Source organism: Ambystoma mexicanum, chromosome 7p, assembly GCF_040938575.1.
Source record: "Ambystoma mexicanum isolate Mex_15411 chromosome 7p, UKY_AmexF1_1, whole genome shotgun sequence".
In the NCBI taxonomy this organism is placed as follows: Eukaryota; Metazoa; Chordata; class Amphibia; order Caudata; family Ambystomatidae; genus Ambystoma; species Ambystoma mexicanum.
This window is the reverse complement of record NC_090939.1, coordinates 232394649-232971364: the sequence shown is the minus strand read 5'-3', so window position 1 is coordinate 232971364 and position 576716 is coordinate 232394649. Positions and strand designations below refer to the sequence as shown.

The 576716-nt window shown below is 46.1% G+C and overlaps 2 protein-coding genes across 4 annotated transcripts; one reads left to right on the top strand and one right to left on the bottom strand.

The window, feature by feature from the left end:
* Positions 1 to 97080: 97080 nt before the first annotated feature.
* Positions 97081 to 487875, bottom strand: SETD4 (SET domain containing 4). 2 transcript variants are annotated; one of them, XM_069636124.1, is made up of 11 exons: positions 487738 to 487875; positions 423095 to 423187; positions 349896 to 350006; positions 327357 to 327394; positions 306758 to 306846; positions 278134 to 278563; positions 265069 to 265243; positions 250177 to 250258; positions 199310 to 199390; positions 154997 to 155120; positions 97081 to 97383 (listed from the first exon to the last, which is right to left on the bottom strand). In XM_069636124.1, the coding sequence occupies exons 2-11, from the start codon at positions 423168 to 423170 to the stop codon at positions 97261 to 97263; spliced, it is 1329 nt and encodes a 442-aa protein (XP_069492225.1). In that variant the 5' UTR covers positions 423171 to 423187; positions 487738 to 487875; the 3' UTR covers positions 97081 to 97260. The 2 variants fall into 2 exon arrangements, with proteins under 2 accessions (XP_069492225.1, XP_069492226.1); XM_069636125.1 differs by having other exon boundaries at positions 349911 to 350006.
* Positions 487876 to 487942: 67 nt separating this feature from the next.
* LOC138525858 (carbonyl reductase [NADPH] 1-like) lies at positions 487943 to 572344 on the top strand. 2 transcript variants are annotated; one of them, XM_069636128.1, is made up of 4 exons: positions 487943 to 488079; positions 549804 to 550109; positions 569703 to 569810; positions 571327 to 572344. In XM_069636128.1, exons 2-4 carry the CDS (start codon positions 549821 to 549823, stop codon positions 571761 to 571763), a joined length of 834 nt encoding a protein of 277 aa, XP_069492229.1. In that variant the 5' UTR covers positions 487943 to 488079; positions 549804 to 549820; the 3' UTR covers positions 571764 to 572344. The 2 variants fall into 2 exon arrangements, with proteins under 2 accessions (XP_069492229.1, XP_069492228.1); XM_069636127.1 differs by lacking the exon at positions 487943 to 488079 and adding an exon at positions 488836 to 488992.
* Positions 572345 to 576716: the final 4372 nt, after the last annotated feature.

The window sequence follows — 576716 nt, the reverse complement described above, 5'->3', positions numbered from 1 at the left end:
AGTGCTCCAGCGCCTCCTCGTCCCGGACCCGGCGGCTACTTGAAGTGCTCGTCCCAGACCCAGACGTACGCCACCAGCCTCTCATCGGCGGCCCCCCCATCAGCGAGACTGCACCGCCCAGGGTTGAGCCGCGGCACGCCTGGGAAGATCTAGAGCCGCGCTCCCCTTCCGGAAGACAACACAAAGGCAATGGACCCGGCCTCGGCCAGGTAGGCGTGTGAGTGGGCCCAGGAGCCAACCCTGCTTCTTCCCCCTTGGCCCTACATGGCCCCTTATAAACCTGGTCCGGCAACAGGGCCAGTGCAGCCCTTGATCAGAACTCTTAAGGACCGTATCAGGCAATAACCTGCGCTCCCCCAGGGAACGTTATAGGGATACGATCCCGCACTCCCTCCAAGCAGTCTCCCTCTGATCAGGGTCTCAACACACCTGGACTGCGGTGGGGGCGTGGATGTGAGGGTCGATCCACGAAACAGCTTCTACAGGACACCGCTACTACGAGGCGAGCTCCCCCCCCACCCGCCTGGCCTACCAGTCTGTGCGAGAGACCCACACCCCGGAGACATACACTCCGCTGACCTCGACGCCGACCCCGTGTGAATACACCAGGGTCCCATTGTGTCACTCCTGGCCCAACTACGTAATATACACATGCCTGCTGCCATACTGGGTGTGCCATCTGCGACATGGGGAAAGAAAAATCTAAACGACAAACTCTTCAAAGTAAGATGGACTTTTACACAACAGGGCCCCCCCCTCCGCTAGGGAACGCACCCTCCGGAAGAGGAAGTTGCCGGCGAGGAGACTCATGATCCCCCAATTTCGCTCTCTGACCTCATGAAGGCGATTGGGGACTCGAGAACGTCGCTGGAACTCAAAATTGGCGGCCTGTCCTCAGAGGTCTCCCTTATCCGCCAGGATCTACGCAACCTCTCAGCTAGGGTGGGCGAGGCGGAACAAAGGGTGTCCGCCACAGAAGACACCGTCCACCGCCTGGAACAGCACCTTGCCGCAATCACCCAGAAAGTCTCCCAGCTGGAATACTGCACTGAGGACAATGAGGGGAGAGCGCGGCGTAATAACCTGAGGATCCTCGGAATACCGGAGAAAGAAGAGGGCCCCAGTGCTGAACTGTTCCTTGAAGACTGGCTGACCCACGTCTTTACTCCTAAAAAGCTATCCAAATTTTTCTCCAGAGAAAGAGCACACAGGGTGCCCACTGGCCGACCTACTCCGGGAGCCCCACCTAGAACAATGATCGCAAGGCTGCTGAACTACCGGGACCACGATACGATCCTGCAAATGGCCAGGGCCTCCGGCCCGATCATGTACAATGGCTACAAGGTCGGGTTCTACCCCGATTAGACAAAGGAAGTCCAAAAGGCCCGCCAGTCATTCGACTCCGTTAAGAAGAAACTCTAGTCGTTATCTGTCAAATACGCCCTGTTCTTCCCGGCACTACTCAAAGTCTACTACGAGGGCACCACTTACCTCTTCCACAACCCCAAGGAGGCATGGGACTGGCTTGAAACTCAAGTCCTCTCGTGCCCGCCCACACGGAAGCCCTGGTCCGAGCGGCCCTCGCCCGCTCGACCCCCGACGAATACAGACGACGGCACGGCTGGGAACCTTACAGAGAAAGGATAAACTACGCAATATGGGGACGATTCTGCAACACAATAACATGGGAACGCTCACTCAGCGGCTGCCACACCTAGTGCGTCGCAAGCGCTATCGCAGTCCGGGCTATCCCGAGGAAGTTCACCAAGTTATAAGTTTGAGGTTTGGGCGACAGGTGCTCCCAGTTGGGGGGGAAGTACAGGGTGGGGGGTGTTTTAGGTATATAAGGAATCAGAATCACGGATCGAGAAGGCATGACACCGACAAGCACTGGCGAGGGGGGCGCGCACGGCCTATGGGCGAGACAACTGATACCAATATTACCCAGGCGTCTGGCATGTCACCACGGGGCGATCCACAGGCGTTTCCTCTGCGGGAGCATCCCTGCACTCCCTTGCACACTATGCAACTGCCATTGATCCTTCCAGATGCCGAGTTACAGCACCCACGCAGATAGAATGAACTCCAACAAGGTATCCTTACTGTCCTGGAATGTTAACGGACTGGGCTCCAGCATAAAGCGAAGGCTGGTGCTCCAATATCTCAATCGCTACTCGCCAGACATAGCTCTTCTAAGCGAAACGCGTCTGATCGGTACGGACACCAATTTTTTCAAAAGGTCCAACTATCCACACACCTACCAGGCCGGATTCACGAAAGGCGCCAGGGGCACGATGATCCTCGTCCACAAACGCGTCCCCCTACAGGTTAGGAAGGTCAAAGCTGACCCCCCGGGCCGATATGTGATGATATTCGACGATATTTGGGGCGAGAAATGGGGCCTCGCAGCAATTTACGCCCCCCAACGCTCACAAAGGAACTACTGTCTGAACTGCGAAATGTCTTCCTGGAGGAAGAGGCCGATCTGTGGGTGATAGGCGGGGACTTTAACAAAGTCATGGACACTGCTCTCGATATATCTCATAGGAGATCCGGATGCCGCCCGGCCTCTACGCCACTCGCCATGTTCGCTGAAGCCCTGGGACTGACGGACACATGGCGGTCACTCCATGGCGACGAGGCCGGTTTTTCCTTCTTCTCCGGCGTGCACAAATCGTTCTCCAGGATTGATTATGCCTTCATCCCCAGTAGCATAAACCACAGACTCCTGGCCGCTAAATTCCTCGCAAGGGGTGTCTCGGACCACTCTCCACTTCTCCTAACCCTGAAGAATGCCTGCCCAGGTCCGGATCACAACTGGCGCCTGAACACATACCATCTGTGGCTCCCCGAGATAGCGGAGGAACTGGAACAAAAGACAACGGAGTATTTCGAAATCAACGAGGGCTCAGTGGACTGCCCGATCTCGAACTGGGAGGCATATAAGACAGTTCTTCGGGGAGAAGTTATCTCTGCGGTTTCCGCCCACCAAAAGAGACAAGTCCAAAAGATCAGAGAGGCAGAGGCACATGTCCTGGAGTGTGAGCGACAGACCCTAGAACACAGCGACCAGGAGACGAAGGATGCCCTGACCACGGCACAAGATGCCCTCAGTAACCTAGCTCTGGACACAGCACGAACAGCCCACCAGCTCGTCCGGAGTCAAATTCATGAGCATGGCGACAAAGCAAACAAGACACTGGCCTGGTTGGAGAGGCGGGAACAAAACAGGGGACATGTACGTGCCATTAAATCGCCGGATGGCACACTACTCACAGATGACTCTGACATTGTCGAAGCATTTGCCACCTACTACGAGAAGCTCTACACCCCACCCGCCGAGAGCTCGCCGGCTGTACCCTCCCACTACCTCGACCGGATCGAGTTCCCGAAACTCTCACGACACCAGTCGGAACTCCTGAACACGGAACTCACAGAGGCCGAGGTGCAAGAGGCACTAACACAGCTCCAGCCCGGGGAAAACCCCGGGTCCCAACGGTTTCCCCACAGAAACATGGAAATACCTCGGAGGTACGCTATCGACCCATATGCACCGCATGTTCCTACGCAGCAAAGAACTTGGGGCGCTCTCCTCGGACCTCAGGAAGGCATGCATAGTAGTCATACATAAACCAGGGAAACCTCTGTAGGAATGTGCCTCCTATCGCCCCATCTCACTAATTAATGGAGAAGCCAAGGTCCTCGCCAGAGCACTCGCCAACAGGCTTCTGAAGGTAATAGAGACCCTTATCCATCTGGACCAATGTGGATTTATGCCCAATAAATCCACTCGTATGAATCTACGTAGAATCCAACTGGCGCTGAGCAGAGCCAAAGAAATACCGGCCCCACTAGCCCTCCTGGCGGTGGACTTTGAAAAGGCATTTGACTCGGTGGGGTGGGACGCTCTGTGGGCAATCATGGACCGGATGAACCTGGGGCAAGCATTTATATCATGGGTCAGGCTGCTCTATGTATCCCCGGAGGTCACGGTAAGAGTGAATGGCAGATCCTCTAAATCATTCATCTTGGGTAGGGGTACGAGACAGGTGTGCCCGCTGTCTCCGCTTCTCTTCCTCCTGGCCATCGAACCACTTGCTATTGAGCTCAGAGCTAACACCAACTGGACTGGGTTCGCCTGGCCGGGGTGAGGTGAAGACCGCCTCTCGCTCTATGCAGACGACCTCCCTGTCTACCTTAGTAACCCGTGCACCTCATGCCCTATTGTCTCCCTCATCCTTAGGGAATATCAAAACTTTGCGGGCCTGAAAGTGAATGAAACCAAAACCATTTACTTCCCAATCAAGGGTGGTGAATCCGCGATTCCTGAGTCCTGCCCATACCATATCTCTATCAGGGAATTTACATATCTAGGCATACGACTCGATCCGACACTTGAAAGGTTCCCCCAGCTGAACCTACAACCAGTACTAGAGCGGTTCAACAGAGACACTTCCCACTGGCAATAACTCCCCCTGTCGCTAATGGGCAGAGCCGCACTATTCAAAATGATGACCCTCCCCAGACTCCTCTACGTTCTCCAAAATGCCCCATTCACCATCCTCAGAGAAACCTTCGCACTTATTGATAGGAATCTCCACACGCTATTATGGGGAGGGAAGCAATACAGAATCGCCCTTGATACACTCCAGAGATCGGTCTGGGAGGGGGGTATCGGTCTACCCTGCATACGTACGTATTACCTTGCGACACAGATCGGAGTGGTAAACGATTGGATGCATGCAGACCCCACACTACCACACATCCGTATCGAGCTAGAGACCATGACCCCGTTAACCCCATTGCAGACACTGTATGCCACCCACAACCATCTCCCGAAGGTACCCAAGACGACTCATCATGTCCGTCGAGCTTGGCGGAAAGCACACAAACTGATCGGCTGGAAAGGAATCCCAACACTGTCCCAACCTATATGGCACAACGCACTCCTCCCAGAAGTAGTGAAAATGGGCTCCTTCGCCCACTGCCACGCAAAAGGGATACACACACTGGCACATGTGATACAGGAGGGTTGCCTCCTAGACTTCGGGACCATGCAAGTGCAGTTTGATCTGGCGCCCATGGACCGGTTCCGGCATGCGCAGTTGGCCCCCGCCATCCACACCTAATTCCCAGACATGACAAACATACCCCCTTGCTCTCCCATTGAGACCAATATCCTCCCGCAAGGCATCCCCTCAAAGGTCACCTCCACTCTCTATCAGGCCCTCAATTCGTTTGGGGCTACACAGCTTGACGGGCTCAAAGCAAAGTGGGAAAGGGATGTGGGCCAACTGGAGCCGGAAGATTGGGTTGATGCATTAATGTCCCCCAGGGAAATTGGGATAGAGAATAAACTCAGACTAATACAACTGAGAATCCTTCACCGCTCTTATCACTCACGTACTGCAATGGCCAGATGGGGGGAGCTAGAAGATGGGACATGCATCAGATGCAAAACTGAGCCAGCCACCTTCTGCCATATGATATGGGATTGCCCAGTACTACAGGTCTTCTGGGGGGACTGTATTAATATGATCTCTGCCGCCATGGAAACACCAATCCTTAGGGACCCCAAAATGGTACTCTTAGGCATCTGGGGAGAAGTAGACCTGACAAAACATGAATAAATGTTCCTGTCAATAGCGTTAGGGGCTGGCAAGAGACTTACCGTGGCTAAATGGGGTTCTGCAGACCCACTGTGCTTGAACCGCTGGAGGAATGACCTGGACAGGTGCGCGGCTTCAGAACGTCGGATCTATAACGCACGGGGTTGCCCCAGCAAATTCGAAAAAATATGGGGCAAAGGGCTTGATGCGCATTGAACCTCACCGATGGATACAGTTCAGCATCTTGAATAACATTATTTGCCTGCCTTGCCCTGCAATTGTCCTGGGCCCTCGAACCTGCGGAGCCCCTCTTGCTTTTGATATTGCCTTTGATACTGCTATGACTCTCTCATTTGTTGTATGCCGATGATTCATGTTTCTTGTTATTATGTTATGCTTTTAAACTCAATAAACAGAGTTATAAAAAAAAAAAGACATCAATAAATGTTTTGATCTTTAAAAACTGTGATATGATTTGATATGGCATTTATAACGTGCCTATACTAAAGTGTTTCAAGGCGCGTCGAGGCAAGGGAGGGGGAACAGAGGGACGACAGACAACGATCCTACTAGGCCAGGTGTGATTCAGATCGCGCAAGTGCATGGGAAGGGGGAAGAGGAAAGTGCAGGCAGCGTAGGGGACAGTGCAATACATGGGATAATAGAATAAATAACAAGAATAAAGTACGGCCAGCAGGTGGCAAGTGCAAGGGAAAAGGGTAAGTGCAGGCATCAGGTGTCAAGTGCTTGTGGTAGGACTGTAGGGATACAGAGAACAGTCACCAAGTGCGGTGGTATCCAGGAGGGCAGTGCAGGTGTGCGACTGGCGGAGAGGGGGCCCTGGACCCGAGATCAGAGGGTGGCCGGGTAAACCAGTGCAGTTTCAGTATAAGCCAGGAAATCAGCAGGAGAAAGGAGGAGAAAAAGCAAAAGTAAAGAGAAAGGTTTTGAGGTGCTTCCGGAACCGGAGATGGTTCTCCTCAAGTTTCAGGGGAGCAGGGAGGCTGTTCCAGAGGCAGGCCCCAGCCGAAGAAAGTGATCTACCACCAACTCGTTGCTTGGAGAAGTGACTGACCCTGAGGGAGTTGGAGGTGGATGAGCGAAGAGCTTGAGAAGGAAGATATTTAGGGAGAGAGAGTTCAAGGTATTGAGGCCCCTGGCCCCAGAAGGCCTCGTGGACGATGCAGAGGGTTTTGAACTTAATCCTCGCAGCCACTGGGAGCCAATGCAGAGATTTCAGTCCTGGAGAGATACGATCCCTGGGCTTGAGGCGAAGAAAAAGTGTTGCAGTCCGGTTCTGGATGAGCTGGCTGTGGCAATATTTCAATAATTTTGTGCCACTTCATCACCACAGGACTAAGGCGTATGCCCAAAAACTCATCAAAGTGGGACATTTTGAGATATCATGGTGCAAATAGTTTTCAGCCTCTCTGAAATGCCCCATGCAGAAAAAAAGTCAGTTGATTGACAAGCCCAGGGAAAACACCAGTAACACCACCCTCACCCTCTTCATGCCAATGACACCTGTGCTAGAGAGTGGGCCCTCACCGAACAGTCATCGAGGTAGGGGTATATGTGAATGCCCTCCCCCAAAAGTGTGGCCGTGATGGATTTCACCACCACTGACAAGATATTGAGAGGTGTACTGAGGTCAAACGGAGCATCCTCTACTGAATGTGCAAAGAGCCAATAGAAAACCTAAGGAACTTGCGATGCAAAGACCAATGGGGGTATGAATGCAGGCATCATGTAAGTCCACCACACATATCCAGTCTCCTTTCTGCAGAGATGACAGCATCTGTGCAATGGTAACCATCTAGAATCTCTCGGGGGAGGGGGAATGGCAATGGTTAGACTGGCATAAACTGAGATCTTGTCTTTCTTCTCAACTCCAAAGACGCAAGAGTAGAAACCAAGGCCTTCCTCTGACCAGGGAACTCGCTCCACCTCTCTGGGATCTAGTAGCTTGACTATATCTGACTCCAAGGTTAGAGAGAGAGAGAGATTGGGGGTGGGGGGGAGTAAATGGGAGAGGGAGCCATTACATCCCAGAAAGCACAGAGATTGTCCAAGCGTCTTGGGTGATCCCACTCCATTGGGCCTAGTGCAGTCACCCAACCTCTCACAGGAGTGAGGTGAGACATCTGCAATTGATATTCATTGCTTTTCCTTGGTAGAATCAAAAAGCTGGGTGGCATAAAGGGGAAAGTTTAGTACCTAGTCATGGGCATCTTGAAAAAACTTTGCGCTCCTCAGTCATGCCAGTCGCCTGATATCAGCCTTGATGAACATGACCCTAGAGGTCATGCCGATGTGGTAAGCTGCTGTCCCTAGCATCTCACCTGCCACAGACTTAGCACAACGCGTACTACAAATTAGTCCTTGTATCCACCGGAACCCATTCTGCAAAATTGGTAAAATGACGCTACACGCTGCAAAGGTGATGTCCATGTTAGTCTGGTAAAGATGCAACGAGTTATTGGCATAGACGTTCTTGCAGAGAGTGCACTGGAGTGTCACTGCCTTTCCTACAGGGACCAATGAAGACACTGATGGGGCATGCTTAGCTGGACAGAGAGATGTGTTACCAGTGGACTAAATTTGAAAATACATTTATAAATTATTTATAAACCGATGTGATGCGAAATAATGTATACATTTATTTTCAAATGTAGTCCATTTGCAAGACATCTCTTGCAATACATCTCTGGCATGTATTTCCCAGTACCCATGTGAGTAGGGATCACCTGACGTGTTGTTTACAAAGTATGCTTTGTTTGAGCCAGAGCCGCCACCATCACCACCACCACTGAGGATTGGGCAAGTGGACGCAAAGCAAGGTACAGCTTCTCCTCCTCCAAGAGCCTATATCTGTCTTCCAGATGCTTGTCTGAAACCGCAGTTACATGAGGCTTGTTCCATGCTTCTTGGCCTCGCGGCTCACATATTTTATGGGCACACGGAAGACCTCAGAGGTTTGCATTGACAGACTGAAGCCAACACCCTCATCTTATGGAGGAGCTGGAGTTGGTACTGGCAGACCCAAAAACTGATCACATCCAGCACCATCAGAGGGAAAGCTTCGATTGATAGCAGGCAATTACTCCTGCACGGGGCTTTGATTGAAGAGGTGCAGCATCTTAACTTTGACAACGTCCAGGAAGCACAGTGGCAGGGGCAGAAAAAAAAGGTCCTCCCATCGCCTGAGTCCTAAGGCAAGCGCCCTAAGGGAAACGCGTCATAATGAGTGCAAAGCAGCCACTTGTGGTACGGGTTTAAGCAGACCAAGCACAAGCAGTGAGGGTGTGTGGTTCTTGGAACCAGGCATAGATGGGCTGCAGAGAAGAAACTCCTGAAAAATAGTGGGCTTCCTAGCAAACGAGAAAAAGCTTTCACGCGTCACTGGATGCCTGCTGAAGCAAGTGCTTGTTACCCCAATGAGCAGACAAACACAATGGAGATTGGGAGCCGAGGAATGTGCAAGAGAGGAGCCAGCATGGGAGCATTCTGGTGCATAAACTCTCAGCATGTTTTTCAGTTATCTTCTGTGCAGAGCGCTCTAGTCCTTTTCTTACTTTAAAAAATATATAAAAAATCTATACAGTGAGCTGTATTAAAAACTATATACATAGAACCTTATTTAGTGCCCAGGGCCAGCAGTGGTTTTTGGCTAGTCAGGGGATTGCAAGCATGAAGACCCGGGCCACGGAAGTGACGGGCACCGAGCGGAGTGCCTCCAACCCTCTTGAACGAATTAAACCGTTGTCTGGCGCTCGGCTCACGCCGGCAATGTTTTATTTTTTTCAAAGAGTAAAGGGACCCTCGCTTGCCAACGTTACTCGGCCTTTAAATGTATTTCCTGGTCCCCGGTGCGGCTCTTGAACTGGGGGCCCGATTTTCTTTTATTTGTTTTGGGATCCATGGCGTGGCTTCACGCACCTGGGATCCTTTCTTTAATCCCCCCGACACGAGGGCTACATGCTCACTCCACCTCACCCCTGAACCATCCTCAGCCCTGGGGATAGCCTTAAATGGTCTATAAATGTATCCAGCCATGATTTAGGATTGGCCATCGGTTGCCACCCAGCACCCTGGATTTCAGGCACCCCCCACAGTACCTGTGAACTCCCAGGAACCTGCTCTAGAGAAGGAAGGACAGAAGACTGAGAGGAATGCACTGGAACCTTACACTGGACCCCTGGTGTATCATATGTTAACTTCTTAACAGGTCTGGTCTCCATGGTGGTACAACAGAGAGCAGCCAGGGCCTCATGTAGGTTTTCACCAAGTCAGGGACCCTATCTTCCAGTGGACGAATGCGCAAAGGTTCCTCTACCACGTCAAGTGTTGCAGGGGCGATTGGAACGGGATCAGGAACACTCAGAATGGGGTTCAGGATCGCTAGGAGTGGGATCTGGCTCAGTGGGTGTAGGGGCTGTGAGGAGTTGGAGTTTGGATAGGAGACTGACATAGGTAGTAAACCTCTTGACAAATACTTTTATTTTAACACAGAAATGGGATTGGGAAAATGCCTCACTATGAGGGGGTTCCCTGCCTCAACAAAACTCACTAATGAGACAGTCATTGTCAGGATATTCAAAATAAAGTTCTCTGTCCTGTGTCCAAAACCTAATCTGATCCTCACACTTTTAATTGTACAAACACGTCCAACAATGGGAAAATAAAGTGTCTCTCGACTGCTCCTTTCCAGACTTGTGGTGTCCTCTAACACAAAGTTCCACTATATAAAGCAAAAACCCAGTGTTTTGAAAGAAAGTTTCACCAACTTAAAGATCTTCTTACTTCTTGGTCCGCTTACTGTTGGGGGAAGTGACTTCCTTCCCCTGAACAGAGTCAAGTAATGCCAAGGAGGGAAATCCTCTTCCCCTGGTCTTTCCACTTGTTCAATTATTGTGAGTGATTGCAAAACCAACTCTCTCACCATCTCTGATAGACTTGGTTTACTCGCCTGCCAAGTACTGTCAATTCTGTTTCCCAGAATCACCGGGACAAGGAAGAGTGGCTCTCTCTCTTTTTACAGGCATACGTGTGGCATCTACATTATGCCTGTTTACTTCTTGTTTTAGTTTTTGTCCACTGATAGAATGGGTTCACTCTCCTGTCCAGACTACCATTCGCTGACAGCACAATCTTTGCGATGGATATACTTCAGACCTCCACCATTTGCTTCATTATTGTCTTTTTTTTATTCCCAATGCCCTTTCCCCACTGGCCTATACTCGGGCAGCCGCCTGCAATTTACCTTTAGATTCGGGCCCTCTAGACACAGAGGATTCTATCGACCTACAGCATACGATTATTCTGTGTGCTGCTTGACGTCGTACCAGAGAGACTCCCTGGGTTCTTCCGTGCCTCTCTGTGTCAGCGATGGTGCAACTCCACGAAGCAGACACCTTCCGGGCTCTTTCCTCCCTCTTTTGCCCGACTCAGGGAATGTGTATCAAATAGCTGGTTGCCGGTCTGATTCTGGCGTTCTTGAGACCAGCTTCTTTTTCTCCCGGCCTCCTTTGACCTCCCGTTTGTCTCTGGGAATGCAGGCTGAATAGGTGGTCGCTGCGCTGGCGAGCACAGCCTATAAACAGATATTTGATGCCAGAGTTCTCTCCAACTCTCTATCTGTACTTTGCTATATTGGTGTGTCGAGGCATAGATATCTTTGCTTCTCTCCCGGGTTCTTCCGTTCTTTCACATTGCCTCTGACTCTGCACTTTCTTGCCACTGCTTCCACTACTCAGATTGCTTCTCCAACTCGTTCTTTTCTTACATCTGTCTCTACTTCTTCCTCACTCTGGACCTCTGCTACTACTGCTTCTACTACAACTCTGAATGCTGTGTTGTCCTTCTTTTCTTTTTATTCCTGGTCTGTTTCTGTGGATCGGACAACCACTAGAATGCTGGAATTGCTTCCCAAATCTCATTCTTCCAGCCCCACAGGGCCTCCTCATCCCAATACTACTAGTACATGCAACTTGTGCTATTTTACGAGAGTATGTGGCTTGGTCTGTATGTACTGAGTGAAGTGGTCGGTCACCACCAGGATGTTCGATTCGTCTCACCTGTCCAGCTTCAGCTTCAGGAAGTCGATGCAGACAAGGTCAATGAGCCCGGAACTCTGAATATGATGAAAATAGGCTGCAGGACGAGCCACGATGTTCCTGGTGACACACCTGGAGCAGTGCTGGCAATAATTCTCTACATATGCCGCTAGCCTAGGCCAGAAAAACCTTGAGCGGACCAACTCAAAGGTTCTGTCCAGCTGAGCATGACACCTCCGCTAGAGGGCATCGATGTTAGTACACACAGGTCTGTATTGTAGACTGAAATTGTATGTGGACATTGCGGTCAGCCATCAGTGTTCGGTAGCATCCAGCTTTGCTGACTTCAATACATATGTAAGGGGGTTGTCTGTCCTCACAGTGAAAGTGGCAACAAAGAGGTAATCCTGGAACTTCTTTGTAACGGCACACTTCATTGCTAAATGCTGGAGAAAGCAACTGGTCTCACCTCACCGTTGACCTCTGTAAAGGTTCAGTAATGTGAGGCAGACAACTGATTGTAGGTTTCTCAAAAAAAGACATTTTATTAAAGTAAATATTTTCAAACAAAGCCTTGCTTGCCCTACTCTACCGAGGAATTCCCTACCTAGTGTATAGAGTATGGGAACAATCTCTAGCATGGGTAAACTGGTCCTCACTCAACAAACATACAAATGATATGGCAACATAATGCATTAAACAATATTAAACAATATATGAATGACCTTCACCTGTCCTGGGTAAGATACCTTTCCCAGGCTATAAAGTCAACTTCAAAACGTTCAAAGGAAAAGAAAAGTTTTGAACGATTTCTTGCCAACTCCAAATCAAAGCAAAAGTTAATCAAACAACAATCCACTGATAACACTTCTTTGTTCCTGGATGAAAAGATCCTCTTCCAATTTCCAGCAAAGAAAAAAGACCAATGGTAATCCTGGTTCTGATGACAAACTGTCTCTTCTTAAAGATAATTTGTCATATTCTAGAACTGTCAGCCCAGGGAATGGCAGCTTGATTGCTGCGCTCCTGTCCTAGACCTTAACTGACAACCCTACTTGAAAATGTCTGTGCCAGGTACTCCTGAACCTGCCCAGCCAGCTAAAAGGCAGAAGGGAGCTTCACAAGAAAACAAGGAGAACAAAGGAGAAGGCAGAGAGGACAAGCTTTTGGATTTGCTTAATGACTTGAAGCAGGACATGGCTGAGATAAAAATAGCCTTTGTTAAATCAGAGGAGAGATTTGAATCAGTCACCAGGAGAGTGGATTCAGCTGAAGAACATCTTACAATTGTGGATGAGAGGACTTTGAAACTGATGGATCAAATCAGAGATCTGAAAATGGCTAATGAAAAAATAACCTCTAAACTGTCAGAGCAAGAAAACTTCTCCCGAAGAAACAATCTCCGTCTGGTTGGTTTTCCTGAAAATGCTGAAAGGGCTAACCTGATGGATTTTCTGCTCAATAACTTGCCAAAAATACTGAAACTGGATGCTGCTGTGAGCTTGGAAATTGAAAGGGCACACCGGGCACTTGTTCCCAGACCTTCATTGGGTGAAAGGCCAAGACATATCATTGTGAAGTTCTTGAGGTTTCCAGTTAAGGAACTTATATTGAAGAAAGCATGTGAACTCAAGGATCTTGCTTGGGGTGGAAACAAGATTATGATTTTTGTAAATTTCAGTAAAGATGTTCTGGAGAAGAAGAAGGCGTTTGATAAGGCTAAGGTTAAAGCTTGTGCAAAAGGATTGAAGTACTACATGGTCTTTCCTGCCATCTTGAAGGTGGTAATTGATGGCCAGGTACATGCCTTTAGTGATTTTAAGGCTGCAGAGGCTTTTTTAACTGATTTGGATCTTGATCCAATGGAAGGTACTTCTCATGATACTAAAACTGCTAATCTGATGAGAAACAAGAAGGGGAGACCTGTCTACACTGATTGAAGACTGGCTTGGTGTGTTTTTAAAAAAAAATAGTTAGCATTTTATTATTATTATTCATTAGAAATTGCTTAGTGTACTCTGCTATTTTAAGATGGCCGCCAGCTTTTTTTGCTATTTACAACGTTTTAGAACCTCTGACTCCCTTTGAAAGTATACGGTAAATTCTTGCCTAAACTCTCCGTAAGAATTCCTCCCTCTCATTGTGTTTCGGAGTTAAGCACCTTGTATGACGTGATGGCTACGTGGATTGTCAGGAAGTACGTTTCTTGATGGCAATTCGAGTGAGCGTGTGCTCTACGTACTGCAACGGGCTCTGTGAGGACACTGTATGCTCATCGATCTCCATACATCTGTCACCCGCGGCGCTTTTTGCACGCACGTTGAGGGTGGTTAGGCCCCACCCTTGGGGGGGGTGGAGCATCATTCAGCACGTTTCGTGCTGAGTGAATGGCCCCCACCTATGGGGACAGCGCAGCGACTCCCAGAACAGCGGCCTGCCACTCCTCATGCATAATTGGATCTAGTAGCCCCCACCCTCGGAGAGGCGTGGCTTACAGTGGAAACCCCAAAAAAAGAAAATAGCAACATGTTTTGCCTCATTACCCGCGGAGCACGGGAGGATTGAGTTGGTGTTATTGTCTTTCCTGATCCACAGGGTAACGTTCCGGAGCCCCTTGCGGCTTGTGAGGTAACTCTCAATGTGCACAGTACCGGTGATACTAACGGCTCATCCAGTCACGTTTCTCATTATGTGGAGGTGTATCAACTGTTGCTTGCAGCATGTCTGCTGTGGGGCGAGGAGACTGAATTGGGGATTAAAGAGCGGTGTGTGCTATGTGCGCAGATTGACAAGCTGTTGGAACATTTACACATGGAATGCTTGCATACCTCCTCTCTGCTTCTATAACTTTTACTGGCTTATTACTTAATCTACGTGTGGTGTCAGCATTCCTTGCTCTCCCCTCTTCATGCTGGCATGGCTTATCCACTTTATGGATGTAGCAAAGTATCCTGATGCCTGGACAGTTTGTAGGACTCTGCAGGGATTCTACCACGTCATACAGTTGGATGTAAATGGAAGAGTGGGAGGACTGTTCGGATCTCCTATTCGCCTCCTGTATGGACTGCCAGTGAGCCAACATTGGACACTCACTCTCTGACAACCAGCATGCACCCAGCATGGTTACCCGTTGCCCTTCTGGGGTATGCTATTACAGTGCATGATTCCAGATGACCTTGGGCAAGTTGGTTCATGATATGTATATACAGTTGATTGATCTGGAAGGTTTTGGGGGTCGGGCGACATTGTCAGCTTTCTGCATTGGTGGACAACTGACTATGTAGGCTGCAGTTGGTACTTGAATACATTTATGATTTATGTCATTGTGTACCCTTACTACTATGTGGCCTGCACTCTTCGTGGAAATACAATGGAACTGGATTGTAAGTGAAGGGTTCCAATGAATAGCTGTGATATGGCCCATCTTCGATAAAGCAGTGCCCGAGATTAATACGGAGTGCTCAACTTGCTGCCTGCGCTTTAGATGAAGGAATATTACATCATAGGAACCTACAAGTCTTAATATGCTCCATGTTGTTGGTTTGGAATTCTGAACTGGTTTACACGTCCAAGTATGCATGGAGTAATTGACAGTCAGGTGGTTTGATGGGTCATGCATATATATTGGCTCACGTACTAGGTGCACAGATCAACTGGGTGTCAGGCTTTATGAATAGTATAGGCAGCTTGACTACAGCACTGACAGTCCAATGGTGATTAATGTTCCTTCATTTCATTCAGGAACACCCTGTGATAAGATGTTTCGCTTCATTGGCTGGTTTATTGAATCAGGGGTCATTCATCCTGGCTTCTACTATTTCACTCACTGTTATGGATGTGACGTTCAATATCTGATATTTAAGTCTCATTAAATGGGGGTTGAGGATGTATGTAAGTAACATGCCACTCATTCTAATGTGTAGGAAGCTCCTGTTGACTTGAGATCTATTACATGACCTGAAATTCATTGGTCCTGCCCTATATACCTTATGTCCAGACTACCTGTGATAACACGGGTCACAATGTATGGGTCTTCATTTTATGTCAATTGAGACAGCAAGAGAACCAGGCAGATATTGCGCTTGTTTTTACTATTCTTGGAACTTTGGGTCTGGGGTTAATTATCAGGGACTGTACTGAATTAAGAATAGGGTCATACAGGCCTATTGTTTTCTCATGGGATTGCTTGATTGTTCTTGTGGACTGGTCTGGGGCTGACCCTTGTCAGATAGACTGCAAATGGCTTGGTTGGGGGAGTCATTGTATGGTACAGCATGCTTTTGATAGATATCCTAATTTAACCGTCCATTTGATCTTTGGGTTCATTATATGCATTCTCTGATCAGTGATTCATTGTTTAGTTTGGCCATCATTAATTATTAGCGGTTTTTTGCCTTCCCTTTTCGTTTGGTTTGACATGTGGGGGTCGGCTCTAGACTGGTCCACTTTTGTCATGATGTATTTATGTTTATTAGCAAAACAATGCACTGTATGTTTTCTCCAATTGCCTTCCTTGCATTGGTTGTTGAATTCTTGTTAAATCGTCAAATATATGATAGATGGTTGTGTGTGGGGGAGGGTTCACTTTGTTTCTGTGAGGGATTGCAACAAATGATTTGGATATGGGATATTACTTTGGTTGTCTACAATTTGTAGATGGTTTGTGGGCCTTTCACGATTGGTCTTGCACGGCTTATTAGTTGTAATTAGTTTTTATGTTTCATATCCTGTTGCAGATTACCTAGGTTTGGGATGGTTGAGTGGTTGGGGTTCATAAGGTATTTGTGCTTTTCAGCATTTTCTAACTGTTTCTCAGAAACATAATTTATAATGTTTGTGTTGGGCTTCATAATGGTATGATGGGTTGGCTGGAGTCATCATATGTGATATTCAAGGTGGCTTGTTGGGAGTTTTTGTGGAATGCTTGCTTTTTGTTACATGCCTTGACCTGGTTGTCTTGGTGTTGATTAATGCTATGTGTCATGGGGATATGATTTTGTGATTGTTCTAGGAATTATAAGGAACAACCGATGTCTAATTGACGTGTCTGGGGATGGGTGTGTTTTCGTGTGGTGGATGATTATAGAAGGTTCATTTCTTGGATTAGAATTGGTTGGTGGGAGGTGGTTGGGAAGGTATGGGTTGGATGTGATTTTGATTTTGTGTACTTGGGTGCAGTTGGATGCGTAGTCTGCAAGTGTGTTTTATGTAGGATAGGTGTGGTAGTGATGGATAATACATCACAATGCAGGGGTTTCTGATTTTAAGTTTATTGATATGATTTATGAGGTGGGGAAGGCAGGGTTTCCTGTTGTATTTTTGAGGTGGAGGTATTGTGGAATTTGTGGATCAATGGTCAAGAAGTTGTTAGTCGATTGGTTTTACACTTTATGGTGATTGGTTCTGCGGCTTTAATTTAATTATTTTGGAGTACACTTGGTTTGTTATGGCTTAAAGTAGGGTAGGATATTTATTCATAGGTTGTAGAATTTGGCCTAGGATGCCTGGTAGGTATAATTCTGAATAGGTATTGGTGTGTGTATATTTTTACTTATTATAAGCCTGATGGTGGTTGGGCTTCTGGTACTGGTAGATATGTGTGTTTTGTGTGTCTTTTGTTGTCTTTTATGTGTTTTGGAGTCGGGTTTTCTTTCTTTATCACACATTTTTCTTTTTTCTTTTTGACTTTTTATGATCTTAGGTTGGAGAATTTCATTTCTCTTCTGCTGATAGATTTAGTGAGACAAGTCTGTGTCAATAGATGGGATGGTAATTATGTGAAATGCAGATCCTTCTAGTGGTGAGTTAGTGATCCTTTAATCTTTGTTTCATGGAATGTCAGGGGTATTGGATGTGTGTTGAAAAGAAGGAAGGTTTTGGCATGGATATGGAGGAGTAAAGGTGATATTGTATTTCTTCAGGAGACTCATTTGAATGAGAAGATTGGGGATTATTTGACTACTCGCAATTACCCACAGGCGGAATCGAACTATTATGATACTAAGTCTAGGGGGGTTAGTATTTTATTTAGGAGGGGATCGTCTGTCAAGATTGAGAAAACAGTAAAGGATCAAGAAGGTCGTATTCTTCTGATTGATATTTTATATAATGGGAAGAAACTTACTGTGGGGACAGTATATGTTCCATGTGCCCCAGATATGGGTTTTTTTCAGGAAATTGGATGATCTTTTGGGGGAAATGGAGGGAGAGGCGATTATTTTAGGTGGGGATTTTAACTTAGTGATAGATAGTGATGTGGCCAGAAAGTCTGATTGTAGATATAATAATGGGAAATTAAGTGCGGAATTGAAACAGTTTGCTTTTAAGTATAATCTGGTTGATATTTGGAGGGTTCATCATCTAAGAGATAGGGAATATTTGTTTTATTCGCCGGTCCATAATTCATACTCTCGGATTGATTTTTTTTAAATTAGTGATAGAATGGTTGGTCAGACGTTTAGTTCAAGTATTGGGGAGAGGTGTATTTCTGATCATGCACTCATAGATCTGAAAATCAATTTACATGGTTTTCATAAAAAGAATATGAGATGGAGAATGCAAGCTAATTCACTTAATGACCCTCTAATTAATGTGGGATTGGATGGATTTATTCAAAAATACTTTGAGGAAAATAATGGATCTGCTGACATTAAGATTGTGTGGGATTGCTTTAAAGCGGTTTTACGGGGTGAATTGATTTGTAGAACTTCCCATGCTAAAAATAAAAATAAAGTAAGGATTGGAAAATTAGAGAAGGAGATTGTGGGTTTGCAAAGGAATTGTGCACAAGTAGGGAAGGTTTGCATGAAACATAAATTGAATAAATTGGAAGAGGAGTTAAAGATGCTTTTGCATTCACAAGCAGGGAAGAGTATATTTTATACGAAGCAGCGCTTTTGGGAATTTGGGGATAAAAATGGTAGACTTCTGGCAAATAAACTTAATGGTCTGATGGTGGACAAGTGTATTCCATCTATTGAAAATGATAGAGGTGAGGTATTTCATAGGAGTGAAGATATTTGTGAAGAGTTTAGATTGTTATAGTAAGAGTTGTATAAGGAACAATTACATCCTTCTGAAACGGACTTGCAGTCTTTTTTTGATAAAGTTCACCTTTTAAGACTTAGAGATGACAAAAAATTGATTCTAGAGTCTGCCATTGATGTGGCTGAGGTTACTGCTGCAATATTGCAATTGAAGGACGGAAAATCGGCATGGGATTATTTCTGAATTTTATTAAAAATGTGTTGAGCAAATATCGCCTATTTTATGTGTCCTCTTTATTGAATTTTTAAAGTCAGGAAGGGTATGCGATTTAATGACAGATGCGATGATTACTGTCATTCCTAAACCTGATTGAGATCACAGGAAGTGCAGTAATTATAGACCTGTTTCGCTGTTGAATGTGGATTTCAAGATATTTACAAAAATGTGGGCGAATAGGCTTATGGTTAATATGGGTGATCTAGTGAATGAGTCTCAAGTGGGTTTTATTCCGGGCAGATATGGATATGATAGTATCAGGACTGTTTTAGATGTAATCGGAATACATCATAATTAAAAATCGAAAGGGATTATTGGGTTTTTTGATGCAGAGAAAGCGTTTGATCGAGTTAATTGGAGGTTTTTGGAATGCACTTTATTAAAAATGGGATTTGGACCAACCTTTATGACAATGATTAAGTGTATTCATTATGAGGTTAAAGCAAGGGTGACTATAAATGGTTTAATATCGGAGTCTTTCTCTTTATCCAAGGGCACGAGGCAAGGGTGCCCTTTATCGCCTTTTTTGTTTGATTTAGCACTTGAGCCTTTGGCGGCTTATATTAGGCAATTTGGAGAAATTAAAGGTTTGTGTGTTGGAGGTGTGGAAGTTAAAGTATTGTCTTAATCAGATGATATGCTGGTCCTGTTGTCTAATCCTGAACAATGTGGATTGGTTCTGAAACGGATGTTTGAAGAAGTGGGTGAGATTTCGGGCCATAAAATAAACTGGGATAAGACTGAGATATTCCTGTTGTCTAATGAGTGTAGTAAGGATATTTTGAAGGTATGGAAATGCAAATGGTCCCCTGAGTATGTTAAATATTTTAGTGTGTATATCATTGGTGATTTGAGGAAAATTATGCAATATAATATTGATAAAATTATATATCCAATAAGACGATGGGATAGGTTTCATTTATCATTATGGGCGAAGATAAATGCGATAAAGATGATTTGTTACCAAAAGTGTTATATATAATCCAGTCAATTCTGTTATTGATTTCCAAAAAACAGATTATGCAAATTGAAAAGATTTTTCAATGTTTCTTGTGGGGGTTGGGTAAGAAGCCGCAGATCCCTAGATTTATGCTGATGCAAAGTGTGGATGAAGGAGGTTTTGGATATCCTGACTTATATAAGTACTGTAAGGTGTTCCTGCTCAAGAAGGGTACTTATTATTATACGAATTATTACATCGCAGGTGCTATATGGCTACACATGGAGAGAGGGGTTTGCAATCCGTATCGTTTAAATAGCCTTTATACCATGGGCAATATGTCGGTTAATAGATTAAAGTTGAAGTCTATAGTGGCAACCAGGCAAACCTTGCAGGGGTGGTTTGGAGAGAATAGCCAGTCGTATGGTTTTAGTGAAGATGCTTCTCTTTGGCACAATGAGGTTTTACAATTAAACGATAGATGTTTGATTTGTCAAAATTGGGTTGGGAAGGGGGTTTTGACAATAGGTGATATATTGGATGGTGATGATCTTTTGGCATTTGGGGACATACAGAGGAAATATGGGTTGCATGAAAGAGAAAGACAAAAATATGAAGACCTGAGCTCTCTGATCTATCTTAGGAAAAGGATGATTGGTAATTCATTGGGAATCAAACCCGCACTGTGTCAATTGCTTACAGGACAGGAATATTCTGTGCGTACATATATGACCTTTATGCAATTGGAAGATAAACATGTTGCGGCGTGGGATGAATTGAGAATGGTGTGGTTGGATGATCTAAATATGTATTTTACGGACAGGGAATGGAAGGATATTCTTGGGGTAAGTGCCAATGTGGGTACGGATTTGAACTTGCGTCTGATTAAACAGAAGGTGGTGGGTAAGGTGTACTGGACACCAGTTAAAATGTATAAACTGGGGTTACAAACTGATAATCTAAGTTGGGGATGTGGAAATGATGTTGGTACCCTTATTTTTTATTTTTTTTTAATTTATTTGTATTGGCATTTCAAATTTTGAACAATAACAAGTGTCCACCCTTAGCCTCATATAGGGCCATTGGGGCTGAGCCTTTGGTGTGGTGAATAACCTGTAGAGTTTGCTGATTACTTGCCTGTCCCCAGTGCTCGTTAATAGATACTTTTCTAGTGGGGTGAAGTCTCTAGTTTTATTTTATTTTTAAATTTGTTTATTGCCATTTTATAGTGGTATCAGTTACATGACATTCAGATGTGCCTTCCACATTGGGTAATAACAATGCATTTTAACATTACATTAACATTATAATAAACAACATTATCTGTCTCCTGTTTTGTTCGTGTGTTTCAGTATCCATGTCCCGGGATTGATCTAGAGTTCGGACTTTCTGGACTGATGTGATTGATAGAATTGATATAATTTTGGATGTAGCTTTACAGAGATCGAGTGGGAACATTATCTTATTTCTACATCGAGGTAGGTGTAGGCGTTCTTTGAAATATAGTGGTTGGATAAATAAGGCTTTATTGGTGGCCATAAGATTGATCCTTCGAGTTTGGAAAACTAGGAAGAAGCCTACAGTTGAAGGTTGGTTAGTTGATTTGCGCACCTTATCGAATTTTGAAATGTTCTCATTTAGAGTGAAAGACAAGGAAGAGGTGTACAATCTGTTTTGGGGTCCATTCAATGCCTTGTATGATTGACTATATAGGCTGCGGATTAGTATGAGGAGTTGGTAGAAATAGTATAGTGGGAAAAGGAAGAGGAAAGGAAAAGAGATAGGGAAGGGAAAAAGAAGAGGAGAAAGATATATTTTTTTTCTCACTATTATACTTTTTGGGGGATTTGGTTTGGTGTCTGTGTGTTGTTGGTGTTTGTGCGTATGTTCTATGTTAAATGTTTTTATTGACTTGTATTTTGCTCTTTTATTGTTTACAAAAATGAAAATGTTCTTAGTATGTCAGAGGGATCATTTGATTATGCTGTTTGTTTATTGATATGTTCTTTAATTGAATAATTTTGATTTGTGTTCTCTGGTTCACTATTCCTTTCTGTATTTGATTCTTCTGTGATTTAATGTAATGACATACTAATAAAGAGATTTAAAATAAAAAAAAGATAATTTGTCACAGTTGAAAACAAGGTGCAATATTTCCTCAGTGACAAAAATACAGTTGTTTCGGACCTCTTCAATTACAACTTTTCATTTGGTTAGGACCTCTTCAGTACATTTGGTATATTTGTCAGGATGCTTCTCTTTGGGCTGCTGTATCCCTTTCAACAACCACTCATCTACTGTTGTTACTATGAGAACAGTCACCTTTGTCCCACAGTACATTGCTACTTCAAACCACTTCAATGTGACATCTGCGGACAACTTAATCATTGAAAGATCACAGTGACAGCTCATTTTGTCTGCAGAGGCCTTGCTGGCCTACACGCTTGCTAATCAGCAGAGCCACCACGTTACCCTAGATGTGAAGGTCTTGTACTGCTCCATTGACTTCGCATTGGCTCTCAAAGACATTGACCATGCCTATGCCAAGGTGTCAGTGTCCTTTTACTCGCATTCAGTAACGACTGTTGAATTAATGGAATTTTCCCTTACCAACAATGTGTTCCTTTTCAATGGGCCACACTATAGACAAACCAAAGGCATCACTGTTGGAGCAACATACGCTCCGGCAATCGCCAACCTGGTCATGAATCATTACAAACAGGTCCATGCATTTGCAAACCATGACTTCAATAACCATATATACAAGTGGTACAGGTACATTGATGACGTGCTCAGGATCTGATCAGGCACATTGGTACAACTCACTGCTTTCAAGGAATACCTTAACAAAAACACAGTCGGTATCGAAATGACAGGTAACCAGAGCTATCACACCATTAACTTTCTTGATATCAAAATCACTGTTGACAACTTGGGCCTTCACACCACCACATACAGAAAACCAACAGAGGTCAACTCTGTTCTGTTCGCTACAAGCTGTCACAGGAAGTCCGTCATTAAAAACATCCCCAAAGGTGAATTCATTCGGGCAAAAAGGAATTGCAGCAACGATCCTGCATACCAAGCTGAATGCCGTCCCCTAAGAGAAAGATTTACTAACAGGGGATACCAACAAAAGACAGTTGATGCAGCAATAACATTGGCCACAACAACGCCCAGAGACACACTCCAAAAGTCAAGACTAAACCTAAGGAAGAGACACTATGATAAGTTACCCAGTTTCACCAGGACAGCTACAAGGTACAGAAAATCCTCAACAGACACTGGCATATACTAACCATTGATGCAGATATTCGGTAATGGATACCTGAAAGACCCCAATTCTCGTTCACCAAAGCGCCTACCCTCAAAAACATGCTCAGCCCATCTTACATGGCACCCCCAGAAATAACAAGCTGAAATTGTCTCTGCACAGAAAGTCTCTGGTTTCCACAAATGTGGAACTTGGTCCATGTGCTCTCACGCATTAAATGTGAAGTCTGTCAATTTCAATGACACCCTCTGTCACCCTATCAACCAGTTTATAAACTGCAAATCCAAATTTGTTGTCTATGTGATCATATGTTTCTGCAAAATGAAGAACATTGGAAGCATGATCCGGGAGCTCAGAACGAGGATACTGGAACACCTGAACCTCCTCAACTCCCAAAACGCAAGATAACCACTGGCATCCCACTGGCAGGAAAACCACCAACTTGGCAATAAAGAGGACATCCAGTTTGTCGGCCTGGAAACTGTTAAATGTGACACAAGAGGAGGGGACAGTGAGCTAAGACTCTGATAAAGAGAAGCCAAACTCATTTGCAAATGTAGATGTGTGCACCAGGGCCTCAACACAGAACACAAACTCAATGTTTCCTCTGATAACACTCTACACATGCCCACCTCTAACGTCCCAAACATTCATCCTACTCCATCTATATATCCCAATTACTTTTTTCCCTCTATGTCCCTCGCACCCTCTGGCTCCACCAGATCGAGGGCCACCAGTGCAGTCCCAACCTCTCAGCAATGATCCAGACCCCCCAATCACGTGCCTCACCAAGACCCCAATAGATTTTATAAACCTGTTCTAAAACAACACCAGTGCCCATTTTAAAACATCATAAACCCACCCACCCCCTCCCAGCAGCTACCAGCTCTCTATACAACACCTGGGACCACTCAGTAACCTGTCTCATCAAGACTCCATGAGCATCAATACTCTCTCTGTCAAACAACCGTAGACTCCATAATGAACTCTTATGAAACCTCACTGCTTGGCCCCACGCACCCTCTGTGCTCCGCATCCACATTTGCTTCACAGGATATGAACTGCCTTCACAGCAATTTCTGACGCAACCTAAACATATGACAAGGGGCTCACCCCATTCCCAACTAATCAGAGGGCAGCTATCAAGCGTCCTATCACGGGACACAAGACGTAGCAATTATACTGCAATTATACAGGGCTACCACTGCAGTGTCAACCGATCTCACCAATGACACAAATCCCCGGGCCACTTGCCTCACCAAGACCCCAGTAGATCTAACAATTCTGTTATAAAAAAACAGCAGTGCCCATACCCGTCCCCCAGCAGTTACCACCTCTCTATACAATCCCTGTGACTACTCAGTCACCTTTCTCACCATGACTCCATGAGATCCAATACACTCTGTGTCGAAGATACGTTACCCAGTTTCACCAGGACAGCTACAAGGTACAGATAATCCTCAACAGACACTGGCATATCTAACCATTGATGCAGATGTTCAGAAATGGATACCTGAAAGACCCCAATTCTCATTCACCAATGCAACTATCCTCAAAAACATGCCACCTTGAACTACATAATAAACTCATAAGAAACCTTGCTGCATGGCCCCACGCACCTCCTGTGATCCGCATCCACAATTGCCTCACAGGATATGAACGGCCTGGATACGACAATTTCTGATGGAACATAAACATATGACAAGGGCCTCGCCAATCAATCATAGGGCAGCTACCAAGCGTTCTATCACGGGACGACAGATGTACTACTTATATTGCAAGTCAAGATGGCAGACGGGATCGAAAGATCACTGTGACTGCTCATCTTGTCTGCAGAGGCCTTGCTGCCCTACCCGGTAAATGTGCGCCCGACCAAGTGCCTTCACGACTCTCTCCCACACTTCCAACTTGAGCCCTTTTGTTTCCCACACACCCGTAGTGCTGGGTGTCCATACCAGACCCCCTCACAACTTGGCCACTTCACTCATGCAACCATGCCTTCCATGCTGCATTATTGCGGCTGCCGTAATGGGCAGCTATACTTGCCCTTCCGGATCGAACCTCTCGTGTGCTCTAGACGGGCCGCGACCGGCACACTGATAAGCTCCTGCGTGCCTTACTTTTGCCAATTTTGGCACTGTCACAGAAATCTGCCGCCCCCCCCCTTCTTTCTTGCGAGGCGCACACCGCCCTAAAACACAAAACACCACCCCCTCAAACAATCAAGCCCAACACCCGGGGCCATAAAACTCCTTTAGGACTGATGAAACTCCCCACCCACACATTTTCTACGCTGTGCGCAGCCTATACACTGCCAGCACTTAAACACTAGGGCAATTCAGTGATAGGACCTCAACGCCCCTCCTATCACTCCCAGGAACTAGCGCAAACTGCTATCTTGACCAGTAGCACATACACTGGACCAACTTGGCTTTTTGACATATATATATTGCATCCCTTTTCCCACAGCTTGCTAATCAGCAGAGCCACCATTTTGGAGCTCCACACCCAGTCTAAATGCCTTGAACCGCTGACAACCCAGTAAGAGACAATACTTAACCCCTTCCTTAAGGGACTACAAAGCAGACTTACATCCCATCCGGGTACTAGATACCACTAACCTCCTTTTCTCTGTTTCTCTCTTCCCTTAGTGCACATCCTTCCTCGCCCTGTTTGACATAACGACTGTTTATGGTGCAACGACTATGGGTAACGAACAATGTAACTAATGTGATTGTAACAACCACGATATGATAAACATACTCACTTATGTAACCAACCACAACTGCCTACATGAACACAATGTATGATATGTAATTATGCTGATATAACTATACCAACCACATATCACTATCATGTCCTTTGGGACACCACTGTGCCGATGTCACGTAACATACACATTTTCATCACACATGACAATATGGGTGATTACTCTAACTCCTCACGATTGTCGCGCACAAAATGCAACACATTTACTATGTTTGAACCTCCACAGCCTTTATAAAGACCCCTGTTGGGTCGATGTGAGGGACCGGAGGGGGGTCTGTACTTTCGCTGTCTATTTGGTCTCCCAGTCAACCCAAGACACATTCTCTCTTTTCTTAAATTCCCTGAACCTTTTAAAGTATTGGGTAGGTGTCTTGCCAAACTTGGCAATGAAAGCAGATTTCATACACTCATACTGACCCCGGTCTTCCACACTCAGCTTCAGAATACAGTCATACCCAGTTTGAGGTACTCTGCTTAACAAACACTTAGTCCAATCTCTTTTGTCAACATCATGAATTGCACAAGCCATTTCAAACGCTTCAATCCATTGGAGGATATCCGAACCGTCCGCAAACACACCAACCAAATCTTTCATAAACTTGGTGGCTGGGGACCTGCCACTCTCAACTGGTTTAGCTGAAGTCTTCACTCTAGCTTTCTCTAGCTGGATTCTTTGGTGCTCAGTGTGCCTATCTTTGAGTATCACTTGCTGTGCCAACTCCTCTTTCTTCAACTCAGCTTCGGTTGCCAACTTTTTGTATTGAAAGGCTAACTGTTCCCGTTGTAGCTCCAATTTTAAAAGTTCAATCTTCAGGGCTTCCCCCTGAAGAGCAGTGCTGGGGTTCGGAAAAGAGGCAGCAGGAATGGTGGCATTCCCAGAAACAGATTCAGTAGAACCCCCAGGGGAGGAGTCCTCATTGGTTTCATTCCCCCCCTCATCAAGAGTTTCACCATCAGTCTGGTAGTCTACCAGGGCAGCTATCAGCTCAGCCCTAGACTTATCCACAAAGTCTAACTCCTCAGCTTGCATTCTGCTTCTGGCCTTGGTGTCCTGCACGGTCACGGCTCTGCAATCACAGTAACTCGGCTTACATGGGGAAAACTTCCAGCATGTCTTCCACTGCGCAGCCTCTGCAATTCGGGTTTTGGGAGAACAAGACGCTCTCAGAACTTGCAGGTGAAATCTGCTGTCTCCATGTTCCAGCATCCCTTCTGTGCTCCCACTTCCTCATGACTTGCCAGCCTCTTGCTTGTCCTCTGCTACTACTACTGCCAGCCGTCCGGCTCCTGTTTCAGCTCCTTCTACTGATGCTTTCCAGCTGGCGCCTTTTATGCCTCACAGGTTTTGCAAAAGGCTTGAGGTGCAGGCTGTTAGCCTTAATTACCTAACTGCTACAATGGCTACTGGGCTTAATTGCCCGCCTACTACATCAGCAAAACAAAAAGGTGATGGCTGGAAGGTTTTGAATTAATCATAACAAAAGGCATAGCTCTGGGAAACCTCCAGACCATCGTTTTTCAGCCTGCTAAGCCATTACAGAAGGCGAAAACCATACACAAATCAGGATTGGTCCTACCCCAAAAGTGGCATTCCACCCCGAACTGCTAGGTCACATCCCTTTTGCACGAGACCACAAGCATCCCCAGACATATTTCAGCCTTGTTGGGCATCATCAGTGAGGAGTAGCTTGGGTCTCTAGGCCGGGCAGACTCGGGACCCACGTCTGGGCATACCTGTCCCACTCGCGGTGACTTTAGCAAAACAAAAAGGTGATGGCTGGAAGGTTTTGAATTAATCATAACCACAGGCATAGCTCTGGGAAACCTCCAGACCATCGTTTTTCAGCCTGCCAAGCCATTACAGAAGGGGAAAAACCATACACAAATCAGGATTGGTCCTATCCCTACATGCCCCAGGATGACTACTACATCTACATGCCCCTCAGCCCTCTTCCTCATCTCAGTACCTCTAGAATTCTGGTTTCTTCCACGACAGCTAGGTTTTTCAGCTTCTATAATCTGGCAAAGAGCCAGAAGGGTGGTATTGTGGGTAAAGTTAAATAGGGGACTATACCAGTCTTCCTGGGCTATGCCTCCCTATGTAATCCTCCCGCAGTATACCAGCCCCAGGGTCAGGATCAAGAAGCATCTGCTTTTCCCTGACCACATGAGGAGGGTCTCAGACCAGGTTTCTGGGGAGAATCATCTCTGATTCTTCACACCTCCTGGTAGAAAACAGCTCTCAATCCCTCCAGACTTGCATCCACATGCAGAATGTAAGGTAACTATGGATCTGCCTAGGCCAGAACTGGGCTTTGGTGAGGGTCTGCTTGAGCTCCTCGAAGTCCTAGTGGCATTGGTCAGTCCACCGCTCACCAAAGGGCTCCCGCGGATAATATAGATCGTCTGCACAGGTGGCAGTGTTCTTCTTGCTCCTCTGGGAAGGTGTGTATCATTTGGTGAGGTCCACAAGTGGCCAGATGATGTTGGCGTAACCCACAACAAACCTCATGTAGTAGTTACAGAATCCCAGGAAATGAACTCCTTGAGGGCCTGAGGTCTTGGCCAGGCAAGGAGGGCATCCCTCTTTCCCGGATCCACAGCGATGTGTCCAATGTACTTGCCACTTGTCTGACAAAACTGCCACTTGTCCACACTGACTTTTAGCCCTTGCTCCCACATGCAAGCCAACACCTTCAGCCTCTTGTGTCCTCTCGAACAAAATGATGTCATCCAGGTACACCAGTACCTCCAGGAGATTCATGTCAGCAAGGTGTTGGAAAGTCATTGGTGCACCGGACTGATGAAAGCTGTCTTCTCATGATCCGCCGGATGCATCAGGATCTGGTAGTAGCCACTCTGCAAGTCCAGGACTGAAAACCACATACTCTTAGACAGTCAGTCCAATGCCTCATCCACTCCGGGCGTGGTATACTGGTGCAGAATAGTGCAGGTGTTAAGTCAACAGTAGACAATTGTACATTTGGACATCCCTGGTTTTCTTCCAGGCGACAACGATGGGAGAGCCGTAGGGGTTCCTGGACTCCTGGATAATCCCTGCCTGCAGAAGATCATCCAATCGCAGCATACATCCTCCAAGTCTCTTGGAGCCAGACGTTGCGACCGCTCCCTAAATGGAGTGTTATCAGACACCAGATCCTGTGTTCGACTTGTCGATGTCCATGGGGCTTGTGTGGAATGCCTCGGCATGCAGGACGAGCTGCTCCCTCAAGTGGTCTTTGTCCCTCTCTGACATTGGAGAGTCTCCAAAGTCCAAGGTCTTCGGATCCAATGCCATCTCGGATGAGCTGGTGGCAACACTTGCTGGGGCTACAGACATGGTCAGGTGGAACTATGCAATGAAAGTGCATCCTGGTACCTGGATGGTCCTATTGGTCACAACGTTATGTTACGCAAACTTATAGAATGCACATCCACCCAAGGGCATCTTGGCGCTAGGACAATCAGAACAGAACTGAAAACCGGGATCCTAACCATCTAAAATAACAATGTTTTCAAAGCATGCCTACATTCATTATGATTCTGAATACATCTAAGAGCAAGAGACAAGGCATTCCACAAGTTAACAGCAGCAATCGAGAATGCTCTGCCAATGATCCTTGATAGTAGATAGCACGGAATGGTAATCAGACAAGCATTGCCAGAACAAAGAGTGCGCCCTGGGATACAAGGAACAAACTTGTCGTGCAAAAATTCAGCCCCTTGACGATAGTAAGACCGATGTACAAAACAGAGGGACTTAAATTCGACCCTCTTGGCAACAGGCAGCCAGTGAAGAGATCGAAGCACTGGGGTAATGTGAGAGCCATAGGGAGTGTTAGTCGCATCCTGTTCCGCCAGATATTGGAGGAGCAGCAACCAGCGCATTAAGTATAGAAGCTGGGCTAGAAACAGGGCATTACAATAATCAATGCAGCTCAAGACTAGAGAAGCAACAACCAGAGGCCACAGATGTCTAGGCAACAGAGGTAACACCTTGCAAAGGATTTTTAAATGAAAATGGCCGGCCTTGAAAAAGGCACTAACCTTGGCCATAGAAAGCAACACGGACAGGTAGATGCCCAAGTTCTTAACCACCATCACTGGAGTAGGAGGTTCACCCAACACAGATGGCCAGAAAGATGAGGTCCATAGAGTAGAACTAGAAGGGGAACCCACCACAAAGACCTCAGTCTTGTCCCCGTTGAGCTTAAGCCAATTGCTGTTCATCCACCCATTCACGGCCACCAGGCATTCACACAAGAACAATGCTTCAGATTGGTTAACATCTAATGGAACAATAATTGTTTATATTTTCTTTTTTACTTTAATTAACTTTAGTTCTAAAAATCAATAAAACAAACATTAATAAAGCTATATCAAAATACTGCTTTCAATAATACAATTGATCAAACATGTTTTTTTAAAACATAGAATTAAAACATTTTAAAAACATCAACAACAAAAATCAGAAAATAAAACAATTTCTTTTTTTTAAGTGTAAGCCCCAATTCATCTAACATTCTGATAATTTCTACTGTCAGAAAAACCTAATTTCGAGAGCTCATTCTGTCCCAGACTTCCTGAGCACTACCTGCATTAGTTATTAAAAACCTAGCCGGAAATCACGTTCTCAGGTCTCTTAAGGCAGCACATTCTACCAATAAATAGCAAAGATTTTCAACAGAACACAAGTTTCTACAGTACCGGCATGCACTTGTGTCCTCCCCCCTGCATTTTTCCTGTTTTGAAAGAACTTCACCCGTTGGAAGAAGGTTTAATCTAAAATGCAAGAACTGAGCCCTAACTCTGGCACAAGGGAATTGTTTGAGATATGTTGGAAGTAGACCTTGTGGCTTATCAATCTTGGCAAAAGTAAAGGAGATCTTGGAACTCCTTACACTTGCAATTGTCTTAATCCAATCAGGTTCTTTAACACGTTTTTTAACAGCATCTTGATTTTCTTTGAGGTCATATCTTTGATTACCATTAAACACAGGATGTAGTCTGTGTGCATCTCTAGGTCTCTAAGAAAGTGCAAACTGTTTGCAGCTAATTCTCTGGCGAGATCTTTAAATAAGGTGTTTTTTTCTGGAAAAGCATTTTTAGTCATGAGGTTCAATACTTTCCATTGAAACCAATATTCTGATGAGAGTATACCTAGCTCAAAGCTAATCAAAGCCATCGGAGTTGACAGAGGTAAATTGAATGAATTTCCCAAAAAATTCCCTTGATTTTACTCCATGGCAGGTTTAAAGCAGTGGGATTTCCACTCCGTATAAAATCTTTGGGACAACCTTTCCTGCGTAGTAAGTGATCAAAGGCTGTATTGAGTACTTACAACATTTCACATAGATTTCCTTTAAATGAAACCTTAGCTGATCGCTTTTAGTCAGTATCCGTCTTATGACATCCTCCCTAGACGTTCTATCTGAGAAATAAAAGCCCAGATAACTTACCTCTCTTCAGGGTTCAATATCGTTATTTTCTATGTGCCATCTAAACCTGGCTCCAGTCCCATTTGGGTGTGAAAATTGAATCACCTGGCACTTGTTTTGATTGATTACAAGGCCATTGGTGTTGGCGTGTTCACTTGTTTTTATTAGTAGCCGCTGCAAGCCCACAGGAGTGGAATCTATGAGCGCTACATTACCACCGTATGCCAACCAAATTTAGTACTTCCCCTCCCAATTTTAAGGGACCTAGTCCCACTCCCTTCGGAGCATTCTTAAGATCAGACGTATATAGATTGAACAGGCAGGGGGCAAAAATGCAGTCCTGCCTCAGTCCCTTCAGAATTTTGATTGGGGATGACAGTGACCCCTGGGAGTCCAACCTTATTCTAATCCAGGTTTCTTTATGGATATGTTCCAAGATCACCAGGAGTACCGATGGTATGCCCAAGGCTTGTAATTTTCTCCATAACTGATCGCTGTTCACCAGGTCAAAAACCTTTGAAAAATCAATGAAGGCCACAAATACCTTATTCTGTGTGGACATACAATCTTTCCCTATCTTGTCCATCAGAACCGATAGAATCATCCCATTTAGCATAGTGCTCATTCTTTTTCTAAACCCTGTCTGGGCTTTAGGTAACAGGCCTCTCTCTTTAACCGACTCAATCAATTTCTCCAACATTATAGTTACGAATATCTTGTTGTCGGGATCTAACAACGCGATCGGTTGATAATTGATCGGTCGGCTCGATCTCCTTTTTTGTGAATGTGAATAGGAATTATTATAGATTCCCTCCATGATTTGGGAATTTGTTGTTTGAGTAATATATCCTTAAACAGCAGGTCCAATAAGCCAGCCCACAACTTGATTTTAGACTTAAAAATAGTGTTAGACAAACTGTTTGGGCCGCATACCGATGATGCAGATGCTTTCGAGATTATCCTTTCGATATCCCCCTTATTATAGTCTAGCACCCATGGCTCTTGCCTAGTTACCACCTGTATGGATCATTCATCTCCTTTTTCAGTCATTACATCCCAATGCACTCTCCAAGCAGCTTCCGTCACACCACTAGATTGATGTGCACATTGCAGATGTTCCATGTCATAGATTAATGCCCATTAATTGTCTTGTATCCTTCCTAATTAATACCCATAACATTTCCTCTCCACCTTTTGTTGCAATCAGATATCTGTGATCTGTGCCCCCAACCCAGTGTTTATACACCTGCTGAAGTTCATTTCTCCTCTTTTTATACATTTTTGGTCCATTACAATTTAATGTAAGTACTGAATTGAATTGATTGTTTATTTGTATAGCGCCTATACGCAATGTATCTCAAAGCGCTTCAAGAAGGGAGGGAACATGGGAGAATACAATTACATTCTTACAAGTCCTTGAAACAAATTAGAATGTGAAAAAAGCTATTATAATCAGCCTGGCTACATTTCAGATAGTGCAAGTGCAAGGAACAATTAAGGAGAAGAAGGGGAGGGAGGAATGAGCCAAAACCAGCAGTAACATTACCATGCCTGACGACAATTGATGTAGTGCATGAACAACAGGAGGAGGGGGAGGAGGGGGCGTGTGGAGAGAGGGAGGAGGAGAGGAACAAACACGCGACTATCATAATAGGTCAGATGACAATTCAGAATAGTGCTGGAGGGGAGTGGGAGGAGACGACATGGAGGGAAGGGGGGGACAGACAAGCTGCTATCAGAGGTCATGGGACAAATGATAGGAGTAAGTGCTAATGGACATAAAAGGGGGGAGGAGGAGAGGGGAGGGTGGCTGCAAGACAGGAGGAGAGGGGGGGAGAGGGGAAGGTGGATGTGAAGACAGGCAGCTACGATTACTATGCCTGACGGCAATTGGGGTAATGCATGAAATTAACAGGAGGGAAGGTCAGGGGAAGTAAGGGGAAACCCAGATGATCACAGGGGGTATGGGGGTGGGTGAGGGGCACAAAATACAGTCACAGGTGGCAGGGAGGTGGGTGAGGGGCACAAATACAGTTGCGGAGGCATGGGTGTGGATGGGGGGGCACAGTCACGGGGGAAGGGGGTGGGGGAACAATCATACTCATGGGGGGCACAAGCACAGTCACAGGGAGCAAGGTGGTGGGGGTACAATCACACTCACAGGGGGCAAGTGGGGGGGGGCACAATCACACTCATGGGGCAAGGGCGTTGGTGGGGCACACAATCACTCACAGGGGGAAAAGGGGGGTGGGACAATCACACTCATGGGGGCAAGGGGGTGGGTGGGGGTTCACAACCACACTCACAGGGGGAAAGGGGGTGGGTGGGGGCACAATCACATGGGGGAAGGGGATGGTGGGACAATCACACTCACGAGGGGCAAGGGGGTGGGTGGGGGTCACAATCACACTCACGGGGGCAAGGGGGTGAGTGGGGGCACAATTACACTCACGGGGGCAAGGGGGTGGGTGGGGGGCACAATCACACTCACGGGGGCAAGTGGGTGGGTGGGACAATCGCACTCACGAGGGGCAAGGGGGTGGGTGGGGGACACAATCACACTCACGGGGGGCAAAGGAATGGGGGGAAAGAAGGTGGGTGGGGGCCACAATCACACTCATGGGGTGCAAGGGGGTGGGTGGGGGCACAATCGCACTCACAGGGGGCAAGAAGGTGGGTGGGTGCCACAATCACACTCACAGGGGCAAGGGGGTGGGTGGGGGCACAATCACACTCACAGGGGCAAGAGGGTGGGTGGGACAATCACACTCACGAGGGGCAATGGGGTAGGTGGGGGTGTCATGGCCATTGGACAAGGGTCCAGGCCTTCCTCACCCCCAGGGTCCAACTGGACCCAGTCCTGGCACCTCTGGCGCCAGGCTCATGGAAAAGTGTGCTTTGCACACTCTGTGCCTAGGGCACGTGCATTAGGGCCGGGCGTGGCCATAGACTATCATTGGGAGGGACGTGCTAGAGTCCCTGGGAGGGGCAAGGTGGAGCCACAAGGGGAGGGGCCAGGGCCAGCCTATTTAAGGCCAACCCACCCACATGCCTCCGTTTCACGCTATTCTGCTTTCAGCAGCGTAACGCTTACCGCTGTCCTTACCTGTTCTTCATCTCATCGTGCATCCACTTGATTCCGATGCTCCATCGCTGAAGACCATCTTACCTGGATCCCGCTACTTCATCACGGAAGACGCATCTTACCAGATTCCAGCAACTCCATCACTGAAGAAACGCTTTACCTGATTCCAGCTACTCCATCGCTGAAGGCGTATCTTACCTGATTCCAGCTACTCCCTCGCTGAAGGCGCACCTTACCTGATTCCAGCCGCTCCATCGCTGGGAGCGCATCTTACCTGCAACCCATCGCTATCAGAGTCAGAGCCTTTCCTCACCTGATCCGGGCGTCCAGCAATGCAGAGCTCCACTTCTTTTCTTCATCTTCGCGGTACCTTCATCCTGCAGCCGCAGAGCTGCTCCCTAGCATCCAGACTCCGCTCTACACCGCCAGTCTTCTCCTGCAAGGGAAAAAGAACACAACAGGTTAGAAACCATATAAATAATGAACGCTTGGCTGCGCCATACCTGAGTCTTGAGTTCCACTATAAAGGGCAATTTACCAGATAATTCGGCAGCTCCATCATCCTCAAGGGAATCCCTGGACTCGCTCCATGACTCCAATGGCCATCTTCTCACCTATTGGGAAAGAGATAAGACATTGCAAGAATTACTATTAATAATCAAGGCAAAAGACATTATAATAAAACTAACATTAATCATAACCAAAACACTTATCTTCTAAGTGGATTGGTCACAGCCGGTCTGGATCACCACTTCCATAGACTAGTGAAGCAACTAGGTCCACTCTACGCGCCCCTGCTACAAGAAGCAGGACGGAGAACTCAGCGTTACAAAACCACAGGTGAGCTTGCATGGGAAAACGCTTGCGCACTTCATTTTGGCACGAGACGGTCGAGGGAATTCACGACACCGCCACGCCATTCTCATTGTCTCTCATTTTCTCTCGGGGGCAATACCAGCGTCCAGAACAGCAGGCTCAGCAGCAGCTGGGGGAGAGAGTCTATCCAGGGGAGCCAAGTCGAGAGAGGGCTCCAACCGTGCCCCAACGTCCCCGCAGAGACCAGGTGAGCGTAACAGAACGCAAAGCCGCTCCAAATCTCTGCCTGGGCGTTATGGGAGCCTCTGAAACAGACCAGTTAGCCCAATTACTGGGAGAGCTGTGGGCTGAAGTACATGCCTCAAGACAAGAGACTAATTCCTTGAGGAGAGACCTTATTGTAGCCTGAGAACGGACGGATGATTTGGCAAGGCAAATGCTCCAGGCACACGCAGGACAAGTTCCATTACCCGGGATTGCACCAACTCCTTTGCCTCAACCATCACCACCAGTGCAAGTGGTACTTCCAGGGGCAGGCCCACTGGCTCCACCAGAACCCTTCTCCGGCGACCCAAACAAATATGCTGTGTTCATGAACCAGTGCCGTCTCCACTTTTTGTGCCTACCAGGAGCCTTCCCCAACGACAGCGCAAGGGTGACCTTTGTACTTTCCTATTTGGGAGGCTGTGTAGCTGACTGGTCCATACCATTAGTAACCCAGGATGATCCAATAGTTCGGAACTTTGGGGAATTCCAACGGGAATTGGAAAAATTGTTTACCAGGCAGACCCAAGGACAAGCATTAGACAACAAACTACTATCTCTTTGACAAGGAAACCATGACTTATTGACTTACATTGCCACCTTCAACCGTCTCATTGCACAGACCAATTGGCCTGAGGAGAAACGGACCACACTTTTTTACTGGGGACTATGTGGTGAGTTAAAAGACGTACTAGCTCAAGTGGTCAATCCGCCCGAGTGTTGTGCGGAATATATCAACCTAACTGTGCAATTGGACCACCAGTTACAAGACCGAAAAATTGACCGCACGAGGGGGGAAGGGAGATCAGTTTACATGCGACCTCGGGACAATCAAACCAGGGCTCATGAAACCACCGAACCTATGCAAATTGGAGGATTACGAACTCCCATTTCCAAGGCTGAGAGGGAATAAAGGAGACACCAACAACGTTGTTTACATTGCAGAAAGGCTGGACATTTCTTGCGAGATTGCCCTATTAAACCTCCCAAGAAGATGGTAGGTGCCACGGACAATGGCAACGAAGAAAAGGAACAGAAGTTGGAAAACTCAAACGTCCGGCAAGTGTAGGGGTCCACTTGTCAGGCGGAATTAAGAAAGTTGTACAGACCTCACACCTGGTCATCCCGGTATTAATAACCCATCACCAACAACCGTCAAGAGTACATGCTCTAGAAGCCTACATCGATAGTGGTGCAGTGGAAAATTACATCGATCATGATTTGGCCGCAGAGTTAGGCCTTCCACTTCAGCAAAAATCACACTCGGAAAATGTTACTGCTGTGGATGGCTCCCAGCTGTCTTTGGGGCCAGTAACTTAACACACCGATAAGGTAATGCTGACATGTCAGGATGGTCACTGGGAAAGCATTTTGTTTGATCTTATAGGGGCCCCCCAGTTCCAAATGATCCTAGGAATGCCGTGGCTTGAAACCCATAACGCAAGGATTGACTAACGCACAAGAAAGCTGACCTTCCCTCAAGAATGTGCAAAGAGCTGCTACCATAGGGACGTGAGGAATCTACAACTCAAGGGGAAACCCATCCTAGGAATGTCTGATTCATTACCTTCCGAATATCAACATTTTCTGCATGTGTTCCAAAAGGAACAAGCTAACACCCAGCCTCTACACAGAATTTACGACTGCCAAAATCGATCTGGTCCCAGGGGCACAAATTCCCTGCAGCAGAATCTACGCTCTGACTGAGCAAGAAAATCAGCACCTAAGTACATATCTAGATCAGTACCTAGTTAATGGGTTCATCCGCCCATTCAAGTCCCCAGCCTCCTCAGCTCTCTTCTTCGTGCCAAAGAAGGAAGGGGACCTTAGAACTTGTATAGATTATAGGGCGTTAAACCAGATCACCGTGAAGAATAGATACCCTCTGCCACTCATTCCCAAACTACTTGACCAAGTAAAGAATGCTCAAATCTATACAAAATTGGACCTCCCAGGAGCTTACCATTTGCTAAGGGTAAAGAAAGGCGACGAATGGAAGACAGCATTCCGAACCAAATACAGACTTTTCGAGTACCAGGTCATGCCCTTTGGGTTATGCAACGCACCAGCAGCATTCCAGTTCTTTATGAACGATGGACTCCACAACCTGCTGGACGTCTGTTTCCTTGTCTACATCGACGACATCCTCATCTATTCAGCATCCAAGGAAGATCAAGTGGGCCATGTAAGGGCCGTTCTGGAAAAACTCCGTAAGCATCGGCTGTTTGCCAAATTGGATTTTTTTTTTGCCATGTCACAGAACTCGAGTTCTGGGGCTTCATGCTTACCCCACGAGGGGTGCACATGGACACTCGTAAGGCGGAAGCTATTCTTCAGTGGCCATCCCTGACATCGACCAAGGGAGTGCAGAGCGTACTCAGGTTTGCCAATTTCTACCGGCGATTCATCCCGGGATTTTCTCAAATCATTCATCCTATCACTTCTTTATTAAGAAAGAATAAAAAGTTTTCTTGGACTCCCGACGCCGAAAAGGCCTTCCAGGAATTGAAATTGGCTTTCACTTCAGCACCCGTTCTTCGGCATTCCTCAACCTGATCTGCCCTATGTAGTTGAGACCGATGCCTCCAGTGTGGCCATGGGGGTTATCACAAAGGGACCCGGACATGGGGCAGTTACATCCCATAGCATTTTGGTCCTGTAAGTTTACAGCACCAGAAATGAACTATGCCATAACCGACAAAGAATTATTGGCAATGAAAGGAGCCCTTAAAACCTGGAGACACTACCTCTTGGGGGCTAGACATATTGTCACCGTTATCACGGATCACCGTAATTTGCAATATTTAAAAACTGCCAAGGCCCAATCTTCTTGTCAGCTTCGCTGGGCTCTTTCCTTCGAAGAGTACGATTTTGTGATCACATACCGACCAGGAGTGCGTAACGGAAAAGTAGACGCTCTACCGAGAATGGGAGAAGACAAAGACACTTTTATACCATCAGAACCAGTACCCATCATTAAGGAAGAGCGAATTCAAAATTAGATCGCAGTAACATCCTGCTGGAAAGATTTGAAGGTCGACCCCCAGTCTCAAATGGACCCAACCACCCAACAAGAATGGTTAGACAAGGGAGACTAGTACTCCATCACGGACCATTTACCCCATTTCCAGGGGAGACTATATATTAAAGACAAAGAAACTCAAAATAGGATTATAGCAAATTACCACGAGTCATTAGTGGAGGGACATCCCGGGATTACTAAAACACGAGACAAAATCAGGAAGAATTATTGGTGGCCAACCTGGAGAAAGGACGTGGCCCAATTAATTGCAACCTGCTGAGTTTGTGCACAACAGAAATCCCAAAAGTCAAGTCCCGCAGGATTATTGCGTCCTTTGGCTATACCACCAGTTCCTTGGCATACGTTATCCATGGACTTCATAACAGATTTACCTCCCTGCGACGGCTTCAACTCATCTTTAGTGGTGGTAGATTTATTCCCCAAGATGGCACACTTTATTCCACTAAAAGGACTTCCTACTGCTGAAACTCTGGCTACAGTATTCCTAGAACAAGTAATCAAACTACATGGTTTCCCTTCGGTACTGATTTCTGACCGAGGAACGCAATTTGTCTCAGCCTTCTGGAGGAGTTGTTGCAAGATAGCGCAGATCGATCTTTGACTGTCCACCAGTCACCATCCCCAAACCGATGGTCAAACTGAGAGGACTAATCAGACGTTAGAGCAATACCTGAGATGCATGCTGCAGCAGACGGAAGGATCCTGGAAAGACGTTCTTTGGTTAACCGAATTCGCATACAATAACTCTATCCACACCATACTGGACTAACCCCATTCTATATCATGAATGGTCGGCATCCCCGGACGTCCTCCTTTGACCCGCTTGATGAGCTAGAAATGCTGGCAATCGCCTCTCTACATAAGACTATTACTCAAACTCTTAAGGAAGCAAACAAGAATTTAACCAAAGCCAAGGAACAACAAAAGAAGTTTGCTGACAGGCACAGAAGGGAAGCTCCACATTATCAAATTGGGGACAAAGTATGGTTGGCTGCCAGAAATATACCATTAAAAGGACCTTGGGACTTCCGTCCCAGATATCTCAATCCTTATCCCTTCAAGGCCATCATCAACCCGGCTGCAATAAAACTAGATCTAACTGCCAATATGTGAATTCATCCAGTGTTTCATGTTTCCCTCTTGAAGCCTGTGAAGCCTGAGACTAGGATCAAAAAACCACCGTAGCCTGAAGTTATCAAAGGGGAACCGGAGTACGAGGTTAAAGACATCCTGGATTCTAAAATAGCATGATCCAAACTGTACTACTTAATCGATTGGGAGGGTTATGGACCTCAAGATCGCACTTGGGAACCTGTGGAATTTGTTCATGCACCTCGACCAACCAGGTGGTTTCACCATAACAACCCCACCAAACTGAGACCGGGGAGAGGAACGCCCGTGAGAGGGGCCTTGCGGGGGAGTGCTGTCAAGGCCATTGGACAAGGGTCCAGGCCTTCCTCACCCCCAGGGTCCAAATGGACCCAGTCCTCGTGCCGCTGGCGCCAGGCTCATGGAAAAATGTGCTTTGCACACTCTGTGCTTAGGGCACATGCATCAAAGCCGGACGTGGCCATAGACTATCATTGGTAGGTATGTGAAAGAGTCCCTGAGAGGGGCAAGGTGGAGCCACAAGGCAGGCCCAAAGGGAGGGGCCAGGGCCAGCCTATTTAAGGCCAACCCACCCACATGCCTAGGCTTTGCGTTATTCTGCTTTCAGCAGCGTAACGCTTACCGCTGTCCTTACCTGTTCTTCTTCTCTTCTTCCATCCACTTGATTCCAGCTGCTCCATCGCTGAAGGCCATTTTACCTGGATCCCGCTACTTCATTGCGAAAGACGCATCTTACCAGATTCCAGCTACTCCATCGCTGAAGGCGATTCTTACCTGAATCAAGCTACTCCATCGCTGAAGGCGCACCTTACCTGATTCCAGACGCTCCATCACTGGGCGCGCATCTTACCTGCATCCCATCGCTATCGGAATCGGAGCCTTTCCTCACCTGATCCGGGCGTCCAGCAACGCAGAGCTCCACTTCTTTTCTTCATCTTCGCGGTACCTTCATCCTGCAGCCGCGGAGCTGCTCTGGAGCATCCAGACTCCGCTCTACGCCGCCAGTCTTCTCCTGCAAGGGAAAAAGAACACAACAGGTTAGAAACCATATAAATAACAAACACTTGGCCGTGCCATACCGGAGTCTAGAGTTCCTTTATAAAGGCCAACTTACCAGCTAATTCGGGAGCTCCATCATCCTCAAGGGAATCCCCAGACTCGCTCCACGACTCTGATTGGCCATCTTCACACCTATTGGGAAAGAGATAAGACATTGCAAGAATTACTATTAATAATCAAGGCAAAAGACATTATAATAAAACGAACATTAATCATAACCAAAAGACTTACCTTCTAAGTGGATTGGTCGCAGCCAGTCTGGATCACCACTTCCACGGACTAGTGAAGCAACTAGGCCACGCTACGCACCCCTGCTACAAGAAGCAGGACGGAGAGCTCAGTGTTACAAAACCACAGGTGAGCTTGCATGGGAAAACGCTTGCGCACTTCATTTTGGCACGAGAAGGTCGAGGGAATTCACGACACCACGCCATTCTCATTGCCCCTCATTTTCTCTCGGGGGCAATACCAGCGTCCAGAACAGCAGGCTCAGCAGCAGCTGGGGGAGAAAGTCTATCCAGGGGAGCCAAGTCGAGGGAGGGCTCCAACCGTGCCCCAACGTCCCCGCAGAGACCAGGTGAGCGTGACAGGGGGGCACAATCACACTCACGGGGGGCAAAGGAGTGGGGGGGCAAGGCGGTCGGTGGGGGGCACAATCACACTCATGGAGGTAAAGGGGTAGGTGGGGGCACAATCACACTCACGGGGAGCAAGGTGGTGGGTGGGACAATCACACTCACGAGGGGCAAGGGGGTGAGTGGGGGCACAACCACACTCACGGGGGCAAGAAGGTGGGTGGCGGCCACAATCCCACTCATGGGGGGGCAAGGAGGTAGGTGGGGGGCACAATCACACTCACAGGGGTAAGGGTGGGTTTGGGCAGCTGTGCAGCGTACAGGGGTAGACAGGGCCTTTGTTGTGGCCTAAGATGGATGGCAGGCTCCCGCCTCCCGGTTGCTCTCATTGGCTTAACAAGCCAAGTGCAACCAATGGGAGGGGGAGCAGGGCCAACCCGAAGGCTGCAGTTAAGAATGGAAAGATGTGCAGCCATGTTGGAAGGCTAAGGCACAATGAGGCAGGGGTGCAGGAAACAGGACAAAGTCACAGAAAGCACTAGAAACATAATGCGCTGCTCCAAACAGTCAATCCTCAACGTGCGCAGTGACTAACACGAATTTAGAAGCATTTTTTAAGCCAAATGTGCTGCACCATGTGCACTCAGCACAAATCATCAGGCTTACACCAGTTCTTATGAGGGTGTTGTAGAAAGCCCACAAAAGGCAGATGGAAGCTCCAGCATCGACGGAGATCAAGTGGCAAGGTAGGGTGAAGGGGCCTCGTGGTGAGCCTTAGGTGGATGGCCGGCTCCCGCCTCCTGGTTGCTTTCATTGGCTTAACAAGCAAAGTGCAACCAATGGGAGGGGAGCAGGGCAAACCCGAAGGCTGCATTTCAGTGTGGAAAAAAGTGCAGCCATGTTTTAAGGCTAAGGCACAATGAAGTAGGGGTACAGGAAACAGGACAAAGTCACAGAAAGCACTAGAAACATAATGCATTGCTCCAAACAAAGTCAATCCTCGACGTGCGCAGTGACAAAAACTAATTTAGAAGCATTGTTAGTAGCCTCAGATGGTAGCCCAACTTTTTCTTTTTCAACCCAATTTCTTTGTCAAATTGATGTTTGTGCCACTTTATAGGGATAGTTACTTTTTGCGGTCTTTCCCTTTGAAAGAGGAATTCATTGAACCCTTCCACCGTGGAAAGAGAAGACAAGGTGTCCCCCTCCGCCAGGCTCACAAATTGCTCAAGTTTCTGGTTCAATGAAATCCCTTTCGCTTACATTTCCGAATTCGGTTCCCTGCCAGGTTAACCATCAAATTTGAGAGTTGTTGGGACTGATGATATCCCACTCTCAAATCAAAAGTAGCAATTAACATGTTGTGGTCACTCAATTTGGTATCTTTGACCTCAAAGCATTCCATAATCTATCGTAGAGTGGGAGATTCCTTGTTTCCAAGTACTAGAAACGCTCTGTGTTGATTCTATCATTCTATTCAAGATATGCAAATCCAAAATTTGGCACAGATTATCCCATTTAGTCTATCTTGTACTTTCGAGCGAGTCTGAAAATGCATGCAATCTGTGTTTAAATCACCTGGCAAAATGATAAAGGGTTCTTCATTTGATAGCTATGAACCAAGCAAATCTGAAAGATGATCAATGAATATGCCCCAACGGTCCAATTGATGGTACCAATATATATTCACAATTAGCACCTTTCTCATTTTGTCCACACACACCATTTCAATTGATACCACCAAAATCCTCTCAATTTCATTAGTTAGGGTTACAGCTGATACTTTTGTAGGATTTCTAGTAGATATTAGTAGCCCTCCAGAAGGCCTGCCCTTATTAGCTTGCTTAGCACCTTGTGGGATTATAGTGAAGCCATCTCGGCAGAGACTCGTTGTTGACCAAGGTTCCTGAAATATAATGAGCTCAAAGATATCAAAGATGTGATTCATGTCTTCATACCTCAGGAAACTATTATACCCTCTCGTGTTTCAGTCTACACAGTGTATTTTCTCCTCTGTCAGAGCTACTGTGGTACACCCAGTTGTCCCATCAATTATTTTTTCAGCAAGTGCAAAACCCCCTCAATCAACCCAGCGTATTCAAAGTGTTGAATATGTGGCATCCCATTACTCGAAGGACCAGCTCTCACATCCTTTGATTTCCTTTCTAAATTCTTTCCCTTTGTGGCCACATGAGACTCTAATCTACCGGAGTTCCTGCACAGCAGGGTTTTTACTTCCTACCTTTCATAAAACACTGCACACCCAAATTTAATAATTTCATCTCTTTCCTCCAATACCATGCATTTTACAGATGCTGATCTCCAGCATACTTCAATTAAATCACATTGTTCTTCAAAGGGGAAACTCACAATATTGCGTGTTTACATTTTTGCCGGAGTAACTACTTGTCTTAGTAGAGTTAATATATTCACTTTATTGAGCACAATGTCTAGATCAATATCAGGGCACAATTCAAAATATAGCACATTTGGTTCTTGAGTTATTTCTCTACTGCTCAAATCCTTGCCACCCACAACCATTTAAAACCCTTGGGCCCCCACCAATCTCTGCTTCTGACTGGGCCCGGCTCTGTCCTGTGTTGATGCCCTGGGCAGGCCAAAAATACGGATTAATCGGGCCTGTGAACCCCTAATGTTCTCTTGCGCTTCTGATTCATTTCTCTACACCACTTTCTGTACATAGGATGGCATCTCCTTGACCTGGGATTAAGTAGGTCAATCAAAAGCCACCCAGTTTACCAAGGCTCCTGCTAAAGAATGTACAGCTTCCAGTCTTGTCGGTCGATTGCACCGAATACTGCCATGTGGTAGAGTGAATATGGATGCCCACCTCTCCTTTGCCAATGTTAGGGCTGATTTCTCCTTTTCCTGGTCGCCAACAAACTCTTGGGAGGTTTTAACGGTCAACCCTGGATCCACTGATGATGGTATGTCACCATTTTCAGCTGAGAGTCTTAGGTTTTTATTTGGCCTCACTTGATTGTTCAAATGTTGGGCGTTCGATGGATGGCCATTATCCACAATCAGTTCCCTACCTGGCTTCACATTCTTTGGATGCTCCATCTTCTGATCCTCCGTCAAATTAATGGCAGATATTCCATGCAGATTGGTATTTGAAGAAGTGCCATCTACAACCACCAAGGAGCATGAAGACACCCTTGGGGGAGTAAAGTCAGTGCATGATTTTATTTTTTATTTTTTTGCGGCAGACTTCAATAGCCAATTATTACCTTGTCCAGACTTCCCAGGAAATTTCCCAAGTGCCATGCCCACATGGACTTCAGACTGCATGACGAGGTCTCTAAGATATTTCTGCAAGTCTTTTCTCATTTGATTCCTACGACCATTGATTTTTTTTTTTTACTGCCTTCTTTGACATCTTTTGAGGCGTTGTCTGATTCATGTTTCTTCCCTTTTCTGTAGTCTGGCTCGCTCACTTTTAGATTATTTTTGGGGGGGCGTGGCTTCAGCCCATGGAGTTCGGTAGCTTTGGAACGGAGCTCCCGTCGTGATCCTGGCACAGATCCTGTATCGTAGCGGCTTTGGTGCGGACCGTGTACATCTAAGTACACCTGCAGGCATGGGAAGCGATCCTCCAGCTCCTGAGAGTGACGCCGGTGGAAATCAGAGTATCTGTGACGGAGAAAGGGCGGTCATAAGAGAGGGGCCCTGTAAAACAAAGATGGCCGATGATGCCGCTGCCCGGAACTGAAGTGGAGGAGGGGCCGGGATCAGCAATATTGCATCCAGAGCCTGCAGCTGAGAGTTGCGCTCTGTCTAAGCGCCCTGACAGAAGGTGACTCCCGGACAAAAGGGGACAACAGGGATGAGCAGAGGCAGACGGGCGCAGATGAGGCTGGGCACCGACATGCAGCCCCGATGGTGAGAAGTGTAGCAGAGAGCTGGTGGCGGACCTGAGTGTGTGACGGAGGGCAAGACCGTAGCAGAGGAAGAGCTGGCTGCACCCGTGACGTTATGGAAAGGACCCGACTGGGCACGAGAGAACTTACTGGGGGGCTGGCGAGAGGAGGAACAACTGCTATTGAGCCGCCAGATCTGGAGTTGGGACCGAACAGAACTGGCAACACGAGGAGATGTGCGGACCGCCCAGAACCACAGCAAACAACCGGTGAAGCTGTAGCGAGCAGCGGGGACGAACATTCCAAAAGGTACGTGCAAGTGGCCCCACAACAAAAGTCACACATGCACGAGGCACACAGACTTAGGAACTAGGACAATAGCTAAGCTGACTGGCGTGCTTGTGGGCGCACGGGTCCAGAGTGCCTGCTGCCACAACCAGTGCGCGGGGTGCAGTAACAGCCTGCCCTGGGAACAATATTCCAGGATATAGTCCATGCAGACCGGAGAAGCTGTGTGGGGACAAGGGAGGGAAAGCCCGCAGAAGCACCCCATCTGCTACCTACGTCGCTGGGAAGCTGTGCTGCATTCTGCCTACCAGACCAAGGTAAGGCTGTGGGCATTGGCCTGCACCACAACCTCGACGCAATCCCACTTCTAATGAGACCGCTGCTACGCTCTACGCGGCGCGGCTTTATTGCATATCTTCAACCTGCTAATACTGCACATCTGAGTAATTGAAGTGCAGCTCCGAATTTGCCCGTTCATACAAAAGATGGCCGCCGTTGCCATCACTATGACCCCAAGCCTCACCCCTGCCTTCTGCACCCCGATTGGCTTGTCTATTGTTCATTAGCCAATCCTAGTTCGCCGTAAGGCGAAGCTGGTGCACGTCAAGGTGCAACATAAGGTGCCTGACTGAGCCTGACCGAGACGCTGTGCGTCTGCCAGGACCCCTGCTTGTTTAACTTTTCACATTCCCAGCCCTGCAAACGCTTTTCCCGTTTAACCGCGGAAAGCTACCCTGCTGCCACATCAAGTACTAAACTCTGCTACCAGAAGCTGAACATACACGGTACGACTGCTGCATTATACGATCCTGCCCTGCTACTGTCAATCCTGCCTGCCTCTCTTCGCAAAATGTTCAGCACATACTAACTCAGATAGCCGGTTAGCCTGTTCTCCACCGCAATTGTTGCTTGCTACCATTACCTTAGCGATACCCTTGTCCCCAGCTCATGCCATATCGATCGTTCTCAGAATCATGATGTGTTGTTTACAATGCTCTCTGCTATACCTACTCCCGCAAATGCTCTTCCCTAGACTGTTACGCTCGAAGGCCCGTCACCCTATGCTTGCAGCCTCACTAGGTCTCTTTGTCACCTAACACGACAAAGCTCTGGATGACTGGCACTTCGACTTACCTATGATTTGAACCCACCTATACATACTGTGCCTCCCGCCGATCTGTATTTGTGATATTTTGTGCCTTGTTCCCATTTTTTGCATACATTGTATTATATGCTCTGCTCCCACTTTGAGTACCTATCCTTGTTGAGACCATACATGTTTTCAGGCCTTTTGCATTATGATAGAGTTACCACCCCGATAGCCAGCTGTATTCTAGGACTCCAAAAGCATGGTACTAGCCCACTGCTGCTCAAGGCCAGTATATGCCCTGGTGATATACGATTGTTGCCTATTGCGATTACAATGTCCTCGTGTTATTCACGCATTAAATCACTCAGCCAAACTGCCCCATCGCTGAACAGTACATCGCCTAATGTGTAACCATCCGATCCTACTAGACCTGCAGATTACTCCTTCTAGCACTTCTATGACACTGCCTCTCGTTAGCTCCTGTTTATGCCTTACATATCTAATTAATGCATGTGCTGCGTCAATTATCTATCAACTATGCTATGTGTTGCTACACTGAGAATCTGACTACACAGCCCAGTACTACACACTGAGTTATATCACTGCATCTAATTAAATCCCCTGAACCTAGGATATCTCTAGTATGCATTGACCCTCTACCACTTCTCCTAGCCACCGTGGTCATTAGTGCAGCGATCACTATCTTACTGCACACTGCTAGCACTATGTATGCCATTAGGTTGGTACTGTTGAAACATTTATATGCTTCACTAGTGTTGAGATCAGATGTGTACACGCCCACCCTAAATAATCGCGACTACCTAAGGACAACTAGTACAGGTAAAGATAGCCATATCCCCTCAGTAATGACTCCTACTAATCCGTACCCTCAGCTCATAGGTGGATGCCCACCCCCTACCTTCCAACACTCCTACACCCTATCTCCGCCGACCACTACTTTACAGACAGAAAACACCATCAGCATGGTCCTTAGCCATAGCCCTCCCCCTATCCCCACGACCTATCACCCAACTATTCTCACCAATCTCCCATGTGCAACCCCAGTCAGAAATCTTAGACTTCGGGCCAGATTATACAAGCTCCACGAACCACCATCTAAATCCACCTTCCAAACTAACTACACCGCTAATAGTGTCAATGTCATGACTAAAACTCCCATCAACAACAAAAAACAACAACAACAAAAAAACGTCCCATCTGCCAGTCCAGTCCCTCCACCCAAAATATACCACGCTACTTCGACTGCCACCAGTACTGCTACCATCCACCCGCTCACATTAAGACTACTGAAGAACCCTCAGGCAGCTACCAAGCGCTCAGACATTAAAGGCGCCCTAATTAACGCCAGATCCCTGGTAGCACACCCCACAGAAATTGCAGATCTGATGACTGGTGATGACTATGACTTCCTGGCCATAACAGAGTCCTGGCTTCACGCGGCCGATGACCCCTCCCTCCTCTTAGCCATACCGGATAACAACATTTTTAGAATTGTACCCACCCATGTTACCAGATAATCTGAACTACTCACAGCTAAACTCCCAATCTCTGATAATGACACCCTAACAATCCATCTTATATATGGACCTCCAGGACCTATTGGATCATTTGAAGAAGACCTTTCTTCCATCCTCTCCGAAAATACCAAACCGACCTCCCAAATCCTTTTGCTTGGAGACTTCAATCTAGGATTCAATTATCCTAATGATCACCAAGCCCTGGCCATTGCTAATGTACTAGCAGAACAGGGGCTTACCCAAAGAGTGACCCAACCCACTCACAACAAAGGGAGAACCCTTGACTGGGTAGCAGACTACAACTGCGTAACTTCCATCACATCGATATCATCTTTAGCCTGGACAGATCAACGTCTGATATAATTTACTGTACCTGCCATTACTTCTAAACCTAAGGTTATTCCTATTGCACCTTCCCTCCCGACAAGGAATAAAAATATCATCACTGCAGATAAGATAATTCCACTTATCCTACATTTTCTCAAGTCTTGATTTATGAGGTTGAAAAAGTCATTCTATCACTCAAACCATCTAACTGCCAAGGAGACAGATGTCCGGCACAAATCAATGATGCTGCCAGAGAACTTGCACCCTTTATAACCAAACTGATCAATTGCTCATTTACCTCGAGCACTGTCCCCTGCAACCTAAAAGAGTCATGGATCCTACCCCTCCTGAAAAAACAGACGCTGGATCCATCAATCCCGACTAATTACAGACCTATCACCACTGTACCGTTTTTACTCAAGAACCTTGACAAAGTGGTTTATATTCAAATTCAGGATTACTTAGAGTCTCATCACCTCCTCAGTGTCTGACAATCGGGCTTCAGACCCCGTCACGGGACTGAGATAGCTCTAACAGACTTAAAAACACAGATCGATGAACTGAAGGACAAGGGAAAAACAGCCTTGCTGCTTCTTCTCGACCTCTCCGCCGCCTTCGACCTGGTGGACCACCAACTTCTATGTAATCATTTGGCCTCAGCAGCGCATTTCTCACAAGATGCCATTACCTGGATCAAATCATTTCTCAATAACAGGACTATGCAAGTCTTTTCGCTACTGGCAGCTGCCGACCCTATACCTATAACCTGTGGGGGACCACAAGGTTCTTGTGTTTCCCCCACATTGTACAGCATATTCACAAAGCCATTGTTCTATTACCTGTACCATCTGGGTGTCACCTACACTAACTGTGCAGATGAAACCCAGATCTTTATACCCCTATCGGGCGAGTATGATAAGGACCTGGCTTTGGTGAATAAAATATACCTCATCATCCAGGCATGGATGGCCGCACACTGTCTATGCCTGAATGATGACAAGACCTAGCTGCTAATACTTGGTTCCACATCTAACCTCCACAAACTAGGCCAGAACTATAACCACCTTCAACATTGATGGTAATTCTATCAAAGTGGCAAAGAAGTAAAAACCATAGGTTTTTACTCAGACCCTGCCTTTACACTTAACAAACAAGTTAGCACCCTGGCTTCGGCCACAGCATATACATGTAAGCTGATCAGAGCATGCAGACCCTTCTTGACGAAGGAAAGTTATACTACCCTAGCGAGAGCACTTATCCAAGCTGGATTATTGTAATGCTCTTTATCTGGGGGCCAACAAATACCTCATCAAGAAAATCCAAACTCTGCAAAATAATGCCTTAAGAGCCGCTCTTGGTTTACCCAGGAGAGAACACATTTCACATCTGAGGAGACGGATCAAATGGCTCAATACCAAAGATAAAATCATGCTCAAAACCTTATCCATAACACACAAATGCCTCAAACATGTAGCCCCTACATACCTCGCCGAAGAGAGAATTACCAAACACTCCTCGACCCGCCCTACTAGGACCATCAACTCAGCACGCCTAGCAGTGCCCAGATTTAAGCTAAAAAAAGCAGGAGGAACTAGCTTCCCTGTCATGGCAACCAAGACATGGAATGCCCTACCCCCTCACTGAGAGCAGACCAACCCTTCTACATGTTCAGGCGCAACATTACCAACTGGCTCATCACCAATGACAACCTTAGTCAGCATTAGTCATTTACCTATTTGAACATAGACTATACATCTGCACGCTCTGATTCCAAACGGTTTCCTAAACTGATTATGAAGCTTTCTGCTTCATTCTGTATATATGTATATATACTCTTATATGTGTGTTGTTTATCGTATTCTGACTATATTCTTTGTACTACTGTTGCTACCTTATTCTATGTAACTGTTGTAACTAAGCTGAAAGTATTCCTGTAATTCACAGTGCAAAGGTGCCCAGATACCCTCGGGTCGGGTGCGCCATACAAATAAATAAACAAACAAACAAAATACAGCGGGCCATGCTGCATAAAGTCAAAGGGTGGTGAAAACCTGAATGGCAACCCGGCTGCTTGCCCAGGACAAAACTCACTGACTGAGGCTTAACCATACAACTTGGGGTGCAGCCAGGTGTTACCCATAATACTAGCAGGGGGGCCTCCCCCCCTGATCTCAATGGCAGCTGGAGTCTGGGAGGGCGCACAACGGACTGGTACGCACTGAAGCACTCTGGGATTATCTGCGCAAGCTGGAGTGAGAGGCGCTCGAAGGCACTGAAGGTACTGCATGGTGTCGCAGGGTTGGCGACAGCGCAAAATGAGAGGACGCCATTAAATATCTGAAACACTAACAGGGTTTTGAGACGTGTAGTGCAAGGAGGGCACAGTTGCACTGAATTCCCAGACAGAAGCTGGTAACTAGTAAATGTAGGAGGCACACAGACAGTAGCAGCACAGTCGGAGTGGGATTATGCAGCCCTGGGTACTTGCTTAGCGGAGGAGAGATCTGAAGAGGAGTTGCTGGGCACTACAGTGGTACCAGTCTGTCTGTCACAGGAGAAGCAGGTTGGGAGATTGCCCCTTAGTTGTGGGCCATTAAACAACATAAGGTACTGTGACAAACTAGCCCAGGGGTCAGGGTGCCGACTAACGCAGATCACGGACCAACTTGATAGGAATCCTGCATGGGCCCCCTGGTGCTGCACTACTAACGCTGCTTGGAAGCAACCTCCCATCCTAAGAAAATGTCCCCTACCAAAGGGAAAAACAAAACAACAATCATGGACTCGTTTAACGGCGCTAGTAGGCGCAGTGACTCATCACAGTGTTCCAATGCTGCGCTGAAGGAATTGGAGTCAGCGGATCCTGGCGAGAAGGAAGTCTTGGTACTAGCAGCAATAGCAGCGCTGAGGTCGTCCTTGGAAACTAAAATAGACAAAGTAAAAGTGGACGTGCAGCTGCTGCGCCAAGATGTCCGCAAGGATTTTGAGTTTTGGACAGAAATCAAAACTAAAATATGGAGAAGTGCACTATGGGGGCAGGAGGCGTTTGCCAGCATCACATTTGAGTCCTGGAAAGTGTTGGTTTGGTACATGTTCCACCCCTCGGATGACAATCCTGTTGAAAACAGGGAACCACTGTTAAATATAACGCTATTAACGTAACTGGTTGAAGTCGTATGTCCAAACAGATGCCCACTGATGGGCGATTGCTAAATATTGCTAGCCTGCCTGCCATGGAGGGTGGATGTTGTTGGGGGTGAGTCCTGGCCCCCATGCGTGCCCGTGAGCCCCCACACCAGACAGACCACACACTACACACGTCCGTCTAGTTCGGGCTCCCCGGTCGCTCTGTTGCGTCCGGGAACGCCCCGTTTATTTAACTTGCACGCGGCGACGTGCAACGTCACGCCGCCGCGTGCGCGTCCCACATGGGGCGGCGCCACACTCCTCCTTTTTCGGGAGGAAACACAATAGCTATTATTAAACACTGCAAACCACACATGCAAATAACATCAACATAATGAGCCCATGCCCCTTTAATGTCAGCCACCACGTATTCGCTGAGATAAGCAGGTTTCCCTCGCCCAGCCCTCTGGGGGTACCTCCCGCTTACCTCCGGCACGGGAAGTCCACCAGTCACAGCTCCCCGGACTGGAGAGCTCTGGGCACTCACAGGGATTCCAACGTCCTCAGGCACCTCTGCCATGTCAGGGTCCAGGGGTGGTTCAGTTCGGGAGTCCCCCAGCTTCTTGAAGAAGCTGACGTTTCGGGTGACAGCAGATCGTCCATCTGAGGCTGTCACCATAGACCCTTTCACAGCCACCACATCCAGTGGCTCCGGTTCGTAGAGGAGCGAGAGTTTGCCATGGGGGTGTCTGTTTCGAATAAGCACCTCGTCCCCTGGTTCCAACCGTTGGGGGCGAAGATCCCTTCGCAGGTTCTCCTGGTCAATCCTGGTCCTCCTATCGGCCTCAACCTGCTGAGTGTCGATCACCCCGGGCTCCCTCTCCCGGACCTCAGGCAGTAGACCCCGGGGGCATCGCTTAAAGAGGGCCTCCACAGGGGCGACCCCGGTGGAGGCGTGTGGAGTGGTGCGGTACACCCGTAGGAATTGATAAAGGGCGCGTTGGAGGGGCTGCCCTTGTCCCTGAGCAATCCTGAAGGTTTTATTCAGGGTCCGCATCAGCCTTTCAGCGTCTCCATTAGCACGAGGCCACAACGGGGATATCTTCCTGTGCTTGATTCTGCAGCTCTCCATGAACTCAGAGAACCGCTCACTTTGAAATGGCGACCCATTGTCCGAACACAGAGTCACAGGGAACCCATGGGCCGCAAATATCTTTTCCACCGCTACGACCACATGCTCAAAAGCCACAGACTCCACGAACTCCACCTCTGGGTACCGGGAGTACTCATCCACAATCGCGATGAAGTGGGTTCCCACGGCCGTGGACCCAAAGTCTGCATGGATGACCTCCCACGGGCGAGTTCCCTGGGGCATCGCCTCGATGGTCGGCTCTCGCTGCACGGGGGAGGCCGCCTGGCACCACACACACGCCGCCACAAACTCATCCACCCTTCTTTCCAAGTCCGGGAACCAGACTTTCCGCCGCAATCTCGCCTTGGTCTTGGCGGCACCCTGGTGTCCCTGGTGGGCCAGAGTGATCACCTCCTGTACCTTGCACTGGGGGACCACGATGCGATCACCCCAGAGCAGCAAACCCGACTCTGAGAAGGACAACTCGTCCTTCACCTTCCACAGCTGCTCGAGTCCAGTCCTGGCCTCCTGGGTCCGCCCCGCCAGAGCCTCCAAGATGGATTCCCAGGAGCCGTGTTGCATCGAGTTCTTTAGGATCTGAAAACACTCATCCACTGCCGCTGCAGCCTCCAGCTCCGACAGGGGCATCGCATTTGGCGTGGCCCCTTCCACCACCATTCGGACATGATCATCGGCCTCCTCTGCACAGGTGTCATACTCCTCTCCCCCGCTGTAACGCTCACCTGATTCCCACGGAGGCGCTGGTCTTGGCTGGAAGGTGTCTGTGACTCGAAAAGTGATGTGCAGGACTCGATTGGCTTCTGGGGCCGAACCTCTTTGCACTGTGTGTCGAACTCGAAGAGTGAGATTTCTGCAGATGAAAGAATACGGGGGTTAATGGTCTGGGTTGTTGAATGTCCCTCTCTTCTTAGCTTCTCCGTAGAGCCCCCAGGTCAACGTGCTCACCTTAGATAGGTGAATGCTGGACTCTCCATCTGCGTCTGGTGCAGGGTGCCGTTGCCAGTTCCTTCACTGGTGAAACATAGGCCTCTTGAACTCAGAGGATCATTACCGTCGTTAACTGCACGAGCGGTGAGTTTCCGGACACCTTTTTGGTCTTTATAGTCTTTAGGTGCGTGGCACGTTAATATTGAACAGGACTCTGTATAATGCTTTTCTCTTTTAGTCTTGCAGGGCTCTTGAGATAGAAGATGGTGTGAAGAGCGCTGAATTTGGAGCCAGAGCCTTGGAGTGAAGCGCCTGGAAATACGTAAGTAAATGCAAGCGCTCTAACTGTCCTTTTCCCTTGCAGCTTAGTTCGTGCTGAAGAGACGCCGGAGTATTTGCAGGCATTCTATTGTGGCGAGCGCGATGGGCGTAAGTAAATACCTGTCTAATGTCTCTTCTTTTGTCTTTCAGATGCTGGGTTGCAGCGCCGGAATTCGCGGAGTGCCGGTAAGTAATAACAATGTTTTTGTCTTCACAGGCGGAGGTGCAGCGTGAAGATATCCGGAATTCGCGGAGTGCCGGTAAGTAATAACAATGCTTTTGTTTTCACAGGCGGAGGTGCAGCGTGAAGAAATGGTCGCTGCCGATGGATCAGGTGAGTAAGCACTGCGTGTAAAGGTTGCCGTGCTAACCTGTTGTTTCTTGTCTTTGCAGGTGCTGCTGTAGACTGGATACAGGAATGGTAAGTATTGTTCTTACAGGTTCAGGATCGGAAGAAGAAAGGCTGGAACAGATTCGGTGAGCGTTCTGCTGCAGATGCAGAATAACGCGAAGCACGTTTCATCTATCGGGTGTGGTTTAAATAGCCTTGGAGTGATGAGGCATCTTCCTCCACGGCCCCGCCTAGGTAAGAAAAGAGTTCCAGTTCCAGAAGAGTTCCAGTGTTGTATCCAGGGAGTGGAGCTTGCCCCACCCAGGTAAGAAAGTAGTTCCTGTTCACAGAGGACTTCTATGTGGCTGGTAAGTAAGCAGCATGGTCTGCTGCAGGTAAGTCCACCCAAGCATCTTCATATATAATATGAGCCCGGCGCCTCCAGTGCCGGGACCGATGGCTTTGATGAGCCTGGTGCCACCGGTGCCAGGACAAGGTCCAAAAGGTCCCAGTGGGGACCGGCTGGTGCCTAAGATAACAGTTAGGGGCCTGCTTCCAAGGACGTTGGGCTGTTCCTGACTCCTTGGAAGCAGTGATCATGACAGCACCCCCCCTCAAGGCCCCTCCCAAGCGTGTCTTCTCTGGGGGTTTTGGCTTGTCGGGGTGATTCAAATGGAATTTCTTGACCAGACGAGGTGCGTGGACATGTTCTGAGGGTTCCCAAGACCTTTCCTGGGGGCCGTATCCTTTCCAATCAACCAGGTAATATAATTTAGATTTGGAGATTTTGGAGTCTAGGATGTTCTTTACTTCGAACTCAAGTTCTCCATCTACTAAAACAGGTTCTGGGAGTTCGGTCAATCGTGTTCCTGGTTGTACTGGTTTTAGTAAGGAGACATGGAATACTGGATGTATTTTCATATGCGAAGGCAATTCCAATTTAACAGCCACCGGATTAATTATGGCAGAGATAAGATTTGGTCCAAGGTATCTCGGGTTAAAAGTGCGGGGTCCTTTTAGAGGTAGGTGCTTAGTGGATAACCAGACCTGATCTCCCACTGTGTAGTGAGGGGCCTCTTTACGGTGCTGATCTGCTCCTTTTTTGAATTGAGCTTTAGCTCTTTGCAAATGGTCAGTGGCTTCCTTAAAAGCACGAGTGATCTCCGAGTGCAAGTGATCCACAGCAGGTGTTTCGAATTCTTGGGGAGGATCCAGGTTAGAGGTTCTAGGATGGTGTCCGTATAATAAGAAGAAGGGAGTCTTTCCGGTTCCAGAATGAGTTGAATTGTTATACGCGTATTCAGCGATCCAAAGAATGTCCTTCCAAGGGTTTTCAGTTTGTTGGAGCATGCAACGTAGATATTGCTCTAAAGTTTGATTTGTCCTCTCGGTTTGTCCGTCAGTTTGGGGATGGTGACTGGTAGAAAGTCTCACATCAATTTGGGCTAAACGACAGCAACTTCGCCAGAAGTGGGAGATGAATTGACTTCCCCTATCGGAGACCAAAACCGAGGGGAAACCGTGTAACCGAACAATGTTTTCTAATAATTCTCGGGCCAATACTGAAGCTGAAGGTAGGCCCTTCAGGGGAATGAAGTGAGCCATCTTGGAGAATAGATCCACGACTACTAAAATGGTATTATACCCTGAGCATGGAGGTAAGTCCGTGATGAAATCCATGGACAGGGTATGCCATGGACAGGGAGGGATGTCTAGTGGGTGTAAGAGGCCGGCTGGTTTCTCCTTCTGACCTTTATTCTGGGCGCACACACCGCAGGAGATTACAAAGTCTCTAATATCCTTTTTCCATGATAGCCACCAGAAATGTCTTTTGACCTTTTCCATGGTTTTGGTTATGCCAGGGTGACCCTCCATTAGGGAATCGTGATAACAGGAGATTACCTGTTTTTGTATTTTCTCACTGGGCAAGTACAATCGTCCTCGGAAAAATGGTAGGTCTCGATCCACTGAAAATTCTTTTCCCTTTAATTGCCAGTCCTGTAAGTCGGCCGGAGTTAGAAGTGCTTTGACTGAGGTCTTGATGTCTTCAAAGGATTGAGCTCTGACCAAACCCAAAATCCTTTGTTCTGGGATTATGGGTATTGGTTCTGGATTGGTCAAATGTTTATCTATTCCCATCCGGGAGAGGGCATCTGCTTTTCCATTTTTACTGCCAGGCCAATAAGTAATTATAAAATCAAATTCAGCCAAAAACAGAGCCCAACGAAGCTGTCTGGAAGACTGAGCTTTGGCCGTCTTTAGATACTGTAAGTTGCGGTGATCAGTCATTACGGTGACTGTGTGTCTGGCTCCTAAAAGATAATGCCACCAGGCTTTAAAGGCCGATCTGATAGCTAAAAGTTCCTTGTCTGTAATTGAATAGTTGATCTCGGGAGCCGAGAATTTGCGGGACCAAAAGGCTACAGGGTGTAATTGGTGTGTGACCAGATCTCTTTGTGATAAAACTGCCCCCATAGCAAGACTTGAAGCATCTGTTTCTACGATGTAGGGGAGTTCTCGGCGAGGATGTTTTAGAACAGGTGCAGAAATGAATTTAGTTTTTAAGTCCTGAAAAGCTTGTTCTGCCTCGGTAGACCACTCAAAACGTTTGTTTTTCTTTAACAGAGCAGTGATGGGCTGGACTATTCGAGAGAATTCAGGAATGAATCTGCGGTAAAAGTTAGCGAAGCCTAACATGCTTTGAACTCCTTTTACAGAGGTTGGTGAAGGCCACTTGATAATTGCATCGACTTTCTTTGAATCCATATGGACTCCGTTGGGTGACAATATGAATCCCAGGAACTCAACTTCAGTTACGTTGAAAACGCATTTTTCGAGTTTAGCAAAAAGGTTATGTTGACGTAGTCTCTTGAGGACCTCTCTAATGTGTTTCCGATGTTCTTCTTTAGATGATGAATAGACGAGGATGTCATCAATGTAGACAACAACACACACATCTATGAGTCCTCTAAGGACATCATTCATAAAATATTGGAAGGCGGCAGGAGCGTTGAAAAGTCCAAAGGGCATAACTTGATATTCAAACAGCCCATACTTGGTGCGGAAGGCCGTCTTCCATTCATCGCCCTCTTTTATTCGTACCAAGTGGTAGGTTCCTCTGAGATCCAACTTTGTATATATACATGCGTCTTTGACTTGGTCCAAGAGTTTAGGGATCAAAGGTAATGGGTATCTGTTTTTAACGGTGATTTGATTCAGGGCGCGGTAATCTATACAAGTCCTAAGGTCTCCTTCCTTTTTCGGAACGAAGAACAAAGCCGAGGAAGCTGGAGATTTTGAAGGACGGATAAACCCGTTAGCTAGGTATTGGTCCAGATATTGTCTGAGGTGAAGATTCTCTGGCTCGGTGAGGGCATAAATCCTACTGCAAGGAGGAGTTGTTCCGGGTATCAGATCTATTTGACAGTCGTAAGACCTATGAGGAGGCAGGGTGTTAGCTTGGTCCTTCCGAAAAACGTCTTGGAATTCCTGGTATTCGGGAGGTAATTTGGGAACCTCAGAAGAGATTGCCGCCAGTGAAACATCAGGCCGAGGATAACAAGTGGTAAAACATTCTGGAAACTGAACCGTCTTTGCTCGCCAATCGATCTGAGGATTGTGCTTCTCTAACCAAGGGATTCCCAGAATGATCTGGAACTGAGGAGCCTTGATCACATCGAACACGATTTTCTCCCGGTGTCCATCTTGGCTCACTAGCGTCACTTCTTGGGTGGCGTGCGTTACTGGTCCGGAGGCTATCTCCGTGCCATCCACTGTAGTAATGACGTCTTTTACTGCCTTAGGGACAAGGGGTAGATTCATCCTTGATACCATTTCACGGTCCACATAATTACCGATTGCTCCGCTGTCGATGTAAGCTTCAATTGCATGCAAACGATCCGGACGTTCAGGACTAATGAGGACCATAGGCACCACGAAATGCGAGGTCACGGGACAGATCTTAACGCTCTGCAAGAGGACCTCTACACTTGTCGGGCTAGGTCGTTTCCCTGCTCAGAATTTGTGGTACAGGTATCTGCGGCTCCTACAGCCTTCTTAGCTGGTTTCACTGGACAGTCTCGAAGAAAGTGCCCTGAGTTTCCGCAATAGAGGCATAATTGCAGCTGTCTTCTTCTTTCCCGCTCCTTTTGGGTTAAAGGTCCTTTCATGCCCCCTATTTGCATGGGTTCCACAGTGTCAGCTCCCCTAGTAGAGGTCTGTGGTTTAGAAAACACTCGGGTATCAAATTTGGAACGATCAGCCTTCCTGTTCTGTAATCTGTGGTCCAATTGGACAACTAAGTCAATATAGTCTGAGCATTCTTGTGGAGGATTCACAACTTGAGCTAACACATCCTTGAGCTCTCCACGCAGGCCTCTGTAGAAAAGCGTTATTCTCTTATCCTCGGGCCATTGAGTTTCCACTATGAGTCTGTTGAATGAGGCTATATAAGTCAAGAGGTCTTGATTACCCTGTCGAAACGAAAGAAGTTCATTGTCCAAGGCCTGCCCTTGTGCATGTCTTGCGAACCGTTTCTCCATGCTGGACTGGAAGGCCTGGAAATCATGCAGAACCGGATCATCCTGAGTGACTAAAGGGATCGACCAATCTGCGGCGCTGCCACTGAGATAAGAAAGCACGAAAGCTACCTTGGTCTGATCTGTTGGGAATGCAGCTGGTCGACATAAGAAGTGTAGGCGGCACTGGTTAATGAATACTGCAAATTTCTTTGGGTCACCAGAAAAGCGTTCGGGCGGAGCCAAGGGCACATTACAGGGTAGATTGATTTGCACTGTATTTAAAGATGATGCAGAAGGATAACTTTCTCCTGGAGCGGGCAGAGGTGTCTGTCCTGCCTGCGTTTGTAGCAATTGCCTAGCGAGGTCCTCTGTTCGCTCCTTGGAAATTATCAGCTCTCTTCTTAGAGAGTTATTTTCCTGACGAGCTGCATGTACTTCTGCTCTTAATTCCCCAAGCAACTGGGCTAATTGATCAGTGTCTGAGTTTTCCATTGCGCCTGGGTAGGAGTTTTGCGGTGGGCTTCGCGTTCTGTAACGCTCACCTGATTCCCACGGAGGCGCTGGTCTTGGCTGGAAGGTGTCTGTGACTCGAAAAGTGATGTGCATGACTCGATTGGCTTCTGGGGCCGAACCTCTTCGCACTGTGTGTCGAACTCGAAGAGTGAGATTTCTGCAGATGAAAGAATACGGGGGTTAATGGTCTGGGTTGTTGAATGTCCCTCTCTCTCTCCCTCTCTTCTTAGCTTTTCCGTAGAGCCCCCAAGTCAACGTGCTCACCTTAGATAGGTGAATGCTGGACTCTCCATCTGCGTCTGGTGCAGGGTGCCATTGCCAGTTCCTTCACTGGTGAAACATAGGCCTCTTGAACTCAGAGGATCATTACCGTCGTTGACTGCACGAGCGGTGAGTTTCCGGACACCTTTTTGGTCTTTATAGTCTTTAGGTGCGTGGCACGTTAATATTGAACAGGACTCTGTATAATGCTTTTCTCTTTTTGTCTTGCAGGGCTCTTGAGATAGAAGATGGTGTGAAGAGCGCTGAATTTGGAGCCAGAGCCTTGGAGTGAAGCGCCTGGAAATACGTAAGTAAATGCAAGCGCTCTAACTGTCCTTTTCCCTTGCAGCTTAGTTCGTGCTGAAGAGACGCCGGAGTATTTGCAGGCATTCTATTGTGGCGAGCGCGATGGGCGTAAGTAAATACCTGTCTAATGTCTCTTCTTTTGTCTTTCAGATGCTGGGTTGCAGCGCCGGAATTCGCGGAGTGCCGGTAAGTAATAACAATGTTTTTGTCTTCACAGGCGGAGGTGCAGCGTGAAGATATCCGGAATTCGCGGAGTGCCGGTAAGTAATAACAATGCTTTTGTTTTCACAGGCGGAGGTGCAGCGTGAAGAAATGATCGCTGCCGATGGATCAGGTGAGTAAGCACTGCGTGTAAAGGTTGCCGTGCTAACCTGTTGTTTCTTGTCTTTGCAGGTGCTGCTGTAGACTGGATACAGGAATGGTAAGTATTGTTCTTACAGGTTCAGGATCGGAAGAAGAAAGGCTGGAACAGACTCGGTGAGCGTTCTGCTGCAGATGCAGAATAACGCGAAGCACGTTTCATCTATCGGGTGTGGTTTAAATAGCCTTGGAGTGATGAGGCGTCTTCCTCCACGGCCCCGCCTAGGTAAGAAAAGAGTTCCAGTTCCAGAAGAGTTCCAGTGTTGTATCCAGGGAGTGGAGCTTGCCCCACCCAGGTAAGAAAGTAGTTCCTGTTCACAGAGGACTTCTATGTGGCTGGTAAGTAAGCAGCATGGTCTGCTGCAGGTAAGTCCACCCAAGCATCTTCATATATAATATGAGCCCGGCGCCTCCAGTGCCGGGACCGATGGCTTTGATGAGCCTGGTGCCACCGGCGCCAGGACAAGGTCCAAAAGGTCCCAGTGGGGACCGGCTGGTGCCTAAGATAACAGTTAGGGGCCTGCTTCCAAGGACTTTGGGCTGTTTCTGACTCCTTGGAAGCAGTGATCATGACATCCGCGCACTTCGGGATGTCCGGAGAGGTAGTCCGCTGCATTGTTGGCCCCCAGCCGGTACACCAGGGTGACACCATACTCGAGCAGGGCGAGCATCCATCTCTCAATCCTGGCCGGGGGCTTTGAGGACGACCCAGCCAGAATCGGGAGCAGGGGCTTGTGGTCAGTGACCATGGTCACCGGGCGCCCCAAGACATAGAGTCGAAAATGTCTGCATCCCCAGAGGACCGCCAGGGCCTCCCGCTCAATTTGGGAGTATCTTTGCTCTGTGTCCGAGAGCGCCTTGCTGGCATACGCCACTGGCCGAATGCTCCCATCTCGGTCCACCTGAGTTAGGACAGCCCCCAAGCCAAATGGACTCGCGTCCACAATGATCTCCGAAGGCAGCGCCGGGTCGAAGAACGCCATGGTGTCTTCCGCTGTTAGTGCACTCTTGATGTGCTCAAAGGCCGACTGCTCCAGTGGGCCCCAATGCCAGACTGTCTCCTTCTTCGTCAGCGCCCTGAGCGGCTCGGACCTCGAGGCCAGGTTTTGGATGAAGCGCCCGCAGTAGGTCACCATACCGAGGAAGCTTCTCACGTCTGACACCGACTCGGGGGGCTGCGCCTTCTTAATGTCCTGGACCTTCCTTGGATCTGGTGACACCCCCCCTCCTTGAACACAAACCCGAAGAACTCAATGGAGGGGCGCAGGAATTCACACTTGTCCCTGTGAAGGGTGAGGCCCAGCGACTGCAACCTCTCAAAGGTCTTTGCCAGCCTCCTCAGATGGTCCACCTCCGTCTTGGCAGATACCAGAATGTCATCGCTAATGTTGAGGACACCCTCCAGATCAGCGAGGGCGCCCCGTATGATGTTTTGAAATACTTCCGCACCCGATGACACCCCAAAGCTCAACCTCTTGTACCTGTACAGCCCCCGGTGGGTGGTGAACGTGGTTATGTACCGGGATTCAGGGTGGAGGACAACCTGATGGTATCCTGCTCGCAAATCTAGCTTGGAGAAGAATCGGGCTCCTTGCACCTCGGCGATAATGTCATCGATGGTCGGAGTGAGGTGCCGCTCTCTCTTAATGGCCTTGTTGGGCAGCCTCATGTCCACACAAATACGAACGGAGTCCGGTTGTTTCGGTTTCCTTGCCACAACAATAGGAGATACCCACGGCGTCGGGCCCTCGACCTTCTCAATAATATCCAGATTCACCAGGTTGTCTAGCTCTTTGTCAACCTGCTCCCTCAGATGAAACGGCACCCTCCGGTGCTTTAGGGCAATGGGTTGTACAGACTCGTCGATATGCAGCCTGACCGGGTCACCAGTCAACATCCCGATGCCGTTGAAGAGGGCGATGTACTTGTCGAGCAGGTCATTGATGTCCTCCAAGTACAAAGAGTACGTGAAAGTGACAATCCCCAGGGCCTCTGCAGCGGCACAACTCAGGAGCGTGTTGTTGCTCACCAGGGTGACATAGAACCGAGCCTTGATCGTCGAGCCCTCATGCTCCACCTTCGCCACAAATGCACCGTCCAGCGGTATGGGCTCCAGCCCTGCAAAGGCAAATATGCGGGCTCTCGGTGTGGCCAAGTCTGGTGGTGGGCACATGGTATCGTAGTGTCCCCTTGCCATGACATTGACTGAGGCCCCCGTGTCCACCAGCACCGGAACTGGCGAGTGGTTCACCAGCACCACACACCTTGGCTGCCTCCTGCTCTTCCCTTTCAGGATCCCCACGCTCAAAACAAAAAAAATGTTCTCTTCCTCGTCTTCCTCTGCCTCATCCAGCTGGGCCTCCTCCTCACTTGGTCTACCTGGGCCACACTTGGTGGTCGGCTCTGGCGCGGAGTCCACGTCCGGGCCGGCCCCCTCGGTACCAGCACCGGCAGAGCCGCTCTGCACACTCTTGAGAAGTCGTCCGGCAGGCCGCACCGGCCACAAACCTTCCCTGCTGCCGGGCATTCCGTCGGGTGGGGGAGGTCATAGCCACATTTCTGGCACGACTCCCCTGATCTTCCTGCCCTGTCCCGGGGTACTCCACCAGGTCTTCTTGTTCCTCTGCCACCCCGCCAGACCGCACACACCTCCTCCGACTTCATCGAGCGCGACCCCGCCTCCATCTTATTGGCACGAGCCTCGGCCACCTCATGACACCGGCCTAGTTCCAATATGCGGGGTAGGGTGAGGCCTGGCTCTCTCAGGACCTGCCCCCTGAGTTTGCCAGAGGAGCATGCCTGAATCAGCATTGTGCGCATCATGTCCTCCGCGTCCCCCCACGCGCATCCTTGGGAGAGGCGGCGCAGGCGGCCATAAAAGGTATCCAGAGTCTCATCGTCCTTTTGCTTGGCCGACAACATGACAAACCTTTCGTAGTCCACATTGGCAAGGGGCAGAAAATGTGCAAGCAGGACTGCCTTGGCCGCATCATAAGACTGGTCCACCGGGGTGAGCGATTCGAAGATCTCCTGGACCGCAGGCTCCGCCGAATACAACATTGTGGCCACCATGCTGTCATTGTCTGTCACCTGAGCAGCTCTGAAGTACATGTCCAGGCGAGCAACCCACCTCCTCCACCGAGGCCCCATGCTTGAAGGTGGGCCCGATGCATCGAACTCAGGGATGGGCTTCAGGGCAGCTTGGGCAGCCTGGGCTCTAGCCTGAGCCACGACGGGAGGTACTTGAGGAGCACCTAGCTGTGCCCCGGGGAGAACCTGTTGAGGTTGTGGTGCTGGCCGCTGTCCTGGAAGCACTGGAGGCTGTAGGGCCTGCTGAGGCTGTGCCACCTGGTCACCGCCCTCCTGATCATCAGAGTCACTCATGGGCCTAAGCGCACAGGCACCCCCACCTTGTGTCCTGGGGGCTGCAACTCAATTGCCCCTCAGCACCATACCAACAGACCTTCTCCCCCTCTCCAGGCACAATGGCAGTCTAAACCAGGGGATCTGTGACGAGAAGAAGAGCATCCACTGCAGCCAACCTCGTGATGATGAAGGAGACAAAGAAGAAGCCACAGCGTCCTGATGATGAAGGGAACAAAGAAGAGCCGTGCCTCCACCTTGCTGCAGGCCACAGCGGTGTGGATGTCCCAAAAATTAAGCTGATATGGTGGAGTGGACTAATTCGGCCCAGCCATATTAGTCCTTCCCCTAGCTTTCACTCGACGTAGGAATCCCAAAACTGGAGTAAATTACACAAATCAGGCATGGGCATGCAGGTTATGCTGCCTGCAATCAGAATATCCAAAAATTGGACCTGGATCGCTTTCACCCTCCAAACCGGAGCCTGGTGAAACTCTACAGCCTCATAAACAAAATGGCCGCCAGCCGCGTGTACGGTTCTCAGCCACGGCATGAAACGAAACATCCACGAACGTTCCGTGTCATGGAAAAAAAAATTCGGAATGCCTTTCACCGCCGGGCCCAGGCATCCGTCTGCACTCGTCGCCACTGTTGGGGGTGAGTCCTGGCCCCCATGCGTGCCCGTGAGCCCCCACACCAGACAGACCACACACTACACACATCCGTCTAGTTCGGGCTCCCCGGTCGCTCTGTTGCATCCGGGAACGCCCCGTTTGTTTAACTTGCACGCGGCGACGTGCAACGTCACGCCGCCGCGTGCACGTCCCACACGGGGCGGCGCCACAGATGTCAGGATACCTCCACTATCTATGTATCCGTCAACTCCCAGGGGTAAACCACAACATCGCCATGGTCCTGTAACCACTGCCGTCCTTTTGCGTCTCGCACGCATGGCTTATGGTAGGAGACACAGCAAAACCCCTACGCATAATTTGTACTTTAGTACGCACTGGGGTTGCCATGGCGACGCTGGTGTCCTCTCCATCGACTTCTGCGTGTGCTCTCACGTCAGAACCACTTGAGACAGATCAGGTGATACCTTCTCTTCATAAGCCCTGCCCTTGCACGGTATCCCTGCTTCTGAATTTACTTTGCAGCCCGTTATTGTTCTACGTGTGTTTTCTTGGTTCACCTGGTTTCTTGGATACTGCTATGCTTACTGGATCTGCTACTCGTCTCGTCCTTTGACTATTAAATCATACCTGGAATTCGACCTTCTAACGTCCCCGACCTGTGTTATTGTCTTCCGTATTTGTCCACGTTTCAGCCAGTGCATTTTCCGACCGAGCTTTTCTCTACAGACCGGTCTTGCTTACTGTTTTGTTTTGACTATTGCCAGGAAGTTTGCGACTGGGATTACTCTTGACTACTGAGGACCACTCTCCAAGGCATCCTACTCAACGAACGCTTCAAGGACCGTGCTTGGACTAGAGACTTCCATTGGAGCACTTTTAAGCACCCTCGTGCCGGCGGTTGTTAAGGGAAACATCAATCTCGATGTTATTCTACTAAAAGAACGCTTTAAGACTAGTGCTCGGATTAGAGACTTCCATTTGAGCACTTTTAGGCATCTTTGTGCCGGCGGTTGTTAGGGGGAGCATCTCCGTCAGCCAACCTTGGAACTTAAAGAACCTGCCATGTGTTCAGATTAGCAACTGTTGGTAAAACTTTCAAATTAGTTTGTGTTCATGTTAGTTGCTTAATCGGTGTCCAGTCAAAGTTTCGAAAACATAGTTTCGAAATACCATAGTTTCGAAACAAAAGGATCGGAAAAGAAATGTGAATGCATTTTTTTTAATGTAAATTTTTTAAAATTTTGGTTCCTATAGTAAAATTGGTGGTTTTTCCCCAAAAAAGAGGGGTTGGGAGGGGACCCCCCCAAAAAAAGAAAAAAAACGCATTCAAAAAACATTTTTTCGATCCTTTTGGGTCAAAGATTTTGTATTTCGACACTATGACTGTCGAAACTATCACTATGAATCGCTTAATCAGTTGCTATCGCTGGGAGGGTAGTATTAGTTTTGACACGTTGCTCATCCTCTGCCTACAGGATACACCCAATTACTATTCAGGAACAGGAATCCAGATTTTTCCGATATAAAGGGGATATCCTGTTGACACAAAAGTTAGTACTAGCTATCCTGTAGTCTTGCAATAATTGCTATTGTAAATCCTGGTGTTGATTGTGTGTTTTCTTTTACAGCCAGTTGTGCTTCTATGGCGTCCATCCTTCTTTTGGTCAATAGATCTCTCAGCCTGTCCTTTGGTACTTCTGAGAGTTACATTGGCAGAAAGAATTCTTCGACTACACGATGGGTTCAACTGCCAGGATAACACCCCTTGGTTCATACGGCTGTATCTGACAAGGGAGCAAAACCACATACGATGTTATCCCACAGCCCTGCTCTGAATATGTGTTCATGATATGCGAGTTTAAATCCAGTGTGCAAGGAATGTTCTTTTGTTGTTTTTGTTTTTTTGTTCTTGGTTTTGTTGCGTTAGTTATATTGGCATAGCCTTATTGAAATATCACAGCTACATGTGTAAATGAGCTAAAACGATGACAATGTTAACTGAAGCTATTGTAAGCATCTGAATAAATGGCAATAAAAAGACGTTCAAATAAATTAGATGATTTTCTGGGTTCGAAGAATCTGGATCTCAAGATGTCCAATTTTACGTTCAAAGTCTGAGAGTATTAATGTATGGGCTCGCACTTCGTCACTAATATTATCATATAGATCAACCTTTGCACTCAAAATCGAATTCAATGCTGAAATTGATAGGGATGATAATTTGATACAGTCAGCTTCTCTTAACCTATGATGCAATACATTGGTTCTACTATTTTCTGGTATTTGGGAAAAGTTGCTGAGAGATGACAGCTCTACCAACTCAGACGTTGAGCCAGTCATGATGTCATGTTCCGGGGACTACGGGCCAAAAGCCTGTGGTCATTCTCCAGTTCTACAATTATCACAGGATTATGCTTACTCATAGCCAACTCTAACTCCATTGCACAGCCCACAACACCCGCTCCTTAAAAAAAGCTAATATCGCTCATGTTTACTGGTTCCATGCATGGAGGTGGCTGTGAAATGGATTTCCTTGCAAGTGTACTTACACCCAATGGGGGATAGACATTCTTGATCTTTTGTGAGAGCACAGGGGTAACTGACTCAGTTGTTAGATCTTGATTTTTTTGTCCCTCTAACGACAAATTGCTTGCTGATTCATGATTAAGTGGTCTAGGGGCATTTTGTTGTGACTTTACCATTCCTAGGGCTGAACATATTATATTCAGTAATTTGTCCTCCAATTGAGCACTCATGTGTATTGATGTTGATTCACCCACTGGATCCGCCCGTATAATTAGTTCTTTTTGCATAGTCACATTTACTGCCTGCTGTGAGATTGCTGCGAAAAACAAACAAAGCTGTAAGCAATTAGTAAGGCAGTCAGGCAGTTAGTGTAGACTGTTTTTTCCTGCATTGAACTGGCATCTTGCTGCCTCCAATAGTCTTGCAGATCCTTCAGTGAACTTGCTGAAGGAACATTTTGCTTTGATAGTTAGTTCTTGCAGTTGATATTTATAGCTGTATCACCCATTTTATCGCCGGGAAGCTCAAAGGCAAAACCGCCCGCAGTCGATCCCCAGCACCCATACGAGTATAGAGTTATATACAGCACTCTCCCTCTCTTCCACCAACAGTCAGACGGTCACAATGATCTTACTGCCAACAGGTGATAGATGACCCTTAAAAAGTCAGCCCCTTGGCGATAGTAAGACCGATGTACCAAACAGAGGGACTGAAATTCGACTCTTGGCAACAGGCAGCCAGTGGAGAGATGAAAGCAGTGGGGTAATGTGAGAGCCAAAGGGAGTGTTAGTTGCAACCCTGGCCGCCAGATATTAGAGGAGCTGCAACCAGCGCATTAAGTAGAGAGGCTGGGCCAGAAACAGGGCATTGCAATAATCAACAACCAGAAGCAAGCCACAGATGTCTTGGCAAGAGAGGTAACAGGATTTTTAAATGAAAATGGCAGGCCTTGCCAAAGGCACTAACCTCGGACATAGAAATCTACATGGACAGGTAGACGCCCAAGTTCTTAATCACCATCACTGGAGTACGAGGATCACCCAACACAGATGGGCAGAAAGATGGGGTCCATAGAGTAGAACTAGAAAGGGAACCCACCACAAAGACCTCAGTCTTGACTCTGTTGAGCTTAAGCCAATTGCTGTTCATCCACCCATTCACAGCCACCAGGCATTCACACAAGAACAACACTTCAGGATGGTTAGGATCTAATCGAACGAAAAAAAAGATTTTTTTTTATTGTGCATATTTTACATTTTGATCTTTAACATAGTAACAAAATAATCAAATACAAATTTACTTTAGTTCTAAAAATCAATAAAAACTGCTTTCAATAATACAATTGATCAAACATGTTTTCTTAAAACATCGAATTACAACATTTTAAAAACATCAACAAAAGAAAATCTGAAAATAAAACAATTTAATTTTTCAAGTTTAAGCCCCAATTTATCTAACATTCTGATCATTTGTACTGTCAGAAAACCCTAATTTCCAGAGCTCATTCTGTCCCAGACTTTCTGAGCACTACCTTTATTAGTTATCATAAAAAACGTACTCGGAAAATGCGTTCTCATGTCTCTCAAGGCAGCAAATTCTACCAATAAATGGCAAAGTTTTCAACAGAACACAAGTCACTACAATATCGGCATGAACTTGTGTCCCCTGCATTTTTCCCATTTTGAAAGAACTTCAACCTTTGGAAAAAGGTTTAATCTAAAACGCAAGAATTGAGCCCTAACTCTGGCACAAGGGAATTGTTTGAGATATGCTGGAAGTAGACCTTCTGGTTTATCAATCTTGGCAAAAGTAGAGGAGATCTTATAACTCCTTACACTTTCAATTGTCTTAATCCAATCAGCATCTTTAACACGTTTTTTAACAGCATCTGGATTTTCATTGACGGCACATGTCTGATTACCACTTACACACAGGATGTTGTTTGTCTACATCTCTTGGTCCCTAAGAAAGGGCGAACTGTTTACAGCTAATTCTCTGGCGAGATCTTTAAATAAGGTGTTTTTTCGGGATACAAACTTTTTGTCATGAGGTTCAATACTTTCCATTAAAACCAATATTCCAATGAGAGTATACCTAGCTCAAAGCGAATCGAAGGCATCAGAGTTGACAGAGGTAAATTGAGTTGATTTTTCCACAATTATCCCTCAATTTTACTACGTGGCAGGTTTAAAGCCCTGAGATTAATTTCCACTCCATATAAAATCTTTGGGACAACCTGTCCTACGTAGTAAGTGATCAAAGGCTGTATTGAGTACTTACAACATTTCCCATAGATTGTTTTTAGATGAAACATTAGCTGATAGCTTTTAGCCAGTATCCGTCTTATGACATCCTCCCTAGATGTTCTATCTAAGAAATAAAAGCCCAGATAAATTATCTCCCTTCAGGGTTCAATACTGATATTTTTGTAACGCTCACCTGACTCCCACGGAGACGCTGACCAGGTCTGGACTGCTGCGGCCTCTTCTAAGGTGATGCGCAGAACTCGGAAGACCGACTGGACAGGACCCCCAAATCTCGCTTGTCTGACTCGCAGGAGAATCCTTCTGCAGATGGAGAAAGGGGATTAACTACATGCGGAGTAGCGCGTCGGCCTCCCACTTCCCTCTTTCACACTCCTCAGACCACCTTCGAAATTCCCCGTTAACTCTCACCTTAAGGTTTGTAAGGACGAGCTCTCCATCCTGCTTCTGGTGCAGGGGTGCGATTATATCCAGTTACTTCACTGGTGTTCGGATTGGTGAGGATCCAAGCTTACTTGACTTTCCTGGCAAGGTGCGGTAAGTATACTGTTGTAAAAGTTCAAGAGTTGGCCTCCTTTTCTATTTGCCTTTATTCAGTAGTCCGTCTCTTATCCCTTTTATCACAGGTGCTGAGTGAAGATTTCGCGTAGAGGAAAAAATTCGCCGAAGGTAAACTCAGGTGAGTATATGATGGGTGGTTCCTTTAATGTCCTTATATTCACCCACTAATGCGTGTGTCTTTTTTCCCCATAGGGGCCGGGGTACGGTACTGCTGAAGAAGCGGCGCTGACCCGAGATGAGGAAAGATTCTCCCAACAATAATCAGGTAAGTCTTATGGTGAAAATCTGGCTTTCCTCAATATGTTCCTTTTGCTCACCTTTTGTTCTTCTCTTCCCCCTTAGGCGCTGGTATGCGGCGGATCGTGCAGATGGTCGCTAAGGAGCACGGAGATGCCTCGTGAACAGGTGAGTGGAACGCGGCGCTGCAGCGAGCAACGCGATGCGTCTTTAAAATAAATGTCTTCCATTAGGATCGCCGGCGTGATGACTCCGGACTCTGGGTAGAGGCAGGTAATGTTCTTCTGTTCACCTTTTCCCTTCTCTTCTTTCCTTTCAGGTGTTCCAGGATGGAGGCGGGCGTGGCTGGAGTCAGGATGCAGGAACAGACACGGTGAGCGTCCAGCTGCTAGGTGCAGAACAACGCGAAGCATGAGCTGCTGTCTGGGCGTGGCTTAAATAGCCCCCAAAGTAGTTCCAGGTACGTATTGTTCCCCGGCCACGCCCGAGTGGCAAAATAGTCCCACAGGTAAAATAGTCCCTTTCAGGCCTCAAAGAGGTCTGGATCTGGCAGCACGGTCTGCATCAGGTAAGTTCACATAAACACTCCCTTTATGAGCCTGGCGCCTATGGCACCAGGACTGAGGTCCAAAATGAGCCTGGCGCCAAAGGCGCCAGGACAGTGTCCAAAGGGCCCCTACTAGGGGTTGCTGGCCTTTTCCCCGGGAACATGATGTCTGCTACCGGGGACGCTGGTCCTGGACTGGTTCTCCGGGAGTAGGCATCATGACAGCACTCCCCCCCAAGGCCCCTCCCAAGATTGTTCTCTCCGGGGGTTTCAGTTTGTTTGGGAAATTCAGGTGGAATTTTTTTATTAACCGAGGTGCATGTACATGGTCACTAGGTTCCCAAGACCTTTCCTGAGGCCCGTATCCTTTCCAATCTATTAGATAGAAAAGTTTTGACTTTGACACCTTGGAATCTAAAATGTTCTTCACCTCGAATTCAGGTTCTCCATTTATTTGGATAGGTTCTGGTGGCTTGATTAATCGGGTTCCAGGTTGTACTGGTTTCAAAAGTGATACATGAAAAACAGGGTGAATCCGCATATTAGCTGGTAGGTCGAGTTTGACGGCCACCGGGTTGATTATGGCTGTAATTGAGTAAGGCCCCAAATATTTTGGGTTAAAAGTTCGAGGTCCCTTGAGCGATAAGTGTCTGGTAGCCAGCCATACTTGGTCTCCTATTTGGTATAGAGGTGCCTCACTTCGATGGAGATCAGCATTCTTCTTGTATTTTCTCTTGGCTTGCTGTAAATGTGTAGTTGCTTCTTTGAAAGCTTGAGTTATTGTAGAATGCAGATGGTCTACTGCGGGCATTTCAAGGCTTTGAGGCGAGTCAAGATCTGAGGTTCGAGGGTGATGCCCATATAAGGTATAAAAAGGACTTTGCCCAGTTCCAGAATGTACCGAATTATTGTATGCATATTCGGCAATCCAAAGAATATCCTTCCAATTACTTTCAGATTGATGCAACATACACCGTAAATATTGTTCAAGGATCTGGTTAGTCCTCTCTGTTTGACCATCGGTCTGAGGGTGGTGGCTGGTTGATAATCTTACGTCGATTTGTGCCAGCTGACAACACTTTCTCCAAAAATGGGAAATGAATTGACTTCCCCGGTCAGAGACTAGTATGGACGGGAATCCATGTAAACGAACGATATTTTCAAGGAATTCCTTGGCTAGGACAGAAGCTGAAGGTAAACCTTTTAATGGAATGGAGTGGGCTATTTTGGAAAATAAATCCACAATAACAAGAATAGTGTTATATCCATAACAAGGAGGCAGGTCCGTAATAAAATCCAGTGACAAGGTGTGCCAAGGTGCCGGTGGAATGTCTAAGGGTTGAAGAAGGCCGGCTGGTCTTTTTTTTTTACCTTTATTTTGGGCACAAACACCACAGGACATCACAAAGGATTTAATGTCCTTTCGCCAAGAGGGCCACCAGAACTGTCGTTTAACCTTTTCTTCCGTCTTGGCAATACCTGGGTGCCCCTCTATTAGAGTATCATGATAACGAGAAATAACCAGTTCTTGTAATTCTTTGTGTGGTAGAAATAAGCGCCCTTGGAAGTAAGGTAGATCATCATTGACAGTAAAGTAAGACCCCTTTTGAATCCAATCCTGCAAGGCTGTACGGTCCAGGAGTTGTTTAACTCTAGCTTGAATTTCTTCCAGTGTTTGTAAAGAGGTCATGCCCAGAATTCTTTGTTCGGGAATTATCGGTACAGGTTCTGAGTTTGTATCTGTTTCTCCCATTCCTATTCGGGATAGAGCGTCCGCTTTGCCATTCTTGCTGCCAGGACGGTAGGTAATTACAAAATCGAATTCAGCAAAACACAAAGCCCATCGGAGCTGACGTGATGATTGAGCTTTGGCAGTTTTCAAATATTGTAAGTTCCGGTGGTCAGTGATCACTGTGATGCTATGTCTAGCGCCAAGAAGATAATGCCTCCTAGCCTTAAAAGCGGACTTAATGGCTAATAACTCTTTCTCGGTGATTGCATAATTGACCTCAGGTGCCGAGAATTTTCTGGACCAAAATGCTACGGGGTGCAGTTGGTTAGTTTCAGGATCTCTTTGAGACAGGACAGCTCCCATGGCTAAGCTGGATGCGTCGGTTTCGACTATGTATGGGAGATCTGGATGCGGGTGTTTCAATACAGGTGCGGAGGTAAATTTAGCTTTTAATTCCTGAAAGGCCTGTTCGGCTTCCTCAGACCATTCGAAGCGTTTATTTTTTCTCAAGAGTGCAGTGATGGGTTGTACAATACGTAAAAATTCCGGGATAAATCTGCGATAGAAATTGGCAAAGCCAAGCATGCTTTGAACGCCTTTCACAGAGCTAGGCGATGGCCATTTGAGGATGGCATACACTTTTCGCGAGTCCATTCGGACTCCTTAAGGTGTCAGGATGAAACCAAGAAACTCGACTTCTGTGGTATGGTAAACACACTTTTCAAGTTTTGCAAACAGTTTGTGTTGGCGCAATTTCTCAAGAACTGCCCTGACGTGCTTTTTGTGATCAGATTCCGAAGAGGAGTACACAAGAATGTCATTGATATATACGACAACACAAACATCGATGAGTTCCCGAAGGACATCGTTCATGAAGTTTTGGAAGGCAGCAGGTGCGTTGCACAATCCGAAAGGCATCACCTGATACTCAAATAGTCCATATTTGGTGCGGAAGGCAGTTTTCCATTCGTCGGCTTCCTTTACTCGCACCAGATGGTAAGCCCCCCGGAGATCTAACTTGGTGTATATGCAGGCATCCTTCACCTGGTCAAGAAGTTCAGGGATCAGAGGCAAAGGGTAACGGTTTTTAACAGTTATCTGGTTCAATGCGCGGTAGTCGATACAAGTTCTGAGGTCGCCTTCTTTTTTTGGCACGAAGAACAAAGCCGAGGATGCAGGAGACTTTGACGGGCGAATGAAACCATTGGCTAGGTACTGATCTAAATATTGTCGCAAATGAAGATTCTCGGGTTCAGTAAGAGCATAAATCCTGCTACAAGGGGGTTGTGCACCTGGCATCAGATCGATTTGGCAATCCTACGACCTGTGAGGGCGTAACATGTTGGCCTGTTCCTTTTGGAAGACGTCTTGAAATTCTTGGTATTCCGGCGGTATTTGCAAAGTGGCAGGGGTTACTGTAGCCAGGCCTATATTTGGATTTCCTGGATAACAGGTTTGTGCACAATCCGGAAAGGTTATCCTCTTCGCTCGCCAGTCAATTCGAGGATTATGTGTTTCTAACCAAGGGATTCCTAGAATTACCTGAAACTGTGGAGCCTTGATTACGTCAAATACAACAGCCTCCCGATGCCCGTCCTGACCCACTAGTGTCACCTCTGCAGTGGAATGTGTTACCGGCCCAGAGGCGATTTCGGTTCCATCCACTGTGGTGATGACCTCTTTACTGGTTTTAGGACGAAGAGGGAGGTTGACCCTGGAAGCCAATTCACGATCCACATAGTTTCCTATAGCCCCACTATCGATGTATGCCTTTATTGCATGCAACCGCCCAGGCTGTTCCGGATCTACGAGGACCATTGGCATGATGAAGTGCGAGGTCTGAGAGTTAGTTTTCAGGCTCGGCAAGCGGACCCCTACGCTTGTCGGGCGTGGTCGTTTCCCGAATCAGGTTCCATATGGTTCTTATCCGCGGCTCCTACCGCCTTCTTGGGCGGTTTTACTGGGCAATCTCGTAAAAAGTGTCCAGAAGCCCCACAATAAAGACATAATCGCATCTGCCGTCTTCTTTCACGTTCTTTTTGAGTTAAAGGTCCTTTAACCCCTCCAATTTGCATAGGTTCTGAAACATCGGCACCCTTGGGGTTAACATGAGTCTTGACCAACATCCGTGTCTCAAACTTGGACCGATCTGCCTTTCTATTTTGAAGCCTGTGATCTAATTGGACCACTAAGTCTATACATTCCATGCAGTCTTGGGGCGGATTTACAACTTGGGCCAGGACATCCTTAAGTTCTCCACGTAGACCTCGATGAAATAACGTGATTCTTTTATCCTCTGGCCACCCAGTCCACACAACCAACCTATTGAAGGTTGCGATATAGGCTAAGTTACCCTGTCGTAACCCTGGTTACCCTGTCGTAGGGACAGAAGTTCGTTGTCCAGGGCCTGTCCCTGAGAGTGCCGAGCAAATAATCTTTCCATGCGTGTCTGAAAGCCTTGAAAATCCCGGAGTATTGGGTCATCTTGAGTAACCAGTGGAACTGACCAATCGGCAGCACAGCCGCTGAGATATGATAATACAAAAGCTACCTTGGTTTGGTCGTTAGGAAAGGCCCCAGGTCTGCAGAGGAAGTGCAGTCGGCATTGATTCATGAATACGGCAAATCTTTTGGGGTCCCCGGCAAAACGTTCAGGTGGGGCCAACGGCATATTTCCAGGTAGATCAATTTGCACTGGGTTACTTGAAACCACTGGGGCGGGAATACTCCCTGAACCTGGTAGGGGAGTTTGTCCAGCCTGGCCTTGCAATAGCTGCCTTGCAAGGTCATCAGTTCGTTCCTTAGATACAATTAGTTCTCTCCTGAGAGCGTTAGTCTCCTGACGATAGGAATGCACTTTGGCCCGTAATTCCCCCAATAGGTGGGCCAACTGATCAGTCTCGGAAGTCTCCATAGCGCCTGGGTGGGAAATTGTAGGAAGGCTTCGCGTTCTGTAACGCTCACCTGACTCCCACGGAGACGCTGACCAGGTCTGGACTGCTGCGGCCTCTTCTAAGGTGATGCGCAGAACTCGGAAGACCGATTGGACAGGACCCCCAAATCTCGCTTGTCTGACTCGCAGGAGAATCCTTCTGCAGATGGAGAAAGGGGATTAACTACCTGCAGAGTAGCGCGTCGGCCTCCACTTCCCTCTTTCACTCTCCTCAGACCACCTCCGAAATTCCCCGTTCACTCTCACCTTAAGATTTGAAAGGACAAGCTCTCCATCCTGCTTCTGGTGCAGGGGTGCGATTATATCCAGTTACTTCACTGGTGTTCGGATTGGTGAGGATCCAAGCTTACTTGACTTTCCTGGCAAGGTGCCGTAAGTATACTGTTGTAAAAGTTCAAGAGTTGGCCTCCTTTTCTATTTGCCTTTATTCAGTAGTCCGTCTCTTATCCCTTTTATCACAGGTGCTGAGTGAAGATTTCGCGTAGAGGAAACAATTTGCCGAAGGTAAACTCAGGTGAGTTTATGATGGGTGGTTCCTTTAATGTCCTTATATTCACCCACTAATGCGTGTGTCTTTTTTCCCCATAGGGGCCGGGGTATGGTACTGCCGAAGAAGCGGCGCCGACCCGAGATGAGGAAAGATTCTCCCAACAATAATCAGGTAAGTCTTATGGCGAAAATCTGGCTTTCCTCAATATGTTCCTTTTGCTCACCTTTTGTTCTTCTCTTCCCCCTTAGGCGCTGGTATGCGGCGGATCGTGCAGATGGTCGCTAAGGAGCACGGAGATGCCTCCTGAACAGGTGAGTGGAACGCGGCGCTGCAGCGAGCAACGCGATGCGTCTTTAAAATAAATGTCTTCCCTTAGGATCGCCGGCGTGATGACTCCGGACTCCGGGTAGAGGCAGGTAATGTTCTTCTGTTCACCTTTTCCCTTCTCTTCTTTCCTTTCAGGTGTTCCAGGATGGAGGCGGGCGTGGCTGGAGTCAGGATGCAGGAACAGAGACGGTGAGCGTCCAGCTGCTAGGTGCAGAACAACGCGAAGCGTGAGCTGCTGTCTGGGTGTGGCTTAAATAGCCCCCAAAGTAGTTCCAGGTACGTATTCTTCCCCGGCCACGCCCGAGTGGCAAAATAGTCCCACAGGTAAAATAGTCCCTTTCAGGCCTCAAAGAGGTCTGGATCTGGCAGCACGGTCTGCATCAGGTAAGTTCACATAAATACTGCCTTTATGAGCCTGGCGCCTATGGCAGGACTGAGGTCCAAAATGAGCCTGGCGCCAAAGGCGCCAGGACAGTGTCCAAAGGGCCCCTACTAGGGGTTGCTGGCCTTTTCCCCGGGAACATGATGTCTGCTTCCGGGGACGCTGGTCCTGGACTGGTTCTCCGGGAGTAGGCATCATGACAATTTTCTATGTGCCATTTAAACTCGGCTTCAGTCCCATTTGGGTGTGAAAATTGAATCACCTGGCACTTGCTTTGATTGATTACAAGGCCATTGGTGTTGGCGTATTCACTCGTTTTTTATTAGTATCCACTGCAAGCCCACAGGAGTGGAATCTATGAGTGCTACAACATCAGCGTATGCCAGCCAATTTAGTACTTCCCCCTCCCAATTTCAAGGGACCTAGTCCCACTCCCTTCAGAGGATTCTTAAGATCAGAAATATATAGATTGAACAGGCAGGGGGCAAAAATGCACCTCTGCCTCAGTCCCTTCAGAATTTTGATTGGGGATGACAGTGAACCCTGGGAGTCCAACCTTATTCTAATTCAGGTTTCTTTATGGATATGTTCCAAGATCACCAGGAGTACAGATGGTATGCCCCAGGCTTGTAATTTTCTCCATAACTGATCCCTGTTCACCAGGTCAAAGGCTTTTGAAAAATCAATGAAGGCCACAAATACCTTATTCTGTGTGGACATACAATCTTTCCCTATCTTGTCCTTCAGACCGATAGAATCATCCCATTTAGAGTAGTTATCATTCTTTTTCTAAACCTTGTTTGGGTTTTAGGTAACAGGCCTCTCTCTTCAACCCACTCATTAAATTTCTCTAACACTATAGTTGCGAATATCTTGCTGCGGGATCTAACAACGCGATCGGCTGACAATTGTGAATAGGAATTATTATAGATTCCCTCCATGATTTTGGAATTTGGCATTTGAGTAAGATATCCTTAAACAGCAGGTTCAATAAACCAGCTGTGGGCTATATTGACCCACTCTGCTATACTATGTGGCCTCACTCTGCTATCTATGGTGCGAGTAACAGCAAAATGGCGGCAAAACCCTTGTGCGCGCCAAAACCTCCAAAACCACGTTTTCCACACACAAAAAGATGGCTGCACAACCTGCCACCCATGGTGCATCTGTGGTGGAACAGAGCACACGCTTCAGAAAAAGTGCCAGTGGGCTCCATGACAAGTAAACATGGAGTACAGAGGGAGAACCAGCGCTTTGCAAATGAAACTCCAAAATTTGCCTGTAAATGACATTTGTTTTGCTGCTGAAACTCGAAAAGGCCTGTACATAACACTTTCCAACATTCAAAATCTTGCTTGGCGCTAAAATTCATTAATCTAATGAAGCACTGTGAATTTATAAGGTCCTGAAATGTTAAGAGCAAGACATTTTCTCAGCAAAACCGGATTGCCTGTGAATGACAGTTCCTGTCAAAAATCTGTGTGCAGCCACACTGGGCTACCTGTGAGTGACAGCCCCTGTCAAATGGGCTCTCCTGATTAAACTTAAAGTTGTCTAAAACTAAAGATCTGCCGGATTAGCAAATATAAAAGGACTGTTGCTGAAAGGAACATGTATCTCAGTTGTTTTGATCCCACAGGTTTAAAGCTAAGAATGTAATTTATCTATGTCATCTGATGCAACAAGTTTGTTTTGTGCTGGATTTCAATGTCAAGAAATAAAGAATTAATTTAGGCTGACTGGGCCTGCAAGAAGTTGAAAAACATGTTTCCAGCCAAGGGGAGGGCATTCCTCTCAGCAGATGCTCACTGACATATGATAATTGTGGGGTAGGACAGACTTGTGTCTGCTCCCAAGGACTGAACAATGGCAGATTCTCCAGGCCAGGAAATGGACGTGTGAAAGGTCGTAAACTAGGCCTGCAGAAGGAAATCCCAAAGGTGGGGGGCTGCTCCTTGCCTCCAGAGACAGACAAAAGGCAGACCATTTGCTGCTAAGAATATGTAATGAACATTTTTGTAGAGACTTATAACTCGCTATCAGAAGTGGTGAAAAATCTAAAAAGGGCAAATTTGTTACTCTAAATTTTGGTCCTACATTTCAAAACGTGGTGGAACTATGTAGCATGTTCTGAACAGGAATGGCAATATATGTGGTTTTATGGGAACTGTATTTATGCTAGAATTGTTAAACTTTGCACACACATTCCTATGGTAGACACGCATATTTGCGTAAATTTGGAGAAAGTTCGGAAAAGTTTTTCATGGAGAAATGGACAAAATGCTGCAGAACGGTGAAACAAGCTGCAGGATTTTGATGAACAGATAGTACATAAAATATGTAATTCTTGTATGTGATTTTCGTAGAGGTTACAAATGTATAAATATGTATTTAGGACAAAATTACATTTTGATACTAGTGGCTAGGGCAGGTTTCTAAGGATTGTAAAAACCAAACCAATAAATTTGACATCATCTGTCCTTAATCCAATCACTCGGGTGCAAGGCGGAGATGAGGCTCTGATCCAATCCCAGTTCACAGGGACGAGTTTAGTTAAGCCGGCCCATACACCCATTTTTGTGATGTCATTGGAAAGGATAAATAGAGAGAGCTGACAACACACAGGACACTCTCTCTTCTGATTCCAGCGAAGCACTCTGATGCAGCATTCAACATCCAGCCTTTAACATCCTTCGAGATGCCAATCACCAGGCCAAGCAGTAGCTGAACCATTTTCAGCTAGGCCTCTATCATCAATTAATCCTTAACTAATTCTTAGAACCCAGTGGAGCGTTGTGGTGTGGGGAAGAATCCTGAAATTATCTGGCTTGCTTCCATAATGCTTGCCTGCTGAACTCGCAATCCCGCTGATCTGAAATATCCAGAAACAAGAAGGGCAGATCCCGTGCAGTTCCGGTGACCGGCCTAGCTGATGTGCTGTTCTTCCCTGATAGACCGATCCATTGAGCAGAATCTTGACGGGCCAAAAATCTTAAATCCCAGTGGATTGTATTAACAGGACGCTAGAGAACTATTTAATACCTTGCCTTATCTTGTTCCACCCCAAATCTCTGAATTACCCTTACTTCCATATCCTGTAACAGTGTCAAAATCTTAGTGCTGTCTTGCCTCCAGAGACAGACAAAAGGCAGACCATTTGCTGCTAAGAATATGTAATAAACATTTTTGTAGAGACTTATAACTCGCTATCAGAAGTGGTGAAAAATCTAAAAAGGGCAAATTTGTTACTCTAAATTTTGGTCCTACATTTCAAAACGTGGTGGAACTATGTAGCATGTTCTGAACAGGAATGGCAATATATGTGGTTTTATGGGAACTGTATTTATGCTAGAATTCTTAAACTTTGCATACACATTCCTATGGGAGACACGCATATTTGCGTAAATTTGGAGAAAGTTCGGAAAAGGTTTTCATGGAGAAATGGACAAAATGCTGCAGAACGGTGAAACAAGCTGCAGGATTTTGATGACCAGATAGTACATAAAATATGTAATTCTTGTATGTGATTTTCGTAGAGGTTACACATGTATAAATATGTATTTAGGACAAAATTCCATTTTGATACTAGTGGCTAGGGCAGGTTTCTAAGGATTGTAAAAACCAAACCATAAATTTGACATCTGTCCTTAATCCAATCACTCGGATGCAAGGCGGAGATGAGGCTCTGATCCAATCCCAGTTCACAGGGACGAGTTTAGTTAAGCCGGCCCATACACCCATTTTTGTGATGTCATTGGAAAGGATAAATAGAGAGAGCTGACAACACACAGGACAATCTCTCTTCTGATTCCAGCGAAGCACTCTGATGCAGCATTCAACATCCAGCCTTTAACATCCTTCGAGATGCCAATCACCAGGCCAAGCAGTAGCTGAACCATTTTCAGCTAGGCCTCTATCATCAATTAATCCTTAACTAATTCTTAGAACCCAGTGGAGCGTTGTGGTGTGGGGAAGAATCCTGAAATTATCTGGCTTGCTTCCATAATGCTTGCCTGCTGAACTCGCAATCCCGCTGATCTGAAATATCCAGAAACAAGAAGGGCAGATCCCGTGCAGTTCCGGTGACCGGCCTAGCTGATGTGCTGTTCTTCCCTGATAGACCGATCCATTGAGCAGAATCTTGACGGGCCAAAAATCTTAAATCCCAGTGGATTGTATTAACAGGACGCTAGAGAACTATTTAATACCTTGCCTTATCTTGTTCCACCCTAAATCTCTGAATTACCCTTACTTCCATATCCTGTAACAGTGTCAAAATCTTAGTGCTGTCTTATCCTGTCTATTTGCTAAAGCGTCATTTTCATAGTCATTTTTATTGTGTGACTCTTCTCCATAAATCCCACATCGAGTGTTTGGACTGGTTCCGCCGGGGAAGGCGATGGGGATCTGTTACTGAAGTCATGAATCAGTCTCAGAGCTTACTTCATCCCAACTTAGTTGTCTAGTCGGAATGCTCTAGTCTTGAGTAAAAGCATAACCCATATTTTCTGATTTTAAACTGAAGTGCTTGTCCAAATTCATGTCTTCATTTCCGAAAAACACCTCTCACTAAAACCTCCATAACTCCCTCAGTTTCTAAGATAGAAACGATATTTCAATTCCTACTGATACCTAACATCCTCAGCTATCCCCACAACTAATAGAAATCATTTATTTGACCCATTTTTACCAAAGGTCACATAGTAAAAGTTGCCCGTGAATTTACCTTTTGCAAATGTTTTACACGTGTGAATTGTCTTTAAATTATTTCCCACTTTGCCTTTGAGATTTCAAATGTTTTCTTTTGATTAAATCATTGCTTGTGATTGCTTGCATCTGTTCAAAGCGGCTCCCGTAGAAATGTATAATAATTTAAGCATTTTTGGACTCATTTAGTGTTTTTGCTTAGCCAGTTTCAAAGCCATTCTGACAGTTGAAAAGTCAAATCCGTTTTTCTCTTGTGTTAAAGGGGGGAAGGTGGGAGTGGTATTCTGTTTGTTCTGTATTATTCCTGAGTACCTGCTCTCTCCTCACATCTATTTAAATTGCCTATTGGTGGGTTGAGGGGTGTTGTGGGGGGAACCTCTAACCATAGTGCTATCTGTTCCAAACTGACCCCAAAGTATTATTTTCTGTGATGCATTCTTTTGTGTTCATTACCTGATTCCCAGTGCATTAAAGATATTATTCATTGTTCTTGTCACCTATTGGTGATTGTTGTTACATATTCAAAATATATTGTGATTTAAATTGTAAATACATAAATATTTACTGTTGCAAACCAGCCTGATTCCTGGTTCAGTGTGACGGAGGGTATTTTGAGAAGGGTGTGATATGAGTGGTATTTCATTCAGAATATTGAACTAATAAATAAGGGTTTCCTTTGCGCACTACATGCTAGGTGAGACCTGGGTGTGTGCCTGATTGAAATCCCTTACACAACCCGCAACTTGATATTAAGACTTAAAAATAGTGTTAGACAAACTGTTTGGGCCACATGCCGATGATGCAGATGCTTTTGAGATTATTTTTTGGATATCCCCCTCATCATAGTCCAGCACCCACGGCTCTTACCTAGTTACCATCCGTATGGATGATTCATCTCCTTTTTCATTCATTACATCCCAATGCACTCTCCAAGTGGCTTCCGTCACACCACTTTATTTCATGTGCACTTTGCAGATGTTCCAGGTCATTGATTAATGCCCAAAATTGTCTTGTTTCCTTCCTAATTAATACCCATAACATTTCCTCTCCACATTTTGTTCCAATCAGATATCTGTGCCTCCAACCCAGTGTTTATACACTTGCTAAAGTTCATTTCTCCTCGTTTTATACATTTCCGGTCCATTAGAATTAAATTTAAGTTTGGTAGCCCAACTTTTTCTTTTTCAACCAAATTTCCTTGTCAACTTGATGTTTGTGCCACTTTATAGGGACACTTACGTTTTGCCAGGTTAACCAGCAAATGTGTGTGTTGGTGGGACAGATGATATTCCACTCTCAAATTAACAGTAGCAATTAACATGTTGTGGTCACTCAATTTGGTAACTTTGACCTCAAAATGATTACATAAGGCCATCAGTGGTCCAGAAAGGATTACATAATTTATCGGAGAGTGGGAGATCCATCGTTTCCAACTACTAGCTATGCTCTGTGTTGATTCCATCATTCTATTCAAGATATGCAAATCCCAAATTTGGCACAGATTATCCAATTTTTTCCCATTCAGTCTATCTTGTACTTTCGAGCGACAATTCATGCAATCCGTGTTTAAATCACCTGCCAAAACGATAAAGATGTCTTCATTTGATGGACATGATCCAAGAAAATCTGAAATATGATCAATGAATACGTTCAAACTGTCCAATTGATGGTTCCAATATATATTCACTATTAGCATCTTTCTTATTTTGTTCACACACACCATTTCAATTGCTATCGCCAAAATCCCCTCAATTTCATTAGATAGGGTTACAGCTGACTTTATTTTAGAATTTCTAGTACCTATTAGTAGCCCTCCAAAAGGCGTACCCCCATTAGCTTTCTTAGCCCATTGTTGGATTATAGTCAAGCCATCTCGGCAGAGACTCGTTGTTAACGAAGTTTCCTGGAATATGATGAGGTCAAAGACATCAAAGATGTGATTCACGTCTTCATACCTCAGGAAACTATTATACCCTTGCGTGTTCCAGTCTAAACAGCACATTTTCTCCTCTGTCAGAGCTACTGTGGTACACCCAGTTGTCCCATCAATTCTTTTTTCAGCAAGTGCAAAACCCCCTCAATCAACCTAGGCTATTCAAAGGGTTGAATATATGGCATCCCATTACTCAAAGGACCATCTCTCACATCCTCCAATTCCCTTTCTAAATTATTTCCCTTGGTGGCCACATGAAATCCTAATCTGCTGGAGTTCCTGCACCACAGGGTTTTGACTTTCTGCCTTTCATAATACACCTCACACTCAAATTTCATAATTCCATCTCTTTCCTCCAATACCATGCGTTTTACAAATGCTGATCTCCAGCATACATAAACAAAATCACATCGTTCTTCAAATGGGAAACTCACAGACAATATCGTGTGTTGACATTTTTGTCAGAGTACCTGCTTGTCTTAGTAGCATTAATATATTTGATCTATTGAGTACAATGTCTACATCAATATCAGGACACATTTAAAAATATAGCACATTTGGTTCTTGAGTTATTTCTCTACTACTCAAATCCTTGACACCCACATCCATTGAAGACCCTTGGGCCTCCACCAATCTCTGCTTCTGACTGGGCCAGGCTCTGTCCTGTGCCGATGCACTCAGCAGGCCAAAAGCACCTATTAATCATGCCCGTGAACCCCCCCATGTTCTCTTGTGCTTCCGATTCATTTCTCTCCACCACTTTCTGTACAGCGGATAGCTTCTCCTTGACCTGGGATTCGGTAGGACAATCAAAAGCCACTAGGTTCACCTAGGCTCCTGCTAAAGAATTTACAGCTTCCAATCTTGTCGGTCGATTGCACTGAATACTGCCCTGTGGTAGAGTGAATATGCATGCCCATCTCTCCTTTGCCAAACTCACGGCTGATTTCTCCTTTTCCTGGTCGCCTCCGAACTCTTGGGAAGTTTTTCCAGTCAACCCTCGATCCACTGATGACTGTATGTCATCATTTTGAGTCGAGAGTCTTTGATCTTTATTTGGCCTCAGTTGATCATTAAAGTGTCGGGTGTTAGATGGATGGCCATCTTCTGATCCATCGTCAACTTAATGATAGATGTTCCATCGGTATTTGAAGAAGTGCCCTCTACAACCTCCAAGGAGCCTGAAGACACCCTTGGGGGAATAAAGTCAGTGCATGCCTCGTTTTGTGTTGGTTTTCTTTTGTGGCAGATTTTAATACCGAATGATTACCTTGTCCATACTTCCCAGGAACCTTCCCAAGGGCCATGCCCACATCATCTTCAGACTGCGTGACCAGGAATCTAAGATATTTCCTTGAGTGTTTTCTCAATTGATTCCCCGACCATTGATTGATTTTTTAAATGCCTTCTTTGACATCTTTTGAGGCATTGTCAGATTCATGTGTGTTCTCTGGTCTGTAGTTTGGCTCGCTCCTGTGATAATATCATCTGTTCCCACCAATTTCTCTTCCCACCAATTTCTCACATGTACTTATAGATTACTTTTTGGGTTCGAAGAATCTGGTGCTCAAGATGTCCAATTTTACATTCAACTCTGAGAGTATTAATATATGGGCTTGCACTTCGTCCCTATCATATATTATCATATAGATCGACCTGTGCACTCAAAATCGTATTCAATGCTGAAATTGACGGGGATGAAAATTTGATGCAGTCGTCAGCTTCTCTTAATGTATGATGCAATGCATTGGTTCAACTATTTTCTGGTCCTTGGGCAAAGTTGCTGAGAGATGTCAGCTCTACCAAGTGATACAGTGAGCCAGTCATCATGTCATGTTCTGGGGGAATATGTCCCAAAAACCTGTGGTCATTGTCTGGTAATGATTTCTATTCTACAATTATCACAGGAGTCTGCTTACTCATATGCAACTCTACCTCCATTGCAGCCGTGCAGCCACAACACCCGCTCCTTCCAAAAAGCTAATTATTATTATTCTTTTTATTCCTTGTTTGTTAATCAAAGTTAAAGATTTGTACAAGGAAGAAGTTTGTTGCTGATTATTTGCTGCGGACCTCTATTTGTTTTCATAGCGTGATGTACATGTTTTGCAGTGGCAATAGTCCATCTTGTTTCTTCTCCTGAAATCAGGTGTGCACGGGTTCAGGTAAGCAGACCTCAAAGGTATTGTGCCCGGACAGGTCGTTAGAAAATGTCTTACAGTCTCAGGTTGATTCTGGTCAATGCACAGTCTACACTTGCTAGATTTTGAAATATATCTTATTTCCAAAATTTAGTTGGTAGGAAGGAGGTTTAGTCGAGCTCTTAGAAAGGTGCTCCTCGAAGTCTTATTAGGACATTTCTTGATGTATTCTTGGACTTGGTTACATTTTTTTTCCGGCATCGGGAGGTGGTTTAGCAGTTTGTTTTCAGCCGCTGGCTCTTCATTATGGATCCAGTCCAGTTGCTCCATTTTTTTTCTTGGTTCTTATCGGGTTTGTGATGAATTCTTTCTCAGTGCATTGAATCGATTCCAGCTGGAGTTTTCTGTTAATGACCCACTTGTTCAGCATTTTGTTCGGCCTCCTTGGATCTCCTGGGCGATCAGGTGATATATCGGGGGCTTTCTTGCACCAGGATTTTCCTGTAGAGCCTCATACTGCTGGAGTCTTCCATTGCTGTTAGTGAGAGTAAACCCAGTTCTTGTCTTATAACTGCGATGGAAGTTTACTTGGGCAGGCTCAATACTGATCTCCAAAAATACCCTTCCAACTTCGGACATATTTCAACTATTTCAATTCTGGAACCTTCAAGGTTACAATTTAGTTTTTCGGTTCTTCTAGTCGAATTTGCCAAGATCATGATCTTTGTTTTTTCCTTGTTTATTTACAAGTTGTTTGAATTTATGTAATTCGCTAGGTTGTTAAGTTGTCTTTGAAGACCAATCGGAGTCTGATCCAGAAGGATCACGTCATCTGCGTATAGCATTCGAGGGACTGTTGAATGCCCGATTTTTGGCGGAAAGGACTTGATTGCAGGCTCTGTTTCTTTAAAGTCACTGATGTGAGCGATAAACAAGGCCTGCGCTAGGAGACAGCCCTGTTTTACCCCTCTTTTGGTGGAAATTTCTTCTGAGAGAAGGCCCTGTTGGCTAAGACGAACTCTCATTGTTGTATCTGAGTGTAGGGCTCTTATAGGACCCAAGATTGGAGTTGGACATTTCCAGGCTTCCGGTTTGTTCCCTAGTCTTTCTCGATCAACTTGGTTGAACGCTTGCATCAGATCAATAAACGCTAGGAAGACCCCTGGGCTACCTTCTCTGATCTTACTTTTGACTATGCTTAAAAGCATCATGTTTGCGTAATTGCCAGAATTCTTCAAGAAGCTCATGGGTCCGCACAGGGAGAAGCCCTTGCCCATTCTTGGAATCTTGTGAGTAGTAGTGAACCAAAGACCTTCTCAATGATGTCTAGTAGGGCAACCGGGCGGTCAATTTTCGGGTGTTCAATTTTCGGGTGTTCTCTCTTGCCTTTTTTGAAGATGGGTACCACCACCGCAGAAGTCTATGATGATGGAATGGACTTCAAGTCCTTACATCTTTTAAACATCTCACTGATGAAATTTGTCCACTCCTCCGGATGTTTTTTTAAGATCTAGGTTTGTCAGTCCATCAGGCCCCAGTGCTCTAGATTTTTTCATTTTGCATGTTGTCTTTGTTAGTTAGGTCTCCCCAAGTTTTATAAGTTTTCTTCTTTGCTGGCAAGTTTGAACATTGCAGTAGCTGGAAGAGTGTTGTGAAGTGGATCACCCACCTGGCTTCTCCTACGGAGTTTGTTAACACCTCGTCAATTTGGGGACCTGTTGTTTTGATTAAGGACCAAAATTCGTGAGGATTCTTGCCGCTCACAGTCTTTAGCATTACCTCTGCGTCCTGTTGGCATAGACTGATCTGATCATTTTTAAGCCATGCCTTATATTTCTTCGTCTTGTCAAAGCTAACTATTATTATTTTCTTTTTTTAAATTGTTTTAGTTGAATATTTCAACTTTTTCAATTGATTCTTATCAAACATTTCAACATTCATAATTGTTTTTAAAAGATGTTACAATTGAGAATAATAGCAAGATATTACAATTTGAGAATAGGAAAGTTCTATGAAATGTGCATTACAAACATTATTATGTAAAGGGAAAACATTACAATAATACAAGATGGTATTAAGAACAAAAAGTTGTTCTATGAGTAATAGGCAATCGGCTTTCTTCGTAGGCTGCAATTTTAGAGAAGTAAACCTTAGTAAAATGCATGATATGGAAATGAATAACAGCAAATATAAAAGAAGTGTTCATATAAAACAAAATCTTAAAATACTGTTAGATATAGATAGTAAACCAATGGTACATCATTCGTATTGCATTATCTTGATATACATAGCATGTAGACATTAGTTGAAGGACGATTATTTATAATGGGCTTCGCATCACTATCATCATCAGACTTCCCCCAGATATGTAGTTCTATTCCTTAATCTTTTTACATTTAAAATGTCTCTTCTTTAGATCTAGTGCTAAGTCTGATCCAAGAGATTAAATAAATAAAAAATGTCCAGCAAGTTTAGGGCTAGAAGAAATTCTATTGTCGCAATATTCAGTGAAACGTTAGTGGCATTAAATATATAAATCCACATTTCGTGTTTTGGCAAAAGTTTAAATTCTTTAAGATGTTTTTAAAAGGCTACTTTTCGTTGGTCAACCAGAGACGAGCATTCTGTTATAAGATGTTGTACAGTTTCCTGATGTTGAGTTATTTTATTTTCTATATATAATGTCATTAATGGTGGGTTATTTTGTGATTGTTGCAAGTCTTACTTTGGTTGGCCATAGATTTAGTCGAAAGCATAGAAGTCCACTGGCATATACTTGATCTGATATATCGCTCAGTTTTCCTGGGTCCATGCATGGAGGTGGCTGTGAAATAGATTTCCTTGCAAGTGTACTTACACTAACCTGGGGATACAAATTATTGATCTTTTGTCTGTACCTCACTTGTTAGATCTTGATTTTGTTTGTCCTTTTAGCAACAAATTGCTTGCTGATTCATGATTAAGTGATCTAGGCGCATTGTGTTGCGACTCTACCATTCCTAGGCCTGAACATATTGTAATCAGTAATTTATCCTACAATTGTGTACTCATGTGTATTGATGGTGATTCACGCACTTGATCCATCAGTACGATTAGATCTTTTTGCATTGTCGCATTTACTGCCTGCTGTGAGATTGCCTTACTAATTGCTTTCGATGTTATGGTTTGTTTTCGCAGCAGTGAGGCAGTTAGTGTAGACTGATTTTTCCTGCATTGAACTGGAGGCATCTTGCTGTCTCCAATAGCCTTATAGATCCTTCAATGAACTTGCTGAAGGAACCTTTTGCTTTGATAATTAGTTCTTGCAGTTGATATTTATATCTGTATCACCCTTTTTATCACCGGGAAGCTCAAAGTCAAAACCACCCGCAGTCACTCCCCAGCACTCTAACAACTATATAATGCACTCTCCCGCTCTTCCACCAACAGTCACAAGGTCACAATGATTTTACCGCCAACAGGTGATAATGACACTGTAAGATCCTTTTTTGTTTTGCAGCCGTAGTTTACCCGCGGGCAGCTCCTCACCTTCTCGCCTCCCGCGGAACACCAAACACACTTCACACTCCGCTACACCTCCGCTTCGGCTGATGGTTCTATGGGTGGGCTGCAAGTGTTTGAAATAAAGATAGGACTCTCCTCAGGAAAATATAGTAACGCTGTGCTCTGTTCACCACGGTCGCTCCAAACACTCTGCACACTCTGAACAATAATCGCAGTGTCACCGGCATAGCAATAGCACCGGAGGCCATAGGAGCGGATGAGACTGACAAGAGGCTGTATATAGATTTTAAACAGAATGGGGACAAGGCAGATCCTTGAAGGACACCACACAAAAGCACCCCGGAGCAGGAAAGGAAGAAAACGAAGGGAGGGAAAGAAATTGGCCCCTATCAGTAAAAAAGATTCGAACCAGGACAAAACTGGTCCAGAGAGATCTGCCAAGGCCAGGCGGGACAGCAGGATGGAGTGGTCAATGGTGTCAAAAGCAGCCAACATATCTAATAGGATCAAGGCTCCCACTCCACCCTGTTCCACTAGCCTGGCAAGGTCATCCACTACGTAGACCAGCACGCTCTCAGTGGTACGCCCTGATCATAACCCAGACTGAAAGGGGGCCAGGAAACAGGAAGATTCTAGAAAAGAACAGAGAAGGGTAGACACCAGAGACTCCAATCATTTCATAATAAAAGGAAGAAGAGAGATGGGGTGGAAATTAGCCGGAATAGAGAGATCCTGTGTTTCTTAAGAATAGGAATAACAGTGGCCTGTTTTAATTTAACTGTAATAGAACCAGATCTGCAGGACAAAAAACTGCCTGCGTAACCCAGGTAACAATGTTAAGAATAATATCTTTGAGTATGCCCAAAGAGATAGGATCTGAGGGGGCAGCTGATGGAAGTCGATTTATAGCATTTAATACTAACTTGCAGGAGAATATAGGAAAGTGGAACCAGGAACGAAGTACAGCTGCTTCTTGTTTGTCTAGAGGTGAGCTTACAACAAACTGATTTGCCAGACCGATATTGCTACGTGTGTTCACAATTTTAGAGACAAAAAAGACAGGCAAAGAATTGCAGAGTAGGAACAACTCTGGAAAAGGATTGAGCAGTGAATGAAAGTGACAACTTCAAATAATTTTTTGGAAAGATTTAAGGCAGTCTCCACTTTATTGGTGAAAAAAACATGCTTTGCGTCCCATATAGCTACATGGTATTGCTTAGCTAGCTGATAGAGTGCTGACTTCTTATTAGATCCATAGGATAAAAGTCACTTGCATTCTGCTTGTTCAGTTTGAGGTGCAGGGCTTTGAGATTATCAGTAAACCATGGCTCTGAAGGCTGTCCACAGGGCGTGATAAGTTTGAGAGGTGCAAAGCGATCAGCTACAAGGCTGAACGTCTGAGATAAGAATGACAAATCCACAGCTGGGACGCTGGTGCATTTATCATTGATCAAGGACACCAGGGGGTTGTGCTTCACTGAGCGCCAACTCTGCCTGATTACACCTTGGGTGCAATATTTAGTAGATGGCACCGGATTCAGCAACAAGAAAGGCACTATACAGTAATGAGGCCAAAGAACTTGCATAACTTGCATAACTGAAGAAACTGAAACACATAAATCAACCAAGAAAATAAGATCTAAAATATTGCCCAACGCATGGGTAAACTCCTGGACAAACTGATCTAGGCCTAAATCCAGCATAGACTCAAAAAACTGAGTTGCTACATGAAAATTGGGCAAATTATATCTAATATTAAAATCACCCAACACTACTAAATTAGAAAATGTAACTTGTAGCAATGCCACAAGGTCTAAAAGGGAATTTAAAAAAACATCTGTCCCTGGCAGGTAACAAACAATAGGAATACATGTGGAAAAAGAGGCAGTGTGAAGGCATCATGAGCAAGACACCGACAACAGATTCAAGGTTCAATCTAAAGCTACTTATTAACTCAAATGTCAGGATGGTGCAAGACCTAACTTGCCCTAAAATAAGGTAGGATTTCCCTACCTAAATAAACTAAGGATTGTCAGAGTAAGTAAATTCAACTTAAAGGTCGGTCTGTGTCCAAAACCTATACTTAACAACTAAAGCTAAACAATGTGTAGGGATGCCAATAACCAACGAAATAGTGTTCAAACTAAAATTCTGAGCTTCTTCCAGCTCCTAGGTTGCTCGTCGCCCCCTTCCCCAAGTTCAAGACAGTTCCAACAAAATAGCCTCAGGTTCCCTTCTCCAAGTTCAACAGTTTCACAAAAGGGTCTCAAGTTCAACACAGTTCCACAGAAATGTCTTGGGGTTCCCTTCCCCAAGTTCAAAACAATGGACCTCATTACGAGTCCGGCGATAACCGCGCCGGTATTACCGGCGGGTAGCCTCCGGACCCGTAATGATTTACCACCGCCTGACTTGCCGGAATCACCGGGGCATTACAGCCACAGCGGTCCTGTAAGTCAGGCGCTGTTCAAATGCTGATCCCAGAATGGGGAACACAGAAGCACCGGCATCGTTATTAACGGTGCCAGTGCTTACATGGCGGTCTGCCTACCGTGGCCGTTATGTCCCGCAGGGTCTGCCCTGCCGGGCACAGCGGCTCTGGCAGGCAGGCTCGTAGTTTACCAGTCTGGAAACAACCATTGTTTCCGGACCGGCAAACTCGTAATGAGGGCCAGTGTCCCTAGTTTCAAATTCAGAGTCCCATCTGTTCATTTAATAAATTTGCCTTCTCATTCTGTCACTTGAACAATCTTAGGCAAACCAGCCTCAGCCTCAAGACTTCACTTGGTTCACTCCAAGCAAAGGCTCCTCGGTCTGGGCGCAGTTGTCAGACCACACGGTAACCCATCACAGGTCACGCAATCGCTAACCCTTGGCACTTCACAACAGTTCATTCTTTCTCATAGGACTTCCTTGACAACACAGGTTTCCATTCTGCATCTATGTCATAAGTCCAAATATGTTTCTGGTTTACTTTAACAGTTTCTTCTTTTTATCAACATGTGACTCTCACACACCTTTTGTGGTATTTCTCCAAGTTACCACCTTGCTTCCACACTATTCAATAGTGATTTGCTTTTTACTCGTTTCACTTTGCTCACAAATGCCAGCTCTATAAATTCACATCACTGTTTCATTTGAGTGATATTCTCACATCTTTTCCTTTGTTCAATATTTAATATCTCATTACATTCTTGACAACTTGTTTGGTATTCAATATTTCATGTGGGGTCTCCAGAACACTTTTCCATACCATTCAAGACTCCATTATAGGCCTGATAACTTGTGCGGTATTCAATAGTTCAGATTGGGGTCTCTGACCCCTTTTCCATAGACTTTTGCTTGACCGACATCCACTGTTATCCACACCATGCCCCTGGAGCGCTCTGGTCTGAGTGATGCTTTCCTGTCACTCACTGGTGTGTGGCCGCTTCTCCGGGTGCTTTGGTTTCACTCTTGGGTTCTCACTGGTTCTGCTTGCTCTATGGTGGGGCTCTATAGAGCAGCGCTCGCTTCTTGAAGACCTTGCAGCAGTGTTCGTCGGCCTCTCTGTGTTCCCAACTCCCAATGGGGGACAAGCGGCAATGGGCTCTACTTCTTGCGGCCATCTCTGGCCTCTGCTTCTTTCTGGCTTCTCTACAGTGAGCGTCCTTTTCACCGGTCCATATTCTGTCTGCTCCACCTCGGAATGCCAAACTCTCCTGCCCAGCTGGTTATCCTCTCTGCTGCTTCCTTCCTCCTTTATACACCTGCAACCATATAACAGGTTGCTGGTGTAAGTACTTAATTATTCTTGCCTGACTATAGTTATTGTGACCTGCCTGACTCTCACAACAGTACTCAGGCCTCTGGTGAAATGACATGTTAGTGTGCACTACTCCTAGTCGCCTCTTCCTCGTCCCAGTATTATAATGGTCTGAATGATGGAAAATGACGGGAGATGGTTTGCAACAGCCTATAAAGGCAGGGTGAGGATAAGATTGGTTCACACTAGAAAAGGGGGGATACCATGTCTCGCCTGTGGATATGGTCTCCCCAGTCCCCAAGGACCCTCCACCCAGGTGATCCTCCCTCGCATCTCCACCCCCAGGGCCAAGATCCAAAAGCGATGGCCTTTCCCTGGCAGCCGGAGAAGAGTATCCAATGGGAGTAGGTGTGAGGATAAGCTCAGGTCTCTCACAGCAGACATAGCAAAACACGCTAAAAGAGCCTCAATTTTATCTTGGGGGGCAGTGGAATTACAGATAATGAAAGATGAGATTTTAGAATAAATGCAACCCCCTACCCCGGATGTTCGGAGACCTGATCTATGTATGATATTTGTCAGGAAGTGTCTGCACAAGTACAGAGCCAGAGGAATCTGGGCCATGTTTTGCTAAGGCACAGAACATCAGGATCGTATTCACTGATGAACTCATAAATTGACGCATGAGCGACCAATGAGCGGACGTTAATTAAATATGATCCGTAAGAATAAGTTACACTTTTCTCGTGGGTAAGATTGACTGGTCTAGTAGATAGAAAAGCTCAGGAAATATAGTACCTGAAGGTGCAAGATTTTAAATATCTGACTGTGTCAGGCTATGTGCCACAGACAAGAGTATGGTTGTTCTGCCCGTCCTTAGCCCAGACAGGCCTAGAAGGGCTTAACTTTGGCGCAACTTCTTGCCCGTTCCCGCTGCGCTCATCCACTGCACTGCCGGCAATTTGCCTCTCTAAAAACGCACATGATATTACCTTAGCCAATCCGGTATAGCTGCCAATGGGCAGTGAGGACAAACTGTCCTTAGTCAGTGGATGCAAGTAAGAAATAAAGTTTGAGCAGTGACCGAGCACGAGGCCAGCAACTACTGGTGACTACAATGAACCCAAAAGAATGTTAAAATAATTAAAATAATTACATAAAATAAAAAGAAAGTGTGCAAATTGAGCATGCATGCAAGTGCACGGCACCCAGTCTCTTGCCACGGCTCGGGTAACAACCTGGAGCCTAGAAGGAACGTAAAATCGTGGTGATAATAAAAGCAAAGCAACAGTAAAGCATTAGAACAAAAGAACCACAGGGGGCCAGCAGCCATCCTGTAATGATCGGTACCTTGATGGTCTTCAGGTCCGTTCTATTTGTTGTCTATTTGTTGTCACCATGGTCCGCTGCACCAGTACACCCACTGGGAGCTCCCCATGTTCTGGTGCTTCCATCACCAGAAGTCTTGGTAGTTGCTCCCTGCTGAGTCGCACTCTGTCAGGAACCATCGCTGTGGCGTGTGCTGGGATTTCAATCTGCCCAAACCGGGTGGTGCATACATCTACAAGGGGTCCATCAGGTGGAGCTCTGGACCAGATCTCTCTCTGTAAGTACACCTATTGGCACATGGGGTGCATGAACAACTTGCTGGCATATCATGGGCCAGCCATCTCCAGACATAATGCAGCTAGGGCGTCAAACATTGAGGAATTGGTTCCAATCACCACGAAATCTTTACTCCGACTGCTGCAGACCAGTGCTAGGGTGTCGATAGGTGTGCTGACTCCAGCTACATCGCATGAAAACTGCATTCTGATATAGATGTACGCCAGATATTTGCAAGGGTCGTCTCTCTCACGCAGAGAAGGTTCAGTCTAGCCAATGGCTCCAATGGGATATGTGGCAGGCGTTTTCAGTAGAATGGCTCATAAACGATGGTCACCTGTGAGCCGCTATCCAGAAGCACTTGTGCCTGTCGAACAGCAATGGCAATTGTCACAGTGGCTGGTGGTCCTACAAGCCCATCAGGTATTGCCCATGATGTTTGGGTGCTTTGCTTGCTGGTCGTTTGACTACAGGTGATGTTCCTCTCAGGTGGACAGGCCGGTCTGGGTGGAGGCTGGTTCCAAGATGACTTGCCCACCGGTGGTGTCACTGCAGTCCTGGGCCCATCTGGTGGTGCAGACTTGTTTGTTGTCTTTACTAGGTCAGAGCGTGTTAGCGTGTTAGTATTGAGGATTCAGGTGCTCCGCTTCCTGGTTCTCGTTGCCGTTTCCCACCATCGTGTGTGTTGGACTATTCAAGGCATGGAACTTTTCTGTGACTTGGATGTAATCTAGTGGGTTTGGCACACCTATGGCAGAACTGCCAAGGCTGGAGCAGTGTGGTACCCAGTTGGTTCACTTGGGGCTGCTGTGGCTCTAGAGGGTGCCAGAAGTGCTGGTGTTCTCTCTCTCTCGGGATGGAGGTGTAGAGCCTCTTCTGAACTTGGCGGCCTGGATGTCATTATAGGCGTTGCCTGGATGGTTTGGCAAAACTCCTCCATTTGATGTCTCAGATCATAGTCCGGGGCAGTGTATGGAGACACTAGTTGACTTGGTAAACTGTACACTGTGTCCTCCATCTCGCCTTCCAGAGTACGCACCTCTCAGACCAGTTCATGAAAATGTGGTGGTTTCTGGATCCATTCTCAGAGTCGTAGCTGCAGAAGTAACAGTGGCAGCAATTTGGCTCCATGCATGACCTGTTGCAGCCTGTCCAGGTTCAGTCCCCGTCCATTGCAAATCCAGCAAAAGAATCGGCTTGTTCTTCACCAGATACTCTGAAAGACGCTCACCCTGTTGGAGGTGGGTGGCGTAGTACTTCACCACCAGCTCCGCACTGGACTCAGTGGCTCCAAACACTCCATCCAGCGTTTACATGATGTCCTTCGCTGTGGGGTCTTGATGCGTGGAACACAGCACCTGGATGACTCAATGCGGGACCGCGCAGACTCTCAATCATGCAAAGCCTCTTCTCCCGGTCTGTAACTCTCCTCTCTTATCATCTGATTGGTCTGGTCCACCCAAAGTTGCTATTCTTCTTCACCCCTCAGGGTTGGTTTCTCCCCAGAGAAGTCTGAGGCAGACATAGGTGCCATGCTCCGCTGGTGTCGCGATGCCCTTGTGTAACACGTCCTTGAAAGCATCCGCCATGGAACAAACCATCAGTTCCGTGCCTTTAGCCTCTGCTAAAACAAGGGCTGCGCTCTAGGCCCTGGTAAAAAAGGGGTGCTTAGACTGGTGCACTAGAGGATAGGGTAGGATCCTTAAATACCCCCAAGGAAAAAAAACAAGTTTAGAGTAATTGTCACACTAAAGGAAAGGCAGACCAAATAATTCTGGTGTATGGTTGTTTTCAGTTGTTAAAAGCTCACTTATATACTTTTCCAGCACACCAGCAGGGTTTTGAGAGTTTTTGTATAAAAGGGGCAAACACGAGACACCATGTACAACTTAAATTATGCCTAGCAGCTGCGTATCTGAGAAGTATAATGCACAAATATAAAAAGAGCCCTTTTCAATATTAACAAAATATAATAAATACAAAGTCTATACAGTGCACTGTATTATAAACTATATATAGAACCTTTCTTCCAAGACAACCTGGCCAGGGTTGTCTCAAGGTCTATGGCTGCTGCTCTCGTGATGTTCCTCTCCCTCTCTCTCTCTCCCTGCGCTCTCTGGTGATGCTTCTTGTGACAGATCTCAGGAGGAAGCAGCAGCAGCAAGGATGGAGTCCCCAAAGTCTTTACATGGGTTGGGCTGCTTCACAAGATGCAACACAGCAATTAGATACAGCGTGAGGGGGCCCTCCAGACCTTTCCCACACCTGGGCCACGTCTGCTAGGTGTGGCCCACGGTCTTGGTGGGCCACCTGTCAAGGGGGGTGGCCCCTTTATTTATATTAAGCCCAGGAGGGCTAAGCAAGTTGGGTGCTCCCCAGCTGTGAGGAGCGCCGCTAATATATTTGGTGCCCGAGGCCAGCGGTTGTTTTTGGCCACCTCGAGGGTGGCTGTGCTCACAAGCACTCCCCTGCTAGTCAGGGGAGAGCCAGCATGAAGGCCCGAGCCACAGCATTGACAGGCGCTGAGCGGAGTGCCTCCCCCCTCTTGCAGGGCTGAAACCGTTGTCTAGCACTCCGCTCACGCCGGCAACAGTTTTTAAAATGTAAGAGTAAAGGGACACTTGCAAGCCCACATGTGAGGGTCCCTTACTCTAGTCCTTTATTTCCTGGTCCCCAGCGCAAATCAATTTTGTTTAATTTTGGAATCCCTGGTGCAGCTACACGCACCCGGGATCCTTTCTTTAATCCCCAGACCCTGGGGCTACAAGGGGATGAGATGTACGAGTATGAAATTGTGTCCCAGTATTTTTCTGATGGCGTAAAAGCATTAGCACAATTCGTTCTTTACTATTTTTCTCACAATAAGAGTGCACAATTTGTAGGTTAGAGTTTGATGTGGGTACACCAGGGTTACATGCAACAAATGCTTCACATGACCAGGCATTTACATCAGTTTATGAGCTTTCTGGAACAATGTTTTTGTATTACTAATCGTGCCAGTATTTCTAGTTACTAGGTTTATAAACACAATACGTAAAAGTAAAAAGGAAGAAAGAGCAATTAACAACATTTGGCAGGTGACAAACTCCCTTCTCTCCACATCTCTAATGGCCGAAAGGCAGTGAAACAATGATGCAAAGGCAAAGCGGGCTGTACCGTGATTAAACATTTCTAATTTCCATTGGTAAATTGGTTTGGGTGAACATTTTAATGAAAGATAAAAACTTTAATAATAGAAAAGTTTAAATATAGCATACATCTCGCAAAGAAATGTACATTGTAAAAAGGTATAGAAAAATACAATACTTTTAAATAGCACTTAAAATGCATTCCTTAAAAAAAATGTAAAATGATCGGCCTGGAGCCTATCCCAAGTTCTGCAGGATTTCTCTTGATGCTTGAAGAATACTTAGGTCTTCTAATCGCAATTGCTCAACCAAAGTCAACTGGTCCTTCAGGTCCACCTTCTCACCTTTCAAAGAGGAAATCTGAAAATACACAAACATGTTTTAAGAAAAAAAAGAGCACAAATGAAAAACAATAACTGAAAACATCCTTGGATTTTTTGGGGGCAGACTAGTTTGCCCTGAAATTGACGGTGCCTTGCAATTATGACACTTTTATGAATTGCGCTCCATTTTTCTATTGACCTATTTGGCTGACATCTTTCTCAGCTTTTCCTTAAAATCATCAAACCTGAACAGTGGATATTCCTGAGTGAAGCGATCATGTCAAAAATATCTCAAACACAAATAAATACCATCAAAATATCTACTTACAAATTATGAGTGCATAAACAAAGCCCTCTAACACACATCACAAAGCAATAATGTTCACCACCTATCCTTTAAATAGAAGATGCATGATAACATATCAAGTTATGATAATCGCCAAAATGTTACAAAAAGACTTTAACCGCACAGATGTCAATTTACATGGCACTGTGGCAAAGCATTTGCCTTAGTGCCTATGCAGTCAGACCTCTATTACAAAATCTAAAAGGGTACTTGTGCACTGCCTTTATTTTGACTTGTCGCCCTCAGGCAAAACGTTTTTTGGAAGTTTACACTGATAAGGGCTGTACACACTTGCGCTCTATGGCAGTGATTAGGGGCTAGGCCTCTTTATAATGCAAATTTCAATGTACAGTGTGGTTTTTCCTTTTTCTGTAAATGCCATCACATTGAAATTGCTAACTATTGTAAAATATGTTGTGAAAAATATAGATTTGTTATTTTTCATAAAAATCGGTTGAGTCCTCTTAGCATGTGAGAAGTGTTGTTAATGATCCATTCAATCTAACAAGAACAGAATGGCAGCACCCTTAACCTGGTTACTAGTAATACAGTTGTAGTAAAAAGTTGAAATGCTAAGAAATAAGGCAGTAGTTGGATGATGGAAATTCATTATAATCCAAAACTGTTTATGGGCTGTGCAATTTCCAGGTTACCCAAATTGTCAAACTATGTGATAGCACTTATAAGCAAGTGCACAGTGCAGTTACAATGCACACAAAGCAATATACTCAAACATGGGTGGAAGAAAGGGGTTGTCCCAAAGTAGAAAGACCCTGCAAAAATTATATTTTCTAAGAATTCTCAGGGTAAGGAAATACCCTTTTGTTTTTGGACCACCTGTGTAGAAATAACAGTGTGCTTCTCAGACTATATTGGAGGACAATTCAACTATAAAACAGGTAAGCTCCAAATACTAGAGTCAAGACCCAACCTCTAACTACCAGCACAAGTGCTTACTGTGAGAAACCTGAGGGTATTCTCACTCCTAAACCCCCAGGATCCTCTTCTCAGGTGGCCAGGGAAAGGCCATTGCTCTTGTATCCTGACGCCGGAGGCGGAGAAGCGAGGGAGGATCACCTGGGTGGAGAGTCCTCAGAGATTGCGAGTGGGGTGCCCACAGGCAAGATGGATCCCCTTTTCCCTATTGATGACCAACCTAACCTTCCCCCGACCTTTATAGGCTACTGCAAGACCTCTCCCCTCATTTCCACACATTTAATATTTGAAACTACTGGGATGAGGAAGAAACACAAAACCTCCATTTTACCACTCTGGTACTCGGACGAAGAAGATGCTTGCAGAGTGTAGTCAGAGTCAGGCATGCCCCCTTAATCAGTCAGGCAAACCTATGTAAGGATCCAACATGCAACCTGTTAACTGGTTGCAGGTGTATAAAATGAGGGTCAGAGAACAGTATGAGGAGAGTAATAGGGAGGCCTGCGTGAGAGAGAACAGCAGAGGATTATTTTTATGGGGAGGCAGCCATGGTGGGACCCGAGAAGGAGCCAGGACGCCGGCAGATACCCCAGGGAACTTGTGGGGCCCATGACAAGTGGGCCGTGCCATTGCCAGAGGTGTGGGAGCCTCCAGGACAAAGCGAGAGCAGCAGGAGCTACGGGTGCACCAGGGAGAGAGAGGATGCCGTTTGCGTCCAGAGAGAAACCTCTTCAATTGCCATTGTGCAGAGAAAAATGCCCGGCATGCAAGCAGCGCTAACAACAGATGGGCTGCCAGCATTGCAAGCAGAGGGGAAGCTGCGGGGACCATCGGAAGAAGAAGAAATCCTTCCACTCCAACTCGTGGTTCACAGAAGAGCTCCTTAACATGTGCAACTCCAAACGGCAGGCGCTAAAAACTTGGCAGGCTAACCCCTGTGACACCACTAAAGATATCTTCCGAACCATCGCTAAAAAATACAAAGAATCTATATTCAAAGCCAAATCAGAATCCTACAACAACAGAATCTCTTTGGCCAACTCACAACCCAAAGAGCTATTTACCATCTTTAAAGAATTAACCGTACCTCCCACTTGCACGGACGAAATCGTTAAAGATGCAGCCTGGTGCTCCAGCATACAAGCTGCCATGCTAAAAAAAATAGACCTCCTCCAGAACAAAATATCTGACCATTACATCTAATTACCAATGAGTGGGTTGAACCTTGCAAAAGGTATCTCCAAAAGGTTACTGAATTTAATGAATCAATGGAGCAAACAAACTTGGAGAAAAGATATTTTTGTATCGACTGAAGTGCCTCACACTCAATCAGTAAGTGCTTAATGGTTTCTACCTCTAGACCACAGTGTCTGCATATAGCATTTTCTTGGATTTTCCGTATTAGCTTGATTTCCCCCGTTAGGAGGATGTTAAAGCGAAACCTCAAGAAGGGGTCTCTATAACTAGTATCCGGAGACTGAGCTAAGTATTTTTGTAGTGTTCCTTTCTTTTTACATTCACAGGATATTTCCCTACTCAAGCTATAGTGGTCCCTTCTATCACATGTGTTAATCCAATCTATTTCCATCATTTTCTTTTTTGCTCGCTATGGATTATCACACAGTAAGTCTATCTGCACTTCATACTGTTCCAATATGTTTTGCAACATTTACTTGAATTCAGCTAATTACACTCTCTAATTTTGGCATTGCATTTCCCCTAATAAGGTCTTAAAGATCGAATTTGTTTCAACAACCAGTGTTTTGCGGCATTGAAAAATAAGCCTCAATTAAAACGGAATTCAATCCCAATTCAAAGCGAATTAGTGTAATGGGAACACAGTTGGGTAAATGCAAAGCTTTTCTCCATATCAAGCCTTCAAGTTTCTCAAGTTCAAGATTCTCCACCCTGGAGTAAATGTCTAAGCCATAAAACAGGACAGGGATAGCTTTAGTAGAGTATAATTGTATCAATGGCCTGATTGAAAAGAGGCAGTGTTTGCTAGCAATATATGTAATTTGTGCTGCTAATTGTCTGCCCTTTGATTCTCTCTATACAAATTGATTTCCTATGGTCTTGCTAGCAGAAAGCCCAGATATTTGACGTTTCTCACCGCTGGAATTTGTTGTTCATTCATTGTCCATCGAAATGTGTTCAGCTTGTATCTGTCTCCTTTAAAACTCAAGATGCAAGACTTCTTGGGATTCATTGTTAGATTATTTAGTTTAGCATATTATTAAAATTTCACTAGCAATCGCTGCAGCCCTATCTGGGTTCTATCTAAAATGAGTATATCATCCGCATAAATGACGCAGAAACATCGCTCACCAGTTTCGTTGATATAAATGCCACCCAAGAAGTCCCACAAATCAGCCAGATACAAATTGAAAAGACAAGCCGCCAATTCACATACCTGTTTTAGGCCACAGTATGTTTTTATTGGAATAGTTACATCACCCTGGTGGTTCAATCTTACTTTTATCGTTGTATTTTTGTGCAGATCAATAAGCATGTCAAGAATATGTATAGGGATGCGAGCTTTCTTCACAGCCTTCTTCCATCAATGGAGTCAAAAGCCAAACTAAGATCTGTACGGGCTACATAGAGCAGATCCCTTCCTACCCTGCATGCCTGATTGATTAGGGACTGGATAAGAAGACCGCTCGCATCCGTCCTCATTCCACGCCTCTATCCCGTCTAGAATTTAGATAGACTACCATGGTCTTTAGACCACTCTTCTATTTCTTTCAGAAGGCATCTAGAGAAGATCTTACTTCAATTTTCATCAGTGCTATCGGTCGGTAATTTATAGGATAGTCTCGATTCCCTTTTTTATATATCGTGACTATTATTGGGAGAGGCCAAGTAGTTGGCATGTTTTTAGTTTGAAAGATGTTAGAGAATAAGATATGCAGTACGTTTGCCCATGCCATTGGTTCTTGTTTTAATATAAGGTTGCACAGGCCATTGGGACCGAAGGCACGGGAATTGGAGTCTCTTTCAAGAGTCTCTACTGTGACATCCAAGGCCCATTCTAGAGTATGTTGTTTAATGTTTTGTATGGGCAGGCCACTATAGAACTTCTGAAATTGGGTTGTACATTATTTGATCATGTTTCACATTGTTTTGATTTATCAGTGTCCAGAAATGTTTCGATTTATTAGTCAGTAGTATCTTGAGCATTAATTCGCTGTCTTTCTGTGAAAGGAGGTATCTATTACTTTTCAACCAATTTTTGAATATCTGTTTAGCTTTTTTCATTTTGACATTTTTAATTGAGTCTGCGGTCATTAAATGTTTTATTTCTCTCATCTTTTTTTTCTTTTACTGGATCTCTTCTACGTACCCATGCAGGTGATACGAGTATACACCTCTTGTCTTGGTCTGGGCACATGATGCCATTTTCCCTGCTATGAAGATCGAAAAGTTATCTGCGTCATTTTTGTCTCGAGAGTAGTTATAGAGCAATAATCTATTATTAGATTATTCATTTGCTCTATTCATTTCACGCTCCAACCTAGTCTATTCTGTTTGATGTTCAGAGCCAGGTTTTTGCTATGTTAGTGCTGAGATTTAATTGGAGTGTTAATTTATCATGTTTGCTCTCTGGGAAGGCGAGTACTTCTAGCCTTGTTACTGCTCGGGCTACTCTCTCTGAGGCAATGGCATGGTTTGGAGGTCTCTTCCGTGCCATGTAGGTTTGGCCTGCCAATCGTCTGATATGTTCCCATTCAAAATCATCATTCCCCAACTTACCCAATACTCTCGCCATTTTGTACCTTGCATGGTCTGAGACAGTGTATAAGGAGTGTTGCCCCTCCACCCCCCTCCCAATTTACATGTATAGGGCAAACAGTGGGAATTAAGGTCACCAACCATTAGAATTTCCATGTTTGGACTTTCCATTTTATATGTTCCTATGATATCACCTAGGGCAGACATAATCGCTGCAATGTCACAATGTGTATTAAGCCAGTAAATGTTTATTAATAACAGTTGATTACACATCTGTTTGTGTTGTAGATTCCTATTCCCTGTTTAATGAATATACATAGACCACCCGATGGCCGACCCACAGAGGGTCCCATCGCCATTTGTTGAAAACATGTGTATCCATCCCACAGTAAGTCATCCATTGCGCACCTTTCCTCGAGGAATACAATGGAGAAATCTTTCAGCTGATCTGTTATCTGCATATTAGTAGTCAATTTGGCAAAGCCCCTGATATTCCATGACACAAGTGAGAAGGTCGGATGCAGGCTCTTGGGAACTTGACCTATTAGGCTACCGTGATTCACTCTCCCATCCAGCTCCCTGTCCAAGTGCCTCAATTACTCGTGTCCAGTCAGTCAATTTGTTCAGATTCCTTCATTATTGCTCTTCGTTTAACTGTTCCCTGTTTCCATTAAATACTCCATCCAATGTTTCCCATGTTTGAATCTTCTTAGTATTAATTTGTGCCATCACAAACTCTTGTTTCGACAGCCTTTCCCTTTCAGAAGTCACAAGCTCTATTACCAAGCTCGAGTTGAAGTATACCACTGAACAATTGAACTCTTTCTTGTCCAGGAACTCAATTCTCTCTATAGCTTTTGTGGAGATCATTCTTAGACTTGCTATCTGGGCTAATAAAAGTAGAATGTATCCTCCGTTTAGGCATATACTTTTGGCCCTCCCATTCATATAATTTTGCCTTGAATTCAATGCTTGTGGACAATTATGTTGTCCTGTTCCTTTTCTCTCCTGTCTGTGCAACCGCTGCTGTGATGCATGCACAGCTAATTCAGAACTTTTTGGCATAGTAGTCTCATATGGTTTATACATTTGGTTTAATAAGTCTCCTACATTTGTTGATCTACTTGTATTAGACATACTTTGCTTTTGTGGCTTCCTTTCTGTTTTTCTGCACAGTTTTTCCTATTTAGTGGGTCATTTCTCATATCATGCAGTGATTCACTTCTAGTTCGCCCAATCAATCTATCTGCATTTCTTTCTGGCGGGCTTTCCCAGGCCGTACGTCAACTTTTTCTTCTCTTATATTCCACTCTCTTTCATTGTCATGATGCCTACCTCCAAGGAGCCAGGTCCGACCCAGCAACCCCAGAGGCAGGCATCATTCCCCCCAGGGAAGTTCCAGCGGGCCCAAGCTGGGGCCCTTTGGACGCAGTCCTGGCGCCTTAGGCGCCAGGCTCAAAAAGCTGGACATGTGTTCAAGTGTTTTTATGTGCACTTACCTGATGCAGACCATGCTGCTACATCCAGGCCCTCTTGAGGCCTGAATGGGACTACTTTACCTGTGGGACTACTTTCCACCCGGATGTGGTCGGGGAAGGATACATACCTGATCGGTGGAAGGATACATACCTGGAACTTCTTCCAAAGCTATTTAAACCCCACCCGAACTGCCACACGTGCTTCGCGTTGTTCTGCACCTAGCAGCTGGATGCTCACCGTGTCAGCTCCTGCTTCTGGACTTCAGCCACGCCTGTCAGCATCCTGGGACACCTGCAAAGGGTGCTAAGAAGAGAATTGGAGAGGAAGAAGGCCTTACCTGCTAAACCTGCATCACAGAGACATCTCACCGACGATCCTGAAAAGGAAGACCTCATTTTTAAAAGCATTTCGCTCTGATCGCTGCAGCGCTGCATTTCATTCACCTTTCTTGGGCGCCTCCATCTTCAGCAGCGATCATCCGGATTCGCAGCCACTTCCCAGAGCCTAGAGAGAAAAAGACAAGAACACAAGGTAAGAGAAGGAAGGGAATAGGAAAAGCTCAGTTTCCTTCTAAGACTTACCTGTTGGTTCATTCCCATTTCATTTCGGGTCTTGCTGCTTCCAGGCATTTTCCGGACCCCGGCACCGATGGGGAAAAAAGACAAAGACATTAGATGAGCGAATGCAAAAACATTACCTGAGCGCTCATCTAGGACTTACCAGATCTTTACTGGAACTGCACTTTTCACTTCGGGTCGGCACCATATCTCCGGCATTCCGAACCCCGGCCCCTATGGGGAAAAGACATCAACATTAGCGCTTTGTTGCAAGAAGTCTCCAAAGGAATCTTCTTTCATCACCTGAAAAAGACAATGAACATTATTATTTAAAGCTTGAACTTTTGAACTTGCAACAGAACTTTTACAGCGCCTTACCAGTGTAATCAAGCTTACCTGAACTCCCATCCAACCTCAATCCAGTGAAGTAACTGGGTTCAACGCGCCCCTGCGTCAGAAGCAGGATGGAGAGCTCGTCCTTTCAGACCCTAAGGTGAGACTTCACGGGGGATCGTGGAAGGGTATCGAGGAGGGTTGGAAGGAAGTGGGAGGCTCGAGCATTATTCCGCCAGATTGTAATACTCCCTTTTCACGTACAGGAGGATATTCCTGCGAGCCAGATTAGCCAGAGTAGAGGGGCCCGTCCTATCCATCTTCAGAGCCCTGCGCTTCACCATTGAAGAGACATCAACACTCGAAACCAGGCCAGCGCCCCCGTGGGAATCGGGTGAGCGTGACATTCATCTCCCCCTCAGTGATTTTCTCTATTCACCTGTTCTTCTCTCATCCTCACACCGTAGGGCAGTTGCATTTGTTCATCCACTTCTTACCTTCTCACACTTTTATCTGCCATTCTCCCAACATGCCTTTCATGCCATCGCTCATCCAACAATTTACTGTTTGTATCTATATTTTTTGCAATGTCATAATTTTCATTCTCATTATCATAGTTTTTCCTCTGACTCGTTTCATTCCGTCCCTATGGGAATTCCACCTTGGATAATGTTTTATGAGCAATGGGGGAAACATTTCTTGGTCCATTCAGACCCAGAAGATCTAGACCAGTTTGAATCGAGACAGATGTAGTCATAGTTGATCTAAGTGTTGTCAGGCAGAGTTTGGCATCTGTCTCTTCTCTGTCTCCGGGTTGTCCTATCTCAGAACTTTGATTCTCCACAGAATTGGTCTGGGTAGCGTTCACTTTTTCCCGGGACAATGCCTTCGGGATAGGTTTCCTAGTAATATCATGCTCCGACAACGGAATATCTCTAGTAAGTTGCTTGTCAACCACTTGTAATCCTTCACTTATATTGGGACGATTTTCTTTCGTGGTCCCCTTGAAAGTCACTAAAGACAGTTTCCGAAAGAAGGTTTGAGTCAAAGTATTCATGGTTTTGCTGGTTTTTACGTTTATGGATTTCTTTGAGCATCCATCTCCATTTAGAAGTCCTTTGGTTTTTTTTGTATGGTATTTTAGGGGGGATTACCTTGCGTGGATTGAATTACGATCCTATTTGGTTCGTTATTTCCTTGATTGACAGTTGTCGGAATGGATCCTTCTGGCCTGGAGCTGGCTTTTAATTCCAAATCACTCAGGTGTAGTAAGGGAGTTTTTTTTTGTAGACACCCAAATACAGGAATCTTCTCTTGTTTCTACAGTGGATCCCTAAAGGAGGTACTGCAGCATAGTCAACTCATCCACTCTCGCACTGATATTTGCAAGCATAATGGAATGTACACGTACCTCATCCCAGATGTTATCATACAAGGTCAGAAAGAAGTTTAGTACCATATTCAGAGCTGAGAGGGTTGGTGATGTCAATTTGATTCTTTCATCCACTTCCCTAAGGGTATGGTGCATATTACTTAAAAAAAACATAATCCAGAAAGAGAAGATTTGTTTCTTTCCGGCTACCCCTCCTCTATTTCCTATGAAGTCAATGAGGTCTGATTGGCAGACTTGCATTGACGGATCAAATGGAGAGTCTTGGATTGAGGGGTCGCAGATTTGACTAACAATCGTTGCTGCACAACTTTTGGGAAATTTGGATGGTAATGATTCCATGTGTTCAATTGAACTTAAGTCATGCACTTCAGTCATGTGTGTTCTGTCGAGGCGGGCGGTGCTTTTATTTTTCAACTGGAACTATGTTGAAGAATTCCCGTATAGTCTTTCCAGCAATGGGGCTTGTAAGTGATTGAGGTAAAGAGCTATAAATCTGGCCCCTTCCTACGGACTTCAATAGACCCCTCTTAAATTTAGGACGTGCTCCAAGTTGTTCATTTTCCATTTGGAATACAGCGGTTATTCCTAATGAATTAGGTGGCGTCTTCTAGGGGTAATGCCTGTATATGGCCATTGCATGCAATGTTTGCAAGATCTGCTGGTAGATCAACAGGTAAGATCTTTTTCTCTGATTTTTTGATAAGCTCTCTAGTCCTTGTGAGGCTATGGCCACCTGATTTCCAGTATGGTATGGTGTTTGATCACACAGCCCACCTACTTGACTCCGCAATCCTGTACAAGCTGCCATTCTCGGTAGGACGTCCATCAGTGGATAGTTTGAGCAAAATGACGTGTGGATAATCAGCAAGGAAAGGTGCGACTATAACACTTAGGGTAAGATTACGTCAATATCTTTCAAAGGGCAAGTAGTAGTTGTGACAGCTGGTATAAGATGTTTAAGCATTTTATGCTTACCAGCTGTAAATGTGGCTGTGTGGTTGCGTGTTTGGATGGATACAGTTTTACCTCACATTTGCTTGTTCAAAGGGCACATCCCCGAAGTCAGCCTTGCAGTGTTACGTATTAGTGCTTCCTATTTTTCCTTCTCTGAATAATAATAATAGAGCATCTCCTACTTATTGAAAGTCTGTCGCTTGATTGCGGGTTTTACAAGGGAAAGGTTTCTCAATGTCCGAGGCTCAAAGGGCCTAGCCCCGCAGTCGCCTTTACTAATATTTGTAGTGTGTATAGAGTAGAAAGATTCTTGCTCGCCCAAGGGTTGAGGTCACTCTGTCCACTGCACATCTAACACACACAAGTCACAATACACAAATCACCCAGCTGTTGTAGCGTCAAGAATGATTGGTCTGTGATGATACTGGGTGATCCTCCTAGGTGTCTCTTCCTGGACACCACAAACACCAAAAACACTCTTGCTCACTCCAGCAACGAGGGATATATTTTAAAAGATGGCTTTGCCTCCCGTGCTTCAGGAAAGGAAAAAGAGACTGGCGCTGCTGCCTCAGTGTTACTGCCTCACAAAATACTCACGCTCACTCCCACGACGCTCCCGTGTCCGGGGAGGTGTTTTAAAGGTGGCTCCACCTCCCGCACTCCAGGAAAGCAAAAAGAGTGTGGAGCTGCTGCCTCTGTGTTGCTGCCTCACAAAACACTCTCACTCACTCTTTTACATATCTATGGTTTCACAGGTTGCAAATTACCAAGCAATTTTCTATTTAGGCTATGAAGCGTGGCCAACGATTCACACATTAAAGTGTTGGACTATACCTGTGAATACCGCAGGATTCAGTATTTTAGCTATCATTTTCAAAATGCTGCACCGTCAGAGGTGGAAAGCGCTCCCTGTTTCACACAGTGGACAGAAAAAGCATTTTTGTTCAATATGTTTAAATGTAATCTACCTCAGTTTGAGAACAATAAAAGTAGGATTAAACTCACGATAGTGAACTATAATACCCTATTTTTATTCCAATTATCAATTTATCAGCCCCTGTGCGCAGAAAAATGTTGTTTCTACAAGCAGTCAAAGCTCACTTGGTTTTAAATATAGTGAGAAAGTACTGTTGCATTTCACACAAAAATATAAAAATATTCTATCGGGAATGAGCGGGACCTGGTGGCATCATCACCCCAGTTCCTTCACACTCAGGGACTTAGCGGGCAACAATTCTAAGGAACCTCTCTAAAGGAATAGTGCGCTCAAAAATGTAAAAAATGTCAAAATGTCATTGTCCCGAGCGTTCAGACATGTGGTTTTAATCAAACTGTGATTGATCGTAAAAACTTTTCCTATGTACCATACCTTAGTTTTCCTCACTTTTACACATGCGAAATCAACGAGTCGGGCGCGGCCATCTTGCACTAATCTTATCCGTGGATCGGTCACCCTAAGTTCAAGTGCCCCTGCGGCACTAAATCATATCACGCGCCCTTGAGGCCGACATCACTAGGCGCGTATGGCCATTTCACAATGCGAATGCACGTCTCTCGTCATTGTTCTCTGTGCGCCAGCTAATAACGTATCTCCAGGGAAATGGCAGGACACCTCTTTCGTCAGTATGTATAAACAGACCGCTTCTCATCAGACAACATCAGAGTTGCTTTTTCAATCGTTTCACTTTGTAGCCTGTGACGCGTTTCTGCTCTGTTCAGCTATCGTCATTGCACAGAGCCTCTGTGAACAGATACTTATACTAGCATTACTATTGATATCAAGCGTTACTTGCGTTTGATTGATAACTTTTGTCGTATAATGGCAACAATATAGCCCTACCAGTACAAGCCGGAGTATTCCAAGGCGGAATAAGTCGATAGAGAAAGATGCGAAAACGATGGGAAATCGGACGACAGTTGGGAAGACGAATCACTGGATCCTGAGCCTAGTCGCATGGAAGACGTTTCCACCTGGTGTACCTGCAATTGGTGCAAGGTCATGCCAACCTAGGAGGAGAACTGCTGCCGCAAAGAAAACTCTGGATGCTTGGCCTACATATCGGAAGAAGACACACCACTGCTATGCGTTAAAGAGCTGCATGACTTCAAGGCAGCCTGCCTCACAAGTTCCGTGTTGAGGATTATGATGGTGTATATGCACAAACTTCGCGCAACAGTTCGCCCTTGCAATCCAAGTAACGAGTAAGTATACTCTAGATGTGATATCATTTTGACCACTGAGTCTGCTAACATTTCATGATTGTCTCGTATATTGCCTAATGAATATAGTCTGTCAATTCAATACATATCCCACGCTTTTGGCAAATCAGAGTGTTCATTTTATGTGTCTTTCACGTTCAACTAATAAACAATATTTCTCTGTGCCCAAAACATTATGGATTGCATGTATGTTCACTTTTGTAATGTGTGTACACTTCAAATCCCAAGTTCATTGATCCATGAAGTAACTTTTGTACAGTCAACTATGCCATAGGATACAGGGTGCATTTTAAAGTAAGGTTTGTACACTTATCAGGTTCATTTAAAAACAGCATGTATGTTTCCCTTCCACAGGTGGTACAGGCTGGTGGCCTACTGTTCATTTAAATGGTGGCATTATGGGAGGCCTGGATTCCACGTTCAACGAGTAATACCCGCCTGTGTCATTGGAGGCATTTCCACCAAATTCCCCAGTGACAGCGGACAATACAGGGGATTTTCACACACTGTGCTGCAATCCGAAGTATACAATTTGTAGTATGTTTGTGCCATCACCATCAGCAACAAAATAAAATACAAATGAGATTTAATGAATACTTGTTGCAATTTTTCAGTGAATCAAGGGCACGCTCACTTGTCTATGATATATATGATATGATATGATATGGCATTTATAACGTGCCTATAGACAAGAGTTTCAAGGCGCGATGAGGCAAGGGAGGGGGAACAGAGGGAAGACAGAGACAATGATGTTACTAGGCCCTGTGACACTGAGATCGTGCAAGTGCAGGGGATTGAGGGGTGGGGGGTGTGAAAAATGCGAGCGGAAAGGGGGAGGTGGCAGTGCAGTACAAAGGATAACAATAAAATAAATAAGAGAATACATACAATAAACAATCAATAAAATAAGAGACAATAAATAAAAGTGCGGCCAGCTGGTGGCAAGTCTATGAGGGACATGAAAGAATTGTTGGTGCCCTTTTACGTTCACCTACTCCGCAACAATCCATCCCCCCTCCATTATAACCCACTACAGTACTGGCACGGTGGGAATGGCCAAGGAGTAAACACCATGTACACTTCAAAGGTATCTTCCGCACGGGGGGCCATTGTTCGCATGGCCTCCCCAGACCCAGTGTCTAGAGGCTCCCCTCTCGCAGACCCCTGCCCTGCAATCCACATAAGTGCGTCTCCCATCAGCAGTGTTCCGGGCCTCGTCTACACACCTCTTGCCCATCCCCCCTCCACTATCAATGGCAGTTCGCACCTGCAGCCCTGCTCTCTGGCAGGGTGGGAACGGCCAAGGTGCCAAACACCATGTACACTTCAAAAGGTATCTTCCGCACAGGACCATTGTTCACATGGCCTCCCCAGACCCAGTGTCTCCCGGCTCCCCTCTCGTAGACCTCGCCAGAAACACATCACACATTCACATACACACCCTCTACTTTTGTAATCCTTTATAAACCCATTGATATTTTGTGTGATAACATATCTGAGCACTGGAAGGCAACTCTTTATCGTGCTACCTGTTCTCCTGCTACTCGCTCCTCTGGTTGTTGAATCCAATTGTTTGTTAGTCAAGGTAAGGGCAGGTCACCTATTAACTTCTCTATATTCATCTATTTCTGATCTCAAATTTTCCATCTATTTCGACTGAATGTACCCAGTACTGTAACGTTACTTCATCTCAATGACTTTACCATTGTCTGATGTTTAAAGTGTTTTGACCTCGATATATAGCACATTTAATAAATGCCCATTGAATAGAATGGCATCTTTCTTGCATTAATCTCATGCATACAGTACACATTTTTTGTAATTATTTATATTTTTTATACAGATCTTCTAGATTTTTCAAGAATGCATGCTTGTTTAGTTTCCGGTTATCCTTCTAGGAGCCATGTCAAAAGTCAAGGCACAGTCACGCATACATTCCCAAGGAATATTGATGTAATAAGAATATGGGTTTGATATTGTGGTTTTGCAGTGGGCGGAATTGCATGTAGAGCACAGGATGTCTTGAAGGACTTAAGAGCCAATCGATTCTGCATCTGCAGCCTGCACTTTACAGACAATACGACCCGCAGTACACAAAAAAGCGTTAACTCAGAATTTCTCGTAAATTGCTTCCAAATGCAATTCCAACTCTATTGATGCACACGCCGCCTCAGGCGAGTCCCGGGTGATGAATTAGCTGTAGGCGGTGGGGTACTGAAAAGGTAACTACATGAACGGATCAGTGCTTTTGGTGTAAATGTGCCTTACTAAAGTTTGCACACTCACCAGATTGTATTAAAATTTCAGTGTACCACATTTTATTATACATCTGTCCCTGGTTTATGGAGCCTTAAATGAAGTAATTATGACCATATAAAACAAGGGCATAGGGCCCTTCAAAAGAAGCATATTTTTTCGTAATCAGTTGCTTGACATGTCCATTTCTTTAGGAGAGCATACTGATGGAAGCACAGACCCTCGCAAGTGACAAAACCACCGACACATCCTGTATACCTATGGTAAGCCCTACAGACATGCAGAAGTTTATATTCTCGACAATTGGATCTTTCTGCATATCTAATGCAAATCCAATTTTCCCTTGTTCCACTTTATGACAATGCACTGAAAATGTAGGATCAAGATTCTGCATCAATTTTTTTCCTGCCTCATCAACAACTTCAAGCGCATATCAGGTAATTTTATTTCACTATTCAATTACGAGAATGTATTAGGCTTTGAATTTCAAATAATATGAAAACGTTCATGTGTCCTGTCAGTTGTTTGTGCTAGGTGGCATTTATGGGTTTCTCTTTATATGTACCATTGTCTGCATCCCATTGTCACAATTCTATTTCGCTGTTTTCATCCGTACTAAAACAAGTACTGTGTTACAGGGGGATGCTGGTACTTCGACTAAAATTGCATCGTCTGTTGCAGCTAGTCCAGTGTATGAGGTATGCATCTTTACATTTCTCTTGAATGAAAGAAAGTGAATCTGACATAGGATATTATTAGACAGTGACATGCATATAAACGTGCAGTGTTTCAAACTTGTATGATTTCAGTTCTAATGTCACACTTCCACTCTAATGAAGAATACATTGTAAAATGTTTGAGGGCAATATTGCAATCAGTATGCTTTGCACTGTGATCTCTGATCAAGTGTACTTGCCATCTTGCATGGCTTCCTGCATGGCTATCAGGTGAAATTTGAAATGTATATTTTAGATAAATGATGTACACTGTTTGCGAGGGTATGTGTGTAAGCACTGTGTGCGATGAAAGATTTTGATTTCCAACACAATTGACTTTTGCTTTTTTTTTAATGAATATACTATTCAAGGAATCTACACAAGGTGTGGAATTAGAAGTGGAGGCACATGGATGAGAGGTGAACATAAACTACTATTGGATATAGTTGGACATTAAATAGCATTTGTAATACTTTTTTATGTAGTAATTCTTTTAATTCAATCAAGTTGGTTCTGTTTATAGATATTTAAATATGTTTCCGTGTAAAAGAAATGTGCTTGATTTAAACCATATAAAAACATTTTCTTACAGCTTGCTGGTGCGGTTGTGAAGGAGAAAACCACTGTTTCACTGAAAATCAAGAAAACAAGGGTAACTAACAAACAATTTGGTTTTCTAGAAGTGTTAGGGCTGGTGTTTTCATCATAACATGTTTTTGGATTGAAAGTGCTATCTGCTGTATGTGTGCTACACATTGAACATGTTTTTACAACACATCTCCTAGAGGCCCAGAAGGAAAATAAGTATAAAGACACAGACAACAAAGGAAACCAAAGATGTTGCTCACCAAACAGATTTCACCATGGAGCAACTACTATTTGAGGCGCAGCGTGGTCAAGTCAATCGGCAGACTCCTGATGCTTATGCCCAATGGCCTGAAACTGAATTGATTGTGACCGGCGAAGCCAGCAGAGTGTTCTTGAACCATTGCTACATTGGAATTCCCCCGAGGACCACTTGACACAATCTACACCCGCAAAAAAAGGTCCACCTAATAAACATTTGTTGTTGACGGTTTCTCCATATTATGTGCAAACAACACAAGCTGAACTAACAGAGACTGAAGATTCAACGCAATTGACCGAGGAACTTGCCAAAGATCTAGACTACAGTTTGACTCGTTTGGGCGAATTGTTCACCAGAGGTGAGTCACAAAGCACATTCATGCAAGATGATTGGCTAATACAGGAGCCAAAATACACTGTATTCGACAGCAGCCTTGTAGAGATTATACTGATGCTGAAATGTGTCCATAGACTGAGGGGGGAAATATGCAGGGAGCAATTGATGAATGTGTCTCGTCTATTACAAGGCACTAACCTGAAAATCCAAGCCAGCTGTGTCTACCTGCATGATACATTTATATGGTCCGCTCAACCGATGCTGGGCAAAGCACCACCTGGAAATCGACTGTGTTCGGCAGCTTTACTTTCCAGTGGCTCGCCTTTCAGTAAAATGTCCAGTTTCTGTCAATTTGTGGGAGTTCAGTTGCTTGCTAAAACCCAGTACTACAAATATCGAAGGGAATTCTTATTCTCCGCTATTAGTCAAGCTTGGAAAATTGAACAGATGTCAATGCAAAGCACATTCCCTGCCAAACGTTTCTGGCTAGCTGGCGACGGACAGTGTGACAGCCCCGGACTTTTAGCAAAGTACTGCACATACCACATTCAAGACATGGAAAGTAAAAAAATTGTGAGTTTGGAGATCGTGCAGGTGTCCAAATGTACATCTTTTGTGGGCATGGAGAAACATGGTTTCATCAAATCCCTCCAACATTTCCAATCGAGGTGAATGCAAATAGACATCATAGCCAATGCTAATGACAGACATGTTTCAATAGCCAAGGCCATGCGAGAGCAGTATCCAAACATTTGTCATCAATTTGATGTATGGCACGTTGTCAAATCAGTCAATAAAAACATTACAGCTGCTAATAAAAAAAAAAGTGTTAGGAAAACATTTTACAGTGGTTTCAGTCTTAGCAACCATCTTTGGTGGAGCTCCAAAACTTGTGATGGGTCTGTGGAAATTCTACTTGGAAAAATGGCGCTCATTGGGGGGCGCTGTGGAGCAGCCCAAGATGGCTGCCTAGCTTCTCAGCTCTGTGCAGCTTAGGCATTAATCCGCCTACATCTGCGGTTTTCTCCTGAACGCCATCCTTCTGCAGAGCTGCTTCATAAAGCACTCGCCGTGCACTGTGCGAGTTTGGGCCTGATACGAACTCTGAGGACCCTGCTGTGACTGATTCGCCGTTGGCTGGCCGTGTGGGCACCCTGGCCTAACATCTGACTTCCCTTCTGCCTGGCTCGCCGGACCCCCCTCTGCTGCACCCATTGCTAGGACTGCGGAGGAGCCCGCCTTGAGTCCCCGTCCTGCTTGAGCGCCGCCGGAGCGGTGCTTGAGGGGCGTGGTCGCGCGGCTTGCGACCTGGTGCTGCCAGCTGCGGGGGCTGCCTGGTGTGTGCAGCGGTGGGCCCGGGCCGCGGCCCGCGCTGGAGTGGGGCCTGCCCCCTCTGGCACTGTAAGCCCGCGCCTGCCTGCCACGATCGTCGCCGCGCTCGCAGTTGCGGGCTGGCTGCCGCCCTGCTGTTGGGGTTGAAGGCTCTCGCCGCCCCCGGTGATCCAGGTGAGGAGTGGGGGGTGCACTCGGAGGTGCCGCTGGCTGTGCCCACACTTGATGTACCTAGGAGGGCGGTGAGCCTGATGACATTTACTCTTGGCCATCCTTTGGCTTACCCTCAGCCCTCCCTGGGCCTGATAAACTAACTCATCTGCTGGCCTGCCCACGCACCCAGGACCTGAACATAAGATGCGGGGCCCGGCTCCGCATTGTGCCCCCGCTCCGGGGCGGCCCTCCTTCTGGCCGGCCCCCACATACTAGGGGTGTGTGGCCCCTCCCCCCTTTCCAGGAACCTCTGGCGCTAATGAATGGGGACCCCACTCGACTTGGCTAACTATCAAGGTGGCACAAGCGCGGTTAGTGCCAATGGGACATGTCCATCATTGCTCTGTCGCACTAATAGCCGCACTCATCAACTCACAATTCTCTCTGGCTGCCCCAGAGTTACCCGTACTACATATTGTGCTGCAGCCTCACCGAAACCAGCCACCTCCGCTACTCCTTGTGCAGCCTACTGACACTGTGACACTGGCTGGAAACCCTTAACCTCACTGAGGCTGCCCCCTCCATACTGCCATCTTTCCCTCCAGTGTCCCCACATCGCACCAGGCTATTTCCCGCAATGTCGAGCCGTTCCAAGGGAACTGCCAAAAGGGGCACCATGGACAAATTCGCTAAGGTGGTCCCTAGGGCCAAGGCGGGCCACATGTCATCCCTAAAGGAGGAACCCAACACGGACCCCAATCCTGGTGTTGTGGTGCCAGACCTTATTACGCTGATGGAATCAATGGCCAAAAACGTTGCCTCCTTTCAGGAAAAGCTTGATGACATCAATGCAAATGTTGCTTCACTCAAAATTCGTGTTGACCAGGCGGGGTCTAGAATCACGGAGGCCGAAAACAGAATCTCCAACAACGAAGATGCAATACACACGCTCCAAGACACCGTGGCTTCTTTGTCGCGCGACATGAAGAGCGTAAAGGCGAAATGCGTTGACTTGGAGTCTCACTTCCGCAGAAACAACCTGCGCATCATTGGAGTTCCCGAGAACGCCCTCAAGGGGCGGATGGAGGATGCGGTAGAAAAGCTGCTCAAAGACCTGTTGGACGGTCCGGACCTCTCCCCATATTTCACAGTGGAGCGTGCTCATCGGGCCCTATCACCAAGACCTAAGCCGGGAGACAGCCCCAGGCCCATCATCGCCAAAATACTTAACTACTGCGACAGAGACCTCATCCTCCGCCTGTCGAGGGAGAAAGGGGAACTGCGACTAGAGGCCCATACTATTAGAATCTTCCCGGACTTCTCAGTGGCGGTGCAGCAGGAGAGACGTCAATTCCTTGGCGTCAAGAAATTGCTCAGGGAGCGCAACGTCCCCTATGCCATCCTGTTCCCTGCACGACCCAAAATAACCTATAATGGTAAACTGTACTTTTTCACCGTCCCAGATGAAGCAGTGAAATTTATTGAGATGCAAATACCGCTCTGCAGTGCGAGAGGTGACCGTGCCAATGACAGCTGATCAAGTATAGCGTGGCTCAAGAAGACTCACCATATTTGCTGATCCTTCATTTATGATGTGTCAATGGCAACATAGTTCTGTTTACTAAACGATGTTGGTCCCTTACTACACACATTTAGGTCATGGGCTGGGTCCTGGGCAGTTAACACTGGCCAATCTTCTCTCTCGATCCTAGGAGCTAGCCACCTGTGCCAGCCCCTCCTTGGGTCCTAGCTGCCCTGGGGGGTGCTCTTTGGTTCTAGGGGCCAATTACACAATCGGCCTACCGCAGTAACATGTCCCGGACAGCACAGGCTGCCCTACATTATGCCTCAAATGCCAGCCGCACAGCGACAGCGCGCCCTGTTGCAACTGCAATGTTTGTTTTCACTTGGTTGTTCCTACTATTCAGCCCCCGTTTGGGATGAGGGCATGTCCATGTTGGATTGGGCCCGCCGTCCTTCGCCTCCTGGCGGGGGGCGGTACACTTGGTGGCACCGATGTTTTGGGTGGAGAGGGTTGCACTGCAAGTTGGGGTTGGACAGTGAGGGGGGGGTGGCAACATTGCGGTTGAGTCAAAAGGAAATGGCATGGAGGGGAGACACACAACTGTCACGCAATCTGCCTGCACAACAGGTGGGTAAAAGGTACTGAATGGGAATGAATATTACTGCATGGATGTTCCGTAAGGCTGCACTATGACACTTAACATAATGACGTGGAATGTCCGGGCGCTGAGTAACTTCACCAAAGCTTGCAGAATAACCGCCTATGCCCAAAGACATGGCATTAAGTTACTCCCCCTCCAAGAAACACATGCCCTGGGGTGTCTGGCAACATACATAGCCCCGACCTGGGGCACCAACAATTACTACACAAAGTATTCGACCCAGTCCAGGGAGGTACTCACCCTAATTCACAAATCTGTACAATTCTCACTGCGCACCAGTCATATTGACCCAGAGGGCAGATATGTGGTCCTTCACTGCCTACTCGCCAACACAGAGTGTCTCCTTGTTAACACATATGGCCCCAATTTCGATGCTCCAGATTTCTTCGATGCAATCTCTACCATACTGCTGAAATACATTGGGGTTCCAATCATTTGGGGGGGGGGGGGGAGACATGAATTTAATTTTGAACAGTGACCTTGATAGGTCTGGTACGGCCCGTAGAGCTACATCACGTGCGGCCTATAAACTACATGCACACATGGACACACTGGGCCTCAAAGACTTGTGGAGGGTTCTTCACCCGGAGGCGAGAGAATATACCTTCTATTCGTCGGTACACGATAGCCTATCCAGGATAGACCTGTTCCTTGTGACAGGCGGCATGGTGGGCAAGACCACAGATACACAGATATTGCCGCGCACACTTTCAGATCACTCCCCAGTAACACTGCGCATTATACTGGGACACGACCAGCCTCCCCGCTCCGCCTGGCGATTCAAATCAGGGGCCCTTCAGGATATAGTCTTCAGAGCTGAAATCCTGGCTGATATTAACACCTTCTTTGAGTGCAATGGCAGACAGGATACAACTGATGGGGTACGTTGGGAGGCATTCAAGGTCTTCATTTGGGGGATGTGTATCTCTAGGGAGGCCGGGGTTGTTAAAGACATTAGAAATAGTCTGCAGCGGTCGGAAGTGAAGCTAAAAGAACTTGAGGGGCTGTACACTTCTGCCTCTTCCCCGACCATACTGGCACAGATCAGAGCCAAACTGGAAACATTTGAGACCCACGCCCGGAGGGAAGTACATTACTATACCCGCCCCGTGGCAGCCCGGAAATATGGCGAGGGGGACAGACCGGGGAGGACACTGTCTAGACTGGTCCGGGCTGAGGGTGGCAGAGCTCGTATTGACGGTGTCAAGGGTGCGGGTGGTACCCTATGCTGGTCTGACCAATGTATCCTCGAGACATTTGCCGCGTTCTACACAACCCTATATGGCCCCCAGCAGGAACACAGCCCGCAAGATACAGACCTTTTGCTAGACCAAATCCCCATGACCCTCCTCTCCCGCACGACAAGCGACCAGCTAGATACTCCATTCACCCTCGATAAAATAACCATAGCCATCTCAAATTGTCCAAAGGGCAAGGCACCAGGCCCAGGCGGCCTCACCTCAGCATTCTATCAGGAGCATGTCACCATTTTAGCACCCAGACTCCGCGAAGTTTGGAACAAATCACTTGCGCTTAACACTTTACCCCAGTCCATGCGCGAAGCTGTCATAACTGTGCTTCCCAAACCGGGCAAACCACTTGACGAATGCGGCTCCTATAGACCCCTGTCCCTAATCAACACCGACATGAAAATATTTGCCAAAATCATTGCAAGCAGGTTTCTCCCCATTATGACCCACCTAGTCCACCCTGACCAGAGCGGTTTTGTACCAGGCAGATCCACAGCCCTCAACATCCGCTGATTGTTCAATGTTATGTCCAGGATAGACCCCAGCGCAAACGCTGTAGCTGTCACTCTTGATGCCCAGAAGGCATTTGACATGGTGTCGTGGCAATACCTGTGGGCGGTACTTCATAAAATGGGAATCGGCCCACACATGATATCATATATCAAACTCCTCTACACAAACCCCGTAGCCAGAGTCCTTGTTAACTCTATTTGCACTCCACAGAGGCACCCGCCAGGGCTGTCCGTTTTCCCTGATACTCTTTGCGCTTGCTATCGAACCCATGGCTGACAGTGTCCGTGACAAGCATACACGGAAGGGCATACGCCTATGCGACGGCCCGGAGATAATATCGTTATATGCGGACGATGTACTACTCTACATCAGGGACTCTGCTGTCCACTTGGACCCGATCATGCGGGACATTATGAAAATTGGGACATTCTTGGGCTTCACCATAAATTATACAAAATCTGAAATTTTCCCGCTCATGGTAGCAACGTCCCAACCATCATGTGAATTTCCCCTCCATTGGTCACCAGAGGGCATCAGATACCTCGGGGTTCGGGTATCCCTCACCAAACCTTCACTATTGGCTGACAATTATATGGCTGTGGCGCAGCTTGTGGAGGATCGAATGTTGAAATGGCGCAACCTCCCGCTTTCCTTATCGGGGAGACTGTCCCTAATTAAAATGATAATTGTCCCTAAACTGCTTTACATATTTGTCAACGTGCCGATCTGGCCCGGGAAACGATAGTTCAAAAACCTACACACTGCATGCGCCCAAATTTTGTGGCACTCTGGCGCGGTTCGTAAAAAGTGGCAGCCTATGATTCTTCCATATGAGAAGGGGGGCTTCACTGCCCCCGACTTCGCTAGATACTGGACGGCCGCGCAAGCCCAACATGCATTCACCGACCCTCCCCAGCATGTGAAGCTGGAGAAGCTAGCAAGCGAAGACATCAACATCCTCTCCCTTATTCTCCACCATACCTATCGTACTGACGCCCCGGCTGACCCCGTAGCAGCAACTACCATGGCGTGGAAGCGAATGCTACAAACACAATCTGGCCATCACCCATACTACAAATGGCTGCCCATTTGGCAATTCCCAGGCATTAGTCCCACGCATGACAAATTCCTAATAAGCCACTGATATGACCTGGGCTATAGAGCCCTGTCCGATCTATACCCAGATGGGAAGTTCATTACCCCACAGACATGGTGCACTGGGCACTCTGGCTCAGTGCTGGAATTCTTACAGTATTTTAGACTGAGGGCAGCAATCCACGCTTGGTGGCCCTCCTACACTGACGAACCCCCAGACTCACCCGAAATCCACTATGTAACCAACTCGGCTGTGGTTAGAGGCATAGTATCCTCACTATTCAAAATACTGTCGGCTAACCCTGAAGATGCACCACAGCCGGTACGCGACATGTGGAGCGCTGAACTGGGCCTGCCCATCACCGATGCAATGTGGAGTAAGATGTTTATACATACTCGCAAGACCTCTCTAAACACCAGATACAGGTGTATGCAATATAAGCTCCTGAATCGTCTTTACTACACACCACACAGAGTGGGCAAATTCACACATAGCCAGACTCACACTTGCCCTAGATGTAAGTCCATAGATGCAGACCACATGCATATGTTCTGGGCCTGTGAAACACTGGTCCCATACTGGAAAGCCGTCATAGATGCCCCATCTGAGATAACAGCATCCCACATAGCTCCCGAACCGCTGGCTGTCCTGTTTGGACTGTGGGACGAGCCTGAAACAAGAAAGATGTCGACGTTTCTGAATGTCGCCACTATGGTAGCAAAGAAATGTATATTGATGTGTTGGAAACGCCACTCCCCCCGTCATTCGAGATGTGGCTGAGGGCCCTCACCTGGACTCAAACATGCGAGGAGGACTACATAAATACTCTCCCACTGACCTCCCGCCCCAAAAATGTATGGTCTGAGTTTTATAGCTACCTGAACAGTAAAGAGGACCTTGAACTTCTATCCCCCCACCCCTCTGGATGAAGTAAGCTTGGATACTGTCGAGGCTCACTGAATTGTAAACAAAGCGCTGATCGGGTGTTCGGCGTCCCTATACATGCTTAATGACGTTCATGTGCCTGCAAATGTATATTTTTGTGCACTACCATTGGTTGTCTGTTCTCTCTTCATGCCAATAAAGAAAAGTTTTTAAAAAAAGAAAAATGGCGCTCATTGATGCACCACTGTTCCAACGTTCACTCATGGACGGAAAACCAACATTTTCACGAATGCGCACATGGACCTTTATCGGAGGAAGTGGTTGGTGCCATGTTCACCTCTGCACAAAGCTTGTGAGAAGATCGTGTACGATAAAACTCTTTCAAGAGACCTAAAGGGACTCACAGAATTCTGTGACACGAGAGATTTAGAGGTGTTCCACAATATGTGCCTAAAGGACAGGCCCAAAACGTTGCATTTCGGCATAGACGGTATGCAGGCCCAAACATTACTAGCTGTATTAGAACTTAAGGAGAGAACAATTGAGAACTGATGGAAACTTTGGGATGCTTCGTTACAGGTTGGCCTTTGCAAAACGAAGCAATAAATGGGTGGCCAAGCCAATATACCAGGAAATGCAATTTTATTTTGTGAAAGATTTCACTTTGACTGTGTTGGCCATGCATACTCATGGATGCAATCCTGATTTTGTTCCTAGGACACATACAATGCCACAACACATTGCAAACGAGCCCTGAACAGTTGACTTCCCGGTATAAATGATTTGCAGCGCTGTTCTTAATATGCTCAATTTAACACTTGGGATATGTTCCCCAATGTTTGTACATTGTACATCAACAATCGAATGCTATTAAACTCGTATTTCAATGTTCTAAAAAGTATTGAGAAGCATTTAACAGGGCTGATTTAATCCGGTGTATGGTCCTCGATCGATAAAACACATGTCTGTGGTTGCTATTGGTGATACATTGGGTTTTGTTTTTCATGAGCCACTCCCTGTGTCCTTCCTATGTGTTCTCCCTGCCCCCACCAGCACCCTTCCTCTTCTCTCCTTCCACAACCTACCTACTGTATGGTGCTCTCTGTCTCTCGTATCATTTGTAAATGCTTCTCTGTCGAATATTTTGCCCTCCTCATTAAATCAGGTAGAAAGAAGTTTAAAAAGGACATCCTGTTCTCCAATCCTGGCCTCCCCATCACTGATACCTATTCCGGTGCTTCCTCCAGGAAAACCCCCACCTACACCCTTTTTGTCTTTCCCTCACAAGAACTATGGAATCTACATATGGTATCTGTGCTCTCTCCTTTCTCTTCTCCAATTATTGGTGGCACATGGTGGGAGGCCCTCTTACCCTAACTAAAGTCAGGGCAAGGGAGCAATGCATCTATCTAACTAAACTAAACAACAGAAACTGATAATGCATAAATAATGGCAGACATACAATCTTGCATGAACAGGGGTACGTCGGTGACATGAGCTAATATATTGGCATTCTAACCTCTACACTTTGGGCCTCATCACGAGTTTGGCGGTAACCCTTAAATCTGGCGGTCGCGCTATTACCGCCGGATTTAAGGGTCCACCAAATCAGGGCTTCGGCGGATTTCTCCCCAGCTCTGAGCTGGGGGAAATCTGACAAAAATGTGCGCTATACCGCCGGCGGAAAATCCGCCGGCAGTAAGAGCGCGAAAATTCACCATTGAGCCCAATGGGGAATGGGGCATTCCCGAATGGACTCAGTGGGGAATGGGGAATTCCATTACCGCCAAACCTGTGATCCGGCACTAATAGCGACGGGGGGTTGGCGGTAGGGCTAATACCGCTGGCGGTAATACCGCCAGCGTTACCGCCCAACTCGTGATGAGGCCCGTTGGAATTTATTTGATACCACAAACTCTGTACCCAGGTGCACACACTAAAGGTTTGATCTGCCATCTGCCCTGCTTGGGTCCTCAGGGTATAGGTAGACGTGTGTGTCTTTTTTTGAAGAATATATTACTACATAGGATAAGGGCTGTGAGGTGGGTCCTTGAGTGATCAGGGCACGGGAGGGTCAGATGAATATCAGCATGAAAGGAACTGCAGGGTCTGAGCTGGTGGGCTCTGACATATCGGGGTGGAGGCTTCGAGTGCAGAGGGAGTTTAGTGGAGATGAATGGGCACTTGGGCTGATCTCTTGTCCGTGTCTCAAGTTCTCCACAGAGCAAATTCCTCTGTGAGAACAGGGCTCGCACACAGGTGGCAATGGCTAGGTGATGTTGTGGCTGGCGGAGCAGGGTGCTGGGGATGTGAGAGCTGCATTTGTACAGAGAGATGGATTTTCGGGCCCAGTAGAAATATGTCAATCGTGCTATTTCAAAATGGTTTCCTAATGCTGGGCTAGTGTATGTGTTATTTGTGATGGGGTGTGGTGTAATGGAATGTCGCCAGGGTTGGCTACACCTCCCCCCTTGGTTATTGCATTTGTTATGTTTCTAGAGGGACGAAATAGTGGGGGGGGGGCAAGGATCGTCTACTTCACAACAGAAGTAAGATCGCAGTCTCTGTCTTCCCGCTGTTCACCCTGCATTGCTTTGTCGCGCCTTGAAGCACTTGTGCATCGGCGCGTTATAAATGCAATATCATTTCATCACATGATATCATTACCTTCAGTGTAACTGTTGTCCAGAAATAACTAAATCACTAGCAGTATTGATGGTTAAAAAAGTATTCATGATCGCGTGACATTTGTGGATGCCAGCAATCAATTTGTTTATTTTTCGTGCATATTTCAAATGCCACGTTGGTCGGTCTGGCTCATCGCTCCCACAGAGTGAAGGTCACTTTGTGTGATGTTGCTTGTGGGGAGTTCACACCAACGCCTCTTGTACAGTATGTTTTTGTGGCGTTTCTTTACAGAAATGAAAGCTACCAGGCATACACGCTCTAAACAAGGTTCAATTGTTATTCGACCTTAGACAAAAGGGAGGAATCACCATGGCTTGAAGGACAGATGGTGTCGAATACCGGCAGAAATGATAACATTCACTATTTTGAAATTGGACATTGTAACATTTACTTTCATTCTATGCAAACCGTTGTTCTGAGCAGACACTCTGTTTTACGCCACGAGAATGGAACTACCAAATATAATGTAAGTTGGAACTATTCATCCTGTTTTTGCGATTCGAAACAGCATTTAGGCTGCATGCATGTGGAACAATTCAACGACATGCGAATATGCCATTTGACGAACAAAAATATAAACAACAATTTATTCTGTATCAACGGCCCGCTAACACAATCGGTATGCAGGCTAATGATATCTAAACCACTTTGTCCCATGGCATATCAGAGTGTGCTCTGAACGTTGTATTATTGGATGTGCTGGGTGCAGAACATTTTCCAAGGGGACTTGGTTCGCTTGGCCAAATTTAATGTTGCCAGTTTCTTTACATTTTTAAACAAGGTAGCAGGCGCCCCTCTACAGAAAGAACATGGCATGTTAAACTGTTATGTGTTTTTTTCACACTGAGTATCTGCAGCCATTGCTTTTTGCTCAATGTACCTTTTACAGATGGGAAATATCCATTTTCATATCAGTCTTTGTCCCGCCCACATGGGCAGTCCAACACCGAAATGCTATGACAATTCTCTTCTGAACAGGAGTACCTACAGCAACCCCATACACATGTTTCAGCCTTGTTGGGCCTCATCAGTGAGGTGGAGCTGTGCCTGTCTGAGCACAGTGAGCATGGAGTCCACCTCTGGGTTCCCCCAGGGAAATTGGGGCCACCAACCTCCAGTTCCTTGCAAATATACCATTACAATGCTGTCTATGTGTTGTTCAATTTTTCTGTCAGCTTCCGCATCCCAATGGGAGCTGTTGTGATGAGATCTCCGGGTCTCCACCGCGTTCCAGCCTGAAGACCTAGGCATCTGCTGTCACTCGTGTCGTTGGATCATCCTTCCAATATGGCGGCTTTAGGCAGCAGTAGCGGTCTAGATTGCAACTCAGTCATTCCTCCAGACCAAGCCACGCCCACAACCCCGGAAATCGAATATCCAGGCTGTGCACCGGCATCGCTCTGCGTTGCTACTCTCTACAGAGGGACAATACCCTCTGTAAAATCGTAAAATCCTTTCTCTATTCTTAATACTATTTGAGGCACGATCACCTACTTGAGATCAGGCTTTCTGTCATCTAATAGATACTTTCTTTCAGCGTGCCTTCCATTTCACCTGCACCGGGCCCAGGACGCTCCCATCTTCAGAATCCTGTCCATGCTTCACAGGGTCCACACACCAAACCTTCGGTAGGTGTAGGGACGGGATCTTATAAACAATATTGTCAGGAATCTGTTCGGCCCATTTATCCTTTCTCGATTCCCCAGGCGCCGTGAAGGACTACCGTGCGTACCTTTAGGAACTCTATCTCCAAGGGGCCCCTTGTGCACCATTCTCGAACGCTGTGGTTCCTGTTTCTTCCGGTACATGCAGACGGCGGTTTGGCCACCTCCTATCTCTCGTATATGCTGGGTTCCTCTTTCTTATTAATTTCTATCCATCTATCTATTGTTACTTTTTAGCTTACCTGCAATGCTGCAATTTCACTCGCTTCCTACCGCAAAGTGGTCTTTTGAGAAGGATTCCCTCCAAATAGATCCAGGTGAGTTCTTTTAGCTCTTGAATAAATCTTCTTTAAGAAAGATTGTCAGATGTCAGATTAGTCTTTTTGCCTAACCATTTCCATGTGACTTCCGGATAGGAGGGTGTAGGTGCCATTTCACTCACCTGCGGGGGGTCCAGCATTTCAGCATCTGCTCTCGATAAACACTGGAGCCAGCGAACCCTAGCAGCACAACACAAGGTTTTCTCCCCCACAAGGGTTTTCCTGGGGACCTCTCTTTGTTCCAGTCTTCGAGAAGGACCTCTGAGGGGTCACCAGGGGAATTTCTATTATCTGCACCTGGGTCTACAGTGGCAGGTAGGTGGCCTTCCGAGTTACGACAGCAATTGTATCAGTTGTATGGGTTTTTTGTAATCACCACTCCGAGCCAAGCATAACAGTAACAGCTAGAAACGCCTAAAGGAACCTTGCTCTTGCTGTCGGACACATAGGGCTACAGCCATGGATCAGCAGATCCAGCAGCTGATTTCTGCCGTGCAGTCATTGACGGCCAAGGTTCAGCACTTAAAGCAAGAAAATGCCTCTTTGAGGCAGCAGATGGGTTGTTCGCCCCATTGTTCTGAGGTCCCTCCAGGCCCACTAACAGGTGGTAAATTTGATGGGAACCCACACAAAGTCAAGGAGTTCCTGGATTCATGTGCAGTACAGTTTACATTTAAAGGGGCATACCTTCACACAGATAGAGACCGAGTAGGTTACATGATTTCGCAGATGACAGGTCTGGCATTAGCATGGGCTACACCCTTGGTCACGTCCAATTATCGCATTCTCGATTCACATACCGCCTTCTGTAATAGCATCCGGAGTATGTTTGGTAGGCAGAGAGTTCCTTCACCTCGCAGGAACACCTATTGGACTTCAAGCAATGAAACCAGGATATCCTCGCTTATATCACCAAGTTTAAACAGATGGCCAGCGAGACCAACTGGTCTGACGATGCGCTAGCCGCCATCTTTAGAAGGGGGTTGTCAGAGGACCTGCAAGATGAGGTCTTGCGGATGCCATGACCGCATTCCCTGACTGAGTTAATTGCCCTAGTCATGCAAATTGATTACTGAGTGAAAGAGCGACAGAGTGAAAGAAGGAAGGGACGGACACCCCGACCTTCTCCAGACTCCTCTGTCGGAGGCCGGGCCGCCATGGCGGATGAGCCTATGCAGTTGGGAGATGCCGCCAGGGGTCCCTTGTCACCAGAGGGTCACCAGAGGAACGTACCCGAAGAAGGACCTTAGGTCTATGCATGTATTTCGGCCAACACATACCTTTGCGAAAATGCCCTATCGCCCCTCCTAGATGGCAGAGAAATGCCAGCGCCCGACAGTAAGGGGAACCACGGTTCGGGACCCACCACAGTCTATAGGTTCCTCACCAAAATCTCATTCCATTTAGTGAGCAGATCCAACGGATACCAACATGTTGGTTCTCAAGGTGTCCTTTACGTTTGGAAATCACATATTACAGGACATTCCGGCTCTAGTAGATAGTGGAGCGGCAGGAAATGTTATCGATGATCAATGGGCCACAACACATGGCATCCCCCGTTCTACCAAGACTATCTCTATCCCGGTGGAAAGCGTGGATGGAAGTCCCTTAGTATCCGGACCAATTAGAGACCAGAATGGCCCATTAGAGATGACCATCTCCACCCATAGTGAAAGTCTTACCCTAGACATAATCCGGGCCGCACATTATCCTGTGATCTTAGGGTTACCATGGTTGAGATGTCACAAACAGTTCATAAACTGGACGGCAGGGTCATTCTTCTTGGGATCAGAGTACTGCTTAAAGCACTGCATCGGAGACCACAAAGTGATACAGGTAGAAACATTGATTCCCCGTTCGGATCCTATGGTGGTTACCACACTAAATCAGATCTTGGGTCTTCCCAAACCTGATCGACAATTCCAAAATGTCTTTTCCACATCCGAGTAGAAGGGACTGTGTAATAGAATTGATCCTGGATCAACCCCTACCATTCGGAAGGATGTACATCCTGTCTGCTACTGAAAAAGAAGTTCTCTGAGAATATCTGCAGACTAACTTGAGGAACTGTCTCATCACAGAATCCACTTCCCCAGCTGCTGCGTGCCTCTTCTTTATACCCAAAAAGAACACCTCAGAATTACGTCTGTGTATTGACTTTCGAGGTGTGAATAAAATTACAATCCTCGATAAATATCCCATGCCGTTAATACCCGATATTCTTGAGGCCGTCAAAGGTGCTAGAGTATACACGAAAATGGACCTTCAGGGGGCCCATCACTTAATCCGTATTAGACAAGGCGATGAGTGGAAGACAGCCTATTGTACTCCTTTTGGGCACTATCAATATCGTGGCATGCCTTTTGGCCTCTCCAACACCTCAGCCGTCTTCCAACGGTTTATGGATCATCTTTTCGCAGACATTCTCCTCCATTATGTAATAATATACTTGGACAATATCTTGGTTTACTCCTTGTCCCTCCAAGAACATGAAAGACATGTGATGGAGGTCCTCCAGTGATTGCAGCAAAACCATCTGTTCTGCAAGATAGACAAGTGAATCTGAGGTGGTATATCTAGGATACGTTCTGTCTGCAGAAGGATTTACGATGGAACCTGAGAAAGTCTCTGCAGTTCTAAAATGGCCAACACCCCCCTCGGTTAAGGACATCCAGAATTTCATGGAGTTTGCAAATTTTTAGACGATTCATTCCTCACTTTTTGTCCTTAACACAGCCCTTGACTGCTTTATTAAAGAAAGGGGTTCCCTTTCTATGGTCCACAGCAATCCAACGGCCCTTTGAGATGCTCAAGACACTCTTTACCATGGCCCCCATCTTGATCACTCCAGATCAGAACCACAGGTTCATCGTAGAAAACGATGCTTCACAGTATGCCTTAGGGGCATTAATACTCCAATTAGATGCCAAAGGTCAGGAGCGACCAGTAGCTTACCTGTCCATACTCCACAGTGCAAACCTCTCAAGCACATCGTAGACTCAAACTTTCCCCGATGTTTTCTGTGTGTTTCCATTGTTTGCGGTTTGTGTTCGTTATTAGGTTTCACCTGGTGCAGAATTACAGGGTAAATGGATACATTTGAATAAAGAACGGTTAAAAAATATTTTTATTTACATTTTCTACCAGCTACATTCTGCCATTCTGCAAATGCCATGGTTTCCAGATACCAACAGATGGTTTCTTCAGCCAGCAGTGGCAGATACGCCTAAACGGATGGATTTCCATTACGCTGATGTGGGACGATCCCCCAAGACTGATATGCCCTTTGGTGGTACCAGCGACAAAGAGCAACCTGTCATCGTTTACGGTCTAGCAAGAAGCTGATGCCGAAGCCTGAAGGTGCGTCGAACGCGCATCTTCTCCCGAAAGGAACACTGTGTGCCTCATAATATGTTCTCGGAGCATTTTTTGTGAAATAAAAGCACATTATAAATTGCAGAGTATTCATGTTTCCTTCAAAAATAGTGTTGTCTATTACGATTTGGGACACGGTGTGTTGTGAAAGGATGTGTGTGTTGATATTCCAGGTTCTGCGTAAACTGACGTCAAGACGTAGGTGATGACTGTGCACGTTTGGCTACGCTGCCCACCAACGTCATGAAAATAGGTGGAGAATATTGCTAGGAATAGTGTTGTCGGCTTCAGAGGCGTGTGATATGAATTAGTGCCGGAGGGGCACTTGAAGTTAGGGCGATTAATCCACGGCTAAGATTAGCACAAGATGGCCGTACCCGACTTGTTGATTTTGCATGTGTAAAAGTGAGGAAAACTAAGGTAAGATACATAGGAAGGAACAAGTTACTTACCTGTAACTGTTGTTCTCCAGCATGGGTCTGGATTGGATTCACATGCTCATGAATATTCCCCGTCGTCAGGCTGGGAATCCTCGGTAAAGAAAAAAATCAGTATCAGTTTAGTTTCTGATCTGTCTTTCTTAGTAGTAACCAATCACTGGTCTCTGGGTCATACTGCCCCCAGCCAATGACTGCCCTCCTCCTAAGCCCCTACCCTGGCAGCCATCCTCAGTTTTGGTAGCACGTAAAGTGGCAGTATGACCAAGTGAAGAGCCGCAGAGGGGAAGGCGGGAGGGTTCGCATGTGAATCCATGCCAGACCCATGCTGGAGAACAACAGTTACAGGTAAGTAACTTGTTCCTTCTCCAGCATGGGGTCTGGCATGGATTCACATGCTCATGAATATAAGAATACATAGCAGTACACACATGCACAACCACTGGAGGTGGCAAGGCTCAACATTAAGCATTACATAAACTCAACATTAAGCATCTCTTACCTCCTCACCTTAAGCGAACAGGTTGCGCAGCACTGCCTGGCCGACTCTGGACTCCTCCCTGGAATCCCTGTTGACGCAGAAGAATCTCATGAAGGTGTGCATCAACCTCCACGTAGCAGCCCTGCAGATGTCCAGCAGGGGCACACCAGACAAGAACGCTGTGGTAGCAGCGATCGCTCTGGTCGAATGGGCTCTCGGATGGCCGGGCAACGGTCGGTTTGCCAACCGGTGACAGTGCATGATGCAGCCGGAGAGCTATCTGGAAATAGAAACCTTCGAGAGAGCCTTCCCTTGATTTACAGGTCCGAAATTCACAAACAGCTGTGAAGTCTTCCGAAAACTCTTTGTGCGGTCTACGTAGAACTTCAGCACTCTAGCTACATCCAGCGAGTGCAAAGCCCTCTCAGCCGGCGACGAGGGCGACAGGAAGAAAACTAGTAACATCAAGGCTCGTTGAGGTGAAAATCCGACAGCACCTTGGGCATAAAGGAGGGGTGCATCCTCAGCACCACCCTCGTTTTGTGAAAAGTCAAGTATGGAGGCTTGCAGGATAGGGCCTGGATCTCTCCTACTCGTCGTGCGGAGATGATGGCCACAAGAAATGCTGTTTTCCACGACAGGAACTTCAACGGTGCCGAATGCAGAGACTCGAATGGCGGCCCCATGAGCCTGGTCAGCACCACGTTGAGCTCCCACGCCGGGGCCGGAGCCTTCACCGGCAGGAATGAACGGAACAGTCCCTTCATGAACTCCTTCACCAGGCGATGAGACCACAGAGATGATCGTCCCATAGTTCTGGTGTAGCGGGAGATCGCCGCTAGATGTATTTTGATGGAGGCGTGAGCCAGCCCCGCCTTGGCCAGCGGCAGCAGGTAAGGCAGCACTTGAGGGGCTGTAATTCGCAGGGGGTTAATCTTCTGTGCACGGCACCAGACAGAGAACCTCTTCCGTTTGTGTCCATAGCACTTGAGAGTTGAGGACGCCCAGGCCTTTGCAAGCACCGCCTTGCAGTCCGCCGGGATATCATACCCTCCAAACTCTAGTGCTGCAGGAGCCAGGCCTGCAAGTTCAGCGACCCCGCGTCGTGATGGAGGATGCCACTTCCTTCTCTGGAGAGAAGATCCATGTCCGTCGACAGTTTGACTGGGGGGGACGCTGACAAGTCCAGAAGGTCTGGGAACCAGATCTGCCTCGGCCACGCCAGTGTGACGAGGATCATCCTGCACCGGGACCTCTTGAGTTGGCGGACGAGTCGCAGTAGCAAGGGCAACGGGGGGAATGCATACAGGAACAGGCCGTCCCAGGGGAAGGAGAAAGCATCCCCCATGCTCCTCGGCTGGGGAAACCTGCTGGCGAACCTCTTGCACTTCGAGTTCGTCGCCGTTGCGAACAGGTTGATCTGGGGTTTGCCCCATCGTCGGAAAACCTGATCCACTTGGTCTTGACGCAGTTCCCACTCGTGGCGTGAGCGTAACTCCCTGCTCAGCGAGTCAGCGATGTTGTTCTTAATCCCTGCTAGGTGGAAGGGCACCAAAAACATCCCCTGGGCAACTGCCCAATGCCACAGATCCTGGGCCTCCTTGGATAGGGCCAGGGACCTGGTTTCTCCCTGCTTCCGGATGTAGAACATCGTGGCGGTGTTGTCGGTGAAGATCCTCACCACCTTGCCCTTGAGGGACGGGAGAAACGACTTGAGAGCCCAGAACACAGCTCGGAGCTCCAGGATATTGATGTGGAGTGACCTCTCTTCCGGGAGCCAAAGGCCTCTCGCGTGCAGATCTCTGGTGTGCGCTCCCCATCCTTCCAGGGAGGCGTCCATCGTCACCGTCTCCTGGTGTGCTGGGGTCTGAAAGTCTGTGCCCGCCGCGAGAGGCGCGTGGGTGCCCCACCACCGAATAGCTTGGCGGAAGATCTCGTTGAGCGGGATCTTGTCTTCGAAGCCGCCCGCTGCTTGCATCCAACAGGCGCCGAGGAACTCCTGTAGGGGACGCATCCGCAGCCTGCATAGGCGCACCAGGTAGATGCAAGAGAACATCATGCCGAGAAGGGACTTGATGGACCTCACCCTGGCCACGTCCTGGCCAGCAGACGCTGCACCTTGCCCAAGATGGCCGTCGTCCTTTCCTCCGATGGAGAAGCCAGTCGCGCCACTGTATCGAGCTTGGCTCCCAGAAACAGTGTGAACTGCTATGGAACCAGGTGGGATTTTGTGAAGTTGATGGGGAATCCCAGATCCATGAGCAGTTGGACGGTCTTCGCTGTGTGCTCGACGGTGAGCTCCCTTGTCCTTGCACGGATGATCCAATCGTCCAGGTAAGGGTAAACATGGACCCCCTGCAGGCGCAGCCGCACCGCCACTGGTGCCAGGCACTTGGTAAATACAGTGGGTGCCGACTTCAATCCGAATGGCAGGGCCTTGAATTGGTAGTGCCGTCCTTGGACTATGAATCTGAGAAACCTGCGGTGTCTTTTTAGAATGGGGATGTGGAAGTAAGCATCCTCCAAGTCCAACGACGATAGGAAGTCGCCTGCCTCCAGCTGTCCCAGCACGTGCTGGAGGGTGACCATCCAGAACTTCTGGGCCTTGATATATTTGTCCACCGGCGCAGGTCCAGGATGGGGCGCCAACCGCCTGTCTTCTTTCTGATGAGGAAGTAGCTTGAGTATACTCCGGAGCCCCGGAGCCTCTTCGGGACGAGCTCGATGGCACCTTTCTTGAGCATCGCCCTTACTTCTAACAGCAGTTGAGGGATGTGATTTTCCTTCCTGGCCACGGGAGGAATGTGGGGGCACTTCTTTAGAAATTGGAGTGTGTGCCCGTGGGCCAGGTCATCCAGCACCCAACGGTCGGCGGAGATGAACTCCCGCACGCTGACTAAACTCGCCAGCCGGCCTCCCACCGGGGTGCTTAGGTGGGGGCCCGACGCTATGGCCGGTTCAGTCCTGCTTGGCGGCGGCCTTGCCACCTTGGCCTCCTTGGCGATGGGATTCTCTTGACTTGCTGCGTCCTCTGTAGGCCTCTTGTGACGAGGAACGAGCTGCCTGGCGGTACGTCGAGGCGCCACCGCCGAAACCTTTGGAGGCACCTTGCTTGCCTCCAGAGTTTCGAAAGGGCGGTCGTCGCTGCTGTAAAACTCCCAAGGCCGGAGGCGTCTCCGTTGTCGGCCTTGATAGCCTGAAGTGAGTCATCCACTGTTTTCCCAAACAGGTTGTTCCCGTTGAAGGGCATGTCCAAAACTCTGGTTTGCACGTCCTGGCGGAAATCAGTCGCCTTGAGCCACCCCTGCCGTCGAAGGCAAACACTGTTGCCCAACTGGTGGAAACCGGTGTCAGCGATATCCGTGGCCACCGTTATGGCGTGGTCCGACGCCACCTCGCCTTCCTGCAGGATCTCCAGGGCCTCCGCCCTCTTGTCTTCCGGGAGGAAGTCCAACAGGGGAGCGATCTTGAACCACAACTTCCTGTCGTAGCGGGCCACAATCGCTAGGGCGTTGGCCGCCTTAATTGTCATCGCTGCAGACGAGATGACTCGTCGTCCCATGGCGTCCAGTTTCTTACCCTCGCCGTCAGGCGGGGAGGTCGAAGTTGAAGCCGTCGCCCCCGCCGCTTTCTTCTTGGCCGCCGCCGAGACGACCGAATTTCGGAGTCGGCTGAGCCCTAAGGAACAAAGGGCCGGAATCGGGGACCCGGTACTTCTTCTCGTACCAGTCCCTCTTGACAGGCGTCGTGGACGGGTTCTTCAGGATAGCAAGTCCCTCGTCCCAGATGTCGTCAAGCAACGGCACTGCGAGGACCGTCTTCCTCTTGGCCTCGCGATGCTGATAGAGGAAGCCTTCCTTCTTTTGTTCTTCGGGGCAGAGCTGGAAAAACTTGGATGCCCTGGGAATCATGGCGTGGAAGGAGCCAATTTCGTCGGGTGGGGAAGACCGAGGGGGCGGTGATGGAAGGCCCATCCCGTTGTCACCACCGTTGTCATCCATCCCCGTCTTGGCCATATCTGTTCCTGTGTCCTCCCTAGGAACCGGGGAGGGAGATGAAATGGGCCGAGAGGGCTGGAAAGGCGGGGGGATGAACTCTCCTCCGCTTGCTTGGAGGGCTCCCCGACGGGCCCGGTTCTGCTGGGTCGTCCGTTGGGGGAAGAGGCAACTTCGTCCTTATCTCCATGCATAAGGTTTGGGTTACCATCAAAATGTCCGCCGAGCTGTCCTGAGGCTCGGGCACTGGTTGCGACGGCGTGATGGTTGCTCCTCCTCCACAGGAGTTTCGTCAACGCCACCGTCGCTCTCCACGTCCGCTTCCTCAGGGTTTTCCCCATGGGACCGGACCTCCTCAAACCTCTTGTTGAGGCCCTTCACGACTTCAACCAGTTCCTCCTCAGAGGCTGAGTCCGTAATGGCCACCGGCCCCCCCCCTCTTTTTCCGCCGAGGTCTTCACCGGGGTCTTATCGATGGGCTGAAAAGAGGATTCCCTCCGCGGTGGCAGGGAAACTCTAGGCCCCGAGGTCGCCTCCACTGGCGTAACCTCCACAGGCTTCACCAGGGCTGCCACGACTCCCTCGATAGAGGCCTTAGCCGGGTGAATCAAGGCCTTCACCACCTTGGGCGCACTTGAGGCCTTCACCTTGGGGGGAGGGTCACCGCCTCGCTCCCCCTCGGCTGACTCCTTTGAGATTGACCAGGACTTCTCCAGAAGATTACCCGGGGTCTCAGACTTTCTCTTCCCCGAGCCAGAGCGTTGGCTCGTGGTTGAACAGCCACGACTCCCCCGATAGAGGCCTTAGCCGGGTGAATTAAGGCCTTCACCACCTTGGGCGCACTTGAGGCCTTCACCTTGGGGGGAGGGTCACTGCCTCGCTCCCCCTCGGCTGACTCCGAGATCGACCGGGACTTCTCCAGAAGCTTACCCGGGTTCTCTGACTTTCTCTTCCCCGAGCCAGAGCATTGGCTCACGGTTGATGGCGTCGGTGAAAGTGCGCCCTGCCTGGCAGCCAAAAAGCCTGACCCTTCGGCGCTCCCGGTGCCCGTGGACTCGCGGTGCTTTGCCTTCTGTTGGGCCCCCGTCGCCGGAGCGCCCTCAAAGGACTTAGAATACCGCTCTGACCTCTTCTCCTCACCTGCTGGGCTCTTTCCTTCCAGCCACTTGGCGAGGCGGATACGCCGATCCTTCATGGTCCGATCCGATATGTTCTGGCAAAATGTGCAGCCCTTCTCCACGTGCGTTTTGTCTCCGAGAAGGCAGTAGAGACATCTCGAATGCTCATCCTCCTTGAAAACATTGTGTAATCCGCATCCAGGGCAGTTCCTGAACAGCTTGGATCCGGGCATCGAGCTTCCCTTGTCCTGGGCCATGTCCACGAGGTAGGCCTCAGATCTTCTGGAATCCTCCGAGAAGCGAAACTCGATGAAAGCTTCAAGGGGCGTAGGAAAATCCGAAACGGGTCCCCTTTGATGGGAAGTAGAAACGGTGGAGCTTGAGGCTCAATTGACCGAAAAAATGAGATTAAACTCTTTGAAAAAACGCAAAACGCAGTAAAAGCTCGAGAGCTAAGCACGAGGACTCCCAACACTTGAACGTCCAGTAAAAATCTGAGGATGTCTGCCAGGGGAGGGGTTTAGGTGGAGGGCAGTCATTGGCTGGGGGCAATATGACCCAGAGACAAGTGATTGGTTACTACTAAGAAAGACAGGTCTGAAACGAAACTGATACTGATTTTTTTCTTTACTGAGCATTCCCAGCCTGACGACGGGGAATATTCATGAGCATGTGAATCCATGCCAGACCCCATGCTGGAGAAAAGTTTTTACAATCTAGTGTCTTCAGCATCTGATGAGGTAAAATTATAATCTTTCAGAACCAATGTTGTGGGCTTTGAAGATCTTTTTGCTGTAAAAAGTTTGTAAAGTGCCTTATGTGTGGCAAAAACGTGTCATTTCTCAGATGCTAGCTTTCTTGGAAGCAAGTAAATATGTGCCTCCTGCATATGTACCCTTTTCGTGGTAATTTAAAGAAACATTATATGAATGAAGCAATGCATTTTTACAGCGCCTCTTCCTTTTAAATGAAAGCAGTCTCTATGTCTCTTAGCATTTTTTCTTACCCTGCTTTGATGATCATCTCTCTATTAAGTGTTGTCTGCCCTCTTTGAGCATTGTCCTGTATCCATTATTTTCCTCTTCTGGCATTGAAGCACTGGAATACTCTCTGCCCCTACTCCAGCTACCGTTTACATCTTAACCTCTACGTTTGCCACCCCTCCCTAAAAATGTTGCCACATGCTGATTGCTTCCGATAAGCCTCTGTATTTATTTTTCAAAGTGGTGCTAGTGAAATTGCTTTGCAAATTAAAATAAATAAATATTCCTCCTAGATAAACAACGTGACTTAGGCATCTGAGAACTGCTCAACATCCTAGTAGCTAGCTCTGTCTATCTTACTTATCTATAGCCCAAATTATCTTTTACTTCAGCAATCTCAAGTTTAACAAATACAAAATATATTACTATATGTATTAATTCAGATTACATATCAGAAAATCAGATAATTTATCATAGCTTGCTGTCTGTAAGTGAACAATTAATAAATGATTTAACAAAGGTAGCGGGCGCCCCTCTCTCGCAAGAACAGACATGATAACCTGTTCGGTGGTTATTAACCACTTGAGAGTTCACAGCCACTGCCTTTACTCACTGTGCCTTTCACAGATGGGAAATATCCATTTGCATATCAGTCTTTGTCCTGCCCAGGGGCAGTCCAGCACCGAAATACAATGGCAATTCCAATCTGAACGAGAGTACCACCAGCAACCCCATACACGTGTTTCACCCTTGTTGGGGATCATCAGTGAGGTGAAGCTGATGCCTCTCTAAGCACAGTGAGAGGGAGACCACGTCTGGTTGCCCCCAGGAGACCTAGGGTTACCAATCCCAGGTTCCTTAACAAATAGTTTAACAAAGGTAGCGGGCGCCCCTCTCTCGCAAGAACAGACATGATAACCTGTTCGGTGGTTATTAACCACTTGAGAGTTCGCAGCCACTGCCTTTACTCACTGTGCCTTTCACAGATGGGAAATATCCATTTGCATATCAGTCTTTGTCCTGCCCAGGGGCAGTCCAGCACCGAAATACAATGGCAATTCCAATCTGAACGAGAGTACCACCAGCAACCCCATACACGTGTTTCACCCTTGTTGGGGATCATCAGTGAGGTGAAGCTGATGCCTCTCTAAGCACAGTGAGAGGGAGACCACGTCTGGTTGCCCCCAGGAGACCTAGGGTTACCAATCCCAGGTTCCTTAACAAATAGTTTAACAAAGGTAGCGGGCGCCCCTCTCTCGCAAGAACAGACATGATAACCTGTTCGGTGGTTATTAACCACTTGAGAGTTCGCAGCCACTGCCTTTACTCACTGTGCCTTTCACAGATGGGAAATATCCATTTGCATATCAGTCTTTGTCCTGCCCAGGGGCAGTCCAGCACCGAAATACAATGGCAATTCCAATCTGAACGAGAGTACCACCAGCAACCCCATACACGTGTTTCACCCTTGTTGGGGATCATCAGTGAGGTGAAGCTGATGCCTCTCTAAGCACAGTGAGAGGGAGACCACGTCTGGTTGCCCCCAGGAGACCTAGGGTTACCAATCCCAGGTTCCTTAACAAATAGTTTAACAAAGGTAGCGGGCGCCCCTCTCTCGCAAGAACAGACATGATGACCTGTTCGGTGGTTATTAACCACTTGAGAGTTCGCAGCCACTGCCTTTACTCACTGTGCCTTTCACAGATGGGAAATATCCATTTGCATATCAGTCTTTGTCCTGCCCAGGGGCAGTCCAGCACCGAAATACAATGGCAATTCCAATCTGAACGAGAGTACCACCAGCAACCCCATACACGTGTTTCACCCTTGTTGGGGGTCATCAGTGAGGTGAAGCTGATGCCTCTCTAAGCACAGACTGATATGCAAATGGATATTTCCCATCTGTGAAAGGCACAGTGAGTAAAAGCAGTGGCTGCGAACTCTCAAGTGGTTAATAACCACCGAACAGGTTATCATGTCTGTTCTTGCGAGAGAGGGGCGCCCGCTACCTTTGTTAAACTATTTGTTAAGGAACCTGGGATTGGTAACCCTAGGTCTCCTGGGGGCAACCAGACGTGGTCTCCCTCTCACTGTGCTTAGAGAGGCATCAGCTTCACATCACTGATGATCCCCAACAAGGGTGAAACACGTGTATGGGGTTGCTGGTGGTACTCTCGTTCAGATTGGAATTGCCATTGTATTTCGGTGCTGGACTGCCCCTGGGCAGGACAAAGACTGATATGCAAATGGATATTTCCCATCTGTGAAAGGCACAGTGAGTAAAAGCAGTGGCTGCGAACTCTCAAGTGGTTAATAACCACTGAACAGGTTATCATGTCTGTTCTTGCGAGAGAGGGGCGCCCGCTACCTTTGTAAAACTGTTTTATAAGGAACCTGGGATTGGTAACCCTAGGTCTCCTGGGGGCAACCAGACGTGGTCTCCCTCTCACTGTGCTTAGAGAGGCATCAGCTTCACCTCACTGATGATCCCCAACAAGGGTGAAACACGTGTATGGGGTTGCTGGTGGTACTCTCGTTCAGATTGGAATTGCCATTGTATTTCGGTGCTGGACTGCCCCTGGGCAGGACAAAGACTGATATGCAAATGGATATTTCCCATCTGTGAAAGGCACAGTGAGTAAAAGCAGTGGCTGCGAACTCTCAAGTGGTTAATAACCACTGAACAGGTTATCATGTCTGTTCTTGCGAGAGAGGGGCGCCCGCTACCTTTGTAAAACTGTTTTATAAGGAACCTGGGATTGGTAACCCTAGGTCTCCTGGGGGCAACCAGACGTGGTCTCCCTCTCACTGTGCTTAGAGAGGCATCAGCTTCACCTCACTGATGATCCCCAACAAGGGTGAAACACGTGTATGGGGTTGCTGGTGGTACTCTCGTTCAGATTGGAATTGCCATTGTATTTCGGTGCTGGACTGCCCCTGGGCAGGACAAAGACTGATATGCAAATGGATATTTCCCATCTGTGAAAGGCACAGTGAGTAAAAGCAGTGGCTGCGAACTCTCAAGTGGTTAATAACCACTGAACAGGTTATCATGTCTGTTCTTGCGAGAGAGGGGCGCCCGCTACCTTTGTAAAACTGTTTTATAAGGAACCTGGGATTGGTAACCCTAGGTCTCCTGGGGGCAACCAGACGTGGTCTCCCTCTCACTGTGCTTAGAGAGGCATCAGCTTCACCTCACTGATGATCCCCAACAAGGGTGAAACACGTGTATGGGGTTGCTGGTGGTACTCTCGTTCAGATTGGAATTGCCATTGTATTTCGGTGCTGGACTGCCCCTGGGCAGGACAAAGACTGATATGCAAATGGATATTTCCCATCTGTGAAAGGCACAGTGAGTAAAAGCAGTGGCTGCGAACTCTCAAGTGGTTAATAACCACTGAACAGGTTATCATGTCTGTTCTTGCGAGAGAGGGGCGCCCGCTACCTTTGTAAAACAATTAATAAATGACTTTCACCTTGTGCATTTAAATTAAACTGTTAATAAGGTGTAGTGGTTAAACTCGGAGGTCTTCTGGGATATTCACAGAAGCATTTTATAATGGTGCAATCCCATTGGAAATCGTCCTGTGTATCAGGCCCTAAATTTGAGTCAGGAAACATTTCTCACCCTGGAGGTATTGAAATGTCAAAATAAAACAGCTCTACTAAATATTAAATGGTAATACAAATGAATAACCCATGGATATTGGTTTGGACTTATAATATACTATTTGGCCAGATTTTATGGGAAATATTTTAATTGTGTAAAGGTATAGGGATTGTTTCATTGGGGGATGCATTTTCGTGAATTCTGTGAATATGATTATGAACAATGTTTTCTTGTTATCTATGTCAAATTGTTTACAATCTGTTGTTTGGGTATGTGAAATGGTTACACATTATAATTTTTTTTACAATTCATCTTTGACATTGAATGTTTAAACAAATTCTGTTGCATACAATTCCATCCAGATTCCCTTTTGTTATTCATGTGGGGCATTTTCAAATTATGTTAGACAGACAAGGTAGGCCAGTGAGCTATATCAGCTTAGAACAGCATGATTCAATTATTTTGAAAGCAGCAAAGTAAATGTATCTGACGTCATTTACTTGGATTTATTTGCAAACCGTGCACAGCATACTAAAGGTATGTGATTTTTAATCCAGATAAGAAAAGCAATCCACAACAATCCTGTCATGGTACACAAACTTAGTGTTTTATGAACACGTTGTTGGGACAGACTCCCATCTCTTCCACTTCCCTTGTCTTTTTGTCCCGCTGCTCCCGTTCTGCTCTTTTCCTGTCTCTGTGATCCCGTTCGATCCTCTCGTCTCTTTCCCTCTGCATCTGTTCCTTCTCCTAACTCCTTCCTGCATTCCCTATCGTCTCTCTCCAACTTCTCTCGTCTTCTCCTTTGCCTGTCCCCTCATTCTAGTTTCTCTTCTCATTCCCTCCCCCTTCCATCTGTCTGCTCCATTATCTCAGCCCAGTGTGATGCTACACTGCTTCCCTTTAGACCTTCACCTCCTGCTGGCTCAGCACCCACTGAAGCCTTGCTGCATCCCCCTCGCCCTCCTGGAACACGCGCCACAATTCAAATATGGCATTGTGCTTTGCTAACTGCTTCCCTTTATAGGCACCCTGTATGTGTGTCAGTAGTGATTGCTGCACGTCTTTGGAGAAACGTATACAACTTATCAGTCATGCTCCACACACCGCCCGTTTACAAACTGGCCGTCATTGTCTCCTCAGGCACACCCACAATCTCGCGCCTGCGCCTTCCGCGCACAGCCACTGGTTCACCTTGTCTGCCAATCCCAAGTTTACAATACTAGCTCCACACCGTCTCGGGCTCTTCGTGTCCTATGTGCTAACCTATGGGTGACATCACCAATTACTAACCAAGGTAGTGCTGACAAATCGAATACCACACGCACACGTTATAGCCCATTACTCCCCAAATACACAAAAACCCCACAGCTGTTTTCCCACCTCCAGGCAGAGTATACCAATATTCTCTTGTGATCGAACTGTACACGCTGCATCGCCTAGCATGCAAAACGTCTCACTCCAGAAGACTTAACCAGACGACTCACCTTCTGCAATCTAGGCCAGCTTCCCTTGCTAACCCCTACGGGGATACAGTCATCTATGACCCGAGTTGCATAACATCTGCTATCCGTGTTCTCAAGTCAATAGTCTAGGTTATTCACCAGAACCGTTTTCCTCTAAAACTCAAATGTGCCCTAGACATAGAAAAGGGACATATACCTCGGCTCCTGTCCCTACTCACTTTGATACTACTAAACAATACTTTGACAATACTCAACGATACTACACAATACTCCACAATATTCAATACCCTCCCTCACACCCATGGTTGCTGTTCAACTGGGTCAATACACTCTGTGGTCTGCTGGCGCTGTCACAAGTCTCTCCCCTTCTCACCTGTTTTTCCTGTTTGCTTGCGACCTCCTTTTGTGACTTCTTTCGAACGTTCCGGGATTTGTATAAGCCCGTGCGCGGGTTTTCGGATTCCAGCGTGCTTCGTTCAGATTGTCCAGGACGGAACCAGGAAGGAACAATGTCCGCGCGCGGAGGCACGGGAGCTGTGACTCGAGCGTGGGTGAAATCCAGGAAAGTTCGGTAAAGATTGATGGGTGATTCCTTCTGCATCACTAACCATGAGTGTGCCTATAAACTACTCCTAAAATGGTACTACCTGCCGCTCAGACTGAGTCACTTCAACCCAGCCTTGGACCCGCACTGCTGGCGTCGATGTGGCCTCCAGGGTTCACTCATCCATATGTGGTGGACTTGCCCAGTGATAGTAAACTTTTGGACCCAATGCATTGCCACCATAGCAGACATAACTGGGATAAGGCTCCCCCTGGAGCCGGAACCGATCCTATTAGGAGCCCCGATCCCAGGTGTATACCCGAGATCGGGTAGAAAAGCTACCCTCCTTACTCACCTACTCTTGGCGCTAAAATAACGGTGGCATGAACCTGGAAATCACTGGAAGGACCCTTAATGATCCTATGGTGGCTGAAGCTCTGGCAAACAGAGGCCTTCTTCACCGCTTCACGAACATTTGGTCCCCAGTGATAGACTACGACCAGAGTTATCCGGCTCTAACTTTTAAGCCGCGGGTGGTAGCAAACGCTCTGAGGGCTGGGGGCTTGGAGATGACGCAACAAATAGAAGGGCAAGACTTGGAAGTTGACTGAAGGGATGTGGCTATGGGGTTGATGTGGGAGGCGAGGGTCCATGAGCTATATTAATTGTCAGGAAATAATATGTTGTGATGTATTTTGCTCTGGTGTGTCGATCAAAAATAAACATGTTTAAAAAAAAAAAAAAAGATTGAAGGGTGAAAGGAAAGGAGGAGGAATCAAAGAACCGGGATATAGAATTCAGGAGATTAGCACGGAGCGAACTCCGGGAGTACACGTCCAGCTACGGCGAGCAGTAGCGTTGAGATGCGCAGACCCGAGGGGTGTGTTTGTTTAGTAGTGTGCCGAGCGTGTAACGTAAAGGCTGGCAAGCTGCGATTCGTATTCGACGGCCATGTTGGGAGGGTTACTGCATTCAGTGACCATGATGTCCAAAAGGGACGCAGGCGACGGTTCATGACAGGCGCTGCTCGGCTGCTGTGTCCACCAGAAGGTGCTCACTTCCCTGTCCTGGTCTGCCAGGACTCCTCGCTGACTTCGGGCAAGATGATTTCCAAGCTGGTTCCTGACGGCCTTTCCACGGGTGCGCGTCCCTGTCTTCCCGAAATATGCGAGGGTCCTGCAGCATCTCGGGTTCTCCGGCGGGGGAGACGACCTTGTGCCGTGCTGACACAGCAAACCATCAACTTTGCTACCAACTTGTTGGGACCGACTCCCAGGTATGCGAGAGTGATACTGGAAGTCTTGGCGAGCCCAACTCCCTCCCCAGTATACACAGAGGACTCAGTCAACGGCAAGTTCAAACTGCGGTTTATTACAGCCAAAACCTATAGTGATCGATACAAGAACTCAGAAAAATTCCAGAATGTAACACAGTAAATGGCACGCAGGCCAGTTTTGTCCTAAGAACACGTCACCACTCCATCATCACTTGGGCCCTTTTGCCAAAAACGCACCTGTGTGAGGGCTTGGTCCCCGAGAACACTATAACCTATATGGGTACATATACATTTTATTCTATTGGCTCTTACATGTCAAGTGGCTGGCCTGTCCCTTCCCCAAAATCTAACTTGCTACATTGTTGCAGAGTAATGGGCTTACCATTGGTTCTCGCCCGTTGCTACCCACCCCTAGAGTGCTAAACTGTGATTGGCTACAGTAGACGTCCCCAGGCCTGGGACCAGAAATGGTTCTCAGCCCACTGTGCACCTTTTCAAGGTGATGCAAACGATTATGTGTCTGTATTGTAACTTGTGTGCACCACCTTTGCCTATGAGACCATGTCCAGCTCGTCGCAACACTTGTTGCACATTTGTTACAGCCTGGGATCGGCTCTTCCTTCCCACCACTGATCACTGTCCATTGTCTGCTTCAGCTGCATCACGTGTCTAGGCGCCACAAAATTGAGCTCTGCCGCTCCGAATTATGACGATGTATTAATTTTCTCTGCAGCTGGTCCTTTTGTTGTCTGGGGATTGGCATGTCTTCATATCTCTTGCCTTTGGCTGTGGGCCTCGTCTCACGCACCTGGCTCCCTGTGCAGCCTGAAACAGCTATGTTTGTCTCTTGTTCAGTGATTCGAGGACTGCTGTAATTTTCCTACACCTTATGATGCGGTTTCTACATTGTCCATGTTAGATTACATTCCCTATGGGTTAGCTATACGTGGTTTGATCAGGTTCCATATATACTCCTGTATGTCCAAGCGACTATTGGCTTTAAGCATCAGCAAGCTTGCTCAGGATCTCTTGTGTCTTGCAGTTTGAGTTACTGCATTTGGCTAATGAAAACATAATAAATCAATGAAAGTATGGTTATGTATTTGTGGTCTAACTATAGAACTGTATGCTCATGGTCCCAGGATCCTGACGCCCTCTTCAACATTAGTATATAAGGGAAGTTTGTTGCTTGCCTTGCTGACAAATGTTTTATCTGTCTGCACTTTTACAATGCATGCTAGTGGCATTGGTCAAAACCTTTTCTCTCCAGACCTTACTGCAGGTTGATCACCTAATCCTCCCAGTTACCATGCTGGTAGGTAAATCTACACTTAGACCAATACCAATAGCTATGGGACAGTGTGGACCATATGTGCATAATCAACTGTAACAAAGTCCCCTGCCTTGTTACCTAGTAGGGTGACCAAGGGGGCAGAATGCTTCCCCAAGCTAGTAGATGATTATGATCCAGGGGTGGATGGGGAAGACTCCCCGGTCACCTCTACTTAGTTCCCACCAGTGGGACAGGACCACCTCCTATCAACAAAATGTTATTGGCCCTTTAACAGTTAGGCATTTCTGTTGGAAGAGTCAGGGATTCCAAAGTACCTTACTAAAAACCAGCAAAGCGACATCCCGAGCTAAGAAAGAGACATGGCATTATCACATAACTTGTACTCTGCGTAAAGCAAAATCGTATCTACTTAGGGAACCGAGAACTCGCACACTTGAACAAGAAAATGGATTGTCCAATGCAAGATGGCAGAAACCACTTTTAAAGTTGCGGTCCACCTAGTGATCTTAAAATGCCATACAGCAACAGTAATTAAGTGTTTGCTAGGAAAAGACCAATCCGCTACAGAGAATCACAAAAATAAAAAGCAGATGGAAACATTTAAACGACATCCAATCCCAAAGTAGTGAATAGCAGGTGATAAAAACATACAAGTGGAAAGGCAGAGCATGGGTGTTTAGCGGACGTCACAAGTGTGGACAGAGTGGCCGATTTAGCTGAGCTGGTAAAAGGACTTTGGAAGGAATGAGGAAGGAGCAGAGGACACTGGAGGACTAATGGGGAGTAGGAGGAACACAAGGTGACAGGAGGAGAGCATACAGTGGAGATAGGAACGGAGCCTAAGGAGGTGGCAGGAGAAGAGAAGGTTATGACAGGAGAGCCTATAGTGATGACAGGAGAACAGTTGCAGGAAGGAACCAGAAGGCGGAGGCTGGGAAGTGAGAGGAAATAATCAGGACTAGTGAGTCCAGGAGAAGAGAGAAGAGGAAGGAAGAAGGCATGTATAGTCCAAGGCAGGCGGCCAGATTTGCAGACCCAATCTAAAAGGGTAAAGACCACAGTGGAAGGATTATATAACTCTTTCACCTCATGGGGAGCCCTTGCGAGCGAGGTCCTTCACATATGATAAATAACTCTTTCCCATCATGGGGATCACTTGCAAGCAAGATTATTCAAATTTGATTAATAAATAACCCCTGCACCTCATGGGGAGCACTTGCAAGTGAGATCATTCACATTTCATTAATAAATACCTCTTTCACCTCATGGGGAGCATTTGCGAGCAAGATTCTTCACATTTGATAAATTGTTTAGCACTTCCCAGGCAGCTGCCGGCTACCCCTTCGCCTCACGCACGGCGCAGATGCCAGTCACACAGTAACCCTAGGTCATGAGGGAAGACATCCCCCACAAGAGCCCATCTGGGATATGGTCAAGTTTTGGGCCGTTACCAAAATACCAAGGAGCTCAGCTGGTTTTGGTCTAAATACCAAGCTCCCACGGGGTGCCTTGAAACTCCGTTTTCTTTCTGACAAGAACCGCCATGCTAACTTTTCTCCCCACTTACCAAGGCACGTAGTGAGGCCTATGGAGGCACCCTTACAGATTAGGATTTCTATACTTTTTCCCCCCTTGCTGACTGTGCTTAATTGTAAACGCTGTTGATTGTCAAATCAGCAAATAACCCTGCTAATCCGTATTACACTAGACTTGCCATCGTTCTCTTCATCAGGCTGTGACAAGAGACTGACAGTGCCGCCACGGCTGTAAACGGCCAGACAATATACTTTAGGCTTCCACAGTGCCGCACTATGTGGCCCGCTCCATAAACTTTCCAACTCCTACCTCAAGGAGAGGGAAAGGTAGACTTGCGTCCACCACCGTCTGTCCCTCACAAAGGGTGCCAACACCCGGGCACTACCAGCCTGCGCTGGGCTGCCCCCCTCACACCGCTGCTCGCTTCCTCAACCCCAGGGAGGGGAGAGTGAGAGCCAGCCCAGTACTGCCCGCTGTGGACATCTTCACACGGAGGGCCTGGACGCCCTGCCTGGTCCTCAAGACGACGCTCTCTCTCTCTCTCTCTCTCTCCTTATAGCTGGCTTGACGCCGCTGTATCAAATACATGGTCCTGTCCACCTGTCCCCCAGACGCGGGGAGATGGCGACAGGATTTTTTATTTAATCACCTCATCCATGTTCAAATTGCCCCTGCGGGCGGGCCATAGCAAGTTGCCCCAGGATCTCAGGAAGTAAAAATACCCACAGACATAAAAACATGACTGATCACATGCTCGTAGTTGCACCATCAATACATAGCATTGAAACGCCCACGCTGGAATGTGGGGATTTACACTCAACCCCGGTCCTTCAAAACCCTTGTTTTTACCTTTTCCCTAGGCACATACAATAGCATTTGACATTTCCCATTCCATGACAATGGTACATTCCACCATTGTTGAGCATAACACATTGGTTTAAAGGATAACACTGTACAAGTAGTAGCTGGCACATGAAATCCCCTTCTGATGACTTCCAACTGACCTGCTGGAGCATGGTAGCTCAGCATTCTGACCGGCCTGACCTCTCTTTGAGATCTCCGAAGCTCGCCATATGCCTCTGAATGATCTTCAGAGGCAGCCTCGGGATGTTCTATTGACTCAGGCGGCTCGTCCTCAGTCACAGAGCCAGCCCTTGGCAATCGATCATCAGATGGTGTGTGGCAGATGTCCATGTCTCCACCAGTGGATATCTCTCTCAGGTTTTCAGTCTGTCTGGAGGGACCTGGAGTTGTAACCTCTTGTTCAATCCAATATGCCATCTCTGAGCCCTCAGAAATGTAATCTTCTTCCTCCTCTTTTAGCTTGGACTGATTATCGGAGGGCTATTGGGATACCTCTGGGATTTGAGGCCCTTTATCCTCCACATTCTTCCTTTCATTGGCGTTGGAGGCCACAGACGGTACAGTATCTAGTCTAGATGGGAGTAGGGCTGCCCCGTGGATTGTGTCCCGTGAATGAGTTTGAGTGACCCTCTTACTGGGGGAAAGATAAGCTTCACCGGCATTCGTATCCATCTCCACACTATCCCCTATGGATAGGAGGTGATTTTGGTGGAGGGTCTTCACATCCCTCAGGGCGACTTCCTTTCTCAGACGGAACACCGGAAACCCGGTCAACTGTCTCTCGATCAGGTATGTTTGCGATTCTCATCAGTCTCCCAACTTGTTGCACCCTCTCTTCCCTAAACTCCTGAGGAGTACTCTATCGCCGGGCTGCAGGTTGTGAAACCTGACCCTATCATCATACCTTCTCTTGTTTTGCTGTGTATTTGACTCGGCTGCAGCTTGCGCTAGGAAAGCTTTGGACAATTGATCCTGAAGGTCTCTTACAAACTTGCAGTGATTTTCAGCACTGGTCCCATCAGAGGAGGTCCCAAAACTCAAGTCTATGGGTAACCTAGCATCCCTTCCAAACATCAGCTGATACTGTGTGAACCCAGTACTATCATTTCTGGTGCAGTTTTAGGCATGAACTAGCATGGACACATGTTGGCTCCACTTCAGCTTTTCTTTGGCACTCAGTATACCCAGCATATCTAACAGAGTAGGATTGAATCATTCAGCTTGTACATTCCCTTGTAGATGTCCTCGTTTTCTATACCCCTATCAACTGCATGAGTTCTTTGATGAGTTTGGATTCAAAGTTTCGCCCCTGGTCAGAGTGTAGTCTAGCAGGCCAGCCATAATGCACAAAGAATTTGTCCAAGAGTATTTTTGCTATGGTTGTCGCTTTCTGATCCGTTGTGGGATAGGCTTGGGCATAACGGCTAAAGTGGTAAGTCACCAACAACATTTTCTGAATCCCACTCTTGTCAATTTCAAGGCTAAGGAAGTCCACACAAACTCCATGGGTCTGGAGCTCTGTAGATGTTGTAGTGCAGCAGCAGGATGGCTTAAGGTTTTTTAAGCAATACATTGTGCACTGGTGTGGCAATACTCCTCTACTTCAGGGCCTAAGTGTGGCCAGTAAAATCAACTGCGTACTAGTACTAGTGTGCGTTCACTTCTTAGATGTCCATGTTGGTCATGAAGGGCGTGCAGGGCCAGGGTACGTAGTGAACGGGGCAGCACAAGTCGGTGTATGAGTCGACTCTGTATTTTTGCTCTCCTTATACAGCACTACTCCCTTTAGTAGTAGCGCCTTCCATTCCTTGCAATATATTTGATGATTTGGCAGGTTTAGGCTGTCTGGGGGCCCCGTCTTGCCAGCCTCTTTGCTCTGCAGCACTTCACGTATTTCCAGATCTTGAAATGGTCTTTGTCTCAGCTCAGTCAAGTTCATGTGCGGCAGTTCGGGGGCTGACAAGCTGGTTGCGTAACAGTAACTCATAGGGACACCCTTTTCTGTCCTCGCTAGGCAATCCGGGCTGACTCGGTTGTCTGGCATATTCCCCGCAAATGGCCTTCATCGTGGCCACTGAGGCCATCTCAATAGGAATGGACTCGGAGCTGTCCTTGGCGGGGGTCTTCGGGACAGTGCATCTGCGCCTACGCTATTGACTCCAGGGCGATATTCCAACTGGAAGTTGTACGTGGACAGTGCGGCCAACCGGGGATGGCCAGTAGCATCAAGTTTGGCGGATTTGAGGATGTAGGTCAGAGGATTGTTGTCCGTGCTCATGGTGAAAGTTGCTCCATAAAGATAGTCATAACATTTTTCAGATACTGCCCACTTCAGGGCTAAAAACTCCAGCTTTTGGGCGGCATAGTTCATTTTGGATGAGCTCAGTCGACGACTGGCAAAAGCCACGGGCTGAGTAGTACCCTGAGTATGGCACCCAGCCCATCCAAGCTGGCATCCACATGTAGAATATAGGGCAGTTGGGGATCAGCATACGCCAGGACTGGCGCTTCCATAAGAGTTTATTTTAGCCAAGCAAAGGCTTGCTCACACTTCTCACTCCAGCGCAGGCCAACGATCTCCTTTGGATGGTGTTGAATCATGGACTGCTTCCCAAAGTTAGCCGTTGTCTTCTGTGGGGCCGGAAAACCCTTTGTCAATTCAGTGAGTGGTTGGGCTATGTTGCCGAATCCGGGCACGAACCTGCGGTAGTAATTGCAGAACCCCAAGAAACTTCTCATCTCTCGCAGATTCTGCGGACGGGGCCAAGTCTCGAGGGCTTTCATCTTAGCAGGATCCACACTCACTCCTTCGGCGGACACCACATGGCCAATATACTTCACAATGGTGCAGCAGAACTGGCATTTTTGTAATGATACTTTCAGCCCTTGCTGTGGTAGACGATCTAAAACTTTGAGTAGCCTTTGGTGATGTTCTTCTAGGGTTCTCTCAAACACAGTCACTACATCTAGTATAACCAGTACCTCAAGTAAGTTCATATCCCCAACTGTCTTTTCCATTAGGCGTTTAAACGTGTCTGGCGCTCCCGATATCCCCTGAGGCATACGAGTGAACTGGTAAAACCCCAAGGGACAGATGATGGCAGTCTTCTCCTTATCCTCGGGTAACATAGGAATCTGGTAATATCCGCTCTGTAGGTCCAAAACCGAGAAGTACTTGCTTCCCACCAAACAGCCAAGAGCCTCATCCACTCTGGGGGTAGTGTATTGGTGAGGCACCATCCTGCTGTTCAGGCGCCGGTAGTCTGTGCACAGACACACATCATTGTTCCTTTTTCTGGCCACCACAATGGGCGACGCATACAGGCTTCGACTCCTGGATAACCCCTGCCCATAGTAGTTCTTCCAGATGACGCTGCACGTCCTCCACATCAGCCGGGGATAGTCTTCATGACCTTTCTCGAAAGGGGGTGGTCTCGTTCATTCGGATTTGATGTTTCACTCCCTTGGTTTCCCCCAAATCCCAGTCACAGGCTGAAATTACATCGGCTTGCAGGGACAGCTGGTCTCATAGATGATTTTTTTTCCCGCTCAAACAACGGGGAGTCTCGAAAGTTTATCTTTCCCCCATCCAAAGGGGGCTATAGGCTCCTGGTTCCAGCTGCAGCTGCCTGTGCCACCGAGTCAGCACTGCGAAGCTGGGTGATTGTCATCCCACCTGGGAGGTGCACTGATTTTTTGGTGATATTAGTGATAGGGACTCTAATGTGAATCACGCCCTTCCCAGTATCACTAAACAAGGTGTGTTGGACCACCAGACCGCCCGGCAGTTCTTCTCCTTCCGACGCCTCCATCACCAATCTCCTGTAGCTGTAAGTTCCCTGGATTTGTACATTGCCCGGCACCATTACTGTCTGACCAGGCAGTATGTCCAGTTGACTGTGGTTGGTGGTGGTTACCTCTCCCACTGGCCCATCAGGTTGTTCCGCCTTCTCCTGGCTTTACTTGAGATAGGCTTGCTGGCAAGCTGGGAGTATGCTCAACGAATATGCAAACTGGGGATCTGCCATCTCCATACACATTCTGGCAAATGTACCAAACAGGGTGGAGTTGGTGCCCATAACCAGGGGGACCTCTGGATGCTGGTTCTTGGTGGTGGATACTAATGCCAGTGTGGACAAGGTTGTGTTCACCCCAGACACATCCTGATTCAGGTGGATCTTCACTCAGACGTACCCCCGTAAGGCCTCTATCACCAGCCTCCCCTTTTCTTGGTCTGACACTTTCCAGTCATGGAGCATAAACTGCGTGGGGTCGGCCCGTACTTCATAGCTTTGCTCCCCTTTAGGCACCGGTCGTTCGCCGGAAAAAGGGCCGTAGGCGGGTGTAGGCTCCCTGTTCACCAAGCACAGGTGGTGGGGATTGTCACTTCCTAGATACTTTAACAGCTTAAGCCACCGCCAGAGCAATGACTATAGCGTCTTTAGTGGGGTTTGTAGCTTCTGGTCGCGGAGGAATCCTTGGCCATGAATGTAACCTCCAGACAGGGCAGGTAATTGAACGTTTCCCGCCTTGAATCTCTGCGGACAAGGTTTTACCTGTAAGAGAACTTCCACCATAACATAGCATATAACATTTGGGAGCTTGACCAGGTATGCGGCCTACACTTTTCACTTTACCCGTAATGGGTTCCAATGCACCAGTCATGGCTAAGACTTCATTGGTTATAATTTGCAACGGGACCTTGCCCAATATAAAACAAGCCTCTAGGTTAAGCCCATCAACTTTCACCCAGTGTAACACGTATTCACACGTTATTTTCCTTATTTTGTTTGTCTTTTTATTTTTTAAGGTAATTAACCATAAATATATTACACAGCTCCCCTGTGTGGTAAACAAGGAGAGATACACCAGAATTCCTCTCTATAAGGTAAATGGCCCACCTGGGATCTCAGCAGTGCCTCCAAGAGTGTAAGGTGATTCTCCCTATGGGGTGAGGGGCGGGGGAGGAGAAAAAGAGCAGCAACCTGTAGGAGTCCTGAACCAGGGATACTACACCTTACCGCACACATGTGCCAATGGGGAGACAGGGGGGGAATGGTTTAGGCTTTTCCCTATGGGTAGCCGAGCCCTGGTGGCTGGCTGTCCTATGGGTGAACCGGGATAAATAAACAGTCACAGCCTCATGGGATTTGTTAGGAGTAAACTCCTTATTTATAGAATAGTGTTAAAAGAAAACAGTTCTGCCCCTCGGTATGCCCAAGTAGTAAGGAATTTACAATGTCGCCTAGTTCTGGTACTACATAAACATTTAGCTGTCCTTACATTTCCTCCAATAGTTACAGTACTCCTTAACTCCAGTGTGGTCATTGGGGGGGCGAACTAAACCATTCCAAGTGGATAAACCAGTAAATGAATACCTCAGTGGGAGCACTTATGAGCTTGAGCATTCACATTGTGTAACAAACAACTGTTTTCCCTTTAGTGGGAGCACCTTTGCACATCATCCTTCACATATGGTAAGTAACCAACTGTTTAACATGGATGGGCAACACTTCACGAGCTAGATTATTCACATTTGATAAATAAATAACTTTCACATCATGGGGAGCACTTGCAAGCAAGATTATTCACATTTGACAAATAAATAGCCCCTTCACCTCATGGAGAGCATTCGCAAGCGGGATAATACACATGTGGTAAAAAAGTAACTTTCACCTCATGGGGAGCGAGATTCTTCACATTTGATAAATAAATAACTCTTTCATTGTTTAGCACTTCCCAGGCAGCTGCCGGCTACCCTTTTTGCCCCATGCACCGTGCAGACGCCAGTCACACAGTACCCCTAGGTCATTAGGGAAGACATCCCCCACATGAGCCACTCAGTGATGTGGGCAAGTTTTGGGCGTTACTAAAATACCCACTTCAGGAACCGTGATGAGTGTAACCCCAGGCTGAGGAGCTCAGTGAGGTTTGGTCTAAATACCAAGGTCCAGCGGGGTGCCTTGATACTTGTTTTTTTCTGACAAAAACCGTCATGCTAACTTCTCTCCCCACCTACTGAGGCATGTATCGAGGCCTATGGAGGCACCCTTACACGTTAGGATTTCTCTACTTTCTCCCCCTTCCTGACTGTGCTTAATTGCGAACGCCGCTGATTGTCAAATCAGCAAATAACCCTGCTAATCCGTATTCCACTACACTTGCCGGCGTTCTCTTCAGCAGGCTGTGACAAGAGAATGACAGTGCCGCCACGGCTGTAAACAGCCAGACAATATACTTTAGGCCTCCACAGTAGCGCGCTATGCGGCCCGCTCCATAAACGTTCCCACTCCTACCGCCAGTCAAGGAGAGGGGAAATGCAGACTTGTGTCCGCCACAGTCTGTCCCTCACGAAGGGTGCGAACACCCGGGCACTACCAGCCTGCGTTGGGCTGCCTCCCTCACAACGCTGCTCGCTTCCTCAACCCCGGGGAGGGGAGAGAGCGAGCCGGCCCGTTACTGCCCACGATGGACCTCTTCACACGGAGGGCCTAAACGCCCTGCCTGGTCCTGAAGACGACTCTCTCGCTCTCCTCATACGCGTCTTGACGCTGCTATATGACATACATTGTCCTGTCCACCTGTCCCCTGGGAGACGGTGACAGGATTTTTGATTTAATCACCCCATCCACGCTCCCATTACCTCTGTGGGCGGGCCATACCAAGTTGCCCCGGGATCTCAGGAAGGAAAAATACCCACAGACATAAAAATAGGAGTGATCACATACTCGTAGTTGCACCATCAATACATAACATTGAAACGCCCACGCTAGAATGTGGGGGTTTACACTGAGAATGGGCTGTCTTCCACAGATAATACTGTTAAAGCGCTCCACGGAGGGCAATAACCCCTGGACACTTACTGTAGGATGATAAAGGACTAATGCAATTTAAAGCCATAACACATTCCAAATAGTCACACATGCCAAGTGTTAAGGTTCAGGAAGGCCTCTTTTTGCTACACTTTCCTTGACTGCAAACTGTAGACAAGAATGTCACTTCCTGTGGCGGTATCGCACATGATTAGGCTCGGGACAAATTGAAAAAATAAATCTATGGAAGAAGATGGCAAAAGTCATAGGAAATTCTCATTCTGCCATCTGCTTTTAGTTTTGTTTGGCCCAGAGCTGCTGCCTTTTTCATGGTTACAATGGATTTCTGGAAGATTATCTCCTAAAAATCCACAAAGTATTTGCATGGGCTCATGAACCTTACTTGAATATTTTGGGTTGGTTAGTAGTGGTTTTGTTGCACTGTATTCCATTTGTATTGCAAAAAAATGGGAAGAAAAACATGACGCGAATCCCACAGATTTTGCACTGCGAGCAGTAATTTCATGCATCCCTTGGATCTTTGCTGACTTCACATTCTGGCCACACAGCATCACTGGATGGATGATAGCTCAAATCATAGAAAGACAATAAGTAATTTGACATTGCTTTACAAACCTTAACAGGTCTGCAAAAATGAACAGCACAGTGACATTAAGAAGAAAGGGACGTTCCCAATTAAAAAAAAAAACAGATACGACTGCCACTTTAATTTACTAACACCAAAAATCCAATTCTACCTAAATTGGATATCAATATATCATCAAAATACAAAATATACAAAGGTTATTGAAGATTGCAATTTGGTATATTTAGGATGCTCAATTAAGTACATTTGAAAATTGTACACATCTTTACAGCTACTATTTCATTTTGCAGTTTCCAAGTATATCAGCACTTCATTCCATTTGGTAACTGGCATCATGTGGAATAGAATGCATTTCTTAGAAAGATCTTTTCATGTTGGGTTCTCAGTATAAATTATATTTCGCTGGATGAGCCCAAAAGTGTTTACCATCAATCCTGTGCTCACAACCCCGAGACAAATGTTCCTAAATAAATCTTCATTACAATGTATACCGTGATTTTGTTACTGTTTTCTTTCAGCAAATGTTCAAATACTAGTTACAATACATTTAATTTAGCACATGATCACAGTGAAGTGTCTTCTAAAACTGTGCAAGTGAACAATAGCAATGAATGCAATAAAAACGGCACATTGATGTGGTACAACGCCTTGGTCACAATAGTCGCACAGTGAAGTGAGTTTCCTTCCGGGCACCATCAAACCATACATTTCTCATGTGCTTCACGTAGCAGCAGGAGTCTGGTGTCTAAAACGATATCCCATTTTAAGTAGTTGCTGATTGTAGTTACTTCCGAGGTCGGCAACCATTGCTCCACACATGTTTTGCACTGCAACTTTCATCACCCCTGGCTAGCATAGTCAATGTCCAAGGATCATGGTTGCTGCAGTCCAAAACGTCCGGAGAGCTGATGGTTACAGACCCCCCGAGTTACTTTGACAAACTACTACATAGGAGGCAGACAGAGGTCAATGAATTCATCCAAGTGTGTGACTGAAAATGTAATACTTCAATCGTTAATGGTGCAGTACCATACAACATATTCCACAAGCTGCTTACCTTCTCAATAGCATCACAGGTGTCCTCTATTAAATGGAGGCAGATTCGTATTGCAAGTGCCACAGCCTTTTTTTCATTCCCATCTGAAATTCTCTCGCCAATAAGAACCTTTTTCCAGCACATACTAAAAACAGAAATATAACAATTAAATATGTCAACTCTAAAAAAAAAACATGTTTTCTGTACAGGGCAGATGTGAACAACCATTATTTGCAAAATAAGTTGCAGCACTCAGAATGAATAATAAAAGAGAAAACTTGCGAAGGCTTGTGGCATTCGACAGTGCACTACATTAATACAAACGCACTGCTCTGAAATGTATAAAAAAGATTTAATATAGTCTAGAGCAGGATTACTCATACTGTAGCTCTCCAGATGTTTTCGACTGCACCAAACACGATACTTCACCAATGACTATACCGGCTAGGGGAATGGAAGTTGAAATCTAAAACATTGAGTTGCCATGGTCTAGAGCAGCGGTCTTCAAACATTTTATGTTTGGAACCCCCCCCCCTGCCCCGCCTCTCTGTGTTTGTGTTATTTATTTTTTATAGAGATAGCTGCGAAATGTGTGTTGTCCATACACGAGCACACTGGATTGTTTTGTATACGAGACTCTAAGTTGCCTCACATTGTAAATCCACTTGGGCCTAGTGCACCATCACTGCACCCTAATCCCAGTATAGTCCCTGAGCTCCCCCACCTGCTCCCATCACAGTGGCTGGGCTCCATCATCCCACTCCTACCCAGTCCCTGGGCTCTCCCCACACCATCACACACCCTGGGCTCTCCCCACCCAGCTCCCACCACTATCCCATGGTTCCCGCCCATCCTGCTCCCACCACAGTCCCTGGGCTCCCCCATCCTGTTCCCATCACAGTCTGTTAGCCAGTGGCGGCTGGTGAATTTTTTAAGTGAAGGGGCATTACTATTTCCTCAAAAAATGCCATAGCGACCGAGCGCAGTGAGGGAGTCCGAACCAATCAAGGGGGTTTAGGGGGTTTCCCCCCATGAATTTTTTAAATAAAATAATGGATTAAAATGTTGCATTGTACAGTATTCATTAAAAGTAGAGTACTGGGATGAAGAATATGCCTGTAGAGTGTTTTCAAGGTCAGGCAAGCCCAATTGAGAATCCACACCAGCAACCTGTCAAGTGGTTGCAGGTGTATAAAAAGAGAGCCAAAGAGCAGATAAGGGAGCAACAGGGAGGCCTGTGTGGGAGAGACCAGCATGGGACCCGTATCATTAGGAGGCAGCCATGGTGGGACCTGAGAGGCAGCCAGGACGCCAGCCAATGTCCTAGAAGACCTGTGGAGCCTAAGGTGAGTTAGGCCATTATGCTGCCACGGGTTCGGTGCCTCCGTTTTCCAGAGAAAGCAGCTGGAGCTGCGAGCAAGGGAAAAGGAAGAAAGGACGCTGTCCGTGTCCATGCGGGAGAACAGGGCTGCCGGCATGTGCTAGGAGGCACCCGGAGGGCGAGGCCCACTTGCCCAGAAAAGAAGCCCCATAGCCACCAGAGAAGGAAGACAGAGGACCGGTGAGTGGAAGTAGATGTCACTCAAAGCTGGGGCCACTCATAGGGGCTACGTGTGAATACCGAAGTGCCGTATGACATAAATTGAATCCCGAACAGAATGAAAATTAAAAACAAAGCAAAATTACACATGTTGAATATAGAATTGAAGAAAACTTTATGGGCAAATGTAATAGCTGATGAAAGGCAAAAAGGAAAGTGCACATTTGAAAGCAATTTATGGAAAAGAGCGCAAGCGTGAAAGAGTGCAACATAAAGGTGGAGCAGAAACAAGACCACCACAAAGTGAACTTTATGAATGGATGCATTGCAGCAAAGCCAAACACTGGCAAGAGGTGTCTGACACGTTAAAGACATTGTGAAATAAATCAAGAAGGAGCACTGTGAGTGAACTGGTAAGACGAGCCAGAAGGAGGGTCAAGTGGAAATAGGTTTATGTTGAACTTTGAAATATTAAAACCAGTACAAGTTGCAACGTTGAAATCTTGGGGAAGGAAACCCTGAGATTTGATTAACTACTGCCTTGAACTTGGGAAAGGCAATCTTGAGACTTTTGTGGAACTTTAATGAACTTGGTGAAGCTGAAGAGGAAGTTAAAAGCTGGAAGAAACTCTGAACTTTGTGTTAATCACCATTTCTTTCATTAATGACATCCTTACACATTGCTTTAGTTGTGAGGGCAAGGACAGGTTTTGGAGACAGACAGACTTGTAAGGTGAACTTTTTGATTCAGACTTTCCTTAGTTTCTTTCAGGTAGGGAAATCCCACCATAGCATATGGCAAGTTAGGCCTTCTACCATCCTGACATTTGATTTAATAAACCATTTTATTTTGAACTTTGAATCTGTTGTCTGTGTCTTGCTTCACGATGCCTTCACACAGCTACGTGGTCAAGGTGTAAAGGGAGTGAGAGCCGGGTCCATGAGCGGATTCGCCCACATCAGGAGACCGGCTTGCGCCCCTTCCGATAGTACTACTAAATGCGGACGACCTCCAAGCTTCCAAAAACCATCACGTCATAAGTCTCTGTGGCTCCAACAGTTCTCCTTGGTGGTTTCACTGGACATTCTTTGAGGAAGTGGCCTGCTTTTCCGCAATATAAGCATAATTGCTGTTGCCTTCTCTCGTCTCTTTCAGTTTTAGTTAAAGGGGGCCGTACACCTCCGATTTGCATGGGTTCTACCGTGTTTTCCAATGTACGTGGAACATTATCCTTTGACAGGACATACACAGCTCGAGTGTCTAACCTTATCCGGTCCGCTTTTCGGTCTTGTAATCTGTGATCTAATTGCACCACAAGGTTGATGAATTCTCCACAGTCTTTAGGTGGGTTAACCACTTTAGCAAGGACATCCTTTAGTTCCCCTCGTAGACCCCGATGAAATAGTGTGGTCCTTTTTTCCTCAGGCCACCCAGCTTCAACGACAAGTGTGTTAAATGTTGCTATATATGTAAGCTAGTCTTGACTTCCTTGACGGATTGACAAAAGTTTGTTGTCTTGGCCTTGGGTATGACGAGCAAAGAGTTTTTCCATTTCCATCTGGAAACCCCCAAAGTCATGTAACAACGGGTTATCCTGACTTACCAATGGTATCGACCAATCCGCAGCACTGCCACTCAGATATGACAAGACAAAAGCAACTCGCGCTTGGTTGTTAGGAAAAGCCCCAGGTCTGCAAAGGAAACGAAGACGACACTGGTTCATGAATGTTGCGTACTTCTTGGGATCCCCTGTAAATCGTTCAGGTGGAGCTAAAGGAACTGCCCCAGTAAGGGTTATTTGTACTGGATTGGTGGAAGAAGTTGGTACAGGTGGTAGCGGAATGTTACCGGGCAATAGGGTCTGTCCTGCCTGTGATTGGAGCAATGGTCTACTTATTTCGTCGGTACGATCCTTAGTAACAATCAAATCCCTCCTAAGAGCGTTGGTTTCTTGCCTGGCTGAATGTACTTCAGCGCGTAATTGTCCCAACAACTGAACTAACTGGTCAGTCTCTGAAGTCTCCATGACGCCCAGGTGGATGAGATTATTGAGGCATTGCGTTCTGTTATGCTCACCTGGTATCCACGGGGACGCCACCCAGCCCTGGTTGGATGATTTGCACTCTCGAACCCTCTCCCGTCCCTTGGTAAGGCCTCTGGTTAAAGATGGGTCTGCAATATAGGAAAGCTTGATTCAATACCAGATTGTCTTTATGTTTTCCCATCTCCCTTGGCCTCAACTCCTTCCTCCCCCTTGGGCCCTCTCCTCACCTTAATATTGTAAAAGGTGGATTCTCCATCCTGCTCCTCGTGGCAGGGGCGCGTAGATGTGAGGGGCGAGCAGCGAACAAGTTACTTCACTGGTGCAAGCCCCCCTGTGGGAATCCAGGCCTGCTGCGACTCTGTAGGTTTGCTGCTTTACAGTCTTTATATGCAGTTCTTATGTTCCTCTTAGTTCGAATAATAATGTCTTGCTTCTTTCCTTTTAGGTACGGAAAGGTATTTTGGTGTTGTCATGCAGTTCGAAGATGAGCATGGGCCGGTAGGCGAAAGCGCGGTTTGCGCGATGCTGTCCGGTGAGTAATGCGCGGCTCTGTTTCGCCTTTTATATTGCTAACCTGTGTCTTTTCTCTCCTTGCAGGTTGCGATGTTCCTTGCCGAGCGCCATAATGTTCCAGCAATGATACTAACCAGGAGATGACTACCCAGGTAAGAATTGTGTGGCTTTCTTCATTCGGGAGGAAACGTGGGTAAACGCTTACTAATGCTGTCTTTCTTTCTCCTCTTTCCAGGTTATGGTATTCCAGGATGCATGCAGTGCCGGATGATGGCGTTCGTACCTTCAGCTGAGTGGAACTGAAGCTGGCGATGGATTGAAGACAGGATACTGTTCCAGGTAAGTTTCGTAGTGTTCTTTCTCTCTCTGCAGGTCTTTGGTTTCAGGTAAGCTGGCATCTAAGAACTGGACACGGTGAGCATTACGCTGCCCACAGCAGAATAACGCAAAGCATGTTCTGCTGTTTGGGTGCAGTTTAAATAGTCTCAGGTAAAGTAGTCCAGGTAAAATAGTCCCAGGCCTGCCAGACCCAAAGTAGTCCAGGTAAAGTAGTCCCAGGCCTGCCACACCCAAAAGACTAGACCGCATAGCTCAGTTCCTTGTAACTGAGCTATGTGTGTGCCTCCATGTTGGCTGAACCTCCCCCCCCCCCCCAAGTTAAATAGTCCCAAGTAAATAGTCCCATTCTAATGTTGGTCTTCATGATGGTTATGAGCCTGGTGCCAGAGGCGCCAGGACTGACTCCAAGAGAGTCTTGGATGAGGTTTTAAGGCCTTTGACCTGGCCCTAACTGGAAGGCTGACTTGCCAGTGAGGGCCAGGGGCAAGGGTCATGACACTAACCCCCTATGGCATTATCCTGACCTCAAACCTACTCTGGATAGGACAATGCAAATCAAGTGAGACCTCGGCAAAGAGATGCGTTTTGGAGACCTCTACCCAAATGGGAAATTCGTATCGTTGACGGATGTCCAGGAAAAGGTGGGAGCAGGCCTTGTCACCACGATGCAGTATCACCGGTTGAAGGCGGCATGCAGGAGGAAATGGCCGTTCTTCCCTGACGCACTACCCACGCATACGCTTCTAACGCACACCCCGTCCAAAAACAAAATGAAGGAGAAGCGGGAGCGAGATCTAGACACAATAATAGATGAAAGCCGATGGGCAAAATAGTGTCAATATACTAAGTCCATCTCAATAAGCGCTAATTTTCATCTAATCCAATATAAAATGTTAAACCATTTAGACATTACGCCAAATAAAATGACCAAATTTGATCCCTAAAAACCAGCGAACTGCCCAAAGTGTCATGCCTCTGTGGCAAACTCAATCCACATGTATTGGAACTGTCCCCCGATCAAACGATTCTGGGAGGAGGTAGCTGCAGTGATCAGTGAGATAATAGACTTACACATACCAGCAACTCCGCTGAAGTACTTACCTTGGGACATATGAAAGGTGTCAATGAAGACACGTCGACTGTTTGCTGTGGCAGGAGCTGTGGCAAAGAGAAATATACTCAGAGCCTGGAAAGAGAAGTCCGCCCCTACTCTGCAGACATGGGTAAAAGATTTGATTTACGTGCAGGAGACAGAAGAAAACTATGTTAGAGGCATCTCTGCCACCAACAGACCGAAAGATATCTGGGAACCCCTGAGGCGATACCCAAGGACAGATCAGGAGACTTCGAACACAGACTCATTTAGCTCCATATGATACCCTGACTTTAAGAAATACATCCATTTTATTGTGATGCTGAAGTTGTAGATGTACTTTGAAATACTTATGAAATGCAAGTTGTATGTGATGTACCTGTCAGACAAAAATAAAGTTACAAAAAAAATAAAAAAAAATAAAAGAAAATCTGAAAATCCTCCTCAAGATTCACCTGAATAGGTGGTGAAACACATGTAGAGGTATATGTTAATTGGAAAACATCAGAGCCAAACAAAAAAGGCATATCAAGAAGCCATTTGAGAAAATAAAAGCTGAATCAAAAAACAATTTTAAAGTGTCTGGCGAATCCAATAATACAACCACATGTGCATTTACATTAGTTCCACTTTTGGGCAGAAAAAAAAGTAGTGGATGTGAGAAGTGAAAAGGCACACCCCAATATGATTAAGGATCATCGCCCTCTGAGAAGAAACAATGCATGCACATTAATTAACAAGTAAATACTTTGCAATCATTTCACAGAGGTGTTAGGCTTTAGAGGTCTATACCTATCTAGTTATGAGAGTCGCAGGGTCAGATTGGAGGGTCAAACAAGCAAGGCACAAGCTATAGAAAGTTCAAATGTTCCAGAGGAAGTCTTCAGTAGCAAGTAAGTCAAATTTGTTGTTGGGGAAAAGGTTCTGGGACTTCGGAGAAGGCTCCCTGAAGGCACACAGGCGTTACACCTGGGCAAACGTGTATGGGCAAACTCGCAAACACACGAATCAGCACTCCAGCAACAAAGGAGCAGCAAAGCAACTCTAGATAAATTGTACCTGCAGTCTCACAGTACCTTAGAGGTGAAGAAGAGGATCCGGCATGATGCAGCAGACCTGGTCACTGGATTCTTGGTCAGGCAGACGAAAGAAGAGACACTGAAATGGATCTTGCAGAAGCAGTCGAGTGAAGAGGCTCCAGACACTGGATTCTTCGTGGTTCTGTGATTTTTGCACCCTTATCAAAGCACCAGTGAAGAATGATTACTGCCCAGTCGATTTGTCTAGCTTTCTCGGTCCAGCATTCTGGTGAGGGGACTTCAAGGAGTGGAATCTTGGGTTTGGAGGTCCGAAAGGAGTCCACCAAAGTTTCGGGAGGATTTGATATTCGGAAGGCTCAGTGGTCACAGGTCCAAGGGTATTGGCAGTTTGCAGCCCGTGAAGGTCACAGCTCGTCGTGGGATAGCTCAAAGGGCAGGTCGTCTTCAGACTGATTGGACCCACCAGTCTAAGGAAGAGAGTCGTCCTTTTCGTGGCTCTCCTGATGCTTCGAGGAAGGGGTTGAACAGCAGCAATTACTCAGAAGGCATATCCAGTCGTCTGGAAGTGGCTGTGGGTGTCTCTCCTCTTCCTCCTCTTCATTTATTCAGTTCCAGTGGTCAGCTTGTTTTCAGCCTCAAGATCCATGCCTCTTATGCAGGAGCTCAGCCAATCAGCACCCATGCACCATTTAAACTGTGAGAGGTGGCTGCCCTTTCAGGACAGCCAGCCTCCCAGTTGGAACTGGTTCAAGGCAGGCACAGCAGAACACAAAGCGCAGTGGACATTTTGAGTCCTCCCCTATTTCCCGTCCTCACAGACACACGGACGCTTTGGCAGACTTCACAAAGGGATCCAATTGAAGACAAAATTCAAACCAGGACCTCCCCCAACCTGCACAACAGAAGGAGGACCAAGAAAGGACAAGCCATCTTGAATTGGCAAAAAAAGAACACTACCACCATTTTGGGTCAATGGTGACCCTTCTGTGCACTAAAACGGCTGTAAGTACAGCCTGGGACTAAAAATTGCACAGAAGTAGGTAGAATAAAACCACTGCCACCAGCCATTCAGATTAGATTGTCACTGTAACCAAAAAGAGCAGTGAGGAAGGGGATACTGTGTAGCCCCTTAGCACTACGCATAAGGTGGTGTGTGCTGATCTCACAATAGAAAAAGATAGCAAGGATACAAAAACCCCCCTGTAACAGAAAATAAAAGGAAAGCCCAAAGGGCTCCAAGCAAAACTACACAGAGAGTGCCCTGTGCTGCAAAGGTCAAGGAAAGATGCCACAAAACTTGGAGGAATAACAATACTCCAAGAAAAAGGTATAAAAAGAAATACAAAAGTATCCCAAATATAACATAAAAGAATGAGTGACTGTGGAAAAAGGTTCCCACTCACTCAGGGGAAAAGACCAATAATCCAGTGGTAAAGAAAAAAGTGAGGGGGACTCACATGTGGAGGAGATTGTGCATAAAAATGAAAATCTGCCTACCAGCGCTGCATGGGAGACCTGGTGTGAGCAGCGGGGTGTTAGCATTACTATTAGAACAGGGTAGGGCGTTCAGGGCGGTGGGGGTTATACAGATCGCAATTTCAGCAGGGCATGAGCTTGTCGATGGCACGCAAGAGAACATCCCGCTGTAGTGAGGCTGATCAAAGGAGTGACGATATGTAGGCCCTCTGTCCCCAAGTACTCAATGCTATGGGGCATCAACAGTGTGCTCAGATGGGCAGCAGCAGTTGTCAGGCAAACAGGCCATATTACTCTGTCTGGTTTTGTGTAGGAGAGTGTCAGACGTGAAGGTGCTAGAAATAGACATGAAAGTGTCTTATCCAGAGGGAGTGGCATTTAACGTTGCAAAGTGTACCAAAGGAAGTTCCTCAATAATATCCTACCTTTACGTTCCAAGAATGCCAAACTATGAGTAGCATGATGTATCGGGGACTACGAGCAGAGAACAGCTGAAGTGAGGCCGCGAGGAGGGTCTCAGTTACTAATAGCGCGTAGGAAACCTTTACACGCACTAGCAGCAGCCACCATAGTTAGATGGGTGAGGGAAATAATGATATTAGCAGGTATATATGTGTCAGTGTTTGGCACACATTCAGTACAAGGGGGCATGGCCTCCAAAGCTTTTTCAGCTGGGGTTTCATTACAAGATATCCTAATATCTGCTGATTGGGCCAGTGATTCAACATTCAAAAGATTTTACTTTAAGCCTGTATCAACTTTGGCAGCGGCAGTGATAGAAATCTTTGAAGAACCATAATGCTTGCCTTCGGTCTTGACATAGAATGAAGATTACCCAGGCTGACAGCACACGTCTTTAGTCTACTAAAGACACTGAGGTGAGAATTATCCCTCCCAGAATAGCATGTAGGGGTGAACAAGGAGTTACTTCAAAATATGCTAACATCTGATAAGCTTTAAGGCGTATTCCCCCTTCCTAATTCTTGTTTTTTACCCGGCAGGTGAGGAGCAGAAGAACGGATGAGCAGCATTGTGCATAGCAGAGACAGCAGGCTTGAAGTGACTGACGAGGGACGAGCATGAGATCCACTGACGACAGTCATAAGAGAAGAGCAAGAACGGACTCATGGACAGTCATTTCAGTTTGTTGATGTGGTTTATGTCAAAAAGTGTCTGTTGCAGTACACCAAAAGAAGAGGAAGGGACCCAGACAGGACGTGACTCGTGGAGAAGGAGAGGGTCTGGATTGGTTGAACTTGCAAACAGGAAAACTACTGGGAAGAAGAGACTTGTAGTAGTCTTTCCAGTAGTTTTCTGAACAGTTTTGAATACAGTTGTAAAAGAAAGAACGTTTATATGTTTTGAAGAGCTTCCAGAGGGCAGCAATAAAAGAAAGTGAAGCATAATGGCTCGCCTCCAAGTCTTTAATAGAATCAAGGCTCCCTGTTCTGTAAGCCTGGGTAATCTTCATTCCTGTACACAGTGTCTTTCTGTGTACCTTAGCAAAGTCTCATATGCTTCAAGAACTTTCTCTCCTGGGTACGGTAGTCTGACTGCAAGTCCTGGTGTGCAATTTTTTCTTCCTTCCTCTGCCTTTCCAGGGACACCTCTCGCAGTCTGTCCATCCTTCATCTACTGCTCGGGTTCTGAGTCGATATCTATCCACTGCATAGTCATCTTTCCTGATCTCTGCTGCTTTTTGGGGGTCTGCTCTCCTCCGTGATCTTCGGTTCTCCTGTCACAAGTGGAGCTGCTTTCCTCCATTATTCATTTAACATCTCCACTCAAGTGTGTTTCATAGCTTGGGACCAATGATCCTGCAAAGTTATTGTGTGGCATCTCACCTTTGCTTGCGCACATTGCCTCTGTATCAGACATCATCCTTCTGGTATTTGTAGTCATTCAAACAGAGCTCCATGCCTCAGCTTCACCTACATACAGATTTTCAACCAACAGCCAACACTCTAGTGTCACGTGGACTCCGCCTTCCACATGTCACTCACTAGCCTTGTGTCTTCACTTCCTGTTTCCCACCAAGGTGATGCAGATTGTACCCATGCAATAATCAGACTAATCAAGCCTATTCTGTGTCCCTCTGAAGTTCATCATAACACACATTGTGCTCATCCAGCTTTGCCATCCAATTATGGAATTTCGCACACTTATTAAAGAAGGCAGGTATGCGTTAAAAGGAAGGTCAGAGTAAATGTAGACTCTTATGAAAAGCAGAAGCCTAGAGTGGTGTATTATGGGAGTTTGCTAAACCTTTGGATTTATTAAAGTGATAGTGGTATCCTGAGTGTTTATAGCAGATGCATCTCATGCTGCGCCTTCTTTTATTTGGGGTCCCAGTAAATAAAAGTAGGAAAAAACAATATAGTGCTCGAATTAGAAAGGGGTTTATGATGTCCGCTGTGCAGAGTCAAACAAATAGCAACTGCAAGACCAGGGGCGCCACTGAAACTACATTACTGTTTATTAAATGTGTCACATGCTGCAGGTGTAGAGTGAAATCCTCACTATTGGCCATCCAGAAGTAGTAGAAAAACAGACTTCCCGCTCAACAATGAGTTCCCTGTGGTGTGTCCTATTTGCTGTAGTTTCAGGGTATCTTCATTAATGTGACTAATTGGTTGTCTGTGCACCAGACCAACATCCTGCCTGACCCTCCTTTCCCCTTTGCTTGACTATCCCTCACATGCATCCGACCCCCTGACCAGTGATTCAGAGGAAGTGATGCTTGTGGCCACCCCACAACCCTTAGTGGTAGTTTGGGTGGCTCCTACACACCATTGCCTCAGGTGATAGGAAATATGTCCTTCCTCCATAACGGTTCTTGGCAGAGCACAAGCTAAATAGGATAGTCATGAACCAACGTAAACTTCACTTTCTGTGTAGGGGCTCCTCATTCAAGCCATGGATCTGGAACTCGTAAAGCGCATGAAAAGTTTGAAGGACCTAATGGTAGCCCGGCCTAATCAACTGACTGCAGAAATCTTCTGGCCTGAAACAAAAATGCAGGTGTGTCTGCAGGAGGAGTTAAAGGATGCTCTATCGGTAGTGGTTACGCATCGTAGTAATTACTGTTTTGCTACTGTGATTGCAGATTAACACCTGTATGTCCGAAAGGCAAGGGAAAGTGAACACAGGAGGTCTACACATGTTTCCCTGAGCAGAGGGTTCCAATGCGAAAAACCAGAAGACACCTCCTGGCTCCATGTAGGGGACATTTTTGGTCTTCTCACACAGTATTGGATAGGAGCATGAGAACCAAAGATGGCCTTTTTTGCAGCATGGTGGGTCACTTGGTAAGAGTGCTGAGGCAGGATCACTCGAAGATCGGAAATTATAAGTCTCTGCCTAATTGGATAAGCCCAGTTAGTGCCGGTTTCCCTAAAATAAACCCTAGGGTGCCTGCACACTTAAGTATGCCAGTGGGATGTGTAGTCCACTGTACTAGTTCACAGCAATCTAAGGTCTTCATTGAATCAGTGCTTTATGTGGTTTCAAGGATTTCACTTTCACCCATAATCATGGTTTTTCAGTGATACGTAAAACATGGCAAGAACCTGCATTGGTTAGTGATGGAACTAAGTTACCTTCAGGCCCACATGATCTATATTGCACAGGGAAAACCACCTTTTTCTTGAATGCCACTCAAGTTTGGGAATATACAAGAGATTCCCTGGTTGGCTCCCCACAACTCCAACATTGATTTGGAGAACAAGACAGTGACCTTCTGATCCTGCCCCTGTGAAGAGGCATGGCACTACGGAGATTTGGCTGTATTGCAATCACAAATTCAGTAGAGGTCTTCCTTAGTCATGACAGTGGACCACTCCTTATGGGCGTCTCTCACCCTCTTGTGCAGACCAGAGACCAAAACTTGAGGTTGTACATAGTGACCCATTAAAAACGCCTTTATGCAGCAACCTCCCATCTTTTCTTCATCACTGAGACAAAAAGGAGAATTATGAATATCTAATGACTACAAGGCCATCAACACCACAGAGTTAAAAATCGATACACCTAGTCTTTAATATCCATTCTAATTGTCCAAGTCAGGTCAGCATTGATTTTTATAATACTATATTATTCAGGGGCCAATAATGTGCCCATAGTTACAGCCACTGACGAATGGAAGACAGTTTTCTGTACCCGTTACAGTCTCTACAACTGCATGGACATGCCCTATGGACATTCCAACCACCTTCTAAAACTTGATTAATGGGAGATTATAGGACATACTTGATGTCCATGTGATTATTTACCAGAAAGATATCCTGTTTTCCCCCTCTTTATCTCAGCATCTACAACACGTAAGGGAAATGGTGCAATGGTTGTGGGAACACAGTCTATTTGTCAAGTTTAAGAAGTGCGTGTTCCACACAGATAGGGTGGAATTCTTGAAGTTCATCTTTGCTCTGGATGGCATTATCATGGGTGACAATGAAGTGCATTCTCTTCTGTCTTTGTCGCCATCGCAAACATGCCAGCATTGCAGGCCTTTTTCAGATTGTCCAACATTTACAGCAGATCATGTACTTTCCTTTGGACACTGGAAGCTCAGGAGGCCTCTGTTACTCTCAACACTGAATTACTTCAGCCCCTTTATTAAAGCACCCTGATCCAGAAATATAGATCATAGTGAGGCTGATGCCTTCCAAATGTCGTTTTTAGAGCCCTGTTGTCCCAACAATGTCCACAGACCAGTTGCTTCCACTCAGTGGCTTTTTTCCAGGAAGATCACTTTGGTTGAGGCCCACTACCCTCCCACGAATATAGAGCTGCTGGCCATAAGTGCATTGCTATACAGACACTTTGTAAGACTAATTGCAGCAATGCTAGGCATCCCCCCAAAATCATCATGAGCTAATCGCGCAATGAACCATCGATATATGCCTTCAACCCGTGCATATCATTTGGTGCTCCAAATGCACCTGATGCTACCTCTATTTTGTTGCGTGACTCGCCTGATGCTACTCTTTCGGGCACCTCACCGCATGACATCGCCATGCGCGCCGCTCCAATTGTTAGCTTGCTACATGCTTCACTTCACTACAAAGTGATGCATGACTCGCTAGATACCACTGCCATGTGTGCCCCACCTCTCAACACTGCCATGTGTGCCGCTCCATATGCTTGCTTGAAATGTGCCCTACCTGACTACAAAGTATTATGTGTTTTGCCTGATGGCACTGCCTCGTATGCCCCTTCTGATTACAATGTTCTGTGTGTCTCACCCCAGGATTATGCAATGGGTGTTTCACCCAATAACAATATGCGCCCCGGCAACCTGTTAGCCTCTACTTGTAGCCCACCTGCTTTGCTCATCTCCTCTGGGGACTCCATCTCTGTTCCCCCTACAGACCTGGCCACCTGTACTGGTGTAGGAGACATGCCCACAGACCCACATATCAGGCCGCCCTCCATCTTGCCATGTGCTAAACCCTTGCTTCAGTCTAAGATCCTGCACATCCTCCCCCACTCTTACGCAATGAGACCCTGCCCAAGCTACTTGCTGTCCAAGCCTGCAAGCAACTCAAGCCTGCTAAACTGCATTGGTGCCCTGTCACCTACCTGCCCTAACCCCATGAGTGCTCCGCCACCCATGCTACCTAAACCCATGAGTGCCCTGCCACCTGCGCTACCCAAGCCCATGAGTGCCCTGCCAATTGCGCTACCTAAGCCCATGAGTGCCCTGCCACCCATGCTATCTAAGCCCTTGAGTGCCCTGCCACTTGCGCTACCTAAACCAATGAGTGCCCTGCCACCTGCGCTACCCAAGCCCATGAGTGCCCTGCCACCCGTGATACCTAAGCCCATGAGTGTCCTACGACTCATTCTACCCAAGTCTGTGAGTGCCCTGCCACCTGCTCGGTCCTTCGAAAGACTTGCACCCCCAGACCTAAACACATGATCACTCCCCCCTGGCCCCTCAGAAGCCCTAAGATTACACAACCTGAGCTCTAGAACGGCCGGGCACCCCGTTGATCTCCAACAGCTCTCCTACCCTATCACAGCCAACCTCAGACTGCTTAGGCTATCCAGCCAGACCTCGCAACCACCATTGCCCGAACGCCTTCCCCCTACTATGAGTCCACATGCCAACCCATCACCTCCTACTGCCCAGAACAAACAACTTAATTGCACCCTTATCAACATCAGATCCCTGGGCTCCCATGCTATAGAAGCTCATGACATCATCATCGACAACCAAATTGACCTACTAGCCATCACAGAATCTTGGCTACATAGTGCCTCAGGCCCTATGCTCAGCATTGCTATTCCACCCCCTAATCCCCCAACTACTCGATCCACAGAACCAACCATGCCAATGCCATTGGTGGCGGAGTCGCCATCATCTACAAATCTGACATCCATATCCGCTCCATTCCTCTACCTCCTACTGAGGGATATGAAACGCTATTATTTAAACTTAAGACTAATCCCCAGACTTCCTTCACCATTCTCCTGCTCTACCGTCAACCTAATGCCTCCAGCTCACCTGACACTGAAATCCCCCTCGTCATAACACCCTGCCTCAAACCAGCCACCAAATGCATCATTTTAGGTGACCTCAATCTGGGTTTCAATTATCCCACCGATCATAAAGCTACCAATGTGGTCCAACCCCTCCACGACATGAAATTCTCACAACTTGTCTCTGCCCCTACCCACTTGAAAGGACGCACCCTCGACTGGATACTTACAACTAACTCAACCATCAACATAGCACTCATCAGCCCAGTCCCATGGTCCGATCACCATCTGACTGAATTTAAACTACTTCACTCAAACCCTCCCGAACAACAACACCCGACCACACCCATCCAGGGAGACATGCGAGCAAGGAGCATGCATGTCTCCTAGCGAGGAGCACTAGGAAGCTCACTCATGAAACTCTTAAACCCACCTTGGTAACTCTGATTGAAACACGGCTTCCCAACTGCAAGAGCCCCGTGGCTCCCACCAACCACTACCACAACAGCCTCCTAGTCATGCTAGATGGGGTGTGGCCAGGATCTATGCCGTGAGGAAGCTGATGGCGAGAGCTCCTGCCTGGATCCTATAATAACCTCCTTTACCAAGGCATTCTGTCGCCTTTTTTCGTGATCAAACTGCAAAACAATGGAGAACTAAAACCGGTGCTGCCTGCTGCCTCCTCCACTACTGGGAATTAGAAGATCTGCAGGCAGAACGGTGAAGAGATCCCATCCCGTTGCTGAGACACTGGCAAGATTGCGGCCACTCAGGGCAGCTGTTGAATGCCCTATGCGCACTGACATGTTGGACCTTTTGGAGGAGCTTGCATTGCCTGCGGGGGACTTGCGGGGGTGAGGTCTGTTGGCATTGGGGTGGAGGGATACTGGGATTGATCGCCACCGTGCTTAGCGTCGAGGAAGTGAGGTGCCGTGCATGCGGCCCGGTGGGACGCGAGACCGGGATCCTACTATTTGGAGAATACACACAGGGGCAGCGTGGGGGGCGTTGAGCTGAAGGAGAGGGTGACGACCACCGCTTTGCCTGGCGCCCTGTGTGGGGGAGAACTTCAGGGACTCAGAACAGCCAGAGGCAGAAAGGATGAGGTGGGGCTTCACCAGCAGCATACCACATAATACACAGACATCAGCAGGGGTGAGGAGCGGCATCGGCCTGGGACGGCATGCAGCCGGGCTATCAGACCACCTGCCGCGGACTGGATTACTGAGATCAGGATACAAGTCCTGGCAAAACTACATGTTCTAGAGCACTCTGGTCTGCTGCCATAGGCCTTTTGACAGCTCTAGTCATACATGCATGGCTAAAGCTGTGGAGCATTTTGTTTGCTCCTACCCCCACCACCACACAAGGAACATAACCAGGAGGGGGGCCCCCAGACATAACTGCATAACTGTACTGCCCCTGCAACAAGGAGTGGAAATGGGAGACCCAAATTCCTGACATACCTTGAAGGGGGACAGTGGTTGGCTAGTAAACACCTCAGAATTGGGCGCAATTAACACACTCTAATACCTCAGCCTGCGGCCAAGCACTGAAGCGACCAGTCAAAAGGGCGAGGGTGTACACAATGCTGAAATGCCTCCCATTAAGCAAAAGAGGGCTGACAGACCCTCCATAATGGACTCCTTTGCAGTGCCAGAGAAGTGCTCAGACTCAGCAGGGGATAGAGCTGAGGACCCCATCCAGGAGCAAACACTCCAAAAGGAAGCACAGGACAATAAAGTGCTTGCAGCTATTGCCGCACTGAGGTCCTCTCTAGAATCAAAAATATACGAGGTCAAGGTAGATGTTTATCTCTTGAGACATGATGTGCGCTCACTGGCTGAGCGAGTCACAACCACAGAGTCTCTACTGAAGGAAACTGCCTCCACCACCACAGATATGGAGAAAAGACTACAATATTTGTAAGCCAGAAATATATTTCTGGAGAATAGAGCTGAGGACACGGCAGGCCGATCACGCCACAACAATATTAGTGTGGTGGGTGTTCAGAGGGGGATGTGAGAAACCTGAAGGTGCCTCCCTGACTAGTACCCGGGGATCGGTCATCCAGGTGGCCAGGACACGGCCAACGCTATTGGATCCAGTTCCTGGGGGTAGACCAGTGAGAGAGGATCACTTGGATGGGGGGTCCTCTGGGAGTGGAAGTGGGACACTGAAGGGTGAGATGCAGTATCCGCCTTCTTATAACACTTTTTCCCAAGCCTACCACGTAGGATAATCAAACACTCTGCCCCCCAGCACCCCTCCCCCCTTTCCGACATGAACACTTTCGCACACCATGAAAGATGATGGGCTAACACCAGAGCCGTCTACCTGACATATCCCAACACAAGGGTCATTGACCTGAATCACACACACCTGACAGCCCTTTCCCTTCTCCACTGGGATAAAAGGTGGAGCACGAGAGCACAAGATGAGCAAGACAGACTGCACTACGAGAGAGCTAACTAAGCACGGCAGTTCAAGAGGAGGAGAAAGACTGCACAAACCGAGACAGTGACAAGGAGAGAAGCGACCTTGCCCTTTCCAAACGAGGGCCGTGAAACCTGCACGGAAAGAATCGTAAGACAGCGAACAATAGCCAGCGTATGTTGCAACAGATGTCCACGGTACACAGGGCTCTCCTCTGCTGATAACCAAGCCAGGTAGAGACGCCTGCCACCGTGGTACTGTCCTTGACTCTAAAGACAAGAAAAGCCAAGCAGTTCATCACAGCTGGTGAGTCGAGGGGAGAGCCAAAAATAAACCGAACTGTGTTGAACAAAAGTAACAAATGGCTAATTGAAGAAAGAACTGTTAATGTGAAACTCTGGGCGATTACTCTTTTGTTGAAACTACTGTTACCGGAAGGCCTTGGGAAAGGCGCGAGAAGAGGGTCAAAGTGGTCATACAGGGGTCTAGCAAAATCCTCTGTACCGTCGATAGTCTTTGACCGGAAAATGAAGGTAAAGCTAAGGGAAGTGAATCCCGTACTGTGTGATTTGCAATAGTTGGCAAGAGTTAACCCGGCGGAGGGATGCCGATGAAAAGGGGGCAAAGCCTAAAGTCTCAATGAATAGTGTGCTGACAAGAGTGAACCTGGCAGAGGGATGTCCACAGTGAACTGTTTAAAAAGACATTAAGATTTGTGAAGGACACAGAAGAGATTGTTTTGAGAAGCCATAGTGAACTCGATGGAGGGAGGCTGAATTGAGTAGGGTCTGAGCCTGGAAGAGGGGGACCCATGAGGTGAAAAGGCATTACCCAACGTACACACAAAAAGGAAGCTTTTATTATTTTGGATACATCAGGACCTCGGACGCAAGAGACTTTGTAGAAAAGAGAGTTAACCACCGAAGGCCCAGATAGCTGAGAGTGGAACTGTTGGTTCATGCTGGGAAAGCTCGAGCGTGTGCCGTGCTCTGGAATTCCACCTTATCCCGTGCTCAAAATGTGGGGAAGGGAGACCCCCGGCTATCACACCCTGACCTATTATTTTTGTCCACTTTTCTTTCCTGCGATCATTATCCCACATTCATTTTTGTATTTAGCATAAGGATTGGCAATAGGTTTCTTAATATAGGCCCTTTTATTTGACAAGATGCCACTAGGACTGCCTTATTATTATTTGATGATCGAAGCTTGCTCCCATCTTAGATTTAGGTTTAGATTAGGCGTTTTTCCAACCTTCTTATACAGTTTAATAAACACCTTGAATTTTGATCACTCGTGTCTGTCTTTACTGTTGCCACCATGAGTTCCTTACAGGGATGAGGGGGTGGACACCACATCCTATATTGAAAACTTGATTTTGCAGGAGGTGGGCGCAGGGAAGCGGTCACAGGGCTTTTTGATTGAAAGAGCGCATAGGTCACTACAGAGGAAGCCACCCCCAGGATCTACCCACGACCCATTATAGCAAGGGTCCTCGATTTTCGAGACCAAGAGGTAATTCTTAAGCACTCACGAGAAAAAGGCGTTCCCCCACGAAAGAACGCCTGCGCCATCAGGGTCTCAAATACATGCTCGGCCAGGCTGAGGGTCATATACAAAGGGAAGTCTCACATGTTTGAAACACTGGAAGCAGTTAACATGTAGATGGACCACAATGGCATGCAGGAAAGAGACAAGGAACCCCGACCGAACGGATAATGTTAAACCTGCTGTTTTGATTTCCCTCCACTGGGTGATTGCAGTTGGTTCAAAGGTGCTACAAAGATGGATGGCTGAAATATTGCTCTATGGCATGGGTGTGAAGCCACTGCCCAGGGTTTGGTTCACCGACACCCCCAAACTGTTGTAGTAACCTGCACCTACTTTATGGTGCAGCAGCCCATACCACAGTATGCCGCTAGTTGCAGGTATGGGCATGTCTGATTGGCTGAAAGCTGTTGGGCATTATTGTTGTCCTATTGTTGGGGACACAATGTTGATGTTTCTGGTTGTTCTACTTATTTGGTTAGACATTTGCTACGCCAAGAGGTTTTCAGACACACAAGGGGAACTCTGGGGAAGCGCCCTATGAAAGCAGATACTTGGACTCGAATAGGGGGGAACGTGAGCTATACTGATGTAATTGGTTAGAAGTCTAACCTGGAATGTCAGGGGTATGGGGACATATTTACGAAGGAATAGGGCGAGATCCTTTCTCAGTGGGAAAAAGATCATGATAGCCTTGATACAAGAAACACACCTATTCCCAGAGGAACAGTACTCCGTGATAGCCAGGTAGGGTGGAGCAGGGTACGGATACTTTTATTCAAAATTTGCCAGAGAAGTCTTAATATGGATTGATGCAAAAATCCCCTTTAAACTTATTAAGATGGAAAAGGACACTGAGGGCAGATATGTGACTGTTCATGGGTTTATAGGTCAACAGATTTGCCTAGTATACTCATACTGCCCTAATATGTCCCGGGAGGATAGCTCAGCGGCAACGTATTCGCCTTGGAAACAAGTCGACACAAAGCAACACAGGTTCGATTCCCGGGTCCGCGCTTAGAAACCTCTGGGTATTAAGCGTGTTATAAATATGCAACTAAGACATATTCCTGTAACAGCGCCTCAATACCCCCAGGCTGTGTGAGCGCTTTAAAAATGCATATAAATAAATAATAATGCTATACTGACTTTCCTTAGACCTCTATCTAATAGAGTGGCACATTTAAGTAGGGCTCTCTTCTTGTGGGGAGGTGACTTCAACTGTGTGCTAGACCCAGCCCTAGACAGGTCTGACTCATTGCAGCCTAGATCGATACAGGCATCTGTCTGTCATAGCAATGAGGTACTAAAAAACTTGCCATAGCAGACATCTGGAGGGAACTGAACAGTGAAAAGAGAAGGTACTCATTCTATTCTGTCACACACCACTTACACACATGGATTGACTATCTGCTGGTTGATGCTTAACACCTAATAGAGTTCCCAAGAGCTGAGTACATGGGCCGTACCATTTTGGACCATTCCCCATTGCTAGTCCAGTGGGCACCGCCTGGCCCACGGCCCCCTATACCACTATAGCGCATGTCGGCTGAGACACTCTTAGACAAGGCCTTTGGGAACCAGTTGAGCTCCTTCATACATACATTCTTGAAAGAAAATGTGGGCAGTGTAGACAGCTGGAGCCTGGTATGGGAAGCACGAGGGGGGAAGCCATTGCGGGAGCTGGAGGAATTATGAAAACACTAATAGGGTAACTGGGACGCCTAAAAAGTAGAATTGGTGACATGAAGGAGCATGGTGCCCGGACGATAGAAATTGAGCCTGAGCTTGGCTTGCTACGTAGCCAATGCACTGATTCTTGGGAGGGGCTGTGGAAATGTGACCATGCGACCCATACTGCACGCCAACATGATGAGGGAGACCAGACGTTGCACCTGTTATATCGGCTATGTAGGGTGGAATTTCCCAAGAGGCCGATAAGGGTTTGATATAATATGATAGTTTATTTGTATAGCGCCTATACACATATGTTTCAAAGCCCTTCGAGGCAGGGGAGGGAGTAAGGGAAAAATACAACACATTCTTACAAGGCCTTGAGACATAAGGAAGGGTAATTTACTATCGTACTAGGCCTGATATTTCAGGTAGTGCAAGAGCATTAACAATAAGTGAGGGAAGGGAGGGGGTCGGGGGGGGAGTAATGAACAGTGACTATCGTACTAGACCTGACAACATTTCAGATAGTGCAAGGGAATTGAGCAATAGGTGAGGGAAGGGGGGGGGGGACAAACAGTGACTATCGTACTAGGCCTGACAACATTTCTGATAGCACAAGGGCATTGACAATAGGTGAGGGCAGGGGGAGTAGAGGAACAGTGACTATCGTATTAGGCCTGACAATATTTCTGATAGTGCAAGGGCATTGAAAATAGGTGAGGGGGGGTTTGGAGGGAGGAACAAACAGTGACTATTATACTAGGCCTGACAACATTTCTGATAGCACGAGGGCATTGACAATAGGTGAGGGAAGAGCGGGGGGGCAAAGGAGAGGAACAAACAGTGACTATCGTAATGGGGAGGGGTTTGTATGACCATGAGGAAATGGTAAGCTCAGATGAGATAGACGAGGCCCTATCTCAGATCAAACTCCTGAGACTGTCTGTGGAAGAGGCTGCTTCCCTCGACTTGCCAATAACGGAAGAGGAATTAAGCGCAGTGATCCGGTCCCTCACAACTGGGAAAACACTGGGTTCCGATGGGATCCCAGCAGAGTTTTATAAAGCATTTCCCCCTGACGTGAACGTGACCCTAGTAATGTTGAAAGTGTATGTAGAGGCCTACAACAAGGTAATTCGTCCTGCTAGTATGAGGGAGGCACTGATGGTACCTATACTTAAGCCAGGGAAGCCGGAGGAGCTATGTGACTCTTACCGCCCTCTGGCGATGCTAAACCAGGACACCAAGATATTAACGGCACTGCTAGCAGGGAGGCTCAAGAAGGTGATTACCTCTCTGATTCAACAGAATCGGACTGGTTTTGTCCTGGTGCGCAGCACACCTCCATGAATCTGAGGCGACTCCAGGACATTATCGATTAGACAATATTTAAGTGATGCCCCACTAATAGTTGCATCGTTAGATGCCACTAAGGAATGTCACTCCGTCTTCTGGGAGTGGATGCTCATGGCATTGCATGGTTTCAGAATAGGCAAGGGTTTTATTAAATGAGTCCAACTTTTGTATACACTGCCTAGAGTTAGGACTGGTAAATGGGCGTCAGAAGCATGGGAGGTACAGAGAGGCACGCGGCAGAGGTGCCCCCTGTCGCCCATGCTATATATATTGGTCCTAGAGCCATTAGCTACGTACCTAAGGCAAGAATATTGAGAGGCAGGTGTGAGGGTGGCAGGGGCTAGACATCTAGTGTCATTATATGCAGATGATGTCCTTCTGTACGTATGCAAACCAGAACGCAATCTGCCTATTTTGCTTGAAGTACTGGATACCTTCACAAAGTTATCCGGAATTTCCTTTAATAGGAGCAAGTTGTGCCTGTTCCCACTAGCTGGCTTGAAAGAGAATGATGTCCGGGATCTCCAGGAATTGAGGGTACAGTGGGAGCCTACATCATTCAAATCCTGGGAATAAATATAGCGCACTCCCACAAACAAATGCATGTGAGCAACACAGCCAGAGGAGTAGAAGGGGTCAAGCGATAGATGAATCTTTGGGAGAAACTACAGCTATCTTTAATGGGAAGAATTGCTTTAGTGAAAATGATAGTGCTCCCGCGGTTACTATACCCATTTGCCAATGTACACCACTACATCCCTGCGTATTTCTTTCACAGTTTAGATTCTGTCATACGCGAGTTTCTATGGAAAAGCGGAAGGCATAGGATTGAGCTAAAGATGCTATGCATGCGCCAGGAGGATGGTGGTGCACAGTTGCCACGCTTTCAGTTATACTATTTGGCTGCGCAGCTGCAATAGGTGGTGTTGTGGCTATCAGACGATATTACTATGGAGCAGGACCTACTGCAAGGCCTGGCTAACCCAATGGTGTTGGAGGAGGCCATCTGGGTGAATGGACAACTAGTATGCAAGAATGTGATGCCCATAACACTGGGGAGACGAATATGGCTCAGAGTGCCGAAAGTGTTAAAATGTGATAATCCTTACTGGCCACAGGCCCCCATGGCCCCAGACGTCTGCTGCTGTCAGGTGGATGAGTTTTGCTGTTGCTAGGAGGTGGGAGGAATTTGGCATTAGCACATGGGGGGACATGTACAAGGAGGATGTATACAGGGAACTAACTGACTTCATTCATTTGGAGGGGTTACCCAAAGGCCAGTTCCTGTGGTACCAAGGGATAACAAGGACAGCAAAAAAGAGGTGGATGACATGGCCTGGCGAACCAAATGAATTGATACAATTGATGTATGACCTGGAAGACGGATGGAGGCCGGTGTCAAGGGTGTATAGCTGTATGCAATCAATGATAAGTGTACGGGATGAGGAGGGGCGTGGCTAGATGGCTCCGTTAGAGGACGTGCTCTCGGGGAGCTCCCAACGATCCGACATAGATCCTAAGATAAAAGGGATATGCACGGCTGTAAGCTGGACTGCAACACTTCCCTGGACGTGGTAAGGTCCTGTGAGCATGCCGCACGATCCTTGAAGCAGATCCGTGCATATTTAAGAATTTGCAGCCGCCGAGGCGCAGCAGAGCTCCCATGACCTGGTGGGTGAGAATATGGCGGCCGCGAGACAAAGGGTTGTAAAAACGACCAAGGCGCCCCAAAGTGACCGCGAGCTGGCATGATGTCATTAAGGCTGCCGCAAGCCTCTCCCTGAGCGGGGCTTTTGGCCCGCGAGCTGCGGGTAGATTCGGCGGCAGGAAACCGGCTAGGGCGTGAAGTGGCCCCCGGAGCCGAGACGTGAGGAGGAGAAGTAGGAGCCCCGGTGCACCTGGGCTCCCGAACGCATCGGCGGGCCACGGAGACCTGTGCGGGGCAGAGCCGTGCTCGCGGGGCCGTGCTGGTGCTTCGGTGCCCACCGTGCACCGAACAGTGACCTGCACCACCCGGCGGAGCGGGAGATACGAGGAGAGTTAGGCCCGAGGGGGCCGAGCAAGCTGGGAAGCACGGTCGTGGGCCAGTACAGGGTTGATACTTCCCCGGCAGGACACTGACCCGCTGGAGCGAGGTCAAGGAACGGCGTCCTGAGAGGCAGGACACCATCAAGGGAAGGACCTTCCCGGTGGCACTGCAACACATCAGAAGGTACAGCCGCTGCCCGGAGTCAGGGGACCGGGGTTGCGCTTTGGCCGATTGATGCAGGCCTCGCAGGAGCAGGCCCGTAGCCCTGGGACCTAGAAGCCGACCGCTGGAGCGGCTGCGCGGTGCCACCCCGAGCACCGGAGCACCTCAAGAGGTAAGACACGCCTCGAGGGGGGTGCCTGGTAGCAAGGGGGTACGAAACCTGAAAGAGCACTCATGAACCCCTGGGGGAAGATAAGGAGTGTCGGGAGACGCCCGCAACACACATGTTGGCGATCCTGAAGATAGAAGCCTGTGGGGAGCTCAAATAATGCACCCTGGCCTGTGGCGGAGTGAGACTGCACCCAAACTGGGATACCAAGCGGCCCAAAATAAACACAGGATTGCGCCGAGGAGTACAAACAAGGCTCGGGCCGGGTGGGACCGCACTGCGAGTTACTGGAGCAAGGCAGTGAGGGCGCATAACTTCGGAGCACTTGCTGGCTCCTAAACATGGCGTCAGTCTTCCTTCTTGACCAAGGGGTGTGCCGAAACATCTGAGGCAAGACCACAGGCCAGATGGCCTCAGGGCCCACGAAGCACCGGATTGGGAGAGCGTTGAGTCAGTGGGAGGACAAGACCACCAGCAATTGAAAGGAACACAGTGTGGGTCGGGGAGCGACACTTTGTGCACGCAGGTACGTGGGAGGACGTAGGCCATCCTAAGTGGGGTGAGCGATAAGCACACACCTTAACATAGCTGAAACGGCCCCGTACACACCAAAAGTGGCTGGGAACCACGCAGAATTCTGTATGAGAGGGGGCGCTGCTGGCCCACGCCTGTACAGCATTGCATGATGTCTAACAAAACTGTCAGACCCAAAAGCAAACAGCCCACGATGGAGGCCTTTGCCAAGACGCCTACAGGCGCAGAAGGCGATAAAAGCAAGGACACCCCCGCTGCAGTGACGGAGACACCGGACACTATCCAGGAAGTGCTGGCAGCGATTGTAGACTTGAAAATTGCCAGGGAGACCAAACTGGGCCTAGCAATGAACGAATTGAAAGTGGGTCTGGACCTCAAAATCGGAGCGGCCCAGGAGGAAGTCAATCTGTTGAGACAGGACGTGCGCACGCTTGCGGAGCGAACTGGGAACCTGGAAAAGGAGATGGCCCCGAACACGGCAGCATGCGCCACCCACGGATCGGAACTTCATGCCCTCATGCAGCGCGTGGGCAACCTGGAGAACAGGGCGGAGGAGGCAGAGGGGCGCGCCAGACGCAATAACATTCGTATTGTTGGCCTACCGGGAGGAATGGAGGGGCCTAACCCAACGGAATACGTAGAATCCATGCTTCTGCAGGAAATAACTGGTGGAGCACTGACCCAAGGTTTTGCAGTAGAGAGGGCGCACAGGGCCTTGGCAAGGAGACCGCCCCCGGGGCCCCCCCCGCGACCGCTGATCGCAAAGATTTTGAACTATCGGGACCGGGAAAAGATATTGGAATTTTTCCGGAAAGGAGGAACGATAGAAAGGGGGCCGGCGAAAATCACGGCGTACCCGGACTACACTTTGCACGTACAGCGCAGCAGGATGAACTTCGGGGTGGTGAAAAGGAGGTTGAGAGAGGCCAGTCACCGATGCATGTTGCTCTACCCGGCCAAATTGAAAGTGTTCTACAAGAACAAGACTCGGTTCTTCGAGACGCCGGAGGATGCTATGGACTGGCTGGACACGCAGGGTCGCCCTCAAGAACCGGACATCCAGACGAGAGCCGTAGAAGATAAGTAGCACGCAGCTGGGTCATCTCTGGTGACTTGACATAGGACACTGGGACTAGATTATAGCATTAAATAAAGTTTGCGAGGAGTGTGTTGCAGCAAATATATGCTGGCGAGGTAATTGAACATAGTGTCAAATAAAGCTTGTGGGGAATATGCTGCAGGAAATATGCGCTGGCAGGATCAGTTGGAGGCAACTATCCCATTCAGACAAGTGGGAGCTCCGGGAGGACAATCCTCGAACCCCTTAGTTGTACACTTAGTTGGGTCACTGTTAGATCGGTGACGCCCCGCGGGGTCCTAGTCCTCGGCTCCGAGATAGGACCAGACGCGGGTGGGCCTGAGATCCAGGGATGGAGCTGGGCAGTTGTTGGGGCTGGGTAGGGTGGGGGGAGGGGAAGGGTTGTGTGCAGTGCGGTAGAGTTTTGGGAAGGGGGGGGGAGTTGTTGAGGATGGGAGGGCCAAGAGTCGGGCAACGGGTCATCAGTGTAGACATTGGAGGGGAAGGTAGAGGGGGAGTACATCGAGCAGATGGCGTCGGGTAAACTCAGAGTGGAGACCTGGAATGTGCGGGGCCTCAATAGTTATCTAAAATGCAACAAAGTGATGATGTACAAAGAGGATGCGCATTGACATAGCCTTGATATAGGAGACCCACCTCACCAAGCTGGAGGTGGTCAGGAAGAAATGGAAGGGTAATGTCATAGGTGCTACATACTCAACATATGCAAGAGGGGTGATTACTTGGGTAGCACCGCACGTGCTGTTTCAGCTGCTCAGCTCGACAATAGACCCAGAGGGCACAATGGTGGTGGTAGCGGGAATCCTGGAAAACAGGGAGGTGAACATTGTAAATCTGTATGCCCCTAACCATGACACAGTGGCATATTTTAGGTCCCTATACAGCAAAATTAGCCCCCTGGTAGGTGGCACGATGGTGTGGGGAGGGGACTTCAATTGCACCCTGGACCCCAGGTCAGATGACAAATCAAGGAAGCCGGCGCCAGCAGCTAAAGCATTGAGGTTACTATTGATAGACCTCGGTCTGGAGGATGTGTGGAGAAGGCTACACCCAACGGATAGGCAGTATTCGCACTATGCAGCGCCACATGACCTATACACAAGGTTGGATTATGTGTTTGCTGCGGCGGAGATAGCGGGAGAAATGGTGGGGGCCGAATACAAGGCCAGGGTGTTATCTGACCACTCGCCTCTGGTTGTAGAGTGGCAACATCAACCCCCCAGAGCGTGTATCCCGACATGGAGGCTCAGAACTGAGGCTCTACAGGATTCAGCATTTCGAGAAGATATGAGGGAGGCCATTGAGGAATACTTTGAAATCGATACGGGCAGTGTACGCTCTGTGGGAACAGTATGGGAAGCATTTAAGGTAGTGGTGCGGGGGGTAGCCATATCAAAATCTAAGGGGCTCCAAGGGGGTATTGAACGGGTACTGCTAGAAACAGAAAGAGAGTTGAAGGGCCTTACTCGAAGTGAGGGGACCGCCCAAGAGAATAGCGCTAAGATAAAAGACCTACAGCTAGCTTGTAGTGACCTCTGGGATAGACTATGTAAATTGAATTATAAGAAGTATACGGAGAGGTTACATGCAGGGGGAGATAAACCAGGAAGACTACTGGCCTGGTTATATAAAAATGAGACCCCCCCGCTCGGTGATCAGAGAGGTCAGGGACGCAGAAGGTTGAATTTATAACACCCAGGAGGGGCTAAACGGGGAGTTCCTCAAGTATTATAGACGATTATATGAGGATACAGACAAGTGGCAACTCAGCAGAGGGACCAGACAGGGTTGCCCCTGGTCACCCATGTTATACATCCTGGCATTAGAGCCATTAGCAATATGCCTGCGGCAACAATATGGGGAGGTGGGGATCCGCACGACAGGGGGCACACATCTGATATCACTGAATGCAGATGATATGCTTCTCTACTTGCCCCACCCAGAAGAAAATCTGCAATATGAACTGGAGGTGATGGATCGTTACGCCATTCTCTCGGGCATATCGGTTAACCCCGGGAAGTCTAGCTTGTTCCCCCTGGGAAGGTATAGGAACACCCCATTGGCGAGGCTACCCGTCCTGCGGATCCCTGCCAGACCGTGACATTCAAGTATCTGGGTGTGAATATTTACCATAAGATAGAGACACAGCACAAACATAATACAGGGAAAGCGATTGAGGGCATTAGGAACAGTATGGCGTTCTGGTCCAGGTTGCCCCTGGCCATGATGGGGAGGGCAGCTCTGCTCAAAATGGTCGTGCTGCCCAAACTCTTGCACTTCTTTGTGAATGTCCCGTACCTGATCTCCAGATGCTTCTTTGTGAGACTCCATGGCATGTGCAGGGGCTTTATATGGGGCAACTCCAGGAATAGGGTGGCCCTGTGGAAGCTACAGAACACTTGTGATAAGGGGGGCATAGACCTGCCAGACTTTGAACTGTACTACTTGGCGGGACAGCTGTTGTATGTGGCCAGGTGGTTGTCAGCGGAGGACTCGGCAGAAACTAGGTTTTTGCAGGGTGAATCAGCCCCATACTTTCTATGAGAGACAGTGTGGATACATAAAACTAAGATGGTGGGGAGGGGGACACTATTGGAGTTGGGCTGTGAGGTTTGGCGCAGAGCATGGAAAACGGTGGGCGACCCAGACCCGCTCTCTCAGCAGTTCCCGCTGGTGGCTCTATGCGGGGATGACCCCCAACTGTTTGAAACGGTCCGCAGATACTGGGAACCGGTGGGTTTAGCCACCCTCAGAGATATATGGCAGGAAGGAGAGGTATTGGAATTTCAGAGGTTGCAGGAGGAGACAGGGGTGCATCACAGCCAATACATTACATATATCAAACGGTTAAGAGGAAGGTGGCCCGAGACGGCGCTGGCGGGAGAACCTGATACTACCCTGGAAATGATGTATGATATCTCAGAGGGGGGACATGAAATATCTAGGATATATGAGCTCCTAAGAGCGAAGGCAGAGAGGGAGCTACTCCAGCTAAGGCATGATTGGGAGGAGGAGATAGGAGAATCCATGACAGATGGACAATGGGATAGAGCTCAGAGGTACCACAAAAAGGTGTCCCGGAATGCGAGACTCCAGCAGATCCAGCTGTACATCACCCACAGATCCTATCTGACCCCTGGAAGAATAGCCAGGTTTGGAGGCTCATCCATACAGAAATGCCCTAGGTGTGGAGAGGAGGCGGCAAGGTTGTTGCACATGTTCTGGGCTTGCCCTGAGGTGCATAGATTCTGGGAGAAAATAAAGACGAAAATGGCCGGGGGGGTGTGGTGCTGGATGTGGGGTCTGCTGGGGCATGCATGCTTGCAAATTTCCCCAGGCCACGTAATTTAAAGCACATCAACAAAATGAAAGACCTGGCATATATCCTGGCCAAGCGCAGGATTGCAATGTGTTGGAAGGCAGCCCATAGGCCTAGAGTGGAAACATGGTGGGCGGACCTCCTGAGATGGGCAGAAGCAGAAACTGCGGTTTGGTTTGAAGCCGCCACCAGGGGGGGAGAAGAGGAAGTGGGTCCCCTGATAGCCTGGAGGCAATTGGTGACCTCAATGGCCACCCCTCACCAGGCCAGTCATGAATCAGAAGACTCTGATGAGTTAATAAGCACCGAGATTCCTGAAAAAGCTCACATAGATGACACTGATGAAACGGCTCGAGTTCGGGGGGACGGAGGAGGGGAGGACGGGAAATGTATAATGTGTTGATTTGACATTGATTATGAACGTCCAAAAGTTGTAATGTTTGGTGTGTTGTTTTTAAAAAATAATAAAAATTGTTTAAAAAAAAAAAAGAAGTGTACGGGATGAGGGCTCAAAAACGAAATGGGAAAGGGACCTAAACCAGGTGTTGAATGACAATCAGTAGGACGCACCCCTGATATTCACTAAGAAGGTATCCCACAATGCACGATTTTGCCTCTTACAACTGAATGTTTTGCACAGAACCTATATGACCCTGCAACGGATTGCTGCGTTTGATCCCACTAGGTCTTCCAATTGTGAGGTGTGGTAGGTCAGATGCGGACCACATGCATATGTTTTGGTACTGAGAGAAGGCGAGGGCATTCTGGGCCAGAATTGAACTAGCATGTATTAGGGCGAGAGTGGGGCGTTTTAAATGGGAACCCCTAGAGTGCCTACTGGGCGTATACCCCAGACCTGAAAGATCCAGACTTATAATCAAATTCATGGACCTGGCATGTGTGTTGGCAAAAAGATGTATTGGGGTAGAACGACTGGCCACCAGGGGGCGCACGGATGATCGCCTACCCCATGTGAGCTCCGTCGCCGATGGTCCGTGAAGTGACTTGAGCCCCCACATCGCAACCCCCCCCACGGCGACAAACCCGTGAATAAGGCGTCGGAACACTTCCCAAGGGGCAGGAAGAAACCCGACCGAAATCGGGGCTGGGAAGCCCAGGAAAACCCCATCTGAAGTTTTCACCTCGTCGGAAGCCGGAAAATGAAACTAAGCCGACCCGACGCGGCCGCGCTGGAAGGCGGGCTTGCCTAGAGGAGAACACTCGACTTCTGGAGTGCCCGTCGGCGTGTCTTCCCCAGACTGCAGCCCTTAGTGTTGGAGTGCCCCCGCTGACTTCCCAGCGCGGACCCCCACTCCTGCCCCGTGGAACAACAGAGGGACCCGCCAGGGAGGTAGGCCGCACCCCGAGCCGAGCGCGGCCTACACAGTCAGCTGAGACAAAGGTGCCTCGTAGTGCCGAAGTCCGTCGCTCGGCGGACTGAACCGGACCCTCCCACCTATGAGCGCCTGGCATAGACGTGCATCGTCCTATGTGGCCCCGATCCTGATTGCGGCCACGTGGGGATAAAGGGGTAGCGCTGGACCCAAGGTGAAGCGCCTGACCCCCTAGATAGCAAATAGCCGCCATTGTCCTCTGCCCTATAGACTGGCCAGCGCGAGAGGGTGGGGGCTCGCTTCCCCCTCTCCACGAGAGAAAAACTCTGATGCTGAGACTCACGAACGGAGGGCATGGCGAACGGTGTGATTGTGGGAACCACCCTTGAGCCCTCCACTCTCTAACAAGCTGAAGCTCCACAGAAACAGTGCCCCTGCGAGAGGTACCTTCAATCTCACGCACGGACCCGGGAGCAAGACACTGGGGGAGAGGTCCGAAGCACAGGACTGCAGACTCGATAATCATTGCCCCCCCCCCCCCCACAGAACTCAACTCCGAAAGTACCACTTAGAGAACTTGCAGCACCCCCCACGGAATGCGCACCTCAACTTCCGATGGCTTCACGTCAACTTACACGAGATACCAAAATTAGAAGACAGCCTTGAACCTCCATAGAGGGTAGGGCCCCCTACTCAGGGGCGTGTGCCTCCTCTTATCTGGGTCGCATTGTATGGACCCACTTCACAAACTAGCCAGATTTGCCTACGACCCTCTCCCCCCGCCGCGCAGGCCTGCAGCAAATATGTCCACGGACACATCGGAGGAGAGTGCTGCCGCCACCAAAGGAGACATTACCACATTACTAAATGAGATAAAAAACATGGGGGCCAATCTAGGCGGTAAAATCGATAAAATTACCCAGAGGATGGACAGATTTGAGGAACGATTGGAATGTGTGGAGAATAATCAAGCTTCGATTAACACCCTTGAAACTCAGATGGATGTACGGATCCGTAACATTGAAAAAAAGAGAGGTTGAGGCGCGGCTCAAGATGGACGATTTAGAAAATAGGGAGAGGAGGAACAACCTCTGCTTTTTCGGTATCCCAGAGCGCGAAGGTGAAACTGAAAAGGACCTCAGAGATATCATATATGATATCATAAAAATACTAACCGCTGATGAGGAAATTGATGAGCCCAAGACCGAACGCATACATAGAGCTGGTGGACCGCCCAGCGGCCCATGTTCCGTCCTAGCCAAATCCCACCGCTACAAAGACAAAACCAGGATTCTGGAGAAGGCCAGATCCGGAGGCCCACTCACAATGGGGGGGCACCCAAATCACGATCTTTCAAGATTTATCGTCACTAACATTGGCACTCAGACGCCTTTGCAGTCCCCTGACGAAATGGCTCAAGGACCAAGGCACACGGTACAGGTGGGGTTACCCTTTCTCGCTCACTTTTGAGCATGGGAGCAGAAAAATAGTTCTACGCTCTGAAGACGAAATCAAAGACTGCATCGCTGACTTTCTTGGCACAGGCCCGAAGGGCAACGAAGGAGGTGACAATGAGCAGCCGGGACCACAGTGGGAGCTCCAGGGCCCCAGGCGCAAGAGAGTGAAGGGATCGAGAAAATATAGACGCCCCAACAACACGCCTGACAAGGAGTAATGGATTAGAAATGTGTACGACCCGGCCAAAATGCAACCACCGGTGAAGAACGAGACACCGGCCCCCGCAGAGCTCCGAAAAGGCAATATATGTCGCTGGGGTGCCACTGCTGGCGGGGCACCCCTCTGGACTAAGCGACGATGTGAACTCTTGCGAGTGGACCCGGGAACGCACGTAACGTTAAACTTTATATGTTTGTTGCCATTATTGTTGAAATGTTGAAATTTTACAATGTTTTGGGGGGGATTGAGAAGGGGGCTCACCCTTAAATTGTGATGGTATATTCGACCGGGACCGTGAAGCAACGGTCCCCACTGATGGTCCGCCAACGGGCCGCACAATGTCATCCGGCCCGTACCGGACGCCGCCAACAGCTGCCCAGGCAGCACCTCCAGTTCCCAAGCTCAATGGAGCTCCACCAGATATGGCGGAACAGGGGGAGAGGGGAGAGGGGTCATAGACACTTGGGAAATGTATACACATCACTGGGCGCACTCCGAAATGTCATAGTTCAGATGACACTGGGAATCGGCAAACCTACCTGGCCGCAACAGATGAGCGATCCTCGAACCCAAATCATCGATGGCATCACTTGAGAAGTCTAAGGGCAAGGGTCTCCTGAGAGTTGGGACTGTCAATGTGAAGGGACTGAACTCTCCTACTAAGAGATCACTGGTCCACAGAGAATTCCGCAGATCTAACATAGACATTCTTCTCATCCAAGAGACGAAATTTGCAAGGGGGGAGGAGCGAAGACTCCTGGGAAGGCACGGGGGTATGGAATACTGGGGCTCCGGTCCACTCAGGAAGGCAGGAGTCGGAATCCTCATCAAGAAGGGAGTTGGGTTTGAATTGGAAAAGACTTGGTCGGATGTGAGTGGTCGAGCCCTTCTAATAGTGGGGAGAATTGCACGAGTCCAGGTCACAATTGCTACAATATACTCACCCAACAGCAGACAGGCTGCATTCCTTAGAAAGACGATCCCCAAAATTGCACTAGAAACTGCGGGTCACCTCATCCTAGGTGGTGACTTTAACCAATGGGTAGACCCCGCCGTGGACTGGAGACCAGGCACGCCGGGCCCGAGGACCCAACATAAAGGGAACCGTACTGAATTCGCCGCTATGATGGATCTATACGGCCTACGTGACGTGTGGAGGACTCTACACCCGGACGAGAGTGGCTTCACCTTTTATTCGCACCCCCATGGCACATTCACACGGATAGATTACATATTCCTTTCTCCTGACCTTTCAGAATCCACAAGCTACTCTGGAATCGTCCCAATAACATGGTCTGATCATGATATGGTCTTGGCGGATGTCAATTGGACCAACCTACCAGTCGCTGGGGGATCTTGGCGCTGCAATGAGTCCCTTTGGACTGACGCAGTGTTCAAAAACGAAATGGAGACCGAGATCGAAGAATATTTTAAGGTAAACAACAATGGGGAGGTCTCCAAACAAGTGATTTGGGAAGCTGGGAAGGCCACCTGGTGGGGGGTACTGATACGCGAGGGCTCCTCTAAAAAGAGGGAACGTAAGATCATAGAAAATAAACTGTGTAATGAAATACACCAACTGGAGGCGGAAGTAAGAGATAACGCAGGGGTAGACCCCACCAAACTAGACACAGCCCACCGTAAAAGAGAAGAACTACGACTGTTAGAACATGGCCAGGTGGTGAGAAAACTACAACTCCTCAAGCAAACATACTACGAGAAGGGGGACAAGGCCGGCGCACTACTAGCTGCCAGGCTAAGAGAACGGAGGGAGGAACGTAAGGTGAGAGAGATAACAGGGCCCACTATTCCCCCGGTCGACCCCCCCCGCTCAATACCCGAGTGCTTCGCCATCTTCTACCAAAACCTATATACCTCTGAGCTGACCTCTGCCCAATCTGACATATCCTCCTATTTGTCCTCAATCAACATGCCTACAGTAACACTCGCAGAGGCCGAGCTCCTCGATACTCCAATACTCGAGCATGAGGTACGGGATGCAATCAAACGATTAACACTAGGGAAATCCCCGGGGGAGGATGGTTTCACGGCAGGCTTTTACAAAACCTTTAGCGACCAACTCTCTCCCTTCCTCACGGAACTCTTTAATGAGATAGTGGACACTGGGGCCGCCCCGGAATCTTTCAAGAAAGCCCTCATAACAGTCATCCCTAAGGAAGGCAGGGACCCCAAATTATGCGGATCATACCGCTCCATTTCCCTCCTCAATCTCGACTCCAAGATCTATGCTCGAGTATTGGCCGCAAGACTGGAAACCTTAATGCCTAAATTGATCCACCCCGACGAGGTCGGGTTTATTCTTGGGAGGTAAGGTGCCGACACCATGCGTAAAACTCTACACCTCATTCACGCAGCACACAATCTACCAGAGGACCCGGTCCTCTTATCCATTGACGCAGAAAAGGCCTTTGATAGGGTGGAGTGGGATTTCCTGGGAGCAGTCCTCCAGAAAGTAGGGATAGGCCCCAAATTCCGCGATGGGATACGTGCAATATATGCCTCCCCCAAAGCATCGATATTCGTGAACGGGGAGTATTCCAGGTGGTTTGCGCTACAGCGAGGGACTAGACAGGGATGCCCCCTCTCCGCGATCCTGTTTGCACTTTCCCTTGAACCCCTGGCCCAAAAACTTAGAGAAGATCCCCTAATAGAGGGTATACGGTTGGGAGAAACGGAATATAAGGCAGCGTTGTATGCAGATGATATCCTTCTACACGTAACCAAACCCAATAACTCTATTCCCCACGCCCTAAAACTAATAGAAGAATATGGCCAATACTCCGGCTTTAAAGTAAACAAATCAAAGTCCACACTCTTCCCCCGCCAAGGCACCCCTGATGAGAACAATGCCAAGTTCCTATCACTCGGGTTTAATCTGGAGCATACAAAACTACAATACCTGGGTATTCAGATTACTAGATCCTTAAGCGACCTATATGAGGCCAACTTTCCCCTCCTCCTCCGACGATTCGAGACGGATCTTGAGAAGTGGAGTAGATTAACGATTTCCTGGCTGGGGCGTATCAACGCCGTCAAGATGGTGTGCCTCCCCCGCTTCCTTTACCCTTTCCAGATGCTTCCAATTGAGATGCCCAAAAAATTCTTCACAGAGGCCCGTAAGATCATGATGCGATTCATTTGGCAGGGGAAAAGACCAAGGATCGCATATGACACACTCATACTCCCCAAAGACAAAGGAGGAGTAGGCCTTCCCGATCTAACTACTTACTACAAAGCCGTCCAGTTACGTGTCCTGATCCCACACCTTAGAGACCACAAACACCTACAATGGGTACAGATGGACAATCATTACATGTCCCCCGCCACTGTAGCGGAATGGCTATGGTCACCTTACCAGAGGGTCCAGAGGAGAATCAAACACCACTCCATACTGACTACCATATGGAGCATATGGCGCACTGGGAAAGAGATGCGAGAAGTCACAACCTGGCTATCCCAGCTCAGTCACTTGTGGTCTCCTGGCATAAACGACCACATTCCAAATCTAGAACGGGTCCAGTCATGGTATGAGGCGGGCCTGGAGAGGGTAGGGCAACTCCAAAGAAAGGACTCGTTCATAACGCTACCGGACCTAACCACAGCATTGGGGATAGGTAACTTATCGACATTCCACTTTCTCCAATTGAAGGGGGTGCTAACGAAACCTGAGTGGAGAGAGAAACTGAAAAGAGACCTTACCGCCTTCGAGAAACTACTAGACTCCAGAACGGAAATGAAAGGTCTTATATCTGTGATGTATCATACGCTAATAGCAGCGGGAGGTGGATCTACAGACTCCCTCAGAGCCAGGTGGGAAAAAGACTTTGGTGAAGAGATACTCCCCGACCAATGGGACTTAATGTGTAGAGCTGCACCCAAAGCCTCCTTGTCCAATCAATACAAGCTCCATGCCATAAAGCTCCTACATAGGTGGCACTATGATCCACTCAAACTCTCTAAAATGTTCCAGTCGTTGAGCCCGAGATGCTGGAGGAATTGTGGATCAACTGCTGATTACTGGCACATGTGGTGGAGCTGCCCGCATATCACAGTGTATTGGACCGAGATCCTGGGATGGATTAAGGAGATCGATGGAATCCAAAGGGAGCTCGACCCATTCCTTGTGTTGTGCGGCCTTGAGAGAGACGATGAAGACTGGCTCCAGGTGAAAGGTCTGGCCCCCCAGCTGCTGTTGGCGGCGAGAGCCCTGATAGCGATCAAATGGAAGTCTCCTCTAGCCCCAGGAAAAAACGAATGGATTAAACTGGCCACGAGCATTTACGTGATGGAAACGATCACAGCCTCCCTGGACAATAAATCACCTAAATGTGAAACCCTATGGACGGACTTTAAGAATAAATACATCACACCTATCACAGACTCCCAGTCAGAGGAACCCTCAGAAGCCTAACTTAACGATGTCAAACTCAAAAGAACACTGCAAAGGATCGGAGACTCATTCCCAGTGGCCATGGTGCTGGCAGATGTTGCACTATGCCAAATATGTGCTCCCAATGTTTATGTTAAATGACTATACTCACGATGTACATTACTCCAAGTGGGGGATGGTGGTGGGATCGGGTTGGGGTGAACAGTGTAAGAGACACATGCAGGCAAATGGAACTGTCATGGAACTAAGCGATTCTAATAGCGTCTGTTACTTTGCATTGTCTCTCTGACATGTACCTCTGGAAGATGTACAACTTTCTTTGATTACTGTTTGCCCTGCTTTTGTCTTTTGTTTTTGTAAAACCAATAAAGGAAAATTAAAAAAAAAAAAAAAGATGTATTGCAATGTCTTGGAAGTCAACGAAGGGCCCACAATACCATTTATGGTACGATGATTTCTTGAAATGGAGTTCAGCTAAAACCACAGCATGGCGCAGGGCCATGAGACTGAACATCCAGCAGCCTACTGAGAACATTATGGCATGGAGTGCACTTATGGAAGCGATGTTCCACCCCTCGGATGACAAGCCGCCCTGAACTAACCCTGGCCAAGTTAAGGTAGCGCTTGTAAACATGTGATGAGAACTGAGCCCACCACCAATGCAAAAGTCTACCTCCCGCTGTACGAGTATAGTATATGACTGGATGCCTTGAAGCAGGGTATGTTCCCCACACCCCGGAAAAATCTGCATGGGCCTGGATTAATAGCCATGTTGGTTTGTTGTTTGGTTGTTTAATGTTATCTGAATTGTCAATCGCTAAACATTGCAGCATTATGTCTCACTCAGCTGGGATATCACAATGTTTACATGTGATGATCCAGTATGTTTGGTTTGCACAAATGCCAATAAAGAGATTACAAAATAAAATAAATAAACTAGTCATACTAGATCAACATGCTCCCTTCAAAAACAAATCTCTGAAACCTTTCAAACCCAGTAACATCTGGTTCACAGATTAACTAGTTTTGCTCTGCAGACAGAAAGGAGCCATTGAGCATCCACGCAAGAACCACCCCACCCCCAAGAATGCCTCCCAACTCGCGGCCACTTCCAAGACCTAACAGGCCGCTATTTCTGCGACTTAAGCTGCCTCCTATGACAACAGAATTAGCACGGCAAGCGCCAACACCAAGGAACTCTTCGCCATCTTGCATGAATTAGAAAACCTCTGTGCACAAACCTCCTTAGTTCAGCCTGACAAAGCGTGGTACACCACTATTCAAACTGTTCTATCAAAATGAATTTACTCTGTAACAAAATAATGATTAAGAAAGCCCTACTTACTGCCAACCCCCGGACATGAATGCCATACAGAGCAACATCCAAACGATCCTAGAAGAGATTAGGGGTATGAGGACAGACATGGGGGCCTAATTGGCGGACCTCATGGCCAAGGTTTCAATGCTGGAGGATCGGGTAGAAGGGGTCGAGTGCAACCAGGTATCGATGGACATCCTCGAGGCGCAAATGGAAACTAGATTTCAGGAACTGCAACGCCGTGAGGAGGACCTCCAGCTCAAGGTCGACAATATGGAGAACCGGGAGAGGAGGAACAACTTGAGAATTTTCGGCCTTGAGGAGACGGAGGGAGAGACCCCGGTTGGACTTGAAAGCAAAATCCAAGACATCATCAGAATTGTCCTGGGGTCGGACTCTGGGGAGACTCTCCTGCTTGACAGGGTCCATCAGGCTGGCGGGGGGTGTAGAGGCCCACGCTCAGTTCTTGCAAGATTTCACTACTATAAGGACAAGGCTAGGGTGTTGGAGAAGGCGAGAACCTTACGGGATATTCAACATGGTAACTCCAGGGTGACGATTTACCAGGATCTCTCGTCTCTCACTCTCCAGATGCGAAAGACATGCAGCACTATCACCAGGTGGCTATAAGAAAAGGGGACACGCTATCGCTGGGGCCACCCATTTCACCTAGCATTTGAATGGCAGGGCCAGAGGTACCAACTAGTCACGGAGGCGGAAATCCGAAGGCCCACCGAGGATCTCACAGGCAACATCGCGGGACCATCAGAAAATTGGAACAAAACCAACAGAGATCGCCCTCGTGCCCCTCGAGGCCCAGACCTCTCCCAGGGGAAGCTAAAGGTCAAAGGCTCACGTACATTTCGAAAAACCAAACATCCACCCACAGACCGAGGAGACCCTATATGAGCACACAAGCAGCAACCAAGGCTCACCTTTCTGTGCAGAAGGCCTAATCTACATCCCACGGGGGCACGTGATGATTCATGGAGCCCGCCGGTCATAGTGTGTTTTTCCCACGACCAGTGGGGGGTGGGGGGTGCCCCTCGCGGGGCTCGAGGGGAAAGGGAAAACCAGCTCAAACTATGGACACTTTTTTTGCAACGGGCTCCAAGTAGCAGACATTTAGAGGTGATTTCAGTGCGCGTAACGAAAAATGATAATGATTGAAGCAAAGATAGGCACGTTGAATGTCAAGGGCCTTAACTCCCAGAATAAGAGATCTCTCACAGGCAACATGTTCCGTAAGCAACACCTAACGGTTCTCTTCCTACAGGAGACGCATTATAGGCAAGGTAGGGAATCGAAGATCAAGGGGAAAGACATTGGGTGCAATTACTGGGCCTCACATAGAAGTTCTAAGAAGGAAGGGGTGGGAATCCTCCTGAGCAGGGCGTTCCGTCTCACAGATATAGAAACCAAGAGTGGTTTTGGTGGCCGTTTCCTGGGCATTAAGGGAACCGGTGAGGGAGAACGCGTTACCCTGGCCACTCTATACGCGCCCAACTCAAAACAAATACACTTCCTCACCCAGGTCTTTCATGTCATGGATGAGTGGGCAGAGGGAGCCATGATACTGGGGGGGGGACTTCAACCTTATAATGGACCCGAGGCTTGACTGGTGGTCCGCGAGAGGGGGGGGACACCCAGGGGCATCTCCAAGGATAATCTGGCCCTGCAGACCCTCCTGAGATAGCATTATTGGGTGGACGTTTGGCGAAAAGCAAACCCGAGCCAGGGTGGGTACACCTTTTTTTCACCCCCACATTGCACCTACACCAGAATTGATGTTTTGTTAATCTCGGAAGAGGGGAACGGGGTGGCACAACAGCCGAAGGTGGAAGCCATAACTTGGTCGGACCACGAACTACTCATAGCAAATTGGTCACTGCCCATCTCCCCAAGATCTTCCCGATGGCGTTGTAATGATGCACTTCTCAGGGACCTGGTATTTCGTGATTTCATGAGACAGGAAATGTTGGCCTACTTTGAGACAAACGACACCGGTGAGACGGATATGTCCATGGTGTGGGATGCCGCAAAAGCCACTTTCAGGGGCCTTCTCATAGCGGAGTGCTCGAGACGTAAACGGGAAAGGGGCCTAATCGAGGGTAAACTCCGTGCAGAGCTGGGCGCTCTGCCAACCAGACTGGGCCTCCCGGGGGTTGATCGTGGGGCTCTCTTGGAGGAGATGTAGGGTAAAAGACAGGAAGTCCATACAGTCCTCATAGGGGAAGTTATCAAGAAAATTAGATATACTAAGTAGAGGTACTACGAACGGGGAGACAAGGTGGGGACCCTACTGGCGCAGAGGGCTCGGGGCTGCAGGGTTGAGAGAGGAGTCACTTGTCTCAGGGATGGAGTGGGTGGGATTCACGGGGGCCGTGAGGAAATAGTGGAGTGTTTCGCTGATTATTACAGCAAACTCTATTCCAAAAAGGCAGGCGAATCACTGGAGGACATACGCGCCTACCTGGCAGAACACCCTCTGCCTAGGCTGTCCGACATGGAGCTAGAGGTCTTGGAGAGAGAGATATCGGAGGAGGAGGGCGCCATCAAAAGACTGAAGGTGGGAAAGGCACCGGGAGAAGACGGCTATACAGCTGATTTTTACAAGCAGACCCAATCCGTCCTGCTGAAGCCCCTGGCCAAATTGTTTAACCAGATTAGGAATCGGGAGTCCATCCCACTGACATTTCTGCAGGCCCTCATCACTGTTATACCCAAACCCGGCAAGGACCAAACGGAATGCGGATCCTATAGACCCATCTCACTCCTCAACCTGGACGCTAGGATCTTTGCCAGAATCCTGGCCACCAGACTTGAGGGCTCCCTCCCGCGCCTGGTACACCCCGACCAAGCGGGATTTGTCTTGAATAGGCAGGGTTCTGATAATATGCGGAAGACGCTCCATGTGCTTGCCTCGAGAGGGGTCCGCGACGAAGGCGCGCTTCTACTGGCCCTTGACGCGGAGAAGGCCTTCGACAGGGTCAGCTGGGCCTTTATGAGGTAGGTATTCACGACCCTGGGTATGGGCCCGAGGTGGCTGGGTTGGATCTCCGCGCTCTACTCCTCCCCCTCCGCTAGAGTGGTGGCAAATGGGACCGAGTCGAGGACATTCCCCCTCGAGCGTGGTACACGGCAGGGATGCCCTTTGTCCCCACTAATCTACGCACTCGTGATGGAACCATGGGCAATCTCGATCCGTAACAATGCGGCCATCAGGGGAGTACAGGTCGGAGAGATGCAGTGCAAAATCTGCCTTTTTTCAGACGATGCACTGCTCTATATCACAAACCCATCCCAAACAGTCCCCTGAATGCTGCAGGGCCTCTCGCGCTATGGGGACCTATCGGGGTATAAAGTTAATCTGGAGAAATCAGTGGCGTTCATAGGGGGAAATTTACCAGATTCAGAGATGGCTTTTGTTAACGGGCTCCCCTTTGGGCTGAGAGACGACGGATTCCGGTACCTCGGGGTCCAGGTCACCCGTGATCCCGAGGGCTTATACCCGGCCAATTTCCCCCCCCTCTGGTCAGCAATCAGGAAAGACATAGAGCGATGGTCAGGGTCGGGGCTCTCCTGGATGGCACGTCTCAACCTCATTAAAATGGTAATCCTTCCCAAGTTTTTATTTCTCTTTCAAATGCTCCTGGTGCTGATCCCCAAAACATTTTTCAAGGAAACGAAGCGAGTCCTCCTCAACTTTCTCTGGTCAGGCAAGAAACATAGAATCTCCTACGAGGTGCTGACCAGACCGAAGGAGGATGGTGGGGTGGGATACCCTGACCTTGAAACATACCACAAAGCCTCCCAACTGAGGGTCCTGGTCGACCACTTTGCCCCGGGTACGAAAAAAAAATGGGTAGCCATGGACAACGGGCCACTTGCGCCCGTCACCATAGAGGAATGGCTCTGGGTCCCAAGGATGAAGATCCCTAGAAGTGTCTTGTATCACCCAGTCCTAAAAGTGCTGCGGTCCCTATGGAAGGAGGGAGGGGGTTACTACCGCTGGCTCACAACCTGGTCCTCCCCATTGAGCTGCATTTCGGCCCCCCCCTTCCTGGCCAAGATAGCAGAGCCAGCAGCGTACCAGACGTGGTCCGAGGCAGGCCTTGGCAGGACTGGCCACCTTTGGGTGGGGGGCTCTTTCTTACCCCTGAAAGATCTGGAAGAGGCCCTGGGGATAGGCACCCTGTCCCCCTTTCGCTATCTCCAGCTTAAGGGAGTCCTAACCGAACCATCTTGGGGGGACACCCTTAGGAGAGACCTCACAGACTTTGAAAAACTCCTCCTTTCGGCGAGGGGCTTCAAGGGAATAATATCCCGCCTTTACAAGCTCTTCCTCTTTTCTGTCCCACGAGACCCCCCACCTGCACGCACACAATGGGGAAAGGACCTGGGCGAGGAGATCGACAACGAGAGGTGGGGGAAGATGTGTAGGCGGGCCAATCGCTCCACGGCCTCACTCCAGTTTCGCCACCAGGCCCTCAAGGTATTGCATCGCTGGCACTACCCCCGCAGAAGATTGCTAGAATGAGGCCAGGGTACAATCCACATTGCTGGAAGTGTAGGACCGAAAGGGGGGATTATATTCACATGTGGTGGAGGTGCCCGGTGGTCCAAAAGTACTGGGAGGAGGTATTGACATGGATTAAGGGGATAGATGGGGTGGAGCGGCCTTCCTACCCCTGGCTTCTCCTTTTCGGAATTGACATTGGGGACGATCATGAAAATACCCATGACCACATGCTGCAGGTTATGTTGGTGGCGGCCAGGTGCTGCCTGGCACAAAAATGGAAGAACCCCGGAATGCCCGGGAAAAAAGCATGGGTAGCCAAGGTACGGGCCATTTACGACATGGAATTCCTCACGCATTTACTTGACGAATCTAGATCCAACATCAAGGAAATATGGCTCCCCTTCTTCGAAAAATACGTCCGCTCAGTATAATCTTAGCACCGGACCTGGAGAACTCCCCCCTGGGGGCCTCGGGCCATCGTTCACTAGTCCAACTTCAAGCCCTTCAAAGCTCAGCCCATGACTTCGGCGTGCTAAGTGCACATCATGTAGACATTGCTACGCTCTCTTCGGAACCCGTCAAATATGCAATTACTGAGAACTTGAACTGGTGGGGGGTGGGGGAGTGGGAAGGGGCGGGGGGCGATGGGTTGGAACTGGTTTCCTGTTTATTCATGTTTAAATATGTTTTGCATTGTTGTAACACATGTGCGAAACCTAATAAAATTTGATTTAAAAAAAAAAAAGCAGCATCCCATGAACAAAGGGATGGTTGTGGTCGTAGTTTTTTTGTGAATTGGAGAATCAAGGATGGAGGTGGTGGAAGGAGTTGGGAAAGAGGCATGAGAGAGAGGAGGAGGAGGCTGGGGACAGGAGTAGAAGAAGCAAAATCAGAAGGCAGGAAAGGAGACAGCAGAGGGTGGTAGGAAAGAGACAGGTGTAAAAAAGAGGCAGCAGAAGGAGGAAGTCCACAGAGGAAGACCTCAGGAGGTTGTGGGAGGCAGTCCTCCAGAGACTGAGGAGGTAGCCCTCATAAGGTGTAGGAAAACCCCAGCAGGTGGATAACAGCAGGTGGTGGCCAGTCAAGGATCAGGAGGTGGTTGGACAAAAACACCAGGAGGAGGTTGGGGACCAAAATAAAGCATTAAGTGCTATAGAGGTAGTACCGAGCAAGAATGATAAAAAGGGCTCACTTGGTCCAAGGCAACGGCTAGGAGTGATGTCACAATCAGAACGGGTTAAACCTACAGTGGGAGAAGAAAGAGCAATCGGTGTGGCACTGAGGAGGAAGAAGACCAGAGGGGCAATAGAGAGGCTGTGCAGAGGGGAGAAGTCGGGACTCAAGCACAGAAAAGTGATAGGGCCGTCAAACTCGTCTGTGAAAACAGACAGGTCACCCCAGTTGGCTCTGTCTGCAAGTGGAAGAGAAGCTACAGCTGTAACTAAAGCTTGTGCTGGAGAACCAGCAATGTCTACAGGACCCGCAGGAAGGATCAGAGGTGGTCTTCTCCCACAAGCCAAAGGAGACATGCAGGAGGACTTGTGGGGAAAGAACCAAAATTACTGAGTGGCGGATAGGTGTAGTGAAATCTTGTGAGTTTTAGAGCGAGACCCTTGAACTAGTGGAACTGTTGTCAAACACTACACAATTGTTGCTTGAATTTTTGACCTCAAAGCGGAGTGATTTTTTGTTCAATAAATATCAGTTTTCAACTAGTTCAGTGGTCTTCAAAATGTTTCATTCCAAGCCCCCCCATCGAGTACAAATATTGCTTCTGGGGCCCCAACAACTAGGTTTTTGCCCCCATAAAGGGCCCAAAGGATGTCCAAGAGGGGTTGGGGGGCAGGACCTTTACAATATAGGCAGATTATCTACTGCCTATAGTTTCTATTAAAAGGAGTCATCCTAATCCTTGTTTTATATTAAAAAATGTCATCTAAATCGCTTTTTTAAGAGTGTGGGGGCTCCCCTGGGCCTCTTTTGGGTCCCTCTAGGGGGTCCCAGCCCCCCAGTTTGCAGACCACTGATCTAGCTGTTTGCGGACCCCACTGGTCTATATGACAATCCAATGATATAACAGATTTGACAAATCAACCAAGCTGACACGTTGTGCCTCGCCAAGTGCGTAACTGAAACACCCCTCTATAACAGCTTTACAGTATTCCAAGGCATTACAAGATAAACCAAGTTTCCAAAAAATAACATGAAACATACAATTCTTCGGCTTCAAGGCATAGCAACTTGAGAGCCACTAGGAGCTTCCAGGATGGACCGTCAATTCCAAAAGTAAGGTTTCTGAAAAATAAAAATGAAGAAAGTTGAATTGATGCCACAAACTGGCAGAAAAAGCAGGCAAACAGCAGCAGTGTTCAGTATTGAAAATATTCTATTGTGTAGACATTTTATATTTTTAACTTTACTTAGAATATATCTAATTACCCTTCGCGCACTCTAAACAAGTTAAATATTTGCCTTCTAAAAGCGTATTACAGAAATATCAACCAGTTGAAATCCGTTAAAAGGGACATTTTCCCTGTTTCCGAATCAATCTCCACAGCCCATGAAAGTGGGATTCTACACATGCATGCCCGGTAATAATATTTTTTTTATTTATATTGGGCTTTCGCAAAAGCACTGTACATAGAACATTTGATGAATACAATTATTTTTCAACCAATGTTAAACATGTATCGACCTCTGAAGGATGAAAGGCTCAGTTGGCCTTGCCGGGGAGTCAAACCTGTGACCTGGAGAACACATACATATCTCTGCATCAAGTGCTTAACCCGCCCAGCTATCCTACCAGCGCTCCAGTAATTGGGCCTATGACAAGAGGAACGAGAATTCCATCGTTTGCTTGGGAAATACCTCATGAAATTGAGGAAACTCCTCTCAGTGAACAGGGGGTGAAACATCTCATCTGACCCATTCATTTTTACCTAGGCCAGCTGAAGATTAGCAGGGGCCATTTCAGAATGAGGTTTGCCCCCTTTCCTTTGCCTGCTTTAAACAACAAAATTGCATTATACAGTGTAGTTTAAGGTTTTCAAATGCAAAAGGACAGGGAAAAAACAGTATGTACGTTTTGAGACCACAGGAGGTTTCAGTTTTGTAGATACGGAAAACATATCCGATCGCACTATCAACATAGTACAAAGAACGTGAAGGACTACAATTGTGAGATCAAGCTGTGTGGTCATGTTATGGTGATTAGTAACGTGCACTGCTGCCATTTCCATGGTCTCCAGGTGTTCACACAGATCTGAAATGGAAGAGACGGTGGTGTGGGGAAAAGGGAAGGTGTTGTGCTTAACTGGAGGTGCACGTAGAACCAGAAGCAATTGGCATCTACTAGGTGGATAGTGATTTGTACACCAGATGCATTTTGTTTGACTTTAACTGTCTGGGGAGGATCATGATGCTTTGGACAGTGGAAAGGGTTGAAGGTGATTCAAGAGGTGTAGGGTGTATAGATTAAAAGGGAAAACATGTTTCCTAATGTAAATTTCAGTGAGTGAGTTGCCTGGTTTTATCATTGAGGTTACATAACATGAGCCACATCTTAAACTTCATTAGCATCTTGGAATGCTGGCCAATCAAGATGCTCAGAACGCAGGCTGACTTCTGGTATTAACTGCGTTCCGAGCAGCCTCAGTGCTGCTGGCCAGGCCAACCTTCCCTTCTCCAATCCTCCCTCTCTCCCCCCTCACCTCTTAGGCTATGTAGTTCCTACATGGGTGCTGACAGTGTTTATTTTTTCCACACAGTGAAGCTCTGTAGTCCCCCAACTCTGCTTCCTTGTCATCAACATAGAAATTGAACTTGAAAACTACAGCGCTGTGCAGCACTGCAAGGCAGGTTTAAAAAAAAAAAAAAAAAAATCGAACACCATCAGCATCCACATAGGAAACTACACAGATGCTAATGGCCATAATGAAGAGGAACCCTGGCCTGTACCTGGTGGTAACGTCAGGGGGCCCTCGTTAAAAACCCTTGCTTCACTCGGGCCTAATAACTCAGGCCGTGGACCGTTAGCACCTAGTACTGCGGCCTGGTTCTGCGTCATCATGGCCATATTATGTGATAACATCCCAGATAAAGAAATAGAGGGAGCAGCTGAGACGCCTCAGATTATCAAGAGACAGGTATATTGCCCTCTGCACAGCAGAACAAGGCAGCCAGCAGGGGAGCGGAAAGCCTACAGGACCACTGAAGAAAAGCTACTACGATGGCTTTGTCAGTGTTACATGGGTCCCACCCCCAGAGGTTTGGGGGTCCATTTCAACTGACAGGGCGCCACTGCCCTTATGCAGGCAAGGATTATTATACAAGTCATTCAAACGTGTTTCAGGGCACAACCGAGTAGCTTTGTGCCAGAGCTATACCCTGGAATATCAGTTAGTGGATATTTATAGGGGACAATAAGTAGACGACATTCAGCAGCACTTTATTCCAATGTGCATGTGGTCTTCATCATCCCTCATTAAGTGGTGGCCAGTCTCCCCTGCTCTTTGGTGGGCACCTGGGATAGTGGGTGCGGATTCTCAAAGGTTACCGTTGCTGTTCCCTGGCGCTCTTAACCTCCCTTTGGCCCCCGTTATTGCACCCAAAAGCCTAGTGGGCAAGCAGGGTCTGTGAGAGCGTCTACTCCCACTTCTAAAGAACGCTTGATGCTCTTCCACCTGCACGTCTTTCATAATACGACATTTGTAACAGGATGCAGCGTTTGCATGGGAAACCCCCACACAAACAATGCGCCCGTATAGGAATTCTGCTGGAGCAAACAACGTTATAGGAGGAGTTGCAATGTCTCCCCAGCAATATCAAAGTCTGCATTAAATGCACAAATCAGTGCAAACAAAGGATTACACTACTTTGCGCACACAGCATACTTTACGAAATCTTCTTTTAAAGCCAATGAAAACTCTTTGACAGGAACCACCATATATAGGTTTGTAGCCCATTACATTTGGTGAATATCAGGAATAGGGGCCAGCTGCCCCTCTATGAATGGAAATGAAAGGAGCACTGAAAAGCATTTTCTAAAATATCATAACCATGCATTTAAATAGCTTTCTAGTACCAAGAAATGTCAACAAGTGATTTAGCATTTAATATGCATTTTTATTTTGTGATGTGTGAATAAATGAAAGTATATAATTCACACACACAAAAAAACATTATTTGCACGGGGTGAGGAGCTTGGTGTCGGGACAGCCAGGTCCCCTGCGCAACACGTCGTCTATGTTCAAGGTTAAGCCTGCAGCCTGGCACATGGTTTTGTCAGGGAACCAGACTACGGTTCCCAGGAATTGAGGAGAAATGGGTGGGTTGACAAAACCTAGTTGGTTGGTGGCGCTGGCAAGAGGGTTGGTACCCCTGTGTTGTTACTAGGTATTACACAATTCAGTCCAGAGTTTTTGTATGTGCATGAATATTTATTGTTTCAAGTGCAGCATGACACCTGGAGTACAATGTACCAGGTTGGTGAACCGTAACAGTAGGAAAAACAGCCGACGAGCGTTTCAAACAAAGTCTTTCTCAAGGCTGTGTGTGGTGGGGGTTGGTGAGTGGTGGGAGAGAGTGGTTCAGTGACATGTTACATATGGTGAAATCATCAAATAAAATCATATTGCAATCCAAACATGGTATAACATAGTAGTGACATGTTCATGATGGAAAAGGGAATTACATATTCATATAATGTGGACCATGGTAAGAAAGGAATACAGTGGCATGATTAGCACATGGAGATACGTGGTGGGTGGGGTGGTTAGTGCAGATCGGTACAGTAATTATATAATAGGTGACATCATCAATGATACAGTAGGTAGATGTTGCGACAAAACAAAATAGAAGGTCCGTTTAGACAGTGAGTACCAAGGAGAATGGACAGAAGGAAAAGTGGAGAAAAGTTTGGGGAAAAATTGTTTAAAAGAAAGAGTTAGAGGGATGCTGGTGAAGCTGAAAATCACTGAAGTAGGTCAGAGTGCAAAAGCTAAGGAAGCTGTGCTTACCATTGGAGTTTGAGTGGGGGCTCCCATTAGAACAAGGATAGAAAGACCCTGAGTAGGGTGCTGGTTCGATGCTGGATAGCAGATTCTGGAGGAAGAGACAAAAAATGTCACCGGAGAATTGTAGCTGGTGGAATGGGCAAGGGACAGTCCGAGTCGCGTTGAAGGAGTGCTGAGGTGGGGTGCCGGTAGCAGCCAGAAAGTGCTGGTGAGCCCGTGGCCGGGCTCTGGCAGATGTGGGTCGGTGATACAAGGTGTGAGAAGAGGGAGACCCCTTGAGCCTCAGTCCATCGTTCATGGCACCAACTCCAAAAGTGAATGACCACTGGCTCAACAGAACTAAACCAATGGGTTTTTTTTAAATGTGGAACCTGCTCCATGTGCAAGCATGCCGGAAACACCAAAACCATGGCCTTCAGTGAGACTGACACACACGACATCCACCATTTATTAACTGTAAATCGGAATATGTCATATATGCTATAATATGTGTGTGTGGTCGTAAATACATTGGAAGCACCAAGAGGGAACTCAGGATCAGAATTCGAGAACATCTGAGCACCCTACATTCCCAAGTACCCACTGGCCCTACACTGGCAAGAAGAACACCAGTGGGCACGCAAGGAGGAAATTGCCTTTGTGGGACTGGAAACAATACCAGCAGATGCAAGAGGAGGAGACAGGGAACTCCAGCAGGAAGAGCAGCTGCGGCACCGGAGAAGAAGAGGAGCACACTGAGCAACGGTAACCTTGAAGGAGAGAGGTACAGAGACGGCCCGGAAGGTGGGGGACAAGGGCACAGCATGCTGTAAGCAAACTGAAAGTGGCGACCGCCACACCAATAAACCACTAGAAAGTGAGGAACATCAAATAAATATATAAAAATTAAAAAGGAAAGGCACGCATACAAGTACGGAGAAAAAAGCAACCGACACAGAACGTGGCGAGCCCACACCAATAAACCACTAGAAAGCGAGGACCATCACAAAAATAATACAATAAACAAAAAGGAAAGACACACACGCAGATACAAAGAAGAAAGCGTGTGTCACAGAACGTGGTGAGCCCACACCACTAAACCACTAGAAAGCGAGGATCACTGGGTGAAAGAGTCGAGCGGCACACCAGCACTCGACCTGGGAAACAAAAACAAATAAAGGGGCAAAGGACCATCCACAGACACACAAGCCCACTAGAAAGCAAGGATCACCCACACAAAGAGCAAGTGGCATGCAACACAGCCCACTGAGTGAGTGGCGCACAACTAAGCCCGCTACTGAAACCATCACAGAAAGGAACCCAACAGCAGAAGATTCTGACACGCCACAATATCACAATCAGGAGGCGCCACAGTCGATGGAGCCACACCGACCCCCGCAGGAATTACACACACAAACCCAGTGTCATTCCCGCATCAGCCTAATCCATTCACGCTTGAGCCACAGAGATGGCTGGAATGGATGGATGAATTTGAAGAGTTCATGAGAGCTGTGGGCAATCAGGACGCCCCCAACAAGCTGGACATCTTCACAAACCTCGTCAGAAAGGGCATCAAGAGCGTCATCAAAACCATCCCTGCTCAAGAGACAACTACCTGCCCGCTACTCATCACTGCAATCAACAGCCACCTAGTGGTGCTACCAAATAGAGACTACGGAAGAAACACATTTAATCAATGCACCCAGGCACCCCATGAAACAATTGGACAGTTCATCCTACGCCTGCAAAGATAAATAACATACTGCGACTTCGCAAATTTTAATGACGACAAAGCCATCCGGCAAAGAGTAATAGAAGGATGTCTGTCTTCCCAATTCTGGAAGCACACACTAAAGAAGCCCCTTCCCTGCAAGAGATAGCGGAACTGGCAAGGGTTTATGAGCGCGTCGATGTTCAAGCTGCCAACATCGAAAGCCCAAAGAAACTGGATACCATAGTGGCAATCGCCAACAACCCACAAGGGCAGACCTGCCAGTTCGGCTCCCCATCCCGACAAGACTCCTGGAACCAGACACGTCGAACCCAACCAGAGAGACAGTGCTACTGATGCAGGTTTGAGTTTCCCCACAAAGGACAATACCCGGCAATCGGCCAGATGTGTATGAGGTGCGGCCAGCAAAACCATTTCCAGAGCATGTGTCAAGAAAGAACACCACAACTGCAAGCCTACAGGCCTCCGACCCAGATGCCACCGAACAGACGATATGAACCACCAAGGCCACCAAACACGCGACCATACCCCGAGAGGGACAATGCCGGAAGCAACATTACCAGGAGCATCAGGCGCCCCGGATTCATCAGAGCAGTGGAAAACCTGTAAATGGAGCCGGCAAGTGAAACATACAACAACCTGGAACAATTCTACCAAGGGCAGCCTATCCCCGAGGAAGACCCGAAAAGGGAATTCAATGCCCGAGACCCATACTGGAACCCTCCTGTGGAAGAGCAACCGCCAGGAACGGAGCAGTATCTGGAATATGACCGGTGCAGTAGAGAATACGTCCGGCTCATATCCGACTCATCTGATTACAGCGCAGCGCACTGAGTGACCGTCCGTCTAGGAGGGACCGACACACCATTTCTGATTGACACAGGTGCAACGGTCAACGTAATGAACCAGAGAACCTATGAAGTGCTCATCAAGACATTTCCCCTACGGCCATCTCAAGCTCACATCCTTCAGTGGGGCGCCACCCTACCCCTGACATCCAAAGGTCAGTTCCTGTGTGAGTTATTGCATAGAAGAAGAAGAGTGCCAACAATGATTCACGTCATCCACAGCCCAGTACCAGAGAGATGCCTCTTGAGCTACAAGACAGCCATCGCGCTACACCTAATAGACCTCTGCTATGACCAGTCAGAGGCGATTCAAGGATTCCAACCAAACGCTCAAGCCATATCCCAGAAGGTGCTTGACCTAGAGACACTGAGAATCACATTTCCAAACTTGTTCAAGGGCGTTGGTATGTTAACACAGTGATCAAACTACACATTGACCCCTCGGTACAACCCATACGGCAACACCATAGAAGGATTGGGTTCCACCTACAAGCCAAGGTAACGCATGAGTTACAACTACTACTTGACAATGACATTATTGAGAGAGCAGAAAGGCCCACCCCATGGGTGTCCCCACTAGTGGTCATCCCCAAGGCGGACAGACGCCTTCGCCTCTGTGTCGACATGAGAATACCCAACACGGCCATCCAACGGGAGAGACACCCAGGACCAAACATCGAGGACATGCTGGTGAGACTCAACCTGGCCACCCGGTTCTCGAAGCTGGACCTAAACCAGGGCTACCACCAGCTAGTCATCGACCATGAGTTAAGACCAATAACAACCTTTACGACACATGAAGGCCGATTCCGCTATAAGAGGCTGAACTTTGGAATCTCATCAGCGGCCGAAATATTCCAAGAAACCATTTGCAGACTGATAAGCCCAGTGACTAACGCTTTCAACTATAGCGACAACATCTTAGTGTTCGGAATAACACAGGACCAACATGATGAGGCACTGAAGGAGGTATGCCACATCCTCCAGGAAGCCGGTCTCACACTCAACGCCCTTAAATGTGAAGTCAACAAGCAAAGTCTGTGTTTTTTTGCCCACATCTTCTCAGACCAAGGCATCAGAGTGGACCCTGACAAGATCAGCGCCATTGTCAACCTAACAAGCCCGAAAGATGTGTCCGACCTGCGCTCGTTCCTAGGCATGGCAGGGTATTGCGTATGATACCTTCCCCACTACGCGACACTCACCAGCCCCTGAGGACAACTGCTAAAGAAGGACCAACCATTCATCTGGGAGGAACAGTGGCAACAAGCTTTTGGCACGATTAAACAAGAACTAGTGACCAACCGCCAGCTAGGGTACTTCAACCCACAGTGGGACACAGAAATAACTGTGGATGCCAGCCCTGTAGACCTAGGGGCCATACTAGCCCAGACCAACCCGCAAAAGAACACGGAAACACACATAGTCGCGTACGCCAGTCGGGCGCTGAATCCCATCGAGCAAGCCTACTCTCAAGCGGAACGCAAGAGCCTGGCGGCGGTCTGGGCATGCGAGAAATTCCAACACTTCATCATCGGGAGAACCTTTGTACTGATTACCGACCACCAGGCCCTGCTATCCATATTTGGGAACCCCAAGATAAAGATGCCGCCGTGCATCGAACGCTGGGGCATCTGCCTCCAGGAATATGACCACACCATCGTCCACAAGCCTGGAGGCAAGGCCAATCCAGCCGACTACCTATCGAGATACCCGGACAAGCCCTCAGACTCCGCTATGCAGGGCGAGGCAGAAGAATACATCGCCTACCTGTCCCTGAATGCCCTTCCCCCAGCCATCACAATGAGACAATTCGTGGAACGGAGCCAAGCCGACCCCACGATAAGAGCAGCCGTCCAACTCACAAACACCAACAGGTGGCGGCGGGTGGCCACGGAACACTTTGAGCCGGGGGGGAGAGGGGAGAGCAGACATTGAAAACCAATAACGGCTCACCCTTCCAAGGACAGGAGTTCAGGAAGTTCGCAGTGCATCTAGGATTCCACCATCATAGAATCACACCGCTGTGGCCCACATCAAGCGGATGCGCCAAAAAGCCGTGAGTGACCAAACCTCCATGCCTCAAGCCATTTCCAAATGCTGGTGAGCTATCGACACACACCTAATGAAGCGACATGCCGGACCCCAGCAGATCTGATGATCAAATACAAACCGCAAACCAGATTACCACAGCTGGAAGACTACACCCCTACAGAAGACGCAGAAATAAGAACATGAGAGGCCGAGAAAAGGAAGAAAGTCAAAGAGTTAGTTGACCAAAAACAGAGAGCCAGAGAACCCCAAATCCCCGTAGGCGAGATCGTGCTAGTGAGACATGCCCAGAATCGGAAGACTGACTCCCGATACCGACCGGAGCCCCTAGTGGTGACAGGAATCAAGGGGCCAATGATCACCGCCATGGGAGACCAAGGGGAAATAACAAGGAACGCCTCATTCTTTCGCAAGATGTTTCAAGAGGACCCAAAAGATGACACGGCCCTCGCATAGGAAGGGCCCAGGACCCAAGAAGCACCCGCTGAACCACCCAAAGACCCCCCGCCACAGGCACCAAACGATGAGACAGGCAATCTGCCCGGTAGACGCCAACGAATATCAAGGAAGCCCACCCGCCTCATTGAAGAAATGTAGGCATTGAACTTTCATGATAAGCAAGGGGTGGGGGCGTTACAGTGGCAAAGGACACCAGCCCCTTTTAGGGGAAAGCGAAAGGACAAACGGGAAAGGGAGGGGCGGGAGGAAGGGGAAGGAAACCAGTATGTACCAGAACAAAGTAGGAGTAAGACGTATTCAGTGTCCGTGCCCAATTGTGAGAGTGGGCCCAGTAGCGACACAACACTGGGTCTCACGAGTAAGAACAACCCGCTTTCTCCTTCTACCAAATTGTGCAATATAGAAAGATACAGGATGCAGCATTAATGTGCCAGTGCCCCATCATTATATAGTTTGCCAAACCACAGCACGCCACATTCCTGTCACTCAGGATTGCAAATACTAGACTGCTGATCAATCTTAGTATCATAGTGCAATGAAACAGGCTTTCATTCGGTCTGCTGGTTTCTATGTTGTCACGGAAAAAGAAGATGTCAGCAAGCCTCTGGCATTGCAAAGCGGGACTGCAGATTGTTAACATGCCATGAGCAGGAAGAGAAAGATGAGTTACGCCGACTTTGCTCGTCTCCCCACTGCCATTCTAACAAAGCAGAAGGCAGGTATAGCAGAGTCAATCTGATGGACGACTTCACTCCTTCATCCCCCAACCCCCTGACTGCCTGCTCGTACCAGTCCATTGCAGTAGGAACAGAGAAGGTGAGGCCGGGACAGCACAGCGACAATCCACTCTTCTAAATTGCCATATCCTACTAAAGGCCAGGGCACAGAAGAATTGCCTTCCCGCACTGCAGTCATTTAGAAGTGCTGTATGTGGGCAGAGTTGGGTGGGGGGAAGGCAAGCATCTGGGGAATGGGCAGTACCTAGGCATACTCCATGGGAATGAGGCAAGCAGCTGAGCAGGTGATCATAATCATTGGAAATGGTACATGTACTTGAGCACTTGACGCCAATACCTGGCAGTGCAGCGAGACCCTTGATGATGGAACAGGTTGTCAGGAATGGAATAGCAATTCTTTGCACTGGCACATGTATCTGATCACTTGATGAACATCCTTGGTAATGGGCCACATTTTGGGGGCTCTGGTGGCAATCTTTTGGCAAAGCAGCTTGTCTCCTTTGGCCAATCCGTCCACCCCACAGCCCCTCTTGTCATGGGACTTGGGAGGTGGCCTAAGCAGGAAAACAAGTTGGTTCTTTGACAATGCTCGTTTTAGAATTCTGCCTTCGTCGTTCTGCTTCGCAGGAAACCCCTTTATATTCCTTTTCGTGGAAGTACTTTATATTACAGCAGATTTTACAACTATCACAACCACTAAAAAACCAAAGTCAACATAAAATATGAAGATAATATTCTCTCATGGTGCAAATCCAACCTTTTTTCTATACTATTATTTCATATACACACACGAAGCTAAAATTCACATAGCAGAACAGTTTGACAAACTGTAAGAAAGACAACTTGTACAGAATTACGTAATAAACAACCATCAAAAGACCAATAATTTCACAGCAGTGGAAGCACACATTTTCAATGAAACGTCTAGTGAGTAACGTCTGCAGAAATAGTGCAGAGAATCAGCCCAGATTTTTTTCAAAATCCATTCGCCAGCCTCCACTTGCTCCGGGGCCCCTTTTTAACTGCTGTGATAAAGACTACTGCTCTGCAGGAGTACATGGATGAATCGTGGGTCAATCTGCTTATTCAGCCCAACACTGCTTCTAACCCAGCACTGATCCCAAACAAAGGTAAACTGGCACAGCCTGACAGGCATACCTGCTTTGACCTTTACAGTAGCACAGGCCAATTCCAGGCTATACTCCTCAGATGGAGTGTGCACCCATACAGAAACAATCCAGGCAACAAAAGGACTATCGTACCAAAATAAAAATGTCCAACCGAGATTCTACTAAAATAGGGTCCTTAATTAAACTAACAAGAACCTTACTGAAAATCCTGGAGTGAAAATATAAGGGTGTGATTGACCATGCTGGGGTTTTCTAAACCTTAATTAACAGTTTCTGCTGCAGCATGAGACCAAGAACTAGGCCATGTTCCCAATGCCTAATTAAGTATCAATGCTTACAGTATATAAATGTATGGTACTCACAATTGCACTTATTACCTTTCTGTGATTGATCTGTTTCGTACTTGCTTATTTTGTTCTTTGACACGTACTTGGACACACTTGAATATTTATAGTGATGTTTGATATGACGGCATGGAAGTCTAAAACAGTTTGCATTAGTGATGAGCTCTTATCATAATAGGTGTGATAACAGGTCAGATCAACAAATGAATTGTTCCAGGTACAATTCTCACTTAATATTCAGGATACAGATTAAATCAACAACGTTAATTGTTCAAGCTATTGAAACGAATCAATGCCAAAAGGTGTTTCAAGTTAAAAACAACTCTTCCTCTGAACAATTTCATCCTAGTTTACAAAAAAAGCTATGCTTCTAGGTGCTTTTCTACAGTTGAGACCGTCAAGTCGTGCTATCTCAATGTTGAGACGATTTGAAGATGGGCCTCCTGTCGTTGAGACAGGTTGAGTGGGCGGCTTCTAACAGGTCGATTAGGCAATAGAATAGGGGTGAGACGATGCTTCCCTTGGGTCGAGCTGTCCTTCAAGACAGGTGAGTTAAAGGCCACCAGCTGATTAAGTAGGCATTCGAGTCAGGTCCAGACAATGCTCCTGTTGGATCAAGTCGGTGGTCAAAACGCAGCAAGTGGGGTTCTTCCAGAATCCAACCAGCAACTGAGTTGAGATGGTCCGATACGTTTTAATGAGTTGAGTTGGCCTTGAGATGGTTTGAAAGTAGGCAAGCCGTTCAAAGTACTTGGCGTGCCAAACGCAGTACCACAGGTACTGTAGCGGCTCAAAGTGAGTTGGGCAGGATCAAGCTGGTTCAAACATGCTTTGAGGTGGCAAACAAGCTTTGGCTGCTTTTTGGACTTTGTAGCAGCAGGATGCACGGGTCCAGAATCTCAGGGGCAAGGTGAGTACGTATTTCTGCCCTTCCTTTGCAGGAAGCTTTGTAAAGATCTCGTGCAGGGCTATGTCATCCTCCAGTGGATAGGTCCTCAGCACCATTGTCTCTTTGGCAGTAGGACATGTCCATCCAGCTGATCAATCCAAATAGGTTAAGGGGATGAAAGGATGAAGACATTTCCTCTTCCTGGAGGTCTTGGTCTTCACCTCTCTGGCAAAGGACTGTGGAGTAGACTGTAGCACCAAACAGGTTACAGTGAATTATTTTAGAAAGTGTACCAAAAACCCTCTTCTATGGGCAAAATGCTACAGTGGATTGGTCCAGAGTAAGCCAGTTGTTGTTAAGGGTTGAATTCAAGCTGCTGTAACAAATGTCCTTTGCTTTCTGAGGTCATAGCCAAAATACTTTCTTTGCAGGAAGCGGGGAGGGCATCAGGAAGTTTGGGAGCACTAGCAAAGTCTTACACAGGAAAAGCCCTATATCTACTGAAGCGCTCCCCTCGACTATTCTAACCACATTCCCTTCCTCTTTCTGCCTACATCAAAAGGACTTGATAATCTGCACCATGGTGAGAGGTGGCAATTCTAATGGCAGGACTGCCTTTCAAGTACCAATATTCTGCTAAACCCCCAGATAATGTTCCTGTTCCCCGGAGGCTGTGACAAGCCTTCTTAGGGGGATGAAAGGGAGGCTTTCTGTGTGGGTTATTGTGGGTACAGCCAGCTCAAAAGCTTAATACACACCGGGCACCGACTTGAACGACTCACTGTTTCCCCAACTCACAATACAAAATTACATTAAATGCCTATAGCTGAATAATTGTGTAATCTCAGTAGCCACCATGTCTTCATTTTGTTTTTACTAACTGCCAGCAGACTGCTTGTAAATAATAAGATATTTTGAACCAGTGGTGCATACAGTTAAAAAGCCATCTCTGTTTATTGGAAGTTTAGGTTCCAGCAATGCCCTGTTGCAGCTGGTGGGGATGTCAGGAGACGATAAATGGGAGCACTATGCATTTTGGCATGGAGGAAAGCATTTTATTGCTAAAAATAAAAAAGAAACTCGGGCTATTCCCCCTCACAGATGGCATTCCAAAACATGTCTCCATCCAGAAATGGTTCAGCAACACCCTTCTGAGGGCGTAGTTCACACTCCAGGCAATAATATTCACTGAGGCCATCTGCTTTGTATTGTTGCGATCCAGGCTTTGGCGCTAAGTCCATATGTGATCTTGGTAAAGATATGGAACAACACTTTGTATTCTTCGCAGCTGTGGTCCAGTTTCTTTCCCCTTCATCAGCTGCCTGATAATGTAGGCAGTAGGCTGCAATGGGTCGATCCACACCTTCTGAGTTTAGCTGTGCTAAAACTGTTCCAATTCTAGATTTGCAGGATTCTGTCAGACGTACAAGTGCCTGTTCATAGTCTGGCATCTCTAGAACTTGTGCATGCCCTCTTTAAGGTACTGAAAAGCTTGGTAGACAGAGGTCCAATTGACTTTCTCTGGTTTCTGTAGGTATACAGATATTAAGTAGGGTACCCTGCTGTCAGAGATTATTTCTCAGGGGAGCCCCAGCTGACAGAATATTTCTATTCTCGTCCATAACCGTTGGATTACAGGAGATGAAATGATGGGGGGGCTTGATTGCCTCACCTGACTCACCAGAATCGAAGCAAATCTGGAAAGAGATCTTGGTTTCCTTTATTTGTACATCCACCTGGTGCTAGAAAAAATTATCTGACAAACTGTAAGATGTCCCAGTCACTTCCAAATGACCGGCCAGAGGTATTTCAAGAGCCAAGTCTAGGAGGAACCTTCTGGTCACTGGACACAACTAATCTCTGGTGATACCAGGCCTCAGAATTCATGGACTCACTGTGTCGAACAAATCAGGGCTCTCACCTGAGTTGGCTCCTCAGCTTGCTTAAGCAGACCCACCAGAGTGCGGCAGTCCCTCTGTAACTGGCCCATGTCAGCCTTACTGGGGCCTCCGATGACGACGACTCAGTTCTTGTAGGCCCTTGAGGTCTGAATTTACCGGCCCATCCATCTCTCGTTACTCACCCCAGTAGGCAACCCTGATATCACTGAATCCTGTTGTAGGCACTTCAGAGGCTATTGGGCCCCCTTGCACAGGTGTAGGCACATCAGAGGGCTTGGGATGTGGGTGAGGTGCTATCAGGGTGACTGGCCTCTTGCACCCTCTGGCAGAAACAACACCTTAGGGTCTAGGGCCTGAAGCGTTTCTTCTCTTTCTGATTCCAGAGCTTAAGCTCTAGTGACTGCTGCAACAATGTATATATCAAAAAGGTAATTGCCTAACAGATACCCTACTGGAATGGAGACTTAGGCCCTCATAACAAGTTAGGAGGTCAATCTGCTGATTTGCTGCCAAAATCTTTTACCATTATTGACACTTGATCCTGTGACATTACTGCAGGATTACGAGTGGTGGTAACACAATTACTGCTACTTTTACCGCATCCCACGAACCACTGAACTTGTAAGGAGGCCTGGTGAATGCTACGCAGCATATGGAGGTTTTACCCCTCCAACGTAGTTCTATCGTTTCCAAGTGGCTTTGGTTGAGGCCGTCAAACCCTTGCATGTGGTGATCCGGGCTGTCTATGTACTGTCCTGGTTGCACCGATTGTTGCCCAATAGATGTGACACTAGCAGCCGTGTCATGCAAGGTGGGAAGCCTTTCCCAATTTATGAATACATGATCCAAATATATATGAGTATCTGTGGGAACTGGCCCTCCCAGTACCAGGGATCTAAATTAAGATTAGATAAGCAGGAGCTAAAAGCAGCTCCTGGGTAGCCGGCATTTACCAGTGAGCCGGAGCTACTACTAGGGAGCCAGGGGCTAGTGCATAGAAATCCCCAAAATATAACTTCAACTTAAGACGCCAATTTAACATTTTGCTTATTTATCATGACCCCTTATGCTTTAAGTGTGATACAGATATGTCCAAATGCTTATTTATAGATTGTCCAAAATGCTCAGAGTTATATTCACATATGCATGTTTGTTTGGCATCACTTGGCCTGAGGAGACAAAAGAAGTTCCGGGTAGCTATTTATGCCAAGCTAACCAGGCTCGTCAAGGCAGCAAGCAAGAGCCAAATAGCTCGGAGCTCCCCTCCATTTCGAACCCTGCAGTACCATCACCCCTTCGAGTTAAAAGGGAAAATTCTGCCACTCCCTGGTCTCGTGGGAGTTCATCCGCTAGGATGCTTACACTTGGCATTCTCCATGAGACCAGTGCTCACTATGGACTGCATCTCCTTTCCTATGTGTCAGAACCCCATAGAGAATACATCCAGAGGGTGCTGGTGCTCCAGTGTTCGAGGAACCATCACTAATCTTTTCTAATTTACTGACAAGCCATTTGTCTGGAATTCCCCCTTACTTTTTTGGGAGCCTTTCTTGGAAGAAGGATAATCTGTGCCCTCACCCTACTCGTGCATTAGAAACCTTTTCTTCTGCTTTGCATGTGCTTGCTTGAGTCTTTTTCTGGGCGCACAAACTTTCTGTGATAGTCTAGTCCACTACTTGCTGGTGTAACTCATTTCTTAGGATATGCTCACGTGCAATCAAATTAAACATTCATTTAAACGCGGCAGACATGTTAACTCAGTCAAACACCCACTCAGATACTTAGAGGTCAGGTGTGTAAACAGCTTAAAGGTTTGTCCGCCCCTATTGATGAGTGCTCTAAAACTCTGAAGGTGGGGTCTTGCAAAACTTCTTGAGGATGGTGGACTTAATTTTGGTGTAAATGGGCCTTTCTTGAGGAACCAATAGAATGATGATATCACTTCCTGCAGTCAGCAAGCAGCTCATCAGGGCTGCACCCCAGAATCCTTCCACCGCATCATAAAGCTGAAAGGCTAACTCAGGTGCGTCAAAACAGTCACAGGTGTCTTTCGCTGGCTCAAATTGCTGGACTAAATCCTTGGGGATCTGGCACCTAGGCTTCCCTTGAGTGCCACCCTGGAAATACCCCCCTTCCCCATCAGAAGTCTGTTTGAGGGCCTCAATTTGTTCCAGAAGCTTTAGCTTGCAAGTTCCACCATTACCCTATCCTTCTGCTCTTCATGGAACACCCTCCTTTCCTCTAGAGAGCTTTCTAGCAGCTAGCACCACCCTAGAGAGGCCACCCTGGACTTGGCTAAAACTCAGGACCTACCAGAAACCTAGTATCTAACTAAACCTCTAACTATGGGAAATCACATTACCCGTTCTTTGGGAAGAATGTGGGAACACATATCACCACAGCTGTCCCCATCGACTAGCACCCACCACTAGAATGGGTATCTGGCTTGAGTGGGGGGTGGGGCGCTCAGGATCACTACTTGCATCCTCAGTCTTTTCCAAAACCCTGGCTTCCTTAAAAGCGTAGAGGTTCTTTAGCATTTCAGGTTTGCAAACCTTATTACTGTCAGACAATTCTACCCAATCTGCATAGTCATATGGTGAGGTACCCCCTGATTGAACACCGCCCAGCACAACAATTTCACCCTGAAATTCTGGGACAAGAATCAGGCTGTTTTTTACCTGAATGTTCAGTTTGATTTAAAATAACAAATCAAACCTAAAAATGGTCCCCTAACTTTATGCTGAGGAAATCAATGACAATATTCTTTGCAAATAAGGCCACTTGCCTACAGAAAAGAAAACTAAACCTGCCTACAATGTACAAAGACATCAATTCATATAACTGAAACCTGATTAATTATTCTAAACAAATGCAATGAGCATTGACAGTATTGCCACTTGCCGGGTTCCGTACAGTCTAGAATTTTCATCAGAAAATGGCTATATATAAAGCACTTATTTCCTCTCACATCATCGACAAGGGTTTGCATCAGAGAAAAGCATACATTGCAATCATATATAACACTATCTTATTTTCAAAACAATCCTACTCTGAATGTAGTTTAAGGTGGATTTCTAGTATGGGCATATGACATACATTACTTACCATAATCATATTTCTGATGTTTGAATCTGCTTAGATATACATGCTATGCTTTGCATAGGCCGACATCTAGTGGTAGGTGCAGAGTATTGCATTACTTATTTTCAAAGTTCAAAAAGGCACATTAACTGGGCGTGTACGTAATGCTATCCCTAGTATGTCATGTGCTGCATCGAGGTCCCACAGATTGTTATGTTTCTAACATGGAGGTGCATCAAGTGTATGTGTCAGTACAGGAAAGTAATGACAAGTCTAAAATGTGTATATACCTTCAACTCCAAGAGGGGAGAAAGGGTGGGTGTATGTGAATCTAAGCAGATATAAGCATCAGAAATACGACTCCAGTAAGTAATTTATGTTTTCAGAGGCTTGTGGATCAGCTTAGAATCACAAGCTTTAAATAGACTAAGGTGTGGGTTGTTAGAAGATGCAGTGGCAAAAAGATGTCTTCACACCGCTTGTCCCACCTGTGAGTCTCCTCTTGGATGCGTATCTAAACAGTAGTGCTGGGTGAATGTGTGAATTGAACTCCAAGTACCTGCCTTGCAAATGGCATCTAAAGGTGCATTTGCAACGAATGCTAGAGTAGCTCCTGTGCCTCGAGTTGAGTGTGCTCTAGGAATCAAAGGTAACGTTTTCTTGGACGGAGAACAACATATTTGGATGCATTTGACAATCCATCTTGAAATAGCTGACAGAGACAGGATCCCCTTCTCTTCCCTTGGCTATGGAACCAAAAAACAGATCTTTTTTCCTCAGTGGTTTTGTTATATTCAGACAGTACATTACAGCTCTCCTAACGTCTAATGTACAGAGGCTTTTCTCTGCTGAATTATTTGGGTTTTGGAAGAGAGCTAGAAGTTCTATGGACTGGTTAACCTGGAACTTTGAGATGCATTTAGGAGAAAAGCATTGGTGTGTTCTTAGAACCACTTTGTCTTTATGAATAACAACAAATGGATCCTGAACTGAAAGGGCTTGCAGTTGACTGACCATTCCTATTGATGTAATGGCCACAAGAAACACAGTTTTGCAAGTGAGATGCTTAAGGCTGGTTTTATGCATTGGCTCAAAGGGGGGACCCATGAGTTTAGTAAGTACACCATTTAGGTCCCATCTGAGAGTTGAATTTGAAATTTGGGGGTGTAATCTTATAACCCCTTGCATAAATGCTTTAACCACTAGTGCCTTCCACCATGAAATCTTACTTTGAGAGGTGGTGTAGGCTGGGAGAGCTCTGCTAGATGAACTCTAGGGGATTTAAAGACTAATCCAGAGTCCAAAAGGAAAAGCAGATAGTGTACTATATGTGAAGGTGAGCAATCAACAGGGTTGATGCTACATGTTCTACACCATATGACAAAGCGTTTCCGCTTGTTGAAATAGCAGTGTCTTGTGTTGGGTTTACATGCATCCTTCAAAATGTCCATACATCTATGTGTCATGTTTAAATGTCCAAACTCTATGACTTCAGGAACCAAGCTTGCATGTTCAGTGTTTGAGGGCATGGATGGAGTGTTGTCCCTTGATGTTGGTATAGCATGTTGTAAGGGCACGGTAGTTTGACTGGTGTGCAAAGAGACATTTTGAGCAGGTGTGTAAACTGTGGCTGTTGTGCCCACATTGGTGCTATCGGGATAACAGTGTCTTTTTCCTGGTGCATCTTGTGGGTTATTTTGTTCAGAAGTAGTGTTGGGGAGCTCATCCACAGACTGTTCCCCTTCAACCCTGCTTAGGGATACCTGGATGTGTAGTCTTGGTATTGTGCGTTCTCTTGTGTTGCAAAGAAATCCATGTCTGGTTGCCCCATTGTGTGAAAATGTTGTGTAAAATATCGGTGTGTATTTGCCACTCATGCTCTGCGGGCTGCTGTAAACCTCTGCTAAAGTCGTCTTCAGAGAGTTGTATTCCCCTGGAATGTGTTGAGCTAGGAGAAGAACAAGTTACTTACCATATCTGGTAACTTTCTTTCGATGGGATGTTCCTCCGATGTATACCACATCTATGACAGGTAATGTCCACAGCTGTGCTGCTTCGGAAAATTTTCAGCAGAGGGCGTCCTGCATCAATGGCGTCGATCCGTTGTCCCTCGAGGGCCTCCGTCGAGGGTCGACGTCACTGGATGTTATATATAGGACACACGGCACCGTAGCCTCAGTTATAGTTTTTTCCCAGAACGTGTGGCACCAATCTCCTGCCAGTATGACTGCAGAAAGCCTTGCGGAAACGTAAGCTGCAATCGCATAGGAAATTCAGTAGAGGGGCAGGCTGGGAGGGCGATGTGGAATACGTCGGAGGAACATTCCATTGAAAGAACGTTACCAGATATGGAAAGTAACTTGTTCTTCGAGGGGATTGTGTCCTCCGACGTATTCCACATCTATGACAGACTCCCAAAGCAGTACCAACTTATTGAGGTGGGAAAAGAATTTACAATTTAGAATTTTAGAATGCCCAATCAAATGGCCGAATAGAGGACTGCCTTACGAAAGGCCAAATCTTGCCCATGGATGGAGTCCAAGGAATAGTGTCTCACAAAAGTATGGACAGAGGCCCATGTGGCTGCTTTGCAAATATTGCGAATAGGACCGCCCCTCTGCAGAGCAGTGGAGGCAGCCACACCCCTAGTAGAGTGTGCCCGTAAGCCTACTGGAGGGTCCTTTCCCGCCAAACGGTAACACTCAGATCGTCAAAATGATCCATCTAGACAAGGTCTGTTTCGTAACAGCCTGGCCCAAGCGCCTTCCAGCATAACCAACAAAGAGCTGATCGTCCACTATGACCCGGGACATCCGTGAGAGATAGAAACTAGAAGCTCTTCTAGGATCCAACCTATGGAGCCTCTCCTCTTCCTTACCAGGATGTGGAGGAGGATAAAACGCCGGAAGACTCACCTTCTGGCTCAAATGGAATTCCACATTCTAAGGACTTCGGTGTGCCAGGGTGACAGGTAGCAGACTCAGGCACAAAAAGATACAAAGACAAAAAAGAAGTAGAACTGCTACCATCAAATGGAATTCCGACGCAACCTTCGGAAGAAAAGAAGGCCGCACCCGCAGGACAACCCTGTCCTTATGGAACACAGTAAAGGGTGGCTTGGCGGAAAGTGCCTGCAACTCACTCACTCTGCGTGCGGAAGTAACTGCAACTAAAAATACAGTTTTAAAGGACAACAGTCTCAACGGACAACGGACAAGAATGTAAGGGCTCAAACGGAGCGCCCATTAGGAACTTTAAAACCAAATTCAAATACCATCCCGGCACCTGGAAAGGCGACGGTGGAAACACATTAGTTAGCCCTTTTAGAAACTGAGAAATCAAAGGGATCTTAAAAGAAGAACATTCCTCAGACGAGTGCTTAAATATGGACAGCGCCGCCAGATAACCCTTAATGGTACCCACTTGTAGGCCTTTCTGGGCCAAGGAAAGCAAAAAAGACAAAACCAAAGGAATGGAACATTGGAAAGGATCCACATTCTGTACCCTGCACCAGTCACAGAACTTTCTCCAACGGCAACGGTACAGGGATTTTGTTTCAGGCCTTCTGGCCGAAAGCAACACCTCCATCACGTCTTCGGGGAGGTCCCAATCTTTATGCCTCAACCTTTCAGATACCAAGCATGAAGGCTGAGAGACTTGACCTCTGGATGGAGAACCCAACCCCCCTCCTGTGAGAGCAGATCGTCTCGGCAGGGAAGATGGCGTGGAGGGCAGATGGACATGTCAAGAAGTTCCGGCTACCACGCTCTCCTGGCCCATGCCGGAGCAATGAGGATCATTCGGGATCCGAACCTCCGTAACCTCCGCAACACTTGCGGAATGACAGGCACTGGAGGATACGCATACAGCAGTGGGAAGGACCACTCCACTACGAACGCGTCCCCAAGGCTCTTCTCAGAGGAAATTCCCCCAAGCAGAATCTTTCGCACTTCCGGTTGACACTGGTGGCGAAGAGATCCACTTGTGGGGTTCCCCAAAGGGTGAATATCTCCAAAAGAACTTCCTGAGCCAGCTCCCACTCGTGAGAGACCGTGCTCTGCCTGCTCAGAGCGTCCGTCGCCGTGTTTTCGTCTCTGGCCAGATGAACTGCCGAGATCGACATTTCCTGCTGGATGGCCCAGAACCAGAGATGCATCGACTCCCTGCACAACGGGAGTGACCCTGCCCCAATTTTTTTGTTGAGGTAGTGCATGGCCACTGTATTGTCCGTCATAATCAGGACATTCTTCCCCCGCACAGATGGCAGAAAAGCCTTCAGGGCTAGCCTGACAGCCCTCAGCTCTAAAAGATTGATGTGGCATCTGGACTCTGACAGAGATCAACGTCCGCTGGCTTTCAACTTGTTGGCATGAGCCCCCCAACCTGTGAGGGATGCGTCAGTCAAGATCGTCACCTCCGGCCATGGCTGCCAAAATGGCGCTCCCTTCCTCAGATTGCCTTCGTCGGCCCACCATAGAAGATCCTGGGCGACTGAGGTCAGAATTTGAACGGGATTGGACATCCTGCCGGAGAACTGTGACCACTCCATCTTGAGAGAGCACTGCAGAGATCTCATCCGCAGCTTGGCCTCTGGCACCAGGAAAATGCAGGATGCCATGAGGCCGAGCAACCTCAAGAATTCGAACGCCGGGAGACTCTGGGCACGTTGAAACTTGTCCACCATCTGCAGAATGTGATGAGCCCTCATCTGAGGAGGCGAACACTGCCCCATGGATGTGTTGAGCACTGCTCCGATGTGCTCGAGCCACTGGGTAGGTGTCAATTGGGACTTCTTTAAATTGAGGGAGAAGCCCAGCTTGTGAAGGGAGTGGCAGGTGACGGACAGATGATCCAGGGCTTGCTCGGGAGAGCGCGCCCTGATCAACCAATCGTCCAGGTAGGGGTAGACGTGAATCCCCCCTTTCCTGAGATACGCTGTCACCACCACCATCAGCTTGGTGAAGACCCTCGGTCGGAGGTCAATCCGAACGGCAGGACCCGAAACTGAAAATGCGAGTCGCCAACCGCGAACCCCAGGTACTTCCTGTGCTTTGGATGACTCGGCACATGAAAGTAAGCATCCTTGAGGCTAGAGACACCAACCAATCCTGAAGTACAAGGGCCTGGAGGACTTGAGAAAGAGTTATCATCTTTAACTTGTCCTTCCTGAGGAGCTTGTTCAACCAACGCAAGTCCATGATGGATGTCAATCCCCCGTCTTTTTTCGGGATAAAAAAATAAGGGGAATACCATCCCTTGTTCCTCTCCGCTACAAGCACCAATTCTATGGCGCCTTTCTCCAGCAGGGACAAGATTTCCAGTGCAGGGAGCGGATCCGGACGCTTCAAAGAGAGCTTCCCCGGTGGATTGTCATGAGGCCTCTGCTGGAAGGGAAGACAGTAGCCGTGGGCTATGATCTCCAGAACCCACACATCTGAAGTAATGGCCCGCCATTCTCCAAGATGCTGCGCAAGTCTGCCCCCAACTGGCGAACAATGGGCCTCATGACTGAGCGGACGTGGCTGTGGAAGTGCCTGAGAGCAAAGAGGCAACTGCCAGAGCGGCTTTGGCACCCCGAGTACCTTGCTTTCCACCTCGGGTACTCCTACTGTGGCCCCTTTGACTGGCAGCTCCTCTCGATCTACCAAAGGAAGAGTAGTACCGAAAGGAACCTCCCCTCCACTGATGTCCCCTAGGATGAAAAGGCAGAGGTTGACGTACTGCAGCGCTCAAAGACTTCGCTGCAGCTTTGGAGATCTGCAACCTCTCAAGGCTCTCGTCAGCCTTGCTGCCAAACAGATGAACACCATCAAAGGGCATGTTCAGAAGACGGGATTGCACATCAGGAGCAAACCCCGACTTCCGCAACCACGCAAACCTGTGTATCACGGTGCTCACAGCCATGGACCGGCTGACACAGTCTGCCATGTCCAAACCCGACTGAACGGGCTCACACATGGCATCCTTGTCGTCTTGTACGAGGGCTAGAAAACCATCCCGTTCCTCCCCTTCGGGAATATGCTCAGCCGCCAAAGACGCACAGTTCCACAGAGTGTGTGTGAATCTTGCTAAAGCACAAGTGGAGTTGGCCGCCTTCAACGCCATACCCCGAGCCGAAAACACCTTCCTCGCCCAACCATCAAAGCGCTGATTGTCCCCATCAGGATGGATGGTAGGGTACGCAGCCTGCTTCGAGGAGGCCGTAGCCGCCTGCACCACCGAACTCTCCGCAGTAGGGTGTGTCGATAAGTATCAGGGGTCACCACTGGATGGGCGGTATTTTTTCGGAAGCGACTTATTAACTGCTGGTAGACTCTCCGGAACAGTCCAAGCCGCCGCAAAGCCCTGTGAAACGGCAACACCAGGTCAGTTGGTGGAGCTTGATCCAGGATGTCCGTCAAATAATCCTGAGCAAAGTCAACAGGTGGAGCAGACCACCACAAGTATTCTTTCACCCTTGACATGAGACGCCGATAGGAGGAATCCGCATGCGCCCCAGGCTCAGGTCGGCCAAACGCCACCTCCGGAGAGGTGTCAAGGCCACTAGCGTCATGCAATGACTGACAGAGTTCCTCCATCCGACTATGCCCAGACAAAAGATCATCAGGGACATCAGGAGGCACAACCGCTGCCTTGCCCATACAATATTGTAATTCATAACCTGAATAGCCAGCCATAGCACACACAAATTCCATACAATGTATTATTAATGTATTACGATCATTTGTCACGACATACACAAACTTCAGAGTCTATAAATGTAGACAGTTTACTGTGTCAGATACCTAATACACCTTGTAATTGAATTGCATTGAATGTTTACCTTAACTGCTCGCCCATATAAACTCTGCACTGCCGTTAATGTTGTTTAGCTGCTAGGTCTTAATTATCAATTACTATTTTGCACACGTATCTCGCTTACGCCACACCTTGTCTAATTGTAGGCCATCTGAACCTTTCTGCACTGCAAATGCTCCATGAGCACTAACCTCTACAATGTGCCTCTGCCCACTGTAATCCTAGGTTTAAGCTTGCACGAGCATTTTCGGTCTGTACCTAATTGGGAGGCCCGCTTCCAACATTCTGGCATTGCACTGTAACTGCTGCCTCTGCCCGATATTTGAAACAAGTGGGGAGGCGTCCTGCCACTTACTTTAGGCCCATTTACCTATATGGTAAAGGCTGAATTTCTTTGCATGCTAATTATGACAGTGGTTATATTATTTAGCTGACTGTCATAGGTTTTCTAAAAAGATGAGCAAGAGATAGACCCTTATGGAAATGCATCATAGCATACTTTTATTATTCTGCTAGTGCTAGTAGGTACACAACATATTGTATGCTTTTAAAGTTTTTTCAAAAATATATATAGAAGATGCTATTTCATAATATGCATCTTAAATCAGAATACATTCATTTTGTTTTACAAATGCATTGGAAAAAAGAAAGTGAGTGACAAATATGGTTGTGACAAACATTCAACAAATGCACAAAAAGAGTGTAACAAATGTGGTATACAAAATCACCATTAATATTGTTTGTTCGTGTCTTGAATAGAACATATATACAAGACTGTATGGTGTTTGTAAGCTCTAGAGGAGACAGGGACCTAGTCGTAGGTCTGCCCGATATTGCAACACCTAGCCCTGCCTCTATCACCCAAACACTGTACTGCTGCCTCTGCCTGACTTTGTGCTAGCTCCTGCTTTTGTGCCTCTGCCGGATTTGTGCTAGGTCCTGCTTTTGTGCCTCTGCCGGATTTGTGCCTCTGCCAGATCTGCGCTAGGTCCCTGAGCGTGTCTGCCACTTTCCCACAACTCATTATCAGTACTTTGACACAGCACTATTGCCCCTGCCTGATACTACACTAGTACCAAACTGGTAATCCGCCATTGTACCCTGTCTTGTTTTACCCTGTATTAACTTGACCCCACGCTACTGTTGCCTTACCTCTGCTCTTGCTATTTCGCGATACCAGCCTGACCCTATGCTACTACCGCTACTTGGCACTGGTCTGCCCCCACACCACTGATGTAACACATGAGGTAACACCTGTACCGTATTGATGTGACCATATGATAACGGATGCCATACTGCTAATCCCTGCATTGTGCCTTTGCCTCTGCCTTTGCCTCACTGCCACTACCATGCAATTCTGGCTCACCGCTATCATGTTCCCATTCTGTGTCATACAAAACTATGTACCCTGTAGTGGTAATAGTTACATAGCCTATAATAATGGCTTAGCTAGACCTGCCTGCCCAAGGCATCACCCCATCGCCTGCCCTACACCATTCCTGCCCACCACACCAGCCTTCCCACTAGGCTCCCAATACGACCTTCCTACCTATGGTATCGCTCTCTCAGTTGACACCCCAGCCCTTAGTAACACTGATAGTCCCAAGTGGTACCGCCCTAGCACAATCTCATCACGCCCTACTCTTGGTTACAGCCCTATCAGAACTTTTGTCCAAAAACAGATACACATACCGCCATTCTCAACTTGACCGAGCGTGACAACAGACTTGGCGCCAGAATCTTCCATAAGAATAGTAATCATCCATCTAAAACACCTACCAAGACCAACAACCAGATTGCAGTTTCTAACAACTCTAACCCACTCCCTCTAAAAGGAGCACTTCTAAATGTTAGGTCCCTAGTCGCCCATTCCATAGCGACAGCCGACATCATCCTGACCAACAACTTGGACTTCCTTGCTGTGACTGAAACTTGGTTGCATGACTCCGCGGGCCCATCTCTAACTTTAGCTATTCCTGACAACTATGCCATCCTCAGAGCCGATAGACCTAACGCTCGAGGAGGTGGTGTAGCCATTATCTTTAAATCCTCTCTCGACATCAGACTAGCCACCTCCTCTCCGCTAAAATCATGTGAGCATCTCACAGTCAAACTGCAAACATCCCCCAATAGCACAATTACGATGCATCTAATATACAGGCCCCCAGGTCCGCCTGGATCGTTCGAAGAAGATATCACACCCCTAGAAGCCGAAAGCTCTAGACCATCAACTCAAATTATCATCCTTGGGGACTTCAACCTTGGGTATAATGACCCTCATGACACCCCAGCTACTTCCCTGGCTAACGCACTAGCTGAACACGGCCTCCTACAACTCTGCTCCCAACCAACTCACTCGAAAGGAAGGAATCTCGATTGGGTAACTACTCTTAATTGCAATATTACCCTTAAGGACCCCCTACCTCTCGTCTGGACAGATCACCACCTCCTTACCGCCCTCTACAAAAATGAGATAATACGTGCAAAAAAAGAATCCTTCAACTCCACGAAAACCCAGGCAGGCTCTAGCACGAGAGAACTATTCAACATCTTAAAGGAGCTAGAAAACCCCAATCCTCCTACAGACACCTGTACTAAGGATAAACCTTGGTGCACAGGTATCCAGAATGCCCTTGCCAACAAAATCACGGGGCTCCAAACCAAAATTGAAAACAAACGACAACAACTCACGTATGGCTTAACCCCTATTACAACCTTACCAGCGCCCACTGATATCAACTCAGGCTTCACATTCAAAAAGGTAACCATACCTGAAGTTCAAAACATTATCGCCTCCCTGAAACCCTCGAACTGTAAAGGGGACAGCTGCCCCGCTCAGATTATAAAAGACGCAGCTAGAGATCTATCCCCTTTCATTACCAAACTAATAAACCTGTCATTCACCAGCAACGCGATCCCAAGCAATTTGAAACAATCTTGGGTTCTACCACTGTTAAAAAAACAAACACTCGACCAATCTATACCTACCAACTATAGACCCATCACCACTGTCCCGTACTTACTAAAACTCCTTGATAGAGTGGCCTACGTACAAATTTAAGACTACCTAGAGACTAACCAAGTATTAGGAATCCGTCAATCTGGCTTTCGTCCTATTGTGCACTTTTCATAATGTTTGTGTACGATGGTTGTGCAAAAGGAATGCTGCCAAAACATAGCATTTGCATAACATTATGAAGGTGAACAGTAATGCACTATACATTTTGCTTACCAAACGCGTGTTCCATTTACATTTGTCAGGAAATCAGGAACTAGGTGCTCCTCCTCAAAGGGTTTCCGTTATACTAAACGGGTTTGCTCCAAATCATGCACACCTTTGGCTGTCCCAGGCTCTGTTAAGCCCTGTTCACCTAAGCAGGTATCTAAACGCACCGTTTCCTCATGTTTACAATCAGTCAGACAGCGCTGGCGGCTGTCATGGAAACGTTGGTTGCCAGAGCATCTACGTGCTAAATTACGGCGTTCACAGCGTCCTGTCGAACGATCACGTGGTATTCTATAAAGCTCTGCCCGTGACAACAGAACGCTGCTTCTGATTTTTGTTTGGAGCTCTTTTGTATCACGGAATTAATAATCACGGAATTAATGTCTAAGTGTTCTTGACCCTTTTTCTGCTGATCGGGTTGTCTTTGCATTACCCTTGGCTTCGTTGAATTGAGTGTTACTTTGAATTCTTGACCATGGAACGCTACGACCACGCTTCTCCTGCTTAACGTTTTGTTGTGTATTGAATCAGAACTTTGCCGAACGGTGGATTGTTCCGCAACTGCTTCAACAACCCACTTTTCCTGGCTCATTGTTATTCACAGAACTTCAAAGGCCACGTTTCCCGGCTCATTGTTATTCACAGAACTTCAAAGGCCACGTTTCCCGGCTCATTGCTATTCACGGAACTTTTGTCACTAAGCCCACGTTTCCCGGCTCATTGCTATTCATGGAACTTTTGTCACTTCACGTCGTGCCTCTTGAACTTTTCTACGCTGGATTGGAACTGAACTTGGGATCTTTAATGACATACTGTCTTGTGTGGAATAGAGACTTCCTTACCCACATTAGGTGTCCGCGTGCCGGCGGGGGCAGAGGTTGGATTGTCTCCAGTTCTGGACTACGACCTCACAGACAACTGTTCTTCTTCAGGCTTCATCTCATCACCTGTTTCCTTGAAATAGAGGGTAAGCTCTTGGGCTATACTGTTTCTTTGAAATACTATGATCCCTATATTGCATTTATCTAAGATACCTCTATTGTGGTTATCTTTTGCTGCAGGATTACGCCCGACCTTACCTGAAATACCATGTCCTGAGGTTTCCCATTACGTGAGTTTTTATGGGCGTTTTTGGGGAATTGCTTATTGTTATTCCTGTGTACCTGAAATCTGACACGGTCTTCCTTTTGTGCAGCCAGCTGTGTTGCAGGGTTTCTTTCCCTCTTCCAGGCAATCCCCCTCCCAAACAGTCCATTTTGGGAGTTGCATTGTCGGGAAGAATTCTACAGCTACACTACGCGCTCAACTGGCAACTGACTTGTAACGCCAGGTCTCATTTGGGAGATTCATAACAACATTAAACGGATTCTACACAAGAATGGTTGCGGGGCCATCATTCCTGACACAGCTCATGAAGGGTGATGGACTTCACGCCCTTCCCCTAGTCCATGTTCAGTTCCATTGTGCAAAAATCAAAAAATGTCTGGCACTGTATCATACATCACCTGCAAAATATTTTATTTTGATGTAGGTGCAGTCTGCGTCAGGACCTGCTGCTGCCACCAGTATGACAAAATAACTGCTGGATGAGTAGTGGCTAAAGTGCCTACTCAGCGCCACTCTACTACTAAGCCAGAAGTGATCCCAATCAAGAACAATACCATATGATGGTCTCTAATTTATTAGAAGATACGGTCAGCTACAAGAAAATCAAAAAGGACCCCCGTACGGATCTCAGTCAGGCCATACAGTCAACTACTACGCTCGCTCTTGAACGGGGATGGATATCCAAAGATGAGTTTGATTTTTTGAACCTTTCAGAAGGGCGCACCCCTACATTCTATGCTATTCCAAAAATACATAAGAATACCGATAACCCTCCGGGGTGCCCCATTGTCGCTGGCTGCGGCTCGGTACTAGAGCCTATATGTAAATACATTGACAAATTTCTGCAGCCCCTTAGCCAGGAAACTAACACTTATTTGCGTGACAGTACTTCAGTGATTAAATTGGTGGAAGGAAGACCATTTAACACTGAGGAGGAGATCCTTGTCACTTTGGACATATGTGCACTTTACACGAGTATTCCTCAACAGGAGGCGGTTCAATGTGTACGTGAAATTCTTACCATTGAAGGATCAACTCGGAATACCCCTGCAGAATTTATCTTGGAGCTGCTTACGATGGCCCTCGAAAAGAACTATTTTCAATATAAAGACCAGTTCTTTCTACAGACTCATGGGACGGCTATGGGTGCGGCTTTTGCCCCCAGCCTAGCCATATTATATATGGCAATGTGGGAACATCATTTTGTTCTCTCTGAAACAAACCCGTTTGCGGGCCACATTAAACTATGGCGGCGCTACATTGACGATATTCTTTTGATCTGGCACGGTTCAGCCTCGGCTCTCCAGGAATTTTTCCTGTGGATCAATAGGCAACACACAGAGATCAAATTCACAATCAGTTCAAGTATAAAAGAGATCCAGTTTTTGGACCTCAGAATTTACGTGAGGAATGACAACTTAGAGTGCTCATTATTCAGAAAACCTACGGATAGAAACACATTGCTTCATTTCTCGAGTTTCCATCCGAGGGGAGTTAAAGAGAATCTTCCGTATGGTCAATTTCTGCGATTGCGCAGAAATTGCACATCTATCGCTGAATATACCACCCACGCAGACAATCTAAAAATGCGCTTGGTGGCAAGGGGTTACCCAAGTAAATTGGTCTCTAAGGCGGCCAAAAGAGCGAGATTCACCCCTAGGGAATGTCTCCTCACCCCAAAAGTACATATTACTGAAGAAAAACTTGTCTGTGTACTGCCTTATTCGACGCATACGTATGCAGTCAAGAAATTGATCAAGAAATTTTGGCCTTTGGTCAAATTGGAATTGAGTGACAAACCAATACCTTTATTTGCAATGACTAGACAGAAAAATCTGAGGGACCTGTTCGTGCATGCGAAAGCACAGGTTTCCCGAAATAGAACCACGGGTTGGGATCTCCGCCCGTTGGTGGGACACTTCCCTTGCGGAGGATGTTCAGTCTGCAAATATACCAAAAAAATTAAAGAGTTTCAGGTGAGAGACAGAAAATGCGATATCCGTGCCATGACCAACTGTAAAACCCCCAACGCTATATATTGTATCCAGTGTCCATGTGGCCTTAAGTATGTTGGCCAGACTTCGAGACCCACCCATACACGTATAGTAGAACATAGATCCCGTATCAGGTGTAAGAACATTAATGCACCATTAGTATCTCACTATATGGAATATGGTCACTCACCTGACGACCTATATTAGTGGATTTTGGAAGCTCTCCCTATACAAAATATCTCGCCACGCAGCCTGAATTTGGCTGAGGCCAGGTGGATACATCGGTTAGATACAATTGAACGGGGTTTAAATGAGAGCAATCCTCTACGATGGTGACTGTTGCTATCTTGGTCATGGTTTTTCTTTGGGCCCCCGTCTTTGATCTAGGGTAGCTCCACCTCTGCACATAATGTTTGGGCCATTTGGCGCAACTTTTTTCTGTTTTTCATCTCCATTTATGTTTATTCATTTTTTAATAATATTTTTTACCTTTTAGCGTTAGGTCTTTATTTGGTTCTCTGGCCTCTCTCTCACCCATTCAGTGGTATGAGATTTCGGGCTATATTTATAGCCTGATTGATGCCTCCATATAATTATAAATCTTGCGGCGCGTTGTTGGGTATTACTAGCTCCTCTGCGTGGTGCCCAGTAAAAGTTCCATTGAGACTTTTGCAACTTTAATACATCAACTTTATCCCTGGTTGCTGGTTTCAGCTTCCAGTCCTATTTCTTTGCCCATGTTTGGGCTCTGTATTTAGATACCAGTTCTTGAGGCAACCGGGTGTCCTTTTTTTGTTTCCATGGACCTACCGTCGGCGTGCGCACACTGCATTTCCTGTTTCGAGTAGCACGGACGACGAAACACTGTGGAAATGGGCTGCTAAGTGGAAGGCTCTCCTCAGGTTACGTTCGGCGCTGTGCACGCGGAGCTGAGGAGTGTAACGCAGGTAGGCGCCGCATTCAAAAGCTGGGATGACTATTTATGTATGCCCGACTTATGGGGCTTGTTGATTAGGGTATGTACCACGCGTTTCGTGTGGACACCCATGCATACGGCTCTACACGTATTTCTAAGCCGTAAAATGTCTATTATCTTTGAGTGATTAAGACGTGTAGATCCTTTATTTATGACTGCATGGTTAAGCCAATCTGGCTTTCTTTGTTCCCCTTTCCTCAGTTTAGGAATTACTACGGGAGGACGCCCGACTGCATGGTTGCCCTGGACTTCTGTATTTGGTGACTTGGACTTTTGATCTATGCGACAGTCAATAGAGGCATACTTACAGAGTTCATATCCAGCCTTTCCATCTAGGTGAGCATGGGTGTGGCTCCCTATAGGTTTTAAGGGGGAGATTTGTAGTCCATTGTAGGTTGCTATCCCCTCCTTTGATTAGGGTGTCATTATTTTATGGTTTTTCTGTCTCTATTTTTGCAGACTTGGAGGTTCTTTCCTCTTTGCGCCGCTTTTGTGGCAGCAAATATACCTCTGGAGGATCGTTTCTTTTCTTAAAGTAAGTTGAGGGCCCATTTAGCCCTTTTTATATACACTGTCTTGGGGCACTGCAGATCTTTTAGCCTTGGGGTCGGTCCTTTGGGGCACGTGGCACCCCGGTTTTTGGGCACAACTTCACCACACACAACCTTGTTGGGGGTTTTATTTCAATGGCTGTTTTCATTTCCCTCTTGCCTTTCACCGTCCTTAGGTGGAGGTTGCTCTCAATGTAGATACCACCACACTGGTTTGGTGTGTGAGGGTTTTTTGTCTATACACAGTAGTTTGGTGTTGTGTTGGTGGAGGTTTTTCCTTTTAGCCTCACGTCTTGATATATTACTTCCCCAGCAGCCGCTCTTTTAGGCCCTGGTCGTGCAATATGTTTTTTATTTTTATTTTTGGATAGTAATGTTAACTATTTATCACATCTACAGAGCACCATCTCCTTTGGGGTCCTGACGAAGGCAGTATAATTGATGTCCTGCCGAAACGTCCCTTGCATCACTCTGTACCAACGAGTTATGCTAGGTGGTCCAACATCGCCACCATGGACGTCGACCTGGGATGTGTATTTTCAGTCATGTACAATTCTTGTCATGCATAATCAATTTTAGAATATGTATTAGGTGACACTATGTTTTGGAGGATTTCTGTGACTTATTAGCCAGATAGGGCCAGGAAGACAGTGTTTTGTGCCCGCCTCCCTCCAAATTATAGAATTGACTCTGTCACCTTTTGTTTTATGATTAAATCACTGAAATGCTATTAGATGTATATATACATCTTCCATATCGATATATGTATTTATGTGGTTTTTATTTTGTTAACGTAGGACCAATGGCCTACATAATAAATTATTACTATTTTGTACAAAATGACAAACACTATGTATTATATTTTACATTCTGTGTGGTGATTCAAACAGCATATGGATTGGGACCTGGTATGAGCTAAAACTGGGCCATTAAATTAGTTGCTGAATGGTTCATTTGGGGGACTCCCCTACGTGTGTTTAACCCAATCAAGGGTAAAACAGGCCCAGCTTGACAGGTATACCTTCTTCCTCTTTTAGGCTAGAGCAAACCGAGGGCAGGCTCAGGAGGAGGGTGAGCTGGTTCACAAGAAATGCAAACAATAGTGCTGTAGTACTAAAAACGAATAAAAAAACTATTGGCCCAACCCTGTAATGGAAAAACACAGAGAAAGCAGACTTTATTTTAAAGGGGTACTCTGGGTTTGTAGACAGGGGCGCTCATTCGAGGATATCAGCAGAAAAAAGTTAGTGAATATGGCTTTCAAAAAGTAGAGAAGGAGGGTGACAAGTTACTATGGCCCTTCATGATGAACCAGGGAGACAGTGCCACTGCAAATACCTTTCGTTCTTGCCTTTCAGGACTTCACATAATCTAGCCATGCTTCTAGGTGCTTTTCAACAGACTAGCTGGTGTCAAGATGGTAGTCATGCTATCCCAATGGCAAATTGGCATCGAGACTCTTTCAACTAGGGCTCCCAGGACATTGTGTCAGCGCTTGACGTTCCAACAGGTTGAGTAAGCAGACACAGCGAGTTCATAGCTTCCAGTGGTGCGAGTTGGCTTTTGAGACAATGATTCAGTTTGCAAGAGTCAGTGGTCGAGATGTGGCATGTTGGGTGCTTCCATGGAGTTGAGCCAGCAGTTGAGTGAAGACAGGAAGATGAGCTTCAAAGGGAGGAGTCGGCATCAAGACCACTCGAAATGCAGGTCTTTCTTGCTGAAATCCCATACACCAAAATGTTTTATTAAAGGATAGAAGATTAAATAAAAATGAGATGCCTGGTTTCCATGGATGGCGCTTAATGGAGTCTGAAGGCAGATTATAGAGCCGTTGGAATGCAGGTTCCATAATGGAAACATTCAAATGCAAAAACCCTATTGAGGTAGCATGTGACCACTTAATATTTCAAAGAAATACATATTTTCAAGTGTATTAAGATATGTAGCAGTAGCCCGTTAGATAACTCATTGAGGGTTACCTGCAGGTTACAGTTTGGCAGTGTCAACTTAGCCTTCCATCCTTCCGAGGTCGATGAAGGTCATGTCATTAATTGAGTAATAGTAACCCCTGTTAGTACTATAAAACTGCAAACATTGCAACAGAAAGAACTATATAAAAACAAGCTATCTGAATTATTACTTTTAATAACAATAGTAATAATCATAATTGTTTACAAGACTCAAATTTAATGAGATTAATAACCGATATGAAGAGAGCTAGCAAAGGTATCAATATTTTCTAATTCCGATGGCAGAACCATTTTTGCCAAACTCAAAGTTTAAGTTGATAAAATAGACATGGGGGAGCAAGCCACCCAAGATTGAATAGGAAATGCTGTCAAAGGAATATCATAACAAGAGGCCTCCTAAGGACTATATTACTGGCTAATACAGTACCAGTGGGCATCACCCACACACATTGGAGAACATTGCCAAAACAGTGTAACCTATCCACCACATTTGCAAATATTATGCTTACAAAACTGGTGCAGATCTTAATGATGCAATGGAAAGCACATATGGAGTGTAAGAAAAAAGCTCAGTCTTTTTATATGAGAGACAAGCCGCACGGTACTCTGTTGGTCCGGCCGCTACCCGATGTGCCTACCAAAGGGTAGTTGGAGTGGGATTCCGTGGTGTCACCCCGCCCTCAGAGACATAGTATTTCCCTAGAGAATAATCTGCCTTTGACTGATCCGTGGGTCCCAGACAACAGGTCCCAGCATGGGACCAATTAAGACACAGCTAATGCTAAAAGAGAGACAATAGTGATGTAACGTTTCAAATGAAGCTTCCCAAGAGGCCAAACCGATTAAGACACAAAAAAAGCTGCTTAAAGAAAGGACCAATGCAGGGTTGCTTAGAGAACAAGTCACCGGCCCAGCATTGTAAAAGGGGCTGTAACATTTCAGTGAGAGGCTAAGACTGGGGAATAACAGACATGCTTTCATCTGCACCCTGGATGCACACTGAGGCTGCCATTTCGAAGAAGGTACACAAATTCATAACTAGCAGTTACTTTGACAAAGGTATACCTCCAGAGCTGGCGTTATATTGAGAAGAGGACGTAGGCACATGTCCTCCCCCACTTAATGGAATACCAGAATGAAGCCATAAAGACGTGGTGCTTTCTAGAAAAACCCTAGATGTGGAAGGACTCCAGGCAGAAGAGTCAGAATATTGCTTGCCTGAAAAGGACCCAGACACCCTGAATGAGGGGGAGGGCAGTGGGGGGGCACCAATTAGTGCCAAGAGTGTTGCTCTCATAATATCAAAGGTCTTGCAGAGACCCAAGAAAAGTCGGAGAGAACCATGAAGTCTGGTGTGACCTTTGAGGAGCTTAAGAGAATCAGAAGTCACGGGGCGGAGGGTGTTGAGGAGGAGCTAGCCCCTTGGCTAGCACCTTCCTGCACCCCCCACCCCCAAGTGCTTTACAATTAGGCAAGACTTCTCAAAGCACTGTAGCACTGAGGAAGCTTTTTTCATGCAAAAATAATCACACACAGGCATGGCCAGGCACTAAATGAAAATAGTTCGTATTTAAATATAAGGTGCAAATAACCATTAGTTGAATACACTTGTCAATGTTATTCTGTTATTCTATGTAGTTTTGAAATCTCAAAGCATGGTGAATGCAGCCTGTGCTAAAAATAGACTACAGGCATTGCCTGGTGTCCTCTAGCTCTGGCAGAGCATGAGGTAACTGAGCAGCTGTGGCCAGTCCATCCAAAACACCCAGGCAGGCTGGGGCTCATGTACACAATGTAACAGTATGGGAAAACAAGGTTTTAAGGAGAATTACTGGACCAGATAAAATAGGAGTATATTGAGTGAAGTGTGGAGAGTATGGCAGGAAGGTGTGTTTATATATACATGTTAATAATATAGCAAATAATGATAAACAGGAGCTAAAATGTATTCTTGCCTAGGCAGCAGTATGCTAAGTAGTTTTGTCCTGAATGGAAACCCGGCCATGCAAGAAGGAAGACTGCAGCATCCCTTGTAAGGAAGAAGAGGACAGTTTTGGATGAGCTATGCCAGTATCCAGTCACCAAGTCAAACAGTATATAAGGTGTCTGCTTAGCACCAGTCTGGAGGACCTGGGAGCGGTTGAGGGACAGAATATTCCGCTCAGGAGCAGAGTCCTTTGCCCCATCCTCACTTCTGTACACATTAAATTTGCTATCCTTGCAAGAATAGACTCTTGGCCTTAATTCCCTAGAGGGGTGAACTTTAATCTGGTGTGAGCGTGATTCGGGATACACCACTATAATTAATGGGTACTCCTGTACGTGACCTCAGTTTCACCCCCCTACTTTGCGAAGCCCTAGGCCAGTCACCAGGAAAAGAACCACACCCATCTACAGTGATCGGTCCCCTTAATCAAAAACCCCATGTTTATTGAGCGACTTTAGTAGGAGCCATTTTAAAAGAAATCCTCTCTGCTCACTGAAGCAGGGCGTGGCTCCAGAAAGACAGGCCAGCTTCTTAACAAAGAAAACTCGAGTGAACAACGCCCACGTGAGTATACTCCTGCAAGTGATAACATGGGAATATGTATGTATGATTTGGTGATGTGAATGATACTATGGTGATGTGAATGATGTACGAGGTCAATGAAATAGATGGAATAGGACTATTTTTGGTGATATATTATCGAATAGGACTTTTGATGATGTGTTAAGGAGTAGATTGGATGGGAGGTGGGTTATGTATTGAAATTGTCGCCTATTTCTGTTTTTCTACTTTTTATAATGAAATAAGGGAGAACCGGCTTATAAGGACTGGGAGGTAAGGGATCCTTAGCCATAACAGGTTAAGAAGGTAGTACCACGCATTATTTTTTTATGACAATAAAAGCAATGGGATCCTCAGCATATCAAAAAAATGCTGGCAAGGTGGTATTACAAAGGATATAAGGAAAAACAGTAGTGGCTCGGTATAAGGAATGGGTCTTGATTTTAGTCAATTATTTTCTGTATATTTTCTCTTGCTGTCTTTTGTGGTAAAAAAGGAAGGAAGGTGGATGAGTCGCAGTGTGTGTGTGAAATCAAAGTGGAAAAAGTGTAAAGGGGTTGGGGGAAAAAAGTGGGTTGATCTGTATCTTTGTGTATAAAGCTGAAGCATGCAATAGGGTCTAAGTGAAGTATTAGGGACGGGCGCAACATTATGGAGGAAGAAACTCCAATAAAACACATGCATAGGGTTCTACCACTGTATTGTGACAGAATAAATAAACAATAGATATTAGACACCAAGGAAGGTTGGGGCGTCCTGCTCCTGGCCAGAGCAGGGCTCCCATAACAGAAACGTGCTAGAAGAAATGTCCATCTTTGTAGTAGCAAAATATAAAGCGAACAAGTCCCAAAAAATAAAAGAGATGTTAGATCTCTGACAATTATTCAAAGATATGGAAGATCAGGAAGGTGAAAAAGAGATCCAATGTAAGGGGATATACCCTGTAACGCCTAAAACTGCAGCTGTGTATCCAAACCCAGTAAATAAGCCGCCAGTGGTAGAGAGAGTGCCAACAGGATTATCAGGATTAGCAACTAGGGGAGGGGGGCTCAAGAGCTTTTGCAACTACATATAACCCATCCACAAGCGCTGATATGCCCACAGCATTGGTGTACCCAGAGGGTCCACAAGTAGACATAGACAACGAGTTAAGAGCATTGCAGGAAATGTTAGTCAGGTTACGAGAACCTGAAGAAGTATTTCCATAAAATAAGGGTACCAGGGCATAAAATAGGGGATTGGAAGTCAGGAACATTTTTGTTTAGGTTTAACCCAGGGGCAATAAGATATGTTGTGTTGAAAAAGATGATGGGCAGAGGGTATGGACAGTCCTGGGACAAGAAGTAGAGCAAGCAAGGGATAATGGAGGGGAATATCAAGGTGGTAGAAATAATGAAGAGGCAGGGCAAGAAGGAGATCAAGGAGAGAAGGTGGTGAGAAACCCATCCCTGCCACAAGAGGCAGTGAGGAGGGGCAGACCAAGAAATAGACCAGATTTTAATGGTGGTAGTACAAGATCAGAAGAAAAAAGGAGCAGAAGACAAAATAGATATGCAGATGCCTCTTATACATAAAGGAGTAGGGATAACGCAGTATTTGCCATGGCCTCAAATGGACAAAAATAATTTGATTAAAGCTCTCCCCCAGCTTATAGCCAGAGCTAGTAAATGGATCTATGAATTTGAAAAACAAACAGCAGGGGTAGCCTTTGCACTGGGAGATTTTAAGAGTCTACTGGTCACCATAGCTGGGGATCAGGCTGGGGACATATGGGCAAGGGTGGGGTTCTCTGGGGTAAGTCTTTCAGATAATGAACATGATGGAGCAGCCTTTAATGAGGTACAGGCAAGGGTATGGGATGCCCTACTAAGGATGTACCCCGATATTCCCGACTTACATTCTTTAATGCAGTGCACAATGGGTGATGATGAGGACCCAGTTAGGTTTATGTTACAGGAAATGTGGAAAGTTGAGATAGTACCATTTTTCTATTTTATTGTAAAGAGGGGACTACCAAAAGAGGTCCAGAAGGCACTAGATGCCACTGTGGGAATTGAAGCCAAAGGGTTTGTTTGTTTGTTTGTTTTGTTTTATTACTTGTATTGCACACCAGACCCAAGTGTAACAGGGCGTATTGCATATGACAGCTTACAGCTTGGGTACATATAAAAACAGTATATACTACAAAGAAGCTGTACTCCAGGCAAAAAAAGATTCTTATAATAACCGCATTATGTTAGCCCAGTCCAATACTAAGGAACTTTTTAATATCCTTAAGGAACTCGAGACACCTGCAGCCCCCCCTGACACTTGCTCCAAAGACAACACTTGGTGCACCAATATTCAGTCAGCACTCCTGGGTAAAATTGATACCCTCTAATCCAAAATCAGGGACAAACAGAAATCCCTACAGCTTGACCAACCACCGACCACACCTACACTTAATACACATTTAACCTTTCTGCATAAACCTTTCTCCTTCTCCCCACTCACTACTCTCGAAGTAGAAAACATTATAAACAATTTAAAACCTTCCAATTGCCAAGGTGACCCCTGCCCAGCACCTATTATCAAGGAAGCATCTCGTGAGCTAGCCCCGTTCATTACAGCATTCATAAATGCCTCTTTCAAGATGGGTATTGTCCCCGACAACCTAAAGGATGCATGGGTTATCCCACTCCTCAAAAAACCCTCCCTTGACCCTAATATCCCAACTAACGTCAGACCTATCACTACAGTCCCATTCCTGCTCAAGATCCTGGACCACGCAGCCTACCTGCAGATTCAGGATTACCTCAAACTAAACAATCTCCTGGGCTTAAGACAATCAGGGTTCCGCCCTAAACATGGCACGGAGTCAGCTCTGATCGACTTGAAAACTCAGATGGAGTCACTAAAGGACAATGGGAAGCTAGCTGTTCTCCTTCTCCTCGATCTCTCTGCAGCTTTTGATCTGGTCAACCACCAAATACTCTGCCAGCATCTCAAATCCGCAGCCCACTTTTCCGACTCTGCCAATGCCTGGATCCACTCATTCCTGAGCAATAGATCCATGAGGGCCTTCTCACCGCTGGCATCAGCGGATCCCTCCCCTATTCACTGTGGCGTTCCTCAAGGCTCGTGTGTATCCCCTACATTGTATAACGTATTCACCAAGCCCCTCTTCGATGTGCTTGACTATCTGGGTGTCTCCTACACCAACTACGCGGATGACACCCAGATACTCATCCCTATCACAGGAGACTACACAGCTGACACCAAAGCCCTTAACGATGTTTACTCGGTCATCCAGGCCTGGATGGCACAGCACGAACTTTGCCTTAACAATGATAAGACTGAGCTCTTACTTTTAGGATCAAATCATCGGCTCAACAAACTAGACCAACCCTACAAGTCCTTCATTATTGACGGCAATGACATTAAAGTCTCCAAAGATACTAAGACGCTAGGGGTCTATCTTGACTCCTCGCTTTCTCTGAACAGACAAATAAATGCAGTTAGGTCAGCTTCGGCCTATACCTGCAAACTTATCACTACCTGTAGACCCTTCCTAAACTCCACCAACTGTATCACACTCGCCAGAACTCTTGTTATGGCCAAAATCGACTACTGTAGTGCTCTCTACCTAGGGACCAGTCAGTCTAACCTTAATAAATTGCAAACTGTACAAAATAATGCCTTAAGGGCAGCCTTAAACATCCCGAGACGCTCTCATATCTCCTCAGTCAGATCGGACTTACGCTGGCTCCCGGTAAAACAAAGAATTGCCCTGAAAACCCTAGCTTTGACTCACAAATGTCTGAGCAACAACGCCCCACCTTACCTGTCTGCTCGCTTCTCACGCCACACCTCCACTCGACCTACCAGAGCAGCCCAAACTCACAGCCTCATCGTGCCTAGATGCAAACTCCAAAAAGCTGGTGGGGTGAGCTTCCCCGTCCTGGCCTCCAAACTCTGGAACACCTTGCCCACACCTATCAGAATTGATCCATCATTCCACTCCTTCAAGAACAATGCTAAAACATGGCTGCTCTCCCAAGACTCATGAGACCCTGACACAGTCCAGACTCCATGTGGGGTACAGGACTGTATATACATTTTCTCTCTGCTCTGTCCCTGTATTATACGCTGTTAATGGTACCCTTCGGCACATGTATATATGCTGTATATTTTTGTAACTCACTGTAACTACAGCTTTTTGTAACATGTTTAAGAGTATGCGCCCGGTTGCCCCTGGGCCTGGTTTTATGCGCTTTATAAATAAAATAAAATAAAATAAAATACAAATAGCAAGCACAAAATTTACAACAATTACAGTATCTGCTCAGTATGACAAATACTGAGGGCAAGTATGTACAAAAATACAGGTTGGTTAGGCGGTGGGAGGTCAGGCAGAGTTAGACAGGGGTAAAATGCAGACAGTTTATTTGTCCCCCTTTTTAATCCAGCGTATAAGGTTTTGTCGGAAGGTAGGGTATGGTTGGTCAGACCGTAAACTAGATAGTAGCGAGTTCCATAGTTGGGCTGCTTTGACCTGGAAGCCTCCGACTCTAGACAGTTTAAATCTAGGTATTGAAATACCGTTGGAGTTGACGGACCTTGTAATTCTTGTTGGACTTATTCTGGTGATTCTTTTGGATGGGTATCATGGTGCAGCGTTCTTTAGGCATTTATAAACAAATGAAGCCACTTTTAGCTGGATTTTCTTCTGGGTTGAGAGCCAGTTAATGTCTTTTCTGAATTCTGTAATGTGTGCTCTCCTAGGTATACCTAGCGCTGCTCTAAGAGCATTATTCTGCAGGATTTGGATTCTGTTGATGGTGCCCTTATTGGCCCCTATGTAGAGAGAGTTGGAATAGTCCAACTTCGATAGAACAAGCCCTCTAGCGAGTGTAATGCAACTGCTGTTGGATAGGAATGTTTTGGCTGCTCTGATCAATTTTCAGGTATATGCAGTGGCGGAGGCCATCGCGTTGACCTGCTTGTTGAAAGAGGGTAGAATCCAGGTAAAAGCCCAAAGTTTTTACCTCATGAGCGGTGGTGATTTGATTATTGTCGATGTTAAAAGAGGAGTAGTTGGGACCCAGTTTTTTGAGGATAGGGTATGTGCCCAAGATGATGATTTCAGTCTTATCATTCAGGCATAGTGCATGAGTGGCCATCCATGCCTGGATTATGAGATACACCCTGTTCACCAAGGCCAAATCCTTATCATAATCACTAGAAAGTGGTAGAAGAATCTGAGTATCATCTGCATAGTTAGTGTAGGGGATACCAAGAAGGTCCAGATCATCAAAAAGGGGCTTTGTGAAGATGTTGTAAAGGGTGGGAGAAACACAAGAACCCTGAGGCACTCCACATGTTATGGGGATAGAGTCTGCCGCTGCTGTGGTGGAAAAGACTCTCATGGTCCTGTTATTGAGAAAGAATTGAATCCAAACTATGGCTTCTTCGGAAAAGTGTGCAGCCGTGTCCAGATGGCTACATAGGACCTTGTGGTCAACAAGGTCGAATGCAGCCGATAGGTCCAAGAGGAGGAGTAAGGCAGGTTTCCCTTGATCCCTAACCTTGTCAATCTGTGCCTTAAAATCAATTAGGGCTGTTTCGGTCCCGTGCTGGCGCCGGAAACCAGACTGCCGAACTCCTAGCAGGTGGTTAGTTTCTAGATGTTTTTGTATTTGAGAGCACGCCATTTTATCTAAAATTTGTAAGAGAAATGGCACTGTGGTGATTGGGCGGTAATTGGTAGGTATGGCTGGGTCTAAAGTCTGTTTTTTAAGCAGGTGGAGTACCCAGGATTCTTTTAGATTCACTGGTATAGACCCCGTAGCGAATGAGGCGTTTATGAGTTTAGAAATGAAGGGGGCCAGGTCTGTAGCTGCATCCTTTATCAGTTGGGCTGGGCATTGGTCTCCCTGACAGTTTGAAGGTTTGAGTGACAGTATAATTTTTTCTGTCTCAATAATAGACACTTTGGAGAACTTGAAGCGAGAGTTGTCAATGGTGTTTTTAGGAACGGTAGTGGGGGAGTTGGGTGTAATATCTCGACTAGTGATGCTTTTTTCTTTGCAATTTTAGATTGGAGAGTAGTAACTTTATTGGCAAGGCTTGCTGAATGTTAGTGCACCATAGTTTATCTTTGACGCAGTTGTCTAACACTGGGATGGGGGAATCTATTTCTTTTAGGATGGTGAAGAGTTCCTTCATACTGGAATTGGCTTGGGCAGAGATACAAAGTATAATAGTCCACAATTGTAAGAGAATCAAGGAGCGGGACAGGGAGACAGCCCAGAAGCAGCAAACGGACGAGGCAAAACTAGTGGAAAAGAAACTGAATAAGATTGTCGTCCAAGCCCCAGTGACGGCACCGGCTCAGGGGGAAAGGACAGGGGACACTCAACAAATCGGGAATGCTACAATTGCAGCACTATGGGGTGAAGGAGGACAGGAACAATGGGGTGGGAGGGGGGAACAGTACCCCAACCCACAGTGGCAGTATATGAAGGATCCCCAAGGGGAAGAGGAGGATTTTGAGGAGCAAGTGCAGGAGGCTTTGGGAGGATAGGGCCCCGGGGAGGAGGAATGGGAACATCACAGTGCTGGTACGGCAGGAAATGGGGGCATTTCTTGAGGGAGTACAGGAACAGTCCTGGGATGAGATTTAATTATGGGCCATCACCTCCAGGGCAGGGATGCCAAAGGCCTCAAGGAATGGGAAAAAAAGCTATTTGGGTGAGGGGGTCAAAATCAGTTCCCTTATGGGATTGACAGGCAAGGGCAACGTGGGCAACAACTACAGCAGGGTGAGGGAACACAGTTTAACAGGATGGCAGGAGGAACAGGTGCCCGCTTTCAAGGAGTTGCAATGGGGGGGAGGCAGCCCTTTCTAGTCCCCGGGACAAATACATATTCTGATTAGTACAGCCCACAAAGAGCACTTGCATGTCCAATCCTATTGATAACCGCACACCCTGAAGAGGAGCCCTTGGTGGAAGAGGAAATAGGAAACAGGCAATTTATATTTATGGTAGATTCAGGTGCAACTAAATCACGCATCATGGAGGGGAACTTTCCATTATCAGGTAAAACTCTTTACATGCAGGGATTCTGTGGGGCTATTTCTACGGTTCCATACACTGAGGAGCTGGATATAAAAGTGGGAGGGGAGGTAGTACGAGCCCCCTTGTTATATTCAGAGAGTCCCCCTGTGAACTTGTTGGGTAAGGATCTGCTCAGTAAACTAAATCTAACTAGATCATTCACAGACCAAGGGGTAGTGTGTTCCACTCCAGGGATGTTTGTAACTCGAGCAATGGTAATAATCAATGCAATAGCTAGGGAGTCAGTAGTCCATGGGGTTCCTGTGGTCCTAGATATACTTGTGCCTACAGATTGTAATTTCCAACCCATGGTGCCACCCGAGATAGAGGCAGGGACAGTATTGTCATTAGATTTATAAGGACTAGTAGTATCAGACAAAAGAGTAGTCCTGATTGGGACAGACCAGGACGGGTGCGAGTGGCACACAGTCCTATGTGTAGAACCAACAGTACAATTGAAGAAAATGACTGATGAGGAGTTATTTGAGGACAGTGAGCAAAATTGGGAGATTATTTTGGGAATCTGCATCTCCTGTGATATCATGATGCAGTATAGGGAGGTACAGTGCCCCCTGATGGCAGTGATGACCCAGTCGGGACAACTCATTTTTGCAGTGGGGAAATAAATATGACCAGATAGGGTGATGGCAATACTCGCCACCCCTAGGCCCAGTACTGTGAAGAAAATGCAGCAGTTTTTTGGGCTTATGTAATTATTGTAGGGCATGGATCCTAGACTACGCAGTCAACACAAGGCCACTGTTACAAAGTCTCAGGGAAGGACAGAGGACTCGGAATGAACTTAAGAAATGACTAGACAATTTGAGGACTTAAAAGAAGCTATTTGCACGGCCGCTGTTTTAGCAACTTCGGATTATATACAGGAGTTTTATTTATTTTTCCACTCTGATTGACGGAAGGAGACATATTATATGTTGATGGGTCATAAATAATTGACCTGGGGACCAGGACCAAGACACACAGGGGCTGTAGTGGGGCACGGTAAAGGGGGGAAATAGTGATAGTGAGAAATAGTGATCACCCCTGTAGAAAGTGAGAACACAGTTCCATACACAGCACTGCCCATATTACAACTGGACTATTATTACCTGGGGAACTGATCGTCCCCAGGTTTAAAGGTCCATATGAGGTGGTGTTCTGTACTCCTCTCGCCATCCGCATGAAGGAGTTAGATATTGGCATCTCTCGGATGTCCGAAAAGCACCTGAGACAAGGCAAAGCTCAATCAACAAAGTGAGAACATAGCTAAAGAAGAATTTCTTTTTTCTAAAAAGGATCCATGCCAGGGTGGTGTGCAGTGGCACACGCCTGTTTCATTCTTTTTTCTCTCTCTCTTCTCTCTCTCTCTCTCTCTCTCTCTCTCTCTCTCTCTCTCTCTCTCTCTCTCTCTCTCTCTCTCTCTCTCTCTCTCTCTCTCTCTCTCTCTCTCTCTCTCTCTCTCTCTCTCTCTCTCTCTCTCCTCTCTCTCTCTCTCTCTCTCTCTCTCTCTCTCTCTCTCTCTCTCTCTCTCTCTCTCTCTCTCTCTCTCTCTCTCTCTCTCTCTCTCTCTCTCTCTCTCTCTCTCTCTCTCTCTCTCTCTCTCTCTCTCTCTCTCTCTTCTCTCCTCTCTCTCTCCTCTCCCTCTCCCTCCCTCCCTCCCTCCCTCCCTCCCTCCCTCTCCTCCCTCCCTCTCCCTCCCTCCCTCCCTCCCTCCCTCCCTCCCTCCCTCCCTCCCTCCCTCCCTCCCTCCCTCCCTCCTCCCTCCCTCCCTCCCTCCCCCTCCCTTTCTTGATAACTTTGTTTCTCCTCTCCAGGAATAAGCAAAGATTGCTAACTGACCTCTCTGTCATGTAGGGATAGGATTAAGACAAAAGTAATTTGTCCTAGGACTATGTATTATATAAAGTATGATATTGTTTTGTATGACACTGTCGTGGTTGTTGGAGTGGATATGGGTATGTTTGTTATATGGGGTGGCCATATAAAGGGGGATGGACAGTTGGAAAAAATGCTAAAGTGAATATGTCTAAGAAAAAGGAAATACAAAATGTCTCACTTGTTGCCGGCCACCCCTACTAGTTTTCTTAGACGAATTAAACAGGAAGTAAGAATGATGTATGATTTATATAAGGGGGTGGGCTTTGACTCAATTCTGATATTGAGTACTCAGAATCCTCCAATAGCTGGTACTCTGATATGCGCATCAGGGCTCCCAAGGTTTTAGTTCCACATCCAGTCCCAATTACAGAGGCACAATGCCTGGTACATCTTGCACTAGGGGATAAAGGGCACATTCCAGGCACACCGCGTGCAGTTGAGGAGCATTGATCTAGACCCGGGGTTATGCAATGGCAACACAAAATACTGCCAATGTCTACAAGTACCATATTTTTCCTTGGGAGGTTACTCAAATGGCAACGACAAATGGCAGGGCACCACAGTGATGTGCCCGGCAGATGGACTGATCGAGTACAGCGTAGAAGCAATATCCCAAATAGAGACTATGAGTGTGCAAATATGGTCCCAATACATCACAAGGCTGACATAGATTGCAACAACGAAGAAGCCAGTGCGCATACATAGAGCCATAGACTCAATGAAGGAACAGTTCCTGGTGGCGCAAACACACAGCGCAACCGCATTCTTGTGATCCCTGCTATGACTAAAGGTATGGCAGCAGTGATGGATTACTACTGGGTTTGTGGCCGACAAGCCTACTTGCACCTCCCACTCTCATGGGAGGGGCAAGCGTTCACTTGCCACCCTGCACTCAGTGCTACTAGTAATCCTGGAAGAACACCTGAAGGGAGAAGAAATGCCTGTCGAGGTGCCAACAGCCACTCTAGCACCTAAAGAAGCAGAAAGAAGCTTGCAGATTACACAGGACTTTGGTATGCTGCCATAAAAAGTACGATTTTAACGACAGGGAAGGAAGAAGAGATCAAACTGTCTCAAAAGACTGTTCCGCACTGCTCAGAGGAATACCTGGCGAGCATCGGTCCTTTAGCTCAGCAGAGACTTTTTTTTTTTCATCTTTTTTGGCTCCTGAGGTACAAGCAGCTGCTGCACTTTTATGCCCCCGGAGGATGCTGAGAATGGGTCACTATCCCACATCATCAAGGCGTTGCACAATCTAGGTGTTCAAATGAAGAAAGAAGGTGGAGTTCAGAACACAGACTGGCTATCGCTTGCCTTTGATTGAGTCCAGTCATGGCTGGTGGCAGCAGTAAAACTACTGGTGCCTGTGATCATGTTCTTCTTGGTTCTCTTCTGCATGTGCCAATTGAGTCTCTGATGTTGTGTCCCTAATTGCAAAGATGATGGTATCAATTGGGGGATCTAAAACACCTCACCATACAATAAACAGCGAAAGTCAAACGAATATTTCTGGGATTGAAGATATGTCGGGTGGAGATGAGTTTGTTATTGTAGAAGTAACGAAAGGGGGGAATGTTGGGGAGGAGCTAGCCCCTTGGCTTGCGCCTTCCTCCACCCCCAAGCACTTTACAATTAGGCAAAACGTATCAATGCACTATAGCACTGAGAACGCTTTTTTCATGCAAAGATATTCACACACAGGTGTGTCCAGGCACCAAATCAAGATAGTTAGTATTTAAATATAAGGTGCAAATAACCATTAGTTGAATACACTTGTAAATGTTATTCTGTTATTCTATGTAGTTTTAAAATCTCAAAGCACGGTGAATGCATCCTGCGTACCCGTTCAAGTGTCTTTAAGGTAGGTCTTATTGCAGCCGTTTTTTGTATAGCGCTGATTGTCCTTGCCTGCCTTTCTTTTGTGATTAATAATGTCCTTTCTTTCTCCCTTGATTTGGCGTGGCATACTGGATGGTTTGAGCACCGCCGATAAATGATGGCGCTAGATGTGCGCTGTAATGCGGTAAGTAATGCGCTAGGCGCTGCACTGCTTGGTCTTGCCTTTGCTAACCTGTTTTTCCTCTCTTCCTTACAGGTCGCGGTCCTTCTCCAGCGGGTGTGGAACTCCGGAGCGATGTCGGCCGTGAGGTGAAAAGCCAGGTAAACTCCATACAATATTCGTGGCTTAAGCAATGCCGGAGTATGCCTTTTCTAATGCTATCTTTCTCCTTTTCCTTTTCAGTTCGCTTCGTTCTGGTAGGTGTGCGGTGCCCAGAAGAAGCTGTTCAATGGAGAGCGGATGACGGGATGCAGATCGCAGGTAAGATTCTATTAAAGGTGTTCCTTTTGTCTCCTCTGCAGGTTGGTTGCTCTAAAGTTTGCAGGTATCACAGGACACGGTGAGCGTCACATTGCAGTCTGAAAAGTAACGCGAAGCGTGCTCTGTTGCTTGGGTGTGGTTTAAATAGCCTCCCAACAAAGTAGTCCAGGTAAAGTAGTCCCAGGCCACCACACCCAAAACACTATACCGCATAGCTTACTTCTTAGGAACCAAGCAATGCGAATGCCTCCATGTTGACTGCAGGCTTAATCAAAAGTAGTCCCCCTTTAAACATGTTCTTCATAATGAATATGAGCCTGGCGCCAGAGGCGCCAGGACTGACTCCAAGAGAGTCTTGGGAGTGGATGCAAGGCCTTAATGGAGCCCCGAACCCTGACCTTACCTGGCAAGTGGGCTTGCCAGTGGGGGTATGGGTCGTGACAAGCAGGTTGGGGCTCATGTATACTGGATACTGGACCAGATAAAATATTAGTATATTGAGTGAAGTGTGGAGAGTATGGCGGGAATGTGTGTTTATATATACATTTTTATAATATAGCAAATTATGATAAACAGGAGCTACAATGCATTCTTGCCTAGGCAGAAGTATGGTAAGTAGTTTTGTCCTAAATGGAAACCAAGACTGCAGCATCCCTTGTAAGGAAGAAGAGGACAGTTTTGGACGATCTATGCCAGTATCCAGTGACCAAGTCAAACAGTATATAAGGTGCCTGCTTAGCGCCAGTCTGGAGGACCTGTCAGCGGTTCAGGTACAGAATATTCCACACAGGAGCAGAGTCATGTGCCCCATCCTTACTTCAGTACAGATTAAATGTGTTATCCTTGCAAGCGTGATCCTGCAATGTTTACAAAACCCAGTTTGGTACTTTGAAGGTTTTAATGATTGAAGCATGCTAGCTAGACAGATCTTGTAGAAAGATTCCTGAAAATATTGTTTATGACAAATCTAGTAGATCAACAGTACGATAATTTTCAGCTTCCCTTAAATCTCCCTTTTTGAACAATTTGATAATGTAACATGCCCACCAAGACTCTGAAAATTTACCCAGCTCTGAGATAGTCTCACTTCCAGATGATCAATTGATACTTTCTAATGCAAAGACATGCAAAGACATGTGAAAACATAATCCAACATAGACTTGCTCAACTCCCTTGTCCAGGTGGTTTTTCTTAGAATATCTCCTGCAATATATTTCCATTTTTATTTATAAAATGACCAATATTGCATAGCTTCTGCCCATAATAGACCCCATTCTTTAGTACCTCTGTGCCCTTTGTTGTGTGTTTTGAGAATACATTCTCTGCACTCAATCTGGAAAAGTACAATTTAGAGCACCCATTATTAGAACTTGCCCGAATCACAGGAGCTATACCAGTCATTTAGTAAAGAGTTAAGATCATTAAAAAAAAAAGTCCTTTAAGTTTGTGAGCTTTACATTCCAATAAATATTGATAAGCAAATGTACCGACGATTCCACTGCCTCCAATGGCCAGGAGAGTCACTGGCAAAAATCTGGCGATTCAGACTCCCATTTTTCAATCATGGTAAAGAAAGGAATGCTAACTCCTATTAAAAGACCACTGTAGGGACGCCAACAAACTGAGCGTTTAGCTTTATTTAAAAACATGCAATATCCATCCATCTTGGGTTGCTCTAATAGCTATACTTCCTGTAGAGCAAACAAATAAAATATTTGACAAAACTGGGAAATCCTCACATGGGTGCCTGAAAATTGTGTGGCCTCTACTGTTTCACAATATTACTTTCAAGGACATATTCCAAAAGAGAATGTGATGACCCTGGCGACTTTGTCTTTACCAGTGCAGCTTCGATCCATGACCAATCGTCCTCCCCTAAGAGTTTCCTCTACCTTGTGTACGTACTCATAAAATTAGACTTAAAAGCCAAGTTATAAACTGAACCTGCAAAGGTAGCAGGAACACAAACAAACTCAAACACCACAGCATTAAAGTAAGTCCTCGACAAATCAAATATCTCCATGTATTAGGAGAAGTGTTGTAGGAACATGAAGGGATTAAAGCAGATCTCTTTGAGACAAAGGGGATTATCTTTCTATCTATTTAATTTTTATATTGCGCCACTCGCCCTACAGCCTCAGGTTTGCTCACAAGACAGACAAACAATAAACAAAGAGTCAGCAGGAAATAAAACAGAAGAAAACAGTGTGAAGTTTAGCCTATATCTCTTGTCAAACAGAAAGGTCTGTAGGTGTTTCTTAAATTTAGCAGTAAATGAACAATCTCTAAGGTCTGGAGGAAGATCATTCCACAAAGCTTGTGCCAAGCATAAAAACGTGTGCCACCAAAATCTTTTAAGAAGAACTTGCGATTGGTGAAGTCTAATATTATTGTTGGAGCATAGAATTAGTCTAAATGGAGTCTTATTGACTCTGGAAGAAAGATAAGTAGGAGCCTCACCTTCCAGACACTTGAAAACCATAACCAAGCCTTTAAACGTAATTGTTTGACCAACCAGGAGCTAGTGCAATTTACTCCAGACCTCAGAAATCTGGGATTGACGCTTCAAACCACAGACAGCCCGCACTGCTCCATTTTGTGTAACCTGAAACTTTCTTATGTTTGCTTGAGATGTACCAACTAACAAGATGTTGCAATAGTCTTATTTCGTATCGACAATGGCAGCAGTAATGAATGATCTATTTGCCTCAGAAAGATAAGGGCAAATCTGCCACAACAAGGTGAACATAGTAAGAGCAGGAGGATTTAAGATAAGAAACAGGTTTCTTAAAAGATAAATGAGCATCAAAAAACGTCCAATGTTTTCGCAGATTCAGAGACTTCAATTACATTACCAGCAATTATGAAGCTTGTATATTGTGAGTCGAGTTTTTTCAGCTTTTGTTGTGTGCCAAGAATAAGCAGCTCAGTTTTGGAATTATTCGAGGCCAAAGAGCTGACGCTAAATAATTACTGTTTGCAACATTTCTCTTACACAGTAGAGGCAGAAATGTCTGTGGCTAATGGGGTACACAGTATTATTTTCTTGCAAGTCCTATGGACGAAGATTAGGGGCTCATTCTTTCTTTGAAATCCCTTGGTTTACATTTTATTTTCAGAATGTTTGAATGAGTTTAGTTCCTGGAGGCACCTAGAGTGCTGTGACACTTACAAAGCATGATTTGTACTTAGCTGATTTTTATTGTTTATTTTAATGCATGGTATTTCAATTGGATTTGTTTTATAATTTTAGGGTAACTATGGAACTTGAGAGTTCTGCCAACGTCATAGAACATCCAGGTTTTCCATGATCAAAACTCAGAAAAGACAGACTCCTTGTGAAGATGTTGCCAAAGGAAAACTATACAAGACAATTTTAAATATATCCAACTTACAACTATACATGGACACAGTGAAGAAAATGCAATCAACTTAAACACTTACTCTAAAAAAGCATGTTCCTTTAGAAGGGAAAGCTTTTTATTTAGCTGCTTGTCCGTTTTTGAAACATTCTGAAGGAGGACAGCTGCAAAAAAGAAAGAAAAACATCATGCTTTTAAAAGAGAGTTAAAATGTATTTAGGCATAAGAAAGAGATGCATCTAAATCTTTTCTCCAACCAGAGATCACTGGGCATACCAATCTCTCAATTTAGGCATAGCACATTGGATCATAACAGCTCTGGGCAAGTTTGAGATGCTTGACATACATAAAGGACTTAGACAAGTGTTTACCAGAAGACACAAGAGGGCCACATGTACTGTACTTGGTGTCAATCATATTGTTGGCCTTGGTGTTGACAAAAAGGGATTGCAGCAGTGACAAATACTCTGCCACGTACGTGACGGAGACCAACAGACCAGCCAGACCAAAGATTAGGTTTATTAAGTATTTTACATGGGATATAGTGTACAGAATGGTGGAAAATAACATTTGAATGGTTGGCTGAAAGCAGAAAGCAATACAAAGTCTCTCAGGACAGGATGGGCCCAAAGTAATGATCCAAAGGTTTATGAAAACAAAGTCTTTCCATCATTTGAGGGTGTCCCCTTTCGAAGGGTGCCAATGAGTCCCTCCCCTTTGGCCTTTATTTTTTTCCATCTTTGTCAAAATCTTCAATAATGTAACAAAACAAATATGAACCCTGATCAATGTATTTATGTGAATAGAGTGACTGGTAAGTACATCATGACAAAATAGTAATCTCCCAACATAAAAAGTAAAATAAACTCTTATTTGCAAGATTATTGTTTCAATATATAAGATATACTTTCCAACATCTGGAAATAGCGTGCATCTTTGCAAGAAAGGGTCTCAATAATAGAATAACCACTCGAAAGAAAAAATGAATTAAAGAAGAAGGAAATATTACACACCATTCTGACGCCCTGCAGGATTAATGTAAGGAATGCAAAGTTCCCTCATATGCCAGCTGACCCCATAATGAAAGTAAAATATTTGTATTCCAACATTATTTGATTTAAAAGGATTCCCCTTTAAAGTCTAAGACAAACATAACCAAGTACATTTGTCTGATGATAAAAGTCTAGTCATTCATCAATAACAAGAAAAGTGAATCAACATAACCGTACAGAACCTCGGAGGCCTGTACAGGTGTGGCTAACACATTTCAAGACCAGATGTTTGTTGAGAGTGTTGAGGGATGGAGGGAGAAGTGTTCAAGTTAAAAAATGTGACCAGATTCACGAAAACAGCAGACTCTACATCCACTAGTCAAGAAATTCAACGATTATATGCAGCAATTTTAGTTTATTCCCTTAACCATTTTGCTGTAGTTGGTATTTACGTTTTTTTCCCCAGGTGTAAAAAAAGCATAATTTAGCAACCATAATAGCAGTCGCCAGCCATCTCTGCCAATGAATGGCCAGGTTGACTATATTTGTAAAGTCATACAGCGTGACCAATTCAGGGTGATTTTCAGTGCGTTAACCATTATGTTGCTGAGATCTGCAAATGTATCAAACCAGTATTTGTCAAATTTGGGCAGGAACATACAATATGTTAGATGTTCGCATTATTTCCATTGTATCGTCAGCATCTATCAGAGATATCAACTTTAATCCTACTGAGTTTCACTGTTCACCAATGCCAATGTTGTGAAGTTTCAATAGAGTAAATGTTAAACATGTTTCACGTAGACCTTCACAATAATGAGAGTAGGCTTGCCACTTTCTTATATGGACAAGGGCAATTTACCCCTTTCTCCAATTTCTTGTTTAAAAGCGACTTGACAGTGCATTGTATGCCTCACCAATCAGGGATGCACAACAAGCCTAGACTATAGCTTTGGGTTCTCGCCATCTATAAAGTAACTTTGCATGTATGGAGCTCGATATGTGATATTTGTGTGAGATGTAGCCATTTTCAAAATACATTTTAGTTGCAAATATTGCCATTCATGCTTCTTTAGAAGTTTGAAATTATTCTGTAAAGTAGAGAAAAATAGTACTGTTAAAGTTTATCTATCTGCTATTTCCTAAATAGATTCAACACTTTTTAGCGACACAATCTGGTCAATAGAGCATGGTCTCCGCGATTCGCAGCTCATGACTCCGCCAAAGAGGGGCTTCAAGATGTAGAGAGGGGTTTATTTACAGTACCTTCTGTGATTTTCCTCAGCTATTGTGTGGTACATGCTAATATTCGATTGCAATTAAATGTTTTGTTTTCAAATACACTGACAAGATTAAGTAATGTGGTGCCAACCGGTCATTTCCTACAGTGAGCAACAGCAGTTTGTACTTAGCCATGGGAACATGATTGTATATGGAGCTGTATGGAAAGATGTACTCAAACTCAACATTTGTTAATGGTACCCATCCTCCTCCCCAGATGTGGCAGCCGGAAAAAGTGTTATGATATGATATAAGTAATTTATAACATGCCTGTACGCAAATGTTTCTAGGCGTGACAAGACAAGGAAGGGAAGCCAAAAGGAGGACAAAAACAATGCTCTAACTAGGCCTTGTGTCATTCAGATTGTTCAAGTGCGGGGGAGGGGGCTGATGGGAGAGTGCAACGTAACGCGTAAGTGCTGCCAGGGAAGTGGCTCGTAAGTGCAGGGAGTCAGGGGACTGTAGAGTTGCAGATACTGTCCCTAAGTGGTTGGGAGGCCCGTAAGCAGTGCAAGGGCAACTGGTTGTGCAAGAGACCGGTCTTGTAAGTTCAATGGGTGGCCAGGTAACCAGTTTGCACAGCAGACAGGAGCATCAGCTAGGTAGAGGGAGAGAGAAAGCGGAAGCGAAAAGAAAGGTCTTACGTTGCTTCCGGAACCTTAGGTGGTCCTGTTCAAGTTTGAGATCTACCCCCAACTCTCGGCCTGGAGAAGCATCTGACCCTCAGAGAGTTGGAGGTGGATGGGCGGAAAGCTTGAGAAGGAAGATGCTTAGGAAGAAAAAGTTGGAAGTAGTGTGGTCCCCATCCCCAGAAAGCCTTGTGGACGATGCAGAGGGTCTTGAACTTGATCCTTGCAGTCACAGGCAGCCAGTGGAGAGATTTCAGGGCTGCAGAGATAAGATCTCTGTGCTTGAGGCCAAGGACAAGTCTTGCAGTCCTTTTCTGGATTAGTTGTGGAAGGGGAAGAGTAGAGGCAGGCAGATTTAGAAAGAGGTTGTTGCAGTAGTCCAGCCTATAGAGAACCAGGGCTCTGGAGACAGTGAGCTTCTGGAGGAAAGCTAGAAAAGGAATACCTCTGAGGAGGTGCAGCTGATAGTGTGACTTCTTAGAGACGTCAGAGATGTGAAGAGAGAAGGAGAGGGTGGAGTCGAAGATGACGCCAAGGTTCTTAGCCTCACAGGAAGATGCAGGTAGAGGGCCCAGGGTGGGCTGCTAGAGTGAGAGAGGGATGGTGGTAGCATGTGTCCCAATGAGGAGGATCTCAGTCTTACTGACATTAAGGCAGAGATTGTTGGAAGCACAACATTCCTGAATTGAAGACAGTCAGGTATGACAGAAGGAGCAGAGGAGGCTGAGGGGAGCCTGAAGGAGAGCTAATTGTCATCCACTTAACACTGAAATTTAGAACAGAAGGGAGATATGCAGTGGGCCAGAGGTGCCAGATAGTGGTTAAAACAGGGAAAGAGGTTAGATCCCTAGGGAACACCACATGTAGAGAGAGAGATAGAAGAGAGGAAGGTCCCAATTTGGTCCTGGGAAGGTTGATCGGAGAGAAAGGAGGTCACCTAGGCTAGGGCCTGACCAGTGATACCCAGGTTGTCACAGATGATTGAGCAGGATGGTGTGGTTCACTGTGTCGAAAGCAAAGGATAGTCTTCACGGGTGTTCACGAGAGCAGTTTCCGTGCTTCTGGCTGCTCTGAAACCAGACTGGTGGTCATGGAGAAAACAAACAGATTCAGTATGTAGATTAAGCTGGGAGATGGCCAGCTTTTCCAGGATTTTGACCAGGAAAGGAATGATGGAGTCGGGCAGTAATTTGATGGAGAGGAAGGATCGGCAGAGAGCTTCTTAAGGAGGAGGTGCACAAGGGAGTGCTTAGGGGTGCGGGGGGGGGAGAGTTCCAGTCGCAAAAGAGCAATTGCAGAAATCGGCCAAGGCTGGAGCAAGAGTGGCAATGTGGTCCTTAATGGTTCTGGACAAGCAGGGGAGCACCTGCTTTGACAAGACTTTCATAGATCTGACTTGTCTAGAAACATTGTCGGGAGTGAACTGGGAGAAGGAGGAGAAAGGAAGAGGAGATACGGCCGGAGAGGGGCCTGGAGTGGTAGAGGGAGGAGAAGAGGAGAAAGAGGAAGAGGAGAGAGTGGACAGGATGTCCAGAGTTTTAGTGGTGAAATGAGATGCCAGAGCCGTGTAAAGGGACCTGGAGGGAACAGGAGAAGTGGAGACTGCAGTAGGATTGGCCAGCTCCTTGCAGATTTTGAAAATGTTGGCCGATTTCTTAGAGGCCGCAGAGATGCGGGTTTGGATGTCAAAGTCAGAAAGCCCCACACTTTAACAAAATAAACTCTATGGTGCAAAGGGTAAATTTACTGGTCTTCAAGTTCAAAATCCAACAAAATGTTTTTTTTCTCATGGACAAAATGTCACAGTTCTAGGGAGAACCTCCTTCCCTAGGTTCCTTGCATTTAACCTCCAGTTTCAAAAGAATCTGCAAGTTTCCAAGAGGACTTCCTCTCTCTCCTTAGCCAAAGGTTTTTCTTTACTTCTAGTTTCAAAGGCACCTTTCTCCACAGTGACCTTTCCTTCTCTTTATACACCTTTGTTCACAGTTGGCAATGTTATCGTTCCTTTTCCTTCTTCTGTTTTTACATCACAACCATAGCTCAAGGTTTCCAAGACACGATTTTCCTTGAGCAACATCATTAGAGTTCATAAATGGCTTTTCCTTGTCACAGTTTATACAACAGGCACATTTGTCTTCACCTGGTATCCTGCCAGGACTTTTAGATCTAAAACATTCAACGCTCTGTAGCATCAGGGGGGAAAGGACTCCCTTCCCCTGATGTTGGGTTCACTAACCAGCCAAGCACTGTCACTTGTTTTTGACAAATGTTGACAAGGTCAAATAGGATATTTTCTTCCCAAGGCCGCTGTAAGGAACTCATGGTGGCAACAGTAAAGACAGACACAAGTGATCACAGTTCAAGGGTGTTTATTAAACTGTAAAATCAGGGGGAAAAATGCCTAACCTACACCTAAATCTAAGATGGGAGCAAGCTTCGACCATCAAATGAAAAATAAGGCAGTCCTAAAAGGCCTATACTAAAAAAGAAACTATTGCCAAATCCTTACAACTAATTACAGAAAGAGTGTGGGATAGGGTTTTCAATAAAGAAAGAAGTGTTCACAAATAATAAGTCAGGATGTGATTGCCATGGGTCCCCCTTCCCCACATTTTGAGCATGGGACAAAGTGGATCTCCTGAGCATGGTACACGCTCGAGCTTTCCCAGCACAAGCCACAAGTTCCGTACCAGCAATCAGGTTCTTCGATGGTTAAGTCTCTTTTCAATAAAAAGTCTCTTGTCTTCAAGGGCCTGGTATATTAAACAAAGCAAACAAAAGTTCCTTAATAAATGAGCATTGGGGTATGACTTTCCGCCCCCAGGATCACCCTCGCTTGGGCTCGGTCCCCTAGGCTTCCCTTGATCGGGCTCAGGCTTTTCTTTTGAGATCTCCCTCTGTTGGGCTGGGATCCCAATGCCAAGGGGCAATACACTTCCCCTGGTCTTACAATACTTCTTGTATTCACGACTCTTAATGTCTTTTTAAACAGTTCTTCAGACTTCACCCCTTTTTGTCGGCCACCCTTTGCCGGGTTCACTCTTGCCAACTTTTGCAAAACAGTTAACTGTGGACATCCCTCGGTCGGGTTTACTCCTGTCAACACACTGTTCATAGGTACTTCAGGTCTCACCCCTTTTTGTTAGCATTCCTCTGCTGGGTTCACTCTTGCCAACCTTTGCTAAACAGTTTTCATGCGCTTATTTCACCAAGCAGGATTCATTTCCCTTTTCTTCACAATCATCTGTCAGTCAAAGACTTTCAACTGTACAGAGGATTTTACAAGACCCCTGTATGACCACTTTAACCTCTTTTCACCCTTTTCTCAAGGCCTTCTGGTTACGGTAGTTTCTACCATCTGGTAATCGCCCAGAGTTTCCTGCGTGAGCACCCATGTGGGGCCGGACTCCCACTCCTTCTCGCTGTAGACTCTAATGGGCCGTGCCCCTGAAGGGTAAGAAAACAAACTTTCCTGCTAGTCTAGTGAACTCAGTAGACTGAGTCCCTGGCTTTCCTCCTCAGCTGGCTGACTATCTCTCCCTCTGCTAGACCAGCCTCTCCTGGGGTCTGTGCAGGTTCAGCAGACTGAGCCCCAGCTCTCCTGGTCAGATGGGCAGCACCTACTCCTTCTGCTGGGCCAGTCTCTCCTTCTTTCCTCTGTCAGGGATTACACTGCCTCCAAGTAAGCATCCGGGTCTTCCCTTTTCTGGCTTTACTCTTTCCACATGGTTTGCCCTGGGAGGGCTTCTCTCACACTTCCTGAGTCTTTCCTTGCTTTTATATTGGCTTTGGCCAATAGGATTTTGGGAAAGGCTAGACCGCTGATAGTGGTTCTCATTATGAGTGATCATTGTTGCTCCTTGACCTCGTTCTCGTCTCTGTGGTTGGAAAGAGACTAGACTGCTGAAAGTGGTTCCCATTAAACGCGATCAAAATTCCTCCATTACTCTCCCTCGTCACAGTACTGAGAAAGTGATCTTCATTGAGGTGACTCTTTTTCTTCCTCATCCCCATACCTTTTGGGGGAATGGTAAGAGGGGAACAAATCATGAGTCTACTAGGGGAGGGATTGTTCTGGTTTAAGGTATTTTGACTGGCGGGAATACCACGTTCCATCTAGCAAGTCCACTTTACTCCTATTAGGAATGTCTGCCCCCACATGGTCCTCCCTCGAGCAGCCGCCCAGGGTTGGAATCAGGTAGCGGCTGCCCTTCCCTGGCCATATGGGGGCACTCTCCCAGAGCAAACAGTGGTGACATTGCTAGATTCATCACAGCTAGGAACAAATAAAGCGCTTGACAAACAAGGCTCAGTGGGAAAGAGAGGAAAGGTGGAAATACTCTGGGAAGAAGGAAGACAACCACAGGAGCTCACTGTTGAAGAGTCGGGAAGATACGCAATATACAAGTGTAATAAGAAATTTGATTTGAAACTGCCAAGTGAATGAAATAACAAGAGAAAGAAACCAGTCGAGAAAACACAGGAGAGGGGGATTCCTAACAGCCAAAATCTTACAAAACCTATGCAAGGTTGGATGTCAAGAACGTGAGACACCTGAAACCAAAGTAAAGACTGTGAGACCGTGGACCTCATTATAAGGTTGCCGGTCCGGTAAGAACGGTAGTAAGTTTTCCGGTACCGTTGTTACCAGACCGGCAAACTACGAGTTCTGCTCATGGGTGCCTTTCCGCCCACCAGGTCTGACCTGGCGGGCGTATCGGCACCCGCGAGAAGTCCTCGACGGTTGCACCCGCACCATTCATGAATGGTGCCGGTGCATCCAGCCTCCCCAATCCCATTGAGTCCAATGGGACTCAAATGGGAATGGGAGTGATAATTACCGGCACGCGGCAATGGGGATTTACCGGGACCACCGGGGCTGTAATGCCCCGGTAAGTCCTCATTGCGGGGTGCCAGTAAATTCATGACTCTGGCGGCAGTCTTGCCAGTATTTACAAGCATGGCTACCGCCAGACTCATAATGAGGCTCAGTATCTTCAGGAGAATCATTATAAGCATAACTTTAAAAAGAGTAAAATATCGATGAACAGTTGGAATGAGCTACAAGAGCTCATGAAGGAAACTCCAAGAGTGTCAGAGAAGATCCGCATAAGCGAAATATTTTATAAAACACAGACATTTTGTTTATTGACAATATAAGGGGCCAAGATAAAAACCCTTAGAGAAAGTTGCAGCCAAGAAGACACAAAGGGAAATGACTAGAAGATGAGAGACATTCTTTTGGCCGACGTTACTTTGTATTAGTGGCAAGGTCAGCCAGAGTAGGTTTAGGACTGAGGACATTTATTTTGGACTGCCTGATGACAGACGAGCACCTTTAGTTACTTTAGTAAGGCTGGGAAACCCCCCTAGCAATAGGGAGAGATATGCCTTTTCTTTATAATTTCATTAAAAGGAAGTCAATATGTCCAGAGTGTGTCCGACTCCTCCTTCCAACCTGTCACACTAAATTAAATTAAAGCAGCATTAAACTCCTTCAGTAATATTCCCTTATTATCCACCTCATTATAACATTTGGTCAAAAGAGGTACTAACATCATTTAACAAGATTTGTAGAAATATATAGGGAAGCCATTGTCATGTTTACGGGTGAACAAGGAGGCCGCTGTAAACAGTTCCGCCATCCTAGGAGACTTCAATAGTAGTTGCGGACGCAGGGCACCGCAGGAACTATCACTCGCAGCAGGTCAAGGCCCGGATGACATCACCAGGCCGGATGCACGCAACCAATGGCGTGACCCAGAAACCATTGCCAAAGCAGGTAACTAAAGGCAACAATCATTTAACACCACTTCTCAACTGGTGTTCTGCTAGTGGGAGCTGTGATGATCCTTCCGATAGCATCACTTCACCCCAAGTGGGAGCCCCTTTGCATAAGGCTAGGGAGGTAAGGCCACTAAGCAATAGTCCCCCTCTGGGTGGTAACGTGCAGGAGAATCTCATGGAGAGGGACTGCTCTCCTGGGGATAAGGACGTGATTGGGAGTTACAGCCCCTTTAAACCCCAAACCTGCGGGCTGTATATAATGGCCAAACCTTCTGCACATAGGCTCACGTCCAAAACCATGTGTTATTGTAAAATATCAAAACACCCTGATGTCATAGGTACATGGACGAAGAAGAGCTTGAGACTGCTACAATAGAATGGGATGAAGGCTCGATCAGCTGCTGTCAATTGGACTGACGTTGCGCTGGGGCCATCCCGCTATTTAAACTGAACTGCAAAGAAAGACTGTGTTCTTCGTCGTTTTCTTACCCGTCCAGCAAAGGCCCATGCAGTTTGGGTATTCTAAAAGCTGGTGTACATTCAGAAGGAGAATGCGGCGAGCAAGGAGGCTGTGTCAAAGCCCGTGAGGTTGAGCTTGGGCTTCGGGAGACTGCAGTGAGGCACGTCTCCATAAACCAAGAGACGAACAGCAGGACGGCCAAGAAGCATATTGCGAGTCGGTTGGGAACCGGCACAGTAAACTCAGAGTGACGGAAAGCTGGTGGCGCACCCTGTAGTGGGTGTACCATCCGGTCTGACAACAGTGCCGAGGCTGCCTACCATAGCTTACAGCAGATCTGCATAGGCCAATATGCATAGAGTACAAGAGACTGTGGTGGTGGCGTGACCTGTTGTGGGTAGACCAATCGGTCCGACAACTGCGTCAAGACCGCCAGCAACAATTGGCTGCCGAGAGAAGTAGGCAACAGAAGTAGCGTTAAAGAAAAAGTTGAAGCAGAGGGAGAGGACCCTCTGCCCCTGGTAAAACCAGTGAAAAGTTCCCTGGGAGAAGGTAACAGGAACATACAGAAGTCTGCGAGGCGGCCAGGAAGATCCGAAACTGTAAATTGTGAAGAAGCAGAGAAAGTTGTAAACCACAACATACCGCGACTCCCTGGCCAGTTCCACAAGAGTGTGGTGCTGGAGAGTCGAGAGGAACTCTGGGGAGCATCTTTGTCATCCCAGTGAGGGCAAGCAAAAGGGTATGAAGAAAGCTGAAGGTGTTATATTCTCATTGAAAGGACTACAAGTTCTGTTAAAGGAACATTGGGGGGGGGGGACTAGCTAGGAGAAGGGAGTCATTGTCCTAGATCCATGAAGATCTTGTAGGACTGTTTTGAAAAGCTTGAAACTTTGGCACCCAGGAAAAGGGAGTCATTCTCCTAGGTCACGATCAAAACCAGAACGTTAGTATTTCTTTATTGTAGTGACAGGGATGGCGTAGGAGCTTTTGACTGGGACGGTGCCTTTTGATTTGGACTTTCACAGACTTCCTGACTTCGTTTCTTTAGTTTAGGTAGGGCAACCCCATTAGAGTTAGGGTTAGATTAGTTTGTCTTTTCTTTGAATAAGAGTTCATGGCAACAGCTATGGCACCACTTGGTCAGTCTCGTCATTCCTTGTCGCCACAGAGCTCCGTTGCTGCCGACGAACTGCTTTTCTAAGTCAGTTTCTTCTGCCTCTGTCCCTTTTTCCAGATCTCTATCCTGGAATATCCACCTCATGTACACACTCCAGCCTTCTCCTATGCCTTTTTTCCAGCGGTTCATCCTTCCTTTCTTTGGACTGCTCTGTCGATTGTTTGAACTGCCGCCTTTGCTATTGGGAACTGTACTGTTATCATTTTTGGATTCTGGACTGTTTTCTTGGATTGTAACACTGGATTTGATATTGGTGATTTTCTCCTGAATTTGAACTCTTTGCTCCCAGACTTCGGTGTGCTTTGTGAACTGGACTGTGTGCCAGACCCGCTTTGGTGTCTTGGCTATGCATATTGAACTTCTACTGTGCCTATTCTGCTCTAATGAAACACGTATGTGTATGTACGTTCGGGTTGTTAAGGTATACCGGTATGACAGTATTCATACTGTGAAGTTCTTGTTATGCTAACAATAGCCTTCATTTACTTTATACCGCTTTATCGTCTGTTATCTCCTTTCCCTGTCAAAGGACAGTGATTTCCTATAAAGCAACAAGCCGAAGACAGCAGTGCTAATGCACTATAGGAATGTTAGTAAAATGGATTCACTAGAAAAAACATTGCTGGGTCTTCTCAAAACAGTGAGCTGGAAATAAATCTGCCTGTATTTTCTACTGGTAATTGTAACTCTTGAAAATGTAGTAGCAAGCACAGTGACATTTTTACTTTGGATTTAAAGCGTGCTTCCAGGACTACCCATTTACAAGTCTTATTTTTAAAAATGTATGTAATGTCATTCACCAACAGAAAGCTTTCGAAATATATGACACACAGAAATTCAAGTTCCACTAATTCACGATTCCTCTATGGACATGTGTTATCTATTGTAAAATAAAGGTTTGCTAAATTATGTTTTTTTAGCCACAATGTCATAGCATTGTTGTGTAACATTGGCTACCAGGTATCTATTGTTCATGAGGTTTTGTACAGCACCAAATGCTGTTTGTTCACGTCCCCGTTCTATTAGTATCGTTTCATGATTAGGTTTAGTCAAGTATTCTGAAGCGTGCCTCGAACTTGAGCAAAAGGTAGAACTGACTATGAGTAACTGGCCATTGGTTATATTAAATTAGCAATAATAAAAAACCTTAAAACATATGTCATTTTTGATTTTGCAATTATGATACTGCTTGACACAGTGGTCATGTAACAAGACAGTGGCTAAGAAAACATGCATGGCAGCATAGAGCAATGCACCTTCAATGTAAGAAATCTCCCAAAACATGAATACTTCAATTTAACAACTGATCGAGCCCGGAGCGCAATACCTCTCAGGCCTAAAACCTTTTACAGTAAAATTATGAAACAATGTGTTACTTGGTGTTGCATTTTACATACAATTGATATGATAGTGTTCGGATGAGTGGTTGAATTGTTCTTAACTGCAGCAAATAGCACCTTGTGATCTTGGAAGCACAATATATTCGGAGCTTTTATGTTCACAAGAAGGAAGGCAAGGCATTCAATACTGGCAGTTTGAAGGAGTCGCTAGGGCGCAGACATATGGTGCTTTCCTTCAGAAAGATGCATACTGAAGTTTGCAGGCCGGGATCCCATATGCCCTCAATTGATAAACCAAAGACAAAATCTTGTTCAAGGCAACCCATTGGTCTGTTCCTTAGCCTTTCTATACTGTCCCTCAGACAAAGTCACTCTTGAGTTGGTTTATAAGAACATCGTCTATGTATAGCATGCAAAGCTGTAGTACAATGCCAGGGAAAAGAAACAACCCCAATAATATTTCAGTTGGGTGATCGATCAATCGGTGCTGGTAAAGAAGTATTCCAATGAACACTTGTTAATTGTAATGGGTAAACACTTGCTACTGTTTACATTGATATAAAAGGTGTAGCCCTAAAACTGGACTGGTCACCGAGAAGGAATCCAATCCAAAATAACCGCATTTACCATACACACGTTTTTTTTATAATTGGGACCCCAACATATAGAGACATTTTTGTGTCCAGTAGTCCTTTCTCCAATAGATACAACAAATCAAAGTAAACAGAGTGAACAAAGCCTAAACAATAACTTGGTGATTTGTGTTGCTCGCTGAATCTGTGAGACTGAAGATCTGTTTTTACCAACATGTGGTTACCATAAGGGGAATTTAAAATGCTTGCTCAAAACCCTAACAGCGGTCTACTATCAGCTTAACAGTAGGTTATAATACTGCTGCAAAATCAATATCATGTCATGCCCGATTCCACATCCTACTGCCAGCAAACAGGGATCTCTCAGAGAGCAGAGTGTCTGAAGGTAAGATACTCTATAAGTGTGATTTTACTCATTGTATACCTTGGCTCCTTCCGAACAGTCATGGAGAGAGCCTGGTGTCATTCCTCCTGACCTTTTGTCCAAGTCCAAAGTGAGGAGATATCTCCAAATCCTACACTTCGAAGTTGGGAGGAAAGTCATACCCTCTTTGAGGAACTCTTTTAGGAGCTGTCTAAGTTGCCTGGACAGGTGACAGCCATTATCCCCTAGTGATTTTATAACTGCTAACTCACGTGGATGACAGATGAGGGCTCCATTTTCTGCTACCAATATTTCTGGGACACAAAAGGATCCTTAGGGCCTCATTACACGGTAGGCGATGGACCAAGGTGCTAACAGCACCTTGGTCCATGCCGGTAAAATACCGGCACCGCCTTGGTGGAAAGGGGAATTACCGCCCTATTCCAAGGTTGGCGGGACGGTAATTCCCCCTTCCACCATTGCCCTTCCCCATTCCCATTTTTGCCCCATAGGGCATAATGGGAATGGGGAAGGTGCTAATTACGGTACTGCAAATTTGCGGTGCCGTAATTAGCACCAAGGTCCCTTAGCGGGTTGGTTTTTAACGCCTGCTAAAAGCAGGCGTTAAAGTACCTACCCGCTAAGGGACCTCGTAGTAAGGCGGTAAGGGTTAACGGTCACCGGTACCATTACCGGTGACCGTTAACCCTTACCGCCTACCGTGTAATGAGGCCCATACTATTTGTTAAGCTAATATGTTAAAAGGTGATCCACTTTTTCCCTTTGTTCACAGTTCCTTATTTAAAGCAAAGAAGGGTGTATTCTGCTTGATTCATGTAGTAAATTTAGATCATAAATGCCTTCGGTTCATTTTCAAAGTAACATACGTCTTGTAGCGAGTGTACATGTCAAATTCTTTCACATTCACCTCTAACCTAACTGATTCCTTTTCGTTGCATCTTTTGCGAGTGGAGGCTTCTTGCCACACTATTCCCCTTAAAAATGCTTTGTTCGTGGCCCACTACATACCTTTGAGGGGGCAGTGGGCCTCATTATAGGTTTGAAAATCCGGTGGGATACCACCCAACTGTATACTGTTACCGGCACCTGCTCTGCCGGAATTTTCAGCAGATTACAGGTGCCGGCAGGGTAGGTTAATCCCCATTACATGGAGTCCCAGGATTGCCGTTTTTTCTCCAGCTCTTGGCTGGAGGTAAATCAGGCCACCCCACCTGAAAACGTGTAGTTTGGCGGTGCAGCAAAAGTGGCGGTAACAGAATTACTGCCACTTTTTTCCTGCACCGCCATCCTTGTAATGAGGCCCAGTATCTTCATTTACCTCCAGAAACTCTCAGATTTTGTTTAAGAAGTACTTTAGCAGCTGGATGCCTGTAATGACTAATATTGATTCTCCATCTGCCATTGGCCGGTCGCGGAGTGGAAAGGAATATTTTCATTAGTATCGGGGCATGATTAGATATGCTCACAGGAAGGATTATGTAGTCCAACAACGCATGTATTATGGAATCTGAGGCGAGACAATAATCATGCCTTGCACTGGTACCACATCTGCAGAAGGAGTATATTATGTTTTAGACACCAGGGTTCAATTAAGCAATGATCTTTCATACTATCCACCTAAACCCCCCCTCCTCTCAATCCCCCGCCTCTGCTGTCCCTGTGAGCTACTAGGTCTGGCCTCCCCAACCAATCTAACATTGGATCTATTGCAAGGTTCCAATCACCCCACAAGATCACTGAAATGTTGCCAATATCAGCTAACAACCTATCGCAATAAGAAGAGAAACCAACCTTTGAACCTTTTAGGGCATATATTGATCCCACTGCTAGTTTCACTGAACCTATACACACCTTGTTCCGGATAAGGCGGTCTTTCCCATCTTTGTCAAATTTTGAGTAAAATGTAAAAGAGAATTTCTTCCTGGATTCTGCAGGTGCACAATTGTAGAGTACTCAACCCACCCAGTCCCTCTGAAGCTCTGCCACCTCCTCCATGGTGAGATTAGTCTCTTGAATGAACGCCACATTTGACCTCTTAGTCTTCAAATACGTCAATACTTTTTTCCTCAAGACAGGTATTTCGGCAGGAGCCGAATAGCAAGAAAGTATTAGTCTGGAGCCAAATAGCTTTTTTCAACCAGTATTCGGCTGCACACTTACTCGAACCAGAAGTTTGGTAAACCTTTATTAGGTATACAATCTTTTCAGACCTTATTAGATAGTGATCACCACTCATGAAATGAACTATTAATTACATGTTGCAAGCGGGCATGCCTTAGTATAGCCAAAACATTACAAATGTCATCCCAGCAAAGCGGGTATCATACCTGTAGGGACATAAACTACACTGTGTGGATTCTGACTGACAACAAATCCATATTCAAGGAGCAATCGCTGGTTATCATGAGGTCCATAACAAATGAAGACTTGCTCAAACTTCCTACAGCTTGAGCCTGCTGTAATTTCATAACATCTACTTCTTTGATTGAAAGCAGCATTGACCTAAATAAGCAAAGAAATCAGGTGAGAAGTTATTCATCTGCGCAGGTAGAGCAACATAACAGAATTTCAAACAACAATGTCACACAGCAGCGAGAGAAATAAAGTGTGCCATTTTATTTAGGATTTGGAATGTGGTCACATAGTAAAGGACAAGTTGTGATAATAGTTCAGGTGATATCAGTAAAGTTAGACACTGTATGCTCTGTCTCTCTGCCTGGTCTACCAGTGTGAGAAATGCTGCTTGGCCTGATCAGAGAGTTAAAAAGAGGCAAATGGGAAAGTTGACTCTTGTACTGCTGTCCCAGGTTGCCTCCCTGCTGGGATGTCCTGTGCCGCAGAGGGGTGTTGGAGTTACTTCTCTGAAAGAAAGAGAGCTAAGGATTACCAGTATAAGATCCAATATTGTGAAAATCTTTGTATTTCTTGTTCCAGGGAGGCTTCCACTTCATACAGAATCATGGAAGATTTTAGTGTAAGTAAATGTGAACAGGTAGAAGGCAATATATCCATCCAAATGGAAAATATTGTGGGAGATTGTCCAAACATCTATCCAGTAGTTTTTTTTCTAAAATGAATGAGCGGTAGTCCATATGGATACACTACAGGTGTGGGTGGATCAATTCAGGAGCAGTAATTTGTCTTAGCATTGCATTTTAGGATACAAAACACTATCCAATGAGAAGCAGTGGCCATATAACTGCAGGTAGCATAACAACCAGATGTAACAGTTTTACCAGTGGATTGATGCCTTTACAACTTATAATATTCTAGGTGTAACGCCAGTGTCCTAGAAACATCAGTGTTACGAGTGCATCTTTTTTGGATCAATGAAGCAGGCAACATAATGTTTTTACGTGGTGGTAGGCATAGTGCTAGCTACCTGCATAACTTCAACAGCTCCATAACAGCATGGTCGTATAATGAGCAGCATAATACCTAGGTCAACTGGACTATTTAACAACTCTATCTGTTTTTTTACCGAAATATGTACCTACCTCATCTACCGAACGCAATGCATGACGTTTTATATGCAGTTTACATTACAAAATGTAGATTACATAGCAAATCATGCCACATATATTGTAACTAGCTATGATGCATGCCATCATCCATGCGTTATGTTAAAGAGTTTCAGATGTATAAGCACTGCATTCTCGAAGGCCTGATAGACCCTTCACCAAGCGTAATGAGCACTGGCAAAGACAATAGACAGACAATGGGTCTGGAAAGAGTTTATAGATGGATTGAAGGATGGATAGTCAAGTATAATTGTGAAGATGGAAAATGAATGGAAGGGTCGTTGAGTGTAATTGCGTAGATGGATTTCTTTGTGTGGATGAATGTGATTAGGAAAGGCGCATGTGTGGGCCTATTTGTGTGAATGGGCAATAAAGATGGATAGGTCGGATTCTATTGATGGTTGTGTGCGATTGACAAATGGGTGACACTGCGAGAGTGCGTAGGTATGAATGATTGGATTATACATGAAATTGGATGGATAGATGAGTGCAATTAGGTAGGTGTATTGTGTGACTGCATCTAAACAGTCATCCATCTAATCAAACCCATTCAAAGTGATGTCTTGGTGGGGTTGTGTGATGGGTGCATGGGCGTTAATGTGCGGCCCCTGTATGTGAACGTGTTGATTGTAAGATGAGTGAGACAGGATGGATGGGTGCAAATGGATAGATGGGTGTTTTTTAACTCATTAAACAGTTACAATTTCTTGGGACTCAAGAAATGCAACATACGACTACATGGTCACGAAAGGCATAGAAGGCATGGCAAGCACAAAAGACAAAGGATGCAAAAATGCACAAAAGGCATAACGGGCACAAAGCCATGGGGGCAAACACGGCACACAAGGCATACAAAACATAAGAGGAAGAAAAGAGCTTGGAAATTGCCTTTGTTCTAAGCTGCATTAAGTGTCCTGCCCAGGCCCGCCACCACCAGGGACATGCAACACCAGCATCTATAACATTGAACCACCAAAAAAAACCACTGGACACGCTATTGCCTGAGGGCGTTGGTGAGTAGGGGGTTAACGGCTGCCTTTAGATGGCTGTGATACAGGAATGGTCGTTAATGGCAAATGTAAGTCATTTTGTGTTGTAGAGGAGAGATTGGGAGCTTGGACAACTCCTGGGAGGCTAGCACACTTGCACGAAGATGTGCTGCTGCGCTGTGCAGCTGATTGCTTAGGCCTGAAAGACAGTCTAATAGCATTTCATACAGAATTCATCTTACTTCTAAGCGCTGTACTAATAGAGGTTATCACTAGTCACATTGATGGTACTCAATTTATCAACCTTGGAAAACAGGCTCAATCTGCCCTCTATTGACACTACCATTCACCCTCCCGCAAATGACAACCATTAAAGGCAAGCCCTGCAGTTTAACACGCTGCTCGACCGAGGGAGGCCGAGTGCCACTTCACAAATCAAGAGGCCAGCACATTTTAATTGTAAATGTACAGATAGCTACATTCACTTCAACTCATTTTCTCCATTTTCTAAAATATTCCAGAGGTAATGCTTCACATCTTTCAGTCCTTAGATTTATTTTATTTACAGGTTTTGTTTTAGTTGCCAAGCATTCATTGAACGTTCCACGGTAAAAATGTTTCTTTACTATCACTCGTCTTTCTCTTCATTTGGAAAGTAAGGCAGTAAATCTCCCTCTGCGCACTATCCACTGAGAGAGACTGAGTGAAGGAGTTTTCATTGGTGGCACACAGTGTGGGGAAAGGTTCAGCAGAAAAGCTTTCAGGCTGCGGCCACAAGCAGATCATCAGGTGGCATGTGCTCATTGCACACTGACAACAAGCTGCATCAGTGGCCCTGCAGTACAAGCCACGATACGTCTCAGGGCATCTCCCGAAGTTAACGCTGCCACCTTCATTCTGTAAGGCACTCTTTATGGTCTCCCGCTTCCAGTCCTAGATCCTCCTCGTCCTTCCTTCCTTCCTTCCAGTTCTTGTAGTCCTCGTTTCTGGCCCTTGTTCCCAGCTCTGTGCCCTTTGTGTTACTCTGGACTGTACTAAACCCGGTACCAAGGATATTCCTTCTTTCGGAGCAGATCACCTCAATGCCTGAAGTCATGGTCACGCCATCCAGTCTTAGAGGTTTTCTCTGCCTATGCGTTCTCCTCCAATAGACACTCTCAGCCCGGCCTCCCTCTTGGCACTCAGTGTTCCAGTGTCACTCATTGTCACAGTGGAGGCCCAGGAAGGCAGCCTTAGCTTCGTCACCCCTCCAGACTGACAGGAGGTCAGGCAAATCTACCACTAGTCATTTCCTATTTTAAATGCTCTGCGATTAATAAAGAAACAAGTTAAAAAGATAATTGACAGACCCACCCCTGTGCCGCTCTGGTCCTTTGCTTTTTGCTTAAAATGCAAAATGAAAAAAAAGATGAAGGGCAGCAAAGCTATTTCATTGCTATCTCAGAAACATGTCTTTGTGTGCATGGAATGTGAACAGCGGACTGCCCAAATGGCCCTCGAGGCAGGGGTAGTGACAGCAGCGCACAGCTTGCACTTCCTTACTGCGGGTGTGCCCTATGTGGCTACCGCCAAGGCATTGCTTTTGGTTTCCCTGGCACCAGGATCTGGGGAAGATCATTTTTGCCAAATCTCGAGTCCATAGGGTGGGAGTTCTGTGCAAATCCAGCCCAATTCCTGAAATAACACCTAAAATTCAAGAGACTATTCAGTTTCTCCTGCGCAATGTATACATTATTAATATTCTTAGTGGGCACTTGTGTGTGTCTGAGTGTGGAGGTGTGTGTCTGAGTGTGTGTTAGTGTGTGTGTGTGTTTACGCATGTTTGTTGAATATGTGTCAAATTTCAAAGATGAGCCAAGCAGGCAAACATCCATCATTACAAAGTGGCATTGCCTGGTCACAACTGGCAGGAATCGCCATGTGCATACATATAGACATCCCTAGTAGAGAGGAAGCAGAGGGCCTGAACCCTGTTTTTCCATCCAAGTCATGCATGCTGGAGTTCAGCTCTGTCCGCTTATGTGTAGAGGCAGGAGGCAGCATGCCTCCATGAACATTATTCCATGGTCAAATGATGACCGGGAATAATGAGCATCGCACAGATTCTTTGTATGCCCAAGTGATCCTACGGACACGCCGTGTGGCTCTGATCACCTACCCACACTAGCACTTGGCAACATTTGAATGAAGGCTGCAGGATAATTGTGCATACAGAAGCTGCACAACCTACAGTCGCCATGGCAGACACAGTGGATGAGCTACGCTAACCTTAGACTCCCTCTCTTTCTGCTTCAAGTGCCTGAGTCGTCCTGGAAAAGATAGAGAGGGCAATAAATAGGGAGAAGCAATTTTGAAATTTGGCAGCTTCATCATGGTGGCGGCCGTTCTCCTGCACTCCCCAGTGGCTTCCTCACTGGAAAAAAACTCTTCAGATGGATGTTGCATCCACAGTCCCCATCATGGACTGCATGTTATTGTGCCTGTTCCCCACAGCGGTCTATTTGTCAAGCTGGAGAGAGCGCTGGCGCGCGTACCTGATCTCAAGGCCTGATGAACAGGATCCGCCACAATTTTCTTGAATACCAGAACCCTAGAGGGGTAGTGTAGAAGGTATCTTCTACACTACCCCTCTAGGGTTCTGATGCAAGAAGACTTGTCCTGAGCTCCCTGCCTGTCCAGTAGAGCCCTGTAACTGCCTACCCATACAAATACCTAGGTGGCAGGATACAAGACACGTCTTCTTGCACCACGGAAAGGAGTCCCCAATATTAACGTGGGGCAAAAACAGTACAAGGCACTGAAACCGGGAATCCAGATGTAAATCTACAAAGGAGCTGGCCTAAATACCAACAGCGGCAAGCAAAGAGGCAGGGAGCTCAGAGCAAGAAGAGGAAAGAAGGCAAGGCAGCCTTACAAGGCAATAATAGAACAGACAAGAATCACAGGACATGAACTGGTAGCAGGCAAGGAAACACCCAGAATGGATGCATGGACAAAAGGAAGGCAGAGAAACAGGATTGGGACAACAAGACTGTAGAGACGCACCGACCTGCATTTTACTTCCTGTTTATATGCCTGTGGAACCGAGGTTGTTAGCAGGTGCTTAGCGACTCCATGCAGAACATATGGATGCGTTTGCCTGACTTGTCCATGACATGCTGGCAACATCCAGACAAACACGGCGCGCCCTGCAGCTATTCACTCCCAACGATTAGATGTTCTGTGGCGCTGATAAGAAATGAAAGAAGGCCGCTGCAGCGCAAACCGAAGCAAACCTGCAGTGGCCCAGGTAAGAGACGCAATGCTGAGGAAACTGGCAGTGCATGCGCCAGCAGGGATATAACTGCCAGGCTCCAGGGCCTCACCCCGAGAGGACCAGGGTGTTACACGCCAACGTAGCACTATGCTAAACTTGAGGTCCTGGTGCAAGGAGCGCTCTTATCGAACTATGGTTTTAAAAGTGTGTGTGTGTGTTTTACATATCTGTAATCGTCTTTCTGATGCTTGTATCTGCTTAGATTCACATGCTTTGCATAGGGCGACATTTAGTGGTTGGTGTAGAGTATTACATGACTTCTTTTGAATTCGAAAAGGAATGTCAACGGGGCGTGTTTATAATACTTTCCCTACTGTGATGTGTACCGTACCCATTAATGTTCAAGGGTCAAGGTGGCATGAAGTTATTATGAAGCATTCAGTAAAAGGTGTACATTGCCTATATACCTTCTACTCCCAACGAGGTGATGAAGGGTAGGCACATGTGAATCTAAGCAGATACAAGCATCAGAAAGTCAATTACAGGTATGTAATATTTGTCTTCTGAGGCTTGTGGGTCTGCTTGGATTCACATGCTTTGCATAGACTACCGAGCAGTACCAGGAGAAAGAGGTGGGTTGTTAGAAGGAACAAAGGCAAAGTTTAAACACCGCCTGTCAGATTTAAGAGTCATTCCTTGCCTCTGTGTCAACATAGTAATGTTGAGTGAAGGTGTGAACTGAACTCCATGTAGCTGCTCTACAGATTGCCTCCAAAGGTACATTTGTAATGAAGGCCAATGTAGCACCTGTATAGAGTGTGCTCGAGGTGAAAAGGGTAGTTTTCTTGATGGATAACTTGTAACACTGCTGTAACATTTTACTATCCATTTAGAAATAGCTGCCTTTGAACCCGGGTCTCCTGCTGTTCTGGCAGATAGGGAAACAAAGAATTGGTCCGTTTTCCTGATTGGCATTGTCTTGTTGAGGTCGTACATGACAGCTCTCCTAACATGTTGTGTATGGAGGGCCATCTCGCTAGAGTTCTGGGGGTCCTGAAGAAACGCTGGCAGTTCAATGGATTGATTGACATGGAATTTAGAGATGAACTTTGGCGCGAAGCGTGGGTGCGTTCTTAAAACAACGTTGTTTTTAGGTATTGTGACAAAAGGCTCTGTCACAGACAATGCCTTGAGCTCCCTTACCCTTCTTAAGAAAGTGATAGTTATAAGAAAAGTGGCTTTGTAAGTGAGATCATTGAGGCTTGCCTTATGTATAGGCTCAAACGTTGGAACCATGAACTTGCTTAGAGCATTGTTTAAATCCCATCCAGGGGGTGGATTTGCCATAGGAGGATATAGTCTTTTGACTCCTTCCATGAAGGTGTCCATGACTGGAATCTTCCACCGTGTTTATGTTTATTTAGTTTATATAGTGCTTTAAGCCAAAGTGCTTTACATTATAACAACAAGTACAAAAATGGTAGAAGCAGGTTAACAATCATGATACAAACAACGATTTACTATGTAGAAGAGTTTCCTTGGGAGTGGAGGTGAGGGATCAGAGAGAGGGAAGGGAGAGGAGGTAGAAAGGAAGAGGAGCAATAAAGTCAGATATGTGATATAAGGTCAAGTGGATGATAGAAGGGAGGGGAAGGTAAGGTATGAAGGACAGGGAGATGGAGAGGAGAGATGGTCAAGGGTTAAGGGGGGGAGTGAAGACGAAGGGCTATCAAGGAGGTGCAGAAGGAGGTGTAGGTGGGGATGGTGCGGATAGAGAGAGGTAAGGAGTTCCAGTGTAGGGGGGCCAAGAGCTGAAAGGAACAGAAGCGAGAGGCTGCACATGGTGACGGGGTACCGTGAGCTAGAAGAGGTCAGCAGAGCGGAGAGGACAAGAGGGAGTGTAGAATGAGAGAAGAGAAGAGAGCAAGGTCGTGGAGTGATTTGAAGACCAGACAGAGGAATTGGAATTCAAGTTGGGAGGGGAAGGAAAGCCAGCCAAGTTGAGAGAGTGAGGAGGAAATAGAGTCGTGCGGGCCGAGAAGACAGAGAGTACGGATAGAGGAGTGGTAGATGGATTTGAGGGGCGGGGTCAGATGAGAGGCAGGAAGTCCGAAGAGGAGAGAAGCCATGAAACCTGGCTTTGTGATGTTGTCTATGCACATAGTGCAATCAAATAGAAATTTAAAGAATTAAAGATCAGCCCTGAGCTCAACAAATGAAGTAGATAGGGTACAATAGGAGATGGCGAACAATCAATTGGGTTTAAATTTTACTGTTTTACACCATTCCACATATTGTTTCCATTTGTTAAAGTAGCAGTGTCTAGTGTTTACTTTATGAGATTCCGTTAGAATTTCTATGCATCTGCTAGGTAAATTAAGGTGGCTGAACTCTAAGACTTCATGAGCCAAGCTGCTAAATTGGTCGTTGGAGGATGTAAATAAAGGGTTGCCCCTTGATCTGTGACAACATGTTGTATGGACTGGGTAGCTTCATTTGTGGGCAAATTGACATCCTGAGAAGCATACCATGTTTAACGTGCCCACATGGGAGCAACTGGGATCATTGTTACGTGTTCCTGATGCATCTTGTGGAATATTCTGTTCAGGAGTGGCATTGGGGGATACACGTATGCAAATACCCCTGAGCATCTGATCTACAGTGAGTTCCCTGTGGACCTCCCTCTGCAGGAACCTAAATCTCCAGGTCCCTGCAGAAGGGGTCCACCAAGAACTCACTCTGGATCAGCTCGGTGAGGGGTATTTGTCCATATGCCCTCCAATACGTCTTCTACAAAGAGAGGACCTTCTCTCGAGAGAGGAGTGTCAGGTTCTCCATCCAGAGGTCAAGACACTCAACCTTCACGCATGTTTCTGAGCGGTTGAGATATAAGGATTGGGACACCCTGGATGACATAATGGAGATTTTGCTTTTGGCCAGAAGGCCAGCAACAAAATCCTTATACCGCTGCCATTGGAACTAGTTCTGCAGTTGGTGTAGGGTAACGGATGTGGACCCTTTTCAATTCGATAAACCTACGGTGTTATCTTTTGTGTTACATTTAGCAAATCTGGGGCTCCAGATTGGAACAATTAAGGGTTATCTGGCAGCGCTTTCCATATTCAACCGCATCTCGGAAGAGACATTATATTTCAAAATACCGTTAATAACTCCTACACCTTTCTAAGACCCAACTTGGGACCTTAATTTGGTTTTAAAGTTTTTGATATGTTCTTCTTTTGACCCACTCCATTCCTGTCCATTGAGGTACTTAACGTTCAACACTATTTTGTTGGTTGCGATAACATCAGCCCGAAGGGTGAGTGAGTTACAGGCCTTATCCTGTAAACCGCTGTTTACCACCTTTTACAAGGATAAGGTTGTTCTTAATGTCAAACCCTCATTCGTACCTAAAATTGTATCGTATTACCATTTGGCACAGAAACCTGTGCTTCCAACCTTCTATCCACCAATTTATCCCGGCAAGGAAGAGGAAAGAATTCATAGACTCGACCCAAGGAGAGCTCTAAGCTTTTATATTTCAAAAATGGCAAAATTACGCCAGCATGACCAACCCTTCAATGGATATACAGGAAATAAGCTACGTCTGTCAGTAACCAAACAAACCTTATCCAGATGGATAATACTGGCTATTTCAGAGTGTTAGAAGCTAGCTGGAAAAGATCCCCAGTAAGCTTAAGGGCTAATTCTACTAGGGGGATTGGCAACTTCCTCTGCCTTTCAGAGGGGTGTTCCGATAAAGGATATCTGCGAAGCAGCTACCTGGTCTACTATCCACACTTTTACAAGACATTATTTTCTAGATACTTCTAACAGTGAGGGAAGATTTGGGAAGGCAGTTCTATGCTCCATTCTTGAAAAGTAAACAAAAAATTCATACACCCTCCTCCAAAAATGTAATACCACTTTGGGAGTTTATCATAAAATGAGGAATACATGGTAGGACACAATCCATTCGAAGAACAAGTTAATTACCCATGGTAACATACTTTTGATTGGATGTTCCTCATCGACCCTCCCAACCTACCCCACTGTAGAATTTCCAGGCATTACACTTTGCGCACTTTTAAAGTCTGATAAATAAAAGGCACTTAATAATGTCGGTAATTCTGCCTATGGGTGGCATAAAAACAGAACTGAAGCCAACAGGCGCTGCATGTGGTATATATACTTGACGATGACGTCAACCGAGATGGAAGCCCTCGAGGGACATCGGGTCGACCGTTTTGACGCACAGCGCCCTCTGCCGAGAATACTTTTTTCCCGAAGTAGCTGAAGCTGGAAACAAAGATATCCTAAAATGAGGAATATGTGGGGGGAACCTCCAATCAAAAAAACGTTAGCACGGGTAAGTAACTTGGTCTTCCCTGCTAGATGATGCTCAAAAGCTTGTAGTGCTTTGTACAATGCAAGCAACATCAACAACACTGATGCACTTCTTTGCTCGTGTCTGTGTCCACCTGCCTCCCCAGTCTGAAAGTGATGCGTTTGTTGTGACTGTGACGTGTGTTGGCGGACTGGCAAATGGCTTTCCTTTTGCAAAGTTCTCTTCTGTAGACCACTGAAGTGCCGACACCACTGAGAAATATCCACTAGATCATCCCAATTGCCTTGTGCCTGCGACTATTGTTTTGTGAACCATTCTTGTACTGAACGCATGTGTAGCCTTGTATGTGGCACAATGAAGATGTATGATGCCTTCATACCAAGACGGCGCATGACCTTCCTGACTTATCTGCCAACCGACTATATAACATGGAATTTGATGTCGAATATTTTGAACCCTCTCGCTGGAGGGGGAAGACTAAAGTGTCTCCTGTTTGAATTACTGCCCATAGAAACTGTTTCACCTGACTGCGAACTAGGCTTGACCTTTGACACAGAACCCTAGTTGATGTAGAAGGTTAATTGTCTTCTGCGTATGTTGTTGTCATACCTGTGGTGTGTCTCTTGTTATGAGTCAGTCATCCAGATAAGGGTACAATGTAATTGATTGCTTGTGTGGGTGTGCTGCTACTACTGCTAGGACCTTTGTAAAGACACAAGAGGCTGCTGCAATCCCGAAAGACACTACTTTAAATCTTAGGTACTAGATGTGCTGGCAACATTGAAATATGAAAGTATGCATCTTTCATATCCCGTGTCCCATGAAGTCTCCCCTTTTGAACAACGGAATGACTTCCTGTAATGTTGTCATTCTGAATTTATGAGGTTTGACATATGTGTTTGCCGGTCTGAAATCGAGTACTGGATGTTTTGGTCTTCTAAATACAGTGAATAAATACCCTTGTTTACCTCCAACGGGATGAGCTCTGTGGCTCCTTTCTGCAGCAGAGCTTCTATTTCTGCCTGGAGAATTTGTGGGTGTTCGTGAGACATTTTCCTGTATCTTATTGTGTGATCACGTGGTAGTTGTATGAATTCCACACAGTATCCATCTTTCACAGTTGACAATAGTCACTTGTTTGATGTGATCCCCTTCCATACATGGGCAGAAGTGTTGTGCGGCCCCCTACCAGTGTGACATGGGAGGGGACCTGAAGCAGAGAGTCATGGTTTGGTGGGAGTAGCAGAATGTCTAGCGGTTTGGCCTCTACCCTTGCTACACCCTCACCTGAACTGCCCGTGAAAAGACGATTGGGATGGATACAGGTAATTGCCACTGTTTCGGGTACAAAGAGCTGGAGCCAGCTTCTGATGTATAGGTTGACGGAGATGAGCATCTTGCTTATCCCTGACCACAAAAGGTTACGGCAGTTGCCATATGACCCCCTTTGCTGAAAGGGTCTATTTGCAATTTGTCCAAGGGTCTTAAGTGTTTCATGTTCTTTCTTGGAGGTTTCGAGGGCATCATCTACTGCATTGCCGAACAGGACATTATCCTCAACTGGCATGTTAATTAGCATGGCCTGAGTCTCTGGTTTAAACCCAGAATGTTTAAGTGTTCCCTCTGCCACTACCCTAACTAGCTGCATTTGTAGCGTCAAGAATATTCTTTATAATGGCATTTGCTCTCTGCTTGCCTTCAGAAAAGGTCTTACGAATTTCAGTCTGTAGAGGCTCGTGGACTCCGCTAACCTAGTCTTCCACCTGCTCTTATTGGGTTCTATTAAAACGGACCACGAGGGTGGTATTATTAGTGATGTGCATCTGAAAGGCAGCTGGTGTTGCTACTTTCTGCCCAAGAGCGTATATCTTCCGACTTTCCATATGAGGCGGGGCCTCAGAAGTGGCTAAGGGGGTATCAGCCCTCTTGCAGGTGGGTAGTAACCACCAGAGAATCCAGTTTTAACTTACCCCTAATAAAAAGTGGGTCTGCATGTGCTGTATTAAAACATATCTATACGTGGGTTGATTGTGTTGGAGTAGAAAGGGACGGTAATAACAATCTTTTCACCGATTGTAATACAGGGATATACTGACCTATTTGTTTATTTTCACCAAGAATGTCATCAACAAAGTCTATTTTAAAGAAATCTGCCGCCTTCTTTAGGAGGTCATTATAAAGTAACTGATCATCAATGGGTGAGGAGAAAATGTTATCATTGGTGTGGTCCGGAGATGGGATTGCATGATCCTCAGTGTCTGTGCCAGGATCATCCTCTAAAAACTCATCATCTTCCTCATCTGCATCAAGTTCAATAATGGAGTCTTCATAAGAACAGGTGGCTTCTAATTAAGGTGTTTTAGATGAAGGTTCTTCCTCCTCCTGAACTATATGTTTATGCTTTACTGGTTGTGTTTCACTAAGAAATCCATAAAGGAAACCATTTTGTTACGAGTGTCCTCAAACCTATCTGTAGTCCAAGCACTACCAGAGGGGGTGCTTGGAGAGGGAAGAGTATCGCCTCCTCTTGACTTCCCTGTGTCTGTTTCTTGTTTTTTAGTAAATCCACTGAAGGGGAAGTGGCCCCTGTGTATTCTGACCTTCGTGTTTGAAGAGGAGCCAAAACAGTCTTTTTTCGGGCCCTGTGGTGGATGTTTTAGTGGCTGTGAATTTATTTTATGCACAGAACAACTTTACTAGATGACTAGACGCCAGCTGAAGAGATGATTCCGCTGCCCTCTTTGAACTTTCCGATGACTGTGAAAATCTGTGGCGAGAGGCTGAGCTGTGTTTCTGTCCGGTAGAATGTTTCTTTTGCGTCAGCCCCGATCCCTGCATGTGGTTTTTTTATGTCTGGCCTTGCAGTCATGCAATACTCTGCACCAACCACTAGATGTCAGCCTATGCATAGCATGCGATTCTTAGCACATCTACAAGCCTCAGAAATATATATATATATATATATATATATATATATATATATATATATATATATATATATATATATATATATATATGTAGATATATATATATATATATATATATATATACCCGGATAGGGAGAGTGGCACTGGGTAACCCGCCATATGCCCACTCATGGCCAGCGGGCATTGCAAAGAGGACTGCATTCCCTGGCCCCCAGAGACTCTCACATACCTTCCTCCAGCACATAACCATAACCTTTGCAAAACTCCCTGATGGAGTAGTTTGATGCATGCCAAACAAAAAGGAGTAAAGGAAATACAAAAGAAAGGAAGACACACACAACTGTTTCTTACCTGAACCGTTGGGCTGTGGTTTAGCAGGTCCAAGTATGGAGCCAACGCGTACAGGTCTACCTCTTTGGAAAACCACTCTCTGTGAGGATGCTTCATATACACAGTCCTAGTATTGACAGTGCACCAAGCCCAAAGGAGGGCTTCATAATTTAAAATTCTTTCCACGCTTTCTGGAAACAGTGGCTGCAGTGAAGAAAAGAAAGGCAATGATGAAGTGTACAGTTCTTGAAGGCAAGTTCTTTGCTCTTGGGCTTTTCCTCTGAGAGGCTCAGGAAGAAGTGTCACAGTGGAGTGATCCCAGCAAACAGGGCAGGTATAGGATGATGGCAAGACATCCAGGTAAGGTTTCCATTGAGACTGGTCTCCAGCATACTTCTCAGCTATCAGGTACGTACTTAAAGCAAGCAAAGGAGAAACAGGTGGTTTCCAACTACAAAAGAGAACAGATAACAGAGAATTAAATCCGTTTGTAGGTGAACTCAAGATACCTGAAGCACTAGAATGAGAAACTGAATTAAATATGAACTATTGTCTCAAAAACCTCACAAAACTGCAATTTTGATGGAAAACATCTGCTAACCTTAATGCCATTACTTCCCACTTTCACGCTAGTTCAATGTTCCCTTCACACAAATTCTAAAAACCTTGATATTCATTCAATGAAATCCAGTGATATGCACTAAAAAGTCATACCAATTTAGGCCCAAAAGGTTTTAATAGCTTCCTTGTAGTTCAGTGAATCTGCACGAAGTTATTTTTGAAAATATTTATTTCTTGTATTTGTATACCACATCCTTGCCAAGATGCAGCAAGAACTTGTCAGTGAAACTAGAAAATGAAAAAAGAATGATGAAACATCTTGTGGTGGGACAGTAGGAACATGAATAAGATGAAGACTCCTGCCAGCTAAGGTAGTTTAGACTCTATACTAAGCCTCACACTTCTGGAAGAGTTTTGGAACTTTTCATTAAAGTACGAAAAGGATCGGTTTGTCGTCTTAACTTTAGAACTGAGGATTTCTATAATTTATTATATATTCTCCCTTGTCAATTTATCACTGGATGCAAGGATTCGTGAGGATATGACGCCTCAAACCGTGAAATTGATTCTAGTGGTGCAAAAAGAGAGGGGTTTGAGGTGCGAAAGGGTAGGAGCAAGAGAGAAGGTGCAGCTGCCCGTGCAAGCGTGGCAGCATCTAGAAATGACTAGGAGAGCCTGGTCAGCAGACCCAAGAGACAGAGATAGAGATAGACAGTAATGTTTCAATTTGGTGGACAGAAAGCTAGGGCCATTACTAGATAGAGATCATAAGACAATGCAGATGGTTTTAAAGATGATATTCTGATTAATGGGAAGCCAGTAGAGAGGCACACAGAGAGCATTTACCTAGTCCAGGTGAGATTGAATCCGAGCAGCGGCAGCCAATATGCAATGAGAGAGCATGAGGAAAGGAAAGACCTGGTGTAAGAAACAAGGACAATAGAAGTAGGAATAATAAACTTGATTAATCTGAGGAGTCAGAGTGAGATTTAGATCAAGATCAAACTCTAGATCTTTTAAACAGAGACTGGGATTGTGCATGGCCCAAGACCGGGGGGGCCAAAAACAGGGGGCTGGGTCTGTCTTAGAGATTAGGAGAGCCACCAAAGGCATTTATCTCAGTATTGCCTCAGTAAAGCCTTAAAGAGTTGTGGGTCATCCAGAAAGAGATGGCAGACATGCAAATATGGAACCCTAAAAGCAGTGGCACCCAGCTCCCCACCAAGCCCGATGAGGAGCTGGGTATCATCAACAGAGATATAGAAAGACCAGCTCTAGGAGGTCATCAGTGATTCCAAAGGGCGAACATAAAGATTCAAAGGAACAGGGAAGGGAGAAGAGCAATGTGGCACAGTGCAAGTGAGGGAACAAGGAAAAGAGGAGAAAGGGGGACAGAGAGATTTATTTATTTATGTGTTCATTTATTGCAGTGCACTGAACCCTTAGGTATCTAAGTGCTAGTTACATTAGCTTTAGGTGAAAAGCCAGGTTTTCAGGTCTTTCTTAAAGGTCCAGTAGGAAGGTTCTGTTCTAAGAGTGATGGGGAAATAGTTCTAGAGCTTTGCGCCAATGACAGGAAAGCTTTATCCCCCTGCAGTCTTTCGAGCGAAGTTAGGAACACTTAGGAATTGGCGTGCAGAGGTGTATTCTTCCACACCACATAAGAGGTAAGCCGGGGCAGTGTTTGCAAGGCACCTGTGAGCATGGGACAGGGTCTTGAATTTCATCCGCTCACATACCAGGAGCCAGTGAGCATCTTTTCTGGCTTCTGAAACATGGTTGTGATTGGAAAAGCCTAGGATGGCTTGGAGGCCATTGTTTTGAATAGTTTGTAACTTGCACAAATTTCCTTTGGAAGTGCCTGCCAAAAGGGCGTTGCAGTAGTCCAGATTGGCTCTGGTGAGGCGGTTGGTTGTGGTGATGAAGGGCTTGCTGGCATGGAGGAGTTGGGCGGTGTAGGCAGCAGAGGCGAGGAGATCAATTGCCAATGATCACGAAGAAAAGAGGAATGCAAGGAGAGGGTAGTTGCAGTGATCCCATAGTCAAGGAACATGCCAACAAGAATGTCCTGTTCCTACCTGCCCTTGAGACAGGTGTATAGGTTTTGAGATTGTAATGATAGACATTTTTGGCTGCCAGCGAGTAGGACTGGTGCCTATTGCGTTCAGATGCTTTAAGTGACCATTTTGATGGGGTGAAGCTCAGAAAAGAACAGCTTCAGAAGGTAAGAATGATGAGTTATAGGCTGTGTTTAGCAACGGTCAAGGATATGCAAAGACTGTAGGTAGATGCACCCAGTTGAGGGTCAGAATGGCATGGTGCTCTTTAAAGCTCTGAGAACCAGAATAAGGTTGTCGACCCAGCTTATTCCAGGGTCACATCATGGAAGAAAGTGAGGGGACGAGCCAACATGGAGCAAGTTGGGTAGAGAGTTGACAAAGTGGATGGCCACATAATCAAACAAGGGGAGAAGGATAGGAGTAGAAGAGCAGGTTCAAGGTGTTGCATGCCTACTGAGCAGGGCCAGAGACAAGTTGGCAACGGTTAAATACTGCAAAGTTAACAACAAAGAAAGGATTGCACAGCAAGAAGGGAGTGGCACTAGGCCCAGAGATTAAAGTCCCCTAAGGCAAGGATATTCTAAGAACAAAAGGGCCAGGAAGGAAAGAGCATCCATCAGGCAAAGATATTGACACTTTAGAGGTCTGTATACTGTTTCTTTCACCAAAGGCTATTTTTACGATGGTTTTTTAAAGAAAATGTTTTGCAGGAAAAACCCATAGAAAAATATAGGGGTGGGGGAGGGCATATAAAGTGTTTGTTGGGTAGGGAACAGTAAAAAAACACAAATAGGGGAGCAAGATGTTGGGGGGAAAACCCCCTCCAAAATAAAAATAAATATTTTTAATGGTTTTTTTCAGTGAAAGACTTTCGTTAAAAAAACATCAAAAATAATTTCTGCCATTGAAAGAACATAGAACGAGAGGAGAGTAGGTTAGCTGCAAGATTTTCAGTGCATGAGAATGAGTCCACAGGTATCATGCAGTGTCAAAATGCAGGATAAGATCTTCTGCCAGATCACTGCCACAATGTTAGGGCCTGAGGAGTTGCAGAGCCAGGTCTCGGTAACAAATGCCAAATCCAGAGGGTGGGTGCTAATGGACGCATTCGAAAGTTTAAGCGACAGTCATTGGCAAGTCCCAAAAGATTCACAGATTGGACTAGTCTAGTGGAAGCAAAGCAGTTTGGATAGGTCTAACTGTTTATTTGGATTTGGATGGGTTTAACTTTAGAAGCGTGAATCGGTCTAGGAATCTAATTAGAAAATGTTTAGAGTATAAGGTAGTTGATTTTAGGGAAATTAATTGTGCTGAAGCCCAGGTTGCTTTTATTCCTATTTGTTTATACTTTTTATTTTGTAACATAGTAATAAATAGAATAGCATATTACCATTTACTAGCTTACATTAGAAGATGAAAAGAATTGTGCTGGTGTACCATGACTGTCCCAGTAAATATTGTGCCTAAACATTTAGTGCATATTCTTGAACTTGGAAAAGGAGGGCATGGTACACTTTCTATGTGATCAAATTACTCATATTTTTCAGAATGCTTTAAACCACGGTGAGATTTTATTTATATTTTAATGCACTTTTTAAAAAAAGTTTCTATGTTACTAAGCTGACAGGAGTTTTTTTTAACTGTAATTTTTACCAATAAATTACAATGAAAAAACTCTATTAATTTTTTGGTGGTGTTGGGGCTCCCCTCAAACTCCCATTTCCCTATGCTTGCAGTTGTCATGATACGCCGTTTCAGCCCCTTTTGGACTACGTGGTCCATAAGACACTGCCACATCCCTTCCAAAGTGAATCCAACATGGCTGACACAAGTGCACCGCTACCGCTCTAGTGTTTCCAGGAGTTCGCCAGTTACTTGAAAAGCGACACGCCCCCGCGGCACTGCGCGTCTCAACGCTAACTTTCCGAACTTCGGCAAGTGTGGTTGTACCTTTTCCCCTTCACGCTTAATAACGCCTTCTTCCTTCCTGGTTGTGTCCTAGCCCCCCTTCTCTCCCTTCACTTAATTATTAGCGCTCCTCATTCCTGGGGCCTTGCTGGCCATAGCGCTTACTTCCGTACCGCCTTTAGTACGTTCCTGGTTCCTTCCTGGCTTCCCTCCTCTCAAGACTCTGTGAATTCCTCTTCATCCTTCCTGGAGCTGAACACATACTCACCACGGTCTCAATTCACCTGCACACTGGCGACGGAGGACACGTGACCGTGTCTCTACAAAACCCGAGCCGTCCGGAAGAAAGAAAAACCCCAGACCAAGATTTCGAAAGATTAACAGGTGAGATTCCATTTTAAGTGTGACAGTTTGAGACGCCAAGGATTGAATATTGACACCAATATGGAAGCCGCAGTTCAGGACCTCATGAGAGGTATGCAAGCACTGACAACTGAAGTGCAGAATTTAAAAGCAGAAAATGCGGCATTGAAACAACTTGTGCTCTCCAGGGATTCGGCGTTCCAGGAAAGGTAGGGGGTATTGTGGACAAATATGATGGAACCACCAAGGCATTGCGTTCCTTCCTCGATTCATGCTTAGTGCATTTTACCTTCAAAACATACTATTTCTCAACACCCAGGGCCAAGGTGGGTTTCATAATCCCTCACCTTTCTGGGAATGCATTGGCCTGGGCAACGCCCTTTGTAAATTCAGGGGACCCACTCCTGGACAACTATGAAGGATTTGTGGATGCCTTTAAAACTATGTTTGAACGACCAGAACATGTATACAGTGCCCAAGAGAAATTATTGGAATTCCAACATATGTCACCCGTTTCAAACAATTGGCCAAGGAGGCTGATTGGGCTCCAGACGCCTGCTTCACTCTGTTTCGTTGTGGATTGAATGACAAGATCAAGGATGAACTCGCCCGTGTGGCCCGTCCAACTTCCTTCCAGGCCTTACTGGATTTGTCCTTGCAAATTGATTTCCGCATCCAGGAAAGAAAGGCTGAAAAGAAAAAGAAAAAGACACGTTCCTTGCCAGCAAGAGCCCCCTTGGATCATCCCAGTCCGAAAGAGACAGCTCCCAATCCTCCGCCGGAACCTGAGCCAATGCAACTTGGTCCCATACGGGGACCCATTTCTTCACAAGAAAGGACTTGTAGAATCAATACTGGACTCTGCATGTATTGTGCATCTGACAAACACCTTATAAGAAACTGCCCGAGCTCTCCACCTGGGCGTTCGGGAAACGCCATCTCCCGATCTTGAACGGAGCTCAGCTTCGGGAGAAGGATACGTGCTCCAAGTTTTCTCCAAGCAAAATCGGTCAACCCACAAATAGCCTGGCGATTCTTCAGGTGTACCTGCCCATTACCAATAAGGAAATGTACCCCGTCCTGGCCCTGGTAGACTGCGGAGCAATGGGCATATTCCTTGACCACCACTGGGCGCTGAAACACCATATACCTCGAAAAGCCAAGGACCTCATACAGGCAGTCGAAGGAATTGATGGGAAACCATTATCTTCAGGGTCCATAACGCAACATACCACGGACTTGCTACTAACTATAAACAATCATCAGGAGATTTTGCACTTCGACATTATAAAGGCTGCTCATTACCCGATGGTGCTAGGCATGCCTTAGCTTCAAAGACACAACCCATATATCAATTGGGCAGCAGGTTCCTTTCATATTGTCTTTCACATTGCCTGTCCCAGGGGACGCAACCCCCTTCCTCGGAAGACCTGGAGTTTAAGAAACCGTCCATCAGTGTGTCTAATGTTATCTAGGTACCTGAATCTTATCAACAATTCTTGGATGTGTTCTCATCAGATATTGTTCAAGCATTACCGCCCCACCGACCTGAAGACTGTGCCATTGAAACCGACGACTCTGCCGTCATACAATTCGGAAGGAAGTTCATACTTTCGGAGCCAGAGAAGGGAGCCCTACGTGAATACTTGGACACTAATCTTTCCAACTGCACCATTCGCCCATCTAAGTCCACTGCAGGGACGTCCTTATTCTTTGTTCCAAAGAAAGATACCAAGGAACTTCAACCCTGCCTGGCTTACCGGGGCCTCAACCAATGTACTCGCAAGGAACGTTATCCATTGCCACTCATTTCAAACATCCTGGAAGCAGTCCGCGGAGCCGTAATTTTTACCAAGCTTGATATTCGGGGCGCATACCATCTGATTCGAATAAGAGAAGATGATGAGTTTCATTCCTATCTTTTCTGCTATAGTACAGCCCATAGTTGCATTACTGAAGAAAGGCGTTCCTTTCAACTGGACAAAAGACAAAGAATCCGCCTTTCAAGAGTTAAACCAAAGGTTTGCTCAAGGACCCATCCTGGCTCAACCTGACATTGACAGACCCTTCCTGGTAGAAACCGATGCCTCAGATTACGCCATAGGGGCTGTATTAAAACAAGAATCAGAAGATAAAAAAGAACATCCCATAGCTTATCTGTCTCGTACTCTAAATCCCAGTGAAACACTTTACTTTGTGTTGGCGAAGGAATTGATTGCCATCCGTCATGCTTTTACCGAATGGCGTCATCTGCTCTTGGGTGCCAAATATCCAATTCAAGTCCGGACTGACCATCGGAATTTACAGGTCCTTCAGTTGTTCGAGTGTAGAAACAGTCGTCAGGCTCGCTGGGCCTTCTTTTTTTGCTCAATACCAGTTTCAGATACACCATGTTCCAGGAGTAACCAACATTATTGCTGACGCTCTGTCCAGATGGCCTGACTATGAACCTGAAGAAACCTGTGCCCTTACAAAGATGTTTCCTGATTCTGTCTTTATTGTCCAGGCCAATTCCTTATTGGATAACATCCGCACAGAAACTCCACTTTCGGATATGTGGAAGGAATACCTGAAGACGAAAAGATGGGTACTCTCGGCTAAAGACAGCTACCTTTTTAAGGACAAGCTTCTAGTGGTACCTACACAACAACTGAGATCGAAGATAATAACCCTCTATCACGATACCTTCCATTCAGGGCATCGGGGCATTTCAGCAACTCTTAGAATCTTTCAGAGGAACTTTTGGTAGCCCAGAATGGCAGAAGATATAAAAGCATACATCCAAGCCTGCGCTGTTTGTAGCCAGTATAAGTGCGACAATAAGAAACCAGACTACGTGGTCCATAAGACACTGCCACATCCCTTCCAAAGTGAATCCAACATGGCTGACACAAGTGTACCCTACCGCTCTAGTGTTTCCAGGAGTTCGCCAGTTGCTTGAAAAGAGACACGCCCCCGCGGCGCTGCGAGTCTCAATGCTAATTTTCCACACTTCGGCAAGTGTGGTCGCACCTTTTTCCCTTCGTGCTTAATAACGCCTTCTTCCTTCCTGGTTGTGTCCTAGCCGCCCTTCTCTCCCTTCGCTTAATTATTAGCACTCCTCCTTCCTGGGGCCTTGCCGGCCATAGCGCTTACTTCCTTACCGCCTTTAGTTCGTTCCTGGTTCTTTCCTGGTGTCCCTCCTCCAAAGACTCTGTGAATTCCTCTTCATCCTTCCTGGAGCTGAACGCATACTCACCGCGGTCTGAATTCACCTACACACTGGCGACAGAGGACACGCGACCGTGTCTCTACAAAACCTGAGCCATCCGGAAGAAAGAAAAACCCCAGACCAAGATTTCAAAAGATAAACAGGTGAGATTCCAGGCTAAGTGTGACAGCAGTCATCTTTCATAAATGGTCTGAATGGGTCACTGTCAACAAATTCACAGATCCTGCTGACCTAGGTAGGCCACCTATGTTGCTGTATTTCCTAGTTTTCAGATGCTTAAAAGCAACCAAAGTAAGGGATACATTGGCTCACCGTAATTCTATTTCTAGTGCTTGTATCTGCTTAGATTCACATGCTCTGCATAGTCCGACATCTAGTGGAAGTAACTGAGTATTACAAGATTTGTTCTAGTGCAAGGCATGGAGGATTACAAGATTTGTTTTCGAAACTCGAAAACAGACGTCGACAGAGCGTGATTAGTAATACTATCCCTAGTGTGACGTGTATTGTACCCATGGTCCTTCACGCGTCGAGGTCCCTCAGATTGTTTGTTTCTGACATGAGGTTGCATGAAATGTAGCATGAGTACAGATGTTGTAAAGCAGAAACAGTGATAACCTAAGAAACACCTATGCGCCTTCTACTCCAGTAGGGAGGGAAGGGTGGGCGCATGTGAATCTAAGCAGATACAAGCACCAGAAATACGATTACAGTGAGTAATGCATCCCTTCTGGAGCTTGTGGATCTGCTTAGATCACATGCTCTGCATAGATTAACGAGCAGTATCTGGAGAAGGAGCTGGGAAGTTAGAAGGTACAGCTTGTCCCACCTGTGAATCTGCTTTAGAATGTGTGTCAATGCAGTAATGCTGTGTGAACGTATGGATTGAACTCCATGTAGCCGCTTTGCAGATGGCGTCTAGAGACACGTTTGCAGTGAAAGCTAAGGTAGCCCCTGTACCTCTGGTAGCGTGTGCCCTTGGGGTAAAAGGTAGAACCTTTTTGGATAGGGAATAGCAGAGTTGTATGCATTTGACTATCCATCTGGACATGGCACCCTTTGATTTGTGAGCACCTTCTCTACCAGGCTCTATGGAAACAAAGAGTTGGTCTGTTTTCCTTAGGGGTTTTGTTTTGTTCACATAGTACAAGACCGCCATCCATACATCAATCGTATGGAGGCTTCTTTCTGCCGAGTTTGATGGATTCTGAAAGAAGTTGGGAAGTTCTATGGACTGGGTTACATGGAACTTTGAAATTAACTCAGGTGAAAACCTAGGATGTGCTCGGAGGACAACCTTGTCCTTGTGTATGATGAAAAAGGGGTCTTGTACAGATAAAGCCTGTACCTCACTGACTCGTCTTATGGAGGGGATCGCTACCAGGAATGCAGTTTTATAGGTAATATGCTTTAGGGTGGCCTTGTGCATAGGCTCGAAGGGTGGCTCCATGAGCTTGGAGAGCACAACATTAAGATCCCAACCCGGGGGAGGGTTGGAAATTGGGGGATATAGCCTCTTTACCCCTTCCATGAATCCCTTGATGATAGGGGCTTTCCACCAGGACACCTTGTTCTGTGAAGTGGTGTAAGCCGATAGGGCCGCCAGATGTACCTTTAAGGAATTTAATACTAGGCCGGAGTCTAGTAAGTTAAGCATGTAGTGTAGAATGTTAGCTGGAGAACTTTCCAATGGGTTTAGTGACTGTGATGAGCACCATATCACAAATCCTTTCCACTTATTAAAATAACAGTGCCTGGTGTTGGGTTTTCGTGCCTCTTTGAGGATATCCATACACCTTTGTGGAAAGTTTAAGTGGCCAAACTATTACTTCAGGAGCCAAGCTGCTAAGTTCATTGATTATGGGAGTGGGTGGAGGGTTGCCCCCTTGTGTTGTGTCAACATGTGTTACGGGCACATGAGCTTGATAGGTTCACACATCACCAGTTTGAGCAGATGTGGAACCCAAGGCTGTCTCGCCTATATAGGACCAACCAGGATAAGAGTCACTTGTTCCTGGTGCATCTTGTGCACTATCCTACTTAGTAGTGGTGTCGGGAGAAAAGCGTAAGCAAATTTCCCTGACCAGTTCATCCACATGGCGTTCCCCTTGGATCCTGGCTGCGGAAACCTGGATGCAAAGTCTGAGCATTGAGTGTTTAGCTTTGTGACAAACAGGTCTAGTGGGGGTGACCCCATAGTGAGAATATTCCATTTAGGATATGTCTGTCAAGTTGTCACTCGTGTTCTTCTGGTAGAGAGTGTCTACTTAAATTGTAATTAAGTTCCCCTGGAACACTCCCACCTACTCCGACCAGCCCCCAGCATGTCTTTCTTAGCCTGGCAGGGGAATATCGAGGGTGATGCATCCTCCAACTCCTCTGAGAGGGCTGAGCAGTGAGGCCCCCAGTCTTTGTACCATCTCAGATGATGGTGTTCGCCCAACATTGCCTCCCTGAACACCGTGGCAACTCTCAAAGGGCCCCAGAGGAGGTGCTTGTGGTCCCTCCATTTTATGTCAAAGACAGACCACCTTCAGAATACTGAACTAAGGAATAGGAGATTGTGTTTCTTGGAAAAGTACGTTGCATATTTGCAGCACATTTTAATTGAGTTGAGGGTGTGAGTGTCACATCTCTGCGGCATTGGTCGCTTTGGCAGCGCCGCCGATTGTGCGGAGCCCTTTGCGTCCGCCTGTCCAAGATGGCTGTGGACGGCTTTCCCGTAGCGGCTCACAACGGTATAGACTTTGCACGCTCCTCTACGATGCAGGCGAGCGGTCACATGATCCCATATAGGAAAGGAAACACGGATACCTGCCGCCTCGCTACTCCTGAATGGGACGCTTCGTAAGTTTCGCCACTCGATAGACGTTCACTACTACGTGATTCCGTGTCACTATTCTTCCCTGCAATTCACTCTCTTTCCCTTCCTTCCTCCTTGTTACTTTTCCTCTCCAGGCTTAACAGAACCTTGTTTTCCCTCGGCAACTCCTGTGCTTCCGGCACCCTCTCTGACTGGCCGCTCCCTCAACCATCCCCTTCAGAGTAAGTTAGCATTCTTTCTTTTCCCTGGTCCTCTATCCTTTCATAATAGTTCTCTTACAGAAAGCATATCTTTTCTCTTCAAGGGAAACTGATATAGCGTTTCCGGCTTTAGGGACCAGAAATCGTGATTTCCGATAACTTCGAATCTCTCGGCTGAGAGTTCAACATTCTTCCAGTAAGTGTAGATCTCTGCCTTTTCTGCACATCTCCTGAAGTTCCGTGCTAAATATTCTTACCTGTTATTTTACCTGTATTGTATACTCCCAGATGACATCATCGAGATGACCTTGGCTTACCTCAAGACACGCCCGGAGCACCTGTGAACACCATCGTCCAGGGTTTTCTTCCCCTGAGGGTTTCCCCGGGAGGACTTGCTCACACCCGCTCTGGTGTATTTTACCGCCGGAGAGGGTGGAGCAAGATCGATCAGGGGGATTCTTATTTCTACATTTGCTGCATACCAGGCACTTGCTGTCAGATCAGGTTAGTGCCATTTTAGCCTTTGAAGGGTTTTTTCTAAGCTCCTCGGATTCTACCGATAGTGATTTGACAGTTAGCGACGCCGACTTGGCGCAGGAACCCGTCTGATCTTCCAGCGATTCCCATGGAGCAACAAATGCAGCAACTCATGGCTGCGATGCAAGCCATGTCTCTCGAAGTTCAGTCTCTTAAACAAGATAATGCCCAACTTAGGCAACAAGTCGCTAGAGCATTTTCTGAGACCGCTCCAGCTTCTTTACAAATGGGTACATTTGATGGGGATCCCCACAAGTTGAAGGAGTTTCTAGATAGTTGTACCGTCCAGTTTACCTTCAAACCCCGTTTTTTTCCGACGGATAAAGACAAGGTGGGTTTCCTAATCTCACATTTGACCGGTCCTGCATTAGCCTGGGCCACCCCGCTGGTCACTTCAGGTAATGTCATTCTCGACTCCTACCCCGCATTCACCAATAGCCTAAGATCAATGTTTAGTCGCCAAGAAGTCACAATAACAACTCAGGAAAGACTCTTAGACTTAAAACAGGGATCTAAAGACCTTATGATCTATGTCACCCAATTTAAACAATTATCCGCTGAGACAGGATGGCCTGATGATGGCCTTCTTACACTCTTTTGTCGAGGGTTGTCTGAGGAACTTAAGGATGAAGTGGCAAAAGTTCCCCGTCCAGCAAACCTGGCCGATATGATTACGCTTACAATGCAGATCGACTATCGGCTGCATGAACGCTCTCATGAGAAAAGGAAGGGAAAGAGTGTCCGGGCACTGCCGGAATATCACCCCCTTCCTAGCAAGTCACCTTCAGGGGACGAACCTATGCAGATTGGCTCGGTCCGAGGTCCTTTTTCTGGGGTGGAGAGAGAGAGACGAAAGACCCTTGGTCTGTGCATGTATTGTGGGTCCTCCCCACACATTCTACGTGACTGCTCCATAGTCCCACCTCGTCGTGCACCGAAGTCGGTGCAGGGAAACGCCAAAGTCCTGCCATAAAGGGGAAAATGGCAGGATTACCGACAGCAGATTCCCCACAAAGATTCGGATTATCCTTGGAACCGTCTTCTGATGACCAGTCTATGGTAGTCCTCTCCTTGACCATTTTATTACCAGACCAAACATTAAGAGGCATACCTGCCTTGGTGGACTGAGGGGCAGCTGGGAATTTTATGGACGACCAGTGGGCTGCAGAAAGAGGGATTGCTAGAGAGGTTAAATCTTCTACCACTTCTATTCAGGGGGTAGATGGTAATCCTTTAAGCTCGGGACCCATACGGGAACATACCAGACCAGTTACCTGCATAATTGCTTCCCACAGAGAGACCTTTGGCTTCGATCTGATCAAAACTGCCCATTTCCCAATTATTTTGGGTCTTCCTTGGCTGCGGGTCCACAACCCTTACATAAATTGGACAGCAGGAACCCTATTCTTAGGGTCGGAGCATTGTGTAAAGCATTGCCTTTCCCAAGACTCTGTTGGAATTCACATACCGTTGGAGATGACTACTCCTCTTTCGGCACCTCTGGTCAGTCAACTTGGACAAATACCTAAATGTCATCAATCTTTTCAGTCTGTGTTTGCAACACCAAAATACCCTACGTTACCTTCTCATCGAAGAGACGACTGCCATATAGACTTACTGCCTGACTCCCCGCTACCTTTTGGACGTAGGTATGCTCTATCTCAACGTGAAAAGAAGGTCCTTAAGGAATACCTGCATGCCAACCTTCAGAACGGCATTATTACGGAATCTAAATCTCCGGCAGGAGCCTCGCTATTCTTTATCCCAAAGAAAGAATCAGAAGAACTGCGACCTTGCATAGACTACTGCGGCCTTAACAAGATCACTGTGCCCGATAGATACCCAATGCCATTGATACCAGACATCCTAGAAGCCGTTCAGGGGGCTTCAGTCTACACTAAGCTAGATCTTCAAGGAGCGTACCATCTGATACGGATTGCTCCAGGGGACGAGTGGAAGACTGCCTTTCGGACCCCGTTTGGCCACTACGAATATCAAGTCATGCCTTTCGGCCTTGTTAACGCCCCTGCTGTTTTCCAGCGCTTTATGGACCATCTGTTTGCAGATATTCTCCTTCATTTTGTTGTCATCTATCTGGACGATATTCTAGTCTTTTCTTCAAGTATGGAAGATCATATTCATCATGTGAACATAGTTTTGGATCGTTTGCAGTAAACCTCTTGTATTGCAAGGCGGAGAAGTGTGCCTTCCATCAAGATAGTGTTACCTTTCTGGGATTTGTTCTTTCGACACAAGGAATCTCCATGGATCCCAAGAAAGTTTCTGCAGTACTGGAATGGCCTTCTCCAACCAATATCAAGGAGGTTCAACGTTTTCTTGGTTTCGTGAATTTCTATCGGAAATTCATTCCTAATTTCTCCAGAATCCTTCCTTAATAGTTTAGTAATAGGGAGGATGGAGTGGTATTTGCATGGGAAGGTCAAGCCCAGGAAGCCTTTGAAAGTTTAAAAGACGTATTTTCTTCAGCGTCCGTATTATTGACGCCAGACCAGTCTCGGCAATTTATCGTGGAGACAGATGCTTCCCACCATGCTTTAGGGGCTGTCCTTCTACAATGCTCAGACGAGGGCGAAGAAAGACCAGTGGCCTATTTATCCAAGACCTTCAGCCCCTCGGAAATAAACTACTCAGTGCTTGAGAAGGAGCTCTTAGCTATAAAAAGAGCTTTTAAAGAATGGAGACATCTTCTTCTGGGGTCGCCATTCCCTATTAAGGTCCGCACAGATCATCATAATCTTAGAGTGCTCCAGCAAGTTCAGACCACCAATAGTAGACAAGCTAGATGGGCCCATTTTTTCTTACCATTCCGAATCGAATTCACATTTCTCCCAGGAAGTCAAAATCTTCGAGCAGATGCCCTTTCCCGAAAGGACTTACCTTCTCACCATTTTCGTTCAGAAAAACTGTTCCCAAATGCCAAATTTGTTGCAGTGCTGACTTCATTCATACAAAGGCTCCACCAAGACACTACTCCGCATTTGCAAGTATGTGAAGATCTTGTATCATCGCACCATCTCACGAAGGATCGAGGTTATTACTTCCATGGGAAACAAGTTCTTATCCCTACTCCCTCCTTGCAAGTGGAGGTTCTGCAGATGTGTCACGATTCCCGGGCTGCAGGACATCGGGGTTATCAAACCACTCTTGATTTGATTAAGCGACATTTCTGGTGGCCCACCTTGAACTCTGACGTACGAGATTATATAGCAGCATGCACTGTATGTATACAATCTAAGTCTTTGGGATCCCCACCATTTGGTTTATTGGCTCGCATGCCCATCCCGGATAAACCTTGGCAAGTGATTTCCACAGACTTTATCGTGGATCTTCCTCCTTCCTTCAAGAACACTAGCGTTATGGTCACTATCGACTATTTTACCAAGATGGCACATTTTATCCCATTTATAAGGATCCCTGGAGCATTCCACAAGGCCAAGCTATTTATCAGTGAGATATTTTCCCGACATGGATTACCAGACACCATAATATCTGATAGAGGGCCTCAATACACTTCTCGCTTCTGGAAAGAAGTTTGTCATACATTGGGAATCAAGAGAGCTCTGAGTTCCGGATATCACCCCCAGACCAATGGAAAAACCGAACGCCTCAATCAAACCTTAGAATGTTATCAACAGTGTTTTATTTCTGCAGCACAGGACAACTGGGTCGATCTACTTCCCTTAGCAGAATTCGCTTACAACAATTCCACCCACTCTTCATTAAAGACCAGTCCCTTCCACTGTTCCTATGGTTTTCACCCTTCTTTTGTGCCTACAGTATCATCACCCTCCACCAGTTGCCCAGGGATCGAAGATTTGATAGCAAACATACGGAGTGGACAACAAATGGCCCGACTGTCTCTCCAAACAGCACAAGATCGGACCAAACGGTTTGCTGATCGTCATCGCCGTGAAATGCCGAAAGTAAAGGTGGGGGAGTTGGTTTGGTTGTCCTCAAGATTTCTTCCGAGACATCTGGTTCCATCTAAACTATCTCCTAAATTCTTTGGCCCTTTTAAAATAACGGAACTAGTAGGGACTGTCGCTGTTCGCCTGGCCTTACCCCAATCGTGGTGCCGCATACATCCAGTATTCCATGTTTCTCAGATCAAGGTACCAGTAAAGGACCGTTTCCAACGTCTTACCAAGGCACAACCCCCTCCGGTTATGACAAACACCGGTCCAGAATATGAGGTGGCAGGTATTTGTGATTCCCAGTATTATAGAGGCCGACTGCAGTTCCTGGTGGATTGGAAAGGCTACTCTCCTGCTGAAAGAACCTGGGAACCTGCCACAGGAGTACATGCCCCTAGACTCATCCGGCAGTTCTTTCATTTCCACCCCGGTAAGCCGGGTTCGCCCCCCTAAGGAGGGGGCATACTGTCACATCTCTGCGGCATTGGTCGCTTTGGCAGCGCCGCCGATTGTGCGGAGCCCTTTGCGTCCGCCTGTCCAAGGTAGCCGTGGACGGCTTTCCCGTAGCGGCTCACAACGGTATAGACTTTGCACGCTCTTTTACGACGCAGGCGAGCGGTCACATGATCCCATATAGGAAAGGAAACACGGATACCTGCCGCGTCGCTACTCCTGAATGGGACGCTTCTTAAGTTTCGCCACTAGATAGACGTTCACTACTACGTGATTCCTTGTCACTATTCTTCCCTGCAATTCACTCTCTTTCCCTTCCTTCCTCCTTGTTACTTTTCCTCTCCAGGCTTAACAGAACCTTGTTTTCCCTCGTCAACTCTCGTGCTTCCGGCACCTTCTCTGACTGGCCGCTCCCTCAACCATCCCCTTCAGAGTAAGTTAGCATTCTTTATTTTCCCTGGTCCTCTATCCTTTCATAATAGTTCTCTTACAGAAAGCATATCTTTTCTCTTCAAGGGAGACTGATATAACGTTTCCGGCTTTAGGGACCAGAAATCGTGATTTCCGATAACTTCGAATCTCTCGGCTGAGAGTTCAACATTCTTCCAGTAAGTGTAGATCTCTGCCTTTTCTGCACAACTCCTGAAGTTCCGTGCTAAATATTCTTACCTGTTATCTTACCTGTATTGTATACTCCCAGATGACATCATCGAGATGACCTTGGCTTACCTCAAGACACGCCCGAAGCACCTGTGAACACTATCGTCCAGGGTTTTCTTCCCCTGAGGGTTTCCCTGGGAGGACTTGCTCACACCCGCTTTGGTGTATTTTACCCCCGGAGAGGGTGGAGCAAGATCGATCAGGGGGATTCTTATTTCTACATTTGCTGCATACCAGGGACTTGCTGTCAGATCAGGTTAGTGCCATTTTAGCCTTTGAAGGGTTTTTTCTAAGCTCCTCGGATTCTACCGATAGTGATTTGACAGTGAGGGAGTACTAGCATGTAGGAGAGAATGCTAGGGCTGGGGGAGCTGCATGAAGAGGCAGTCTGTGCAGGTTGAGGGGTTTCCGGCCTTCTGGTATCACTCCTGCTGGGTGTGGCATGAGGAGAGGGCCTTGCTCTCCTGCCTTGCCCCTGTACTTCATTGTTTGGTACAAACTGGTTATAATATGCAATTGTCCATGATGACTTTTTGGTTGATGTGTTTACTTTGATTTGCTATTGAAGAGCACAATTTTGTTCAATAAATGCAGCCTGATATTTTTATAGAAATATGTGTGTGTGTGTTTTCTTGGCGGGTTCCAATGCTTGTGCTCCCCATTCAACCATGAGTGGGGCATTTGGAATAGCTTATAATGCAAAATGAATCCCTTCTAGGGGCACCTAATTTTACCAGGTACAACATGGAATTAAATGATTTGTACAGGATAACACACTTTGGTTGAGTGGTAAGGCCAGAATTTGAGCATAGTCTGCAATTTAGATACTTGACCATGCATCTTCCAAGGTCAACTTGGTACAAATATGTATTGAAGTTTGGTTTTGAATACCTACAATAATACTTAATTTTACACAGATTACTTTAAAAATGCACAAGTCAAATGATAAATCAATCTGATAAATGTATTCATCATTCTAGAAACGTGCTGATGAAAAGAGTAAGAGGGGCATTTTGTTTTGAATCCTAAATTGCACAGGAAGGGACCACTCCTGTTTGCACTTTTTGCCAAAGGGGCAATTCATTAAAGGGATGGTCTAGTAATAATGTTTATTTAAAAAATAGGTAGGCCACATAAAAAAAAATATACTAGCATCCTCCGTTTTAAAACTTCCTATGTAAAATTTTGAGCTATTCAAGCTCAAAATTCGAAAAAGCAAGCACAGGGGCGCAGCCATTTTGTGAAATGGAGGCCCTCCTGTGCTGGCTTTTGCTTTTGCGGCACTAATGAAGGAAAAGCCACCCAGCTGTAGTAAACAAAGTCTACCGCTGGGTGGCTTTCCCTTCATTAGTGCCGGGACTCGGAGGACGCGGACCGGAGACCAGAGCAGGAAAGCTGCAGCTGAATCTCGGTAAGTGCTATTTATTTTTTTTACAAAAAATAAGCACTAGCTGCGTTTTTTTTCTCTAAGTTTTCCGGGCTGGAGGAGCCCGGAAAACTTAGAAATAAAACCGCAGCTTTAAAAACGTTGTATTTATGTTTGCGGTCGCTTTTGAAGCGACCGCAAACATAAATACAACGTTATTGTGTTGGAAAACGCTGCGGTTTTAAAACCGCAGCGTTTTCCAACACAACCGCGTTGTGTCTGCCTGAATCTGCTTTACCATTTGGGGCTCTCGGGCCCCCCAAATGGAAAAGCAGATTCAGGCAGACACAACGCGGCATTGCGGAAAACAACCGCGTTGTGTCTGCCTGAATCTGCTTTTCCATTTGGGGCTCTCGGGCTCCCCACGGGGAGCCCGAGAGCCCCAAATGGGAAAGCAGATTTAGGCAGACAACGCAGCATTTAGCATTTCCCATTTGGGGCTCTCGGGCTCCCCACGGGGAGCCCGAGAGCCCCAAATGGGAAATCAGCTGCAGGTAGAAACACTACGCGGCATGTAAACATAACCGCGTGTGTTTCTGCCTGCTGTGGCTTTCACTTTGGGTCTCCGGTGCTCCCCTGGGAGCACCGGAGACCCAAAGTGATAGCCACAGCAGGCAGAAACACACGCGGTTGTGTTGGAAAACGCTGCGGTTTTAAAACCGCAGCGTTTTCCAACACAATAACGTTGTATTTATGTTTGCGGTCGCTTCAAAAGCGACCGCAAACATAAATACAACGTTTTTAAAGCTGCGGTTTTATTTCTAAGTTTTCAAAAACCGCAGCTAGTGCTTATTTTTTGTAAAAAAAATAAATAGCACTTACCGAGATTCAGCTGCAGCTTTGTTGCTCTGGTCTCCGGTCCGCGTCCTCCGAGTCCCGGCACTAATGAAGGGAAAGCCACCCAGCGGTAGACTTTGTTTACTACAGCTGGCTGGCTTTTCCTTCATTAGTGCCGCAAAAGCAAAAGCCAGCACAGGAGGGCCTCCATTTCACAAAATGGCTGCGCCCCTGTGCTTGCTTTTTCGAATTTTGAGCTTGAATAGCTCAATATTTTACATAGGAAGTTTTAAAACGGAGGATGCTAGTATATTTTTTTTATGTGGCCTATCTATTTTTTAAATAAAAATGTTTACTAGACCATCCCTTTAATTGTAATTGTTTCAACCAAGTACTGGAAAAGTAAAGTGTAAAACACAGGCGAAAATCACTGTTGCTCTTTACATTTCCTCTACGTGTCTAGGAAGTGTAAATCATTTCCACAATTAATGATTGTGCGAGCTAACCACAACGGATTCCTTTGGAATCTGCCTGCTTTTGCCAGGTATAAATGTGAGACAGATCGCAGAGGAATCCATTGGTTTTCTGCCAACATGAAAATACATGCTGGTTGAAAACCAATCTGATTCGGCAGAGGGACTTCTGGTCTCCAACCTCACATGCCAAATCATACAAAATCCTGCAGGTCATAAAAAGTGGAAATACATGCATTTATCACCACTTCTTGCACTCTGCTTCGCTTGGAAAATGACCCCCTATAATTGTAGCTTTGTTTTTCCCATCCGGAATGGAAGCATATAGGATCCAGCATAGATATTAATGAGAATTTACCAAAAATCTCATACAGACACGAAATGAAATACATGACAAGATCATTGTTTCACATCGCTTGTTCTGTATCCTAATCACCCACAAATCACACTTAAATAGCTTGTTAAAACCCTATATAATTTTAAGAAAAAAGTGGTTACAGCAATGGTCACTACCTGTTACCTGTCATCTCTAATTATATTCTGTTACTCACTTCCTGTTGTAAATAAGTTGCCTCTCAGACATGTTAAAAAGATACGACCTCAGTGGGAGGGCTTGTGCAGCCCTGGCTGTTTGTATTTGGGTGGGGGGGGGGGAGAGGCAGCGCAGGGGGCATGGGCATTTGTCTCAGGTCCAAATGTTAAATCCACCACTGATTGCACTCTTTAGGAAATATTTAAATACTGCTTTTTAGTTTTATACTTTGCAGGTAACATTATAGGAAATGCTCTTCTCTCGTGTTATTTTAAAGGTGCTCTTTAAGGATTTTCGTCACAACCTAAAAACCAAGCACACAGGATTTGCATTATACTTTCCAAACAAGACCCACAATGCATATGATGCATTTTGTTGGAATGCAAACTCTGTTAAGTTACTCAAACAATATGAGCTTATAAAGTCGGTACCTAGTTTGAATCATGAAACGTTCTGGCAGACTAGCCTAGGTTTCCACACAGACAAAGATACATTCCATTTACGTCAGAGCCCCACTGTTAAGTATGCATGAGAAGATCTGAAACCGGTCCATACTTGCCATCCTAGCCTGATCATTTTGATGTAGGGCCTTGTTGGACCAACTCAGTGAGGTGCCGCTTGATTCCCTATGCGTAGCAAGCAAAGAAATCACATCTGGGCATATACATGTTCACTTCGGGAGACAAACTGAAACCAGCATGCATTGACAAAGCAAACAGCTTGGGCTTTTGATCAGGCATGGATAGGCCTTTAGAAGGCACTGCCATAAGGCTACCACCTGGCCATACGATGGGAACAGCAGGAAAATGGTGCGAGAACCTGGGCAACCGATGGCATTGCCTGGCAAATGTCTAATACCTATACTCAAGAAAAACGGTTGGCTTTGCGATTGCTTATTTAAAACAGTGCTTCAGTTAGAGGGCTTGACAAAGATATTGTTTAAAATCAACTGGCTGAAGACCCAGATTAAGAGGTTTTTTTTAATCATACCAGGAGCTCATTTACAGTGGCAATTAAGTAATTAAACACTAAAAGAATGCTTAGCTATAACACTGGCAGGCCCTAAATAGCAACACATTTGGTGTTTAGAGCTTGATCAAAGAGTTCCAGAAAGGTTCCGTTTTGGTGGCGAGAGGCAGGTAGGTGATTGTAATGCCATGGGCTCTAACATAGCCATGGCTAGGTGTTGGGTGGGTAAATGACCAAATACACCCATAGGATGTGCATTTCTCCTTACATTATATCTCCATCCCATCTGTGTTCCACTGCATGAGTTATGTCTTGAACCTAATAGGAAAAAGTCTGAATCAATTATAACCACTGGCATTGCACTGCCCAGTCTTCTTTACCATTGTTTGCAAATCAACCTTAGCCCATTCACCAATGCTAGAAGCCCTTCTCAAACTGCTAGACCACAAGGCCTAAAAATGCATGTGGTTGCTGTGTTCCAGTGCTGAGGGCACATGGCCAACAATTGAGATTGGACTGCACATTTTGGTTGCAACACCCAGAGTCACTTGCTAATTTATTTATTTATAATGGCTTGTCCCCTTCTGTAATAGCACAGACATAGTATAGAATTATGGTAGGGAATGTTGTGCACAGCAATGGTAGTGGTAATGTTTAATTCAAAGCCTTGCATCTATCACATTTTATTTTACTACACTCCAGAATTACATTTGTGTTACTATCAACCTTATCTTTTTACTTATACTCCAGTAGTTAATGCAGCAGAATAAATACTTTGAATGTAATTTGTAAGGTCCCCCAGTCAGAGGATGCACCTTCTGCAGAAATCTGTGTTCAAGCAGCATCATCTGTCATTTATTGTTTGATATAGTTAACCATTTTTATTAAGCATGATGCAAAAAACCGCTATATTCCCACAAAAGATATACATGCTTTAAATTACAGAAAGCAAAACTGTGAATTTAGGTTTGAGAACATAGTTGTAGGGAGCCAGCTTGAATAAGGAACACGTTACTTACCTGTAACTGTTGTTCTCCAGCATGGGTCTGGCATGGATTCACATGCTCATGAATATTCCCCGTCGTCAGGCTGGGAATCCTTGGTAAAGAAAAAATCAGTATCAGTTTCGTTTCTGATCTGTCTTTCTTAGTAGTAACCAATCACTGGTCTCTGGGTCATACTGCCCCCGGCCAATGACTGCCCTCTCCCTAAGCCCCGCCCCTAGCAGCCATCCTCAGATTTGGTAGCACGTAAAGTGGCAGTATGACCAAGTGAAGAGCCGCAGAGGGGTAGGAGGGAGGGTTCGCATGTGAATCCATGCCAGACCCATGCTGGAGAACAACAGTTACAGGTAAGTAACTTGTTCCTTCTCTAGCATGGGGTCTGGCATGGATTCACATGCTCATGAATATAAGAATACATAGCAGTATACACATGCACAACCACGGGAGGTGGCAAAGGCTCAACATTAAGCATTTCATAGAATCAACATTAAGCAACTCTTACCTCCTCTCCAGGCCCACCTTCAGGCGAACAGGTTGCGCAGCACTGCTTGGCCGACTCTGGACTCCTCCCTGGAATCCCGGTCGACGCAGTAGAATCTCGTGAAGGTGTGCGTCGACCTCCACGTAGCAGCCCTGCAGATGTCCAGCAGGGGTACACCAGACAAGAACGCCGTCGATCGCTCTGGTCGAATGGGCTCTCGTACGGCCGGGCAACGGTCGGTTTGCCAACCGGTGACAGTGCATGATGCAGCCGGAGAGCCATCTGGAAATGGAAGCCTTCGAGAGAGCCTTCCCTTGGTTCACAGGTCCAAAGTTCACAAACAGCTATTATGTCTTCCGAAAACTCTTCGTTCGTTCCACGTAGAACTTCAGCGCTCTAGCTATATCCAGCGAGTGCAAAGTCCTCTCAGCCGGGGACAAAGGCGACGGGAAGAAAACTGGAAACATCAAGGGCTCGTTGAGATGGAAGTCCGACGGCACCTAGGGCATGAAGGAAGGTTGCATCCTCAGCACCACCCTCGTCTCGTGAAAAGTCAAGTATGGAGGCTTGCAGGATAGGGTCTGAATCTCTCCCACGCGTCGTGCGGAGGTGATGGCCACAAGGAACGCTGTCTTCCACGACAGGAACTTCAACGGAGCCAAATGCATAGGCTCAAATGGCGGGCCCATGAGCCTGGCGAGTACCACGTTGAGCTCCCACACCGGGGCTGGAGCCTTCACCGGCAGGAACGATCGGAACAGTCCTTTCATAAACTCCTTCACCAGGCGATGAGACCACAGGGATGACCGTCCTGCAGTTCTGGTGTATGGGTAAATCGCTGCCAGATGTATCTTGATGGACGCGTGAGCTAGTCCAGCTTTGGCCAGCGACAGTAAGTACGGTAGCACTTGAGGGGCCGTAATCCATAGAGGGTTAATCTTCTGTGCACGGCACCAGACAGAGAACCTCTTCCACTTGTGTCCGTAGCACTTGAGAGTTGAGGACGCCCTGGCCTTTGCAAGAACCTCTCTGCAATCCGCCGGGATATCGTACCCTCCAAACTCTAGTGCTGCAGGAGCCAGGCCTGCAAGTTCAGCGACTCCGGGTCTTGATGAAGGACGGCGCCTCCTTCTCTGGAGAGAAGATCTGCATCCATCGACAGTTTGACTGGTGGGGACGCTGACGAGTCCAGAAGATCCGGGAACCAGATCTGCCTCGGCCACGCCGGTGCGACGAGGATCATCCTGCACTGGGACCTCTTGATCTTGTTGACGAGTCGCAGTAGCAATGGCAACGGAGGGAACGCATACAGGAACAGGCCGTCCCAGGGGAACGAGAAAGCATCGCCCATGCTCCTCAGCTGGGGAAACCTGCTGGCGAACGTCTGGCACTTGGAGTTCGTCGCCGTCGCGAACAGGTCGATCTGGGGTTTGCCCCATCGTTGAAAGAGTCGATCCACTTGATCCTGACACAGTTCCCACTCGTGGCACGAGCGCAGCTCCCTGCTGAGCGAGTCGGCGACTGTGTTGTTTGTCCCTGCCAGATGAAAGGGTACCAGAAACATCCCCTGGGCAACGGCCCAGTACCACAGATCCTGGGCTTCCTTGGACAGGGCTGGGGATCTTGTTCCTCCCTGCTTCCGGATGTAGAACATTGTGGTGTTGTTGTCGGTGAAGATCCTCACCACCTTGCCCTTGAGGGATGGAAGAAACGACCTGAGGGCCCAGAACACTGCTCGGAGCTCAGTATGTTGATGTGGAGCGTCCTCTCCTGTGGGAGCCAGAGGCCTCTCGCGTGAAGATCTCCGGTGTGCGCTCCCCACCCCTCCAGGGAAGCATCCGTCGTCACAGTCACCTGGTGTGCTGGGGTCTGAAAGTCCGTGCCTGACGCGAGATGCGCGCGGGTGCCCCAAAACCGAATTGCTTGGCGGAATACCTCATTGAGCGAGATCTTGTCCTCGAAGCTGCCAGTCGCTTGCATCCAACGGGCGTCAAGGAACTCCTGTAGAGGGCGCATCCGACGCCTGCACAGGCGCACCAGGTAGATGCATGAGGACTTCATCCCGAGAAAGGACTTGATGGACCTCACCCTGGCCACGTCTGTGGCCATCAGACGCTGCACCTTGCCCAGGATGGCCTTTGTCCTTTCCTCCGACGGTGAGGCCAATCGCGCTACTGTATCGAACTTGGCTCCTAGAAACAGTGTGACCTGCGACGCAGCCTGGTGGGATTTGGGGAAGTTGATGGAGAATCCTAGGTCTGTGAGCAGCCGGACGGTCTTTGCTGTGTGTTCGATGGAAAGCTCCCTTGTTCTTGCTCGGATGAGCCAATCGTCTAGGTAAGGGTAGACGTGGAACCCCTGCAGGCGCAGCCGTGCCACCACTGGCACTAGGCACTTGGTGAATACCCTGGGCGCCGACTTCAATCCGAATGGGAGGGCCTTGAACTGGTAGTGCCGTCCCTGGACCACAAACCTAAGAAACTTTCGGTGTCCCTTTAGTATGGGGATGAGAAAGTATGCATCTTCCAAATCCAACAACGATAGGAAGTCACCTTCCTCCAGCTGGCCCAGCACGTGCTGGAGGGAGACCATCCGGAACTTCTGTGCCTTGATGTATCTGTTTAGTCGACACAGGTCCAGGATGGGACACCATCCTTCTGTCTTCTTTCTGACGAGGAAGTATCTTGATTATACTCCGGAGCCCTGGAGCCTCTTTGGGACAAGCTCGATGGCTCCTTTCTTGAGCATCGCCCTTACCTCTAACTTGGAATTCGGGGGCACTTCTTTAGAAATTCCAGTGTGTGCCCGTGGGCCAGGGCATCCAGCACCCAGCGGTCGGTGGAGATGGACTCCCACACACTGACGAACTTCGTCAACCGGCCTTCCACCGTGGGTGCTTCGGTGAGGCCCGACGCAACGGCCGGTTCAGTCTTGCTTGTAAGCAGCCTTGCCGCCTTGGCCTCCCTGGCGACGACGGCAAGATCCACCTGACTTGCCTCGTCCCCTGTAAGCTTCTTGCGCTCAGGAGCGGGCTGCCTGACTGTACGTCGAGGAGCTGCCGCCGAATCCTTTGGAGGCAACTTGCTGGCCTCCGGAGTTCCGAAAGGGCGGCCGCCGTTGTTGTAGAACTCCCAAGGCCCGAACTGTCTCTGTGTCGGTCTTAATGGCCTGCAGCGACTCATCTACTGCCTTTCCAAACAGATTGTTCCCGTCGAAGGGCATGTCCAAAACCTTGGCTTGCACGTCTTGGCGGCAATCCGTCGCCTTGAGCCACTCCCGCCGTCTAAGGCAAACGCCGTTGGCCAATTGGCGGAAACCGGTGTCGGCAATGTCCGTGGCTACCATTATGGCGTGGTCCGAGGCCACCTCACCTTCCTGTAGGATCGCCAGGGCCTCCACTCTCTTGTTGTCCGATCTTGTACCACAACACCTGTCGTAGCGGATCACATTTGCTAGGGCGTTGGCCGCCTTAATCGTCGTCGCCGCCGACGAGATGACTCATCGTCCCATGGCGTCCAGTTTCTTTCCCTCGCCGTCCGGTGGGGAAGTTGAAGATGAAGCCGATGCCCCCCACCCCGCTTTCTTCTTGGCCGCTGCGGAGATGACCAAATCCGGGGTCGGCTGTGCCCTAAGGCACAACGGAGCAGCGTCAGGGACCCAGTACTTCTTCTCGTACCGGTCCCTCTTGGCAGGCGTCGTGGACGGGTTCTTCAGGAGGGCAAGTCCCTCATCCCAGATGTCACCCAGCAACGGCACCGCAAGGACCGTCTTCCTCTTGGCCTCGTGCCGTTGGTAGAGGAAGCCTTCCTTCATCAACTCTTCGGGGCAGAGCTGAAAAAGCTCAGACGCCCTGGCAATCATGGCGTGGAAGGAGCCAATTTCGTCGGGTGGGGACGCCAGAGGAATCGGATACGGGAGGTCAGTCCCATCGTCACCACCATCATCATCCGTTCCCGTCGTGGCTGTGTCTGTTCCCGTGTCATCCCTCGGGACTGGGGAAGGCGACAAAGGCTGAGGAGGCAGTGAGGGCTCTGGATGAATTCTCCTCCTCTTGTTCGGAGGGCTTCCCGAAGGACCCGGTTCAGCTGGGTCCTCCGTCGAGGGTAGGGGCAGTCTCATCCTTATCTCCGTGCATAAGGCTTGGATTGCTGTCAAAATGGCCACCGAGTTGTCCTGCGGCTCGGGCTGTGACGGGCGCGACGGTTGCTCCTCCTCCACGGGAACCTCGTCGTCGCCATCCTCGCTCTCGTCGTCCCCCTCGTCGGGATTCCTCCCGTGGGACCGGGCCTCTTCCAAATTCTCAGTCAGTTCCTCCTCGGAGGTTGTGTCCATGTCCGTAACGGCCACCGCCCCCCCTCTTTTTCCACCGCGGTATTCAAGGGGGTCTTCTCGATGGGCTTAAAAGAGGATTCCCTCCACGGAGGCAGGGAAACTCTGGGCCCTGAGGTCGCCTCCACTGGGGTAGCCTCCACAGGCTTTGCCAGAGCCGCAGCGACTCCCTCAATCGAGGCCTTGGCCGGGATCAATGCCTTCACCACCTTGGGCGCGCTTGAGGCCTTCACCTTAGGGGGAGGGTCACTGCCTTGCTCCCCTTCGGCCGGTTCCTTTGAGATCGACCGGGGCCTCTCCAGAAGCTTAGCCGGGTTTTCAGATTTTCTCTTCCCTGAGCCAGAGTGTTGGCTCGTGGTTGATGGCGTCGGTGAAGGTGCGCCCTGCCTGCGAGGAGCCTGACCGTTCGGACTCGCAGTGCTTTGCCTTCTGTTGGGCCCCTGTCGCCGTGGCGCCCTCACAGGACTTAGAAGACAGCTCGGACTTCTTCTTCTTCTCACCTGCTGGGCTCTTGCCTTCCAGCCAGCCAGTTGGAGAGACGAGTTCGATCCGACATGTTCATGCAAAACGCACAGTCCTTCTCCACGTGCGTTTTGTCCTCATGGAGGCAGTAAAGGCATTTCGAATGCTCGTCCTCCTTAAACACATTCTGTAGATTGCATCCTGGGCAGATCCTCAACAGGTTTGCCGGGAGTCAAGCTTCCCTTCTCCTGGACCATGTTCCTCTCGTCCGCGAGCGAGGCCTCTGAAAACTTCTGGAATCCTCCAAGAAGCGTAACTCGAAGAAAACTTCACCCTTGAGGGGGCGTAGAAAAATCCAAAACGGGTCCCCATTAATCAGAGGTTGAAACGGTGGAGCTTGAGGCTCGATTGAACCAAAAAATGAGATAAATCTCTTTGAAAAAGCGCAAAACGCAGTAAAAGCTCGAGTGCTATAGCACGAGGACTCCCAACACTTGAACGTGTGGTAAAAATCTGAGGATGGCTGCCAGGGGCGGGGCTTAGTGAGAGGGCAGTCATTGGCTGGTGGCAGTATGACCCAGAGACCAGGGATTGGTTACTACTAAGAAAGACAGATCAGAAACCAAACTGATACTGATTTTTTCTTTACCGAGGATTCCCAGCCTGACGACGGGGAACATTCATGAGCATGTGAATCCATGCCAGACCCCATGCTGGAGAAGTATGCTACCTCACTTATAGGTGTGAATGGCCCTCCATCTCCCTGTTCATGTCATGGCTGTGGGGCATACATTGTCTAGGGCATGAAAACAAATCCTGGCCGACCTCCTGCACTTCAGCCTCTCAGAATATCTCTGAGGTTGCTGCTGCATCTGTTGAGTAAAATCCACCCCCACACCCATATTCCCTCAGGTCCCACTGGCATGGCCTCCTTTCTAGGGGGGGCAGAGGGTGGCCTTGGGGGGGGGCATGGCCCCCCTGAACCCCTTGCTAGAGCTGGGCCTGCTAGGATGACAAGGGCTCGCACATAAAGAATAAGCGCATGTGGAGATCTTGGATCAGGCATTAGATTTCAATCAAATATGGATAGGTTTTGCAAAATGGAGCTGTAGAACACGCCTTTTTTTAGTGACGACCTGCAGCTTTAGAGCGAGACAGAGCAAATTCCGGGAGACAAATTGGCAGGGAAAATTCCAGTACAAAAGTTGTACAAAAGACACTGAGAAAAACAAGATCTGTCAGAGTGCCCTACACTCTGTGCAAGACTGTGCGCAATCCCCTCTAATCTACACAATGACTGATGTTGAAGAAGCCTGGTAAACACTTAAGGCCAGGGCCTGCAGACAAGTTGGGTTGTAAATGTCTGTTTTGTATTGCGCCAAAATGGTTCAGTGGCCTACAGTTCTACCCCAGGAAAAAGGGGGTCAGGTATTTTGGATGTGAGAAGTGTATTTTACAAGACTGCTGTCTTTTAACTTACTTTTTAATGTATTCACCTAGGTCACTTTCAAGAACAACTCCAGTGGTGAGCAGGCATCTCTCAGGCAAGGCAATTATCCGTTCTCCGGCCTTTGAAGCAAAAGAAAAATTCAAAATAGAAATGACAGCAACATAACATTTAAGCTAACAGTTATTCTCTAATCCATTTTATGATGATGTTGCACTCGTGGAGAAAGTGCAAGATGTGTCATTTCTAAATGTGCCAAAAAATGTTTTAAATGCGTCTAAAAAGGTCCGATATATAAAATTGTTCCACCTACTACTTATATAATTAACAAAACGTATAATATGCCAATGCGCTTGACATGGGTAAAAGAAAAAAGACTAGAGCATGCATATTTGATAAGCATTTGTATTACAGGTTGATCTTCATTACAGATTAGTCTGATCCCAACAACAAATATTTTCTTTCACCCATCATATATTGTCTTGCACCCAACATGTGTTTGACAGTATGTGGAATGCACTCCTTCCACATCGCATGCTTCAGGGTCTTGTTTTCTAATCAGATACCTATAAAACAATATGTGCAGCTTTTAGTGCACAATATTGTTGGGCACCAATGAGTTGTTATGGTTGATCTAATATTAGCTGTACAATATATATAACCTGATATCCAGGTTATCTGTTCAAAAACGTTTAGCAGGGTAAAATAAAAGTCTGATACTGCAGGTAAGGTAAGTGAACTTATTTACTAAGTTCCAGTGACAAGGTATATACATCAGGTACGTCCAAGGGTGAGTAGGAAGGTACACACAAGACATCCACTGGCCTCCTCTCTCACAGGTTGCTTCACTCCAACTGACATTCATGGAACATTACAGGGGCACTCACACCACAACATTCCACAGGCATACATTCCACCAGGCATTCTCTCAAGCAAGCATTCATGCAGGACCAAGGCAGGGAACACAAACACTCACATCTCCCTCCTCGACAACATCTCCCTCCTCGACAAAACCAAGATAAAGGTATGGAAAGAAGCACAGGGGAAATACATGGGGTAATGCGACCAAAGTATGAAACCAACAACACTCGGGCCACCTACACTCCAAACTCCAAATTCCAATCCAAATCCCACTCAGTCCATTGCGAAAAACAAGGAGACGCGCTCCCACCTACCTCGTCCCTTCAACGACCTACAATGAAGCCAAGCAACCATACGAAACATTCAAAGTCTGTTGCAGGCCTACCAACAGACACTCAAACAAAGCAATCAGCTCTACCTCTCAACAAACCGCCATGCCATACAATCCCCAAACAGCACCCTTATTCATCCTGCTGCCAACAACTAAGGTGCACTCCAACACAACACACCCTTCATCTTCCAGTATTCTACACCAGAACAAATAATCAAGGTTATAATGCACGGAGCACAGGCACCCACTGCCGCGCACAAGCAGGTGGAGAGGACCACCCCCTAAGGTACCAGTGTCCAACTCCCCAAAAGCACGGGTAGGAAATCCTCTCAGGTGCAGTATCCAACACCCCAATTATTGTTGCACGTGTGGCGGAACACCCCTATAAAATTTGTCCCGGGTTCAAAACCCCAAAACAGTGGCACAGATGGCAGAACACCCCTATAAACTAGTGCTGGGTTCCAAACCCCAATACCAGTAGCACGGGTGGCAGGCCACCCCTAAAAGAACCTGTGTCGGGTTCCAAACCCCCAGAAAATGACAAGGCCACAACTTTCATTATACAAGTAACCTCACACTCATATTATTCCAGTTTGATAACAACCACACACACAGTGATAATTACAATCTAAATTTTGAAACTCAAAACAATGGGTGAAAAAATACTTTAGAGCCAATTACATGTGTGCGCTGGTTCTGTGGAAGAAAACGTTAAAAGTAGATACATTGCTGTTAAAAAATAATCTCAACAGAGGCCACGTCAAATACAATCAAATCAGCCAAACATCAAACTCCAAACCGTACCCACTTCACCCATGACCAAGCAAAACAGAACTGCATGAACTTAAGATAAGGCAGGAACCAAGTCACACCACAGGCCTCACTTCACAACACTAATGAAGTCAGTATTCTCTGTTATATACTGGAAGTTCTCAAAAAAACACCAAAAAAATCATGATCAAATTCCTCCAGAACAGCCATGGACGTGCTCACTTGCTCTCCAAACAAAATGCCACAAGAGCAACAGTAATCCCAGGTCTCATCCCAGTGAGGATATAGCTCATTTCTTGCTGAGACGCAGCCTTCACAGAGTGCAGAGACCCTGTCACAGTACCTTGAATATCCATGAGAGCGCAGCATTGGTTGACCCTCCAAATCCGTCCCTGTGCCCACCTCCATTACCGGTTTCTTCTCTGACACGAAACAGCATTCTTGTGTGTCCCCCCGCCAAATCCTTAACTTAGTCTCCTTCGTTTTCCAAACTATGTGCCAATAAAGTTAATATGTTCATCATCGTTCTGTTCAGTCATGCAAGTAACAGCGTCAATCTTCCTTTTGCCTAGGAGACGAGCACATCGTCCATCAAAGTAAAGCACCTCTATACAGCACAGAGAACATGGGGACATCACGGCCGTTGGCACTGTGGATGACATCATTTCACACAAAGCACCGATGGGAGAAGAGCTCCAGTTCTGCACAACACAGTGCTCCCATACAGCGTGCTCCAAGGTCTTCATGGCATGTTCCAGAGAAGACCCACTACTGCCAACAAGCACAAGGTAAATCTGAAAACTGCGACTGCCCCTCGCCATAGCTAGCAAATTCATCCCTGTGGTTTAAGAGATCTGTACCCCTCCGATGCACAATCCTTACTTCTTCATTCTTCCTCGTCTGCCCCCCCGGCGTACCACTGTGTGGGTATCTTTTCCAACAAATGCCAGATCTTCAATAGGACCACAGTTGATACCCCTCCAGTGCCCATCATTTGTACAGATGGCTCCACTGGGAAATGCAAACCAGTGGCCCAAAACTTAACGGTGGGCCCGCTGGAAACTGCCAAAAATAAACTGCTCATTCACTTCCAGGCTGGGCTCCCAAGTGGCCAAAATGCTTAATGGTCGCCCCACTGATGCTCACTACTATTTTAATGGCGAGTATGTTCAAAGGTGGCCCCACTGATGCTCCAACTGTTCCTACAGTTAACTCCTTCCCCCCCAGCTGCCTCCTTCGGCCCATGCAACTGCTACTGGGCTGTGGGATAGGGGTCAGGTCACTTTTAGGGGGCGGGGGCCGGTGGATGTCCCCTCCTGTGGTCTCAACACCTTCCTTCCTTGCTTGCTTCTAGGTGCTACTCCCCCTGGACAGATGCAGGTTCCTGGCCCTTCCCTCAAGCCAGCTCATCGCCAGTGTAGCGGGGTTAAATGAAAGTTTTAAACTTCAGCTAAGGGAACTGAACTTCTTTACTAAGTTCCAATGACAAGTTATATAGGTAAGTCCAAGGGTAAGCGAATAGGAAGGTACATAGGAGACATCCACCAGCCTCCTCTCTCACAGGTTGCTTCACGCCAACTGACATTCATGGAACGTTACAGGGGCACTCCGACCACAACATTGCATAGGCATACATTCCACCAGGCATTCCCTCAAGCAAGCATTCATGCAGGACCAAGGTAGGGAACATACAACACAACAGAATGCTCAAACAGTCTTTCTTGTGTCAACATGATTTGACCATAAAAGCTTTGCTTTTCTTCCAATAATCCTTTTTTCATTTTTGGAATTCAATACATAGATCTGTAAATCTGTAATAAGAGATATATTTTAAACCTGCCCTCCTCGTTTAATAAAAACGATTTGTATATTTGTCAACGAGTCATTGGACAAAGGTCTAGTCCCTGACGACCTAAAACAAACTATGGTCACACCTATCCTAAAGAAAATTGGACTAGGGTTAATCCCCTTAATTACCGCCCCATTTCGAACACACCCTTTTGTCCGAAGATTCTAGATATGGTGGCATATGGACAAATATCAGAACATCTAAATCTGTACCCCATCCTGAACTATCAGCAATCGGAGTTCAGACTGGGTTTTGGTACTGAAACATCGCTTTTAGAACTAAAATCCAATTTACTCAAGAGACTAGATAAAGGGTCGCTCTCCCTGCTAGTTTGCTGATCAGTCCACAGCATTCAACTTAGTCGTCAACCATTCTATCTTGAAGCACAGACTCGCAGAGGTTGCCAACTTCTTACCTCTGGCTGTCTCCTGGATAGTCTTGTTCCTGCAGAACAGAGTAAGTAGAGTCTGCTCTGAAATAGCAGAAGCCTCGCCCATCCCGGTCCACTTTGGGGTACCACAGGGTGCCAGTACGTCACCATGCCTCTACAATCTATTTATGACGCCATTGTTCTCTGAGCTTGAGGCTGAGGGCATAATGTTTTGTAACTATGCAGACGACACACAGTGTGTCTTCCCGCTTTCAGGCAGCCACGCTCAGGACTAACTGGAGCTGAATAGAATTTTCACCATCATTGATAATTGGATGCTCAATAATATTCTGGCCCTCAACAAAAGCAAAACAGAACTCATGATAGTAGGGAGTTCTGCTGCTCTAAAAAAAACTAGACAGCAACTTTGGTTTGTTTAAACTAGGAACTGACCTTATCGTTCCTGTTTCTAAACTTAAGATCTTGGGTGTAACGCTTGATAAAACTTTATCTATGGAATACCATGTCTCTAGCTTTGCATATTACATCAAATTACTTCAGCACCTCAAACCGCTTATCACCCATGCAACTACAGAGATCATCGCCAAAGCCATTATTGGTGCTAAAATAGATTATTGCGGGAGCTTATTAGCCGGAATTAGTAAACGTGACCTGCTTAGGCTTCAGACTATGCAAAACAGAGCAGTAAGAGTGGTACTGGCTCTCTCTAGAAGAGACCACGTAAGGGGCACCAGGCTATCTCTCAACTGGCTACCAATTGAAGCGCGAGTATCGTTTAGACTCCATCTTACATGCAGGATTCCATCATCGATAAACCGATTGGTAGGGGACTGAGGTCCAATAGACAGAACCTGCTCATACAGCCCAGATGCAGAGTTGCTAAATCATCTGCTCCTAAACTCTGGAACAATCTTCCAAAAGACCTAAGATTTTACCTGGATTTAAAAGAGGGCTAAAAACCCATCTGTTTGGATAACATCACAACACTTGCCCTAACTCACCTGCACTCATGCCTTAACCGTTAACTGTTATGTGTTTGTCCAATTGTTAGCGCCTTTTTTGTGCCTGAGGGACCACAGCACGCTATATAAATGACGGAATGTAATGTTATGTAATTTTTAACCTTGAACTGAGTATTAGTTGGTCAATTTGATGGTCAAACAAATAAAAAGTCTATTAGGAAAACATCTTTGTTGTCTCAGTGGTTTAATTTGGTTGCTTTAAGCACCGCTAATTTTGAGTGAATTTCTTTGCAGACTTCTTTTTAATGAGTTGATGAATTGGTCTTGCAATATTATTTGTTGAAATATTAACTTACCTGATCCATTTGTAGCATCCGCAGTAGAATTGCCACATGTATAGAGTATTCGGCATGGCGAAGGAGCCATCTTGGATCCTTTCTAAGTAGAAACCCAACTCACAACCCAAGTAGAAAAGGACTGCACTCAGTCCATTAACGTGGCCAAATTGGAACAGAATATATGTTGTAACTTAAACATTCAGATGAATGGAGTTAGCTTAATTTTAATATTGCTGGTTACGTCTCTGTAATAATTTGCAAATTGATATAATGTAAAATGTTACTCTAAGTATATTCCCTGTTAATCATCTACCAAACAGTTGCATGTTGAATCTCATTACATTGACAATACTGTTAGATGGACTGTTGTTTAGCATTCTTGGATGGTTGCGGTACTGATGCTACACGAGATTAAGTTATGAATTCTATTCTATTCTTTGATCCCAATATGTTGGGAAATCGTGTATCATCTTTGAAGATGAATCAACCTTTAATACAGATGTTAATCAAATATTCAGGCTTTTCTTTTTCCATTATCATGTATAAATGTATACAGCATTAATTGATTATCACACAAGATCATTGGCATGCAGAACTTTTGTTACTTTGTTAAAATATTCTAAACAGGTGTAATGCAATCATCATTCCAATAGCAGCTAGGTATGTACAAAATTAGTTCAGAATAGCCGGCACATTCATCTCAAGAAAACATGTTTTTTACTTTTTATAATTAGTCTGACTGAGCAATACATGACAATTTCTGATTTGGAGGGCACACAGCACCAGTGGCCCCAAACGTCACATGTCATTTATATAAAGAAACGCCCTTTATAAGAGATTGTTTTCGATCTGGAAGCACATTAAGGACATTAGAAATTAAAATCTGTAATGCCAGTATCTTCGTAGAATTATTTTAATTAGCATAAATGCTCCAAAATGTACATATTTGTACCACAATATTCCCTTGTTTTACCGCAAAATTTGCAAATCAATGCTGCAATATACTGGGGGTCTGTCTAAACTGACCTTTTGTTTGAATAGCCACAATTGTTATGTGTCCATCTGCTTACATCTGTCCAAGCACTAAAAGTATTCTAGTAATTCCATGAGCATAATCATTTCCAAAAACTCATGAATGGCTCATTTGTTACTAGCCCTACCACAAATATCAGTACACATTTTTCCCCAAATATCAGTACACAACTGCAATAAATACGAGCACCCAAGCAACAGGTCACTGGTGCATCAATAGGCCCCACATAGATCTCAATCGTTAATGAATAGCCTCACTACCGTCGGGTCAGGAGCAAGCCCATTACCAACGGCTTACGAATATTGCTCACAGGAGTAACTCAAATAACTTGCCAATAGCATTTCATTATGAGAGAAAGCATATGACTCGATCTCTCATCTGAAATCAAATGTCACTTTTATTTTTCCTACATTAGGTTAGCCCAAAATTCGAAGGTTGAAGCCCTATTTTCAGAATAGGCTGATCACAGTAGAAAAAAAGAATGGACTATCAAGGGGTATGCCGGATTATGCACTGGAGGCTAGATGGGGTCAAAATGTGATCAATATTAACAATTAGTTTAGCTTCAATGTGTTGTAGACTGTATTGTGGTTATTATGCATTGTGGGATAGATTAACTTGCACACGCAATGTGTTGAATACATAAGTGTCATTAATGTTTGGTGCTTATCAGTTTTCGATAAAGTATAAAACTGCTACTTGTCCTGATGGACAACAATCTCACTGCTCTACTCAAAAAATGCTTCTTTCTCCTGCGAGCAGCAAAAAGGATCCTACTGTTCCTGTCATTCGCCAACAAAACACTTACCATCATCGCTCTCGTCATGTCTAGAGTAGATTATGCCAATAGCCAATACCTGGGTATGCCTGAACTACTTCTAAAAAAACTACAACGCATACAAAATACAGCAGCCAGACTGCTTCTCAAACTGCCCCGAAGAGAACAGATCACACCTGCGCTAAAAACAATACATTGGCTACAAATTAAACAACAAATAAAATTCAAATCAATATGCAGCACACACACAGCAATACACAACATAGGCGCAGAATTCCCGAGAGACAAACTACGCCTGCATCAGCCAACAAGAACGCACAGATCAAGCAACGACATCCGCTTGGAACCAAAACCCTACAACAAAAGGAAACTCAGAGGATCCTCTTTCTCTCACCAGGCACCGAAAACCTGGAACGACTTACCAAAGAATTTGCGGAACACAGGAAACCATCTACTTTTCAGGAAACTGCTCAAATCCTGGCTCTTCACTGCGTAACTAGAAGACCACCTACAGGGACACACACACACATCTAAAACAATGATGAATGAAGACACCGATCCCGGTTCCCACCAAGCAATTGACTACAAACAGAATCCAAGGAAGACACTCCACGACATACTAGACCACATAATGATAGATAGCCATGAGAGGAGGAGACAAAAGACTTAATACTTAGGCTGGCCAAGACAGAAGCACTTGGACGATTCATCAATAGCATCCTGGCCCTATAGCACACCAAGCCCCAACAGACCTACTTCCCATAAATGGCAAGGAATAGGGCCCTCCCATCCCCCAGACCCGACACCTAAGGAGGAGAATAAACACATCCAATCACATCACGCTCTGAAACACTTGTGTACGATCGCGATAGAAATAAAATATCAATATCCTTGTCAATTATACAAAGTTCACTAGAATACAGCAGGGAATGCGTCACGCTAACACCCACAGCAGTCAGCCGGTCAAGAAAGTTCAGTAACACCTTATCCCACCCATAATAATACAAATTAAATCGAACAAGATGTGCCACAACCAGGATTCTGAAGCACTAACCCTACCTTCAAATCTCTGCATACATAACTCACCTAAAATATTCACACAAACAATTCTCGCCCCCATGCAAACCGCACACACTTTACTACACAGCTTCAACAACAAACCAACAACACAAACAGAACCAACAGCACACAAGTTCTCGCCCCGGTCCAATACTTACACCAAAGCTCAGCGCACAGTGTATACCAAACTGCAGCCGCCAACAGCACACCACCTCTCTCACTCTCCTACTCCTTCTCCCGACTAACCCAACCCCGCCCACCTCCTTGTTTACAGATCTGCCAGAGCACCTGGGGACCAACTATGTTGGTGACAGTGCGCAATATAAATACCTCTAACATCTAAAATTTAACTTGTCTTCTTGCTCTGTTTTATGTGCTATGTACGATGTTTATTAAAAAGCTGACATACATGTTATCATATTTAAACCCCCAAAGTTACTCAACAAATATATATATATATATATATATATATATATATATATATATATATATATATATATATTAAACAGAAGGGTAAAGGTGCTGGGGAGGAGAAAGCTCTCCCACAAACACCTACCAAAAAATGCCCAAGCACACAAGACTTCAAATTGTGTTCAAAATTTCATTTTATTTATCCAAAAAGAGTGAACATAGTATAAAAAGCATATATAACAATACCTAAGCAGACCAGGTGTCATGCAGCACTCACCCACAGCGGGTGGAAAACGCCACGCGTTCCGCTCGACTCGCGAGCTTCCTCAGGCTAGTATGATTCCAAACGTTTGTTTCCTTGTGTTTTTATACCCTTGCACTGAAGGTGATTGGGTCTGCACAGCTGTGCAGCTAACATAACGTAAAAAAAGTTGACATTTACATAACATGAAAAAAAACCTTAACAGTTAATTGTTTAGAACTCTATGGTTCTGATTGCAACAAATCCGCCATTGTTCAGTGTGTAAATACATAGTTGCCCACATTTGTGAGTTGCCTAATTCCCCATTACTATACTGGGTGTATGCCAGCTGACGATAAGCCATAACAGCCCTTCACCTTCACTTGCTTTACACTGTTAAAAAAAGTGACCACAAGTAAAAGCGCTAGTGCGCCTATTTAATTTAATGCTGCACCGTGATAGAAAAAATGTCTTCACGGTGCTGCTCTCTTCCCGCTAGTGGCATAAAATGCCCTGAAACGAATGTGTGCTGCTACTGCCCTAAAACCACAGTCCCCGCTTCCGTATAGTAAAATAAGCCTTCAAGTGAAAGCCCCCTATATATGCACACTATAAATGCAACATGGCAATACCAGTGTATGGCCATATAAAAACAACAATGGTGTTCACTACACAGGGCGAGCATCTGTGGTATAGACAGTCTGATTCTCAATGACAAATTAAAACAATATCACGATTGGTGAAAAGTCACCATATCGAACAAAGTGACTAATGCATTAAAATACAATATAAGACAAAAGCTGAAACCTGAGTTCCTATTCAGTGCAAAAGTATGGCTGTAAAACATCCAGATATCCATAAATTTAAATGAGTATCGAAGTGTGTTGATTCATATAATACACACAGCCAATAAGAGGGAGGGTCTACCTAGATAGGTATCATAACTATAGACAATAGTTTGTAAACTTGTGATAATCATATATGCAGAATGGATGGACATATCAAGGTGTGTTGGTTAATATAGATTAGCACCTGGATATCAATGTTTAATTCCTCATTCATATAGGAACACATACATCTCTGAGTCTATATTTAGACCATTGGCTTTCAGAGTATCATATTTGCATATGAGCTTGGCTTCTAGTTGACGTAACTTGAGTTCTCTATTGCCAAGTCTTTTATGTTTTGGTATATGGGCTAGTCCCTGGAAACTCATTTCTTTTACATTATTGCTGTGTTGTTCAGCAAAATGTGTTGCCAGTGGATAGGTTTGATCTCCATTTTTTATAGCCCTATAATGTTGCAAGATGCGCAGTTTGAGCGGGCCTATTGTGGATCCTATATAGTTCAGGCCACAACTACAGGTAATGGCATACACAACGAACTTCGTTTGACATGTTATTCTATGTTTGTGTTTCCATTGTTTGCCATCAACACCAATAAATGGTCTCTTAGATACAAAATTGCACATTTTACATTTACAACATTTTCTGAAACCCATTTTGTTCTCTCCTAAGAGCCAACTTGACGATTCATTTTTAGTCACTACCATACTTGGCGCCAAGATGTTTTTTAGTGTGGGGGCTCTGCGGAAAGTAACACTCGGTCTTATCTCTAAGACTCTACACAGATCTCTATCGGTGGTCAGAATGTTCCAATGTTTTTGCATTATGACTCTTATTTGTTGGGCTTGTTGGTTGAAGCCTGTTATGAACCTGATTTTCTCATCTTTAGGTTTAATTTTGGGTTTGAACAGAATACTTCTAGAAAGTTTGTCTGCTTTTTCAAAGCATTCTGTCACTGTATTTTTAGAGTATCCTCTGCTTACGAACCTTCTGCCGATATTTTTGGCTTCTTCCTGGAAATCTTTCTCCTGACTACAGATACGTTTGGCTCTCAAGAATTCTCCATATGGTATGGATTTTTTGAGTGATGTGGGATGATGACTGTTGGCATGGAGGGTAGAGTTGGAACTAGTTTCCTTTCTATAGAGTGTAGATTTTATCATGTTTTCTTCTATTTTAAACAACACATCTAAGAAGACCAATTCTTTTCTGCTGACAGTACTAGTCAATTCCAGATTATATGGGTTGCAATTCAAAATAGAGATGTATTTTTCTAATTCATTTTCAGTACCGTCCCATATTAGAAACAGATCATGGAGGGGGGTGGCCAGCACGCATGGCGTAAGGAAGCAGCTCCGTTAAGCTCCTGTCGGTGATCCTACATTTGATCCTGTTGTAGCGGATAAATATACAGATTCCTGTACCTGAATGCAGTAACTGCAAGCGGAACCCTTTTCCCTTCACCTGGTGTGTTGCCCGGAAAAAATCGGACCCGGAGAACCGCCGCCGCGCCCGCTTCAAGAGGAGCCCCTGCGCCCCACAAAATGGCGCCGCCAGCTTAGACGCTCTCCCAGAGGCGTCGGATCGAGGGAACGCAGCCCCGCGCCGGAGCCGCACAGCGCCCGCAACACTGCACAGCCCGAGAACGGCCCCCGCCCAGCCCGGCTGCAGAGGACTGCGTTCGCAACGCAGCGGCCCACCATCCACGGCGGACCGCCCCCCAGACTGCCAGGAACGAGGGCTGAGGGGAGCCCCACAGCCAAGGCGGTGCACAACGACCCGCTGCCCAAGCCCCGTGCGAGGCGCACCATCAAGCTTGCAGTGCGCAGGACTCCGAGTGCCGTACCAGATCGGAACACCGTTGGAGAGGCGGCGAGAGAACGGAGCAGATTTAGCAGGTACCTGACACCTCCACTGCCTTCGCATGATCGCCGGTCTAACTCCCACGCACCCGGCCAGATAGCCTGGGCCCTGCTCACGCCGCCCAGGCTGCGAGCATCAGCCCCGCTGCGGGGGGCAGCTGCAGACAGCCACTACTGTCGCATAGGCCCAGGGCCCAACCCATCTGACGCCCCCCAAGCACCCGCCGCAATCGGGGAGGGGACCCCCCTCCACCACCACGCACTGAGAACCCCACCAAGCAGTGCCGGCCTGGACCTGCAACTCCTAGGGCCCAGGACACGCTAAACAGTAAACACACAGGCCGCGGCTGACTGCCCCACTACGCACTATAAAGCGCAAGAAGCTCTTCTACACGCAGAGCCGCCCAACGGAATTGGACAGGACCACTCGGGGGCTGGGCGCTGGACCACCCTGAGACACTGGGCAGCACGGGGTGAGAAGTCGGGGGGGAGGAGTGGACTGCGCGAGGCGGGTCGCTCCCACCAAACCCCAGAAAGTGCCTTTGTCCCCCTGGCCCGAACCAGGCAACGCATAGCCAGGCCTGCCGACACGCCACAGAACAACATCGGATTCACAACCATACAGATATGCAACAACTATACGCACGCATAGGACCGAATAGGCAGTGCAACTGCTTATAGTCAGTGACCTAGAGATCCCCTACCTCAGAGAAAGCTGCTGCTGTCATTGCAACCAGCGCAAATAATTATCCCCGCAAAACGGAAACGGGCTGGAGGAACAGCCCGGAGTTAAGGGATGTCACCCCCCAAAAATAAGCCAAGAGTCGTAACAATGGACTCCTACGCCACGGTTAGGCCCAAACAGCAACAGGAAGCGGGGGCTGCAGATGATCCTACGGCCAAAGAAGAAGATCCCACGAACATGCAATTACTGCAGGCTATAGCAGCACTCCGCACGTCCATTGAAACTAGAGTGGATGAAGTTAAATCGGATATACAGCTGATGAGACAGGACGCCCGCAATCTCACTGAAAGGGTGACCACGGCGGAGATAACACTGCAGGACAATGTTGACAGCACAAAAGAACTTAAATCTAAGGTCCAGGACCTTGAACTGCAGGTAGCGCGGCTGGAGGCAAGGTCAGAAGATGCGGAGGGACGCGCCCGTCGCTGCAACATTCGAATTTTGGGGGTCCCAGAAGATATGGAGGGCAATGATCCAACTGAATTTATTGAGACAATGATATTGCAAGAAATTGGGGCAGGCAAACTGACCCAAGGTTTTTCAATAGAACGGGCCCACAGGTCATTGCAGAAAAGGCCTCCCCCTGGCTCACGCCCGCGCCCGATAATAGCGAAAGTTCACAATTTTCGGGACAGAGAAACAATATTGAGATACTCGAGAGAAGGCGGAGAAATTACGAAACAAGACGCCAAAATAGTCATCTACCCAGACTATACCCCAACGGTGCAGCGGGCAAGGAACTCATTTGTGCCGGTGAAAGCAAGGCTGCGCAAGCTGAACCTCAAGTACATGCTGATCTATCCATCGCGCCTTAAAGAACTATATAAGGGGAAAGCAATCTTCCTAGAGACTCCAGCAGCGGCAAACATGTGGCTCGAGGACAACAACCTGGCGGATGATAAGGATGGAAAGGAGAAAGAGGTCACAGGTCACTGAATACCCCGAGCAATAAGGAAAGGAGCAAGGATTACATATCTAAAGAATGGACCATCGGACTACATTGAGATCTACAATATCACGAAAAGCTACATCTGGCAGGAGCGCACTGACCCACAAGTGCGACGACGAAGCTGACACACCCCTCCGGCACATGTGTAGGCCGACTGCCTACACACTACCCGCACCGGGAGGCCTGGAAAGGCCCGGAAGGCTCGGGTGCCCCTGAGCGTTGCAGGTTTGAGGCAACTGCTGGGGGCAGAATAAAGTTGAAAGGTTTGTTAATTTCATTCACCAGAATGAAAGTTGTTACTGTTAAGTCTCCAGGGGACACTAATGGGGGAGGAACTAGGGAACAGAAGATGGAGGGGGTCTGGGCCCTGGTCAAAATATCGACCAACCACAAGACAGTTGGCACAGGCCCGTGGGCGAGTTGGGAGGTGAAGCAGGTGAACAATGAAACCCATATTGCACCATTATGGCCACGACCACAATCAAAATAATGACATGGAATGTGAGGGGCCTGAGCACATACCTCCGCAGGAACAGAATTAAAACCTACCTATATAGAAAAGGGGTGATGATAGCATTGCTACAGGAGACCCACTGTACAGTAGACTCTATGAACAAACTCCAAATGCATTGGGGAGGGCAGGGATTCGGCACCACCTACTCTAAGTACGCAAGGGGAGTCTACACCTGGGTCCACCCACAGCTCCCGCTCCGGGTGGCCAAATCCGAGATAGACCCGGAAGGCAGATTTGTAATAATATGGGGATTCATCGAACAGGAAGCAGTATGCATTATGAATACATATTTCCCTAATACCAACATACCGACATACCTGAACTCACTGTACCCCAAGGTGGCACAATGCAGAAATGACCTTTTCATATGGGGAGGAGATTTTAATTGTGTGCATGACCCGGTGCTGGACAGGTCCATACCCCAACGGAAAGGCCCATCAGCGGCTACAACAGCTCTGTCTGCTATGCTGGATAGGCTAGACATGGCGGATATATGGCGCGAGAAACACCCAGAGACCCGAGGATACTCTTATTACTCGTCCCCACATAATCTACATACGAGATTGGATTATATCCTCATAGGTAAGGAACACATGTCCCGGGTGGAGGGGGCACAATACTTGGGAAGGACTATCTCTGATCACTCCCCGCTCCTAATGTCATGGAGTCACAGGGGACCCAGACCCCCGATTCCCATGTGGAAAATGCCAACGGGAGCCCTGACGGACCCAGCCTTCAAGGAGGAATTACGGGACTCAATTGATGCCTACCTAGAGGTTAACATGGGCAGCGTAGAACACATGAGCACAGTGTGGGAGGCTCTAAAAGTAGTGACCAGGGGCGAAATCATTGCAAAGGCCGGGGGTATCAGGAAACAGCTCATGGGCGAACTGGACCAAGTGGAACAGGAGATTAGAGAGCTGGAGGCTACCCCAGCGAGCACCCAACAGGGGGAGGCGGAACTTATGAAGTTGAGGGAGAGGAACATAAATGCTTGGAACAGACTAGAAAAGTTTGATTATACTGCTAAAACAAATAGAACGCACACGGAAGTGGACAAGCCGGGCAGGCTACTGGCCCGGCTCTGCCGGAAGGAGCACCCCAGACACACCACCACTTCACTACGAGATGAAGAGGGGAACATGCACTATACACAGCAGAGCATAAACGATACATTCACGCGCTATTATGCACAGCTATACTCTCATGAGGTATTAGTCCCCCAGGAACAGCTGACAGAAACACTGGAGGATATAGGACTCCCTAGGTTGTCCCCTGAACAAACTGACACCCTGGAAGCAGAAATCACACTATAGGATATCACAGAAGCCATCAGATCCTTGGCCACATGTAAGGCGCCTGGAACTGACGGGCTACCTACAGAATTTTATAAGACATACGAGTCCTCCTTGACCCCCCTGCTACATGCAGTCTACCAAGAGGCATACGAAGAAGGAATACTACCCGAAAGCATGAGGGAAACACTACTGGTTCCGATCCTTAAACCCAACAAACCGGCAGACCAGTGTGACTCGTATCGCCCACTCGCGATGCTTAACTACGATGCTAAAATATTAACAACGATTTTGGCAAAGCGACTGTCCAGAATAATAGGAGACATAGTACATACTGATCAGTGCGGCTTTATACCAGGGCGCAACACATCCATGAATTTACGCACGCTACAACACATTATAGCACAAACAAATAACACAGGGGACTCGTACGCGCTGCTGTCACTGGACGCAGTCAAAGCGTTTGACTCCATCTATTGGGAGTGGCTGTCCGCGGTGCTCAGGGAGTTTGGCTTTGGTCCTGGGTTCATTAGATGGATTAACATCCTGTACGCCAGGCCCAGAGCAAGGGTGAAAACTGGTAAGCATGTGTCGGAGGCCTGGAACATATATAGAGGGACCAGACAGGGATGTCCACTATCCCCAATGCTTTACATTTTAGGACTGGAACCTATAGCCATATTCTTTAGAAAACAGTTCTTTGACGCAGGTATTAGTCTGGGAGGAGTGGACCACGTTATTTCGCTCTATGCTGATGACGTCCTTATATATGTCAGGGACCCACACCTCAACGTGCCAACCATGTTAGAAGTATTGGACAACTATTCCAAGGTCTCAGGGATACGCTTTAGCAAGCTGAAGTCCTGCCTATTCCCCCTAGCGGCACTAAAAGATGTGGGAGTAGAGGCGCTCCCCGAAGTGGGCATCAAGTGGCAGACCACATCATTCCGATACCTCGGATTACACATAATGCATACCCCTGAGCTAATGCACGAGCACAACACAAAGGCAGCGCTTCCAGCTTTGCGCAAATCAATGAACTTCTGGGCGAAACTCCCCCTGTCAATGATGGGCAGGGCGTCGATAATTAAAATGATAGTCCTCCCGCGATTCCTCTATGGGTTCTAAAATGTACACTATTACATCCACAAACCCTTCTTCCGACTACTTGAGACCATAGTGCGAGAGTTCTTATGGGGAAAGGGCAGACACAGAATAGCGCTATCATTGCTAACCCTCCCATATGGACAGGGCGGAATTCAACTCCCAGGACTGGAGAGATACTACCTAGCGGCACAGCTTAGTTTTGCGGCCAAATGGCTGGACGATGAGCCCACATCGGAAACGCCGTTGCTGCAAGCCATGATACCTAGGTTTCACATGAGGGAGCTGATCTGGGCGCCGTCTAAGTTACTGGGAACCATACCCTTTCTGGCTGACCTTGGAAGAAAAATCTGGCGCAGAGCAAAAACGCTATCCCACTTGCGAAACCCCTACGCCCCAGAGGTACCACTGCTTACAGACCTATGCATAACCACCTCAGACCTGAAACAAACCAGGCTATGGGAAAGGGAGGGCATTTACACCTGGGGAGACCTGTATGGTGAGGGCTCCTTTAAAGAGTTCACCTCATTACGGGAGAATGTAGGCATCCACACCGGCCAATTCCTATGGTACCAGAGGATTCGCACTATAGCTAGACGTAAATGGGAAACATGGCCAGAAGAACCAGAAACAGACCCTTTCCTAACACTGATGTATAACCTAGGAGAGGGCTGCAGACCCATATCCCAGATATATAGCCACCTGAACGACATACCCAACCCGAGAAGTATGGAACTGAAAAACAAATGGGAGGTGGACACAGGCGGAGAAATGACAGATGAGGAGTGGAGCAGAGCCCTTATGTTCCCCAAAGAGGTATCTAGGAACCATAGGTTCAGACAGATCCAGCTAAATATACTATACAGAACTTACCTGACCCCATGCCGAATAGCTAAATTCAATCAGCAAACACAACTAACCTGCATCTGGTGCAGGGGGGAAAGAGCGGACCTGATCCATATGCTATGGGAATGCCCCAAAACTGGGTCTCTGTGGGGTAAGGTGAGACAGACATGCGAGAAAGCAGGTTTGAACAAATACAAATGGACGCCAGAGGAGTGCCTCCTAGGAACCTACCCCAGATCTGCCAAGCTTAAGCATGCGATAAAACTCATGGACATAGCATGCATACTGGCCAAAAGAACTATCGCAATGGCCTGGAAGAAACCTGCGGGTCCTCAATATAAACTATGGCAAAAAGAGACTGAGCGATGGGTTCTAGCTGAGACCAAGGCATGGGAGGACTGTGTGGCTGGGTCCACAGATGACTCCAGCATGACACTTGAGGCATGGAAGGAACTCACTAGAAATATGTTCCACCCTTCGGACGATATGCCCCCCTGAACTAAGCCCACTTTCGGCTACTACAAGAACTAGATGAGATGGAGGATTGATGGTCGAGATAATCACATGGGAACCACTCCCCACTGAAGTTACCGAGCAGATCCCCCCCCCCCCACACCCACCTCCCCTTGAGACTGGCGACACCACAGGAAGAGAGCTAAATTAGGAGACAGTTATTGTTGTTTGAACAATGTTAATGTTATGTTAAACACATTGCAATCGCAAGAATTGTAAGGCAAATGATTAATGTGTATGAAAACTAATGAAAATGCCAATAAACAAATTTAAAAATAAATTAGAAACAGATCATCAATGAAACGATACCACATCACTATGTGTTTGGTGAATTCTTCCATCTCCTCACTCCATGCCACTGTCGTTTCCCACCATCCCATATATGGATTTGCATAGGTTGGTGCCATGCATGACCCCATGGCCGTGCCTTGTATTTGTCTATAAATAGCATTATCATACAGGAAGTAATTGTGTTCCAAGCAGAATCTCAACATGTCTAATAGCATGAGATTGTGTTGGCGATAACTCACAGATCTACTCGCTAAAAAGTGCTTACATGCATTTAACCCATACTGATGATGTATCGAAGTGTAAAGAGAGACTACATCTAGGGAAACCAAAAGAAAGTTAGATTCCCAATTAACATCATTAAGCTTTGTGAGCAAGTCAGAAGTGTCTCGAATATATGAGTTCAAACTCAATGCAAAAGGTTGGAGAAAATGGTCTAAAAATCTCGAGGTGTTCTCCAAAAGGCTGCCTATCGAGGATACAAAAGGACGTCCAGGGGGATCTATAAGACTCTTGTGAATTTTGGGATTAAAATAAATGAGAGGAGTAGTGGGATGGACGTTCTTCAAATAGAAATACTCATCCTCATTTATTAAATCATGTTCTTTCCAAATATGTAACAGAGTGTGGAATTCTTGATTAGTGGTATTAAGGAAAGATCTGTCAACTTTTTCATAGCATGATGTATTGCTCAGTTGTCTGATGGCTTCCTTGTTATAGTTAATACTGTCCATGATAACTATGCTACCCCCTTTATCCGATGGTCGAATAACAATATTATGGTCTTTACGCAGTGTTTCCAAGGCGCTGACTTGTGATGTTTTCAGATTCTTAAATTTCATAGCATCAGAATTGAGGGTTGACAATTCTTTCAAATCCTTAATTATCAGTTTTTCAAAGATATCAATTGGACTACATTCAATGTTCGGACAAAAGACCGATTTGGGTCTAAAGTTGCTGAAGCAGCTCACATTAGCGTTGATTCCAAACTGTTCGGCCAATGTATCATTGTCTACAGTATCTGTATATCCAGTGCATATATCAGTATTCCCTTGTAGTTCATCTAAACATAGCAGGGTACCCAAATCTCTCTCTGACAAAATTGATGCAGTTTCTTGTGTACGATCGCGATAGAAATAAAATATCAATATCCTTATCAATTATACAAAGTTCACTAGAATACAGCAGGGAATGCGTCACGCTAACACCCACAGCAGTCAGCCGGTCAAGAAAGTTCAGTAACACCTTATCCCACCCATAATAATACAAATTAAATCGAACAAGATGTGCCACAACCAGGATTCTGAAGCACTAACCCTACCTTCAAATCTCTGCACACATAACTCACCTAAAATATTCACACAAACAATTCTCGCCCCCATGCAAACCGCACACACTTTACTACACAGCTTCAACAACAAACCAACAACACAAACAGAACCAACAGCACACAAGTTCTCGCCCCGGTCCAATACTTACACCAAAGCTCAGCGCACAGTGTATACCAAACTGCAGCCGCCAACAGCACACCACCTCTCTCACTCTCCTACTCCTTCTCCCGACTAACCCAACCCCGCCCGCCTCCTTGTTTACAGATCTGCCAGAGCACCTGGGGACCAACTATGTTGGTGACAGTGCGCAATATAAATACCTCTAACATTTAACTTGTCTTCTTGCTCTGTTTTATGTGCTATGTACGATGTTTATTAAAAAGCTGACATAAATGTTATCATATTTAAACCCCCAAAGTTACTCAACAAATTATATATATATATCAAATATTACTCTCCAGTAATTGTCGTTATGTAGTTTGTATCTGCTTAGAATCACATAATTTGCTTGGGCAGGCATCTAGTGGTTGGTGCAGAGTATTACATATTGTTTTTTTGTAATTCGAAAAATGGGTGTCAACAGGCAGCATACTTGTAACACTATCCATACCCTACGTGTTCGGGTGCCCATGATCCTCATCCATCAAAAAACATAGAAGGGTCCCACAAAAAACATGGCAATTTTGTACACAATAATTACGGTCATGCTAATTGCCAAAAAAACATTGTCATTTATTTGGACTGTTTGCAAGCAAAGGCAGCCATCCTCCTGGAGGTCGTCAATGGACTGTCAATCAAACAACCACCCCAAAACATGGCACTCTGCACTTTTCCCTTTGGTAGGAAGACCCGGTCAAAAAACCTGGGGCCAGATTATCTAACATTTGGACCCGAGTGAACCACTGAGCAAATGCACCAGCTTTGCTGCTTAAGGCAATACAGAATGTATCAAGCAGGTTTATTTCCTACCCATATCATCGAAAAATGTTTGCACTAGGGGAAAATAAATCGGACCTTTTTGTACTAAGCTGCGTAAAATAAAATACATGTGTTTACTTTGTTCCTTTTTCATGTTACACAATAAACATAGGCCACAAATCAGTCTCCTTTATTTTCGCTCCAATGAAAACGTTTTTAGATAATATGGATTGGGGCATTGTGCTAAATTAATTTGCCCATTGTATTTGCACATGGGCAATGTTGAAATAAATAATCTGTCCCCTTGTGTATGCAGCGTGATGCATTGATTTACATAGTGCTGAAAGCAAGCATTGCAGTTTCCGGGTACTCTTTATAAAGAACAGAAAAAACAAACCTGGAGAGATTTTGTCGCCAGCAGTCCTCTTCCTGTACCTAAATGTAACGCAAACATAACAATTACAATGCATTATTTCACATGAATGTTCATTCTTTTTGTATGATGTCATAATGTTACAGTACACAGCCTCGTTGTACTGATGCATGCACTGTGAATGGAAGCATTTCAAGTTGGGATAGGCAAGAGCAGCAGACTGAATCGATCGAGGGCAGCAGAAAGACACAGTGATGCAGCAATGGGAGAGAAGAAAAGGAAAAAGCATGGCGAGCAGGGAAATGTTACAGAGAACATCAACTGGAATACCGGAATAGATGGGGGATCGAAGGTCTTTGTTGCGGATGGCTCCCATCTTTGTTCATATTGCTACAAACCACCCAATATTTGACTTAACGAAACTAAAAATATTTGGCCTGGAGAAAAGAGTGCTACCACCAAGAGAAGGAAACAAGAAAGAAATATTACGAAAACAAGAAAGCAGATGGATCTGCATCATGGACACGTGTGGCAGGTCTAAATTGTGACCCAGAAATGTTTAATTGGATATAAGTTTTGTTTACTTACATAACTGTACAAGGGTTATATTAACAAAATGCTATTTATAATTAAAAGATAGATATTTTAACACAACTGTAATAGGGTTGCATTAACATAATGCCATTTAGAACTATTAGATAGAGAATTACAGTAACTACACAAGTTTAAGCACTGGATTTCTAGTGTAATCACAGCTAATAAAATTGAGAAGCATGCCGATTAGAAATTGTTATTAATTTTCAATGCTTAAAGGCACTATTATTAAAATAATGAAAATTAGTAAATTCCAGACCCTATATACCTTAAAATTATTTGCTATACTTCTACAAAGTCCTACACCCCTACAATGCTAAATTTGGCCACCATGAAATCTTACGCTATTATTTTCCTTGTCACGATCAATAAATGTGACTTTGGAATGTTCTCCACAGTCAGTAAATAACCTTTTCAAAAACCTACCTAATGACTAGTAGGATTTATTATCAGCATTTGTTATCAAAAAATCTTCAACGCCAAGAAGCGGCATTGTATTCTTTTTCCTATTTTCAAAATGGCCGACACCTGCGCGGCATCACGCGATGACGTCATTGCGCCGCGCTAGATCACGTGAGTGCGGCGCGATGACATCATCACGCTTCGTTTCTTTGCATAAATAGCACGCGCAAAGAGAACGATATGAACCACTCGTTCAGGCGACCGTTTGGCAAGTTTACCATGGCGTTATTTTGAACTTTAAGAACCGGAAGGTAAGAAAAACTATGTTTTCAAAATATATAATAGCACCATGCTTTCTCCCAAGCCATCCACCATAATGCTCCCTTGAACATCTAAATGCACTTGTTAAACAGGAACAATAAACACCACTATTTTTCTCTTCCCTTAGCAATTCATAGAAAACCTGCACACTACCTTAAATGTGAAAACTTATTCTTACAAAGAAGAACAGGACACTAAATTTAGTCATTACCATCTATGTGGACATCTAACAAATAAAGCAAACAGGGTGAGTCAAAGAAAAAAATGTTTTTGTTATTTAATTTTTTTTGCTATTAGCACATAGAAAATGTTTAATAATATGAGTACAATTACAAGGCAAAGAAAATACACTTGGCATGCTTTTTTCTTTCTGTTTTTTTTATTAGAAAATGTTTCATCTCCTGAAGAACCATTGTAAATAACAATGGGGAAACACGTGTCGAGAGTTAGAAATTATGAGCTATAAAGTACATGGTAGCCAATATAGCAATCCAAGCCAATTTGCTGAAATTAAGAGGATGTATTTGTTACAAAGTGTGAAAGCAACACTGGTTGAAAATGATTTGCTAAATTTGAACTGAAGAATATATATGATGTGTGAAGTCAACACTTCATGAATCTCTAAAAGAATTAGAAATTGTGAGCTATAAAGTACATGGTAACCAATACAGCAATCTAATTCAATTTCCTGAAATTAAGAGGATTTATTTGTCACAAAGTGTGAAAGCAACACTGGATGAAAATGATTTGCCAAATTTGAACTCAAGAATACATATGATGTGTGAAGTCAACAATTCATGAACCTCGAAAAAAGAACCGTAGTTGGCAAATAAAGAAGATTGATCAAATAAAATTCAGACTCACCTGTTCATTTCATTATAAGAGGTTGTCGCATTTGAGTACGCTTTTCCTAATTATTAATGATTAGTCATAGTGATTCTGTGTAGCAGCCACACAGCCATTGGGATTTACTCGTGCTAACAGAACAGAAAAATAGTTCTATATTCAGAAATTTTCAAAGTGTCACCAAGGGAGTGTTTTGTTGGCTGTGATTTTTTATTTTTTCAGTCTTTGGTATGGGGTTAACATTTCATTTTGGGAACATAGACAGGGGTTCATACGAGGAGGGTATTGACACCATATATCTTAAATGTTAGGGGTTAGATGCTGGGTCGGGGCTTGTTCAATTGAGGTGGTGTTTGTTATTTTCCAGGCTTGGACCGCTAGTCAGGTCACTTCGGGGACAGTGATGTACTGCGGAAGGTAAATGATACAGTGTTTGTTCTGATATTTGTTCATGTCTGGTTGCTCGTGAGAACGGGCCTTCAGCGGATCTACCATGGGGTGGAGGCGCTGGGGGAGGGCATGGCTCCCTGTGCACAGTGAGATGGGGCCAAGCTGCAGCATTCGCAGGCAGGCTGTCTCGTTGGGGTTTAGGTCGCTATTATCTAAAATGGAATCTTGACGCTCCCAAAATGGAGTCCATGGTCTGTTACAGTGCAAATCGATTGGGCCTATGTGTCGATCAGCAGCCACCCCGTCACTTGAGCTCAGGCAACAGGGGTGCCTCTGACGAGCCACGGACCTTACGCAGGTGGGATATGTCGGGGAGGGGGTCTCATGAACCTATCCTCCCACACATTTCCCCCCTTTCGTTACTTAAGTAACGAATACTGTAACTCGCCCAACCTCTGACGCTCTTTTTCATTTGCAACAGCCTCATCCCATGCCGGTGTGCCTTTTATTGGCATCCAGGCTCTACACACCTCCCGCAGGCTCTCCCCCCTCCTAGCATATTCATCTAGTGTGCAGGTCATTTATATACATCCCCATCTCCTTCCAAGTCCACCCATACTTCTGTATACCACTCCCGTTCTTGGGGCTCCTTTAATGTGGTGTGATATTACCTATCTACTATGTCCCATCATAATACAAAGGCACCATTCTATACTTTGGTTCAGGGTACTCACCTGTTTGCACTTGAGCTTCTTTCATGATCTGTGCGACTCCTCTAGTGTTGCCCATTGTCACCATCATCATTGCGCCATTAGGAACTGCAGTTGCGCAACATCGAAGACCCAGCTGGCACACCCAGAAAATACCACGACAGGCATCAGCATTTTGACCGTCAATCCAAGCCATGATGGAACCGAGGAGAAAAGGTTGTCGAACCAGGTGCTGGCGTCTGCTCCACCTTCGTTTTTCATTCGTTCCCCCAGGTTGTGCACTGCTGCGATAACATGTGACAGTGTACCTTTATCAGCGTCTTAAAGGGGACAAATGTGCAACATGCGCTTGCGATTTTTTGGCAAACACCGCCGTCCATCGCCGTTAACAGGTCTAGGACATACCTGTTCTGCATGGTCATTAACCAAAGGGCTCTTAGCTCCACCTTGATCACGTTAAGCCCTTCTTCAGTGTCGTTAGCTAGCTGGATCAGCTCCCAACATGTGATTTGGAGCCATTTTGGATGCTTGGAACGAGTGAGGCGAAGAACGTTTCTGCAGAATTGAACAATCGATACTTGTCTGGAATCTGCGCCAGTAATTCTGAAGAGGCTTTGGATATATAGTTGGATGATCTTCACCGCCTTGATAACACCTCTTGCACATTTCCTGGGGACAGGTACAGTTGTGGTTCTTCTGTCGGCTGGGTGTTTTGCTCACAATGGGACTCTGGCACTCTTTTCCCCCCCATTGATATGGCTCTCCGGAATCACCATCAATGCTGAATGCAACGTTGCCAAGGAGCATGTGCCCCTCCAGGATTGCGGGAGGTGCAAGTACGCCTGTTTGCCACAGACCCAGTAAGTGTCCATGAGCGACGCTGTTCCTTTCTTCATGTCTGAGATAGTGAGTGTCCAGTTGCAGTTCTTGTTTACACCCATTGAGTTTTTCTCTGCGCCATAGAAGCACAGATCATATGATATTTCTTTCTGTAGTTTGAACAGCTTTTCTATGGCGGTCACCCAGGTCAGTCTCGTGATGTGCTCCTTCCAAACTGGTGTACAAGTTCTCTCGATTCACTGTAGTTTTTCTGCCGTCAATCCTTGCAGTGCTTCAGCTTTGCATGATATTACTTCATCTTTCCATTTATTGTCCAAAAACAATGTCCCTTTAATCACGAAAAAAGGTTCTTTCAAACATATCACTCCTTTGGCTCTTGAGTAACAGGTGTTCTCATTTTGCAGCATTTCAAACGATACCTCGTGTGCCTGAAAGGTGTTCTTAATTCTGCACAAAGTGAGATGAAGGAGGCATTGGGCACTTGCAAGAGGCAATTCTTTAGGCAACAGAAGGGAATAGTTTCTTACCTGTAACTCCATTTCTCCAGCATTGGTATCTTTCATGGATTCACATGCTTAGAATATTCCCCATCGTCAGGCTGGGAATCCTCAGTAAATTATAGAGACCTTTTCCATAGGAAAAATGTTGACACTTTTGTGTCCTATCTACGTCGTTTTGGGCCGCATACGCCTGCGCCACTAGGACGTAGAGGTATAAGTAGCCCCGCCCCCGCGGCTCCCTCAGATTTCGACCCCCAAAGTAGTATGGGGGGACATCTGGTTTGCATGCCAGGGGAGGCCGACGGGCGCATGTGAATCCATGAAAGATACCAATGCTGGAGAAATGGAGTTACAGGTAAGAAACTATTCCCTCCTCCAGCATTGGATCTTTCATGGATTCACATGCTTAGAATACATTGTACAGCAGTATTCCCCATAGATGGAGGTGTGTATGCAAACCAATAACATTATAACCATGAATGCATATTCGCCATGGCTAGACTTCAAATCATAGTACATGAACAGCTAAAAAACAACACTTTAAAGTACATCAGCCAAAGGATATACCCCCTTTACTCGGGCCTACCTTATTGAAACAGGTGCCGTAGGACTGCACGACCCATCTGTGTATCCTCAGCATGTTGTTGTTCGAGGCAATAATGCCGGGTAAACATATGTGGTACCGACCAGGAAGCCGCCTGACATATATCTCCCAGCGGAATCCCGGACCATAATGCCGCCGACGACGAAGCATATCTCGTCGAATGGGCTAGTGGACGCCTTTCTAGCGGTTTCCCAGCTTTTGAGTGGCAAAAAGAAATGGTAGATGACACCCAGCGGGACAGTCCTTGTTTTGAGATTGCTTTACCTTTAGCCGAAGGGCCATAGGCTAGAAATAGCTGTCTTGTGTCCCTGAGATGTTGAGTGCGATGGAGGTAAAATTTCAGAGCCCTTCTCACGTCCAACGTATGGAGAGTCCTCTCCGCAGCAGACGAAGGTGTTGGAAAAAACGTCGGTAGCACCATAGAAGAGTGCTTATGGAACATGGTAGAGACTTTAGGAATGAAATGAGGATTAGTAGCCAACACGACTTTATTCTTGAAAAACCTCAAATATGGTGGATCGATCACTAACGCTTGTATTTCTGACAGACGTCTAGCCGAAGTAACAGCCACCAGAAAAGCCAGTTTCCATGATAGGAATTTCAATGACGACGATGACATTGGCTCAAAAGGAGCCTTCATTAGTGCTGCTAGAACCACGTTAAGACTCCAGATCGGAGGAAACAACTTCTTAGGAGGAAAAGTTCGGAACAATCCTTTCATGAAATGTTTAATCAGCCGGTCACTAAATAATGGAGTCGTATGTCTCTTCCGAGTAAATCTCGAGATGGCCGCCAGATGCACTTTTATCGACGAAAAAGACAAACCTTTTTGAGCCAGGAGTAGTAAGTATGGTAGAAGCTGCTTCGGTGTGAAGTGAAGTGGAGTGGACGTAAACCAGGCTGATCCCCGCACCAAATACAGAATCTCTTCCATTTGTACGTATACGAAGCGTTCGTGGATGGCGCCCTTGCCGAATGCAAAATGCGACGACAGTCCGGTGGAATTGCTAACGTACCAAACTTGGAGAAATCAGGAGCCAGGCTGTCAGACTGAGGCTGTCCGGGTCGTGGTGCCAAACCGCCCCTTTGTCCTGAGACAGAAGGTTCGGGATCCTCTGGAACCTCATGGGCTCCCCTGCTGAAAGATGGAGTAGATCGGAGAACCACACTTGTCTCGCCCAGTACGGGGCCACCAGGATCACCCGACATGGATATCTGTGAACGCATTGCAGCGTCCGACGTATGAGTGGAAACGGGGGGAACGCATACAAAAACTTGTCCGTCCACGGGAAGGAGAACACTTCCCCCAGTGAGTCTTGTTGTGGCCACCTGCTCGCGTATTGTCAGCACTTCCTGTTCTCTCTTGTCGCGAAGAGATCTAGAGCCCGGCGACCCCACTTTTCGAAGACACGGTGTAGTTGTTGGTCGTTCAATTCCCATTTGTGTAGTCGATTCATCTCTCTGCTGAGAGAGTCTGCTTGCACGTTTTTGACTCCTGGCAAGTGGAACGCCAATAGATATATCCTGTGGCGGAGGGTTCAATGCCAGATCTCCTGGGCTTCGGTCGACAAGAGTCCTGCAGCGAGTACCCCCCTGCTTTCTCAGGTAAAACATTGTTGTCGTGTTGTCTGTCATTATCCGTACAACGGATCCTTTTATCCGTGACAGAAAGGACTTCAGGGCCCACCACACTGCCCTTAGCTCCAGCACGTTGATGTGAAGGCTGGACTCCTCCGATGACCACCGATCTTGAACCTGAAGGGAATCCAGATGAGCTCCCCATCCAGTCAGAGAAGCATCTGTCACCGCCGTCATCTGGAACCCAGGTTCCAGTAAGGGCACCCCTCTTGTCAGATTTTTGGAGATTCTCCACCACTGAAGTGCCTGCACGAGCCTGCTGTTGATGGTCAATTTGTCCGACCAAAGACCTTGACTCTGTGCCCATCGATCCGTCAAGAATTCCTGAATGGGCCTCATGAAGAGACAATTGTTGATCAAGGGTATACAGGACGCCATGGTCCCCAGCAGGGACATGTACCTTCTCACCGACACTCTGGTGTTGACTTTCCATTTTGATGCTTTCTGGCGTAGTTTCAGAACTCTTTCGACAGATGGTTTTACCAATCCTGACTGCGTCTGGAACTCCGCCCCCAGAAAGACCAAGGTCCTTGTTGGTGATAAGGAGGACTTGTTCGAAGTTTATTGCGAAGCCCAAGCGCTGTAGGAGGGACATGGTGGCATTCAGACTTTCCCGTGCCCTTTCCGGAGATAAGCCCCTTACCAACCAATCGTCCAGATATGGGTACACATGATGACCTTACTTCCGTAACCAGGCTGCCACTGGTGCCAAACATTTCGTGAACGTCCTGGGAGACGATTTTAGTCCGAATGGGAGGACCTTGAACTGATAGTGGGTTCGCCCGACGACGAACCGCAGAAATCTTTTGTGTCATCGACGCATCGGGATATGAAAGTACACGTCTTGAAGGTCTAGCGACGACAAAAAATCTCCCGGTTGTATCGATCGGATAACCTCCTGCAGAGTGAGCATTTTGAATTTTAGATTCTTTAGCAGCTTGTTGAGAGCCCGTAGATCTAGAATGGGACGCCATTTTCCATTGGGTTTCTTGACCACGAAGTAACGGGAGTACACTCCCTGTCCTCTTTCAGCCACCGGGATCAGTTCTATAGCCCCTTTTTGCAGCATAAGCGTCACTTCCTGCACCAGTACCTGAAGATGGAATTGCGGCGAGAACACTGGGGGAATGTGTGGTGGCTTGTCCTTGAACTGTAGGGAGTGACCCAGATGTATCGTGTCCAAAACCCATTGGTCCGTTGTTATGCGTTCCCACTCGTCGACGCAACGAGACACTCTGCCCCCCAGGACGTCTCGAAACATGTCATTGCTGGGTCTTTGCCTGTCGATCCTTTGCCGACGATGAGTAGGAGCCTCTCCTTCTTGAGGACTGGTAATCTCTGCCTCTACGAGTAGCTTGGGCTGCTCGTCTGTAGCCTTGGGGAGAGTAGGAGGGTCGACTGAAACCTCGGTCTCTAGGTGATCCAAACCGGGAGTTTCCGGAAGCACCTCTGGAAGGACAAAAGGAACGAAAATTTCTGCCACTTTGGAGGGCGCCGAGTGACCGAGCAGTGTCAGAGTCTTCTTTCATGCCCTTCAAGGCTTCATCAACTTTCTCGCCAAACAGTTGTTCCCCTTCGCACGGCATGTCCAGCACCTTGTATTGCACCTCTGGTCTAAAGGTCGTGCACTTAAGCCAGGCTTACCTCCTTAACACTACGCCGTTATTAATTTGTTTAAAACCGGCCTGCGCCAGGTCGACAGCGATATTTATGGAGTGATTGGAAGCCTCTTCCCCTTCACGTACTAGTAGCATAGCGGACTTCCTGTGTTCCTCAGGCAGATGGTCTAAGATAGGAGCCAAACGATGCCATATCTCTCTATCATACCGTGCCATAATGGCCAGGGAGTTGGCTGCTTTCACTGTAGTCGCACCGACTGACAATACCTTCTTTCCAAACACATCTTGTCTCCTGGCATCGTTGTCCGGCGGGGTCGTGCATTTGTGTTGCAACCTCGCTTTTCTGGCCGCAGCAGCAGACACCACCGAATCCGGCGAAGGTTGAGATGTCAAGCATTTGGAGGTTGACTTTGGAGCCTTGAATTTCTTTTCTAACCGTCCTTTTATCGCCGGTTCCGAGAAAGGATGACGCATCGTCCTCAACCCTCTTGCCAGACATGGTCCAAAATTGGGATGGCAAACATCGATTTTCTTCTCTTGCCCATATGATCGAAGAGAAAGCAATCTTTCTTCACTTCTTCCGGCGCCAGGCCAAATTCTGCACACGCTTTTCCCATCATTGCATGGAAGGCCCCGATGTCATACGGCGGAGGTGGTTGCGCCGGGCTCTTTGGAGGTTCCATCTCTGCATCCGACTCCCATGTGGGGTCCCTTGAGGGGGATAATGAGACGTCTGAAAGGGAACCTTCATGCTCGGACTACGACTCCGGCAGTTCTCCCTCCTCAGAGTGTGGGTGAGAACAATCCTCCAGCGGGCAAGTTGTAGGTATTCTGGTCGTCGAGCGCAGAGCCGGGCCCGGTTCAGCGACGACCGGCATAGCCTGCGGTACCGTCGGGACACCAGTGTGAGGCAACTGCGTGCAACGTGTTCAACACCTCCAGGGACAATAGAGACTGGGGGTTCAGCAAGGAAGAGGCGGTTGGGATGGCACTCCTGCTCGGGAGTTCCCCCGAACTGATTGCACGTAAGCCCAGATCAGTCGGCTGTACCATCGTACCACGGTCATCCACCGCCGAGGATATGGAAAGGGCCGCTTCTGGCTGCAACAAGAAGCCACCGTCGGCGACGACATCTTCTCCATAACCGCTGTTTAACCCGCCCAAGTGGTTGCGGGAAGAGCAGGCACAGATGGTAAAGAAGACGTTGACGATCTGACCGTCGACGACGACAAAATTTTTGGCGCAGAGCCTTGTGGCGCACTCGCCGGTTTTGAACTCGGCTTGTGGGTCGACGACACTCGACTCGAGGTAGAGCCATGGCGGTCTCCCGAGGAGGATTTCAATTTCTTCTCCTTTTTTGATGAGGAGGAAGAAGAGGACGTTTTCTTTGACGAAGAGTCCCTCACCGGATGTTTATCAGAGGAATGTTTTTCCGATGAACGTGGTTTCTTCTCTTCGTCAGGGGTTCTGCTGACGCAGTGGGACGAGGGGGTACCGGAGATTTAGATCTCGAGGCCGTAGAGCCTACCTCCGATGCAGGGTACGAACCCGCCCCGTCATTGAGCCAAGTCACCAGGCGTCTGTTTCGGTCCTTCAGGGTCTTCAGGGAGAAGCCTTGACAGATCTCACACGTGTCGACTGAATGATGAGGGTGAAGACAGTAAATACAGTCCATATGCCCATCACCTTCATACACTTTCTTAAGACCGCAAGTAGCACATGGACGAAACAATGCCTTTCCAGACATTTTCGAAGGAAGTCGAAGAAAAAGAACGCACATCCTAGCAAAAATAGCAGATACTCGAGGTAATCCCACTACTTTGGAAGACGGTTGAAATCTGAGGGATCCGCGGGGGCGGGGCTACTTATAACTCTACGTCCTAGTGGCGCAGGCGTACGTGGCCCAAAACGACTTAGATAGGACACAAAAGTGTCGACATTTTTCCTATGGAAAAGGCCTATATAATTTACCGAGGATTCCCAGCCTGACGACAGGGAATATTCTAAGCATGTGAATCCATGAAAGATCCAATGCTGGAGAACTTTAGGTGTACCCGAGGCGTTGGGAATCTGGGAACAGACATAACTCTCGTTGGTTGTCTGCTTTGCAGTAGAGCTCTTGTCTGCGTACCATTTATTTGACTGATGTGGATGTCTGGGGTCTTCTATTGTGTCTAGACCCAGGCCAGAATATTCATCGTATTTTCTCCTCCCCACCTCCCTCTTCCTCCTACTGCTTCTAAGGTAGCTCTTTGCTTCTCGGGCTATATGTGACATTGGCCCCCCTTTCCCCGCGCCCCCCTTTTCCCATTCATCATATAGAGGCGGAAACCTCTCTTCCATTTCTTCATTCTCTTCCTTTCTGCCTATAGGTGGTCTAGTTTCCGCGGTTGTGGTAACTTCTGGCGAGTGCAGTGTGGCAGTAGTATCGTACAACCATGATATGAAATAAGGGTTAAGATCGTTTAGACTATAAACATTATATTCTGAGACATTTAGGAGCGGAGCTGGATTTATACTCGGGCTGCTATTGATGTCATTTGTGGGCTGTGTGTTGGGCGGGACTGTACCATAGCCCCATACAAACTGGAATTCGTTCCATATTAAATAGTCACCTTCTTTGACCATCTTGGTTCCATTTCCCATGTTAGTTCCATTCCCTCCCCCCTCATTCATCTCGATAGAGATGAATGAAATGAACCAATAAGTAATAAGTCCAAACATCATTGCAAAGAATAAAGCAACACACACAAACAGGCCACATTCATACGAATTTCTACGTAAGTCGAATTCATTATTTACATTTCTAACTGCCCTAATGTTATTCGTTGCGGGCTGCCCATTCGTTGCCATGGTTATTCCTATATGTTAAAACATAAAAGTGCATTAAGCATACTTAAACAGTTGAAATCTTCATTTTATTATATAGTCAAAGAGAGGTAAAGGAGGGGAGGGCGTGAGAGAGGGAGAGAGGAAGAGACCTTATTTACATTTTCATTTTTATTTTTCGTTTGGCACAGAAACAATTTGTCAATGTACATTTTCTTGCTATCATTCCTTTACTCTGTACCCATCTCTATTATTGATCGTTTTGCTTTTCTCTTTACTGTGAAATCTCTGCTGTTGTCTGTAGTTCTTCTTCTCGTTCCTCTCTGACACTGTCATATGCTTTACGTACGTCTGTCAAATGTATCCAATATCTCAAGCCCTTTACCTTCACCGCAGTCGGTGTGCAAAATATCACCTCATAAGGGCCATGAAATCTTTGGGCATTCCACCTCCGTACGAAACTTTGTACATAAATCATGTCTCCTGGCATTAACTGCCCTTGTGGGTTCTCTTCGACAAATGTTACTGCCTCATTCCCTTCTTCTCGAGTAAATGGTAGTGCAAGCTGCCTTGATATCATGCGGGCTGCTCTGGTGAGTTTTGTCAGATAGTCAATAAATTCTTCTCCTGGCGCTTTTGTGCGCATCTGAATGTCTGCGGAGCGGGGAGTGTGCTGTGTGCATGCGTCTTCCCATCACGATCGATCTCGTGCGGTGACAAATGGTGGTCCTTACTAGGCTGACTTCTCAGCTCGAACAAGGCCAGAGGCAGACAATGCACCCAGTTCTTTTGAGGGAAAAGCACAATTTTGACAGCCTACCCTTCAGAAGGCCGTTGATCTTCTCAACCACGGCATTGCTTTGCGGATGATAAATCGAGCATAGTTTATGCTTAATTCCTAACAGAGCTGTTAATTCTCTAAAAAGTTAATTAACAAAATGTGTGCCATTATACAAGCGAATCACGTCGCAAATTCCCCACCGCTGGAATACTTCCCTCACTAAGAATTTTGCAGCGCATTTGGCATCAGGTCGTGCACATGGCCCTGCTTCAACCCACCTGGAGAATGGACAAATGACCACTATCATGTATCGTGCACCATTACACCTTTCTCCCATATCTGCATAATCAATATGCAGTTCTCTGAAGGGCCCTACGGGTTTGGGTATTGTTCCTCGCAGTGTCCATAGGGTTATTCCTGAATTGTATATTTGACATGTTGTGCATTCCATTGCCAGCTTAGATATATGTTCCTGAAGGCCTGGCGCAAACCAGTCCTCTTGTATCTCTGCTGCAATGTGCTGTTTAGCATTGTGGGCGGGGAAGTGTAGTTGTTGGAATGCCATCTCCAAGGGTTTGAGTGGCATAACCACCTTCCCGGTGTTATTCTGATGCCACAAAAGATCTGTTGCCAATTGGCTACATCCCCTCTTTTCCCACAGCCCTTTTTCTTCCTCACTTGCCCTTTCTTGTAGCTCTAGTATTTGTGACACGGGCATGATGTTATAGCCGTCTGGGAGATCTTCCTCTACACGTTGGTGCATTAGGTACTCACCTGTTCGCTCTTTTGCTAAATAGAAAGCTTCCTTGGCGGCTGCGTCTGCTGCTGCGTTTCCCAAAGAGATAACGTCTGTGTTAGACGTATGGGCCTGGCACTTAACTATGGCTACCATGGTGGGTTCTTTTAATGCTTCAATCAGTTCCTTCAGGAGCTCTGCATGATGTATGGGTGACCCATCTGCTCTGTGGAACCCTCTCAGTCCCCACCTTGCCAACCCGCTGTGTAATGTTGTGGTCATATAAACTGAGTCTGTGTAAATGGTGACTGCGCACCCTTTCGCTGCACATAATGCTTCAATGAGTGCTATAAGCTCTGCTGCGTAATGGGATGGCAGGCGATGATGTACTATCACTTCGTACTCACCTTCTTCCAATCTCACAACTGCCACCCCCACATGTTTTTCCCCCGGTGTCTGGGTTTATTGATGCTGACCCATCTATGACGAATACCTCTCCCTCGTTTAGGGCATTTTCACTTACCACCGGGCCTTCCCCTTCCTCCCCCTTGCAAGTAGTACAGTCGTGTTCCTGCATGTCTTCTAGGGTGCATGGTTCTGTAATGAATCTTGCTGGATTTACTGTTTTACATCGGAAGATGTGTAGGTTTGCACTGGACTAGATTATTTGATAAGTAGTTGCTCTTTGAGTTGTCAACTTGCTTTTGATCTTTCCAATATAGCGAATAGGGAGTGTTCCACAAATTGTGTCACAAAGCAACCCATCGCTATTGTTGCACTTTTCTCAATGTCCTTGCATTACTGCGTCTAATTTGCCACTGTAGTAGGCAAGAGGCTTGTGCCCTAGGGATGTTTTATGTGTCAATACCGCTTTCATGAGGATCCCCTTGTAGTGGGAGAACAGGTAAAATTTGAGTTCATAATCTGGGTTTGCGAGCACTGGCGCGCTCGAGATCAGTTCCTTGAGTGAGGTGAATGCGTCATCAATTTCTGCTGACCATTGAATTTCTGTGTTCTCTCGTTGGGCCTCCTTGAGTGCCTGCAATAACGGTCTTGTGTATGCTGCGTAATCTAATATCCATGCTCGGCAGTAGTTACACATGGCGAGAAATCTTTGCATTTCCTTAACTGTGTTGGGCCGTCTTACTGCTGTAATGGTAGCTACTCTGTCTGGTATTATCTTCTTGCCGTCTCGTGAGATTAGCTGTCCTAAGTATAACACTTCTCGTTGGCAGTACTGTAATTTTCCTCTGTCGACCTTGTAGCCTTTGTGGGCCAGAAATGTCAAGAGAGCAGTGGAGTCTTTTCTGCAGTCTTCCTCATTCTTTGCGCAGATGAGTAAATCATCTACGTATTGAATAATTGTGCTCTCTGCTGTCATGTTCCCTAGATCTTCATGGAGTATGCGGTTGAATATGCTGGGGCTCTCACAGTATCCCTGGGGTAACCTGCAATGTTCGTATCTCTTTCCTCCCAGTGTAAATGCTGTTAGATACCTGCACTCCTCTGCCAGTGGGATGGAGAAGAAGGCATTTTTCAAATCCACTACTGTGAAGTGTGATGCATTCTTGGGAATGCTGCACAGTATAGATGCTGGATTAGGGACCAAAGGGAACTCTTTTTGGATCACGTCATTTAGCGGGCGTAGGTCTTGGATCATCCTCCATGCCCCACCTTTTGCTTTTTTGATTGGGTAAATGCAAGTGTTACATGGCGAATTTGAGGGTACTATTATTCCTTGGGCCAGTAATGCGCCGATTGTCTCTTTTATGCCTTCTTCTGCCTGTCGGGACAGGGGGTACTGTTTTACCCTTGGCAAAATAGCTCCTGGTTAGAGTTTTATTTTAACTGGTGTCACGCCATGCAATAATCCCACGTCATGGGGGCCTGTGGTCCACAAATTACTGGGCACTCATTTCATATCATCATCCAAGAAGGAAGGCGGTGCCCCCACCACTGCATCAGCTGTACTGGCACCTGCCTTTCTTGTATCATGACATCTCAGGGTATTGCTATTTCCATTATTATCTCACTGTCACTTTCGGAATCTGAGAAAAGATCTTGATCTGACACGTCTCACAATACAATGTCGGCATTGATGCACAATACTGTGCGCCACTCACATCCGTGTATATCCATTGCAAATACGGCTATTTTTTTTAGCTGAGATTTGAACTGCATGCAAATCTAAGGACATCACTGTCCCTGGCACAATCTCTGGGCGTGCTATTGGTCGGAAGATGAACTCCGCGGGTACCCGCCATTCTAGCTTTTTCAACTCGGGCACTACCCGTGCCAATGTTTTCAGCCCTTGAATGAACACATCAGGATCTACTGGTATGCCGCGCACTTCTGGTGCTGTTCCTCGCGCATGCACCACCAGCATTACGTGCTTGGGACAGATCCCTGGGGTTGAACTAACTATCCCTCTCTCTGTGAAGGAGATAGTCATATTAAGCTTACTGAGCGGTCCCTTCCGAGTAAGTTAATCGGGGACTGTTCGTATTAGAGTAGGGGTGCCCTCACTGTCTTACCCCCCACGGGGACATATAAATCTTCTGTGTAAGGAACTTCGACAACAGCCCCAGAGAACCCCTGCATCTCCAATTTACGATTAGATAGCGGAAACCGGCCTTCACATAAACATGATTTTTCAGCTCCCGAGTCCACCATAAATATGAACTGTTTATTCCCTATCTGCGCCCCTATCAATGGTTACTCTGCTGCATTGTAGGTCGTAGATAGTACAGGACATGCAAGTGCTCCCTGTGGGCTGTCCTATGCTGGATGTCTTGTGTCCCCCCCCCCTCGACTGAAGACATTTCCTGATAGCACTGCCACTCCGCCGTATGGTGCAGGTGCACCGTTAGCAGTCGTGGCAAAAGGGTTACCCTGTGTGTATTGCATATGATTACGGCTTTGTGGATGCGGTTGTACATTATGAGGAGGTTCTCTTCGCTGCTCTACATACTCCTGCTCTGGCTGCCCTTGTGCCCCTCCCATGGGTAATCCATATGGGCTTCCCAGGTGAGGATGACCATATGGTTGATCGTCTTGATACACATTATTTGGTCTGCTTCTGCATTCTCGTGAGAAATGTCCCCACCTACCACAATTCCAACAGTTCCCTTGTCCCCCCCTAGGACCTTGTCGCCCATACCCGCCACTTCTTCCGTATCCTTGACCACCTCCTCTGCGGCCCCTGTACCCACCTCGTCCTCCGCGGGGGGCCCACACTTGCCACTGCGGTCCTCCGTATTGCTCTAGTCCGTTCCACTGTGGCTGCCCGTTGCCTGCCCAATTTGCTGCCATCCTCCCTTGTATCGCTACCAGCCCCTCCTCCTCTTCCCCCTCCCTGTCTTGGGGGAGTGCTGCTACAGCTGCAGCAACCTTCACCAGCTTTGTTTGTACTAACTTTGCATCATCCGCCAACCTTTTTTGGGCAATTTCTTTTTCCCTCTCCTTTATTCTTTTGCAGTGGTGCACTATTATGCTTTGTATTTCCGGCCATCCCTTTGCCTCGATCCCAGCTATTTTGTCGAGTGCTTTCTGTACCTCCTTTGGGAGCCCTCTCTTTATTATAAAGTAAAATAGGGATGTTGACTGGTCCCAGGGTGTGCCCGTCTCGGCTCTTCACATCTCCTGCACCCTAAAAATGAAATCCATAGCATCCTCCCCATCATTCATTGTGCACTGCATTACTGACTGTAAATCTGGCGTGTCTGGAAATGTTTCCCTTAGTGCATCCCATACCCTTGCGCACACTGTGTTAAAGATGCTCCATCATGGCGATCACAATCCAATGTTACTCCAAGGAAGCCAGCTTTTGCCCACACTCTATCTGCTTGATCACCTACTGCCGACACTAGCAAGCTTTTAACATCACCTACTGCCAATGGCACTCCCGCGGTATGTTTCTCAAATGCATATATCCACTTACTTTCCCCCCCTGATAGCGGGGGCAATGAGTTTAACAAATTGGCTTTATCCATCTGGGCCCAGGGTATGTCATTTGGCCTCCCACCTCCCCTATGTATCAATGGGAGTTGTAGTTTGCTCTTTGTCGTTCTGCCAGTACTCACCTTCAATCCTTTCTTTCCTAACGTTGCCATTCTTCCCATTCTATTCCCTAATCTTCCTGTTCATTCCTCTTCCATTGTCCTTCCCAGAGGTGTCTCCTCTCCTCTACCTGATCTTCCTCCCATCGCCACATCCAACCTCCCACTTTCCTGTTCCTCGTCCTCAATATCGCACCACAGTTCTTCCATTCCCCCGGTAGCCATTCCCTCTTCACCTGCGTTTTCTTCCATTTCCCGTGGCCCCAGTTCTATTATTCGAGTTGGCTCTTCCTGAATAATAAACAGTATTTCCCCTTTCTTCCACCATTCTTCAGATGACCTGTCGAGTGCCTGTGCTCTAGGTGTTTGTTCAGTTCTAGCAACACTTGTTCCACTCTGCTCACATATATTTCTTATTCTAGATAACTAGTCTCTTGCCATTGAGAGCCTAGAATCTAGGTCCTCTGTTAACTTCTCAATATCTACTGCTGGGGTGCTTACCTGCCCACGCTGTCTGGGGCACTCATATGGTGGTGGCGCAGTTGGTCGTGGGGTGGCTGTAGGGGCTGCAGGGGGGAACAAATGTGGGATCACTATAACCTTCTGCCGGCACTAGTTTGTTTAGGAGGGGGTACAATCGTGTTACCTCGATCGATCCTTCTTTTCCTGTGATCCCCTTTCCATTTTTGTGTGCGGTTAGGGGATTGTCAACGGTGGAGGGCAGGTTAGGTACTGACTCTTTCTTTTTGAGTGGAGGCACTTCCTCGAATAGCCCCCATAAGTCTAATATTTCTCTTCTATTATGAAACTGTTTTCCTGTGTATTTCATGAATATACATGTGGCTATCATATCTAGGACACTTTTATCAAATGATCCCCCTTCTGGTCATACTTGGGGTAGTCCTTCTACCTTTAATTCTGTTACCCATTGATCGTGATACTTTATGCGTTCTGCATAACCAGGTACATTTTTACAAATGTGGGCCAGGAGTGTCTCCGCCCCCATATTATACTCAGTGTTTACCTTTCTGTACTATTTTGTGTCTAACACTGTGGCTTATAGGTGTGTGTGTGACCCTTATCTTAAACAGTTCTTGGACATATACAAAAAGGACTTGCTCAAAATATTATTACCTTCAGATCTTACCGGGTCACACTTACAATGACCATACCATAGAGCTATACAATGTCATCAATTCAACATTATCTCTTTACAACTCTTTGATACATTGTTAACTTATCATGTGCTGCATGGGACAGACATTTAACATACTTTTAACATACAACACATAACATTTACCCCTCCCCTTTTTCTTTGCCCTGTACTTCTCTCCCTGATAAGACCCCCTTTCCCTAGATCATCATTTGCCCCTAAACCTTTTAAAAGTTGTTATCTTTTGTTCACGACTGAGGTACCCCGACTGAAGTAGAAGAAGAAAAGAAAATAGCAGTTTCTAACATACACACGGTGTCTCCCTATTCTCAGACACCTTTATTTTATTCTCCACTGTTCACTTATTCCTAGTACTAGTTGAGATAGCACTATGCGGCGCTGCCTTCTACCCCATTGCAGAGCTAGGTTCCCATCTTTATCTTCCCTTATTTCACCTTTTTTGTCCTAATGGCCATTTGCAGAGATAGTAAAGTAAATATAAGTAGCATTAATAGTTGAAAGTACCCCTTAAATGACCTCGTATAATCTGGCTCCCTTCCCCTTCACCTTTTATAATCACTCGCACTTAATACTCACGTGCCCGTCTTGATTCGAGATTCTCCGGACTGGGTCCACCCAGGCAGCGCTGCCTCACACTCAATGGCCGCCCCCGGTTCCGGCGAGCGGTACTAAAGGTTTTTTTTTGGAGCGGGACCTCGTACCCTTTGGCCTATTCCATGCGCACGTCTAAGCGTATCAGTTGCCGTAGGCGGGCAGCTCTCTTGAGCGGGCGCACCGTGCGTCTCCACTGCCGCCCGGAATTTCTCATGCCAGAGGGGACGATGAAAGAATTAATCACGCCTTCGGGGTCACCACTGAAAGCAAGCGTCCCCTAAAAGGCAGTACCTTCCCCACAATGAGAGGCAATGAAGGACACACCCAAGGAGGGAATGAGACCACGAAAAAGTGCGGGTGAATGTAAAGGGTTTTTTATCTAGTCAAATAGGGCATGCAAAGGACTCTGCAAGCTCCGAGAGCGCTCACTCTGACAATAGCAAAGACAGTCTTATTTATTACAAAACCACGTCACGAGTTCTACACACTATAGGGGGCACATAGTCTTAGGGATTGGGTGGCGTCGACTAACTATAGGCGCAGCAGTGATGAGCAGCTCCAGGATTGGTGGACATCAGCGTGGTGCCAACGTGGGGTGGATGGGTCAGCTGGGCTCACCGGGGTGGGGCTGCCAGGCCAGGCGCGGTCAGTGTCATTGATAGATGGCTGCCCTAACATTCTGCCCTTGTGGCCACGCACACACAAACACTCATCCATGAGACGATTCCAGTTGTCCTGTAAATCCTACAATATGTTACTCTAAGAAATAATAGGATACCGGAGGAGCAACAGGCAATGTGGAGCTTCGCCAATACATCAGTGCACTGTTACTTTTGACCTATTGACCGGGTGTCATAAAACTGGGGTGTTTGGTCTGAGGGCACGGGGTGAGCTGCCCTGTCATTCTGGTCTTGTTAGATGTAGTGAAGAATTACTTTATTATATGTTAGTGCAGGGTTGCATACCTATCTCCCAGGCTCATTAACTTGGGGTGACCTGGAGTACTACTGGATCAGCGAGGGTGCACCTCTGGCCCCTTGAGGCAGTGGGGTTTAGGACCAGGTTGTAAATAATTCATTTGGCCGACCATGGCGGCCTCAGACATGGGGTAGTTAAATACTTGAAGCGGGTCCAGCAGAATGAGGGGAGGTGAAGCTGTGCTGCCCGCGCACCAGCTAGCCCTGGCGGACCTTTGCGGGAGGAGGAGGAGATGGCCTTGTGTGTATGAGCAATTCTCTGTGCCTGGGCTGCACACTATACAGAACGAGAAGACGGTTAATAAAGTTAGTAATATTAGAGTGATTACACATTTCTAATGTCTATACATTCATGTACTATTTCATATACGACTCTGAAAGTCTGGCAGTGTTTCATACATCACGGAACATCGGTTGACTACATTTTAGCAATCACAACACACGGTAGCAGTTGGATAACACATGAGGTAGCATTAGGTTTGGTGGTGTATAGAAGCAATACATTCAGAGGTGATAGTACATTTACATCCTTGTTCATACATTCAAACTTTTCCCACTGTATGACAAACAAATATTCTCGGTAATGCTTTTTCCGCCTTCCTTTGTACTTAGCAGCATTCGTTAGTTAGCACTAGGTGCGCTGTATCAAGCCCTTTCATTGAGTCTTCAAGGCACATGGTATCTTACACGGGCTGAGGTCATTCTTACTTTACCAATACTTATGAACTTTTATCCCTTCCCCAACACTGGTGTTTATAATTAATATAGCAACCCTATGAATCGTTAGGCTTTGGTATGTGGTTAACACTTCATTTTGGGAACATAGACAGGGGTTCATACGAGGAGGGTATTGACACCATATATCTTAAGGGGATAGATGCTGGGTTGCGGCCTGTTCAATTGAGGTGGTGTTTGTTATTTTCCAGGCTTGGACCGCTAGTCAGGTCACTTCGGGGACAGTGATGTACTGCAGAAGGTAAATGATACAGGCCCTCATTAGGACTCTGGCGGAAATCCATGCCGGAGTCCGCCATGGCGGAATGGGGAATTACCACCTTATTCCAAGGTTGGCGGGGCGGTAATTCCTCATGCCACCATGGCCCTTCCCCATTCCCATTTTTGCCCCATAGGGCATAATGGGAATGGGGAAGGCGGTAAGTACAGTACCGCAAATTGCGGTACCGTACTTACCTCGAGAGTCTCTTTGCGGGCCCCTACTTTAACGGCTGGTCCAGACCAGTCGTTAAGGTCGGGTCCCGCAAAGGGACCTCGTAGTAAGGCGTTAAGGGTTTAACGGCGCAACACCTGTTACGGCGCTGTTAACCCCTTAACACCAGGGTCCTAATGAGGGCCACAGTGTTTGTTCTGATTTGCTCGTGAGAACGGCCTTCAGCGGATCTACCATGGGGGGAAGGCGCCAGGCGAGGCATGGCTCCCTGTGCACAGTGAGCGGGGGCCAAGCTGCAGCATTCACAGGCAGGCTGCCTCGTTGGGGTTTAGGTCGCTATTATCTAAAATGGAGTCTTGACGCTCGCAAAATGGAGTCCATGGTCTGTTACAGTGCAAATCGATTGGGCCTGTGTGTCGATCAGCAGCCACCCCGTCACCTGAGCTCAGGCGACAGGGGTGCCTCCGACGAGCCATGGAGCTTACGCAGGTGGGGTATGTTGGGGAGGGGGTCTCATGGACTTATCCTCCCACACATTAGCTCAGCAAGTTATGAACTTGCCCCAACATCAAGTTTCTGACTACATGGCAGGTTCGAACCCTGGCAGAGTAGACTCTGACATGTATCCTTCCGAAGTTTATAAACTGAGTATCATTACATTGTGTAATAATTAGTATTACAGCAATTGAAAGTGGGGGAATACAGCATGACGCACTACATGAAACCATTATCTCCTGATGCATGCTGATGGTGGATCTTCTGGAATTAATTGTATGTAGATCTCTTGATCTAACACAGCGTCTGTCAGATCCCCACTAGTTGATTACTTGATCCTGTCTGGGGAATGAGGGTAGGCTGCAAAAGCTTCCGGTGCTCTGTGTTTGCTACTTCTACAGTCCCTCCATTTGACCACAGGAAAGAGGACCATCTCCTGTGCTATATATCAGAGGAGGACATCTACTTATGCTATTAGCAAGAAATTGCCGGAAACAGACTGAGGGGCTTGGAAGGAGCAGTGAGATTGAGGGAAGGGCAGCACCCTGTGGGTTCAGAATTGCACGTTTTGCTTGTCCAGCTCCTGTATGCATTATAATTGACAGCTGGTGGAAGGGGCTAAGGAAAGACTGTGACTGACATGAGTGGGAGTTCATATAATTCCTGGAGAGATGGTGACAGATGCTGCTGCACCAGGTCCATCAGAAGAAATGCATTAGTTTCTGACTGTGTAAAGCAAAGAAGGGCTGGGATTCAGGTTCCTTTTTTTTTTTTTTAGCATAGCCTATTTATTGGAGGATCACTGTGATAAACAAGAAAATTCAAGAGTTCCCTCATTTCTGTGCTTCGGCCAGTCAACTTAGGACTCGCTAATCTTAATGCGATACTTTATCACCCAGTGTCACCAAGAATGGAGCCAAAACTATAAAGTATTTCCAGTGTTAAGCTGGAAACATAGTTCTCACGTATTTATTTATATTTCTATATTGAACAATATCAGAAATGTCATCAATAGTATTTTAATACTATATCAATTGCAGTAAAATCATTTTGACTAAAAAAGGGTTTTTGGTATAAGTTTAGTTAAGAGCAGAAAACCACATCTTAGGTGTTATTGATCCTTACTAAAACATGAAAATCAGAGTACAAAAAAGATTTTGACCATTTATATTCAACTTTACCAAGGACATGTTAATAATTTAAAAAGCTAATGAATGAGGAAATAGTGTGCATGCAATAAACACATACAATTAATGTACTAAATGGCCGACAATGTTGCTTCATTACCTCTTAATATACTACCTGGAAAATGTGCAGTCTTTAAAGTGTTGTCTTCAAACCCTCTATGTTTCAGCCACTTCTTCAGTTGAATGTGTTCAAGTTTGTGACTCTGATTAACTATATGAAAGAGTTTAGTTAAGAGGCAGCTTCGCACATATGTAAAACACTCATAATTATCAAATAAACATTTCAGAATGTGAACGACACTGCAGTAACAAATGTTCAAAGCAGACACCGCCATGGAACAAGACATACAATAGAAGAAAAATCTCTTTATCACTGATTATAGCCACCTACAAGGACACATTATGATGTATGTACTGACCCAATTATAGAAAACACACATTTTCAGAGATGTCATTTCTGGCATTATAAATACACATATGATGAATAGTATATACATGTTCAAGACTATTTTAAGTGTTAAATACATACACGTTCCATGGTATTTGCATCCTTTCCTAGCTTTGGCTGTTACCAGCGACACTTTACTAGGCCGCACAAATAGACAACATAGTATGTGGACAGGGCGAGGGTTCATTGGGGAAATGAGCTGCATAACACTTGTGGAATCCGTCTTTTTTGGGTTCTAGGTGGTTTTTTCGAAGTAAACTACTGTGTGGTAATTCTATGTCAAGACGGGAGGCTCGGATTATGCTTTCTCTAAACTTTTTATCTCGAGCAGCAACATAACTGATATATATATATATATATATATATATATTTACATACATACATACATATAGCAAGTGTACCCGTGCTTCGCACAGTAATTCCTAGGACTGAAGCATGTAAGCTTGAAGTGCCGTACCCCTATTGAAGCATGTAAGCTTCGCACTGTTGAGGTGGCATGTATTCATCTTCTTGGGGAATGAAGTTCCTATAATTATGAGAGATTTGGCACGATATGACGGACAACAGTATTGCGGACACTAACAGGGTTCAAAATTGAGGGCAGTTGGGAGCTATTTAGCTCCTGTTTCCAGCATAGTAGAGCCTGGTTAGCTTGAAACCAACAGTTACTTCTGGCTCCTCGGGCAAAATGGTGCATTCCAAACATGTAAATGTGACATTAACTTTGAGTATTTGAGAATGTTAATAAAAAAGAATTCGAACACATGAATAGGAATTTAAACAAAATGCTTCATCCAAAATGGGCAAAGAGTTGAAGGAGCATCTCTGGTAGCTCATTGTATCTCAATTTCGAACCGGGCACTAATGAAGAGACATACACCGTTTCCTGTCAACCGCATTACTACACAAGCACTGTTTTGAGTCATCCGCATGACTTCAAAAGTGAGTGCTGCTAAAATCAGTTAGAATGCGGATAGTGTGGAAAGTTTAGGGACAATGAACTGCTGAAGATTTCATTATCTGCTGAACGTAGCACTACGGCGTGAAGAACCATATGGCAGGGGTAAGCATTGCACACCGCTTAAAAAAAAAAAATAGAAGTTAGGAAAATGTATATTTTATACATTTCACATTGTCTACACCATGAAACCTACCCACATGCCAAATTCCAGGTTTGTAGCATGTTGGGCTGTATGCTGAACATTTCAAATAGACACACACTGTGAGAAACCTGAAGGTACTCCGACAACAACTCCCCAGGGATCTTCTCTACAAGGAAGGGCCATCGCTTTTGAATCCGTACCCTGAGGGCAGACAAGCGAGGGAGGATCACCTGGGTGTAAGGTCTTTGGGGATTGGGACGGAGTGCCTGACGGGGAGACATGGTATCCCCCTTTTTTCTAATACTGGCCTACCCTAACCTTCCTCAGCCTTTATGGGTTGAATACAATCCCAACTCTAAGGAATTCATGGTAGCAACAGTAAAGACAGACACAAGTGATCACAGTTCAAGGGTGTTTATTGAACTATAAGTTCAGGGTGGAAAAACACCTAACCTAAATCTAAGATGGGAGCAAGCATCGACCATCAAATGAAAAATAAGGCAGTCCTAGTGGCGTTGTGTCAAATAAAAAGCCCTATACTAAAAAAAAGAAAAAAACTATTGCCAAGTCCTTACAACTAATTACAGAAAAAGTGCAAAGAAGTGTTCTCAAATCATAAGTCAGGATGTGATTGCCAGGTGTCTCCCTTCCCTACGTTTTCATAGGGGACAAGGGGGGACTTTTGAACACAGCATATTCTCGAGCTTTCTCAGCATGAGCCGACAGTTACGTTCCAGCTAGCACAGCTCACACTCGAGCTTTCGCGGCACGAGCCGACAGGTCCGTTCCAGCACTCAGGTTCTTCGATGGTAAAGTCGCTTTTCATTAAAAAGTCTCTTGCCCTCGAGGGACTGATGTTTTCCACAACAAACAAACAAAAAGGTATTTTCCACAGTTTACGTTGGGCGATGGCTTCATCCCTGCGTCCCCTCTTCTGGGCGCCAACCTCTCACGTATCGTATTCAACCAAATCAATTGAACGGTTCCTTTCTCAATGAACTTTGGGTGATGACTTTTCACCCCTGCATCTCCCTCGACTGGACCCACTTGACAATTCACTTCCCCTGGTCTTCCAATATCTCTTACTTTCACAAGTTTTAATGTCCTTTTAAACAGTACTTCAGGCTTTGTCCCCGATTGTCGGCTTCCCTCTTCCGGGTTAACTCTTGCCAACTTCTAACAGACAATTCACTGTGGACACACCGTGGTCAGGTTCACTTTAGTTAACACACTGTTATAGGGACTTCAGACCTCGCCCCTTTCCCTTAGCATCCTTCTGCAGGGTTCACTCTTGCCACCTTCTACAAAACAGTTCACCAAGGGACTTTCAGACTTCACCCCTTCTTTACTGGCATCCCTCTGGCGGGTTCGCTCTTGCCACTTTACAATTCCTTTTGCTGTCAACGATTGCAGGATTCACTTCCCTTGCTTTCTCTTGATGCAGGATTCACTTCCTGTTAGGAGTGCTTGTCTATGCATGTCCACCTTTGTTCAGCTTTGTACATAGTTATTATTAATATGCTTTGTGTGTCGGTCTAGATTTATATGCAAATAGTTACCAGGCTCCAGGGTGTGTGGAGTGTGAGTGTGGAACCTGGAGCATGGTGGTATGGAAGTTCTAGTTCCACTATGGTCAGTTGAAAGAGTGCCTCACTGGCTGGGGGTCGCTAACCAGTTAGGTTGTCTTACCTTGTTGAAGATCAGACAAAGAGCAAGGTTCACGGCATCCTTCAGTGTGTGTGTGTGTTCATTTACACACTTAACACTTCCCTTGCTTTCTCTTAACAGTTTGACGGTCAAAGACTTTTGATTGTACGGGGATTGTGTATGACCTCCTGTATGGCCTTCTGGTATCAGCAGTTCAACAAACACAGGATAGACTAGAGTCTCTCGAGTGAGCACCTACATGGTGCTGAATCCCACTGCAGCTGGTCTCCCCTTTATTCTTAACAGTTCTTTGAACTTATTTCAACTTGCTACTTTGCGGCTTTCACTCAGCACAGTTTGGTTTTCATCAGCTCTACCCTCGACTCATCGGTTGTGATGAACCGCTTGGCTGTTCGGAGTATCTGGAGTCATCTGTCCCGGCTTGGTAATCAGCGGAGGAGGGTCTCATGTAGTGTTGACATCTGCTGCAACACACTGGCTACTATTTGCGGTCTTATGATTCCTTCTGCGGAGGGTTCACGGGTCTTGGTCGGAAACGACAAGGTTGTAGTGTCAGTGTATCCTACGGGGTAGGATAAGAAAGGGGTGTTATAGGGAATTACAACCCTCGTATCAGGAGGGTTGGTTACCTTAGAAGTGGGAGATCAGTAGGGTTTAAGAAACAAACAGGAATGACCAGAATTGTTATAAGATGAACAGGGGGGATTGTGGGAACAGTAGTGTTTGGTTTGACCAGATTGGGGGCGTGGATCCTGGGAGATGTAGTTTCCCACAGCACTGGATTTGGGCTCCTATAGGGTTTACGGAAGACGGATGGGTGGTTGGCTTTGGATAAAAGAGATTCATTGAGAGGAGAAGGGGGTTAGAATTGAAGTAGCCTAAAAAAGCTTCATGAACTTCAACCTCCTCACCTCCTTCCTCTGTATAAAACTGGGTTATTTCCCTAAGCACAACCCCGGGTTCCCCTACCCAGGTGGTCGTTTCCCGTCCTCTTTCTTTATGGTTAGGCTAAGAGAGGGACAGTTCTTCCTTGGCCACCTCAATAAGGGATTCCCGGGATCTACTTGGGAGAATACCCTCAGGTTTCTCTCACAACCCATACTTCCCCATTCATCCCTACTTTGTACTGAGACAAAGAAGAGGGAACTAGGTGTAATTCACACTTCCTATGTAAAACAACACTCTAGTACTGGGATGAAGAAGAGCGGTATCCAGGCATCCACTACTAAAGGTCAGGCATGTCCCAGTAATTGGGTTTGTTATGGTCAGGCAATACCAGCCAACAACACACCTGAGGCCCCTTAACAAGACTAAGGTGTATAAAAGGTGGAGTACAAATCAATGTGGGGAGAGAGCTGCCTTGGTGGAACGAGACCAGGAGGTCTGCAGACTGGGAACGATCCCGGAAAGACTTGCAAGACCTGGAGCGAGCGAGTCGCGTGGTGGGTGCAGGACTGGGAATCTATGAAATTGAAGGACAGCTGCTGCAGCCATTCCGATCGCCAGCGTGTGCATAGAAGTGCCCAGCTGGAAGCTTAGTCAAGGCAGTTTGCATCCCGGCTGGCAAGAAGGTGAGCAGGAGCAGCAGGGAACACTACCGTGGAGACGTGAAGAGCCATTGAGGGTTAGGGGACACGGAAGCACTGTAGCACTCTCAGGGAAACGCAGGCAATTAGCGGTTCATGAAACTAAGTAAATATAAGAAATATTGAATACGGAACCGAACGAAAAGTACTGCTTGTATGAAATTACGCAATATTGAATACAAAACTGAACGGAAAGTACTGCTTGAATGAAATTATGCAATATTGAATACCAAACTGAACGAGAAATACTGTTTGAATGAAAATACGCAATATTGAATGCCGAACGGAATGGAAAATACTGTTTGAATTACAACCATGGCACATGAAATACCGAACAAACACTGGAGGAAAAAAACTGACAAGGAATGTCAGACTGGGTAAAAGCACCACTGTGAACAGAAAAAAAGCAAATAGGTTGATTAAACCAATGTGGAGAAGACTTGTAAGTTTATGGGAAAAGCAAAAGACTGATGTACAAGAGTGCTGCAGCAATTAAAGAGAATATAAGTGTGGAAAATCGGAAGCCTGAAGCAGAAGAGGCTGTGAAGGAGTTGAACAAGGCCAAGGCGGAAATTATGGTTGCGCAAACTGTGATGGGTGGACTGTGTGGTCTGACAACTGAACCTACACCTGGGAGTTCCCCACTATGAAGTTCACAGACATTGCAAATCGAGCCAAGGAGAGGCACAGGGCTCCCGGTTGCGTGACCTGTGATGGGTGGACAGTATGGTGTGACAACTGCGCCTAGCCTAGCCCAGGGAGCCCTAAATGGTGACAAGCAAGAGACTTTGTGAAGGAACCGCAGCAAGTGACAATTGAAGCTAGCAGGCAGCTCAAGTGGGTCTATTATTTTATTACAAGGAACATAAGTTAAATGCAAGGCATACGAGTACTACAGAACAATCTTGGGGAAGGGAATTAAACAACTGAGAAACGCGGTCTTGTGGAAGGGATACCTCAAGATCCCCCTTTTGTGTTAACTGTGTTAGCTTGAACTTAGGGAAGGGAACCTCGAGACTTGGCAGGACAAGACAAGCAGCTATTGGAACTGTATTGAACCTGTGAAAGAACTTACACTAAAAATAGATGAGCCTTTACTTTGGAACACTATTCTGTTGGCTAAGAAGAACCCCACACCATGATTATTTCTAGATGTGAGGGCAAGCATAGGTTTTGACACAGACAGACTTTTGATTTGGACTTGCAGACACAGACTTCCCTTAGTTTTCTTTAGGAAGGAATATTTCCACCACAGTAATAGGGCAAGCTAGGCTTTACACCATCCTGATCCTTAATACAGATTTTGATAATGAATTTTACAACGGTTGTCTGTGTCAACTCTTGATACCATGCCTGTCTCACAACACACATATGCACATATGGCAGAGGTAATCATTGCAGACTCCTTAAAAAAAGAAATTCTAAAAATATATATTTTATTCTTTTGACATTGTCTACACCATGGAACCTACCTACATGCCAAATGTCAGGTTTGTAACATGTTGGGAAATATGCCTAACATTTCGAACAGACGCACACACACATATCCTCATATGGCAGGTATAACACACTGAAGACCGCTTTTAAAAAAAAAGCAAATTAGAAAAATGCATACTTTTTACATTGTTTTCACCATGGAACCTACCAACATGCCGAATTTCAGGTTTGTAGCATGTTGAGAAGTATGCTGACACACACTGTCCCATATTTTATATATAAATATATATTTTTTGTAAAAAAAGGGAAAAGTAATTGGACTTCTCCACACGAGGACAGCACTCTTCGCGGTTAGGACGCCAGTATGGATCTCCAAAGAATAAATCAATTCACCATTCGCCAAAGGTTCTTATGCCATATCCAGTTTTATTCAAGGCATTAAACTTACGACGCGTTTCGCAACGCTCCCGTTGCTTGCTCACATATACAACATAATGAGGTTGCAAACTGCTTTTAAGTACAGAAGGGCTCGATCTCTATGATTCCGCCCAACACATTTTGTCCTTCTTCTATTTCAGCTCTTGAAAGACCCCATGAGCATTCTATGTTGAATGCTGGCAGCCATTTTAAGATGTGTGAATTCCCATGCATAGTGCATTAAAGCTAATACTTTTTTAGAGATATCACAATTATTTTATAGGGCCGTTCATTGTGTAGTAACAGGTTTTCATTTTCATTTTCACAATGGTTAAAATATATCATTGCTGTAATGATTTAAAAATAAAACCTGCTCGCTGTGCAATTACATATTATTCCCAATCACAACCTGGAGTTAAAATCAGATGCTGGCATCATACAATTCATCAATTAATTAATGGCACACTGCCCGAAATGGATTTTCTATTTGCCAACTGTATAAGTGTGAAGAGCTGTATTTTCCCAATCACTACGTATTTCGTAGGTTCAAGATTATAAAGTGCATAGTGCTGTAAACATAACTCTCAGTCCATTTATCTTAAAAACCTAAAGTACATAGTGCAAAAGTGCTCTGTTAGTATCTTGAACATTAACCCTCACGCAATCAGTTGGCTTTTATAAATGATTTCTTAGAAATTCAAATTGTTATTTGTGGCAGTTTGTTAAAGAAAAATTGTGCTAAAGTGCTCAATGCTAAACACATGCAGTAGTACTCATGGCCAGCATTGAATATGTAATGTAAAAACCAGGATTAGGGCAATATAAACAGGGGTATATCAAAGGACAAGATGAATAAAATCAAACCTAAAAAGCTAAGCAATTCTCACTGTTCCATAAAAAGTCAACACACATATAAAATGTAGAAAAAGGTTCAAGTTAAAACGAGCTCAAATATCAAAATCAACAAAAAGTGTTTTCTTATGTTGCTGACTAAAGACATTATCAAGACTGACGCATAAGAGAAGATTTATGTCCCAAGGAATGTATACAATTCTTCATCCAGGTTATGTCCTCCTGGTTTCTTAGTTTGGAAGTCTAGGATAAATCGTGTCTCCATCTGTCGTAATTCCAGCTCACAATTCCCTCCACGTGGATTGAGTTTTATGTGGTGAACGCCAAATAATCTGAAATTGTCTAATTTGCTCTGGTGTGGGTCTCTGAAATGTACTGCCATTGGGTAGGAAGCATCTACATTTTTGATGGCCCGCATATGCTGTAATATTCTCAATTTAAGCTTGCCAATAGTACTTCCCACATACCAAAGGTTGCATGAACAAATCAGTACATATACGACAAACTCTGTATTGCATGTTATTTTAGTTTTCACCTCAATATTATGACCTAATATTGGATGTGTGTAGTTTGTTTTGTTCAGAGCAAATTGGCACGCTTTGCACTTAGTGCATTTGGAGAACCCAGTGTTCTTGTTATTCAGCCATGTGGATACAGCGTAAGTTTCTTTCTTCGGGGACATGAAGCTGTTGACCAGTGTGTCTTTAATGGAGGTGGATTTTCTGTAGGTTATGTTGACTCTTTCTCTCATGAATGGAAATAAAGTTTCATCGGTTCTTAAGACATGCCAGTGTTTGTGTAATATTTTCCTTATTGTTTTTGCATGTGAGCCATATGTGAGTATTAGTCTCACATCGTCAGGTTCTTGAATCTTTTCAGATGTTCGATTGGTGGAGAGTAATGCTGTTCGATCTAGATTTCTCGCTTTGATATAAGCTCTCTCAATGATTGCCTTAGGGTACCTTTGTTTGGCAAAGTTCTGAGCTGTGATCTTGCATTCTCTATCGAAAGAATCTAGTTTGCTGCAGTTACGACAGATCCTGACAAACTCACCGTATGGTATGCTCCATTTTAATGGAGTCGGGTGGTTGCTACTTGCAAATAACGGCATGTCAGAAATCGTTGGTTTTCGATGAAGTTCAGTGCTGATTTCTTTACGATCAGTTTTCAACAGTACATCTAGAAAGATTAGGGATTCACGACTGTGGGTTTCCGTAAATTGGAGATTCAAATTGTTGACATTTAATATAGTCACAAAGTCGAGCCAATCCTTTTCTTTTCCATTCCACAAGATAAATAAGTCATCAATAAACCGTAGCCAGAGGACTACTTGGTTAGTATACTTTGTATTGGCATCAGTCCAGACAACACATTTTTCCCACCATCCCATTGTCAAATTTGCGTAGGGCGGTGCAAAGCTTGTTCCCATCGCAGTTCCGCGAAGTTGGTTATAGTAAGTATTGTCGAAGAGAAAGACGTTATTCGTTAAGCATAGATCTATTATCTCCATGATCATTTGTCCATGACTCAGATAATTTAGCGATCTACTGTCAAGGAAGTATTTACCTGCTTTTTTTCCATCATCATGTTGAATGGAGGTGTAGAGTGATACTACGTCCAGTGTTGCAAACATGAAGTTTCTTTCCCAGCTGATCCCTTCAATTTTGCTAAGAAAATCTTTGGTATCATGTAAATATGAAGGTAGCATAAATACCAGGGGCAATAATGTTTGATCAACATACTTCGACATTTTTTCCAATGATGCACCGTTTAAAGTGACAATGGGTCTTCCTGGGGGGCAGGTGGGGTTCTTATGAATTTTCGGTAGGAAGTAGATTGTTGGTATGACAGGTGTTTTGTTGAAGAGGTACTTCGAATCGTCTTCATCAAGAATATTCAATTCCTCCCATTTCTGTAGGAAGCACTCAACTTTCTTCAAGTTTTTCATAGCAATAGTTGTCACTCAGTTGTCGTCGTGCTTCCTTTACATAGTCTTCTCTGTTAAGGATTACTATGTTGCTTCCCTTATCTGAAGCTTTTATGATCACACGGTCAAGTTCTTGCAATTCTTTTAAGATTTTCCTTTCATTTGTGATGTCCTGGGTGTTAGTCTTAGCAGTGCACGGTGGTGGCGCGAGTTATGGTTGCTTAGCTTACCATAACTGGCGAATTTCAGGGGGTTTTCGGTTTTACTTGGAACCATAACGTCCCTTTAACAAAGTTTTTTACTGAATATATTCAGAATATATATTATATACTCACCGTAATCGTATTTCTGATGCTTGTATCTGCTTAGATTCACATGCTGTGCATAGGCCGACATCTAGTGGAATCTGCGGAGTAGTATTACAGTTTGTTTTTCGAAACTCGAAAAGGGGCGTCGAACTAGGGCGTGCCAGTAATACTATCCCTAGTGTGACGTCCACTGTACCCATGATCCCTCACGCGTGTAGGACCCTCAGATTGTATTTTTTCTGACATGAGGTAGCATGAGGAGTAGCGTGAGTACAGAGTATCCAAGCAGAGAGCTAGATAAGACTACAAGCATCCATGCGCCTTCTCTCAGAGGGGAGGAAGGGCAGGCACATGTGAATCTAAGCAGATACAAGCATCAGAAATATGATACAGTGAGTAACGTATCCCTTCTGAGGCTGGTGGGATCTACTTAGATCACATGCTGTGCATAGATTAGCGAGCAGTGTTAGAAGAAGGAGGTGGGATGTGAGAAGGGTCATGAGCGAACAAATGTCTTAGAACCGCTTGTCCCACTTGAGTATCTGTCTTGGAATGAGTCTCAATGCAGTAGTGCTGAGTAAAAGTGTGAATAGAGCTCCATATAGCTGCTTTGCAAATGGTGTCAAGGGGTACATTTGCAATGAAAGCCAGAGTGGCCCCAGTACCTCTAGTGGAGTGGGCCCTTGGCGTAAAAGGCAGTGTCTTTTCTGAAAGGGAGTAGCACAGTTGGATACATTTAACTATCCATTTAGAGATGGCACCTTTAGAGACGCGATCTCCTTCTCTGCCTGTAGCTACGGAGACGAACAGTTGATCTGTTTTTCTTAGCGGTCTGGTCTTGTCTACGTAGTAGAGGACCGCTCTTCTCACATTTAAAGTGTGTAGTTTCACCTCAGCAGAGCTTTTGGGTTGTTGGAAAAAGGCTGGTAGCTCAACGGACTGGTTAACATGGAATTTGGAAATAAACTTAGGTGAGAACCTAGGGTGAGTTCGTAAAACCAGTTTATCGTTATGTATAGTAAATAAAGTATCCTGCACTGATAGAGCCTGAATTTTGATGACCCTTCTTATGGATGTAATGCCTACTAAGAAGGCAGTCTTATAAGTCAGGTGTTTGCGACTAGCTTTATGCATGGGTTCAAAGGGTGGGGCCCATGAGTTTAGCAAGCACCACATTAAGGTCCCACCCTGGTGGTGGGTTAGAAATTGGAGGGTGGAGTCTCTTCACCCCTTCCATAAAGGCATAGACCACTGGCACCTTCCACCATGACACCCATTTATGGGAGGTGGTTTAGACTGACAGCACCGCCAGGTGTACCTTGAGTGAATTAAATACCAACCTTGCGTCCCGTAGGTGGAGCATGTAGGTGACAATATTGGAAGGAGTGCAATCAACTGGGTTGATTTGTTTATTCTCGCACCAAATAACAAATCTTTTCCACTTCTCAAAGTAACAGTGCCTTGTGTTAGGTTTCCTTGATTCTTTTAGGATATCCATACATCTCTGTGGTAAATTGAGATGGCCAAACTCTATGACTTCAGGAGCCATGCTGCCAAGTTCATCAAGTTGGGTTGAGGATGCACTGTTTGCCCTCCGTGGTGGGAGAGTAGGTTGTACCAGCACGGGAGTCTGATGGGTTCGCACACCGCCAGTTTGCACAGGTGTGGGAACCACGGTTGTCTCGCCCACATAGGAGCAACTAGGATGAGTGTTATCGATTCCCTGTGTATCTTGTTGACCACCTGCCTCATCAGAGGGGTTGGTGGAAAAGCGCAGGCAAACATCCCGGACCAGTTCATCCATATAGCGTTCCCCTTGGAGCCTGGCTGGGGGAACCTGGATGCGAATCCTGGGCATTGTCCGTTTTCGCTTGTGGCGAATAGGTTTATAGTGGGGAAACCCCACTGTGAGAAGAGGTCTCCTACGACTTCTTCATGTAGACACCATTTGTGTGCTTCTGGGAAGGGATCTCTGCTCAAAGCGTCCGCCAGCGAATTGAGATCCCCTGGAATTTGTCGAGACGACAGGTAAATGTTCCGTCTGAGTGCCCATATCCAAATTTTCTGGGCAAGCCTGGACAGATTTGGCGAACAAGTGCCCCCCTGTTTGTTTATGTAAAACATTGCGGTCGTGCTTTCCGTTAGGATCTGCACTGACAGTTTGATTAGGTGGGGTTGGAACGCCCGAAGCACTCTGAAGACTACCAGAAGTTCTAGCAGGTTGATGTGATCTGAGCCACTGTGTGAGACCAGAGACCCTGAGCAATGTGGTGAAGGAGGGGTGCTCCCCACCGTGACAGGGATGCGTCTGTTGTGACTACGGCCTGTATTTCTGGATTGTAAAAGGGTTTCCCCTTTGAAAGATTCTCTCTTGTCCACCAGCAAAGACTGTGTACTAGTGTTGGCGAAACGACCAATAGATCGTCCCACTGACCACTTGCCCGAGACCACTGTTTCGCCAACCATTCCTGCATGGGACGCATGCGCAGACGCGCGTGGGGAACCAGGTAAATGCATGATGACATCATGTCTAGTAAACACATCACTTTGCGCACCCTTATCTGGCGACCGGACTGATATTGAGGAATTTGCAGTAACAGATTCCGAATTCTTTCCTCTGATGGAAAGACCAACCCGTCTTTGGTGTCTAGGCCAGCTCCTAGGAACTGTTTGGAGGTGCTTGGCACCAGGCTTGATTTTTTCTCGTTTATTGAGAAGCCCAATTGAAAGATGAGGTCGATTGTTCTTTGAATGTTGGATCTGCAAATTACGGGGGTTTCCCCTGTGATGAGTCGGTCGTCCAGGTAAGGGTACACTGGGATTGCCTCCCTGCGTAGGTGCGCTGCCACCACCGCCAGTACCTTGGTGAAAACCCTTGGAGCCGAAGCTATACCGAAGGGCAGCATCTTGAACTGGTAGTGCTGGCTGTCTACCTTGAAATGCAAGAAACATCTGTGCGCTGGGAACATGGAAATATGAAAATAGGCATCTTTCATGTCCAATGTTACCATGTAATGGCCTCTTTTTAGTAGGGGGATTACCTCTTGGAGTGTAGACATGCAAAGTTTCTGAGGCTTGACATACCTGTTTGTAGGGCGTAAGTCTAATACTGGGCGCATTGTTAGATCTTTTTTTGGCACAAGGAAGTAAGTTGAATAAATACCCTTGTTTACCTGGTTGCCCGGGACAAGTTCTATCGCGTCCTTTGCAAGAAGAATGACGATCTCCTGGAGGAGGATTCTTTGGTGCTCCAAGGAGTGTATTTTCTGTCTTGGAGGAGGGTCGCGGGGGCGTTCTAACAGTTCGATACAGTATCCCGCGGACACTGTGGACAGCACCCATCTGTCCGAAGTGATCGCTTCCCGGAGCGGAATGTAACTGTTTGTTGGGAGGTGTAGTGCCTCTACCTGCGCTGCCTCTCCCCCTATCACAGCCCCTTTTTTGACCTCTGGCGAAACCCTGGGTAGCCTGTTGGTTGCCTCCCCACGATGTTCCTTGGCCTTGAATATAATTGGACCCTCTGTTATGCACCAGCCATGGAAGTTATGGTATAGGTGGAGATACACCTAACATAGATGCCTTCTATGTCCAGTTAACGGTCTAGTCTTCCACCAAGATGGCGTCCGGAGCGTATATACGCATCACGCACAGTAACAACGGTGCATTGAAACATCGTTAACTACTAACTTTGTTTGTTGCCCCTTTTGCTCGTGTTATTCTGTTACACAGAAAACCTTACCTGTCCTCCGCCTTGCCTTTAGCCTTTTTTTCTCTTTCTGCAATCACTCGCGGTGTTACCCCTTTCAGGTGTATTACTTATTCAGCGGTATAGTCTGGTAAGTTCACGGGAGTTTCTTTTCTCCTTTTTTCGGGTTTCTGTTCCTTTACTTGGATATTACCTTCTACTATCTTTCTAATTCTGCCTTATCTACTTACCTTTTTTCCTTTTTCCTTCTCGTTCTGCCTTTTCGCCTTTCCGAGGCTCTGTCTGCTTCCAGTTCCTCTACCAGTGCTCTCTCTCGCCGCTGCAATTATTCTTTGGTGCCGCAGTTCTTGGTGCTGCAGTTTCCTACGGAGCCGCTGGTCCTACGCACCACCTGCCTCCTGCGGTGCCTGCCGGATCGTGCAGTTTCCCCAGACAACGTCTGCCTTCTGCGGTGCCTTCTGGATTGCAGTTCTCCTCGAACAGTGCCTGCCTCCTGCGGTGCATGCTGGATCTTGTAGTTTCTCCCATACTACGAGTCTGTTCTTGTCCTTTGATTGCATCACCTTCTTCAGCATATCTACAACTCCTAAAACCCTTTGTCACCACAGCGGGAATCACAGTTAACAGATAGGATTACGTCTTTCTACTGGTACTTCTCCATTCCGGCAGTACCCTGAAGAAGATCTGCTACACAGGGTTTTTTGACAACGGCTTTTTCCCTGGTGTTTTGGGACTGGCTCCTGGGAGATCACCGGATTTGGTACCCATCCGGTCAAGGTGGCCTCCGAGGAGCCACGTCATTATTTACGTCAGAAGAGAACCAAAAAGAAGAAGGAATCAAAGAAATACTGAAGAAGACAGGATTGGTCGACTTCTACTAGCTCCACCGGAGATTCAGGTGAGGAGGAGTTGGGCATAGGGAAAGGGGAAGTTGTAAGTTTTGACACCCTCTCTGGGAATTTTGGCCGCGAGAGCGATGAAAATTATTATTCCCGCGTTGGTTTGTGGGTTTATTAGTTAGTTGTCCAAGGGACTTTAAGGTTTCATATTCGTCCTTGGCTGTTTTGAGCGCCTCCTCCACCAGCTTTCCAAACAAGACATTTGGTTCCACTGGCATGTCAATGAGGGTGGCTTGGGTCTCAGGTTTAAACCCTGACTGCCTCAGGCAAGCGTGTCTCTAGATTACTGTGCTCTCTGCGATAAGCCGCCGTGCATTGTCTGCTGCGTCAAGTTTAGCCTTGAGAATGCATCCGGACACTGATCTTCCTTCCGACGCAATCTGGGCCAACTGGCTCTTTAGAGGTTCAGGTGCAGAGGCAATGAGGGCAGCTACCTGTTCCCATTGGTGGCAGTTGTAACTTGCCAGCAGAGTGGTGGTATTAGCAGTTCTTGCCTGGTAAGTGGAAGTGGATGCCACTTTCCTTCCTAGCCCATATATTTGTTTGCTCTCCTTGTCTGGAGGAGCTTCAGAAGATGCTAGAGGTGTCCCCGCCCTCTTCCTGGTGGTTGTAACCACTAATGAGTCGGGTTTTAGCTGACCCCTTATGTAAAGTGGGTCGGAGGGGGCGACCCTGAATAATTTCTCTATTTGTGGGTTAACTGCCCGGGTAAGATTAGGGGTGAGCAGAGAAGGGTCGATTCTGCGTTGAACAGACTTCAGAATTGGGATGGCTTGGGCAATGGATTTTTTATCCCCCAGAATTTGCTCTGCAAAGTCCCTCTCTTCTTGGGCCCCCCGAGTGTCTATCTGGAAATGGGCTGCAGCCTTAACTAAGACCTTGTTCAGCAATGGCTGATTATCCACAGGTGAGTCATTCACCGGTGGGTCCTTGGGAATAGGGGAGTCGAGACTATAGGCCTCTGCCTCGTCTTCCTCCTCCTCATACTGGTCCTCATCGTCTCCATAATAGTCAACCCCTGCCTGGTCGACCAGTGTTTGTATTTCCGGATCCTCACCATACTGCTGGTAAGGTTCAATAGTGAATGGGTCTGAAATCAGCCCCTAAACTGGAGTCTCAGTACGGAGTCACTTAGTTGGAGCTTGGAGGTTGAGAGTCTTTGGATCCTGAAGGGGCAGAGGTAGCAGGGGTATTCTGATAGCTCTGAAAGTAATTAGGGTCTTTTTTGTAAAAATCTACCATAAAAGACATACTCCTCATTACTCCGTCGATGTCTTCCGAGGTCCATTCTTTGGAACTGGGAATAACCCTTTCCTGCTGTGGTTCCTCTTCTATTCCCATATCCTGAGGAGTGGGAGGGACAACTTTTGGCTAGTGACAGGGTCGGGGGCCTTGGACTTCTCTAAAGATTTGGGGTGTTTTTCCTTCTGGACCTGGTGTTCAGAGGCTTTTTTCTGTTGTTTCTCCCCTTTCCCATGAGTAGAGGCTTGTTTTCCTGACTCTTTGGCTTTCCCTGAATCTTTCGACGCCTGGTGTCGAGATTTGGAGCTGGGTTCACAAGATTCTGGAGTCTTAGAGGAGGGACGTCGAGTCTCGGAGGCAGACATCGAACAAACTGCCAGAGTCGACTTTGAACGTGCTGCTTGGGGGTAGAGGTCGGATTCGTCTTCTGGCGACCATACCTCTGTGACCTTAGGTAATGTGGCATTCTTAGCAATCGTAGACAGTTGCTGTGTGTCATGGGGCGACCGTGACCTGGAACGCCCAGAGTGCCTTTTTCTGCCGATCACTCGACACACGTGTCGAGTCTTATGTGGGGTTAGTGTGCTTAGATGAAGGTGTGTGGGTAGCGTTCTTGCCGCCGGGTGTTGACCCCATAACGGCCCCGCTGGACAGTCCTCCGAGGTCGGGGGCTTATGCTTGGGTGCCTAACGACACCCATGTGCCCTCGCCGTCCGATACGGCGGCGTTGCTGCCATCACTGAAGGAACCCACAGCGTCCATGGCCTCGAGTTGCCTGGCGTAGTGGGCCCAACGTTTGGTGGAGCGGTCCTTAAGTGTCTTTGCTTTGAAGAGCTTACAAGCTCTGCAATTTGCTTCGGGGTGGTCCCTAGGAAGACAAAGATTACAGGTGTTATGCTTATCTACCCCAGGGAATTTACAGTTGCACTTGGGGCAGAATTTAAATGGAGTACTCTCCATTTGTCAATATCTGGCAGCGGGCGAGTGTATGTAGGAAAATAAACGAGTGTGAGTATGTCCACCCTCCACTCTACCTACTTTCAGGACCGAGGCCAGAGGCCTTCCGAGGTCCGGGCCGAGGCCAGAGGCCTTCCGAGGCCCAAAGTCTGTTGTGCAGTCTTGACGGCTATTCGTTCTCCAAGTACCGGCGTCAATCTTCGGAATCTCGACGTGGGATTTGAGGAACAGGGATTTCTCTTTAAATTTATGATAAATGGCTAAATGCCAGGGAACTCTGCGACTATACTTCCGACAAGTATGGCAGAAAAAAACAATCTGAGGGTCCTACACGCGTGATGGATCATGGGTACAGTGGACGTCACTAGGGCTAGTATTACTGACACGCCCTAGTTCGACACCCCTGTCATACTCCGCAGCTTCCACTAGATGTCGGCCTATGCACAGCATGTGATCTAAGCAGATTTCACAAGCCTCAGAAATATATCAGAAAAAAAAGAGGAGCGGGTGAATCACACTCCCGTGGGCCAGTGGCAAATGCCAAACTCCATAAAATAATAAAACACAACCTTGTAAGGAATACAAAAGCTACGTTTTTAATAAGTAATAAACAAAAAAAAAAGGCTGTGCAAAAATAAAATACACAGTGGGCAGCAACACACAGACAAACAGAGGCAGGACGACATGGGGCAAAACCTGCAAACAACGCGTTTCGCGCTACACTGAGCGCTTGATCACGTGGGAGGGAGGAGGGAAAACTGACATAAGTATTGGTCAGTAACGGCTCAAAAAGGCCAAGCAGTTAAGTAAAAACGCTGGCGGCCATGATGGAATGGACTAAAAATGCATGTATGTCAGTTGGAAACCATTGAAATAAAGTCAAACCACATACATAGAGGCATAATGCAAAGGTACTAGTACACGAAAATGACAATACGACAAAGCCAAAGAAAAATAGCCGTCCACTGTAAAATACAGAAAAATTATTATGTCAAAGTACCAAGGTAACATGTAATATGCACAATCAACAATGATAATAAGCATAGAAAAAATATGGCAAAAAGGTCCCAAAGTTTAAATTAGGTCATGCATGCATATAAACAATGGAATAACACTTAGTATAACGCCTAGTGTAACATGGCCCAATGTGCAGATAATAAAATGGTAAAATGTTTAAACCACACAATTTTAAATAACAGTTAAGATGTCCAGCATGGGGTGTGCACATGAGTAACACGTATCTTTAAAACCCCAGTCTAAATCATACAGCAAAAATCGTTGGTTGGCTGTAAAAGCTTAAATGTAAAAAATTACCAAAGTGCAAGTGCAAAGGTGGGGAACACCATCAATGAAAGTGAAGTATAATAATACCTCACAATCACAAGTCAAGAGGTAGAAAGCCAGCCAAGTCGGAGCAAAGAGCATAACAATTATTGCGCAGTCCTGTATGTCGTGAGACTCAACCCAGCAAGGATCGGTACATATAGGGTTTATAAAGAAAAAACAATATATATGAGAGCACACCTCAAAATATAGTAATATCAACCATTGCATTCCACCAGGGGGCCAACTACATCTCCTAATATATAGAATGGTCAGTAGTGTGATCATGAAGGAAGGGCAGAATATTAAAAACGATACAGATATAGACAGTCCAAGCATAAAGTGCATTAATAGCAACAGGCCATGAGAGAATCTCTATGAGGCCATACAATGACGAGGCCAAGCTAAAGTGCAAGTGCATAAAAGCAGAAACAGTCTAAACATACAAAAGCCGCAATGGCAATTGAAACAAACATATGATAAAGGGAGATGCCCAGAGGTCATAGACCTCAAATCAGAATGAAATTCATGAAATCAGACAAGTACAGCCGACCACCTATACACAGAAAGAAAAAGATCAGCAGAGAAGAAAAAGACCAAAAAAGACAGAAAGATCCCTCCTAAGATCTAAGGAAAATACCTATCCCCACAGATTGTGATAGTAAGCAGCCAAAACATAGGCAAATATAAACTAGGTTAAAAGGATAAGATAAAAAATTATAATCATATCCAAAGCTAAAGAAATCCATACAGGAGTAACACTGAAAATTCATAAGAATGTAATCATAAAGAAAAGAGAGAAAAAAAAAACAAAAAAATATAGGAGCAAGAGAAGACTAAATACACAAATGAAGAGAAACAGTAGCGGCCGTGTAGTTATGGTCAAGTTGCTAAACTCATAGGAAGAGCACTTTTCAGCGGCTTATAACTTCACTGCCCCTGGAGGAATCCTCACCAACTTTGTCAAAAAAGGATATGGTCGGCTCCGAATTTTTTTCACCAATTTGGGCGAGGTTTCGTCAGGGGAGTAATAGGGAGAGTCCCATATTTTTTTTTCCCAAAAGACTGAATGGGGAAAAACTTGCACACGGCTACAGGTCGAACGCCTGGATGGATTTTCACCAAATTTGTGCCAGGAGCGGGGGCTTGGCCCCGAAAGCGTGCTTTTGTGTGTTCGGTGGAAATCGGACTGGTAAATTTGTTAAAAAACAGTGAAATGTACGTCTAAAAAAATGTGTGATATCTGGGTCGGCTGCGCTGACCCATTTCCCTGTTCACTCCGCAGACAGAAGTGTCATTGGATCGCGCGACGGCGTGGTGTCAGAGAAGTTTGGACACGGCCGGTGCTTAGCTTTTTGGGGAAGCCGCCATGGTTTATCGGAGGACAGTGCAGCAGCGGCAGGGTCGGCAAAATGTACCATACACATCGTGTCGGCGGCCATAAAGGAAGGAATGGCTGGGGGAGTGAGAAGTGGTTCAAGTGACATACGTAGGCTAGTCTTTTCTGTGGCAATTGGAGGCAGCTGTAGTAACGGTCCCTTAGTTTATGCCGCAACCTGTTTGCAGAGAACGGTTTTCGTGGTGAGTGGTGCCAGCTCATTTGCAAATGAGGAGTGAATTGCATTTGAGATTGTGTGGGAGTGCGGGTGGCGGAGCACTGCGGATGGAAAGCAGTAGTGGGTGAATGAAGGTGCTGTGGGTCTGTGAAAGGATTACACTATTGGGCGCATGGGCAAAGGCCGTAGGCTGTAGGGCATGCACTGAGGAGCGTAGGGCTGCATCATACACACTCCAGGAAGGCAGGTCTCACTCTGCATCCGGTACAGGGGTGGTGCTTGCAAAGTGCGGTGTGTGCCAATTGGGTGCAGTAGCGTTAGTGCTGCAAAGTGATTGCGGGTAGGTTGGCAGTGACACAGTACTTTGTGAATGGCTGTAGGTAGAGGTGGTGGAGGATGTGGTATGTTTCTGCATTCTGGTTAGTGCGACCTATGTTCATGATTGCATGTTTTATGGTGTGGGGGAGTTGGGGTGAAGTGCTGCTAACTACGTGTGGTACGTTTGTGCAAAATGGTAGCTGCCCACGTGGCCATCATGTTAACTGTTGGCATTTGCTGCTGCGTAGCCCCTTGGCGGTGTATAGGTTGCGTAGGAGTGTTGGTGGCAGTGGTGTCTATGTGCATTGTCACAGAAGCTGACATGGAGACATGCATGGTGGCATTACGTTGGTGTGAGTGTGTTCACGGCCTAGACTATGGCCGTAAACCATGCATTCAAGAGCCCAGGCCTAGAGGGCACGCACGCCAGTAATGCATTTTTCAATGTGCATGAGTTAGAGGGTGGTGACATGCAAGGAATGGGTGTGGAACCCATTTCAGCTGTTATAGGCCACTGTTGTAAATAGATTGTGAGTAGGTTGGCAGTGGCACAATAGTTTGTGAATGGTAGTGGGTACATCCATAGTATGTGATAGAAAGTGTACAGAGATGCAGGAGAGAGTGTCTTTTTTGTACATTATGGTAACTGTTGAAATTTGTTACTGCATACCTCAATGGCGGTGCTCTGTGGTTGGAGTTGCTGCAGGGAAACGTCACGCTGTGTGGGCACTGGGTGCAATGCTTGTGTCAGTGATGCATATGTGCATAGTGGTAGTTGGCGATATGCTGACATGTATTGTCCGGTGGGGGGAATGTGTGCAAGGAGCAGACCCACTGGAGCATGGCAGGTTTGGCAGTGTATGCGGCACGGGGTGGTGATGTTTTGGAAATGCATGTGAGGCACATTGTCGACATGCTACAGCAGACCAAGTGAGTTGCACAGCGTGAATTGCACATTCTATGGTTCTGGTGATAGTTGGAACATGCCACAGTATTTGGTGTGCGGCATTAGTTGGAACATGCCACAGTATTTGGTTTGGGGCAGGAGTTGGTGCAGTGAGAAGATGGGTAGTGTGGCCACAGGGTGAAGTGCGTGTGTAATGTGAATATGGAAGTGGGTATGGTTAAAGGGCAGCTTCTATATGGTTGGTTACTCTGCTGTGTGCAAAGTTATTGAATTAGGCCCAATGTTGTGAAGGTGGTGTGCATAGGTTGGCAGTGACACAATAGGGTGTGATCGGTAGTGCGTAGGGGTGGTGCAGGCTGCACTATGGTTGTGGCTTCAGGTAAGTGTGACCTTTTTTCTGCATGGGTGTTTTATGGTTTGAGGGAGATGGGTAGAACTGGCGCTACTTATGTAACATTTGTGGATAATGTTGGGTGCCCACATGGTTGTTTGCTTGGATGTGCAGTGTTGCAGTGGGTGTGGAAAGGGTTGCAATGTTGTCTGCATACCTAAAGGTGTGCTGGGGGCGTGTTAGGGTGTTTCTGGATGCTGCAATACTGCCTTCTTTAGCAGACATTTCTGGTGGAGGGGCTTTGCTAACAACGTGTACTGAGAGTGTTGAACAGTAAAAAAGGAGTGGTGTACAGAAATGAAAGTATGCAGTGCAGAGGTTTTGAATGCGATTGGTGCATGCGTGTTCTTAAATGTGACAGCACCCAATTTGGGGAGTGCTGCAAAAAGTGACCGTACAAAAGGAAAAAAAGTATTGGCACAGCTTTATTGGGCCGTGGCCCTCACTGTAGATGGCAAAGCGCACGTGCACATCCTCCCGTTATGAGCAGGGTGGAAATGTTAATTGAATTGTGGGAAATAGACAATTAGGAGTTTAGGGGGAGGCTCATAGGAAGGGGCGTTACCATTTCGTCACAATACTGTGTCGTGAGGGTGGTGGAGATGGAGAGACGAACCGTGCTTATTGTCAGTGATATCTTTGTGCGCCATCTGCAAGAGGCATTGCTGGCAATTTCGGGTTGGAAGGAGTGAACGATTTCTGCGTTTGTCAGGGTGACTACAGTTTCGGCGGGATGGTTCGGCTTTGCAGATATGTGGCGTCCATCACGAACGTGGACTGTGTGGTGGTGCACTATGGAAGTGCACATTTCGGTTACATGTCGTGTGGACGATTAATCTGTCTACTGATGAGGTTGCTGACCGCAGTGATGCATATTTTCCCTACTACCAAGGTGCTTTTCTTATGCATCACACCAACAGCAGTGTTGGTCTATGACGGTGTAATTTGTCCCCAGCCAGCGGTCGTAAGGTGTGTTATAAACAGATTTATGCGTCGTTTATGCAGACTGCTGGCATGTTCTCCACCCACTATGAGATTGTGAGGTCACAAAACATGCAGTGGTTCCGTATTTGTATTTTGTATATTTGTATAGCGCACAAGGCCCGAGGGCAACCGGGTGCATTATTTGGTTACAGGCAGGTTACATAAGACACAATATTAACATTAAAATATACAAAAGATACATGGTTGCAGACACACTATTTATCTAAAGATATACAGAATATACATGATACATAGAAGAAGGTTACACAGTCTGTGCAAAATATACAGTCAAGATATAATGCAAAGGCGGCCTATGATGCTGATATGAAGGTACCAGTCAAGGTCGTGTCTAGTCAAGGGTGGACAGCCAAACTTTAGCTTTACGCTTGAAGGCAGGGAACGAGGGTTCAGCTCTGAGTGGATTGGGTAGAGTGTTCCACAGCTTAGCCGCGAGGACTGGGAAACTACGACCACCAGATTTTTGGAGGTAGAAGCATGGGATGACAAGGCAATTAGCATGTGTGCTTCTGAGGGGTCTCGCAGCTGAATGAATAGTGGACCTGTTGGAGAGGTAACTGGGGGCTTGGTTCGTGATACTTTTGTGTGTGAGTGCCAGAGCTTTGAGGGAAATTCTTTGGGTAACTGAAAGCCAACGGAGGTTACGTCTGTGTTCTGAGATGTGTGAAGTCCTAGGGATGTTAAGGGCAGCTCTAAGAGTTTTCTGATATTGCATTGGTTTGTACCTAAATAGAGGGCATTGCAGTAGTCGATTTTGGATGGGACCAAGGTCCTGGCTAGGGTAGTACAATTGGCTGGTGACAGAAAGGGGCGGCAAGCTGTGATGAGCTTGCATGTGTAAGATGCAGCTGAAGAGACTGCATTGGTTTGTCTAGTTAAGGAGAGGGTGAAGTCAAGGTACATACCTAGTGTCTTAGTGTCCTTGACCAATTGGATGGAATTACCATCGATGGTAAAGGACTTGAACGAGGAGTCAAGTTTACTGAGTTTCTGGGGTGAGCCTAGGACGAGGAGCTCAGTTTTCTCATCGTTTAAGCACAATTCATGCTGCGCCATCCAAGCCTGGATGACTTGATAAATGGCGCCGATAGCTAGGGAGTCGGTTTTGTAATCGCCTGTAATGGGAATAAGTATTTGTGTGTCGTCCGCGTAATTAGTGTACGTGACGCCCATGCGGTCCAGTATGTCAAATAAGGGTTTTGTGAAGACATTGTAAAGTGTCGGTGACACATATGATCCTTGGGGGACTCCACATGTGACAGGGGAAGGTTCTGCAGTGGCGGTAGGGGAGAAGACCCTCATGGATCTGTTGTCCAGGAAGGAGGTGATCCATGCTGTAGCCTTCTCAGAAAAGTTGGCCTCAGTTTTGAGGTGGTGGCAGAGGATTTGATGGTTGACTAGGTCGAATGCTGCGGAAAGGTCTAATAAGAGTAAGTGCGCCAATTTTCCCTTGTCTTTTAAGTGTTCTATTTGCGATTTTAAGTCTAGCAGCGCAGTTTCTGTACCGTGGCAAGGGCGGAAGCCCGATTGCCTTAGACCCAGGAGGTTAGTTTCAAGATAATCTTGGATCTGCAGATATGCCGCTTGATCGAGAATTTTTAAGAGGAATGGCACGGTAATTGGCCTATAGTTAGTGGGAATGTTGGCGTCCAGGGTAGGTTTTTTCAGAAGAGGAATGACCCAGGCATCCTTGAGGTTGTCCGGGACGATCCCCGTTCTGAAGGAGGAGTTTATGAGTGTGGTGATGAAAGGCGCTAAGTTGTGGGAGGCCTCCTTGATAATAGCGGGAGGGCAGGAGTCTCCCTGACAGTTAGAAGGCTTGAGGCTGTTGATGATGTGTTCAACTTCAGTGGTGGAGAGAGGTGAGAAGCAGAATGGTTGCAAAGATGCAGTATTAGGTTTGTGGGTGTCCTGAGGAGCAAGCTGTGATATAAATGAGTGCAGGCTGTTTTTATTTCCATTAATTTTACCCAGGAGAGCCTCTTGGATGTTAGTGCGCCAAGTGCTGTCTTTGGAGCAGGTGTCTGGAGGAGGAGCGGGGGATTCCAATTCATTTAGGATTTTGAAGAGCTCTTTGGTATTAGATTGGGCAAGTTCAATGCGTTTATTATAAGTCTCTTTTTTTGCAGACAGTATGGCTTCTTTATAATTTAGCATCGCTAATGCCATACTTGCTTTATTAGATTAAGTCGGGTGGCTTCTCCAGCGTGTTTCAAGGGTCATTTTCTCCTTGCGTAGGGTTCTCAGCTGAGGCGTGAACCAGGAATTAAGGTGAGCCCGGGGTTTGGGTTTACAGAGTTTGGCTGGAGCGATGAGATCTAATGCTTTTAACCTAGTCCGAGTGTAGGAGTCTACTAAGACAGTAGGGTCCAAAGATACTGAGGCAAGATCATTAAGGGCAGGGAGGATGAGTGGAATACGTTTGGCGCATGTTATGTTATACTTAATTCCTAGTGAGTGTGGCAGGTGCTATGTTAGGGGTGGAGAGGGCAGTTTTAGTGGGGATGCTAAAGGTGATAAGATGATGGTCCGTCCAAGCACATGGTAGGTTGGAATTGACCTTGGCGTCGCAGTTATGGTCAGCAATCCAATCGAGGATTCTGCCCTTAGAGTGAGTAGGAGTGGTAACCCATTGTGTGAAGCCTAGATTGAGTAGTAAACTATTGACATTGTGGGCAGGTGCATCGTTAGGGTCAAGGAGGCCTAAATTGAAATCTCCTGATACGATGATTTGAGAAGTAGTCTTGGTATTTTCAGACAGAGTGTGTTATAACTATTATATCAATGTAATATTCTTCCCACAATTGACGGTCAAATATTAGTATCCACTAACCTGGTCAGAAGGTTGGCAAGGAAGCAGCAACTGCAGAAATGAAAGCCTCCCTGAGGGTCCTGAACCACCCCCGGGAATGTGACCCCAGCAGGGAGGAACACGAACCCCAGGGAAACCCTCTGGGGAATAAAACCCTGGATGCGTAGATAGCTGGTCTTGTTGGTGGACGGTTGCCTAGGCGTAGTACCTCTGAACTGTAGACTGTAGCTCGGGTTCTAATGAAAGAGAAGACAGATAAGTAACCAGAAATAGTCGGAAGAGAGAGACAGCGTATACAAGAGTAGAGTTTCTCTTACCGAAGGAGTTAATCTGGTATAGCTACGGGCTAGAGATACTGATTACTCGGCGTTGTCGAGGAATGGCGACTGGTGCTCAGAACCCTCCAGGGATTACTGCGGTAATGAATAGAAATTAGAATCGAGACCAAAGAAGGGGAAGAAAAGAGAAAACCGGAAGAGTAAACTCACTGAGCCGAGATGACCCGGGAAACCTCTATGTTCAGATCGGGAGGAGGAAAACACGGACTCGGGTAAGGCAGAATATCCCGGAAGAGAGGTCTGTCTTGGAAGAGTCACAGGAAGACAGCGCTGCAAAGGAATGCTGGGTAGAAGGTGATAGAATGGAACGGTAAGCACAAGCAGAGTAATGTAAGTACTTGGGAAAGGATTCCTAGAGTTCGAACTTACGGAGCGTCATGCAATTCAGTAGCGACACAATGAGAAGTTAGTCTTTGGTCTTGAAATGATGTCACGTGACGTGCCGCTGGCGTCAGGTGACCACGTGAAGGGATCACGTGATTCGTCTCTGACGTTCGTTGACAGCATGAAACAACTATACCGCTGAGATTGTTATCGTCTGACTTAGTAGTTTCTACCGCCACATAGCAAAAGGCGGAACCACATAGTTTCCTTCTTTGCCACCAGGACCAAGATCGAAAAGGTGTAACAGTATGCCCTCTCCTCCTGGGAGGCGAACCAGGCTTCCCGGGGTGAAGGCGAAAAAAATCGGCGAATCAGGAGGGGGGAGTGGACCCCAGAAGCAGGTTCCCATGTCCTTTCTGCAGGAGAATAGCCTTTCCAATCGATGAGGAATTGAAGGCGACCCCTTTGGTAACGGGAGTCACAAATGCCGGCCACCTCATATTCTGGTCCGATATCCGTAACCACTGGTGGAGGAATGGCCTTTGTAGAGCGTCGAAAACGGTCCGCAACAGTAGGTTTTACTTGGGACAGATGAAAAACAGGGTGAATATGGGACCAGGCAGCTGGAAGAGCTAGCCGAACGGCAGCCGACCCCACCTGGATAACAACTTGAAGGGACCAAAATACTTAGGAGACAACTTAGAAGGAACCAAGTGTTTGGGAAGAAATCGAGAAGCCAACCAAACTTTGTCAGCTACATTCAGGTCTGGCATATCTCGGCGGTGTTTGTCTGCATATCGCTTAGCTCGGTCTTGAGCTGCTTGAGGAGCCAAACGGGCTTGTCTGTGGCCAGTCTGAATGTCATCTATGAGGCAGTCCACTCCTGGTGACTTAGAGGAAGATGGAGTAATAGTAGGGATGAAAGAGGGGTGGTATCCATAAGTACAGTAGAAGGGACTAGACTTAAGAGCCGAGTGTTTGGCATTATTGTAAGCAAATTCTGCCAATGATAACAAATCCGCCCAATTATCCTGAGCTGCTGATACAAAGCAGCGTAGGTATCCTTCTAAAGTCTGATTGAGGCGTTCCGTCTGCCCGTTAGTCTGGGAATGATATCCCGAACTAAGTGCCCTCTTGAGGCCCCCCTGTCTGAAACTATGACCTCAGGTAATGTCATGATGCCTGCCCCCGGAAGACCAGACCAGGCCCAGCAGCCCCGGAAGCAGGCATCATGCCACTTGGAGCATGCCCAAAAGCCCCAGTTAGGGGCTGTTTGGGTGCAGTCCTGGCGCCTATGGCGCCAGGCTCATAAAGATAAAGTCAGTCCTGGCGCCATTGGCGCCAGGCTCATTATTGATAACTTACCTGAAGCAGACCATGCTGCATACTCACCTGAGGCAGACCATGCTGCATGAAGACTCAAGCCAAATGAGGCTTAGGAGGGACTATTTTACTGAAGGGACTATTTTGTTACTTGGGTGGGGCTGTGGAAGAATACTTACCTGGATCTTCTTCCAAGGCTATTTAAACCACGCCCGGACAGCCACACGCGCTTCGCGTTATTCTGCTTGCTCACCGTGTTTTCAGCAGCTCCAGTCTTCAGCCACGCCCGCTTCAGTTCTGGGACTCCTGAAACAAGAAGAAAAGAAGGATAAAGGTTAGAACAGGAGTTTTAACTTTAATCCTTACCTGAATCCTGATCCATTTCGCCACAGAGCTGAAAGACAGAAGTCTTTGAAGCATTGCTTCGCATTCCTACGGCGCCACGCTGAATTCACATGCTTGGCGGTACTTCAGCATTCCATCACGCTCTCTCCATCTCGCGGCCGCCCTCCGACACCTAAGGAGACAAAAGACAGCAAGGTGAGCAAGGGGACTCTCTAAGGCTATACAAGCTACCCCCAAGGACTTACCTGATTTACCACGGGGGGTACTCACCTCATCTCGGGTCGGCGCAGTCAACTCTGCTTCATCGCCGTACCCCGACCCCTAAGGGGAAAACCACAATAGACGTACCTGAATCTTACCAATTGCCAGTTGGAAATCTTCGAGTGGATTAATCGGCAACCTGCAAGGAATCGGACAGAGTGAAGATCAGACATTTGAACTCTTATGAACAATTGGACTTTAGAGTCAATACTGGAACTCACCAATTCCTCTACGCCAGTGAAGTAACTGGTCATCAACGCGCCCCTGCGGTCGACGCAGGATGGAGAGCTCATCCTTCCAAACCATCAGGTGAGACTAAGGAGGGGACATCAAGAGTGATCTGTGGGAAGACAACGGGAGTGGGGAAGGTGGGTTGACACTCAATTCCACGGGTGGTTAATTCCTCTTCTCCTTTGCAGAAGAATATTCCTGCGAGCCAGACAACTAGTCCAGTCCAGTCAGTCATCTCGGCGCTATACGTCACGCTGGTGGAAACAACAGCGGCCCAGTTCCGGTCGACTCCCCCGTGGGAACCAGGTGAGCGTAACTGAACGCGAAGCCTACCCACAAATACCCACCTGGGTGTCATGGAGACCTCGGAAACTGATCAGTTGGCCCAATTATTAGGGGAATTAAGGGCCGAAGTGCATTCCGCCCGCCAAGAAACCAATGCCCTCAGGAGGGAACTGATAGTGTCAAAAGAACGAACTGATGAGTTGGCCAGACAACTATTACAGAGCCAGGCTGGACAAACACCTCTACCAGGACTTGGGCCAAGTCCAGCTCCTGTACCATCGAGTAACCCGGTGCAGATACATTTACCTGGAGCCGTTCCTTTGGCTCCACCTGAACGCTTTGCCGGAGACCCAAAAGGGTTTGCAACATTCATGAATCAATGCCGCTTGCACTTTTTATGTAGACCTGGAGCTTTCCCAAACGATCAGGCCAAGGTAGCCTTTGTACTGTCATATCTCAGCGGCAGTGCGGCGGATTGGTCCATTCCACTAGTTAACCAGGATGACCCGATTCTTCGAGATTTCCAGGGTTTTCGAACAAGCATGGAAAGACTATTCGCCCGACACTCCTGAGGACAGGCTTTGGACAACAAACTTTTATCCCTACGTCAAGGTAACCAGGATCTTTTATCTTACATTGCAACTTTCAATAGATTAGTAGTGGAAACCGAATGGCCTGAAGCCAAGCGAATCACATTATTCCATCGAGGACTTTGGGGAGAACTCAAAGATGTTTTGGCCCAAATCGTGAACCCGACTCAAGACTGTGCTGAATATATAGATCTAGTGGTCCAGCTCGATCACAGACTTCAAACCAGGAAGGCTGACCGAACCGAGTTTGAGAACAGGGTGTTGGTTAAAACCCACGTAAGCTCCAAGGGAGTAGATGTCTCAGAACCTATGCAAATCGGGGGGGTTAAAGGACCCTTAACCCAGAAGGAAAGAGATAGAAGACGGCAACTGCAATTATGTTTATATTGCGGAACTACTGGTCATTTTCTTCGGAACTGCCCTGTAAAACCACCCAAGAAAGTTATAGGAGCAGCAGACGAAAACCATGTGAAATCTGACTCGGGAAACGACCACGCCCGGCAAGCGTAGAGGTCCGCTTGCCGAGCTTAAAGAAGGACACTCTGACCTCGCATTTCACCATACCCATGGTCCTTGTAGATCCAGAGCAGCCATCACGCATGCACGCGGTAAAGGCGTACGTAGACAGTGGAGCCATAGGAAATTATTTGGACTGGGAATTGGCTACCAGGATGAATCTATCTCTCACCCGCAACACCACGGCCGATGTTGTCACCACTGTAGATGGAACGGAAATTGCCTCTGGACCCATAACTCATTCCACTGCAGAGATGACATTGCTCAGTCAAGATGGGCATCGAGAGGCTATGGTGTTTGACTTAATCAAGGCCCCACAGTTTCAGCTGATACTGGGGATACCTTGGTTGGAAAAACATAATCCCTGTATTGATTGGCGAGAGAAGAGACTAACCTTCCCAGAATGTGCTCACACCTGCTACCCAAGGAAAACTCTAAACTCAGTCCTGGCCCCAGTAATTCCAGTAGCCATACAATTACCTGTTGAATACCAAGACTTTCAGGATGTCTTCCAAAAGGAACAGGCAAACACCTTACCACCTCACAGATCGTATGATTGTCAAATAGATCTTGTACCTGGAGCACCTTGCAGCAGAATCTATGCCCTTACGGAACCCGAAAATCTCCATTTGCGCCAGTACCTAGACCAGTACCTTGCTAATGGCTCTATTCGCCCGTCCAAGTCCCCTGCATCTTCAGCTTTGTTCTTCGTACCGAAAAAGGAAGGCGACCTTAGAACATGTATAGACTACCGCGCACTGAATCAGATAACCATCAAGAATCGATACCCACTGCCTTTGATCCCAGAACTACTAGACCAGGTGAAGGACGCTTGTATATACACGAAACTAGACCTTCGGGGGGGCATATCATCTGGTACGTGTCAAAGAGGGTGACGAATGGAAGACTGCTTTTCGCACCAAGTACGGACTATTTGAGTACCAGGTGATGCCCTTCGGACTATGCAATGCACCAGCAGCCTTCCAGTTCTTCATGAACGATGTCCTCCGAGAGCTTATCGACGTTTGTGTGGTCGTTTACATCAACGACATCTTAGTATACTCTTTATCAGAATCTGAGCATGTAAAACACGTCCGAGCAGTCCTAGAGAAGTTACGCCAGCATAAATTATATGCTAAACTGGAAAAGTGCATCTTCCACACTACGGAAGTGGAATTCCTTGGATTTATTCTGACCCCGAGAGGAATCCGGATGGATACACGAAAAGTGGATGCCATTCTTAATTGGCCTTCGCCAAGTTCAATCAAAGGAGTTCAAAGCATGCTTGGCTTTGCCAATTTCTACCGCAGGTTTATCCCAGACTTCTCGCACATTGTACATTCCATTACGACGCTATTGCGAAAAAACAAACGCTTTGTGTGGACAGAGGAAGCCGAGAACGCCTTCCAGGAGTTAAAAGCTAAATTCACATCTGCTCCCATATTAAGACACCCGCGCCCCCAGCTTCCCTACATAGTGGAAACAGATGCATCCAGTTCAGCCATGGGAGCAGTCCTTTCCCAAAAGGATCCCGAAACTAACCAGCTTCACCCAGTGGCGTTTTGGTCAAGAAAATTTTCAGCCCCCGAATTAAACTATGCCATAACCGACAAGGAGCTGCTGGCCATCAAGTCCGCCTTCAAGGCTTGGCGGCACTATCTACTGGGTGCCAGACATACCATCACGGTCATCACCGATCACCGCAACTTACAATACCTAAAGACAGCCAAAGCCCAATCTTCGCGCCAACTCCGTTGGGCATTGTTCTTCGCCGAGTTTGATTTTGTAATAACCTATCGACCAGGTTGTAAGAATGGTAAAGCAGACGCCTTGTACCGGATTGGAATGGGAGAAGCAGAAATAACTTTAGAACCCGTACCCATAATTCCGGAACAGAGAATCCTTGGCCTGACATCCATACAGACACTGGAGGACATTCAAAACAAGATCCACCAACTCTTTGATTCCGTTGCCCTACAGGACTGGGCAAAGAAAGGTCCAGAGTACTCTGTCATCGATGATTTACCTTATTACCAAAGCCGGCTATTTTTACCGCAAAAAACTACAGGAACTTGTCATTTCCCATTACCATGACACCTTAATAGAAGGGCATCCGGGTATTGCAAAAACCGAAGCTAAAATTAGGAAGCAATTTTGGTGGCCCACCTGGCGAAAGGATGTCAAGTCATTTGTCATGTCTTGTGGCATTTGCGCACAAAATAAAGGGCAAAAGACAAAACCTGCTGGATTATTGCAACCATTAGACATACCACCTACCCCTTGGCATACCTTGTCATTAGACTTTATCACGGATTTACCCACGTACCAAGGTTACAATACCATTCTAGTTATTGTAGATCTTTTTTCTAAAATGGCCCACTTCATTCCTTTAAAAGGGATACCTTCAGCTTCAATCCTGGCCAAGGAATTCCTTGAAAATGTTGTCCGCCTGCATGGCTTTCCTTCAGTGTTAATTTCAGATCGGGGCAGTAAATTCATTTCACATTTTTGGAGGAAATGCTGCCAACTGGCACAAATTGATGTTAGGCTTTCGACCAGTCACCACCCTCAGACCGACGGTCAAACGGAGAGGACCAACCAGACTCTTGAACAGTACCTCCGTTGTATGCTACATCAGTCTGAGGGGAATTGGAAAGACATTCTGTGGATCGCAGAGTATGCGTACAATAATTCCATACACTCAGGAACTGGACAAAGTCCTTTTTTTACCATTTATGGGCACCATCCTCGAACCTCGGATTTGGACTCACCCCAGCATTTAGAGATGCCCGCAGTGGACCATCTCCACGCTGTTATTACACAAGCCTTTAAAGAAGCAACCATCCATTTGCAAAAGGCTAAGGAAAAATACAAAAAGGATGCAGATCAGCACAGAAGTGAAGCTCCTCAATACCAAATAGGGGACCAAGTATGGTTAGCTACTAAGCACTTACCACTGAATGGGACTCGGACCTTTAACCCCAGGTATTTGGGACCTTTTTCTGTCAAGGCAATTATTAACCCAGTGGCCGTCAAGTTGGACCTACCTGCTCATATGCGAATCCATCCCGTCTTCCACGTGTCTCTTTTGAAGCCAGTGCAACCAGGAACTAGGCTAACCACTCCACCTGAACCTATCCTCATAGACGGGGAGCCCGAGTTCGAAGTCAAGAATATTTTGGACTCAAAAAGAGTGAGATCAAAACTCTTTTACCTAATTGACTGGAAAGGTTATGGTCCGCAGGAAAGGTCTTGGGAACCTAGTGACCACGTGCATGCACCTCGTTTAGTGAAGAGGTTCCATCGGGAATTTCCAGACAAACCACGGCCAAGGGGGAGAGCGACTTTAGGAGGGGCCTTGAGGGGGAGTGCTGTCATGATGCCTGCCCCCGAAAGACCAGACCAGGCCCAGCAGCCCCGGAAGCAGGCATCATGCCACTTGGAGCATGCCCAAAAGCCCCAGTTAGGGGCTGTTTGGGTGCAGTCCTGGCGCCTATGGCGCCAGGCTCATAAAGATAAAGTCAGTCCTGGCGCCATGGGCGCCAGGCTCATTATTGATAACTTACCTGAAGCAGACCATGCTGCATACTCACCTGAGGCAGACCATGCTGCATGAAGACTCAAGCCAAATGAGGCTTAGGAGGGACTATTTTACTGAAGGGACTATTTTGTTACTTGGGTGGGGCTGTGGAAGAATACTTACCTGGATCTTCTTCCAAGGCTATTTAAACCATGCCCGGACAGCCACACGTGCTTCGCGTTATTCTGCTTGCTGCAGCGTAACGCTCACCGTGTTTTCAGCAGCTCCAGTCTTCAGCCACGCCCGCTTCAGTCCTGGGACTCCTTAAACAAGAAGAAAAGAAGGATAAAGGTTAGAACAGGGGTTTTAACTGTAATCCTTACCTGAATCCTGATCCATTTCGCCACAGAGCTGAAAGACAGAAGTCTTTGAAGCATCGCTTCGCATTCCTACGGCGCCGCGCTGAATTCACCTGCTTGGCGGTACTTCAGCATTCCATCACGCTCTCTCCATCTCGCGGCCGCCCTCCGACACCTAAGGAGACAAAAGACAGCAAGGTGAGCAAGGGGACTCTCTAAGGCTATACAAGCTACCCCCAAGGACTTACCTGATTTACCACAGGGGTACTCACCTCATCTCGGGTCGGCGCAGTCAACTCTGCTTCATCGCCGTACCCCGGCCCCTAAGGGGAAAACCACAATAGACTTACCTGAATCTTACCAATTGCCATTTGGAAATCTTCGAGTGGATTAATCGGCAACCTGCAAGGAATCGGACAGAGTGAAGATCAGACATTTGAACTCTTATGAACAATTGGACTTTAGAGTCAATACTGGAACTCACCAATTCCTCTACGCCAGTGAAGTAACTGGTCATCAACGCGCCCCTGCGGTCGACGCAGGATGGAGAGCTCATCCTGCCAAACCATCAGGTGAGACTAAGGAGGGGACATCAAGATTGATCTGTGGGAAGACAACGGGAGTGGGGAAGGTGGGTTGACACTCAATTCCACGGGTGGTTAATTGCTCTTCTCCTTTGCAGAAGAATATTCCTGCGAGCCAGACAAACTAGGCTGAGCGGGCCAGTCCAGTCAGTCATCTCGGCGCTACACGTCACGCTGGTGGAAAAAACAGCGGCCCAGTTCCGGTCGATGCCCCCGTGGGAACCAGATGAGCGTAACAGGTAAGCCATGTCAGGAAAACACTTCTGAAATGAATACCCTTGCCATCTGGGCTGATCCCGGAAGTTTGACTAAAGGGGTAGTGTGCCATTTTAGTTAGATAATCAATGGTGACCATTATGATAGTGAATCCACAGGATGGAGGAAGATCCACTATAAAATCAGTGGAGATGAACTGCCAGGGTTTCTCCGGTATGGGCATGCGGGTAAGCAAACCAAAAGGAGGAGCTCGGGAGGATTTAGACTGGATACACGTGGTACAAGAACTCACATAATCTTGGATGTCTGCCTGAACAGTCGGCCACCAGAAATTCCGTTTGACCAAATCTAGAGTAGTTTGAACTCCCCGGTGGTCTGCCGCTCTAGAACCGTGGCACATTCGAAGTACTTCAGCTTGAAGAGAACTGGAAGGAATCAGTACTTGATCTTCATGAAAATACAAATCATGATCCCTAGTAAGGTGATGAGCAGAGAGAAGACCTTCGCACCTTGATCGGTTTTTGGTGGTTTCTTGCTTACGTAGTTGTAGGAAGTCGGAAATAACAGCAACAAATCTTGCTTTTGGAAACATCTTTTCCGAACAGAAGTGTGTAGTCTGTGGTTTCTTTCGGGATAGGGCATCAGCTCTCAAGTTCTGGTTACCCGGGAGAAAGGTAAACTCGATCCGGTATGGTAAAAAGAAATGGGCCCAACGTGCTTGTCTACTATTGGTAGTTTGAGCCTGTTGCAAGGCTTTCAGATTCTGATGATCTGTGCGGACCACCACAGCATAAGGTGAGCCTAAAAGTAGATGCCTCCATTCCTCAAAGACCCTCTTGATGGCCAATAACTCCTTTTCGAGAACTGAATAATGTTGTTCTGAAGAGTTAAACGTCCTGGACAAATAGGCCACAGGTCTCTCCTCTCCCAAATCTGTCTCTTGCAGTAGAACGGCTCCTAGAGCATGATGGGAAGCGTCAGTTTCAATAATGAACTGTCGAGATTGATCGGGATTGAGTAGGATCATTGCAGAGGTAAATAATCCCTTTAGAGTTTCAAAGGCCTGCTGAGCTAAAGGGTCCCATGAAAAGGCTGTTCCCTTCTTTAGAAGGCGAGTAATTGGTAGGATTGTCTCCGAATAACAAGGAATGAATCTTCGATAAAAATTAGCAAATCTGAGGAATCGTTGAACCTCTTTTACAGTAGATGGAGAAGGCCAATCCAAGACGGTAGAAACCTTGTTTGGATCCATGGAAATACCAGTAGCAGAAAGTACAAAACCTAGGTAAGTTATTTGAGTTTGATGGAATTTGCATTTTTCAACTTTACAATATTACTGGTTAGTCTGTAGACGATTTAGGGCTAAGTTGACATGTTAGATGTGTTCCTCAAGATTTGTGGAATATATCAAGATGTCGTCTAGATAAATAACAACAAAGTGAAGAAGAAGGTCTGCGAAAAGGTGGTCCATAAATCGCTGAAAAACTGCAGGTGTATTTATCAGACCAAATGGCATAACCTGGTATTGGAAGTGGCCAAATGGAGTCCGAAACGCCGTCTTCCACTCGTCATTGGGAGCAATTCGAATAAGATGATACGCCCCCCTAAGGTCTAGCTTGGTGTAGAGAGTAGCACCTCGAACGGCTTCGAGAATATCTTTTATCAAAGGCATAGGGTACTTGTCAGGTATCGTAATCTTGTTGAGTCCTCTATAATCTATGCACGGTCTAAGTTCTTCTGTGTTCTTTTTTGGAATAAAGAATAAAGAGGCACCAGCAGGTGACTTGGACTCAGTTATGAGACCGTTCTGGAGATTGGAATGAAGATACTCCCCTAAGGGCACTCTTCTCACATTGGGACAGAACATACATCCGTCCAAACGGAATCGGTTGGTCTGGAAGGAGGTCAATATGGCAATCATCCCTTCGATGAGGAGGAAGTGTAGGAAACTGTGGGGTAGAGAACACACTGAGAAAGTGATGATGACATTCGGGAATCAAACCTAAGTGACCAATGGAGGGAATCTTGGTGGTATCAGGAGACTCCGCCGGAATATAAATGCCAACCGAATTCTGAGACAGACAGTGAGAGACACAATATTCCGAGCCTAGAAACAGTGTACCAGCCTTCCAATTTATGTAGGGGTTGTGCAAACGTAACCAAGGAAGACCCAGAATAATTGGGAAATGAGCCGCTTTTATCAAATCAAATATCAAAGTCTCTTTGTGGGAGGCAATGATGCAAGTTACAGGTCTGGTTTGTTCTCGAATCGGTCCCGAGCTCAGCGGACTGCCATCTACTCCTAAAATGGGTGTTGTGAAGGACTTGGAAATTCGTTCTATCCCATTCTTAGCTGCCCAATGATCGTCAATAAAATTTCCTGCAGCTCCGTAGTCGAGTAAAGCAGGGACCCCTAGCAGGTTCTGATTGGGCAACATGATAGTTAATGAAAGGACTATCATAGAAGGGTTGGGAGAGAATGGGTCAATCGAAGATTCTTCTTTCCCTGGGGAACACTGCAGCTGAACTCCTACCGTGGTTCCCCCTACGGTAGGGACTTGGCGTTTCCCGATGGCATAGGTCTGGATCTGCGAGGAGGAACAACTAGGCAGTCTCGCAAAAGATGGGAGGAAGACCCGCAGTAAATACATAAATTCAAAGATTTTCGTCGTTCTCTTTCTGCAGCGGAAATGGGACCCCTAACGGATCTTATCTGCATGGGTTCTTCAGAAGGGATAGACTTATGTGGAGTGATCAAGAGATCGGAGCTCGAGCAAAGGCCCTTCCCCTTTTTCTTTTCCAGAGAGCGTTCTTGAAGACGATAGTCTACTTGCATAGTGAGTGATATCATTTCTGCCAAAGTTGCATTGCAGCCATCAATTGCTGCATTTGCTGCTCCATTTCCAAAGGGCAAAAGAAAAAACCTCCTGACCAGGGAAGCAATACTCTTTTTGGGCGTCGCTAACTGTTATAACTATTATATCAATGTAATATTCTTCCCACAATTGACGGTCGAATATTAGTATCCACTAACCTGGTCAGAAGGTTGGCAAGGAAGCAGCAACTGCAGAAATGAAAGCCTCCCTGAGGGTCCTGAACCACCCCCGGGAATGTGACCCCAGCAGGGAGGAACACGAACCCCAGGGAAACCCTCTGGGGAATAAAACCCTGAATGCGTAGATAGCTGGTCTTGTCGGTGGACGGTTGCCTAGGCGTAGTACCTCTGAACTGTAGACTGTAGCTCGGGTTCTAATGAAAGACAGATAAGTAACCAGAAATAGTCGGAAGAGAGAGACAGCGTATACAAGAGTAGAGTTTCTCTTACCGAAGGAGTTAATCTGGTATAGCTATGGGCTAGTGATACTGATTACTCGGCGTTGTCGAGGAATGGCGACTGGTGCTCAGAACCCTCCAGGGATTCCTGCGGTAATTAATAGAAATTAGAATCGAGACCAAAGAAGGGGAAGAAAAGAGAAAACCGGAAGAGTAAACTCACTGAGCCGAGATGACCCGGGAAACCTCTATGTTCAGATCGGGAGGAGGAAAACACGGACTCGGGTAAGGCAGAATATCCCGGAAGAGAGGTCTGTCTTGGAAGAGTCACAGGAAGAGAGCACTGCAAAGGAATGCTGGGTAGAAGGTGATAGAATGGAACGGTAAGCACAAGCAGAGTAATGTAAGTACTTGGGAAAGGATTCCTAGAGTTTGAACTTACGGAGCGTCATGCAATTCAGTAGCGACGCGATGAGAAGTGAGTCTTTGGTCTTAAAATGATGTCACGTGACGTGCCGCTGGCATCAGGTGACCGCGTGAAGGGATCACGTGATTCGTCTCCGACGTTCGTTGACAGCATGAAACAACTATACCGCTGAGATTGTTATCGTCTGACTTAGTAGTTTCTACCGCCGCATAGCAAAAGGCGGAACCACATAGTTTCCTTCTTTGCCACCAGGACCAAGATCGGAAAGGTGTAACAGAGTGTGGGCGAGATCCTCAGTAAAGGTGGATATGGGACCGGGCGTCTGTATAAAATGTGGACGATAACAGTCTGGCTGGGGGAGATGGCAAGCTTAGCTGTGACGGATTCTGCTGATTTGAATTGGCCAGAAAAGGAAAGACGGAGATTTATAGCTGTTTTGTGAATAATGGCTATACCTCCTCCTTTAGTTTGAGCAGTGTTGCAGTCACTTCTGATGATGGTGTAGCCTTCAGGGATTGCAAGGGATAGCAGAGGTCCTGAGGCCGCATGGAGCCAGGTTTCAGTGACCGCTATAAAGTCCAAGTCATGAGTAGAGATAAGATCAGCCATGTCAAGGGTGTGGGCGGTGAGAGATCTAGAGTTGATCAGGTCTGCTTTGATACTTGATGCAGGTTGTGTGATGGACAGTAAGGTATATGAATCAGGGGTAGGGTCAATCGAAGGTGAGTCCAAGGAGGGGGTGAGAGCCGGGTAGTGGGTAGCAGCTGTGAGCTTGGTGTCAGAGGGTTTGGTCGACTGGGTGCTGATAGGGCGATGGTAGGCGATGTGTGACAGTCTGGACCCTAGTCTGAGGTTTCTCAATGATGCATCGCAAGGTTGGTTAGGTGTGGGTTTCCTGGTGAAATGTTGTAGCCAGAGCGCTGGATTGTTAAGGTAGGGGTTAGTCAGTAGGGCGTCCATGGTTAAGTAAAAAGAGTGTTGTTGGTGGGCGTTGTTGCGGGTACTGCTGAGGCGTTGTACATGCTCAGGAAGGTCTGTGATGGGTGTTTGTTGTGATGTACGGACGGATGACAGGAAGATGTGATTGTAATTCTGTGATGGTGCAGCTGTGGGGGTGTTAGGGCCAGATAGTGCTGAGTCTAGATGTGCTGTAAAATTGATTAGCAGGCAAAATGCAAGTTGAAGGAAGGTGAATGCTGCACTTTGGAGATGCATAGTAGCGGGGGAGTAAGACGCGGATTATCAGTTACTCAATATGCGCCCACATGGTGGATAAACAATGCAGTGGTCAACGTAGCAAATTATGGGCAAACAGTCAGTGCTGGCCAGGAGCCGTGCAGTTGGGGGTTCACAGGTAATGCAGAGCAAATAACCATATACCGCAATGCAATATAGAATTCACTGGGAGCTGTGACGGGCAATAGCAAGGCAATACAGCAAAGGTTCACAAGGTAGTGCAAAGCAGATGAGCAAACCAGCAATGCAATATAGAGTTCACAGGGTAGAGCCACAGGCCAAAGCAAAACAATGCAGTAGAAGTTCACAAGGTGGCAAAGCAATGCAGTGAAAGGTTCACAGGTGGTCCAGGCAAGTGACCAAGCCAAACAATGCAGTGTAGAGTTCACAGGGTAGCACCAAGGGCCATAGTAGTACAATGCAGTAGGAGATACACAGGGTGGTAAATGCTGTAGAAATGGCATTTATTTGAGCACCATTTGCAATATAATTTTCTTTCACAGTATGCAACAAGCATTGACCAGAATATTGTAAAAATGTGAGGACAGGCAAACCGTAACATATACAAAGAGAAAATAAAGAAAAAATGTGCTTGCCGGCCGTAAAAAAAAAAAAAAGAAATTCACATATATCCGCTGGAAAACGAAATCACCTGCCTACTTTCATATTGTTTTCCCAAGAACCACACACCCCCCCCAACGTCACTATCATGAAAAGGTAGTGGATTACACAGTACTTTCAGGATGACACGTGCCACATTCTGGGTGGCCATGTAGATATATGCCGATGGAGAAATCGTGCATACTTTCATTGAACTTTGTAGTGGACGTGCTTTGGAATGGCACATTTGTACTGTGAATGTGTAACGGTACATTTCAAGTGTTGCACAGCAGTGACAGTGTTAGATGATGGCGCCTTTAATGCGATTGGTGGATGCGTGTGTGCCCGTTTACTAGCATAACCTAATGAGGTACAGCTACAGAGAAGATAGTGCAATTGGAAGGAGGACTATTACAGGTTTACAGGGCTGCGGCCCACGCTCTACTTTGGGAGGTGCACCTGGCAAAATCTGCCCTTTACACCACCTTGCCCAATTGCCATGGCAGTGTGGGGATTAGCCAATCAAGTAGAGTGGGTGCGGTTAACAGGAAGGGGAGGTGAAACGGTTGCACATTATACTGTGCGTACTGAGGTTGGCTGACATAGCGAAACGTATTGCGTTGCCTGTAGGTGCTCCCTTTGCAATAGATGTGCACAACTGAGCTCTGCAAAGAAACTTGGACGGCAATTTTGGTTTGGAAGGAGTGGACGCATTGTGGAACGCTGTGTACGAGTACCCTTTCGTCGATAGGCATGCACTGTGCAAAGACCTCGCTACGTTTCCAGTAGTAGATGTTATCGTAATGTCTTACGGCAGCATGCATATGGGTTACCTTCCTTCCTTACATTTGTCCCGTAGACTGAGGAGGTTACAGGGTGTCGTGAGGATGCTTTCTCCCCCCATGTACAAGGTCCTTCTCTCATCTACATTACCGCAAAGAGCATGGCCTACTGCTCATGGATTTTGTGCTGAGCCACACCAAGGAAGGTGTAACATCAACAGAAGCATGTACACTTTTTTGTCTGCTCGTGGAATGTTCTTCTACAAATGTGACCTTATTACTTGTGGACATGCGGAGTGTTTCCAAGAAAATGGCATTTTGTTGTCCTCCATTGGCAAAGCAGTTTCGTTTGCTCGTCTACAGGATGCAGTGAAGAGTTTACTGAACTAATGCGTGTAGAAGAAAACTCAAAAGCTACTGAAAACAGACAAAAAAGGTGTTTTTGTAGAAGGATCTAAAGACTCTTAAGAGTCGCCCCTTAGTACGAACTCCCCTGCCCTGGATGCAAGTTATTCCCCCACGGCCGCACGCAGCATGAAAGTCACATGCAGGGAATTTGCGGGTGGCGGCCATGAAAATGGAACTGTGGGGATTGTCCAATGAGATGCTTAGAATGTGCAGCAATAGGAAGAGGGACTCCTGCTTCACTCGGCCCGGCCCTTGACGTAATTGGGGACTCGCACGTGCCACATTTGACGCTCCTCACCATGTTGGACTATGGAAATGGCACTGTGGCGATTGCCCTATTATGTGCTGCTCAGGGTGTGAGACAGAGGAACGTGTGTCAATAGAAAGAAGGACTCCTCCGGCTTTACTGGGGCACGGCCCTGGTGGTACTTGGAGAAAGGCATGTGTCACAATCTGCATGTGTGAGCATGCTGGCCAAAAAAGAATTTGACTATGCCATTTGGCCCATGAGGTGGTCAGGGTGTACGTTAAAGAAAAGAGCACCAATAGGGAGAAGTCCTCCTGCTTCACCGGGGCGCCACCCTAGCGGTGATTGGGGGAAGGCACGTGCCACATTTTGTCCTTCTCACCATGTTGGCCAATGGAAAGGGGACTATGGCCTTTGGCCAAACAAGTGCTCTGGGTGTGCGTCACAGGGAGGGGGGGCATTCACTTTTCCAGAACTTTGTGTACTGTGGCTGGCAAACATGGCAAGGCACACAGTTTTCGTTGTGGGTGATTACTTTGTGGAAGATGTGTGCGTTTATGCCCTCCAAGATGACTTGTCTAGCAATTTAGGTTTGGAGGGAGTGGACGTTTTGTGGAGTGGTATGGAATCATGCTGTTTCGGTGGACTGCTTCTAGAATGTCAACGCGTGGCCTCTTCGGCAACTGTACATGTTGTGATCGTGCCTTTTGGAGGCTTCTTTTTGGCTTCCATGCCTTGTTCCCATGTGTTCAGTCAACTGAAGATTTTGATGAAAGCAGTGCAGTGCATTTTTCCTACTGCCAAGGTGCTTTTCTAATGTATACTGCCGAGAATCACCTGGCATTATTCCAATGCTTCCTGTCCGCAGCCAGAGGTTGGAAGGGGTCTCATCAACAGACGCATGTGACACTTGAGTGCTGCTGGGATGTACTCCTTTGAGAATAAAAACATTGGTTCCCGATACATACACCTTTTCAAGGGAAATGGCACGTCTTTGTCGGCCAGTGGGAATGAAATGTGTGTGCACAATCTACAGACAGCACTGAAGACTCTACTGTAAGATTGCAAGCTTCAGTTCTTAACACACATTGACGTATGAAAACCGAAAACAATGTGTTTCTAGGGAAGCACCTTTTTAAAACAACAGTTCTTTTAAGAACCACCACACCCAAACACGTGCGCTCCCCTGGTACAAAGCTATTTCCCCACTCCCGCGCACGTGCAGCACGAAAATTCATAAAATATTGCGATAGTTGCAGGGTGGCACCTGGTATATATGCCCCTTTTGCAGATGACGCCCATAGAAAAGGGCCTGCAGAGGCTGCGGGATTGGGCAATCATGTGTGTGGGTGTGGTGTGTACGGCCCGACAGAGCTACACTGAAATGCACAGAGTGCCGTTATGGGTGTGTGCTTTACGAGGCACAGCAAGTGGATTTCAGGGTATGCCGACATACATTCAGTGAAAGTGAATGCAAAACACTGTGCTCTTGCTACTCATTTACCAATCTATGATGTACATGTGTACTGCTATGGACTAGGTACAATGAAGTGCCTGATTTTGGTTTGTGTGTGTGATATGCAAACATGCCGACATTACTGTTGCTCATTATGCAGGGAACATTGCACAGCATGTTACAGGAGTTCCAGTGCCATTTGCGATTAAGGAGGCACTAACCCAGTTCATGCGTTACTTTCCGATCTCTTGTATAACTTTCTATCGCAGTATGCAGCTACCAATGTCGCAGCGTCATTTTCTATTTGGTCCGTCAATGGAAACAGCGTAGTACATTGCAAAGAAGTGCATTTGTGCATTTCTTTGTCATGTGCCAATGGCATACTTCGCCCATGCCATTATGACATTTCACAGCACGAATACTTTTCCCTACCTATAACGTTCAACTTACTGTGCCAGCTATCTCGATTTCTGCACACCCCATCTACATTGCCTTGGTGCCTTTCTTGCAAGTAGTGATATTTTCTTGCAGTAAGTGTTGCACTGTGACCGTCTTCAAAATGCTCTGAAACACATAAAGAAACCTCTTTGTACAGCGCACTCCTTTCTAACCGACTACACTACAGTGTTCTCCACAATGCCACGCCTCCCGCCCTGCATGCGTGCATTGGCAATTCCGTTGTAAAAGATGCTGCGAAGGCCGGTGAGTTCAGCGCGGCGCTGCAGCAGGCGAGGCGACGCGCATAAAATAACTTCTTTCTTCCAGCTCGAAGGCGCGATGGATCGGGAATTCAGGTAAGGATCAAAAGGTATTGCTCTTGTTCTAAACTTTTCTCCTTCTTTCTCCTTTTTTCTAGGAGGTCCAGACTCGAGGCGGGCGTGGCAGAAGACTGGATGCAGACTTGCAGGCACGGTGAGCGTTACGCTGCTGGATGCAGAATAACGCAAAGCGTGTGCTGCTCTTCGGGCGTGGTTTAAATAGCCACCAAAGTAGTTCCAGGTAAGTATTCCTCCCCAGTCCCACCTGAGTAAAAAATAGTCCCTAGGTAAAGTAGTCCCTTCCAAGCCTCTTTTGGCTTGGAGCTCTTGCAGCATGGTCTGCATCAGGTAAGTTTTAATCTATGAGCCTGGCGCCTATGGCGCCAGGACTGACTCTCCATATGAGCCTGGCGCCATAGACGCCAGGACTGCACCCAAATAGCCCCTAGCAGGGGTTGTTGGGCTTGCTTGGAATAACTTGATGCCTGCTTCCAGGGTTGCTGGACTTGGTTTGGGTCCCCGGGGGTAGGCATCATGACAGAAACGAAGTTTGATTCCTATTACCATCAGTCGCAGGTCTTCATATGTTTTTGAAGAGGTTACCGAGAGTGTGGTGTAGGAACAAGGGAGAGTCCCTCGGTAGTCTGTCCCACCAACTACCGAGGGCGTTCGTTTCCCGACCTTCTGGGAGGCACATCTGGGCAATCCCTCAATAGATGATTTGCCGAACCGCAATACAAACAAGAGATTCTCATCTCGTCTCCTTTTCTTCTCTTCTGCGGTCAAAGGAGGTCTGGTGGTACCGATTTGCATGGGTTCATCTCAGGCATTCAGGGTAGTAGGTGAGGAGGCAGGAGTGTGAGTGTCCGGGAATGAGGTAGAGCTACAACTGTTCTTTCTTTCGTTCTTCCGTTCGGTTAAACAGAAATCAATCCGTAGAATCACTGCTAGTAGATCCGAGAAGGAATCAGGACGAGGAATCACGGCAAGTTCGTCTTTAAGCTCTTCCCGCAATCCCCTGCGGAAAATCGTGTACTGGGCTTGTTCTTGCCAACCAGCCTCAGTAGCCAATTTCTTGAAGGTGGATATGTAGGTGAGTAGGTCGGAGTTCCCTTGGCGAACATCCCGTAAGTACTCACTGGCGATGTGGGCACATTCCGTCCGAAGAAAGGTCTGTTTCAGGAGGTCTTTAAAAGCAACGTAATCTTGTAGGACTGGATCAGACTGGGAAACCAAAGGGGTTGCCCATGCCAAGGTGTTCCCGGTTACATGCGTTATCATGAAAGCCACCTTAGCATGGTCCGTGGAAAAGGCATTTTGTCTGAATGTGAAATGTATACTGCAGGCTTCTAGAAATTCCTTTACCTTTCTTTCGGAGCCATCAAACTTCCCTGACACCAGGGGTAAAGTGGGTAGATCCGTAGACTGTTGTTCTCTAGCGGCTACTCTCTGATGGAGTGCTGCGTTATCGGTCTTGAGTGTCTGGACCTCAACCTGAAGGTTCTGGACCGCTGCCACCAGCTCTTGTAATTGCTGTGGCGTGGCCATGTCTTCACTCTGGCGTTGCAATCTGTCAAGACTATCGGACTTTTTTACTGGATTGACCACAGAATCTGCTATGTCCTCCTCACTGCTGGAATTACTGTGCACGCCCAGAGTCCTTTCCTCCTCCTCACCTGATGAGGTAGAATAGTTCATCTTCTTTCTTTGGGGGTGTCGCGCTGGAGTCTTCTTCTTTGTGAGCAGATACGGTCTGCCTCGAAAGGAAGCCACTGTGACTCTATATAGAGAAATTCACAATGACTCCACTCCGCGACAGCCAGATATGTTTCAGGGGAAAAAGCCACTAGGGCATCAAAAAAAAACACGATGCAACGAAGAGGACTGTCGATAGGCTGATCCGATGAGATGTAACTTGCCGTTACTGAACCAGAAATCTCCGGAGGAGCACTCCAAAGACGGTGAGAGGATGCTAAACACAACTGCCACAAACGAGCAGAACGTAGAAGAAGGTGGAGAGGCAGTGAACCAGGAAGAAGAGGCAAGGAAAAACGGGTAGACAGGTAGCAAGTAAGGAAAATTAGGAAGCGGGGGAAAAGGAAATGAAGGCGGACTAAGACCGCAGAAGGATTCACAGAAAGGAGCACACGCAACACAGGAAAGAACAGTTGCAAGGCGCTGAGCCGCCGAGTAACGAATGGTGAAATACTCGACGGGCGGCCATGTTGGAAAAAGACTAGACCGCGGGATGCGTTTTGAGGAAACGTGTCGGAACAGTCTAATGGCGTCGGCGCTTCCACCTCCGCCAGACTCGCCAGCTGCCAGCAGTCGTGACACTGACATTTCTTGTGCCCAACTCGTAAAACTTCTCTCCTCCTCATCTCTGTGTAGAGTCAGTCTATCTAAAAACAACTCCTTGGGGGGGACTCGTGCTACATGAGGCTCTCTCTTTATCGTACAACTGTGTACTCTCAAGTCAATCATTTTTCCCCTTCCCGGGATTCCTTACCTCCTTCTCCAGGCGATCGAGATTGTGCGCTCTTTGCCTTCTTTTTCGTTCTATGTCATCAAGTTCTCTACGCTTTCTTGCTTCCTCCCGTACCCTGTCTTCCTCCTTTTTCTTCATATCCCTTCTTTCTTTTGCCCTCCGTATCGCCTCATCCTTTCGTCTTTGCATTCTCTTATCCCTTAACTTCTGTTCCTCCTCTTCTATTCTTTTCCTTTCTACGCTTTCCCGCTCAACGATTGCCCTTTGTCTATTATCTTGTTTTCTCTGCTTCTGTGCTGTTTCCTGCTTCTTCAACTGTTCATCTTGATATAACTGCTCTCGTCTTTGTCTATCTTTCCTTTCCGCCTCTTCTTCTTTCGATCATTCTTCCCTTTCTCTGTCCTTTTTTATCTTGCCCATCTTGATCTTCCCTTTGTCTTACAACCTCAATGCCTTTACCATAGAGTTTGAGCAAAATCTGACCACCCATCCATTTGTTCTTTAAAAGTGCTAACTCATCAGCTTTATCTCTTTCTCCCTTCCATCTCTTTATTTCTCTTCCTATATCTAAATATGTGCTTGCTCGATCACTTCTCTCCTTGTCGCATTTCTCCTTGTCCCTCCAGACCTTAGGAATAACATATTTCTCGGTATTTCTCTCCAAGCCCTAGTCACTGGTTTGCGCAGGTGACTCATATGCCGGGTTACTATACCCTATTGCTGCCTTAAGCTCCTTCAATGGGTATAACCCATCGTCTTTCTTATTTTTGCCATCTATTTCTGGCGGGATCACGGAGGAGAAGGCAGCTCCTAATCTCCCTCTTTGCATACATTAAGGGTCCAATCTATAGGAGGCAGCTCTTCTCTTTCCTCCTGGTACATTTTCCAAAGTTCTAAACTCGCTAGTCGCTTGTCTAGCTTTTTTCCCATATAGACTGCATGCAAGTATGTCGTCATATGCTGCAGGACTACCTTCGATAGCGACCCTCCTTGCAGCCACAGCAGAAACATTTTATCTGCGGTTCCTCTAACCCATTCCACACTATACTGTTGGGTGCATGTTTCAGCAAATTGCTTGCAGAGGTGCACAAGTGGAGTAATATCCTCCAGTTTTGACTTGTCACTCTTGACTATCAAATTCGTTTGCCTTTGTCACAGGTTTTGAAAAACAATACGTTTCATAAAAATAATATAATATGAGAGTGCACCAATCGTCACAGGCTCCAATCCCTTTAAACCACGTTTTTTACTTTAATCTTGCTTACACCATCAACTTGAAGTCAAACAACCAATTACAATTTTCAACCTTGTGTTTCTCCTATTTTCAACAATCACTTTTAGCTATTACGTCATCATCAATATATCAATGCATAAAACGAACAAACGAACACACATACTCGACTGGTCACATATCTCTTATCTCTTATGATCTTTCCTCTAAGACTGGTCTTGCCTTTTAAATCAATACTCGTACCGAGTTCAAATCAACCTCTTTAAATTACGTCTTTAATTGAACTCGTAGTCTACTGCTTCCGCTATGGTATTTTAGGTTATGATATATGATATGGCATTTATAACGCGCCTATACACAAGTGTTTCAAGGCACGACGAGTCAAGGGGGGGGAACAAAGGGAGGACAGACAACAATCCTAATAGGCCAGGTGTCATTCAGATCGCGCAAGTGCATGGGAAGGGGGGAAAGGAAAAGTGCGCGGGGGGAAGGAGAGGGGAAAGTGCAGTACATGGGAGAGTGGAATAATTCAGATAAATAAAACACATTAAACAGCCAGCTGGTGGCAAGTGCAAGGAAGTGCAGACATAAATGCTGGAAGGGGGACTGAAGGGATACAGAAAAAACGGTCCCCAAGTGCAGGGGTTGCCAGGGAGGCAGTGCAGGTGGGCAGTTGACGGGGCCTGGGCCAGAGACCAGAAATGGGTGGCCAGATAACCAGTGCAATTTCAGTCATGAATTCAGCAAGGGAGGGGAGGAGAGAAAGCAGAAGCAAAGAGGAAGGTTTTGAGGTGTTTCCGGAACCGTAGATGGTTCTCCTTGAGTTTCAGGGAGGCAGGAAGGCTGTTCCAGAGAGAGGCCCCTGCCGAAGATAGTGATCTGCCACCAACTCGTTGCTTGGAGAAGCGACTGACCCTGAGGGAGTTGGACGCAGATGAGCGAAGAGCTCGAGAAGGAAGATATTTAGGAAGAGAGAGTTGAAGGCATTGCAGCCCCAGACCCCAGAAGGCTTTGTGTACAATGCAGAGGGTTTTGAATTTAATCCTCACAGCCACTGGGAGCCAGTGCAGAGATTTCAGTCCTGGAGAGATCCCTGGGCTTGAGGCCAAGGACAAGTCTCGCAGTCCTGTTCTGGATAAGTTGCAGAAGGCGGAGAGTGGAGGCAGGAAGATTTCGATAGAGGCTGTTCCAGTAGTCCAGCTTGGAGAGGACCCAGGGCTCTGGAGACAGTGAGCTTCTGGGGGAAGGAGAGGAAAGGAAGAATACCTCTAAGGAGGTGCAGCTGGTAGTGTGACTTCTTAGAGACGTCAGAGATGTGAGGGGAGAAGGAGAGTGCAGAGTGGAAGATGACCCCGAGGTTTTTAGCCTTGCAGGTGGGAGTGGGAGGAGGGCCAAGAGAGGCCGGCCAGAGAGCTGCAGGGAAGGAGGGAGTTGGTGTGCCGATGGCAGACAGACAGTCAGAGATGAGGGAAGGAGAGGAGGAGGAGGAGGCCGAGGGTAGCTTGAAAATGAGCTGGGTATCATCCGCATAGCACTGAAAGTTGGGACAGAGAGCGGCTATGCGGTGGGCAAGGAGTGCCAGGTATTGGTTGAACAGCCAAGGAGAGAGGTTAGATCCATGGGGGACACCACATGTAGAGAAAAAGATGTCGGAGAGAAAGGACCCAAGTTGGACATGGGAGGATCGGTCGGAGAGGAAATAAGTCAGCCATACCAGATCCTGACCAGTGATACCCAGGTTATCACAGAGACGGTTGAGCAGGATGGCATGGTTGACAGTGTCAAAGGCAGAAGAGAGATCAAGCAGGATAAGAACGCAAGGGGTGTTTAGAGTCGAGGTTGGAGAGCAGGTCTTCACAGATGTTCAGGAGAGCAGTTTGTGTGTGTCTGGCAGCTCTGAAGCCAGACTGATGGTCATAAAGACAACCAAAAGATTTGGTGTGGAGATTGAGCTGGGAGATGGCCAGTTTCTCCAGGAGCTTGCCCAGGAAGGGAGTTATGGAGATTGGGCGATAGTTAGCCAGGCAACAGGGGTCGGCGAGTGTTTCTTAATAAGAGGGTGCACAAGGGAGTGCTTCAGGGGGGAAGGGAAGACTCCAGTGGCGAAGGAGTGATTGCAGAAATCCGCCAGGGCAGGAGCCAGGGAGTCAATGTGATCCTTGATGGTTTTGGAGGAACAGGGGTGAACCTGTTTCGACGAGACTTTCATAGATCGGACTTGTCTAGAACCCTCGTCTGGAGAGAAAAGGGGAAAGGTAGAGAAGGAAGGAGGAGGGGTGGCTGCAGAAGGGCCAGAGGAAGAGCATGGAATAGCGGGAGAGGGATGAGAGGAGAAGTGTGAGGACAGGATGTCCTGAGTTTTAGAAATGAAGTGAGAAGCCAGTGCCGTGCAGAGGGCCTGGGAAGGGACAGGAGAGGTAGAGACTGCGGCAGGATTGGCCAGTTCCTTGCAGATTTTAAAGAGTTCAGCCGAGTTGTTAGATGCCGTTAAGATTTCTTCCGTTACGTTCTTTAAAACGCAGGCACATGGCGTATTCTATTAACGTGGCACTCTCCTCACGATAGCTCTTATTTGCTTGGCCTCACACAAGTCAATTTCTATTCAATATTTAACACTCTTATTCTCAAGTTATGTTTATTCCACCTCCCTCTGTAATACTTCTTTCCCTTATCACTTATCGTCACTCATTAACCATTCACAGTTTGCCAACTTGCTAGTTTTTACTCACCATTCGCATGTTCGTCTTCCGACGGTCGGGATTGTACGCGTCTTTTACCGCCTCTCCAACTTCCCGTTCGTTCAGCTTCTCGTAGACCGTGGGAAGGGATTCCGTCTGAAACAGGAGGGACCCATCACACCCTACTTGCAAGATTTTTGCAATTTAAACTAAACCACTATCTACGGGGAGCTTCACGTCCTGTTAGACGAATGGCAGAGGTTGTGCGATATTGCCGGGACTTCAAAGTTTACTTATGTCAATGGATTTTTTTAAACCATCCTCTGCTACCAAGTGAACTGAATAACCTTAGCCCTTTAAGATGATTAGCAATTACCCTGGAGTTGGATGGGGATGCAGATTTTATTCATACATCAATAATCAAAATGACTCAGTTGGTGAAAAGGATAACTTTTATTTTCAATTGTCTAAAACAGGGAGCACAACGAACATCAACGAATTTGCTCGATTCTCTTACTCAACGAGTTTCATAAAAAACTGAGCTTTTAAATCCAAAACTTGTCAACATTGACGTTAACCTCTGTCATTACCAACATCATCCTACGGCAAACTCCAAAAATCTAGTGACAACTGTGATAGGCTCTAAGTGAACATCTAGGTATATTATCTATACTAGTATGGGACAGTGAGGAAAAGTGATATAACATCAGGTGAGGCAACTAAGCCCTCCCCTCAAAATGGCCACAATGAACGTCACTAAATACACAACATCCCATTGGCTACACAAACTATAGGCCGCTTAATTACACGGTCCCCTACAATTGGTTGGCACTCTAACCTTCATCAGTACTTTTCCACCTACATCTAGCAGCACGCAGATTGGACTTTCAGGCGCTGGTGAGCCCGTCTTAACCCCAGCTTCCCACCAATTAGCATATCCATCTATCATCACCCCAGTGGTCAGCATAGTCAATTAGGCTTTGAAGCTCAGCCTTGAGTTTGTTATGTAGTGTGGAGAATCAGGGGAATGAAGGCACGCTCTGCCCTAATGCGTAGGTGTGAGCATCTTGCTTGCCCAACTTCATCCTTCCATGTGACTGAAGACCATGATTTTAAGCTTTCACTCTCTTTAAAATACTATTTTTTAATAGACCTCCGACGTCTTCCTTGCTTGTTTGTGTCTTTTGAACAGGAGTTTTCTTCTTTCCCACGATTTGTATCCAATACTAGTTGACTTCAGCCTGATAAGACCTTGGCTTCTTGGCTTGGCTTCATGGCTCATCCAACCTCGCCTTTTCGAGATTCACCTTTAATTCATGTGTTTTCTTACTGCGACACACTGGGAAGAGGCCTTTCTTTTTTAGTCCATCTCTGCCATGACACGTAGTGGAAACATCCATCGTTTACTCTTCATGCATATATGTATATATTGGCGCATGCTGCAACCTATTCACTATAAAGCTAGCCTCAGGATTACTTTGTCTGCTTGTGTTTCCTTTGCATCTGTACACGTGTTAACTGACTTGGTATCTTCATCCATTTTATGGCATAAGCTTCTTCACCTTGATCCCAAGATGTCACTTATCCTTGATACTTTCTTTATGCCTTATAGAATATATGCATTCTCTAGTCTCTGCATCTCTTCTAGGTATGTCAGCTCAGCTCTGTTTAACGACACCATTCGTCTTGACCATTCATTTGCTCTGCTTCTTCCGGGATTTCATTCAAACGACCTTCCATTTCCTTGTATGCAGGTACGGTTTTCTCAATGGGAACCTTGACTCCAGGATTCTCCTAGGTATCAATATTTTCACTGGTATGCACGATTTTCACATCCGGGCTCAGAACATATAGGCAATATGGGTGAGGTGGGGGTACTTGGCTCCTCCTCTACAGGCCTGCAAAATCTTCTCACTGCACTAGGAAACTATGCTGATTTGAATCTACTTGCAAACAATCTAGAGAAGACCAAGATTTGAATCTGTGCGTCCAGGCATCAGATTAGCAAATGCCCTTACATCTGGCACTTACATGGAACTCGTTTGCAAGTGGTCAATGAATACCGCTGCCTAGGTCTAAACACCAATAATCATATTTCGGATCTCCCTTACTCTTTAGAGCTAAGGAAAAAAGTCTCAACCGCTATAGCTCAAACTAACAGCATTAACATGAAAAAAGGCACATGTTTCACCATACCACTACTTAAATTCTATACTCAGAAGGTAGTACCCATAATCTTGTATGGTGCTGAGACCAGAGCCTGGAGTCATGTATGGTGCTGAGACCAGAACCTGGAGATCAGGAACTATTTTGGTTGTGGCTACAGGGCCTAATTTGGAAGTGAGTTCTATACCAAACCAGCCAGTCAGCCAGTCAATGTGCATAGTGAGACACAAAATGGGCTTTCTTTCATTAAACATTTCCTATGTGTGGAAGTCATGCTCCTTATATAGGAAATGTTTACTAGCCTCTAACCCTACCTCCTTATTGTATGTCCTATACATCTATGCGAGTTCCACCAAACACCACTTCATGGCAACTTGGAGAAGGCAGATAATTGACATCATGGCAGTCGCTGACATCTCGATGGAGCTTTTACTGACTGATCCAACATGAGTCAAACAAAAATGATGGTGATAGGACTGGATCCATACATGAGAATTAATGTATGATATGGTAATGTTTATTTGTAAAGCGTCTATATACAGGCAAGTGTTTCAAAGCCCTCAAGGATGGAGGGAACAAGGGGGAAAACAACAGTCATTCAGAGCCCTTGAAATTCTGAAACGATAATAGTCTGCACAGTAAGTGCATATAAGTACATGTAATACAATTAACAGTGGAGATAACAGCAAATAGATCTGATGACGATTCTGCCGTTAAGGCGCACCATGCGGGGAGTGAAGACAAGGGGGAACAGACATACTATCTTCAGGCATGGTGCATTCGGTTCACACAAGTGCACAGACGGTTACAGGGGAGGGGGAAGTGGAGGGGGGCTCCTGGGGAAGTCCAAGGGCATCCAGGTGGTAGAAGCTGGAGTAAGTACAGAGAGATGCCACTCTCTTGGGTCATTGATCAAGTGTAGTGATGATGAGGCAAGTGCAGGGCCCACAGGCGAGTGCGAGAGGAGTGTCGAGGGTGCCAGGGACCTGTGAGGCTCTGAGGTACCCCAGGGGGCCAGTCAGCAAGCTGTATGGAAAAGGAGGGAGAGAGGGAAAGAGCAGAGGGATAGGTTAGCAGGGTAGAGGGAGAGAGAAGAAAGAGGAGAAGAGGAAAGTCTTGAGGAGTTTTCGGAACTTAAGGAGATCAGGCTCAAGACGGAGGGCGGCAGGGAGGCTATTCCAAAGGGAGGCCCCTGCTGAGGATACAGATCTCCCTCCAAATCTCTGCTTGGAGAACCAGCTCACTCGCAGAAGGTTGGAGGTAGATGAGGACTCGGGAGTGACAGTATTTAGGTAGGCATTGTTGCAGATAGGTAGGTCCCAGAAAGCCTTGTGGACAATGCAGAGGGTTTTGAACTTGATCCTTGCAGCCACGGGGAGCCAGTGGAGGGATTTCAGTGCCTTAGAGATGCGGTCCCGGGCTTGACGTCAAGGATAAGTCTTGCGGTTCTGTTCTGGATAAGTTGCAGAGGGCACAGAGCAGAAGCAGGGAGGTTGAGAAAGAGGCTGTTGCAGTAGTCCAGCCTAGAGAGAACCAGGGCTCTGGAGACAGTGAGCCGATGTGGGAAAGTGAGAAAAGGCAGAGTACCTCTGAGGAGGTGTAGCTGATAGTTGGACTTTTTAGAGATGTCCGAAATGTGAGAGGAGAAAGAGAGAGTGGAGTCGAAGATGACCCCAAGGTTTTTAGCCTCAAAGTAGGTGAGGGCGTAGCGCCAAGGGAGGCCAGCACAGCAACACTTTACACATGAACAATTCAATTTTAAAATTAACAATTCAATTTTAAAAAACTTCACACTCCAAGATCCTATTTAGTAATCTTCCCATGCACACTGTACATGAATTTGTTTTTACACTTTCGACTAAATTTGTGGCCAACGAAGGATGTTTTAGTTACTCGAAAAATCATCCCAAGTCTGACATTGTATGCAGATACTGCCACGAAACATTGAGACATTTTCTTGTTTCCAGTCCGATGTTGCAAGAGAAACACATTTTTTACTTGCGGCAGTATTTTTAAGACTACTTAATTCTAACATGTGAATCCCTGTGTGTAAAGGATTTTTAACAGTCAACGCAGAGGTGTCAGAATTGCAACCATAAAAATGTTAATGTCCTTAGACTTGGGATAACCTAGTGCGACTCAATTTGCCTGTACTTTTAGTATCTTCTTTCATCTATTAGTTATTGAAAAGTCAACTTTATCATTTTTTTTGTATATTTTAAATTGCAATAGATTGTACCTCAAATGTTAAATTGTATTTCCCTAACAATCTGCTCTCTAATGAACTATGAAATGCCTATTTTATATTTTTATAATGTCGCATGTATTTATCTATGAAATTTCTTAGTATGATGAACTTTATATCTTCTGGGGATAATTTTAATTTTGCCTTGTGCATATTGAAATGTTGATCCTCTTTTTCAACCATGATTATAAAATAAAAAAATAAAAAATAAACAATAAATACCTGATAAGGATCTAGTAGATGTATGGAGAGGAACACATCTGAAATATCAGATCTACTTCTCCTGCTCTCAACCGCATATAGACTAGATTATTTGCTCTTTAGTAGAGACATGCACATCGCTTTACTAACACACTATACTTAGGTAGGACACTCAGACCACTAGCTCCTACTGACGCTAATTACAATCCACTATGGAAGACCTCCTATCCCAACTGGAAGATTGGACAGAAGGCAGATTGAAAATGCTGCATAATGCTCCTATGTAGAGAGTGCTATTGCCCAACGTGGCAAAGTGACTATAATGACTTTGACACATCGCTCAGGGTATCTTATCCCCAGGTCAACAAAAACCAGCCCACCGAAGTGAAAGCATATTCCTGGGCATAGGGGAAATAAAATCCAACAAAAACGACATCTCCCACAATTCCTCTCTGGTACAAAACCAAACCAGGACTGGTTCCAGGAAGTGGAATTATGGACCCAGAAGACCCAATCAGGTGACCTAGGCAAGACCAGGCCGGTAAGGTAACTGGAAAACACATCCCTCAGACAAACTGCCCAAACTATGTTAGTAAACCAACAAGAAAGGACCTACAGCTCTCAAATTATTTTCCCTAACAGAGGAAAACCCGGACCGGAATTGCAAACCACTCTTACGGATTTGGAATCTGGAAGAGAAGCGGGAATACCAGGGTAACCCACAGTAGTGGGTTCCACATCCCAAAGAGGGCAGTCTTGGGGAAAGGACACTGCTCGCACATTCAATATCCAGAGTGGCAGCAAGAAGCCCAGACCAGACCCCTACAGTTAATGGACACACAGACAGGGCTCCACTTCCTTCCCATGCTACGTGGAAACGTGAGAAGAGAAATCATGTCTCCCTCACAATTGCCAGCACAAAGGAAACAGAATCACATGCAACCACTCCTATTAAAAGCAGGAGAAATTATATCAGCACTAACAAATAAAGGAGATATTTTTTTTTCAAAACTCTCACCCCACAGTAGTAATGTTCAATAGATACCCTGAGCTATTTGGCTCAGGAGGTCACTAAAATAAATTCAGAAAAGGGACATTGTCCAGCCTGAGTCTGGGAAGCAAACCAACAATACCTTCCTAACCAGCAATAAGCACAGACTAAAGCGGATCCAATATGGCGGCCTACCCATCTAAAGACTTCCCCCATGAAGTCAGGACTACAAATAGAGAAAGACTGCAGAGTTGGCTGTAAAACATGGCGTGGAATAACACATTGCAAGAACCCGAGAGGAGGGGAAGGTTGCTGGGCAGATTGTAAGACCTGGAATAGAGGGGTGCATTTGAACTCCTGGAGAAGAGAGGCTGATTGGAAAACCCGACTGATGGCAAAACATGGAGAGCCGATGAGACAAAGCCGGAGACCAGAAATACCGAAAAGGAAGGAGATTGAGGCAGAGTCCAAAAGACAGGCGAATAGAGACCTGGCCACAGCCCTACACAAGAACATGAGAGAGGAAGTCAAGATGGAGGCCTTTGCTGAGCGAAATACAGAAGATGAAGACGAAGGCTCAGACCAAGGAGAAGGCAGAGCAGGAAAGGGCAGGGAAACTGACATGAGAAAGATACTAGAGAAAATAGAGGGGGCAACAAATAAAAGGGTAGATACCCTAGTCCACAAGACAGAGAAGCCAGAATATGCACAGGTGGAGGCCTTAACCAAGGAGGCGAAGCAAAGAAAAAGGTCCCTGGGAGGCTTACCCAGGAAAAAAAGGATAAAGTACATAAAGTATTGGGGAACACTATAACCACAAACATACTGACATCTTAAATAAAAGACATAGAAATAAAGATCATTGTGGGGTCATTGGTTGCATATTGTCACACATGTTCTTCGAAAGTAGCAAACCCAACAAATCACATCCCCATATATTGTGAGAAACTTTTAAAGCTCACGATACTCAGTGCCCGCATAGAAAACTGTAAGAGTCAGCAGAAGACTCATAAGGCAGCCGAGTCAGACTGAACAGCAAATAATAGACATTGAGAGTTTGGCAACTCTGGGGAAAGAGACAAGCATGACCTGAAAGATCTTAGATATCAATGCGTTGGCATCTGGAGTAGGGTAGGTAAACAAGAGAGAGCAGTCCATACAGAGAGTCTGCGTGGGAATAGTGACAAATCTGGCAACCTCCTATCAGGACTCTTGAATGGAAACAAACCATGCACGATTATAGACTCGCTGGATACATGAACAGGGGAGACATGCTTTGCAAAACAGGGTATAAATAAGTCCTTTAAATCGTACTGCCATCAGTTGTATGATAGCGCAGACTTACATTTTATTGACGAAATTAATGAAGCTCTCAAACTAATCACATCACCATAATGATCCTTGATGCAACCATGCCGGCTCAAGAGATACAAGTGGCGATTTCATCATTCCCCACTGGTAAGAGACTGGGTACAGACCGTTTACCAACAGAGTTTCATAAGACGTATGAAGAGAAACCACTGCAGACATTAATAAAGGTACTCCTACATTCGTACATGGAAGTACTGGTTATGTTATGTTGCGCTTATAATATGCCGTAGCCACACAGGCATCAGGGCGCACATAACAAAAAACGGAAAACAGACAATGCTAACAAACCATGTACAGGGGAGAGGCTAGTGAATATAAAGTAGCACAGAAATATTCATGGGGATTAAGAAAGTCTATTTATTCAAATAAGTGCCCCTTAAGCCTTTTCCGAAAGGTTTGGAAGTTCTTCTCTAAGTGCATTTCTACTGGGAGATCGTTCCAGGCTAGAGTAGCAAGAACCGGAAAAGAGCAACCTCTACCACAGCTTCTTTTGATCCTTGGGCAGATGAGGCGAAAGGTATTGTTTGATCTAGTTGATCTCCCAAGGGCTTAAGGGATAAGACTGTTTCTCAAGTAGGAAGGGGCATGTCCATAAAGATATTTGTGTGCCAGCGTTAGGACCTTAAAGGAGATCCTGCGATTAACTGGTAGCAAATGTAGTTTCCTCCTGGCCTTAGTTTTATAATAATAATAATAATAATAATTTAGCAATTATATAGCCTACGAACCCTCAGGTATCTGAGCGCTGCTTATTATTACCCACGGTGTGTGGTGCTCATTTATTGAGCTCGGGAAGGATGAAAGGCTGCGTTTGGCCCTGCCGGGATTCGAACCTGTGTCAGTAGGCTCTGTACTGATGTTAAAGCGAGCTCTCTACTCGCTGTGCTATCTCGTCTAGCCACGCCTTTGATGATGCAAACTGCATCATTTTGAAAACCTTCTGGCTAATATTAGAAGCAGTGGTGGTTCCAGTACTGAAACCCGGGACAGATCCCAGACACAGGGGTTCTGTCTGCTTTAGACTGTTTTCCATGCTGAGTACTGAGGTGAAGGTTATTTGCAGCATTATGGCCCGGAGGCTGCAGCCACTGCTCCAGCAACCTATAACCACCTATCAAGTCGAGTTTTTCCCTGGTAGAAACACCACCCCCAACCTGCACAGAATCCACCACCATGTATTAGCTGAAACATCCAGTTTAGACACCACCAAAGCCTTCAATACTCGATATGGAACAGGCTGTTTGCGGCCCTGAAGCATTATAGCTTGGCATATACCGTTTTCTGCTGGTTTAAACTATAAAATAGGCAAACCACACCACAATTTTCAAAACCGGCGCTGTGATATCAGACATTTAGGAGATTAAATGAGGAACAAGCCAGGGATCCCCGGTATTCCATACTAATCTCACTTGCAAAGGGGCCGCTAGCCTACCTGCTTAGAGACCAGTAGTGTGGTACAGAAGTGATCTGACCTAGCAGTTCTGGCTGGACAGCCCCTTATGGGGTGGGACCATGCATGATTTGCATTTGGTCTTACCCCTTTTGTAGCAGCTTTACCAGGCTGGACATTATTGGTCTGCGGGGTTGCCCAGAGCTATGCCAGTGGTTATGATTGATTCAAAACATTCCAACTCTCACCTTTTGGTTCATGTAAAGATAAGTGTCAGTCCTGAAAACCCATTTAGACGTCATAGTTCTCATGATTCCTGGGAATGGAGTAAGGCCAAAGGAAGTGGTAGCCAACTCTATAAAATCTGTTAAGTGACCAAGTAACAAAAACTAGGCTTCTTCCTTGGCATATTTTAGTTTTAGCAAACACGTCAGCGTATGTTGGCCATGTAGGTCGTAAAATTAAGAAATCATATGGTTTGATGGGTGTGTGAGTGAAACAGGTTTATGGCACATCCCTGGGGTAATTCAATGCAGGTGTCCCCACTACTATAAACAACTGTTACTATGCCAAGAGGCCCACTGCTGTGGATTACGGATAATGAACAGCGGGCCTGGTAAAACAGTTGGTCACAGATCAGGCGACTTTACTGATGAAACAGTTAATAGCAACAGCAAGAGACTACAAGTGTTGAATACAAAGCACACGCTTCCACATAATGCAAGGGCTGGTGACAAGGGACAAAAGCAGACACTTGCTTCAGATAAGATAGTTCCTTGAATGGATAACGCACGTGTAACACTTGCTTCTTGGCTTTAGAGAAAGGCGATGAACAGGAAATCTTACCTTCCTCTTACCAGCAGAGAAACCTAACCGCAAGTGGCAACTTCCGATCTTACAAAATTAGGAGGTAGGGTGGGCACTGCTGAATTAAAGTTTCGCTAGTTCTTTCACAATTATTTATGGGGGCTCACCCTTTAGCCTGGGCACCAGGTTTAAGCAATATTCCCAAAGTAGGGATGGACAATTTCCATCCTTGGATGAGCTCGCTCGGAGAAGGGGCGTTGCAATAATGACAGAAATACAGGTAATGGTTATAGAGATCTTCCCAGGTGTGGATTAAGGAGAGACACAGTATAGGGGATCCAAGCGCATGCATGGGCCCCCAATAGTATAGTGGACGAAGCGCGCGCACGCGTGTTTGACCGACATGGATATTAGTAGAGATATGCACGTAGTATCATCAATAGTTGCTTTAATCCCCCAATGTAATAAATAAACAAGGCATGAGTGACAGAGTGCACAAATGTACCCGTCACAATCCGTCCTTGGAATAAGAAGATCGAGAGTAGGTGGCAGAATCACGCGTGCATGCGAAAGAGTGATTAGCAGTACAGAATAGGACACTGCGGGCACGCTCGTAAATAAGTAGCGCTCATAAACGCTACCACAGACGGCGGCAGGTCCTTTGGGAAGCCAGCGGGTCAAGACAGTGAAGCAATTAAGAGGTAAGAGTGAGGGGAGTAGAATAATGCGTAGGGTTACAGGAGGGCTGTAATTCAAATTTATGGCAATAATGAATACAAACATTTAACTTACAGAACACGTGCTGCATAGAAATACTTTCAACAGAGATGAGCATTCACTCTGGGGGATAAAAAGCCTAACAGGTAGAGAGCTTCAAGTGCATATTTTGAATTAATATAAGAAAATAGTGCCTTAAAATGGTCTACAATGGATTTCTTTGTGTTTCTTGTATTTTTGCATTGTTTGAACCCTACTGCTGATCATAATCATAACCTGGTATGTGTAATATTCTTTACGAATTCTTTCACGGATTTCACTTTATGGTGAATAATTGGGAATGGATTACAATGGTGGATATGTCACTGATTTACAAATAGTAGTGTTAATAGCCCTGATGATGGACGGAGGTCCGAAATGCATTGGCAATAATATTGTGACACTGACTGGTCAGGAATAAATAAGAATACTTGAAAAAACTGTATAAAGAACTGTGGATTGATAATTTGGAACATAACCACTGAATGAAGTGTCTGAAATCATTTTGAGAGTTAATTGGAACCCAACAAGGGAAGTGAGAGCGAGCTCATCCAAGGATGGAAATTGTCCATCCCTACTTTGTGAACTTCCCATCTTACGGCACGTAGCAAGGTCAAGCGATGCCTTTTACACCACTTAGATCTGATATGCAGTCCAAGGACAGGAAACACCAATAGAGCATCCTCGCCAAGAAGCATATGACAGGCTTTCGTCCTGTGCTGAACCAAAAACCATAGCATGCGATGGAATAGTCATTGAACAACAGACACAACATGTCTTTAAAGTGTACATATCGAATACTGTATGTTCAAGCAAAGGAACACTCTTAGGCATTAGGCTTTAACCTTCCAGGTAGCGGAAATGATACGTGTTAGACAGACCAAGTCCTGTCTTGGATATATAGCACAAGCTGACTGGGAACAGATGCAGACGTTTTTTGCAGCGCAATCAGCAGGCTCAGGTCGTGGGGGCTGGGAAGAGAATTGGTCATCACAGATCCCAGAGCAGAGGCGAGAGAGAGAAAGATAAGCACTGCCCGATGGACAGGAAGCCATGGTCGATTCGTGTGCAGCACATCTTGTCCTACAGCGTGAGTTAAATGTGGAAATCTTGCTGATTTCATTTTGAGACTAAGGGCATTTGGTATGTTCCACCACTCCATAGCATAGCATAGCTGAACATAGTATAGACCCCAGGTTACACAGGCTGCTAAACTAAAATGATAACTTGTCCTTTTCTAGATAAATGTAAACCATGCTCTTCGCTTACATAGCAGTCCTTTCATATGTACGGTAAAGTGCTATTTCGCAGTTGCTTTTGTCATAGCATGTACAGTGCAAATTAGAGCTTGTAGAGGATAGATGCAATATTAAAAATATATGAACCTACTATCCTCATGGTCAATTGCGTTTTTCTGAGTAATGCTTCATAATGGTGTCTTTGAGTCCAAAAGAACTTCACAAATTTCCAGGCTGTATTTGTTAAGTTATGCTAATGAGCACAAACACTCAGGAAGGCTGTATCAATCGCTAGGTCACCTCCTGGGGTGCGTATTATCATAAAACATGACTTCTGATTCCATGTCCACTTCCCACAGCATCAACTGAGGTGGAGGGGAGGGGCAGGGTTCAAGCTTGACCACAGGCAATTAAGTCAGGTGGCACCCATACAGATGGAACGACTTAAAGATGACCATAGTATTGCTAATAGTTAAATAACCTCATGTGCCAGTCAAGACAAGAAGGAGAGGGCAAAAACAAAAAATTCTAAAAAGCTTTTTTTAAAATAAGAGGTTAGAGTGAGTACAGAAGATGGCTCATCAGGAAATCACTATTCCCATCTATTGTAGAATGGTGCTTTATGAATGGCTTCGATCAGCGCACTGCCAAGCAGTGAATACCAACTACACAGTAGCAGTAGCACAATTAGATGGACTGTCAGCAAAATCGCTCTTTACTTAAAGACCCCAGCCAATAAGACAAATAATGTATATGCAACTCTCCTGTTGAGGGGAGACTTAGACACCATCCAGTATCGCCCATGCCAGTTTCCTGAATTGGCTTTAACACACACAAATCATGTCAACTGGTTTGGAGGTAATCTAGTTTACCCACAAACAAGTGCTAGGCATGGACCATTAGCCACACCCAATCTGTCGCTAGAATTCTTGGCCCGGTTTCATCCAAACCGTGCAGGCCCATATCTGCAGACTGACTACCCACGTTGACACAGTGCGCAATATTGCTCTACAATTTGCAGCACAGCAGGGTGTAGTTCCGGCTCAGCAGCCTCGGGACAGCTGGATGCAGGTGGGGTACAACTACAGACATTGAGAATCATATTAGGGTCCTGCCCACCAGAAATGAAGACATACCCAAGTGGTATTCAGAGAAACTAGGACAACTGCAAGCAGCCTACACTCAAGTTACCCCACAGCACAGACATAGGGCACTAGCCATGTTCGTTCAACTTGGCTGCACACCCCCTTTAGCGAGCTGTGACAGCTGGATTTCAATTTATAGCTGGCTTTATTTACAGCTGATAGGCCATCACATCGCTAGCAGTGATATTAGCAAACATCATGGGAACACAAGGAGCAGCCGCAGCCATGAATTTAGGCCTGTCCATTCCATCAAATAATTATCAAATGGTTGAGAGCATCATTCTACCCTTATTAAAAGGAGAGCCTGCAAGGTCAGAAGTCCATAGGAAATTGTCCCAATTGAATGAACAAGAAAAAAGGGAGCAATTTGGGGACATAGTGGCATCCACTTATCAATTACTAGGCAGGGATCACTTAGGCAGGAGACCTGCAGAGAGACAGAAAAAGGCTAACAAAGATTGTAAGCCAGATAAGGAAACACGCCACGAAGTGAGGTCCTCAAAAGGACGAGGATCGTTCCATGGTAAAAAAGGAAACAAATCACAGAGGCGACAGTTATCGCCAATAGAGGAAGAAAAATATCCTGAACAGGGGCCTAAAAATGAGAAAGCTACAAGAGATGAGCAGGCCCCGCAGTGGGAAGGCAATCACAGGGGTAGACGATCATGGGGTAAGACTGGGGGGCAGTCCCATTTCAGACCTACTGACTATGATTTTAGGGATCGGAAACACATGAAAAGTCCGCAGAAGTACGACACTGATGAGGGTCTGTCTCCTTCCCCACAGACAAGGACGCCAGATAGTTCTAAAGCTGAGGGGAAGGACGTGAAGGTTGAGAAAAAGCACACGCCAGCCGTACAGGTTTCACAGAATGCAGAGTCCACGCACTCATCGAATCGTTCCCAAGACTAAGCGACACAATGATTGGATCGAGGTCCTATTAGACTCCGGGTCTGACATTTCCATATTTGAATCCAGTCACACAGCACTCAGAAATGCGCAAATCACTACACCCACTGGGCAGACATTAGCACATAATTAAGTGTATTTGTAATAATTCAGCTGGAAGGTGAGCACCCTAAAAAGATTGAGGCACTATTTTGGCCACAGTTACACATTAAATATAAAGGACTGTTAGCATTTCAAGATTGGCCACCATTATACGTGCGACAAGCGCCAAGAGCTGAAGAGGAGGTAGGGCCTGCTTTTTCAAATGAAGTGAGTGAGGAACTAATGCAAACATTTGCAAGAAATTGGTCAGCACTGACAGCGGTGAAGCTGTTTAAAACTCATGTAGGACATGATAGGGAATGTCCATGCGCATGTGATTCCAGTACTGAATCCACACCCCGCCACAGAGGCAGTATCCAGTTAAACCACAGGCAGATGCCCACATGCAAACCACAGTAGACCAGCTAATGGACCAGGGGGTGATTATAAAGCAAGCTAGCCCACATAATAGTCCAGGGCTTCCCGTTTTAAAACCTAATTGTACTTAGCGTTTTATTGTGGATTTTCAAATTTTGAGTGCACATTGTAAGACAGAGGCAGTCCAGAACCAACACAGTTCTGGATTGCTTGCCAATTTACACAGATGTAAACATTAAAAAACCTTGAGCTAGGCAATGGGTATTTCACACAACCTTTAAGTGTAGAGAGCCAAATACACTGCATTCATATTTAAGGGAACACATTTCCAATTGACTAGAATAATGAAGGGGTATAAAAATTCACCTAGCACATTCTCAAGTAGAATAGAGAGTTTGCTTGCAGACATTCCTAACTGTTGGCAATATGTAGATGAGATTTACATCACTCATGAGAATTCAGTGAAGTCTTGCAACAAGTAGACAGAGTCATTCACACATTGGCTGCAAAAGGATACCTGATTAACTTCAACAAATCAATAATAGTACATCGTGAGGTTACCTTTCTAGGATTTACTCTTTCAGATGAGGGCAGAGGCTTGTCAGCAGATTTTATTAAAAGTGTGCCAGGATACGACCACCCACCAGGCTTAAGGATTTACAGCCTATTCTAGGGCTGTTGAATTTTGGCAGATCATATGCGTCTAATTATGCTGAGCTAGTGAAACCATTGTATGCTTCGATCAAACTGAATTTCAAAGCAGCTCACTGGCTGCCAGAACACACTCACATTCTACACCGTGTGTATTCATTAATGACTCAAACTGGTCCTTTGCAGGACAGAAATACAGATAAAGACTAAGAATTAAACCTGTTGGTGGGAGATAATGCTTTCACATACACAGTGTACAATCTAGGGGAGACTAAACCAATTGCATATAATCACATGTATATTCCACACCAGAGTTAAAATTTACACCTGAGGAGAAAATTCTTTCTTCAGTTCAGATGACTATTCAGAAGGAGAGGCCATTAGCAGCAAACAGAACTATACACATAAATACACCTTTAGCTCAACTTGAGGCTGGCACAAAAGCTAGAATGCCCAATGCAAAGGCATTACAAACTAGAAGGATTCAATGGTCAGCATCTCAACATGCTCCAGATGTGAAGTACCATTATAAAGCATAATTGCAAAGACAGAGGATTCTCATGGACAATTGACACAAAGCCCGACACATCACAGCCTGACATACCATTGTTTGATTTTTTCCAAATAATTTACTGCGATGGTTCCACGATACCGGCGGTAGGGACACATTCCAAATATGCTGCCGCCTGCGCACCAGTCCTAGGACACTTTTCACATGCAGAAGCATGTATACACACTGATATTGCAACAAAGCATCTGGGAGACATGTCTGCCCAGACTGCTGAATTGCATGGATTATTGCTTGCATTGCGGCAAGCAGATTCAGGGAAGCCAATACTAGTAGTCTAGATTCAGATTACATTGTCATGGCTTATAACACTGATTTGCATTGGTGGATTGAAAATTCAGAGACATAGGCATAAAACTATTGCTTCCAGGCAACTATGGAAGCAGGTTTGGGATCTTCAAAAGACTTGCCCTTGGCTATGGGTGATGCACACAAGAGCACATGCTGAAGGGCACATTCATAACACAGGCAATGCATTGGCTGATAAATATGCCAAAGAGTACACAGTGAGAAAGACTATATCAGCCATAATTCGCTCAGCGACTGCAATGGATGAGGAAATAAAAGAGGCTTGTTTAGGTTTTGGACCTAGGCCAAAAGCTTTCCACAGTAATTAGGTTTATGACATTGAAAATAACAAAGCAATAGTCACCATTCCTATGAAACAAGGAGATCCTATTCAAAGATGAATCCCTAAGAGAGCAGACGGGGAAAAACTGATTGCACCCTGCACGCGGTACTTGCATCCGCCTATTTTGGGGTGAGGGCAACTGCACAGCTACTCCTTGAATGTTACTGGCGGCCAAGGCTATGCCAAGAGGTGAAGATATACATAGAAAACTGTGATACATGTTTGAAGACAACTGTGTAAATAACAGGAGGGGGGTCCTGGAGTCCCTCTGCCAGACATTAGTCCAGCGTACGAGAGCCTTACCCAAAGTCTTTAGCTCACTATCTTACATAGAGGAGAAAAATCCCAAACATATCAGTCTTTGTCCAGCCCTGGGGCAGTCCAGTATCGAAATGCTAGGCAATTCTCCTCTGAACAAGAGTTCCAACAGCAACGCCAGACACGCGTTTCGGTCTGGTTGGACCTCATCAGTAGGGTGGTGCTGTGCCTCTCTAAGAATAGTGAGCAAGGGGTCCACGTCTGGATTCTGTATCAAGTCCTGAAATTACACTGCACTCATCACGCGAATGCAGAGGCTCTACATGAATGGCGGATACACATGCTGAGCAGGTGAATTACTGTGACAGCAACTCTAAATGCACACTGCATGTTGCACCAATTGCGTCTTTTTACAGTCAAGCGCATATCCTACCCAATTGGTCATATCTTGTACATTTCAATCAATCTTGTTGTCATGTCACAGTGGGAATGCCAACCCTGATCACTGTAAATGCACAAGTTAAATATTGTGGATTCATTTTGAAACCGCCTAAATGAGTTCAACTGAAATCATTACACTGGCCCAGCATCACGTTAAGGCATTTAGAATACCCAAAATTGAGCTTACATATAGCACGGCTGCGGAAAATGTGTGTGGAGGTGCGAAGCACTGAAGATGCATATCTCCAAGCACACTGTGCTGTGGTCAAACAGATTGCATCTTTGCTAGCCTCCGGAAATACGATGCAAGAGGCCATGCACTCGTTGATTGACAGTTCACAGTTCGGTGGGTTCAGTACTGGGCTTTCTGTGGTGGCAGCAGCGGCCACAAGTGCCCGACATAAAGGGGTAATTGCCTCGGACACAGTCATTAGAACACTGACTTTGTTGAGTGTGTGGTTGACTGCGTAGTACTGCTGGCTGTTGATAATACCTGGAATTTGTCTCAAATTTTGCTGCAGACACTGAAATCATGACAAGTCGCAATATGAAGGGCCTTGAGCAACTTGTTTCCGGTTCAGAGCAGAACTTTGCCAACAGCTTGGATATGAACAGTGTGCTCAATTTAAAAAAGCATTTAATTTTGTCATTGATCAGGAAGAAGTCTACAGTATCAGCCATTGCCAGATGCCGAGTGTGTGCCAAGGAATTACTTCTTGCCAAGAACGTGGGAGTCAACATCTCATCGTCAAGGCTTCCCCTGTGGTGCAGCAGACTCGCCAGAACATTATCTGTGCATAGAGACATTAGCGGAATTTAAAGGTTCTTCCCGCAGGTATTCTACTGTGATTTCGTTGAAATCCCCTCTGAAACCACGCCTTGTCATGGGAACATGCCAGAGAAAGATAAACTGCTCAGAAAACAACGAAAGCAACTAAGAATATTGCCAAATGCGACTGATGCCACAGTCAAGGAAACAGCTGGACCCTCTGTCGCAAAGCCCGACACAAGCCAGCCACAAGATAAGCAATGCCTACTCGCAAACCATGGACCCCAGGGACCTCAGACAAGTAATGGATTTCTCTGGTTCCAAGAGTACATGGCACATGTAAACGATGCCGACCCCAGTACAAAATGACGACATGCGCATCCTGTTTTCATCCACGCTGTGCTTCTTAACACACCTCAGAAGAAGGCTTGCTGCTAATCCGGAGTTCAGAATGTCTGAAATTCTACAAATTCGCCCAGGGGTCAAAGAACTGAAAGTTTGAGTGCAAAGCAAACGTACAAACTGGATGACCTCCATGTGCAAATCACTGTGGGTAACAAAGGCACTCGCATATTGGTTTATTTTCAAGGACACCGATTCAAACTATTGGACAGTTTACGCATGTGAACATGTGCTCAAGATCACACAGTTCAAAGCGCATTGGGTCAAGAAGCCAGGAGCCAAGCTATGCTGGTTGTTAATTGCTAATGGATTCTCAAAGGATCCTTTGTCATATCTTGAAGCTATTGCCAGTAATGATTTCAGTCAACCTAAATACCTCACATTGAATACATGCATCAATTCATGCATCCTAGGTCCAGTTACAATATAGTGGACTCATTCTTAATGCCTCAATGTTAGATTCATGTATTCATTCATGCTAAGTATATGAAATGTGATGCAATCGCTAATTTTTATTGTGTACAGCACTCATGACATGCTTCTAGGCGCTCGTCAAGTTATCAAGTAATTCATGTTCGTTTTTTGCATGCAGTAATTATTTGCTAAAATACAAATGCTTAAATTGTGTTTTGCCAGCAATATAAGCAACCTTTTTTATGTTAATGTGGCACCCAGTAGATGTATTAATGACTTCACAGAGCTACAAATCTTTGATCTGTGACAAACTCCCTTGAGGGGGGCGCTATGGATTATAAATAATGAACAGCGGGCTTGGTAAGATAGTTGGTCACAGATCAGGCGACTTTACTGATGAAACAGTTAATAGCAACAGCAAGAGACTACAAGTGTTCGTTGAATACAAAGCACACGCTTCCACATAATGCAAAGGCTGGTGACAACAGACAAAAGCAGACACTTGCTTCAGATAAGATAGTTCCTTGAATGGATAACGCACACGTTGGTAACAACACTTGCTTCTTGGCTTTAGCGAAAGGTGATGAACATGAAATCGTAGCTTCCTCTTTCCAGCCGAGAAACATAACCACAAGTGGTAACTTCCTGTCTTAAACGGCACGTAGCAAGGTCAAGAGATGCCTTTTACACCACTTAGATCTGATATGCAATCAAAGGACAGGAAACACGAATAGACCATCCTCGCCAAGAAGCAGATGACAGGATTTAGTCCTGTGCAGAACCAAAAACCATAACGTGCAATGGAATAGTCATTGAACAACAGACACATGTCTTTAGCGTGTACATATCAAATACTGTATGTTCAAGCAAAGCAAATGAACACTCTTAAGCATTAGGCTTTAACCGTCCAGGTAGCGGAAATGACACACACGTGTTAGACATACCAAGCCCCGCCGTCTTACATATATCCACAAGCTGACTAGGAAAGACGCAGAAGTTTTTCGTGGAGCAATCAGCAGACTCAGTTCATGGGGGCTGGGAAGAGATCGGTCATCACAGATCCCAGAGCAGAGGGGCGAGAGAGAAAGATAAGCAGGTCACAAAGGACAGGAAGCTGTGGTCGATTCATGTGCAGCACATCTTGTCCTACAGCGTGAGTTGAATGTGGAAATCTTCCTGTATGCATTTTGAGACTAAAAGCGTTTGGTATGTTCCACCACTCCTTAGCATAGCATAGCATATCATAGAATAGCTGAACATAGGTTAGTCAGGCTGCTTGCTAAACTAAAATAATCACTTGTCCTTTAACATTAACATTAACTTGTCCTTTTCTAGATACATGTAAAACCATGCTCTTCGCTTACATAGGAGTCCTTTGCATTTGTACGGTAATCTTTTACTTCTCAGTTGCTTTTGTCATAGCATGTTCAATGCAAATTAGAGCTTGTAGAAGATAGATGTGATATTAAAAATATATGAACCTACTATCCTATTGGGCATTTTTCTGAGTAATGCTTCATAATGGGGTCTCTTTGAGTCCAAAAGAACTTCACAAATGTCCTGGCCGTATTTGTTAAATTATTGAGCACAAACACTCAGGAAGGCTGTCCCAAGCGCTAAGTCACCTCCTGGAGGTGCGTATTATCATAAAACATGACTTCTTATTCCATGTCCACTTCCCACAGCCTCAACTGAGGTGGAGGGAAGGGGGAGGAATCAAGCTTGACCACAGGCAATTAAGTCACCACAAAGGAAATATTTGATGATGGAACAATAGGCTTTCGTCTGTCTGATGAGGCACATACTTTGTTTTAACTAGAATATGAAGGTTATTTTTCAGTCTTGGGGACTAGATGGTCTGACACAGCGCAATGCCAGCTCGGTTTCTAGAATGCCAAATCTCAACTTTACCATGGAAGATACCCTAATGTCCCTACTAAAGAATCAATTGAGCGGTCTAATCAAGTATTTGCGCCTTTGAATTGTATTGTCAGGAAGGAAGAATGGGACGAAGTGTATTTGAAAGTTTTAGAATTTTAAAGTTTTAGAATATGTACAAACTCCATGGCCCAACACCTGTTTACCAAATTAAACATTTTGAGATTTCTAGCCAGTAAATAATGAAGTAATTATAGAAGCAGAAAATCTGCACCCTTCTGGAAAAGCAGCTTTCCTTTTGGAGTGAGGGAGAAACTGGTTACATTGGTACATGGGGCACATTGGCCTTTCAAAGAGCAAACAGCTACATCGGCTGGAATACTGGTGGCCTGGATTCAAGATGTGTATGGAAGCTGTAGTAGGTCAGAAGGAGGCGACAGACCAGTTTTTATTTTATTAAATATAAGTAAAAGGCCTCACTATTCCTAATCTGTGGATTTCTCTGCCTAATAAAACTAACAAGGGTGCTTGGTGTCTGCTATGAAGCCCAAAGCAAACAGTATGTCCTCCGTCCAAAACTAAGCTGCACTGACCCTACCACTAAGACAAAACAGCTAAAGCCCAGGAGAATGACTCCTTCTCCTGCAAAGGCTTCCCCAGCATTAATATAGAATGTTTAGAGCGTTTTTGCCTATCTGCTCTATTAACTCATTCAGATCCTAAAGGGGACCTTTCGAACTCGCTGATTCCCCTCCTCTTGAGTTTGTAAAGTCCTCTTCTTTGGCGTTCTTGGCCTCCGAGTTTCTTTTCTTGTGCTTTTCTGAAGTGTCTCTCAAAGTCTGTCTCTCTCTAGTATCACTGGGGAAATACAACCTGTCTTTATGTTGTTCCTACTCTGTCTTATTTCTGCGATTCCTGGGACAAGTAGGATGAGTCTCTTAATGATTCTCACTCTCTCGGTTCTCTCTCGTATTACCGGAATGAGTAGGATGAGTCCTGTTATGAGTCCCACTCGCTTGCTTCTTTCTTGTATCAATGGGATGAGTAGAATGAGTCCTGTAATTATTGTGCCAATAACATTCTGTGCTCGACTACATCAAGGCTACTGTGACAAGTATGATTCTGGAACTCGTTCTACTCGTGCTCCCTCCCAGGTCTCCCGCCGTCCCAGTTACCTTCTATTCCATGGTTTGGAGTCAACAGGCCCATTCTTTTAATTCGGTCAGGACAGCTTCTGCTATCTCTCCGACTCTCTGTTTCTTGCAGCGGTCTCAACATAGTTACCAGACTGCACAGTCCTTCTTCCTTGGGTCACGCCTCTACCCACGACTGGCTCTCTTCGTTGGGGTTTCCTTGCCCTGCTCTCCTCTGCCTTCAGCTCTCTGGGTGTTTTCCTCGCACACCAGCTGGTTTCTTCCTCAATACGGAGGCTCTCCACAGTTTCGATCAGCTTCCACAACAACGCTGGTTTTGAAAATCCTGGTTTTCACTTCTCACTGATAATGGTCCTTCCTCCCTTTTTATGATACATTGCGGAGCCCTCCTCAGCGGAGGATTATAGTCATTCTTCTCTTCCAGTCGAGTGCTCTCCATCACTCGCTCATTCCTGCTCGTCACAGTATTGCTGGACTCTACCCACTGAGCGATCGGTATTACTCGCTCACTCTTCTTCTTCATGGTACTCCGAAAAGGTATTTCTTCAGGTTGGATCTTCGATCCTATGGCACAATAACAGACATGGCTTGGTCTGCTGGGCCTTACTGAAGTCATGACGTTACTGTTGGTTCAAGAGTGTGGAATTTTGGTAGTTTCTCTGCAAAATGAGAATCCTTGTGGGGACAAGAACTCCCGTTTTCAGAGGAACTACCAAAATCCGACACTCTTGAAGGGTGGAGTCTCTCCCTATGTGGTCCCGCTTGCCGCCACCGGTAGGGGGAATATCGCATAGCGGGCTTAACTCCCTAGCCTCACAAGGAAAAGCCCCTCCTTGAGGATACAAAAGTGAATCCTGCGATTCTTCACCAATCCCAGTTAAGGGCATGTCAGGAATGTATAAATGCTGCCAAAAGTTACACAATTAGTAGCCAGGCTTTCTCTCTTATCCAAGTAACTGAAAAAGTGTGGCAAGGTTTGCCTGTGGATGTCTTGCGGGGGGCCTTCAGAAAGGGACCAGATGTGGAAATGTTTGTAATTGTTGTTTGAAATTGTTGTCCAAGTGGGTAAAATGTAAACAGTATGTGAGGCTTCTATTTCAGTTTTTATCACTCAGTTCTTTTATTTCATCATAAAAGGCAGTGATTGTCCAAAGTGTCCTAAAGCCAATGCATTTCAGAACCCATGTCCGTCTTCAGGGCTAAACACTGCATATGTCTAAAAAGTATTTGTGACTGAGTGGATTGAGTGACCTACATTGAGGTCAATGGGCACATTCTGTTCTGCACTCATGTGTCTTGTTGTAGACAAGTGGCAGACACGATTGCAGAACAAGACAGAGGTGGGTTCCAAAATGCATTGGCTTTATGACACTTTTTGGATAATCATTGCCTTTTATGATTCAATAAATGAACTGAGTGACTAAAAACTGAAATGGAGAACATTATTTAGGAAGATGAATTAAGGACTTGAATAACTTTATTGAAATAACGGAAACTGGTTTTGAACTCTGATTCAACTAGTTATTAGGGAATAACGAGAGCACATGGTTGGTCCAGGGGCAACCCTGAATCTTTTCTTATGCATTTGATATCCTTGTGCCAAGAACAGGATCTTAATGAAGTGATGTGGTGCCCACCCTCGATTCATTTTTGTAATTTTGATTTAAAATCCTTCCCCATTGTAACCCAACCTCCAAGGAGTAGAGCAGGTCCAGATTGGCCCCTTCAATCAGATGAACATACAGACCAGTGGGAAGGGGAAGGAAGGAAAGTGACATGAAATTCTGAGTATAAAAGACCCAAAATCACCAGAAAGGATGAAAGGTGCTCGGGTCAGGTCAGAGAGACCAAGAGGAGGATGGAAGGTGGAGCAATAAGCAGAGAATCTGGTGGTGGTGGAGGAGATTGTTACAGGTGAGGTTCTGGTAGTAGAAGATAGTAATACCAGATAGTGACAGTGAGTGGCGCGTATGTGAGAGTGAGCAAAAAAAGGGTGGTGTGAGATGGAGTAGGTGTTACAGGAGAAGGGTGAGTGGGAGAGAGGAGAGTGTGCGACCATAGGCAGGCTAGCAGTAGAGTAGAGTAGGAGTACGGAGAGATTATAAGTGAGGAAGGGAGAGAAATGTCTGATGAGAAGGGGAAGTAAGACCAGGAGGTGGGAGGAGCAAGTTGTGGGGAGAAAATCAGGGACAGGAGAAAAAGGATCAAGTGTGTAAGAGAGTGAAAGGAGCAGGATGTCTACTAGCGGCACAATCACAAGCCTCAATACTGCTATGGACACCACAGCAAGAACTGTTAGGGTTAGGGATTTCTTAGGATGTCCCAGAGGGAGTCAGGTGGGTAAGGGTAGGGCTTTTAGGCCCTCAGTGCAGTTGATTTAGGTTGCAAGTGTAACCGATCCCCAGTCTGAAAACAACCTGGGGTTTGAGGATGCCTGGGTTAGGAAGATGGGAGCCCATTGGAGGTCAAGAGAGTGATGCCCACTAGTTTCCCCACCAATGAATTGGTCAGATGCGAACCAAGACCATTTTGAGCTTTTTATAATACATTTCTTTAATCACATATTGGAGCTTTGGGAATTAGTGAAGCTATCCAGATCAAAGATCACTATATCTAAGTGTGCATTTTGATTTTATTATTTAAGACACTGGGCCTCATTCCGAGATTGGTGGTAGTCATGGCGCTATTTGCGCCATGACTGCCACCAATAACGGGACGAGTCCGGTGTGGTGCAATGGGGACTTACCAGTCTAGTCCAAACCTGGCAGGACCGGTAAGTCCCCATTGCACCAACCATTCCCCATTCCCATTTGAGGCCCCATAGGGCTCAATGGGAATGGGGAAAGCGGTATTTATGGGCCTGCTAATGGCAGGCCCTTAATTAGATGCCTGGTCCCCTAACGGGACCCGTAAGGGGCATGTGGTCCGACCACACATCCCTAGCGGTTCCCGGTCGGGGACCTCGGAATCGGGCGGTAGGGGATTACCGGCACCGGTCTCCTTACCGGTGCCCGGTATGCCCTACCACCCGACTCGTAATGACCCCCACTGTACCATTAAAAGAAGCAATCATATTTTGTACAGAACTTCAATAAAATATTACATAAACAATTTGGTTACCTCCGCTGTGGGTTGATGTTACAATTAGTTTCCTCCGTTTCCTGGCTCTACATGTTCGACCTTTGTTTCGTAGCATGTTTCACAAGTCTGCATCTAAAAGAATGGTGAACAAACTGCATTATAGAATATTCCAAAAGCTCGTGATTCCAAGCTGCAATTGTATACATGTAAATTATCAAATTAAGGCAAAAGAATTTTGACATGTAACCCATTTGCCAGAATGGCATCTCTCCTTTATAAGGCTATACACTTAACACACAATTATCCCTGGGTTAGGAAGGTTTCCTCGCCGTCACTAAGGCTGTTTAATTACATTTTTATTTCAACAGAGAGGGATATCATAAACGCTGCATCAAACTTTGTTGCACCACAACAATTATTATTTTACAATTTTCTTCTGGAAAGTGCTAAAAGACTTTCAGGGGCTGATTCATGGAATTATTTGCGCCAAAAAACGCAGATTTGTGCGCCATTCTGCCCGCAAATCCCCATTTGTTAAACAGGGATTTGCGGGCAGAATGGCGCACAAATCGCCATTTTTCGGCACAAATAATTCCATGAATCAACCCCAATGTCTTACGTATTTCATGGAAGCTACTAATATCCCGCAGAAGATTAAAGATTTGCTTCCCCAGAGTTTGGGACTACAGACTAACTCCTTTGAGATTAAAATGTGAATATTAAATCAAACAGATCGAAGTGCATTCTAAAAATGGAAATCAAGTAGACCTTGACATGGTTACGCTTGAAGAAAATTCCAAAGTAGGCACAATTCCAAGAAACACAAGAGTGTTTGGACTAGGTGAACAATGAAATGAGCGGATTGGTATTGACTGGTGGAGGGAAGGAGAGTAGACTTACTTGATTAAACAGGTGTATGACATAAAGGTAGATGTTCCAATTGACTCTGGTCCACCCAATACAAATGTGGGGCAGAAATTGCATAAAGCTGTTGTGAGGATAAGGAATGCGACGCGGACACAGAGGAATCATGGTTTTAGTTATAAACTTTTATTCAAATCAAGAAGGGGTTGCAAAATGCCTCACTATCCCTAACCTAGGAGGCATTTCCCTACCTCAATCAAAATCTAAGGGGTCTGTCCTTTGTCTAGATGTCCAAAGCAAAATATATCCTGTGTCTGTAATCCTGTTCTGGCCCTCACACTCTGAACTAACTCTGAGGTGCAAAGTATATTGTCTCTGATTCTCAAAATTGTTCAAATGTTTCAATCCGACAAAGATATAATTCAAACCAAAAAGTTCCAAATGGACATGGCTTATAGCTCCAGGGAATGGTGCCCTTCCTTACCAGCTTCCTTTTCGCCAATATGCAAAACTTCATGCAATGAATAAGCAAGTTCCTTGTAATATCAAGAGGGTAACTCCCTCTCGGTGTACTCACAGTTCCAGGGAATGGTTCCCTTCTCCAGATTCCTCCTTATATTCAAGACAACTCAAAATCCCAAAGTCACAAATCCTCCTTGGGTTTCTCTTTCCAATATTTGCAATTTGGGTGCAGGACCCAGACTCGCAGGTCACCTGGCATACTGCTCCGACAGGTTTTCTCTCCACCTTGAAAACAACTAACAATCTCAAGAGTATGGGTCTTCCTTGAGATTCTCTTCCACTGGAGTTCATCACACACCTTTTAACTTTCCCTGGTATACTCTCCTGCCATGGTTTGAACACTTGACCTTGCCTGTTATACTCTCCTGCCAGGACTTCCGTGTAATCTTTCAACTACTTGACGTGCAGTCTCTCTCAAATATTTTATTTTGCCTGGTATACTCTCCTGCCAGGACTTATATGCAGTTATCTTTCCTTTTGCCCACAAAGTGATGTTTGCCCACTATTGGGTTATCACTGCCGGTTTCACAAAGTCCGTTTCAATATTCGTATTTCCTCTTTTCACGTACGGGCCCAGCGACCCAGTCGTGCTATGCTTCAGGGACACTTAAACCCTTCACTGGTTTCCTTCAGTGTTTCTCTTGATACTTTCATGGAGCCGCATGCATTTTTAGAACCTCGGTAACCTGTCCATCTTCCCTGCTTTGGATGCTTACCGTGCCTTTTCGTTTTGTCTCCGTGCAGCTTGTTGGCTCAGCGTGCGTGCCATCAGCCGCTGTAGCTTCGCCGTATTCAGTTCCACTCTGCGCGGCACCCACTGCCTCTCTGACACATGCAACAAGCCCTCTGTCACTTGGTTTCCTCTCACGCTGTCGAGGTCCACCTCGGCTTCGCTTCCCACAGCGTGCTTTCCCGTAGGGTGTTGTCCAGTATCATCGCGGCTTGCAGCATTACCCAGCTTCTGCACTTCTCTCTCACAGCGTCTGTCAGCTGCTTTGAATTTAAAGTTCCCGGCAGAATAAAGCCACTTCCAAAGACTAGACCGCTGAGTTTTCTTATCGGTCCCAGTCATCTTCATTGTTCTGTTCTTCTTTCTCGTCTCAGTTGCGGTCATGGTGACTTGAATATAATGTTGAAGAAGCTGAAAAATGGATTTCACTAGGAGTAATCTCTACTACTCCTTGCCTCTTCCTCATCTCAGTTATTAACATATCACTCACTGTTTGATGTCAGGGACTTTTTTTAAGTAGACCTGGCAACCGTTTGAGGGAGAGGGTTACAATATGCCATTAAGTCATGAGGAAGAGAAGGAGAATGCCTAAAAGGGAAGGGTGGGTATGTGTCTTTATCTAACAATGTCTTGTCATCCCCCCCAGGGTCGCCTCCCCCATGTGGTCCTACCTCATATAGCCGCCCCCAGGATCAGAAAGCGGCTGCCATCCCCTGGCCACATGGCAAGAGGCTCTCCCAGGGAAAGGTGTGATGACATTGTCAGATTCATCAAAGTGTTTTCAAAGTAAGGTGGCAGGATCACATTGATTGGTATTGTAAGGGATACATTTATTTTTAAGAACAGGTATTACTCACAAAGCAGACAAAAGAACAGCAATACTGGGCTGGAAGAGCCTGCTGTAAAGAAATAGCTGGATCCTGTTGGCATGAAACTAATTTTTCAACAATGAATGGTTGGTAATGAGAATAAGACTGTTGATAAAGTGCCCACTTCGCCAAGGAGATGAAGCTTGAAGTAGGGGGTGAATGGTGCAATGTATTTAGTCCTTAAAGTGGGTTAAATAAAAAAACAAAAGGATCCATGAAGCTGAAATTTTGATTCACTACATTTCGAAGTGTGCAAAGTTAGAAGTACCCAACACCAGAAGGGATATCCCACAGATGCTTGTCACTAATGGTAGGAAAGAATATATGTCCAATCTAATGGAAAGTGTAAGATCAAGAGAAATGCAACAAGTCATCATATCCAGGCAGAAATCCAATCTGAACAACTCTGTGGAAAGGCTCAGGTGTATTGTACAGATAACTGCATGAGCATTGGAAAGATGGTAAGATGTGTCAAACAAGTAGGGAAGTGATTGGCAAGTTATAACACTCAGAGGTGTATTCACCATTGCAGAGTCTTCACGAAAACTAAACAGTGGTAAGATGGTGGAAGTTGGCTCAAAACCAAAGTGTCTGCAGAGGAACTGTGATAAAGTATGCAGAATGAAGATGGAGAGTTGGAGTGATGTTAGGCTTATTAATCAACATAAGTTGTCCATGTTTAGTTGGATACAGACGTTGAATGGGACATGTTACTGTTAAAGCACTGCCTTCCAGACACAATAGAGTGAGCTATTGCTGGCTGCATGGGAACGATGCAGTACAGTGTTCTCAGTGCAACCCTTCTTACCAATGCACTTATCGTAGAGGTCTTTTGAGCTTCTTTTGTTTTTACTGTGCTTGTTGTTCCAGGCCTACCCTGAATAAGTTGATGGCTCAAAGAACCATGCATATCTCAAAGGAAAGTTCAAAATATTTTCGAAAAATAGTGGCCATGGTATGATGAGGTAAATTCTGTATCCAGCTTTGCCACAGTTCTAAGTCTTTTTTCCATTATTGGTCTGTTCATACCACCATAATGTGATATGTCCAGCTAGACAGGTGTGCAGTTAGACTGGTGTGCAAGGCCTTTATGCATCCATGGGGCCCTGACCTCCCACATCTCATCATCCCAGCTGCTGCCTATCCTCTGCACCTGCCTCGGTTCACCCTCCACCACTGGAGGTTGCACTTCCCTTTCTTCATAGCACTTCAGCTGCTCTCCAGGAGCACCACATCACCTATCCCATACCCCTCTACCCTCTGCACTTGCACATTCTGAACAATCACAGGGCATAGTAGGTTCATATTCCACCTCCCAATTGTTTCTTTTGTTGTATTGAATTATTTAACATTGTCAATAATCCCCTGTCCCCTCCCTGTTGCCCTCTGGGTGCTTTAAAACAGTATTTGCATCCTGTATAAGCGCCTAACAAGTGAACAATAAATACATTTTAAAAAAAATAAGATAATTAAAAGTGAGTTTCTTCTTTCTTTTGACACGTTGTGGACTTTAACTCGCTTTCTGGAATTCAACTCTGTTTTGCATTTCTTCCAAAACCAGGCATTTCATTTCATCAGAATACACTGAATTGCTTTCTTTTCCTCCTTCCTTGAAATGCACTGTGCTTTGCCTCTCTCTCCCCTAGAAAGCAGCAATTGTTTGCTTTGCTTCCAACACTGAACTCTCGCTTCACCAGAGTACAGTGATTTACAATCTTGTTAGTTGTTCTTCAACTGCTCTAGGCATGGTAACTCTCTCCCAGAACTCACCTTCTGATTTGCTGTTGGTTACATCCTCTCATGGAGGCATGTAGGGTTCTGGGAATACACGGTTTCAACTATATGATCCTCCTCAAGGACTCTCTTCCCTTCGCTTAGCTGCAAATGTTTCTTTCCTCCCATAAGCAACTCTCTGGGACTGAACTCACTCTCTCAGGATGGAGCTGTTGTGGCCTTACTGACTGGTTTCTTACCTGCACCTCTTGGGAGTGAAGAATTCATGCTTTCCTTCTTTTGGTTCATCAGCTGCTCTGCCCGTGTCAGCCTCTGTCTTGCCCTTGGTCCACTGGGTTTGTGGTCTTGCTCTTGGACTCATCTGTATTCTGCCACTCAGATGTAGAAGGTTTTGCATGCATTCCTAAAGACTTCTTTTGAAGACTAGGTGCCTCATTACGAGTCCGGCGGTAACCGAGCTGGAAAAACCGTCAGGTTACCGCCGGACTCGTATTACCATTCCGCCTCCGTGATTCCCGGAATCACCGGGGCATTACAACCCCGGTGACCCGGGAATTCCAGAGGCGGAATTGTGTAAGTCCCCATTCCCATGGAGCCCCATAGGACTCCATGGGGATGGGGATAATGGAAACACCGGTTCCGTCTATGACAGAGCCGGTGTTTCCATGTCCGCCTGCAGGTGGGTGGTGTTAAACCCACCAGGTCAGACCTGGCAGGAGTGACACCTCCCGCCTGCAAGACTCTTAATCAGCCAGTCTGGAAAGAAAGGTGGCAGCGGTTTTACCACCACCGTTCTTTCCGGACCGGCAGGGTCAAATACTCTTTATTGCGCTTTTCGCTTCATGCAATTGTCTCTATCTGGCCTTCTGGATTGCTTTGGAGTAAAACATGGTGTCTGTGTGCAGTGCATTTTGGCTGCTCCCAGAGCCATAATGGACATTTTCTTCAGGCCTCAGTGAAATCTACACATGTTCTTCTTGAAAGCTGCATTTGATGTGAACTTGTAACGTGGTTCATATTATTCCACTGGCAAACATGTTTTCTTGCTTCTGCATTTCTTCAAGGACTGTTTTGAAGAAGGTGCCAGATGGTATTTGATAACGTTGCGAGGGAATCTTGCAAACCTGAAGAAAAGTTATGTAGCTGTTTTCGCGCTTTTATGAGAAAGGGAAGAGTTTTGCCTCTTAGGGTTCCCATGAGTCACTCCAGGCCCGGGGACCATAGGAACTATCAACAGGTAAAATGCCAGAAATTCTGGAAAATGCCATCACGCATTCGCGGATGGTTTCAAATGAGGGGCACCAGAGCAACAGGCAGAAAGCTCCTGTGGAACAGTGGAGGCACTGCTTCCATGCCCGTTGATGCAAGGATCTCTCTGCCTGCCTGTTTTGGATCTTTTCAGTGCATTGCTGCCGAGGTGAGTATTTGTTTTGCTGTTGCTTCAACAGTGAAGTATTTTTAGACTTTTTAAATTCTTTATATTTGTAGTAATTATTCATTCAATTTATTATTTTAATTTATGTATGCTTTTTGTGACTAAAAGGCCGTAAATAGCCATTTTATAGTTTAGCTGAGTGTTTGTGTACATAATGGCCCATCAGCGTTTAAGGTTTCTTCATTTTGTGTGCGGGGAAATATTTTCGATGCACTTCTGAAGCAAAACAACTTCCTATTTTATTTATATTATTTTATTGGATATTTGTAAGGCGCCTATACAACCAATGGTGTTTCGAGGCACCACAAGACGAAAAAGTGGGAGGAGAGGCAAGGAGAAAGTTAACAGTAACAGTCCTACTAGGCCTTGTGACCTTCCAATCGTGCAAATTCAGTAAAAGAAGTGCGAAGGTGGGGTGTGGGGGCAGAGTGCCGGTCTGCGTGAATGCGAAGTGCTAGGGTGGGATGGGAAGGGAAGTGCAGGGTAAGGAGGAGAGAGTGCAAGTGAAAGAGGGGAGGAGGAGGGGGGAAAGAGGGTCACAGGGGCTAGGCGAGTGCAAATGGGAGTTCAGGAGGGCAAGAGCCAGGGATTGCATGGGGTGAGGGACTGTTAGGGAGAATTCTCAAAAATGTGCTAATTCCCTTCACCTTAGAGGCATCCAGCAACTTTGCTGGATTTTGAGGACTTGATTTTTTTACCTGGAGAGAGCGTGACCCTTTTTTTCCCACTCTCGCATGTGTTTTGAAATGTGTTTTACTCCTGTGTGTTATTTAGTTATGGAGTTTTAGACAGCTCCATAAGGCATCATCTTTTCATGTGTGTCACACAGCACCCTCAGTGCAGTTTCACCCTCAGTGAAGTTGCACAGGGAAACCTTTTCAGGCTTTCCCAAGGTTTCAATACCTTCTCTGGGATAAACTACTTTTTTTCCAGAGAGAGTAAAGTGAAATTGACTTTACTAGTCTTTTCAAATTCCCAGACCCAGCACACCCTATCTTACAATAGAGTGCTGGAGGGGTTACCTAGTATCCCCTATGTCTAGATACTCATGTAGCAGTCAAATGCTACCCTTTCCTCTTGAAATGGTTGGTCGCAGTGGTTTTACAACGAACTACCATGAGTTTTCCTGCCTACGAACAGCTGTAGCGTTAAATTGCGGGAGCCATGTTTTTCAAGATAGCGTCTGAGCCCCCTTTGTTTAAACAGGTCCCGGTCTTCTTTTGTCGCCATTTCTTTGTGCAAAAAGGTCCTTCTAGAGTTTTGCTCTGCACGCCAAACCAGGTTTGGTTCCTTTGTTAATTCGCCTTAGGCGGGCTTCAGGACTGAAGACTGCCTCTGGCACCCGAGTGTCTGGGGTGGGCAGGAAGTGAGGGAGGTGCCCGAAACACCCTGTGCTTAGTCTCCTAGGAGACCCAAATGCACTCTGGTATGATTGGCTGGCTGATTGTCCGGCAAGGACAGCCACGCTGCTGGGTGAGTGACAGCTAGGCTGGAATTAATGGGAGAAAACTGAATAAAAGGTGAGTCTCCTGGCTTGGAAGGCAGAGTCGACCACAGGAACAAAAGAACCGAATACGAGCTTGAAGAGGACAGCTGCTGCAATTCCTGGACCGTTGGTTTGCCCGGTTAAGCCCTGCTGCAGGCCCGAATCGCTAATTTCATATCAACAGATAAGCCCTTTAAGGACGACTTCTCCCTTTGAGTTGGTGGGACCAATCAACTCGACACTAAAGCCATCTGGATACCATTCTCGGAGCTGGTTGCATTTTCCTCAGAGTGCTGCAGGAAACCGAATAACCAGGGAGATGGACACCAGTTTGTGTGCTTTACTACAGCTACCGGAATCTAAGAATTGCCAAGTGCCAGCTTTGACCAGTCGCAGCGCAGGAGTCCCCTGACATCCTCACTCTTGTCCCCACGACTGAGACTCAGGAACAGTGAGATCTGCAGGAACTGCGAGGAACAGAAGTCTTCAGCTGCATCTTTTTCTTCATTTGTAAGGTACTGTGAAATGAGACTGAGTACTTACCTCTCGTAGTGAAAGTGTGTGAAACTTCGCAACTAGCATGCCTAATCAGCTTGTGACCCATCATATAATCCATCATATAATTCTTCGCTTTACAAACTTCTTCTGAGAACCTCTACAGAGACTTTACCGTTTACTTACCAGAACCGTTGCATCCTATCCAAGACTTTTAGCCCATTGAATTTGGCCTACCCTATTGAATTGAATTGACTCTTCTGGTGAACTCAAAGTATCTGCACGGTCTGCGAAATTGTAATCCTTTTATGTTCTGAACCTATTCCTATTTACTCCTCCTTCAAAGTAGTTTGAATGCCTTAGAAACTTAACGAGTATAGTACTGAAGTTTATTTGTGTGTGATATTTAACTGCCTCCTTCTAGTTGGACTGGGTGGGGGGAACCCAGAGGGAACCATGCAGCCAGTCACTGCGGCAGACGGGGGAGTTAGCAAGGGAGGGAGAGGAGGAAGGACGAAGAGAAAAAGAGGGCCTTCAGGCGCTTCCGGAACCGAAGATCCGGCTCAGGCCTGAGAGGGGCAGGGAGACTATTACAGAGGGAGGCTCCTGCGGAGGAGAGAGAGCTACCTCACACTCTCTGCTTAGAGAAGCATCTGATCTGCAGAGAGCTGAAGATAGAAGACCGAAGGGCTCTAGCAGGGAGGTATTTAGGGAGAGAGAGTTGGATGTAGCGGGGTTCCAGGCCCCAGAAAGCCTTGTGGATGAGTGTCTTGTGCTTGATCCTAGCAGCAACCAGGAGCCAGTGGAGAGAATTTAGAGCTGGAGAGATGCAGTCCCTGGGCTTGAGAGCAAGGATAAGTCTTGCGCTACTATTCTGGAGTAGTTGAAGGGGGCAAAGGGAGAATAAAGGAAGATTGAGGAAGAGGCTGTTGCAGTAGTCCAGCCTAGAGAGGACCAGAGCTCTGGAGACAATGAGTTTCAGGGGGAAGGTGAGGAAAAGCAGAATGCCTCTGAGGAGGTGTAGCTGATATTGGGCCTTCTTGGCATGGTCCGCGATGTGAGGAGAGAAGGAGAGAGGGGAGTCAAAGATGGCACCCCAATTTTTTGCCTCACTAGAGGGTGAGGGGAGGGGGGCCATAGAGGGCTGCCAGAGGATAGGAGGGAAGGAGGGAGTTGGGGTCCCAATGAGTAGGATCTCAGTCTTACTGACATTAAGGCAAGGATTTTTGGCAGTACACCATGCCTGAACAGCAGTCAGACAGTCAGAGAGGAGGCGGAAGAGGCAATAGAGGGAAGCTTGAAGGAGAGCTGCGTGTCGTCTGCTTAACACTGGAAGTGAGGAGTGAAGGAAGAGACCGGGTGGGCCAGAGGGGCAAGGTAGATGTTGAAGAGCCACGGGGAGAGGATAGAGCCTTGAAGGGCTGTATTGCTCGCCAATAGTGCACGGACAGTAATTTATCACCAGTACAGCTGCAGAGCCAATACCTGAACGCAGGTAGACGACGCAATGACTTACAACCACACGCACACTTAGAGAGTAAGTAGCACTTATACGGCTATTTATTCATAGTTAGGCATATATACAATACAAGCATAGATCAGATAAATCATAGGAAAGACAGTAAATTAGCAAGAATACATCACCATGGGCGTAACTTGACGAAACCTCATCTCGCCAGAAGCGGCTGAAAGACCCCGATAACAGCCAGGCCGAGAGCACAACAGCCCACAGGTATATCGGACCAGGGCGTCCCCCCTCCGACTGAGGTCTTTGTGCTTATCCCGTCTGACCGTTGAGGGTTTCCGCATATATGCCCTCCTCAACAAGGGGTGGCAACTTCTCGAACCTTCTGGCAATGCGCTTGCGCATTGATGGGTGACCGTTGGTTGCCAGCTGGGTCAACCGACAGTAACCTCAAGGAGCAAAGCGCTTTCCTCTCCTAAACGCCCCAGAAAACTATTTCATAACTTATCTCAAAACCTTGGCGCAAGCATAGCAAACCAAAACAAACCTCGTTATCAGGTACCAGCCGGCACCTGCGGATCTTAGCTTTCCCTGCATTCCAAACCCATCAGCGAATAACGTTGAAAACATGTTGTTTCGCAAAGCAAGTGCAGCTTTCCACTGAGGCATGGATAAATATCCATTATGGCTCTGAGTTCCCCCAGAATGCACTGTGCACCAGCGCCTTGTTTTAGCTCGAACACCACAAGGACGTCGCAGGTGGAGAGTGTGATAGGGGAGAGAAAAGGGCCCAGTTGTACTTGGGAAGGACAGTCAGAGAGGAATGAGGTCACCCAGTCCAGTATCAGGTCTGTGCTGCCAAGAGTCTCACAGAGCTGATGTGACAGGGTGGCATGATTGACCATGTGAAGGCAGAGGCGAGATCCAGAAGGATAAGAACGGATGGAGAGTTGGAATCGAGATTTGAGAGCAAGTCTTCACGGGTGTTCAGTAGAGCAGTTTCCATGCCTCTGGCTGCTCTAAAGCCAGACTGGTGGTCGTGGAGCCAACCAACAGATTCATTGTGTTTCACCTATTCCTTCTTCTGCTCCTCTTTGAAATCACTCCTTCTTCATTCCCCTCCCTGACTTCCTTCCCCCTCTCACCCTTGTCTCCCTCCCTCTTGTACCCTTACCTTTGTTCTCTTTATCTTTCCCCTTCTCTTCTAAATTCTCCTTCCTACTACTACTCACTGGAGTAGCCATTATTGCAAAAAGCTCCATCAACATAAGACACATACAAAACCAATCCCTCCCATCAGCGGAACTACTCACCCTCAAACTATCCACAACGCACACAAGCACAATCACCATTCACCTCATTTACAGACCGCCAGGCCTTATATTATCCTTTAATGACGACAATGCCCTTTTACTCTAACAATATCAAACCCAACGCTCGACTACTCATCCTAGGAGACTTTAATCTAGGTCTCAACGATGAGAAAGATGACAAAGCTTACACTGTCGCCAACACCATTTCAGAATTAGGACTCACCCACCATATCGCACAACCCACACATAACAAAGTCTGCATCCTTGACTGGATAGCTGATCTGAACTGCAACACTACATCCTTTCCAACACACCATGCGCTTGGACCGATCACCACCTCATTACTTTCACCATCAACAAAGGCACTCAAACACCAGGGCCACTCCCCAATGACCCACCCACACTCACAAGAAATAACAAAAACATCACAGCAGAGAAACTCCTCCCGTTACTCCAACCCATCATCGACGTCTCACCTACCATGACTAACCCTACTGAACTGGTAGAGTTATACAACACAACCATCCTTAAGGCCATAAACACCATAGCACCACTCAAGCTTCGGAAAGCCAAACCACGCGCACACCTCAATTCTTGGTTCACCCCCGAACTAAAAACACTACGCAATACCAAAAGACAAGCTGAATTAGCATGTAAACAGTCACCATCCACTATTAACAAGACATCTTACGCATTGGCCTCTAACATCTATAAGTCAGCTATCATCCAGTCAAAAAAAAACATGTACAATGAAAGAATCTGCAACGCCAAATCCAATACCAAAGAGCTCTTCAATATCCCGAGAGATCTCGAATCACCCTCCCCTATTCCAGACACTTGTAACGAAGACATCCACTGGTGCACGAACATCCAGGAGCCCGCCTAGGCAAAATTGCCACGCTACAAGCCAAAATCCTGACCAAGAAAGAAAGCCTCACCCTCACTGACAACATCACCCCCTCTACACACACCCACACCACCCCTCAAAATGATGACAATAACCTCTTTGAGTTTTCCACCATAACCATCAAAGAGGTTGAAGAAATAATCAACTCACTGAAACCGTCCAAATGCCAAGGCGACATTTGCCCGGCCCCAGTCATTAAAGACGCAGCCAAACAACTTGCTCCCTTCATCACGTCCCTCATCAACTCATCTTTCACATCCAACATAGTGCCCAACAACCTCAAGGACTCCTGGGTTCTTCCCTTACTTAAGAAGCCCACCCTAGACCCAAGTGTCCCCACCAACTACAGACCCATTACGACTGTACCCTTCCTTCTAAAAATCCTTGACAGAGCAGCCTATCTCCAGATACAGAACCACCTCGAGAAAAATAACTTACTAGGACTCAGACAATCAGGCTTCCGCCCCAAACACGGCACCGAGACCGCCCTGATTGACCTTAAGACACAGAGGGACAACATCAAAGACAATGGCAAACTGGCCCTCCTTCTCCTTCTCGACTTATCGGCCGCCTTCGACCTGGTCAACCACGACATCCTCTGCAAACATCTATCCTCAGCAGCCAAATTCTCAGATAATGCCAACGCTTGGATACAATCCTTCCTTAACAACAGATCCATGAGAGTCTTCGCACCCACAGCCTCTGCCAACCCAGCCCCAGTCACTTGCGGCGTCCCCCAGGGCTCCTGCGTCTCCCCCACTCTATACAATGTGTTCACGAAACCCCTCTTTGACATATTGGACCGCTTGGGTGTCATCTACACCAACTATGCAGATGACACCCAAATACTAATCCCTTTAACAGGCGACTACTCCACCGACCTCACCGCTCTCAACAACATTTACTCCATTATCCAAGAATGGATGGCCAAGCATGGCCTATACCTCAACGACAAGACAGAGCTTCTTCTCCTAGGATCCCAACCCAGACTTAATAAACTAGACAAACTATCAAGCATTCACTATAGACGGTAATAACATCAGCGTCTCTAACAGTGTCAAAACCTTAAGAATCTACCTCGATTCCTCCCTCACACTGACAAGACAAATTAACTCCATCTCATCCGCCACTGCTACACCTGTAAGCTCATCAATGCCAGCCGACCTTACCTCACACCATCCAACTGCACCACCTTAGCCAGAGCGCTAGTCCTCTCCAAAGTCGACTACTGCAATGCTCTATACCTGGGCACCAGTCAGAAAAACATTAACAAACTATAAGTCATCCAAAACAATGCCCTGCGAGCAGCCCTGAACATACCGAAACATGAACACATTTCGGACGCCAGACGCTCCTGCCAATGGCTATCCATACCACAAAGAATTGAATATAAAACCCTCACACACAAATGCCTAGCTAACCAAGCACCCAGATACCTATCTGACAACCTCACTCACTACACCCCAGCATGCCCTACTAGATCAGCGCAAACACACTGCTTAAATATCCCAAGATATAAGTTCCAAAAAGCAGGTGGCTCTAGTTTCCCCGTGCTTGCCTCCAAACTTTGGAATTCACTTCCACTCGAGCTGAGATCAGAACCGTCCTTTCACAGATTTAGACACAGCACCAAAACATGGCTTCTGTCCAAAGAAACGTAAACTGCATAGCTTTACCTTACTAGCATGCACTTAGACTGTAATCTTGTAAATTTGTTAATCGACCTGTACATTACCTGCAACTGTTTGATAATGCCCTTAATGTATTGTTTACATCCACCTTGGATCATGTTATACCACATATGTAACTATCTGTAATTGCAACTGAGTGACAACTACCTCAACCTCTGTTACTGGTCCCCTATGACCATATTTTATCATATTGATTTGTTGTATTAATCTTGTTGTATTCATCTCAAGCGCCTGGATGCCCCAGGGCCAGGCGGCGCTATACAAATAATAAACTAAACTAAACTAAACTAAACTCTACTCACTATTTTCTCTCACTCTTCCCTCCTTCCACACACCCCCTTCCTCTCCTCTCCCCTTTTCTCATGCAAATTGTTCTACATGACAATTTTCTGGTTTGGTTCATTTTTACTGTTATTGCTCCTACTGTTCCATGTTTATGTATTCTTGTTGTTAACTGTAAAGCGCCTTGGATTAAGGCGCTATATAAAACAATAAATACAAATACAAATACATGTTGGATCATTTGGGAGATGACCAGCTTCTCCAGGAGTTAGCCCAGCAAGGGGGTAATGGAGATAGGGTGGTAGTTAGCCAGGCAGAAGGGGTTGGGAGAGGGCCTTTTTAGGAGAGGATGCACAAGGTAGAGCTTTCGGGATAGCGGGAAGGAACAAGTGGCAAAGAAATGATTACAGAAATCGGCCAAGGCTGACGCAAGGGAGGCAATGTTGTCCTTGATAGTTCTGGAGGAGCAGGGGAGCGCCTGTTTGGAGGAGACTTTCACAGAGTGGACTCGTCTATAGACCTCATCCAGTGCTCTGGGAGAGAAAGAAGAGAGTAGGAGGGAAGAGGAGGAGGGGGGGCACACAGGGCTCCAGATAAGATTTTGAGGCGGGAGTATTTTAGTCCCTATTTGTTTAACTTTGAGAGTAAATGTGATTTCAAGAGAGTAAGAATGACTTTTCTCCTTTGCAAGAGAGTAAAATGTATGACACATCCAGCTGACATGTGCACAAACTGTATGGAAATCATTACCATGCAGCAGCTTTCTGCATTGTGACAGAATACACCTTTCATTATTTCTCTACGGTCAGGCCATTTGATCTCTCCTGTATATATTAAAATGTTGAAAACACTAAAACCTAGCCAATTACATAGTAAAGCAAACATGAATTTTAATGTGTGTTTTGAGGTTCAATAGCAGAATTGTCTTGATGTTTAATGAAAATACTCATTTCCTGGAGCTAGTACTACCTAATGGTATGCCAATATTAAGATGCAAGAGTGTAGAGAGGCAAGGACTCCATGCTAAATTCTATACCTAATCTCATGGTCAAATGGTTATTTATATAGTGCGTTTGGCAAAGCGCTGTACATAGAACATTTTTATCACAATTATCACCAAACCGAAGTTGGTACTCCTTTATCGACCTCGAAAGGACGAAAGGCTGAGTTGGCCTTGCCAGGATTCAAACCTGCAACCTACAGATCACACAACAGATCGCAGCAACAAGCGCTCAACAGGCTGAGCTATCTTATTGGCTAAGATCCTTCAAAAGTCGGTAAACCGAGTATCGACTGAGCTATAATAATCACAGTGCTTATATGTTGGACGAACCATGTAGGAAGCGGTATCCAGTCATTTTACCGAAGAGAGTGGTAGATTTCACCAAAGTACATAATATCGAAAAACACTGAAAATATTAATCACATACACATGGGGTAGTGGGGTAAGGAGTTAAAATAGGTCCGGATGGGGTTGGGGTGGCGTTATAAGGTCAGAAAAACCAGGGGGAGGGTGGGAACCTCCCCACCAAATAAAAAAAAAGCGGTTTTCGGTATTATGGTCACGATTAAATGTACCACTCTGAAATATGGGTCGGCAAAATCACATATAACCGTATGAAGCGCTACATACAGTTAAATACCTAACTGGATTATAACAGGGATAGGTTTGGCTGAGTTTCTATCTCAATTACAAATGTAACTTTCTTTTGTTTGTTTTTGAACAGCGCTTGCACTTCCTGGAGAGTCAGGTTTTGGATTTTTTAACTGTAGTCTTGAAGATTTGAGAGACTAGAACACCTATGATTGGTGTAATGGCAATCACTCACCCTTGAGCTAAGATTCTGCTGCCACTGACCATTTATAGTAATGTACCCTATTGATTGCAAGGTTTAATGGATGTAAACTAGACCGTGCATACATCATTGTACATACTTTTTATAATTAGAGTGTAAATTAAATAATGGGATCTCATCATGGGCAAGGTTATTAATACAACGTAGACTGTAGAGATGTAACGGTATAACGGTATACCGTTAAAGATACCGTGAACCACTTAATTGAACAATAATAACCGTCACATTGTTTATACCGTTATACCGTTCATACCGTTAAGTGTGCTTTTCAATCTGATTTGGAAAGGCTGTAGTAAGCAAGTGCTGCGCAGTCTTGGTCTTGCACTGTTGGATGTGCCGTCTGCCAAGTAGTTTCAGTTGGAGCAGTTTTTAATGCCATTCCATAAGCCACACGTGCCTGACACAAAATCAATATGTTAGCAATAGGAAGAATAGATACAGTGCTATGAAGGAAAAGGGTTTACTTTGGGGTGGCGGCTTTGGGGTTTATATATTTATAATGGATAATGTTCTCTAAACATATGGCAATGGGGGATTTCCCTGGTTCTATCATTGAATTTACATATAATAAGTCACACTGCGAAATTCACTCATCTGTCGGTATTCCCTGCTGCCATACCAAAGGGTAACATGTCCGTGATTACTGAACACCTTTTGGCCCGCAAGTAAACTAAAGGCTGTAACGTAAAGAGAGTGCGTGTGTGTGTGTATGTATGCGCAAAAGCGTATACTACCATCAGCCTCCATTGATCTGTGGCATGCAGGTTATCAAGATGGCAGCATGTTCATCTTCACCAGTAGCCAGTGGGGGAGCAAAAAGCCTAAATGACCACTTAAGAAAAGCTATTCAGTTTGCTTTGCCAGTTGCAGCAGGCCCCCCGACCCCCTCTCCACATGTGCGTTTGTGTTTGGTGGAAGCAAGGCATTTCAGTGGAAAGTATGTTGAAAAGCCCAATTCTGGCCCTGGGTGCCTGGTTTTGTTTGTGATGATAAATCTGTCAATTTATGACCTTTTAGAAAATATTTGTTAAGATTAGTTACCTCCACCTGCTATACCGCGATAACCATGATATACCGTCATTTGGCAATAAGGTTATCGTACCGTCATAAAACTAATACCGTGACACTCCTAGTAGACTGGCAAGCAGGTAAGGTACAGAAGACCTCTTTATTTGTAGAATCAAATGTAATCAAGTGAATGGGTAAATAGGTCCCCCAGCCTCACTTCACCAACTGCTCCACCCTTCTAGGTCCTTGCCTCCTCCTCATGACTAAACATTCTACCTTCAGGGCTCCATAGTGGAACCAATCCCCTAAAAATGATATTGTCCCACAGCCCACTTTGCATATATTATACCATTAACGGTTAAATAATGAATAACACAGCAGTTATGTTGCTGCTGGCCGTAGAAGCTGCCCCCACACAATGAACATGTGTCTTCAAAATCTGCTACACTGAAAGCAAAGGATAATAGGTCGACTACCCCTACCTTAAGACCCTGAGTCGCACAAGGTTAGATCCAAGGTAATCTCATTCAATTTTAAGATTACTTATACCACACATAATTAACAAAAATATTTTTCTTTTTATTGTTAAGACAACATATGCCTAAAAAGGCTTTCTAACGCCTAAATCTATAAAAACAAACTGTGCTACTCACTCACAATCTAACTGGTGTGGACACACCAGACCTTTCAAGATGCCAAATTACATAGGGAAAGGAAACGGGAAAAACAGTGTATATTACTGCAAACATGGATGCATTTAATCTCGAGGAAGAATCAAATATATTAGAGCCTCCCAACTATAAATGTATGCCTCAAAGGTTTTTTAACCAGAGCGGATAATCTAGTTCTGTGTTTTGTTTATTACCTACTCTATTCTAATTAACCTACGTTGTTGAAGGGTAACTGCGGGTTACTTAATACACACCAGCTACCCTTTCACAAATGACTGAAATGAGAGATAGGAATCAGAGAAGTGAAAAAGTTCCTATTAGCAAGTCGACATATGTTTCGGCCTTTCTGACTCATACGGGACTCTCTCTTGGTGCCGTTGGTTCTGATGGTAATAGTGGCCGTCTTCAGGACAGAGAAAATGTTGTTTTCAGTAAATGATACTTTCCCATTAATATCTGAGTGTTTCTCAATTTCTTTGGGACGTATAAGGTAACTTAATCGGCATTTCCATCCGGCTTCATAAACGAATGCCGCGCATTCAAAATGTTTTCATGCACTGTATCTTTAATGTTTTTGGACTTTGACTTGTGACGAACTGGTGAAAGCAAAAGATCTCCACTCAGTTTGGTTCACGATGGTGCTGTGTTCAAAGTAGTGGCGCTTTCATCTATTAATATGGATGAGCAGCAGCTTCAAGAAGCAGTGTAGCTCCTGATTAACGCTCATGTAGCTCAGGCGTCTGCTGTTAACCCAGAAAAACATTCCAAATTAACAGCAGACGCCTGAGATAATAGATGAAAGCGCCACTACTTTGAACACAGCACCATCGTGAACCAAGCTGAGTGGAGATCTTTTGCTTTCACCAGTTCGTCAAAAGTCAAAGTAAAAAAACATTAAAGATACAGTGCATGAAAACATTTTGAATGCGCGGCATTCGTTTATGAAGCCGGATGGAAATGCCGATTAAGTTACCTTATACGTCCCAAAGAAATTGAGAAACACTCAGTTATTAATGGGAAAGTATCATTTACTGAAAACAACAACATTTTCGCTGTCCTGAAGACGGCCACTATTACCATCAGAACCAACGGCACCAAGAGAGAGTCCCGTATGAGTCAGAAAGGCCGAAACATATGTCGACTTGCTAATAGGAACTTTTTCACTTCTCTGATTCCTATCTCTCATTTCAGTCATTTGTGAAAGGGTAGCTGGTGTGTATTAAGTAACCCGCAGTTACCCTTCAACAACGTAGGTTAATTAGAATAGAGTAGGTAATAAACAAAACACAGAACTAGATTATCCGCTCTGGTTAAAAAACCTTTGAGGCATACATTTATAGTTGGGAGGCTCTAATATATTTGATTCTTCCTCGAGATTAAATGCATCCATGTTTGCAGTAATATACACTGTTTTTCCCGTTTCCTTTCCCTATGTAATTTGGCATCTTGAAAGGTCTGGTGTGTCCACACCAGTTAGATTGTGAGTGAGTAGCACAGTTTGTTTTTATAGATTTAGGTGTTAGAAAGCCTTTTTAGGCATATGTTGTCTTAACAATAAAAAGAAAAATATTTTTGTTAATTATGTGTGGTATAAGTAATCTTAAAATTGAATGAGATTACCTTGGATCTAACCTTGTGCGACTCAGGGTCTTAAGGTAGGGGTAGTCGACCTATTATCCTTTGCTTTCAGTGTATCAGTCTCCCATTGATAGTGTCGTCCCCCCGATAACAAAAAACTGGGAGTACCCAATGTTGAATTACCTTCAAAATCTGCTATACATAAACACTAATTTGTCGGGCGATGCACTGTAACTATCAGACTCAATCTCACCTTGCAGACACATTAAGACACATCCAGTAATGTCTTTGTGTGGCTTGAATATGCTTCGAATCACATTCTACAAAACAGCACCAACAGAACATTTCGGTTACACTATCCCTTTCCTACGTGTACAGGGAACCATGATCCCTTATGCCTCAGCATACTCAGATTATTTGTTTTTCTGACATTTTACAAGTCTACTGCGTACATGTAGCTGTGATATTGTACTGTTGATTCGATCTAATGTGGGGAAGCTGGGTGGGTGCATGTAATTCTAAGCAAAGGTAAGCCACAGAAAGACAATACTGGGTAAAAATGTTTTGCCTTCTGAGACGTGTGAATCTGCTTAGATGCACATGTTTTGAACATACTAGCTAGCTGTACTTTGAGAAGGTGAACAAGTGAAACTGTGAAAAACAAATGCTTTAGTACCACCTGGCCCACCTGAGAATCTATTCTCGCTTGGTTGTCAATAGAATAATGTGTGAACAAAACACCATATTGCCTCTTGTTATCTTTACAATGAAGGCTAAGGTTGACCTAGTGCTATGTGTGACGTTTGCTTACGGGTGAAATGGAAGAGGTTTATGTGCTAAGGTGTGGCATAGTTGCATACACCCAACAATCCATGTTGCGATGGTGGCCTTTGTGATCCCTCTCCCTTCTTGTTTCAAAGGAAATAAAGAGTTGACTTGTTTTCTCGCATGTCTTTAATCCTACTGGGGTTGAATAGGATTGCTCTTAAAATACCCAGTGTGTGTCGAGCACTTTCCCCCTATTCTCTGGACTGGGGAAAACATGGCAGCGATTTTATAGATTGGTTGGCATTGAATTTGGAAATTAACATATGGGAAAAGGGTGGCTTTGTTCTCAAAACCACCTTATGTTTGTATACAATGACAAATGATTGGGTTACTGAGAGGGCCTGCAGCTCACCTATTATTCCGATAGAAGTGACTGTGACAAGGAATTCCACCTTTTAAGTTAGCTCTTTTAAAGATGATTTAAGCATTGGCTCAAAAGGGGACTCATTAGCCTTTGAAGGACTATATTAAGATTCCAACCAGGCGGGTGGCGGAGGTGGGGCTATTGGTGGATAAATGTGTTCCTGGCTTTCCATAAATGCCTCGACTACAGGCACTTTCCATCATGACACTGTGCTGTGAGGTGGTGTGTTGCTAGTGCTGCTAAGTATACTTGGATTGAGTTGTAAACTAAACCAGTGTCAAGGAGAAACAGCAGGTTAAAAAACGAGGTCTGCTGGTGTTCAGTAAATTTGGTTAGATTTCTGTGAGAACGAAATGACTAAATCCCATCAACTTGTTAAAGTAGAAGTGCCTAGTGTTAAGTTTCCTTGCTTCACACAAAATGTCCAGGAATCGTGATAGCAAGTGTAAGTCGCCAACCTCTATGACCTCAAGAGTCAGGCTGCCAAGTTCATAGTGTGCAGACTTTGCTGTTTTATCTGCTGTTGAGTTAGCAGGTTGTGTACTGGTTGGAGCTTGAGTTTAGGAGATGAGGGTACCACAGCTGCCTTGCCCACACGGAATGAGTCGAGTGCTACTGCAGTAGCTTATGCACTACGTTGTGAAATAATAGAAAAGCATATCCAAATAGCCCTGACCAGTTCATCCATAGTGCTTTGCCTAGTGACCACTGTTGTGGGTACTGTAAGGAACTCATGGTGGCAACAGTAAAGACAGACACAAGTGATCACAGTTCAAGGGTGTTTATTAAACTGTATAAATGGGGGAGAAAAACGCCTAATCTAAACCCTTTTTTTTATTTGTTTATGGTTCAATTACACAAAGTAGAACCTTTACAAAAAATTATTTTAAGAATCCGATAAACAATTAACATTCACAAAAAAATATATATTTTTTTTTCTCCCTCATTTACACATAAAAAGGAAATATTAAAATTTACATTTATCTAATTTCATGGATAAATAGTATCACATCTAACAGAAAATAACTAATTAAACTAAATTAAAACTAAGCAATTCTTTTTCTATGTACTTGCACAAGTTAACCAATATATCAGTGGTTTATGAGTACCTATCATCATACGAGCCCAAAGAAATTCCAAACAGTCCTCATATTCAATATTAACAAATTTCATCAGACGATTAGTTCTTATAGATTTGAAAAGAGGACATTCAAGAATCAGGTGTTTCATTGTTTCAATGGGTTCATTGCAAAGAGGAAAGCGGCATTTAGTTATTTTAGTGTCTTCTTTAGGTTTCCAATTTGCAATTCTTTCCCTGGTATGAAATAGGTTAAACCTGTACCCTATGTAAACGTTTCTAGTTTGATTGCAAGGAAATAAAACAACATGATCATATCTTGGAATTCGTTGCTTGAGATATTCACCATACTCATTGTACATTTTGTAAGTGGAAATATTTTCTATAGTCAACCGCCAATCCTGTTCGAAAAGCTTTTTCTTAGCATAACCTGGACGCTGATGGACATCATCAGTAGTAATGCATAATGAATTCAATAATTGTTGCATTTTAAAATGATATTGAAAGAAGGAAGCCGAGGTGGATGAATACAGCATGTCCTTCAAATCTTCATATAATGAATTCTTTGGTGGAAAATTAATTTTTTCATAGTTTGATAATTGGCGCCATTTCCAGCGTCCAGATAATGCTACAAATCCAAATTCATGCCGAATTATTGAGTTTGGTACAGACATAGGTAGATGCATTGCTGACTTAATCATTGATCCCTGTATAGAGTCTAAGATTGTACTCAAGTCACAAAGACACATGTCAAGGGAGTACAAAATGACACTTTCTATTTTCAACGTCAGAAAATCTATCATTGGTGGTAATGAAAATGTACAATATTTAGAGTATATTGTTTTGAGTTGAGACGTGAGGAGGCGGGTCTTATTTCTGATTAGGTCTGTCCATGCTTTAATCGAGTTTTGAGCAGAAAGCTTGTACCCCAAGTATATTGCACTGGTAATGTTAGGTATTTGGGTTTTCATGATGTACCATTTGCATCGATTGGCGTTTGCGGTGATACCAAATTTCATGATGGCCGTTTTAGCTGGATTAGGAGTCAAATTATGAGCGACTGCAAATTCCTCAAAAAGGAGTAGCTTTGATTGTAGTCCTGCTGGAGTAGGGTCAAGGATGACAATGTCATCTGCAAAGGCTACCCATTTTAAGCGAAGAGCCCCAATTTTAACAGAAAACAGGTTACAGTGTTCCCATTCCTTATCAAGATCTGAAAGATAGAGATTGAAAAAAGTTGCCGCAAGATTGCAACCTTGTTTCAGACTGAGAGATGTAGCAATGGGGGGAGTAGTTCTGCCATTGTCGGAAATTTTTATTTTGTAGGAAGTATTGGTATGTAGTTTAATTAACCAATAGAGCAATACAATGGGAATTCCCATGATCATCATTTTCTTCCATAAGAGGTTCCTAACCACATTATCAAACGCTGATGGCATATCCATCATGGCTACATAGACAGGTAGGAATTTCTTTCCTTTGTACCCGCTATCATGTGAGCCATAATGGTTGCGTTTAATGAAGTACTCATACCATTCCTAAAACCTGTTTGGTATTTGGAGCAAAGATTTTCTTCCGCTATAAATCTTTCAAGTTCATGCAAAAGAAGAATTGCAAACAACTTCGCATCAGTATCAATTAAAGAAATCGGGCGATAATTGTGAGGTAGAGTCGGATCGCCCTTTTTAAATATCGGAACAATGTTTGCCGATACCCATGAAGATGGAATTGAACCCATATTAATGATGGAATCAAATTTCATTTTCAGGATTTCCGCTCAAAATTCAGGGTCCACTTTGTAGAGACATGGTGGGAGGCCATCGGGACTGGGTGATTTCGAGTAGGATAATTTTGAGATCGCCCATTTGAGGTCTTCAATTGACCATTCCAAGCGGACAATCTTGCTATAACACAGTGTGACATCTGGGATAGCCTCAAATTTTGTTAGAATGTGATATTTAGTAGTTATATAATCACGCCATATTTGATCAGAGATACAATTAGATCTTGATGATACAACCGTTTTGTCACCACTTTTAATTGTGCGCCAAATTGTTTGGGTATCACGTGAAGATATAGATAATATTAAATCACAATTTTCTCTATTATATTTAAGAATGCGGAGATGTTTGAGATTACGTCTGTATGACTTCAAGATTTGTGATCTCATCTTCCCCGTAATTATTGCATCATGGCCCATTGTTTTAAGTTGTCTAAGTGCTTTATTTGTCTCTCTTTTTAAGCGCTTACAATTTGGGTCAAAGGAATGGGGGTGAGCTTTTTTAATGTACCTTTTACTAAAAAGGGCAAGTGCATTATTGATCAATCCAGAAAAATGGTTAATCAAAGACAGGTCTACTTTGTTTGGACAATTAGGCACAGTTTAAGCGAGACGTGTCTAATGAATTGCTGACACAAACCTTGACTCCACCTAATGGAGTGGTTGGGACGATCTGTCTCTACTAAAGCTAGAGCTGGTTCAACAAGCAGTAACTCACATTGCAATTTCAAAGTACATGAAATACGTGCATGATCACTAGATAGAATGCTACTGGTGTGAAGAGATGCTGAAAGAAGAGCAAGGGTGCGTGAGACAAATATGAAATCAATCATTGATGATTTATTACCCCTGGACCAAGTGATTTGAGTTTTAATATCTTCACTTTCAACCATATCTATGTCCCAGTCACTCAATAATTCTCTAATTTTCACTCCTCTTCCTCTTTATAGATTAGAAGGTTTAGATGTACCAGACTCACTCGGATCTCTGACATCACAATTGAAATCACCGCCAATAATTATTTCTAAGGATCGGTATTTGCTGGATATGTTCTCTAAACAGTCATCAAGTTCATCCAGCATGGCGTCAATCGAAATAACAGCGGGATTCCAATATAGGGACATTATTAAGATTGAGGGACATTTAGGCAATTTGGTCTCAAGAAGTACACCGAGGAGGCTCGCCGATTCCCATATCCATTTTGATAGGAAATTGACAGAGTTATTTATTGCAATTGCAAGGCCCCAACTTGGTCTCCCTTGTTGAGATCTTTTTGCTAGCATGCAGTACGTAGTGAACCCCGGAATACTAAAGGAACACATTTTCATTGTTTCTTGTATTAATAAAATTGTAGGGTGATTCTCTGGCATAAGCGATGAGAACCAGCCACTAAAGTTCGCGTAGCCACGTGAGTTCCAGGATAAGACCTTTAGTACAGTGTTTTCAATACGCTACGAGGTAGGGGACAGATTTTTCGACCCCAAGATGGCGGTAAGCATAGGTTCAAGCCATGGAATACCTTTTACTGTAGCTACGCAAGACAGTATCGCATGTAGGTCACAATCCGTGTTGGCATTAGCATTTTTAACAAGCGAACCTGTCGTCAATGTCTCAGCAACAGCAGGATTTGTGTATGCCAAGAGTCATCGGCAGTTGTTTCCAATTCAAAGGTTGATAAACTAAATCCTTGATTTTTAATCTCTTCTCGATTAAACCAAAGAAACTTCAACATGGTCTCAGAGCACAGGTAACATACAGCTCTGCAATTATTAGACTGTGCTATTGAAACTCTCAGAATGTCTTCTGATTTGACCATTCACAGTTGAGGAATTCGTGAGAATAGGGCCAAAATGAAAGAGCGATTTATACGTTTCCCCACAGTAGAGGCCTTATCCCCTTCAAGGCCAATGAGAAATAATTTTTTGTCAGGGGCAGTTAAGTTCTGAGAGACTTTCTCTTCTGTTCTAATAGGAGGAACAGTTTCCTCCCTATTCATCTGTGATGAATTTGAAGGACACAGGCGTGGATGTAATATCTTTCAGAGAAAACTCATATAACGCCTTTCTCAGCATCTCAAGTATGTCATGACAAGAGTTCTCCATGGTTTTCTGTTCTATTCGAGACAGAGGCAAGATTTCCACCCTGGTTGACTCCTTTGGGAGCGATAGTAGGGTTTTCAATAAAGATTCAACATTCTATGGACCATCCTCGAAGTTTTTCCTTAGTGTTTCAAAAGTATCCTGAGGAAACTTCACTAGGTCCTCAGTGTTAATTTCAGGGAGAGCTCTGCTAAGTGCAGGGCCATGTATGGAAATACGAGTTGGAGCAAAGATGTTTTTTGTGGCCTCACTCTGGGTTAAGTTATTTATCTTAGGCACAGCAGAGGGACCGATAATCGACTCATTCAGTGCAGAGGGGGCCTTAATCTTGCCGTTTGACGTACTTGGAAAGGGAGTCGTTAATTGATCGAGAACAGAGTCTAATTGACAGACCTTGCCCTCGCCGTTTTCCATTTTAGAAATGTTACATTCACTAGTACTATTCACTTGCAAGTCAGACCGGGGTGGGCCTGGTATGACAGTGCATGCAGCACTGTATGATTTTCTCATGGGCAGGATGGAATCATTATTTCCTTCAAGATTGTTGGTAGCAGGGAACTGTTTATTTGTCACGTTTTTTCTCGAGGTACAGGATCTTCCTGAAATCGGAAAGTAGCTATTCAGGTTTAGTTTAGCATGTGGAATGGAGGTGTTTTCTGCCATTCTGTCCTCAATTCCAATTTCTCCAGTTTCAGGCTTATTCAGGGAGATTTTAGTAGAGGTATAATCTTGGACAGGCTTTAGATTAGACAGGTTCACCAAATCTGATGACTTTTTACAATGGGTTCACTCTTCTTAATTCTAGATATTGTTTTTGATATCGCACTTGGGGTCGGTATTAAAGCTTCCTGACTTTCTTTTGATAATTGGAGAAGATCAATACTTTCCTCATCGGAAATTAATATCGCAGTTTCTTGAGGGACAATCTGTGAGCCGTCCCTCAACTGCAATGTGGAAGTATTGGCCGCATTGTTTCCGGGCTTTTTAGCCAGTGCTTCTTTTCTCCTCTTAGCATAACGCTTCACTGCTCTGAAATGGGTTTTTTTTGTGCGACTATCAGGAAGGAAATATTCTCTTCCCTAGGCGTGCAATCGTTATCTATCTGATTCTGTTCATTAAGAGCTTTCACCAAGATAGAAGGACTATCCGTTGTATCAACTGATATGCCCGATTTAGCAAAATGAGTAGTCATTGTCAAATTCATAGCATCAATTGATAATTTAAGTTCTTTGATTTCATGAATACAATTACACTGCGCAGTGGATGCGGGAACATTTGACAACTGAGGGGAAGGAGACAATGCCTCATTGCAATATTGAGTACCTTTTTCACATTGTGTTGGATCAGAGAGAGTAAGCTGACTATTAATTTTCCTTGGCGTGTCAGCAGCAATTATAAACCCTTCTATCTTATCTATTTGAGAGCATAAGTAATGCAAAATCCCTTTTATATCCTTCAATTACAGGTGGGTTAAGTCGTGACCCGTATCCAGTAAATCAAGTATTTTTATGATCACTGGGAAGGTACCTGGAGACCGTGAATAGCTCTCAGCAGTGTCAATAGGACCATGTGAACGTTCACTTTGAGTGGACTTATTGAAAACATCAACCAATTCCGGGGAGTATGATAGGCGCGGGGGTAGCACTTCATGTTTACAGTCGTGAGGACTGCCCCTGTCAGAGTCATTTGCAAAGCTTTGGTCACAGACTGTGTGTTGATTATCACGTTGGCTCGTGTTAGAGGATCTAAAGACACGTGGAGTTAGCATGCCAATGGCACGGGACACCTGGGCATCAAGGGCAACCATATAGTGTTTATTGGACGAGGGAGATTCAGAACAGCTTCTGTATGCTTCATCTGGAGGGTGACCTACAGAGCTATACGATTTCCTAAGGGGAGGGGAATAAATAGATAGAGCAGCAGCAGATGAGCTCTTATCAGTGGCGGGTATCATGAGCACATGAGATGGAGATCTTAGAGAAGTCGTATGTTCCCCCGAAGTACCTGGGACCAATATTTCGGGGGCATCGGGTTCAGGATGTACGGCCGCGACAAACCAAAGAATCAATGCTCATAGATGTAAGTGCGAGAGTACCTAAATCGGTGACTTTACTCCGCAAACCGCTTGCCATTGCTACAAGTGTCATGGGGTTTTCAACAAGCATACAGCAAGAAGAAGATTAATCAGCTTAGGCAGGTAGTTAATGAATGGGATTGATGTTACTGCGATGATAGTAGGCACAACGTCCGTTCAATTGTACAGGTAAACAAAGTAAGGAGAATCGGGAGAGCTCATGAACTCACCATTCAGGATTTAAATTAAGGCACCAAATCCACTCCTCCGATACAAACCAGAGGGCCGATTTACTCGACAAAACAACACAATCACCGAAGCAGCGAACATCAAACAGCGCTACTTAGAGCGCATACTTCGATGCGCGCCCTCAGATGCGCGCGTGAGTCAGGTAAAGTAGACTTCTGGGAAAGGAGGCGGGGCCACCTAAGTAAATACAAATATATACTATATTAGTATCTTAAGTACGTATAAATATACATATATATTGGCATATATTAAGTCCTTTTCTGTGTTGAGGGATAAGTACCATAGAAGTCCGCAGAAGAGGAATGATGGAAGTTGAAGTCCGTGTTCAGCAGCGATTTCCCACAGCAAACAGCGCTACTTAGAGCGCATACTTCGATGCGCACTACGACCATCAAATAATAATAAGGCAGTCCTAGTGGCGTCTTGTCCAATAAAAAGGGCCTATACATAAAAAAAAACTATTGCCAATCCTTATCGCCAAGTTACAAAAATAGTGTGGGATAATATTCACCAGAAAAGAAAGACGCACTTCCCTCCTTGTCGCTCTTTTCAGTCTCGCTGCCTTTCTCCACCTCTTGAACTGCCATCCTGGAGCAGCTGCCCCCTCGTGCGTTTTGCCTTGCTCAAAGTGTGCTCTCGTGCTCCACCTTTTATCCCCGTGGGGAAGGGAAAGGGCCATCAGGTGTGTGTAGTTATTGTCAAATGCCTCACTCTGCTGACCCTTGTGTTGGGACACGTCAGGTAAAAGGCCCTGGTTTTAGTCCGTTGTCTTTCATGGTGTAAGAAAGTGTTCATATCGGAAATGGGGGGTAGAGCTTCTGAATATCCTATGAGATATGGTTGGGGAAAAGGTGTTATAAGGAAGGGGGTACCACGTCTCACCAGTTGGTGTCCCACTTACACACCACGAGGACCCCCCCATCCAGGTGATTCTCCTGCACTGGTCCACCCCCAGGAACTGGATCCAATAGCGATGGCCGTGACCTGGCCACCTTGAGGACAGATCCCCGGGGAGTAGCGGGTGAGACTTCAGGTTTCTCACATACCCTTCTTCCATGCGATGTAGCCGTATTTGTCTCACAGGGGAACCGGGACAGGAAATCTACATTTCCCTGGTCTTTTCCTTTTCTGTGTTCCAAAGTGAAACAATAGGGTTGCAGGTCTAGAAACCATCACATGACCTGAGGGTTGGAATCTTTGCGTTGGCTAATCCAAACTAGGGGCGAGTGGTCTTTAACGAGAGTGAACTTCATTCCCAATAGGTAGTATCTAAAATGGATAATGGCCCACTTGATGGCCAGGGCCTCTAGTTCCAACACAGAGTAATTTTTTTCACGTGGGAAAAGTTTGCGACTAGTAAATAAGATAGGGTGTTCTAATCCATCACAAACTTGGGACAGGACTGCTTATAGCCCTGTAAGGGAGGCATCCGTCTGTAATATAAACTCTTTAGAGAAGTCGACTACCTTCAGGAATGGGTTCTGGCACAGTGTTTGTTTTAAGGTGTTATAACATATATCATCCTCGTCATTCCAATGAAGTTTATAGGGTTCAGCATTCTTGAGTTCATCTGTCAGCCTAGCTGTTTTAGCTGAAAAGTTGGGGATAAACCTACAGTAATATCCTATTAACCAGAGAAAATCTCTAAGATCTCTTTTGGTCTTGGGTGTTGGTGTGTCTACAAAGAAACTGAGTTATTTTATGGCTAACTGGGCCAGTCTGCATTTAGCTGGATTAGCAGTTAGGCCAGCCCCTCTGAGGACCTTCATGATGGTTTAAAGATAGAAGAGATGGTCCTCCCAAGTCTTACTATAAATGACGAGATCGTCAATATAAGCTCCGTAGAAATCGGAATGGATTTTATCCATGAGGCGCTGGAAAGTGGCTGGCGTGCTGTGTAGGTCAAAAGGGAGGACTTTGAATTGAAACAGTCCTAGGAGCATTGAACACACAGTCTTTTCCTTATCTGACCCATATACAGGAAATTGCCAGTATCCTTTTGTTAAGTCTAGGATGGACAGAAAGGTGGCTGCTCCGAGTTTGTCAATTAGGTCATCAATGCTGGCATGGGATAGGCATCAAAATCCGAAATGGCATTAACTTGACAGAAATCTATGCAGAATCTCCAAGAGCGGTTAGGTTTAGTGACCAACACGATAGGAGAGGACCATGAACTTGAAGAAGGCTCAATCACTATCTGTTTACAGGCTTCTGGGAGTATATACGGTTTTAAATGAACAACTTTACCCTTAGGTGTTCCAATATAGTGGTATGTGCCTTTTAATCTTCCTGGTTTTTCAGAGAATATATCGGGAAATTAGGAAACCTAGGGCCTGATTCATGGAAGTGTTTTATAATGGCACAATCCCATGGGAAAACTTTCCATGAATCAGGCCCTAAATCTTTTAGATCGTCTTGTTGTTGGATAGACAGCTCTGGGGGAATTCATTCAAAGTTGTATACCTCTTCGGGAACCAGCCCGGCTAATACTTTGGCATGGGTGGCTGACGGGTTCTCTTTCCACTCTTTCAAGAGATTTACGTGATACAAATGGACCTTGTGTTTTCTCTCCGGTTGGGCTACTTTAGAAGTACAGGCTCCCGTTCGTTCTAATATCTCATATGGTCCGTACCACTTGGAGACAAGTTAGTTTTCTTAGGTGGGTAAGAGGACCCGTACTTTCTGTCCTATGGAGAATGATCTTAAGCTCACCTTCTTGTCGTAAGTGGATTTTTGTTGGCTCTGGGCCTTTTTCATATGAGTATAGACTAGATCTCGAACCAATTTTCATATGTTCTCACATTCTGGTGGCAGTTTGCGAGATGGGAACGGGTGCCTCTTCTCGTTCTTCCCATGTTTCCCAGAGCATTTCCAGGACATCTCTAGGCTCTCTAGCATAGAGCAGTTCAAAAGGAGTGAAACCTGTGGAGGCCTGAGGGGTTTTCCTTACTGCAAATAGTGCCCACGGGATCATTCGGTCTCAGTCTTTCCCATCCTAATCTACCAATTCTCATAGAATTAACTTCAGGGTTTTATTGAATCTTTCTACCTCAGCCATCGGTTTGGGGACGGTGCACAGATGTTTGCAAGGTGGTAATATGGAGTAACTCTTTGACTTCTGCCATAAGCTTACTCAGAAAATTTGAACCCTGGCCAGTTAGTATTTCCTTGGGAAAGCTGACCCTGGAGAAATACGGTAGGAGATGTTTAAGGATTTGCTGTGTGGTATTATTTTGCATTGGGAATGCTTCAGGATATCGGGTCGCATAGTCCACAATCACAAGGACATATTTGTTGCCTAACCTAGATGTTTCTAGAGGTCCAATTATGTCCATCCTGATTCTTGAAAAAGGGACTTCTATGATCGGCAATGGGTTCAGAGGGGCAGGTAATGGGATATGCATGCTGGTCTTGTGACATATTTTGCACGTCTGGATGAAGGTCTTTATATCAGCGTGGATACCTGGTCAGTAAAACTTCCCACTAATATGTGCCTGGGTTTTAGACTGTCTTAAGTGCCCCCAGGTAAAATGGGAATGCGCAATCACTAGTACAACCTTTCGGTGGCTCTTGGGTATTACCAACTGTGTTTTTGCTAAGCCTTCTGTAGAGTTCTCCCTTCAATAAAGTAATCCTGGTTTTAAGAAGAAAAAGGGGCTTCCTTTGTCTAGGCCTTCTCCCTCCAGAACGGCTTGTAGAAAAGCGACAGCTGGATCATTTCGCTGGGTGATGGCTAGTTCGGGATAGATGGTAGGCTCTTCTCCCTTCCTTTCATCGATGTTAAAAGGTTTATCAGCTTCCCCAAAGCCTAAGGTACCTATTTCTGTTTCGTCTGGTTTACTTTCTTTAAACTGAGGAAATAGAGCTCTTTCCAAAATTCCTGGGGCAATTTGATCTCCACAACCTACTTCAAAGGGGATCTCACCATGATTCTGTAAGAGAACTGTAAAGACGAGTCGCCACACTCAAATATGGTAATACTAAAGATTTAGTACCAAGTCATATACAATAATAAAGACCCACAACCTTCCTCTGGCAGCTCACTTCTCCAACTGCCCTTCTTCAGATGCTACATATTCCATTAAAGAACCTGGACATATTGTTCCACCACAACATTCCACTGGACACTTTCCACCCCCTTGAAGTACATTAAACAACACACCTCCCACCTTTATTATGAAAAGATCGTACCAAATAACAGTTACACAATCACTTAACTATATACATGTCACACTATATCTTTATCATTACGTTGTAGTTTAAGAACAAAAACCTCATTTTATAACAATGATAAGATGGGAGACACTCAACTCATGAGCATACAGCTTCAATCTCTACTGTCTCCCCGATGATATTTCAAATTCACTTTAACAATTCTGGACATATTCCAGACTTGTCCACTTTGTATTCTTACCGCCCCTTTCAACACCTGCGACACGTGAACCGGTTCAGAATACACCATGTCACCCTTCTTTTTTAAATTGACAAGGGGGGTCCTGAGAGTCTCTCTGCCCGACATTAGTCCTGGTTACGAGAGACTTACCCAGAGTCTGTAGCTCACTATCTTTCACAGAGAAGAAATATCCCAAACATATCAGTCTTTGTCCTGCCCTGGGGCAGTCCATGTTACGCTCACCTGGCTCCCACAGGGGCGTCGGACCCGGACAGCTGTGGTCTCCACCCACGTGATGCGTAGTACAGCGATGACTGACTGGATCTGCCCTCCTAATCTTGTCTGCTTAACCTGTAGAAATATTCTCCTGCAAGTGGAGAGATGGATTTAGTCACTTGTGGATTCAAGTGATGGCACCCCCACAGTCCTCCCCAACTAATCACCTCCAAAATGCCCTCACAGCAATCTCACCTTATATTCTTGAAAGATGAGCTCTCCATCCTGCGTGGATTTGCAGGGGCGCGTCGATTCCAGTTACTTCACTGGTTTGAAGGCTCAGCAGAGTTCCGGGGAGTATTGACTCCGAGGTTCCTGGTGAGGACCAGTAAGTATTAAGTTCATAGAGTTCAATATGTCCGATGTTCACTCTTGTTCCCCCCTTCCTTTCTTGTCTTGCAGCTGGCTCGTGAAAAGATGCTCTTGTGGCAGCTGGTGGCGCTCAGGTAAGAGTCTGTATTACCCGGCGCTGTCCGTTAATTTTGTACGAGGAAAACGTGTTGTTTTGTCTCTCTTTACAGATGCGGCACGTGAAAATATGGAGAGTCACAAAAGGATGCCTACGGTGGTAAATCAGGTAAGTCTATGGTGGTAAGAATTATATTTGTTGGTTCCCTCGGCTCACCTCGTGGTTTTCTTTTGTCTCCTAGGTGCCGAAGTTCGGCGAAGAAATGATGGAGGCAGCGCCGGACCGAAGGATGCTGTGAAGACTGGTGAGTATGGCGCGGCGCTGCAGCTGGAGGTGCGGTGCGTGCAGAAATGATGTTCTTTACAGGTCCGGAGACAAGATGGATCCAGAATCAGGTGTGGAATAGAAAAGTTTGTTTTCTAACCTTGTCCCTTTCTTTCCTCTTTGTTTTAGGAGTTCCGGATTCGAGGCGGGCGTGGCAGAAGACTGGATGCAGGCTGCAGGCACGGTGAGTGTTATGCTGCTGGATGCAGAATAACGTGAAGCGTGTGTTGCTGGTCGGGTGTGGTTTAAATAGCCTCAAAAGTAGTCCCAGGTAAGAAGTCCCTAGAACCACACCTGAGTAAAAAATAGTCCCTGCAGAAAAATAGTCCCTTTCAGGCTTCATGTTGGATTGGAGTCATTTGCAGCATGGCCTGCCTGAGGTAAGTAATGACTATGAGCCTGGCGCCTTAGGCGCCAGGACTGAACCCAGATAGCCCCTAGCCGGGGCTGCTGAGGTTTTACTAAATGTCTAGATGCCTGCTCCCGGGGCTGATGGACTTGGTCCGGATGCCTTGGGGTAGGCATCATGACAGTCTAGCACCGAAATGCTAGGCAATTCTCCTCTGAACAAGAGTACCAACAACATCCCCAGACACGTGTTCCGGTCTGGTTGGACCTCATCAGTAGGGAGGAGCTGTGCCTCTCTAAGAATAGTGAGCAAGGGGTCCACGTCTGGATTCCCCTAGTAATTTAGGGTGAGACCCAAAGTTACTTAAATATGCAAATTGACAAGGGGGGTCCTGGGAGTCTCTCTGCCAGACATTAGTCCTGGTTACGAGAGACTTACCCAGAGTCTTTTTTACCCTTCATTTTTACACATCCCTTCTTTACTCGTACCCAATCTCCAACTACTACCACACTCGCCTGCCTAGGCGACCTTTCATTCACTCTCCTTATCCAGCCATCCTTCCTCTCGTCCATTCTTCTTCTGACCTCTTCCACCACACAATAAGTTTCTCTAGCCCTTCCAAACCACGGTGGAGACACTAACGTATTGGGCTTTCTATCCCTCATCAGCTCAAAAGCACTAATTCCAGTCTCCACATGGGGCGCTAGACACAGGGCATATAACCGTTTCCTGATCGCAATTTTCTTATCCTTCCCCGTTACTCCACTCATCTGCACTGCATCCATAATACAACGATTTACCCTTTCTATCATACCATTTGTCGGAGGTTGATAGAAGGCTGTTGGCTTATGCTTTATTTTTTAAATAATTCTGAAACAAACCTCCAACAAATTGTCGGCCATTTTCAGTCAAAATGGACCGAGGCAATCCTTCTCTTTCGAAAATACTCTTCAGAAATTAGACTATGACACCTCCCTCATCACTTTAAACTCAGTCCACCTAGAAAATAAATTAATTACCACCACAATAAACCTTCCACGTCCACTTCCCAAATCCATGGGACCAGCAAATCCACACCACACACCCACTGCAGCATTCACTTTGATCATTGGTTGGCGTTTAGCACAAACATTCTTGGCGGACACCTCGCACTCGACACATGACCCTACCACCATCTCTACTTCACGGTCGAAGCCCGGCCACCAATAGTCTCCCTTGAGAAGCTCTTTCATTTTGAAAGTTGCAATATGTCCTTGATGACTAATCTCAATGCGTCTCTTGCGCAGTCTTCCCAGAACAACAAGGCGATCCCAGCAATATAATAAACCATTCCTTACACTCAATTCTGACCTTACCTCACACATTGCTCTCTCATCCCCAATCAAGAGTCTCTTTTCTGGCCATCCTTGTTGAACAAATTCGAAAATGCGTCTCCACATTTCATCCAAATGCAATTCACTCTACCATTCCTCCGGAAGGGATCACCCCATCAAGGGTAACATATACCATATCCGTAATGATTTCTTCAGAAATATTTTGACTGCCCTCATACTCCTCATACCGTAATCTAGATACGTGATAAGCTCGTACATTTTCCTTCCCAGCAATCACCTCAATGTCAAATTTGTGGCACTGTAGTCTTGCCACCCAGCACGCAACCCTCCTGGACACCTTGTCTAACCCTTTATTCTCGAATATAGCTTTCAGCGGTTTATGATCCGTCCATAATGTAAATTCTGACCCCAAACAAAAATCTTACATTTTTCAATCCCCCAATGGCACGCCAAAGCCTCTTTTTCCAAAACTGAGTAATTTAAGTCGCCACCTCTCAACATTCTCGATGCATGAGTCACCACTTCTTCACTGCCATTTGTCCCAACTTGATATAACAACACAACACCTACCCCTGCCTCACTAGTGTCAACTGAAATAATACATCTTCTTTTAGTATGAAACATAGCCAGTGCCTTGGCCATGTCAATTTTCCTCTTTATTTTCACAATATTCTACCTCACACTCATTGTCCCATCTCAATTCTACACTTTTCCTCAACAAACCTGTCATAAAATTCTATCATGCCCAAAAATGATCGCAGTTCTGCCTTGTCCCTGGGGGGCCTTATTTTCTTAATCCCTTCTACCAAATCCTTCTTTGGTCTAAGGCCCACCTCAGAAATGTTGTGTCCCAGATACTCCACAACTCCATTTCCAAATACACATTTCTCTGCCCTAAGCGTTATCCATTTCTTATTTAAGACATAAACTACTTTCCTCACATTCCTCTCGAGCATGTCCTCACTTTCTCCACACACTAATACATCATCCTGGAAACACCATACATCGTCCATCCCTCCCAATAGTTTGTCCATCACCTTCTGGAATACCGATGACGCCGAAATCAACCCAAACGGCATCCAGCGAAATTGGTACACACCATCATGTGTTATAAATGCTGTGAGTTTCCTAGACTCCCGATCCAGTTGAATTTGATGGTAGACACTGGCCATATTGAGTTTTGTAAAGTTCTTAGCCCTCCCAATCCTGCTCAGCATCTCTGACATATTAGGAAGAGGATGCCTTTCTGCAACAACACACTTGTTTACTTCTCTCAAGTCTACACACACTCAACTCACCACTAGCCTTCTTAATGACGACCAATAGTGAAATCCACTCCACGCCCTTTGCCGGTTCTATGATACCTGCACTCTTCAATCTCTCAAGCTCCTCATATACTCCATTGTGCATTGCAAGAGGAATAGGGAAAAGTTTAGCACTTACAGGCTTACTTCTTCCTCTCATCACAATTTTGTGCACCATCCCTTTCACACACCCCACCTTCTTGGAAAACACCTCAGGGTAATTCTTAAATATGTCCCATTTATCTCCCACGTTGAGAACCTGTTCCTCTGTGTTGGGATCCAACCTTATCCACAAGCCTTTCTGTTCCCTCCAACCTAAGAGTGTCTCCCCACTCCTGATCACATAGATTTTCCCTTGCGTTTCGCTTCCTTTGAATTCGAAAGTAGCAACGCAACACCCAATTACATCAATCCTCCCATCATGCTCACCTTTTTGCCATTCACAGTGACATCAGCAAATGGATGTTCAGTCTCATCCTCATCATTGAACTTCACCATATTGACCGTGACTACTTCCATTCTTTCATCCTCGTCCTCACCTCAAGATAGTCGCGTTTCTTCCCCTATATACAACACCTTCCTGCCATCCCCTATGGAGTCGTTTTTGCAACAATTATCAAAATGTCCCCACCTTTTACACCTGCTACACGTGGACATATTGGTAAATTTGCAAAGTGTCTGGCACTTGCACATCGGAAGCACAATTTATCCTCTTTTCTACTTCCCTTCATTCCAATATTTTTCTCACTCCCCATATCAAAACCTTTAAATCCCTTATCCTTCGTCTTCTTTCTAACACTTTTGTGAAAATCCTTCCTCTGTTCACCCACCTTTAATACTTCATTTGTGGGTGTTTTTACCTCCATATGTGACAGCTTTGCCACAAACTGTACAGTATGTGCCACCCTTTAGCCATCACAACCACTTCCTCGAGCCCTGGCTCATCTTTTAACCAAATTTCCTCACAAATGTTATCAATGGAACAATGCAACATAAATTGATCCCGATGTGCTCATCCAGCTTGTCCCCAAATTTACTATTCAAAGACAGATGGCGTAAAGCCGTAATATATTCCTTGAGGCTTTCCCCTTCATGTTGCCCTCTCATACCGAAGTGATACCTTTCCAATACTGTACTAACACGTGTCTCAAAGTGTCGATCCAACTTCAATAAAGCAACATCAAATTCATTCATGCTACCTTGTAGATCTAATTCTCCAATGTCAGGTAAAGTATCAAAAATCCTTTGACCCTCATGCCCAAAAAAGTGCATTAACATGGAGACCTTCTGTTCAGATGATATACTGTTCCTGCAGGCAGCTTTGACATAATGGAGAAAGCCTTTTTCCAAGCCATCCATTTAAGTTTAGGTGGGCCTGGACTGGGCATAAACATAGACGGGCCCGGCACTCCTGCCATTGCCATGCTTGTGCCCCCCTTTTGTTGGAAAGTTACTTGAGAGCTTCTCTGCTCACCACAATACTAATATGTCAGGAAATAGTTATGTCAGATCACTACAATACCAAACAAATGGATCCTTCAGTGCTCTTCATGGACATCCAAACGCTCGCAAGCCAGCGTAACTTAATTAAAATAAAAAAATAAAAACAAACATCCGGGACGTGTACACCTCCCCAATAGGGCCCAGGACGCACACGCTGCAGTGGATGCGTTCCAATCCGAAGTGTTTCCTTGGCCGCCGGAGAGTTTTCCTTCCCTTCCTGGTTGAGCATTAAACGCCACGCCACAGTGCAGGAAACAACACACATGCGTGGTGGGACGCAGCGTTGCTACGATGCGATTAACAGTAAACAATGCTCCAGATAGATCCATTCGCTTGCGTGTTCCGGAGCGGAAAGGTAAGAACGTGGAGGCTCGCAGATGCAACAAAGTTTAAAAGAGGCACGTTTGAAACGCGCTCTTGAAATATCCTCAGCACCGCTAAATTAAATGCTGCATATGCAAAATGACATTTAGTACCTTTGCCTATTCCGCACAGTTTTTCACCTCCAAATAGTCAGCATGCACGATTCCGTTTAACAGCTTCCTGACGTATTTCAGGTCCATATCTGCAGTTTCCTTGCGGCAGTAATGTTTTCAATAATCACAGACAGCCCCTTCTGCCTTATCCTTGAGCTCTCAAATCTCCGCTACAGCATAGTCCGTGGTCTGTAATCCAACTTATTGTTTACCGTGACACTGGGAATCGGCACCACAGAGTTTCTTGCGGTCAGGGGTCTTGGAGAATCCTCTTTAGATCCTCGTCGCCATTGTAAAGACGAGTCGCCACACTCAAATATGGTAACACTAAAGATTTATTACCAAGTCATGTACAATAATAAAGACCCCCAACCTTCCTCTGGCAACTCACTTCTCCAACTGCCCTTCTTTAGCTACTACATATTCCATTACAGAACCTGGACATACTGTTCCACCACAACATTCCATTGGACTCTTTCCACCCTCCTGAACTACATTACACAACAAGAAACTTTACATCTCCCCGGAAGTTGGGATCAATGACGCCAGCTAAAACGTCTATCCAAACTTCCACACAAGGCCAGATTTTGGGACCAATCTTATATAGCACCCCGGAGGGGGTATTAATACCAAGCCTGTAGGAATCATTCCGCTTTTCCCAGGGGGGATAATAGCTTCCCTACTGCTACAGATATCAAATCGTATCTATTCCTTGGTGGCAACGGAAGGGTTAGAAGCTCTCTGACTAAGTTTTTGAAAAATTGTAAGGATCCACAATTCGTTTCAATGGAGTCACATCCCACTGCTGACATCATATGTAAGGAACCCATGGTGGCAACAGTAAAGACAGACACGTGATCACAGTTCAAGGGACGATTCCGCAGAAGAGCTCAAGGACGAGGTGTCTCGCATTTCCCGGCAACATAATTCAGCCGAGATGATCACGATTGTAATGAAACTTGACTGTTGGATACAGGAACGGCATGCTGAAAGGAGAAAAGGGAGACCATCCCGAACCTTCTCCGAGGTACCCATAGCTACTAATAGAGTAGTTTGTGGCCCCTTGTCTAAGGAAGAGAGAAACCGCAGGACTCTCGGTCTTTGTATGTACTGTGGGGCCAAAGACCATTCAGTCCAGGTGTGTCCCATCGCTCCCCCTCGTAGACAAGGAAGACAGGGAAACGCCAGTGCCCGACCGTAGGGGGAACCGCGGTTCGGGGCGGCCTTTCTGGTTCCCATCAACCCCATTTGACCACACCAGACACCGATTCTTCTGAATCTTCATGTTGGTTTTGCTCCTTACTTTCTCCTGGGGTACCTCCCAGATTGACGACATACCTGCATTGATAGACAGTGGGGCTGCGGGAAACCTTATTGACGATACATCGGCAAGTAAGAAGGGAATACCTCGAACTACCAATGCAGTTGTCAAACCAGTGGAAAGCGTGGAGGGGAGTCCTCTCATCTCAGGCCACATCAAAGAACAGACATGCCCCCTCCAAATGGGGAGAAGAGGTAGTATTCGATCTAATAAAGGCTGCACATTATCCGGTTATTCTCGGATTACCCTGGTTAAGACGGAATAACCCTTATGTTAACTGGTCTGCAGGCACTTTTTTCCTGGGGTCTGAATATTGTCAGGAGCATTGTATCCCTCGTAGGGGTGGGAGACCCCTTCCATTGTCTGTTACAAGGAGCCCAAACTGTACTACCATCCTGAATCATATTCAAGGAGTTGCCATGCTTTACCTACCATATCAGGATGTTTTTTCGACTTCGGTACATTCTGAACTACCTCCACATCATAGGGACGATTGCGCAATCAACCTGGTACCTGATAGTCCTCCATTTGGGTGCATGTACATCTTGACAGCTAGAGAAAAAGAGGTTCTCAAGAACAGTCTCATCGCAGAGTCCAATTCCCCCACTGCAGGGTCTTTATTTTTCATCCCGAAGAAGGATTCCACAGAACTCTGGCCGTGCATAGATTTCCGGGGACTCAATAAGATTAAGATTCCTGATCGCTACCCTATGCCGCTCATCTCGGATATTCTGAAAGCTGTTAAAGGAGCTCGGCTGTACACCAAACTGGACCTAGTAGGGGCCCTGACCTCATTAGAATCAGACAAGGAGACAAATGGAAGACAGCCTTACGCACTCGGTTTGGACACTTTGAATACAGAGTGATGCCATTTGGATTATCCAAAGCCCCCGCCGTCTCACACCGATTTATGGATCATCTTTTTGTGGACATTCACCTTCATTTCATTATCGTCTACCTAGACAATATTCTGGTATTCTCTTCCAACGCTTCCGACCATGTGCAACATGTCCAGGAAGTACTACGACGACTCCAGCAAAACCATCTGTTCTGTAAGATAGAAGAATGTGGGTTTGACAAGAACAAAGTCTCCTATTTGGGTTATATACTACCGGCAGAAGATTGTGCCATGGATCCAAAGAAGGTTGATGTTGCTTATGCGTTTGTTTTTGTAGTTTCTATATGTTCTGCACCCTTAAGCCCCAGGGTACCGGGAGCGCGTTATAAATTAAAAAACATAAACAAGGTGACTGCAGTCTTGGAATGGCCAACCCCCTCCTGTGTGAAGGACATCCAACACTTCCATGGCTTTGCCAAGTTTTATAGGCGCTTCATTCCTGGCTTTTCTGCCATTATTCGCCCCTTAAACACCCTCCTCAAAAAAGAGGTATCCTTTGTTTGGTCTACCGAAACTCCCAATGCTTTCACTTGTTAAAAAAAAACTTTTCACTTCCGCCCTGATCTTAATCACCCGAGACCAGACCAAAAGATTCATCCTGGAATCGGATGCCTCACATTGCGCTTCAGGAGCAGTGCTCTTGCAAGAAGACAGCCAAGGAAGAGAATGCCCAGTGGCGTATTTGTCAAAGACTGACTTCTGCAGAACTAAACTACATCGTGCTAGAGAAGGAACGTCTCGCTATTCAAAGATCCTTCGAAGAGTGGAGGCATATCCTGTTAGGAGCCAAATATCTGGTGGAGGTAGGCACAGATCACCACAATCTCAGTGCATTACAATATGCCCAAACCAGAAACAGCAGACAAGCCAGATGGGCTCAGTTTTTCTCACTGTACAACATTTCACTTTTATTCCCGGAAGAGTCAACCTCTGAGCAGACGCTCTCTCAGAACCCGTAAGGTTCGCTCAGTTTCGGTCAGAACCCGTCTTTCCCAAGGCGGTATTTGTACATGCTAGAACCGACTTTCTCCAGTCGATCAAGTTACAGTCCAGATATTTGGATTCTGAAGACCCACAGATCATAGTAGAGCACCAACTCAGCAAGAACGAAGAATGTTATTTTCATGACCAGCAGGTTTATCTTCCCACTACTTCCCTTTGTGAAGAAGTACTTCGACTCTGCCATGACTCCCAAGCAGCTGGACACTGAGGGGTTTCTGGCAACATCGATCTCATCCGGAGGCATTTCTGGTGGCCGTCTTTGAGAAAGGACATCCAAGAGTATGTCTCGTCCTGTGCAGTTCCTTCAAACTAAGGTACCACGGAATCACCAGTTAGGAAATCTGAAAAGAATGCCAGTACCCGACAAGCCGTGGCAAATAATATCCACAGATTTTGTCGTGGACTTGCCTCCTTTACAAGGGTGTACTGCAATTATGGTAACGATCGACTCATTTACAAAGCTTGCTCACTTCTTCCCTTTACCAGGGGGTCCTTCAGCAGCACAAATGGCACATATTTTCATCAACCAAATGTTTTCTCTACATGGCCTCCCGGAAACCATATCTGACCGTGGCTCCCAGAACACCTTGAGATACTGGAAACAGGTATGGATGTACCTGTTATTCCAGAGGGGTTGGTCCAGCTTCACCTTCCCTCCCCAGCCGATGTAGTGGTGAGCAACTGCCCAAGGTTGCCGGTATGCTGCGCCATCCCCGGCAATTCTGCGGTCTCCTTCTGATCCCCGTACAGTACTTGCAGGAGTGTGTTAGGTCCCATTCTCCTTCTTTCCCCCACTATATGGGGAAGCCTAGGGTCACCATGAAGCCATTCATTCACTACCCCAGTCGCGCCACCCAGTAATGCCTACGGAGGCAGGGCAGACCAATTCCCCCCCCCTCCCAAACTGAGCACTGAAGGGTTTTGAGAGCAATGGGAGGCTGCTTCCCCCTTAGAGCAACCCACAGAGAATGCCATTGATGGAAATACAGGAACCTCGGGTGCGTCAGCATCGTAAAGAGGGCCGCCTTGCCCAACAGTGTTGGTGGAAGGGATTGCCAGTGAATTGCGTCAGCCAAGAATCTATCACCGGTTTCAGTTTGAGGCGAAGGAAATCCCCGGGACTTTGGCCCACACGGATGCCTAGATATTCGAACCCCCAGATACAGTATGGGCACTGCCTAGAGATCGCCATGTCGACCTGCCCAGAACAGGAAAAAGAACGGTCTTTCTTTTATTTACCTTAAGACAAAACCCCTAATATTCTGTTAAGATGCGCGTCACCACTGGACAGGAGGTAACAGGGTTGCTTATATAAACGAGAAGATCGTCCGCATAGAGCGAAACCCGGTCTCGCCCCCGCTCGCTCTCCCCTGCCCCATCCCACGGCCATGTGAAACCCGTTCATTCTGCTGCCGTCCTGAGTTTTATTGCCAACGGTTCTATGGCCAATGTGAACATGTTAGGAAGAATTCTCATAAATGTGCCAATTCCCTTCACCTTAGAGACCCCCCCCAACAACTTTGCTGGATTTTGAGGACTTGATTATTTTACCTGGAGAGAGTGTGAGCCATTTTTTCCCACTCTCTCTTGTATTTTGATGTGTGTTTTACTCTTGTGTTCTTTGATTATGGAGTTTTAGACAACTCCATACGCATCATCTTTTCATTTGTGTCACACAGCATCCTCAGTGCAGTCAAACAGGGAAGCCTTTAAGGCTGTCTCAAGGTTTAAATACCTTCTCTGGGATAAACTACTGTTTCCCAGAGAAAGTAAAGTGAAATTGACTTTACTAGTCTTTCCAAATTCCTAAACCCAGCACACACACTATCTTACAATAGGGTGTTGGAGGGGTTACTTAGTATCCCCTATGTCTAGAAACTCATGTAGCATTTAAATGCTACCCTTTCCTCTCGAAATGGCTGGTGGCAGTGGTTTTACAACGAACTACCATGATTTTTCCCGACCGCGAACACCGGTAGCTTTAAATCGCAGGAGCCATGTTTTTCAAAATGGCGTCTGAGCCTCCTTTGTTTAAACGGGTCCCGGTCTTCTTTTTTAGCCATTTCTTTTTGGAAAGGTCCTTCTAGAGTTCGTCTCTGCACGCCAAACCAGGTTTGGTCCCTTTGTTCCTACGCCTTTGGCGGGTTTCAGGACTGAAGACCGCCTCTGGCGCCCGAGTGTCTGGGGTGGGCAGGAAGTGAGTGAGGTGCCCAAAACTCTCTGTGCTTAGTCTCCTAGGAGACCCAAATGCACTCTGGCGTGATTGGCTGGCTGACTGTCCAGCAAGGACAGCCACCCTGCTGGGCGAGTGGCAGCTAGGCTGGAATGAATGGGAGAAAACTGTTTAAAAGGCGAGTCTCTTGGCTTGGAAGGCAGAGTCGACCACTGAAACGAAAAAACCGAAGAAGACGGCTGCTGAAACTCCTGGACCGTTGGTTTGCCTGGTGAAGCCCTGGTGCAGGTCCGAATCGCCAAGTTCATCCCAACAGAGAAGCCTTTCAAGGACTACTTCTCCCTTTGAGTTGGTGGGACCAATCAACTCGTAAGCCACCTGGATACCATTCTCGGAGCTGGTTGTATTTTCCTCAGGGTGCTGCAGGAAACCGAATAGGCAGGGAGAAGGACACCAGTTTGTGTGCTTGATGACAGCTACCGGAATTGAAGATTTGCCTTTGCCAGCTTTTTGATCAGTCCCCGTGCAATGCAGGAGTCCCCCGACGTCCTCCCTCTTGTCCCCACAACTGAGGCTCAGGAACAGCGAGATCTGCAGGAACTGCCAGGAACAGACATCTACAGGTGCATCTCTTACTTCACTGAGGGGTACTGTGAAAACCCGACCGAGAGAACTTACCTCTCACTGCGAAAGTGCTTGAAACTTTGGCAACTTGCAGGCCTAGTCAGCTTGTGACTCAACAAATGAATCTTTCTTTTACAAACTACTTCTGAGAACTTTGGCAAAGACCTTTCCGTTTGACTTCCAGAACTGCTTTATCCGATACAAGACTTTAGCCCATTGACTTTGGCCTAACCTATTGCATTGAATCAGCTCCTCTGGGCAACTCAAACTATTTGCACTGTTTAAGAGTAACTGTAATATTAGTTTTATTAACTTATGCCTTTTTGCTCCTACTTCAAATGCTCTGAATGCCATGTTGTTCCTCCTCCTTCAAGGTAGTTTGAATTCCTCAGAACCTGATACTGTGAAGTACTGAAGTATATGTTTGTGTGATATAGATTTCCTCCCTCTAGTGAATGTTTTCTGACTGTGTAATAAATGAAGAAGTGTTTTACCAAGAAACCTTGAGTATAAGAATCTATTTGAATACTTGTAATTATAGACCTCTGTGTAACATCCTTACAGCTCACATTCCCTCTTGAGATAAGCCCGACCGCTACCACAAAACTGTAGTACAGACTTATACCAAAGGTTGGTTTTGCTTACACCTGTAGTCCTAGTTGTGTGTAGTGGTCCCAAAAGCACACAAACTCTGCCTAACAGAACAGCCGGGGAGAAAGGAGACATCCCTGCCTGGTCCCCTGCCCAAGAGAAAAAGCCACAGAAGACACACCATTCACACGCACAACTGCCTCTGGAGATTCATATAGCAGACTGTATTTTTGTTTGTTGAGTGAAAAACCAAGACGATGAAGGAGATTTATCTACTCACTGGCATTTTATTTTCGCACACATTTTTGCGCTCTCCCGTTATTAGCCAGTTGTCTAGTTAAGGGTACACTGGAATGTTCTGGAGATGGAGATGTGCTGCCACTATCACAATAACCTTTGTGAACACACAAGATGCTGATAAAATCCCAACAGGAAGTACTTTGGAATGAAAATGGTGACATTGTACCTTGGAAGACAGAAAGGTGTGGTTTCCTGGGGGCATTGAAAGATGAAAGTATGTATCTTTCATATCCAACTTCGGCAAGTAATCAGGGGATTAACTTCTGTAGAACTGTCATTCCGAATGTTTGGGGCTTCACATTGCAAGCCATAGGTGTAGTACCCGCCTCTTTGTTTTGTCTTTTTTGGGAACTAAGAAATGCAAAGTAAATTCCTGTGTTTACATCGTTTGCAGATTTGATTGCTCCTTTTTGAAACAGTCCCAGAACTTCCTTTTGTAGTAGAGCCTGGTGTTCACGCAGAATTCTTCATGCTGTTAGTGGAAGGCTGCAAGGTTACTCTAGCAGTGTCACATAGTATCCTTGTTTTACAGTAGGTAGACCCATTTGTTGGACATAATCCCCCTGCAATGTATGGGCAATCAATGTTAATCTTTCCCCTACTGTGGAGACGTGGAAGCGGACATGCACCTTTATGTCATTGCTTTGAAGTCGTGGCTGCTTTCCATTAGGAAACTCGGCCTTGTCAACAGTGCTGCTGACGCAGTGCTGAGGTGCAAGTGAAGGGCTGCGTTGCTGCACTAGCAAACCACCCGCTGCTTGATAGCAGATTAAACTGAACAGTGGTTTTGGCCTTAGGGCTGGGAATGAAAGGAGTAACAGCTGGTGACCGAGCTCCACTATTGGTATGGCCTGCCAGCAATCTGTCCCAGTGTTTTTAATGCCTTATGCTCATTTTCTACTTTTTCAAACTTGGTCTACCACTTTTCCAAAAAGCATAGAGTACTCCACAGGTTTGTCTAACCTATTGGCCTGGTTTTCTAGCTTGAACACCATGCCTCCCAACCATGAATGTCGTTTCACTTCAATTGCCTCCCCGATACTTGAGGCCCCTCTGTGTATGTTGAATAAAGGGCATTATTAATCACTACATTAATAAAGTTACTCACCGTAATGACTACCTTACTCCTAGTCCATAGTCCCCTTTCCCTCATACTTATGGGACATTTCGTCCTGTGGGACGGGTCTGGAGCACTTTTGTAAAAAGCATCACATTTTCAAAAATGTGTCCTTCTCTTTTTACGCAGGGTACCACACATGGCCGTAACCCTGCCCTCCTTATCTCCCCCCAGCGCATCACCCATCAGTCCTTTTCTATCGCCAGGTCTGAGACCTTTAAGCAATAACAGAGGAAACTTATTAGAGGGGACGGTGGGCGGGCGTATGGAGCAAAGGGACTATGGAATAGGATTTGAGTAACTTTATTATACTCCTACGTCCCGTCCCCTTTCCTCCATACTTATGGGCGATTCCCAAGCACTCCTCACCGGAATTACGGGTGGACGGAAACTCTTTATTGAAACGGGTTCCTAAGCACAGCTTGACCGAACTGAGCATCAGCCCAGGAGCTCAGGTCCAGACAGTAATGCTTACAAAAAGTTGATGGGGAGGCCCACGTAGCTGCTTTCGCGATGGTCTCCCAGGGAACATATTTTTGGAAGGCAACGGCAGCCGCCTTGCCCCACACAAGATGAGCATGAATTCTCTTCGGGGCCCGAAGACCCTGAATGGTATACGCTTCAGAAATACAGGAAGCAATCCATCGGCAGATGGTTGCTTTCGAGGCCGGCTTTCCTTGCGGATTTCCGAAGGTCACAAAAAGCTGCGAAGAGTTCCTAAGCTCAGAACTTCTGTCCAAATAGAACTTAAGGGCTCTTCTAACGTCCAGGCAGTGCAGAACCCTTTCGGCCTCTGAGGCCGAGTCTGGAATGAAGACAGGCAATGAAATTGACTGATTCAAATGAAAATCAGAGACCATCTTCGGAAGAAAGGAGGGATTTGTCCGCAGTGCAACCTTATCCTTATGAAAAGTAAGGAATGGATGCTCCACTGACAAGGCCTGAAGCTCACTTACACGCCTTGCCGAAGTCACAGCAATCAAAAAGGACACTTTCCACGAAAGGTACTTAAAATCGACAGTAACCATGGGCTCAAAGGGCTTATGACACAAGGCCGTAAGGACCACATTCAGATCCCACCTTGGATGCAGGCTGCGAATAGGAGGGTAAATATGTAATAGGCCCGCAAAGTGTCTTTTAATGACCGGATTCGCCAGTGAAAAAGAACACTGGTCAGTGGACAGGTAAGCGGTGACAGCCGACAAATAAGTCCTGCAGGAGAAGACATGAATGCCCGATTCTGCCAGATGTGAGAAAAAAGAAATTAACATATCGATAGTAGCCTCCCTGGGGTCCAGCTGCCTAGCTAAACACCAGTGGCAGAACCATAGCCATTAACTTCTATACTGAGATCTTGTTGAAGGTTTCCTGGCCGCCTGAATAATGTGCATGTTATCCGCAGACAAATTGAAATGCTCTAAAGATCTGAACTCAGGCACCAGGCCGCCAAGCTGAACGATTGTGGGGAGGGGTGCCACAACTGCTGATCGCTCTGTTGAAGCAGATCGGGAACCAGCGGAAGCTTGAGCGGCGGGCACACCGATAGATGCTGAAGCTCCGAAAACCAAAACCTGGCCGGCCACCAAGGGGATATGAACAGGAGGGAGAAATTCACTGTGTTCCTTAGCTTGCAAAGCACCCGATGGATCAGAGGAAGGTGCGTAAAAGCGCAGGCCCTCATGTTGTGCGATGGAATTTCAAGAGCATCTCCCAGAGAGGAGGCTCCGAGCCCGTTCCTGGAGGCATACAAAGGAAGCTTCCCGTTTGTCGATGTCGCAAAGAGGTCCACTTCTGTAGTGTCCCAACAGCGAAAAATATCCAAGAGGATCTCCATGTTCAGTTCCCACTCATAGCTGACCACTGCTCGTCGGCTGAGGGCATCTGCAGTGGCATTCACCTTACCCGGGATGTGTACTGCTACCAGCCAGATACCATGCTGAATGGCCCATTCCCAAATCTGAATGGCAAGATCCACAAGAGGAGGAGACCCGGTAGCCCCTTGTTTGCTGATATAGAACATGGACACTGGACACTGCATTGTCTGTGCGGACACGGACCACCTTGTTGACAATGCCTGGTTTGAACGCTTTCAGCGCCAGGAATATCGCCAGGAGCTCCAGATAATTTATATGAAGCCGTCTGTCCTGTGGCGACCAAAGATCGAAAACCTCAAGATGATCCAACGTCGCACCCCAACCCAGAAGGGAGGAATCCATTGTGAGAGTCAATAGTGGGCCAGGGTCCTGGAAAGGAGCGCCCACCAACATATTGCTGAGAGACGACCACCGCAAGATGTCCGTCCTCATTAAAGGTGGAACCAGTATCATTTTGGAATCTGGATGCACTGCTTGAAGACATGAGCTCCGAAGAGCCATCTGCGTCCGCCTCACCTTGAGACGAGCAAGAGGAAGAGCCAGCACACACGAAGCCATGAGGCCCAGAAGCCTCTGGAACCACCAGGCCGACATGCTCTCCGATTGCATAAACACCTGACACGTGGCCAACAGATCCGCCATTCTGTCCAGTCAGGTACACTCTGCAATTGTTGGTGTTCCAACGAAAACCCAGGAAAATCAAGTCCTGAGAGACCATCATGGAGGATTTCCTCCAGTTCACCGACAGCCCAAGGTGGAACAGGAGCTGGAGGAGAGACTGAAGGTTGCTCGAGGCTTTCAGCAGCCAGTCGTCCAAATACGGATACACATGGATACCCTGTAGCTGAAGAAAAGCTGCGATGACCGAAATCATCTTCGTGAAGACACGCAGTGCCGAGCTAAGACCAAACCGGAGCACACGAAACTGGAAATCTTCTTCCCCATGGAAAACCGCAAGTATTTCCGATGCAGACTCCATATGAGGATATGCATATATGCATCCTAAAGGGCCACCAGGCTGAGCCAATCGCCCTTCTGTAAAGAGGACTTTATCTGACCAGGCGTAAATCTTGGGGAAGAGAAAGGTTGAACTAGGAAAGGTCTGGGATGGTGCGCAGGCCAGCCTGGTTTGGTTTGGGCACCGTAAATAGACGGGAGTAGAAGCCCTCCCCTCGCTCCCCCAGGGAAACGGGTTCCACCAACTTCAGATCCAGAAGCTTATGGACTTTGGCTCTGATGGAGGGCGTCCCCGACTGCTGGAAGGGAGGCTTGATGGGTGGGGTAGGGGGAAGGGGCAAGCGGAAGCCTGCCCGAGCAATGGACAAGACCCACCGATCCTCAGTGATGGTCTGCCACGCCTCCCAGTGAGACACAATGCGCCCACCCACCGGGGTCTCGTGCGAGCGCCAAAAAACATCATTTAGCGGACTTCTCGGTGGAGAGACCGCTTGATCCTGAAGAGGAGGCAGAGGGCGGAGAGAAAAATCGACATTGCTGCGGTTTCCGACGAGAGTTCCCAGATGGAGGATCGACCCTGCGTGTCCTCCGATCCAGAAACCCTTGAAAACCAGAGGAGGACTGGGGCTGAGATGATGTTCTTTGAGCTTTGAACGGCGGCTTCACCAACACGGACAGGAACTTGGCTGTTTGAGTGCGGTCTTTAGTCTTAGTCAACTCCACATCGGTTGAAGAATGTAACAGTTCTTTGCCGCAAGAACCTTAACCTGGACCTCCTTAGAAAACTTTGTGGCATGAAGCCAAGCCGGACGAGAGGTATCAACACCAAGCATGAGGCCCGAGCCGAGGTGTCAACATGATGAGCCGCGGCCTCGAGCATATCCTGCACCAGAACCCTGGCATCCGACAAGCCACCCTTAAAATCATCCAGCTTGTCCGCAGGAATGAACTCCTCCAATGCTGATAGACCTTTCCACATTTTCATATTTGCCGCCGCTAAAATGAGCTCTGCGTTCGCCTGGCGCAACTGCAGGGTTGAATTAGCGAAGATCTTTCTCCCCAAGGAGTCAAGCAACTTGTCCTCCTTGGCCAGAACCTGGGCTGCCGCTGTAGAAGACGCAGAGGCCGGTCTGGATTGTAGCGTGGCAGCCGCCACCACTATGGAGGAAGAGAGCGGGCAAGACGCTAAGGCTACCGCTTCGAAGTGTGAAGCCTATAACAAGCGTCAATCCTCTTGTTAACGTGAAGTCCAGCGTGTGGCTTGTCCCAGACCTTGCGGACCTCGGCCAAAACGTCCCTCTGGAGGAGACAAGGTGAACGCCGAGAAAGCACCCCCTCTTGGGGAGCAGGTGTCTCAGGTACTGGTACATCCAGAAGGGACATGTCCAGAACCCGGTCATGGAACGCTCTAAAAGAGCGGGGCTGGTCCTCGCTATCCTGATCCTCCTGCTTGTCATCCGACGAGTCTGGATCGACCTGCGTCACATCTGGCTCTGCCAAAGACTTGTCTATTGGAGACAAGGGAGGCAGGGGCTGGAGGTGAGCCAATCGGTAGAGGTGGAACAGCTGCCGGAACCAGCGGCGCTACGGCTGTAACTGTCAGCACAGGAGTAGGTGCTGGAGGGCAGATTTCCCTAAAAAGACCTCTGAAATATTCCTTCATGGGGTCAGAGTGCATGAGCCTCTGAAACTTCCCAAAAAAGGCATCATCTGCCGAAGGCTTAGGCATTGGAGTGGGGAGAGACTGCTCATGTGAGGGGTAACTCCAAGGCCGTAAGGGAGAGGGCTGCCAAGAAGGGACTCCTCCAGCCGGATCAACATGGATCAAAGGAGATGTAGCAGGCAGCAAGACTGTGTGCAGTAATGGCATCTGAGCATTCCAGTCATAAACTGGACGAAACGGATTCGCACCAGGAAGTCTATGTTCACCTGAAAACAGGCTCCTAGCACCCGACGACGATGGCGTAGGTGTAAGGGAAGAATCCAAAATGGACACCATAGTTTGCACAGGAACGGGCGCCATTTTGTCATTGTCTGAGGAGAACTGCGTCACATGTGTGAGTGAGGCAGGAGTCCCCACAGACAGGACAGGGGCCTTGACTTTAGCCTTGACACAAGGAACCTCGGCAGAGCCGGTACTGTGTGGCCTAAGATGTTTCTGAGACATACTATTAGCCAAATTCGCCTCTAGAAGAGGAACCTCGGCAGAGCCGGCAACAGAGGAATTACGGTCAACGACCTCACTCTGTGCCCCCTCAACAGAACCGGTATCACCGCAAAGACGGGACCGTTGAGGAATCCACCTCACAGACAAGACTGACAGGTCTCTCACTTCTGTCGGTCACCTTAGCCTCAGAAAGAGGAACCTCGGAACAGAGTCCGGTAACAGCTCCCGCGAGAGGGGCCTCAAACCTTGGTTCGGTACAGAAAGCCTCTACAGAGGCCTCAGGTCAAGCCCTGGTGTCTGTATGGGAAGCTCCAGACAAGGAGACCTCTAAGCAAGCTCTGGTACCCACCGCCTCAGTAGGACTGGGCCGTCGATTAGCACCCACAGGAGGGGCCTCGGATTGTAATCCGGTGTTGGCAGGCCCCTAACGGAAGCCCTCAGAGAAAACTGTGGTACCTTTTTTAGGCCTGGAAGGCACCTCTGGGGAAAACCCGGTAATAGAGCTTATGAAGTCCCTCCCGGACCGGGGTGCCCTAAAAACTAAAGAATTTACCGGGTGTCTCTTCTTTTCGTTGATGAAACTCTGAAAATGCAGAGGAGGAACGCGCTGAAACACCTCCTCCCACCGCTCCAGACGACGTTTAAGTGCCTGGACCGAAAGGGAATCGCAGTAAAAACACGAGTCCCACTGATGATCCGGACCCAAACACTCTAAACAAAGAAGATGGGGATCCGCCCTAGCTAAGCGTCGATCGCAAGAAGAACGAGAAGGAAATTCTAAATGAACCGGCATAGAAAAAATTTTCGAAAGATGCAAGTGCGTCCAGCCCTGACCGCGCGGAGAAAAGGACTGATGGGCGATGCGCTGGGCGGAGCTAAGGTGGGCAGGGTTACGGCTACGTGCGGTACCCCGCGTAAAAAGAGGACACATTTTTGAAAAATGTGATGCTTTTTACAAAAGTGCTCCGGTCCCGTCCCACAGGACGGAATGTCCCATAAGTATGGAGGAAAGGGGACGGGACGTAGGAGTATAGCAGTTTGCTTTCTGCAGTAAGTCAGGTATAGGAAACAATCAAGTTGACATATTTAAACACACTCATTTAAAATGAAAGACAACCTCCCCTGAGTCCTAACACTATGAAAAGTTCCCTGCTCTAAAAAAAACTACAAACTGGTGCTTGTCAGGACGTCGAACAAATAAAATCGGTCCTCTGTCAAAATCTAAACTATCCTAGCATCTGTTCTACCACTATAAAAAGAAACAAAGACAATCTAAGTTTTAACTTGAATTAGGGTTGCTCTCCCTCTGGGTGAACTTCGTGGTCGCTGGTTTACAAACCCCCCCCCCTACCCCCATTAAAGAGTTATCAAAAGTCTCTTCCAGCTCCTGGTTTGGTAGTTCCAACAAACAAACTAAAGGCTCTTTAGAAGAAAGAGTCTCTTCCTGCTCTTGGCCTGTGATTCTGATGAATAAATAACAAGAACATGTTTCTTAAAGTACTTTTGGCACAATGACAGCTTTATCCAAAAGTTCAAACAGTTCTTGGTTTACCCCCTTCTCAGGGATATATTAAACCTCATGAGTACCTCTGATTTGTGGCTATCGTTATATAGAAAACATTAAACAGGAGTGTGGGAGCCCCTCTAGTGAGAACGAAAATGAGGAGAAATAAGCATCAGTCTGGCCCCACCCACAAGGGCAGTCCAGCACCGAAATGCTAGTTAATTCTCCTCTGAACAAGAGTACCAGCAGCAACCCCAGACACGTGTTTCGGCCTTATTGGGCCTTCTCAGTGAAGTGAAGTTGAGCCTCTATAAAGGCACAGTGGGCCAGAGGTCCACGTCTGGATTACCATGGGTTACATAGGGTAACACATTTTTGCTTTGTCCATTTTTATAACTAGGATTATCTGGAACTTTCTGTTGGTGAAGAACTTTAACCATCACTTTAGGAGAAGAGTATATCCCTGCACTTTAGTTTTCCGTTATTAGTGTTAAGGAAGAGAGTTTTTGGACCCGACCATGACTGACGTTTCATTTGACATCCTGATTTATTCACTAAATTGTTTTGAGGCATGGAAAGCCCTCTTAGAGCTAGGGCCAGAGAGGCTTTTATCATTTAATAAAAGTTTATAACCCAAAGAATGTCACAACTATGTCTAAGACTTCCTTCTGCGTCCTTACCCTTCCCAGTCCAACTCATGTCAAACAAACACACCTAGGTGAATAATATGTGCATTTGGGAAAAATCTACACATATACATTAGGACACAGCTATACAACATTTAAAGCACCTAACCCTACTTCAGCATTACTTGTCCCTAGGGTGGTGATCACCACCAATAGGATCCTGCTTGCACTGTCCCCTAGGGAGGATATTGGTTGCAGGCTTATCTCTTTAGTTCCAAATGAGGTAGCTCCTGTTGGGGAGAAGGGGCAAATTCCCTAGATTCGTCACATTTCACTCTAGGAAAACTGTCTCGGGGGCATCAGGGATGCCTTTACTTAGGATCTCCATCTTATCATATTTTATCATGCCATCAACTTTGTGGCATTGGCGATGCACATACTATGTGTCGCTGAAATGGCAGTATTTCTCCCAAAAGGGTAAACCTTACTACTCTCCCTATCTGGAGGGTGCTTATGGTAAGATGTTGTGCATTGCTCCACCTATAGGCTGCAGTTACTGCCAGGGAATCGGGAACTGGATGCCCTCGAACGTAAAGAGGAAGGGTAGGGAACAGTTTTCTCCAATCCTGGGGTTAACAGCTTTAGTAGTGCATTTTCAATCAGGCTTTCTCCCCAAGCATGGCATGGAATCTGCCCTTCTCATTGTCTGGGATGACATGCTGGCCTATGGAGACAACAAACAGATGTCCCTATTAATTATGCTTGACCTGACCATAGCCTTTGATACTGAACCGCACCATTTTATTGACTCAGTTACAAAGTCTGACTGGGATCACCAATCAGACTGAATTGGTTTAAGAGCTTACTCTCTGATCGTGAGCAAATGGTCAACATTGGACCTTTTACTTCAGAAACTTTCGAGCTAGGCTGCAGAGTCCCTGAAGGGTCTCCATTATCCCCTTGTTTTAATTTTTACATGCCGTTCATGAGAAATATCCTAAAAAGATTCCAGCTACAATATCACTACATAATCTGACGATAACTCAAATTTTCGACAATGTATCTGGCCCCTCTGAAACATTGTCCACTCTGGTGGAAGGTTTAGCTAAGATCTATGACTGGGTAACCGGTAATGGCTTACAACCTAACCCTAGCAAAACGGAGGGCTTATTGCTCAGTCCGAAATCGATGCTCCTCAACTTTTTGGACTTTCCACCTTTTGGGCCTCTAGGATGAGACATCTTGGGATCACGTGGGTTTAGGACTGGCCAGTTACGTCCCAGATTAACAAAGTCTTCAGAGCAGCATTCTTTCGATTTCGACTACTGAAATAAGTCCTGCCCTTTGGAAGATTGGCCTCGATGGCACTCTTATCAATTCCTATATTGATTAGGATAATGATATATGCTGGTATTCCTAATTGTCAACTACACAGACTCCAAAAGATAGAAAATGTGGCAGTGCACTTTATTTTCGGCTCCCAAAAGCTACTCTATTACACCTTACTGATGGGAACTTCATTGGCTTTCGGTCCAGCAAAGAATACATTTTAAAATGTGTGTTCCGTCTTTAAATGCAAGCTTGGCCTCACTCCTGAATTGGTACCATCCTGCAAGGTGTTTAAGGTCAGCGCATAGTAACCTTCTGGTAGTTTGGCACACCTGTTGCAGTTCTATAGGAGAAAGACGGTTTACTGTAATTGGACCCACATTGTGGAACAACCTTAGCTTGGAGCTACACAACGTTGATACTCTACTGATATTCAGAAGAAAAATAAAATGTACAACTCTTCTCTTTGGCTGATTCTCTCAATTGTTGCACTGTTTTTGGTTCTTCCTGGTTGACATCTGTGCCTAGATACAGGTTATCTTCTCGGTATACAAGGATAATAACGAATTCACTATTACAAATTACTTTATTAACAAACCCTGAATAATCCCTACGGATTTGCAGTCTATAAACGCATTAAAACACAAATGGCACGGTGTGAGGCAGTGTTTGGAGGAAGTGGTCTGTTTGTGATCCCTTGCCGAGACCCGGTGAGCCTTTCCGCAGTTGCTATTATTACTGGGAGGAGCCGCAGACAGTTCCAAAACTGTTTCCATAAAACCTGTGGCACAGCGCAGAGCCTGGCGTGAGTGGTCCATTTGGTAGACAGTGGAGTGGAAGAGCCCCCCCCCCTTGGCTTGGGACCTCTGGCCATCGGAAGGACGCATCGCTACCAGTGTGCCATTCTCCCTATAACTAAGGTGAGCCCTCGAAAGACACTGACAGTTAATCTACTTCTGGGGGGCTGGGGAGTCGAGGCATACTCTCACTGTTTATTGCTGCAATATGCTGGGCAAAGCGCACAGCTGCACGAAATCCCACTATGTACGTAAATTAAAGCCTTAAGGCCTTAGATCGGAAAAGATGATACCTGACCCAGTACCTGGAGATGCGGCTAGCGCCTCGCCTGGTAAAACATATATTGGGAAATACAGCCCCCATAAACCTACCAACAGTGGCCCCTAAAGATTTGAGAGGGAATATTACTGCATATTGTCCTACTAAGGTTATGGGGCTGCAAAAGCCATTGAATCTGACTACCGTGGACGAGGCATTGAGTTTGCTACAGGAGAGTACGAGCAACTTGGCACAAGACTTTCACAATAACTCACTACTGAGACTATGCTATGCCCTGCAAGGAAATTCGCAAAATGTCTCAAGCGGAGCAGTGAGTCATAAAAACACGCTTGCAGAGGAGGCAGGTGATGACAATTGCTTGAACAAGGAAGTCCTGCCCGCTGAGGACTGTGGTGATGGGTTAAATGTTTCACGCATAGCAGACCTGCATGAGAGATTGTCTGGTTGTCCCAAAATGAGCTATGACACAAATATTGATTCTATCCCATTCCCACAGCGTAATAACATTAGCTTGCATGAGGGCGACCCCAGGAGTAGCCTTGGGCTTGGTGTTTTGCAATTTGCTGTTAAAATGTTATTGAAATTATGTGGGGCCATACATGAAGACCTTTACACCCAGGGGCTAAATGCTTTTGATGGCAAACAATTCTGTGACCTGCTGGTTCCATGCACCTGTACAACTGGTGCTCAACTCAGGAGCTAATCACAAACTCCTTGACATTCTACCTTCTCACCGTGTTGCTATATACCAGCTACCCTGACAGTGAGATGGCCGCAAATTACAATATTCCAACTGGTTTGGCCAGTGCTATGCCTGCTTCGCCATCCACTCTTAGTCTCCTCTTTTTATTCATCTTACATAATGCTAATTAGATGTTTACACAAAGTAGTGATCAATACTTTTATCCAGTCTGTACATCTATAGAGCAACTGCAATACCACTGTAGTTAGCCTCAAGAGCTTGCTTTGCTTTGCTCTATGATTGATTGCATTATATATTAGCACCTGCGGGAGAGAGCTGGCCAATTCAGAATCTGTCAGTAGCCACCCACCTTTCATGATGGCCCGCTGTGCCTCTCTCCAGCCTTCACCCTGTCCCTGGAGGCAGTGCCCCAAGCCGAATCTCCACTGAAGTGCCACACCTCGACTCTCCCTACCCACTCACCTATGCACCTCCTGGCTCACCCTCAGGTTCTGGATATAGCCATTTCCAATTCCCAAACATATGTGTAATTTATTTTTAAGGAAAACATGAAACAAGAAAATGATCTGCACCAAAGATGGATAGCTCCTAGTGCTCACGGCAATAAATACCGCTTTCATGGCCATGTAGGGCTGGAATGCTGCACTTGGGCTTACCTGGCTAGGGCTTGAGGGGCGTTAGAAGCCCTGCTCTCCGCCGAAAGTGGTATTTAACGGTATAAGGAAAACAGTTCATATCAATGACAGGCAAAGGACATTTTGTCCTCTTGAAATTGACAATTACCATGCCTGCTTTAACACCATACTATGTACTTAGTCTTAGGCTATGAATTTGAATGTATAAAACTTCTGAACTTCTTCTGGCACAGTGCATGATGGATCAAGCATACAATATACAAGACACTGCTCTGTGCAAGACCTACAGCACGCACCTGCACAGAGCGTTGCCCTGAAAACTGTTTTCAGAGAATTGTCTTCTCTATTTATGTCTATTCATGCAGCTAACATTTACATTTTGAAGACACTAATCTCAATGTCTTACTTCAGCGGTACAAAATAATGCTGTATTGTTGCTCATATAATGTCTTGGGTATAAATAACTACTGGAGGCATTATGAATATTAGTACAACATTGCTTATCAAATAGGTTTGTTTGCTAATCAAGAACATTTTAATTAGCAAACGCTGCTAATCAATTTTTGAAAACAAATGTACGCCTTGCGATCAAAGTGTGCTGTGAACTGATGAAGACAAGCTCATTGACATTTTTTGTCCAGCAGTAAGCCCTGCTGATGGTTGTGTTGTCAGGGGAGTGGGGAAGGAGATGTTGGCACGTACGGGGCACAGAAGATCGGTCCAAAGCAGATGCTGAAAACAATGACATCAGGAGCATTGTGTCATGAGGATATGAGAGGAAGGGTCCCTTTAACATTCACAGTAGTAAAATAATTAGGACTGGTTAAAAGGAAAGTACATTGTAGTATGTCCACGCTAGGGTGGCTTTGCCAAGGAAATATCGAGGAGGCATGGAATGTACCGCTTATGGTAAAATAACGGTAGAATATGGTTAGGGTATTGGATGTATTGTAGGGATTGTAGAAAGAAAAAGTAGGGAGGATCATAGTGCAAATTTGGGATGTGAAATAATCTCAAATGTTAAGGTTATTAGAGTATGGTGAAAAGTGCTGCAGGTTTGTGGCTGGATGTGAGAAAGTAGTTCCACAACAACATTTTAGAGTATAGCTTATAGTACAAGTGTTGTTGAGGAATTATAAGAATTATAAGAATTCGATTTAGTTAACACTTTATAGGTGTAGAGTTGCAAAACTGCAAAAGAACTTTTAGGATATAATAAACCTAAACTCAGAGGTGTATTTTTGACTCATGTAGAAAGGGTAAGGGTGAGTGATTGTACTTACATCAATAACAGGTGTTACAGTCTTTTTCAAACCTTCAAGACTACAATTAAAACAGCCAAAACCTGACTCTCCAGCAAGTGCAAGCACTGCTCAAAAATGAGTTACATTTGTAATTGAAATAGAAGCTCAGCAAAACCTGTCACTGTAGTGATAATCTAGATAGGTATTTAACTTTTGTATGTAGCGCCTCATGTGTGGTTAGTCCATCTTCTAGGCACTGCGATTATTATACCTCTGTCGATAGTCAGTTGACCAACCTCTGAAGAATGTTAGCCGCTAAAATAGCTCAGCCATTTGAGCGCTCGTTGTTGTTATCTTGTGTGATTTGCAGTTTGTAGGTTTGAATCTCGGCAAGGCCAACTCAGCCTTTCATCATTCCGAGGTTGATAAATGAGTACCAACTGCGGTTGGGTGATAATTGTATGTAAATATGTTCTATGTTCAGCGCTTTTCCAAAAGCGCATATAAATAACAAATCATCAACTCTGTCCAGCCAAATTTGACCATGAGATTAGGTATAAAATGAAGCATTGTGTCCTTGCGTCCTTACGTATCATAACATTGGCATACCCTTAGGTAGTAGTAGTTCCAGGAACTGAGGACTTTCATTAAGCATTAAAAGACAGTTCTATCAAGTCTGAAAACAAACAATCCAATTCATGTTTGCTTTGCTGTGTAATTGGCTAGGTTTTTTGTGTTTAAGAAAAATAAAAATATATACAAAAGATCAAATGGTCAGACCTTAGAGAAATAATGAGGCGTATCGAGTGACGATCTCCGTGTATTAGATTAACTTCCCATGCAACATGTTTTAGGAAGTGAAGCAGCTGGAGAGTGGCTGGGAATTGGTATAGAAATAATTTAGAAGTCTAAGGCTCAATTCCTTCAAATTATGGCTTACTGAATTTCTACTATGCAAAACCTTTACTTTTTTATGTAGTTTATTACAAACTATTAAAAAAAAAAAATACAATTCACATTTCTCATTACATCATTTCATGCAAACTCACTTATCATTTGGATCCAACGATTCAACCTCCAACATTAATTTTAAGGTTAACGAAGAGGCAACTGATCTTTGATCAGTCCTGTACATTACTCAAGAGTTAGTCTATGTACCATCTTTTATCAGCAGGTCATTCACTTGCTCCAAGTAGAAAATCAATGCATACATCAATTTTGTGTTAGTTCCATCAGATAGCAACAACCACCAGTTTTCACCACACATAGATGGTCTTTCTTGTATGTAGGCTCCCAAGTATCCTGTCCTCAGAGAACAAGACAGGGTTAAATGCTTTAGAGTTTAGTCTGCACTGTTACATAGTCTGCACTTAAGATCTAACAGTAGATTTCTTTTCCCCACAAGCTTTGCACTTCTTTAGTTTCAAATACGTTAAGTCGAAATTTCATGAATGTAGCTCTTTGTTTTCGACTTGGAAACTTCTCCAAGTAGCTTGGTAACTTGTTCAATGCTTTTGTTTCTGATGCCAAATTTTGCATCAATCTATGGCGTGATCTCTGATCAACAGTGTTTACCCAGTCTTGTAACCACAATTTCTTTTTGACAGAGTTTGGGTTCTCCTGGAGTGTGGCGTTGTCAGTGTTGATCTCCATCAAGAGATTTTCGCACTGATCTGCCCATTGCCTTAAGATCGTTTCATTCGAGTTACATCTTGGATTATGGAGAATGTCAAATTGTGGTAGCCCATCATTGGCAGTCATTTTTCTATAGAGCGTGAGCATGTTCCATGCGACTCTCGCATTTATGGATGCGAGCCCCAGCTCATAAAGAATACACGCCGGTGGGACCCCCTTACGGAGCCGCAGCACTCTTCGCCAGAAGGTATTTTCGAAAAGTGTCCATAATGAGTGTGGCCAATGCACATTCAGCACCATGGATCAGGGCAGGTACAACTTTCTGCTTATAAAGTCCACTACTGGCTTTATAGAAAATGTACCATATTTCATGTTTATTACCAAGCCTTGGGCTGATAGTTGTTTGCATTTTGCTTTTGCCTTTTGCACACAGGGAGCATCATTGATATTACTGTTGATCCACATACCAGGATATTGCGTTTGGTTTACGCATCTTAGGGGTTCTTTCCCCAAATACCATTGAGGCTTCTTTTTAGATGTTCTTTTTTTCCTCTTAGGTTTCGCAGTATTAAGATTTCCGATTTTGCAGGATTTATCACAAGATCATTTGCATTTTTCCAGTGCAGACAGTTTTCGTTGCAGGCCAATAGGGGTAACATCCAACAAAACCAAATCGTCGGCATATAGCATCCAACCAAGGTGGTTCCCATTGATTTTAGGAGGGAACGCAACCACTTCACCCAGGGTTGTACCAACGTCCAATATGAACAGGTTAAACAAAATGGAAGCCAGCGGGCAGCCCCATTTGAAGCCTCTATAGGTCTTAATAGGGGCGGACAGGGTACCAGCACTATCAAGCTGAATTGTTATGTCTGATCCTGAATGAAACTCTTTAAGTGCTCTGATCAGGCTTGCTGGGCAATTCCATTTGATCAATTTTGTCCAGAGCAGTGCCGTGTTCACACTATCAAAGGCGTGACCCGGGTCAATGAATGCTAGTATAGTTTTGTACCTTGCCGAATTACCGCCACCTTCAGCAGGTTGATTATGAGTAAATTCAGCTCACAGCCCATGCCTTTAATAAACCCAGTTTGCCTTGGGTCGAAGGCGCAGGAGTATTTACTCCATGCTGTGAGGTGGTATTGAAGTTGTGTAGAAAAGATTTTTCCAACGACGTTGAGGAGTGTAATCGGGCAGTAGTTTTTTGGCTCAGATCTTTTGACTTTTTTGAAAATACACATTTAGGATGTGGATTTTACTCACACCTAGACTATTGCAATAGCCTCCTAGCAGGGCTGCCAGGTAATCAGATTAATAGATTGCAGAAGGCACAAAATGCAGCGGTTAGGCTCATAGGGAACTTGGCGTCACAGGACCATGTCTCCGCCCTAAGTAGATCATTGCATTGGCTGAAGGTTGAAGATCGCATTAAATTAAAGGTGGCACGCTTGGTGTTCAGGTGCATTAATGGCCTTGCACCTAGATATCTTGCAACCAAAGTGTGTGCTTATCACTCAATAAGAGAGCTACGCTCTGAAGATAAACTCCTGATATGCATACCTCGGACCAAAAAGGTATGCAAAGAAGACAGGAGGTTTGCTGTGTTTGGGCCAAGAATCTGGACCAGCTACCCTGGGACATCCGAGCTTGTCCATCGTTGGAAATCTTCAGGAAGAGATTAAAAACTTTCCAATTTAAATAAAAGTAATCCGCCCTCAGCAATAATGTACACACCCCATTTCTGCTATCAAGTTAACATCTGCACCCAAATGCAGTTTAGTCTGTCTGGTGCACGTGAAAAATGTTTTTTAAAAAAAAATCAAAATTAAATAATCATTCCCAATGCTTTCTAGTTGAGCTTGTAATTTGATTATGGTCAATTGTATGTATGGAGAGAAGTTTTTTGTGTTAAGGACCCGGCATCCACTCTCTTTCTTGACCAACGTCAGCAAACCAGCCATTGGTCAGCCTTTTGTTCTTTTTATTGCAAGATTTGTGGTAATCTCATAGCCTTGCACAATTGGTGCCTCCGGAAGCCAGGTTTCTTGCAGGCACAAAATGTCGATGGACCTCAGTTCACAAGAGATTTTATTGAACAGATGTGAATGCCCCCTTGTATTCCATGAGCCAATGTGGTATGTGGTTTTTTTGGGCATTATTTCACGTTAACTGTAGTTGCATCCACCAAGCGCACCAGCAATCTGTAAAGACTGGAGGGGGTTATCTGTACTCCTGCCCTCTATATGGCAGTGTAGAAGCACAGAGCACCCCAGCCAATATTCTCTATAGGGTAGCAATGGACGAGCAATCAAGGCTTAAGCTCTCAGGAGGTGATGCAGGCTGGTTCTTAAGTACATTGTAGTCCCCAAGCACCCCCAAAGGAATGTCCACACACTGTTAGTGAAAACAGTTCTTTGTATAAATGAGGCTTTGGTCATGTGAGGCTGGTTTTACAGGGGTTGTTGGACAAGAAGGCCATACAGAGGGTGCTCAGGTATTGCAGGGGACACAGGTTATATTCTCACATCTTTCTGGTTCCAAAGGGCCTAGAGAAGACCCATGTGGTAATAGATCCGAGGCAGCACAGCAGGTTTGTGGCCAAGCTGATATTCAAGATGAAGACTCTTCGGAAGATTATACCTCTGATGAGGAGGGGGGGGCAGCTTGGCATGTATCAATCTGCAGTATGCCTTCTTGCAGAATACAATCCATTAGGAACATCAGCAGTACATGTGTGTACCATGGGCACAGATGCACCGGAGGCCGCTGGTGGTGTATCTCCATCAGCATTGGCGCCAGGCCTCACAGGAGTTCGAGGCACGCTGCCACTGCTGTCAATCTGTCTGGCTCTGAAGGACAGTTTTCTGGTGTTTGGAGGTGGCTGAGGGAGTTTTCTCCAGTGCGGTCAGTACTGATCACGCTTACAACAGAGGCGAGTCGGGCGGGGAGCTACGCTGCGCATCTTATTCATCAGGAGCTGTGAACTCAGGCAGAGAAATCGCACTCCTCCATTTGGAAGGAGCTGGCAGTGTTTGCCAGAGCCCTGGTGTTTTTTTTTCCTGACAAGGTGCAGAGAGGTATAGTGGGGTGTGGGGGGGGTGTCTGTGTTGGTGCTGATGAACAATACATCAGCAGCTAGGATGTGCATTATTTCAGCGTTCAGGGGTCAATCTTTGCTGTCTCTGGTACCATCACTTGCATCACTGGTCTGGGGCTCTCTGCTCCGAGTTTGTTCCTGGCTTCGCTGTCCAAGGGTGTGCAGAGCCGTTTTTCAAAGATAACTTGGTACCTTGGCGGCAGGCTCCCACTCTGGAATCTTTGGTGTATCAACTAGTCCAGGTCAAATATATCATCCGATGGTCATTTGCGGTCATCCAACTCGTTCCTTCTCCACTTCTTGCATTTCATCGAGTGTTCTCTCTTGCTAGATTCTGAGAATGTGGAGATGTCAGATTCATTGTCGCCGCTGTAGGGTAGCAAGTCTGAGGATCTTTCATCCTTTGAGTCCTCCTCTGGGCTAAAGGGTACATGCCCCACTTCATACTATTAGCTTCTAGGGATTGATGGAATGCGCTCAGTGAACTTGCTTGCTTAGTATCTTTCCGCGCTGTTTGTGTGGAACCCATGGGGGTGAGGGGTATGGATGCTCCTTGACCTGCAGGTCTTCTTAATCCCCCGGTCATGTCTATCTGGCTCTTCCTCCTGTGAGAGCATTGATCTGTCTGCTCAGATACCCTGGAAGAATGCCAATCAGTACTCCACCATGCTCAATTTTCTTTTGAGTGGGCCCAGAACTGTAAACACTGCTCTTCTCACAAGTGGTCCATAGCTGGACTTGGCACCTTCCTGCCGTTCTGCACTCTGTCAGACTCAATACTTAGGGCCTCTTTACACAGACGGCGGTGGACCAAGGTGCTATTAGCATTCCATTTAAAGCACTATGAAATCGGCTATTAGCACCTTGGTCCATGCCGGTAAAATACAGGCACCGCCTTGGTGGAAAGGGGAATTACTGCCCTATTCCAAGGTTGGTGGGGCGGTAATTCCCCCTTCCCCCATTGCCATTCCCCATTCCCATTTTTGCCCCATAGGGCATAATGGGAATGGGGAAGGTGCTAATTACGGCACCGCAAATTGTGGTACCGTAATTAGCTCCCTGGTCCCTTTGCGGGTTGGTTTTTAACGCCTGCAAAAAGCAGGCGTTAAATTCTCCAACCCGCAAAGGGACCTCGTAGTAAGGCGGTAAGGGTTTACCGGTAAAATACTGGTATCGGTAAAATACTGGTACCGGTAAACCCTTACCGCCTACCGTGTAATGAGGCCTTAAGTGTGCCTTCCTCTTTTTGATCCCTTCTGTACATGTTACTGAAGGGAGGTGTTTTATGGGAGTTTTGGGGTACCAGAAGCCAAATCCCATGGGCCCTGGGGGTAGAAGGCCCGGAGGCATAAGGTGGGCATGTAGGAAGAAAGGGCTTCCCCCACAGGGAAATAGGGCAAAACCCATAAAGCGCATTTCCTTGGCACCCAGGTGTGCAGGGAGGCGCACAGGAGGGAAAAGACAAAGGCAACCCAGACTACTGGGTGCCCAGTTCTGGCTAAGGTGGCTGGGATAGCTAACACGCACCTGATACAGGTGGTCCCAGCCCCTGACAGCTAACATCCAAGGACCCCCTCCCATCCGGATGGAAGGGAAGTCACAGGTCATTTGAAGTAGCTATAGGTGACTACCTGCCCCCAGGCCGTTTTTGGCCTATATCTGGTGAGGGCAGGGTAGCCTGTCTTCTGAAAATCTTCCTCTTGGAGCAGTGCACAGCTCTTGTGAGGTTAGGCGCACAAGCACAGAAGAAAAAAGAAAGCGGCGGCAGAGGGCCACACCAATGAATCTTTTCAATTCACGGGATAAATGAGAGGCGGCGGACCCGAACCAGACGCGGTGTACGGCCGGTGCAAGAGAGAAAAGCAGAGGCTAAGAAAGGATTATGTTCAAAGCAGGAGGCGTGCCGAGGCTTATTGGGCCCCTCCAATTCCAATGAAGGTGAAGCTCAGCACATCTTGCAGGGTTGAGCATCACCAACAGCGGCTGGAGGAAGCCACAGCCTGACTCTTCCCCAGCCCCCACGGCTCTTGCGAGCACGAAAAAAAAACAAAGAAAGCATCACCTTCAGTGGCCTCTGCACTGCGTGTGAGAGAGGTGCGTAGGCAGGGAGTAAAGATGCCAGACTCTTCCCCAGCCTGCGAGGCTTGTGAGCTCTGAAGGGGGAAGGTCACCGACACACGGCAGGCACAGCGAACCCTTGGATGCAGTAAAGGTGCCCGACTCTTCCCCAGCCTGCCAGGCGTGTGCGCTCTGAAAGGGAGCCAATGTGAACGGGCGCGCTCCCAATCGTAGGATATAGCGCAATGGAGTTGCTGTCTGGTGCTTTGCTCCAAGCTCTTTTCTAAGCAGGCAGGCTTACACGCTGACCAAAGAGGAGAGAACGCTATTCTTTTGAGTTACGCAGGTATGATTTTGTAGTTTAAAAATAAAAAGATTTTTTTTATCCCACTTTCCTTTTCTTACGCACACAAGTTCCTCTTTCTTTTGGCCACTCGGCCGGGCTGGTGATATTCCCAGAAAAACATGAAAATGAACTCAGGCCTACTAAAGCGGGTAGATTGTTGCTTCACGACGTTGGGTAGCCTTTATTTAAGCCAGTCGTGCCTCATTCTCCTCTACTGTGGAAAACGGGTATATTACGTTCATAAATGGCCGCTGTGTTCTTATCACTAGATCCAGGAAGCACGCGTGTGTCCTTCTTTAATGTCTATAGCTAGTGTACCCGGAAGTAGTACTGGGGTTCGTCAGGTGCAAGCCTTTTATATAATAATAACACTAATAATAATATGTACAGATTACGAGGAAATACTTTACATGGACCCTGTTTTTTTCTGAAATATTTGGTTAATTTGTTTACATATGTTTTTAATCACTGTTACATCATCTGAATTGGTTGACAAACTACGCGATCGAATATTTGTGTATGTTTTAACTCTGCAAACCTGTCGCAGAACGTGACATTGAACTTGTTTTATACTTAAACCCTATGTCACGCGTTTTTTTAGTTAATTCGGGTTTTACATTTATTGAGGGGAATTATTATTTTTTCCCCTCAAACAGTTTTCAAACACACAGTATCGCAATACTGACGTGAAACAGAACCAAAGGACCGTAAAACGCGGGAATTTTGTATTTCTGTGTGCCTAGTGGCAGATTCTGCATGGAATCTTTTCTACAATTGTTAGAGCTTTTTTTTCCCCCTTGGGTTTACGTAAACTGCTGAGTCATGATGATGTTTTGTGGCAGGGTTTAGGGCCGTAAAAGCTTTCGTTTGCACACTCTTGAGCAAGACTGCAAGACTGTCAAGCCGCTCTTAGGTACGCTTTGTTTGATCTTTGAACCGCATGTTCTTTTTCTATAATTTCCTTGCATTAATTCGTTTTGGAGCATGTCTTGTTTGCTGTAGAATGACGCTTAATTGCTTTCTTCTGGGCATGCCTCTCATTCTGGTGTCCCGCTCTCAATAAATAACCCAACATTATCTAAAAGCTCCATGGCACTGCAGGGAAGGAGGGATTTTGCACCGTGGCTTAATTCAAGCTAAGAAAACTTTATTAGATTCCTACAGCATCTGTCATGATCTGGGATTGTGCTAAGTGTGTGATATGGTGCTGTGCTTACCTGGACTATGAGGTCATGTGGAACCTTCTAGCTTCATGGAAGGTTGGCAAGGTCACTGCTTACCTGGGCTATGAGGTCATGTGGAACCTTCTAGCTTCATGGAAGGTTGGCAAGGTCAGGGTTCTGGGATTCTTGGGATGACAGTTTGCTTTGATGTGGATGTCTCGGTAGTTTCCTCTACTACCTTGAAACTTCAATAAACCCCATACATGCAAACATTCTGTGACCAAAAATCTGTAGGAATCTTAAAGTTTCAAAAATAGTCAGGCGAGGAGGTAATGATAGGAATACATAGCTCTCAACCATTTATGTCGCAAAGGCGGGTGAAAACACCCTATTTTATTTTTGGCGGGTGAGAGGCCCATTGAAACGAATGGGCGTGCATGAGGCTTGGCGTGTGAGTCAGCTGTTTACAAGGCGGGTGACACCCGCCAAAAGCGTGTGAGTTGAGAGCTATGGGAATAGGGCGTGTCAGCAGCCCATTGTCATTGAATGAGCCCGCCGCCGCGGTTGCATTCAATGACAATGAGGCTTCTGCCACCGCGCCAGCTCGGGGAGGGCCCTTGAAAGACTCCCCCCGAGCTGGCGTGGTGGGGGGGCTAATGGTGCCTTTTGTCAAAGGCACTCGCGGCAGAGGGGCACATTTAGCCCGCTGCCGTGGGCGCCTTTTACATCAAAAGCCTGCATGCCGCACTTTCTCCCGTTATGCCAGCTCGGGGGAGCCCTTGAAAGACTCCACCCCCCTGACCCCACCCCCCCAAAAAATGTTAACAAAAAAATAAAAAAAACTTACAAAAATAAAAAAAATCGGTATTGTTGCCAATAAATCGGTAGGCGGTAGGACTGCTTAAAAAGCAGTATCCTACCGCCTAAATCGGTAGGGTTGGCAAGTATGAAACCCACAATATAACTTACCTTCAGTAGTTATGTCAGCGGTTGTATACTAATTGACCTTTTCACAATTGACTTCAGAAGAATTGACCTACTTTAGAAGGTCAATTAGGACATATATGCGGGGGGAACCCCCCGCAACCCGTCCACCCAATCCAAAAACCCCTGCAACACCCCACCCAATCACCTTATATTATTTATAATCCAAAACCATCCCAATACATATATAAAATAACTAAAATAATATAAAGGTCAATCGTGCAGAAGGTCAATTAGGACCACAATAATTAGGTCAATTGTAAAAGGTCAATTTGGGTAATGCCATGTCAGCATCCTTTTACTTTACCAGCTACACCTATACACATTTCCGATTTCATAGTGCTTTAAATGGAAACAAATATGTGCTGGGACTCTGCAATCTAGGCTTTAAGAGGGCTGGGCCAGTACTGTAAATGGATAACATTTACTGGGGGGGGCTCTCATCCTTAGAAGGGTGGGGCCCTAGCCTAGTCATGCAATACTGTATCTCTTCAAATAACCCAAACCTGTCAATTTGCATGAAAGCAAAAGGCATTATGGGAATACAAGAATGTCCACAATTGTAAATGTTTTATGGTGATTCAGTAGAAACACTTTTGAGTGAATTATGGAATTTGGGCTCTGCAGTTTTGATTGGCCATACTAACCCTAAGGAATGTATGTCTGTAGATTGCAGGCTGTTGTATCTTGAATGTATGAGTCTGAGTGTATGCAAGGTGAGGCCTCTGAGAATGCTAGGTGGCAGCCTGGGGGTTCTAAGGATGTCAGTTGTGACTGGGAGTTATGAAAGGGATGAGAGTAGATGCTATGTACCTTCTCTCCCACCTCTATGCTGTACCTGTAACTAAGAAGAATAAAGCATCCATGTTTCATTTGCAACTTACCTGGGTCAGTCTGGTTCCTGCTCCTTGTCCTTTACCTGACTAAGGATACACCATTTTGGTGATGAGGATGAACTAAAGCGAGCCCAGAGAAAAGGAGGAGAATTCTGAGTGATGGAGACTCAATAAGAGAAAGAAGTGAGGCCTCACACGAGAAGTCTGTTCACGTGAAGAGCAGAGTCATGGAAGCAGAGCTGAGGGCAAAATATGTTAAATCTTGAGTTGTCTAGGCTGCATGAAGGTCCAGGAGAGGACCATGACAGGTATAAGTCCTGCATTGTGGGGGTACATAAGGTTGGACACTCGTGTATCAATGCAGGCAGCCAGAAGAATCAAAGCCTATCCACAGGGCATGAAGAGTGCCGGCATGAAGAGCCCTGGCCTGGCACAATGAGTGGACCAGGGAGGCAAAGTTGCCTGAATGTAGACTGCCAGGAGGATTGCACACTGGGTGTGTGTGTACATGGTGCAGCCAGACAGAAGCAGCATGTCTGAGCACCGTTGCGCTGCAGACAAATGTGGCATTCGTGGACTTGTGGTCTTTTAAATGCAACCCTGGAGGACTGAAATTGAAGGTGAACGCAGAGCTGGGGGGCAGTGGAGAGGGTCAAGGGGGCCGGCGGTGTCACGCGCACCGTGCAAGCCCTGAGTTCCATAATCTTTCTCAAGAGTTCGGAAGAAGGGAAGTTGAAGAAAGGCCCCATGAACGTGTGCAGGGTGTAGAGAAAGGGTTCAGTCTACGTTTGTTGCTGTTGCGGGTCATCTAGTTAAAAGAAACAGTGCGTATGAGGGTACCACGAGGAGATTAAAGCAGCGGTGGTATGGCAGGACCGTCAAGAAGCTATGAGGTACTATTGAAGGGGCGAATCTACAAACAAACATACTATTTCTATGCTGGGAGCTAAGCAAATGAAGGTTTTTATTTAAAAACGGATGCCGACATCCAGTTAAGTGAAATGCAGTGGCGCTCAATTAAGGATCGAACTTTAAAGCTGGAACAAAGAAATATGAGCTGCAATAATTGTTCTGCATTGGTAGGATCTGCCGATACGGATTATAAGGAGCTCCGTTGGTGCTGGAGTCTGCATCATAGTTTAGTGAAAGAAACATTCAAGGTTTTTTTTCTCCTCTTTGTGCAACAAGAAAGAAATGTTGAAATTAAGTTTTTACGGTGGTTGAGTGGCTTTATGAGGTTTTATGCTAATGAGTAGCTTATGAGATATTCCAGGAAGCAGTTATGAAGTCTGATATTTATTGGGGGAAATGTGAGATGTGTTGCATCAATTGAAATTCACATCGAGATTTGTTTTTAAATACACATTTTTGATGTACACTTGTAGAGTGCCTGATCAACACTGCTCTGCCAAGTGCTGTGTTTTAACCCCTTATCGATGGAATAGTTAATGCAAAAGTGAAGCAGTTAGCCTAATATAAAAGTTACGTTTGTTGCACATTCAAAGGAATGAAGTGTTTTAGGTAGGGAGAGAGGTGTACATGAAGTTTAAGAAAGTTTAATTTATGGAAATTAAATGTTTTGCAGAGGTGCATGAAGTGTAGTGTATGCAAGGCGAGGCCTCTGAGAATGCTGTGTGGAGTGCTGGAGGCCTGGGGGTTCTGTACCTTCTCTCCCACCTCTATGCTGTAACCTGTAACTAAGAAGAATAAAGCACCTACGTGAAATGTGAACATTTATGTGATAAATGTGCATGGAGTAGAAGTGAGCAATTTTGTGTTGCATGAAGTTAATATAGTGGCTCACATGCTGGCCAGATGTATTGCCAACTATGAGTATCAAGTGTTTAGACAGTGCATAGATTTAGAAATTCGACTTGAGGTGAGCTTGACATGCATATTTGTGAGAGCATCCAAGTGGTGAATTTTTTGATGCATATTTGTGAGAGCCTCCAATGTAGTTATATTATGAGTCATATGTTGGTTTAGGGCAACCATACAGTTGTTGAAGAGCAGAGTTGGGGTTTGTGTTGCTGATTATTTAAGTAGAAGTGGATTAGAATTGCATATTTGAGGAGAAGGATTGGAGTTCCCGCTTGGCACACAAGGTACTGCCAGTGTATTGAAGTGGTTTTAGTACATTTTGTGGTTTTAGACACTGGTGTTTAGACACCCCAACTTGTGTTTATATTATTATTAAATCTTATTTAGCTGACATTTTCTTTTTTATGCAAGCATATCATTTTTTCCATCCTTAATTTTGTTTTTGTTGTGCTTGCTTTTAGATTTTGCACAGTAAATTTGTGCACCTCACACAAGGTCTGTGTTTCTTCGCACCATGTCTGTGTGGTTGCGCTCATGTGTTCAGTGTGTTCTTTGTATTGTGAGTTACTTTGCTAACCTTTTATGTGTTCTTGTGAGAGAAGGGATGAGGTGTAGATTGTTGTGGAGATTGTGTTTACTTGTTTGTTTTGTTGTAGTAGAGATGGATGCCTAGGATGTTGTTTGGCCAGTGAAGTTAGCCCCGTGATGGGCCAGCCCCGGTGGTGGGGTTAGTTTATTTCTCAGATGTGGCAGTACCTGGCTGAAGGAGTATATTTGTGAGGGATGAGATTGTAGGTTTGTTTTTATTGTCCCAGTGTGGCATGGTTGTACTCGGTAGTGGCAGTACTGAGACCCTGGTGTGGCAGGTCAGGGTAGAAGGAGTTTTAGTTTTGTTGAGGTTGTTTGTCCTAGCATGTGAAGGAGTGTCCTTCACAATTGTTGTTTTTTTAGGGAAGGAATGTGTTGTATCTTTAGTGTATGCAAGGCGAGGCCTCTGAGAATGCTGTGTAGAGTGCTGGAGGCCTGACGGTTCTGTACCTTCTCTCCCACCTCTATGCTGAAACCTGTAACTAAGAAGAATAAAACATCCATGTTTCATTTGCAACTTAGTTGGATCAGTCTGGTTCCTGCTCTTTGTCCTTTACCTAACTCAGGATACATAACAGGGCATATATACCCGTTTGGACAGGTGCAACACGTATGTGGGGCTTGGGCTGTTTCTGTATTCAGTTTCCCATGCTGAGTCTACTGAAAGTATCTGCATGTTGGAATGTGGGTTGCTTGTGCATGCGATGACTGCTTCAGGACAGATCTCGCTGGCAGTATCTAGTTCTAATTCTGAGTTTTCACACGCACAAGCAACCCGTGCTTCAACGTGAAGACCGCTTTCCGAAGACTCGGCAGAGCCTTCTGAAAGCAGCCTGCTCATGGAAGTGTGGGTTGCATGGCTGTGCAATTACTTGGAATAACTTGGCTTCAGAGCAGATCCGTGAGTGTCGTGGGCAAGACGCTGGGAACAGGGCAGCGCTATTTGTCATACTTCGAACAGTGTGTTACTCTTCGTTTTCTCACTCTCTATTTGTATAATTTTCGATTTGCCTCTCTTCCCACTTACCCCTTCCTTCACACTAATCATGTGTCTGCCCTCTTTCACTTTTTGTCCCATCAGCAACGATCTTTCAAAGAGGTCCAATCACAGACTGATTTTGCACTGTTTTGCCTCCAGTATTATGATGTACAAAAGTTGGTAGGCATTGCGAGAAAAGATGGTCAGAAAGAAAACGAATACTAAATGAACAATTATGATCTATGGGTAAACAATGGTGCTCAAAGAGAAAGGCCACCCATTTATATTTTACAATCCTCAACGTATCTAGGGACACAGAGTGGGTGCATGTATGAAACAGTGAGCAGACAGCTGTATTACTTAGCTTTAAACCTGCTCATCCTAACAAGTTGGTAAGTCTTACTGAGGGCAGCATATCATGGCTTTGGTGGAAAGTTTCTTCTCTCTGCTAATTGCATGGAGAGGACCACTCACTCTACCGCTTCAGTGTTAGCAGTGCTACCCATGCAATTTTGATTTCTTGTACCACCAAGCACAAATTCAGACAGACCTGCATTTCCTTGCATTCTTTACGACTTTGTAGTGCAACCGTAAATGGCTCCTGCCATGTATGTATATGGAATGAGGCATTTACATGAATTTCTATTTTACTAACAGTTGTCGGATTCCATGGGTATCTAAAGCATGTCCGCCAATATCAAAATCCGATGCTGCAGGGCAATGAATTAGCATTTGTTTTTAAAAGGTGCAGCGGATGTGGTGGTGAAAATGTAATTTCACACGGAGAGGGAAATTAGAACTCTCACCATTCGTAACCTTTTATACATGCTTTTTGCACTTCATTTACAGCTGGAGGAGAAAAATTACTGCAGAAATCTGCCTAATTGGTAGGGAGGATTTAGGATAGTACAATTTGGTTAAGCTGGGATTTAAATCCATTGTGCAATTTAGACAATTGACCACATACCTTTCAAGCTTTACATGGTACAAATATTTAGGTTTTGACTTTCAGAAAACTAAAATCGTATAGAGCTTACTTGCAAAGTGCACACATCGCATAGTAGAACAATCTGACAATACATACATCTTTACAGAAACATGTTAAACCAAATGAGTATAATTGTAGCTTTATTTTCCACATCTTGGAAGACCAGTCATAGAATGTAAAATAATGCAATCCTGAAAAATCCAATTTTCACCACCACTAAACCATGTGTACTTTAAAAATGCACAATAAAAGAAATATTGTGATCACCTACCAAAAATATTTATTTTTCACAAACTTCCAACTTGTATTGCATGGTGTTAAAACTAGTCACCACATGTGACAAACTGGATTATACAAGGATGAGTACACGCTACTGAGCCCTCACAATTCAACAAAACAATCATAAAGGTAAAACGAGCACAGTTAAGAGATACACCTTTGCCTTTTGTGTTAATGTGGCGCGAGGGAAGGCTATACTCTAAAGAGGAATGTAAATATTGGAATGTCCTATCTGGGTTCTATACAAATATACATACTTTAATTAATCACACCAATTACAATAATGAACTATACAAACTACACAAAACCCACCCCTGAGGAAAGAACACAGAATAAGAAAAGAGAGCCAGATGCAGCCATAATGAATCAGCGGTGTTTGGCAACTGATAACCACAATCTATAAAAAAGTGAGAATGTGTGGGTTTGTGGCTTTCGCTTATGTTCCCTATACAATTCCACAGTGTTTCACCAATCTACACCACATTGTGCACAGTCACCTGTTAGGACCCTTTTTACATTACTGGCTACATGACATTTGGACACCCCACCCCTTTCCCCGTATTTCCCCTTATTTCAGCAAAAGTCAAAATTTGTTTGTGGCTTGGCAAAGCATTGTTCCTTATACAATTCCACATCGTTTCACCAATCTGCATGGCTTCTTTTAGAGTTCAGCATGGGCTAATTATGATCATCATAGTTTGGTACACGGGTGAATATCCTAAATACAGTCCCTACACTGCAGAAACCTGGCTGTCGCTATAGCTATGAAATGGGCACCTGTGACCTGAACCTGCTCTGCGCGAAGTGGTAGAGCAGGTGCTGCAGATGAGGATGCTTATGCAGCAAGGCACAAGTACACTCTTTGCTTTTGGTATGGCACATATGAAAGGGGAATCTGATCAGCAGATTTCCCTTTCAGAGATGGAATTACCTGCATCATTTCATTAAAAATAAAACCAAAAAAACAGCTTTCACACTCTTGCCAGGTGGCAATCCATCACACCACATGAACGTGCGCACATTATTTAGTGCATTTCAAACTAACATATATTATAGACATAAACTTAGCCTTCAAAGCGCTTTTATTTAGTGCTCACTTTCAGCGTCTTGAAGGAAGGCACGTTTTTTGATAGAATCCCTTGATTCGTCACAGTACCTGTCTCCCAGGGAAGAGCCCATCCCTGTGAGGCTAGGGAGGTGAGCCCTTCCCCGTGAGACTAGGAAGGTGAGCCCGCTAGGAAATACCCTCCTTGGGGTTAGGCCAGCTGGACCGCACTGGGAGACACTCCACCCCCCCCAATCCGTACCCCTCCATTCCCCATTCTAAGACATACTATGAAGAACCTGAAGAAAAACTATTCAGACTTTATTTTCAAACAAGTACTGTATTGCTGCCTCTGAATGGAAACTTGAAATGTACTGAGACGAAGAAAAACAGTGGAAACATAATGATCATGTATCGGACAGAAAAGAAGGACTTCTACACTCTGCTGGGGAAGTCCAACGACAGCATATTAAAGAGAGGTGGCAGAGACCCGAAAGAGGAAGAACGTTTTAAACAATCTCACTAAGACGCACTGAAGTAAGATGGAACGTGCAGCGTCTAAGTCTGAGCAAAAGGCCAGGCACAAATGTGTAAGCATGCAATCCGAGGGAGAAGCCAAGTGCTGCGAGGGACAGTAGGCACACCGTCAAGAAAGAGGAACATACGGTGGTGTGACCACGAACAAGCCATTGTGGACTAGGCAGTCCAATTACGCTGACACTAGAAGAAGCAGGCTGAGATAACTGAGGAAACGGGAAAGAGCCTGTGTGTGAAACCATGGAGAGACCAGAGAGCCAACCTGATAATTGATCCAGAGGGTTCCCCAGGTGCATACAACCCAGTGACATTATCCCTGAGCAACACAGGTAACGGGGAAGGTGGGAGACGCAGTGGGGGACAGCGACTAACAATAGTTGGAACATTCATACTTGTCCCAGTACCAATCGGATATTGAGTGTGTGAGAAGGAAGAGTCAAAACGAGGAGCCTCCTACTCGTCCCAGTAAATCTCGAGTATCAAGAATAAGTGAGAAGAGAGGAAAACAGTATTTAAATGCTCATACGTATTCCTATACAAACCAAGTATGAATAATAAGTGAAGCAAAAGTGCTCATACTCGTCTGTGAGGGGTCAGTGATGTGAGGTGGACAAGTGCCTGTAAATTTTTTCAAAGTGTGACATTTGATTAAAGTAAATATTTTCAAATAAAGCCTCACTTGCCCTACTCAACTGTGGAATTCCCTACCTAGCCCAATGCTATGGGAACACCCTACCTAGTCTTAAGGCTAAGGGAACAATCTTTAGCATTGGTAAACTGGCCCTCACTCTATAAGGCAACACAAGACAATGAACAATATTATACAATATCTGAATGACCTTCAGCTGTCCTTGGCAAGATCCTTGCCTCAGGTTTTAAAGTCAACTTCTAAATGTTCAAACGTAAATTTAAAAGTTTTGAACCAGTTCTTATCACTTCCGAGTCTTCATCCGTGGCAGACTAACAAATGTACATCTTAAAAAGGATCCAGCAAAATGGGCGGAGATGGTCAACCCGATATTCAAAAATATTGAAAACACAAAACAAATTAAAAAACCATGGACGAAAAGCATCACTGTCCCATATAAGAAGGGGAAATGAGATGATCCCAGAAACTACCGGCCCATTTCCCTGCTCGCCACTATAGGGGAAATTGTTTGCATCAGACCTGCAGGGAGGGCTACCAGACTGGGCGGACAACAATAACATCAGCGATTTCCCCCATCAAACAGGATTCACTAAGGGAACTGGTACGGAACTACATTTATTTATTCTATCAATACTAATACTAAACACCATCAGGACCAAAAGGGGGCTATAAGTAGCCTTCATAGATCTAAGTCAAGCTTTTGACGGAGTAAACCGCCAAAAACTATGGCAAAAATGGAAGAATTGGAAGTGTCTGGAAGAACTTTTGCAGCCAATAACAACCCTGCATCAAAATACCACTACACAAATAAGAATCAATAACGAGGGTACCTCATCAGCTGACCTACCCATTAAAAAAGTGAGTAAAACAAGGCTGCCGACTTGCTGCTACTCTTTTAAAGTTGTACATTGCAGATCTTCCAGAGGCTTTGAGTGACACAAGGCACTTTCCCCCGAAAATCAACGATCAAGAGATCTCGATGATCTGCTACGCAGATGGCATCGTTCTAATAGACGAAACCCAAATTGGCCTTCAGTGTTTGCTAAATAAGCTGCAAACTTACATGAACCTTAATAATTTGGAGCTCAACATTAACAAATCCAGAATTATCTCTTTAGGAGGAACCAAAAAACTTATTGACAAAAAATGTACTTGGAAAATTGGTGGAGAGAGCCTAGGGAAAGTGTCATAGATACGATACCTGGGAGTAAGATTCAACCAATCTATTGCCGAAATAATTGGGAGCTTGAGATTTTCTCGAAAGCGAGAATGCTATGCTCGCAAGACTTTATGGTCATTTCATCTAAAACCATTGCATCCAATGCCATTCGATCTAATTTATTTCATCTAAAAAATATCCATCTAATGCATTTTATTTTTTTTCATTTTTTGGGGGGGGGTGGGGGTCACCCTAAACCCCAGTTTTTTACCCTTAAAGGTACACCAACAAAAATTAACCCTTTACCCACCCCCCCAAAAACATGCTTTAGATGGACATTTTTTAGATGGAAACACTTCGATGGAATTGCATTAGATGCAGTGGTTTTAGATGAATTGACTAGATACCCTCACAAGGATCCATCCTGAATGGAAGATTTGGGAAATTCTCACTGATGCCAGTACGACTCTTCTACCTGCAAAATGTGATCCCTACATTATCTTATGAAGGAGAGGCAGGGTTGAATCTTTCGTGGAGAATCTGGGCAAAACTCAAGTCATTTCTTGAAACCAATCTTGAAACTTCCTAAATGTATTCCGATTGACGCAATAAGACCAGAATTGGGGCTTCAATCCATCCTTTTATTCTAAAATCAAATGGAAATCACTAACCCTTTTAAGAAAACTTTGTCTGGAAAAACCGACGGTCAAGTACAAAATTCTAGCAACGAACTAACATGGGAAGAGTGCGTCCTGCTTAACATCTGGAAAGACAAGTGGACTAAACAGGTGTATGAGCTTGACTCAACAATAGAAGAAGTAACAACGAATCCAGATCGTGGAAAGGAAAAACTGAAGAGACCAGACTTGATGCACACAAGAGAAGCAAAACTCTCGTATAAGTCTCATACCATCATGACAAATGAACATCGAAAAAGGGACTGGACACTCTCCAAAATTACCTGGTGAAATTCCCCTCAAAACACCTTCGAGAGAGGCTGATGAAAATCCGACTCGGCGTTTACCCCACAAACAAATTCAAACACAATACTGGGAAACGAGGAAAGAATGAAGGGAATTGCGGATTTTGGATAAAACACGACTGTATGGAATCAGCATGGCACTTACTACTGGAATGCACAGCTGTTGCAGATGAAGGAGTACAATGCCTCCTCAGCTACATGGAACCTTTTAAAGTTAAAACAATGGAAGATTGGTGGGAAGATTTGACACAAGGAAGGAATCAGCAATTCACATGTGCTGGAATAAACTTTCTAGATAAACGAATGAACGATCAGGAACAATCCCTAGAAATACATGAAGGAATACTCGTCACTATGGACAATGAGTGACGTTGAAGAGTAACAACGTGTATGATTCAGCACACAGATCAATCTGCTTGGAAACTTTTTAATTGATTTAAACATGAACAAGGACACAATTGTTTATTGACCCTGAAATGTGAAAAAAGTTTGTCTAAAACTAAATCCCAATTTTAAACAAAAGCAAAAAGTTAATCAAACAAAAATCTACTGGTAACATTTGGTTTCAATTGCAAAAATCCCCTACCAGCGGGTATTCCTGGTTTGGACAATAAATTATCTTCTCTTCAAGATGACTTATCACAGTTCAAAAGAATATGTGAGATTTACTTTCAGGACTTATTCAGCTACAACTTTACAATTGGTTAGAACAACTTCAGTACATTTTGGTATATTTGTGAGGATGCTTCTCTTTGGGTTGCTGCTTCCCTCTCTAACAACCACCATTCTACTGTTGTTACTGTGAGAACAGTCACATTTGTCTCTCAGTTTGCCACTACGTCAAACCACTCTAATGTGACATCCGCTGACAACATTGTATACCACCACAGTTCAGGTACTTCTATGATCAGGCACAGTCTGACAAGACACTTCAACCTCTTCATGTAAGCAAGGCACTCTTCCCTTAAATGACTTTCTAAAAGTGGGCATCCTCTTGTGTCTAACTGCCACAAGAATAACCTGCCTCTGCCCAACAGACTTGCTTTCTATAAACATCAGCTGTCTTTAGCATTGCAGGTTATACTCTACTTCTGAATGTTCTTTACAAGCATCCAGTTCCCTTTCCCCAGCTTTACTCACACCTTTTTTGCCCAAGTAATTACGCAGAATCCGTAGTGCCACTCTTTCAGCTTCAGGTAACAATGCCACACTTGTATCTTAGGCCTCTTGATTTTGGCAACTTCACATAGTAGGTAGATGGCTTTAAACAAGACTGGTTTCACAATGGAAAGGGTTCACTTCTTGGCTTAGGTAATGCTTGTTCTTCTCTTTGTGTATTCTTTCCTTCTGGAAACAGAATGTCGATCCTGAATACAATAAAAGGTTCAGTCTTCAAAGTGAAAACATATTTGGGCACACACAACCACATTTTGAGGTAGTTTGAGTTTTCAGGGGGTACATTCCTATGCAAGCGCTCCAAGAAAAAAGGTATATAGAGGGTGTGTACATATATTTATTCAGTTTGAGACAGCATAAACTGAACTAATTGTATGTGATTTACACAGCCACATATATCATGTCTTGTGAGATTTTTGTTAGTAAGTGATGTGAACAAAATTCTATTTGAACATTCTCCTGTTCATGGCAATATAACAAAAAGAACAATTGCCAACTGCGTGGCAAACAGTTTCGCCCATTCGGCTTTGTCAAGGCAGTTGGTCCAATATTATAATTGTGCAATAATTCGGAGTCATACAGTACATTTCTGTAGTATCACATGAATTGGGGAAGTCCTATAGGATTATGCAGTATAAGGGCATCTATGGGTCACATGCGTAGTAAAGGTAGTTTCTTGGGATATTCTTGGTTGTAGTAAAATAAGCTAGTGGCTGCCATTAGTCTGCGTTGGGGATGTTAGATCCTGGTATAGATGCGTGTTCTGTTCAACCTGTTGGTCTCCCCTCAGCGCTCCGGTGTGCCTTCTGTGCATGTCCAAGGCAGATTTTCAGACTTGATGATGAACAGATTTGTAATCCCAGGTATTGTTAAAGGAGGCCGCTTTTAGACTTTTTTCGGGAAACACAATTGGTCACACGCAACCTTCCTTTGATGCAGTTTTCACTCTGTATCACTTGTAACACTTGTACTACTTCAATGTTAGATATTCGGAAAGGATTTAACAAGCATTCCTTATTCACAATCAAGGACACGCAACCACTCCTTTTTATTCCGAAAAAGGTTCAACAATGGATGTGTATAGGTGCCTTATAAATGCCATATCATGTCATGTAGCGGCTTTCACTTCTCACGTGAACATTACAGTTTTCAGAATAAGCACGAGTGCTCCATTTCCATCGTTAACGGACAGTTTAAGGATATCGAACAACTTCCATTCCATTCTGCTTCCCTGACTTCCTCGACATCTGCTACAATTTCGGGCTCACTTGCGACTGTGATGCTGGAAATGCATTGGAGGGACAGGGCCTCCCTGTCCTTGTCCTGTAGTCCTTTCATTTGTGTTCTATATTATTTTCTGCCCAGGAGTCGCTCTTCCTGTTTTTGGTTTGGTGTACAGACCCATGGGATACCCCTATGGCACCCATGGGTGGGGGTACAATCCTGTGCCCCTAGTGTATGTTTTTGTGCACCTGTGGGTGGCCCAAAGAGCAGGGTATAGGTTGGTGGCAGCTCTATGCTGAATTTGGCAGGGGCTCTGAGTATCCTCCATTTTGGGATACCCAGGCCCTGTCATTGGAATCCGTTGATTCCTAATAGGAAAGAAGATGGCCCCTGTGGCCTCTTGCTTTCTATTGCCTGTTACCTTGTTTTCCCAAAGTCCTGGGAAGCCCTGACTCTGTCCCTTCCCCCTGACTGGCTGTCGGGTGGAAGTTCCATATATGGTGTTGTTGTGAAGTCCAGTCCAGACTGGCTGGAGCCTTCCCAATGACTGTATGTTGTGGGTACACCCTGTGGGTGGGACCTGGGTGAATGGAGTGTGTGACCAATATGCACTTCTTGTTGTGGTTGTCTGGTTTATGGCATGAGAGACAAAGACTGAGACAGCCCTGCCCGAAACTGGCCTGAATGCAGTGTGTAGTGTTGAATGGCTGGGTACTTGTCCCAATCCACATTCCTTGTTGTGACTGTGTGACTGTTTAGGTAACTGACTCCGTATTCTGCCTATTGTTTGAACCATCTTGCTTTCCCTCCTCTCTCTATAGCTGGTTTCCTTTTTATGAATCTGTGTGACATTTTAATAGTATAGTTGATGCACTTTAATGAGATCTGATAATATTGGTGGTACCACTTTAGAATTGTATATATTTGCCATTGTTGATTTCTGAGTACAAAGTGCGTTATTGTGATAGTCTACATACCTTTGAATATTAATTATATAAAGACTGTTTTCAGTAATACAGTGTGTGGACATTCCTTTGTGGGGGCTTGGGGACTACACTGTACTTAAGAACCAGCCTGCATCACCTCCTGAGAAGCTAGGCCTTGATTTCTTGACCACGTACCAATAATAGAGAATCTTGGCTGGGGTCCTCTGTGCCTCTCCTCTACCATATAGAGAGTAGAAGTACAGACCACCCCCTACCAGTCTTTACAGCGACCCACACCCTTCTCTAGCACGGGTGTCTCTGGTCCGGCCACTTTAATTGGGAGTGACTTTCACTCCCGAGACCCCCAGCTTGCCTTCTGCTTCTGCACGATCAAGGCTCTGCAATTGCAGAAACTCTGCTCACATTGGGAAAACCTCCCTTCCAGCACACCTTCCACTGCAAAACTGTTTTTGGAAACACAGGACCCTCTCAGAACTTGCAAGTGAAATCTGCGGTCTCTACATTCCGCCGTCCCTTCTGTCCTCCCACTTCTTCGTGACTTGCCAGCCTTGTGCTTCTCCACTGCTGGTACTACTCCTGCCAGCCTTCCGACTCCTTCTCCCTCACCTTTCTTGCTGGGGCCTTTTATGCCTACCAACTTTGACAATAGGCTTCAGGTGTGAGCCATTAGCTTCAATTGCCTGACTCCTGCAACGGCCAGCAGGCTTAATTGCATGACTAGTACCTCTACATGCCTCTTCAGCTCTCTTACTGGGATTGGGGTTGCAAGACCGTAGGTGACATGTTCGAGGGAGAAAAGACCGATTTCCGAAAAATAATCTTTGGTCTTTTCTCCCCTGAACATTTCAGACTTTGCTCTTAACCCCGCCCCTACTTAACTATGGGCAGTACACCTCCTTGTGTGCAGCCGTCCCCAACATCCCTCTCCGACACTGGTTCCCTTTACTTACGTGCTTGGGATCCGGCGCTGCAGGGTCCTTTTTACTTTTCTTTTACTTGCGGGTGGGAGGGTGTCTCCTATGCCGGGTACAACCCTGAATCTGAAAATGCACAACACGGGAAGTGGGGGACACCCCCGCAACCCCTGCTCCTCATGTTCGGTATTTTCACAATCTACAAATGGTACAGGCCTTTTTGGACGTTTCCCTTTTACTCTTCTCAGTTCCTCTAGAATTCTGGGACATGTAGCTCTCTTCAACAAAGTTAGGTTTTTCATCTTCTTGATTCTTTAAAAGGGTAGATTTAATTTCCTTAATAATTTTAACAGAGGGGCTGTCGGTTTTAGCTTTTACAGAGAAATATGGTTTAGAGAAGACTACATTTCCACAATTCTTTGTATTGCACCCTTGGGATTGAGGGGGGCATTTAGCTTTAAATACCAAAAAGGGCCTTTCTCTTGGTATAGTGTGCTTTGATATTACAACCTTAGGGATCACAACTTTAGATTTAATATGAGGTTTAACAAGCCATAACCTCTTTTCGCACAGTTGTAAGAATCTCCCTATCGGAGGAAAAATACTCTCATTCCACGGAATCGCCTTGCCACCTTGGGTTTTGTCTCCACCCAGGTGATCCTCCCGCAGTACACCACCCCCGGAGTTGGGAATCGGAAAGCGTCTGCCTTCCCCTGGCCACCTGGGAGGAGATTTTAGGCAGGATTCTTCACACCTCTCAGTGGAGACCAAGTACCAGGAATAAGTGAAGAGACTGGAAATCATTATTTTGGCATTTATACTCCTCCCAGTAAAAAGAGAGCATTGAGAATAAGTAAAGGGATTGCGAGTAGTAGTCAGAACATTCAAAGCCAAGGAAAAACGTGTACTTTGAATGAATCTAAACCTTTGAAACGGAGTAGCAAGAAAGTATCAGGGACAAAGCAAGAGGAAGCTAAAATGGGGAGAAGGAACAACCAAAGAGAAAGTACAGGCGAAACATATACAAATCCAGTATCAGAACTATGGACCTTGGTAAGTAGTTACTAAGAACTACTTGAAGATTAATTACTGAACTGAACATGTTGACAAACCAATTCACGTGAGAAGGAAGTCGTTCTCCTGTATTTTTTAATTGTGTTTGTGTGTGTATATATATATGTATATAGGTAGAGTCAGCATAGTGTGGTTTTTGGACAGTGGACAGATCTTACTTTTGGACTATCGATGACGACTGACTGGCACACTAGTGTAAGGTAGGGCACATCCTTAGAAGAGGGGAAAGTTAGTTGTTTTTGCCTTTTATCTAAAACAAAAACATTGAAAATGACAGATCAGAGTCTGTGTCAATCTTCTGACCCGCTACACTACCTGGATTGGTGTGTGGGCTTTCAGTTTAAAATGCTGTGTCACTGTTCCAATCTAACATTTACATATTAGAAAAGGACCTGTAGAGAACAAAAATATGGATTAAAAAGTTGTTGCCACACCCTCACGTGCACACCACCTTTTGTTCTGTGGGAGCTGGGGCAAGGGGGCATAGGCGGACACTCCAGGTGGTGTGAAGGCATCAAGAAGCAAGACACAGAAAACATTCAAAGTTCAAACAAAAATGGTTTATTAACTTAAATGTAATGATGGGTGAAGGCCTAACTTGCCCAATGATAAGGTGGGATTTCCCTTCCTGAAGTAACTAAGATAGTGGCTTCCCACAGACACTGTAGGTAGCTTGCAGCTACCTGATTTCTTCCGTGTCAGCAGCTCCTGCTACGGACACCCGACCAATGAGGCTCCCACTGCTGTGGCCCAGGCCTCGGCTCCACAGACCACATGCGGCCGCCTCCTTCTGCACAGGATTCTCCCCTCAGACCCACAATGCTCTGCCCAGCATCTCTCCTGCTGGTCTCGCTGATCTCCTCGTCGGCTCTACCTTTTATACACCTGCAACCATTTGACAGGTTGCAGGTGTGAGTCCTCTGGTACAGTTGCCTGACTATAGTTAATGGAGTACTCCCGGGACATGCCTGACCCTTGCACCAGTCTGTAGGCTTCTTCCTTGTGTCCAGACTAGAGTGGTGAAATTACATATTAGTGTGGACTACTCCTAGTCGCCCCTTCCTCATCCCAGTTCGATAATGGTATGATTGAGGTGAGATGAGGGGGAAATGGTTTGAAATAGCCATAAAGGCAGGGGGAGGTTAGCTCTCACAAGGAAAAGGGGATACCATGTCTCTCCTGCAGATATCTTTTCCCCAAGAACCCACCTCCATCCAGGGCATCCTACCTCGCATCTCCACCCCCAGAGTCGGGATCCAAAAGCGATGGCCTTTCCCTGGCCGCATGAGCAGAGGATCCAGGGAAGTAGGTGTGAGGATATAGTCGGGTTTCTCACAGTGGCGGGAAAGGTGAGGACGGGGTACAGGCACAACTTTCCTTGAAAAGACATCCTGATTTATTTTTCTCCTATTTTAGGACGGTCACCTTAATAAAACAGTTTTGCAGGATGTGGTGGAGCATCAGAAGTAGTATTTAGGCCCGGTGTGCGATTTTTAAGCACATGACCACATATCTTCTATTTTACAGTTAAGTATTTGTTAGGGTTTGGGTTTGAAGAACACCAATTACATAAGGAACTAGTGTAGTATATTTATCAATTGATATATGAACATGGCCAACAAAAATATGATTATAGCATTGTTTTGCCCATCCTGACTGTAAGATTGTATTAGCGGCCTGCAAGTGTGTGTGAGTCTGAATAAATCTCATTAGGATTTACAATTTTAAACTGAATTCGCAGTGAAAGAAGATTCAATCCAATACAGGCTTACCTGGTTGGGTAATTATTTAACATGGAAAGCAGTGCTATGCCCCCTTTCCATTTGCCATCGCCCACCATTCACACCTGTTAATGACAATAGTTCTTCCCATCAACACTTAATATCTTGTGGATTTGGGAGCCAGGCCAAAATCGGCAAGGTCGTGTGGGAGACCTCAGGCAGAGCCACGGTTTTCGGCCAGGAAGTAACAGACCTGGGGAGAGTGCATTGTGTATGCAGACAGACAGGGTCCGCCCTCTGGCAATAACAAGCAGGCTACACCGAAAAGTGGTAACACCAACGAATTCAACAAAGTCTTTGCAGAATAGATTTATTGCACGCAGAGCGCTTTAGAACACTTGCCTTGTGTATAGGTGCTTTATAAATAAACATTACCGTTACAGGCAGAGAAGCAGACATATTGCCAGAAAAGTATGTTAGGCACACTGGAAACAAATGATTGTGTGCACTGGGCTACAGGCACAAGGTGGGGCATTGATGGCAGGCTTACAAGCTAGACACGTCCACTTTCATGGGACCCGGGGTTCTGTGGAGTACACTTGGATAAAACAGGGGAAATAAGAGATACCAAAAGAAGAAGGAAAGGGTTGGAGAGGGAAAAGCTGAGTGGGGAGACTGCTGGGAAGGAGGTGAGAGACTGATGAGGGGGGAACAGAGAAGAATGAATGGGCAGCTGTGGAGCGTTGAGAGAGGATTGAGGAGAAATATAGTTGGTGGGGCGATAGTGGGAGAGGAGGAGATGGTAGAGAGGGTGAGGGCAGAGAGAAGGGGGGAATGAGAGAGGGAGAAGAGCAAGGGGCCGAGACAGCTGGCAGGCCGACCGGGGGGGGGGGGAGGAACAAGGGGGAAGATGGTGAAGGGCAGACAGGGGAAGGCTACCTGCTTAAGGGCCTCATCAGCTTCTCTGCCCCGACCCACACATTCAGCACACCACTGCTAGCAACCAAGAACAATAGCATCAAGTCCTCTCTCCAAACGCTTATAAGGTTGTTGCTCCCCACTCCAGAGCCTGCTCACCCCCTGAACACAACAGGTGGAACTGCTTTCTGGCTGTTCCCAGGGCTCAGGTATGAGGCTTGGTGACAGGAAGGGGGAGGGACATCACAGGTAGGCCTCATTACGAGTTTGCCAGTCTGGAAACAAAGGCAGCAGTAAGCTTGCCGGTACTGTTGTTTCCCGACCGGCAAACTACGAGTTCTGCAAGCGGGTGCCTTTCAGCCCTAAACGGCACCCGCTGCAGACCTTGACGGATGCACCAGCACTGTTGCACACAGTGCTGGTGCATCCATCCTCCCCATTCCCATTGAGTCCTGTGCTGGAAAAAAACACAACTCCGGCGGCAGCCATGCCGTTTATTACGGCACGGCTACCGCCGGGGTTATAATAACCCCCAATGTCTGCTGTACAGTATAGGAACACAGGGTGAAAGTCAAGCAGGGTCCAGTGGGCCAGGAGACCAGCAACTACAGAGAGCAAAAGTACAAATCACAGTGAGCAGGCAATGTTGGAACCAAGTAGAGTGAAGTGTCAATGCAGTAAACAAATAAAGGATAAAATATAAACACAGGAGAACATGCAAGCACTTGGCAGAAATAAACTGCAAGCACAGGAAATGCAGTCAGGATTTGTCATGAAGAGCAATAAAATACAGGATATACACTAGCATAGAAACTGTAGTCTGGGGTGAGTCCGTGCAGGCAGGGAAAAGGAAATATACAGTCACGTATAGTGAAAGATGGAGAATGCATTTGGGGAGAAATGAAAAGTCACACAGTACATTGGTAAAATAAAAACAGAAAGCCCTCAGTAAAAACAAGGCTGTCGGGGTTCCACACTTTCTCAGGAGGATAGCTCAGGGGCAACGTGCTCGCCTTGGAAGCAAGAAGGCACAGAGCACCACAGGTTTGATCCCCGGGTCCACGCTTACACACCTGTGGGTATTAAGTGCATTATAAATAACCTATCCTATGATATCATATGTGGACACTACCATTTACACACACTCCTAGTCTAATGTTTTGGTGGCACAAAGCGTAACGTTGGAGAGCAGTCATTTGCTGCTCTTTCAAACATCACCCGTAAAAGTATGAATGCCGAGCTTGGAGTGGACAGCAGATATGCAACAGATGACTGACTATGAATGTTTGACCACCCCTCCATACCCCAGTAACTCGCCTTAAGGTCTGACTGGTCTCGGTCCTCAATAATGCCAAAAATGTGAAGTGCAGGTACTGAGGGCCGGTTGGAACCGACCCATTTAAAACACTGTTTTTTACTGCACACGCCTCCATAGTCCTTTTACATCATGAAGGCTTGCAATGAGGATTATTGTTACGTAATATAAGTGTTACCTCCATGTCCTTCTTCCTAGTTCCAGTACTTACGTTTGAGGAATACCAAATACAGTGATGAAAGGGACTATGAAACACAGCACACAATGTATCCTGCAACATTCCCCATCATCACTTTTATTAACAGACACCTTACACCCACAAGTGCATGACAGAACTCAGAACACTGGTACCAAAAGCCTGACTGGCTGCTTTCAGCTGATAATGTCTGGTGAATGTATTCTTGTTGGCCCATTAAACTGCCCTGCAAATGTCCTGCAGTGACACACCCTGTGCATCCGACCAGGCTATTGTGTGCACTTGGTCGACCACCCCTGAATCTTCACCAGCAGAGAAACCCCTGTCTCCTTATGTACAATGCAAATGACCAACCAAATCCACAGACTAATGGTGACTCCTTAAGGCCCCAAATGTCACAAAGAAGTGTTCCCCTTCCAAAAACATTTAGTCCCTCCAATGTACATTAGCACTGCCCTACCAACATCCAATCGGTGCCCATTCTCCTCCTTTGGCGAGGAAGGGTTTGAATGGGTGTCGGAAAGCAAAATATCCTAAGAATGTTGGAATTTAGAGTGCACTTTAGGGAGAATATCAGGATTATAGCGAAGCCCAAAGCCTACGGCAGAACCTTCAGGAAAGGCTCCCTACACAAATGAGCCCCAATCTCCCCCATCCTGTGTGCAGACCTGATAGCATAGCTGCTTACCTCACTGTGTACTTATTTCTTCCCTCCCTCCCTCCCCCATGACTCGTGAAGCTAGATCCGCCTTCAATAAATACCATAATAATAATTTGTTTCATGTTTTTAAAATATCCAAATGCACTGTCTTCATAGTCAAAAATGTTGCACCTCCACTGGCTCATAAGGGTGACCCGGTAGACACTCTAACACCAGTGGAAAATGCCAAGGTGGAGACACCAAACAGTCCACCACCCTACAGTGAGTGAGGCGCTCCACAATAAGCGTCCCACTAGATTCTCTGTCAGAAGTGCCCCCCACTGTACCCTCAAAGTAAATACAAATAGCATCTTCCTGAATCTTCCAACAGTAATTGCAGTACCTCCAGAATGCCACATGACATTACCTGCACCCCATTTTTCACACACCAGGAAACAAAATGGTTCCAATAGCCAGTCTAACATTTCAGGGTTGCCGGCCCTCTGCACCACTGAAGGGAGTCGGCCACTTGAGGAGTAAGGCCTAAATGCTGCCGCCCAAACTTTTCAACTTCCAAACCAACCATAGCAACTGAGACACTGCCAACTCCCCCATCAATGACCTAAGTGGCAATGGTACCCTGGCAAGATTTGCACTGGTGCCACAGCCAAATCCATCAGAAGGGAAACGAAGATCACCTGAGCTAATAGGGCACCACCAAAGCAGCTCTAAACTGCTGTCCTGGAGTTTGCCTAACACTGAAGGAATCAATCGAATGGGAGCAAACTTTCCGAGTGCTTGCGCGAGCATGCAATGGCAAAGCCAAAATGTTGTATAAGTTTCTAAAAGTTATCAAACTTTTAAAAGGGAGTTAGGAGTTCACGTAAGTATAATTGCTCGCCCCCTGTACGCCGATTCTTCTTAGGACTTGGCAGGTCTTGTGAAGCGGCTCTGAGGTCACTTTTCCCACCTTCAGCTATGGTCCCTGATGCTCAGTTGCAGGTTCAAGCTCTTCTCAGGACAGCATCAAATGCTGGTGCAAGATCTTGAGAAAGCAGAAGAACTCGATGCAGTCCCCTCTCAGCACAGGATTGGATGCAGGAAAGTTGTTTCGGAAGACGGCCACCGATGCACGGTGATGCAGGGGACACACTTGTCGTGGTCAGACTTCACCTCCTATGTCTGGTTCCCTTGATGCTGGAACCTCAAAACCGTGCAGATTTGAGTCTTGTGACATCGACATCTGCAGCACGGTATCTCAAACTCTGAGTTGGTCAGCCATTGGGTGATCAGGGGCACTTCAGAAGGCTCTTCTTCGCAGGACTTCGAACTGACGTAGAGATTGGATGTTCTCTCCACTCAAAGGGTCGCAGCTCCTTCACAGGCCTTCTGAAGATTTTCAACAAGACTGGGTTCTTTAAGGATAGCAGCAGAAGTTGGTCTCCAGGCCTCCTTCCAACAGGTCCAGGGTCTCCTTGCATGTCTTGGAGCGGGACAGGATACTTGGCTCCTTTGGTTTTCTCTAGAATCTCTGACAAATGGGTGCAGGAGTTCTCTTCATATCCAAAATGCCAGGTCAAAGCTGTAACTCCCACTAGCCAATCAAAAATCAGGCCCACAAACACGCCCCAGCAGTGGGTCCAATCTGGACCACTGGTGGCACAACTCATGAATACCATTCAGACACATTGAAATCGGTTTATGGACTGGGACCAGACAGTTCCAACCCACTTCCTGGCAGCAAACGCACATGGCCCTGCAGTAGCCCACGAAAAGCCTCTCCTTTCTCAGGCACTGGACGTCCATATAAGGATTCACCTGGCGTCACAGGCCAGGAAGAAGGGTAAGTGACAAGATGGCCAAGGGACAAACGAAAAACCTAGTGGAACAGCCATGTTTTGACACTAGCCACAGTAGGTAGACAAACGTGGTAAGGCTAAAGTAAAATACACTAACAAATAGCTAAAAGTAACTGCTGCCACCAGCTTGTCCCTTAGGCACACCTAAAGTAACCAAAAAGCCTCTGAGTGTTAGTGCAGGGTAAAGTATACCCCATTGTACTGCATTGTAAGATGCATTGTACAATGATGAAACAAATTACCAAAAGGGATAACAATGTATCAAGACTAAGGGAAACGACGTTTTCCTGTACTGACAGCCTGAAGGACATGTTACTTTCCCCATGACAAATTAACAAACGCCAGTGTAGTGAATCTGAAGGCTTCACTGTACTGCAAAAAGAGCAGCTGAGATTAAAAAATAAAAGCAAACAGTTTTGGGGTCCATAAAAATGGAGGGAGGTGTGCTGTCGGGGGTGTTGTTGGGTCTGGAAAAGATCAGGGTCTAAACGACTGGCTGGACTCTGGGCTAGCTATAGCCATTTGGTTGTAGCCCCTAGGCTTCTATCCAGGGTTTCAACCAAAAGACCCAGGGCTATAGCCCACTCAGCCCTCCGCTAGCAACGCCTCTGTGTGCTGTAAAGAGAAATATTGCCTAACACCTGCCCCCCAGACTAAGGACAGGGAGAACTAATCCACCCCTGGATGGGTACTCTGTTCCAGTCAGTTATACCAGTTGGACAGTTCATCAGCCTTTCTAAATTTGGGATCTGGCTTTCAGCCTAATGGTAAAGTTCAAGGTCTGTAGACTCATGAACTACCTGAAACACTTTGGAGTCCCTCTCTTAATATCCACCAACCACTTCAAAGACTTGGGGTGAGCATACACAGTGAAGGGAGTCCCATAGAGGTAGGACCTCAACTTCCCAAGGCACCATATAATCGAAAAACATTCCTTCTCCACCTTGGGCCACCTGAGTTCTCAACTCCTAAACTGGTACCTGATGCAGGGTTTGACATTACGGGGAGATATGAGCTATTTAGCTCCTGCTTGTAGCTTAGACGAGCCTAGCTAGCTTGGCATCAACAGCTACCAGGACCTAATTCTGGCTCCTCAAACTAACTGATGCCAAGCAAACACACCTATGTGAATTTAACTCTGCATTTGGGACAATCTATCAATAAGCATTAGGACACATCTATATGACAGCTAAAGCATAAGGGGGTCATTAAAAAAAGAAGAAAAATGTTTAGTTTACATGTTGAAGCTAACGTTGTGGATCACCATGTACTAGCTCCTGCTCAATGGTTAATGCCGGATACAACGGAACTGCATTTAGCTCCTGCTTATCTAATTTTAATTTAGACCCCCTGCGATATATAGGTTATTCCTCACCTTGGAGAGTGTTCCTACTATCCCAGTGACATAGGCATCTGCCTGCACCATGACAGGTCTCTTCAAATCGCGTACTCTGAGACCAGGTGACGGCCCAAGGGATTCTTTCAGGCCAATGAGGCCTTCTCACACTCCAGGGTCCTCAAGAATTCCCTAGGTTCCTTTGAAGTAGTGTGGCTGCCAGAGGGACAGCTATATTGCTACAGTCTGCCACTTCCCTCCTCTGTTTCCCAGTGAGGACCAGGAAAGTCCTCACCTAGGTTTGGTAGCAGGCGTTTCCCAGTTCTGTACATGATGTACTTCACTGACAAGAGGTTGCATATTGCCTACACTTACACCAAGGATATGCTGAAGGAAGGCCAAAGGCTCCTGGTCAGTCTGACGCTTGGTTGTCTTCCTGAACAAGTTAGCCTGATGAAGATCCTGGCAGAATTATTCCTAGTTCCTTCCAAGTGTGGTTAGAATCTGCCATATCATCCTGATATGTATTGCTGAGATCCTTTCCCCCATTCAGATCAGGGTTTAATCTCATTTGACAGGTGTCAGTTGCAGCCACCAATTCAGAAGTCCATACACTGAAGTAAGGCTCTGAAAAGGCTGAAACTGCTGTCTCCTCCTTATCATAGACTGACAGGGATATGTTGTCATACACTGCAGAAATATCCTAAATTCTACTGCACATTTCAGTACAGAGCTGATCCACCAAGTTGGCACCTCTTTGTGGGGAGTGTGTATCTGTCTTGGGGAGAGCATACAGAGCTCTAGTGTCCATACAGAATCCCAAACTGGATGTACCTGTATGTGTTTCCAGATCCTCTGGGCTTGTGACAGTTAGAGGGCTCAAACACTTGTAGTCCCAACACAGGCTGGATCACACACCATCTATCACAACTTCCTGCTTGTGGGTCTGAACCACCACAACACCCAAACTTGTTGGGTTCACTAATTCACATAATACAGTTTGGCTCACACTAATCTGCTATAGTGGGTATCCGTGCAAACAAGGGGGGAAGATTGCCTCAGCAGAATCTCCTCCTCCCCTTGCTGATGCGTGGTCCAGGGAGGAGACCGTAGGTCATCCTCACTGAAGCCATTAGAAGGGCTGCTCTGGCACAGGACAGGGAGACCGTCCGATTTATCTGGCCTCCTTTCCGTTGCCATAGGCAGGGCTCCAATTTTATCTCTCAAGGCAGAATCCTCCACACTATTCATAGGGAACTCTATGGTAATCTTTGCAGATCCACCAAGGCCTTCTGAAGAGTTTACCTTGGGAAACTTCATAGATTTAGAAATTAAGTTTGACCGGAGACGGTCCCACTCTCTCTCTTGGGCTCACTAAAGGCTGCAGTTAAACTTGGGAGAGAACTGACAAGTCTCTCTCTCAGACCATTTTCCTGTGAATGACAGCTAAGTGATAATTGACAGGTCACTTCACCCCACCCCCTTTCCACTGGGTCTACCCATTACTGAGTACAGTAGAGGTGCTACCACTGGTACCGACACTCAGTAAGGTGTCAATGACTGACTTGGCAGTCATTCTCCGTGGGTTGACATAAAGACATATGGTTTTGTGATCGGCAACCACCAATTGTGATTTATTGCCCGAGGTCTTCAGAGTCAAGACTCAAAGAGTTAAAGGGCTTACTAAATTAGGCCTTGTTCCTGCTTCAAATGAGTATACTACTAAAAGTGACCTCTGGAGGGACTGAATACCTGTCTCAATCCTGTCAACTAGTGACAGACAGTGAGACCCCTACAGTGGTTTTCTACTGGGACCCCCATCTGGGGCCAGCAAGAATGTTTGTTGGACCACTCTGGTGGTATCCTGGCATTAGGATGAACCACCAGGGGAACGCTACACACCAACTGTAGGAGGAAGGGCAACCACCCCCGAGGAGCCTCAACCCTCTCAAGGTTTCCTCTTAAGTGCTCTGTGGTCTTACATTTCTGTAACCAGCCTTCCTGTTGTATTCTTTGCTTCACTGGAGTGGAATCTTCCCATTGGTAGCAGGCCTTTCTCCACAGGCCTTTCAAGGATGGTTTCTATCTCTATTGGCCCATACGTCTTTCTCCTCCTACGGATCTCCTCTACCAGCAGACTGGGTAGTTCACGAGTCCCATAGGATCCAAGATGTTCCGGAGCTCCTTCTTCCAAGCTTGTATTAGGGACACTACCAACGACCTCAACAGATGTTATAGGTAGGACAGGAGGAATGTTCTCTTTCCCTCTGCCTCTTTTACAGAATCCTCTAGCCATGGGTTTCCCCTTAGGCCTAGGCTTTTCCTTAGGCTTGGCTAAAGCAGCCTGATTCTGTGACCTAGTGCTCTGAGAGTTTGGGGAGTGTCTTTCAGGATCCAAGTCTTGAAGACTGATGTCACCCAGAACTCGTCTAGGAACAGTTCTCCTAACATTGACAGATGCCCTGACCATTTCACTATTAGCAGCTCTCATGACCGGTGCTAATGGAACATTGAGGGAGGGCCTACCAGCCAACTGAGTTTCCCCCACAGGAGGTCTGGCAAGATCCTGAGGGTTTACCATGGAGGAAACTACATCCGTAGGACTGGGCCCAGTGTTCCTAATAGTAGAAGTACTTAAACCTGCTACCTGACCACTAGCCTCATAAGAAACATGACTAAGGGACAGAACTGGGATGGGAGCAGAAGCTCCAGCATTACTAGGTTTCCAGGTATCTATACTAATTTCAGATTCTTCACCTATGGGGGAGGAATCCTAAAGGGAAGGACACCCCTGCAAACTCTTCTTCCTCATACTGAGGGAAGGCCAGAGTTGCTGAGTGGTCCCCCAGGGTCTTACACTTCTGCTTGGGTGTCCCCTTCCGGTGTCCACTGGTTCTACAAGGGCCACTGGGTCTTGACACACAGGAGGCTTAGTGAAATCACTGTCATGCTTGGGAGGATTAGTCCCACTACCCTGACCTAACACCTTTGACATCCCCTTATTAAACCTTTTGTGGGCCTTATGGGATGAAGATGTACCCCACCCTCTTTCTCCTTCTGCTTCTTTCCCCCCTCCTGCTTACCAGAAGCAGGCTTGTCCATATGGGACACTCTGTGAGACCTATATGTCATCAGCAACAGCTACCCTTTTAGGATTTAAATCCTTAGATTCAGCCCAATGTTGCTTAAATTGTGGGGAACAAGAGGCAAAAATGTGCTCCAGCATGACCAAGGGAATCATGCCCTCAAATGCGGTTACTTGATAACCCTCTACCAGTGTGAGGGGTCAGTAATGCGAGGCGGACAACTCTTTGATGAACATATGCCATACAGATATTTTCCAGAAGAAGCTGAAGACTTTGCTTTCAGATAAACCTTTCTTTTGTGTACTCTGAATCTTTGTTCTATCCTGTTGCTGTTTTTTAAAGTGGATTCTTTAACCTTTAAAGACGAGCGAAACTTGGACAAGATCGTCATAGAGCTCCCGGACCCCAATAACCAAGAACTCATCATATCAACACGAAGACAATTACACAAATTGGGCTTCTCATGCTGGGCCTCAACATTCACAAGAATACCAAGCAAACCAAAATATAAAGCAACAGCAAGTTACGAAGGAAAAAACATTGACCAAAGGAAACAAAAACAGGCAACTGACGACAGATACTCAAATCGTGCCTCAGAAGAAGCATACTCAAACAGAAATAACAAACCCAACAGAACAAGCTTTGAAACTCCTTCATCAGACATTGCATCTATAGAAGACTCAATAAGAAGCCAACGACCAGACAGAGATGCCCACGCAATTAGAAGAATCTATGACTTCGAAACCACCTTTTCAGAAACAGAATCTACAGAATACTCAATGAACTCAAACTCATAACAATTAACGAACTATGGATTTATGTGGTCACTGTGCTCGTGGAACACCAGAGGAAATCTCCATCTATTCACGGACACAGCCGCTGAACTAGAGCAATACCAATTCATATGCCTCCAAGAAACCTGGCCCAGCGATCCACCGGCATGTGATGGTTTTATCACATTTCTAAACCCAGCTATCGTACAAAAACAAGGAAGACCTGCTTCAGGCTTACTCACCCTAATCAAGATAAACCCTCACAGCACAGCAATACTCTCCGAGAACATAAACCCTTGGACTCAACTGACCACAATAATATGTACAAAAAACCAGCAAAAGCGAGAAGAGAAAAACAATTCAACAATCCTAATCCTAAACCTCTATTGGAACCCACTAGCAATATCAACAGATACGTTCCTAGATGGAGTTTTCATCTCAATCGATGAGGCCACAACTAAATATCCGTCATCGGAAATAATAATATGTGGCGATCTGAACATCAAGCTATACGATAAGAACGGTGGCCTCTTAAAGCACTCAGATTTATCGGCAAACGCAAAGAGATGGATAAAAGAAACCACGATACGCAACCTACTCCTTCTAAGTCAAGGGAACACTTCGAAATCCTATACACCAACATGGAGCAGAGGTTCATCCCATGCAATCATCGATTATATATTTCTATCTGAAAAACTTCACCAATCAGTCACAAACGTGCAGACGATATCAACAGACAGGAGCGACCACAAACAACTTACCGCCCACTCTGAAGCGGCACTGGAAAAAATAGAGCCAGCATTACCATCTCCTCTATTAGAACTAAACGGAACAACAACAAGACTGAGAATCCCACAAGCATCCTTAGCCTCATTACCGGAAAAATTCCTACAGGCAAGTCTGACAAATGCTCTAAAAATCGACTACGAATGGATCCTAATTCCGTTCCGACAAACCAGTAAAAATCGCCCGCAGAAAGACCATCGACATTCCTACAACCAAGAAATTGCCGAAAGGAAAAAAGCCTTAAACCGAACAATAAGACAGTTAAAGAAAACTCCAGCTCTCGATACCCCAAACCAGATCAAAACTCTGAAAAACAACCATCGAAACTGGACTAAATCACAAAAAAGTCTCATTCAGCAAGCAGATGCAGAAAACATATTGAAAATCCACAAATCCCACAATACAAAAGAACTTTGGAACTTACTCAATGACAATCAACAAAAACAGCACAAGCTTACAGCTAATGTAACCCAAGAAAAATGGATAACTGTCACACACCGCGGTCCCTGGCAATTGTGGAAACGCTGGCGGTGGAGCGGCCATTGAAATTGCCGTCACGTAATTACGTTTTTGTCAGCAGCGGTCTAGTTTCCAGATCAGCGATGTCCTTTTAGCCGGCACCAACCCGGAAGCAGATGCGTTGCAACCTTTCGCGTTAGGCTTCCGGGTTGATACGCTGCAGTTCTTTCCTCCGCGGCGTTTCGCCGCACCTTGTCCTACTTTTCTTCAGATTTGCACTCTCTTGGCTTACCTTGCTATCTATTGTAGTGTTTCCTTGTTCCCCTTCCCTCGACTGTCTTCTTAACTCCTCTGTACAGTCAGTCCTTTTCCTGTTGTCCTGCTCATCCGAATTCAAGTACCCTGTGCCTTGTATCCTGCTGCCTGGCTCAGCTACGAGGGTTTTTTTACGCCCATTGGCTTTTTCCCCTAAACCGGTCTGCCCCGGTACGGGGGCCCCCTTGGCCCCGAGTTAGAGGGGCAGGGTGGCTTCCTCTCGAGGCAGACCACATCGACAATCCAGGGAAGAAGCATTGAGAATCCGGAGATTCGGAGTTGTATCGGACCAGGAAACTACAGGTGAGGAGAAGGGCGTGAGGGGTACTCAGGAAGGTGGAGTGCAATTGACGGAACCCAAGAGTGAGCTTGACAATAACGCACTTTACTACCATTTACGCATCACGAGAAACAGATCAACAGAACACACAGACCACAACAGACCCAACATGGAAAGTACACGCAGAATTTGAAGATTTCATCCTCCTGATTAACAAACTCAATACTTCCAGAGCACCAGGCCCAGATGGACTATCCAATGCCATAATTAAAGAAGATCCTAACGCTTGGGCAAGCCTCCTGTGCCACATCACAAAACTGATCAATAAACTGCACAGAATACCAAACTCCTGGAGAACAGCAGTAATTGTACCAATCCACAAACAAGGCCCTAGAGAAGACCCCCAAAACTTCCGACCGATCGCTTTGCTCGATCCGCTAGGAAAACTATTTGCAGCAGTACTTCTAAACCAACTCACCGCGTGGGCCATAAAAAACAACAAATTCTCGACCAGACAAACAGGATTCACGGCCAATGTTGGAACAAACCTCAACCTGATATTACTACAAGTAATTAAACATGAAGCTATCAACTCCAACTCGACAATCTACGCAGCATTTATTGACGTAAAAATGGCTTTTGACACAATCTCACGCGAAAAACTATGGTCGAAACTTAGATATCCTAGAACCGATTATTCTGCTGTATTCAAAAACCACGATAAAAGTTAGATTGTCGAGACAAGGAGCTACAACATCTGCCATACCAACAGAACATGGACTCAAACAAGGCTGTCCTCTCGCAGCGACACTCTACAACTTGTTCACTGCTGATATCGAAGAACATCTAAAATCACATAAAACCAATCCCCCCAAAATCAACTCGATCCCAGTCCCAGTCATGGCATACGCCGATGACATTGTGTTACTAGACAAAACACTGACTGGGTTACAAACGACACTGGCAGAACGAAGCCATTACATGAAAAAAAACTAACTAACGATCAACACGGAAAAAACAAAGACAATGACCCTCACCAAACCACTAAAAAAAAGAACAAACCAGCGTATCTTTACGATCAACAATGCCGAAAATAGAAAATGTAACATCGTTCAAATACCTAGGGATCACAATAAACCAGTCAAAATCAGAAGAGCAGTGGATAGACAAAATCGAACAAACATCTCAAACTCTATCAAGACAAGGCTGCCTCCTTCACAGAAAATACGGCAAGTTCTCCTTCAAGCCAATTATCTCCTACTACAGACACAAGTACATTCCGATTCTGACCTACGGTACTGAAGCAATGTTGAACGCTAAGAGAGTCAACTGGACAAAATACGAAGCGGTATTCTGGCGCAAAGTCCTTCGACTCCCGCAAACATTTCCAATGCCAAGAATACGCTATGAATTGGCAACTCAATCAATCGAATCAGTCGTACAATGGAAAAGACTAGATATTTTTCGCAAAATACTGACAGATGGGAAAACTCCAGCAATTCAAATACTGCGACATAAAGAAAACACCTTCAATACGACAATATTGCAAAAATGGAAAGATACAATGAGAAAAGAAATGGATAGTGAAAATATCACAGAAGAACTGCTTACACTTCGTCCACAACACGCAAAAACAAAACTGCTGCACAACGACTGGATAAAGACCATCCAACAAAAAAATACCTACAAACAGAATCTACAATGCACAAAAGACAATAGGAGAATCCACGAACTGCCAGCCTACCTGCAAACCTTCCCAGACCAAACCATTCGAACAACATTTCTAAAAATTCGCCTAAACATTCTTCCTACAAAAGCACACCTATCTACAAAAAGACAGATCAAGCACGAAGACAACTACTGCAGGTTCTGCAAAGACCAAAAAATCGAGGAAACCATATTCCACCTCGTCATGGAATGTAATGAACTCGCCTCACAACGCAAAGAATTCGGTGCATTTTTTAAACTTTCATCGACACAAATGTGTACGCAAGAAAGATGGACCGCTCTCCTCAGCGGCCACAACAACAAGTACACTTACACAATTGCCCTCTTCCTATCTTCTATACTCGAACTAAACAAACAAAATTAAAAAAGCCAATCCAACTCAAGCAAATGATGAAAAAGTTTTCAAATAAACTACAGCATCAAAAAAAAAAAAAAAAAAAGTGGATTCTTTTTAGGATTTGTGTTGCGCCCACAAGCCTCCGGGTCCCTTGGTTCGTGGTATAAATGTATAAAGTAAAGTATTAAAGAAGATATCCTCAAAATGCCTCTCTCCCTACTGAGGATTTCCCTATCTAACCAAAGCTAAGGGGAAACATTCTAACACAGGATAACTGGCCCTCACACTAAGCAACAAATAGATAGAGACAACATATGGTAATTCAACATGACATGAACAACATTTGCAGTCTCTGGAATAAACGTCTAATGTCCTGGGTTATTTCCCCTGCCCAGGATTCATGGTCAGTTCCGTTAGTGTTCAACCAAAGAAAGAAAAACCAAAAAGTTCCTGATGTTTCGAATTCAATGTAAACGTTTGTTAACCAAAATTACAATTATAGCAAATCTCTTCTCCTTGGTGAAATATCCACTTTCCACTTCCACCAAAAAGCACCAAGGGTACTTCCAGCCACGATGCTTCATCACCTCTTCAAGAAAACTTGCCACAGTTCAAAGGAAATACAACATCCATGACTGTCTGGGATATACAGTTCTTGGTTAACAGTTAGTATTCCCTTGGTTACAGTATTAGACTTCACAATGGTATATTTGTCAAGATAACTTCTTAGTGCTGCTGCGTCCACTTCAAAACTTAATTTCTACTTGATACTATACTATGAGAACAGTCACCTTTGTCTCACAGTACTCCACTTTGTTTAGACTGCTACAATGTTGCATCTACTGACACTTAGATATACCACCACAGCTTCACTACTTTGAACTACTACCACAGCTTCAGTGATATGTACTTTTAGACAGGCTTCGACAAGACGTACTTCAACAACATCAAGTAGGCAAGGCACTCTTCCTCTTAATAACTCTCTTCAAAAGGTGCACCCTCTTTGACTCTCTTTTCTGTCTGCCACAATAACAACCTGGGTTTGCCTTTAAGACTCACTTCTCTCGGTCTTCCACAGTCTCTGGCACTACAGGGTGTGTCGACTTCAAAATAGTCTTTACAAGCAGCCAGTTCCTTTCCCCCCATTTTACCTGCACCTTTCTGCCAGTTATCAGTCCAATTAAATACACAGAACCCTTTTTGCCATTCTTAGCTTCAGGTAATGCTTGCACACTTGTATCGTAGGCCCATGAACTGTTATCAGCTTCACAGCACACTTGGATTGCTTCTAAACACAGAGAAAGGTTGGTTTCGCTATTAATATGGGGAGACTCTTGTCTTGGGCAATGCTTGTTCTCTTATACATGTTCACTTCTTTCAATTAAATGTTAAGATTAAGAATAAACGTCAGCCTTTCTTTAGAATTCACAATTAGGCACATGCGACCACTTATTGATATAGTTTTTAAGGTTTAAAGATTGGTATACAATTGTATTCCCGTGTGAAAGTGAAGGATAGAGTTCAGTCCTCCTTTGGGAATAGTAACTAGGCACATGCAACCATTCTTTCTTGTAGTTTTCACAAGTAGGTCCTAACACCTGTATTGTCAAGATTAGGTACTCGGTAATGGTTTTAGCAGCGTTCCCTCTTCTTCTAAACAATGGGTTTTAGTAACGTTAGCTTCTCAAGCGAGTAAAGTGCCTTATATGTTATACACAAGTGCTACATTTCCATTGTTCTAGGCATTTCAGCTGCAATGAACAACTTCTACTCGCTTTAATTCTTACACAAGTGAGCAGGGAACTTGAAACTTGAGGAGAACCATCTCCGGTTCTGGAAGCACCTCAAAACCTTCCTCTTCGCTTCTGCCTTTGCCTCTCTTCTGCCCTTCTGATCTGTTTTCTCTCTTGGCACCCTGCTCCTGGCCACCCTTTGTCATTCGGGCCCAGGTACCTGCTCACCCTCCTGCACTGCCCCTGAGCCACCCCTTGCACTAGGATCTGTATCTGTACCCATACAGTCCCCCATTTATCTTCTGCACTTATCAAATATAGCCTATCTGACAAATCACGCACTTGCCTCTGCCTGTATTTATTCTATTTATTTATTGCATTTATTTATTTATTCTGTTTCTCTCCTTGTGCCGCACTTTCCACTCCTCCCCCCTTCCTCGCACTTTCCCCCTTTTCCATGCACTTGCGCGTTCTTAATGTCACTGGGCCTAGTAAGATTGTTGTTTTTATCCTCCCTTGTTCCCCTCCCTTTGCTTGGTTGCGGTCTGAAACACTTGTGTATGAGTGCAATATAAATAAAAGATCCTATCCTATAACTGGAGACTGTTGCCGGCAATGCTCACGCAAGGTGTTAGAACGCTGTGCTTCACTCAACGGCTTCTTGAACACTTGCTCTGTGGGTCACACTGCTTTCCCGACTTCTTCCACAGATTCTACTGCTTCTGGCTTGCTGGCGATCCGCACCCTTCTCCTGTAAAGGTGTCTCCGATCCAGCCACATGTTTAGGGAGCCCCTCTTACTCCCGAGACTGACTGCTTGACAACTGCTTCTTGCCTCTGTCTCCTGCACGTCCGCTGCTCGGCAATCCGGTTCACATGGGGAAAGACAGCTCTCCTCCACGCCTTCTGCTATGCAGCCTCCCAGAGCTTGGGGGAACGGGACACTCTCAGAACAAGCAAGTGAAATCTGCTCTGTCCATGTTCCGGTGTCCCTCTGCTACTACTGCTAGAGCTCGCATTCCAGTCACTGTTCCAGCTCCTTCCACTTCTTCCAATTGCCTTCACCCGAGGGGGCCTTTTATGCCTCCCAGGTTCCTTCAGGTGTGGGCTGTTAGGCTTAATTGCCTGACTACTGCTGCACCCTGCTTCTTCAGCCCTCTTCCCCATCCCAGTACTTCTGGGACTTCTAGGCCCCTTCAACAAAGATGTTTCTTTCAACTTCTGCAGTTTGGCAAACAACCATTAAAAGAAGAGGCTTACTGGGAAAGTTGAACAGGGGTGTTTCCCAGTCTTCCTGGTCTGTCCCCCCCTAGCCCCTCCACAGACGCCCATGTGGTCTTCTCGCAGTACACCACCCCCAGGATCGGGATCAGGAATTGTCTGCCTTTCCCTGGCCAATTGAGGAGGGTCCCAGACCAGGTTTCTTGGAGGAATCGTCACTGATTCATCTCACAGCCACACAAGTATTTCAAAGAATCAGTAACAAAAGTAACATAAGTCAAAGATTCTTTTTTTCTGTACCCTCTACATCTCCTCAAGTATTGGGCAGGAGTCTTCCCAAATTTTAAGGTGAGAGTTTGCTTAAGGTTTGCAAAATCTTGCCATTGACATTTCCATAATGGCATTGAGTCAGAATGGGGCAGTCTGCTGAGCAACCATGCAATTCTATCGGCATCACTTACTACTTGTACTTCACATGCATACTCAAAGGTCACACGCCAATCAATTATGTCATTCTTCTCATCATACACATTGAGATCTTTTGGGAACATTGAATGGGAAGAGGACCCAGAACCATCTCCAGATCCTCTGGAAGAACCTTGTGAAACCTAAAACTTGACAAACTCCACCTGGTAATCTCTGTGCTTCTGCCTCTCAATTCTCTCAAAATGTAATCCTGCCACAGCTCTTTTTCTTTGAGCCTAAGCTTCTCCTTTTTAGATCAAAATGTCCTCGGCCTCTGGGTCTCTTGCAGATAAAAGTCCAGAAGATGCACCCTCCTCAAAATCAGTAGCTGCAGTGGCAGCCATGGCAGCAACTCCATTACTGCTGCTGGGTTTAGCCCCATCTTCACTACCAGTACCATTTAGTTAGGGAAGGTACGCCCTTAAATTTTTCAAAATCTAGAATCTTGACCATTAATTCAGCTTTAGTGCCAGAGGCTGTTAGGCCTCTGTCACTACACAACATTTTAAAGTGATCCACCTTAGGAAAAGGTAAGGAAGTGAATGTGATTGTCTCCATGCTATCAATTATAGTAGGCGACTGTCGACCTCGAGGCAATCAAAAATCACAGTGTACTGTGTAAGTGTTATCCAGACACTCCAACAGTGAACAACAGAGGTACCGAATACCCGATCTTCCACACTGAATAATTTACTTGTTAATGTTAAATATATTTTATAGGATGCAACTCGCCTGAGGGCCTCAGTGCGCAGCATGTAAGAGGAGAAACAGGAAGTCTAGAAAACCAAAAGGAGACGGGAAGAAGTAAGGAGCTTAGTCATTTGGAATTAAAGAGATACGTTTTTAAAGATCTCTTAAATGAGGAAAGTTCAGGGCAAAGATGAGGATCAGTGGGCAGCGTATTCCACATGCGAGGTGCAATAGAATCAAAGCAGGTGCCGCCAATCGAACCAGTCTATAGCGAGGGAAAGAGCACGGCGGCCATCTTCAAACACACAATCCATTGCCATCCTCTGCCCCCAGGACCTGCAGCAACACTACAGCTGGCCAAACGTATTCCCACAACACCTGAGAATGCCCAAGGCCGTAAAGAAAGGTGCAGCATGGCAGCGCAAGGAACGCTTCTCCAATGAGGAACTAACAATGTTAGCAGACACAATAGCTGCTAACGCAGAGGTTGTTTTTGCAAACGACATGCAGCGTCCCGCACTGATAAAAAAAAAAAAAAAAGGAGATCTGGGCAGAGGTGGCACGGAAAGTCAGTGCGGTGTGCTCCACCCCCCGCACTGTAAAGGACGTACGCAAGTGGTGGGACGATCTGTGCTTCTGTGTACAGAGTATACTAGCAGCCAACGGGAGCCTGGCCATGGGTACAGGAGGGAGAGGAGGATCCCCAATCAAGATGCAAGAGTGGGAGGAGACATGTGCCAGCACCATTGGCATCGAATCCATTGAGGGAGTGGGTGAAATGGAGCGCGGTGTGCCATCATTGTCAGATGGAGGTGATTATCCACACAAAACACTGCAATGCAAAGCATGAGGTACTCCCCCAAATGTGACCTGGAAATTGGCTAATGGATGGGGCCATCACACACACATGTACACAACCTTGCCCATATGCTGTGCACATCCCACACAACCACATGCATGCAGCACCTCAGACACGTGTCATCCAGACTCATGCCTGTATGACCCACCCATCTGGCTAACAACCTGTAGGGCCAAACTTGAAGTCCAAATGCATAGAACTGCAGAAACAACAACATATGCATGATGCCCGTTGACCCATCACCGATGCTATCCCTCTTTTGGTCCCCCACAGGCTCACAATCTGACGGTGAGGAGCAGGACTCTGCGACGCAGGCCCCACCACCAAAGAAACAGGCCAAGTGCATGGAAGTAGGCACCAGGCCCAGCACATCGAGGGGCACTGGAAAATCTGGACTGCCGCAGAGGGCCAAAGCCACACATTTACCTACGTCACCAAGGCGTGAAAGGCTGTCGGACAACGTGGTAGCACCCACACCAGCCATTCCCACCATGCAGCATCCACTTGCAGAAGGATCACTGTCCGCCGCAAACAGCTCGATTGGCGAGGCAGCTGCCACGGCACCCATGTCAGATGTCGAGGAAACATGCATTGCACCCATGGAACGCCACACACCCAGCCCGCAGCAGTCAGCCCAACACAGCCCACGCCCCACATCAAATGCCAGCAGCCATGAGCTGTCTGGTGGTGAGTTTGTGGCAGGGAACTGGAGTCCCATGGTGTCATCACCTGATGGCGGACATATGCCACAAGCTGCATCAGGAACCAACAAACGCAGGCCCAGAGACCATGGCATGAGCATCATACGACAGCGCCAGGAAGACCTGACTGCGTTGGTTGGCCAGCAAGTGCAGAGGGTGCCGTGGCGAGAGAGGAGTGCAGGGAACATGCTAAGGGCATTAAACAAGCCATTGAAGCCAGCACCAACCGCATTTGCGAAGAATTATCAGCTGTGAGGCAGGACCTCACACGCTATGGAGAGGTAGCACCCCCGCACAGGCACCGGACCAACCGAGCACCTCCTCCTCTGCCAGCTCAAGGCAGACCAGCCCCCTGCGCAGGTCCATGCGGGCCATGCGGCGCACAAACTTGCAACCACCCAATGCTGCTAGAGGAGGTGGGAAGTAGGGGCAGCCTGATGTTGGTGACTCGTGTACACCAATGCTGCACTGATGTGCAAGCCATGTTTGGGGGAATTGTGGGGGGAGGAGGGAAAGGGTGTTTGGGTGAGTTGTGGTGGGAGGGGGGAAAGGATTTTTGGGTGAGTTGTGGGGGGAGGGAGGAAAGGGTGTGTTTGGTGGAGGGTCCATGCACTTCATAATCTTACAAAACTTAATACACCCATTGGGCCTCATTACACGGATGGCGGAGAACCATGGCGCTGCTAGCGCCATGGTTCATGCCGGTAAAATACCGGCACCGCCTTGGCGGAAAGGGGAATTACCGCCCCATTCCAAGGTTGGCGGGGCGGTAATTCCCCCTTCCACCATTGCCCTTCCCCATTCCCATTTTTGCCCCATAGGGCATAATGGGAATGGGGAAGGCGCTAATTACGGTACCGCAAATTGCCGTACCGTAATTAGCTCCCTGGGTCCCTTTGCGGGTTGGTTTTTAACGCCTGCAAAAAGCAGGCGTTAAATCCCCCAACCCGCAAAGGGACCTCGTAGTAAGGCGGTAAGGATTTACCGGTACCGGTATTTTACCGGTACCGGTAAATCCTTACCGCCATCCGTGTAATGAGGCCCATTGTGTCATGACAAATCACATGAGTGGACATTTTTCATTGTGTATGTGTGCTTTGTTGCCGGACAGTGCACAGTGTTAATTTCCCCACAACACCCAGTGCCCTGAGTCCCACATCCATTGCACCCTCTTCATCCATGTGTATTAGAAATATTGGTCTATCAGATGCTGGCGCACAGCACGTCCTCCTGTGCATCGCCACCTGCATGACATGCAGCCTCATCTTCTCCCTCCTCATCATCATCCTCACCAGGTGGTTGCAGTTCAATGTCAGGGGGCAGAGCACATTCCGTCTGATGCACATATTGTGCAGCATGACACATGCCATGGTGATCTTGGCCACCTTCTCATGATCGTACAGGAGTGCCCCACCCGACCTGCTGAGGCAGCGAAACCGTGTCTTCAAAAAGGCCAAATGTCTGCTCAATCACCACACGGGTATGGGTATGTGCACGATTGTAGTCCTCTTCGTGCCTGTTCTGTGGGTTCCGGACAGGGGTAAGGAGCCACCTCTTCAAGGTATAGCCAGCATCACCTGCATGGGTGCAACAATGGATTTGTGTAAGTGATTACATCAAATGGAACCAGTACCTATCACACACAAGTCAACTTTGATTTGTGGATGACATCCACATATCCCTACATGCATGGAGGTAATCAAAGTAACTGCAATGTGAGAAGGTGGTCTAGTCCTTGCAAGTGTTCATGCACTATGCATGCCAATGGCAGTTGTTGCCATGTACTAGGTGATGTTTAGTCATTCGTATCCTTTGGTCCTGTCACTGTTTGAACCAGACTCCTAGTGATCTGTCATTCCAAACTTGATGTCCCCATGCTGGCATGCAGCACTTCTGTTGTGGTGTACGGGTGAGATTCAGTATAATAGCTACAGGTGATCCCTTTGTATGCACTCAAGGTCGCATTTCCATTGTCCATATTGGCAGCATGTTGCTGCATTGTGTTGTAGAGGGTACGGTCTGATGATGTGCAGTGTGCATGTGGATGGATATGGCATGGTTGCAATAATGGCTTAATGTCATTGTTGTGCAGCTTACGTCTTGCATGTAGTTTTCATGTGTCAGATTCAGTCTGGCCTGCCTTGCGGGACAGTGGTGTATTTCAGTATGGGCATTGTTTATTCCGTCAACTGATCTCACCCAGTTGGAGTATGCATCTCTCCCCCCCCACCCAATCACACCTGGTTGGAGTATGCATCTCTCCCCCCCCCCCCAATCACACCCAGTTGGAGTATGCATATCCCCCCCAATCGCACCCAGTTGGAGTATGCATCCCCCCCAATCACACCCAGTTGGAGCGTGCATCTCCCCACATCACACTGCCATGTGCTTGTCATGCTACTCATCAAGTAGCCAGGAACGTTGTCCGGCATGTCGCTCCATGTAGTGTGGTATCGTTGAGTTCCGCAGGACCATTGAATCATGGGTTGATCCGGGATATCGGGCACAACAATGTGTGATGATCTTGTTAGTCACATACCATTTGCACGTTGATGGAGTGGTATTGCTTTCGATTTCGGTACACTGCCTCCATGGCATGTGGAACCACCAATTCCACATGGGTGCAGTCGAGGGCCCCGATGCAACTTGGGATGCCTGCCAGTGAATGGAAGCCAACTTTGGTGTTGGAGATCTTCTGGGCAGTCCGTGGCAGGGATATGTATTCACTTGTGTGCTTCAGGAGGGCATCGAGCACCTGGTTCAGCGTGCGTGAGAATACTGGTTGTGATATGCCATGCATCTGCCCTACCGTGTGCTGGTAGGTGCCTGTGGCCAGGAAGTGGAGCACAGAAACCACCTTCAGTAGAGGGGGGATGGCAGTACGGATGTCTATGAGGCTGACGATAGTGTTGTGTATCATGTCCACGATGGTGGTGATGGTATCCCGGTCCAGACGGTACAGGGTATCTGCTCAGGGGTTAGGTTGAATGGACTGGCTCTGATTCTGGGGATTGATGGCTGCCTCTGTGGTACAACTACCTGCACTGGTGGGGCTTGCTGTGCCTGTCTCACCCTCCTCCTGCGTCTCCTCTGTGCTGCCTGTTGTTGTTGCTGTTGCAATGCAATCATGTCCTCCAGCCACAGGATTGCTACTAGTATTGGAATCATTTTGGTGTGTGAATGGGTGTGGGAAGGGGTGTGGTGTGCTCCTTTTGTGCTGGCCCAGTCTCCATTGCCTCCACCTCTGCTGATTTGTGTGCACCTGTGGCAGTTGGGAACACTGCACATGTCCCTTTACGGGTGGTTTGCGATGGCGGTATTTCCGCCATGCCGTTATGCGCTTTTTGGGCCTCATTCATGCCGCTATTTGCATGTCCGCCTGACTTGTGATGTAGTCCTATTTCCGCCATGCCGCTATTGCCGTCATGAGGGGTCACGCGCCCGCGCCCATGCCGCTATTAGAGGCACCGTTTTTAGCCGTGCCGCTAATAGTGGGTGGGCGGGTCGTAATAGACAGGAGCGGTTAGCGATGTCGGTAATCCTTTACCGGCATCGTTATTCCCTTACCGCCTACCGTGTAATGATGCCCATTGTCTTGATCTATGCTTGCTTACCGTGATCGTTGTGAAATATATTGCATGCTTTTTAGGGCAATTTTAAGCCGTTTTAGCCACCCAATAATTCTTGGCCACCACTGCCCTTTTTTGTTGCCTTCACCTCAGCACTTAGCGGGTGGCCCTAGCCATCCCTCAACCGCTTTATACACATTTACTTGCTGACTAACCCATAGGATAGCCTACTTACCTCAATTTAGCTCCCTAGTTACTCCCTCTTCCCTTATGAATTACTATTGCAACACAGACGCACCAAGTTACTGCTCTGGAGGCGCTTCACTCCAGTGAGTAACGGCCTTGCTAAAATAGGATGCTTCCGCCACCACCCCCTCCCTTGCCCTGCCCCCTTCTTACCTAAAACCTTCCCCTTCACACATAGAAAACCCAAAAATGCAGCCTATAACATTTCAAGAGACTGCTCCACACTGAAAGCCATAGCTGAACCTAGTGATTGTGCTACCCTTAAGAGCCTTGAGAACTCCTCGTAACACACCACCCCTAGTTCAGGACCACTGAGTTGTGCACGGCTCAGTAGCAGACTTCCCTTGCCACTGGCAATGGCCACGCGCCCAATCATAGGAATCGCCAGGCGATCTAGACTAGCCTCACGAACCATCCTCTATCACCCTAGTAATTCTCCTACAAGGCAACTATGCCACACATTTGTGCAGAAGCCTCTAACAACAACACTAATAGAGAGCCACATTGTAGCGGAGCTCACTCTTCAACCCGTATTGACCTCAACACAACTTAAACTGGCTTGACCCAGCCGATCCCAGGCCACAACCTACCCATCCCAGTTGACAGAGCCTGCCCCCTTCCTCAAAGGTGCCCTCCTTAATGTACGCCCCCTAGGAGCCCATGCCATTGAAACCTATGACCTCCATTTTAGAGCAACAACTATACTTCCTAGTCGTTACTGAAACCTGGCTGCACCAAGCCTCGGGTCCACTCCTAGTGTTGCTATCCCCCCGGACTTCAGCATCTTTAGAGCGGATCGACTAAATGCAGTGGGAGGTGGTGCTGCTATCATCGCTAAATCTAGCCTTCATCTTAGATCATGCCCATTAGAAACTATAGAAGGCTATGAATGGCTCCCAATAAAACTCACCACGGACCCCAAAACGACAACCTATCTCCTCATTATCTACAGAGCACCTAATAATGTCAACCACCCGGAAACTGACATCCCTCTACTCATTAGCCTTACATTAAGCCTAACACTAAATTAATCATCCTAGGCGACATTAACTTAGGCTTTAATGATAAATATGACCATAAAGCCAGCGCTCTTCCCTAACTGACATGAATTTCACCCAACTAGTAAATTCACCTACGCATGCAAAGGGTATAATACTAGACTGGATACTATCATTAAATGTCTGTCCATCGACTCTGTGCAGTAGGGACCCCAGTCGGCCCATAGGACTGGGGCTTTCCCAAACAGCACTTTAAGATGTGTAGCAGCACCCTTGAGATGGATGGGGATGCAGAGTAATACTCTTGCACCAAATCAATAATGACAACTCAATAGTTTGGCAAAGTACAAAAAACAGGGAGTTCATGAATATCAGCAATCGCTCGATCTTCCTTCTCGCTTCAACTACAATTAATTTCAGAAAAAACATACCATTTATATCAAAACCTCGTCATTACTGACGTGTAACTCTTAAAACTTAGCATGCAACTTGATTGGTTCTAGGAAGGTAACTTTAATATAGGTACTATATCTGTATATGGTAACGGGGTGAGGGGATTGGATAGACAATGTCAGGTGGGGCAACTAAGCCCTTCCCTTAAAATGGCTACTGTAAACGTCACTAAAAGTATGACGTCTCATTGGTTCTACTAATCATAGGACCCTAGATTACATGGTCCACTATGATTGGGTTGGCATCAACCCCACTCATACTTTTCCACTTGCTCTTAGCAGGGTGCAGAATAGTCGGCCAGGTGCAGGGAGTTCATCTGCACCCCAGCCTCCCTCCAATTATTGTTAGAATCAATCATCACCGCAGTGGCTATGTGTCAATTATTTATTTGTATTTTGGCCTCGAGTCTGCTTCTTGGTCTGGGAAAGTTAAGGCGTCTGAGCATGGCAAAGGTCCATGCGTAGGTGTGAAAGTTTCATCCCTTGTTGCTGGTCTGGTCACATGATTCTGACACAGTGAAATCGGCCTTTCCGTCATGCAATTTTGTGTATTTGATTTAATTCTGCCAGTCTTTTACCATCTGTGGCTTATCTTGACCTTTCTGAACAGGATACTCTTTTCCTCTTCTCATTAATTGTATCCACTGTTGGTCTATTCCAGATGATACAACCTTGGCTTCTTGGCATGGTTACCCTCGTCTGAGCTTCTCTCCGTCTTTAATTCTTGATTTGTTTGCTGCAAAGCTCCGACCTTTAGTAACCTTTAGTTGATTCTGCTCTTCTGCGAAGTGGAAGTATACTTCTATAAAGTGCTTTCTTGAGGTAGCTAAAAGTATAGGTGGTGCTTGCCGCAATCTATCTTACTACCAAGCATAAGCAAGCTTCACGATTTCTGTGCTTCTTTCAGTTACTTTGCATATGTACACGTTTAAACTAACTGGATATCTTCATCGTGCTTACGACACAAGTTTCTGACAGCTTGACCATCAATTGTTTCATTTTAGGCTGAGGATGTCACTTGTCCATGGTGTTTCTTCTTGTTTGTCATCATTCTCAGGAAGTTATATCTTCTATATGTGAGTCAGTTCGGGTTCTTATGGCATCATCATTTGTCTTCTTAGCTTCTTCGGGTATTACATTCTGATGATTATCATTCTGCCTCACTTGTCGATATGGTTTTCTCAATGGGTACCTTACTATCCAGGTTTTCTTCAGTGTCGGTACTTCAATAGGTGCTGATATTCTGATAGATACTGGGCAGAGCCCCACTGCGGCTCTCTGCTGGTTTATTTGCTCATCATAACGTCACATATTTCAGCGTGAATGTTCCCGGTACTTCAAAATGGCCGGTAGGAGTGCGAATCGTGCTTGGCACTTCCTCTTCAACTCCATCACGGCAATTGATTGGACTGACCACTACTTAATTAGCTTCAAATTAATGACAAATGAAAAAGTGACTCCCAGCACTAACACTCTGGGTGCTATTGAAATAAGAAATGGGCACAAGCTCACACTAGACAGTGTAAGTGATTTCAATCTGGCACACACCCAAGTCACGCCCAGCAAGTAGTGCGCAAATGAAACCCTTATTTATTTTATCTATAAGTTCAATATTCTGAACGATATACCACTCATATCACACCCTTCTCCTGAGACCCCCCCCCCCCCCCGGTCACACTGAACCAGGAATCAGGCTAGTTTGCAAAGGTAAATATTTATTTATGTATTTAGAATTTAAATCACAATATATTTTAATAGGTAACAACAATCACCAATGGGGTGACAGAACACTGAATAATATCTTTAATACACTAGGAATCAATTACTGAACACAAAAACAAATGCAGCACAGAAAATAATACTTTTGGATTGGTTTAGAAAAGATGGCACTATGGTTAGGGGTTCCGTCTGTAACACCCTTCAACCCACCAATAGACAATTAAATCGATGTGAGGAGAGAGCAGGTATTCAGGAATAACACAAATCAAACAGAATATCGCTCCCAACATCCCCCTTCAAACACAAGAGAAAAACAGAATTGACTTTTCATCTGTCAAAATGGCTTTGAAATTGTTTTTGGAATTGGCTGAGCAAAAAACACCAAATGTGGTCAAAAATACTTACATTTATTATAAATTCCTATGGGAGCTGCTTTGAACAGATGCAAACAATCACAAGCAATGATTTAGTCAGAAGAAAACAGTGGAAATCTCAAAGTCCAAGTGGGAAATAATTTAAAGCTAATTCACATGCGTAAAACTTTTCAGAATGTCAAATCGCGGCAAACCTTTCCTTTTGCAATTTGTGCTATAACGGGAGATGTTTTTGCAAAATAGGCGTGAGAATGGAAAACAGACATTCGGGTTTAAAACTACAGATAGGTTTTCTTATACTATGGTAAGGACTACAAAAAAGAGAATGCCACACAGGAATCTGTTATTCATGGTCGCTCATAACTATTCATGTGTGATACTCTAGTTTCCATTTGGTAACACAGATGAGAGAAAAGTCAGCTCAAAGATAGTTCTAACAATACTATGGTCCTGAAGTAAAGATGGGATGGGTTTGAGATTGGGATCATACAATGCTGATATATTATGGGTCAATGTTCTTCCTATTAATACTTACAGAATAAGTTATTAAATTGGGCCGTCAGTTCTGGTCATGGATTGGGACTGTCAAGGAAGGAAAGCACATAAGGCGCGGGACTGGATCAGCTAGGCCGGTCACCGGATTTGCACAGGATTTGCCCTTCTTGTTTGTGGATATTTCAAATCAGCAGGATAGCGAGTTCCTCAGGCAAGCCTTGTGGTAGCAAGCCAGAGAGTTTCAGGATACTAATTCAGAAGGCTTTCCCACACCACAGCGCTTCACTGGGTTGTGAGAATAAGTTTGAGGATTTAGGCCTTGCTGAAAGTCAATAGTTCTCCACTGCTTGGCAAGAGTCTTGACATCTGGATCTGGAAGCATGTTAAAGTTGGATGTAGAATGCTGGAACAAAGTGCTTCGTCGGAATCAGGAAAGTGAGTGAATTAGTGAGTCCCTATGTGTTGTCAGCTGTCTCTATTTATCCGTTCAAATGACATCACAAAATGGGTGTATGGGCCGGCTTAGCTAAACTTGCACCTGTGAACTGGGATTGAATCAGGACCTCATCTCCGTTTTGCCTCTATGATGTCACATTTATGGTTTAGCTTTGCAGTCCTTAGAAACCTCCCCTCAGCCACTAGTGTCAAAATCGGATTTTATCCTAAATACATATTTCTACATTGGTCACCTCTACACAAATCACACGCAAAGATTCCATATTTTATGTAGCATCTGTTCATCAAAATCCCGCAGCTGTGGGATCTTGTTTCACCTTTCTACAGAATTTTGTCCTTTTCGTCATGAACACAATTTCCAAACTTTCTGCACATTTTCACAAATGTGTGTGTTTAACATAGGGATGTGTGTGTACATTTTCACAATTCTAGTATTAATACAGTTCACATAAAACCACATATATTGCCATTCCTGTCCAGAATATGTTACAGTTCTGCCACCTTTTGAAATGTACAGCCAAAAATTAGACTAACAGATCTGTCCTTTGTATATTTTTCACCACTTTGAATCACAAGTTATGAGTCTCTAAAAATTGTTCATTCTTAACAGCAAATGGTCCGCCCCTCTGTCTCTCCCTGGAGTCCAGGAACAGCCCCCTTCTTTGGGGAATTCCTTCCAGGAGCAGTTTATGACCCTTTCACACATCCGTTTCCTGGGCTGAAGGCTCTGCCATTGTTCATTCTCTTTCTGTAGACAAGAGTCTGGCATAACCCACAATTATCAACTATCGGTGAGTTTCTGCTGAGAGAATTTCCCTCCCATTGGGAGAAACCTGTTTTTCCACTTCTTGCAGCTCAGCCAGGCTAATTTATTCTTAATTTCTTAAACCCAGCAGAAACCAAACTTGTTACATTAAACATAAATACATTACTTTCTTAGCTGTAAACCTGTAGGATCAAAAACAACTGAGATCTGTATTCTTTTTAACAACAATCCTTTTATGTTTGCTAATCCAGTAGACTTTTAGTTTAGATACTAAACTCATCTGACAGCTGTCATTCACAGGTAGCCCAGTGTACTGCACACAGACGTTTACAGGAGCTATCAGTTTACAGACAATCCAGTTTGTCTGAGGACATGTTTTGCTCTTTACACTTTAGGACTTTGTATATTCGCCATGCTTCATTAGATTACATGAAATTTAGCGCCAAGCAAGATTTTGAATGTTGAGAAGTCTTGTGTATAGGCATTTTGGAGTTTTTAGCAACAAAGCAAATGTCATTTATAGGCACATTTTGGAGTTTCATTTGCAAAGCGCTGTTTCTCTCTCTGCACTCTGTTCGCTGGTCATGGAGCCCACTGGCACATTTTCTGCAGTGTGTGCTCTATCCCACCACATATGCACCATGGGTGGCAGATTGTGCATCCATCTTTTTGTGCATTTAAACACGCGGTTTTGGAGGTTTTTGGCACACACAAGAGTTTTGCCGCCATTGTTGCTGTTTCTTGCACCATAATTATCAGAGTGATGCCGCATAAGATAGCGGAGTGGGTCAATACATTCCACAACAGTGTCACCCCTATCTTGAAGGAGGCTCTCTCCACCTGTAGCCTTGCGAATTCAGACCCCAATTGTCTCGCAGATACCTATCAGAATTGTGTCAAAACCACTATGGACGCTCTAGCACCACTTACTATGAAAATACCTCGACCAGCCAAACGATGCAACTTTTGGTTCAATGAGGAACTGGTGGAACTCCGACGGACTAAAAGATCGCTGGAACGCACCCACAAAAAAAACATTATCCACTGACACAGCCAAATCTTTTCTCGAAGCAAACAAACTGTATAAATCTACCCTTATAGCCCACATAGCAAATGTCCTGAACACCTGTATAAACAATGCAGCATCTTATTCCAAAGAATTATTCACCATATTAAGAGAATTTGAAAACCCTGTCCTGGTAACCACTGTGGTCAAATTGAGCAAAGCTGGGTGCAATACCATTCAGAATGCACTTGCCTCAAAAATAGTCAATCTTCAAGACAAAATCTCATCCAAAAGAAAACCACTGGCCACCAAAAATGCCCCCCCTCCCATCGGAGCTAGAGATGGCGAAAAACTCAGACGCTCAATTCAAATTCACTCTGGTCAGTCAAGACCAGGACCTGGACACTGTCTCAAAGCTAAAACCCTCTAATTGCAAAGGAGATTGTTTCCCTACCCACCTAGTAAAGCTCTGCGCTCCGACCTTAACACCTATCTTTACTAAATTCGTCAATGCTTCCTTTTGCACTAACACTGTCCCTGATAGTATTAAAGAAGCATGGGTCACCCGGCTCCTCAAAAAACCCTCCCTGGATCTGACGGTACCTACCAATTACTGTCCTATAACGACAGTCCCCTTCTTGTTGAAAACGATTGATAAAATAGTGAAGACACAAATTCAAAACCATTTTGAACAGAACCACCTCTTATGAACCAGGCAATTGGGCTTCTGCCCTAACCACCGCACTGAAACGCCTCTACTGGACCTCAAAATCCAGATGGATTCCATTAGAGATGCCGGCAAACTCTGCATCCTCCTGTTATTAGACTTGTCTGCCACTTTTGACTTAGTGGGCCATGACAAATTATGTACATCCCTCTCAGAAAACGTTCAATTCTCCCACGAAGCCACCCTATGGGTCAAATCTTTCTTGGCAGAACTTGCCTCCAGAGTAACCATTGGAAAGGAGGCTGCAGGCCCCATTCCAGTCCCCCTGGGAGTACCGCAAGGCTCTTAACTCTCACCCACCCTATATAATGCCTACACCAACTTTTAGTGGACACCCAGATCCTCATCCCCATCACTGGCAATCATGAGCATGATGCAATCACCATTAACAAGATTTACGCCATAATTCAGAATTTGGATGGCATTTAACAGCCTCTGCCTTAATGATGAAAAGACCTAGATCCTGATTGTGGGCTCCCCAGCAAAAATCAAATCTCTCCATGCAGATTACGTATCAATCATCATAGATGGAACTCCCATCCCAGTTCTTAAGCAGGTTAAAAGGCTACGTGTCCATCTAAATGCTAACCTAACAACGACCAAACAGGTTAATGCTCTGTCATCATCCACATCTTATACCTCCAAGTTGATTGCCCTAAGCCGTCAATTCCTGACCCCGCAAAACTGTACCACTCTTGCCCGTGCACTCACTTTGTCAAAACTAGACTACTGCAACATATGCTAGGCTCTTCGAAGGCCAACTTGGCTAAACTCCAACTGCTGCAAAATAAAGCCTTACGAGCAGCACTTGGCCGTAAAAGATCTGAACACATTTCCAACACCAGGAGGGAAGCACATTGGCTTCCTGTGAAAGCTATAATTATCTTCCAAACCCTCTGTGTCACTCATAAATGTTGCTCTAAGAAAGCTCCCGCCTACATTAACAATGCCACCTCTGAAGAAAACTAGAATCCTGAGATCCAATAACAACACCCAACTCTTTGTCCCACACTTCAAAAGTACAAGGGCAGGGGGGAGCAGCTTCCCAGTATTGGCACCTAAATTATGGAACTCCCTCCCGTTGCATACCAGAAATGAGCCATCCCACCACCACTTCAAGATGATGTTAAAAACGTGGCTTTTTAACAAATTCAAAACCTTGATCTGTCCTCCCTTAGGCTGCACACACGCTACCATTGATGAATGACTTACCTTGACCTCCTCCCCTTCTTAATTCGACTGTAACTGCAACTGTGTACTGTCAAGCACACGCCCCTTAAGTGCAAGTACAGTCTTTTTCAACTAGAGACTCGAGCCATGCTCCGAAATGTACTTTAACAACTATGTATGAAATGTAACAGAAATTCCTCATTGTAACCAGAGACTCAAGCCTTCTGTAACCTACGCCGTGATACCCCCGGGTTTGGGGCGTAAAACAAATGAAATACAAAATTAAATAATTGTCGGACCACACAATCCACCCATTAGAGGTCATGCAACCAGGAACCCTAGGCCTTCTAGCCCACACATGTTCTTCTGTATCTGTGCATGTGTGCTGATTCACACTCGCTTGGATTTTCTCTTGGCCGGTCTCTCGACTTTGCCACAATGTGATTTTCCCATACACTTTACTTGGTGGTGTTCATTCTTTCATCACATTTGCTTTCATACTTTTCAGCAATATTCCATACTTGCTTTACACTTAATTTCATATGGTTTGTTCTGTGCTTTAATATACTGTACGTGTCCTTCACACAAACTGTTTATAGCTGTGTCAAAAGCTTTCTTTTTAGTTAGGTATTCAGTGATTGGAATCTTTAATTCTGTTGCTCAAAGTTCATCTTGTCCATCTTATTGGTTGCTTTGGGTTCACTATATCGTACACATACTCTTTCATTCATTCAGCATTTACTTTGACGTTCCGACAGCCCCCAGGAGCACCCGGGTTCGAGTGCTTTTTCCTTTTCACCTACCGGTCCCTGGTGTCTCCTCTGAGTGGCTGCTGCTTCTGTTCCGCCAATACAGTTTCCTCAGATAGCGAGCCCCGCTCGCAGTTCGCCTTCTCTCTGTAGGTTGTCGGCAGCTCCGCTCGCTTCCCGCAGATGCTGACAGGGACTTGTAGCTTGCAAATCTCTTCCGTGCCCACAGCTCCTGCCGCTGACACCCGACCATGAGGCTCCCACCTCTCACAGCCCGCCCTGGCCTCAGCTCCACAACTTCTTGGGGTTGCTTGCCAGTATCCTGGCTCTCTTGCAGGACCCATCTCGGCCACCTCCTTCTGTGCAGGATTCTTCCCACTGGCCCGCAAAATGCTCGGCCTGCTTCTCTCCTGCTGTCTCTCTCCTGTTGGTCTCCCCTCCTAATGTGTCAGCTCCACCTTTTACGCACCTGCAACCATATGAAAAGTTGCAGGTGTAAGTTCACGGTCTCAATTGCTTGACTACATTTGTGGAGCACTCTGGACATGCCTGATATTTACAAAAGTCTGCGGGCCTCTTCCTCGTCTCAGTACTAGAGTGGTGAAATGACAATTTGGTGTCCATTGCTCTTAGTCGTCTCTTCCTCGTCCCAGTACCATAATGGTCTGAATGAGGGAAGATGGTTTGCAACAGCCTATAAAGGCAGGGAGAGGGTGAAGTTGGTTCTCACAAGGAAAAGGGGGATACCATGTCTTTGCTGCGGATATCCTCTCCCCAAGGACCCTTCACCTAGGAGATTCCTCCCTCGCATCTCCACCCCCAGGGTCAGGATCCAAAAGCGATGGCCTGTCCCTGGCCACCTGAGAAGGATCCAAGGGGAGTAGGTGTCAGGATACCCTCTAAGTTTCCCACAGGAGGGCAATATAGGAGCTAGACCATGATAACATTTAAAGACTATACAGAGGAAATTGAAAAGGTGGAGAGATTCGTAAGGAAGAAGGGGGAGAGAGAGCAGAGGGGGATTGATAGAAGAGTGATTGAGGATTAGGAAAAGAGGAATTGCAGAATTTAAGACCGGGAGTGGTGGGGTGAGAGGGGGTAGACCTAGGAGAGCAGTGCAGTAATCGAGAGAAAATATAGGTAATATGAGAGGCAGAAAAGTATGGATCCAACGACTGTTGTGAAGGTGGAAGCAACAGGTACAGGTGGAAGGTGGAAGCAACAGGTACAGGCAGCTTGTGAGATATGAGAATGAAAGTGAAGAGTCGAAGATGACTTCACGGTTACGAGCTTAAAAAGGAAGGGGGTTTAAAGACCAGGAGAAGGCATTTGGGGTGAAGGGCTGGATGAAGGAAAGAAAATAATCTCGTTTTGGCAGATTTAGAGGCAGGGAAACAAGACTGCATCCAGGAATGGACAGCATAGAGACCCGATGATATGGAAGAATAAAGAAGCACGTCTAAGGAGGAAGAAAGGGAAAAGAAGATCTGGGAATTGCCCCTGAAAAGCCACAAATTCTGGAAGCATGCAGCTTCTTTAAAACTTGAAATCGTGCAAACCAGTGTGGATATGTACCAACGTGTCTTTTATTTACTCTGGCGGGTCGGAAGAAAGAGTCGGCCCCCGCATGGTCAGTGTTTGTATTTTGTTGATATTTATATAGCACTTGGGCCAAAGCATTGCAATTGCTTATAGTAAACAAAAGACACACTTCGCATATGTTAATGATTGTTTAATCAAATAATAGAAAAAAGGCCTATCTTTCCCTTTTGCTAAAGGGAGTTTCCCTGCTTAACTAAAATAACTAAAGGTGCTTGTCTGTGGTCAGGAAGTCTAATCCACCACACTGCCCCGCCATACCTCTCTGAGAGAATACACCCCACAACTTCCACAAGACCGACCAGAGCAGAGCCTTGCCACCACCCCTGAGAGAAGAAGACTCTCTTAGCATTCCGCAAAGCTGTGAAAACACTACTCTTTACATAAGCACAGACTAGCTCTGCCACACAAACCCTTCGGCACCCGTCTTGCAATTTATTATGTATCTCATGACTGTTTTCATTTGAAATGTGTAACTGAACTACATGCTGAAGTCTGCCCTGTAACTAAGCCTCCCACAAGTAACAGCGCCGCAATGCCCTTGGGCTGTATGTGCGCTATACAAATGTAAAAATAAATAAAGCAAATGTCCTCAGTGGTAAGGCTAGGTAGAGATAGGTTTGGACTAACATGAACAACTCAATCGACCAAAAGAATGTCTCCCTCTTCCTGGTAGTTTCTTTTTGTGAATGTCTCTTTTTAGAACTATGTTTTCTTATGATGGTCCTTCTTTGACCCTCTCTTGGGTAATAATTCCTGAGCTCTTGTAGTTCCTCCCAAATAGTCCTGGGTACTGTACTCTCTTTAAAAGAATGCTTATTGGGGTTTTCCTTGAGCACTCCCTCACGCTCTTGCATTTGATTTTATATCTCTCACTTTCTGAAGTTCCAGCCCTTTATGGGTTTTCTATGGCTCTGCCTAGATTAGGAATCCCTCTTCAGGATTCTCTCTCTTTTTTGTGGGACGCGTATTTATTTGTTTATTTGGACATGTGCTTGGTAAGGCCCTGCAGAACCCCAAAGTTGCTTTCATGCTGATATCCATCTGACCCTCACCCGATCAGTGAAGGACCCACAAGAGCGTGACAAAAGCGGGAAGTGTGAAAGCACCGCGTTACACTGTATGGCATCCTCCAAAAGGCACTTTTTGCAAAATAAATTGACAAAGAGGATACATTTCAAAAGACAATTTGGATGCATTATTTTGACAATGTATATAAACATTGTTGAACAAATAAATAGCTGCTAATCATTTGAACCGGGAAGTGAACTGTTCCACAAGGTCTCCTTTTGGTGGACAGGGCACGTTTGCAATGTTTTGTGGGAATGTATGTGTCCCAGGAACAAAATCATGAGCGATTCCAGTATGTATGTCCAACACAGTCAAAGTGAGATCTTTCACAAAATCGAATTCCATTTCCTGGTATATTGGCTTGACAACGCAGTTTTTGCTGCTTTTCGTAAAGGCCATTGTGTAGTGTAATGAAGCATCCCAAAGTTTCCCGCAGTCCTCGATTGTTCTCTCCCTACGTTCTCGTTATGCGCTAATACCGCTAGTAGTGTTCGATATTGTATCCGTCTATGCGGAAATGCAATCTCTTGGGCCTGTATTTTAAGCACATATTGTGGAACACCTCCAAATCTCCCGTGTGACAGAATTCTGAGAGTCCCTTCAGATCTATTGATAGTTGTATCAAATACAATCTTCTCAAGAGCTTTGTGTGTACATCTATACAAGCCATGCCAGGTTTCTGGCATGGTGACTGAGAAGAGCGAACAAATATGAAAGCCACAATAATCTGATATCACATCACTGTGCGCTCTGTGAACGGTTCCTAGGTGTGAATGGACTTGTGTATTGATGTCTAGGCTGAGTGGCTCCACAGCTCTCTTGTAGAACAATGGCCAGCATGCTTACTCCTTTTTGATTTTATTATTTCCCAGTAGTCTGTGGGAATGGTCACAGGGATCAGCATTGCATAGGCAGTGGATGGTGGATAAATGACCAAACACCCACACGCTGCATATCCCTTCTCGCATGCCATCTTCTCCTAGCATATCCCTTCTCATAGCAATACTCAAATGTAATAGTTTCGCCTTATAGGAAAAAGCGTCACCTAATACCAAAACTAAACATAATTGGGGGGGCACCAACCAGATGGGATACTACTGGATACAACCATTACCCTCCCACCCATGTTGCCGCCCACACTAGCCTGCAACTCCCGCAAAATCACCAACGCGTCGATTGTATCCTCCCTATAACCACTTAGCCTGGAACGCCTTAACGATACTGACCCTCAAGACCTAGAAGACATCTATGTCAATGCGCTGACCAATGCAGTAAACCTGGTGGCCGCGCTCATCCAGAGAAAATCCAAACCGACCTTCCACCTCAACCCTTGGTTCACCTCTGACCTCCAAGCCCTGCACTCTCAGAAAAGGCAGGCGGAAGCCAGCTGGAAAAAAATCAGACCACCATACAATACGATTGAATAAGATTGCTAAAGAATACAAACAAGCCATCTCGGCCGCCAGAGCAAAAGTCTACAACACCAGAATTGCTAATGCCAGCTCCAACTCTAAAGAATTATTCAAAATACTCAGAAGTAGAATCTCCTGTCCCAGCCCCTAACCTCATCAACAAAGACGCCCTAATATTCAGAATGCCATGCGCACCAAAATATGCACGCTACAGCAAAAAATAGCAAATAAATCTGCATTAATCACCACTCCCAACTCACCGCTCATCACTAACCTACACCCCGCACCTCCATTGCACTTTAGCGGTATTGCAGAACGAGAAACAGCCAATATCCTCAGAAACCGCAAGTGTCCAAATGTAAAGGACACATCTGTCCAGCATCGATCATCAAAGATTTCTCCAAAGCCCTAGTCCCATTCATCACTAAATTCATCAATGCAGGAGCCCCTTCGCCTCGTGCTCATCTGACTCAGGAGAGTCCAGCTGCAACATCCCGAGGTCTGCCGGACTTCAGATGCCAGGAATTCCCCCTTTCTTCACCCATCTCACCCCCAGTGCATCAGATAGCACTGTTAGGTGAGGGCACCCCAAATACCCTTTGGTGTTTCATTTCGTGCCTCTATTCTGCTCTCCCTCCTTGTTGCTGTGTGTTTTGCCTGATTCAAAAATGTCCAGAGGCACACAGCACCACATCGAGGTTGTTTGTTAGGTTGCCTAGTAACCGCGCCTTTAACCCGACCAATCCGCTCCGCCGGCAGGCGGAAACCGGCTAGGCGAAGAAGACCGAAGAAAAAGGCCTTGTCTGCGCTTTTTTGTAGCCACAGCATCGACCGAAGTGAAGATGGCAGGAGCCCCTTCCCCTTGTGCTTAGCTGATGCGGGAGCGTCCAGCTGCAACATCCCGAGGTCTGCCGGACTTCGGACGCCAGGATTTCCCCCTTTCTTCATCCATCTCACCCCCACTGCATCGGATAGCACTGTTAGGTGAGGGCACCACAAATACCCTTTGGTGTTTCATTTCATGCCTCTATTCTGCTCTCCCTCCTCGTTGCCGTGTGTTTCGCCTGATTCAAAAATGGCCGGCGGTACACAGCACCACATTGAGGTTGTTTGTTTGCCTAGCAACCACGCCTTTAACTCGACCAATCTGCTGCGCCGGCAGGCGGAAGCCAGCCAGGCGAAGAAGGCTGAAGAAAAAAGCCTTGTCTGCGCTTTGTCCGCGCTAGGGCCGTGCTGCTGCATCCCGTTATCCACTGCTGTTCTGCCAAACTAGCCAAAGTTAAGCACGCACTGCCTTATAATTGTGCCTGAAACCACATGCCCATCTTACAAATATATTATGTTTACTGCCTCGACACCCAGATGGTACCGGCTATCGCACACTAGACTGTTCTCTTGGCTGTAACGAAGCACGTTCATCTATACTCATGTACGTGCTTGTAACCCTATATCCTGAACTCTTGAAACTTCACTCCAGTCCTTGACATGCAAATATGCGCCGCACTGTTACCTTAACACTGTCGCCTTGCGAGTGTTCTCTATAACTATGCAACCCTATCATCACTGTTCTGTTGACACCACTCACTTGTTCAAATGTTTCTACTGCATGTTGTAGCACCACTATAGAATCTTGCCCTTCTGTAGGCAAACAACCAATTGCTAGCACTGGAGCTGTTTTTTACTGCTTATCACACTTGGTTACCTTTATTACTTCATCCAAACGCACTAGCAACTATTTAGGCATGTCCTTATTTACTGTTGATACTGACTAAATGCGAAGCGTTATACTTGTGTCCACTTGTTAGGACCCTGTAATTGCTAAAGCGTTATACTTGTGTCCACTTGTTAGGACCCTTCCATTGCTAAAGTACATCACTAGCACATTGTATAAGCTTACTACAATACAGTGTAAAGCCTTTGTATTTACTTACTGCCAACGATACCCTTACCTGCCTCACCTCCAGAGTCAGCCGACTGTGCTATTCACACTATGTACGCTCCCATGTGTCTCTTTGTAAAACTATGGCTCTGTCTACTGGTTGATAGTCATTATAATACAGTTGGAGACTATTGACCCGCCGAGTGCCAGCTCTCCACCATGTCTAGTCTTACCTCACCACCATTATGGATGAAGCCAACCATATTCCTACCCCCCCCTAACTACTGCCCCCTGCCATCCTCCATTAAACCTGCAACCTTCCTTCCAGAGCTAAAACCTATACGTAAGCAACACATCCTAGATGATGTCACTTCTACTGGATCAGAAGGCACCTTATCTCTAACCAAGAGCCTAAGAACCTTGCCTCTAGTCCAGCATCTAACTTACCATGTCCCACTGGAACGAGAAATGACAGGCTGCGCTCAGAATTTACCATAGATGTATGTCCGGAGGCCAGCCTACCTGCTAAAACAAGTCAGATGCTCAATAACCAGTCCTCTAAGACCAATAATACAAACATGTACAAAACTAGTCGGAGAAACCCACTCACTAACCCCCCCAATAACGAATACTAGTCTTATCAAAGGGGCCCTATTAACGCGAGATCCCTGCCAGCCCATGCTATAGACATGAATGATCTGATCACTTCTGAGAAACTAGACTTCCTAGCTATTACGGAGACCTGGCTCCACGCACCTGCTGGCCCTTCTCGTCCACTTGCGATACCTGAGAATTATACCATTGCGAGAGCAGATAGAGAAGCCTCTAGAGGGGGTGGCCTTGCTTTTATTGCCAAATCAAACATAGGGCTGAGAACCATCTTGTCACCCCACGTCCAGTCGTGCGAACTTCTCTCTGTGAAAATCACATTATCAGCATCTCAGACGGTAACAGCACACCTAATCTATAGACCACCAGGTCCTACTGGCTCCTTTGAGGAAGACCTCACCACTATATCTGCCAACACCAAACCCTCCGCGCAAATACTAGTGTTAGGAGACTTTAATGACCCTAACGACCAACATGCACTAGCGCTTTCCAGCACCCTTGCTGAATTTGGCCTCACAGAAAGAGTCAACCAGCCTACCCATGACAAAGGCAGAACCTGAGACTGGGTGGCTGACCTTAATTGTTAATGTTAAAGGTATTTATATAGCGCACCGTCACCAACGGAGTTGGTCTCCAGGCGCTCAGGCGGATCTGTAAAGAAAGGTGGACGGGGTGGGTTAGTGGGTGAAGAGGGCGTAGGAAAGTGAGAGATTGTGTACTGTTGGCAGCTTCAGTTCGGTTTTCACTGTGCGCTGAGCTTGGGTGTGCAAATAGGATTGAAGCGGGACCTCGCGTGCTGTTGTTGCGATCTATGTGTTGGTTGTTTGTTGCGGTGAAGTCTGTGCAGTTTGCTGTGAGAGATGTGGTTGTGTTGGTTTTGTGTGAATTAAGTAAGCAGAAATTAGAGGAGACTACTATCGCCTCCATTGTTCCTCAGTCATGGACTGACCACCACCTAGTATCATTCACCCTAAAAGCTAATACACAACCTAGCAAAACTATGTTCATAGCACCCACACTTCTCACCCGGACCCAGCAACCTTAGTGGACCTGTATAATTCCACCATTCTACATGCCCTAGATGATATTGCCCGCTCAAATTGCGTAAGAGTAAACCCAGAGCCCACTTGAACTCATGCTTTACGCCACAACACAAACACCATCAGAACTGCCCTCAGTATACCGAGGAGACAACATATCTCGGAGACTAGACGGAATATCAAATGGCTCTCCATTAATGACAGAATCCAGTTCAAAACTGTCTCACTCACCTTCAAATGCCTTAATAAGTCAGCCCCTCTTTACTTAATGAAAAACCTAAAAAAAATATCCACTGTCCCTATCAGGTCAGCCAACTCCTTCTGCCTCACACTCCCAAGAATTAATCTGAAAAAAGCTGGCGGCAGCAGCTTCCCTGTTTTAGCAGCCCAAATGTGGAACTCGCTTCCCATTGCCATGAGAACTGACCAATCATTGTATAGTTTTTAGAAAAACACCAAAAGTTGGCTCCTCACGAATGACTCTCGAATTACTTGTGGCTACTCTAGGTCGCCTCTCACGGTACAACACTATCTCCTGTTATGTAAATTGTTGATGTAAAGCTAACTATGTATATACTGTTATACGTTGTCTGTAAATATTTTCTATTTAATGTTCACAAGCTAACTATGTATATACTGTTATACGTTGTCTGTAAATATTTTGTATTTAATGTTCACAATTCTCCTTACTGTAAAGTTTAAAACTGATTAATGTATACAATGTCTGTAACAACACTTGCAACTGAAACCATGAAACTTATCTGTAATGCGCCCAGATAACTAAGGGTTTGGTGCGCTTTATAAATCAATAAACAAAGAAACTCTTCATTCCAGCCTCCCGCTGCTGAAAAATCATCTCTGGACCCGGCGATGCCCAACAACTATAGTTTGATAGTTGTTGGGCAGCAATCACTCTATCATTCACACGAGCACCCATCACCATGCACTCACTCATAACACAAGCATGCATGCATCCATATACATATTTAAATGAAAATAAATTAACATAAACGTAACTTCTGCAGGGGCCTGCGCGTGGGTGCTGAAATGCCCCGCTCCAGGCTGCACTGTCCGAACATGCGAGGAGGTGCAGGAGCCCCCCCTCGCACATACAGCCATACAGTGCCCCAGCCAGCATTTCCAATGAGCTATGCAAGGCTGGCGAAGCAAAACGCCCCCAGCCTTGCATGACTCAGTGAGCATGTGCAGCTGGGGAACTGAACTGTCAAAGGGAAAAATGGTTTCCCTTTGACAGTTCAGCTAGCCCAGGAGCACTCTCACAGCTGGAAAAAGCAGCAGAGCGAGTGCTCAGTGTTTCACTAGGCTGGCTCATCGGCACCTCCATAATAGGTGAGGGGGCCACTGCGTGTACGCTCCCTCGCCCTTTATGGATGAGCCGCCAGGCCTGAACTGGCCTATAGGGCAATGCCCATACCAAAAATGCTACTGTGGGCCAGTCCAAATGGGCCACTTTTTTGGCCAATGTGGCCAGTTTGGTGAGTTACTTTACTATGCAGCTAGTCGTTTTGACCATTGTTGCTGAATAAATATTCTTTAAATATCACAATTTGCTTCCATTTTAACAAAAAACACCCACTTGCGTACTATTCAAATAGTCTGTGACTAAAGGAATAGGTATCCATTTGCAACTGCAGGCCACTTTTTCATTGGTGCCCGAGACCTTTTTATGCTCCATTCCGAACATGTGAGCCAAGTAATTTTAAATGTGTTTTATTTTTTATTTTATTTTTTTAAACTTTTCATGCTGGGCTCTCGTGTCCCGCTGGGGGGAGGGAGGGCGCCCTACAGTTTGAAGACCTCTGCTCTAATTTATACCTTTGGCATGTGAAGTCATGCTTACCTGTAGCAGGTGTACAAATGTCAGGTTGCAACCTACTAGCCAGCCACAAAAAGTCACTTGCCACCTCAATTCAAAACATAGACACATCACAGCAGTTCTTACTCGCTGAGAATTCATTGTCACTATCCAATGGCTAGTTGCGAGTGCACATTTGGCACACTGACTATAGCATATCCTTTCCTGGGTCCTTTAGCACATGTTGCTTGCCCGTTATCCCTCTGCTGCCTTTTAGCAAATGTTTTCCTGTCTGTGTCATTTTTAGTACAACATTTGTGTCTTGCCCTCATGTGTTACATCTTCTCCTGTGTCTCCCTTCTACGTGGTACATGTCTTCCTTTGTTCCTCTTTCTCCCTTTCATCACAGCTGTTTTTCATCTCTCTTCCGCCTTAGTACATCTTGCTTGTTTCTCCCACCTTTTACCTATATTTTCCTTTTCGGGACACCTAGCACATCCTTGTTTTTCTCTTACTTTGGTTACGTCTTGAGTCTTGTCACTTGTTTTATTCTTCAGCACATCTTGTCTTGTTTTCCTCTACATACTCTGTCTGCCTGTTTGATGTCTCTCTACAATGCCTGTGCAATGTTTTGTGCTTTTCACCCACCCAATGTGGGTTTGTCTTGTGTTCCTCTGCCACCTTTAGCATGTTTTGTCTTCCCCTATGCTTGTCTTGTGACTGTCTCATAGTTTAGTACCTTTTCCTGGCCCACCTTTGGTGCACTGCAGTGTTATGCTTCTATTTATGTTGCCTTTCCCTTCTTTTAGTGCTTTGCCGTCAAACTATGGCCAGCAGCAAAGTAGCTGTGGTGACCGGAGGGAATAAAGGCATCGGACTGGCAATTGTGAGGGCTTTATGCAAGCAGTTCAGTGGGGATGTGTACTTGACAGCCCGAGACCCAAAACTGGGGGAAGCATCTGTGAAGAAGCTACAAGAGGAGGAAGGTCTGACTGCTCTTTTCCACCAGCTGGATATCAATGACACGCATAGTATTGTGGCACTGAAGGACTTCTTCAAGGGAAAGTATGGAGGAATAGATGTTCTGATCAACAACGCAGGAATTGCTTTCAAAGGTAAATGATAAACTACTGATCTGTTATTTTTAACTTATGTATTAAGGCTTTAATCAATTTCAGAAAGTGGAAAAGGTAACATGGTGGGAGATTGACACCAGTTAAAACAGTTAAAGTTGTTACTTAAAAGAAATGAAGCCTACAATTGGAAAATACAAACGCCTCAGCATAAAAGAAACAAAATGTCATACCCACAAAGGTTGGGAAACCAACGTTGAGGTGTAAACACTCTTTCCAAATGAAGTATTTCCCGAACACAAACAAACCTCATCACACTACAAATCAAATATTCTGCTACTTCACTAAAATGTGTTTTAAAGTCGTGCGAGGTAAGGTCTAATTTGTAGTGTGGTGGAGTTTGCTTTTTTAAAACTGTTTTTCTTTCCACTGATTTCCTCCTTTTTTAAATTGATGTTTCCCTGTGCATTCCAAATGAATGTAATTTGAGTGTGCATTGAGTCTTTGGTGTGTATGGATGTTGAGTGCTAGTGAGTACCTTCAATATTGGGTTGGTGGGGGTGTCCGTGTATGTGCGCCCGCCATGGGGACATCTGCAAATACATGTGTAGGAAGAATAATAGCATCCCTATTGCTGCACCACAAGGCATGCTAATTGGAATTATTTTGCTAGTGCTTACTATCAACATGCCATCTCCCAGAAAATAGATCCGTGAAGCGCTTACTCCTAACCTGCCCTATAGATAATCGGAGGACTTTGCCTGTCTCAGAAGTGGTAAATACTCCCACCACAAAAAAAAGTACAAATGCCCAACAAACAAGAAAAAATGGGCACATAGAAGTCTACAACATGCTTCCACCCACAAAGTTCCACTGTTTGTATTTGTATTTGTATTTAGTTTATTTATAAAGCGCAGCCAGGCCCTGGGGCATATGGGCGCGTAAGGTAGAGCTGGTTACAGGGTTAAACAGAGTTACGTTACAGTTACAGGAAGGATACAGTTACATGGGTATGCAATCAAAACAATACAGTATGTAATCAAAACAATACAGTCGGCCAGGTTCCAAAGTAGTTACAGGTAGGAGCTGGCATAATAAACAAGTGCATGCGCGGAAGTTAAACTGTCAGGAGTCCGTGTTATGGAGCCAACATTTCGTGCTATATTTGAACCGGTTGAATGACGGTTCTGCGCGTAGATGTGGGGGGATGGTGTTCCATAGTTTGGATGCTTGTACCGGGAAGCTAGCTCCACCCGAGTTGAGGAGTTTAAATCTCGGTATGGTCAAGGTGTTAGTTTGGGCTGCTCTAAGAGGTCTCAAGGCGGAGTGTGGTGTGAAGTGGTTAGTGAGGTATGCTGGAGCAAGGTTAGCCCTGACTTTGTGTGTGAGGGCAAGCGTTTTCAGGGATATTCTGTGCTTGACAGGGAGCCAGCGTAGGTTACGTCTGGTCTCAGATATGTGTGCTTTTTTGGGGATGTTCAAGGCAGCTCTGATAGCATTGTTTTGGACTACTCGTAGTTTATTAATATTTTTATGGCTGGTGCCCAAGTAAAGGGCGTTACAGTAGTCTATTTTGGAAAGGACTAGAGCTCTCGCTAGAGTGATACAGTTGGGTGCGGAGATGAATGGTCTGCATGCAGTGATAAGCTTGCAAGTGTAAGCAGCTGATGACGCTACTGCGTTGGTTTGTTTAGAGAGGGATAAGGTAGCATCAATGTAAATACCAAGGGTTTTAGTGTTATTAGAGACTGAGATGAGATTGCCATCAATGGTAAATGCTTTGAATGAGGGATTGAGATTTTTAAGTTTGGCATGAGTGCCCAAGATAATCAGCTCGGTTTTATCGTCATTGAGACACAAGCCATGGTGTGCCATCCATGCTTGTATAACTGAATAGATTTCATTGAGGGTCGTACTTTCTATTTCGTAGTCACCCGTGATAGGAAAGAGTATCTGGGTGTCGTCCGCGTAATTGGTATACGTGACACCCAGATAGTCTAGGATATCGAAGAGGGGTTTCGTGAATATATTATAAAGTGTCGGGGACACGCATGAGCCTTGCGGGACACCACAAGGTACTGGGGCCGGCTCAGCGGAATCTGTGGGAGAGAAGACCCTCATGGTTCTGTTCGCCAGGAAGGAACTGATCCATGCTGTGGCTGCATCTGAAAAGTGGGCTGCAGATTTCAGGTGTTGGCAGAGTGTTTGATGATTAACCAAATCAAACGCTGCTGACAGGTCAAGCAATAAAAGGAGTGCAAGTTTGCCATGGTCTTTCAAAGTTTGGATCTGGGTGGTAAGGTCAATAAGTGCAGTTTCCGTACCGTGTCTTGGTCGGAAGCCTGATTGCCTGAGCCCTAAGAGGTTGTTGGCTTCTAGATAAGCCTGTATTTGTAGGTAGGCTGCTCTGTCCAGTATTTTTAATAGGAAAGGTACCGTCGTTATTGGTCTGTAATTAGACGGGTTAGCTGGGTCAAGCGTAGGTTTTTTGAGGAGTGGAATGACCCAAGCGTCTTTAAGATTGTCAGGAACTATTCCAGATTTGAAAGAGGCATTGATGAGATTGGTAATGAATGGCGCCAGATCGTGTGCAGCTGCTTTAACAATCGGGGCAGGGCAGGCATCGCCTTGGCAGTTTGAAGGTTTCAGTTTCCTGATGATGTTTTCTACTTCCCACGTTGAAAGGGGTGAGAAGCTGAAAGGTTTACAAGTCATTTGGAGGGTTGGAGGTATGTTGGGCAGTTGTTTGTGGTTAGGGTCTGCAGATAGCACAGATTTTTTTGCGTTAATTTTGGATTGTAGACAAGCTATTTTATCTAATAAGGCTTTCTGGATGTTGCTGCACCATAGTGCGTCAGTAATACCTTTGTCAGTCGGGGCAATAGGGGATTCTAATTCTTTGAGTATTTTGAAGAGTTCTTTAGTATTGGATTCCGCTTGTGTAATCCTTTTGTTATAGGAGTCTTTTTTGGCTAGGAGTATGGCTTCTTTGTAGCTAGAGGATACTAGGGTTAGTTCAAATTTGTTCGGTGCTGTGGGATGTTTTTTCCAAAGTGCCTCAGCGGTTCTTTTGGCTTTACGTAGTTCTCTTAACTGAGGCGTGAACCATGTGTTAAGGTGACGCTGTGGTTTCGGTTTCCGCAGTTTTAGCGGGGCAATGGAATCCAGAGCTTTAAGTATAGCCTGGTTGTAGGTGTCCACTAGAGCTGTAGGGTCTGCATCTGAATCAATGTTATTCAATATGGGGAGTAGTATAGGTAGGAGTTTGTCGGGAGTAATGTCTTTCTTATTTCTCGTGCGGATGGCAGGGGCGATGGTGGGCGCTGAGTGAGTAGTGTTAGCTTTGATAGCAAAGGTTAGTTTGTGGTGGTCTGACCAGATGCATGGGTCATTAGATAGGAGGTCAATAGAGCAGTTGATGTGTGAGAGCCAGTCTAGAGTTCTACCTTTAATATGGGTAGATTCGTGGATGATGTGCGTGTGACCCAAATCAGATAATGAATTGGCTAAGTCAAGGGCATTGGTGTCTTTAGGATCATTGAGACCGAGGTTAAAGTCCCCAAGTAGGATGGTTTGCGAGTTAGGTTTGGTGTTTATGGATATAAGTGATGCAATGTCCTCTGTGAAAGAGGCGATGGGTCCTGGTGGTCGATAAATGAGGTGCACGGTGGCCGTGTGGTTGGGTGAGAGGGGTAGCTTAATAGACAAGGATTCGGCAGACGGGATTTGCGCATCTTGGATGATTTTGATGTCGAAGGTATTTCTGTATATGAAGGCAAGTCCGCCTCCCTTTGTTTGAGTGGTGTTTCTGTCAGATTATTTTGGGATCAGTGGTACCAGCAGAACAATGGTACAGGAAGGGTTCTAGTGATATTACGGCCTAATCGCAGGAGGAAATTTAAAGTGAAAATGCATCTTTTAACTGGCATGCATTACTAGATGGAAGGAGTATGGATTTCAAAAATATATCTGTCCTGGAGTTAAATATATTTCTACTTGTCTATTCTTTTTAAAAATAGGGAGTAAAATACTTTCACTTCAAAAAATGTTCTGGAGCCATAATTGTAACCGTGGCATAAGATGTGACAGGACTGGGCATAGCATTAAGCTCATATTTGATTTGCCAACCGTTTCTCGCAACAAAAATAAGCGCCTCACTGAGATCACCCATGGTGCCTGTAACATGGATATGTCTTGAATAACTGCACTGCTCAGCACAGTCCCAACACCGTGCAGGTATCCTCAAACTAAAGAATATTGTGGGGTCCTTCTTAATGGAGATTCCATAGAAGGCAAGTCAAACCAGATAAATCTCAATACACTCCTGAAGTGCCTAATTTAGATATGTGTTGTACGTAGTTCTGACCACAGAGAACCCCTCTGCTGGCCTTTGGCTGTAAGTTCGCCCAATTTAAAATACAGTTTTACAGTTACTGCAACCAGTCACATTTGTGCAGTTTGCGGTAATGCCCTGTGTGATCTACTGGGGCGTCCGTACTTGATTGCCTTAATTTAATTCTCTTTTTTGGGCTAATACCAAAGTTTCCTAAAACACCTTTAATGTCAAAGTATGCATACTACATGTCACTTGCTACTAGCCCAAATATAACCGCTTGAGTAAGATAGCTGAATATCTTTGAGACGTGAACTCTATTTACAAAGTCGCATTTAAATACAAACTGCTATTGGAATGTGACATTTTTATGAACTTTTGTTTGAAATAATAGACCCTGAAACGCTTTCCAGAAAGAAATGTGCCTTCCTGTTATATGCTCCTCGTGAGATGGACCCATTCAATGGAAACGCCCCATCCACAAAGGTGGATAGAACAGCCTTTTATTTTACAGACTTTCTTAACGGTGCCAGCATGCAACCCTTTTCTTCTTCTTTTCTCTGTGTCTGCCTAGAAGTGATTTTGGCGTCCACATTTTCTCCATGTCTGTCCAATGGTGGGCCATGGCCCTTTGGGTGAGAAGGGAAACCCGCATCTGTAGGAGAGCTGGATATTCGGGACCGCCATCTTCCTGGCCAGTGTTTTTTCTTGAGGTATGGGGGTGGCGGATACGGCAGCAAAGTGGTTCACCCTTTTTAGGTGTCTCTATTGCAGCTTAGGTCTCGACCCACTCTTATATTCTGACAGTCGAGTATGTACGTTGGAGGTAGTGTCTTCAGGAGATGCTTGCGAAAAGTGGAGGACGTACATCCCTTGATCATGAATACCCGGATGGCTTCCTCATGAAAGAATGTCTGGAACTGGCAGGGGCAACGTTTTTTGGTAAACCAAGGACAAATTCATAAATGGTTTAATGTGGTAGTTGACAGCCTTGTTTGACGCATAACATTCATAACCGCGATTAGGTGGGGTGATGAATTTGCAGTTCGTTGAGTGCCGTTATCAATGTGCCATAGGATAATTTTTTGGAGAACTCGATAATAACATAAAGATTGACCTTTTCTTCTGGAATTTGCTTGCTCATGGAACATCCGATAAATTCTGCAATGGCGCAAACCCGTAGTTTAGTCTTTTTGGATATTTATTGACGTCTTGTCTATTCAACAAGTCTGGCAACACAAGAAAACATTCCTGAGCCGATCTCTACAACTCAATTTTTTCCTTCGTTTCAGTGATTTTGAGAGCTACTTAAGTCTCAAACACATTTTGCAATCCGTCCAGTCAAACCACAGTCCTTCCATTATGGAACACATTTGAATGATCCAAGTTTTCTTGTTCAGAACAAGCCATGTGAATCGACAAGTACTCGAAAGTGAGAAAAGCTGCAATGAACTGGGAAAAAGGAGCTTGCCATCAGTATCCCCATTAGTTATGATCTATGGTGGCCCCAAAAACATAATGGCAGATCTCCAAATAGTACTCGCTCAACAGAAAATATTTTACAGGGAATGCTGGACCTCATTCAAACTGCAGCTAAAAGATAACCCTAACTGCTTTACATGCAATCATCCTAATGCTAATTACATCTACTCCTGAACACTGTCTGGCTAAATGGCCATAACTCTTGTACAAACCTAGAAATAACTTGATATGGACTTTGGTACATAACCTATTAAACACCTGGAAACATTGACTTGGTCTTTGGCATCAGTTCTAGCCTTGATAATGCGTTTTCAGCTTCTGTATTGTGTTTTGATATATATGGTGATATGCAAACAATTGGATAATTCCACCATCAGGCACTTGCCCCAAAATATTCAAAAGTGACAAGGACACTGGCTTTTATTTCCATTCAGGCACGGTTTGGCATGGCTTACTCCCTCTCTACTAAACTCCTTGCCTTCTTTCTCTCGCCCTTGTTTCCTTCCCTCTATTTTTGCATCTGAGCTCAAGGCACTTGGGTCTTACTTATGTCCTGGAGGGGCATTAATGGTATTTTCCATCCCCTTCAGGGGTGATAGTACTTTATGGCTCTTCGTGGCTCTTCAGGAACAATGTGTGCTTTTGAGAAGAGATGTCAGGAGCTTGCTGCACTTTTCAGTGGTGCGAAATCTCCTTGTGTGCCATCCAGGGGTGCTGGGAATATTTCATGACCCTCTAGCAGAGCTAATGGGGATCCATATGCTCCCAAGGGGTCCAGAGGGAGCTTTGTGTGCCCTCTCCAAGGTACAGCGGTTTCTTCCACTCTTCACAGGGGTGCAGAGGTTGCTTTTTGTGCCCTCAAGGATGTTGGAGTGCTGTATCCTCCAAAGGTGTAGAGGGGACTTCATGTGCCCTTCTCCCCTCGCAAAGATGTAGAGGTGATCGTCTGTACTCCAGAGCTGCTGAAGGAGCGGTTGGTGCCTTCCAGGAATGCAGGTGTGTTTCAATGTGTACTCCAGGCGTGTAGTGGTGGATTCCTGCATCTACCAGGCATGCAGAGTGGCTTTCTCTGACCTCCTTAAGGCATGGAGGTGCTCCGCTATGCTTTCAATTGTTGGTGGTGATATGCTTCTGTGTCATGTTCTTGAAAACTGTGGAGCTTTCTTGTGCCCTCCCTGGGTACCTGACAATGCAGTCTTGTTCTCCCGAATTGCTTTGATTCTCTGACCTGCCACCCAGGCATTGGGAGCGAGGGATAATTGTGCATCCAGAATGGTGAAGGGGTAACCTGCCTCTCACAGGAAGTGTGAACAGTGTTTTGGGGCGCCAAAGATGATGTTGGAAAGAGCTTGTTTGTGCAGACAGGAATCGCCCACAGACCTGGTACCCAATCCCTGGCGCATGATCTTGCGGTAGGTCAGAATCGGGAGACAGACAAGCATGCATGATTTCGAAAAATCTTTATTTCCTCTTCTTGTTCCCTAACTCTGTGATACTAAACCATACTCTATACAAATGAAGAAACAAAGGGGTGTTTGTCAGTGTGTCAAGATTGTCAAACATAAATAGAGTTCTCTGTCCAGAAATCCTATTCTAACCTATTTCTCTTCATACTGCTCAACTGAAAATCTAAAACAACCATGGGCTTTGCCCAAGGGAAACATCCACCCATGTATCTCTTTAACATAGTCCCTTGCCTTGTTCACAGCCCAAAACATAAGGTTTGTGTACAGCTGGAGTGCTGTCCTTGGGTTCCAGCTGGATATGATATGATCATTTATTTATATAGCGCCTATACACAATGTGTTTCAAAGCGCTTCAAGGCAAGGGAGGGAACAAGGGACAATACAATGACATTCTTACAGGACATGAACAGTAAGGATGTGAAATTAACTATCCTTCTCGGCCTGACGACATTTCAGATAGTACAAGAGCTAAGACCTCGATAAGGAAGGGAGGGCGAGAGTGGGCAGGAAATGGAAACAGACCAGCAGCTATTGTATTAGGCCTGACGACATTTCTGGTAGAGCCGGAGAAAAACAAAAAGGTGAGCGAGAGGGGTGCAGAAAGGGAGGGGAGGAACAAGACCAGCGACTATCGTACTAGGCCTGATGACATTTCAGATAGTGCAGGGGAGGGGGGAGGAGACAGACGAGGTTGCTATCCTACTAAGTCCAGGGACAATTCTGATGGAGTAAGTGCATAGAAGAAAGTAAGGGGAGGAGATAGGAAAAGGGAGAGGAGGAGAGAACAGAAAGTAAGCAGCCGAAAGAGTGGAGAAGCAAGAGGGAGAGCGAATACAATTGCAGAAGTCAGTAGTAACACATAATATTGCAAGCCAGGATACAAGATGAAGATGGGAACGGCATGATTCAGGGCCACCATGAGTACAAGATGCAAAGGAAGTCCAGCATGAGAGTTGAGAAAGGGTGACGCACTGTGAATCAATGAAGTCCATAAAAGTCAAATCCAGCATTGGTCACAAGACGGTGATGGTGAAACGAGAATATATCGGGACAGACTCCTGCAGAAGTAGGCTGGGGGGGGGGCCAGGGGGAGCAGGGTAGAAGAATCAAGCAAAACAGGCAACACCTGTGTGCGAGAAGGGAGAAGGGAGGGGGGCACAAGTGAACATCACAGGGGGACAGAGGGAGTAAACATATGTTGGTGCATGCTTACCTGCTGTCTGAGCAGGGGGTCGGGCTCGGAGTCCAAACAAGAATTGCCCTTTTCTTCATCTGCCCTTCACTTCGGATGCCTGGGCGACAGACGCCCTTGATCGAAGAGTTAAGAGCAGGAAGGAAGAGGCAGTGCTAAGAAGGTGGGCTGTGTTTAGGCCAGATGACCTAGATCCACTTGCACCTGCTCCCCCATCTGCAAAGGAAAAGAGGGTGGAGGGCTCCTTAAGTAGGGAAAAAAGGAGCAGCAGCCAGGAAGGCACCAGGTGGGCGGGGCTTGCAAATTGGGGAAAAAGAGCAGCAACCTGGATGGCGCCAGGTGGGCGGGGCTTAAGCAAAGTGAACTAGATCCACTTGCACCTGTTCCCCATCTGCAAAGTAAAAGAGGCCAGAGGGCTCATTAAGTAGGGAAAAAAGGAGCGGCAACCAGGAAGGCACCAGGTGAGTGGGGCTTGCTAAGTGGGGAAATCTCTCTGATTCTTCTTGAAATTGCGTGCCTCATAGTCCTCACTTCGGTAAGACTTTCGTATTCCCCCTTCCTGCAGTCTGGGGTTCTTGGAGCCTTTCTCTCCTGTTCGGGGCTCATCTGACCTTTCGCCCAGAGCGGGCTCCTCTCCATCTCTTTTTTCCCACTCTGGGGCTTTTTGCTGTTTCTCTCCCCACTGTGGGGTTGCTTGACCCTTTGCACACCTCAGGGTTTCTGTCAGTTTCTCTCCCCACTCTGGGCTTCTATCAGCTTCTCACTCTCCACTCTAGGGCTCTTCTCCTTCATACTGCCCACTCTGGGGCTCTTCTCCTTCATGCTCCCCACTCTGGAGTGGTCTCAGTCTCTCCCCGCTTTGGGGCTCTTTCCTCCTGGCCTTGATGCTCTCCTCCCATGTCTCGGAAGCAGCTGCATACCTTTATCCGATGAGTGGTGCTATTTCGGAGGGTTATCTAGACCAAATGCCTCCACCTGCGTGACTTCTCAACTAGACTCTAAAGCGGTGGGCGTCTCCTCCTGGTTCCCGCTTATTCGATGTGGGGGCTTGTGGGCAGTTCCTCCTCCCGGCTCTACTTCGGTCTGCTGAGGTACACCCCACTGCTCCGGTTTCTCGTCTCTCCTCTCTATGTGCACTGTGGCGTAAAATTAAAGTCTGTGGTCTGCGTGGATACTCCCTGATTGATTCCTCACCTGGTGTGACATCAGGAGGCTGTTTTCCCCCATAGTTCTGCTGTTATCACTAAAGAGTATAAAATGAAGTTTGGGTCAGAAGCCGAGCCAGCCATCACACATCATAGTTCCTGCATACCCCAAAAAGGTGTTAGTCTCTGGAGTGATGGGATGGTGACATGAGTCTCTCCCTGAGGTTTCTCTGTTCCCTAAGGGGGGAGTCACCTCCAAATGGATCCCTCTTGCCCTGTCCCCTAGAACCTCCTTATTTCCAAAAGTATTGCTCGCCTTTGCTCATGCATTGCAAGCATTCAAATGTGAATGACAAGTGCCTGCATAAAGTTAAACCCCAAGAAGACTGAATTCCTACTCCAGGGCCACTCCACTAGGCAGAAACCCACTCGAAGTTGGCCGGATTAAATACTTTTGGACAGGTTAAATCCTCACCTTATCCACTCTCTAAAATCCCTATGCTTCATTGTTGGAAGCCTTCTGTGACAAAGTTCTAGATTCTGTCGCTTCTCCCCAGGAGGCAGCCTTTCTCGTGAGGCTAGGAGGTGAACCTGCTCTGCAATGCCCTCCCAAGGGTTTGAGGCAACCATTCTTATGGGAACTGCCTAAACCACATATCACTAACCCACCTTCAACCACATCCACTGAAGAAAAATATGAAGAGCAAACCAGAGTTTGTTGTCGTCATCCAAATTCTTTAATTGTGCCTTTAATGACAAACATCTGTTGTACTGAGACGAAGAACACCATTGGAAGAAAGGAGGGGCTTTGTTGTTGCACTTTGTAAGTCCCACCATAGCGTAATAAGCGTAATAAAAATGGGAGGCGAAGACATTGAGAGAGACCCCGAAAGTTGCAACACTTACAGTTACAGAAGTCCTGGATGCACGGCCGCCGATGGGGAAGGAAAGCCCAAGTGTACCTTAACTTCAGATGTGCAGTGTCAGAAAGGAGGAGACGCGCGGTGAACCAACATGAATGCAAGGCGTCGTAACCATGAGAGAAGAATAAGTGGTGGTGTTACTGCAAACGAGCTGTGGTAGACCAGTGTGTGTCCATAAACTATGCTGACATGACTTTGTTGAGGAATTGCAAAACGGATCGATCGAAAGAGGAACTGAGAACCAGTATGGGAGAACATTGGAAAACTGAGAAGCCAATCTGAAGAGTGAAAGGGAGGGTCCCAGCCTGCTGTAAATCCCAGTGACATTATCCCTGAAAAATCCAGGTTACGGGGAAAGCGGGAGACCCGGGAGAGGGACCGAAAATCATTACTGGAACGCTAATACTAGTCACAGTCAAGATAAAGTATCCAGATTAAATATATAGCGTGAGGATCATTACTCGAATGCCCAAACTCATCCCAGTCAAGATATAATATTCACAGTGAAAGAAGTACAAGAGTCAATACTGGAACGCCCAAACTCCTCCCAGTCAAGCTAAAGAGTGGACATTGAATAAAGGGAAAACCTTTAATCTGAATAAAGAGAAGGGACTAGACTTGTCCATTGAGAAGAAAATGACAAACATAAATAGAATAAGACAAGAGAAGTATAAGAAGAAAAGAGTAATTAAGGGGAGACGATGCTTGAAACCTGGAAGAATCCATCAGAACGGTATCATTTAATTAAAGTAGTTAAAAGCTATTTAAAGATACTTTGTTAAACTGAAGTCGGTGAGGAACCAGCTCACAAGAGAAGGGAGTCATTCTCATGTGCTTTTGTTATTCTGATAGTGGTTGGGTTAAAATAGCTTAGTTTGGACAGTGGACTGATCTTGATTTGGACTCTCACTGACGAGCACTGTAGTTAGTTTTTTTTTAGGCACGGAACACCCTTAGCATTTTAGGTAGGGAATACCCTTAGCATAGGGGAAGTTGGGAGTTTTCACTTTTTAAAACATTTTTTTTTTTTTTTTTTAAATCAACCTAAACGATGAGATGTAAGATCAGTCTGTGTTCTTCTTCTGACCCGCCACACTTCCAATAACATATTGCCAAAAGGCTCAAATGGCTTACTATCTGATCTCTCTACTCTGCAAGATGAAGCTCTTCCTCCCGTCTCAGGACCTCCAAACTGTGGTGTAGGCCTCAGTGATGTCGCATATTGACTCGGGTAACACCCTCTTTGCAGGACTCCCTGCTGTTTGCTTGTCTCCCCTCCAAGCCTTCTACCACACCGCGGCTCACCAGATTGATGGCTCTGTGAAATGTCACCACACCCACCCTTGCACGAATTACCCTGGTTCACCATCTCATCGAGCATCTGGTCCAAAACCGCCTGACCGTACCTACATGGCAACCACCATCTGTGCTGGGCTACCTAGCGGTCCAAACTAAAAACATCATGGAGTACACAGTCACTACATAGTAAGACCATCACAATACTGGAAAATAGACTGGATTGCAAGGAGAAAACAGGTAAACAATCCTTCTCGTACCATACGCCGTTTCTCGAGAGTTACAACCTAGACCCGTCCAAGTCTCCTTCAGTTTTGGAAAGAATTTAAGGCCTTAGTTTAACATAGATTCTGGCTATTTTGTGCACACCTGCAACCATATGTTGTACTGTGATGATTATTATTAATGTTTACTTGATGGCTAGTTAAATACTCATTACCTATGTTTTGCTCTTTGACCTGTAAAGTGTTTCATTGCTCCCGAACTAGGTATGCACTATAAACATATATAACAATATTTACAACCAACTGTTCACAAAGTGTGCATAAACCCACACAATACACATGCACTCAAACATTCATGTCTGTTCAAAACTCTGCACATACTTGCTCACATTGTGCATAAACCCTCATACTGCAAATGCGTGCTAATACTGCACATGCACACTCGCACGTATGCTCGGATTCAACATACACCCACAAAATCCATGTACCCCTTTATGCATACGCCCTCACCCTGCACATACACCTGCAGATATATTAATAGCCTATACAAAGTTGAAAATATTGGCTTTGTTAATGGTAGTTTGGTTAGCTACTACTTTGGCCAAATGCAAACTAATTTAAAGCAAGCATATCAGACATTTAAATGCATGTCAGTATAATATGATTTTTTTTAAATGTGTATATATATATGTTATTGTTTAAAGCGTGTACATTGTAAGCGATGTACGAGGTTTTGGGAGCCATCGTTTGAGCTGGCATCTTTTTCTTTATTTATTCTTCTGCATGTTCTACAAACCGACCCTCAAACGGAGAGGGTCTTCATTTAATAACACAGTGCAAAAGTATTTTCAATTTTATTTCAAATTTCCCCCCTTGTGTACCTCCCCCAGCCCTCTCTCTTCTCCCTCCCCCCGGCAGCTGAAGTATAAACAACTATTGTGATTGGGTTGCGACATCAGCAGGACAGTGCACCTTCTTTATGGTGGGGGCTTCCCAGAATACTCAGAATTACCCAGTGAGTGTCACAGCTGGCCTCCACCTATATTGGGGTTAAGCCGTATTTTCGCAAGAATAGGCTCCATTCCGATTCTCTGGGCATGCAAGATTCCTCTTACATTCTCCATTTCATAGATCTCCCTCGCTTTGAGAGCCCACATTCCCTCTGTGGGTAGCCGGGGTTTTTCCACCTTATGACGAGACATGCCCTAGCCGCCAAAAGCAGGAAATGCACCATATGTGGCAAGCGCGTCCATTCTCCATCCACCTCCTCCACCCCAAATAGCACTAGCAGCTGGTCCAGCCTTCTTTCTATCCCATCTAGCCCTTTCTATCCCATCTAGCCCCCTGACCCAACTGAGCACCTCTTTCCAGTACCTGCAAACTTCCAGAAAAGCCCACCACATGTGCCAATAAGTACCCTCTGGCCGCAGCCCCTCCAGCATGATGGGTTCACCCCCGGGAACATTCTAGACAAGCGTGGGGGTTGTACTGCCACCTATAAAGCAGTTTTAGCCCATACAGCTTGTATTGACATCAGTGCGCATTCTTGCATAAGGCTTCCATTCCGCTTCATCCAATTCCCTCCCCAGGTCCTTTTGCCACTTCCTAAGGTACTGCCCTGTGTCCCCCTCACCCGCTTGGAGGAGTGCCTGATAGATACTGGAGGTTAATCCCTTGTTCGTCCGCTTTTCACTCAATATCCACTCCATCACTGTCAAATCTCTCTGTATTCCCTCCTTTAATTTCTCGGCCATGAACACCCCTTTCAAACACAGACAGCCTCTTCAACCCCAGCCCCTCCTTAACCTCCTCAATCGTGATAAATGCCTCTTTTTTTTTTTACCAGTTGTCCCACTCTTTCAAGCCCTGCCTCAAACCATTCTTGGAAGCGTGCCGGCTCCTGAATCTCTTCTATAATTGGGGGCGCCCAGATGTGGCTCAAAGGTGATGGCCAAGTCGTCACCCACTTCATCCCTGCTTTACATTCGATAATGCCCAGAGTGGGCCTAATATGTTGTGTTTCTTGACCCTGCGCTGTATTTTTTTAGCTGTGCCCACAGCCATTCTCCCACAGTCACTGGACAGAGCATGTGAATTTCCATATCTACCCAATGTTTGTCCTCATCCATCCCATGGTGTGGAATCAGTACGCGGAATTGTGTGGCTCTGTAATAAGTGTACATGTCAGATAGGACCACCCCTCCCCTATCTCTAGGTTGCATTAGAATATTTCGTGCCACCCGTGTTTCTGTCTCTGCCATATAAATCTCATTATCTTCCCAATGAATTCTTTAAAGTGTTTCTGTGGCATTTTTATGGGCAGCGTGTGGTATAGATATAACACCTTCGGTACTAGGGTCATCTTCACCACGTTTAAGTGGCCTAGCCAAGAGAGCGTCAGGGAGGACCAGGATTTCAAGTCTGAAAAGAGCCTACTGAGCAATCCTGGGAAATTTGCTTCATGGAGGTCTCGTATTGTTTGTGTCACCCAAATCCCCAGATATTTCAGTGCTGTATTTTCTATATGCATATCACACCTCTCCAGGCCCACTAGCTGCCTTGCTGATTCCGACAGGGAGAATTACCGATTTACTATTATAAATCTTAAAGCCTGACAGCTTTCTGTAGTCTTCCAGCACTTGGATCGCTTAGGTATGGATCTATGCGGATCCTTAACATGTAGACGAACATTGTCTGCATACATTCCAAGCTTATATTCTTTCTCTCCTATTGTTAGCCCCTTTATCTCTGTTTCTTTTCTGATCTGTATCCCAATGGGTTCAATTGATAATGCAAACAGAGGTGACAAGGGGCAACCCTGTCTGGTTCCCCTGGTCAGGTGGAATGATTTAGATGTTCTACCATTCACCGATACCTGGGCCGACGGGTCTCTGTAAATAGATGAATGCCTTTCAGTCTCCTTGGGCCAAACCCACATTTTTGCAGGACTGCAAACAAGAACCCCCATTCCACGCGGTCGAAGGCCTTCTCGGCATCCAAACTTAATAATACAGTTTTCCCCTCCCTTCTCGTTTTCCATTATATTCAGTGTCTTGCGCATTGTGTCAGCCCCCTGTCTCCCCACTATAAAGCCCACTTGACCTGGGTGAATCAGGTATGGCATCATCCTTTTCAGTCTCATTGCTACCATTCTAGTATAGATCTTTTCATCCAAATTCAAGAGCGATATCTGACGGTAGGACTGACAATATTCCAGGTCTTTTCCTTACTTTGGAATCACCGTAATTGGAGCTTTACTGAAGGTGGTAGCGGCTACCCCCGTTTCAGTCACACGGTTGAACAGTTTAACCAGTTGAGGGAGAAGAACCCTTGCAAATTTCTTATAGAAGCCGATGGTGTAGCCATCTTCACCTGGGGCCTTCACGTTAGGCAATCTGTTGATGGCCTCTTGCAATTCTTCCGGGGTAAATTGGCTCTCAAACAGGTCTACATCGTACTTCTTTAACTTTGCCCTGTCTATGCCCTTCAGGTACTTCCCCAGTTCTTCCTCCTTCCCCTGGGTGTCGCTAGTATAGAGCTCCCATAATATTGTGCGAAGCATTCAGATATTTCCTTGGGCTTGCTCTTCAGTGTCCCCTGCGTCCCAAATCCCTCTCGCCCATCTTGCCGCCCTCTGTGCCCGGAGTCTAGCTGCTAGCATTGCATCAGCCTTGTCCCCCTTTTCATAATATTTTTGTTTTAGGTACATTAGTTTTCTAGCCATGTCTCCCAGACCCAGTGCTTTTAACTCCATACGCTTCTTTTGCAGAATAGGCGGGTCTTCCTCTTAATATACCCCTTTCTTGTGGATGTTTTCCTCCATTTTAGCAATATCCCTGCGCAACATGTCTTTTAGTAGCTGTCGCTCGCGCTTCTTCTTAGCCCCCTCGCTAATGAGAAGACCTCTCCAGGTGGCCTTCCCCGCATCCTATACCATCCCTACACTTACTTCCCCAGTATCGTTGATGCAGAAGTATTTCGTAATTTCTGTACTCGAGCTCTCAGCGAACAGTGTGTCCCGGCGTAATGAGTCGTTGCACATCCATTTTGAATCGGTCTTGCTCAGACCGCCTACATCAATCACCATGTGGACCATATCGTGGTCTGACCAACCCACTGCGCAAATGCCACAGTGGCGAATTCTGGCCCCTTGCTCCCTATTGAGCAGTATGTAATCAATACGCGTGTATGTTGCGTGCGGCACAGAGTAAAATGTGTAGCCCTTCCTGCCGGGTTGCATTATTCTCCAGACGTCTATCAGGCCCGACTGTCTAATGTGTTCCCAAAACCATCTGCTCTCTTTTGACCCAACAAAACCTGTTTGTCACGACCCTCAACCCTGATCCCCACTGGCAAGCCCACTGGCCAGGTGGAATAAGGGCTCGGATCACTAATAAGACCTGGCACACACTCCTCAGGCCCTCTTGGGGCCAGTCCCGGCGCCTTTGGCGCCAGGCTCCTCAGTATGGAAAGACATCTACTTGAGGAACTACTTTATTTAGGCTTTCAGCCAACATGGAGGCATCCACATGGCTTGATTCCTATAACCAAGCTATGCGGTCTATTGTTTTGGGTGTGTTGGCCTAGGGACTACTTTACCTGGACAACTTTACAGTGGCTATTTAAACCAGACCCGAACAAGACAACACGCTTCGCGTTACTTTGCTTCTAGCAACGTGACGCTCACCGTGTCCAGCTTTCTCTCGAACCTGGCGAATTCCGGACCTGCAGAAAACAAAGAACATCGTTAGCAGCAGAATCTTACCTGCAATCTTCATCGTTCTCTGCTCGCAGCCCCTGGGCAGCTCTGTTGGAGGAGTTTGCCGCCCAGATCGAAGGGATCTGAGAAAAGGAGAAAGACATCATTAATGGAGGTACCAGAGACATTACAACCATAAAAGCGCTTAAAGACTTACCTGGCTGGTTGCTTTTCGACCGGCACTGCTCCAGAAACTACATCTACGCTGGGTACTCTCCGCGACCTACGAAAAGAGAAAAGCGCAGGTCAGTGAGGACAAGGCATCGCTGCGCTACGCAAAGCGCCTCCTCAACGCATCATAGCGCTATAGCGCGACACCATCTTCCGGTGAGAACCAGCACATTCCGTTCTCCAAGCGGACACTCCGCGCTCCTAGAGGAGATAAAAAGAGACATTAGAACAGACAAAAGGCATGCAAGAATTACGATGCCATCAATCGCAATAAGACCTACCTGAAAAACACTACAAGGGCCGCAGTCAGTGAAGAAACTGGACCGCCAGCGCCCACAAAAGCCAACGCGCCCCTGCCCAGAGAGCAGGATGGAGAGCCCACCGATTCCGGCAACCAGGCGGAATTCCCTCAACACCGAGCCCACCAGGGAACCATTGGGAAGGGCATCAACGACCAGCTGGCTGGGTGGCGTCCCCGTGGATACCAGGTGAGCGTAACACTGTTCCCCGGCGGACACCCTATCCACTGCAGGGTTAGCCCATGAGTTTAAAGTCCCCGCCCCGGATTGTCAGCTCTCTCGACCGTGCCATCAACTCAGCCAAAGCGTGTACATTGAATTTACTCTGACCTTGATTTAGGGTATACACTGACGCCAACACTAAGCTGATTCCCTCTAACAATCCCTGGAGTATCAATAGCTTCCCCTCCATCAGTTCTAGCTTCGTAACGTGTGAGATGTAAGTGCTTGCCGATTACAATACCCACTCCACCCTCCATGACTGGGCCAGAGGCCCAGTATATCTGTCTTATTCCACTACCTTTGAAGGAGTGTTCTTCTCCAGTCTTCAACCTAGTTTCTTGCAGGAATAAAATATCCAGGGCCACTTTTCGGAATTCGTGCACCACCAAGGACCTCTTAGTAGATGAGTTAAGGCCTTTTACATTGGGAGTTACTATGGCCAACCTGCATTCACCCCTACTCCCCTCAGTCATTGTCCCTGCCAACCATTATCCATTGCCCCATTATCTCATGTCGCATTTCCCCACGCCTGTCCGCTTCCCGGGTGCCCAGCCCAGCTCTTCTCTTTCCTCCCGAGGTGTCCTTGCAATCCCCTCATCCCGGGAGGCGGGTGGGGGGCCCTTCTGAGGTCTCTCTGATTGCAGGCCGTCACCTCTCTGGTACCGCGCTATCTCCGGCCTCCACTCTTCACTGCGGTCGCTACACTAGGAGGCCCGACCACGTCGCACTTTCACTTTCAGTCCGGGAGGTTAGCTTCTCTGCTGTGCTGCTCCAAGCTCTAGAGAGCGCCTCTCCCACTGCACCACACGATCCTTGTTCTTTTTGGCTGTTCGGCACCCTGAGCATCGGGCTCACTGCTCGGCTTGCTCAGATCACAGGGGGGTTCAGCACGAAACGGTTGTGTCAGGCAGCTATCTTGCCTGCACCCCCTAGCGGTCTACGAGCTGGCATCTTTTAACAGTAGCGCAATACTGTGAGTTGCGTTCTGTGCGGCCATTGGGATTAGTCCATGGTCTGGTGCTGTTGAAAAAGCCATATTTTTAAAGATTGGCGAAATCGTAGAATTGTGGGGGCATTCCGAGTCGATACTGGGATTGTGTTCCAGAGGGTGAGTGTGTGTGACAAGACAAGGATTGTTTGCGGGTCATCTTTGCAGACTAATTGGGATTCAAGCTGTTTGGTTGATTTGCGGCGCAAGGAGTGCGCCACCAGATAAGTGGAGCTTAGCTGGCAGGTATGCTGGTGTGCTACTAATGACTGCTTTGTAGATGATACATGCAATCTTGAACAGTATCCAGGCCTGGAGAGGAAGCTAGTGTAGATTGCGTAGAACTGGGGCGATTCGGTCGAATACGAGGGTACAATTTTGGGTTTGTTTTTATTCTATAGAAGATCTTTGAGTAAAAATGATTGAATTGACATGACTGTACACTAGTACAGGTTGTTAGTACTGTATCTCGTGAATATTACTGCTTCCACAAGAACACCCAAAGCCCGTTGAGAGCTCCTGTGCTATTTGATTGATACATCAGCCTACTTGTTAAAATGATATCACTGCTTTACAGTCTTTTAGTGCAGGCCTCCATTTGGCCTGGGCATCCGTCATTTGCTGGATTAATGCATGTTTAGAGTATCGATATTTTATGGTTGCAGAATGCACCCTTCACCCCCAACCTCCTCCTCCCCCGCCCCATGTGCTTCCTTTACAAAATGTCCCTCATATAGGCTTTTATGATTAGTGTGTTCCTATGTGCTGGCATTTGGAGAGGTATGCCAGCAATGCACCCACCTTCTACGTAAGCCACAGGTGGTGCTACATACTAGAGGGGGGCTGGAGGGGATTGCAGAGGTGATATGGGCACACATGTTATTTTAGACATTGAGAGACGTAAACGGAGCCTTGCCAGCTTGTCATACTGCACAGAGAAACCAATATCGATATGTGTGGATCCAGCGTTGTACCGGTATGCAGGTATATATTTATTTCTGCAGCAGAGGAGTCCATACATAGCTTTATGTAACGTATTGTGTGCAATAGACGTTGCACTCTAGTCGCTGTTTACAGTCCATCTTCGCTCAAGAACTCAAACTAATGTTTTCTTTTCTCCCAACAAATTGAACAGGTGCTGATCCCACTCCATTTCATACACAAGCAGAGGTGACCCTGAAAACCAACTTTTTTGCTACTAGGAATGTCTGCACAGAGTTATTACCACTCATAAAGCCACATGGTAAGTTTATTCCCCGTCCCCACCCCCCCAAAGTATTGATGCCTGGAATACATTCCAGTCCTCCGAGCCCATGCAAGATCTGTGATTCTATGGGAGTGTTCCAAGTGACCTGTGCTGCCAGGTGGAGCACTCCTCTTCTCGGATCTTTGGGCTTCTCTTTTTGTATCGGAACTTTGAGCATCTCTTATTAAGTGCTCAAGAGCAACCGGTAATCCATTAAGCCTATTGGAAGGTTGCAAAAGGCACTAGATCACTTGTGCTTGATTGTCCTGTGTGTGCTTTACTACCCTTTGTCAGTTTATGCCTGTTTCCTGGCACAGCATCCTACATATAGACAGTCATCGATAGCAGCACCTCTTCTTATGCATCACAACCCATGCTCACAGCCCAATAGGGAGATGATCATCCCTGGGTTACTTGAGTTCATTAGCAAATGCTGATAACATTTCCGGAATCTGTTTATTTTAAAAGTGTTATCTGTCGATGTGTTCTCATCAGTTTCTTAGTAATGCAATATAAAAAGGGAGGCGCAAGACGTGATATTTTGAATCAATAAGCAACCATCATGGGCCATTCTGCATGAACACTAAAGGAGGTGACCACATGGGAATAATGAATTGGTGATGGGGTTCATTGCAAGAGAGAAGTTACATCTCATAATAGTCCTTTGACAGGGGACATACGATTTGGAAACCTAATCACACAGAAAATTAACAAGGAAAAAACTGTGAATACACATGATGGCAGAGTGCAAGCTAGAGACACATTTATTCTGCTGCTGAGAGGCATGTAGGTTTGTGCTGCTACACAAGTCACTTTCTGTCCTGCCAACTCCTCTGCGGATTGGCCTGTTGGACCTGTATGATTTTCATTTGATTCTGCCTTGCATGCCCATTTAAACTGGTCTGGGCAAAGCAAACTCTGAGAAGAAGGATGCATTTTTGAGAAAGGGCACAGAGCAGCGCAAATGGATGCAAGTGAATAAGAATGCACTTGGTTTGGGGACAAGGTGCACATGGTGTTGAGAGGAAACAGCGAAGCGGGAAAACGCAGATGTTGTGGGGAGGCCTTGGGTTATCTGGTGAAATGATGACACAGAAGAGCGCTATAGAATAGGAAGAATTTGCAACATTAACTGAGTGCAGTGGCAATTTTTGAGAGAGGATACATAATTGTGATTGCAATGCTCCTATTTTAGCAATGCGTGTGCAGCCACAGCGTGGAGCACATAGGACACCCTTTGGAAAGCACGAAATGGATACTATGGGAAATCCCAGAGTGCATAAAACGAAGGTATATTTAGAGAAGAACTGTTGCAGTTCACAGGTTTCTTGTTTTATTTTAACATCAGTTACATAGTATGGATATTTACACACTGTCTCTCTCTCGTTTGATTTCCCTTAGCAAACATGGAATCAAATACAATCATTTCCTTGTAAAAGCTTGTTTTATTATTCCTTTTCCCGTAACAAATGTCCTATAGTAAACCTAATCAAACAATTCTCTCATCCTGCAGGAAGAGTGGTGAATGTGTCCAGCATGGTTAGCCTCAGTGCATTGGCTAATTGTAGCAAAGAGCTGCAGGAGAAGTTTCGCAGTGATTCAATCACAGAAGATGAGCTCGTGAAACTCATGGAAAAGTTTGTGGAAGACACCAAGAAAGGAATCCACAGCCAAGAAGGCTGGCCCAATACAGCCTATGGGGTTTCTAAAATTGGAGTGACTGTTTTGTCCAGGATTCATGCCAGGAAGTTGAATGAGGAAAGGGGAGCAGATGGAATTCTCCTCAATGCCTGCTGTCCTGGATGGGTCAGGACAGACATGGCAGGTCCCAAGGCCACCAAATCTCCAGACGAAGGAGCAGAGACACCGGTTTACTTAGCACTCTTGCCCCCTAATTCTGATGGGCCTCATGGGCAATTTGTTAGTGAAAAGAAAGTGGGAAAGTGGTAAATGAAACATGTAACGTTCTCTTCATGCGTTTCTCTGGGTACCCCTCATTGCATGTCTAGGCACTGTGAGCGTACTGTCTTCCTTACATGGTCATTGTGCCTTGATTAGAAGAAACATTTGTAGAACACAGTAGCATTGGGAATAATTTTTTCTTCCTGCTTAAATCTTGGGAATCGACTCTTTTTACTCTCTATGGTGCAGTGTTCCTTTTTGGACAAACAGTGCAAAGCTGTTCACTCTACATAGCATAATCTTTATTTGTCCCCTGTCTCTTGCTTCCCTTTCTATTTCATCTCAGACCCACCCCTGTTAATTCACACTTTTTGTTTTCATAATTTTCCAAAGAGTCACGAATTTGCTGATGGAATAATAAATGCAATTTCTATTAATAAGATTACAGATTTTGAAAGCACTTCAAGAATTTTTGAAAAATGGAGGGTCTCTATCATCGTTGCCATTCCTTCCTTAAAGGGAACCCTATTCACTTCTACATTGAACTTATCTGTCTATAAAGGAAACATGTTCAGTTAATTTCTTTCAAGTCATTGTACAAATAAATGTGCACCTCTTGCTTTGTCGTATGATTTACCCCAACTGGTTCTTTATTTGTTTGAAAGCAGTTTTTTCAGCTCGTTGACGGAACAGAGTATTAAAGCTCTGTAAACATAGCTGTGTTGAAGAAAACAACACCACAACTTTCTCAGCCCCAGGGAGCTCACTGATTATTTGGGAGTTGATTTAATGGTTTGGGGTATTGTCTCTATTTTTATTACAATTGTTCATGTGATATTTACCACATACACATGGATGGGCAAAACATTTCTGTTAATGTATCAGCGTATTCTCATGCGCTCTGTAATATTCGCTTGAGGGCCCAAATCCCCAACATTCTTTCTCCTAGAATTCCTTCCAATTGGTACTCTCTTGGAACACAATTAATTGTTGCTCCTCTCATATTTATTATGAGAGCTTCAACATACTAAGGCATGGGCTGTTGTGGAAGGCATGTGGCCATCTTTTTACGCATTCCTGGCTTTCCATACTATTCCCATGTATAGCAGACCAGGTGCAGTTGAATGCGATGCAGCCATATACCACAAGTCCTTTTGATGAATACTTTGATATGTGCTGGTCAGTCCACTTATAGATTGTACAGCTGTACGAAAAAAATATATGCCTATGATTTTTCAGTCTGCATCTATGTATTTCTTCTCAAATCTGATCCTGTTTCAAGTATTCTGTGACTGTTACAACATTTAGAATTATAGGGCCTCATTACACGGTAGGCGGTAAGGGTTTACCGGTACCGGTATTTTACCGGTACCGGTAAATCCTTACCGCCTTACTACGAGGTCCCTTTGCGGGTTGGGGATTTTAACGCCTGCTTTTTGCAGGCGTTAAAAACCAACCCGCAAAGGGACCCAGGGAGCTAATTACGGTACCACAATTTGCGGTGCCGTAATTAGCGCCTTCCCCATTCCCATTATGCCCTATGGGGCAAAAATGGGAATGGGGAAGGGAAATGGTGGAAGGGGGAATTACCACCCCTCCAACCTTGGAATGGGGCGGTAATTCCCCTTTCCACCAAGGCGGTGCCGGTATTTTACCGGCATGAACCATGGCGCTAATTGCGCCATGGTTCACCGCCTACCGTGTAATGAGGCCCATAGTATTGATTGCCCATTAAGATGATGTGGTTTTGTGCGAAGTGGGTTTCATGTAGAGTCCCATATACTTTTCTTTTAGAATGTATAATTCACTGCAACGTGCGGACTGAACCAAAGCCGCTAACGTCAGAATGCTTATGGCGCATATCCTAAAACCTTTCCATTACCCCATACAGAGTTCTTCTATCAGCTTATTTTTGAAGATGTTGTCATTTGATATACTTTGTTGGAAATACCCGTTAGCATGCCATACGTTACACAGTGTGCCTTTTCTCGTGCATTCATTCAATGCAAAGCAAAGCAGTGAATGCAGAGGAAGGGAGGGTCATCGTCAGTGGCACACACCCAAAGACAAAAAAACAGAGGTGTCACCAGTGTAACGAACAACATAACACATAAAAAAAAGCCACAGCTTAGCCAATGAAGGAGACAATTGGGCAAAGAGGCTGCATGGATGTGCAGGGGCGCCTGCCATGAATGTTCAATGCCTGGAAGGAAAAAGAAACCTCGATGAGTGGATGAGGTGCTGTAGAGTGGTTTCACAGGGAAGGTCAACCTCGGAAAGGGGGCCCCACATTAAGTAATGCTGTAAGTAACCGTCATGTTAGGCGATTATTATTATTGTGCATATTCTGAGATCCGAGGCAGATGGGCAGAGTTCAAAAACATTTTTTTGCATCCTCCCATTTAAGGTACCAACAAGTGATCTAAAGAAGGTGGTGAGCATCCCAGCCTTGCCCTCTTCAGAATATTGTGGGCAACTCTCACCATCTAGTAGTCAAATCAATCTTTTCGTGATACATCATTTGTATGCCAGTAATTGGTTTGCCCTCTTACCCTGCACATAGCTCATTTGTGTCGTTGTTTAGGAGAGGCTAAATGTGCTTCTAAATTCGGTCTGGCAATTTTAAGTTCTCTAAAGGCTTTTTGAGTGGTCTAGTTCCTTCACCCTGACGAAGCACCTGAGGCACCCTTTTATTCTCTGCTTGGCTTTGGAGTGTGCCACAGATCTGCTATTCTACTCCCCCTAGATGACTGCCTTTGTTGCGTCCTAAACTATGCATCAGTAGAAGAAGCTATTTCAGACCGTAATACTGGATCTTTAACTTTGAGGTCGCATAACCTCCATTAAGGCCTAGGATGAAGATTTAGTCAGATTACCCACAGAGTTGTCAACGCACACCAGGCAGCACACTTGCCCCTTTTTTCGTATGCGATCAATTAGGAAGCAAGCCGGGGAAAATCTTTATGGGCGAAGCCTCGGTGAACGTGAGAAAAATAGGTGTGCTCTCTAATTTAATGAAAAATATGCCATGCTTGGCATTCTCAACCTCTCTCGGAACTCTAACCAGTGCTTTTGCGTTTATGAAGTTTAAAGAGGATTGGCGGGAGGGATATTTGGGTCAGATTGAAATTCACCCCCAATCCCCATTAAAATTTCACCATTAGCAAAAGCAGCCAACGTTGGATGAACCTTGTTAAATAATCCGATTGTTTGTCATTAGAGAGGTACAAAAATATTATCATCAAATAGCTAAATAAATTGCCCTTCAACAATATTTAACGGCCATGCAAATCTCTCTATACATCGAATTTTACAATCAGCGTACGCTTAGATATTAATATCACAGTGAAAAAGGGCTATCCCTGGCGATGCAACCTCTGCTTACCCTAGTGAATCAGGTGAGTCTCCTGAAGCATGACGATATATACTTCCAAAGTTTGCAGCCGTTTTACCATAGACTTTCGTTTAAATGGAGAGTTCAAAAACCCAAATGATGAGAAGAGATATTAAGTTTAGAGATGTTGGGTTTATGCAGTCAGGGAATGTATTTATGTAGAAATTGGTATGTGAAGAAAGAAGGGAAGAAAGGAATGTGGGCTAGTAGGGCGTGCGTATGAGAATGATGAAATTAAGCAAGAGGTTTGGATGTTGTAGGGATTATGTGTGGTGATCAGGGCAGTAGGAGTTGGAAGAAAAATATCATGTTTATTAAGGATAGTAATAACGGATATAATAATTTTGTGTTTTAACAGATCTATGAGATTGTATTACACTAATGATTTGTTGAAATTCTAATTGAACTATAAACAAATATCAATAAATAAAAGGATAGTAGTAAGGTACGGCATAAAGGGAGTATGCAACCAAGCAGGTCCATGCATGGCGGGCATAGAGTTGGCTGCTAGCCACATGACCAGGCCTTGCCAGGCAGTTGCTCCGCCCACCACCAGATTTCACGTCTTCCAGGCCTCTACTTAAGGACTGTAGACCAGCTTAAGACAGACAGCATTGAGTACTGTGATGAATCCCGGGATTTCGTCCCTTCTCCCATATGCGATGCAGCCTCAGTCCAATAATGCCCCTGGGGATGGTGCAGTGTGGGAGGATCACATAAGAGGGGGGAAAACCCTTATGGGATGAGGGATGGAAATCCAGGCAGAACACCACCCCCAAACCATTCCCACCCTATTATCCCATGCATGGTAGTCCAGAGAAACGCCTTCCCGTGTATATTCTTGTAAAGTAGAAAACATTATTTCCCCATGAACCGCTAACATGAGGAAGAACATTGAGTACAGGGATGATTTTAATACTCTGACGAGGAAGGAGTGTTTAGTAATGTGTATTGCTCCACAGAACCAGTACAAATGCACTAGTCAACTTGTATCAACCAAATGTGGAACATACATAAAAAGGGAAGAAGGACTTGGTGAAGAGATACACCCTCCCAGGAGGAAGTGGAAGATTTGAATCCCAGCAGCAGTAGAGACAGGACGCTGAGAGTATCGGGTGTGGGATGCTTGCCCGCTGGCAGAGGCATTCCCAAAACATCAGTTTCAGACGGACATCCAAGAGAAGCAGAGGCCTGAGTATCCAGCCAGACTGGAAGGCTGATGCATGTGGAGAAGCCGCTGCAGTCCCTGGAAGCAGAAGAGTGAAGCCGAGAACGTCCAGAAGCACCCGCAGACAACCAACAACCATCGGCAAGCTATCCAGAGAGGTCGGGGAGACCGGGAAGGTTGGCAGGACAGCTAAAAGGAGCAAGTATTATGAAGGACAGGTCTGGGACCCATTACCAGCCGTATGCCTCCAACAAGATCTTTATAGTCGCAGCACCTGGCAGACTAATATACCAGGTAGGCAGAACTGGCAGAAAGATAAGTTAGAGTCTGGGACACACACGCGCAGAAACCATAAAGGCCTCCAAGAGGCATATCATATTCTCAATACCTTACAGGCGAGTATGCTAGGTGGACCGAACCCAGTGTGAGTCAGCGACCC

Coding starts and splice junctions, on each gene's coding strand:
- LOC138525858 (XM_069636128.1), top strand. CDS start 549,821: ATGGCCAGCAGCAAAGTAGCTGTGGTGACCGGAGGGAATAAAGGCATC. Junction 550,110..569,702: donor CGCAGGAATTGCTTTCAAAG/GTAAATGATAAA, acceptor CAAATTGAACAG/GTGCTGATCCCACTCCATTT. Junction 569,811..571,326: donor ACCACTCATAAAGCCACATG/GTAAGTTTATTC, acceptor CTCATCCTGCAG/GAAGAGTGGTGAATGTGTCC.
- SETD4 (XM_069636124.1), bottom strand. CDS start 423,170: ATGCTACGAAACAAAGGTCGAACATGTAGAGCCAGGAAACGGAGGAAA. Junction 265,244..278,133: donor ACCACAGCCCAACGGTTCAG/GTAAGAAACAGT, acceptor TTGCTTATTTAG/GTCAATGCTGCTTTCAATCA. Junction 97,384..154,996: donor CCTGTGATGCTATTGAGAAG/GTAAGCAGCTTG, acceptor GTGTATTTTCAG/ATTTCCTCTTTGAAAGGTGA.